Here is a 536161-nt window from a genome sequence, read left to right on the forward strand (position 1 = left end):
CAAATAATTTAAAATTGTTTTAAATACAATACAGTGTACTTTTCTAAAGCATCTTCTATGCAAACAATGGCCATAACTGTTTTTTTTTTTTTTTTATTTTAATCAATGTAACTTCAAAATTAATTGACAAATAAAATTTCCTGCTTGGAGAATATCCTATTTTTGGCTTAAACATTGATGCACTCTGACTGCTGCTGCTGCAGTGTGTTCAAGCCGTCCTTCAAAATGGAGGATGAAGCAAGGTGGGTGTCAGTCTCTTCTCCCAAGTAAAATGCAACAGGACAAATGTAAATAGTACTGAGGGAGGTTTAGAGTGGATATTAGTTAGAATTCCTTCACTGAAGGGATTGTCAAGCATTGCCACAGGCTGCTCAGGAAAGTGGTGGAATCTCCATTTCTAGAGGTATTTCAAAGACATGTGGATGTAGCACTTAGCGACATGGCTAAGTGATGGACTTGGCACTGCTGGGTTAATGGTTGGACTCAATGATCTTAGAGGTTGTTTCCAATTTTATAATTCCATGATTCTAGGAATGAGCATTTCTGGAAACACTGTTAACTGGTTGAGGAAAGCAACTGAATATTGAGGTTATGAAAAAGCTGATAGTTTGTAGGAAAGTATAAAATTGTTTCCATTTGAAGGATGGAACAAGTACTTACATTTTATTTGACTTAAAGAGATCCATTGTGTGCGCACTTTTAAGTCCTAATAGATAATGTTAGATGTGCAGCTAAGTCCTGGGCATGTAGGGTGAAAATTATCAGCTGCATTTCCAGGGTGTTCAGGAGAGGTCTTCTTTGCTTCTTCCCTTGTGTTTAGAGGGAGGAGAAACTGTCCTGCATCCCAGCCCGAGAGGGAAGGATGAGGAAAGCAAAAGAAACCTTCCCCTTGTTGGACAGCTGCGGACGAGAGAGGAGTAACAGGAGTAGCTGTGTACTTGTGCTCTGAGCAAGGGGGAAGCTCTGGGGGAGGCAGAGGTTAATGGCTGGTGGGGAACTGGCTGTGATCTTCTCTTAAACTCTTCACTTGTGGTGGGCTCAGAGCTGACAGAAATCAGCTCAAATTGAGAGTTTACAACACCCAAATCTCACCACAGCAGGCTGGCACGAAGCCGAGCAAGGACTCCCTGTCAGTAGCAGAAGCAGTGTGCTGAGGAATCAGGTCTAGGAATGGTAACCACAGCCCTTACTTTTCAAAATAAGGGATTTCTGATGAAGTTTTGTTCTATGTAATTTAAATCCTTTACCTGAGAGTGGTGCCTCATGTTTTTTGTAGATGTACTGAGTTTAACTATCAGCTGCTCTTAGGTAATGTCTCTGTGCTTTACTGCCTGTGCTGCTGCCCAAGCACACAGTTAAGAAGAAGAGTGGATGCCATGTGGAGCTGTCTGCTGTTAGCAATTCCCCCCTCTTCTGAAGTGCTTCCTGGCAATGAAATTGTCTTGCTCTCTGACAACAAAATCCATCAGCAGGTTCCTCTCAGGTCTCATCACCACCTTTCTGTTTACACTGCTTAAAACAATTTTTAATATTCTTACTTCTTTATTCTGTTTTGCTGTGTTATATGTAACATTTTTAGGAAAATGAAGAAATAAGGAAGTAAGGTGGTTTTACAGATCACCTAGACTGCTACAGAATCTCCTATGAGCCTTCTCTGATCTGCTATGTCACAGTAAAAGTCCTTGATAATCAGTGTGAAATTGCATCAGGATTATCATCCAGATAGCAAACCTATGACCATATAGGCAGTAACAAGCATTTTCCTCAAATATTATAGAAATGCAGATTAAAATCCTATATCTGAATCACTCCAAACCAAATTAATTGCTTTGTTTTTATTTAAAAATATAGAAAGAACTGAAGTACATGGGAAATTTTGCTTCCATATTCTGTAGTCAGGGATCAGAGCTGGTGATGGCTTCACTGGGAGAGAATGAGAAACATAGTGGTTAAATTTTATTTGGGTCACTTGCAACATTTAATTTGCACAGCCGGTGTGGTTGGCAGAATATTTTATTATCTATCTTTCTGCATAATGAAACAATGGAAAACCACATCAGTCCTCCTCAATAAAAGACAGTGGGATTATACTGTATTATATTATAAACACTATATATGTTTTTAAAAGTCTGCATGGGCATTCCTATAAGATGAGGCTTAGAAAGGGAGGTTTTTTTTTCTACTGACAAAGCCAGTGGAGTGGAGTTAGGTCTTTTCAAATCTGTAACAGCCCTCTGAGGAAGGAGAGAGATGTAAACGACAGTGACATGAGGGAGGCAGACACCCCACCCCCGCCCACCCCCGAGTGCAAGTGTATAAATGTATGCAAGAGCTGGGCCTCGGAAACAGGGAGCTGGCAGGATCCACCTCTTCTGCTGGTGGAACAAGAATGGATTTACATCTCATCTGTGCCATCCTCCAGGGCAGGGATTGGAGCTAAACAAAACCCTCTTCAGCACAGGAGAGGGAATCCGTGTGTTTTACGTAACAGCTAAGGTTTGCTCTTTGGTACGAGAGGACTCGGCTGCACTGTACCACCAGCCCACTTCAGGGTTGGTCCAGGCTCTACAGCGCCTGGGGAATGCAGGAGGGATTCCTGCATGCCTTGGCCACTGGAGGCACCTGCCAGGAGCAGCTGAAAGCATCCTGCTTGGCTCTCTGAGCCTTTAGGGTGGGGGAAGCAGAAAGCAAGCAGGTTGTATAAATTCTCAACCAAATGAGTATACTAAAATTGCAGCACTCCTACTTCTTTCTTCTGAGTGTGGGCATTAAAAAATACATTTTCGGGAGGTAGGGAGTGGGTGTGTGAGAGAGCAAAGTGTTTGCACTCCTTTCCCACCATCTCAAAAAGGGTGGATATTTCAAGGGAAAGAATCCTGACTGCAGTGCTCGTCTTTGATTAGCACATCATAAAGAAGTTACACATTAAATTGCCCAATCCTAAGTGACTGCAGAGAAGATTAGGGAAGGAATAGACAAAATTAATATTACCATATCACCAAGACTGTAAGACATTCACCCGAGTCTTCCAAAGGAAGGAAGCAAGAGCTGATCTGCCTACAGTAGCTTGCAAACTCTTGTCTAAAGCCAGTTTGATGTTATAAGGTTGTTAAAACCACACCACCAGTTTTTCAGAAAGGTTTCCAGTGGAGACAGAGGAAAATGTAGGCTTCTAAATTTGACACTTGTGCTGGGAAACCTATTAGGAAACATAAAAGTGAGATAATAAGTGACAGGGAGTAAAAATGACAAACAGAAATATTGGTGTGATTTAGTGCCTGATCCTATCTCATAAATGTATCAGAGTGGTTGGTTAGGCTGGACTGCTTGGTACAATCCTCTTGCATTTCCTAAAGACTTGTGAGGACCTGGGTTGCCTGGGAGTGAGGTTGCCATGAACACCTTCACCTCTGGTTGCCTTGACCAGTTTTTAAGAGATTGTGGGACAGATGTGAGGGTGCAGCTAGTAAAGGAGAAGAGACTGTGCATAGGTGCAAGTGGTGGGTGTGGGAAGAAATAATTCCACTGAGCAGAATAATCCAGGCAACAGGACAGGGAAGGAGACTGGGGAAAGGAAAATAGATGTGGGGAGGCAGCTCTATATTGGCTTTTTTCTTTCTGATTAGAAGAACATGAAAATGCAGAGTGCGATAGGAGAGGCACTGATGGAGGCAGCCAAGAGAGGCTGCTTGGGGGCCATGGACAGGTGTCACTTGGGACATGGTCCCTTGCAGTGACTCAAACAAGTACCCTTGGCACAGCAGGGGCCTTGGCTTGATGGGATCTCTGGAGGTAGGATAATGCTTTCCAGTGGAAGGTTGAGAGGCAATGGACACAAACTGAAATAGGGAAAATGCCATTTATACATCAAAAGAATCTTCTTTATGGTCAAAGGTGATCAAACACAGGCACAGAAGGACCCAGGAAGGTTGTGAAATCTCTCTTTTTAGAGGTATTCAGAAGCCATCTGGACATGGTCCTGCATGAACGGCTCTAGATGGCTCTGCTTGAGCAGGCAGGTTGGAGTAAATGACCTCCAGAGATCACTTTCCACTTGGACTGTTTTGTGAAGAGGATGGTGGGGCTACTGTTTGCTTGTGAAGAAGCAATGGGAAGAGGATTACAACGGCTCTGGGTTTTAGGATTAATCCAAGTTTTCTGTACCAATGTGTTGTCTCCCCTATTCTATCTTTCCGATAGTTTAAAACTCATTTATATAATGCCACTTCTTCCAGCCAGCTTTTTTTCAGCCCCCAGAAAGTACATTTTAACTTCCAAATTTCTAAGTGTAAGATTTTCATGAGAACCTCCTGAAATAGGACCAGCCCTATTTCTGTAATCAGTACCCAATAGAAGAGTTTTAGTCTTTCTAAAAGCCATTGCTTACCTTGTTTCTCTGAATGCACTGGTTTTTCTTGTGTGAACAAGCCTGTCAGTAAAATTATGATTAACCCATGTTCTATGCTTTGTATTGATCTTGACTTAGCTTCCTGTTATTACAAATTAAATACCCCAGAAAATGGTCAAATATCTTAAAGGCTGACTTTCTTTTGAGTTATTTGGTGACAGCTACAATTGCCTGAAGCGTTAAAGCTGACATCTCACAGCTTAGCTGAAGAAAGCTTAGACACACGGTATTTTCAACAGGCCAAGTGATCTTGACCTTGGAAATAGCTTTTGTGCTCATCCTCCAGGCACTCTACTTGCGCACCTGAAGGTTTCTGTGCAAAATTTCCCGGGTGAAAAGAGTGGAGTGGATCAGGAGAGGCTGATAGGTGAGACTTACAGGGTTCATGAATGGTTGATAATGGTTGACATTAAGATATGTGTGGTTGTTTTCTTCTTCTAATATATTTTACCTCTGAGCCCAGATGTTTGGATGAATTTTTGAATACCTATTCTATAGGTATAGGTGTAGTTTAAAAGCAGGCATCTTTATTAGTAAGCCATTTAGCTAGAAGCTTTCTTTAACTCTGTAGTTAAAGACATCATGTGGTGACTTGCAAGGAAGTCTAAACAAAGTTGATAAGAGCTAGGTAGGCCTGCCAACATCTTTGTATAGAGAGAACTTATTTTTCTAAATTAGAAATCTATCTAGAGACAGCACATCCTCCCTTTCTTGAGAGGATGACCTCCTGCCTTAAGATTTTGGAAAATCAGGGATTTTTTCTTTGTTAGCTCTGTTTTGCATATGTGATTACAGACTACTTTGAGGGCCAAGTGGTTTTTAAAAGTGAAGTCCCTTAACTACATTTTGATCAGCCCCCCAACTGCTTTTTTCACAGCTATTAGTTTTTGTCCTGTACTGAGTAATTAACTTGCTCCAGGTGTGTGCTCTGTCCTTGTCGCTAATTCTGTCTTCTGGGGAATAGTCTACTTATTACCTCAGGTATGAAAAGTACCCACAATTATAACAACTCCTGTGATATTGCAAAAGCTAGCCTGCTCCCTCCAGAAAGCTACATCTCTAAAGGCTCAAGGCCTTTAGTCAGCAGTGAAATAACAGTGGAGACACGATCAAATAAATTACTAGCTGTAGGGCCTGGCTACCTGTCCTGTAAAGCTGCCTCTTGCTCTGAGGATCTCTACTGCTGCCAAAGCAGGCTTGTGCCTGGAGCTCCATCAGCATTATAATTCTGGGAAGGAAGTGTTGGCTGTACAGACATCACCTGAGCATCTCCTGCTAGCTAACACTTCTTGATTTGATGGTGGGTTGGGCTGGGGGAAAAGTGTTTTGGAAAACGAGGTGTACGAGACACTAATTGATCTCTAAGTCCCTTTCCCACTTGCTCTTCTCCCTGATTAGTTTCACTGGCTGTTTCTCCTCCTCAACAAAGTAGCTGGAGTCATTGCACCCTTCACCAGCTACTGTTTTATCACTTGTGGCTAGAGTTCTTTTAAAATACAACAGGAGAAAACATCTGGGCTCATATATTCCATGTCAAACATGAATGGATGTCTAAGGAAAAACTTTCAGTAATTCATTCAGCTTTCTCTGAGCAGTCAGACTGTTTTGTGGAGCCTGCCATCATGCAGAGCCCTCCCATCTGGCTTATCCTTTTGGTGTCGACTTCTGCTCTGTTCTCTGGATTTGGCCGCTCTAAGTTTCTGTAGTGACAGAACCTAAAACTGGTATTTTTGTGTAATTTAGAAAACTTCCAGCTGTCTGACAGACTGTTAAAGAGGTGAGGATATGTTATAGACCTATAAATACACAGGACTCTTTGTAATAACAGCAGAAAACATATTTTGATTTTCTTCTCCCATTTGGCAAGTCTCCAAGCATCTATTGTCTAAGAATATCAACCTTTTGTAGCAAATTGGTATATTGAAACAGAATAGGTCCAATTTGTTTATTCCCTTAGTGATGAAATAAAAACCCCCAAAATTGCTACCAGATAACAGAAGGTGATGAGAACTGTGAGGTCAGATTTATGGTCCTTGTAACATACCTCTGGTAATAATACAGACATCATAATAGATTTTATTTAAAAAATAACAAAAACAACCCTATTGATTTTTTCATTCTTTAAAATAAGTGAAAATTGGGACAGGCAAGGAACAAATGGTCAATTTTGCATTTTGGGCTGTGTTTGTTTGCTGGGTTATCCACACTCACTAGAGAAATTCCTTGTATCTTGTGTTGAGGCTGGAAAGGGCTTGAGCTTCAAGGAAGTGTAGGGTTAAAACTCTTTGGGCACACCTAGCCATAGTCATCATAATCAGCAGATCTCTGGTCCTGAGGCGAGTTTCTTCTGCTTACAGCTGTCTCTCCAAATCTCCCTGATGTTAAGAATTAGACAGGGATGTGCCTCACAAGTGAGCAGGAGGTCTGCTCTCCAGCCACCAGGGTGGCAGGCAGAGGCAGCAAAGAGGCGAGGGGCTCCTGGGGCACGCTATTCTCTGGGTCTTACAGCAATTTATTGAGCTCATTCTAGTGATTTGCCAGAAGGCTTCTGCACTGAAGGGAAAACATATCAAGCTGGAAGCTGGCTAGTGGGACAGTAGGAGGCAAATGGGCAGAAGAACATAAATGATGCAATTTCTTTGTGTGGCTAAGCGGTTAAGGACAAAGAGTTCCAAACTCATTCCTTAAGCCACGCCTTTTTGGAACTGCAGCTGAGGCTGATGATGTAGGTGAACACCAGGCTTCAGATAATAGCAAGAGACATAAATATCACTGATTCCACCAGCACAGGTAAGTGTCAATGTCAGAGGACAGCTGCTCTCTCACCTTGAGTTAGTAGCAAGATGTCCTGTTAACCTTTCCTCGAAGAAATGATGTGGGGGGCTGTTTGCACCCTTCAGCTGCCATCTCAGGAAGAAATTGTCAGGAGCTGCCAAGAAATTGTCAGAAGCAGCCAGATGAAGGTGACTGCTTTTGAAGCCCCATGTCCTCAGCAGCCAGGCTGGGCAGGTATGTCCTGCAGGCACACAGGGAATTGTAGGGACTTAGAGAGCAGAGTTCCCTTTCTCAAGCACTTATAAGGCCACAGAAGGACTTTGTCATGACATAAGCACAGAAGGGAACAACATGATAGCACTAACTCCAGGCCTGGCAGAGATGAGGTCTGGTTTGTCTGGCTAAACGTTTTGCATGATTCATCCAGACAAAAATTCCCACTGTTGGCAAAGTGTGTAAACCAACAACTGCTTGTACACCTATCACCAGACAAACCATGACCATCTCAAGTTTTGGGACAGATGGCATCTGTGACTATCCAGTGCTGGTGCTCAAACGCACAGAAACACACTAGGAATCTCTCCAGCCACTGGCCTTAGACCCACAGGCTACCCAGCAAATTGTCCTTGGATCCTCTTCTCTCCAGTCCCTTTAGCACACAACATGCAAAGGTGTCTGAGCCGACCTCCATTTGCCACAATCTTTCTAATAGCCGGTTTTGGGTTCCTGATCCCTCCAGCAGCCAGCTCTCAGACCTCCTGGTCTCTTCACTGTCTAGCCCATCTGGACAGCCCTTCTGGCTGCTGCAAAACCTGGCTGCCAGGACTCTCACTCTGTTCACTGGCCAGTCTCACTCCATGTTTGCCAGTGATTACACAGCGCTCTACACACCCATGCATGTCCGCAGGTGTGCCAGTTTCTCCAGTTGCTGGCATCCCAGATGAAGGAGTTCTGTTCGTCATGGTCTCCTTCTCTGATCAGTGGTAGTTGGGCCTCCATGGACACAAGGCAGAGAGGTCCTCATCCAGGAAAATAGAAATGGAGTTTAATGAGAAGACAGGATAGGCTATTGCAATCAAGCACAGGGCATGGCCAGATGAGTGTGCTGAAAAGTTATCTGTTTGCACACGATCAACTGCTTTTATTCTATTTCATGGGGTTTTTTCCCGTGCTTATTTCCTTGAAAAAGCATGGAATTTGGTCCTCCTTTATCCCTCACTGTTCCTCTTTTAAAACCTGTAGTTAGTCTTGCAAAATTCCCACGTCCTCTTCCCTGGCATGCCTTAATGAATTCCACATCCCTTAAGGCAGTAACATCCCCTCAGTCTGTAAGGCTATCCAGAATGGCTCTCCCACCAAAACTCATCTTGATGATGGGTTTCATACCAGGACAGTGGACTGAGCCTGGGAATAGCCAGGTTGGAGTGCTCCCCTCTGTCTGATAAGGATATTGGGGTTTGGCTGCTTGTCATCACTTCTCTGTGCTCCTTTGTGCTGGTGGAGATGTGTTTTGATAGCAAAAAAAAAAAAAAATCTAAATAAGTCAACTTGCAGAACTCTTGTAGGAAGGCTGCACATCCGCACCTGTCCTTGCTGCTAATGGGAGGTGAAGCTAATTAAAATTGCTCAGGGCCATTGCCAACAAAATTACATGGAAGCACTGTATTCATTATTTAGTAAGCTTTGCACTCCAAACTCTACCACATAATCTCACTGTTATAAATCATATTACATTCAAAGAGCAGCTAAAAGGGCTTGGGTTTTGCCATATGCTCATTTCTCATTTGTTTAATTCTTGTCTCATGAAGCTATTTTTGTTTCATACTCCTAAATTAAAACTGAGTTGGCCCAAGGATGTCAATTTGAAGCTAATGATTAAAAACCCCCCAACAATACCATAGTAAGGACATGTAAAAAGGCAGGACAATGAAAGCTATTGGTGAAGTTAGATATAAATCCTGGTATGCTGTGTAGATATAAATCCTGGTATGCTCTTTACCAAAAGAGCAGCAATTTATAAAAAATACATGAGCCCAGAACATCCTGTCAAATTATTCTTACATGATAAACCAAAATAATATTTGTGAAAAATGTCATATCAACTCAAAAATATGGTTGATGGGAGATTTCAACTTGCTGGATCTTTTGGTGGAAACTGAACACAGTGAAAAGGAGGCAGTCTAAGAGGACCCTGGAGTGTGTGGAAGATAAATTCCTGTTGCAGCTGGTAAGTGAGCCTACAGGGATGAGGTCCTGCTACACCTGCTGTGTACAAACAGAGAAGGGCTGGTGGGAGATGTGGTGGTCAGAGGCTGTCTTGGGCACAACAACCACAAAATGAGAGTTTTCAATCCTAGGTTAAGTAAGGAGGGGGCATCAACAAAACCTCTACCCCGAACTTCCTGAGAGCAGATTTTGGACTCTTCAGGACACTGGTTTAGAGAGTCCCTTGGGAAACAGTCCTTAATAATAAAGGGATCCAGGAAGGCTGGAGCTACTTTTGGAAGGAAATCTTAAAGGTGCAGGAGCAGGCTGTCCCTTTGTGCTGAAAGATGAGCCAGTGAGGAAGAAGATCAGCCTAGAAGTTCAGTAAAAGCTCCCTGAACAGGGAGCTTTTACTGCAACTCAGGGAAAAAAAAAGAATTTATGACCTCTGGGAGAAGGGGCAGGCAACTCAGGAAGAATAAAAGGATGTCGTTAGAATACGTGCAGAGAAAACCAGGTGAAAGCTTAGCAAGAACTCAATCTGGACACCACTATGGAAGAAAATAAAAGTTTTTTAATACACATGTTAACAATAAATAAAGAACCAAGGAAAATATCCATCATTTATTGGATGCAGGGAGGAACATTGTCATCAAGGATGAGGAAAAGGCTGAGGTGCCTTCTTTTTCTCAGTTTTAACAGAAAGACTGGTTATCCTCAGGTCAGCCAGCCACCTGAGCTTCTAGACAGAGACAGGGAGGAAAATAGATGACCTGCAATTCATGGGGAAGTAGTTAGTGACCTGCCGAGCCACTTTGACACTCATAAGTCTATGGGACCAGGTGACATTCACCAAGTGTCTGAGGGAGCTGGCAGAATCGCCCCACTGCATCAATCACCAGTCCAGGTTAACCAGGGATCCCAGACAATTGGAGATTAGCGAATGTGACACCCATCTGCAGAAAGTGTCAGAAGCAGGATCCAGAGAAGTACAGGCCTGGGGAAGGTTGTGGAGAAGACCATCTTGAGGTGCAATCACATGGACAAGACAACCAGGGGATCAGGCCCAGCCAGCACAGGTTTAGGAAAGGCGGCTCCTGTTGACCTACCTGATCTGCTTATATGAGCACGTGACCCCAGTAGTGGATGAAGGATGTGTCTTCACACACTCCAGGAACCTCCTAGACTGCCTCCTTTTCACTGTGTTCAGTTTCCATCAGAAGATCCAGCAAGTTGAAATCTCCCATCACCATATTCTTGAGTTGATGAAACATACTAGACTTCAGTAAGGCCTTGGTTACTGTTTTGCACAGCAGTCTTCTGTGAAAGCTGGAAATTCATGGCTGGGATGAGTGCACTCTTTGCTGGGTGAAAAACTGCCTGGATGGCCAGGCCAGAGAGTCATGATGAATGATGCTACAACCAGCTGGAGGCTGGTCACTGATGGGGTTCACTGAGACTCAGTATTTGGGCCATTCCTGTCTAATATCTGGATGAGGAGATCAAATCAGTGATCAACACCCAGTGTTGATCTGCTGGAAGGCAGGAAGGATCTGCAGAGGGATCTGGACAGGCTAGATCAATGGACCAAGGCCAACAATATGAGGTTCAACAAGGTGAAGTGCCAGGTCGTGCCCTTGGGTCACAACAACCCCAGGCAGCACTGCAGGCTAGGGGCAGAGTTGTTGAAAACCTGCAGGTGGAAAAGGACCTGGGAGTGTGCAGTGACAGTGGCTGAACATAAGCTGGTGTGTGTCCAGGTGGCCAAGAAGGCCAATGGCCTCCTGGCCTGTGTCAGAAATAGTGTGGCCAGCAGGGAAGTGATTGTCCCCTGTACTCAAGAGTTGTGAGGCCACACCTCAAATCCCATGTCCAGGACTGGGGCCTTCACTACAAGAGGGACAAATTAAGTGCTGGAGTGGGTCCAGAGAAGGGTAACAGAGTGAAGGGTCTGGAGAGTAAAGTCCTATATGGAGTGGCTGAGGGAGCTGGGGTTATGTAGCCTGGAGATAAGGAGGCTCTGAGAAGACCTTATCACTCTCTACTGAAAAAAAGCTTGTAGAAAGGTGGGGGTTGATCTCTTCTCCCAAAGGACTAGTGACAGGACAAGAGGAAATGGCCTCAGCTTGTGCCAGGGGAGACTTAGGGTGGACATCAAGAAGAACTTGTTCACCGAAAGGGTTGTAAAGCATTGGAAAAACTGTCCCAGGGAGGTGGTGGAGTCAACCATCACTCGAGGTGTTCAAGAAACACCTGGACGCCATGGTTTAGTTGAAATGGTGATGGCCACTCAAAGGTTGGACTCGATGATCTTGGAGGTCTTTTCCAAACTTAGTGAGCCTATAATTCCATATTAACTTTGCACATAGGACTTCAATGTTCCAAATTTGGCAGCAAGGAGGTTGCTGCACTGTAAAATGAATGTACTTACATCTCTTCAAATTGTCAATACATCCAGAGAACGATTTCAAGTGCAAAGTTTTGACTGGGAAAAATGTGGAGACTTATTCTTCATTGCCTATCATTTTCTAAATGTCTAATTGATTTTCTCAAATTGCATTTAATATATGCATCCATGCATATGTTTTCTCCCTTTTCCAGACTGTTTTGTTTTGCAGTAAACCCTCACCCTGATTTATAGTTTTCCATCTGGGAAACCATATGAAATAACCATGATTCAATATTGAATTGTCTTCTCCCTCTGCTAGTAATGTGTTTTTTCCCAATGACAGGTTTGACCAGCATAACCACTGGGGGAGGAAGAGTAGGCAAGTGGTAGAAAACTCCCTGTCACTTTTTTTTTTTTTTTTTTTTTTTTTGCAATGCATGTGTGTGTGTGCTTTTTTGTTTGTGTTTGGTTTTGGTTTGTTTTCTTATTTTTGTTTGCTTGTTTCTACATTTTTTGAGACATTGTTCAGGTTGATCTAAAAACCATGTGTAAAAATATTTTCTCTCAAGGAGAAAGAGTGGGAACACCATTCTTCTTCCTCCTTCAGGTACTCCTAGTTATCTCTTTTTTTTTTTTTTAATATATTTTGATTTCCAGATACTTCCTCATGTCTAGAATATTGATTAAAAATGATCAGATTAAAGCAACAGCCTGTTCTCCCTTATAGACAAGATGAACTAGTTTCACTAGAGTAAACCTAAGGGGAAGTGGCATAAATATAATGGTGGAAAATAATGGTGAGTGCTGAGGCAGGAACGGGAAAGCACTTCTCGTTGCCAGCCTTTTTTGTGGCAATTTCAGGGAGTATTGAATTATTTCATTTACATAACTCTCAGGATAAAGGCTTTACACAAAAAATACCTTGCATCTCACATGAGCTGGTAAATTCTGTGCTCTCTCTTTCTCTTGTGCTAATTCTGGGACATGGAGAAGACCATCAGACACATGGTATTCTAAATGATTGAATGATTTCAGATGAAAAAAATGCACTTTTCCCTTTTTTGTATTATGAAACTTATGTGGGCTTTTGTACACACTTTTCCTGTGCCCTTCTGAGCCCTGAAGGTCAAGAGCACCAGATTTCCTTTAGAAGAGAGTGTTTGAGGTGAGCTGTTGGTCACTGAAATTCTTCACCAGGAGGAATTCAGAAGTGGGAGTAGACTCCCTTCCTCCCGGGTGTAGAAGCGGGCTCCCTTCTTGCAGCCCTGGCTTGGGTTGGGGAGGTTGTCTTTGTAGCTTGCTAGTCTGTTTGGCCAGACTTTCTTGTTGGCAAGCCAACAAGAGTAGTTACACTACAATCACTGTGTTTTCTTAGTCCTTTACCATATACCCTGAAACCTACCAGCTTCAGGCCAAAGAACAAGTTAAGTAGATGATTAGTGTCTAGTGATTCTGCAGCCATAGCTAAACCAAGATCAGAAGTGCCAAAATATAACCCAGGAAGTCCTGCTAGCAGAGTCATCACTCAGAAAATGCAGATAACATGACCCGTATAGCAATAACATCACTGATCCACTGGCTTACATCTTCTTTGACTGTAGTTTTGTTCTTGGCTTTCATTCTTACCACTTCACCTGCAGAAGAAGGGCTTAGTCAGCAATCTAGCAAACTATTAGGTGGCCTGATGCACTTGGCAGTTGTGAGTGGCATGTTGGCCACCAAAGAAAACAAAAACATGAAATTGAGTTGTTAGAGAAAAGTAGAAGAGACTTTTCAGCATTTGAAGGCAGAAGCCCTCATCAAGAGAACTGAAGAAACATGAGGAGGATGCTACATAGAGCAAGAAGGAATAATGTAATTTATGGGTAGCCAAATGACTGCCTGACAGGTGCAAAAGCAATTTAGCAGCCTGTAGGATGTTTCTTATGCAGAAAGCTTGTCTTTGGGGAGATGCAGCTCTGCCCACAGCAACTGCATCGGGAACAGTGTCAGAAAGAAAGTATGACAGAGGACTGTCATCAGCAGAGGCATCCATTGTATGCTAAGCCAGTGATCTGGGTATTAAATATAAAGAAAACTACAGTGCATAAAACAGTGTGTAGCTTGATGTACCAAAAAAGTCCAAATCAATCTTTGCCAATTAAATAACACATGCTGGAAAATCATGTAATCTGCTGCTCTACTCTTCTACAGGGTTAATGTTATCTTACAGGGACATACAAGCTACTGGTAGGAAATGTCTCTGTCACAGAGAAAGGAACAAATGTCTAACTTAAGACCACCACAGTTCACAAGGAACAGCTTACAACCCTGAATGTAGATGGAGAAATAGGCAATTGTATCCTAAAGAGTGGGGTAAATTCCATGATGAATAAAATCACCTTGGCCAAGGGAGTCCATCCATTCAGCATGGGGAATTTGAGGATAAACTCAACTTCAGTGTTTTTCCATGTCAGCTATGTCAGGAAAGAACAGAGCAGTGTCCTGTGGTGTGGCAGACAAATCTCATGATGGGAATCAAATGAGGCAATGGAGTCTGAGGGAAGCACTTTTTAAATATTCAGCTGGTGACTGGGATTACCAAAGCTAAAAAATGGCCTAAAGATTTTGGATGAGGATTACTGATGACCACTTAATGCACTGAATTTCTTACACCAGAGTGAGGGTGATGCATTCAAGACTGGACTGAACTTCAGGAGGAATGAATGACCTCCATAAATGTTTTTCCCTTTGTTTTTAAAAACATTTTTTAACTTCCATGATAAACATGAAGTTCATAGTATAAGTAAAAAATCCAGCAGTTCCTTTCTTCCCTCCACCTTAGTTTTTCTTTCATAAGTACAAAGACTACACTGTAAACACAGATCCCCTGTAGGAATAGGAGAGGGGAGAAATTAGATGAAGAGTCCTTATTTGCATAACCAGTGTAGTACTAATAATGTAACCATAATGAAGGTAATATAACATCTATTTAGAACAGAGTAAAAGAACTGAACATCAGTAAAAGGAAAGCATTATTTCAGAAGAGAGAGAAATTAATGAGAAACATCTTTTCATCATTTTCAATATACCTCATTAAATTAATTTGAGCAAGGTTGTCTAAATTCTGATATGTTCATAAATGTTTTTGTGCATACCAAGCTGAACTAGGTCCTGAAAGAAAGAAAAATGCCTTCCTAGACTCTTTCTCTATATGAAGCCAAAGCAGCAGTGTATTAATCAAAGCCATAAACAAAGTGCATAACCAGAGATTTAATTCTTGAAATTGCACTTGGCTACAAAACTTTCAAAACCATGTGAAGAAGGCCTTTATGTTGAGTGTCTTATTGTAGCTTTAGAGTATGATGAAGTAAATTAATTCAAGGAAGTTATTACTGCTTGCAGTTTGCCTGTGATGAGAGCTGGGACTGCGTTTTCTTTTTGGAACTTGGATTTTAATTTATGTTCATATTTATATCAACAGGGTAAGTTAATGAGGCCCAAGCTCATTTTATTATCTTTAGTCTGACTGAAGCTCTAAGCTTCTACCCGCACAGCCTGGGATATGCTCTGCATGCTGGATGAGAAGAAGCAGTTTATTCTTGAGCATTTGTACTGAACAGACACGAGTGCTCTGTGGCTGGTGTTCTCCATATGGAAAAGTTAATTTTATTTCTGTCTTGCTTGAAAACAAACAAACAATAAATCAGCAACATGAAAAATAAAAGGCAAAAACAAGGGGTATGAAAAGAAATGCAAGCATGCCTGTGAGCTGGGTGTGCACGCTTTTCATTGTAGAAGACAATGATGGCTGATGATTGCTGACGTACACTGGGAAAAAATAGAGCTTATTTGAAAGGACACTATATTAAAATAGTCACTTTTTGATTCCTGAAATTATTTTTATCACATTTGGGTCTCCTGAAGCATTTGCTTGTCATGATTTCTCAAGTAAGGACTGACAGCCTTTTCAGAAAGATTTGAACATCTCAGATGTTCCAGAATCAGTAACAACTGCACGAAAAACAATGGAGGTGGCAAGTGGAGTAAAGCTGGTAAAGTAGATAAAAAGTAAAAAAAGAGAAAATAAAGATGAAGTGTGAAACTGTGCAGCCTTTCTGGATGTTGCACTGTGAAGAAGTGTGGTTTGGAGTGGGTCTGTCTGGCTGCTGAATGCCCCAGCCACTCTGCCTGCCTGTAGGAGCACGGGGTGCTGGAGCAGAATTGATCAGGTCCACGAGGATGAAGGAGAATTTTCACCTTCTTAGGAGTTTTGAAAAGATTCAGGCAGGAGATTTTATTAAGTCTGGAAGAAGAGAGGAGTAGTTATTCTTCCTGCTATAGGAGCAGGTTAGCATAAAAAATCAAAGCAAACTTCTTTTGAGAGGAATGGATGGGCAACTGACACAACTGATTCTGTCCCATGGCAAAACAGGTAACTTGCTGCTCAGTGGGGGGACATGACAGAATCAAAGAAGCATTTAGGTTGGAAAAGATCTCTGAGATTATTGAGTCCAGCCTTTGACTGAACACTGCCATGTCAACTAGACCACAGCAATAAGTGCCACTTCCAGCCTTACCTTGAATACCTCTCTGGGCAGTCTGTTCCAATGCTTAATAACCCTTTCCACAAAGAAATTCCTCCTGATTTCCAACACAAACTTTCCCTGGCACAGCTTGAGGCTCTGTCATCTTTTCCTGTCACTGGTTGCTTGGAAAATGAGGTTGACACTCACTTGCTACAAATTCTTTTCAGGTAGTTTCAGATGCCTTTGGTTTCATCAGTTTGTCACTCCTACTACAGAAATGCTCTGCTACAGACCAATTAGAAGAATGTCTTTATATGTCTTTCCATCCTCATTAAAATTTTTCTTTTCCCTAACAGGAGTAGTTTTATACAAAATGACAGTATCATATACAGCAAAATGAGATGGAAGGAAGGGCAGGTTAACAGAAGGCAGTAAAAGGTCTGTGAAGAATTCTTATGTGCAAGACTGAATTTCAAAGTTAATTCTTTCACCCTCAAAAAGTTACATGCCAGCTTTTGCAGAGATGAAGGAGGCTTTAATTAGCAGTAAGCAAACAGGCCCCAGTGGGTGGAGCAGGTAGGTTGGATCCCAGGTTGTGGCAACCCAAATTGGCTGCTCCAAGATAATTGAAAGCTGTCCTCTAATTCAAAGGGGCATTAAATCTGGGATGTGTTTATTTGATTTTGTTTTCAAATTATTTTCTTTTGTCTTAGTGAGATATGTCTGAAAGTTTTGAGCTGTAGCAAGTACTGTTCTTATTTTTTGCATGGATTATGCTGGAACAACTCATGCGTTTATTCCAATTTGCTGAGCTTCACTCTCGTCATAAATTGCTTATTTAAGTTCAAATGTCAGTTAATTCCTAGGTAAATAGATTCTTGGATTTTAAAATTAAAACAAGGCAGAAAATATAGAATATTTTGGGAGAGAAAAGAATAAAAGGTTCTCAGAGAATGGGGACACTTCTTAGAGAAATATTCTTTATCACTTAGCAGTACAACAGATGTTCAGTTGTACTTTCAGTTTGGAGAGTTTATAATCTCAATGGAAAATTCTGGAAGCCTCTGTAGAGGCCTTTGAAAACAATAAACTATGTGTACATAGGAAGAATAGTGAAATATTCCCTCTCCCCACAACCTAAGGCAGCCTTGTTAAAAAAATTTCTTTGTCTGTAAGAACCAGTGTCTATAAGATTTTCATAAGTATTGGTAATTTGCAAGCTTCACACTCCTGCAGACTTTCAGTAATAATGAAAGCCTGGAAACAGCCTAGGATATTGAGGTACTGAACTGAATTTCAAACTTTGAGCCTACTAGAATCTGAGGTCAAAATTTGGAGGAAAGTTGCTCCCATTTTAGTTACTAGCAACACCGAGGCAGTTAGTGACGGTGTTGGCTTAGTTTCTGACAATTTTAACAGCTTTATTTGTACAGCCAGCTTTCTGGGATGACAGTGACTACTATCTTTTGCTAGGGGTGCTCATATCTGATGCTGACATTGATGTCTCTTCCTCAGAAGTGGTTGCAGCTGAATCCCTTGTTCATTTTCATCTATATGACTCTCAAACCATCTTCTTGTAGATGTGTGTTGGTTGTTTTGATATTTTTCCCTTTTTTCTCATGAACTCTCTTGCATTTCTCAAATAGTGTCTTCCAGTGACATTAGCATGAGCCAAGGCAAACTGAAGAGGATTTCTTTCCAGTGTTGAGTCAGGATGAATTGTGGGGCTTACAAAATTCTTAACTTCGTCACACTCCCTCTGCAACCCCAGTGTGAAGTTACCGTCCTTGCTCCCCTCATTATTAGTGTCCTTCACTCACCACTCATCATGAAGACACTCAATGTATTTGGAAATGTGACTACCTTTAGGATGAGCAACAAACACATTTCTTCCTTTTATTTTTTTGGAGGAGGAGCTGATCCATGCTCAGCAATTTGCTCTTCTCAGCAGGTCTTTTAGAGGCACCTCTGCTTGCAGATGACCCTCTTAGGCAGGTGGTCACCTTTTCAGGAGATATTGCCTTTATCTCCTGAATTGCTCAAGAGATGAATTTCACCTCTACTGTTTTGTCTCTGTCTCTCCGTTTCAGACACAGGCATAGTAGGGGCAAAAGTGGAGGGTTTCTCAGGTTGGAGGAGCAGTCTTGTTTTCTGGAGTAGTAAGAGCTGTCCTTATGGTGTGTTGTACACGATGTGTCCAAAATAAAAGGAACACAAAGCTTCCCAAAGAAGGATGCTTGTGTTCTGGAGAATACTTTGCTCTTATAAAGCTCGTGCTGGTTTGTATTACCAGTTGACAGCTTGTTTAATCATGTGGACTAGTTTTATGTCACCTAGCTTGTTTGGTGAGGATGTGAGGTTCCTCCCTCCTGTAGAAGAGGTGTATCCATCCCTTTGTCTGCTGGGAGGGGTGCCTGGTGTTTGGGGATACTGGAGTATCCTTAGACAAAGCAGAATAGGAGCCACTTGGGTAACAATACAGCAGAGCACTTTATGAAGACAAAGTCATGTGCATGTTTTCTTGCCTGTTCTTTTCCAGTTTTTAATTCCTGCATCATGCTCCATTTTGCTTTCAAACAGGGAATGTTCAGTTGGAAGGGCTCAGGATTTTGTGGCAGAGTGGGCCAGGACCAAGAAGAATTAATTCTGAGCTAGGGAAGGCTTGTGTGTTTGTGTGCTTGGAATGGCTTTTGCTTTTAAATGTTTGACAAATTCCCAAAGCAGGAGGTAACATGGGTGTCTCTGCCTTGAGACTCATGGTGTTTTGCAGGCTGCCGAGCTGCTCATATTTTCTCCGTGTCTTGCCTGTGCTCTCTGCAACACACACACATACACACTTTCTGCTCCACACCTGCCCCCTATTTTCCAGTCAATTTGACTTGCCGTAATGAACAACTTCACATCTGTGGGATAATTTGCTACCAGTGGTAGCTCCTCTGCTCAAGCAGGCATCCCACATTGCTGAGGCCAGTGGTAGGTAGGTGGATAGGTGGGTGATGGGGTCCCTGAGGAGGTGGCAGCTATGGGTTGTAAATGTGATTAACACTCTTCTTAACTTCTGTTGCACTCATTGGATGTGGGATGTGGGCACAGGATCAGTTCTGGTCAAAGCCTGTATTTGCCAGATCATGAAGGTGTCTGTCCTTCTTCTGAAGTTCAAGGCCTTGTGAGCTCCTTTTTCCTATGCTCCTTTCTGCTAGTGAGCAAACCCACAGGCTGCTTGCTGCTAGTACCTACAGATCCTGTTTTCAGATCTATTTGACCCCTACTGAATTTATCCTCTAAAGTTCAGGATTTGTTTAAATCCTTGTATTATGCTTAGCTTTGATGGGCATCCATCAAAAAAAGAAAATAGCAGCCACTTTCTTCGGGGAGGTGAAGAATTTTCTCAGTGTTTGGAGTTGCCTCTTCTACCTTTTTCCTCCCACATGTCCTTCCCTCCTTCCCTTCATTTGGCCTACTTCAGCACTTCATCATCAAGGGATGCAGTTTAAACCAGCTGCAATTTGCAAAGTTGGTGGCTCAAAATGTCTGCAGGTTGTTTGTGGCAATACTGACGTGGTGGTTCTGCCACCCAGGGTTGCCCTTGCCAGCAGTTTGGGCTCTCCCTTCCCCACCTCTTCCAATGCATCTCTAGACCCCTATTGATTCTCTGCAATGTCATTGAATTAGTAGTGACAAGCACATTAGTGCTCTCAGAGTCCTGATGGACTCAAGAGGCAGAGTGCTCTTGAAAATGCACTCATGAATAATATTCAGGCATATTAAAGTAATGGCTGTAAGTACTATTCACTGTGTCAAGAGATGGAAAAGGCAGTCAGTAACTGAGAACTGAACTCTGATAAAAATCATGATGCTTAAACTATTGTAATAAATCTGTCAGTCTTCATAGACTGTGAGCAGAAAATCCCTAAACAAGCCAGTGACAGGGAGAGACAACTTGCTGAAAAGGGAAACCAGCCCATCCTTTGGACTGTGGTTTGAGAACACAATAAGCCCTGCTGATATCCATAGGGTGCTGTAGAAGTCCTGGGACAAGCCTTACTGGACTGGCTTCCACTACGTAAGCAATCCTGATTGGAGATCAGCAGAAAGAGTAATCCAGTCTTGGGAAGAACAGGCACATTGTGCTGAGACTTGTAATGAACAAACAAGTTCTGGAAAGATCAGAAAATAAAACAAACCAAAAACCAAAAAGAGGAAAATGCTTTTTCCTTACCTTCCTTGATTTGATTTATTTGAAAGGAGTGCTGCAAGATTAGCAACTATCCATTAATTCAATGGCAACTTTGTGATTGTAGAGCAAGCATATTTCTTGTGGCTGTGGAAACCCAGTGGTTCAAGTAGAGTTGCTCTGCTGACATCTCCCTCTTTTTTTTCATGACCCTTTAAAGTTATATTTCACTTTGTTCTGGTTTCCTATTATTCATGAGCAATTCTAAGTTCTTCACATCCTCCCACAATTTCTGGTTGAATATAGGTTTCACATTGAAGTTCTGTTCTTTTTCCTTTCTTGAATGAGCTTTGATGTATCTGTTTGAGTTTGTCCTGCCATCTGGTATTCTGCACTGAGAGCAATGATCCACACTGTTAACTCCTCACTGGTATTTTCTCTTTCTGCATATGTTCGGAGTGACTTCTAAGATGCATGAGACATCTACTGGAAAACCATTTGTGGTGGTTCTAATTCCCACATCTTGGGCTTTATGACATTTTGTGCTGGCTTGAGGATGCTCCCTTGTTGAAAAGCAAACAGCTCAAAATGTGCTTTCCTCTCACTTTCTCATTGCCCGACATTCCCACCCTCCTCCTCTTCTGCCATGGAGAGGGACCTGCTTTAAGACACAAATCCCACCACATGCACAAAACTGGATGGAGAGGCTTAGTGCTTGCCTTCATGCAGCAACTGGTGTTTATTCTCAGAAACTCCTCATTTGTTGATGCAGAGATTTTACTACTGAGCTGGAACATTGGCTCTACTTCAGTAACTTTTGTAAAATAGTAAAATATTTTATTTTCTCCTGAACTCACATTCACTGTGGGACAAGACAGAACAGTGTGTGGGCTAAGTGGGGTTTGGATAGAAATGTTCAGTACATGTTTTGATTATTTTCCCCTTTGAAAAAGGTCTTAGACTTCACTCTTGGGTACTGCAGTAATTGTTTTTCAGGGCAGAGGCTCATCTACCTGTTATGTCTAAATGCAAAATGTTCCACAACTAGGATGTGTATTTTTATTGCATATTACATTTTTATTAAAATGTAGGGTTGTGATAGGATTCCTCTTTCTCCAAGGAGGCTTTTATATATACCTATGTTTTAATATATACGCACACACTCTCATCAAAAATGATTTTGTAATGGGGGAAGAGGGCATTGAGTCCAAAAAGCTAAGTTTTATATATTTTATTCATAAAAACAGATTTTCAACAATTTATTAAAAATTGATCTCATGCAGTATAAGGTTATACAAGAAATTCTTCATTTACATTTTATTCTGGCAGTTCCAGTCTAGTTTAAAGCATTTGTGCACTAACATCATTGGAAAATGCCATTGGGGCACAGCCTCTTCATAAATTTACAGTACATTTTTGCTGCAGTATAAAAGAACAGAAACATTAAATAGCTATATTCACTTGGTTGGTCTTGTTATCTGCAGTAAAGTAAAAAAAAAAGTTATGGGAGAAACTACCGTATCATTGAGACAAAGAATGTACTGCATGGTTTAAACCTAATAAACGTCACACAGTCAGTATTCACGAAGTTACAGACACACACACACACACACTCACCTCCAATGGTCCGATACTTTTGAATTATTTTTTTTCCTGCTAAGTTGGAATAATATTTCTACAGAGATCTTTGTGTATACATTATATACAATATCATAATTTTCTCTTTTTAAAAATTAACATTCCTTTTAAAATAAACCAGGCCCTGATGATATTAATAAAGCAAGAGAATACTGTCAACACACATTGAGTGACGACGTCAGTGTTTAGTGCTTAAACAGAGTAATGAGTTCTAGTTTATCTGTGTTTATACTTACATGTTTTTTTGTTCTAAAAGCTACAGATATTTCCACAACCTCTCTTACTGTATGTGCCAAGTGAAATATTTTGTAATGCTCCTGATTGTAAGATTCAGATACATATTCATGTTGGTTTTGGCCACTATGAGGTGTGTTTTATTTTTAATGGAGATTTATGCTAGCTTGTCAAAGCTGCAGTTAAATCCCTTGGCTTAGGAACCCCTTCAGCTGTGCTTCAGTCATTGCTGATTTGTAAACCTTTGTACAAATGTCATTCTAAAGGTTTGGTCTGAGGGGCACAAGTGTTAATTAACGAAAACTGAGAGCCCAGAGGGTGCTTCACGTGTGGTTTTATTTTTTTTTTCCTACTTTTAGCAAACAGCCCTGACAGTGGGAGGATACATTTCCAGTCCCTTGGAAAAAGAAGCTGCATGTGTGTCTCACCTGTGCCTGAGGGTTTGGCTCCAGAGTTGGTCCAGACGGTACACCACTATCGTTCCTCCTAATTACTTTGGTTCAGGGAAAGGAGCTAAAGTATAAACTCCACTGTTTTTTCACAGTCCTTTCAGGAGTCAGGTAAAATATTCTATTGGTAGATTTGATTTTTCCTCTCCTATCCACTACAACTGTCACACGTACGCAGGTACAAAGCAAACATAGTGTATATTCACATCCATGTGCCCTGCAGGCTTTGCCCGCAGCAGCAAAGTGCTGTGCCCTAATCCCTCCCCCACAAGTCCACTCAATTATTTTTATTGTAATTATGTGTGACATAATTCAAACAAACTTGGAAAAACAATTCATCCTGTGGCATTAAGACTTTACTACCCATCTGTCCTCAGTTTCCTGAGTTATCAGCCCTAGGACTTTTTCAGACAGTCTAGTGTGTTATGGTTGGTGGTATTTATCCTGAAATAGGTGCAGAAACTTTGCTAAAAATGAAGCTGCACGTGGTCAGCAGTCACTACCATTGCCCTGGAGAACGGTGAAGTGCTCTGCTTGCAATCAACAGCTCTCCAGCTGGTGGCAACTCAGAGCTGGAGCTTCAGGCTCTGCTTGGGTTACACATACAGCTGCAAGGTAAAGGTGACCCTGCTCACAGCACTGCAGAGTCTCAATGACACCCGAGGAATCATTTCTCACAATTCTTCTTTCCTACTAAACATCATCCCTGAAATGAAAAAAAGCAAGACTAACCAGTGCAGAATGTTTCCAGCAATTTAACACAACTCCTGTAAAAATGAATGTATCTATTCCAACATGGTATAGCTCGACCACTACATTTTTCTTACATGGATACAGTATAGAATTGCATGTTCTCAGCAGCCATGTAATGCTCAGTGACATTTGAGTGGTTTTTTGTTTGCTTTTTTTTCCCCTAGTGTCTTTTTTGCAAGATCCATATATCCCAGCATCCTTGTTGCTAGTAGAAATTTTGGAAGAAACATTTTTCAGTGACTTCTAGGTGAAGAAATAAAAACTCCATGAATAAGGCTACAGATCAAACTCTTTGTGTCCTCCTTTGCTTTTTCACACGAGTTACGTGGGCACTCCTGTGACGAGGGCCTCGGCAGAAGTTCCTCTGCAGTAAGAGCCAATGTTACATGTTTGTAGCAGAGTTTTAGGTCAGATGTTTAGTCCAGTCTTTGAGTACTTAAAAGCAGTTCAGGAAGCACTGATCTCCTCCTCCTACAGCCCTGAAACCATCACTCGGAAGGAGGGTGGCACGTGTCTGTGCCGAGGACTGGCACTGGGGCTTACGCACGGGCTAGCACAGCTGGCATCAACTCCTCCTATGGACGGCAGGTAGGCGTGATGAAGGATGGGCAGCTGCAAGGACAGCCGGCGCTGTATGCTGCGGGAGAGACAGGGATAGGAACGTTAGCCGAGGGGCACATGGAGCACATCACATGGCTGATGTGTTCCCGGGCTGCTGCGAGGGAGTCCTCTGTGCCTGCCGCTGTGACCGACAGGGTTAATGCCGAGAGCATCGCACTTGCTGATGCTGAACTGTGCCACCATGATGTTGTTTTCCCCTTGGGGAATTTTTCTGACAGGATGGACATGGCAAAGGAAACTAAGTGTGCTTTCTCAGCATCCCGCAACCTTCTGAAATTCCCAGCCACATTCAGGTTAATTGTTAGACTGCTGATACCAACAAAAGGGAAAACCTTAAGTTTGCAAAGAGGGTGTATGGCTTGGTGACCCGCCCACCCCTTGCAAAGTGATCTGCTGCCTGCAGAGCCCCATCCAACTGTGTAGACATGCATGAGGTCACAGACTGAGTTTCAAGCCACGCATCACTTAGCACAAAGATGTCAGTACTAAGCATGGCATTTCTGCAATTCCAGCTAGAGCAAACACAGGTGCATGGTGGGAGGGATTTGGGACTGATGACTTTTTTCTCTTTTAAGTAGCTCCTCTTTAAACTTTGGGTCTGTGCTTTTGAGGTGATAGATGCTTTTGAGTTCTGTTGGGCAGTGATGTGGGACTGAGGAGTTGGCACTCTAAAAGCAGTCCTGCCCAACGCCCATACTAAAATTCAGTGTTCCAGAACCCAACATTCTGCATCTATTTTTTCCAAGTGGATTGACATCATGATAATGAGTATAATTTTTTAAAAAAATTAATACTAAATCATGCTCACAGGTATTGCATCTAAGCCCTTTCGTTGGAGAGGATGGTTCCATAAGAAAAGGGCTGTGCTACTCCTGTGCTGTGGATATACTAGCACCTTTCACAAAATCAAGTGTAATAGATGTTTTCAGTCATTTTATCATCAGGATGGTTTTGTATTTGGAGACATTCCCCCTTGAAACACAAAGGAACTTTCTAAAGAGAAGAGAGATGTCAAAGTGACTGAGCTGAACTGAGGACTGACTTTTGGATTTCAGGACAAAAATGCCCATAGAAAGCATTGTATCCGTATAATAGAGTTTTAGATTTGTCTGTTATCTGATATAATGACAGTGTGTAGAAAGGCTTTTATAAAGAGGTATTTCTTTGAAAGCTAGCCTTTGGACAGCCTTTTTCATTCAAATGACATTTAATTGCTTTTTTGCTTCATGTTAGGTAGCAAAGACAGATACTAAGGCACTGCATAGGGACCAAGCAGTATAGCTTTTAAATTCAAACAGAAAGAAATGTAGTGTTCTCCTCATTAGTTTCTTCACTGCAAGCTTTGGCTTGTTTATACAAAGGTGCAGTAGGAGTAGCTGTTGTCTGCCTACCCAGGAAATTCTTTCTCATTGTTTCTCCCCCTCAAACTCCTTTCTAAAGTTTCACATAATGTTTGTCCTCAGTGATGATCATTCTAGTGCTGGCAATGCATTCCTGGAACTAAACAAAATCCATTCATTTTTATTTTGCTACTGTGCTCGGCTCTTCCTGGTGCTATCAATGAAGTCATGCCTTGTTCCCAAGGAGTACAAGAGGGGCATGGCTTGATGTTTCCCTGTGCTGAATCCTTATGAGCCTGATGCTGTGGATTGTCATTCTGCCTCTTGTTGAGGGGTCAAATGCAGAATTGCCCGCACTTATTTTCCCACCAGTGGAAATGCTTACTTTGTTCAACTGTTATAGACTTCTCATTAAAGGGCTTTTTGAAGCTACTCCAAGAGAATCCAGTTGCATAATCAAGTGAATAGGATTTTTTTTCATCCATTTCAGTGTTAGCCATACCATGGACAAAGCATGTTTATTTAGCTATGCCAACGGAGGCTGCAGTGGGTGGCAAATTTTGCTTTAACTGTACTTAAAAGTTTACTTTCACTTGAAAACTTGGTTCTTGGAACTGGGACAGAGAACTGTAGCCTGGAGACTTGCACACAATCAAGATTGTAAACAAAACCCTTAGAGTGAAACACGAAACAAAACAAAATGAGTAGCAAAATCCAGACAGGCCTGGTATTTTTGCCTGAAGTGAAAGCAAATTCTGTGCCTTGCCTCACTCTTTTTAGGTTTTTTCCCCCCACCAGTATCAGTGATTTTCCCTTCTTCCACTCCTGCCACATTTTGCCAATGCTTTGGGGGGAATCCTTGGTATCAATATAGGCTGGAGGATGAAGGGATCGAGAGCAGTCCTGCCAAGAGAAAACTGGAGGTGATGGTGGATGAAAAGCTGGACATGGCCCAGCAATGTGCACTTGCAGCCCAGAAAGTTAATCATATCCTGGGCTGTATCAAAAGCAGTGTGGTCAGCAGTATGAGGGAAGTGATGCTGCCCCTCTGCTCTGCTCTGGTGAGACCCCACCTGGACTACTGCATTCAGCTCTTCTCATAAGAAGAATGTGGACCTGCTGGAGTGAGTCCAGAGGAAGGCCACAATGAAAATCAGAGGGCTGGGGGATGTCTTCCATGAAAACAGGCTGAGAGAGCTGGTGTTTTTCACTTGGAGAAGAGAAAGTTCCAGGGAGGCCTTAAAGCTGCCTTCTGGTACCTAAAGGGAGCTTACAAGAAAGTTGAAGAAGGACTTTTTACAAGGGCATGGAGTGAGAGGATGCTGTGTGAGGTTTTAAACAAAAGAGGGTAGATTTAGACTACATAAAACTAATGAATTTTTATGATGAAGGTGGTGAAACACTGCCACAGGTGACTCAGATGCCCCATCCCCGGAGTCATTCAAGGCCAAACTGGACAGGGATTTGAACAACCTGATCTACTTGAAGTTGTCTCTGCTCATTGCAGGGGGATTGGACTGGTTGACCCTTAAAGATCCCTTCCAGCCCAAACCATTATATGACTCTAGGAATTTGTTTCAAGTTGTTCACACTATACAGATATGTATGTGAAAGCATATATATGGTCAAGTATTTTGGAGAGGTAATGGTTGTTAATAGTGGATCTAGAATCACAGGCAACCACTGAAGGAGATGGAAAGATAAGATGATTCCACACCCAGAGCACCCACTTGTCAGATTCTGCGTGAGGGCAAGTGTCCTCAGCTCTGTACAGAAATACCATTTATTAGGGAAACATAAAATCAGGTAAAACCTTGACTTCCAATGTCAATGCAGGAACACAATGCAATATGCACATGGGAATGCACAATACCACAAAGGGGGCCAAGGCATTTGAAATATATATTGGTTTTGCTATAGGAAACCACAAATAAGATCCATTGGTAAGTGGGGGAACTGAAACAAATTGTTGCAACACTCAAACATTTGAAGTTCTGTGGGAGTGTGTAAACTGTGTCTAAGCACTCAGGGATTATTTCAGTTAATTCTGCAGTACATTAATGTTGATTTTTAGCAAATGCAGGGAAGCTGCAGAAGCTCTAAAAGACTAAAGTAAAGCAAGATGTTCTACTAGCAAGTGAGCTAACCATTCTAAACCCACCTTATTTAATGACACATTAGAGTAAGATCATAGATAAACCACTTTCAGTGAAGAAACCAAATAACAAAAGCCAGTTCATGCTGAGGCATATGGCAGCAATGCAATAATCCAGTCACAACCAAATTTTTTGAATGAGAATTTTTTTTTACTTAAATTAACATAACTGGCTCCAGTTTTGCTTTGAAGTTATGCTTTGAAGGTTACAAAAAACCCTGCATGTAGAAATAGTCTATTAAGATGGCAAGTTTTAGTGGGGTCCTGCAGAAATCTGTCATCACTTCTACTTAGAGATCTGAAAGACTGTTACATATTGTTGCTGTTAAAATGAGAATGAAATAAATTCCAGTGGTGGCAAAAACTAATGACCTGCTGGATGCAGATCACTGATGAGAAGGGACAACATGCAGGAATGAAGTGCACAGATGATATCTTTAAGGGTCACGGAAGATAAACCATTGAATGTGGCCATCATGCAGATAAGCTGACTGATGTGATCTTTAGATAAGCAGGACTGTCCATCAGGAAATATGCACTGTTTTATGCTCATCAAAGCAGATGACTTTGCCTGAGAGACAAGTCATCCTACTGGGAAAAGAATTATATTCATTTTAAACTGGTTCTGACTGCTCTCTGGACCTGAGATGAGCTGGCACGGTACAGTGTCTATCCACACAGCTAAGCATCCCCCAGGATTGTTGCTGAGCATTACCTGGGAGAGTACAAACTAGTACAGCTGTGCTGGGGAGTATGCTAAAAAATGGGAAATCAAAGTGCAGGGCTTGTGCCTGTGCACCACTTTTTTTGCTATAGAGGATGTTAATTTTTACTGTGTAGAGAGTGTAAACAAGAAAAAAAGCAGTCAGCACCCACTTTTTGCTCCTCTTATCTGATGGTCTGACTGGGTATGGAAAATTTTACATGGCAGTATGGAAAATCTACTGGGTCCTGCCCAGCAGGAACTGCTAAGGGAACTGAGATTCATGTATATTCATGCTCTAAGGCTGCTTTACAGTCGTACAGACTGCATTTTCCTTAGGTGCAGGGTTCCAAATCTGAGCCAAGCACAAAAAAATATTTTCTGCATTCTGACTGGGACAGTGTAAACATGACCCCATCAGTAATTGTGAAACAACTTCTTGCACTACTGCCTGAGGTGTGCGTATACAGTTGTGCCTTTAGTTTGTGCACAACTGTAGAACAAGGGATCTTACAATTAGTCAAATGTAGGACTAATGGTGAGAAAGAATGAAAAAATCCCAAATCAGCTCCTTTTTGCACTCTGTAAGAGCTTTCATACTAGAAGATGCCAGTTCTCATGAGTACTGACAAGCACAGGAAGCTGGGATGACTTTTTTTCCCCACAGCCATTAAAGAGTTAAGACTTCTGCAGGAAAATGATTGTCTTGACATCCTCCTTTCACAGGTTTATGACCAAAAGGAAATCTCTTTCAGACTAATTCTCCTTGAGATTTGTGCTCTTGAATAAAAAATAATTTCCTCAGACTGTGTGACTACCTATCAGATATCCTATGTATGAAGTGAAATGAGAAACACAGAAACTACAGCTTGCTTTTAAGTACTTTTTTTTTTCAAAAATTATTCATTTAGCAACCATCAAAGGACAAAAGTGCTGCCAGACAAATTGAAAAACAATCCCAGAGGTGCAGAAGGATATCTTAAAGAGTACAAATTTTGGAGAGAGGCAATCTTGTCAAAAAGAGGGAAGTCCTGAAGACAGCTATACTTTTCCTCCCTGGCAGATCCACTGTGTCTGGGCAGTGTGGCTCTGGTACCCAAAGTGCCAAGTTGTTCTCAAGGGAGAGATTGGCCCTTGGACCTGGCACAGTCACAACTGTGCAAGAGTTGAATGACACTATTCAGATTTAGCAGGATTTCATTAATTGCTTTCCATAAATGTCAGAGATTGCTCAGATTTGTACTGATCCACTCTCCAGAACCATTAGGAAATCTCAGTCTTCTCATCAGTTGTCCTAGCCTAGAGGAAGTTCTGTCACCACCAAATATTTTTCTTTGTCTGTATTAAATCTGTATAGAGACAATTGGATTATCTGAGTGTCTGTACTTTTCCTAGCATCTTCCTTAATGTAAGTGGGCCACATGTGGATGAGGCTGAATTCACACTACATTATTTCTGACAAATGGTGCTGAAAAAAAACAGGCCTTTAATAGCTATGCATTAAAGTACTCTGCTGACCCCATGAATTCATGAGAGCGCTCTCAGCAAGAGACCTGTTTTTGTGAAATTACAAGATATTTCATCTACTGTGGGATTTCTTTTTGGTGCATATGTGTGTGTGAATTAGCTTCTTTGCAGGTTTGGGTTGGGTTTTTTCTTTGAGTGCAAGGACAGATTTAGATATCCACGTGTTTCCCTGCTCCAGGTAGTACAAGAGAGCAGCTACTATCTGCAATCAGAGTTGCTGTTGCTGATGCAATGTGACTCATTCTAGTAATTTGTTTAATTTATTCTGTTTTTAAATAAGCTTTTAAATTGCCCAGGAGTCTGACAGCTATTAGCTCAGACACTGATGAAGTGATGCTTGTGTAACCAGGCTGCTGTGGGGAAACGGCTTATCCAGGCACACAGGAGAACAGCGCTTCCCTGAGCTCCTGCCCATGGCAGGTCCTGCTCAGCTCGTGGAGTGTAGGACACGAGTTTATTGTATAGGTTCCTAGAGAGAAAAGCTGACACCAGAAGACTCTTTCCCCTCTGCAAATCTAGCCAGTGTTTTGTGCCATCCTCTTCTTGTAGCTGCAGCATTGTTTCTAAGGGAAACTACTTAATGTGGACTTTCCTGTGCCAAAACTCAGGTCCAGCTGCTATGGCAACGTTGAAAAGGCCTCAGGACATTTCTTAATTCTCATCTAGCTAAAGAATGTAAAAGAACAAAATGTCTATGTACACTATGAACCCCTCTGGCTGGTGTGTGGAAGGACTTGGACTTTTGACAAGAATCGTGAGACATTTGTGCACATATATACATCCTCTTCTTTCCTCCACACACTTTGGGCACAGCTAATCCTGCAACTCTCTACTGAAACTTTGGACATCATGCTATGGATGTTCCCAGCAAGAGAAAAGAGGCCTATTGATTTGTCTTTGGCGAATCTTAGGATCTAAAGTCCCCAGTATCCTTTAAGTTCCATTGGGGTGGTGAGCTGGTAGCAGGGAGACACAGTACAATGTTGCTGCCTACAGGTGCTTCAGGAGATGCCATTCACATTCCCTAGCTGCTGGTGTTTCAGGCTTTCTCTGTAGCCTGGGCTGGCTGAAAGGAGGTTACAGAGAAGGTCTTTCCATAAAAAAATGCATGAAAGGGAAAACTGGCTTTGATGAAATGTAATAATTTAAATTAACACTTTGTCAGCAAGGTAATGATGTATACTTACTGTTCTGGAGAGTTGATGTCTTCTATGGGATCTTTGCTTGTTCTGGAAGGGTCTGATGAGCCCCACTGTGCTGGTGGATTTTGATCAAGATGATTTTTCAAAATGGCTTTCTCACCATCTGGATGGACAACACATTCAATTTTACTTTACTCTGACCAAGTGACCATTTAAAAATAGTTTCATTTTAACTTTTTCCAGATATCCGTAATGCCACAAAGTAAACTCACACTACCTATATTCCAGCATAGTCTCAAGTTTTGCGGTGAGAATTTGGTACTCCTCTGTTTTGGATGCTGTGTTCCTCCATAGGAACCATCACGAAGAAACAGAAAAGTGACAAAAGTGACATCATGCTCTCTCATCTAGTCTTGGGCTATGTGTAAGAAATACACATAGAAATTAGAAATTAGAACCTTTTCATAAACCCTCCTTCTTAAGACTTTTCCTAGAAAAACTATAATTTCTTTGATGTGTAAACCCTTGATACTTTTACGATCACACAGGAAATTAAGTGCTGTCATTTGACGGTCTGCTACTGCCATCATTTTCAGCACGGAAACATGATTCATATCAGTTGCACTGGTCCATAGGCTGTCTGCAGCAAGGACAGCTAATGATGCTGTCATTATGCTTTTTTCCTTTCTGCATAGTGAAAACAAAACAGATCATAATTCTTGATACCCCTGAGTGTCCTGGGAGTTCCTGGCTAGCTGTGCTGAAGCCTGTGGCATCCTTCCCCCTGAGAAACACAGGCAAACACAGCCATTTTAAGATCCTTTCTGTTCCTGCCTGCTTTTTCAAAGTCTCTTTCTATGGTAAGCAAAATAAAATCACACGGAAAGCATCTGAATAATGAGGGCAGTTCACAGTTTTCATAAATAATTACAGAGAGCTCCAAATCCATCACCAGCAGTTGTTTGCCACATAAACAGAGAAGCAGTGATTGCCGCAGGCATTGAGGCAGCATGGAAGAGGAGTCTGAGGTAAATTCTTCAAGACGGTACTGGAGGATTTGAACATAAAAGTGGATATGAGGGGGAAAAACAGGAAAAGAGTGAAGAAAAAAGGAGAATGGCATGAAAAAGTTGGTACATTTTGAAGGGTTAAGCTGATTTCTGTTGTACTCAAATTACGCTCAGCTCCCAGCATGCTAGGAATGTATATGTTGTCAACAGGCACTGGGGGGACAAAACAAGCAGCAGAAACACCAATTGAAGAAAGAAGCTGGAAGCATAAATGTTTTGAGGGCTAATTCCAACATCAATAATTGCCCTCCCAGCAAGGTGATCCCTGGCATTATTTGATAGCATTCGCTTCCTGCTGTGAAAAACCTAACAAGCAAGCAACAACCAAGTGTGCAGGTGAGGATGTCACAATGTGCAGACATGGGGATCACCACAGCTCAGAGGAGGAGACAAGATTTTTTGCTGATGTTGCATTGAAGAGAAGGATCTGGGTGAGAAAGGAGGTGACCAGAACACATGAAGCTGCTTCAGCTGGGGCAAGATAATGTCAGTAGAGGAGAGCTAAGGAATTCAGTTGTAGCAAGAAGAGTGTTTAAAATTAAGAGATGGCAACATTCACTGATAGTTTAGGTGTGAAGGGAGTACAGCAAAGAGTCAAATCTGAAAGTGGCTAAGATAAGCAGTAAGGCCTATCATCTCAGGGCAGCCTGAAGTTTGCTGGTATGGCATTTGCTGTCACAAGAGCTCAGTTTTTATTTTCTGTAGATTGCATTTCTTTGTATATCAAGTTTGACATTTGCATAAAAGTCTTGTAATGTCTCTAAACAGACACGTAGAAAAGAACTCTTTTTACTTCTGTGATTAAAACCAACACTCAGTCCTGAGTTGATCTAAACTGACAATGGAAACTGCTGACTTTTTGATATAGACCAAAGTAAAAATTTGAGCAACACTTGTAATTAGGGATGAAAAAGCTCTAAATTTAATTATTTTAGAGTTCCAACTCCTTTTGCCAAGATAAGCATTTTAACATTTTACAAAGCTGCTAAAGCTATAATTCTTCATCAAATGATTGGAAAATGCAACTGTTGCTGTTTGGGAGTATATTATTTAATAGATTAATCTGTGTTGTACACATTAAAGGAGTTTCATGTACTTTCAGATGTGCTGTGAGAAAGAGAAGGAGGTGGTCCTTGTCAAAAAGGTGGGGGATTTAGTTTAGAGTAGAGCAGAAATCATATATTCTCTTCCTACTCACCTCTCAACACCAACTGCCCATACAACACCGTGTGTTATTCTTAATAGACTCTTCTACCACTCTTGCAGATGACTTGCCTTTAATACACTGAATAAATTTCTGCATACAAGGCTACCAAATGCAAATTTTACTTTATATGTATAAAATACAGACAAAATGCAGACACATATTTTCCCTTTTTCATTTGTTTCTTTCAAAGTTAAAAAAAAATTAGATGATTCTTATTTTTTAAGCATTTTGGGAGAGGAGCTGTTAGGTTTTTATTTTGCAGCTATGGAAACTAGAATATCTTTATTTTTCATTTACCTTTCATTTAAATAATGAAGAGCAAGATTCTCACTTAGTCATATGCTTCTGGGAGCTGGAGCTTAAAGAAAAAACACTATTGCCATATGCACTTAAAAAACGTAAGGGTTTAGAAAACTAGTTTTATATTCATGGACAACTGAAAGTAGTGGTAAACATTTGATTTCCCAGTTCTCCATGGAAAATGTCACAGTGTTTTTGATACTTTCCCATCCTCTCTCTTCCTCTGTCCATTAGGTATGCTGGTTGGAAAATGCCCTTCATTCTCAGAGCCTGTCTGCCGCTGCAGATTCTACCCAGTAAGTTACACGGGGATGATGTAGCTACCTTTTAAATTGAAATTACATTAGCCAGAAGCACCTTCTAAATATTTTTCACCTTTGTAGACCTCAAACTGGAACTCCGAAGTCTGGATAAGTGATGCCTGAGCACTTTCCATTCAGAAAGCTGTTGGGAGAAAAGACAAGTACATCTCAAGGGCCTCACAGAGCGCTCGGCGATGGGCTCATTATAAAACAAAGCTCGCTGCCAGCAGTCGGTGAGAGCCAGAAGTCTTTAGCTTGGGACCTTTGCCTATCTGTAGCAAAAAAACAGCTTCCATTTACAAAGCTCTGAGCTGCAAGAGCACACCTGATGCAGGCTGCCAAGGACTCAGTGAGGAGGTCACTGCTCCCAGCTGTTCTCCTCTCCCTCTGCCAGGGGTGACCTATAATCACTGCAACCTTGTGCTGCCAAAATTACCTGGGCAGCATTAAATGTGCCATGCATATTAAAAACCCTCATTCAGCTGCCAGCAGAACGCACCAGGTGACTGATGATGCTTATATTTCTTCCAAGAGTTTAGAAAACATATTTTTTTTAACTAGAGGTTGGTTTTGTTGATGTTTGTACACTGCAGCTTTATTAAACATCTTCATCATTATGCTTAATGGCAATATTAATCTGATGGCTTAGAACTGGGTGACAGAACTACTTTTCATCCAATATCTTTCAGTTTGACTATTGTTTCTGTTTGTTAGAAAACATATATTATGCTCCACAAAGAAGCAAGTGTGGTTTAATAAGGACTTATAAGATCTGGCAGAGATAACTTTGCTGATTGACTAAAGACCTCAGGAAACTTTAAAACTAGAGGCAGATTTTGAAAACCTGCTGTAATTTTTCCCAGTTCTATTGTTTGGACTGTGAAAGATGACTAGCCAGTCTCTGTTTTTTCATGTAAATAGGGTGTTAAGAAAGTAAACTGAAAGGAAAAATTAAAACAATCACATTGTCTGCTGGTAATCAGAAAAAAGTTCTCCTGAAGTAAGCACACTGCACTGGCAATCTAAATCATAGCTTCTGATAGTTGTCTTTTGAGAAGAAGATTTTTTAAAAAGAAAAGCCAGCAAGATTCTGTTCTGATTTATACTACCTTAAATCAGAAGAAATTCCCTTTACTACAGAGTCATTTCTGTGCAAGAAAGGGCAGGTACTGAACCTCTAATAGGTTGGTCTCCCTGTTGAAACAGAAACAAGCTCCAATTTCAGGATTGAATCCATTTGTTAGGCTTCATAAAAACTAGCATACATATCTCTATACATCTCTATAAAGAAAGGAACTACATCCTTGCTTCAAAACAGCATCCCTTTAAAATATTTATTTCTGAAAGCCCTTACCTTTGAATCTATTTTTCAGTCTCAACCTGAATGCTTGAATCGCATGAACTTCATAGAAATAATTCTTCCCCCATCTATCACAGATGAACTCTGTTTTGCTTTGCATTTGTGAGCAATATGCCTTTGAAATCTGTTTTTCTTTGAGCTGCTTTTACATGGGAAAAAACTAACACCAGGAAACATCGGAGTGAGGTGACAAGTGACAGTATGTAGGCATATCTGACATGTAAATGAATGCTCCCAGCCCATTTACAGCAATGAGTAAAGACTACTTTCTGGCTTAAAACAGACAAGGTTTTCTGAGCAAGGAAGGGCGCCTGCAGAGACAGAACCTGCAAAAAGGGTTTGCTCATAACAGGGGACTGTGGCAAGGCTGTCTCTTGCTTCTTCTGTACATCCCACAGAATGGCTGTCATTCCTTCATTTCCCTAATATGCTACTCTGAAATGTACTGGCCAAGGTAGAATTACAGGTAGATTCTTCTCCAGGGTTTCTTCTGAGCTTTGCTTTATATGAAACTCTTTCAATCCATGATTTTGTGAATTATGTCACATGGAAAAAATTTCATGTATTAAAACATCAAAAAGCAAAAAGAAGTCAAGTAGAGTAAGATTCCAAGTGTAGCAAAATTATCTAGTGCCCTCCTCTTCCCCCTTCCCTCCCCCCCTTTACACAGCATCACAGTTGAGGCACTTGTCCTCCTTTTTTTCCAAATGTCAGCCTGGCAAACACAACCGTGCCTCCAAGCTCGACTCTTCTTGCTGAATGGCTCTGTCAGTTACAGAGATGGCCTGAGCCAAGCACTGGTCTCCTCCACACCCCATCCCTGCCTGAAACCCAGGCTATAATGTGGCTCTGCCACTCCAGCAAGGCCACCACATCCCACAAATGCCAGGGGAGAAGTTAATTTTGCTTTGTGCACAGAGCTGAGGTCACTAGCAGGCACAATGACTCGAAGTCATCCGAGGAATGTAGGAAATTAAGTAAAGGGGATGCCCTTTTAAATCCAGCATTTGAAGTTTCTGAGCCATAGTCCATGGAGCATGCTAAAACCTGCTTGACCACACAAAGCTATATAGCAGTGCAGCTAAAAAGCCTGCATTAAAAGAAAGCAATCAAGCCATAAACCACAAATCACATTTTCCTAATTGCATTTGTTACATAGTCAATTGCTGTAGATGTCTCAGGGACATCATGCATTTGTGAACAAGAATTGTGTCTCAGATAATATCTCTCTTTAAATGAGATTTACTGAAATGTGCTGTAAAGAAGGAGTCCCTGTGGCAGCAAAGAGCTCCTGGGATACACCAGGAGCCTTTGCTGTTAATAACTAAGCAGAAATCCCAAAGTTGTGAAACACTGCCTGGGGTCAGGCTGATATAGGCCTGTATTCACAGCTGTATCTACGTATTTCAGCTAAAGTAATTCAACTTTTGTATCTTAAATCCATATGTTTGATGTAAATGAGGATGGTGGGGAAGGAAGAGATAAATCAAATAACCTCCTTTGGCACTTGGCTATAGGAATTAGGATTTTTAACTCTGGGCAATTCTTACAGATCAGAAGCCTACTGAAGTGTACTATGACATTAAAGTTTGATTAGGGCTTGTTCAAGATGCATTGCCTAAATCCCATGTTATGGTCTGTTCTGTGAACAGCAGTGCTCTGAGTTTGTGTAAGCAATAGCAGTGGGGTTACCCTACATGGCATTCGCCCTGTGAGCTCCTCCAGAACAGCAAGGTCTTTTATAAAAACAATTCATATAGAAGTGAACAACAAAGTGAATGTGTCAAATTATCTGCTATGATTTTTAGCTCCAAGTCAGCTGCTCTTTTGAGCCTCTCTCTTCACTGTCCTATTCCCGCTCTCCCAGCTCACACTTTTCACAAGATCAAGGAAGGCACAAACCTCATCATCACCTTTAAACTAATATTGGACTGGCTTCCCCAGTTCCACAGTGGGGATGAGAGCGATGTTCACTTCTAGGTCACGCTAATAGATTATTTACAATTCTGAAGCTTCACTCAACTACCACCAGGGATGCATAATTTCAAGTTTCTGTACTTTCCTCTACTGAAAGCTCATGAAATGCATAGCTACAGAAAGCATAGTCATGTCATTCAGAGTTAGCTTTCCTGTAGCTGTAAGGGCCAGAATTTTTTTAAGTACCATTTAAGTGGTGTCTGTTTGAATCTGCGCAGAATCAGCAGTGACTCAGCAGCATGAATTCTCCAAAGCCTTGTTATTTTGATTGGAACAGCAAATTTATATTAAGTACATAGGTTGACTACTGGGTATGGGTGCAGTGAGAGAAACAGACAGGAGATTCAGGTGTAGATAAGGGACAGGGAAGTGTGGAAAGATAAGAGGCAGAAGAAATGGAATTGGAGGGACAGGAAAAGGCTAGCAAGGGTGGCTGATCACAGTGGCTCGGAGCCTGGAAGTATGAATATTAATGTCACTTGAGTCAGAATCAGCACACACTATAATATGCATGCATAGAGTATTTGTGACCAGGTGTGGGACCAAGCTTCAAACACCTTCTGCAAATTGGGATCCACGTCTGCCTCATTCCCAGGTGAATGGATGCTTTAACTCTTCCATGTAAATTTCGACAAGGAAAACCATCTTTCTCCACCTGTCCCATCTTTTGTGTGGAGCTTTATGTGGTAGGTCCATCGAGAAAATTGTGTCCAGCAACTTCAGTATGCAGACTATCTACCCTGTAAATCCCAAGAAAACATAGTTCCAAGCTACTCTGGACATTAAGGTCCATGCTTACAGATGATTTTAAATATGCACCCCACAGCAGCAATGTAAAAGCTAGGGAGTGGCACTGGGGGAAAATTAGGAACAAAGACAATCTTGGATGCTGTTGCTTAAAGCAGCAGTTAGGCATCAATGTCTTTTGTAGACATAGCCACATGTAAGTGCAGAAAGGTTATATTTTATCCTTGATTTCTTTGCCAGCCTCCTACTGCTAATGGAGTGCATCTTGCTATGGGAAGCATCCATCCTAAATTTATACCCAGTGTGTTTCTTGAGAATCATTTTTTGTTTCTCATACCCAGACTCAGATGGGCATTTGGCACAATGTAATATATCTTTTCTGCTTGAAATATTATTCATGATTTATCATTTTTCCTGGAGCATCTGACATGAGAGGAACATTCTATGTGTTCCTTTCAAACTGCCTCATCCCACTCACTGATGTTAGTTCTTGCTCCTGATCTCAGCCCAATAATCACACGCCTCCAGCAGCTATTTACGTTTTCCTTTTCCTCCTTTCCCCTCTTCTTTTTTTTTTTTTTTTTTTTTTTTTTTTTTTTTTTTTTTTTTTTTTTACTTTTAATAAGGACACTTGGAACACTCCCTTTTTCTTCTTTTTGCCACAAGTTATACAACCCAGTGTATACCCAGGCTAAAACAAAAGGTGCAAGAAAAAGTAACCTTATCCAACAGAAATTTCAATATACTTCAAAAACATATGTGAACTGTTGCCGTGGTTGTAAAATTGTTCTTCAAATATATTCATAGAAGTAACTTCTGTCCCACATAATCAAGCCTGTGGTGCCACATCAATAAGAAACCTGAGCCTTGCAGTGTAACAAACATGCAAATATACAAATTCTGAACACAGAGCAACCAGGTTTTCACACACTATAGTAATAGTCAGCTGTACAAAGCTATTTGTCAGAAGTCACAAAGTAGATCCATTCTAGAGTCAGATATGGAAGGTGGGTGTCCTGGCTTCCACTTTTATTGCACTATGCACCAGATTTTATTGCTTCCTGAAAAGCCAAATGGCTCTAATGGAAGAAATTCTCTTGCATGTATTTCTTCAGGGAGCGATGCAAGAGACACAGGAGAAACAACTTAGGAATATTACAGTTGTCATTAAATCCATTTTAATCAGTTCCTAGGGAAAAACTTTCATACATGAGTGGCTTCAATTCTGCATTTGGGATCCAAACCAGCACTGAAATATTTACATGCTTCTCTTTTATGTGTTTGACAGCAGTGTCCAAAAGCAAGATTTCAGCATCCTAGTCAGGCAAGCCCATACTAAATTGGGCTTAAAATTCTATAACTTTCCTCTCTCCATGCAGCACAAAAAACTTGGCTTCTGAACATAAGTACACTTCCTAAAGTTTCCCACTTCACCATGTGTGTTACAATAGAAGATGCATACACAGAAATAAGTACTCAGCGGGCACCATGTAGCTTATTATGTGGATCTGCATATTCTCAGCAATTCAACCAAAATATTTGAATTGTCTTACTAAGGTCTGAGTGCTCTGAAACCAATTCAATGAGATTGCTATTCAAAGGTTTGGCATGTTAAGCTACTACAGGATTTTACTAATACTCACCTTTGCCGTCTGTGAAGTTCCGTATACTAAGAATGTCATTAAGGTCCTGATAGTGGTTCTGCTTAATGTATGTTGTTTTCTCAGGAGTGTCCTGAAGTTGCATTGTGACCTCTTCCAAGTCTTTGTCCAGCTGCAAAACAAAAAGTACAAATCCTTCAAATTTCATGAGTCCTTGCTTCAGGTATCTGCACTGAGGCACATCTTTCTATAATTAGACTGGAAGGCAGGTGGTAATGCAATTACTACTTTGTGACAAATAGAGTTTTCTTATAGCACTTCTACATTAGCTCTAAAAATAATGCTACAAGTAACAAATGGTGTTCAACTGTGATATTGCGCACAGGGCATAGGAGAGGAATAAGCTTTAGTAGTTGACAGTAGAATTAGTTCAGGTGTACTGACAAATGAGAAGTATATGGGCATTAGAAAGCCCAGTCTGAAAACCTCTGAACTATTTATTATCTACATGCAAAATTGTGGCATACACAGCTATAATAGTTTCATCCACCAAATTATTGAACATACAGGAGAATATAAGGGAGCTATGGAATGTCCAGTTATGTGAGTGACTGCAGTCAACTCTACCAGGAATACAATTTTACCACTGAGCAGAGCACAGTGTGCTCTCCTCAGAGGCTGACTTGTACTCGGTTGTCTACAGCCCCAATAGAAAATGACAAGAAACAAGCTTCCTAATCCTCTTTGTGAATGGTTGTGCAAGGTGTGGTGTCCAGAGTACATCCCATCACTACCAGCTTAACTGAGTTTTAAAAGTGCTGAATTTAAATTTGCGTTATTCCTTACGGAACTGGGACACAGCAACTCAAACTAGATGAACCAGAGATGTAGCTGCTAGCCATGGTAGGGCATGTTCCAAATCCCCTTTGACAATGAAACACATTTGGACCCACCGACTCTGGGAATTCAATCTATTTAAGCAAAGCCCAAAAGAAATAGTCAGAGTACTCATATGGCTGCTCTGATCAGCCTTACCTGTGCTAACCATCATGAGCCTTGTGAGGCACAGGCTCACAGTTTTTTAGTAGAAAAAAACTACAGTAGAGTAAAGGAACAGAAATAGCCAGCAGGCAGCTGCCTTCATTAAAAATTTCAAGGCTATCACATGAAAGGGACCTGGCAAAGCTGAACTAAATTTCTTTAACAAGGCAGAGATGACTTTTACTTTTGGACTCTTTGGTAGCCTGAGTAAATACCTTATAGTTACCTAGGCAATTGTCATTACTTAAGATCTTGGCAAAGAAATAACTATTGCAATTATATAGTTTTTCTTCAAGGTATAAGAATACAGATTGGGCAAGAACAGGTTAATTCCTTTATGATATGATAGTTATAGTTATCTTGTCTCAAAAATTGGGCAGTCTTCAAGACTGGTTTGTCATAGTTTCAGGTCTATTGGGCAAGGATGAGCATAACTATAAATGTACATGCTATAGCTCTAATGTAATTAACATACTCCATGTACTCAGCCTTTCCCTCAGTAGGTACCGAAGAAACCACCACCTTTGTGCCAAAAGAGTCAGCTCACACGTTCATAAAAGTATCTTTCTACCTTAAGAAAATATGTAATTCTGTTTCATGGAAGACGTAAATATATGTCTAATAAGTTTTTGAATGAACTCTCGGAGAGGTTGAGAAATAACAGCAACAGCAGCCTCAGAACTCAACCACAAACAGGAACAAAGACAGCCCTTAAGTGCCCCTGGGGCCGTGGATCTCTGTTACGCTGGCTTGTAAAGGTTACACTTCTGGAGCTGTGGAGCTCAGCATGTCCATGTGAAACAGCAGGGGAATTGGCCTGTCACTGGGCAAGTTTAATTCCATTTTGCTAAGGCATGTTTTCATTTGCCGTACTAGTTAGCAATTGATATAAATTTTCTCTTTCCTATTATTTCTATGGGAAAAGTTAACTATTTTCTCTAAAAAGTAGTCAGCATTTAAGCAGATTGCAGAATTGCAACAAAAACCAATGAAAAATGAAGAGCCTAGGCAGCATAAACAGTAAAGAATACCTCTGTAATTTTCATTCTCAAGCGGTGGTTCTCTGACTGCAATCCTTCTAGTCGAGATGTGCTGGCCTGATTGACGCTGGTGACTGATGTCGATGTTTTTGAATCTTCTTTCTTTTGATTTTGAGTGAACTGAAACCGTCTGTTCTGTGTGGCTGCATCTGGATTTGTTCGCAGTGTGATGAGCTGAAAGGTTGAAAAGCCTTAAGAAATCCTGTTTTATTTTTGCAGCTATTTATTTTGTATCTCAAAATACTGAAAGGCAAACCAAGAGTTCCTTTTTGACTTTCAAGTACAAAACTCTGGAAAGTGAGCTCTGCTTGCCATGTGTACTACTTGAGATGATTTCTGAATAACTTAATAGAACAGGTTGAATAAAAATTATTATGAGAAGTATTAAAAAAATAAGGAAAAACTAATTAAAAAGATATTTATCTGGATTTTAAATATAATAAAATATGTATTTAAGATTCTATGATATGTGATTTTCTCCTTCATTGATATGCTTATAATTTCAAAGGATATAGTTCTTCAAGGAAAAAAAATAATCCACCAAACCCTCCTCTTCCCAAGCACAGTTTCATCTGAAATTTCTCCTTTCCTACTGTTACAAGTAACACTCAAGCAGTGAGAGACATGAAGCAGGAGTATTAACAGAGAGAACTCATGGGAGATTGCACTCTGGAGATAACAGAAACTTAATTAGTTTTTAGAAACCCAAAATAAACCAAATCTGTTCAAAAAAATTAAACAAGCCACTTAGAAAAAGGTTAACCTTAAACATATTTAATTTAAGCAAATATAAGTAAAATTTAACACTCAGTGACAATGTGAAAATATCACCTCGACATGAGGAGAGAAAGCTACTGCTGTTTGGCAGCAGGGAGAGAGATTCTCAGATTACTCTAGAGAATACAAAATTTTTATTACTTGCCAAGCAGCATACATATATATTTGTATACAGACAAAGCTGAAGGAGCTCCCTGCTCTGAGAGGATTGGCATGGAATCATAAATCCAAAGGTGCTAACTTGTCTGAAAAGAAAGAATGGGCAATCATTTTGTATGCACAACCCAGATGGATATTTTGATATAGCTGCATTTTGGAATTGATTCCTCTTGAGAGAATGGAACTGTTCTGCAGCTCCAGTGGCACAAAATAAGCCCCTAACTTCTGATTAACAGAGATCTGACTGCTCAGACTCTGAAGAGTGTGGTCCCAGGCATGTATTTACGGACCAAAGCTGCAGATTGGGATGATGCTTGCAGATAATACATTTCATTTTTCAGGTGGTAAAGTAGACAGAGAAGACTAAGTTGCTCTGTGTCTTCTTCACCTTAGTCTTTACTGGTAAAACTTGCCTTCAAAAATTCCAGACCTCTAAAATAATTGAATATATCAAGTTCAGCCAACCTGACAAGTTGTATGCCTGAGGATTGAGGGAACTGGTCCATGTCATCATGACACCACTCTCAGTTACTTCCGGAAGATGATGTTAATTTTGAGCAGTTTTTGAGGATTGTAAGAAAGGAAATGTCACAGCTGAGTTCAGGAGATATGAAAGAAGAATTTGGGGAAACACCTCCTTGCCACCTTCACCTCAGTCTGGGGAGAATGCTGCAGTAAATCCTGTGGGGAACCATTTCCAAACATATTAAGAGCAAGAATGCTATTAGAAACATTCATTGTTGATTTATGAAAGAGAAATCCTGCCTGAACAACCTGATTTATAGCTGTCCTCAGTGAGATGTCTGGGCTGGTAGATGAGGATAGAGAGTTATTTTTCTTGACTTAAGCAAAGATATAACACTGTCTCCCAGAGCATCCTCAAAGTTAAACTGATAAAGTGACTGGGCAAGGAACCACTGAAGTGGATTCAAATTGGACTGAACTGACAGGCTCAGAGGATTGTGGTAGCTCGTCACTAATGCTGTTCCTCAGCCTGGAAGGAAATAGGTCAGGGCCAACAGGGTTCTCCTAAAGCTAGGCAAAGGGAGATACTAAGTCCTGCCCTTGAGGAGAAATAAACCCCAAGCATGTACCCAAACAGCACACTGGCTGTTTGACTGGAAAGTACCTTTCCAGTAAAGGCACTGGAAATTGTAGTGGAACATGAGCCAACAGCACCCCGGGCCAACAGATGTGATCCTTCCTTTCTACTCAGCCTGGGTGAGGGCACACCTGGGGTGTTGAGTCCAGGTTTGGGCTGCCCAAAACAAGAGAGAGATAGGTGTAGTAAAGAAAGCCCAGATAAGGGCCACAAAGATACTAAAGAAGGTCACAGTCCTTATGATTCAAGTAGAGACTGATTATTTAGCCTCGAGATGGAAGACATTGTGGAGGGATGACATTATTCATGTGTATTCAATATATGATGGAAGACAGTAAAGAGGATGGAGCCAGACTCCGCTCAATGATCGGCAGTGAAAGGGAGGGAGACACAAGCTGAAAACCCAACATTTTCACTTAAAGATCAGAGAAAACTTTTCTTATTGTGAATGTGCTCAAATGCTGGTAGAGATACTCAGAGCGGTTGGGAATTATTAATCTGGAAGTAACCAAGACCCAACTGCTTCAGGCCCTGGGTATCTTGCTGTAGCTGAGCCTTCCTAGAGGGAAGTATCTTCACTCTCACAATTCTTTGTTTCAAATTAGGCTGGTTGTTATGACTGATATGTCTAAGTCCCAGACCAAAAAACACATGAAAATGAAGAAGTTAAATGTGAAGAATGGTAATTACAAAGCTTCTTAAAGCAGCAGGCAGAAGTGTTACAAGATGAAAGTTCTGCAATTTGATGTGGTCTAAGTTCAAACTGAATATAATATTGAAGTATTTCCATTGAATCATCTTCACCTGGGAGGTTATAGCTAAAAATTGTGTGTTTTGCAACAGGGACATGGTTTAATGAATTCATTCACATGGTGTGGACTAGATTAAAAAGTCCATGGGCAATATTGTTTGCTCATGCTGTACAAAGAATGAGGTTAGATGAGCTTTTAAATTTTTTTTCTACCATAAAGTTAGTGGAACTTATATCTTGCTGTCTTACATCTGTGTGGTTTCAATTTTCACAAAGGGTCAGCATTGAATATCCACAGAGCCAATTGCAAATTGGCATAAAATACTATCAACACAGTAAAGGGATGTTTTAATCCCTAGAACTGATTTTGCCTTGCTACTCTGCAGGAAACTGGATCAGAATTAATGTGTTAATGCCATTGCAGCCAGAAATGGTTGCGGGGCAACTACAAGTGACCTTATTGCTTTGTCTCAAAATGGATGGACTAAAAAAAAATGGAAGGACATAGAAGCCTCATAAACATTGATAAGCTTGTGACAATTACTTCATGAAGAGAGAAAGCATATTAGGATTTTTTCTTCTAAAGAACTGAAGAGTATGCTGAAAAGTACCATAGACATCTTCGTCCTTGAAAAGATAATTAGACTTTGCAGTTAATTTCTAACAGGAAAAATATACATAATAGGTGTTGGAATTGTGCAGATAACTTCTACAAGATACCCTTGAATGCAGAAATCTATCATAGTTTTAAGAGTGTTTGGAAAGCTTTTGATTGGATAACAGGAATGTGTACAGTTAATGTAAGTGCAGTGCAGTATAATGCTATCAACATTTGTATGGTTAAATGGAGAGGGTAATGAGCGTTTTTTACTTTGATCTCTCTGCTATGGCATTTTCTTCATGTTTTTTTCTGAGGCACTTGGTACTGAACAAAATGGCAATGGAAGAAGTGGACATTTAACTGGACAAGTATAGTAATTGCCATGTTATAACTAAATCAGATTAGTAGAGCTGACAAGAAGGAAGGGGAAAATGTCATGTTTCATTCCTTATTGTGTCTACATTGTTAAGTAGTTGTGTACATAAAAGGGTTGTGGGGTAAAATTGAATTTCAGCACTGTTGACCCAGGAGACTGCTGAAGATTAGTTAAAAGGAATGCACTTAGTATAGCAGAGAAGTAGGGACACTCACCTGGCTCAGAACCACATTACTGCTTGCATCTGTCTGGTCCATTTAATAAATGAGAAAGTGCAGTCTTCCAGGTCTTCATTATCATCCTCTGTGCTTCATGAGCAACAGGCTTTAGTATTGACCAGAAATGCACCTAAGTTGCCAAGATTGTACTAACTCACAACAGAATTGCTTGAGGGAAGAGATTTGGTGCCTGTCTCACACTAACATCTTACCTAGGTAGTTTTGGGTATAATCTGTGGTGTCCAGATGAGGTATTGTGCAACCTGAGCAGGCTGAGGGGAGAGTGTTTGCCAGCTGTGGCACAGCACAGCCAAAGGAGATGTAGAATAATATATATGAGTGCTAGAAGAACTCTCCAGCTGTGAAAACACTCCCATGGGCATTAGAAGTGCTGCATTCCAGCCCCTGCTTCAACATCTTTTTTTGTACCTTATCCAGTGATGAATTTTATTGCTAAATAGCTAAGCATTTGGAAACCTGACAATAGATGGAAAGAGGTTAGGGACTTCATGCTGGGGGGCTATGGTTCATGTTTGTATTTTGAGTAAAAAAGAACAGATGAAAAATGAGAGTAGGGTAATTGGGGTTTAAAAGAAGATCAGAGGAAGGGGTTAAAAAGGTATCAGAAAAGTAATTTCACAGCCTGTGACAAGAGAGGAGAAGGATGAGCAAAGGAGCATGAAAGCAAAGGGGTAAAGGGCATGGACTGCATTAATAATTCTCTTTGAAGAGAGTTCTGACATTCTTTGGAGGTATTTTTGGCACAGGATTTTTAATACGCATTTTCATATGGCTTACCCACTTAAGTCTTGTAATATTTCCAGGTACACTCTATTGCTGTGTTTGTGAATATTCCCTCAATTTAGAACAAAGTTGTGATTCGTCCCTAAGATCCAGAACAAAAATATGACTATACATGTCTGTATGGCTTTTTATTATTTGAGAAGTGAATTACAAATCTTGCAAAAACATCCTGTTATTCAGTCCTGGACAATGAATTACTTTGCTTTTTTTTGCAGATCACAAATCAATTTCTATTGTTAGTCTGCACCTCTAATTTCTTTCAGTGGTTACACTTTGAGATAAGTTTATTAGCTTGTTTCTCCTGCTCCTTTTGCACACATAGTACTTGGTCCCCCAGTAGATGGAATGCCACGTTGCACCAGAATCTACTGACTACAATTTGCTCAATACATTGATTGAACATGGTCTAATAAAGAGCCTTTTATAAATACACACTTGAAAAGTCTAAAAACAGATTATAGAGGCAAAAAGACCTACATTTTGCCTTGCAAATTTTTCAGATGTCCAGCTGCATATGTATCTAATTTGGGGGAATAAGCTATGTTTATGCAAGCCAATTAAAATAAATACAATTGAACATTTTACTTCAAAACATGGCATGCATTCCATAGTACTTTAGGCTTTGCTAAGTAAGCTTAAGTAAAAACAGTTTTCCCTTCATTCGAGATCTTTCATATTCACGTCTAAAGCTTAACTCAGCAAGGGAACTGATCAAGTTCCAGCCCTCTGTAAGTATCTTCTCGATTCTTCCAACAAGGCACAATGAACCTGTCCTCAAAGCCCAGAAGAGCAAAAGGAAATGAAAGCACGTGTTTCCCAGCCTGCCTCGCTTAGTCCTTTAATATACCCATTAATCAATATAACTTCAGTGTCAGCATTTGCAGCATACATACACTTTTCCTCTGAGGTGCTGACAAAGCCTATTGTACCACCATAAATGAATACTTAGAGGTTTCAACACAATTGATCTCTTATCATGCTAGTGAACTAAAAAAAGTTCTTACTATTTTGTAGGTATAGAAACAGAGATCTTGATTATCTTGTTTAGGGTATGTAAGAATCTTAGCATGTCCTGGGAAGGGACCCATTGGGATCACTGAAGTGCAGCTCCTGGCCCAGCACAGGAACACCCCAAGGATCACACTAAGTGCCCAAGAACATTGTTCAAATGCTTCTTGAGCTACGTCAGGCTGGTGCTGTTACCACTTCCTGGATATCCCATTCCAGTTTCCAATCACCCTCTGAGAAGAACCTTTTCCTAATATCCAACCTAAAACTCCCCAGACACATCTTTATGCCATTCCTTTGGTACCTATAAATGGTCACCAAAAAAAAGAGGGAAGAGAAGAAACATGGCAGAGTAGACACCAGGACCTGTCTCCCCTGAATCTCCAATTACATCTCCACTCTTTCCAAAAATTTCCTGAAAGTTGAAAATAGAGATTATTCCATTGAAACTACAAAAAACAACTTTTGTTTCCCAGTCACAATTTCAGTAGAAATATAGGCATTAGAAGCTCATGTATTCACCCTTTCTCCAAAATGTCATGAAGCTTTGTTTTTCCTTCAGGGTCTGGAGAGAAGCATTTATGGCTGGGCTTGGTTAAGAATTCATAGACATCCCCTGTACTTGAAAAGGTGATAAACACCTACATATTTACATCATAATTACAAAACAGCAGGAAAAAAAAAAATCGAGATCTATGCAAAACAAATTCACCTACCTTTGGTACAAACACAAGGCAGAGAGTAATGGTGCTGCAGAATATTATGACTAAAGCAACGATGCAGAACTGCACATTGGGTTGGTCCCGAGTAAGGAACGAAACAGCAGCACCGATAATGCACATTATCCCCACGTTGTATACACTCATTCCGATGTACTTGCTGTCATTCAAAGCAGGAATGCTGACATTTCGTGTCTCCCAGGCGAGGAAACACCCAAATAACTGAAATGGTAAAAGAAAGAGAAATTATGATAGTTTTAAGAGGAATTTGCTGTCATCCAGAAAAAACACTAATTTAAAATAGGTATGTTTTCCAAGTCGACAAATAGAGGTGATATTGCAATTCAGAGATATACACCTATCATTTCCTTAATATCTAATTGCCTATGTGTTTTGTTTTGTTCACTAGGACAGATTCCTGTTCTAACAAGAAAAATGTGAAACTTGAAATTAGTCCTGATTGGAACATTTTTTCCTAAATGCTATGGTTATCTTTATTTTATATTTTGAATAGTTTTTAAAGACTGTTCTTCCTGTTTCTTTTCAAGGATTCCAGTAAAGATATAATGTGCATTGTTTTATTAGCTATTTTTAGCAGCTGTTCCCAATATACTCTTATCAATCTAGCTATTCATTACATGATTATCACCTACATTAATAAGCAGCAGTGCCAAGATGTGTCCCATGAGAGATAAATATACAATGTAGAAAGTGTCACCCGAGTTGTTCAGATTACAATTATAATGTCTTTTATTATAGTGGGAGTTGGTAATGGCCTTTCAATTGCAGTTGTCTAATGATTTCTGGCATAAAACATTCTTGTGGCAATTTTTTGTTTGCTTTTTTCCTTTGGTGTATTTTTAAATTTTAGCCCCTTTGTTATTTGCAATATGCTTTTGCAATTCAGCAGGGGAAAGCCTTTACTGGAAGGAAGCCATCTCCATCCCTTGAAATTTAATTAGATTTTTCTGCAACATGAACTGCTGCAGACAATTATTTTCTTCCTCTTGCAGTCCTCAGAGGAGTTCTGGCAATGCAGTAAAAGCCTAAACGAACTGAAGATGTTGTAAATAGGTAACCGAGCCCACAGTCTCGGCAAAGCCCCGTAGGAGTGTATGGTTCCTTGGGAAGCATGACAGACAGCAGATGGTATTGGATGGAAGGTCAGGACAGAGAGAGGAACTATCACTAAGGTCCAGGATTCGGTTTCTATGTTTTCTAGCTTCTTTTCTGATCACAGTGCAGGGACACTGAAGGAGAAAGAACAAACGTGTATTCCCATTGACCTCACTAGCCTTCCCCCCGGACCAGCACATTTGTCCATTGCCATGTCATGGAGATAATATTCTCTTTTATACAACTGAAATTTATGTGCAATCCAGGAAATTGTAGGTCAATGGTGATGACATTTGGGGGATTAATTGCTGTTATCTAGTATAGTTTACCTGCTATTCTTCTATTTGTTTGGTGTTTTTTTTTTTTTTTTTTCTTTTTTTTTTTTTTTCCTATGGAAAATAACCTGGACTGGAAGAACAGTATTTAGAGACTAGGGAAATGGCAGATTGATGTTTGCTCTACAAACTTGGGTTTCAACCCAAGTTGTAGTAACACCAGGACACTAATAAATCAAGTTTCCTTGATTATTTGCCTAGTTTCAATCTCAAAGAACAATGGCAACAAAGCCAACCACTTGTGACTCAGCTACTTCGCACTCCCACAGGCAGGCTGCAGCCACCTACCTACTCATCCAGGCACTTCCAACCAGGACATGCTGCTGAGCTCCTAGCCCTGCCTTCCCTGAGTTTGTCTGCTGGTTTATTTCATTCTCTTGCCTACAGCACACATGTCACCCTGCCACATGTTCACGAACAGAGCTGGCTGGGAGCCTTTGGCAGATTGGGCATCTATGCTCAGCCCATGGAGTGTGCCAGGCTGCAGGAGCTTCCCAGATCAGGCAAGGGAACCGTTTGCTGACCCACTTTCCAATGCTGCCATCACTGCTGCAATCCCTATCGAGATACATTGCCATAGGTGGTCCTTCCCAGCAACAGCAGCACTAGTGCCCCTGCAATCTCTACCCAAGTCTTCTCAGCAACATTCCCACCCTATCCCTCTACATGCTGCTGCAGGAGACAGTCCTGTTTGGGACACTCCATTGCCTTGTTGTTGCAGTCCTGTCTCTTCAGTTTAATCTCCTTTAGTAGGACTAGAGCCCACACCTCACTCTGACCCACTGCCTCTTCTCCTCATCTTCCCAGCAGCTTATGAATTTCAGGAAGAACAGTAGTGGCTGCTGCAGGCAAAGCATGGGAAAAGGATGCTCTTAAAGGGTCTGTGGACAGCTACCTGGGCCAGCAAGGGGTCTCAGCCATTCAGGCAGAGCAGCTGAGGTGAGTGAGCCCCTTAGCAAGCTTTGTGCCAGAGCAACAGCTCATCCTCTGATACATTCAGAGCCCCTCTGGTAAATAAGGTAATCCCTCCAATAGGGAAGGAAGCAGGAAGCACTCCTTTGCTGCTGGGTCTGGCACTGTGCATAGGCAGAGCAGGAATGTACAGACTCCTTTTCAGGCTCAGTGGAAGCAAATTGTCACTGTATTCACCTGGGTGAGTGGAGGGGAACACACAGTGGTGGTACCCTTTTTTCAGGGCACGAACCTGTTCCCCCCAAACCTCACCATCTCAGCAGTTGCCTGTTCTCCACTCCCTACACTCTTGGTGCTGCACTACTCAGTTCTGCTGAAAATTTACATTTTGCCAGCCCTGAACTGACAAACAGGCTGGTCCGGGCTGAGGTGTTTTGAGGGGTAGAAGGAATTGTCTGTATTTCTACATCACCTTTTTAAAGGGATGAGACCCTGACTAACTGTGGAGAACATTTCTATCTTTTCATACTATGGTTAATTATTAATAAGATTTTAAGGGTTGTAGGTCATCCCTCACTTGCCTCCACTTCCCCTAGTATGAACATATTCCATTCCAAAAGGATTATTCTGGGAAAACAGCCAACATACTTACATGAGGCCAGCACTTATTACAAATAATGGGGATGAATTTATAGCTGAGGTGGTTATAAAATTATCTAAAAGATCAATTATAATGGAAAAAAGATCCTTTGAAGAGTGTTGTGGGGGTTATGGTTTAGCCCATTCTCATTTATAATTGAGAACAGCATGGAAAATGGTTAAACATCTTTTGGACAAAAGGAAGATATATGTTTGTTTTTAAGATAACTAAAGAAAGGGAGAGGCTCTTGCAGCAAGTGAGTTTCCTCAGAATGAGACATTATAAATTTGGGAGCATTTTTTTAAATTTTTATTAGCATTTTGGGTAAAATGCTTGCCTCAGGAAGAGAGATCTCCTTTTCTAGAAGTCACAGCTCATCTTTGAGACTCAAACATGGATAAAAGCAGATAGTTTTCTGCATCCTGCTGCCAGGGCAGTGGTGATTGCAGAGGTGCTCCTTGTTTGCCTGGTACAAATGCCTGCAGGGCTCTGTGGGGCTGATAGGTTTCTCTGAGATAAAGCCTTCCTGAGGGAGCACAATGCTTTGCTTTTCCTTCTCCTGCCCTTCCTATTCTACCCCTTCCTGAGGCTCTGACAATATGCACACATGAAAGATTCAGGTTTAAGACTGTAAAAATCCTGTAATCCCTTCGCAAAATCCTGTAAAATGGCTTGGTTGAGGAATGGGATGCAGACACTGCTAGTGAAAGATCCAGATTTCTGTAATTCCTTGACAACTTTTGAATATGAGATTTGGGAGCTACAGTTAAAAACACAGATTCATAGTACCTAGTTCAGCTCCTCTTTACTCCTGGTTCCTAAACTTTAAACATTCATCTTCCCCAGATAATAAAATTACATTTCAAATTATGCTTGGGGGAACCTAATTCTGAGGCTGCTGTGGAATTTAAGGACTATTTGATATTTTTAGGCTGCCTGCTGGGATTTGCAATGCAGCTGTCTCTCCTCCTATTGCTCCTAGAGGGCTCAAACTGGTAAAGGCTTCTCAAGACTGTCTGCTGGCTTGGGCCCCACACAAAATACATTAGCAGACATCTTCATTCAGGAGAATGATGCTGACAATGACCATTGCATAGCTTCATGTTTGGAGAACACAGCACAATTCCAAATTTTCCTGAGATGTGCTCCCTAACCCCAGAGTGTCTTTCAGAGCTGCTGGATTTTATGTAATGAGAGAGTGACTGTCTTAATTAATTGGGCACTTGCGTGGGATGTTAGTTCTGATCTCTGCTGAGAATTTTGATTAAACAGTCTTTAGAGAAGGCGTGCAAAAATACACATTGGGATGGAGGCAGGCAGCTCATAGCAGTGCTGTACTGCTGGATTCAGAGGTGTAGGACACATCTGTCCCCACTGCTTTACACCAGTTACAATTCCCATACTGCAGCTTCTGATGGACCCCACGCATCTCCAAAGGAGTTTGAATAACTCAGGGCTACACATTCCCCTATAGAAAGCTGTTGTCTAAAATTTAAGGACACCTCAGCCTACTGTCAAGCCTAATGGCCTAATTGTAGTCCTTTTTGGATCTCAACCAATGACACTGAGAATGCAGATAGGAAGCCTTCCTACACTGTTATTCATGAACTTAAAGCCTCCTTCAATTTTGGTGTCTAATACACATATCTTCTTGATGTAGAAAGTGCCATAAAATATTGGTTTGGATTTTCTCAGAAGATATGGGCAGCTGTACAGGCAGGATTGGTTTGTTTCACCTTTTGTTTGAGGGTAGGCAGCTTCCATTTGACACTGATTTAGAGTATTACCTTTGCAGCTGCTGGTATGGTAGGTTTAGGCAATGTTGTCAGGGCACCTGAAAAGGCTGTGAGAAAACCACTGTATAAATTTGGGGAAAACAGTATCTGAAGACAACAGGATTGTATCGCTGTGATTAAAGATAGAATAAAAGAAATCTGTTTTAAAATGTTAGAGGCATAACAGGTGTATGGAGAATATTATACTTGTGTTTAAATTCAACAGGCAAACTTTAATTTTAAAAAATCTTGTATTGACCAAATTTTGATATCTGCGAATATGATAAAAGTGTTTGTAGCTGAAGTATTGGAAAACTTCTAACACTGTTTTTTAAAACTCTACCAGCTAGTTAATTTTAAATCTTATTCATGAGAATTACTGCAAAACACAGAACAACTGCTTAGATCCACAACATATACTGATGCAGCCAAGTGCCTGATTCGCTACTGGATTGCACAGACTGTCACATGACAGGAAAGGAATTATTTATTCACCTCCATTGCCCTGTACTGTCCTTAAACCATTTTTAAATGCTTCATTTCAAAGTCATGCCAGCTTAGGTTATGAACAGTATTAGGAAAGAAAGATAGAGAAAATTACACTAAAGATATATGACAAGAGCAGAGAAATACCAGAGGAAAAATCTCCAGTCTTGTCAGAAGTCATGCTTGCCAATAACTAGGGGATATGGTTTTGGAAAGATTATATATTGGACCAGGCTGCAGCTTTGCAGCTAATTGCTGTGTTGTAGTAGCACTGACCCTGTTTGCTTGTGGATTGTAGCCCTGCTGAGTGCCATATAAAAGAATAACAGCAAGCCTTTTCTTCAAAGGTTTTACATCTGGAGATTTTGGTTTGTATTGGTTTTGTTTCTTCTAGCTAGATTACTGTGAGACTTCCTCTCCTGGCCCTCTTAAACCAAGGCAGTTGTGGACTCTGACCTGTAAAGACCTTTCAGCCTGAAGTAACTGTGAAGCTTGACTCGTGTGTTTCTCTATTCAGGTTCATTCATTAAATCCGGATCATCACAGGCACAGGCACATTTTTATTTCAGTGAAATGGCCACAGATATTTTTCATTTAAAAAAAAAAAAGGAATTTTGTTTTTCATGTTTTCACTGGATAATTGTGCAGTACAAAATACCGAGCAGCTTTCAGGAAGATGCATAGAAAAGTGACTTTTTAAAAAAAAATTACATGTACAATAAGTAAAGTCAGAAAACTGAAAGAAAAACTATCCTCTTGTAGGTCTCCTAACTTCACTGTCAGTACAATCTGATGCTAAACCATTGCTCACTCCCCTGATCTGCTGTGAGTCAGCTGTGTATTTAGTTAATTTTCACAGAGCTGCTCTGGATAGATATTACTAAAGGGAAGCTTAATATATCTATTGAGCATTAGGACAAGAAATAAATATTGATTTTAATTGCAAGATATGCATATTCAGCTACTCAGCTGAAGGACTTTCTTCTTAAAGGTCTTTGCAAACTCCTTTATTCCTAATGCAAGACAGAAAAGCAGCTGCACAAAGCTATGAACATTAACAGGCATCCAGATTTCACTTTATACTCCGGCCTCTCAAACCAACAGGTCAATAAAATATTTTCCCCTCTTTCCATTCACAGTCCATTTGACTTTTTGCATGAAAATTCTGCTTAGTCATGAAACAATTATAGTTACTCAATTGAAACAAATACACAACTGGTCATTAGCAAATATCCATTTGGAATAGCTTCCTATTGTCTTTGGCATAAGATTACCACAATCACAGCTCTGTAAAGAGGTGAAGCACCTCTGCTAAAAGCCAGTGTGTGCTACAGTATAAATCAATTTCTGCTATACAGAAACTGATGCCAAGAGACATGTAAGGGAATACTGCACTATCTGCAATATTTCAAAAATATATTTCAAGTTTCCTTATGGTCATATTAGGGAAAAATTTATCCAACAAAACCATATGGAAATGTGGCTTTGGATGCTAAAATACTGTCCATGTTTTATTGAAGAAATAATAAATATCTGGTACCACTATAAACTACTTTCCCCCACCACAAAGCTTAACTATCTTCCTCTCTAATTACTGTAAGATGGGACAGATGGGTCCCACCATATATATATATATGAGTTGGAATTGTGCAAGTTAATTGATAAGGAGGTAGGTCCTTCTTCTGAGTTCTCTTTTTGATCATGAAGGGAATTAAGAAAGAATGCAAATATATGAGTTAAAAATCAAAGGTATTATCAGAAAACAGTGGGGAATTTTAGCATAATCTGAAAACAATTTGATTTTTCTACACATCAAATTTATTATTTTTATAAAGTAATTAAAATATGGTTGATATAATCTCATAAGATAATTGGGAGGGACTTGAGGAAATAATCTAATACAACCTCCTGCTCAAAAAAGCAGGCTCAGATGTGATTTCAGTCCAGGTTGTTCATACTTTTTTTCCAGTCTGGTTCTGGAACCTTTTGAGGACAAAGGCTGATCAAACTCTCTGGGCGAGCTGCTCCACTGCTTCCCTTTCCTTAGTGACAAAAAAGTATTTCTTTACATCCAGCTTTCATTGAGTAAATATAAAATGATAGTAAAATAGTAAAAGGAGGAGCATGTGTTGCACACCACAGCTGTACTGTTCGTACCCAGCTCCTGGGCTTGCACACACAGAGGGCTTAAGCACCTGGAGCAGTAGTGAGAAGCTACATCCAACATCCAGCAAGGACAGCCAGACCATCCCTCAGTTACACCTGTAGGTACCTAAATGCTGTCAATGACCAAGATTTCTGCTGGATATTTGCAAACTGGTGCCTGTCACAGAACCAGCATCTGCTTCCTCTCCTGCCTGCTGAGGCAAGAACAACAAGTTCTGACTGAAGACTGGGCTGCAGGGCACTGACTGGAACCCAAGCTCTAAACCATGATACCTAACTCCTTTTTTTGAAAATCTACTTCCAAGTGCATGATAAAAATGGAAAAGCGATGTTTATGTATTAGCCAACAAAGCAAGCCATTGGACGCCATTGTATTAGCCAACAGGCAAGGCAAAGTAAGCTATTGGAGAGGGAGAAGGGGTAGCAGCAGGTATATTTACAAATAACAATGGAAAGAAGTTTGTGTATGCACTGTAAATGATCTGTCCTAAGCTGCACATGTGTAAAAAAGCTATTCTTACCTTAAAAATTGTTTTGGTGGTTGTGGAATGTAAAATGAACAAGCAATAAAATTGGCCAAAGACTGGGCAGAATGTAACAAGAGTTAAAAAGAGGAAATTCATAGTAATGATTATGAATCAAAGATCTAAAATAGAGATAGTGAAAGATAAATTAAATGCATAGTAGTTAATGAATGGTTAGCAGCAATAACAGAATTCATAAAGATTTATAAAAATATAAGTTGAGAAAAATGAATCGTAATAACGATTCATTCCTTGGGAGATGACAAATTCAATAGCAATGATGCATGATAAGATGTGCTTAACAAGGGGTTTTTTCCTGTATTTACATAGAGGTAGAAGAGTCCATTCACATCTTGCCAAAACAGTGAAGTGCAGCTTATTCCAGCAGTAAGAGAGAGCTCTTGAAAACTCTGTCAACACAAGCTGCTGTAATCACAGAGATTCCGTAACTTACATACAGTAGTTTTAAGAGTTGATTTAGAAGTTGTCTGGACTGCTGGGCTTAATTGTTGCTATTTATTGAATTCTGGCAAAGCTCCACTTAAGATACAAAGAGGCCATATGGGAAAAGAGAAAGTGTAACACCCCGTGATTACAGAGCTATTACCATAATTTCTATCCTAAGCAAATTAATGAAATGGCTGACACATGAACTCAGCAAATAAGTGGGGGGGGAGGGTGGGGGGGAGAGGAAGGGATAGCAATATAATTCAAATTGTTATTATTTTTTTAAAAGGAATTTGCAAGACTGAATAAAGGTAATTACATTCATGCAGGATACATGGACTTCCCAGTAGTGTTTGTCTTAATACTGCACAGTATCATTATTTAAATACAGAATGCTATAAAATCAATACAACAAATTTAAAGTGATTGAAATCTATGTGATGGATCTCAACATATAACTATTAATGAGAAGCTACTAAAAAAGAAGATAGTTTTTAAAAAAATTAACTTAAGCTGTCCCAGAGATGTACACTATGTACATTGACTTGGAGGAGATAATAACATGGCTGAAAATGATGCAGAGGAAGCAGAGGGTAAGGATGTTAGACAACTCCCAGAAAGATATTTAGAGAAATCACAGAAATTTGGCTGAATGAAAGGAAATTTGCCTAGAAATAAGAACATCAGATCATTTTAGAGTAAGAGGGACAGCATATATGCAAGTCCCAACAAAATTCAAGGCTTGGAAGTAAGACAAATTCAGCTTAGCAATTAGAGAGCCTTAGGAAGCAGAGGATTCTTTCAGACTTTAAATTAAGATTGAACATCATCCCAAGGATCTATTTTAGTTGAATTAATATTTTCTTTGGCTTCTAAATCAATTACAGAATTGTGTTGAGCAGTATATAAACTATAGTGAAATGCTGAAATATGAATAGTTAGAAGAAAATAAATTTCTTATTCTTAGTGACATTTATCAGGTCCCATGATGAATATGCATTATTTTTTTCCTATCTCAGTCATGAAGTACTGATATTTTCATTCTTGGCAAGGTTAGTTGAGGACAGCACATTAAAAACAGTGTATGAGAAATGGTCACTATTGTTAGTTACGGCTTAAAACCCCCTCAATTAACACAGGGCAAAAACAGGATTTCATACAGAGAGCAACAATCAAGCTCAAAATATAGTTTTTTCTCAGAAGTCTGTTTCTCAGTAGCTCAATAACAGATACCTGTAATAAGATGTCAGGGACACAATGAAACTTCCAACATATGTACATCTTGGGTCCAATGTTAACTCCAAGTATTATCAGGAAGAGAGGAATTAAACAGTGGACAAGACTAATGTGTGTGTGATTAATAAGCAAAGCATTCTAGGAGTCCAGTCTGGCATTGTTCTGGCTGAGATGAGACAAATAACTCATACCCCTCAGAAAGATGTTAATGCACTCCCTAATAATGCACCACCAGCAAGTTTAAGATGGTGTGTTTTCTATCAGCCTTTGGAATATATGAAGGATAGGTGCTTTTCTACTATGTCTGCCTCATCAAAAATCAAAATACTGCAACTAACTAGTTGACATGCTGGTGTTCAGGCATAGGTTGGACTCGATCTCAGTAGTCTTTTTCAGCCTAATTGATTCTGTAATTCTGTGATGGTCAACATGTACACATAGACAGACCTTGAACTTGTATGCAGCCTTTTTGGAGCTGAGCTTGAGATGGGAGAAAACAGTGAATCCTCTAAGTATGGAGGAACTGGAGAAGACTAATACACTGGTTATGAAGAAGGTTAATAAAATGGTAAAAGCAAAATTTAGGATGGTAATTTTCCTCTTATTCTCTAGTCACCTGAGGAATCTGAATCTAATAACTGAGAAGCCTTCATGCAGAGTGAGCATTTCCTCATATAGCTTCAGAGGCAATTGAAGAATTGTGAATCTGACTTTCAGAATTTGCTCACTTTAATGAAGAGGGAACCAGTGTATCCCGTTAAGTAATGCCTTCCCTTATTTTGCCATTCCTTGCCTTCCCTGCCCTTTCCTGCCCTTCTGAGCTCTGTCCTACCCTGAGTGATTTATTTGCTGAATCAGTGCATTTAGGACATCAGATTGGACAGTATCGCTTTTACTTCAAGACTAAAAAGAAAGGAACTTTTTTAGGTCAACCCCATTTTTTATATTCCTGTTTTGAGACAAGAGGTCACAGTTAATAATTTTGGCCCAATAAAAGCCATTTCACCTTAAATATTGCACTGTGCTGTAATTAGCAACACTAGCTCTTTAGTATATAGCATGTTAAATTAGATATGTCTTATTATTAAAAACCACAGAATTTTGTATTAGATAAACCTTTATAAAATGATACAGTAACATGAGAGGTTCTGTTTTTTTTTTTTTTTTGTTCTGAAGGTAAACTATGTGCGGTGTACAGAAATGTCTTTGGCGATGAGATAAAATGCATCAATTATGTTGTCCTCATATCACTCATTCACTCATAACAATTATTTAAATTATTTAGATGAGTATCTTCCTTTTTAATATATAGTGATTTGTGAGTTAAGAGGGCACTGGAATAATAAAAGTGTGTATTTCACTGGTGGTTATGAAACACTGTGTGTCTGAAATTAGTGAGTAATGGCATACGTAAAATAAATATTAGTAGCACTTAAGCTGAATATTATAGATATACCACAAGCCAAGAAATTCAGTAGTGAATTGAATATTTTACATAAGCATATATGCACATATATGCACATATTATTGTCTAATAATGTAATGGCATTTGCAAAATAAGTTTACAAATGACACTTACAGACTTAAGGAGAGTCACATATCTTGTAGAAAATAGCCTAACATGCATGCTGACAAAACAATCTAGGGCAAAGGACTAGTGAGAACCCAAGCAGTTTGACTACTAACACCACTCAAACTCGAAAGCTCAAAGAAAGTTGCCAGAGAATATATATTTGAAATATTTTAACTGAAAACACGGATGAAGTTACTTAAAAAAAACAAAGAAACCCAACCAGTTGTTTGAATTTTACCCCAGTGCTGGTCAATGTCACAGCTCCCAATTTGTGGCGCCCTTCAGGACACAAATTTCTTAATGCTGTGCTACATGCCAAGGTTATTGTGCATCCAGAGCCACCCTGAGCTTTATTTCCTGCTTGGACATTCTCTGAAAAGGAGGCATCTACAACTAAAGTTGATTTTTTTTTTTCTTTTTCTGTATTTAAATGGAAAGCTGAGAAGGCTTCATCAGAGGTCTCACCTGGGACCTGGAGACACTTGATGCTGGTGCCTCCTTGCTTGAAGGTTTGCCTCTGCAGAGTAGCCTGACCACAAAGCAACTGTTTAGAATTTACAGAAACAAAACTTCTCATCTCTCCCTTCCTAACCTCATATTGGATATTTAAAGATTTTTCAGCCTGAAAAAAGCAGCATGAAAAGCAGCAGGACTCATCAGAGCGGTCATTCTTAGGGGAGAGAGAAGAGGACTCCAGGCACCAGCAGCCCCCTCTGGGCAGCAGCACCAACCATGCCACGTGGAAGCAGCTGATCCAATCTTTTCCCCGTGTCCTAATGAACCAGCATGCTCCAAATGCACAGAACAGATTGACCCCTTCAGGCAGTGTAGACTAATGTCTGTCAGGCTTAGGATCCAGATGGGGCTCAACTCTAGATAGATGTTCTGCTGGTCAGTGCTGTCCATATCAGATGTTTTCAAAACCTTCAGGTTCAGGAGCTTTTAAACTCTAATAGTCCCCTATACAGTTTCTTTTTCTTTTTTTTTTCTTTTTTTTTTTTTTTTCACTATCAAGCCTCAGGGTCCTTGGTTCCTGAGGTCTGTTTTAGTTACTAAATATTTTTATGGAGATGGGCTTCAGTGACAAAAGGGTTATTTTGCTTCAGGCCCCAGATTAATCTTGCATTTCATGACTATTCATTAAATACATTAGCAACTAAGAGGCAAACATCTCAGACAATTTAGTTCCACCTTTTTGGAGAATCTTCAGGAAATTGGATGATTTGACTTCTTTATTTACAAAGTTGTCTCATTTATAGACCCATCTTTTCAGTACTGAATTTCTAAGTTTGTGGTATATCCATAATATTCTGCTTGAATGCTACTGATGTCTTATTTATTTTACATAAGCATATATCCACATATTACTGTCTAATGAACACTAGAACAGATCTGATTATAGAAGTTGTACTCGAAGCAGTTTTTACTCACTCCCAGCCATCAGGAAAGCAAATATAATTCAGTTCATGCCTATCAGTAAATAGCAGCTTGAAGTCAGTGCTGTGCAGAAGAAGCTGTGCTTACCATCAGCAGCCCTTTATAAGCATAGACAATCCCAAGCCAAATGGTCATGTGGGTGTTTTCGCAGTGCTCCAGGATTGGTCGGATGGAGATATCTCTGCCCGCAGGGTCTGGCTGCAAAAAGAGAAGGTGAAATATTTGGACTCAGATTTCCTTTCTTCACACCTCAGTGGTACTTTGCTCTATTCAGTAGATTGAGAATGTGTAGGATACAGAGTGGACAACTTAAGAGTAACTTGTGATGACAGCAGACCCATGAACCCACAGAGAAATACAGTGAAAAACAAGGATCTGAGGAAACAGCAGCTTGATAGCTACTACATGGTGAGGTCACATCTACTTCAAACCTGAAAGAAAATATCTGAAGTCACTCTGTATTTAACAGTGTCAGTCATATTTTTCAGCTTTAGGACATCTTTTTTTATAAGGCAAAACGCTGGAAAACACAGGCATGAAAAATAATGTATTTAAATTTCTCTTTCCTTTCACCTGCAGTTCTTGTGTCACTGGCAAATGGCTGATAAACAATGTATGAAACATTGCTGTGTTTCAGGTGGTTTTTCATTGATAACCGTGAGCTAAATCAAAGACCATTTACTATGGAAACTATACCAGTAGCTTAGGAGAGATCATGAATCATCATCACAAAAAAAATAGTGTTTTAGAGTCAGTGATTGCCTGTGCAAAATGAAATATTGCTGGAAGCTTTGCAGTTTTCCATTTATCTTGAAATAAGATTGCATAATATTGCAGAATCAAGAGGACTTGAAGACTATCAGAACTGTTTGTATGAAGGAGAAGCAATAACAAAGACTCAGAGAAATCTGCAAAAACCACTCCTTGACTTAATTTTCTTTTTTTTTTTATGGACAGGGAAAAAACAGTTGACAAACAGCAAAAAAGGGTTGCTATCTACTATGCTATATATAATTAGAGGAGATATTAGGGTCTGGTCAAACTGCTAGACTGCATGTTAATGGTGTACATTGTTAAAGAACACAAGGAACTTGTATGTGATTCTAAGAGAACTTGTTTTAATTACATACTGCAGAACACTCCTGTTGTGAGATGCATGTACCTACAGTCCACTGTGATTATAAAAAATTCTGAAATACTGAAAGCTATTTTTCCTTTCTACTTAGAAAGAATGGATTTGAGCTTCAGTCAAACTAAGATCAACTCAGACATAGCTTTCTGCACCTGGTTGTCCCAGTGGGCTTTTCAATTTTCCTTTTTTTGGTGAATAACACATGTAAAATGTCTCCTGCAGAAGTATAATAATTATTATATAAGGAAAAGTAAGTGAAAAGTAGAATTGTACATGGAAGGACTTTGGCGAGATCTGAATAATTTCCAAAAGGTTATTTTTGCTTCCTTTGATGAGGTATGACTTTGGCTATGTGTTTTAGTGATCAAAGCAATAATTTTCAGTTCACTTTCTTCCACTGGTGTTTTTGTATGTGAGGCATTTCCCCTGACGTCATACACTGTAAAAAATGAGAAAACCCAAACAACTTTGTGCTATGATTCGCTGCACAGTGAAACTATTCACAATTTTCTTTGCAAAGCCTCCAGTAGGCAAGACATTAACATTTAAAACCTTTTCCTATCCTGAACTTCTGTAGAAACCCTAAATGGAAAAATAAAGCTCTTGGAAAAAAAAGGTGTCCTAAAATAAGATAAAAACCAAGGCAGCGATATTAACTCTCCCAAAGAGGTTATGACTCCATCCTTATGGTTGTTGATGGCAGGCGAACAGCCATTAGCTAAGAACTGAAATGACTGCCAACACTAAGTGTCATCACAACATTTAAGAAGCTACAAATATTTGTCTGGGGATCAGTTGAACTGCCTCGTTCTCACTGATCAATGAGAAAAGCTCAGTGCTAAAATTTAGGTGAGCTGAAAGCACCTTTCATGTCAAAGCTACAACCTAATATGTTTAACATAATTTTTTCCTATTATGTAATAAACTTCACAGGACAAATCATTCACACTGAGCTCTGAATGTGTTACTGACGTGTCACCAGGACTGTACTACAGAGAAATTTTTCTAACCTGCCAGAATCTTCATCTCTTATGGTCTGGAATTACAGAAGTGACATAAAATTTAAGGTTTTCATCATCAGAGTGTTTTCCTTTTTTGTTTTTTTTTTCTTTCACACTGGTGAGTCAGCAGAGGACTCTCTTTGCTTCCCCAGTTCCACATCACTCCTGCCAGGTATTTCTTCCATTTCAGTTTCCCACTTTTCTGAAACAAAGTGTAAAAATACTGAGGACTTTTGCCTGGTGTGATGGATGATGTCATGTGGTTTGTTTTCCTTGTTCCTGGACTGAAAACTCTAATCACACCTGGACTGAAGGATTCCTCCACTTCTAAGTAATTACAAGTAATTGGAATAATTCCCTGTTTTGAGGAATATTAATTAAACAAGAATTCCTATTTGGTTTGTGGCAGATTATATGTTTATATAATTTGATATAATTTATATCTTCACGAATGAAAATTTACTTCAAAACTGGAAAGTGTATGTCCATTTATTACTCAAAACCTCTCTTTTAAGATCCAGGCACAAAAAATGATTAAGTGGAAAATGTAATTTATTTTCCAATACTATTAAGAAAGTAAGCATCGTTTCCTTACTAGGAAGATTGTCAGATGTTATGAGGCATGATAGTTCAAAATCGATGTTCATTAAGTAAAACAGTGTGTTCAGATTTTCTTTGTGAGATAGAAAAATCTTGTGAAGTGTTCTAGGTAGAGCAGGGAAAGAGAGAATACTGATTGCAGCAAAAGTGTACATGGGGCAGCACTTCTTTCAAAAGACTTTTGAGACCTGCAAGGTCATAAATTTTTTAAACAAAAATTTGCTGAGGTCCTGTGCACGTAGGATTAAATGTTGGCAGGTAGCAGTAATTTTAAAGTTAATGGATTTTGCTGATTACTCACCACTGCTGCAAAATGACATTTGTGTTCTACTGCTTTTAATTTGCCATTCTGTTTCTTCACTGATTTTGCATGAATTAACTAATCATAGCAAAAAGCAGGGTTAAAAAAACATATGATATTTTGTGATGTCAAAAGAATTTTTGAAAACTCTACAATTACAGCTGAATGGGGCACTTGACTGACCTCTCTAATCATCCACCATTTGTGCACTTTGTTATTGCTTTAGAGAGGATGACAACATAAATGCTACCAGTGATTATGCATGTACTGGAAATTTGCCCTTTCCTTTTATAGAAAACAATCTCAATGCCCTTCAGATGTCATTCTCAAAAGCCCAAAGACCTCCTATCTTGTGATTAGGCTGAAGCTTTCCTACCTCTTCTGAAACCTTATAAGGTTTCTGACATTGACATCAATTTCTGGAGTGCTTTCAGCAGTTGAACATAAATAGTTTAATCTGTTCACTTCATACAAGAGTTGTGTATCATCACCAGTAAAATGCTTGTTTTACATGAGATCTGCTAGGTCTAGAAAGCAACCCAAACCAGTAAACAGATTGCCCATAGAATGTTGATATCCCCTGCGTCTGTGTGTTTAAATTATTAGTCAATTCTGTTGTTCTGTTGCCCTTTCATTTTCTTTCCTCTTGAGTCTTCTGGGAGGGCTGGCAGGTCCTTGTCATAACAGGTGAGTGATATCCCAGGTGGGAACTGGCAGAATGAGAAGTAAAGTTTAAGACTATCAGTAACTATCAGGGAAATCAGATTTTTATTTTATTTTTTAATTTTTTTTAAATTTTAAAATCTATAAGTGCAATTTCAAAATTCCTCTCAAAAAGGCAGATATTTGTATGATGACTAATGTACTTTTGACTTATTTTGTGTCTTTATTGCTATTCCTTTTCTGTAGCTTCACAAAGGTTTTAAAAGAAGGAAGGGTCTATATTGCCTGAGGCATTTTATCCAGTAAATATCTGTGAAGAACAGATTGGGCTAGCACATAGTATCCAAAAGTCCTTGACCTTCCCAAGGCAGTTTTTCTACACGGTCTCCTCACCAGGTCCCTTGGCCAGTAGAGCAGACGATTCTGTTTGCAGAGCTGTGGTGCTGCTGTGTGACAGAGCTCACAGGGGTCAGTCCCAGCAAGCTTGCTCAGCCCATTGCAGCAGACCCCCAGTGTGACTCTGGGCCATTTCTGAAGCTGCACTTTCACCAGTGAGAAAGTCACAAATTAGGCCTCGGTCTTTCCCAAAGATGGGCATGGAACATAAGGTAAATAGTTGCAGCTTCTGTTTACTCTGTTTAAAAGAAACTGTGTGTTTCCACAGCACAGGAAAATGCAGAATCATACTCTTCTGCCACACTGTTAAAATGGCCTTCATATACCATCCCACTCTGTTTTCTCTTCCCTTTAAATGGCTTCAATTGAACTGGCATAATGACTATATACTACAGCTAATTTGCAGTGTGAATTAGATATCTCTGGCATCTTTAATTTGGCACATTTAGCAATCATATGGACCTCACTTGTCTTAAAACTCAGACTTTGCAAAATTAGAAGATCGTCCTTTACTTCTTAAATTCACTTTTTTTTGTTTTCCCTCCCAAGGATAATTATAGTTGGTTTAAACTCTGAATTCTGTAAAGGTGCTTCATAAAAGGATTCAAACAGTTTGAGCACACAGTGTGAAATTGAGAGCCGGGCTCTTAATTACCGATGAAAAGAGAAGGATCAGACATTGTCAACTTTTTGATTACTTAATAATTTGTAGGTATTTTTAGAGCAAAACAGCTGATGTGAACAGTGATATGAAGAAGAGGTTTTCCAGGAAATGGATCCCTTTTGTTTCACGTATTTTTTACTTTGTGCAGTCATACTTTCCATTAATGTGAAATAGGAATGGCAATACTAAGCTAGGGTAGCTCATTTGGAATGTCTTCCAATTAAAAATTTGGTAGGCAACCTAGAATAATAGGCAACCTTGTTTGTCTTTGTTGAAACCTGAGCTTAGGTTTGGGTACCTTATGGAGCCCATTATCTATCACAGAGTATCTCAGCAAAGCACAAGACTATTACTGAATTCCTGCAGTCCAGTGACCAATTTAATTTCCCTCCAATGTTAATTGAGAAGTTTGGACATTTCTGTAACACTCTGATGATTGAAAAATGAGGTGTGTCATGTTTCAGGACACAATCTTTCTTACACAGATGTGAATACACACCTCTTGCCTCTGTGACATGAACTAAAGGGTATCTTTAGGTTATCCAATGGGATTAAAGGGTATTTTCTGCTTCATTAATTCTCTTCTTATACTGAAATCCAGTTCACCACCCCTCCTGAAGCAATGGACTGGACTTTAGGCAGTCTGGCTTCACAAATACTTCAAAAATTAAACTATTCCAACAATTCAATATAGCAATATATATATTTATATTGTAACTCCTAAAATATCTTCATTCCAAGTGGTATTTTAGTATGAGACAGTAATTCAGTAATGGTTAGCTGGCAATCATGACACAACAAAATGACACTTGCTGGAATACCAACAAGAGTATCCCCTTTTTTTATTCAGTCAGTTTTCTTAATTTGGTTTCCTAAAGAATAAAGATGTGCCATGTAAACCAAGGAAAATATACTGATACATTTGGGGGCTTCAAGGATATTGGTGTTGCTATTTTACATCCCTCAGCTTGTTACATATACAGAATCCAGGCCTAAATTTCCAAGAGAATGGGATTGAAGAAAGACAGGAAACCTCCCCTCCACCCTCAAATAAATTAGAGATAACCACTGTCATTCCCATTATCCCAAAAAAACCCCAAGGTTTGATAAAAAAGACAAAGTGATAACATCCTGCAATATATTTAAAAGAAACCTACTTTTTAGGTCCCCATCTGCCTCTTGTACAAATAATTCTATAAATCAGTCAGCATACATACTGTAAAGTAGTCTGATTTAAAAGATATTAAAATACCAGAAGAGCTATTTATAAATTCTTGTATCATGAATTTGTCCATACATTTATTTGTAGAGAAAATCTCCCATCAGCATTATTCATAACATCACTTTACTTAATGAGTTTTATTTTCCTGTTGTGGTGGTTCATTTTTGTTTAAATGAAACTGTTTTTCTGAGAGGCAAAAGATTCCCAGAGATTTCTTGCTATTTTTATTAATATAATCTCCTAATCCAACCAGTTTCATTTATTTGCATTAACATAAAATGCAAAATATTAGTTTAGACTGAGTCAAGAAACCTCTGTGATGCCTGCAAACAATCACAGACTAGCTAATGAAAAGGGAGAAGGCAAAATTCTCCTGAATCACGGAGAGTTTCAAACAACTGTGACTGACTCTTCCCACTCTGCACTCAGCTATCGCTTCAGTGGAAATTTTACATCATATTATTTCCTCAGAGAATGTTGCCCCAGTTGCATATCTAGTGACTGGATAATGAAATTTTTCTGTGTATGCGCATGGAGACAGAGGGACAAGTGTTACAAAGACTTAATAAAGTGCTCAGCAGTAGAAGGTGTGGTTTCCTTTGCAGGGAGTGCAAGGGGCCAAAACACATAAGAGAAGTAGGTCAGAGGAATGAGGAACTCTGTTACTACCCACACCCTTTTGCACTGTACAGATTCTTCCAGAAAGGTACAGTTCCTGGTATCAGCTTCACAAGATGAATATCTTCCCCTTCTTTCCTGTGAAGCTCCCCAGAATTGTGGTTCACAACCCGTACTTGCAACTCCTTCTAGTTTTCCTTTCCTAGCTAGATTTCATGCTATGCTGAAGGCCATGCCAGGCACTCCTTTTGGTGGCTGGAGCAATTCAATGCCTCCTTGCTTATAGTAATGGAAACAGATAGCATTCTTGGGAAGGACAGCAAAGGCAGAAAGGAGAAGAGTAGAGTGAAACCACAGAGGACAGCCAGGGACAAACTGTTTGGGTGGCCCCAGCTGGAACCAAGTTAGAGGCTGTTTTTGTAATTAATCTCCTAGTGGGTAGGCTTTGAGTTGTTAGCAAGGATATGACTTGCTGCGCATTATGTGGCACTCAGAGAAACAGGATTTAACACTTTTCCTGTAAACAAGCCAGACTTGCACCCAACAACTAACAGAAGCTATCATCTGTTGCTTCTTCCTATGAGAAAAACCAGGTCCTCAATTGTGCCTGGCTTTTTGGGTCAAGGAGGACAACAATCTCACCCCTACAATTGTCTTATATTTTCTGTTTAGTGCTATAATTCCCTTGATTTATGGATTCTAAAAATATTTATCACTATGCTTATTTGCATTGTAGTGACAACAAGAAGAACAACAACAAATGGACACTGACTTAATTTAGAAGGTGAAAAATCCATTCCCTAAGAGGATTTAAAAACATATATATCACGTGTGGGAGAAGAGGGAAGCATAAAGCAGGGTTGTGTGACATGACATTTTCAAATATCTGCAAATATCAGCAGAGAGCACTGCTGCCCTATGTAGGCGCTGATAAATTAATAGTTTCTGGACTGTGGCAAACAAAAAGAGATTAATTCTCAACATTAGGGAGATTTTTTTTTTTTGTATTCTCCAAAATGGTAAGATGATGGTCCATCAACCTATGGGAAGATTTTGCTGCTATTTTTATGACGGCACTAAGACTTCATTGAGGAACTGCTGTAGTAAGAGGAGGTATTTCCTTTTTTTTTCAAAAATTTGAGCAAAATCTTTAATTTTTAAATCCTAAGACTAGCTTAATAAGTATATTCCATAATTTCATCATGATGATTGAAGCAGAAACATCTAATTCTCTTCCATAAATCCTTCTAAAATTAGGTAATTCAATTTCCCCAGCACAAAACCTGCTTTCTCTTCAATCAACTCCCAGTTTCTTGTTGCAAGTCAAACATAAGGGGCATCTCGATGTACAGAAGTACCTGAAAATGTTAGTCTTTGATAACAATTTTGAAGATTTTGATTTTTTTCTCCCACCTTGCAACACTAGTAATTTCTCAGATATAACATTTTTACATACAATTTTCATGAAAAATGAGTGGATGAATAAATCAATAAAGGTCAGGTCGACAGAAATATTTTGATTACTTCAAAAGATTTCATTTTGTTTTGACCTTTTAAAATTTATAATCTTTGATATAACCTAACTCCATTTTGATAAGAAAGGTCATGTTGAATTCAAAAGAGATGTTCTTTAGTTAACAAAGGTCAACAAGAATATTTTAGCACTTACCTACCAAAATAATTCCCCATGAGAAAACTGAGACTACCTTTTTTTTACAAGTGTATGAATCTTATGGCCACTCAATGTTTTCTGAGAAAAATATCTCAATATCTAACTTAGGGAATATCATCAGCAATTAGCTTGGAGGTCTGTGTTCTTGAAGGATTACTTCTGAAGATTCATGCTGGCCAGTGTAACTGAACCTATATTAGAGCAGTGCCACCAATGAATGAACCACACATCTTTGCAACCTTTACAGACACAATTATGCCAGCAAAGCTTACGGCAAAGGCAGGTGATTAAAGTTGTACAAAGTATGCCTTTATCTTTGGTAGAGTCCTGTTTCAGCAGTGAAAAATGCAGGCCTAAACAAACAAAAATTACTTGGAATCTTAAATCAATGTCAGTCTTGTTTTAAAGAAAGATTGGAATGAGGCTTAATATTTCATAGTTATATTGATATTACAGTTAAATGACACTGTCTTGCTAGCTGTCTCATCTTTAGTAAAACACAGAATATAGATTTTCATATTCATATTTCAACTCCAGTTTGAAATACAACATCTCTTTTAGAAAAAAAAAATCCCGTAACAATAAACCTACGTAGCTCTTGCTGAGCCAATTGTATTGACTGCAGAAAAAATAGCCCTCATTTTGGTTCTGATGTCTAAAATGAATTATCAGGTTCCTTTAGTTCTTACTATGTTTTCTCTACCAAATTGAAAGGCTGTAAAACAAAATTTTGTTGCTGTATTGGTATTTTCAGATTTTGACCCAGTAAACTCTTCTTGTAGTCCTTGATAAGCTACATCTTGAGCTTGTGTTTCAGTGTCGACATGTTTTATCTTTCTTTAACATGCCTTATTGGTCTTCACTGGACCATTGGACCAACACATTTCCTGAAATCTGAAGAGTGGAATGGAGTATGCTCAAGTGTTATAGCTGCCCTACAGACATATCCAGGATTAATACCACCATAACACCCAAAGTCGAGTTAGACCAAAGTGTACACCTGCAACCAAAGTTGCCACAAAATCTCTCAACTTTTCTTTGGTCTATTCTAAATGAATACGCAAATGTGAAGATAGTTTAAAAACTATAGAAAAGAAAAAAGATAATCTTGAAATCTTATTCACCAGGTATTTCGCTTGATTTCATAGGAATAGTTGACATGAGTGAGAACCTATAAGAGTTGCACTAAGCTACCTTGAAAGCTACATGCCCCCAAAACACAAAAAGAAGAGCAATTACAAGGATTTTTGATTTTTCCATGACATCTTTCTTCTACAAATAGCTATTTTGGTGTTGCCACTTCTATTGACGTTATTCAGAGCAAAGCAGGTAGTCATGGGACTTTTTTCTTTCTCACAGTTCAGTAAAACTTTTATGCAACATTTTTCTTAAATAATTTATTTTCTTTCAGCATCTGTCAGACAAGATTTGGTTTAACACAAGTCTACCAGACACTTTAAATGTTGCAGGTCCTTTGCTCTGGTATACAACAGAAGACTGTTCAGTTGAAAAAACAAGTCAACGTGAAAAAAAAAAGCCTAGCAACCATAAAATCCATTCTATATTTCCACAGTGGTTTTTTTTTTTTTTTAACATTGTTAGACTTAAAATCATATAGGGTTTTGTTTTGTTTTTGAAGAATATATATGATATATATGTATAAATATATGTAAGTAGTACAAGCAGATAACTCTGAATCTACTCTGCCTTGCAATTTCCACATATTCTTGATAATATTAGTACATTTCCTTATTTTTAAGGTGATGTTTCCATGAATTATTGCATTAGAATGTCTGGACAAGACAAAGTGTTTATTTTTTTCAAGATGTAGAGTTATAGGAAGCATTGATGTTATGTATTTTCATTTCTATAACTAAATATATAGTGTATATCCATAGCTTTACATTTTTTCTCTTGTCATGAGAACTTGAATTTCTGTTGGTAGAGATGATCTTACCAACAAGCATCTTCCCAGTACAGGTGTATCATACTGTGTCAGGTGTCAGCAGGTTTCAGGAAGCTGGATTGTTTAACTATTGGAAACAAAACCTGTATCTTTACTGGACTTGAAGAATTCATTGAGGTGGTTATTTCCACGGCAAAGTGTCTAAATTTATCTGTAATTTTTAATAGGGTATAGTTAGCAATTTAATAATTTCTCCTGTTATTTTTTTAGGGATGTCTATTTCATAGTTTTATTTTGACAGGTGAGCATGTGTAATTCTTCTAGAATGCTTCCAGAGCTGACATGAAAGCCATCAAAAACTTTCTCAGCATAGTCCCTGACAGCTTATATTTACACCAGATTTTTCATTTCTGAGACCAAGGCATTGAAGAGAAACAGTAAGGGGTTGATGCCTTTGTTCTTGATACCACTTTTCACAGCCCACAGAGACCAGCAGAGGACGAGATAAGGACAGGGAGACAGGCATTATCAGCATGAGGGCAGGAAAAGCAGCACATTTCTGAGCAGCGCTGGCTGGTGTCAATGATGCCTGGTTTGTCTGACTTGGCACTCACCTCCTTTGCAGTATTCACCTACAGCCACTAATCGGCCTGTCACACATTTCAGAACAAACCCTTCTGTCTAAGCTATCTGAGCAATTATTATGCTGCCATCATCTCCTCTTTAAGGTTGCAGCGTGACAGGACTTTAGGAGAGGCAGGAGGTGCGACCTTCTGGCACTTTGCACTGGGCTCTGTGTGGCAGTGCTGGAGGACTCCTTGGAGCAGGACCAGCCAAAACAGCTGGGTAAGTAGCAGTGGCGTGGCCCCAGGAAATTTCAGTTTTGCTGATGTGCTTTGAGGAGCTAAGGAAACTGCAGAACGTTCTGCTACCGAGCTCTTAGTTGATTCTCCCCAAAGTAAATCCACACTGAGGATCTCTGGAGCACCTCTGGTAAGAGCCAAGTGATCCAACTCAGTAAGGTGAGATGTCTTAATCCTCTGCTGGAGTAAGCTTTCCTACCACTGAGAAACTGAAGCTTGAGGAGGTATTCACAACTCATCTGAGGCTTGAAAAACCAACATATATAAGCCAAAAATAGCAAAGAATTCTTTCTGCAGGCTGATCAATATTAATTAAAAAGTATCTCTTAATGAACTTTTGTAAAAGTGATTTTTTTCTTTTTGAAATGTGTTTGTGTGATCTTTGTAAATCTTTATCTGCATGCAACTAGGCCTGATGTTCCCATAATCACCTTGATATGACTTTATGAATGCATCAGTCATTCAATACAACAAATTAGACAGCAGCAATTATTGGTTAGAAGTGGAAAACTACTTTCTTAGGAGATGATTGAAGGCTATGAAATCTACCTCTGTGTGAATCAGAAACTATATTATAATTATTATAGAAACAGGAAGTCTTATAAAGGCAAAATACAAATGTAGTCTTTTGAGCTTGACTTAACAAAATATTAATTTGAAAAATACCCACCCAATATTACCCTCCAGGGATGAATGGACAGGGAAAGACAATGACAGTTTTTCATACACTTGTTTATGAATAGACAAGTATATCCACTACTGAGCAGTGCTAGGATATGTTCAATGGGATGAACAAGTGTAAAACTTTGAGGAGACCATGATTTAGCTAACCTGTTAAAACACAGGGATTTACATATATATCAGACAATGAATAAATAGCATAGTTTGTTTACATACAATTGAGGGATTAGAAAATCTACTGTTGATGAAAAATTTTGAAAGCACCATCAAAGGTGGACTCATAGTATTGTTTTCAGGGAAAAATCCAAACAAATGCTCACCCTAAATTTAAAAATATTGCAGTTTTATATTATATGTATAATATAAAATATTATACAGCTGAAAGTTACATGAACCCATTCTGTAGAGACAGATTATGACAGCCTTCCTTAATTAAATAGAACCATCTTCTACAAATAATTCTTTGCTGTAGTAATTTGGACTAATTGAGGAACAATTGGTTAAGCAAAAAGTATCTGAATAACTGAATGTAGTGTTTCAAAATGAGAGAGTCCCCATTACACAATTTGCATGTTAAATAGTACCTTAGCACTGTATGAGCAAACTCTCACAATATGGTCCTATGCATTTAAGGTTTATAGAGACATATTAACTTCTTACTGTTCTTTAAATACCCTTTATCCCCTGAAGATATAAAGTCTGTAGTATCTCGATTCCTATATCTGCTAATTATGACTAAATAAAAGGTTTCAGTTTTCAATGTAGTATTCTTAAATACACTGCTTTCAAGAATTGTATCAAATATAATAGTCACAATATGCAATTTGGGTTGACTCACAGGATCATGAATCTAAACACTGAGATATGCATTGCTCATGTGTGAATCAAATCAAATCCTGAGGACCAACATCTCTTGTGACAAGCAGTAAGAAGCTTCCTCCAATACTGTCTGATCTGTATCAGCTGTGCAAATATGTTTTTAATTAAATAGTATGCAGATGTTATAGTTCAATTTCTATTCCCAATATATTTTCACAAGTATGAGTCCTTGTTCTCTCTTTAAATGGCTCTATGTTTGCCAAATAGTCTCCAATGAATCCACTAACGTTTAACTCCATGGTTAAAATCATTTGCCTATGCCATGGGTTACAAAGACACAGCATATTGCTTATAAATTGAAATCAAATCCACCAGGCACCATTTGTTGCTTCTGAGGATTTTTTTCAGAATATTTTAATTAGTGGACAATTAATATAAATAAATACCTGAAATTCCCTAATAGAACACCTGCCTATATGGACATAAGAATATCTTTACTGGCATGTCCTAGCTTCCTAGGCTTATCTGCACATGTGCATGGCTATCTTCAACCCTTTGCCTTCCAGCTTTATCTAAATGAAAAAAAAAACAAAAAGAGAAATGATAAGTACACAGATGAAGGACATGACTGAATATACTTTTTTTTCACCATCATCATGCCATTTTTTAATGGATGATAATTTTTTAATGAATGATTTTCACTCACATCTGTATAAAATAGTGTTTAAAATGAGTGTGAAAGACAGGCAGGTACAGGCCTTGTTAGCAGAGGAATTTATTTTGTGTGCATGGACAAATGCAAACACACAAGATGTGATGTTATTAAACCTATCTATTAAAGTGGCTGTCCAGCAGGGTTAATGTGTCTTTGCTAAAGGGTGCAAAAGGGTGTATTTTTCTAGCTCTGCAAAGGAGTGCAGTTCAGAGTATATAATTGTTTTGGGTCCAGCAGCCATATCTAAAAACTGATTGCTGTAGTTCATCCCTGTCAGGCAGCTGCTAGGGTGGGAAGAGCACCTACTCTAGTTATAGCCTTCCCTAAAGTGAATGGGAATCTTACTTTTCATTCTAGTGCAGTCAAGATTATGCCTGTGGGTTTTTTTACATTTTTCAAACCTAACAGGATTCCTACAACTGCAACTATGAGTCACCACCTGCAGCACGGCCTGGGCTGGGCACACCTATTCAAACAAAGCCCTGTAGCCTTGTTACCCACCAGTGGATAGAGCACATCAGGCACACTTGTAGAGCACTTCTGATGTAGTTCCACTGAAAAAGTGAAACCAAATCCCAAGTGCACATTCCCACATCAAAATGCTGATGCAGGCAGACAGATAGACACAAAGTTCCTTGATGAGGGAAGATTTTTCATAAGTCAAGACTTAGATTAAACTGAATAACTTGATTATTAAAGGTGCATATGCCTTTGTATGTGTATAGTTTCATGAGACATATCTCTGATATAGATATCTCTTTTTTTCTTTATAAAGAGGAAATCAACTTTTAAGAAGCTGCAATTTGAAGATTCAGAGTTTCTCTTTTAATTTACATTAGAATGCTGAGCTATAATTTAACAAGAAGATCAAAACAGAAAACTGAACCACCTTACAGAAGCTGTCTTTCAAGAATGAAGAGAGATTCAGAATGTTTCTGCAAATTGTAGACTTCAGGTTGATTAGACATTCACTATGTCAGCATCACCACAGACAGAAACCTGGAGGGTTTTTTTAGCTATACCCTCTCTCTAGATCTGTGTTTTTTAACTTGTGTCAAACAGTGATAGCAAACTACCAAGGATGGTAAGGCTGATGTGTGAGAGTGGCTCCCGTGTACCATGGTACAGAACACCAGTCACTCTTGGTAGTGCCTTACAGGCAATTGCACCCAACCATTGCACCTTGGAGTCCTGTGGCATGTGCAGGTACTCCTGTACATGTGCAGCAAGTCCAGGACTTCCTGAAGGTGATCAGGAGAGAACACAGAGTGCCCTGCTTAGATGTACTAAGTCATCTGCTTAGTACATAGAGCTCACAGAGCCAACAGTCTGAGCACTTAGCAAAAATCTGAGCATTTATTTTCTCCCAAGCATTTCTTCTTATGGCCAAAAGAGAGTCTTGTTAGTCAACTGGCAATTTCTGGAATATAATGCAAAGTGTATACTTTCAAATTTTTAGTCTGTGTCAAATTCACAGTGCACGGAGAATGGGGGTAAAGGGGTGGAATTTACCCAGTGTGCTTTTCTGTCTTTTTACCTACATCTGCTAAAGAACATCTGTAGCTCGGTGGACAGACTGTTGCAAGGACAACAAGATAACAGGCTATTCACATAATTCCAGCTTCAGGAAACCATGGAATAGCTGAGGTCAGAAGGCACATCTGGAATTCATCTTGTTCTCTCTTCTTCACACAGGACTAGCTAGGGTCAACCACATGGTGTGATCGACTGTGGTGCTACCCAGCACCTTCCTAGAAAGCACAGAATATTCAGCTTGTTTGCCCAAAGCTGTCCAAGCTGTGCCAAGTGCTGCATGAGAAGACAGGGCACTGGTGGCAGAGTTATCTCAGGCCCACTTTTCTGTCTTGTCCTGAAGTTTGCACAGGAATACTTTGGTATTCAAGTGTGGATTTTGGTCTGCACTCAAAATGAAGTATAGATATGCCAGTGGAATATTCCAAACAGAGATGCACAGGAAAAAAAAAAAGTCCATGTTTTACTGTCTGCTTAGTCTTCATGTATATGTCTTTCCCCCTAACATATGTGCCCGATTCCCAAAGTGATGGGTATATTGAAAATTTATGCATGCTTTACATTTAATTTAAGCATTTCCATAGCAACTCCTACATTTCTGAATGTTTTATCCCAAGATACAGAATATATTCTTTTGAGAAAAATTTCCCAGGCTGTATCTAGCCACATTCATGTATTACTTTCTACAATTTAATTTTCAATGAAAATCACCCTATCATCTACCAGAAGCAAAAGTTTTAACATACAGATTAGCTTTTATGACTTCTTTCATCTCACTCTGTGTTTAAACAATTAGTCCTGCATTAAATGGAGCTAACAAAGCCTGATTTCTTAGAATCAGTGTTTTTGATTGCTAGATGCAGGTGTTTTATAAGGTCTACCTTTGAAGGAATAGATCAAAGATGCCTCTCCTTTCTCTGTCTTTCTCTCTCTCTCCCCTGGGTCTTTCACACTGGCGCTTTCTTGTCAGGAGACTTTAAAAGATGAACATGCTTTCCAGAGGCCTGATATTCAACCAGTGTTCATAAAGACATGATGATAGATAAATCAAATATATATATTACTGTCTGTCGAAGTCTGGAACAAAATTAGAGGGACTTGAGGAGATGTATGATGCACAGGGTAGTAATGAATTGATGACCCGTACTTACATGGGTGAACTTAAAAACATCTGGGTTTCAAGTAGGAATAAAAAATCATCACAGATAGAAGAGGAAATACATATACAAATAAAGGAAAACAGGAGAGGTGTGGGAAATAATATCTTCCTTGCAAATTTTCACTTGTTTTTCATCTGCATTTTGCCTTTCTAAATGTCACTTCTTGGAAATGTGGAAAAGGATTCCACAACTGCAGGCTTTGCTGTCACAATAGCAAACTTTCACCACATCTGATTCCTGTCCCAGGACCACAGCTGGTACAGCACACATCTCTTACACTGGAATGCCTCCCTGAACAGTCAGCATAAAGCAAAAATCTAATGGAGGTGAGGTGAGCAAAGCATTCAGATTTGTCGTCAGGTTATGCACACATCACCTGTATTTTGTGCAAGCAGGAATGCCTAAGCCAAGTGGTGAACAATCTGGCTTCCCATGCATCAGGCAGAAACCTGATGCTGTACTTGCCTGCTGTGTCACACAAATCTGAGCTGCTCTGTAAACAGCAACAAATAACTGAAAAGTCAGTGGTGACACACTTAAATTTGTAACTTGCACATTTCTTCCAGTTCCATCACTTTCATGCTAGGAAGCAAGAGAGGGAGTTAAGAGAGAGATACTCTCAGGATCCCGGCAGGCTCCAGGACATAGCCATCAAATAAATTAATTAATTTAACCCTAATGCAATTTTCTGCTTTGGATGAAGGGTGATTTTAGCTTGCTAGATTCACTTATAAGATCAAAAAATTATCCTAATAAGTTTACACTGTTCTAAAGATGATAGCATTCTCAGTGGCCCTAGTACAACTCCAATGGCTTGAGTAGAGCTGCTAGACATAAATTTATTACATAAATGAGAGCTGCTTTCAGTCAGGCAGCAACAATTTGATCTCCAATTAAAAAATTAATCTTAAAAAAAAAAAGCCTAGCACTACAATTAAACTGCTGTTAGATGTACAGTGAATGTGCACCTGTAGCACAGAAATGATACTCAGTTTGTGGGTGGAAGTTTCAATAACAGATTCAAAATTGAAGCCATTTTCTCTGGTTTCTATGCCCAATCTGTTGTAAGTCACAATGTCCTTAGGAGGGCAGACTATTTGTAAGGCTCACAACAAGAACCTAGGATATTAAATCTTGCAACCTAAAGATCTGTTGTTTATTTTTTCTCTAAAAACAGGGTAGTTGGGTGAACAATGTCAGGCAGGGATTCATAAAAAACAGAGAACTTCATTAAAGTCATGTGGTAATCTCAGCTCTTGATCATGCAAACAGAAAGACTAAGGTACTTCTCCAAGAAATGTGATCAAAACTAGTAAAAAAAATTAGTAAATGTGCATCCTGTATTTCCACAGGTTACTAGAGTAAAGAGACTAGTATTAATCTGTTTTGAGTCCTCTAATACAGACAAGACTGCAAAGAGAATATCATGGAGGAGTGCTCAGCCTGTGAACCCTGGCAGAGTTGGAAGGGCCCAGCAGCTCAACAATAACTTTAAGCAGTTCTACCCTCAACACTGCACTTGGGCATCTGAAACGATAAAATCTAGGATTTCAGGGTCCTGATAGGAGAAGTGGCAGCTAGACTGGGGTTGGGCGAAATTTGCACCTAGGTGCCTATGAGACATCTAGGCAATTAAGAATTTAAATAATTTTGGATTCCTGACCCTGCATTCCCACATTCCTCCTGCAGTGCTTTAGCTATTGCTGGCTTTCTCTGGACAATACACCACCATGCAGCAAATGCTGTCAACATGCAACCACCACCTGCCTTCCCCAGCTCCTTTTCTTCTGCTTCCCTTGCAACCATCGATCTTCTGTTCCAAGGAGTTCCCCTGAATAGTTCTGAACATTTTCCATGTAGCTAATTAGTTTAATTCCATGCAGCCCTGGCATTTTTGGACATTTTCCTTATTTACGATTTCCTTACTTTCTGGTGGCAGAGGTAAAAATCAAGCAGCCAGGTTTTCAGGAGGATGAGAAAACCTGGGAAGAACCAGAGAGGCTGCCACATCACCCATGCAGCCCAGGGCAGCTCAGCCCATGGGAGGCTGAGCAACAGGCAATCTTCTACTTGTAGTGAGTGGTAAAGAGAAATAGATGTCTGAGAGAAGGTTGGAATAGTAAAGCTACAGGAACCTGGCAGTAATTGCCTGCTGTATCCAGAGCTCCCCAAGCCAAACAGAAGCTATTATATTTAACTTCAAAACTACATGTGTATTCACCCCATCTGAAAGACATACTTGACAGGTTAAAATTATGACCTCTAAATCAGAAGTATTGAACATATAATACTGAAGGAAAGACATGGCAGCTGAAGTTAATAAACTGTTGGTAATGTATTGTTTCAGCTATCCACACATAAACTGGTCAAAAGTCACATTGGGACAAAGTTTAGAGAAGTAATTTCTTTACAAATTAAAGGACTGCCTCAAGCAAGACCTAGTTCTGAGAACTGAGAGGAAGGAATGAATCTCAACCAAAAAATTACTTCAGCTAAGATGAATTTGGACATTATTATTCTGAAAATATAAAGCTTACACAGATTACCAGGAGAACTGTCAAAGTTAGTAATTGATTTAATTATTTCAGTTCATGTTTATTTGCATCTCAGTTCTGAGTACTAAGTCAAGAAGCAGAAGTTTTTATCAGCAGTAACTGGAGTTCAACCTCAAACAGTAATTATAACCAGTTTCCTTGAAGTCAAATAGACTAGGAAACAAAGAAATTCCTATCTACGTCTCTCATGAAAATTCCAACCCATCTCAAACACAGCCATTAGAAGAAGAAAGAAAACAGAAATAAATAGGCAATTTTGCCAATTGTTAGATGGAGGACACTTCGTGAGACCATTCACTAAGGTCAAAGACAACAAAACAGAACAAATAAGAAGGAGAGAACTATCAGAGATGCTCAAGGATGCATTTACAAAGAAGACAGGAGTGCTGAGTTTCAGGGATATATGTCCACCATTTTGGTATCACCAGTACCTGTGGCAGGCCAGCTCTGTTGGCAAAACCTCCCTCTGCACATTTCAGTTTCCTCTGCAAATATTCCTAGTAGGCACCTCCATTTCAGAAGTGAGGTGCATGCATGGCACCTCAGGACATCTGTTCACCTGTAGCTTGTCTTATGATGAGTCTTACCACAAAATGCTTCCTAACTGAAGCACGTGGGGCTTGATTTTCTAATTCTGCTTGGGCAGTACCTGCCCCTTCGTGAGACACAGCTGGTGGGAAGGGCAGGGAGACATCCTTTTATTCTTCCCTCCCCCATCCTAACTGTTGCCTATCGGAATGGAATACAGATGAACTCCAAACTTGCTTCCATGACATGCAAGTTGAACCAGCATCTTCCACTTTTGCACACTAACTTGCTGAAGCACAGTGAGTTTAAAAGCTTGTACTCAAATTGGGAAGAGAAGCATGAGAGAAACTGCCACCTCCTCGTTTCTCTTGATGTACAGCTGTCAGCTGGAAGAGAAGAGATTCTGAAATGAGGCATCTCAAAACCTAATTTGGGGTCAGGAATTCTATTAACTAGTGGAAGCACTTCAAAATGGACCTAGTTCTCTGTGTGGCTGAGCAGCAGTGAAAGAAATGGGTATAAAGATTAGGAAAGAAGTTGAGAAATTTTGAGGTGATGTCCTGAAATACAGAAATCACTGGCCATTAAGTGTTTCTAATCCTTTTCTATTTTCGGTCTAACACTTAATTCTATGGCACAGAAATCCATCCTGCCAGCAGTTTCACTGGCTTTAAGAAACAAAACAAGTTCAAAATGTGGTAGAAGTCGAAGTAAATGCAACATTTCTTGAAAAATTGCTGTAATAAATAACCAAGAAGGTAATAAAACAAGGAGGCATCAGGGTCACCAACACCCTGAACTGCCATCAACCGATCTCTTCATACTTTTAAAATAAAATTTTCTGCAGTGCTTCCTTGCACACAGTAAATATCTAATTTCTCTTGAATGGAAGTAATGCTGTCATACACACACACACCAGTCACTTTGAGAAAATATGGTGACAGAAAGATGCACATGGACTATCTACACTGACTATTGGAAATCATCCATTTAATCAACAGTGCCTTTAATTTGTTTCCTGAGGATGAAGACAGTTTCTACAGCTAATCCTGCCCTTAAGACCTTAATATTCTAATCCTTCTCATACATGGACAACACTTAATTAGAGGTAAGCTGCATTTGGTAGAATATGACACTGCTCAATTATCTGTGTCACCATTTAGTTGGCTGGCAAGAAAAGGGAGAAGAAAAACCCTGTATTTTTTATAGGAATTATGTAAGGATGACAGGTATTACCACAAAGAAACGTTACAATTTATCTTATTATGAAGTAATAAAAACCTGTATTTTTAACCCTTCTGTAGAGTGAATAAATTATATGAAAATGAAATTAAATAGGGTATTTTATTGAAATTTTCCCACTCCAATCCCAACAGCAAATATGTTCAGTGTATCTTGAAGAAAATAATGATTTTCCCATTTTAGTGGTGAGGGATGGTGAAAGACTAAATGGATTATTCAAAGTCATGATGGGAATTATGACTACACTCAAGTGGACTCAATAGGAATCCTGAGTAAGTTATCAGACCATTATGCCAATCTTCTGTGCTGGTTATCAATAACTTCGGTTTCATTTTGTACTGAGCATCATAAGATCACACGTGTTCCTTGCTGCAAAACACTCTTCTATGGCATAAATAACAATTATTGAATTACTATCAAGGACAAAGTTGGTAGGAAATGAAGCTTCATCCTTACACTTTGATATCTAAAGTGCTTCTGAGAAGTGTGTTGGGAAAAGGAGTGACCTACCCAGAAGTGTCATGACAACATACAAGCAGCATAAACTTCTGCTGTGGTAGCACAGTTCCTTATTTTGCATAAAGAATTAGTTTATTACTGCTAGTGAAGAAAAACTCATTTAATTTAAGTGGGTTTTAAATAGAACATTACAGAAAAAGTCAGGTCTTAATTATTGCTGTTCTGTTGCTATATAGAAGTACAACTTATATTTCACAGACAGGTGTGAATTTACACTTAAAAACATATTTTGTTTTAGTTTTTTTAAACTTTTTTAGGGTAACTAATATATCTGCACTGCACCACAACAAAGACAAAGGAACTGCCACTGTATTTAAGACCAATAGCCCAGTTAGCTGGAACCTTACTTCCAGATGTGGTTTGCAAAATGTCCAAACTTACTAGCTAACCATATTTCCAGGAAAAGGAAAATAAAAGCTTTCTCCCAAAATACTGCAATTTTCTATAAAGGAGTGGTAAAACCCTTATTACTTGTGCAAAGGTTGAAGTTTTTTTTCTTCTTCTGTTCTTGCACAACTTATTTCAACAGGTTATTTATGCATAGTCAGCAAAATATACACTCTTATCTATTAAAAATGTGTTGATAAAATTAAGACTTTGCCTGACAGTTTGCTGATGTCACGTTAAAAGAGTAAATACACTATTTGGCCTTTTTCACCATTAATTATTTTTATACTACTATCTTATTAGCTTATTATGTATTTTCTGAGATTTTAGAAAGCATCTAACTAAACACCTTTATAATTTTTGTTGTCCTCCTACTATCTGAAATTTCTTTCATCTCTCTGATATGGCCTCTGTATATATTTCACTTTCAATGCTCTGTGCCACTGACATCTACCACTCTTATCAGCTATAAAATTGCTCTTCAAAATGGAAACTCTTATATGATGCTTCTCTTTGCTGCCTTTTCCTCAATCCTTTAAGTTGTCTTGCAACAATTTAAATATAACTGAAGTTAGGGCCAGCTGTAAGTTTTGCTATGTAAACATTCATGGCACCTTTTCATCTTTTTAAGTAACTATGAACTTCATACTGATTTTGAGGCATTTCACTGTTAGATCAAATTTATATTTATTTTATATTTATTTATATTTATAGTTATAGTTATAATTCATAATTATTTATATTTATTTCTAACTAATAGATCTATGAAGGCAGCCTTTTCTGATCTGTTATGTGCTTTTTCAACTGAAATAGCAGAACAAAACCACCATCTTCTGACTTTCACTATTAAAATGTAAGGTAAAAATGCCATCACACATTTTTTGTAATAGAGTAATGATTGCCCAGATCACTGGTTTATATAGTACATACAAGCTCTATTATTGTGATATACTTTTCTTCTAGTATCTTGTGGTACTAAAGATAGAACCTGTAAGAAAATCTTTGGAAAATATGTCAGCTGCTCAAACCCGCATACTTTCAAATTTTGCTCTTCATACTTTTACTCTGGTATTTCTGACAATAAAGTATTTCAGTATATTCTTTAAAGCTTTAAGAAACTTTAAAGCTTTAAAGAAAATATAAAGAACAGGAATTTTTTGATGTTTTTGTGATGTCTGAAAGGAATGGTAGTCTTGTATTCTTTCCAAACACCTAAAAGTTATTTGAGGGCAGGCTATTTCAGCTTCTACTGAGCTTCAAAAGTGAAACTCCAAAGGTATCCTCATTGACTACTACGCATTTTATTTATTAGGATTACATTGCTCTTTATGCTTCATACTTGAAAGTGGAAGGTTTGTCCTATGCTTGAAAAGTGCTTGAAAGTTTCTACTTTCTTCATATATGACTATTAGAGCATGTCAAATATATTAAGTTTCTGTTTTCCACAACTGGATGTAGTGACTCACACTTTGTGGCTGCTCTTTTCATTTTTGAAGCAATTATTCCTGAAAAGGCTCATATACACAGGTTGTCAGCCAATTATTTCTTATATGCCTAAAAAAACCATTTGTCTTTGCAGACACGTAGCATTTGATCATTTGCTGGAGTTTATGGTAGTGTTAGATTTCTTTGAATATTTCAGTTCGGATTTTAATTGTTTTTGTTCATAGGTGCTAAATTAATGAATTACATCTGGGACTATTTTCATCCCTGGCAAAAGCATAGATTTACTACTTTAAAGCAAGTCTCTGTTTATTAAAAAAAACCCCTCAACATCAAGAACAAGAAACAACCTTCAATGAGCACTGAAATGAATTTCCCTATACTGTGCAGTTAAAATACACAGAAAAGAGAAGTTATGTTTAGAGCTTGTTTTGCAGTCATCCCAAATAATCTGTATTTTAAATATGCAACTCAACAGTACATGAAATCTGCAGGCACATCTCATGTAGGATTTTACCCTGCTGGCTGGGGAAGAAGGGAAAACTGTGACAGCCACAGCAAATTATTTTGAAGAGCCCTTTCAGACTAAGCAGAAACAATTCCACTTAACATGAATCTTACATCTAAATAAAATTCAAATAACTACATAAAAGGCTACAGAGCCTTAGAGATTTAGATTCTTTAAGCTAAACTCTTTAAAAAGAATGGCAGAAGTAGAAGCAACCCCTTGTAGTGCATAACCACTGTTACATGGGGGTGATACACTTCATGAGTTCTTCCTGTCAGAATTTCTTATTTTAATTTTTCCTTCCCAATGACAACGTTGCTGTAGACATTTCCATGCCTATGACAAGGAGAGAAAATAATATTCTCCTGTGGCTTAGGGATCATTATGTGTAATCACAGCAAAGCTGCTTTATCAGAACATATCCACTTTAGCATGACATTGTTGGAGGTCTCTTGAGATGGCTAAACTTTAGAGGTTTCCTTATGCAACTCCTACTGTGTCAGTATTGTGTTTGTTTCTGACATACTAATAGACAATTTTCCTTTCAAACAAAGTATTATAGGTTCACAGGAAAATTCTAAGACACCTCAGGGACCTGTCTGTAATTTAACCCCCTGCTCAAAGCAGGGTCAGCTCGGGAGTCAGAACCAGTTACTTGTCCAGTCCAGTCTCACAATGGACAGAGACTGCACAACCTCTCTGGGCAACCTGGTTTAATACAGGACTATGCCCCTGAAAAAAAAGATTCTCATTGTGTCTAGGCCAAGCCTACCTTTTCTCTTTGTGCTCATTGTTTCTCATCCTGCCCCATGCACTTCTGAGGGGAGGCTCATCTCATCTTCTTGGCAATGTCCTCATAGGTGTTGGAAGGCTGATGTTAAACCAACCTGGAGTTTTTTCTTCTCAAGGCTGAGCAAGACCTTTTCCCTTAACCTCTCCCCTCAGGTGAAGGGCTCCATCCCCTATCATGTTGGTGGCCCTATCCTGAACTTGTTTCAGTAATGAGCTCACAGAGATTTAGAATGTGTTAGTGCTTTGCTTTGATTCCTGGAATAGTACAGGAACTCAAGGAAATGGTATTCCAAATAAAACTGCATTTTTTTCTGAATCATCAGTTATAAATTGAAACAGAAATTTTCAAATATAATTTGAATTCTTTTCAAAAAATTTGACAAGAACATGGAGTGACAGGACGGAATCACAGAATATTCTGAGTTAGAAGGGACCGACAAGGATCGAGTTCAAATCTTAAGTGAATCACCCATATGAACAATTGAAATTTTAATCACATCATTTTAGACATTAACAGCAATAATTTTAGGGCCACAAACTGGCTCTGTCCTAGATTCTTGATTCATCAGATGTAAGATCACATGTGACCTAGTTCATGAAAGAATGTTAATTTTACAGTCTCCATTTAATGTGAATTATGGTTTTGACAGGTGGATGTATATGTTTGTAAAATCAGCAATTCTACTTGAATGCTCATGGCAAGTAGCTGATTCTGTAAACCAGAACTGCAATAAAAGACTTCCATGTGCAACAAACCAGGTGAAAAGTAGAAAGAAGTGAAGTTTTTTCTGAAGCATATGTCATGCTTTGTACTTTATATGAGACAAAGATTTTAAAAGTTGATGTTTGTGTTTGCTGGCATACAAAATTGTTTTTGTTCCATTGTCTTTACAGTGAAAATAGTTACCAACAAGTTTATATAATAGTAAGAAGCATGATGTAAGGACATTGTGAATGCACCATCATTTTCTTTTTCCAAGATAATAAGATGTGTTGTTGAAAGACATTCTGGAAAAAACAGCAGCTCATGTACTAAGCAGCGGAACTACAGCCACTATGTTACTCTGGCATTCAAAGTAGAAATGCCTCTGACATAAAGTATATTAATATGAGAATGTGCTTTTTTAATTAAGGAAAGAAAAATGGGACCAATAATATGAAAGAAACAATATTTTAAAAACAGAGAAATTCGAAAAGCCTGGACTGACTTTTGTCCTGCAGGCTGGGTGCTTTGGCTGTGCCTCTGAGGCTGTGCATTCCCATTCCCTCCCAGGGCACTCACTCAGCTCACTCCTGCTCCTGAGAGCAGCTAAGAAACAGCTGCAGACAGAAAATGTTCATTAGACTTTTATGGTGACTGAGCAGCAATGTCAGAGCAGCCAGATGAGTGCAGGGTGATTGATCTGAGGATATGGGGTCCACCTGATGCTGCAGGAAAGTGAGTGTGGGGGTGTTATGCAGACTTACACTGGATTTAGTGCAAATGAGCTGTATATAAGGGGATCAGGCCAGATGGGGGAAGGATGTGGTACACAGCTCACCCCAACCCTGAAAGAAACATTGAATGTCCTGCAGAAGAATATAGATAAGTGGTTTTCCAACCTCTCTTGAAGATAAGAGCTACACTGTCTAGCACACTTAATCCTCTCATAACAGTTCTGTGTTGCATATTTAATTAATTGCATAAAGGTGACAGTTTAAAAGAACAGAAAATGGAATAATTGTACTTGCTGTTGTTTCTTGCAGTGAAATAAAACACCCCAGATATTTCTCAGGCTAAAGGATGCTCAATATTCTGAAAGAAGCTTCTGTTTTCCTGAAAATTAGAAAAGTCACTGCCTGAATTTCCAACTCTGTCTTTAAACTCTGATGCAAAATATAGGTGGAGCACTTTCTGAATGTTTTTTTTTAAATATCAGTGGGAATATGATTACTTAATAAAATAACCCACATTTGGAATTAAGGCTGTGAGACTTTTTGTTAACTGAATCAAATTGTTGATCTGGATCAAACACCCACATTTATGTGGCTCATATTTTTCCCCCATTTTCTTCTTCTATGAAAAAATAAAAAATCCTTTTCTCTTAGATAAAATATTATTTCAGAACTTGTTAAAAGAACAGAGCTAATGAAAGCCTGGACTTGCCAAACAAAAAAGAAAGGTTGGGTTTATTCAGCCTTTCAGGGATTTACAGTTTAGGAGCCCCAAGATTAGATGCCTCTTCTTCTTCAGGGGATCTGAATTCCCAGTTCCTACCTCCCTGGAAAGTGCCCTGGTGCCACAATGGGCAGTCTACTTTGCATTTCACCTGTTGAGGAACTTTCTGTGTGTTACTCGATAGTAACTTGTATGAACACCGGTGTGTGTTGAATCATAGAATCACAGATTCGTTTGGGTTGGAGGAGGGCCTTTAAAGGTCATCTGCTCCAACCCGTGCTACCCCCGTAGTGCATCCCAGTGCATTAATGCACTGTCTACTCAGCAAAAGTCCTGGCACATGGCTGCAGAATCAGTCTCAGACAGCTCTCTCTTTCTTTTTTTATTTTTCTTTTTTTTTTTTTTTTTTTTTTTTTTGGGGGGGGGAGGAAATGTGTAATTATGTCAGTATTTAATATATAATGAAACAATCTCAAAAGGGAAGAGTGAGCAAACCCTTGTTTAGAACATCTCATGATCTGATTATTGGCACCTTCTCCTCAGCCCACATCCAGCCTTCAGTCTTACAGAGGATGGATTTTGTTAGAACTGAATCAAGTCCTTTCCAGCCTTCCACACTGCTCTAAACCTTGAGACAACAGGCAGACAGAAAAGAATTCCCCTTGTCTAGCTTAAGCATGCATCTGAATGAGGCACCTTTCTTTTTCCCCCACATGAAATTATTTGGCGAATTTGGTTTACATCGGTAAGATATTGTGAATTTGTACTTTGAAGTAATTCACCTTTTTTTTTTCTAAAACATTTTGTCCATCTATGAAATGGCTCACTAACAGTTAGTCTTGTTCATGAATCCCGTTTGGCAAAACTTAGGAGGCTATGAAGATTTTGCAAAAAGAGATCCCAAGAATAATAACCAAAGGACTGTGGCAAAGAGAGTACTGTGGGCTCTGTAGGTGAGCCAGGAAAGGCTCTGCTGCCAGCCCCCACCAGGTGGCTCTCCACACTGGAGCATAGCAGTTTGGAAAATCCCTTCTCATAGGAGAAAGGGGCTTGTGCTTATGCAAAAATACTAAAATTTGCTACTGAATCCAAGTATCCACCTCAGCTGCTGAACAGATGCTCAATCTAGGAGATGGTTTGAAAGCCTCACACTCAATTCTTCTATTTACTTTAGGTCGTTTTTTTCTGAATTTTTGTTCTGCATCTGGAAGGATTATTCTCTGCTCACTCAGCGCTGTATCCTGCAGTGCATGCAAGTGGAATGTGTGTCTGAGTATGCTGGATGTCTGTCTATTGCAAAGAATAATGCAGCAAAAGTCCTGTGCACCACTAAAATCCCAATTAAGGATCATGTAATCTATCCTTTGAAATGTGATTTTTCTCATTGGCTGGAGCTCCTCTCCCTTTAAATCTTTTCTATCTCCACCCATTACTGCTTAAATTGTTTCCACAATTTCTCTGAAGATCCCATTCCTTAATAATGAAATATATTGTCACTTTATTATGGTGGCAGGTATTTATAAGATGTTTTTTTTTCCTCACCACCTCTGCATACCTGAGATAACAATGATTATCAAAGTCATCATGCTAAACTGGGTTGTCATTACTAGGTCAGAGGCTGAAAAGGATGCAGTAGACAAAATCATCTTTATGCACACCCTACTTTTATTGAAGGACACAACAGAATGGCTCCTGTTTCACTGACTTTAAATGACCTTGGTCTTCTTTGCCATTTTAGAGGAAGTCAAAGTCCTCTATTCTGAGGGCTTCATTTTTTCATATCTCACAGCATTTCTCCATCTATTCCCCTCTGCCTGTTTAATAACTAGGTTTTTAACATTGAGAAAGAAGCAGTGGGGAAATAATTATGTTTGTTTTCTTTCTTATCCTAATTGTTCATTTTGTATTGATCTTCATAACACTGACATCTGGACAAAGAAAGGGCATTTTGCAGCCCAGTGTTTCTTCTTTGTGGTATTAACACATAGTCCTCATTTCAATCTTTACAGAGCAGCTGCTTGTAATGTAAAATGTTATCACCACAGCAAGCTAGAAAAAAGAGATTTGTTTACTGAGAAATCAAAGCTATTCTTACAAAAATAGGAATATTGACTGATATTATGGAAGTTTTGTGAAATAAGCTAAAGTGGTGAGTATTTGAAGAGATAATCCCTGAACCAGATCTCAGGTGCTACTCTTTTTTCTCAAAATTCAACCTCAAATTTGATTAACCAGGGAACATGGAACCTATCCTCTAGGTATAATGTGTTACATAATAACTATGTATTTAGAGAGAGTATATCTTTATAAATATATATAGAGATAGATTTATTTATTTCTTTAAGAAGACATCTAAATTCAGTACTGCAATGAGGAGCACAAACTGCCTGCAGCTGAAGAGAAGTTTCTGGTTTGCCCATTTCTGTGCTTAAAGTTTCCCCATCTTGATATATTTCACCAAATGCATCACCAATCCCATCATTCTGCCATGCTGGTGTTGAACACAAGGAAGGTGAAAGTACACCGGCAATCTCCTGGGGAAGCAGCTCCATTGCATTCTTCTCCACTCCAGGATGCTAAGAGGCAGAATGTGGCCATGGCAACAGCAAAGGGATGGATGGGGCCTGCCTACCTCCTAGGGAATACAGGGAAATCCCTCTGCCAAGTAGCGCATACGCCTCAGATGGTGGTAGCATGGGCAACCCACGGCTGCTTTCTGCCAGCAGCAGGTGTGCTTCCACACACACACCTGAGCCCAGCCTATAGAACTACAATTGACAGGGTTTTTAAATACAAAAAATTACCTCCCAATACTCTATTCTACCTCAAGGTGCAAGGGCCACAGCAAAATGCAGTATGTAAAAACTTCACTAATGTCCCTAATTTATCTCTACTTTAATTTTAGTGCATTTATTTGTAAAATATGAATGGTATTGACTTCACAGGCACTAAAACAAAAGTTTAAATATATTTAATTTTTGTTTTATTAGGAAGCTACATATGTCCTAAAGATAATTAACGGACAATGAACAAAGAAGCAGTTCACCATTTTTTAAAATATGTAATGAAGTGCAGGTAATATAATTTTAGGGATGAGTTCACTTTTAATTTCAAAGATGTATGGGTGTGACAGATATGTTTATCATGAGAAGTGTCCTGTTAAAATTAACAGAACAAACAAACAATTTTGCATAAAGGCAATTTTTTTCAAGAGAGGAGATAAGAAAGTCAAGAAAACCATCAAAACTGTGAAGTTCGTGATAATATCATGGAAGATACAAGGCAGTGGGCTGATATTTTTTTATTTTCTAAAATCCAACTGGACTTACAGATACATACCTCCCCTTTTTATTATAACCTGGTATTATTTCTGCAGCCAGAATATTATTTCTCCACCTTCTACTTTTTTAGTGCTTTTGAATTTGGGATATTGTGGCAAGTAACATCTACAACAGGATATGAACACAGTAACATGGTTTCTACATTCATTCTTCTTGTTGCTTTGCACTGACATGAGGAAGAACAGAATTAGAAAAAACTTTCTGCAATTCTAATTGTTACCAACTCAACAGCCCATGGGGTTCATGTTCACAAAAATCTCTGGATGTGGGTCAAGTTCAGACTTGCCTCTTTTTAACTTGAGGCATTTTCTGCAAGGTTAATTCTATAGGGCAGAATCACAGAACCTTAGACTGACAGCTATTTTTAGTGACTAAAGACACTGTGTTTTAAGAAAGAAAAGAATTGCAATTTTCAGAATAATCATGCTATGCAGCAAAGATTACACAAATACCCCAAATTTGAAAAAATGGCATCTTTTCCATGACAGCACTTGTTTTCTGTCCTTGTCAGTGACAGCATATTTATTTTGTATTATTTTTAGAGATTCTGGATTACCTAAAACACAGTTGCACTGTTTTTCACATAAAACAATTCCAACAGCAGCCTGATGTGAAAGTTCTTCTTACAATCAGGTTAAACATAAAGAATGCAATATTTTAAGAGTGGGAAAGGATAATCATGTAGGGAGCACTGTTTTGTAGTGTGAGCACTATTAGGCAGCAAACCTTAGAGCAGATTGCCACAAAGAATGAACAAAGCTGGGTTTTGAGCACTTATCAAGTGTTTTTTTCCAATCCCTGCTGCTGCTCATTATATCTCTGGGAGATGTTCTGACAAAACATGGAGCTGGGGAATTTCACATCTCCAGCCAACAGAGGAGTGTCAGAGAGGCTGATAGCTGTCAATAAAACTGGTATTTACAGCAGAGCAGAACATGATGAAAACCAAGATAGAGATGTGTGTGAATTACCCTTGGTATCTCAAACAAGGAGGTGGAGTGCAGCCCTCCTCATAAACAAGACTTTCCTGCTGATCCAGGAAGATAAGCATTTGAAAAGAGGCGATCAAGAGACACTCATGAGCAGTGTCTTCTTCCAGAGTAATTTTCCTTGAGGATACAGGAAATCAAGTGTTCATTGATAATGTTTACTTTGTAAAGGAGTCATGTGGGTCAGATTATCAGATCTGCTTCACTTACTTTTCACAGCTCAGCCAATATCAAGGATTTAAAAATGAGACACATTTGATAGCTAAGGATCCTTTCACTACAAGACAGTTCATTATAATTACAAACAGTAGTATCCCACCCTTCCTAGAAAAGGAAACATGTTGGAAAGGGCTGTAGTTTTCTCACACTCTGCTTACTTTGGCAAACAGCTCTTTTAGACCAGTTGCTAATTAGCAGTCTTCTGAACAGCACTAAATTCTCCCAATACCATAGCTCATGCATAACCATCCCCAGAATCAGGAGCCAGGCAGTCTCAGCCATGACCATGGTGAATATGAAAACAAGCCTGTTACAAAAAGTAGTTTTGTTCTATGAAAAAATAGATATTTTAATTTTATGCTCATTCAGAAAAAGTGCAAATGTTGAAATATCTTAATTTTTTCAAGACAGTTTTCCCCCCACAGCCTCAATAGAGATTCACAGCCATGCTTTACTTAATAAAGCTCTACAATTCTTCCTCTTGAATTACAAAGGTTATTTTTTTTCTTTGCATACAGACAAAATTTGTGTGAGAGTGTGTCTCACCTCTAAGTTAATTACAGATTTTTAAAACATTTTAAATTTGGCAATATGAATTTGTCCCATCCAAGTGTCTGACTTATTGTGTAAGTGTTTTGGTCATAATAAATAGTTGACTGGATACCATTCATATATTTTCAGAGCTATTGAAAGTAATTTTCAGACACCTCTGTATTCTTCTAAAAATTATGCTGCCACCAAGAACAATTATAACTGACTGTTTCTTTTTCCTGTCATTCTGATTATATTCAGTATTTCCCTTTAGTTTTCTCTTCTTGCTGGATGGAAAGATGAAAATTGCCTATGCTCTCAATTAATTTTCTCACTCTGCAAATTAAACTTCCTGAAAATTGTTCCCTTAAAAATGAATTTATTACTTCTGCAACTGCAATCAGTCTGCACCCAGATAATCTCATCCTCACTCTCTCTCTCATATATATAACTGCTAGTCCCAGATGGTTCCACTTTATTATGCCCAACTATCGCATGAGGATGGCCATGCAGAAATGGGGGAGTTCAGAATAAGTAGGCTTTTTTTTTTTTTCCACCATTTATGAGATGGTAAAAGTTTCTATCTCAGCTTGTTGCTGAGACAGAAGAAGGTAGGTGAAATTTGATTAGCAAGATCACTGAACAAAAGTGATCAGAGCCTCAGCATTGCAGACATGAAACCTCTGTGTATCATACTAAAAACAGCAAAAAACTAGGTTTTGCATTCTTCTACAAAGGATTGGAAAATGTCTAAAACACAATTATGTGTTGGGATATGGTTGCAGTGGGATTTGCTCCATCACTATCACAGCAATTAAGGTGTGGTAGACTGTCCTGTAGATCTCTAGAACCTCCTGCTTGCCATTATTGAACTTATCAGTGACCTTTGGTTTTCCAGTCCTCTGAAACCTCCCCCAGTCACTACAATTTTCCAGAGATAATCAAGAATGACCTCACAATGACATCAGCCAGCTGCCTTGGTCCTCATGGATGCATTCACTTGTGTCCCACAGATGTATATGGGCACTTGGTTTAACATTCTGCAATGTGATCCTCCTGAGTATAAAATGTCATTGCTTCAGCCTTTCCCATGGGTCTCAGGGAGCTATGATTCCTCAGGATAGATTTTTTCAGTAAGGCTGAGGTGAAGAAGGCACTGGGTACCTCACTCTTTCTCATGTCCTTTCTCCCCCACCCCATTCAGTGTCAGGCCCTCATTTTCACTGATCTGTCTTTTGTTGTTGATAGCCCTGGTAAAGTCCTTCATGTTCCCCTTCCTGTCTTTTCCAAGATTCAGCTGTAGATGGGCTTTAGCCTTCCTAATGCCATTCCTGCATAGTCAGAGAATATCTCTGTATTCTTTTTTTCACCTGTTCCAGCTTTCACCTCTTCTACTATTCCTTTTTAAGTCTGAGTTAAGTAAGGAGCTTGTCCTCACCCATCATAGAATAATTAAGGTTGGAAAAGACCTCTAAGATCATGAAGTCAAATTGTCAACTCAGCACCACCATCATATTCATCACTAAATCATGTCCTCAAGTGCCATATCCACATGCACTTCAAGGGATGGTGATGGCACTCCACCACTTCCCTGGGCAGCCCCTTCCATTGCCTGACCATCCTTTAAACAAATATTTTTTTCCTAATATCCCTTTCTCTCTATAACCTTCATTCAAGTAGCTGTAGAGAACAGTAAGCCCCTCAGCCTTGTTTTCTCCAGGCTAAACATCCCACAGTTGCTTCTCATAAGACATGTGCTCCAGACCCTTCACTAGGTCTGTTGCCCTTCTTGAGATATGTTCCAGCACCTCAATGTCCTTCTTGAAGTGAGAGGCCCAAAACTGAACAAAGGTGTAGGCCTCCTGCCAGTCTGGTGTGATTTCTTCCACATTAGCATGGCTCACTGTTATGCATCCTGAAAATCAACCAGAGCTCGTGGTCTGCTCCATGACCATCTCCTATGAAGTAGATCCTTTGTGAGGCCAAAATCTGCTGTTCTGTAACCTAGAGTTATGCTCCAATTATTTGTTGTTCAGAATTGGCTCTCAACGACCTCATGGGCAGCTAAGATTTTCATATCCCCAAGCCTTTCTTGTTTGCAAGTATCCTGTCTAATGGAGGGGTCAGCCATAGTTAGGTCACCAGTCACCCCTGCTGGGAAGCTGCCATCAGTGCAATCCATGTATTGGAATTGTTTGTTTCATGCTGTATCCAGAATGTAACAGGCCCCTTATGAGAAGTGGGGTTTTGAGCACAAGGCTTCTTCCCCCTCTCTGAAGACAGCAGCAACCTCTTCCCCATCTGGCAGTCTGCAGCAGATACCTGCCACAACATGGTCTGCCCTCTAATCCTAAGCCATAAACTGTTGACTGTCTAAATGTCTGTCCCAGGGCAAGGCTCCTCTGTTACTCTCTGACAAAAAGCTGAAGGACTCCATGACCTTCCCCACCACCTGTTGGTGCTGCAATGCCTCTGTCCACCCATAGCAGCATGCTGGCTGTGGGAGCTGTCCCACCTTGCCTGTGCAAGGTCGTAGAGCTGCACACAGGATTTGATTCCTCCTGCTTTTGTCTCGTGCTACATGAATGCATCAGTATAAAGGCATTTCAGAGGGGTGCTTCGACCGGTTGATTTCTCATAAATTATGAGAGCTTCCCCCATGATGCTGTCTGTGTCACTTCCCTGTTTGCCTTCATGTGCTTGAAGTGAGTGTCCCTTCACCCTGTTTTGTCATTCTTAAGGTCTATCTTGTTTACTGCACCTTCCTGCCAACAAAACCCACCATGTCCCAAATGGATTGAGGGACACCATCTCTCTTCACCCCCTCATCCTATCTTCCAGGTCTTATCAGGAGGCTTTGCTGCCAGCCTGTTGGCAGAGATACTTTTGCCTGAATCCACCTCAGAGCTATTTTCTAGAATCCACCTAAGCACTAATTTCAGACATTTGCATTACTAAGTAGAAATCACACAAAGCTAGGCTGAAAGAAATGTCTGAGACAGGATGAAGCATACCCAGATCACTCTTGATTACACATTCATCTAATGTGTCCTCAGAAATCTCCAGTGAAGGAGACTGCACAGTTAGCATGTTCCAGCACAATCTGTCCCTACATTTACATTTTCTTAGCATCTAACTTAACTCTTTCTTGGATAAATTCTGCTAACTACTTTTGTCCTATATTCAGTGGATACAAGGGAATTTGAATTTCTCATCATTATAGTAATCTTAATATTTCCTGGTTCTTTTTAAGACAAGCTTTCTCATACTTGTTTGTTCGGAACAAAGAAACCACAACAAATAAGCAAATTCTCAAACCTCCCTCAAAAGCCACTTTCTGAACTTCTCATATCTCTTTTGACTTTCCTTTCAACTCTTAGCAATGATTATCTATTCTGAAAACCAAGCAGCTGACATAATGGTCTAGTTAAAATGCCACATGTAAAAGAAAATACATCCTACCTCCCATACTTTACATACAAACATTCAAATTCCTCTGCTCCTTTTTTTTTAGCAGTATGAAACTGCAGTTTTGACTGTGATCTATCCCTGCTCATTTGTACAGCATTATCACCCTTACTTCAAATATTCTGTTTGAGTATTTTATTCTTAGTAAGTGTAGAAGTTCTTTCATGTGTAATAATTTTCAAACCACTTCTTCAAACTGCCATGACTTTTGAATTTTAATCCTCTAAAATATTCCATTTTATCAGTGGATAAAAAAAAAAATCCATTTTTTGATGAGCGTTTTCTGATCATTAATGAAACTGGAACAAAACACAGGAAAAGTCTGTAAAGAACGTTATATAATATGTCTTCCCAATTTGACAGTGAACTGTCATAACTACTTTTTAGTACATTTCTGCAGCCAGTGGGTGCACCCACCAGATGGCAATTTCATTCAGAACATTTCCTTAAGTTGCTTATGAGAATGTAACTGGTAGTGTGTCAAAAGCCTTATTAATGTCCAAATACATCACATCCCCTGCTTCCTTTGTATCCACCAGGCCAGTTACACTGTCAACAAGAAACACAGACTGATTTGACTTGATTTATTCTTGATAAATTGATGCTGGCTGTTTCCTATCACATTTTTATTTTATTATCTATGTTCCTATAAACCAATTATTTAACAAAATTATTTCATTAACTTTTTTACTATTGAAGGCAGGGTGACCCTTCTGCAATTTGTATTTTGTCATTGGCAATATTTCACAAAATAATGATCCTTTCTATTGTAGTGAGAGAGTTCTTAAATGCTCAAGTCAACAGTTTATAATGTAATTGTAGATACTACACTTTTTTAAAACTAAATTACAAATTTGCAGAAGAACTTTTACATCTCTGTCTCTCTGAATTCAGGTTTTGCCTTTTATTTCTTCTATTGCTATTGTGTATGCTACAAGCCTGTTTCTTTACTCTGTAGTAAGTTATGAGGACTCCACAGAGACATTTCTGAATTCCTTCTCTGAATTACCCCACAAATCCCTTTTTTTACACTTCTTCAAAGTCCTCCTCAGGAAGGTCTTTCTTCATGATCCTTACACAGAATTAGTGAAGCAAAAGTATTTTACTATGGTCTTGTCTGCAAACTCCTAACAACAATTAGCAAAACAAAGCCACTGACTACGTGTTTTAGCCTTCCTCTGCTGATTGACATTGTCAGTGTTCAGGAATTCAAACCACTTCAATGTTTGGACAATGAAGCTTGAGGGTACTAAACAAGAGATCCAGTAAGATCTATCTACATCAATCTTAGTTATATATCTGCCTTTATCTCCAAACTTTCCATTTTTGTGTTAAGCCTGACAAGATAAACACAGAAAAAGAATTTGTACTTTCTAAGAGAAAACAGATTTAATTAGCTCATAGTACAATGCAGTGTACCAAAGGATAGTAAGAAATAATAAACCAAAAAGTGCTTCAGCCTCAAGACAATATTGCTAACAAGTTTTATTCTTAAAAAAGACTCAGTAACAAAACACTTTTAGGTAGCTGTAAGACATCTGGATGCTTTGCACGACATAAAAATTATGTTGTGAATGGTTTGGTCTAAGTCATTATTTGGAATTGTGTTCCCTTACTGTTTGACTCCTAGGATTAGACTGGATGCAGTAAGAAAGATAGGCAATTTCCTGTGGTACACAGTCCTACATCATCTTGTCTGGTGCTGCCCAGTGAGGTGCTGAACTAGTGGAATATATTATCCAATACTCACATTAACTTACCACTCAGGTGCTACACAGTTAATCAAGTGAGAGATAACATTGCCCCAGTTTACCCTGGCAAATTATTTTAAACGGGAGAGACTCCTTTTTGTAAGTCAGGGCCTTCTTTCTGTTGGCCATGCTGCTCCTGCACTTTTAATGTAGAGACCAGCTCATCTCCATGCTGTTTGCTCTGCACTGCAGGATTTGCCAAAATAAGGTCACTGTAATGCAGTTTTCAGAGAGAGCTTGCCTGTGATGCCTCAGATGTTGAAACCTGGGTTACATGGAAGGATGAGTAGGAGGTAAGCCCATTACACTACTACCCTCAGCACCACTGTACTGGCCTTCAGTGAGCTCCTGGGTGGAAGTAAAAGGGACAATTTAAGCCTATAAAGCCCTAAATAGTCTGACAAGGATCTAAATAATTATGGTAAAAATCCACTGCTGAAATGATTATTCTGCAGTGTAGCCTGCAAGGGTACCAGAGAAGCAGAGTCTCTGCAGAGACGTGACAAGCAGCCAGAATTTTGCCCCGAGAAATCTTCGGTTTTACTGTCCTCACCCATGCCATTAGTCAACTTTCAGATGTAACAACCAATATTCTTGTACTTCAGAGAAAAGGCAAGATCAAAGTTTGAGGAGTTGGGGAATAATCAATGTAAGTATATAAGAAAGCACAGGATTATTATGAAAAATGAACACACTAAGAGCACAGATGTATGTAGGCACCTCTAACTATTCCAGTGAATCCACGTGTTCATGCTTTCTCATCCCAATATCTATGAACACTAACTGTCCAAACTTACAGATAAAAAAGTGCCAAATTTAATCCAAAACTTATTCAAACGAGTTAAATCACATTAATGCCAGTTCACAAGCATTTTCTCAGTGATGTTTCTCTCTCTTCAGATCTCAGACAAGTGATAGAAAGACAAGACAGTTGATCAAAGTAAAATTAAACTGCCTGTGGCTGAGATTAGGGAAAAAAAGTAAGAATTGCTAAATGAGAGAAGGCACTTCCCTGCTAACAGACATACAGAAACCTTAGGTCTGTATTTGAAATGCTGTGGACTTACAAGTTTGTGGGGGGGAAAGCTGGTATGACATTAACTGCCTGCTGCTTGGCACGCAAGGGAGTAGAAAAACTGCAACAATTAAGTTTTCAAAAGGCTTTCTTGGTAACTCATATTTAACATTTTAGTTGATGTTTTAATCACTCTTGTTAGCAGACAGGAATTCCTATGAAACAGACTGCCAGGAAACTGGCTTGTTTTCAGCACCCTTTTTATTCTTGTCAAAATTGAAGAGGGATAACTTAATTTGTCAGGCATTTTGCACTTCTCAGCCCTTTTCTTTCTCTTTCTGCTGCTTTTATTTACAGAAGAGAAAAAGGGAACCACACAGAAAATATTTTTTCTCCTTCATAACTGCACACTCCTTCCCACCCAAATGTGCAATTTTGAAGTTGATGCAGTTATCACATAGGACAACAGAATCCAGTAGTTTCTCTAATGTACTGCAATGTGTGTTTACCATGTTCTGATGCCATCCCTTATGACTCCACAGGGAATTGCAGGCATTCCAATGCAGAATACTCCTGAAGCTGCTTTTGCATGGAAAAGTAGTGTGAACTGTTTATGGCCTCTCAGAGCTGTTTAGCACTGATGTCCATTCTCAATGGAAGAAATAATTTTCAATACCTCCTTCAATCCCCTAAAACCAACATGCACATACTAGCCAGCAGATTTCTCGGCAGAGCCTGAGTTAATTTTTTTTTTTAATTTTTCACTGATTTCCTAATTTGAAACTAACCAGAATATCAGTTCTGCTTAGTGAACATTATAAAATTAATGTCTACAGGCAATTTTTCTGCAGCTTGGCAATGCAATGCATCTATCTGAAACCCACTACAGCGAGTCCTTTGGTATTTCCTTATTTTCTAAGTGGTGGCCACATAAATAAATTGCAATGTTGTTAGGATGGTGTAGCAGGTTACTTCTAGCAAGCATTCATGTTTGCTTGCAGCCCATTTAGCATGTGTCCTCTTTATAGGTATTTGAGAAAATAAAAAGTTTAGTGCTGTGTAGAGTTGTGATATAAAGAAATCACTCCACTTATGGAGCACATATCTTTTAACATGATTTACAGACAAATTAGCTGTTTTTTATTTGATTAGCTGAAGCATGCCCCTTCAGATGGAAACTGTACTATATAACATTACTGTTGTCTGTATGTGCACACAGACACACGACAGACAAGACAATATATACCTGTGTATAGGAAATTAGGTCAAAGCATAAGCGAAGAGTATTACGCAATTTTAGGTTAGAGCAAAAGTAAAATTGTTATTAAACACAAGCAAGTTCAACTGGGATGATAATATCTGAGAGGAGCAATTCTGTAGCCTGATCTATAAATTATACCAGATGCTATGTAAAACCTGTCCCTGAGTGCTCTGGTGAACCACTGGATGGCATCAACCTGTAACATTATCAGTTTCTGCAGCTTTTGTCTTTATACAACTCTGCAGATTATTTTACTATTTGCTACTGCTTTATACACCCTCTACCGCATTCTCATCTACACCCCCAATCCCGTGAGTCCATCCCTTTGGGGAAAAAAGTTAGCACAGTTAGTTTGTTATCCTAACTATGACCTTATTGCCATTTCAGCAACTGATTTTAATTGTACTACAATATACAGCACCAGCTGCACCATACTGGAAAAGAAATTCCATTTATGCAGTACATAGAGTCTAATAAACTTGTTAGGGACTCATGATCTTCTTATGCTCAACAAACTTTTAAATAAAAAGACAGTTTAGAGTATGAAGTCAGGTACTGTCACAGATTTACATCTGTCAATATCTGCTGATCAACCAGGATAACTATATAACTAGTCATATTCTACGAAGAAGAAATAACATGTTTCATATTATCTGAAATTCAAATATGGGAATTTTACTGAATATTCATTTCTATTAGTTGTGAAAAGCTCTGGGTCTCATGTTTAGCTCTTGTCAAAGGTATTGATTTCATGAAACATCTGGCTATAAAGTTAATGCTGTCAATGGGAACCATTGTAAGATAAGTTATTTGCATGCACATCACACTTTGAAGGAATGGGGCCTTTATAGGCTCAATTCTATCTTCAAGTATATCTGAAAAACTACATTTGAAGCCAATGCAAATTAGAAAGAAGAACTGAATGCTCTTTGTAGAGTCTGGCATCATTGATAGCCTTCTTCTAAGGAGAGGAATAGTGCTTGACTGGGGTGGCAGCCTGTTATAGATAAATGTTGAAATTCACTGGCTCAGCTGCAGTGCGATACTGTTGACTCTGTGCATGAGTTTGTACACCCTATTCCAGCTGTGCTATGTACATCTGGCATGGGGTACTTGTGTTGATGGCCACTGCTGAAAAAAAAAGCCCAAACAGCTACACTGGACCGACAGTGTACCTTATGTACTCCCTATAGAAATTACAGATTTGTCACTGTCTTTACTGGGTCAACAAGCCAAGATGTGCTGGTAGGAGCCTCACATATTTTGTTCATATTACAATTTGCTATCTCATGCCCATCAGTGTTCATGCCCTCATGCTGTTTATGCTTCACTTGAAGGCAGGAGTCAGCTTCACTTATCTTTGAAATCAACAATGAGCATCCAGTAACAGTCCCTATAATTAATTTTGGGCTGTCTTAATTAACATCAGATTTGTTGAAGGGAAAGAATCAAATTAAACTTTAAGCAGAGTAAAAACATAGATTAATGTCATGATAAATTTAAGTGTCTAGGCCAGATTATTTCTTTTTTAAAGTTGCAATTTATTAGATAGGTAAGAAGGAATTTTAAAAAACTGTATTTCATGAAGTTAATTTGCTGCTTCCCAACATCAATGGGCTCTCAAGGCTGGATCCAATAAGATGATCCAGAAAGTAAAGATGGGGATGGCTATCTTTCAAGCATCTGCCTTCACAGGTTTGTTGGCTGGATTAGGTACATGGACATAGAGAGAAATCCTTAAATGGAAACCAGCACAATTTGAATCTTGAGTGGAAAGCTACCTAGATCTAGGCAATTGGATGGCAATATCATTAAATCTTGCCTCTTAAGCACATCATACAGATTCCTTTCTTTTTTTCTTTCTCCAGCATAATATCCACACTTCATAAATAATTCTGAGATTTCTTTTTTAAACAAAGCTAACAAAAGACATGGTTTTCCATTTCCACATAAAAATTGGTATCTTAGACCACTGATCAGGAAGAGGGGAATTGCTTCCTGGTTCATTGAATAAAATAATAATAATAAAAATGTAACCTTGAGACTAGGGATCAATCATCTAAAAAGGCAGCTTGTGTCTCCAATCTGATAATGCAAAGTGACAATTTTCCAGGATACAGACAAATGTGCCAGTCAGTGCCTGGAACTGGGAGCTTAAATACTGAGCAAGTAATTGAAATGTGACCCAGTTCTTGGGCAAACAAACTCACCATTATCTCTTGCAATCTGAAAGGTTATGTTTTACAAGGAAGGGGCGACTGTCGCAGAGGTTTTTGTTTGGTATTTTTTTGAAGTCCACCTGTGTCAGAGTGTGTTAAACTTAAAGATTAAGCTGTTCAAACTAAATAAGAGGAGTGATGCTTCCCTTCCAAGTCCTGGTGTAAAACAATAAGAGTTTGAATCCATTCTGCCAAGACAGAGGAAACTCATCACGTATATTATCATTCTGGAAGATTTAAAGCAGTAAATGGAGTGTTGCTAGTTTAGATTACAGCTGCACTAATTTGAATTTAATCACATAATTCTGCAGAAGTTTCAGTTAAGGTTCTTGAACTTTTTCTCTTAATTCCAGTTTTTAATTTGTCTGTTAACCTCCTGTCTTTTTTCTTCATATTGCATATCTGCTCAGCTTTGCAAAACTGAGAACAAAATAAAATCATTAATATTATTCTGTAGGCTCAAACTTCTCTTCATAGAGCCTCAAGTTTTAATCAAAATTTACTCAGCCCTTATAAAACTAAGTTTGTGAAGTCAGCTGGGCCGATATTTATACACAATAATCCAAGATTTTAGAAGACATGAAATGAAGCAGTTTAACATTGGTTAACACAGATACCAGAAAAAGAGAGAAACTGATCTTTCTTGCCCCTGAGATTGCTGGCCTGGAGGGATGGAGTCTCAGCTTCTGCTTCCTGCTGCTGCATTCCACCACAGCATGGAGAAACCATTGTCACTGCTCACATTTCTTCAAATAAGATGAAGTAGTGCCTGAAAGGATCTCTGCTAAATCTGCACCAATAAACTTTAGCAGATAAATGCAGCTGAATGAATGGTGTGCTTTTTGGTTTGAAAGGGAGTAATTTCACAAAAGAAAACCCTCCTTTTTATTCTGGTTTGTTATGATAACTGACTCCAGGTGATGCAGAAGAGGCAAATACTGGTAGTGTGCAGCAAAATATCATTATGCCAGCTGGTAACATGCTTCTCAGTCCAGAATTCCCACTATATTCACTTCTGCAGAGCTGCTTTGGCCAATGGACTGCATATCACCATCCATAACTGGTTTTTTTTTAGTAACAATGTGGTTAAAGACATGCATCTGGCAATGCAATGAATATCAGAGTATGTCACTGAGAGGTTTCTGGAAAGTCCTTCTTTGCTTAAAAGTCAGGCTTTTCTCTGTACAATAATGTACAGAGAAAACAACTCATTTTCCCTACTGAAGCTACCAGTAGGGAATAGGGACTACCAGTAGGGATAACAGACTTGCAATAGTTTAGAAAGTGGCCTCATAATTCAGAAATTTAGGCTGGATTTGAGACCACTGGCCTTGTATTTTAATCTCAATTGTACAGTCTTGTTTTATTTATAATGGGTAAGGGAGCACAGATTAGGACAAGATTTATACAGAATAGACAGACACCAGATTAAAACAGCCTACCTAAATATTTTATCTAGTCTAACTCTCTGGAAAACTCATCTATGTTGGTTTAGTTATATTGAAAAAAAATTACTTTTCCAAGGAAGCACTTTCTGCTTTCCCCCCTTTGACCCTTTCCATCTCTCATGCTGTCAGTTACTTCTGGATTAAATCCACTTTTCTCCTCAAATCCCAGTCCAGTGAGTTCATGTCATTTGCTTGTAAAAATCTGACAGACTTCATCATCCTATAAGAGAAACTGATTTGAACTCTGATCATTCCTGTGATACAATGTCTGATCAGTTGCTATGTCTGAAGTGGGCAGAATAGTTTTTTGTTCCTGGTAGATTAGCCATGTCTTTCATTTTTGCTGACATACATATCTAGCTCTAGTTGTACTTTCCAGTTCCATCAAAATGTAATATTTCAAATGCACCTGTCATGCAAGTGGTGTGTTATTCAGTGAAAAGAGGTCAAAGTGCATGGATCTTGGATGACATTTCAATTATTCTTCCCTGAAGACAAATCATGTGTTTTGTCTCTCTATCTTAAAAAAGGGTCCATAACTTACATTTCTGCCAACATCTTCCCTTCTCTTTATAAAATATGAATTATTTATAAATTTTAAAGGTTTTAAACTGTCATAGCATTAAGCAGTTCAATGTAAAATATTTCATTCCAACATTTGCTGAACAAATCCAGATAAATGCTAGCAACCTTCCCTCATACCAAAAATAACCTGAAAACAAATAGCAAGCCACTTATCAAAACAACAAAGAAATAGTATTTTCTCATTTATTGCATATCACATGAATACTATTTGAACTTCCTGCATGGATGATTAATATTTTACAAAAAAGAAAAAAAAATAGTGGACAGTCACTATGCTGGAAAACCAAATTTGCTCTATTAATATGTATTAATTTGCCATAAAGTTCAACATGCTTCTAGATTTGAGAAAAACTTTTCTAAGACTCCTAAACTTAAATCCAGAATAAGTGCCTCACAAATCACAGGAATATATTAGTCTAGTTTGGAAGGATTTTCCAGCTGATACAATAGCTAATGCCTTATACTACTTATAATAATGTCAACACTATAAATGTCTTTGTAGTAGTGGTAGAGCACAAAGGGGAGACATGGTAACAATCAGATTTGCACACAGACAAACTCCAGAAGAGGGAGAAGACTTCAAAAATAAATTAAATAACCCAGACTATTTCTCTATAACCACTCCTCCCACCAACCAAATCAGATAACATTCACATGGTCACTGAATTTACTATAACCACATTTTTCTGAATATTGGTCTTTATGCATCCCTTATCCATAGGGACACTCCCATATCTCTCATATTCTTTGACTGGCACTGTAATTCAAGGACTTCAAGAGTCTCATCTCAGAGTCATTCAAAACCTGTATTCCATCTACCACTTTGAGTCACCCTGGAAGCCTGGCAAGGTGATGGAATAGAGAGAAAGAAAAGTAGATAATAGGATCCACAGAGACAAACCATTTTGAATTACTGCCATTTTTAGCAAGAAATAAGTTTAGTATCTAGTAGTAGGTATTTTTTCTTAATAAGAATGCCAACAGAGAGAGGCAGGAATGTGGCCCCTTATAGCACAAAATGGTTTTCAACTCATCACTAATTTTCCTTCTTGTACTGAGAGGATTGGTCTTTCACCTTACCTGGCAGCCTGGGGATTGCTGACTGTTTAAAACAGTCTGGTGGCTTGTTGATTACACCTGGTAACTGCAGTGCTCTGCAAGCTATTTCATGCTGAACCTATCAGGGTGAAATGTTCTCCCTTACCCAGTGGATACAGCCAATATAACATTTGTCAGGATGCATAATGTCACTTCTCTGGATTGTCTGAGTTTTGATACATTTTCAGGAGGAGTGGATGACTGAGGGTCCATATGCCTCCTGTTTCCTTGTGTTGAGGCGTGTATTAAGACCATAAGTTTGAAGGGAAAGAAATATTGACACTGAGACTGTATCCTTTTACCACTGCTGCATGGAGACAACGCTGGAGAAGAGATACTGTAAATGCCCACAAGCTGCTTCGGACTGGCAGCCAGCTCTGAAGTAGCCTCAGGTGAAATCTTGCAAGTGAAGCCATAAAGGATAATTATTATAATAACATTGTGATGCAAAGATTTCAGCTGATCATATTGATGATATTGACCAGAAATCTTGCTGAAATTGCTCAGGATCCCAGGACAGTCTCAGGAAAGAATGGAACTGAACTCAATATCTGGAAAAAAGTCCTGAGATCCTTATGAGCACAGCAAGGCTGATGCCATAGTCTTGAACTGAAGATCCATATGGGAAAACTGACTGAGCCATATTGGTTATATCCTCCCATTTTCTCTTGGATAGGCAGAAGGAAGTGATACAGATAGCAACAGAAAGTTATTCTGTATCTCTGAGATGAAAGTAAGACATGAAACTTCTGTAAGGGACACTGGTTTACAAAACCTATTTTCAAATAATTTCAGATGTTGGAGAAGAAGAAATGGAAACAGAAATAAGTGGAAAGCAAGAGAAAGAGCTAAACATGCTGCTTTTTCTTAGGAAAAGATGTCCTGTGTCTTCCCTGTTTGCCGGATGATCAGGTGTTAGGATCTCTGTGAGTGATTCACGGATCAAAAAAATATTTCCTTTGTCGGATCCTTAAACTGAAGTGCAGGCTTGAAGTCTATAAAAGAATAGATGTTCTGCTTTCACAAAGAACTGACAACCTTTAAGCAACATCTCCCACTAACTAGGATGCTTCAACAGCTTGTACCTGTGAGCCATGATGCATTACACCATAACTACAGGGCCAGAAAGAGGCATGCACAATGATGGAAAAATGTGTGTACATTTTTTTCATCATTTTCAGTACTTCAAAACGATTAATTAAAAATATAAGGGAAGTCAGTGTAACTTGGAGCAACATCAGAACAGAGCATCAGAACAGCATAAGAATTGAGACTTTAAATACAGGAAAGCATTCATAGTAGAGGTGTAATATCATTGTGATTGATAATGATAATATAAATCCTGAGACTAGAGGGATGTAATCAACAGAAATGCTAAAAAATATCAGATTTTTCAGTGTTAAGGGGTTCCCAATTCATCTTGTTTCTCTACTTGTCAAATTTGTAACACATTTTCCAAGAAAAACATCTCTACTTAACCAAAGCAGGATTCCTGTAGGCCAGAAAAATCCTTCCGGTAGCCTTTATTCTTCTACTCAATTTGGATACAGTGAGATGTACAAAGAGGAGACCTGATAACTGAATTGCTGTACTGAAGGCAATTTTAATGTTAAATCTAAATACGCCTTTCCCTGAGACTGAACTCTCTGAGGAAGTTACAGAGCAATTAGAGATGCAATTACAGTAAGTCATCAGGACCAGATGGTATTTCATTCAAGGATTGAAAGGAATAATGTTAAAGAGTGTACTGAAGAGATTATTTATTCTGCAGGTTCCAAGGAGGCAGGTTTCACTTTCAGCAGAATGAACAGCATGCTGAAGAGCCCTGGACAGTTGTCCACTGAGAGATACAAGAGCAAGCTCTGGTCTCTGGGTTCTTGCTGCTCCATGAACAAAAGAATGAGTCTTACACTCTAACTCTGAAATTCAACACATTTGAACTCTGCAGAAAACTTGACTTTGATAGTGAGTGATGTCTAAAGGGAAAATGTTATCAAGTGGTCAAGATGAAACGCTCAAACTTTACCACCATCTCAGATAGCAAAACTAGTGGAAATGCAGAAACTATTGTGTTTGTTCCGTCTTGAAATAGGTAATCCATATTGGTCAAGCTGGTATGGTTGAATCTACAAAATAAATACAAAAGTCTGTTTAGTAAGAGATGTGCCAGTGCAAAGAGCCAAACTGGCTCGTGTAATCTGCAGACAGTAAGGCACAGCTGTCACGGCAAGGGTATGCCACAGGATTACAGGACTACCCAAGGGAATATTGCCCCATCCCAGAATAAGTTGTACGATATCTTCTGAGCTAAATCCACTTCTTTCCTGTGAATTGTCCCTGAAACTCTCCTTGATTCTGTTAAGTGATAAATGCTTTATTAATGCTCTATTGTTGACCACTCACTCTCGTATGGTCTGCAAGTTTGGGCTGAGTTTTGTGCATTTGCTTTTTTGTCTGCCCAAAGTTTAGCATGAGGTTCTTGTCAGCAATGGCAAGGAACAAAACTTAAGGTCAACACTTGAAAAAGAAAAATAAACACATAAATTAAGTCTTTCATACATGTTTTAATTTATAGGATTATCAGAGTGTTTAATGTCATACCTTATCTATCACAATAATCTGAGAAGGATCTTTAGGGAGGGGGATATTTTAATTGCCATTGTACCAATAGTTAAAAACAAAGCAGCCTTATATTTTTGATAGCAATGACAAGTGGAACTGAGTCTGTACAGAAAGTATGGAACAATATTCTGGTATTCGATGATAAAGACTCAAAAATGCTTGAGTAACAGAAGGTCTGCAACTGATATTAATATCTGAATATTAATTCAGGTCTTTAAGACTGGTAACAACTACTTCAACAAGCAGTATACATAGGATTTTACTCTGAATGGGCATATGTATCAACCATGCTATGCTGGCCAATTAGAATTGATTAAATATGGAAGAGTAAATGAATCCCTAACATTTAACAGCTAGAGAACATATTTCCTTCCTTTTTCTGGGCACTGAGATAGATCTTCCATGTATCCAGAAAATACTTTGCATAATCCAGTGCAACTAAACTTACTGTTTATGCAAGTTATTCTTAAAATAGCAACTGTTCCTAAAGATAGTATAGCTACTCCTAAAAAGACAGTCTTATAATCTACAGACAGAAGCAACTTAAATGAGAGCCAGGGAAACTGTCTGAGAATCTAGTTCAGAAGTTGGCAAAACACTGATACAATTTGAGGTGATTAAATTTAACATCTTATCTGTCAGATAAACAAAAAAAAAAAAAAAGAAGCACTAACTTTGGCACATTTCATCCTTCATCAAGTTTGCTTGTACCTAAGATACTTTTCTCTGCAGCAACCCCCAGGAGTCAGAACCCAAAAAGACAATCCCATTCCTGGATGCCCAAGGCAGAGCAGATTAGTCAATCAAGGAACAACACATGTAGCTTCACACTGGGTTAGAGTATACAATGGCAGAAAGATGCCATTTTCACACAGTTAAAAGGTTCTATCCTACAGAGCTATTATAAGCAATACTTATTTTATATACTCATATGAAGAGGAACTGGACTTTAGCAAATTACTAAAGTTTGCTGATTGGACTAAATGGGTCCAGACATTAAAACATTATGAAGGACTTAAACTACAGCAATATTTGCACAAACTGGGGGGATTGAACTGTCTTGCACCAGATGTTACAGAAATGAGCTCCTTGCCTTCTGTAAGGATACTGTTAACATAAAGCAACATTAACTAAATCCCTGGAAAACTTGGGTTTGGGCTGTGCAGGACTATGAATAAATAAATTTCATGACCTGGACAGGAAAACTGAGACAAATGATTATGACAGGTAATACTGTACCAGATTTTTGATTCCAGCAGTACCACAGAACTCATCCATATTTTTCAAGAATATTATCCATGTCCATATTTTTTTTTAATTTTGAATGAATAGTTGAAATTGCAAGATGGAGCTGTGAGACAATGAACAGAAGCAAACCTGAATTTCTAAACTTTATTAACAAGACTTAAATCTGTGGCACCCTGTCTTTGGGAAAGACATAGTTCACCAGCCATTTAAAATATGTATTTGAACTAAAAATTTTACACTGTTTATATTCTATTAAAATCCTTCCCATTCCCTCAGAAAAAAAAAAAAAAAAAGGCTGAATACAGCTGGACAACTGTCAGAGCATCTGAGATGGAAAACCTGTTAGAAAATAAGAATATATAACTTATTTCATTTAACAATTTAGCAGTGTTTCCCTACAAGATTTGCAAAGGCTGGAGAGATGAGCAGCTGGCATGCTCCTGTGCTTTGATGGTTACTTGTGGTGAATATTTTCCTTTCTCCAGTACGTGGAGTGGGAAGTGGCAATGGCTCTGCCACTGTTCCCAGCCATGTTACAGACACAGCAGTTTCAAATCCCACCTGATGGAGCCTGATTGTGGATGCTCTCTGATCATCCTTCCCGGTCTTTTTTTCATCTCTTTCAATGCTTTTGGCTGGCAGGATGTCCTTTGGTTCACCAGGAGAGTGGGTTTATGGATAGTCTGTTATGCTGTAACCCTAATTCACCTAAAATTGCTCTCACTTCTGGCCTGAAACTCTGTTTCCTTAGTCATTTTCCATATAATCTGTTCAGCTCACACACTGGATTGGTCATATGAGAGAGAGATATTTGACAGGCTTGCTACTGAAACAGAAAGTACTGTGGAGAAAAGGTCATTGCCATCCCAGGAAATGTTTCCTGAAACATTAGCAGCTCTAAAGGAAAGACTGCACTTCTGATATTTTTGACTCACAGTGAGGATTGCTATAAGATGCCTGAAGCTATTATATAACCATGCCAAAGGATGGTTAAACCACACCTGAAACAGCTCCCAAACATCTAAAGAAAATACTCCCCCAGATACTATAATTCTCCCAATCTTCTGGGTTGCAAGCCTCATGTGTGGTCCAGCCAGCCCTGCTTTGGAAAGGGCAACACCTGGGGCAAGGAATGGAAAAACTGGTAAAGGCAACATGTACTTCTGCCATATCTGTTAATTCACCCTGTGCCGACTCAACTGGATTAAAACAGAAGGGAAGAAAGGTAATCATTGCACCAACCTGGATGAATAACTACACATGGTTGCTCCATAGTGTGAATGCTTCAGGCTAGTTCATCAGACTGTGAATTGCTATAATCAAAGTAGGTAAACAGAATTTTTGTCAGTTGTCTGCTCTTCCACACAACAGAATATGACTTGTGATCTTCTACTGTGATCAGCATTGTAACAGTCCTGTAAAAGTGCCTTCCTTTTACGATGAAAACTAATAGCATGTAATGATGGTCAGCAGAATTTTCTCTTAACATTTATGGTAATATAAATTTCCTTGTAAATTAGAAAAAAAATAATCTTTCTCTCCTACTTCATATTTTTCTCTCCTACCTCAAACCACATAAAACATCATAAATCTCTAAATGCTTTTGCCAGTCTTGGTTCTGGGAGTGCGGTGGTTTGGTAGAGGAGGATGTCAATCTGTATCAAACAGTTTATTCCAGTCCTTGTATTAAGTTTCAGGGCCACAGCCAACCCAGATGCAGAAATACAGCTCACAGTAGCACCCCTCATAGTTATGACAGTAAAATTTTAGCTGTAGTAAAATTCCAGTGGCTACTGTAAAATAGACTCTAATTTCCAGATTTTGGATATTCATGTGTACCCCTGGCTTAAACAGAAACAATATTACTACTGATCTTCCAGGAGCACTGGGAAACAAATAAAATGATTGTCATTCTTCATGTTTTTTTTTTCCATAAGTCAAAAGTTAATTACTTCACAGATGGCAGAATGGTGAATGAAATTAATGCAGTCAGCTTGCCTAGAAGACTGGATTGCAGAACATATGCAGTGAAATGAGACAGAAAAAAGGGCTGGCAAACAATAAGTATCTATTTCCTTTTTGCTTTAAATAGACTAAAAGGTCAAGAGAAATATATGACTGACATTTGTCCAAATAAATAGCAATAAAACTAGTTATATTGGTCCACAAGCAATCTCAGACAGAGGGATGAGCACTAAATTGGCTAGTAAAAGACATTCCTCCATAACAATATATTTCATTTATATTTTTAATCATAATAAATTGAGATAAATCGTCCTAAGTTTGCTGCTATTCTGCCATATTGCTAACAGCGATAAAGATCAAGTTTTATTACACATTTAAGTGATATAAAAGAAAAAAAAAAGAAATATTTTATGTTTTTTAAGTGTATTATATGTGGGAATATTGTAGACAGTAATTTGCAGGATTCATGGTCTGCACACATGGAACATTTAGTACCTTAGCAAAATATTTCCTTTTATTCTTTTGTGCCACTGCTGTTCATCTACCTCACTGATTTAACACTGACATATATTGGGAAACTAAACAAACAATGAGAGTGGCTATAGGCATCCCAGGACAGGTTGATCTAGAATATTAGGGAGCCAACATCATAGACAAGGCTCAAAAGTCACAAAAATAATGTGTCAGTTATGGCTAAATTCATCAGAAATTTGGTCTACACCAAAAACAACAGATGCAAGTGAGTGCTGTATTTTTTCTTAGTCCTAAACTTCATCTAATAAATTTCATTATTTCAAATGTTGTATTGCATGTGTTTATGTCATGGCCATCAGAACCCTCTCATGGAATCCCAACAGTTCCCTTATCCATCATCTGAGATTAGGGAGAGGGATATTTTAAAATCAGCTGCATTTGAATAGCCAGATGATGTAAACATGAAAGAAACACCTACTGTCCAAGTTGCAACATTTCATCATTAACTTGTTTTCAATTTGTTCGTTATTGTGGTAAGAGTTCTTTAGCTACGAGCAGTAAGGAGCCTCAGCCCATATCTGGTATTGCATGAACTTGGGTAGGCCAAGTCTTGCAGGAAAATTTCTGTGACCGGATTTTGTCAGTGTACATCAAATATTTTCCATATATCCCTTTACAAGAGTGAGAACATTAAAATAGCCAGGTCTGGAGCTCCTATGGTACTATAGGAACAGTACAATCCACTGTGGAGGACTTTTATTGTGATGTGACACTTTGGCACCTGAGATGATATGATTTATACTCATTTCCAATAATACATTTTTCACACATATTAAAACATCCATTGGGCTTGGAAGTGTATTCACTGGTTCTGTTGTGTTCAGCAGAACACCAGAATGAAGCAAACTCTAAATGCAATAGCGAAGACCTACACACATGTCAGCAATGCTGACACATCCCTGTTTAGAGCTGAACTCTCAGGCACAGCAGCACTTTTGGGACCCTTGAAAACTCAAAGGCGGGACATGTCAGGTTGAAGAGCATGGAGATGAAACCAGCATACTTCTGCAGGGATTGGGATGTTCATCTCAGGATTCATCCTCTACAATCAAAAATTGCTCTTCAGCAAACATATTTTAGAAGGCCAGATCACAGATTTCATTTATGTAATGGTCACCCTCAGTAAAATAATTTGTACCTTAATAATGAAACCATTGTCCTGCTGGAATTTCACTGTATAGGTAAGATTGCAGAAGAATTTGAGAAATTCCAATGCCTGATCCCCTTAGCTACCAGCTGGGATTTCAGAGTATATTTTCTCCACACCCCTCAAATACTGTAGTTTAGGAAGAAAAGAGTCTGTTTTGGAAACAGATATACTTAAAAAATAGTTACAAAAATGAAACCATATTTAAGCATAACCATGGTTATGTCTGTATTTTAAAAAATTGCAGACCTTGATCTTGGCATTAAATCATAAGTCTAAACTTGGCAAATGGGCTGAAGTGATAAATTAAGCAGAATGAAAAGAGACCTGAGAGACCAGGCTTGATGACGTGATGTAGTTGGCATGGATTCTTACTGTTCTTTGACTGTAAATGGAATAGTGACTATAAGAAAAAGAGTTATTCTATTTTATTTAAAAATCCAAGTTCCTATGGGAGACGTTACTGCAAAGCTGTGAGGTGATGGTTAAAATAAATGAAACAGTAAGGAACTACAAAAAGATAAACATGCACCTAACACAAGGGGCTGATTCTAAACATCTGCTTTAAAAGTTCACGGTAGGGGTTGGATGTGGGAAGGTTGGGGAGGAGTTGAAAGGGTGTTTGATGGTTTTTCTAGGGTTTTTTTTCCTGCTATTTCAAAGAGAGATTGATTCAAAGTACCTAAGTATCAAGCTATCCAAGATGGACATTTAAACTCCCAGGGCATTCAGTGGCAGATTTATAGTCTGCAATCTCTGGGAATTCATGAAGATTCAAGAGGTCTCCAATCTGAGCTGTTTGCTTCTGGCACAGGCTACTGCCACTGTAGCCACATGGCAGAATGGATGATATACTTGCTGTGATTCAGTGCTCACACATTAACTTAAAATCACTGCTGACTTTCTTTTAGGTTAATGACTTAGATGGCACTCTATGGCAGCCAAAATGTCATTCTGCCACTTCTGGTAGCAATCTGAAGAGCCACAATAGATATCAGGCTTGGACGTTTGGTGGCAATGAATTGCCCAGAGTGCATCTGCCAGACCACAGCTGACAGCAACTGAGGCGCTTTTAAAAGGCATTTCAATGTTCTTGTAGAGCAGAAGTTATCCTGGAAGGAGTGCTAAGCTGTGCCTGACCACTGACCTCTCCCAGATGCCTCAGGCTGTGAATGAAGGTTCCATGGCAGGCACTTCAGTCTCCTCAGATCCAGAACTGAGAATCCTCCTCTGCAACTGCCTCCTCTCCTTTAAAACAGGAGAAAGACTGCATACATGGTAAGAAATATTCATGAGTAACAGCAAACTTACCAAAAAAGAGGAATTCCTAGGGTTCGTGTCAACATGGATCTGTCTCCACACAAATGCCAAAGAGAGTAAATGCCTAATGCTTAGCTAAAATCCAGGATGGAGAAAAAAAGCTGGGTTTTGACCCTGTTCCCAGAAGTCACTCTGCTTTCCATAACATGAATGGGCAATATAAAAACAAAACAAAACAACCAAAACCATGAATGGATTATGCTAAATAGATTACTCTAACACAATTCATTATTGCAAATACAGATAAGGAATGCATATGAAAGAAAAGCAGCAAACTGATGCATTCAAATCCAGCCCCTTCAAAGGTAATGAATAGAATGAACAGTGAAAACCTAGTGCTACTTCATGACCTGAACAGAAACTCTGTGCAGAGCTGTACAAAGAAATAAACCTGGAATACTGGCTAGGACAGAATCTTGTTTAGTATCTATGCAACAAAACATGATATTACGCTGTCAGTCTTTATAGAACTCAAACAGATTATCTCTGCAAAGCATTAGCAGAACTGCTCATCCAGCCTTCCAGTTACATAATGAAGTCTATGTAATTTGCTTCTGTTTGCACAGGATCATGCTACATCAGCTTTTCCTCTAACCTCATACACTTATATAGAAAGAAATCCCAAAAAAATATAGTTTCATGACACACATACAGGAAATATGGAAATATGTCAGGTGTCCTGCTCTTCCACACAGTGAAGAAGAGCAGTTTTGTTATATTCAGGCTTTTCCAGCATGATTTTAGATCCAAATCTGGAAAAATAAAAGAAAAAATCCCACTACTTAACCATATGCTTCTCTCTAAGTATGAGTCACCTGTTGACTTCAGTATGAGTACCCATATGCTGAAGGTGTACAACACATTGAAATAGCATCTTAGTATGAAACCAAAACTAGAAACAAGATAGATCCTTCTTCTAGAGACCTGAAATGGTGTGGAGTTCATACATGAAAGATATACAATTGTGTTAGGATAAAAAAATAGAACTTAACTATTAATGCAATTAGGAAGATGAAAAAGAAAGGGATCACAAAAATGGCAAGACAACTTCTATATTCTGGGATGACTAGAAGGAGATTAATTCACAGTAATACAAAATTGGATCACTATGCCTTTTGCAGTTTGTATGCTACAGAGCACTGCTGAATTGAGGGTTGCTACAAAAGAGGAATTTACTACACAATTAGGATGGTCTTGTGGCTCATTACTGATGTATTCAAAATGTTCCATCTCGCTTCTTAATGTGGGCAGTGATAATTTTGATTGTCACTCAAAAATCATGCTTTTTTGTTTGCCAGATCAAAGGGTTAGGTAACTTGTATCTTTTCTCTCTGCACAGGTATTTCTGAATTTGCCTTAATATTGTACTGGAAACTAAGCAACCCCAATTGTAGTATCTGGCACAAAAATTAGATCAGACTCTAAACAGACCAAAAATACTCAGTAATGCCAGATAACAGGGCTATGAATTGTGGGCACTTGGGAATTTTTAAATTGCATTTGATACCTTTTCCAAAAACTATTTATAGCTTGGAGGAATATTCACTGAGCTGTGCAGTCCCAGCTCTCCCACTTACATATGGTAATATTCCTGAACAGTCAAACCCCTTAGCATCAGTCAAGGCCTCTCAGTGCTATTGTTCAGGAGTAACTACGTATCATGCATTTCACTCATGAGGTTACATAAGGATATTTTAGGCAGAGCTGAGCATGAAACACAGGTTTTTAATGAAACAGCTTCCTTTGCTGTGCCACAGAACAATATTGCTAAAATGTATGCAATATTAGTGTTGTTCCACCTTCAGTGTTTAATGACATAGAAATGCAAGGATTTTAGGAGCAGGTGATTTGTTAGATTGACTGGAAGAATAAAATAAATTTATTTATGAGCTCATCATCAGGTTTGAAAAGACAGGAAACATTTCAAACTAATGCATTAAAAAAAAAAAAGTTCTGAGTTAAACCTAATTTTGTAAGGTACTTAAGACAACTTGAGACAAATGGATAGTTAGCACTAATGCTAAACCAGGTGTTTTTATCACTTGCTTGTTCCTGGATTGTGGAAGGCAAGCCAAGCACCAAATATCTAATGTACTATCACAGCATCATTTATGTGCTTCCTATGTGCTGTGCTATGGTTCTCCTTACAGCACTAAAGGAAAACATTTGTTCTGAATATCAGAGAGATCCAAAAGTGGAAAAACAATTTATGTCCCAGGATATAAGGCACATAAATGCGAGAAGATTAATCAAGAAGTAGCTCAAGTGTAGCTCAAGCATTACTCTAGAATTTGATTACCTGATGACATCTATTGTGGTCTTTTAAAGTTTACTTTATTTAAAAGCAAAACTAAATAAGCACTTCTCCTTTGGCCTCACTGGCAACAGAACACTTCCTCTGTATAATATCTACTGCACTGCAGCCCTGTTCATTAGGATGCTGGAGCCATTCTTCCTTAAGACTCACAAGGTGATGTTGGCTGCTGGATTCAGCTCTCCTGTCCACCAGCATGGTCTGCATGCTCACTGGAAAGTCAGAGCTGCACAAATTGTAATGATTGAAAGGTCTGTTACCTCCAGAGGAACTTCCTTCTCCCTTCTGGTTTTAGTGTTTGCATACCACTGTCAGAGAAAAGATTGCCTTAATCCCAATCTGTAGACATAAAGTTTTATCAATCAAAACTATCTGCTGGTATTCTTTTATAATTCTAAATTTATAGGAAAGAAGGTAATCTTTGGAGAAATCTGTAAATTTGAAAAACCAAAAATTTGTAAAATAATTAATGGTTAATGCATAATACAGGTCACAACATTAGATAACAGGGAGAACTGCTCTCAATACCTTGGGATTCTGCACTAGCAAGGACATCATGCTACCCTGCTTTCAGAGCAGCACTTAAAAAAGAGCAGATTTTCACTACAGCAACTCTACCCTGCCATGTACCTGGAAAACATCCAGCTCTCTGAAGGACTTAAGTCCTGTTTCCAGCCTTCATCTCTGGTCTCCCTAGTAAACTAGAGTATTCTACATGGTTATACTGGCAGTACACACTTGACTGCCCTTCTCTCTTCAGTACAGTCAGGAAACCACAATGAATGCTGAAAATCAGCCTGTTAGGAAATACCTTTCACTTCCATGGTTCTTCCTTAATTCCCACTGACATCTTGCTCAGTCTTGGGAAGGATGAATTTGTATATCCAGACTTTCTCAGAAGCTGCTAGAAGTACATGTGGGGAAGTAAACGTTCTCCTTCCACAAAAAAACAGTCCAGAGGATTTCTTTACATCCAAATTTCACTAACAGACAGATTCAGAGCTTGTGAAAACAACAGACCTCATGAAAGCAGCTTTGAAAAGATTAATTAACTAGTTTTATGGTATGAAGTTTGTGTTTTCTTAATATATAATCTATTTTAATTAACTATGAAGTAGAATGTTAATTACTGTTGTCATTTCATTTTAGACAGTCATATCAGTTTTAGAATGGACTTCACTGAATGTTATTGAAAACACATTTCAAAATCAAACATGTGACAAATTAAAGTGTTTTAAATAAGCACCATTCAAATTCTATTCTGCAGGTAGGTAGGAAAATAATTTTGGTCTGCAGCCTAGATTCTGGATGTCATGTCACTGAAAGGAAAAGCCTTTGTGGCAAGGAGATTAACAGACACAGTGCTTTACTTTGCCACACAACCAGAATTTTTACAGTAGACACAGATTGCACAGACATAGTCTGGAAGGGCAAAAAGAAGCAGGGCATTTCTAGACAGGAAGCTTCCCTCAAGAATTTGGGAATATTTTCTTGTACTAGCACATGCAGTTTCTTATCTGCACTTTGCAGCTGTCTAGCAGACACTAATGAGAGATTTCATGTTCATACCAATTACTTGAAATATTTAGTGTCCTTCTTAAGGTGCATTTACACATCAAAGAAATGACTCAGTCCAAGCATGCCACAATGCTGCAGAGGAAAAGAAAATGTCCCCACTTTGTGCTGAAAGAGAAATGACTTTGAGTTCTCCTGCAGCTACGGCCACATCATCAGTTTTATTTTAGATCTTCATTTTCAGAGGCTGATAACCTAGGGCAAAAGTGCTGTATCTGTACAATTCTGTGTAGACAGTATATCAGGTAAACATTAAAGTCATACCCTCCTTAGCCAGTTAGGGACATTTTTAGGCAGGGATCCAGACAGGATCCCAAGAAAAAACTTGGGCACCACTAGTGAAAGGTATTGTGTGTAACTAATAGGAGCTGGATTCGGAACCAAAACTTGGGCATTATAGCCAATTCTCTAAGGTCTGAGACAAATCACTAAAATTCTCTTTCCATAAACACACCCTTCTGGAAATAAAAAATTGTTTTCTTTTTTTGGTTTTGTCAGAACTCATTCAATAACATTTGCAAAATGCTTCTGTGAAGAACACTGGGTGTTAATTAGCCTTTTAAGAAAACAATTACTGAAACAATAGATTTCAATTGGTGAAAAAACTATAAAACATGTAGCTTAGGTTGCTAGTGATGTGTTGCCATGGTGGTGGCCACTAACTTATGTAGTGAGCAACATATTATAAGATTTTTTAGTTTTGGGGTTTTATTAACTTCTAGAAAATATATTGAGCCATCTTTACCATTATCTATATGAAACCAAAAAAGGTGGGCTTGTTAAGTGAAAGGATCCAATTAAATGCATATTAATCTCATTTTCTGTACTACTATTTTACTAAAAAAATTCAGCTCAGGGTGGTTAGTTACAGTTATGTGAGGAGTAAGGCATCCCTGCCTGAGCCCATCTACTGTTCCAGTGTTTCTGGTTGGTAAGGAGGGTTATGATGCACTCAGAAGGCAGCAGATCAGCGGGGTGGTAAGGGGTGAGCTCAGCAGTGTCTGAGTGAGCACCAGGCACTGACTGGAGCACCCTCCCCTCCCTGCACCACGAGGCGACCTCCATTTTTTCATCCAAAGAAATTGGTGTTATTGCCAGAGACTGCTGCTCACAAAGACATCTTACCCTCAGTACATAAGCATTATCTGAATTTAGCCTCACTTCCTCTAAGGTTTTATTAGATCTGTCTCAGGTAAGAAAACATCTTTTGCTGCTAAATGAAATAACATTTTCCTAGCACATGCATTTAAATGGCTGCAGTTGGTTCTCAGCCTACTGTTTCATGCTATTTCTATTTTTTAAAAAAATGTAAATCAGCATTGAGAATACATTTGTGGCCTTAAAATATATGTAATAATAATTGTAGCCATTTTTTCTTTAGAATACTAATATAAAGAAATACATTCACAGCCATGAAGCATACTTCCCATATGTAGAGAATGTTTATAATATCACGATTTTAAAATGAGTAATTGTGTCCCATTTTTAACACTGCTGAGAGAATTAAAATCTTTAAGTTTTTAAAATGAAAAATAAAAGTGTTAGTCTTTGATCGTTTGAGCTAAAACAAAACAAAACCTCCTGTCATTTTATTTTTATGGCAGTTAATATTCAAAATACCACAAGATTATGTGGTCTATACTAAAACAGGGTTTTTTTAGCAAAACACATACTCATCATTCCATTAAAAAAATTAATTGCTGAATTTGAAAGAGTCAGTTTGCTATTATTAGCACAGACAGTCTTTGATTTGTAGGTTAGAGGAAAAAAATGGTCCCTTACACACCATTAGCAAAAATCTGCTTCATGTTTAATCCTTTTCTTCAGTTGGGACTCTCTTTGACCAGAAACTATTAATCTTTGTGGCTTTTTCATTCCTAGGAAAAACTAGCTTTTAATACTCATCTTCCTTTAAATAATTTTTTGTGGTAAAAGATGGCTGAAATGGTTCAGAGGTACCCTTTAACTTTTGTTACTGTGTGGTCAAGTATGGTTCCATGCAGAGAATAGAGAAATTCAGTTAATCTCCCAGAAAATATTTGTATTTTCATTCAGAACCCAGCAATTACACTGTCAAGTTAACATTAAAATCTCTACAGAAAATTGTGCAATTTCATAAGTAGGTGTTCGGGGTGGTGGGGTGCAGAAGAAGAAAAATCTACTAGAAGGGGTTATTGAGACAACAAAATTCTGGGAATTCTAAAGAAACAGGAACACAGCCATCACTGGTCTTCAGTAAGGCAAGGGAACTAAACCCTTTTAGGTGACCCTCTTGCAAGTTCAGCAGGAATGGACACAGGACCAGTGACAGGACACTGCAGCCATAAGTCAGGCAAAGATTGCTGTAGCAAAGGAATAAACCTTCAGTATGGGTACACAACAGCTTGATTTTGTGTTTGTGTGTGTGTCAGTGAAAATTTCACACCATCTTCTGATTTGTGTGGTACCACCGGTCACAGAAAATTAAAATGGTTTGAATTAATAATGTACTCCTTAATGGTTTTATAGAAAAATTTGTACCAAATTTCAAGGTGATATGAGACTGTGAAGTGTTAGTTTACCCACAAAAGGAAAGCAGACTCAAGGTACTTGCAGAGGATAATTAGGGACATGAAATACAGCGGGATATAAAGGAAAACTATCCTCAGGATACCTTTAACACCAATGCCCATAAAAATTCTGCAGGTCAGAAACTCATAATGTTAATAGGACAACTCTGAAGAGAATGAACTGGATAATGAGTGGATAACAGTTTTTAATGAAATATAACAATATCTTCATCCCTCTACTTGTTTTAATGGGGACAATAGACTTACAGAAGAGTCGCAATGGGATCTTCCACTTATGGTTCTCCCTGTTCAGAACTAGAACAGTGGATGAAATAGGAAGTGCAGTGCAACAAGAGAAAGGATCCTAAGATGGACAGGACTGCAGTAATGAATTAGAAATAAACAAAATTAGCACAGACTAAAAGATGTTTACAAGTAAACTATAACAAGGGAAGATGCAGATTGCTGAGAGTAGACACTTGACACTTAATGAATAGTGACATGTCTCCAGCTGTCGAATGGTCTGGGAGGATATTTGACACTCTGTGGAGTTACCTTTGCCATCTTTGACATTTCCAAGGACCAGAATGCAAAGGAAAAACCCAGCACACTGAGGGAGCAGAGGTGGGAAGTGACAATTAACAAGTACACCATGGCTCAACAAGAAAATAACATTCCAGTCAGGGAATTCAGGATCCTGGAGCCCATTGGCTCATCCAAGTTGTTTATCCAAGGGCAGCCCAGACCTGCCCTACCTTTTGCCAGCCTGCCTGGTTACTGAGCTGAGGACTGGACACACTGAGTGCAGAAATGGACTGAGTGAAGTCATTTAAAATGAAAATGCATTTCTGCAATGCCCAATAGATGAAAGAGATGATTTAAGTGCTTTCTGTCAGTGGCAGATTAAAAGATTAAAATTAAAATTCTAAAGGTGAGTTGTGCAAAAGGATGCAGACACAGTGTGAGACCTGGCATTGTGGTGTCTGACTTTGAAGTGGTTGGCATCTTCTTTTGAAGTGCAATCCACCAAGATGTGTCAGCTGCCTGCACTCTCCACAGCACTCTTCTGAATGAGATTTAAAGCAGCAGCATGCTGAGCAGTGAGCCAGTACTCCAAGAACAAAACTAATAAGAGAGGTATGTCTGAAATCACACCCTCCTTTGGACTCTAGAAGGCGATGAGTTATGCTAGATAGTCATACACCAGTGTTTCTCCAGTACAGAAAACCAGCTTCCTAGCTTCAGGCCAAATCTGTGGAGAGTTTACTCCAATGTTTTTGGACTGGGACACCTGGATAGTGCAGCTGTAGGAACCCCCAGTTGTATAATGCGTGCCTTGTTGAGGACACAGGGAACTGTAGATGTTGAGATGCTGAACCACCATCGCACCTGCAGTCCCAGATGCAGAAACTGCCGTTGGCCCTAACAGAAACTATCTTGGTTAGGCTGGGCTACAAGGAGAAAGGCAGAACAGTACAAAAGGCAGGCTGATGGGGCACACCCCAGCTGGAGTAGCTGAACCAAGAACAGTTCCTCTGCTTTTTAACCAAAGCATCTGACAACGCTGTGCTTTCAGATGAACTTATACTGCTTGTATGTATCAGACCTGCTCTTCCAACAAGGCACAAGACCAAATGCCTAAAGAGGTATACGTAGAAGAAGGCCTGAGACACAGCATGGTGGTGAACATCCACTTACATGGAGTATGCCCAGATGTAGAATTTCAGGTGTAAGGGAACTAACCAGCAAAACCTAAGTGTCTGCTGACCAAGGGGAAGTGATTTCAAAATGAAGTATAAATACTGCTTAATTTTCCAAGAAGAAGTACAAGTCTTTTTCCTTCTCAGAAGATGAAACTTGAAAACAGGGAAGGACAGAACTGAAGGAAATACCAAAAAAACAATGAAAGATATTTTTGATTTTTTTCCTTAAATATCAGAGGTGCAAACTATGATAATTTACATGGGAACTGTGAATTAGACAAATATATTAGGTACACTGAGTACATAGAGGCCACCAGAGCTATCCCTCAAAGGCTGCAAAGCAAATAATGTAACATTAAAAGAGTACGACAAAACATAGAGTGAAGTCAAAACCATAAGATAAAGTATTTGCAAAAATATCCCTATTTTGGTTATGACAGCACTTCAGAAAACTGGTACAGGATTACATGCCACTAAGAAAAGTCCTGCGTGCACAGACAGAATACTATTCTTGCATTATAGGAGATAAGCCCATTAAAAAAACCTAAACCACACACTGAAATACATGTGTTTCACTCAAGGTAAGGAATTGTAAGTTGTAGAAATTGTAAACTGTAAGTTGATTAATTTTTGCCCATTACCATAATCAACCAGCACCACTGCTGGTCTTTATCTATATTTTTCCTAGTTCTCATTTCTGTGCTCCTGACTGCTTTTCTCCTTGTGTGCACCAAAAACCAGAAAGGTACTGTCCTTCTCATAATATTCCAGGATCTTAAAAATAAAATAGAAATAAAAAGTTAAGGAAAGGAATTCAGCTTAATGGCAGAATGGCATAGGTGATGCTTGGCAGATTCTGTTTTAGTATACACTGCTACTACATACACCTTATGTACAACTCCCCCTGCCCTATAAAAGACCAATAAAGTTGTGAAGTAGTATTTTGAGGATAGGACTTTCATCTATGTGAAAGATTACAGGTGGCATTTGGATTCCTGCAGCAGCTTGACTATTGCAGCAAGCTTGCCATTGACTGGTACACCTTGTTCTTAGTTGAAAAGTAATGATTTAAAATCTAAATCCAAGCACTGCTCAAACCCTCAACACTGAAATCAGGTGGAACCTTAATGATTAATTAGTTCATATAAACGATGATGCAGAAGACACAAAACCAATACCCCAGTGGAATGGAGAGCACTATTAACAAAACCACTTACATTTGCAACAGTAAGGGACAGGCCCTTTCCCTTGCAGGTTAGACTGGTAGGGCAGGAAATATTTCTGTCTTTGGTGGGAGGCTTTTCATCTCAGCCTCCTGAATGTTGCTGACAAATGCTGACCTTGCTTGACCATGATCATTAACTGCGTTCACCATGACAGATGTAACAGCACTTCTGTTTTACACTGCTTTCTCTGACCCATTTCTTCCTGGTTTCTCACTCAGACCTGGCTCAGGATTTCTCTTTTCCACGGTGAAGTCTCAGTAAAAAATTTTCCCAAATGTGGTTTGCTTTTTAAATTTTTTTTTTCCCAATCTATGATCTGGCTTGGCTTGCTAAAGAGAAGAAGCTCAGCAGTCTGACGGTTCCCCCCAGCTACAGAAGCAGACATGGCTCTTTCAAAATGTATTAGAGTGCCAAGGGGACTACTAAGAACCGGAAAAGAAGGCCAAACAATCCACTAGATTCTACTTTCTGAGCATGCAGTGTGGGATAAAACAAGTCATGTCCTAAGTTTGGACAGAAAAAAACCAGAAAAGTGAGATGCTTGTGGGAAAATACAAATGTTACCTTCTCTTGCATTCATAATTACAGAGCAGAGTTGTCCAGGAAATTCAGCTTTTATTCAGTATGAATTTTCCATGTTTCTCAATTAAATTATTCGACACAGTTGTGCAAAATTTCACACTAAAGGGAGTGTATGTGATTGTTTGATGCCGTGAACAGCTAAGTTTGATAGATGGAAAATATGCAGCAGTAATAGAGGAAACTTGAATAAAGGAAAGAAGATAAGCACTATAAAATGCAATACCCTAAAATATCACTTGTTCACTATTGTTGGGATGAGCAGATAACAGTGAGAAGTGGAAATTCTGTATTCCAGGGAAGAAAAACTTTTTCTTATGTGTCAGATGTTTGTACTCTAATAGTAAAAACATATATGTTACTGGAAAGAATGGAGCTAAAACTGTCAAAGGTGGCTGACTCTGAAAATGTATAATCTGTGTGTCACTTCCAAAACTAGAATATTTTTTGGAGAACAAGCCACTCTTGATTGCCTCTCAGGAGAGCCTTGCCAGTGAGAAGTCTCAAGTGAATGATGATCTCCCATTCAGCACTGAGGATGAAATCGATAGCCCATTCTTTGACAGTTAATAATAACCTTTATATAACAGCAGTTTTTTTTTTTAAAGAGACAAGAATATTTTAAAAAATCTGATTTATCACACATTGAGAATATGCTTTGCTTGCAGAAGCCATCTGCCTATGCACTTCACAGCTCTGTTTTCTGTAGGAGATAGGCTGTCATATGAAACATTTCTTTCTGCTGTTTATTTTGGGGTTCTCAGCTTGAAGGAGATAAAATAATTTGTATTTTGGTTTTTTTTTTTCAGCACAAGAAGACATATTTGAAGCCTGACACATGAATCAAGGGCCCAGGGAAGGTGTTAAGCTTGTGTAAAAGTTTAAGTTGAAGTGACAGTTGGGTCAGACAGCTGTCAATGGCTGGAAGAGCTTTCAGGTGAAGTGGCTTAGAGAGGGGTAATAGAAGTGTTTGAATCTGAATGAGCCACTGTACTGAACAGAGTAGACTAGGAAAACAAGTACTTTGTTTGCTCCAACACCAGAAAATGCACTTTTGATGCTGCAATTATGGCAAGAGTACCCTTTTATAAATCTCTCTGAACAAGAATTTTTTTGCACATATGAACATATATGATGGAGTTCTATTAAGAAAATTCATTGTTAATTATCAAATATTAATTTCTTTTCTTAGCTTTTTGTTTCTATTTTATTTTTAAGATTTAAGAATTTTGTGAGGAGAGTGACTTCTCAGTTATAGGTGCACATCTTTATGCCTCATTTTTAACGACACCCAGTTATACACTAAAGGCAAGTGAAAAAGAAAATATATTTTCAGAGGCTGATAAAGACTTGATCAGTATTGGATGTAGATATTCCAGTGACAAAATACCGGGGATATGTCTTATAGCTTGTTTTTTAGCAATAATGGTCAACTTCAAAACTTCAACAGTTAGGAAGAAACTAGCAATGATCCTAATAATTTTTCAGTAGAACCACATTACGGAATACTCAGCTGGGCAAAATCGGTGCATGCAGAGGTGTAGTAGCAGAAAAGGAAGTACTCTAGTTAACCAAGAACAGGTATATCCTCAGCAGAGGAAAGAAACAAACATCTTTCCTTGAAAGAGGAAGCTTTCAATGGCAAAAGTGGAGTTAAGAGATGTAGTAGTTTAAAAATTAATGAAAAAAGAGGAAAGGAGTAATCTGGAAAGAAGGCAGCTGAAAGAATGAAAAGAGAAAATGAGAGAGAGAGGTGCCCAGGGAATGAGGGGAAGGAAAGAAGAACATTTAAATACTTATTTGGATCAGTTCAAAGACACTAATTTCTGCAATATTTTCTCATCGGCTTCAACAGGAATTGACTCAGGGTTATACTTGAATTCATATTTCTGTTAGACATGCAACTGTGCACAGCAAAAAAAAAAAAAAAAAATAATTGCAGGATCTGGTTGTTTCAAAATAATTAGGAATGCTGGGCTGACAAGTCCAGAGGAAAAAATTCTGCTCACATAAGCAATAAAATGGTTTATGTGTGTTTCCTGTGGGCTCAGTTGGAAAGTATGTGCAGATGTGGTGAATACACACATCACTGCTCCTTTAGTGGCTGTATTTTTATAGAAGAGAAGTTCAATTACGATAAGTTGGATCGGGGAGGCAAGCAAGAAATAGACAATTCTGGTGCAATTTTATCAGATACTTACAATACAAAAGGAGTAGATGTAAATGTACTCTGTAAGTGCTATGAGGTAAAGAAAGGCTTGGAAACCAGCACCCTTTCAGGATTTACTTATACAAAATCCATAATTCCTTCAGTTTAGTGACAGGTATTTTTATATGTATTTTTGCCACTCAAAGAAGCAAACAAAATCCAGGCAAGAAATTTCAGATTTCACCTTCCTTCATGGTCAAATCAAATAATCAACCCAAAAGGCCAAATTACCTTTTCTGAGAAGTTTAAAAGAGACTCATTACATCGGCTCACCAAAGTCCACAACCACAGAGAACCTGACTCGGGAGCAGATGTAGTTTATGGCAACAGTGAAAGAGCCAAACCTTTGATTACATGCCTGAGGAGAAGGTGTTTAGGAGCGAAACAGGGGAGTGGGGCGTGGAGCAGATAGCAGACTTCTGATCTGAAAGTTGCCAGGGTGCATAATAAATTGCTGAATGGGTGAATAATAAAAAAAAAAAAAAAAAAGTGAAGAAGAGCACCATCCCAAGCTAGACTTCTTACAATAAAACAACTTTTTGGAAAACTAAAAAAAACCTGTAGCATATTAATATCATGTGTAAGAAGTCATCTACAAGTAATTTCAAAACACTTTCTTAGGACAGCATCTATTTTGCCCTCAGATGAGCTACAACACTCAGCCTGGGGATTTCTGGGAGGAGCAGTGACCAGTTTGAGCTCCTGCACTGAGTGGCATGGCACTTGCTTTACACTAGAGGAAGCAATTCAGCAGATACATCTGCAATCAGAGGAATTTTGAAGTAAAAATTGTGCCAGTATATAGCCAGTGTATTTTATGGCTAGGTAATGCAAGATAAACACTCAGCAAATTTAGCAAAAGTTTATCTGTTAATCATTCTAGTGTCCCAGCAAGGAGACCCACAGGTATTGCTATAGTGATAAATGAAAAAAAACCAAAAAAACAAAAAAACTTTTTCTTGCCAAGACATTGACATACAAAGAAATGCTTTTTCAAAATTTTGTAAAGTCACAATATGCAGTAGTGTATTCTTTTTTCCCATTTCCCATATTGCTGGATATTGGGAAGAAGTCCTGATAACAAACATATGTTACATGAAAACAACAAGCAAGAGAAGAAAAAGATGGATTTTTAGCTTTCCTAAACAAAATTCTCTGATCATTTTTATTGCTCATAGTTTTTTCTTTCAGGAAGTGATATCACTTACTGCTGTAGCCCTTATTCACTCTTTCTGATGTTATAAAGTGAATTATTGTAACCCAAATTTCATGTGAGCCCTTAAGGAATCAGTAGAATACTGGTTTTCTCTGAGTCTATAGACTGTCTTTGATGATCCATGTAATTTTCCATTACTGTGGTCCTTAGTGTTTTTTGAGTTCTTAACATCTTTTTAATAAATTATTTGGTCTGCTTGCCAGTTTCCTAATGTTTTTCCTTATAATACTTTGCAATCTCTGATTAACAGACTCTCATTGCAGTTTTCCCAGTAGTTACTGACTTTACAACATGCCACCTTAATGTTTTTGCCCTCTGTAACAGTATTTCACCCTTGGAGCACTAAAGTAGCACTCTTTCACCTGGACCCTCTCCATGGAATACTTATTTTCTTTGATGAGAAGCAATAAACAAAAAAAAAAAAAAAAAAAAGCCAAACCAAAAAAAAAAAAAGGAGAAAGAAGAGGAAAAAAAGGAAATAAAAAACCCACTACCACTCCCTAAATATCTAATATCTTATTGCAGAATCTGGTGGTGAAATGGATACTGCTTGTGTTCAGAAAAGTCACAGTTCAGGCAGTGAGGACATGCTGGTAGCTGTGCACAATAGCTTGCAGAGTCAGGCTCTGAATCAGCAGTAAAACTGGTAAGAAAAAAAGGCAGAGACAAAAAAAAAATCTATGATATGTGTTATGATGAGCTGTTTCATGAGACACAGATGACAAAATGACATTCTGTACTCTGGTTGTTAAGAACAGGAATTTCTACCAGTAGTTTTACCCTGCTGTTTTTCAAATACTAAACATTATGTAAAATAAAATTCACTATTTGTGCTATGTTAATGATGTATTTCATTTCACATCACAGTGATTCCTAGCTGAGTCTCTAGGACAAATATTTGTGAGCAGTGAATACTTTCTTTTTAAAACTGAAGTAAAAAATTACAGTGAAATTCACTTGTGTGTAGGACAGCCATCTATGCCTCAGTTTGCTCTTAAAACAAAGCTTAAATTATGTCACTGGTCTTAATAGCCTCTGTGTCCATAATATATTTCAGAAAGCATTAAATGGTGTTACTGTTTAAAAATTATACTAGTAATAAATATAAGATAATAGGGAAAAATTAAAGATATTAAAAAATTATGCTAAATACCAATCCAGAGAGTACTGCATTCAAAGACACACTTCTCTTATTTTTTCAAGCATTCAATTAAGTGAGCAATAGTTTCTGTTTTATTTCATATCAATTTACCTTATTCAGCTCCTCATTCCCTTAAGAAACTACATGTAGGCTTCATTACTTGATTTCTTCTGCTTCTCTGCCTTTGGCTCCATGGAAACCAAGGCAAAATTAGTAGCAGAGAGGAAATCCCAAGTAGCCCTGAGGTAGACTCTTAGGAAATCCACGTTTTTTATTTTACAGAATCAAAGAATCACAGACTGGCTATGGTAGCAAGGGATCTCCAGAAGTCATCTTGTCCAACCCATTTGCTCAAGCAGAGCTACCTAGAGCAGGTTCTCCAGGACGATATCCAGGCGGCTTTTGAATATGTCCTCTGTGACTCTGGGCAACCTGTGCCAGTGCTCAGTCAGCCTCAGAGTGAAAATGTGTTTCCTGAATGTTCAGAAAAAACCTCCTGTGTTTCAGGTTGTTCCCACTGTCTCTGGTCCTGTCACTGAGTGCCTTTAAAAAGTGCCTGGCTCCATCTTCTTTGCCCTTCCCCTTCAGGTATTTATATACATAGCTGTATGTATATCATGTGTCATATATACATATATATGTATGTCATATATACTTACACACAGTCCCAGCTATCTCAGCCTTTCCTCACAGGAGAAATGCTCCAGTCTCTTAATCTTGTGGCCCTTGACTGGACTCTCCTAAATGTCCTTGTCTCTTCTGTACTGGGGAGCCCAGAACTGGACACAGCACTCCAGGTGTGGCCTCACCAGTGGAGAGTACAGGGGAAGGATCCTCTTTCACCTTCTGTCAGTGCTTTGCCTAATGCAGCCCAGGGTCCCACTGGCCACCTTTATGGCAAGGGCACATTCGTGGTTCATGTTTGATGTGGTATCTACCAGAAGCCCTGGTCCTTTTCTGCTGAGCTACTTCCACCTGGTCAGCCCCCAGGGTACTCAGGCTTATTTCTCCTTGAGTGAAGGACTTGGCATTTCTCTTTGTTGAATTACCTGAGCTTCCTGTCAGTCAATTTCTCCAGACTTTCAAAGAGCCTCTGGACAGCAGCACAATCTTATGCACCGGCCATCCCTCCCAGTTACACATCACCAGCAACCCTGCTGAGGGTACCCTCTGCTCCATCATCCAGATCATCAGTGAAGATGTTGAACAGGGCAGGACCTAGGACTGAGCCCAGGGTACACCACTGCCTACTGGCCTCCAGCTGGACTTTGTGCTGCTGATCACCACCTTCTGGTCTCAGCCCTTCAGCTTTCAATCTGCTCTCTGCTTATCATCAGCTACAGTTTCTCTATGAGGATATGGTAGACAGTGTCAAATGACCTACTAAAGTTGAGGTAAACAGATAGTATCCACTGCTCCTACCCTCCTTATTTAAAAGGAGGATGTCTAACTGAATCTGTGGTTTGATGAAGTAACTCATTCTCTCTCAGCATTTATGTGCAGTGAACATTTCTAATAAACTTGAGTGTGACAGACAGTACTCGGAGAGACACCGAAACTAGACAAGTATCAATAGCTACATTGTTGAAAGCACTTGGCCAGAACTCATCTGGAAAAAAAGAAAATGAAAGAAGCAAAGCTGGAAGAAATAGAACTACCACCACTTGTACAGGTTAGGATGGAAAATACCATTTAATCAACAAATATGTGTAAGTAGTTTCATTTGAACTTCTCTCTGGTGTATGAAACTGCTGTGAAAAGCTCTGTGGTTGTCATGATTTCACTGCCATATAACGAGATAAGGGGAAAACTTTTAAGCACGCAGTTGCAGGGAACAGTCTGAAATTTCTGTCCTTTTCATTACCAGGCCACGAGCTAATTAGTCAGAATAAGCAGGAAAACTTGCCTCATGGCATATTAATTCACAATTCATATTCATGGGGGTTCCTACTCATCCCCTCAAGCTTCCTGGACTGCCTACTGAGAGGCAGCATGGTTTGCCCTCCAGTACTGCCCTGCAGAAAAGTGGGTATAGCACCACTTACTGTGTTTTGAAGTCTAATTAGCTGTTTGCAAAAAGAAGTGAAGTTGGCGGATGAAAAGTGCTTCAGAAATGCAAAATATTATTATTACTATTAATAATAATAATGAAGAACATGCAGCAAATAATTATCATAGCAAAAAAACCACTGATACCTTTGTAAGGTTACCAAACAATATGAAATGGATGTTAAAGGGAAGTTGAGAAAATACCTTCTTTTCCTTCAGCAAAACCCCTGGAATATCATTATTACTGCTTTTTAACAGATACTGTTAATAATACAACTGGCATGAAATGTTTTATATAAGCTAGATTACTTTTCTAAATAGAGAAAATAATACAGCTAATGTTTTAAAAACAAGTCTATATTAGGTTAACAAATATTGAATGTTAATCAGGAGATTTTCCAGATTTTCAAGCACTGAATTGGCTGATCTCTTAAAAAACATGACCTATTTTTAAACACTGATCTTGAAAATGCTCTACTTACAGTCTTATGTTCAAAGTATTAGACTGCAAGGTTTGGAACAATCTAAATAATTGATGATCTCCTAATCAAAAGGGACATACATCAAAGAGAAAAAGCTACAGTTCTCATCATTGAAAGAGTTAGGAAAACATGGAGGAAAAGAAAAAGGAGTGTTGAGACTGAAAATGTGAGCAAACACTAATCAAATTATTACCAAAATATTTTTTACAGACCACTTCTATCATAAATCCCACAAATTGTTTATGATGAATAATTCCATTGACAACATCAAGTAAAAACTGAATCCCAAAGAAAACTAAATTTTCACAAGTTATACATTTTTTTTTCTGTACATGGATAGACCCAAATCTAGGTATTCTAATAGACAAGATTCCAATCCATCAATTTGTACCACCTAGAGTGACTCTTTTTGTGACAGGTAACATGAGAGCTTGGAAAGTGGTAGCTTGTCTGCATGATAAACATCACTGGCTTAATTTATAGAAGTTAAAATATCTCAGTTAAAACAGCAAAAAAATGGCAGAATTAGAAAAAGGTTTTACATTAATAACTGTACACCAGCTAGAGTTCTGATGTGAATGAAATGGCTGTAAGTTAGGTCAAAATCAATTTAGAAATGCCACAAATTATGTCCATCTTAGGATTCACCTTTACTTTAATTATCTCAGCTTTGTATGGGAATCATTTAAATCCTTCAGTAGCAATGGCAGTGAATTTCCTTCTAAAGTTACACAGAAGGAAAATTTTATCTCTGTCACCTAGGGGAAATATGGGCTCTGAGAAACCTGGTCTTGTGAAAGATGTCCCTCCCCATAGCAGGGTTTTGGAACTAGATGATCTTTAAAGTCTCCTCCAACCTAAATCATTCAATGATTCCATGATTCTATGATTTATAACACAGAAGAATATTGACATCATTTCACCATGGAATATTCTGAATAGATCTTTTAAGGCTACAGTCATCTTTTAATTTATGTTTACAAACTGCACTAAAATAGTCCTATCTTCTAAAACACTCCAAGTCCCACCATTTTAATGGCTATACTTCACTAGCCATTTAAAAATAATCTATTCAGTTACCACTTTGTAGTCTGTGTTTATGACAATAAAATAATTATCTTGGTATTTTCTTTATATATGTTTCTTAGTAATGCCTGGACACATGCATTTTCACTGACAGACATGTATTTTTTGCCTTGGTTTCTTTCTTTGCTGGCTTGTGGGACCCTGATTCAAAAGAATAATCTTCTGCTTCTCTTACCTTTCTTCTTTAGGTCACCCTCACCTTCACTCCTGTTTGTCATGGTTTTTTCCAAGCAAGAATAGAAAAAGGGTTTCTCCTTTTCCCAAATCACTACTGTTTATAGGCAGCTTTATTATTCATGAAAGAGTAAAAGATTCTGAATCATCCTAACATCAAATTATTTTTTAAGTACTAATATTAGGTTTCAATTTGTTATAAGTGTTAAATCTAATGTGATAACTAAATTTTTTGTCCTTTCTAGAGCTTTTATGCAAAGTTTCAATTGGGGTCTGTTCTCAGTGAGCTGTATATGGTGCAAACAAATGATGGAGAGTCTACCAGGTGGGTTCTAGGAGTGCAAGCTACCAGAATAGCTATCAGACACCTGGTGAGATAGATCAAAACCAGAGAAAAGGAAGTCTTGATGGCACAATTCATACACCCTAAGACAACCACACACGTAAGTATTAATACAACAACTTGGAAATCAGACTTTTGAGAAAAAAGATTTATGAAATTAGATTTTGTCCTTTACAGGATACACATACATAATGCTTATTACTATTTGTACACAAAGGAAAAAGTTCCTGCAACTGTCCTGTACCCACCAAAAATACAAAAAAACCCCAAGGTAAGTTTTCCCCTAACTAGAATCTTTTACAGGATGGGAAGGAAAAAAAAATAAAAGGATTCAGCACATAAAATCACACATTCCCTGATACATACATACATGTTTTTTCCCCTTTATCCCTCTAAATCACTCTCAAGCTTTGAATAACACCAAAATAGTAAATGCCCACTTCCTCTAGCTGTCTCCTCTTTCAAAGGTGCAGAACAAGGGAGGACAGTACATAAGTAATCATGAGTTAATAAGTTGTTTTAGAATATGGGCTGAATGTCAGAAGATAAAATCAGATTTTTATTCCTAGATCTTAAGAAAAGAAAGTTCTTCGGAACAGTTACAGAATTGACAGCCTAATAGCTTGGTATCTCCCATGTCTTGCACCCAAAAAATAAATTAAAATCTCCCTCTGTTAAAGGAAAAGAGTGTGAAGATACACAGAGATGCCTTTTGTCACACAGTTGGACCTTCATAACAATTTACTGAAGGGAACGTCAGAGTTCCCTTCATAGGAACTCTGTCCATAGGAACACCTATGACTATTCCCCAAATGGCACACCCCTTTGACTCTTCTCAAAAGGAATGAGAATTGGATGTCTTAAATTACATCCTAGGGTCGTGTTGCCATCTGAAGCTGAATACAGAGGGATCTGCTTAGTTTGTGAAACTTCCTCTCATTTCAGGATGTCAGCATGACACTGCAGTTATCAATGAAGGCAGTTGCAAGTGCAGAAATGCAAGCTGTAAGGGAATATGATTGTTTACAGCTTAGTCTCTGGACTTGCAGCTCTTTTCCCATTGGGCAGACAATGCAGCTCTTTTCTTCTGCACCTGCTCCAAAACATGGAAGATAACTGCTTTTTAACGAGAACAATTAGCTTAAAAAAATCATGCCATTCTCTGTAAATGTATCGGTTTATGAGAAGTTGCAGACATATTTGGTGGTCAACATTAGCTGTATTCACCAATGCATTACTAGTTTGCTTGAAGCACAAGACTGCTACCAAGAAACTGAAAATGTTTTTTCCTCCAATCTCTTCTCATGCTTCATGCACGAAGCTGCTGACACAAAGCAGAGTACACTGAGTTGAAAGGTGGCTGCACTTTTCTGAAGGGCTGGTTCACAACAATGATTAAACACTTCCATCACACAGTTGGGAGCACCTTAATTCTGAGTTTAGATGAATGCGCCTCTCTTTTGCCAAAGGTTAAACAAAATTTGGAGAACAGTGTGTTGCAACCACTGACACATCTGTCTCACTTTAAGCCTTACACTTTTTGTAATTTGCCTTGTCTAGCTTTTCCTATTAGTTTCTACAATATGCTGTGACAGTTGGATAGATTCAAAGCCCAAGCAGTAAGTGATAGAGTCTTCTTATGTAAAATGAAAATAACTATTTCAAATAGGTTAAATATATTTACACATGCAGAGGTATAAAAGAGGTTTTGAGGTTTCCAGATGTGTATTATTCTGTATTGGGCTACTGAAAAGAAGCTGTGATCTAAAAGAGACTTTATTCAGCCACACATTATTTCTCTGCATTTAGTACAGTCTTTTACTTTCCTAGTCAGCAGCATGCCACCTGCTCTTTCATTTCCTCAAAGTAGGTCAGCAGTCAGCCATCAATCTTTCATCTTCATTACAGCTAAATCCTAAAGCCTGAGGCAAATGAACCATTTTAAAGGAGATGCAGTGATAGCTATGGTATTCTCTCTCTTGTGTTAGCCATTTGCAGCTGAAAAAATATCTCAAAATCCAGATGAAGCTAGCCAACCTTTAACTGGAAAATAGCAGGGATGAAAGAAGTTCTCACAATTCTTTGTAAAAATCTGGGGACCAATTCCAAAACACAGAAACATGGGGCCAGTCTTCACATCACATAATGTCTTTCATATCATTATTAAACTCTGAAATTCAAGTTATGTCATTACCCCTCCCAAAAAAAGACAATTCTAGATCTTTAACTAATCTAGTGCCTTAGAAACATAGTCTCACTCCCACACACAGTGTCTCTTTACTCATGATCAATTTTTAGCTATATATTTCTAGATGAAGCCAGACTTTTGTCAGTGGTATTCAATGAAAAAACAAAAAGCACAGATTGAAATGCAGGAAGTACCTTTTAAACATGAGAAAAAAAAAATGCATTTTTGATGATGAGAATGGTTGAACACTGTAGCATGTTACCCAGAGAGGTTGTAGAGAGTCCACACTTGAATATATTCAAAATATGGTTAGACGTCTTGAACAATGCACTATAAGTGACTCTGCTTTAAGCAGAAAATATCCAGAGATTCCCTCCAGTCTCAAATATTCTATAATTCTATATTTCATTTCTTAACCTCAGTTTCTCTTTCAGGAGTCAGTTTGTATGAATTAAATAGAAATTGGGCAAACACTGAAGATCTCTTCCTCTTTATGACATATTAGAAGAATATGTTTTCACATCATAGCACAACTATCAAGTGCTCTAAAAATATGTGACATACTTGGAAAAGAATGCAGGACACCTGGTGTCGAGAATTACATTCTAAACTCTTCCATCAATGCTCAGAAATGCTATCTGCAGTTTGTCAGAATTGCTCTCTTTCTTCTATGAAAACAATTATAAAGAATAGAAACAAAATGAAGTGCAAAGAGAATTTAAAAATACAGGGGTATCCCCTCTCTCCACAGCTGATGTACCCATAAAAATCTGTCTAGCCCAATGCATGTCTCAAGTCCAACCAAACCGTGCCTCCCCTGGGGAAGAATCTGAAAAAGGCCAAGCATATAGAAATAACTCTCTAGAAAGTTCTATCATCTGTCACACGGTGATTTCTTCAGAGTGAGGTCATGTCTGCTTATTTAACACCTGATAGCTTTTTCTTTCATCAGTGTGCCCAGTTGCTATGTTAATCCCATGTAAGCTCTTAAAATGGACAACACTTTGCAGAGAAGTTCACCGCCTGCATTATGTGTTGTCTGCTCTTTGAACCTGCCAGTTCCACTTCACAGTCCTTAGCTCTTGTATAGGAATACACTGTGTGATCACTTCTAATCATATTTTCTAAGCCACAGAAGATTTTGTTCTGCCCTGTCATCATCCATCTCTTTTCCAGCCTATTCCTTGGATGGGCATTATTCCATCCATACTTCTCAAGGCTCTACATAGCTCTGGATGTTTTCCACCTCCTGGAGGTCAGGAACTCTGCTGGTCAGGACTGTACACAGTATAGGTATAACTCCACTCTGGATTTAAACTCTGGCATAGTATTGCTTTATATTTTGTCCCCTATTTCTTTTCTTATAATTCCTTACTTGGTTTGCTTTTTGACTCCTATTGTGCATGAAGATGATATTTTCTTAAAACTGAGTGCTCTTGTATCATGAGCTAACCATCACCTGGCATTTATTTATATGCAGCTTCACCTATCCTGTCATTTTCCCTTAAACCAGAAATTTTGCTTGGCATTCAATTTATGAAATCATTGTCATAGTGACTTACGAAATGACTTGTCAAAGTTCATAATTTTAACTGCTTAACTAATTACTTTGATGATTTCTGATATGGATCTCATTTCATATTAATTAAAATTTTATTAATTTATTTTAAAAACTCCAAACACTGGAAAAAAAGTAAAAAAATATCCAAATTGTCCCCATAGTGATCTTTTCCATCTTATTCCAGCCCATTTTCTTTGTAATGCCATTTCTTATAATGTTGTTTGATGTTTTTTCATCACACACATTTCCATCCTGAATGTGTCTCCAGAGTGCTTTAACTGGCTATTCTTTCTTCTATATTAATGTATGCAAATGAAAAATATGAAAAAATGAAAAATATTTTGGTTTAAATTGCTCACAGCATTATTGTAAGATTAGATCCCAATGAAAGCATTAAAGCTGTGTGCCTTCAACCTGTATAGCAAAGCTGAAGAGCGTCTCCATTTTGGAAGCAAGAAATTCTCATTTTGCTTTCATCTGCTGCAGAAACTTACATGCTGGCTCAATGGTATTATTACAAAGAGAAAATTCCATAGTAAATGAACTTTCTATCATTAGCCCTACAGATCTGGGATGCAGGTGTACTGTTCCACTTTTATTTGCAACAGCCCCACAAAATGTGAGAAAATGAAATCAGAGAAGTTAGATTAAAAATTCCCTTTCTGCAGGGAAGTAACCAGCACACAGAAAGAAATAACAGAGGGAATACCCAGCTTTTGTCAGCCAGAATCCAAACCACTGCTTGTTTCAATTATGTCCCTGACCAAATACCAACTGAAATATCAACAGTCAAGATGCTAAATATATATATATGTACATATTAACACACATTCATACATATACATCTACATCTATATGCAATATATTGAAAATAAATATTTAAAATAGCATTTTTCTTCACAAACATGTGCCTTTTCAAGTATCTTATTCTGAACAGAGTAGAAGAGAATCTTCTACACTGGTAAAAAATTACACAATAATTCATTTGTTGATGATAAAAACAGATGCAATAATTTAAAAATATAAGCAGGGTATTTCATTAAAATGAGGACTCTACCTTTGTAAACTCTAACCTGATATAAAGTGATAAAGGAATTATCAACTGCTTAGAAAGATTCTCGGCTCTCTAAAATTCTTACTTGAGTCATAGATGCTTCATGAGAAAGCAATAAAAATATCTCAGAATCAATGGAAAGCATTGAATAAAATGGGAATTCTAAAGAAATAAGTACACTAATAACAAAAATCCAAAATGTTATTTGAGATAACCAAGAGTCCTTTATAACACAGTCATAATAAGGAAGTTATATATTATAGCAGAAATTACATAAGAAAAATTAGTTTGTCTAATACAATCTTTCAAGAACAAGTAGCTAAAATGCAAGTAGGTAAGTTTTTTTTAAATGTACCCAAAAATCAAAAAATGGATCCATGACATTACTGTTAAGGTGGGAAGTAATGATGACATTAAAATGAAGACTCAGAATTTTCTGTTGAAAAGAGTGTTGATTACCACCACCAGAAAAAAAACCCCAAAAAACACAAAAAAAAACCCCAACCAAACAAACACACAAAACCCCAAACAAAAACAAAAACCAAAATCAAACAAAAACAACAACAACAACAACAAAGAGGGCTGCCAGGCAGCTACAGCTGTGGGGACTGGGTGTCTCTCTTTATGAGGCACCCACATGCACTGGGAACTTGCTCCACCTCCATATAACTAATTAGTAAGCATTTATTTTTGAGTCTTAAGTACAAACCATTAAATCAGGTCTTATTTGGAAGCCTTACACTGACTGTCCAGAAGTATGTCCATACCAACCTGTGCAGCTCATGATTGATTCATAACTCCTTTAAAGAAAAAATAAAAATGATTGTATCTGAGCAGTCTCAGCATTCTTAACAAAAATAGAAGCGAGTACCTCTCTTGGGAAATTGTCCAATCTGCATCCATTTTTCACTTTTTCTTCTTACTTCTGACCAATGGTCACCTGCAGTCAGGTCATCACCAGCCTTTAATAGCTGCTCAAGAGTAGCCATTCTTGAGTGATCTAAAGCTGAGCTGGCCTAAGCCACAAGTTTGCTGTCCTTTGACACAGTCTGTTTTATTAATGACCTGCACATTATGGGAGTGAAAGTGAGCCTGAGATGAGATTTGTTAAGCGTGACAGTTCATGGAGACAGGTAGGAGAAAACATTATAGGAGAGTAGAGAAGCATGGAAGGAAGCACTTCCCAGAATAGAGCTGATGAAGGTCTAAGAACAAACACAGTTTGGAAAGTAGACTTCAGGGTGATTGAGTTATTTAAAAAGCAGGATGCCCTCTGTCTTATAGCTTCAAAAAATACGTATGCAACCGAAGTATTGCTAATGCATATTGGCCCCATTAATAATGTGGTTAACAGCTATTATTTGTTTTTTCTCTTTTATCCAGGGAGAGAAGTCAATACAGGAAAGTGTTTTAAAATAAAACTATGCATAGGCATAAACACATTCTGATGAATATAAATGTGGGAGACAGCTAATTGAGAAAAAATCCTTGCTTTTGCACAGCTGAGATTTGTGAAAATTTTCAATTTTTATAGAAAAGTCCATGATAGTGTTTACCAGAGCCAGAAAAAAGCTTTTACTCATTTGCATATGAAACATACATTTAAATTTTAGAGTATGCTTAACAGAGAGGAAAAAAATTTTACTCTCTAAAGCAAAACAATTTTACTTACCTAAAATATAATCATATAAAGGCTTTGATTTACTACCATATGGGAAACTCCAGCAGAGAATGGCCCAAGGCACTGGCAGAAAATGTCCTGTGTTGGTACTAGCACTATTTTTAAAAATAGTTTTCAAAATATGACTGCATTGCTTTGCTAGGGAAGGATAGAATCTTCAAAGTTTGGGCACAAATACAGTCCCTTGCTTACAGATGCTGCTTTGTAAGCGAGCGCAGTAACAATGAGGAATCCAGGAGAACCAAACACAGAAGCGAAATGACCTGTACTGTGTAGCCATAAAGAGGATGGCTTTGTTCAAGGAAGCTCTTCCTCAGGCCCTCTGCTCACCAGCACAAAGTCTGAGTCAAGTCTGCTGCACTCTGCCATCTGCTTATTGCCTGTGTGTGTGCCCTGGCTGTCCAGCCAGCTCTGCCTGTCTCCCTGGGTATGCTTACAAACAGAAGTGCTCCACCTGGCACTTCACCTCCAAGGAAAAGTACATCAGTTCCTATTAACTTTGAGCAGCACTGAAGTGGTTTTAGTGTAAAGCCAAGGTGCTCCTTTTGAGTGAGAGAGCATTACTTCATGGTCAAGCACTGCATAATGATCTTGTGGCAGGTTACTCGTGGCTTGCTTTTCCAAACTGACAATCACTGCCCTTAATCCTTTCCAGTACAATTTGCTGGCCAGAATTCAGGATATTCTAGGCAAATGATGCTACCTATAATTATCTATAATACAAGCTTGAGGCTTGACTTCTCCATAAAGTTGCTTATGATTGAAAGAATGGTTTTAAAGAAGGACCAGGATATCCAGATTGTATCTTTTCAGTATCAGCTTATTTAAAATCTTGAAGGAACAAGAGAATATTCTTCCCCTAAAGAATTATTAATTACATTTGATAATCTTCTATTCTAAATAGCTATTTTAATGTGGAATTCTCAATTTGCAGAGATGTCTGGTGGAAAGATTTTATTGGTCTCTATTGCAGCCTTAGCATAGTTGTGGAGTAATTCATTATGGTTCTTTTTATCCATAACAGCATCTGGTTTTGGGCATAAGCATTAAAGTCTGTCTTTCTTATACAGTGGTGGTTTCTTCCAGAAAACAAAAGAGGTGCTACAATGCTCGAAAGGGTTGAATATTGAGTACCCAGGATAAAATGTGTCACCAGAGGACACAAGGAAAAACGATGCACCACAGCTATGGGCACGATGAAGAGACTAATTTATTTCCTCTGACTCCGATAATTTATAGCTCTCAAAAAGTACCAGTGGATTGAAGGGTGAACGTGCCACCTCTCCAACGACACTGGACAAACTACCAGTACATCAAATTTCTCCGCATCTATGAAAGAATGCAAAACAATAGGTTGTTTACAGAAAGTTGCGTGAGAAAGTTCTCTACAAGAATGTAAGCTCAGAAGGCTTTAGAAAATCCTAAGAAATCAGGGTGACAAAAATGCAGCAAGGAAGATTAATCAGTTCCTAGACTGTTTTCTGGAAGTTTATTCTCATCTGTTTTGATGATTGATGGAGAGAAGAATTTTCTTGTCTTTTTTCACTTCTGATATTAACAACTCAAATCACTGAAAAAAAGAGCAAAAAATATTCCTGTCTGGCTTATAAAGCCTGTAAATCTTGACACTCAATATGAAGTTTAAGTGAAAACGTGTCCAGAGATCTCATAGAGGCTACTCTCAGAAAGAAGAAGGTAAGTATGTGAGGAAAAGAGCTTCTATGACATTGCTAATGCTGTAGTGCTTAACAAATGCTGAAATATCCTAAAGCTGGATATGTTTCTATTTGGTAGGCAGTTCCTAACTGCCAAAAATATCAGTGTTGTCCTATACCAACAATGTAGTCTTATGAAGTAGCACAAAATCATTGTTGAGTTTAGCTCTGGCTTCAGTTTTAGAGAAATAAATCTGAATGATTGTATCCTATGTATTTGAAGTTTAAAGTGAAGAAGTGCCACTGGGTCTATCATATACTGAGCCTCCTCAGTGAATGAACAAAACTGTCACAGTGCCTTCTTGCGTGAAGCAGCCAGGTATCCTCTACAGGCCATGTGTCTGCTGCTTTTAATGATGGTTAGGTGGTGAATCATTCACTGGCTGTCTCACACAGCAACCTCAGCAGTGCTGCTATCATAAGTGGTAAATGGCTGCTAAGGTCCGTGTGTATCTACTGACTTATTTGGGTTAGATATCTGACATCTGATTTCCTTTCCTCCAATAGACTAATTCACTGAGGACTAGGGATTATGCCTTAAAATCCCAAAGGGGCAACAATAGTCTGTATTTCCAAAAGCAGCTGAAAGGATGGGTCCTCTGGCAGCAGAGCTGCTCAAAACTGGAGCAGCTACTGCAAAGTAGCAGTGACAGGCCAGAAATGTGACTACAGAACAGTAGCCCAAGCAACAATAATTATATAACAAAACCCCTCCACTACCATGCTTCCATATTCCAGAATAATACTTCCACTCTATAAGATATACAGAACCATAATTCCATACAAAAATCAGTTTTGCCCAACAAAACAACCATGAAAATACCCAGACAAAAATACTGAGGTTAATTGAGTCTAAAAATGTGAGGAGCGTAGTTGAGTGGGCCATATGACGCCAAATAGAATTTGATTTCAGTAGCTGTAATGCTACTGTAAAAACAGTAGAACTACTTTATACATTTTCTCAGAGTCATAATTAGTTCATGGAAATGATCTGGGAATCGCTTTGACAGTGAAGTCCAAAATTTTGTTCAATGGTGGGCAACAGTGAAAAATAATACACTAAATATATGGAAGAAGATGAATAATAGATAAAACACATTACACAGATCTTCTAAAATATGCAATATTAGTCATCCTATCTAAAAAGGATGCTTTAGAGTTTCTATGTCACATGAAAAAGAGCTTTACAAGTTTGGGACTATCTACCAAAGAGAAGAGAGGAAAATAAGGTTGTAAACACACTCATGTATAGTAATGATGGGTGCTGCCAAAGGAAATGTGGAAGACTCAGTTATCTTCTTTTTCCCTAAAAGAAAAATAATGTATGTTCAATGAGACTGAAAAGCAACATTTCAAAAACTGAGAAATGAAGTTCTTCACACTGTGTCTAGTTGGCAATTACACTAACCTATGCAAAGTTTGCAAGAGTCAAAACCCTCTGACATTTATGAGAATAACAAAAGTCTTCAATTAGTGAGAGTATAAGAACTATGAGTTATACACAACTGCTCATTTCAAGTTACTACTCATTATGAATCACCGATGAAATTTTCAAACATGACAGATGAACTTTTAGATGTGCACTACACATTTCTGGCATCCACCTCTGAAAGTATTTGGGCCAGTCACTGTTTTAAACAAAGGACAAGAGGAGTTACAAGTCTGGTCAATGATAGTGGTTCCTACATTCCTAAGGTGGGAATATTATAAGTACTGTTTTTCTGGGAGGCAGAACTAAAATTGGAATTGTTTATTGAAGAGGAATAAGTACCAGCAAGCCTCATCTTGTTAAGTAGCTGTTGTTAAGCAGCAGCCATTCATCCTGCCATTTTGGAACTGACCCTGCCCTATTTTCTTATTTTTGCCAATTTGATACATGTTTCCATGGGAACAGAAGCAGGACTAGCCACCAGCTGAGTCAATCTCAGCTGCTGGCTCCAAGCTCTCACGTTTCGTTCTGTTTCCTTGGAAACTGATCTCAAATGAAAGAGAGAAGTAAACCAGCTTTTACTCTTTAGTATTTACTCTTTCTCTGCACCTGTGCTAGATCCTCTGGGCTGGTAGAAGGTTTACAGATGACTTTATGGCCATTCTGTTTCCTTCTCTCTGGAGCATCTGCCAGCCACCAGTGTCCTAGCAGATGCAAGTAAGTGTTCTCAGTTTCAGCTACACCTGGCAGGCCACCTGCTGAGAGCTACAATGGCAGGGTTTGAAAGCAGGCTACAGAATTCAGGAGACATTTGGCTCCCACAGTCTGTAATATTTCAAACTGGAAGGAAAGAAATTAAATTTATTTTAAAAATGGTAGGGGAAACAGATGGGTGTAACGATATATAGAGAACAAATTGACTAACAAGGTTTGAACTGCATTAAGCTGAACACACGCAGAAACTACTTCAGCCAATTAAATTCTTCGTTTCACCTCATACATTTAACAAAGATCTCTCTAATCTGGCTGTTAGCTGACTGAACAGCACAATGTAACCAGAACCCCATAAACACATCTGTTTATGCATATATACAGGTGCAGAAAAAGAGCATGATCTGATTTTTTCAAAACGTCAAAGAACTTACAAAAACCTGCTTGAGTGCATGAATTTGAACCAGACACCTTCACCAATTCCATACCTAAGTTACTACCATGTTATCATGTAGATACTAACACTCCCTACCCCAGCCCACCCCACACACCTCTGTGTATAATTTTGGACCAAAGTATTTTCCAGTCCCTTCAACAGCAGTGTTATTAATGAAAATGGATATTAAAGGAAAATATCTACATCTGTGCAGCTGAATTCAAATTTTCACATAACTTTCACTGAAAAAATGTAGGGACAAAGCAATTTTAAAAGACAAAAGTCTTTCCTAACGAAATGTTTTATACTTGATGACCACAGCTCTTAGTTAACTAGTCCATCAGGGTATAGCACCACGCTCACCTTGGACTTTCACACTTAATATATGCACTCCTTCCTGAGTAGTCTTTACATCCCATCTCAGTTATTTTTGCACAACTCTTACTTACCATTGACCTTGAATTACTATTTTGAGTAACTTTTAGAATTGTATATCAATATATAGTTAAATTCATGTACAGCCCAAGTAACAGCTCAGTAGCATTAATTTCTTCAGGTTCTTAGAGCAGTCCCACAGAAAAGACAATCAGACAACCTAGGAACAATATTTATTCCTCCAGTCCTCTTGTACTTACATCCATCTATTGAGGATATACTCAACATATCTGGGTGCTCAGAGAGCCGTGTCAAGCCAGCTAATGTGATTTTGTTCTGGGTTAGTTATTTAAATGAAAACTTTAGGCAATTATAATTGTTTTAAGACAGGCTTATTCTGTCTTCTGTATTCTGTATTCTGTCTTATTCAGAAAGATGTAAGATGTACTCAATTTATTTTATCTATTTATAGGTTTCCTCTAGCTGAACTTAAATCTATAATTCTACCTTCCTCTCTATCAGAAAGAGTTTACATCACAAACAAGACAACATTTATTTTTACTGCTGCAGCTCCAATAAGGGAAGATCATTTCACTTTATGTTAAGCTTTGCAGTGTCTGTCCTGTATTCTTCACAGTCGGCCCTCATTTATATTTTCTGAAATAACTTGATATAACCTCTTTCACTGAACAATACAGGTACCAGCACAAAGACTGGGACTTGTCCTGAAGGACTCTACTGGCAACATGCCTCCTTACTAGAAAATGAACTTTTATTTCTTTCTTAGTTCTGTTTCCTTATTCTAAAGAACTTCATACCCAGTTGAGGGCTTCTCTCTTATTCGATGTCTATTTCCTTTCTGTGAGAGCCTTTGATGAAAGAAATTGATGAGTCCTTTTTTTGAGACCTAGCTCACTGTGTCAGCTTCTATTCATGTCTGCTGGCTTCTTCAATGGACTTCACTAAGTTTTTATGACTTGTTCCTTCACAAGTGTGATGTCAACTACTTCTCAATGTAGTATATCAATTTCTAATCCTACTCCTGATTATAATTTTTATAAGTTGGCCTACTACATTAACGTAAAAATTTAAGGTTTCTACTCTGTCTTGAAAACATGGCAAGATGTTTGCAACATTTTGCTCAGATATCAAAGCAGTTCTGAGCTAATGATTACATACTGTTGTCAGTAGTTTGACAATTATTCTTTTGAATTGCTATAGAAAACCTGGGAGAACAGAATCTTTTTCCATTCATTTATTTCTGATCAGTTTCCCTATTCCTACCAGCAATTCCAGTCACTCCTCAGTGAGTTCATCAAAAGGGTTCTAGTACAGCAATCTCCACAAATCCTTCCACTAAGAATTTTGCTGAACAAAGCAGCAAAACAATAATTTCATCATTCTATGTAGCCTTATTTTCTGCAAGTAATGATCTTCTATTCTGCTTAAATATTATTTCCAAGATTCCATGGCAAACTTGCTGCTACAGGTATTTACAGAAAGATTTATTATTCTTCTTTCATTCATTGTAAGATGCTTTTTTAGACTGCTTTATTTTCTTCTACATTTAACTTACCAGACATTATGATCCTGCATATTTTCCCTGTTTGGATATAATATTATTTTTTTTGAAGGATGTCTTCCTGCTGTTTTGTCACACTGAGTCTTTTCTTTTTCAAGTCTTACTTGATGTGTGGCATGAATTTACTCTGTGTCTCACATATGAAGTTCTTAACACTCTCTAAACCACCTGTAAACATTTAACTCTCTACAGTTTACTCTTTAGCCTCTCTTTAAGACACTTCCTTAATTTAATATTCTTCTGCTTTCTGAAGGTGAGTACCACTCTACAGACCTTTTTTGGCTGTTGCTTTTTCAAAGCTATCAAAACTAAGATCAGTTTATTTGTAGCTATGGAAAACTCTTTCAGATATCAAGACTTTGGAACAGATTCCGTGTGCTATTCAGAATGAAATCAAGGGTTAAGTCTCTGCTTGGGGGTTCTCTAATCTGTTGAATTACAAATGAGTTAGTCTGAACAGCACATTTGTCCAGTTTACATAGCCTTTTTTTTGGTTTTGCAATGTTTTTGAGTCCCTCAACATATCAGTCAAAGCCGACCTTCTGGCTTGTTGTGTAGTAATGTGTCTGGCGGCATTGTTATAGACTTGTAATACATAGGAATTCTGTCTCACTCACTGAAATTAATAATTTGGTAATATGAATTGACTTTTCTTTAACATACTGCACTACTCTGACACTGGCATAGCCTACTAATCTTTCCTGCATATTGGTATTTTTTTTATTACAACATCCTCATATAAGGTTTCCTCATACTGGTTTCTGCATTTCACATTTATATCAATGCTAGAAGCCCAAATAGGACAAGTCTCATTGATTAATTTTTCTCTTCTATGTCTTCTAAAATGGCATCTCATTCAGATCTTTTTTTCTATTTCATGTTTATTACCATCCCAGGACAAATTAGGGTGAAACCTTAAATACTGCTATTCCAGATACCAGAATGGAGTTTATTTTTAAATATTGATAATGCTATCATAAGAATGCATAAGAGGAAACATCACAGAAATAACTACTTAATTGGTACTAAGACATCAAGGAATATAAAGGGCTGCTGCCCTGGATAAACGTTTTAAAAATTTACAAGAAATATTGGCATCCAGTATGCAAGATACTACTTTCATTGAATCTATCCCTAATGCAAAATATTTTTACCTTGGGAATTATAAAAGGTAGTCCATTTCCTCTACAAGTTATTTATTATTAAACATGATCACTGTCTACCTTCCAAGGCAACAGAGATCCAATCTGTTTCATAGATATTTGTGTTGGGAGAAGATAAGCCAGTCAGAGGCTTTCAAGCTGAACTCTAGAGTAAAAGATTTACTACACCATAGAATCACAAAATTACAGAATATTCTGAGTTGGAAGGGACCCACAAGGATCACCAAGTCCAGCTCTTAAGTGAATGGACCATACAGGGACTGAACACGTGGCCTTGGCATTATCAGTACCATGCTCTGACTAGCTGAGCTAATTGTGAGCAAAAGGTGAGTGTGAGTGCATGTGTACACATGGACCCTTTCAACTGTACTAGGTACATGATTGAATTATGATATGGCTGTTGCACAGACTCCACTTTCTAATGGATTTTGCTATTTCAGACTGTGGTTTCATTCCAACACAGCTGAACAACTGAAACTAGAGGGACCTGGTCTCCTAAATATTTTTTGTCTTGTGGCTGGATTCTCTTCAGCTAAGAGCGAAGCTCCCATGTAGCAGGTCATTTAAAATATCTGTTTTTTAGACAAAGGGATAAACTCACTCTGTGACCCTTCTCTTAGAGGAGACACTATCAGAACCTCTCCTCCACACAGCTGGCTGTTTCCAGCAAGTCTGTTGCAGTCCTTTGTCCTTAGGGCTGTATCTGCTCAAATTTGTCAGATTTGACTGAAACAGGCAAAGTTTGCTAGGCAGCAGGAAAAAAATCACATGGAGCACCCGAGCATATAAACATTGTCTTCTTAAGAAAGCAGGTCAAAAAGCAAACAATGGTAGAGCCTTGCAAATCTCTTCTACAGCAGCATCCACAGAAGCACCATAGTTCCTCATGGGCAGCCCAGCCAGTGAGACAGCGAAGGAAGGATGCACTCCAGTTCACATGACTGGGAGAAACAGTCTGGCAGGGACCTAGCTCAGATCTGAGCATAATCATTTTGAGTATGACAAAAAAGGTGAAATGATGAAAAAAGCAAATTCCTAGTTCAGCCTAGGAAGAAATGAGTGTGGAAAAAAAGTGATTGGTCTCTCCACTGGTCTGAAAAATTAGCAAAAGGCAGGGAAACTAGGAAAACAGATAAATAGAGGTAACATTATAGATTAATTCCCCTTTTTTTTTACACTGCTTCTTGGAGATTAGAAGCCCTTTGTGTCATCAAATGCTTTTACATTATGTGAAAATTAAGCCTACAGCACTCATAGGAAATGTACATAGGGACACCGTTATGGCTCTTCTGCAGATCACTGTACAGTTAGGGAAGTTTTAACATTGTCCCTGCCTTGGACCTGCCTTTAACCTCTTTTCTTTAATCCAGCAAATTTATTGTCCATATACCACAAACTACTTCCCCCACTGATGACTGGAGGATCTGGATTCTTTACAGTTCAGTCAATAAAACTTTTAATATGGCAGCCACAGATGTGCTTTTCCTAAAGAAACCATGCCTGTAGGGTCAGGATGCCAGAAATCGGTCTGAAAACTGACAGATCCAACATTCCATAGGATTTCTGTCTTCTGTAACAGCCAGAGAGTCTCTCAAAATGTCTTAACTTCTCTTTGTGTTTTTAGATTTAGACTGCCTATCCGCAGCTTATAAAGCATGGATTGCTTGGACTTTGCAAACAGCTCCAGAAAAGGAGCCTGGATTTTAAAGTTCTGGGTTTAAGAACTCTTTTAAAGAGTACTTGATAATTTACTGGTGTTGCTTCATTAAAATGAACTATTTTGTAAATAATAGCAAACAGCACAGGACATTACCAGTCTTTAGGCTTCTTGTCTTGGTTCCTTTCATTCATGTGTTTATGAAGACACAACTAACAGAGGGTCATCGAATAGAAGCCAAATGCCCAACTATCACATAGGAAGCTGATGAATATTCATAAACAGAACTCAAATGGTTCATTAGCTAGAATGACTGATTGCATTCATAACTTTGGAGCTTACATTTAGCTTAATCTTTATCACTTGGCTTAGCATTACCTGACAGAAATAATCACTTTAAAATTATTTAACAGAATCAAGTGGGACAAGAAATATCTACTACAAAATATTGCTGAAATAAAACAGAAACTTGCCACCAGTAGTGTTTACTATGTGGCAAGTATTTTCCAAACACAGAAAAGATAATATGTACTCAATGGAACTCAAATAAAGAATTCACCATTGCACTTTGGAAACCTAAAAATTAAAAATAATACAACAACAACAACAACAAACAACAACAATAATAATTATAGCAGCAAAGACAATTGTCATTTGCTTTCACACAGGATTTTTTGAGACCCGAAGAGGCGTGTTTCAGGAAAGTAAATTGCAGTTCACCTCACTGCCTTTATAGTAACATTTTATGCACATACAATATTTTAATGACTACATTTGCTAGCATGGTACTTTTATTTCCTTCCCACCCCAAATCCATTAGCTTAAAAATTATTCTGCACAACTTACTGTAATAGCTAAGAGCTCTAACTGTAAGTTCAAGCCAATACTATTCTGAGGGATCAAAATATCAAACATTGTCATGTATGCATTCAGTGAGTGTCATTTTGCATGGGCTTATATAATTCCAGGAGAATTTCAGTTCTTATGTAAAGCTCAGACAACTGGTGTGCAGCTCCATGTTCTGGAAAGCCCCAGATGTGGAAAAAACACACTAAGTTTTTAGTGTTATATATTAGATGATCAAAGAATATGCATTGAAAAGTTCAGATGGAAATTGCAATAATTTAAAACTACAGCAAACATTTTTAAAATATATGGTACTTAGGGTTTAACTTCACAGTTAATGCTGCTGTCTATGGACATTATACTCAAGTGACTCTAATAAGCCTAGATATCAGGATTTTTAGTTTAAACTAAAGTAAAAATTCCTTCTATCTGAGATTATTTTAATTGTATTTTGTGACTATTTGTCATAATATATTTGGGTTCAGATCAGCAGAGAAAATGTTCACAATACTGACAACTGAAATATCACAATACAATTGGAGCAAAATGAAATAAACAAGGCTCTCAACAAGCTGCTATGGCTTCAAGCTATACACACATAGACTAAAAGTGTCTCCAGCAGACAAATTTCAGTTACATTTTCTATTTTTTATTGACAACTGTATTAGCTGGGAAGTCTTTCCAACACTAGGGAAAGACTGAGACAAATCTTTTCAGATTCTAAAATGATTTTTTCAAAGAAATTCCTTGCAGTTGAAGAGGCATTGTTCTAAGGTATTTTCTACAAATTATACTAAAAAAGTAAAATTTCTCCTAATAAAATTCCAGAGCTACACTGCAAAGTAAGAACAAAGTAAAAGCAGTGGAGCTAAATGGTATATATTTTCTTACAAATGTTAACATCAGAAGAGAAAACAACTGTTCTTTTTCTTACTGATTGCCAAGTATAGGAGAAGAGACTAACACTTCTGGACTGTCCGCATATAATCTAGTTTTCAAATATCACCAGTTTCCATGTTGGAGGCAATAAACTCTCAAACAATGCACATCCACATACAGATATTGTTTTTTTTCCTAGGTATAAATTTTTGTTGCCATGTTTCTTGCAGTCAGTTTGTCCAGAAAGCTCCACTTCAAGAAACCAACTAGAGTGTTGTGTACAGATGGCATTAAGCTATTACCTCCTGCCTATCAAAATTGCTTATGTGACCTTTCTGGGAATACCATTAAAAGAGGAACAGTCAGTATGGGTGCATGCACATAAAACTACTGCAAATAAATATATCAGTAGGTAACATAATTCCTGACCATCTCCACAAAGAATGCAGTCTAAGCAGTGACCTCTCCTGCACTTATCTTGAATGAGCTCTTACTGAAATTCACTAATGGGTTCTGATAATCTATTATTTATTGCAACAGACTCTAATAGAGAGTCTTAGCAGAGGACTCTCCTGTGTTTACAACCCTTGCAAATAAAATGTCTCACAAGTGACAGAAATGTGGCACCTGCAACTACATACACAATTTCTTTTGGTTGCAGTTCTTTCTTTTCTATTTGGTTTTGAAAACCAGAGCCCTTCCTCCCCAAAATACACAGCTTGACTTGCTTTCATTTTACCTAATGCATCTTTAGCTTAATCTTATGGAAAGCTGTAGATACTGATATGCAACCATTAATATTACTTGGGCTTGAGGACATACCTCCATGTTATACTTTTCCACTGTCCTCCTCAAAGGATCCACAACCTGCCAGCAAATCAGGATGCAAAGATCAATCAGTAGCATCCCTCCAACTATCCCCAGTAGCTTCTGGTCTTTAATGATCTGGAGAGACACAAAAAAAAAAAAATAGTAAGAAGAAGTAGGGAGATTCCCATGAGCCACAGATAGACCCTATACAGCTTTATTCCTATAAAGGGAGACAGACACAGGTTGCTAATAGTAAAAGTTTTTAACAATGAACAAAGAAAAGAAATATAGAAAGATGAAAGCAAGACAAATTATTTTAGTTCATTTCATGGTTATTAGAAGTATCTGAAGTGCTTTCCCACTTCAAAAAACTTTGGGAAGACTCTCAAACATTTATATTGAAATCCAGGTTTAATATTAACTCCTGGAAAATGAGAAAAATATATTCTAGGGAGGCACTACTGTGTTTATGCATGCAAATGTGGAAAAATGTTCACCAACCTCTCAGAGTAGAAGGCACTGAGGTAGTTTTCACTAAGATTTAGTGCTCACTCTTTCATAACCTTCTTGGATGTGGGAAATGCAGAAGCTATCAAAAGTTTATTTTGGAGGTTTTTTGTGTCTATGTATTTAATAGTTGCCTCTGTTACCCAGGGAGCAGGAAGGAATAATGTATTTTTTCTGTATTACGAAGGTCAGAGGCTTTAAGGCACATCTAGCATAAAACATGCTTTTAATTTTGCTTGGGGTTTAGGTTCAAAAAAGAAAAACAAGAGTTGCTGATAAAAATATAAATCCAAACCATATATTAGAGTCTTTTATAACTGCATGCAATCCCTATGTAATTTCTACTGTTGTACACATAACAACACAGAAAAAATACACTGCGATTGCATTATTTCAGTTGCAAAGTTGTAATCATGTTGAAATATCAGGCTTAAATTAATTTTATTTCAGTGCTCTTGAGCCCATGGTCATGGTTTCTTAATTAATATCTACCTCTATTATCAAGTACACTCATCCGATAGTCAAAAGTTTTTGCCAAGTTGCTTTAACATGGACAAATACACATATTTTTTTCCAAGTTTCTATTCTGGGAAACAGAATAGAAATGAATAATCCAAATGAAATATTAAAAAAGATTAAGTCTGAGAAGCTTAAGAAAGTTGTGATTATTTCAGTTCAATTTGATGAAATTACTAGGATTTCAAAAATGCATTTAAAAGCCAGAAGTGTCAGCTAATCTTAATAGAGGCAAGGTTAGTATTCCTGTGTAGAATAAATTGTATTTGCATTACATTCTTATCAAGCTGAAGGAAATTATGAAAATGACAAAAATTTGAAACAATGTATAAAGAACTTTAGAAAGCCTGGTTTTCATATTGCTGGGTGTGATGTCTTTTCTATTTCGAAAGATGTTTTGGAAACATTGTGCACCACTTTTTGTTAATCTGCTTGTTTATTTTATAGATAATTTGGAATAAACTAAGAGTAAAATAAAGGCTAGAAATCAGAATGAGCTAAAGGACTCGATACAATATTTTCATTTCCTGAGATCTGTTATGTAAATCCATGTAGCTAGCACTGCCATAAAGCACTGGATGCTTTCCACATGTTCGTGGCAGCAAGGAAGCAGTACAGCCATCTCAGAATTCTGAGACAGCACAGGTATGTCTGGAGAGGGCAGGTGAATGGGGAGGGGGCAGCTTTCATGGTAATATGTCTTGCTGCTGGATGATTTGGCAAGGAGAGGAAAAAGTGCCTTGGTGTGCTGTGCAAGGGGAGGAAGACTGTTGAAATGTGTTTCTTCATAAAGCTTAAATGAAAGCAGGTATTAAGCAAAGATTCTCAGACACAGCTTGGTCCCTTGTCTTGTTTGGGAAAACAGAACTATGTCTGACCTTTTAGCTGTTTATCAAGTGGCAATCAAAGCTAAAAAGAAACAGGTTAGCTTTTGTTAAAAAGCCCATGTCTTTTTTAAACTCTTTTCTAATGCCTGCAAACAGGGCTCGGGTGAAATAGATGGAAGAGAAAACAGTGGGGAGTCAAGTCCATGGAGAATATGGATTTAGATGAAATGTTGACACCTTAACTCAGATTTCTTTTCCTCCCTCTTAAATGGCTAGGGAATTTATTGTATTGGCATATTCTAGTTGGCCTTCCTTTTTAGCTGATGATAGTTTTTTTTTTACTGAAGTAGGCTGTTGAACTATTATGTGTTTAGCCTTTCTCAGTAGTCAGTGGGCAGGGACAAAAGGCTATAAAATACAATTCATCCCACCTATCCTGGGTAAGATTTAGGGTCAGAAAAATTAGTGTTATGAAATATGACCCTCCCTTCTTCACTCCCTGCCCCCCAAAAGGAGGTGAAGACAATTAACTTCAGCTAAAACTATGCATTTGATTAACTAAAAGCTATGTGAAAGCATCTTGCCAGAAATGTCTCCCTCTGCTCTTCTAAGGCAAAAAGGTTCCTTGAAAAAAACCCTCAAAATATCTTATCTTTCTAACGGAAATAGTGCACATTTTACCTAGAATAGGTAAGCAGCCCAATGTCTTCCATATTTGTATGAGCTATCTTCATATTGAAAGTAAGGTTGCATTGGATTTAGATTTACCAACCCCTGGTAATATTAAGCAATCTGGTACAGCAATACCAGAAGCAAAAGAGTGAAAGGATATTATTAAAAGTAGTAATACTGATAATCCACTCACAGAATCAAAATAAATAACTTCCTATTGATGTTATCACATTATCTCCTTGCTGTTGTACATCTTTCATTCAACCTTGCACTACTACAGATCAGTATTTTTGTTCACTTGTAAGTTTGGTAACCTTTTTTTGGACAGGTAGTTATTAGAAAAAGATAAGAGTAGAGATACAGCAAACAGTTGAGCTCTTCCTTGGATACCTCTTGGAGTAATTTTTTGCTGCATTACTCTGCCCTTTTCTGGACCGAAGGGGAGTTGTATAACAGCAGCTGTCACTGGTAGCAGGTATTATTCATCCCTTGCTTCTGCCAGACAGCCAGGAGGAAGGCAAGCAAAAGAAAGCCCATAAGATAACCTAAGTGACCTACACCAGCATGATGAGCTCTGTAAAACACAGTGGTGCTGCTGCTGCTGCAGGGTGAGAGGGCTGAATGCGGGGCACCTGGGGCTGTCTCCTACACCCATCACAGTATTGCTCTGTCCTTGGCAAAACCACTGCTGGAATACAGCTCTGAAGCACAGCTCTCCACCAGAATGCCAGCTTTCAGAACAAAACTCTGAGATTCAATAATTTTTCACTTCTGCCAGTTATTAGCAGCTTCCCCTAAAAGAGATTTGCCCTGAGAAATGCCACTGGTATATCACTAACAGCACTTCTAAAAAGCTTGCTGCTCTCTCCCTTCCACCTGCAGGAAGCCCAGCTTTCCCTCTCCCCAGCCATCACTCCCACCCACTAGAACTCCTTAAGTTCGGTACATTCACTCCTCGGGAATCACCAGATGCACTGAAGGAGTCTTGACTCAGATCTTGCAAATCCAACAAATTCTCTGTCTGACAAAAGAGTCATGAGCTAGTGAGACTGCTCACAATCAAAAATGTCATTTTTCTTTAAGAGGAAGGTTCTCATTTTTTCCCTTTTCATTTTCCTTCTAGCAAACAGTCAATCAGCCTTTGGAGAAATACATGGTAGCTAATAAAATCCATTTATGCAAGTGCTCCTGAATCCTTGCTGAAGCCAAGCTCTCACACAGCAGCATCTGTGAGTCATATTTTCTACCATCTGTGATTGGATAGGTGAATCTGTCTCATCCTGGCAGATCTGCACACTGTTATAAATGCCACTGCCACCAGTCTGGACTATATATCTGGATATAAAGCGATCTGTCCTCAAAATAAATTCACTCAGAACAAAACCTGGTAGGCCATTTTCTTCTCAGAATTTTCTTCTCATCACTGTATGAGCAAATAAAAATTCTGAAAACTCACAACCATTAAGACAGATCAAAGTCCTTACTCTCCACAGATCTTACCATCTGATCACAGGAGATACAAAATCTGCCTAAAGCTCTGGGATAGAGCTTCTGCTCATGTAAACTCTTGAGGATTTTCTAGAACTATCACAGGCTGTACCACCTGCCATGGTAACTTCAACTGTCCATTTGGTTATTATTGCATAAACCTTTTGTTGGGCTATTTTAATTTGCTTTCTAAAGCCTATCCATTGTGTCCTGGATGACCCTACCATCCACCAGTTCGTGGGTTCACCTGGAAATTTGGCAATCAACAGTACTTAAACATTAGGTTTGTTTTTTTAAATTTACGGCTAGGGAAAACTTTCTGTTATTTCTTATCTTACTAGAAACCAATTCTGAAAATGTTTATGATGCAGACCTTAAAGCTGAACTCCATTCTAAACCATGAAGAAAGAGTTTTACATTTGAAGACTTATATCTCCAAAATGCAACATTAGTTTTCTACTCTCTGATTTCCACAAACAGCTTTCCAGCATGACTGAAGTTAATTTACTCCTATCTTTTCTTCAGAGTTAGTTTCCTTGTTACCAGATCACCTCTATTTGTCAGAATAAAGTATCATTAAATTTAAAGCTATATTAGCTAAATCTTTGTGGTTTGTTTGTTTGTTGGGTTTTTAATTGAATTCATAGAAACATAGAAAGGCTGGAAGTGCTTTTGCATTTATTCATAGGTTTTGATATAAATATATATATTTTTTCTTTTCCATTTAAAATGTAGGATCTTTTTTGCTTAAGAAGGAAATTCTAGTTTCTCTTATGTAGATCAACCCTGTCTAGTCTAGCTGACAGAGTAGTCCCTTGCCTTCTGGCACTAGCTGGATAAACACTTAATGTTATTAATTAACTTTTTTTTTCAGTTGTCTCTTTCCCAGACTACTGGGATGGAATCTGTAGAGAGAAACTCTCTTTAAAGGATCCCTGTGAAGCTTCCTAGACCTTATTCAATTAAATGCATATCGCTGACATCAATTACAAAAGCCCTCAGAAATCTGAAACCAAATATTCTTCTCCCTGATACATACAGAAATCCTGCTGATCAGAGTCCCCCCTCTGAACTGGAGGGGAAAGAAAGAAAACAGAGTTTGCAGGGAAAAAAAATTGTAAAGGCTGTGAGCTTGCAAAAGGGACCATAAAACCACTTGTGAACTTGCCTTCAGGATACTCTCTCCACTGTATAAACTAACCTTTAATTTCTCTCAGTATGGCTCAGGGACACCTTTGGCTTGCTCCCCTACATTAAGTGGGTCGGCACAAGTGGGATGGTGCCAGGAGGATGGGGATGCAAAGTCAGTGGTGGGTGGGTGAACTTTACCCTATGTGGGCTGAGGGAGATTCTATCTTAGAGTTATTAAAGACATTAATATTTTAGTGAACTATACTGTAATACATTCTTAATTTCTATTGTGTAATGGAATGAGAAAAAAGGACTATTGAAAACACATTATGCATTGTTCCCAGTAACTCCACAATGTTTTTTTCAACAGCTATTATGAGTACTTCCTATAATAGATTGTATGATTAGTATTGGCAATGCCTCAAGCTGCAATTACATTAGTTTTAATGAGTGAATGCTAACATTTTAAAAAACGTGTTGTAGTATTAATGATTTTGACCAGTAGGTCACAGGGAGTAAAAAGCTAAGTTTTATTCTCTTAGAAGTATTTTGACTGATTTGATAGAAGACTTGTATATCTACTTATAAATTTAAAAATAACCAAAACCCCAACATTTCTGTTTCCAGTGAGGATCTCCTGTGACACCTGTAGTCTAAAAACTTGGTGACTATCTTTCAGGATAGTGGAGTGCATGGTACTCCTGACAATAATGGACAATTGGATATGATCAAAAACCTAGGCTTTGAGAATTAAATAGCTACAGTCGCTAGCCTGCTAAAGGACATATTTCTAAAGTGTGTCTTCATTGGTGACTCCTGTTAAGGATAATTGCTTCATTGGGCAGACTCACTCTCCCAGTAATGCTATTGAAAATGTGGATTTGTTGACCCTATGCCCTGCTGCCAGGAGAAGCAAGTGATTAGAAGATACCTTTCCTCTTTCCCAACTCATAAAAAAAAAAAAAAAAAAGTAGGAATATCCTAGTGGTGATGCTCCCTAGGGGAAGCAGAAGATAGAAACTTTTCAGAGGTTAGAGATAGCGAGAGTGATGGGTTTAAAAAAGTTATAAAAATCCTCATTTTTCAAAGCCTGAGCCTCAGTTATGACTACACAGAACTAGAGAATAGGAGAGGATTGTTTTACTAACTCTGCTAATCCAACCATAATGATCACACGATTTATGTTTTTCGGTATAAATCTATATTGAAAAATGACTAGTTTTCACAAAACTATTTTAAAAGGACAAAAATAAAAAACATGTTAATCTAAAAGTGGCACTAAGAAATCCAACTTGACAGCATTAGAACCAACCATTCTTGCTCGTGTTCTGGACAACAGTCTTAGAAAAAAGCCTCAACATTGTGTTAACTTCTTCTCACAGCCATAAATAAAGCAAGATGTGCTGCCTTGAGAAACCTGCATATCCCACCAATGCAGCAGGTCAAATTCACCTTTGACAGAAATGCACTTGCTGAGCTCAAGAACACATGGACCATAAATGTAAAGGACTTTCTATGAGAGGTGTGAATTCTCATCTTTGGAGTTGAAAGGAACCCAAACCTTCAGGAAAAAAAAAAGGTGCATAAAAGATTTGAATGTTCAGGAAGAAATATTCTGATTTTGTTTGATATAGCATTAAAGTACTTAGACTTTAATATTTTCTTTAATGAAAAATTCTCTGGGAAATCATACTTCATCGTTACCAAATAGCTGGGAACATCAATGCACTTGATTACATTTACAATCCAATTTCAAGCTATTCAAGAATAAATTGCCTCATACTGTATAGCAACATGTTCTTTATTTCTCTGTCATCCAATAGCCTCATAATACATAGAAATTATGGTTGTAGCACCATTTATGAGCACTTACATTTCACATAGAGTTTTCATTGTTTTTGTCACTACCGAGGTTTACCCTTATCAAGCTGTACCATGTAGAAATTTCCATACATAAATTACTTCAAAAGCAAATTTTTCTCCTGGATGTACAGTTCATTAGTTCAGCTTCTTTCTATGATATGAGCTTGAGATTTAGCTCCACATTCCATATTTATATGAACGTAAATTTTAGAAATATGATTCCTGTTGTTCCTTGGTTGGCATTTTGGCTGATCAGCTCTTATGAAAACCAGGATGCTTATTTTACATCTATGTTTGGATCCTAAGATTACACTGACTATTTTTAAAGCTTTGGAGTTAAAATTTATAGTTGTAGCTATTTGGGGGAAAAAAATCAAAATAATTTTGTTTCCACTTATATCAGTTTAGGAAATACTGTATTTGTTTGTTAATAAACAAACCATAAGCCACACCTGAATAATTTACACTGCCATGTAAGTATCAGAGTTTAGTTGGTCCAGTGGTAAATATTCATAACAAAAAAAAAATCCTAAACACAAGCAAATTTCAAACTGTCTTCTTTTTTACTCTCAAAGACTGAACAATAACATGGAACATTTCTTTAGGTATCCATATGCTGGTTCATTTTCAGCAGATGGTCCCTAATAGATTGTTGTACTGTTGGTATGGTTACCCAAAGCAATTTTTTGGATCTTGACACATCTCCTCTCCAGACTTATGATCTCTCATATATATTTAGTAGAATACAAGTGTATCCTAGGGGAAACCCATCATATAACTTTTTGTTATACACACAAAAAGCTCTAGCAAGATTTAAAAAATCCTGGAAAAATATAATCATTTACAGTCTGAAAACTGACCTGGAAAAATATTTTATAACAGAATTTACAGAAAGAACTGATTAGATAACACAAACTACATTTATGCTAATTCAGAACTACGTCTATAGAAAACTTATAGAACTACTTATAGAAAAGTTTATAGCCAGAGATGACATTCACTCTATAAATTTCCTCACAGAGGTTTTCAAGTGAGAGATGGGGATAGCAATCAACAGACACAAGCTGAGAAGGCAGCAGCACATAAACCCATAACTGTGTAGCCTCCAGCTGCTTTCCTCTCTCTATTTTCCCCCCTCAGGGACAATCACAGGACCTGGCAGCTTCCCTGCAGCTGGCACCATGCAGGGTAGGAGCACACACCAGCTGCTGCCCACCCTGACCTGGGAGATGAGGATTGTGCACTGCTCAGAGTAGCCCATGTGCCTTGATCCCCAGAGAGAGACTGGATGGTTTCTTACCCCTCCCAGTTTTCTGTACACCTGGTTTTGAACCACTACATGTACAAGCTATGGAGGTGGGGTGGCCAGATTTCTTAAAAAATAGAGTGTGAAGGCAACAAGCTAAAAGGTCTGAGAATTCCCGCACTGCTTCACTCAGGTAATAGATTTGCTTCTCAGAAACAACAAAACAAAAGAATAATTTCTGAAAAACATGCTCAGAGAGATTTCTACAACATAACAAATAAATCTGGAAAGTAGTTATTTTTCTTCATTTGGCACTTAACTGTCTTGTACATGAGACCACCTTTCTCAAAACTCCTACTGCCTTTTTCATTATGCATATTTTCTGTTTTAATTGAAAAAGATTGTAACATAAAACTCTCTTTTTTACTGCACAGTCCTATTCCATGTCCAGAGCAGACTCACTATGTTTGCTCCATGACAGTGGCATTCTATAGGAAGCTCAGGCTTCACTGGTGTCCTAATAATCCACACAGGGGAAGAAATCTGCGTTGTAAAGATCCTAGCAAGCTGTTAGTTTTTCAATTATTGACTTTTCAGCCACAACATAAAACTTTTAACATTTTCATGAGCCCATTCTTCATAAAGAAAATGGAAAGAGGATTCAATTATAGAGAGAGCTGCATGCATCTGCAAGAGGAACCTTTACATCTTTGCACACCTCATCAGCTTGAGCTAAAAGAGTCACTAGTAGTTATCAGGACCTGTACAACTGCATAACAGGAAGACAAGACACATATTTTGCCTGTAGGTTTTAAAGATACATGGTAATAGAAAGAATAACAGTAAAATTCCAAAATCCTCTGTTCAGATGTTATGCCCTGCCCATTTTTTGCTCTTGTGAAACAATTTTGGCGATTATGATTTGGCCAATCATAATTTGAAGTTTTTTCTTGCCTCTTCCTCCATTCTCATTCCTGCTTTCCTTTCCAAGACTACATCCCTACTTTTCAGGCCTCTCATTCTGCCTCTAAATTTCAGTCTTAATCTGATTTTAATCTAGACCTAGTCCTTCAATTACAGTTTGCTACTTAAATACCATACTCAAACACTACATTCCATCATCATGCTCAGCTTTCTTGATCACTTCTTACAGAACTTCCTGCCTTTGCTGCCTTTGAAATTTATTTTCCAAGGGAAGTTTTATCCAAATTTAGTCTCCCTCTTCAATATCTTCTCCTAGTCTATAATCCCAAGATTTTCCTATTTTTTTTTAATCTGGACAGGCTTCTCTCTTGAAGTCATTGGCAGCAAACCTGATTTCTCCTCTTCAGTCTTTCCTGCTCCCAATCTCTTGGCCCTGAAGTTCCCTTGCACTGCTAGCCTCCCTTCCCCATCCTACTGTCAAAAACATAATCTGCACAATCTCCTACTCATCTTTGCAAGGCATGAAGACCTCAGCTCTCTTCAGTACTCTTATAAGGACCTAGTTGGCCAAATGGATGACAATAAGTTTGCCAGATGGCAGCCTGACAGGCACAGCTGAGTCAGGTTAGACCGATAAGTCATTTTTGATGGTTGTGATTAAATAATGTTGGTAAAACTACAGTAGCAAAGCCTGAAGAAAAGAGGCTGCTCTACATCCCTCTTGTCATTATATTCCATATTTATCTTGTAACAACTTTGTCAACATAAGGACATATGCCACCAGAAGTCTACAGCAGTAGTAATAACTGAGTACAATATTAATATTTTCAGTGAAAATTGATGATAAAACATGCCTTCTCTGATGCCATAGTTGAAGAATTAAGTCCAAATAGACAAAGCCAGAGTGTTCTCTGTTATGGGTAAGACAAGCTTATCATGGCAGCATCAACTGAGATGTATTGTATTTTCAAATACAGCAAATGCAACAAGGCAACATTGTGACATTAATCATCTTCGTGTTTTAGTGTAGCCATCTACAAATGGCCAAATGCTTGTCTTTGTAGGAGCAGAGTTTATAAAATTTATGGAGGCTTTAAATACCACTGCTTTGAATTTCTTACTATTCTGGTATTTATCAAAAGTGCATGGGCTTTACTTGGCATTCAGGAGTTGTGCAGGAGCAGTCACTGTGCAGGAGTGCTTCAACACCCCTGAAAACCCAAGACAGTGCAGATCCCACTGAAATAGACAGCTTCTCATCCTTCTAAATTTTCCAGAAGGATTCATTCTGTAAATGGTCCAGCTAGCTACAGCTTCCCCAGGACACCACATGCTCTCCTGCCACTGATATTCTCCTCTCTTATCCACTGCCAGCCCTCCTGCTGCCGAGGGAAACAAAAAACAGTCCCCACCTCTCTCTCAGTAGAAGACATTCTGCAGCCCAAAACAACAGAAAGGAGATGTATGAAAACCAGAATTGCACCTCAATTATAAGTGTTACAATTATTTTTAATACTAATTCTATTTCACTTCCCATTATCTCCGCTAACCTCTTCAAAACTCAAATATAATTTATTTCCCCCTACTGATTTTGTCATTTCCATTTGACAAAAATTGATCCCCTGCACCCCTCTGTTTCCAGCTAAAACTAATGCATTATTAATTTGCTTCCTTTGAGCCCCAGCAAGATCAAAGATGGTGACAGAGCTCTGGGAATTTTGCAAAATTTGTCCTTAGTAGTCTGATAACAGAATGAGTATATTCTGAATTTTATTGTTTATTAAATTCCAGTAACAGAAGAGTGGATATATAAAAGGGTGAAAATAAAATAGACTTTGAAAGCTTTATAAATAGCAGTTAACGAGAATCTTCAAATACTTCAAGACACTCTAACTAATTAAGTTTCACTTTCCACTGCAGTACTATGGAGTGTATTATTATTATTTAAAATTCTGTACGTTTTCTCACAGTGAGACAGATATCCACTAATCTCTTCAAAAAGCCATGTTGTACACCAAAGTGTACAACAAATATACAGAAGCTTGCTCTATGTGATGAAGATAAGCAGATTTACTCATCATATTCTCTCCCTTACTTAACACCCACTTTCAAGAAACTAATTAACTGGTATTTTCAACAGCCACACAGAGATTCTTTCACTCTGTGAAGAAATTCCACTATTGGCAAATATTTTCCTGATGAAAATATTGAGGATGACAGGCAAAGGTGGTATGCCTAAAGGCCATACAGATTTTACTGTCATACTTGTATACAGGTAGTAACTGAAGTGATCACAATGAATAAGATCCACACTACTTAAATAATTTATGAACTTTGTATTTCTCTGATTGCAATGCCAGTCTGCTCTGTCATGGCACAACTAATTCAGAAAACATTAATGTACTTTTTTCATGTGGCACTATCTTTGTGCATTTGTTAATTCAGATATTGTTTGCAAAAATTTCTACTTTCTGTGCATCCATGGAAAGAAAATACTTTGGCTGTAAACTACATCTGCAGAAAATGGAAATGTCATTCTTGCAAGACATAAATAAAGAATGTCATGTTTTTTAGTCATCTCCTAAAAACACTTTTATCTATCCTGGCAAAACAAAGACCAAAAATATATGACTAGCAAACACTTATCTGGATAGCTGATTTGTTTTACATAAAGAAAACTGTTATACTTCATGATTCATACTTATGATTTGGAGTGAGATATCTAAATAAAGAATTTTTTAAAGTTTACAGAACAAAATGTGCTATTGACTTAAGTCCAGAATACAGAAGAAGGTGGTCTAATAGCCTCAATGTTTCCAGTATCAGTCAGAGCAAAGCAGCTCATTGGTCATCGTCCAGATGTCTGAAAGTTTATCTCCCTTATACTTGTCAGTATCTTTTTAACTGATCTTAAATAATTTTGACATCCAGCTATGCATAATCAATTGCAATTTGCAGTTGGTGATGAGTCCCTTGAAGAACAGGGGCAGTAAAGAATTTGAGGATTATGTTTAATTAACAGTGAAATTTAATATCGAGTAGCAACTTGCAGATCTAAAATGTAATGTTAAAAAACAAAGGAAGGAAAAGATCAGTGACAGCCCATTGCAGTACCTGTTCATTCCTATCTGAAATAGTATGCATTAAAGAATTTATAAAATTCTGAGAATAATAAAAGTTATGAAGTAAATGCTTTTATGTGTTAGGCTGTACTGTCTTGTGTAACTTCACTAATTTAAAAAGATTTGTACTAATAGGTAAAAACATATTTGCAATGTAAAATTTCATTTCTCAGGAAGGTAAAATCTTGGCTCATCTTTGATAAAAAAAGGAAGTGTTTAATATAGGAAGTGTAAGATCCTTGGAAAAAAAAATTTAAAAAAATTGTATCTATAAAAGACTCTCGTAGTATAAACCGATATGTTACAGTGGGCTTTTTGCACATGTGCAAAAAGGGGGGTTTCTGTTTCACTCCCCTCAGTGTGTCCTGGTTTTGGTATAGAAATTTTTTATAATTTTAGTTAGTTTTAAGATATTTTGTATTTATTCGTCATTTTTTTACAATGAATGATAATGAAATAGAGCAAACCTGACATGACCAAATAATAGGGAGAAGTGCTAAGTGGATGGGTTGTGGTGCCAGAGTAATAGATCCAGTTCCAGACACAGCATGTAATTCCTTAATAACCTCAGACATAAATCTTCTTAGAAACTGAGTTAACTCTCTCCCTGTCTATCTAAAGTCCATTCCTTCTAAGGGAATGATGTATCCTATTGTGACAGACTCCCTACATATTGCAATTGTGGAAAAATAACATAGTGTTAACAAAATAAAAATTAACAACAGAGATCTTTTATGACCACACATAGCAAAAAAAAAAAAAAAAAAAAGGAATCTGACAAGGTTTTGGAACATTTTTCTACTTAATTTGGTTATATATAAACATAGGAACTGCACTTGGCACTTCTGCTCATTCTATAAAAATATTAATTTTGTTTTTCTGTTTCATGAACATTTCTCTTATGTTTTACCTGCAAAACATTTTCTACTCAGCGTTTTTCCATTTTTTAATAAAGTCATCTAATAAAAAGTACTTCATGTATGAAAAGAAGCTTAATGGGAAAAATATAATGAAGAGCTGCACTACTCCTAATCCTTTACAGAAAATGTGCTGTACCAAAAATGACAGAGGCAATTATTGTGGTTAAATTCTGACCAGTCTTAGAGTAAACTTATGCAATTTCAATAGAAATAGGAAGATATAAGCAGCACTTTCTCTTTCCTCTTCCTACCAATCCATGAGAAATCCTCAGGTAATACCCATGTCTTAGACAGATATAATCAGAAAACATTTCATTAAAAAAATCGACTAGAAGGAGACCTCTGGATGCTGAAGCAACGTATTAAGAGGGAGCAGAGATCCAAATTCACTTTGATATTTTACAGCAAACTCCACTGTCCACATCTTATTATAAAGACTGGAGGGCTGATTCTTGACTCCAACTCTGAGAGAATAAACAAGAAACCAAAAAGCCCTAATATCAAACTATTCAGGATCTTTGGCTATGACACATGAACAGTCAGCATGGCTATGGCCATTCAGGAAAGGTATGAAAACAACTAGAAAATTGTATTAGCAGGGCAACAAATAAAGAGTCTATTTCCCCTCACCTTTTTCTTCATTTTTACATTTTTGAAAATTGCATGGACTCTCCATGTTTTTGCAAACATTGCTCCAAATGCAGTTGTGTATCCCACTGTAAGAATCCATGTTCGGACCTAAAAATATATATACATAAAAAAAAGACAAAGTTATTTCGATATCATAATTTCAGGCAACTTTTTTATCAAGACCCTGAGGAAAAGAATATCTGAAAAACTTAACAAAATTTGATATTTAGTAATTTCTCATTCATTGCTTACTTGCTTTTTTGCTCATGAGTCCATTCCCTCCCTAACAAAAACAAGCCTGGATGCTGAATTAACTATCTCTTTCATATATACACCCATAAATCTCTTAAAATATTCTGCTTTTTTACTTTTATTATGTTCTTTGCAGATAGAGGAAAGAACCAGTGGAGAAACTCAAGAGACAGACTATAAAAAGCACTCAGGGAGCTAATATTAACAGCAACATTTTGAACAGAAATGAGCAGAGAAATAGAGATGCAATTCAGACTAAATAAGAAAAGATTGTACTATGTGAGATACACATCATTCAGTGAAAAACCTGAGCATTCTGGAAAGATAAGAGCAACAGATTTTAAATTATTTTGTGAGAGAAGATGGCAAAACAGGAACATAGTTTTGGTCAGCAAACCTCAGGAACAATACCTGAGTCAATGATAATAACTGCAGATGTGGTCTAGGAAAAGGGAGGTGTTGAGCTTGCACAGAGCAATGGTGTAATAAGACCTGAGCTGGCCACAACTTTGACACATACAAAACAGAAGATTCTAAAACTAAAATAGAATTTCTGTTTTTAGCTTTAAAAAGAGACTAAGTTATTTTTCTTTTTTTTTTTTCTTTTTAATAGAAAATCTTCAATTTGACCAAGAAGGACAGAACACAGATTTAAAAATCTGTTTCTGCAATTCCTCCCCTGCCCAGAGCTGTTTTGTGATATAAAAAACTGATTTAGAGAAACGAGGATGTTCTAAGGAAGCATTTAGGAAATATTATTTAGAGAACCTAAAGGCAATGTTTTGCATTAGAAACCAGCCTAGTTTCACCTCAAAATTCTGGAGAGTTTGGGATTTTAATTTGTAATTTCAGGATATGCATATTGATGAGAAACTAGGCCTTCTAGTAAGATTCAAACCTTGACATTTAAGGTAAATCTGAGGAATAACCTAGATGTTTCATATCTAAATACATGCTATTTTTTGTCTTTCAAAACTTTTCCAGAATTTCCATTTTTGTATTCAAAACATGATCTTTTTGCACAAAATATTCTGTGGAAAACAAATTCTGATTTTTAAGTGTTTACTGACTAGGTATAAAGGCAGGGAAAAGAAAAAAATACATATACTCATTCAAAAACTATTGATAAAGCAATAAAATTACTGCAGTTCCCTAAAATAAATAAATAAGACACACGTGGTCCAAAATAATGAATTAGTAAGAGAAAATTGGTTCTTCACTATGAGAGTTGTGAGGCAGTAGAACAAATTGCCCAAAGTTGTGGATGTCCCATCTCTGGAAGTGTTCAAGACCAAGTTGGATTTGGCTTTGAGCAGCATGGTCTAATGAGTGGCATCCTTGCCCATGGTCGTGGAATTGCAACTAGATGATATTTAATGTACCTTCTGACCCAAGCCATTCTAGGATTCTATGAAAAATACACAAAACACCATGAGTCTTAACATTAGAAAATGTTGCGATGACACATAGAAGACTGTTTGGATATTTGTATGTATGCATTAATGACTTAGGGGCGTCTAGTGTTGTGGTTTATCTGTTGCATTGCTGATAATGACCCTGAATGTAGAGTTGGCTCATTGCTGGGCAATCTTGCTATTAATAGAACCAGTAAAACAATTGTGATTAGATTCAAACTACAGGAGTTTTGCCACTTTGTGACATTCTTGAATGTGATATTGAAAATGAAACCCCTAAACAAACAAACAAACAAACAAACAAAAAACAGAAAAAAGGAACAGATATTTAGGCCAGCAAAGCATTATTTGTAACTTCACTATTTTTCAACTCTTTGCTGATTAGCCACTCTTCTGAATTATACTTCAGTAAAACCAGTTAGATTAACTCTAAGGGATTTAAAAAATACATTTCATATATGTTCATACTAGCCAGTTACATTTTTTTGACTTCACATTAACAACCATACTTAGCATTCAATCCTTTTGCTGCTATTAATAAGTATTCAGCTCTTTTGTGTACATCTTAGTGGTATATTTGGCAAACAGATATATGGTATTTTCATGTGTCTAATAAGACTCTGTTTTGTTCTCACTGAAACAGTAATTGTCTCTTGGGAATACTAATAAGTTCAATTATGCTCATAATATGTTTCTAACTCAATATTCAGAAAAATGTTTTTTCTAGCATGTTTGATTCAAAAAATTTAATGTATTCCTGATTGGGATTGTCCATATTAGAATAAGATAACTACTGTCTGTATCGGAAACATTTTAGCTTAAATATACCAGGATTTTGTCAAAATGAGCTCATTGTTTCTAAGAAGGAGATTGTAAGTTTCAGATGAAAATTAATTTTTAATTTTGAAGAAAATGTCCTCAAATTCGTCTGCTATAATTCATTAATGCAGCTGGCAAAATGAAAAATTTAGAAAACAGCAAAAGTCTCTGAAATTCTTATATATGCCCATTTATATTCCTAAATGTATTATACCTCCATAGCCTACTAATTTGAAAGAACGTGGTAAAAATATCAGTAATTGAAGAGCATGACCATGATGTTGTACAGTTGATCAGCAATTCTGCCATGTTGGAAGTTTCTAACATTGCGTTTGGCCAGAAGCTGAAAAAAACCATCCTTCCTTGAGAACCCACCAAACAAGCAGGAACTTGCATTCAAATATCTGTTCCGAATTAGACACAAAATCTGAAAAAATCGTTCTTTCTTAAATGGTTAATTAATTACAAAATTCTTGATGCCTTCAATTATTTTAGGGTATATTTTCAATTATCTTCTTATATGTATTGGTTCCCTTTTATTTTTAATAAGATGAATTGACTATTTAAATATGTCCTAGAATTTTTTCCCCTATAATTCAAAGACAACATGCAAGTGTCAAAAGAAATTACATAATTTGGTATACAGCAATCAAGTAGTCCTACACAGATAGTAAAATGGAGTTTCCTATGTCTGTTCTCTTTTTAGGTGCTACACTATTTTGCTTTAGGGTCTATTTTTAAAAACATCATTTAGGAATTTTTTCTCTTTATAAATTATCTGATAGAAGCTTTTACAGATGCATTATCTGTGATAACTAAAAAAACCTAGAAAACCTTTATCTGGTGGATAGCAGAGCTGATAAAGAGTGAACACTGAAAGTATCTCCACAAAGAGAGAGATCTTTCTGATAATGTTCCAGACTTGAAACAGATATAACTGTTATTTAAAAAAACCCTTCATCAAATATTAAACTTTAAATAAATATTGTAAGTTTCAGCTTAAGAGTGACTGCATCTATGAACAAGATATTTCTTACATCTTGTAGAAGCATTACTTTTTATTTTCTTTTGGCAGTAAAAGCCCTCTGTTTTTAACCTATCCACAAGGTGCTAAACACCTTTTATTTTTTCAAGGAAGAGTATTCTTCTGCCACAAAATAAGCACAGATAGGTTAACAATCTTATGTAACATTACTTTGAATTCAATCCTATTTCATCTCAACACTGAACTTTAGCTGGCGAGTCTATATTTGCTGCTATTTGATATCTTCACAAAAATCTAAGCCTCTCCCATCATCTCATTACTGGAATGGTGAAGTGATTACTAATTATAAATCTGTGTAACAAACATAAAAGTAACCTGATATTACCACTCATTATTAATAAAAGAAGCCATCTTATTGTGAACAATGGGTTAGTAAGGGGAAATTAGTAAGTGGTGAAAATACCAGAAACACACTGAATAAAGAAGTAAAAACCTCTGTTTATACATTCTAAGAATGAAGCTTACAAATAAACCCAACATTTTACGTGCTGCTAATTTTTAGGTAAACAACAATATTATTTGAATTAATTTAAAATATTTTATCTTAATATAATTGAAATTCTATATAAAATTATAAAATAAAGTTATCTCGGAAAAATAACTTAATTCATGAAAAGTTAAAACTTTCATTTTTCAAGAAGTGCTATTATTTTCCTTTATTTGACCACCACTTTCTATGCATTCAGAAGACCACACAGTTATAATCTAGCAAGGAATGCCTGGGAAGGTCTTGAGTTCATGAAAATGTAGTTGATCAAGCAAGTGATGCATTTTACTGCTTTGTTAAATTGAAAGAAAAAAAATATAACCACCTGAACTGAATACACTACACACTCTGGTTTTTCACGTTGCAGCTTTGTTAATGCTATGTTAATCCAGTTTGCCAATCTCAAGTGAAAAAAGAAGATGGGATTAAAGATTCAGGGTGATGAATAAAAAAATCCAAGTGTCAGCACAAAAAACCTTCATGTGTTTTGTTAAAAGCTTCAAACTTCTTATCACTTCACTAGGTGACTGTTTTGTTTTAAATAACAGTTATTTCAATGGCAAAGTGAAACTGCTTGGTTAAGAATTCCCTCAGTTAGTAAAACATTTAGATTACACTTCTGCAGAGGAATCACTCAGGTTTAAGATTCTGGCAAACATATTTTTCCCCACCACAAGATGTTAATTTTTTAAAATAAAAATTACAAATCTTTCTTTTGGAGGACTTGACATTCCACTCTCCAGCTTTGTTTATGAGAATTGGACTGATTCACTTAAGGAATATCAATAATGAGTCAGTTCTCCACACACCCTGGGTAGAAGCTGCAGTGCCCACAGGGTTAGGCTGCAGCTGAACATCATTGCAGAGCAGCTTGGGGGCATCTCAGTACTACATTTAGGTACTTAAAAGGAACAAATGTGAAAATAAACCATGCTGTGCTTTTAGCCCTGGAGAGTACAATTGTCTTTAAGTGGACAATTGCATTGATTTCTGTGGAGTATGCAGGAGTTGGAAATTAAGCGCCTTCTATTTTTCTTGGAAAACTGGGGACATAATGGATAATTATGATGAAAAAAAATGTGTCATTTCAACAGCTTTTCACCGGGTTATGGCTCTGCTTCTATTAATGATGGCAAAATTGACTGTGTGAACACAAGCAGACCCCAAAGAATGAGTTCCTCCCTTTGAATTATACTTTTCTCATTTATATCAGACATTTTTGACGAATATTTATGACTTTTAGCTCATTTTTTAGAATTTGTGTGGCACTAGCACAGATTGCTGTAAAACATAAGTGGCAATAATGTTAGAGAATTGAATCCTGCTGTTTTCACATAAATTAAATACAGAGGTTCATCGCATGCTGTGAGATCTCCTGTAGTGATTTCTTAATATCCTTTAGATCATTTTTCAGAGTTAATCTATGGGTAGTGTAAAAGATGTTACCATTTCTCCTGTTTCTATCAGGGGGGGCTTTAAAAACTGTCTGCTGTTTCTACTGAAGGAGAGGAAAACATACTAAAAATATTACCTTAATAAATCTCTGGCAAGGTTATGGTGTATTTGCTTCACTATATGACATAATTTTGTTTCTAGGATCTATTCAGCCTTATAACTTTTGTCCGTACTCTTTTTTTCTTTATCCTCAAGAAAATGTCATTTACTAAAATAGAAGCTGATCAGGCTCATGTTAAACTCAGTAACAGAACTGCTGTTGAATTAAATAAGAGTGAGATCAGTCTCAGACTGAACGACAGTGAGAACAATTATGGAAGTGATTATACAGAAAAGGAAGATTAAAATTAACAGCTAAACAATTAAGTAGGAAATAAACTGAAGAATACACACAAAATTAGAAAGGCCAGATGAAAAACACAAACAAAGGCTCTGGTTTCCAGAGACAAAGAAATAGATTAGAGGTCTAAATCCTTTTGCAGTTCAATAGAAGTTGAGTGTCTGTCTGTTGGATTTTCTTTTAAATTCCTGGCCAAAACTAAACAATTTGAGCAAAAAGATTAGGCAAATATAAAGTCTAAAGACAGGAAACATCCTCTCCTTCCCCCCAAAAAAAACAACCCCACAATAAACCAAAACCAAACCCTGAGTTTTAGGGAATACCTGAAGAGCATAAAGGGCATGAATAGGACCATATAATCAACTACTATCCAAATATCAAGGCCACATGCTATTTGGTAGTACAGGGTCTAGTTCAGGAGCCTCTTGCTCACAGAGAAAACCACAGCTTTAGTGGTGGTGCTGCCTACAAGTTTTCCTTTCAGTCTGTTGCCTCAAAATTGTTTATACAGAGGAAATGTAGAGTGACAAGCAAAGACAAAGCAGAAATAAATAAAAAGACAGAAGGTTCATACATCTTCTCCCTCTCCCTGCTTTACTACTACAGGTAAGTCCCTCCTTTTAGAGCTGCACTCAGCCAGCTTTTAGAGTTTTAGTGAATTGCCCACCATCCTCCTCACCCTGCAGCCTGCTTCCATCCCTAGGAACCCATCCCACAACAGCTCACAATGGTCTTTTCCTGCCTGTTCCTCACTACAATCTATAAGTCTCTGTTTAATGTGTGTTTCAGGTGTCTCTCCACTCATATCACATGGCAATCCCCACCCTTCAGAGGTTCAGGGTTTCCCTGGAAAGAGTGAAATGTGCACTGTGGAGTTTCACTTTGTCTAGCAGTTCTCTCATCATGGCAGATATAAGAATATTTTAAAAATAAACAGTAAAAAAGAAAAAAAAAAACCTCCCTTTCACATTGTCACATGGCACATAGTCAAAAGTGTTTATGACCCATAATTAATAATAATACTAGCTGAAAACACTAAGTGCATCTGAATATCTGGATACATTTAAAGGTCACATTTTAAAATGCACCTTTGAGAAGATATAAGGTCTATAATATCTACTGTTGCCATGAATGCACATGTCCTCAAGATGTTTTTCTGAGAAAGACACAAATTCTGGGTAGTCACACACACACTGTAGCAGTGAGCTGGACTTTGTCAGCGGTCTTCACTCTCTCCGTCTCTCTTTCTGTCTCTCCATCCCACCCCACTGTTTGGTTTCTTCTTTCTGTACAAAGAGTGTTTCCAAACGTCCACACCATGGCTGAGAGCAACCTACTGAAATATAAGAGCCTAAGCACAGCCTGCAGTGTGCAAAAACTTTTGTGCCTTTTTTTTTTTTTACTGTATCCAAGCCAAAACACTGACCAGGCTCAGTGGGATCACCAGAAATCACAGAACGTCTGTCTAGCTTTGGCAATGCATATAAAGGATGCTAACTAGTGAGATGAAGAAGACAAACCATGCTTTATTTTAGTGCCTATGCAAATTGCAAGACTTAAATCCTCTTATAATTTATCTGACATCCTTGCAGAATACTTTGGAGTGTAAAGGATATTGAAAGGCAATTTCTATCTGCAGAATAGTTATCTCCTATCAAAGCATGAACCCTATATTGAATTATTGAAGACAGAATATTTTCCCCTTCCCAATCACTGCAACGACCCCGCGCAGCACACTCCCCAGGAGAAAGTCCTGCTACACATTAGAACTACCAAGACTGAGGAGAAGAGCTGTTCACTTCACTATTACCTAATGAACCAGGCCTTTTTTTGTGGAACTATGGGTGAGAGCAACGTGGAGTACTTGAAACATCTTCAGCCCCAACTTAATAATTAGATTTACTTATTTGAGGAAGATGCATAACAGAGAAGACTATGGTCGTCCTCAGGACCACAGTAGCCTTTTATTCAATAGCAGTTCCAACTTGGAAAGACATTACTCATCTTAAATGCAAATCATGAAATTCTCAGTGGAATGTATTACAGAAGTCTAAACGTTATGATCTTATCTAATATTCTCTCTACTTTAAGTATCTCTATTTAGTATGTCACTTTAAACTCTATTCATAGTATATGTCACTAACATTGCTAATTTTGAGTCTCTCTCTTCCATATAATGACTGCTTTCTAATATGCTTCCACTTGCTTGCATTTTTCTAGTTGGCATCACATCTCATTTCACACCCTTACTTCTAACTTCACCTTTTTTTTTTTTTTTTTTTTTGCTATGATACCATGGTGGTTCTGAGATTAAAAACAAAGATAAATCATTCTCCTTCTCTCTCTCTCTCTGAAACACTATGTACTTTGGCATACATATGGATTTAATGAAATATTGTATTGCTTTTTCTTTTTCTGTGCAACCAATAAAGTTGCTATTAAGTAAGACATTATCTAAGGGTTCAATAATACACTGACCACTTTCTCAGAACTCACTGCTCTGGATCATTTTAATTCCATATAATTGGAGTTATAAAATATGATACCTAATCTTTAATTCTGACATGGAACTAAATTATGTTACATTTGCTATTATGAGTTTTCACTGTGAAAACACAGAATTATTATGTATTTAAATATACTTGATTACCTTTCCATAGAAAATGGGCATATCAAGATAAAAATGAGTGTGTTTGGGAACAAATTATCCACTCTATCACTGTATCATGGAGTCCACATTTTATAACTTTAAAGACTAATATAATACCCTTATTCAGCAAATTATTTTGCTATATGTGTAAAGTACTTGCTTACTCTTAACTACATGTAACTCTTGTTTCTATGTTTCAGCATAATAACTTATAGACCACCTCCTTCTACACCCAGTGCCTTACAGAGTAGAAAGTAGTAGTACAACTTAGCAAATAAATCCTTTGAACCTTTCAGGTGTTACTGGTGTAATTCTGGGTCACGTGTCAGTGTCCTTGGAATATTACAGCATTAGGCATATGCCACATAAAGACATAAATTGTTGAAAAGTAAAAAAGAGCTGATGTTGCAAAGCATTTCACCCTCCAAACAGCAGTATAAACAACATGCTCTAGAGGAAACAAACCTAACAGAGTTAAATGTAATACCTACAATTTGGAAACCATGTTTCCTGAATTTGTGAGGACAGAATGATAGAATGGCCTAGATTGTAAGATACCTTAAAGACCACCTATTTCAAATCCCCTTCCTGTGGTAGGAACACCTTAGTAAACAGACAAGTTTTAAGGGCCTCCTGTAAGTTTGCCAAAAATTGTCAGAATATTAAACAGAGACCATATATAACATATCCAATTAAGTACACTATCTATTGTGTATATCCTGATAGTCTGGTGAGACCTCATCGCTTCTGAAATACAGAAGACAATGATTATTTAGTTTATACACAGGATAACACTAATGACAGCTTTATAGCTTTGCATGTGCATATAAAACTTGAGTGAAAACTTTTACATCCCTTCCAAAATAATATCTCCTTTCATTGACGTATGGCTCTTCTCTGTGTCTGAGACACAGTTGTTACACCCTGACGACATGCCTCAATGGCTTTTTATGATTGCTGTCAATTGTAACTGCTTTTTTTTTTAAAGACTAAGTCACAGTCTGAAATAAAATGGGAATTTTAAACTAATCTCTCATGGCTAGAATGAATAAACAAAATCATGCATTTCAAGGGAGATGAAGAGAGATTTGTCCCGGCCTGATCCTATAAGCACTCGTATCTGAAAACAGACCTTATGAAACCACTAAGCATATTGCCCACATGGGAAAAGGGATGTCTGTGACATGGAGCCAAATGTATACTCTGTTCCCAGCACTTGGTGGATGTTTTGAGGAGAGGAGGAGAGAGACAAGAGTTATTCAACAGGTAAGTGTGTTTGCCTCCCATATTTATGAATTTCCCAGCATTAATTCAGAGTTTTCTACATACAATAAAAGTGCATTGCTACAGTGAATGGGAATCATGTAGAGATGGTATGTAAGAGAAACATAACCCATCCCATTTAAAAGAATATAATGGGAGGAAAAAATTTTAAAATCATTGTTTTAATAAGTAAGATGTTGGAAAAATCTTCCTAATTGGTGGCTACTGAAGGACTTGTTGTATCTATGACTGAAGTATTAATTGCTAACACAGCTGGGGTTCATAAGATACATCACTGGCCATGCACAGGAAAACACAATCAGAAATGTTTCTGTACTGGACTGAAAACCTGGAAAGCCAGGACTGAGAAAAAAAAATCTCAGATTCTGCTCTGTATATACAGCATTTAACTATGAAAAAAGGAAAGAGGAAAGAGGAAAGAGGAAAGAGGAAAGAGGAAAGGGGAAAGGGGAAAGGGGAAAGGGGAAAGGGGAAAGGGAAAGGAAAGGAAAAAGGAAAGGAAAAAGGAAAAAAAAGGAAAAAGGAAAAAAAAGGAAAAAGGAAAAAAAAGGAAAAAGGAAAAAGGAAAAAGGAAAAAGGAAAAAGGAAAAAGGAAAAAAAAGAAAAAGGAAAAAGGAAAAAGGAAAAAAGGAAAAAGGAAAAAAGGAAAAAAAAAAAAAAAAAAGGAAAAAGGAAAAAGGAAAAAGGAAAAAGGAAAAAGGAAAAAGGAAAAAGGAAAAAGGAAAAAGGAAAAAGGAAAAAGGAAAAAGGAAAAAGGAAAAAGGAAAAAGGAAAAAGGAAAAAGGAAAGGAAAGGAAAGGAAAGGAAAGGAAAGGAAAGGAAAGGAAAGGAAAGGAAAGGAAAGGAAAGGAAAGGAAAGGAAAGGAAAGGAAAGGAAAGGAAAGTTTGGCTTTAGGATAAAGCATTCTCCCCCACCCCCTTCTTTTATTGGTCACCAAATTCAATTAAGTGTTTTACTCAAGTAAAGATCTATCCTTCTATGGCAGACACACAGACCTAACATAATGTTACAGATACAAATTAGAATAAATGGAAGAGATATGTGGGATTGGACAACATAAGCAGCCCACAGTTAAATTTTGTTGCATTTAGAAAATGAGACTAGTGATTACATTTTGAGAGGCAGATTAGAGAAAAATCAAAAGAAATGTTCTAGCTCAGAGGTACAAGATTTTGGACATTGGTTCATTTTTCAGAGTTAAGGCTGAGCTGTTTCACATGTAAAACAGGACTCAAATTTAGTCTTATTTAGTTTAGTCTTATATAGCTACATTTGGTTGGAAATCTGTGTCCTAGAACAGCTAGATGCTGATAAGTACCTCTGGTTCCCACTTTCCTTCTGTTCAGCAGTGCATGGCTGCTTCCAGAGGAGGGTTGTAGCCCAGTCATACAATGGCCTGCAGCTTGGCAGGGAACTCACGAGCTCTGGATACAAGCCCCTCAAGATTGAGCAGACTTCAAGACTTAAAAATAATTGTGTCCCATGCCACTAGATCCTTCTGCAGTGGAGGATGAGAAAAGAATGGAGATTGACATCAACAATGGATTCCTAATAAGCACTTCTGCTCCATCAGAAGCTATTTCTCAAAAAAGGGCATAATTCCTGGGTAAAAAATGGATTATGCCATCTTCCGCTTCCTATTGGCCCCATTGTATTCACAGAGTTATATATTAGTTTGTGGGAGATGAACAGGATCATCCTTTTCAAATCTTTAAAGCATCTCTTTCTACTAGCTGTACTGAGAATTAAAGCTCTAGTTGTAGGAAGACTGGATATTCTTTCCTTCTCCTTTCCTTTGCTCCTAAAGTTTAAGTGTCTGAAATACAGCTGTGTCCAGGCCCAGTTAAGGAATGCAAGACTTTCCTCAGACAATACTGTACACTCACCCATAGTATATCTTCTAGTCCATCTTGGCATGTGCTACGGAACTGCCAGTGTTTTGAAATGGTTTAACTGAAAAGATTACACAGCGTTTCACTTCTATAAGGATTCTAGTCAGCATGGAGGGCTTCAGTTGACATATTGGGATGTATTTGCATCAACTAGCTTTAGGTATCCAACTTTCATGCTTTGAATTAAAATTTCATGCTCTTGAAATAAAATTCCTCTGTTGCCAGTCATGACATCAGAAATTCAGACTCCTAAAAACAAGTGCCGTGAACTGCAACTTTCTAGAGATGTGAAGAAGAATTAAAATAATAGTGAAGGCAACTCCTGAGTAAGTGTGATATTTTTAGGCAACAGGTCAAACAGAGTCTTAGAATTTTTTGAGAAGATATTGGATAAATTTAAATGCTGTTTTATACTTATTTTGGAAGGAGTATCCTATCCCTTTCTTTGAAAAGACCTCTGTAAGCCAGAATAAGTGCATTACATTGAACAATTAAGACACATTTCTAGATGGACATATTTAATTTGGTTTCAGAGTTTCTTGTTTTGATTTAACTAGAATGTATTCTATATGGATCTAGGCTTGTGAGAATTTATAGCATAGAATGAAAATAGCAGTAGAAGTCTTTGGAGAATTGGCCAAAGCGACTGACTAAAGAGATCTAGACAGGCAGCAGCCATGTAGTTTAAAATAATATGGAATGTATAAAGAAGTAGCTTTACAGGTATTACAAGTTGTCCTGCTACAAAGACAAAAATCATCTTTTGTAAATAATCTTTCTAGATATGATTTCAGAACAAGAATATACATCTACCTTTTCAGTCTGAAGTAAAATCCCAATGCATTTTAAATTTTCTATAATAAACAACAATAATAATAACAACAATAATAACAACAACAACCACCACCCCCATAATGAAGCTTTGTACATGTTTTAAAATTTGGTCCCAGAAAATATCCCAGGAAAGAACTATGAGAAACAGTGATTTACTGGAATGACACATCCAACTTCTGAACTTTTCCGTTTCCATTTTCTGTTTCCTGTAAGACTGAATTCAACTAGAATTGAACTAGAATATATGGAATTACTTACTGTGCAAAGTGTCTCAAATGTCTTTTCGGAGACAAAGGATCCATCAAGACCAAAAAGAAAAATAGATGCATAAGAAAGCATCCCTCCAAGGATAATAAGGTTGTTCATGTAGGGACTGGACATCTTTATTAGTCTATGGACAAAAGGTGATAGTGCATTAAAGAGGAAAATATTACTGCTAGGCTACTAGAGCAATAAAGAAGAGCTTTTTGTAAGCAGGCAAAGAGATAACTCTTCTAGAATTCCATGAAATCTAAAGGCATGCACTGTATTTGCTGTTTTATAAAGTTTAGCACTTTTTCAGTTTTTGAATGCTTAGTAAAAAGACCTCCTCTTTTGCTGATGGATTAATTAGCTAGGGTTAATGTTATTAGCAGACAGTCAAGCATAAAATAGAAAAATACACTTTTCAGACAGTATAAAAGAATTTAAATACAGTCTGTTTCAATGTGAGTATATTACCCAGTGATTTCAATTAAATAGTTCTAAAATACCACCTTTCTACAGTTTTACATTTTCCTTACATGTATATTTAGGTAGATATATATCTACGACTGGTTCTACAAACACAGTGTTAAATACGAAAAAAATTGTGATAGAAGTAACAAGAATGTCTTACTTCTGATTTCTGTTTTTGATGTTAAAGAACAAGAAAGCACTGGCCATGATCATTCCTAGGATTGTGAGGGCAGAGAGGATGCTGTAGAGAGGCAGGGAGATTTTGCGCAGCTCCTCTTGTATAATTGTTTTGTCCTTCGGAGGCTCAACTCCTAGAATTACATGAAGAAAAAAAAGGCTAAAACTCAGTCAGATGTAGAATTTCTGCAAGAAACTTTGCCTCACCTAAGTACTATACCTTGAATTAGCACATCTAAGAACTGTGAACCACATCAGTAGCTGATGAAATCATTGACTTTGACAGACATATGTTAGTCACATTGATTGACATGAAGATTTGCATTTCTGGAGCAGGTAAATATCCTCTTTGGAAGAAAAGACACAACCATACCCCAGTGCAGAACCCCATACATGCTAACTAGCCTCATTTTAAAGTAAATAACCACTAAATTGCATACTTTGAGCGTAAATTTTACCAGGAGGTTATGCTTTTCTGAAACAATTGACAGAGCAATGAGTAGAAAACAGAAAGCATCATTTCTGTGCCCACTGCTGTTGCCAGAGCAAATTCTAACAGCATGTCTGGAGATAATCCTTATTGTAGCATCACTGGGACAGGGATTGATGGCCCTGGGGCTGAAATGTGGTTCTGGACTGTGGGCATGGTGGGGGAAGACCTGGCAGGGGGGAAGGGAGAGTAGTTGGTGCCCTCAGGATTCTATAGAAGGGAACAATATGGGAAAATGGATAGCAAAAGTTTTATAGGGACAGATACACTTTGCAGATGTGGGTTTGAATGTCTGAACTTAAAAACTATGTTTAAAGCTGTGTACTTCATCGACAGTCAGCTCCAACTAATTAAAGGCTTCTTGGTTTAATGACGAGAATCACTTTCCAACAAGTGCAATAAAGCTCTGCATCCCTGACTTCCCACACTCCATTTCACCTGCTTACTAATTTTCTCCTTGGTGCAGGAGATTGGCAAAAGACCTTTTGCATCCCTGTCTTCCTCCAGAAACAGATTTGCGTGCAGTTCCTGAGCCTGTCCTTTCTCAATGGCTCTCTGATGGGCCTGCAAGGGCCACAGGGCTGAGCAGCTCCTTTCACAGCACGGCTGCAGAAGTGGAACTATGAGTACCTGACTAGCAGCTGCCATGGCTAAATTTTACATCCACTTTTCTGCCTTGCACCTAAATAAATATTCAAGGATTTACAAAATAAAATAGCTTTACCTTTAAGAGTTAAGTTGAAACTATTCAGACCATGGAAACTTGATATCCTTTGGCCTTTATGCCCAACTTTTCAGAAAAAAAGTACTGTAGATGATTACAAAAAGGTGGAAGTGAAGGGTCCATTTGTTGATTTAATATTGGAGAAAATTACCTGAGATTTTCCTCTTTTCCTCCATATTACATGTATTTACAGTCCATGGAAATTCATAAAATTAGTCAAGTAGCAAGCCAAAAAAACAATAAAACACATGCCTGAGTTAAAAGAACTAGTAACTAAAAAATAAAACTTCACCCTACTGTTTCTACACTCTACAGAGTATATTGATGGTTTATATTTATTAAATATAAACACACAATGAGTGTACAAAATTTATTTTCTTGTTTTTGCACTGGCCCTTCAATCCTGTTGCTTCCTGTTGCTGTGGAATTTTATGCCATGGTTTAAATAGGAACATTTTTACTACTCTCTATTTCAAATATTAAAAGCTACTAGGCTTCTTATACTGACTGGAAGTTAGTGTCCTCCACATTGAATATACAACTGTCTCAATGAAAAGCTAAGATGAGTCAAAGGAAAAGATTCACTTTGAGTCATATAATACATATCTCAAGACTACCATAAGACATGCTATGGGTGGAAAGACCACCTTCAGGTGTGGTCAGAACAAGACTTAGCGGTCTTGTCCTGAAAAAAAGACTGTACAGAAACTTTTCCCCATCATATACTGTCTGTAAAGGCAAGAAGTTATGAACAAATGCTGTCTCCTGTAACTTGATTCATACTTCATAAATTCTCTGGAAATTAATGGACTGAATCAGTATTAAACCACATCATTAGTTTCTCCTTGAGGTAAAAATAATCTGCTGCTTCCCAGACCTTGGCAAGTGGGACAGATTCTGCACTCTTCATTTCCAAAGCCTCATTCTCCAGAGACACATGAGAAGTTTGTGTATCTGTGCTCTTTTAAGTCCATCAAGGGATATCAAAAGGAAAGGTGGAAAGCTCCAGCCAATGGATAAGTAGTCATGAATTAGATCAATGCAATGAAACTCCACCCATGCTCATGCAAACCTTGGGTGTTGGGACATTGGAGAAAGGTGTACTAGAGTACAACAGTATAACAGATTGATGCTCATCCACCTCACCAGTCCCAGGGGAAAACCACACAGAACTCACAAAGCCAACTTCACTTTCTCTCACTGAACTGCACCATAGCAGAGTTTAAGATTAAATCTTAAAATTTAGCTTTGAAAATCATGTATATGCCTATATTCAACAGGAGATACTCTTAAAACTCATTTCAGCTCACACCTGGCTGCCATGACCACGGGCTTTTAAAACCATGGGTATGCCTGCACTCCAGCTGCTTGAGGGCCAAGAAAGTCTCCATGTTATATTTGAAGCAGCAAGAGATAAAAAATGGCAGGAAGATACAGCAAGAAATGCTATATGCCTGCTGTGGATCTTCAGAGTGCCGCTGGTCTGAAAACTCTCTCTGGCCCTGTTTCCCATGGGCCATGCTAAAGCCAGCCTTGGTATTTTGAAAATCTATTTTCTAACTACCTAACAGACACCTCCCAAAGAAAAACAACTACCTCCTCCTTGTATCTGGAAACACAGAACATGAGAGCATCCCTCAAGTGAGATGACCTTGGGGGAGTGGGAAATGGGGATGAAATAGAACATTATTCATTGATGAAGAACCTCCTTCTTGAAATATCTAAGAACATTTGTCTACACATATAAATTTATTTTGCCCTATCATTGGAATAAAACCCAAGTATATGATATCAAAACACTGTAATTTTCTGTTCAGAATTCTATTTTTAAAGCATTTTTCCCTTTCACTTTCTACAATGTCAGAGCATTTGATATTAAAAATCCTAAAACAGTTTTTTAAGAGCACACTGTCTTACAGACTACATACAGCTATCCATGTCACTCCTGTACCTCTTTCCAGTTTTGTCTCCTACCTTGGAACCTGATGCTGTTGTTGATTATTACCAATGTGTCATCCACAGCATTGTATTCTCCCACCTTTACTTCTTTTTGTTCTGCAGAGAAACAAACAAGAGTGATTGTTTATGGCAGTTCACATGTTCTCAACTATTTAACTGATTTTTTTTTGACAGCATGTCAAAAGGAAAAGAAATATGAAAGAATATGGTATGAATAATTAAATCAGGATGTGAGACAGTTAACATCATTAAAAGAAACATTTCTGGCACTTGAAAGAAATGTAAACCTCATTTACATAGTCAGGAAATTTCTACTGGACACAGTCATCTCCAGCTTAAAGATCACACAGTTTCTTACTGGTTCACACTATGTGGGATATTTTTACTAGGAGAACACACAGAGCTAAATCACACATTCCCCTCCCATTTAAACAACTAGGAAATCTTGCTTTGTGAAGTATTTCCCGGGAGAGTCATGGTGGCAGGCTCCAGCCAGTATGGAGCAGACTGGCCAGTTAGCAGATAAGCTGGGAATAAAGTCTCTTACTCTGACTGGGAATTAGCAACTCATTAGTACCCTGACTGCAAAACACCCTGTGTTACATAATTACAGCCAACGCACACTTAAGTTTAAATTTTACAGTTAGTCTCATCTGGTATTTTGGGACTGTCTTCACATCTGTGGCCTTCTTGTACCTGACAGAATATAGGATGCAGATAGAGGAATTTGTTTTGTTTGCTGCCTTGACCACTGTACCTGGAACTCTGAAATGCATTTATCCCACACTTTTGATAACATCTGGCATCAATTATTTCCTGCTATTTTTGTTGAGCTTTAGGTATGGCTTCGAAGTGCAAGAGCTTACTGAATTATCATTTTTACACTAAAACTTTTACATTTTGATGAGACTTACAAACCACAGGCTAAAGATTTAACCATTGGCTAAAGATTTCTTTGAAGAGCTGGCTCAGCAGAGAAAAAAATTTCCTTTCCGGCCTCTCTGTCTGGGCACGCACAACCCAATTTACATTTAAATTCTGAGCTCATGACCCTATTTGTGACACTGATTTTGGAAGCTGATGATTGTGAGCTAGATGGCAAATTTGGAAAGACTGTATTTCACCCAACAGCTCCACATTAACCTTTCCTCCTTTCTCACTCAAAGTGATTTTGCCGGTTCAGCTCTGCTGAATAGAGCATCTAGCTCTATTTTAGTAAAATCTACAGTCTGACTAATACTAGGCTCATAGGAAACGAAAGTTTCCTTAACACAAACTACTATTTTTATTGTTATGTTTTTATATCTATTATATTTTTAAAATTGTCTACAAGAAATTGTAGATTGGGCTGCAAATCTGACAGAGGGTCCAAGGCTTTTATTGCATCAAGAGCTCCATCAAGAGCTGGAGTCTGCAGTTCTGAAGACTTATTTGTTTTTCCCATGAATATGATCCGCTTGGATGGACCTAAGACTAGTTTGGAATAAAAGCAAAATCTTTTGGTGTCTAGCAGCAGTTTCACAAAGCCCATCTGCATGGCATCACATACTTTAGAAGTGAATATAAGTTTATAATTTCTATCACAGACTGAACATTCACTGTGAAATAGATATACAAATCAATTCGTGACAATCTTAAATAAAATATTCCCAGTTGTCATCTAAAAGCTAAAATGGTTAATGTGAAAACCAGAACCAATCTACTTCCATTTGTATTTGTAGCATGACAGCGGTTACCTGTAGATCTAAAACATCAAAATAAAACCTAGAGAGAAGAGAGAAAAGCATCAGGATGCATATTGATATACGGTGGGCATATTAGATACCAGATAGTCCACAGCATCTCCTGACAGCAAAAGGGGATGACACACACCTTAGTGTTGGTCTAGCCCCAGCTTCACAGCAACAGGCTAAAGCCTCACAGCTCTGATGAACTTAGAAGGGAAATGAGTAATTGCTCTGCAACCTTTGCTGTATGGAGAATTTACTGGGACTAGATGAGATGTGGGAAGCACATAACAGGTGGAGAAACGTACAAAAACAGTGTAAATCTGTAGCCTGATTACAGTGCTGCAATTAAGGAAGTTTTTCTGTGATTATTTCATGTGACAGATGATGCCATTTCTTTTCAACACTTATGAATTTTTACATGGTTTTCTTCATAGGTGAAGTAGCACTGAGAATGTGCCTGTCCTGTAACTAGCTAGCCTGGGTACCAGGAGCTAGCCCTTGTAGGAATGGAGCTCAGTATTCAGGGAAACAAGCTTCCACAGCAGCCTGAAGAGCAAGATTTTTGGACTTAGAAACCCAAAAATGTGGAGGGAAAAACCCCAATATTTACTACCAGGAAAACACATGATCAATGCCTTGTCCCTTACCAACTGGAAGGGACACAGAGGACATACCACACTTAATTGAAGTCAAGAAGAGCCATAAAGATATTTGACATCTTAAAGTAGTGGCAACTGTGGAAATTAGTCAGTGAGGGAAACAAAACATTTTTATTGAGAGGAACATATACTTCTGATTTTATAGTGTGATTACAGGGGTGCTGAGAGGGAGACACAAAAAGGTTTTTTGTGATTTTTTGTTCTCCCAGCAAGGACAACTATAGCTGCTGGTTTTTCAGATCCCCAAGCACAAGTGCTGATCAGTGACAAAACCACTTCCAAATATTAATTAAAGGAAGCAAGGAGACAGGACTGTGGCTCTCCTCTCTTGCACAGGTCAAAACAGTAAGGCTGGGACTGCAGGCTCACTTTTCTACATGCCATTCCCTTCACTTGCCTTTTGAAATTCTGAATTATTAAAGCTAGTATAGTATTTGTATAATGTAGCTCATATCTGTCAAACCTCTGAGTGTTAACAAAAAACGACAGGAGAGAGTAGAACTCGTTCAAAGAAACACCAACTAAGTGCTTTTTAGAATATTCAGAATATGATGTTGGCTTCTTTCTGTAGTGCTTCTGTTATTTTTGACTATATCTTTCTGTAACATAATAGAGATATTGTATTGAAACTCACAGTAAAATGCAGAAGAAATATATGAGGGAAAACGTACTGGAGTTGTGAGATAATGTTTGCCAGTACCATGACAGGAGCTGAGAAATTTCAGAACTTGAATCTGAAGCTGTTCTTTCAAAGAGGGACAAAAAATTATAAAAACTAACCAACCCAGATAAAACTGGCCCAGAAAAATGTGACTGTAAATTATGCATATAATTCTCACAGAATTATAAACAATCCTTATTGCTAATTAATTGTCACAGAATAGATGACTTATATGGTCAAGATGAAAGCCTTATGCCAACAAAGAATGAGATACTCTTACAGGTATATTGGAATGTTTTTCTCTACATATTTTATTACATAATTTTGTAGCACACTTTAAGCAACTCCACGCAAATTGACTCAATACCACTTAATTAGCTCACATTTCACAAAGTTAGTATAGAGGATTTTCAAGAGCATATCAGGTAGTTATATGTTCTCATTGAATAAAAGAATAAAAAAAAAAAGTCCTGCAACTGATACCAGCTGAATGAAACAAACTTACCAAAATGCATAGCAGTATTACGATTACCAGTTTGACTGTTATCCACTTACACTGAGAATTTCCAGATGAGACTATTCTTAGATTCTTCATTTCAGTTCCTTTCACTATATGTTGTAATTTCTATTTTCACCACATTTTTTGTAACTGTACTTATTCACACCTCATGAAGACAGTTTCTGCTGAGAGTATTTAAGGATGAGAGAAATTCACTTGCAATGCATAAGAGATGGGACGGATGGATTTCCTTTATTTTCCTCTATGTAGACAATGCTTTCAATGACACTGTATCTAATAACACTCTCAGTGTTAAGCTAATAGCTTAGCTAACTAATAACTAAGCTAATAGCACCCTCAGTTTTGTCAGTCTGACTGCAAATAACCCACACAGTGATACGGTTAAGCCAACATAAAAATGTTTATATCAGTATAAGCAGCAGTACAATTTATGTTTCTAAAGGCCCCTCTGAAAAACTACTGTATCCTAAAAAGTTTCAAAAATATTATATTGATATGTGTATCCATTCGTTAACTCCTATATGTCTGCTTGGATGTACTCATGTAAAAACTATGTCTGTGCTACCATAAAGCCAAATTACATGTCTGTCCTAACATCATTGCAATGCCCAAATCACATGGCTCCAAATGAAGATTAAGGATTTCAAAGCTCATAATAGCTTACCATAGCTTGACACAACTAAGAACACTGCTATGTCACTGCAGCTCTCTATACACTTAGAATTCCATGCAAACTACAAAGCATGAGTATTCTTGCTTGCATATGAGCGAGTGATGAGTGTTCATTTTCCAACAAATATGAAGTAAATTGTAAAGTAAATTTAATAAACTTAGCATGGACTATTCTCCAGATAACTAAGGGTCACAGAGGTTTCTCATCTAGAGGACACAGGCTATGCTTGATTTAGAAGCAGCAGAAAAAGAGTATTACATATAGCTGAAAGCCTAAAAAGTACCTAGGTCATAGTTTGTTCTGAAAAACCATGCCTGCAAAAGGTGCTGCCTCCATGACTCCTCCTTGAAAAGCTTTTCAAAAAATTTTTATACAGCCTCTCCTGCTTGTCCACACAGTAAATAACCACTGTACTCCCTTAAACCTTCCTGTGACATCAGTTTAACAATCCCTTCTCCCACTGTCTTCCAGATGCCCCTTTTGCTTAACCATCCTAATTCAGTGGGAGTGATTACATGCTTAGCCTTTTAGAAAATCTTGCTGCATAATCAGCACTCAGCAGCCTATCTCAGGAACCAATATTATTAAACCTTGTCCTACAAAAGAGACATTTAGTTTCTGAGCATTATTCCTTATTCATGCATCCCAGCTCAACAGGACTGCTGTCAGCTATAGGGCATACTTAGTCACCAGATCTCAGAAGAATTTTGGAAAAGTGTTTGCCAACAGGTGAAACTAAGCATGGTCCATATGCATCTGAAATACTTGAAGAAAAGAATAGCTCTAAAATTTGGCACGATTTTCTGGTGGTTTCAGCTGGGGTAAAGTTATTTTCTTCACAGTGGCTAGTGCAGGGCTGTGATCTGGATTTCTGCTGGACACAGAGTTGATAATACAGAAATCTGTTCTGGCTGAGCAGGGCTTGCACAGAGTCGAGAACTTTCTGCTTTTCATACTGACACGTTGGCAAGGGGCTGGAGGTGAACAGGAGCTTGGTGTGAAACACAGCTGGGACAGGTGATCTCAACTGACCACAGGGATATTTCAGGCCATATGGCCTCATGAGAAGGAGGATCCCCCTTGTCACTTGGAGTGACAGCATGTGTCTTCCTAAGTAAACATTACATGTCATGGGGCTGTGCTCTCCTGGAAATAGCTGAACAGCTGCCTACCCATGGGAAGTGGTGAATTAATTCCTTGTTTTGCTTTGCTTGAGTGCATGGCTTCTGCTTTTCCTATTAAACTGTCTTTATGTCAACCCCTGAGTTCTATGCTTTTACCCTGCCAATTCTCTCCTCGGTCCTGCTGGTGTAGGAGTGACCAAGTGGCTCTGTGGGGCTTGGCTGCTGACTGGGGTTAAACCATGAAAGATTTTAATCTCAAATTTCAAATCAATCTCCTAGACATGAATGAAAAATCATGCCACTGCACAAGTACTCACACATTCAAAGACACATCTGACCTGTCTTAAAGCTCACCATTAGTAAGCTATTGGCATCTTGTTGATAGGTTCAGTGCAGAGAGTGAAGGGTGCTCTGGCACATTACATTTTGGTGTCCTGAGGCTTGTCTCTGTCCAATTTAGCTTCTGCTCACACTCTCTTTTAAAGAATGAGTGCTTTTCTTTAACACTTTACACTGCCAGTCACCTAGCAATCATTTGTCACTGACGGGTCTTAGGTCTTCTTTCTCATTCCCTCTATTGCCTCCTGGGAAGGCTCCTAAAGAGATTATGTGCTGCACTGAGCGACAGCAATCCTGTGGCCAAGAGTGTTCAAGAGCAAGTCATGGGAAAGAAGACTGGCCAAACACAAACAGTGAAAAACTTAAGCTGGAGGCTGAAAACTGATGCCAAAGCTGAGAACACTTCCCATGTTTCAATAAATCCTGTGCAAATTGCCTGCAAAGTCTCTGCTAACCTGCCCTACCTGTCTCACTCGTTTTGAAAGCTGTTTCATGAAATAACGATCTACCAAATAACGAAATGCTGTCGCAAATGCCTTTACAATACTGAATGAAGCTAAGTGTCAGGAAAGCTAATTTCCTTCAGAATAAATACAGAAACATTTCGTGTTGTGGATCATGTAAAAAGTCTTAGCAAATTAATGCAATCTTAACTTTCATAATATACCCTTGTCAGACAGGACTGAGAAGCTTTTCAGTTATCCTTATCACATATCAGCAATAACCGACACCAGCTGAAAGTTTCCAATTAAAAAAAAAAAGAATCACAATAGAAGCTTATAAATAATGAATGAGCAAAACCTTTTTCATTCACTTGCAGGCAACCATTTCTTTGTTTAAAGACAAAAATGTTGAGATTAAGAATTGCAGTTCAAATAAGGAAGAAAATGTCAGGTCAGATAGAAGATTATTCTTCAGCAGAGGCTGCCAGAAAAGAAAGACTCAAGGAAGAAAAGCATGTTACCTTTGCAAGGTTTTGAACTGTGACAGTTTTTACCCTTGTAATTAGAGTCTTAAAATTTGTTTTGCCCTAAGAAATACTACTTTCATCTTTAACTGCTGCATAGCTATTTCCTTAAAGTTTTATTTATGTATTTTATTTATGAAATCCTAGATTTCATTGCTTTGGAAACATATAGACACAGCACACAGGAAATCTTGAGTTACGAAAGCAGTGTAAATAGCGAGTGATAATTACGCCTCATAGCCAGTTCCCCGGCTGTAAATATTCCAGTCATCCATAAAGCAAAACAGACAGAAAGGTCAGACCACACAAAGGCCAAACAGGGTATCTTAGAGTCAGAATAAAAGCTAAGGAGTCTTAACCCTGGGGGTATTTCACTATGTTAGTAATAGTATTTTGCCAAAAGGACACAGCAAGCAAGTAAGCAAGTACTACATAAAATATAATTAAGTAACCTGAACTCATAAAAGGATCTAGTAATTTTGTAGCCCAAGAGGAGTCTTCCATAAAAATTTCAAGAATTTGCATTTTTACGAGCTTTCAAAAATTATTTTTACTGATTCTTTTTAAACTTAGTTTTCACTTTCCTTATTATACTTCTGTCACTTACTTGGTTTTTTAGACTGACTTGTAGCTCTGAATAGAAATTTAGTAATATAGTTCATATGGATTTAACACCTAAAAATTTATATTTATGTATTTATATATTATGTATCAAAGAAAGAGCTATATAATGAAATAAAAATATAAAGACTGTGTTGAAAACAACTATTTCTTTAAATGTGAATTAATACCATCATTATAGATTTCATTCAGGAAACTGAGAAACATATAAACAAACATAAAGAAATGAAGGCATATCATCCATTAAGCATAACAACAGTTGTGATGAAGCAAGTGTACAGAGCTTACATTAGTTCTTCTACAGAGAAGTTCCTGTTTCTTAGGATGCTTAATAAAATCCTAATAGTTTGAAATGAGGTTGCACATGAGATCACACCTTTTCTTGGATTTAATAATTGTAGCATAAAATCTTGACTGATATCACACTGTATAACCTGAAATGTATGTCAGTAATTTGAATCAACTCTAGTAAGTAAGTTAAAAATAAAAATATATATTCAAGTGGATCTGGTATGATTATATTCTAAGATACATGGATATGCAATAACTGCAATATCTTAGTCTAGCCAAGGGTTTTTCTGTTCTACTGTTCATTGTCTTTTATTGTTTGATTGACTTTTCAGAGAACGAAAATCCTCATCATTCTGGGAGTTTATTTTCCAAAATAAATTATTCTTTAAAGTCAGATGGTGTCATTATACATGTCTTATTTAATATTAATATTTATCTAAATGTAACATGGTCTACAGAAATTGATATTTATACCATTTATCACTCTGAGTTACTTCCTGGCAGAGTCCAAACCTAGCAGGCTTTTCTTGACTCAGAATTTACGATGGGAAACAATATTATACATATAAAACTACAGGCAGCAATCATGAGAAGACATTTGCTCTATTAATAAATGATAACTCAACTTCATTACTTGTTGTGTCATACACTGGTCCATTTTCTGCAGGGGTGTGTGAGCGAATCAGCCTGTGCAAGCTTGGGCTGACTTCCCAGGAGAACTCCCAGGAGCTTCCCAGGTTGGAAAGGCCATCCAGGCAGTGACAGGTTTGGACATGGATGCCACTGATCAGCAGAGAAGCCCCCCTGGCAGCAGCCCAGGGCCCAGCAGCAGCTCCATCTGTCAGAGTCTCTCCGGGAGAGGGACAACTGAAGGCAGGACCATGCAGGGTGTGGAGGTGGCAGTGAGAGAGGCAGTGGCTGTGTTCTCTTGCCTCCTGAGCTTGATTTCAGAGCACTGAAATGTCAGAGACCATGAGGCAGAATTCAAAATACACCACGACACTGCACTCATTCAAAGGTAAGGGGCAGCAACCACAGGAGTGCAGTGTACCCTTTTCAAAAATCTATGGTGTTTCCAAAGAAACCCAAGATGACAGAGCATTAGTGTATCCACACCTTTTATCCAAGAAGAATAAATGCAATTATTATGTCTGTGGTGTCCTGCAAAATCAGTCTGAATAGGCACAGTGTGCACTATCAGGATAGTCTGGCAAAAGAAATATTTGAATCATTATCAAATTACCAGATTTTTTTTTTTCCAATTAAGCCAAAAGTCACTCATGAACTTAAATCAAATCCACCAAGCAGTATCATTTAGAGAAGAAAAAACTGGGAATAGCACTGCTGTCAGCCTTTCCTGATTTACAAGGGTAAAGTACACACGCAGCTGAAAAATGCAAGACACCCAAGACAGTGACCTAATCCCAGTTTCCGTCTGCAAACTCAGCATTTAAGCTTTCCATACAAACATGACAGATGATGTGATAGAGGCTATCCTGACAGGAAAGACAGGGTCCCCAGGGACCTGGATGACCCTGACTCCAGCCCAGCTACATACTGTGATTGAATGAGAAAGGAGATCAAGGTGACCTTTTCCTCCTCTGGTATGCTTAATATTCTAGCATTTCATTTGATTTTCTTGTGCACACCCAAAAGAAATGTTTTGCTACAACTACCTAAGCCCTTTACTTATGTAACTGAAATTCTAAATTCAATGTGTAATATCAATTATTTTTTGCAGTAGACATAACAAATTTAAAAATCCATGTCAGTTACTTAGAAAGCCTGATGTGGTTACCTTTTCCCAGAGAGGCTTTTCTTGTCAGTGTGGTGATGCACAGCGTAAGAGTTTGACAGTAGCCCTGGTGTGTGGACAGTTTCAGCTGACCTGCACATGTCTGCTAAGTCTCTTCCACTGTATTTACAGTGGCTGCTCAGATGTACAGGATGAGCCGCATGATGCAGTTCTCCCTTTGAGGGCAGGTTAGCCCTTGCTAACTTAAATGATAACCAAACTTAAGTGCACAACATGACAGAAATAAAAATGTCTCCCAGAGCAGAAGATATGTGCTTGACCAAAGGATCACGCCAGCAATCACACCTCCCAGCAAGGCTGCTGTCCCTTCACTTAGCAAGGCATGCCTGCTTTCTGGTGATCTCACGCCATGCAGGGAAGAAACATAAACTCCATTTTGGCACATTTGGATGCATATCTATGATTATATGATTAGGGCCTTCCTTTGCCTTCTGTCAGGGCTGTGTTCCCCCTCCCCTGGCAGAGGAAGGCTCAGCATGCTGAGCAGCCTCCCAGATGGCTGTGCCTGCTCTGCTCCAGCTGAGAGGCCCTAAACCAAGATGCTCTAGCTTCTTCCTTATGTACTGCATCCTTAAACTTTTACAGAGTTAAGAGGGTGTTATTTAAAGGTTGTAGTTTCACAGTTACCAAGCCTGAAAACGGAGGAGAGCAGCAGCTGCTGTGCATATTATGTGTGTTAGATTGCAGCTACTCATTATGTCCTTGAATAACCATTCTTGCTATTACACCAGGTGGCCTGTGAAAACACTGTAGCTCATGAAGAGCATTCTTCATGATTCAGGGTCAAACCCAAAGAATTCCCACTGTCCTTATCCTAAGATACAAAACAAGGGAGTTGAGGCAGTGCTGAACACATTCATACAAACTGCAATTTCTATGCTTTTTCCTGCCTTATGAGTTGTACAGCAGCTGCCAAAGCTTTTTCCTGTACAATAAATGCAGTTTTGAGTTATCCAGGCTGGTTTATTCCAAATACTTTATTCAGGACTTGTAGGGAAATAATTTAGGAAAAGCTTTAGAGCAAAAAAAGCCCACTTGTGCTGTAACCTGCAACTACAAGTGAACCCTTACTGAGATATAGAGGAGACTACAAATGCCCCCAAGTAGCAATACCCCCTCCATGATCACTGTTTCAGTTTCTGCTGCTGAGATGAAAAAGACAGCTGTCTCTCAAAGAGTCATCAAAAGCCAGAGACTTTGAGACTGCAGCTCTAGCCTTTCCCTGACAATCAGCTCCCCATGCAAAAGTCACATGGGATCACAAATTGGATTTCCTTTTCCTCAGGGAGGTACGCTCTATTCCCATAAGGGACAGCTTGTCACTGCTACAATTAGGGACTGCACTCTAGAGAGTGAGAGAACAAGAAGTGTTACACAATGCCAGGATGCCTGTCTAACCCAAGAACTGCATGTTTCTTTGAGTGAGGAAATTGTGTGCCTGGCTGCAAATTTCAGTGTTTTAGAATCATAGGAAGGGTCTTTAAAGATCATCTAGTTTCCACCCCCCTGCTACGGGCAGAGATGCATTTTACAAGTAGTCATGGATGCTGGGAAATTCCTCTTCAAAATCTATTTTTCTTGTCTGAGCCCATGAGGCCACCTGAGAAGTTTGGAAAGTTTGTGTTACTCACTAGGAGGAGGGATGCTGTGAGAGTGTGAGAGACCCAGACCCTGGGGCACTGGCTGAGAGGGGCAGGTGGTGAGGCTGTGAAACCCCATGACCTCAAGCACTGGAAGAGGAGAAAAAATGAACATGCCCTGCTCAGTTCTCACAGACTTTAAGAGACAGATCCAGGAGCTGGAACCTGCTCACGAGAGGCTGCTGTCTAAAAAATAAGTGGTGGGGTTTCAAACAACAGCATTTGAAATGTTTTGTGTAACAGCCCTGCCCAACAGACCCCTACAAGGATATTTCTCACTTTATAAATTTCCATGTTATGCTTTTTCATTTTTTAATGTAAATATATGTGAATTGTACATCAGCATGAGACCAAAGCAGTTTTGAAACATAAGATGATGGCCACTTCAGAATTTAGCACACCCTGATCCACACCTTTCATATTGATAGAGTTGTTTGACTTCCACCATATCCTACCAGTACATTTTAGTAGGATGAAGTCTAGTCTTTGATTACAAAATTTATCACCACTACTATTTCATTATTTTTCATTTTAAAATCTAAAGATGTTAAAATTTACAGGGGGAAAACCCCTCAGAAATAATAATCTTTGCAAAAGAAAACTAATTAAGAAAACTATTTTGGTTTGGTCAGATTTGCGGATTTTTTACCTGTAAGCTGATCCTATATTCAAGACAAAGAAACTGCTCCAACTGGAACTGGCTAAAAGTCAGAGTTCCAGAGAAATAACTCCTTTTTCCTGCTGCTTCAGCAAACTTCCACTTGTTTTAACCCATTTTGAGTAATCTCTTTGTACTAATCCACTGAAAAAAAAAATTAAAAAGGAGGAGAAAGGTCCAACAGTGATTTCCTTTTAGCACTAATTACGAACAATGTATTTTACTAAGATCAGAGAAATTGGTGTAGAAGACTGTCTAAGACACAAAGAACAGTTTTAAAGTGAAACTCATAGATATTATCTTTAATGATTGCTTAAAAAGTTTTCTTAAAATATGGTATATGTCATTGTTGTACTGTTTCATTTTAAATTCTGATTTATGTTTCCTTTTATTTCTTCATCTGGAGTTTGAATAGCTACAGGAAACAGTAGTAAAAAAAACTCTTTTTTTTAAGAGAAAAAGCCATGGAAATCTACAGCCATTAAAATATAATTACTCCAAATAATAAAGGATTTAATAATTAATACAGAGCAGTTATATAATACACCTGACAGCTCTAGAATAAAGTTTTGTGGCAAAGCACAACCAGAGCACAAAAGTGTTTATGCATAGTATTTGTGTGTAACATTAAAAACACTTGTCTAAGAGTTTCCAGAATTAAAAACTGATACTTCAGGTACTAAGAGAAAACAATTTGACAAAACACTCCTAGTTTCAGAGAATCTATTCTGCTCAGAAAATTGATAGCATACAGAAAAATTGCCTTGTTAGGACAGCATTTATGCCTGTAGGAGTGAAATACAATATAATGCAAAAATCCTTGCAAAGCTGATTAAAACTAGAAAAGCAAAAGTGTGCATTTTTTTTGCATGTATGAATATTACAGTATGAGACTGAAGAATGGTAGAATTTTTTTTAATGATTTGGGCATAAAATATTAGATCAAATAACCTCCACAAGATGCATAAAACTTTGGAAAACTGCTGTAGAGAACAGATGCAATCGGTTTTTCATTAGAAATGGCATTAAAAGACAAAAATTTTAGTGCTTTAAATGAGATGGATTAGTGTCTAACTGTTCTAATATAATTTTTTGCCTTTTGCCTAAGACAATGTTAAAATTGTAGGTGAAGAAAGCTGAAGATAATTTGGAGTATGAGATGAAGCAGAATTTTGGAAGAAAGTAAGGCTAAAAAAGTTGAAAAATATTTTAAAAAGCTTTTCCCTGAAACTAATAGCAAAGTCTTAGTATAAGCTGCAAAAAGTAAGTTACAAAAGTCAGTTGTCCCATTAACTTTATTTCTGACGAGTCTGAAAGTCAAACCCAAATGATTATATCTAAATGATTAAAGTGTGAGAAGGGGTTTTAAATCTTACCTGAAGTGAGTGAGTACACAGCGCATATGCATCTGAGTAACTGTTACCAGTCTCTTGATATTTACAGCATTTGGTGGAAATTTAAGTCATAGAATGTATCAAAAAGAAGGCAAAAAAAAAAAAAAAAAAGACTATGACAGAATGATAATCTATTGACAATCTATCACGTGTTTTATGTAGTTACATACTTGACCATAAATCTTTAACTACCTAAGTTTTAAGAATCTCAGTACAAAGCTGTATTACAAAAAGTACTTAGGCACAAGTTTTGTCTCTTCACTGTCTTATAAACAATTCTTTCTTCTGCAATAGCATGTACAGATTCATGGGAGCTATCAATGCAAGTCAAGTGCTCTTACTGCTTTTCAATAAAAGATGTAAAAATGTTCTCTTGCTTCCCTTTGTTTTGGATAGGTACAAAAAAAATCTACCACAAATCTCTTGCTTCTAGATTTAAGTAACTTTGATTTGAACAAGAACAATGGGATGTAAGACAATAAAGGTCAAAACTCGTGAGCAAGCAGCAGCCACAAACATATGAAACACATCTGAGATAAGAAATCATACTTCTTGTGTGAGAGCAGTCCCTGGATCTTCACTTGCATATTTGGAAATCTGGCACCCTCAAATCTTTTCCTTATTCCTGATGCCCTCCTCACCACAATGACCTTACCATCTGGCTTTCTAGAAGGGACAAAGATGTCCTGGCCATGGTCCTGGTAGAACCAGTACCAGGAAAAAGAAGAGACAACAGAGGGGCCAGGATTTACAGCTCATATTGCAGAGCTCTAGCTAAGGTTTGCCTTGGGTTTAAGCTCACCCTGCTTAAATCACTTTTTCACTTAACCAGATCATGTTACTCCTCACTACAGCAGTACCATGAGTGAACAGGGGGAAAACACAGCTGTTGAACAGAACAGTGCTTGTGTTGCATCTTCCTCTGCACTGGCCTAGCTGCAAGAGGAGTTGCTGGCTCCTTTTCAATCACACCATTGAGGGGAGAGCACTGCTGTTTGGCAGCACCTCTGTTTTCCATGTGCAGCACCAACTTGCTTTGCCTTTGCTCTGCAGAATTATTCCTGGCATGCACCAGTGGATATATTCCTAGAAATTGAAGTTTCTGAGTTAAATAGAAAATATTCTACATCTCATGTATCCTATTCATGGACTGTTTCTGCAGGTGGTTTTCAACCCTGAGCTGTAAAGGATCAGATTACTACAGTTCATAGGGAAAGAAATTCTCACTTCTGCAACTGGTATTGAGACCATGACAACCTGCTGCATCACTTGAGTTTCTTCATCCCTGTGCAGAATGCCCCCATTCTTGCAGATTTTGAAGCTGCTGTTTTTTTCAAAGGTAGCACACCATGGGTTTTCTGGTATTTCTTGTTTGTGTATGTGGGAGGCACAGTGGAGCCACCATGAAAACTTCATGGACTCTGCCATTAATGACAGTCCTCTCCTGCTCATGTTCCTACCCTGAAAATACTGAATTTTTTCACAGCTTTGACACGTGCCCCTTTGACACTCCACCCCTTCAACATACCAAAAATACTTTGCAAGACCAGGACAACTGACAAAAGAGTCCAGAGAGAGACCAGAGAGCAGGCTGACACAGATACAGCTGTAGGAAACACAGTTCAGTGGCCAGGTCATGCAACTATACTGGTGAGCCCAGTGAACACTAGCAAAGGTGGTGGGAGGCAGAGAGAAATGATGGCAGGACACAGACACAGCCTCGTCATGCTTCATTGCCAAAAAGTTATGGCATGCAATGCTGGAGAGACAAGAGACCTGAGAGACAGCCATGTTTATCCTTAATGCTTGCATACCTCCAAAAGAAATATTATGTACAGACCATTTTACCTGTTGTTAAGTCCCTAATCTTGTATCTGAGTTTCTTAAAACATCAACAATTTTGGGTATTTCTCTACCATTCCAAAGATTTTCAGAAGAGGTCCAAACAAAGAGTTACATGTATCATTCAGCTAGGTCCAGTTCAAAAGTGGCAATTTATCAATAAAACAGCAATAACTACTGAGATTGAGATTTTTGTTTATAAAACTGTCCTCTGAGTTCCCTGATTTTACATATGAAAATCAAGTAATGAAAATATATACTGACACTGCATCTTTGATAATGTATAATTTATTTGTTTTAACTTGGGACAAGATGTTCTCAGACATACTATTTTAATTTCCTTCAGTGAGGCTTTCCATATCTTAGGAGATTTTTACAGGATATACTGTAAAACCTCTGTGGAAGAAAGAGAATTGCATTCAATTGAAAACAAATGCTAAATCTATCATGATCTAACTTGTGCATTGTCTGTGTCCTTCAATAGCTGATACTGGTTTTGTGAAAACCCACTCACTGACTTTAGTAAGAGAAATTGGGTAAATCTGTTTTGAAGAGGTCCAATTTCCTGCTCCTCTTTTCTTAATAAAAACCTTCTTTGCACCCGATACAAACCTTTAGTTGAGCTTAAACATAAAATTACCTGCTCTCTGATACCCAGTAATATGCTTCTAAATCATCTAATTCCCATCCACTTGAAAATAAAAATTATTCTATACCTTGACCTAGCCTAGAGTGTAATTTAACAATCAAGAAAGCACTATACACATAATTTGAAGTGGTGAAAAACCATCTGAATTTCTCTGCTTCTTACATGAGACATTTTCTTAGAGGAACTGTGTATGACTAATTTAGTTCTACATCAGAAAGAAAACAGGCCTATTGAAAATAAAATTGAACAGAATTATCACAATAAATTTGTGTAAGAGCATACCAGATAAGATGCTATTTTTCTAAAATTATATTACTATAGCTTTTATAGCAAATAAAGTAGTTTTATAGTAAATAAAATAGTAAATAAAATAAAGGTTTTTAACCGGTTTTAAATTATCCAAATTAAACTATTATTTTTGATAATATTTAATTTTTGGTGGAAACAAATAATGAATTAATGAAATCAAATTATAGGTTTAAATACTGCATAAATGATTTTATCTTACTACAAAATAAATTTATCTTGCAATTTCATTTGATTACCAAACAAAACCAACAAATGCAAAATATAACTTCTGAAATATTTAATCTCTTTCCCAGATGTTAAACAGGATTACTACACATAGCAAAATTCAGTAAATGTTACTAAATATTTTTTGAAAAGAAAACTTTAAAATTATATACTTATAACTAAAAAGCATTTTGTTTTTTGGGTTTTTTCTGTTTGGTTGGTGGGTTTGTTTCTCTACAGATGTGGTTGTTAAAATATTCTGTGTTGGTAACAAATTTATTAAGAGGGAGAGACACAGGAATCTCTGCTGAGGTGACTAGATCCAGACTGGCTTTCTGCACAGAACAGGCACAAGGGGACACAGTCAGTCACAGCAATTAGTGAAGTGCCTCATGGAGCCCACAAAGTGTCCAAAACCCAGGTACAGCACTAACAATTTCTGTGCTTTTAAAATTCACTCCAAAACTGATCCCACCAGCCTGAGGTGACACAACCCACAAGACTGCTGAAGATGTAAGGCACTACACACAAGAAAGTCACAGGATTTCACAGGCTGTTGGGTCACCAACTCAGCCACTTTGGTTCAGCCATCATAAATACACAAATTATCAGACCATCATCTATTTAAAAAACTAATTTTCTTAATTTTTGGAAGCAAATTGTTATCCCCAATCGGCCTTAAATTCAGCCTAAAGGGTGAAAAATTTGGATGAATATTTCCATTCACAGTTCACCATACAGAGGGTAAGAGGTGCAAGAAAGCCTGGTGTTGAAAACCCCACTGGGGTTCTGGATGGGGTACTTCCTGGTTTCTGGATGGGGTACTGCTGGGCATTCACCATGATTTGCATGTACAAGAAAACTTTATGCACCAAGGCATTGTAAGTTAGGATGGTATAAATTAGTCTCCTTTTTCACCTTGTCCTACTACAATAAGTCATTCATGGTGATATACTGACCAGTTCTAGGAACTGAGGAACTAGTCTTCAGATTTTTTGTGGTGTCCAAATTATTGTGCTGGGGAGAAATCTCGAATAAATTTAATCTCAATTTGCATTACTAAAAAAGAGCAGTTTGGGCTTTTTCAGCTTTCTCAGCAAGGATTCTCATATTTTCAGATTTAATTTTATTTGATTTATTCTTCAGCAGCACCAAATTATTGTTATGAGATCTACATCCAGTAAAAAATAACTGTCTGAACTTGGTTATTTAAACACTATTATATGTGAAGTGACTGACGATTTTAAACCTACAGAAGAGCAACTGGGTAGTGCTTCATTTAAATTATTGCCACAGTTAATTTCTCCCTTTTAGAGCCACTATACTATTTATTAGTTAGATGATCTGGTGGGATTCCTCGGTCCAAACTTCAAGTGGGTGTGGTGTATATCACAGCTACTTTGTCTGGAGTCTCTGTCAAGAAGATGAGGAAGATAAGCACTTCTTATAGAGCATGATTTTCTTGATTTCCTATAGACACATATCAAAGGATAAGATTGAGTTTCATTCTGGAACTGTCTGCATCTTTCTTTAAGGTGGTTCAAGACAACTTGACCAGATGTAAATATCTGGGTAAGTTTGAATTTTCATGGATATCACACGTGACACAGGTTTAATCTTCTGAGATGGCCTCCTTACAAATAAAAGGTGAAGGAAAACCAAACACAACTAATAAATTATTCCCTTCTTACATAATGATTTACCACATGTAGTAGCATAGCTTTTGAGAGAGTTGAAGGACAAATGTTTGAAAGAAAGATTTTCAAAGAGACCACTAAAGAAAACAATACATGCTCACAAAAAAATAATCCTGCTGTCACTTACACCAATACAAATAAGAGTACAGCACACAAACAAACACTGAGCTCAGCCAGAGATGACTCTTGTTGCACTGATATATTTGGGCTTAAGATTTTTCTTGACATTTCCTACCATTTAACTAGTTTAAGCAAATTATTTACATTTTCCTGTCAATAAAGTAATTCAAACGTCTGTGACTGTTCAAATATAAGTTAAGGAATTTCCATTTTTATTTCCACTTGTGTTAGCCAGGAGATTAAATTACCTAGGCACCAAGGTCAAAAACAAATATGGGCAGAATTAATAGTGCAGATATATTCTAGATCTGACCCAATACTTTTTTGTGACAAGAAAGAGGCATTTCCCCTAGCTGCACTGAGCCTCCTAGATCAGTAACAGGAACATTCCTCTGAGATACATCAAATAATAGTTTCAGTTCCCTCTCAGAAACACCTGGATGACGGATCCAAAATCAATTCTTCCCCAGTTCAGATTAATGTCCCAGCTTCTGGACTGTAATTTTTCTTTTTTGCTGTGGTAAATTAATATTAAGTTATTTATACATATCAAAAAAGAATAACCATGGAAGACTTAGAAATTCACTCCAGATATATCTCAGGAGCAGTTAAGTAACTTCAGAATAAAGGCAGTATTGATGCAAATTCCTTTTCTGCAGTGAGCAGAGGTTGGAACTACCTCTGAATTATGCCCTTTTTATGTGGGTGGTCTATCTGCTGTGCCTGGGACATCCTAAGCAATGTTGCATTTTGTCAGAAAATAATTTGTCCTGAGGTACTAGGGTTTAGATATGCCACATTTATTGCAAGTCTGGAGTAGGTAAATGCTGGTGGAAATATGGGCATGCAGGGAAATAAAGATCAAGCAAACATCTGAGGAACAGCTTGAAGACCTACAGTCTTACAATTTAATTGGTAAACTAACTAAAATCACTTTCAATTAAATCCATAATATTCAATTATCAAATAAAAAAATATATATTAATGAAATTTGGAAGTTCATTTTCACCTGGCAAGCTGAGTCAATTTGTACATTTGTCAAAACAACAAAAAAAATTCACAAAAACCCCATTCAAAATGACACATGATTAACTGTATAGACACTTTGGCAAGAAATAAATTCTATGTAGACCTTTTTCATTTGTAGTCCGATAAAAAGGCATTGCAGCAGGCTATCACACACCTGGTATAACTTCATTTCTTGAAGGAAATGAAGTTTTGTATTTCATATGCCTCAAGAAGATAATTTCTGTATTTGGGTACTTAACATTGGTTCAGATTATATACTGTAAGATCAAAGTAGGCTGTGGATCAATACCTTAAAAATGTAAAAGCTGCTACAGTCACAGATGAATATTTAATCCATGTCCAAAATGAGGTCTCTTGTGTTGTCTGTCCCATTACAGGTTTGACTGTGTGAGATGCTGAAGGTCCTGAATGCCTATCAGTTTAACATTTCAGGATGGACTCAACTTTGCTGTATCAGTCTCAGAGTTCACAGTGTTACAACTACACTGTTTTCATAAAGCACTGTTTAATTACAGCACATACACAGCAGTAATTCATCATACCATAAGCTACTCTGATTAAAAGCTGTAAGCTGGTTTTAAAACCTCATGTGCTCATTATAATCAACAGTAGGGAATGATTCCTAAAGGCCTGACCCATTTCCAATGGAATTTGACCCAATTCAGTGTGATGCAGCTTCATTTATATTTTATCTATTGTTTGGGTTTTACCCATCTAACAGATCAGCTATTGATTTCTCTGTAACAGCACAATTTATAGAACCATTCCAGATGAAAAAAAGAAACAGCTATTCAATTTTGTTTTTCCTTGGTTATTCCATTGGGATTAATTATCTACCATCATCTAGTTAGCTTGTTTTGAAAAATGAAATGTGTATGGCGTAAACTTTCCTGGCAGTTTCTTCTACTACTTGAACATTACATAGGTGATGATTTGGCCAACATGTAATCTGAATAGTCCCCTAAATCCTTCTCTATCCTCATAATTATGGATCACAGGTGAAAATACCGTCATTGAGAATGGCTGCTAAGTTGTAGTATAGGATGGAAATCATGTGTACAAGCTGGGAAGCTTTCCTCCTGCTTCAGACCTTTACAAGGCACCCACATCTTTTAGTTTGAGAAATCTGTGGCAATTTCTTGAACAACAATTAACAAATCTCACATGAGGACAATTCCCAGAAAACTGATACCATCTGAGAATAGGGAATACACAGGAGGATATTCTAGTAAAAGCACAAAGGAGTTTACCACTATACCAGCGTCTGATTGCTACTGGCCTTCTACAAGGAGCAGAAAATACACACATGGTGGTGACAGAGGACGTTATATGATGCTTATGTCAAATCTGAGATACCAGTATATGTATATCAATATTTTTTATACAAAATTTAAACAGTTGAAAATTTCCTAGCATTTTTACGACAGCAAGAATTAAATCTAAGTTTCAAGGTCTAGTTTTTTAACAGTTCTCTGATCTGTGGGGATATCAACAAAGACGAATAGAAAAAGATTGACAAAGAAAAAATTCAGAGAACCCTGAAGACTGTATTTCCTTTCTGTGCATCTGGGGCAGCTTTCCCATTTCTCTTTTAGTCAAGAAATATTGGAATGCTAAGTGGCAAAAAATTTGACTGAACTGGAGAAACATTATGAAATATTTCAACTATGTGTTTCCATCCCCATCCTGAGCAATGTAAAGCAGGGACAGAATTTCACTTTCTTAACGCAAAGTGACTGAAAGCCACTCTACGACCTAATCTCTCACTCTGTTAAAATCAGGTCTGCCAGCACAGACTATTCCAGTTTCCTTATCTGAACCTTGAAATGAGTTTACCTCAGCTGCTTGTAACTTTTTCACTGCTAGAGATTTTCAACATTAGTAATTTTATACTTTAGAATGGAGGGAAAATCTACTTGTGAGTTTTTACCTTTGATCCTGTAATTTCTGGCTTTTGAGTAGTGAATGTATGACGTGCAAATGTAACATTTCATTCCCTTACTCCTCTTTCCTCACTTTTTGCTTGTTTTTAATAATAGTTGCATTGCCAAGATGAAAGGAAAGCAAACAAGAGCAATATATGTAGTCTTCAATAAAGTATAAATATTTCATCCTAAATTTATCCAAAATTATGAGAATATGAATGTCACCTGGAAGAGTGCCTCTTGAATGAGTGTAAATTACAGACAGTCATGAAATAATTAATTATGTTGTAATGAAGACTACTGATGAGCCACTTGTACACCTGTTCTTTTAGTCTATATATTAGCGAGCCGGTGAAAGCGCAAAGCAACAGACGCTGCAAAGGCTTAGAAATCATCTCTTGTCTCCATCCTTTGCATCTGCAGCTTGCAGTTATCTGAACTTCAGGAGAATCACTACGACATCTGGGGTTCCAACATACATCATTTTAATGCATGTCCAGAGCTCACAGCTGGCATCTGCCTAAAGGCTTGAGTGCACCTTGCCCCCATTACCCATGCCTGGACACGACTGTGCTGTTTGAGACAAGAAGGCTGCTCATAATGACAAAATCACAGAATCATTTTGGTTGGAAAAGATCTCCAAGATCATGGAGCTCAACCTTTGACTGATCTCCACCTTGTCAACTTGACCATGGCACCAAGTGCCAGGTCCAGTAATTTCTTGAATTCCTCTGTCACGAGAGGCAGTACACATCTCTGTAGTATTGTTGACCAGCACCAGGGGGTATGTATGCAGACTGTGAAGGCCCAGAGCTACTCTCCCAGTACATCTGTCCATGGCCCTGTGGGGTAGGAAGCCCTGCCAGGGATGCTAGTTAGACAGTTTTGCATGGGCTCGTCTTTAGGCAGCAAAAAGAGCCTTTTCATCCAAGCACTCTGCCCATGCAAGAGCAGCCAAGGTTCTGCTAAATGGAAGAGCTCCAGGCCAATTAAAGTGAATAAATTGAACCTGACAGATCATTTAAGATAAACTTTTATTCCTTTTAGTATCTCATGCTAAGTAAATCTCTACATTAAATTTCACAAGGCAGAGCTGTGAAACTTTGCAATGCTCCTATCTAGACTGTTATTCTCTTTTTCTTATTCAGTAAAATAGCAAAAAAACACGTTATCATTATTCTTCAGATCTCCCTTGTCAATCACAACAAAGGCCTAATGGAGGAAAAGCTTGGAAAAACACCTACATGCTCAAATCTCCAGTTGTGAAGCCAAGGGAGTTGCATTTATCTGGTTATTACATCTTAAGGTAGGCTTCAGCTTTGCTCCATTTGGGATGGGGCATGTCTAGGTTGACTTGGCTGCCAGCTAGCTTCACAGAATCACAGGATATTCTGAGTGAGGAAGGGACTCACATGGATGATTGAGTCCAAATCTTAAGTGAATGGCCCATGTGGGATCAAACCCACATCCTTGGCATTAATAGCACCATGCCCTGACCAACTGAGCTAATCTTTGGGAAAATCCACTTTGGGTAGCATTTTCAAAAGTCTTGAGTCCCTTAGAAATTAAAACATATAACTTAGTTATCTACCCCCCTAACATTTTATCTTTTGTATTTCTTTCATTTAGTCAGCCTCTTTCATAAAAATAGATAAATTATAGAGAACCAAAAAAAGTAATTTGAATTTTCATTTAAAAAGATAATTGAAATATGTATTAACAAGGGAAAAAGAAGCAGAACTCCAACTCAAGCCCGGATAAGGGATGAAATATTTAGCTTACACAATGGTCCATGGCATCAGTAGGGCATTCTATATCCAAAGGAAATTTATCTACATATGTATGGCTTGCAGGCCCACGGTCTTTTCCAGAACTAATGTTTCTGTAAATCCCACTCGCTCCAGAGTCAGTCCACAGTTGGAGTTATGTGCAGCACTGATTTTATCTAGCACAGTAAATCAGATAGACTAAAGCTACCTGAATCTTTTAGGGATTAAAACAGTTCTAAAGTGCTGAAAAATGAACCTGTAACACAGAGGCAATAATCTAGCATTTGGCTACAGGTTATCACCTAGGTTGTCAGCTGAATTTATCAAACCTGGAAATGAGAAGTTAAAAAGCTTTTGATGATTTATAGCTTCTGTACACAACTGCAGCCTCAAATCTTACTTAACATTTTCTGGGTGTGAAAATTCACAAATTGTTTTTTTTTTTTTTAATTCTGTTCTCTTCTCTGAATTTAACAAGGCCTTTGTGCATTTATTGACCTTTGGGATTCACACTTCAGAGACTTTTCAAAGTCTTTTCCTCTGGAGAGGGGAAGCACAGACTAAATACATGAATAAGTCCCTCATTTTATCAGGCCTTCTGCCATTTACTAACACAGCACAACACAACATTTGCCTGCTGTCACATCAGACTGCCACAGCCATGCTCCAAATGTCACATTAGCAGAGTCAGGTTAAAATCACTTTCTGTTACAACACTTTCTCCAATGACCTTTTGAAGGGCCTGAATGAGAGGAAAGCTTAACTTCCCTTGCTCTGTGCAGGGAGCCTCTCCTTATTTTTGTCCTAAATGTGAGAAACACGTTTCATTTTCAAAGGGGAGTTGTCAGCTTTTATGAGTATGCGACATTCCTGCAATCCACCGAGCTCTCAGTGGCTCCCTCTTATAGCCTGTGTGGTACAAACAACATTCTGAAACAGTAAAATTGGTTACCTGAGGATTAGGGTCTCTGTGTATATCAGACACCTTTTTCTTGAGAAGCACAGGGATCTGCTTCCTGTGATGTACTTAACTTTCCATTTTGGCACAGGTCAGTGCAGTACACAGGGCAATTTGCCTTACCAGGCTTATAAATAACTTAACTTTTAAAATGGCCCAAACAGCGTATGTGTATTACTGATTTGGATCCTATAGCATACTTTTAATAGAAGCAAGGATCCATCATGACTATTTTAGAGATGGGAATATAGGTTTCCCAGGGAAGAGCTGTCCAGCCTGCTCAGTGCAAAACAGAAGGACTGGAACAGACTGGAGTGGGCTGTGCAGGGAGATGGAGGAGTCACCATGCGTGGAAGTGTTCAAGAAATGACTGGACCTGGCACTTAGTGCCAGGGTCTATTCAACAAGGCAGTGATCAGTCAAAGTTTGGGCTTGATGATCTTGGAGGTCTTTTCCAACTTAAAAGATTCTATGAGTTTAAGGGATACACTTTCAGTGAGGTATTGCTCCTTTCCTCATCCTCCAAGCTAGTCTTTATTGGTAGATCCCAGATGATTTGCAGTAGCCAAGCCATTGACAGGGAGATTGTTCCCATGTGGAGCTTCTGAGATCACCTAGTGAGTCCAGTCAAGTCCCAAATCTGGTAAAATAAAAGTGAATTGATGATTATACACAAGGGATTAACCAGTAAAGACTGTACAGTCTGTCAGGGTAAAGCACGGCCTGGATAGGTCTGAATTGGATATGCAGAAAGCAGCTCAAGGAGGAAATATGTGTCCATGGCATAAAGGTTAAAAAAAGAGGGGAGGAAAAAAGGGAGAACACAGCAAGCTACCAAGCAGCTTTGTCTCAGTAGCTGGAGATCATATAAAATAGCACTTAGATTTATGTACAAATGACAGTTCCCTATATCTCTGCCTGACCCTGTTCCTTACACGAACAGTATTAATTCAAAACATTTTTCATCCTGGCAGTAGTTTGAACTAAATCACTGCTAAATCATCTGTGGTGGAATCACTTTGTTGCAGGTAGATGTACCAGATCAATCTAATGAAATAATTTTCTTATGAGGAATTCATCCCTGTCCTCCATAATCACTTAAGGAAAAAAATTATACATGTGCTCCAGTTGAAGATAACAAATACCAACATGGATGGAATTTCAAACAGACATTTTTCTCAACAGTCCACACTCGTGTTCTTCCTTTGGTTTCAATTTTTGAAATAGTAACTCAAGAGTAAGAAAAGTATGACCCAGTCTTTTCATTGCAGGGGCAAAGGGACATTAGGGTCCATAGTAAGCTTTTAAAAAATGTTTTACTTAAGTCCAAAATGTATGGGGTATGTCTCTTGTGGGGTTTTTTGACTCCCAGACTCTATAATAAAAAACTCTGAAAAATGAGCTTCTTTTAAATCAAAATATGAGATTACAAAAGGTCTTTAGTGACTCTTGGAATGGAGAAATAGAAAGCTAATATTTCCTGAACTGGAATCCCCACTTAATTTCTTTCCAAAACGAGGGTGAGAAATTCCTGTTGGAGCAAATAATCAAAATTCACTGAAAATAAACAGAGATGTTTTTCACAGATGTGTAACAAATTCAATATAGTTATATTAAATAACATGATTCAAGCCAGAAAATAACACCTGTGCCATTGTGAAATAGTGCCAAAGGTCAGACTTTTAGACAAAATTCTAAAAATTTCTCCCAAATCTATTAATTACATGTGCTCATTTTCTATTACATTTTGACAAAATCAGAATTTTTAAATTTCTGAACCAGGGTCGAGTGATGATATATTGAAATAGATTATTTTTTTCAAAAACTAAAATGTCAGCTTAGAGAAATAGGCGCCAATACAATGACAGCATGATCATCTACGATTTGAAATTAAATAAGCATTTATAATGGAAGAAAAAAAACCCTATTATTCGGATGAAAAAAAGGGGACTAGTAATTTTGAAAAGCAATTTAGCCTTTCTGCACCCTTAATAAGCAGCTAATACCTGGACCTGGTTCTGTGCTCTCAAAGATTTAGTACAAATGCCTATATGAATTCTGCAGCATACAAATCACAACTGCCTTTGGTCACCTATGCAGTGAATAAATCAATCTTCACTATTTAAAAAAAAAAATTCCATTTTCAGCTCCCTTATCTGTAATAGATCAGAGTTTTTTTCTCATAACATTGTGGTGATATTGTCCTGAAGTAGTTCTGTGAAGGAAATTTTTGTCAAATATCCTTTGTTATATTATTCCACAGATTCAGAGATCTTTTAGACTTTACATTATTATCTTCCTATCTGTAGCCTATGACTATATAAACCTTACTTTGGTGTGCTACTCAACAATTCTGTTTTGTCTGTTCAAATGGTAATGTTGAATAAAAAAATCTATGTCCTTTCATTGACCTAGATAAACTTAATTTTCTTCTTTTCTATTCATTCAGAATTAAAGTTATTCTATTTCACGGTTCTGTATATTTGAGGAAATATTTGAACTACTTGTTAGCAATGATGTCATAGCAGTAGACTGAACTCTCTATTAATTACACCAAATTATTTTTTTTCCCATAATATATATCAGAATTTCATGGATTTCTTGTAAGTCTTCTGGCTCTTTTTATCCCCTTATCATTTTTTTAATCTTTTTATGTATTACAAATTCTTCCAAAAAAGAGCATATCTCTGAGATGTCAAGGAGAGAGATGTGCCAGCACACAGCTCTGCAGAGAGCAGCAGCTCATGGTGGCCTCATAGACCTCAAGAAAACCTCTGTCTCTCTTCAAAAGACAGGGAGGACTGGGTGGTGACAGGGAAGGACAGCACTGTCCATCACCTGAAATGGAACATCTGAACAAGTTAACTCTAGTAAAAGTAGGATTCTGAATGCAAATTAAAAAAAAAAAAAAAAAGTTTTAAAAGTTTTTTTTAAAAAGTTTTTTACAGTGAAACTCAGAGAACTCTGAAGGAAAAAAAAATCTAACAATTCTTTCAGGTTCTTCTTAGACATTATTTCTTTAGTAGGGTACTAATTTCTGTTGACTATTTGGAGCTGGATACTTCAGTCTCTGGTAGAAATTAATTATAGTAAAATTATTTCCATTGCTTTTCAAATTTTTTTTCTTTGCTGTTGCATTTGAAAGTTGCATTTTTTCTATGTAATTAAGACATCTCCTGAGACAATTTTTCCACAACGTAGTGACAAAGACTTATCAGATCCTGTGAAACATTTTGTGCCTCAGAGTGTGAACTAGAGTGGAATCCTATGAAAATGACAGCTTCCTCTATAGTGCGCGTGCTCGTCCCAGTAATAATTATTTGCACAGTTCAAACCGGCTCTCAAGGGATGAACCTCTCTGTAAAGCACAGGCACAGAACCACAGTGATAAACAGGTCTCCCCTGCTCCCCACACATGCCTGGGGGAAACAATGAATGCAACTCTTCCCAGCAACCCGTCATGCTCATTGCCACTTTGGGTGGCACAGAAGTACCCAGCTAGCCTGAAATTAGTTGGCTTGAATGATGATAGCTGCAAAGCTGTGGCCTCCCGTAGCTGTGCTCCCAATGGAAAGGTTACCTACCAAACCACTGATCTTGCCCCTGGGCAGATTTCCAGCTTCCAGTCTGCTCCATGCTATTGTTGCTACACAGCTCGCAGCACTGCAGTTGGCCTGTTTAAAGCTAGCTCAGGTAAAACAAAACAGAACAAAACAAAACAAACTGCCATGATGACCAACAGCTGCACATCAGTGTCTCCTTCCAGCATGTCCTCCCTGGCCTCGCAGTTTATATTCACACAATACATCTTGCTCCAAAGGAGGTGACTCAAGTAACTCCCCACACCTAATTGCATTCATCTGTCTTTGTAAATAATTCCCTTAGACCCCAAACAATTTCTATAGTCCTTATCTGTCCTTTCTCCAGTTTGATATCACAAGTACACAACTTGGGTACCTGAATTTTAATACACTTTTCTGTGTTTATATAAACAAATCAAATGAACACAAACTCCAATCCTAATAAATAATGCCAACAGGTTACAAGAGAAGTAACTGGCCCGAGGGAAACATTGCTTCTGGTAGGTATGGAACAGAACAAAAACTGTACAGGAAATGTGTCAAAAAAATCTGACAATAAAAGGGGAAAACAGCTATAAACATATACTAAATAAAATTTCCTGTACGGTTTCATCTGACAGAGGACTGTTATAAAGGTAAGTGAAACACTGATAATAAAAGTACAGGTGATGTTCAGTTCTAGTGAGGTACAACATAACGTACAAGAGAAAATGAATATCAAGTATACAAATGAAGCTGTTGGTTCTAAGTAATTAAGAGCAACCAGGATGAGGCCCTGGACTTACTATGGCTGGTTCTTTGAAAACATCAGTGCTGTGCTCACCGGTGGCCAAAGAGCCAAAAAGAGGATGAATGTGGCAAGACAGAATATTGTGAAAGAACTTAAAATAATGCAAAAAGGTCACTCAGAATTATGAGTTATGGAGGTGGATATTTCAGAGCTGTGTGTGGATCTCATTAAGCTCTCACAAAAAAAGAATATCAAGAAATGTAGAGGCTTATTAGAATTATATATCAGTTTTTATATGGTGAAAAAACTAAATGGATGACAAAGACTTGCATTTCTAAAGAGACTTATTGATAAGAGAGATCTGTAAAACATGAATGATGTGCAAAAAGTAAGACACAGTTATTCACTGCTTATCACATTACAAAAAGCAGGGTATGCCCAGTGAAATTCTAAGACAGTTGATTTAAGACAAACAGATGGAAGGGCTTTAATCATTACATGCATCATCATTGCCAGTAGATGAAAGTATAAATGGATTCATGAAAGACATAACAAATTGATAGACAATAAATCCATGTGCAATGCTTAAACCTTACGGTCCAAAGACACCCTCCAGCTCAAACAGGCATGGAAACACTTGCCTTTTGGATCTCAGAGTGTAAACCATGCACCTGCTCCAATACAGATACCCACCCATCACGCAGACTTATCATCTGCTTGGGAAATCCCAGCTTCAATTCACTTTCTGCCTGAGAAGAACTGAAGTTTTTATGTCTTTGTATTTATACATACATGTGGCTAATGATTTTCACCTTTTGTCCTGCTAAATCCTTGTACATCATAGAAAAAAAATCCAGACTGATAGACCAGAAGACAAAGGGTAAGTGGCCCTGATGCCTATTAGCAGTTTTGATGCTCTCTGGGCTGAGGGATCAAAAGATTTACATTCAAATAAATTGGATTTAGAGGAAAAAAGAAAACAACAAAACACAGAACTGATGCTGGAGGAGCAATTTAATTTTATGTTTCCTCCCTACAAATAACCTAATCACAATTCTAGGGTTCCATGCTTAACCTATGTCTCTTACTAGAAACAATACAGAGAAGTAAACAAGTGGTATTAGTAGCATAACGGGGACAAGTATTTGTAAATAAAATGACAGAATCACATTATGGACACTGCAGAGGAGCAACAGCTCCAGAAGAAATGCAGCTGGAGTTGTAGAGAACTCAAGATGTAATAAAAGTCATCTGTCTATCTCAAGGCGCAACGAATACATCTACAGCACGTCAGGTGTCGGCTTAACTTGCTTTTCAAAACTTCCAAATATAGCAATTTTATGCATTTTCCAGAGTTTAAATATCCTTTTCATTAAGAAGTTTTTCCTAACATTGGCTCAAATCTCCACTCCTATTCATATCTCTTAATTTTCATCCAGACGATGAGGGCAGGACAAGAAACTGTGTTATCAGCAGCTGTCATGCATTTTGACCATGGTCTCTAAGTAGCCTAGGTACTTTGGTTTTTGTATTGAGATACATTCTTAATCTTCTGTTTTCTCTGCACATTTTTCTTAAATCAGCACCGGACACAGTAGTTAGCTATAGCCTTTTGGCATCAGGGAGATTAAAAGGATACTATTATTTTAACAACCCAGTGCAGAAATTTTCTTTTTTTACCTGTTCATGTTCATTCACCTACCGTAATCTTAGTTCTTTTTGTGTATAACTATGGAGTGATGAATTGTTCTCCATTTTGTATTTGTCCAAATGTTTGCTGCCAATGTAGCACTAGACACTTGACCTAAAAAAACAGCATACTTTTTCTCTGGATTACTTCTTCAAATTCTTAATATTTTTTTGAATTCTTGTCTAGTCTCCCTTGTGCTTACTGACTCTCCCAGAGACCATTGTACATTTTGATAATTATGTGTTCTAGTTCATCTTGCTAATCAGTAATGTCAGTATTCAGTGACTCCAGATTTAAGGCACATCCTTTCAGAGTTCTATTTGGTACACCTCTCCATATTGAAATGGGACTTAAAGTCAGTTTTAAATCAGATACTTTTATATTCATATAGATCACAGTCTAGAGGAAGGTGTGCCTGCCCATGGCATGGGGGCTGTAACTAGATGATCTTTAAGGTCCCTTTCAACTCAAACCATTTTATGATTCTGTGAATTGATAACTAAGCTAAAAAAAACCACTGGTCACTAAGGTATAGACAATTATAATAAGATTACACTACTCATATGGAGATAAAAATGGACTGGACATGGTACAGCAAGAAGTCTACAAATTAGACATTCATGTGATTACAGTCAAGACTCCTGTTAGGATGTGTCAGAAGTAAGCTTTCTGACTTCAGTAATCTCCTTTATTCAGTATTCCCTTTATAAGGCTTGCTTATGAGCCTTTATGGAAGCAAGAACCAACAGTAGTTAAGAGTATGCCGGACTGTATTTAGAATAATAGAAGGAAACTTTTCCAGGGTTGGATTGATGTCCTTGGAGAACGAGTTATAGATGAACTCAGGATGCAGGAAAGCAATCCTGGGTTCTTGCATACCTTCCTATTGACTGTAGAGTAGACATTTGTTTGTCTACTTCTTTTGATTAAACTCAGAGAAGAATATTGGGGGCTTTTACTGCAGAAGTTCAGTAAGGCTTTTCCTGAGAAGACCAAAGGTTTCACACTTGGCAAGTCCCGCTCTCCCTCTCACTTGATGTGCAGATCAGCTTTCAACACTAACAAATGTCATACCACATTACCTGGCTAAATGAGTTGAAACAATTAAATCCTTCCCAGAAAGACACAGCAGGTGATCCCCCACTTCTTTAAAGTTTTTATCCAATATGCAGTACCACAGATTTTTGTTCTTATCTACGCAAAGCACAATTTCTGCACATTTAATTTGTATTTGCTTACAATTCTTTGATTTTCCTTTTTAACCTATTCCAACTTTGAAGTCTCTTAGCTTTTGTTTAATGCCTGACAGAAACAGGAGTCTGACTGAAAGCAAGACACCTTCTAGTCTCCAGTCAGATTAATCAGAAAGCATCTGCAAAGTGAAACATTTTGAAGGACAGGTATAGATCTGTTCTTGAAGCCTCCCATATCACAGCAGTAAAGAATCTCAGCTTTGTTACTGCCCTCCTTGCTCCCTGATAGGCCCACAAAAGTTGTCAGGACTCTTTTTCAGCTCTCACTAGACAAAAGATTTTGACCATCTACTTCAACTACATGTCTGACTATGAGAAGAGTTCTTAAATTGCATCCATGAAATTGCATCCATGTAAAAACTGCCATTCATTCAGAAGGATGCCAACTTCAAACAACAATTGGATAGCTCAGCTAAACTAACAGTCTGCTCTTTATTTACCAGGAAGGTAGGAGGAGAAAATGCTATTGCATATGCTTTCTATTCTCTGTTGCATACTGATAATTCCTGGGAGGTATTCATGATCTGTACAGCAGCAAGCAGTTTGGTCACAGCTATCTCTGGCACCATCTGTTTGACCACTTGCAAAAGTAACAGACTGCAAAGAAGCTGAAAAAGAGGCATGACTAGCATGAGTTTGGGAAAAACTGTATCTAGATCCAAAATTAAACCAGCTATTCAGAATTTCATCACAGTGTGTCAGCTGTACTGCAGTTACCCCTTGAACCCTCACAGGCTGGTTTTCCCTTACCTCTGGCAGATGTGCCTGTCTGCTTTTTCCATAGCCAAAATGTTTGCAGATAGTCTCATTAAAACAAAAGTTTCCAGCAAAGAACAGAAAATTTATCTCCTGAGACTGCCCTGATGATTTTTCTACCAAGCAAAAGAGGAACAGAGGTTTTGGCCATATTCTGATGCATGATTACCTATTTATCTGCTTTGTTTTTCTGCATTGAATTATTTCAACTGTGACCAACTGACAACTTTCATTTAAATTGTTAAAGAAATTATAAAGCTGTGTGGATGAAAAATGACTCTTGAAGTATGGAACACTAACACTGGATATTCCTAATTATTATGTTTGGATAATAAGCTACTAATACATTTAATATAAGCTATATTCATAATTACAACTAATCTTACAAAAGTATTTACAAGACATCTTTGATGTGGTCTTTTTTCCTTGAAATCATCATGATTTGTATTGTATTCTTAAAAAAAAAAGTTTAACCAATGAGTTGTATATCTGTCTCATGCTTGATCACTCCTAATAGCTATATCTACAAAGGAAAACCCCATTTACCATTTTAAGCACTGGACTTAATTAACTTCTTTACATTACTAGGAACTTTCCCAATAGTCCAAGAATTATTAAATATTAATTAGAATGTTTCAGAAAGTTTCCTAACCAATAAAGGATTCTTTTGAACAAATTAATAATGTCTACAATTTTACCACAAGTATTGAATATAAAAGCTTTGAACAAAACTAATACCAATAAAAGAAGAACAGAAAAATCCTTGATAATATTTAGACTATCATTTGTAATTAAAAAAAGAAAAGCTTGCATCTGTGTTGTTATACTGTTCCTTATTTCAATTTCTCAAACATTTTTACACATTCTCTTTATTTCCAAAATGGGTAAGAAACTAAGCAAAACTTGAGATGAGCCTTAAGATGTGTTGACTGACTATTGCTTGCATGAGTAGAAATCCAGCCCTTCTCTGTCATTTCTCCACAGGATGCCTTAGTTATTTTTTTCTGTAGCTTAATTGGAAACCTTTGTTTGATGATCAAATTACTGAGTATGTGCCTGAATCACTTCTGAAATAGTAATTTTGTAATTGCAAGGGGTTTTAAAGGGGTGGTTGTCTCCTGTGTTTTTACTGATCTAGCAATATTTCAGCTGATGGTAAAACCATTGGTGTTAAATAGCATCTGATATGAAACTGAAAATATTGTAAAGAACCTCAGTTTGAATGGCTGGAGATAAAAATCAATATAAAATCAGCTATCCTGGATTTCTACTGCTCTTCTGGATTAGTTCAGATGACATATATTGCACTTCCCAATGATCCCAAATCACATCCTTACTGTGCAGAGGGAACAGGTCAAACTTCCTCCTTGCTCAGATGTTCTAGAAGGGTACATGTAGCTACCTTAGGCAAAATGCATTAGAGCACCTCCAGACTTCTGAGGGATAAACACCTCTTGTAAAAATTTTCTCATAATTCTTTCATGTGCCTGTAAACACCGCTATTATGGAAAAAAAAACGGGGGCGGGGGGGAAGAAGAGGAAGCAATCAATATTTATCATTAGTGTTGAGCAAGAATTCCTAAATTACATTACCGTGAGATGTCTGCAAAGTTTTGGTGGGTTGAAATGTTTCCGGGAGCATGAGTTAATAGCATCACTTACAGCTGTGAAGGCAAGAGCAATTCTGAAGATTGCTTCAGTAATTCAAAATGAGTAACAACAGAACCCCTCGAGTGCATTGCTGTTCATTAATAATAATGTCCATACAGCAGACAATTTCTGTTTAAAGAATGAGCCTTTGTAACTTGGTCAGCAGGATTATGTTCGAAGTGCTCTCCTGAAAACAAAGGGAGAGCAAGCTTCTCTCTCATGCATTGTATGAAAAGAATTTGTCAGCTTATTTCTACCCTCATGAGACTATCCAAATGCAATCATCTCCTGTTTTATCTCAGCCTCAGCCTGGGAAAAAAAACACATGAAATGCATTCTATAAACTGCAGAAACAACTACAATATGAATCACCATTTCTGCAGAAACCTCTCCCAGCAAGCGCCTCATCCTGGCTGCAAATGGCCCCTGACAAATCCCTACAGCTCCATTTGCAGTCTCTGCTGCTGAGTCCATACCCTGCAGGAGCAGCTCAGGCTGAGAGGATGCAGCAGGCTTGGTGAGTTGTGCTGTGAAGCATGTTGCCTCCAAGGGATGGGGTCAGCAGTTTGTGTCCTCTGCATGCTGAGGGACTGCCTCCTGACGCAACTTTTAGCAAGCAGTTGCAGAATGTCAAAAGTGAGTCTTCAGAGAATGCAAAAACTAACTTGAAAGAGCTTAACAACAAAAATCCTCTCTAAATTCCACTTCAAATTGGTTTTAAAGAGACAACTGTATTAAGAAGTGGATACTTAGCCAACCAGTAGGTTTTTTTAAACAGGTATAGGTTGCTACAGATCAGTAGTTTCTATAAATATGGGGATTGTAATCGAGAAAATTCCAGGAAATAACTCACTCAAGGTTCAGAACACCACATTACCTTACTCAAGGTTTGCTCAAGGTTCAGAACACCATTTTAAACAGAATACTTCACTCAAGGTTCAGAACACCATTTTAAACAGGTAATAAACATTAAGTTCCTTTCTGCAGCTTCCAAGCAGTTCCTTTTCAAAATAATTGTAGATATTTAAAACATCCTGAAACAAATGCAACTGACACAAAAGTTTGAAACTGCTTACATAATATAATGAAAATTGTTTGCAACCTACCTTGGAATTGTGTAAATTTGATGGTTCCCATCCTTTCTCCATTTTTGAAAACAACTTCACCCTAAATAAAATAAATGAACACTTTAAAAGTTTTATAAATCTCTCATAATATAGTTTTACATTAACATATTAATTTTCCATTGACTAATAAATTACCAAAGCAGTGTTTAAACTCTGAAGATAGCAGATTCAAACAGATCCAAAATAACTTAAGAACACCTCCCCAAAACCTTCTCTTCTGCAGATTTCAAGTCGCCTTAGAAAGCTGGCCAGTGCTACCACCCACTTTTCATTTCAAGGAAATGGAAGCGCAATAAAGCCAGTAACTTACTGAATTTCAGATTATAAGAGATATGCAAACATTTGATTTTCACTATTTGCTTTATGAAGGATATGCAAAAATCTTCAAAGATCACACAAGAAAATAGTTTTCCACTTCACTCATCCATCATACAGTTCTCCAAATGGCTCTAGAAGCTATTTATCTTGTTTTATATAGTTATCCTACTAGATTATGGATACCAGTTGCTCCTATGGCTTGGTTTTGTACTATACCAACATGTGTGTCCTAGTATTCATTTTAATTGTAATGTCTTTAAGTCAGTACTATCATTTGTAGTGCTATACAGTTTCTTCTCAATATAATGGTCATGGAGGCTTGAATCTCCTCACATATCCCTAGGAAATTATTCCTTAAATTAAGAAAATATCTTGTTAAATTTCCTCCGTAATCCAGATATTTAATAATTGAGCATTAAAGAAGAGGGTTTCATTCATTTATGGTAAGTATTTTTAATATTTTGAACCTGTAGTGGAGAGCTTAGCGCTGTCAAGATAGATTGCTTTTCTACTTCATCCCTGGTTTGGCTTATTAACACCATCTCCATAAATCTTTGTTTTGGCAGACAACAGAGTAAAAGAAACCAAATGGTAAACCTGTGAGGTTACAATACATTTCTCTGTACCAGACTGTCACTTTTTCAATAACCCTTTCTGGTCACTGAAGGGATGCACTGAAGGCCTCTGAAGTACTGAAGTCAGGTCCCTGCAGTTAGAGTGCAACAGTTTTGTAGTACAGCATACTCACCTCCCCGCCATTTTCTGCAAGACACAAACACCATTTCCCTTTAATAAATAGAAGAAACCTTAAAAACATGTAAGCCACATTGTGCTAAACTTTAAGAAGCAAAAACCCCAATCTTCTGGCTATTTTATATATATAAAAAAAAAAGATAATTACACTTGAAGCAAAAGAAGTAATACAAATAGAAAATAAAATGTTGAACTTAATTCTATAAACTACAGTAATGCTAGTAAGAAATAAGCCAATCTGTTTGAGAAACCTGTCTTTAGGAATTATGTGCTGATATATGGCATGAGAAGTGAGCTATAATCTTATGATGTTCTAGAGCTCACATCAAGCTGTTTCTTTGTTACTGAGATAACATGCCATAAGATTTAGCTGGAGAGTTGTCTTCTTTACACTTGAGATTCATAAATTACTAAAAGTGTTTTTTCTTTTTTTAAAGTGGCAGATGTTTGAATAATAGATATTACTAATACACACATTAAGATGAGACATTCCAAAAGCCAGTCTTAGTACTATTTTGTCCTTTCTTTTTACCTCACCACCTCCAGCACGTGTCAGTACAAACTGCAGTTTATGGTGTGACCCACCATAAAACCTAGATCTTATGAAATCCATGTGAATACAGCAATACACAAAATCCTCTTTTATCTTCCATTGTGTTTTTGTGGCATTAGCCAGGTATATTTAGATATTGATTAGCAAAAGGACCAGTGATTGTATAGAATTAAAGAAAATAATTGAAGTACTGTTGATACTAACTTCTTCAGAATATGATCATCATATTCAAAAAATATTTCTTGATCAAGTAAAGATTTTATTTCAAGAGACGTAAAACAAGACCTTGGTCCTGAACAAGCATTTAAATCAACTGCACAAGTGATAAACTTGCACTTAGAACAAACCCCACATTTTACTATATATTAAAGAGTTAGTTAGCAAAGCTTTCCTCTTCCATTACACACAGGTCATCTCAATGGAGACCAACAGAAACCACAATGGTGTCTTGGTGCCTATTTAATTTTCTTCAGTCTACCCTCTACATTTTTTCTTTACTGGTTGTAAAAGTGAATGCCAGAGTAAATACCAATCTGCCCAGCTGATCTGCCCAACTTTGAGCTGGGGACATCTTCACCCTAGCAATGACCCTTGAAAAGTTGATGGGAAGGAAATAGACAGTTTGTGGCTTGGAGTCCAACAGACAGAGATGTGAACAGAGGGTGGAAAAGGAGCTGAATGAGCTCAGTCTGGCACAGTCTGCCCCCCCTGGATATTGCTGCTGGTGTGTACAGCCAGCAAGACACACAGAATTTCAATTTTTTAGCCCAGATACATCCCTGCATTTGGGATTCATTGCAGCTGCATAACTCATCATACAACCTTATACAGGTGTATTTTATTTAGCTTTCTTAAATGTACTACCACCTATAAGTATAAACCGTACTAGTCTCACAGTACAAGTTAGGTGACTCAAACAACAGAAATATAGAAGCATATGTGGTAGGTTTTAAGGGTTTTGTTTGTTTGTGTTTGTTGGTTTGCTTTTTGATACATCTCTAACCTGCTTTCTTTGTAATTGTTTGTCTTTTTTTTTTTTTCCTTCCCTTAAAAAGCTTGAATGTCCTTTACAAATGATGAAAACCAGACTGGATCAAAGCTTTCAAGAGCATCAATCTCACCCTTGCCACATACAAGGACATCATCTCCTTATTTCTTCTGAGTACTATCATCTTTTTTGTGCTCCGTTTTACAAACCCTAATATTGATTTGTGTACTTTGTTATAGAGTAACTGTTTCACCTCCTTAATAAAAAGATATTTTCTACCCTCCCTGGATGTAGTCTTTCCCTTTTATCCCAAGTCATTAGTCCTTTATTTGAGGTCAGATAAGAAATCCACATCACCCATTCACACTTACAAATTACTAGCCAACATTAGATTTATTTCTGACTCATGGGACTCCCCCTGTATTTACAGCAGTCATTTGCCTCTACTTGGAAGGAGCTGTATATTATGCTTCTCTATTTTTTTCCTGGTGGTTAAAAAGCAGGTCTCTTTTCTATGTTATGAACATGTCATCAGCTCTTTTTGAGCTACTGAGCACTTAGTGCTAAATATAATTATTTATTATAATTTTCTTTGCATTATCTTTGACAGCATTATTATTCAGCTCTGGACAGGGGCCCATGCCAAAGTTAGAATTCTTTCATTCTTCATACACTGAAATCCACAGCCAGCACATTTTTTCATTCATATCCTTAGTTTTCTTTGTCTTCTCCAATCAAACCAGAGTTAATAAGTCTCTTAACTGCTCTCTCAGTCTGGGCCAGGTCTGAATTTTGACCATCACTTAATTTATGCCTGTATTTTCTTCTGCAAACTATCTCAAATTTAGTAAACAGAGAAATAAGTGCATAGTATTTAGTTAATAGTTTTCAATACTATCCCTACAGGAAATATCTGCTTTAGACCATGTTTACTTCTTCCTTCAGCAGTCTTCCACCACATGGCACTGAACAACTATTTATTCAACTGTTTATCATATACCCAGCCTATACTTGTTATCTTACTGCTGGTTTAAAATGTCATAAATATATATTCAAGATAAATTAACAGCACAAATACCCCTTCATCAGAGGAAAGACCATGAGAATGTTGACAGAAATACTACAGCTGGATGCAAGACAGTTAAATACCACAGGACTTCTGTGCCCTGTGTGTTTTCCGATGGGGCAATACATTTCAGGACTGCTTCAGTTCCACTTCACTGCCCAGGAATCTGGGCTACTCTGCCCTATAGAAAAGTCATCTACTCATATAAAGCCAATGGCTTTTCATGAAACACCTGAGACTACACAGTCAAACCCACTCCAAAAGTGACCATCAGTATTTTCCAAAAAAAAAGTTAACTCATTCACTTTTGGGGTACTTGAGTGAGATATTTGAGATCAAGTAAACAAATTAAATAAATGCATGCAGAAATACCTGAAAAGCAGTAAGATAACTATGCAACTAAAATATTTTACATAATTTCATATATTTTTATGTATTTATGCAATATATAAAATTAAATCTGTCTCTTGAAGTTTTGTGACATCTGCTGAACTCGAGGTGTACTTCTGAACTTGTAGTTTCCATTTTGGTCTAGGTCCAATAAAAGTACCAGCCAAGGAGGGTGAAGCATCCCAGGACAGGAAACCTAAGAGTTCGCTATCACCCAGAGGGCAGCTTACTGGCCTCTCACATTGCTCCTAGCCATAGAGCTCCACACCTACTTGGTGGTAGCTCAGCATTTATCAGGCCCCTGTGTGAGCTGTAATCGTCTACTAAACCAGCAAAATACATTCAGTGGTTTTTTTGTTTGTTTGGTGTTTGTTTTTATTTTTTGGTTTTTTTATTGCTTTGACAAGTGGGCGATATGTTGTTTCTGAATTGCTGAACCAGAGCCAGCACAAAGGAGCCCTGAAAGGATGAAGGTACTAACAGAAGGAGGTAGGAGGAAGGGAGCAATACACTCTCTGTTAGCCCCAGATCCTTTCAGAAGACTTTCTATGTTTTCATGCAATCCACACAGCCCGCTACTCACATGTTGTACTCAATTTACTCATTCAGGACTCCTTAGCTCTGAAACACCTTCCCTGACATGCAGAAAGCAACATACTGGGATTCTGTGGCTCTTGGTTCTGCAACTTGTGGGCAGTGAAGAGCTAGCTATACAGTGGAGTTCATAGCCTCCTCCACCCTCCAAACTTCATGTCCAAGATAGTGGTGTTCATAGAGGAAGGAAATGTAATGTATTCTACCTAACAAGCTTTTAGCTCTGCAAGTATAACCTCACTTCTGAAACAAAACAGCAAGCTTCCAGCTGAGGGCAGCTTATGCACAAGTCTTCTGGTTTCAACCTAGTTACATCACTCAGCTGCAGACAAAGAACTAAGCACAGGAGATATAAGCAGAGTGCAAGAGAGGATACCAGGGAGACAGCAGTGAAGGTGTAATTCCCTGTGGATAAAGAGGTAACCATCATCTTTGAATAAATGAGAGGAGAGCAGAAGGCAAAGGGTGACAAAAATTAAAATGTTCCGTCAAATAAACAATGCTTCTCAGTCCATGATTTTATATCTTTAGACTGCTGTGGATAAAATGGTTCTAGAACATTTGATCAAAGCAGACTCAGCACCTGCTGCTTTTCAGGCCTTGAGTCTATTTTCAGAAAAGGCGTTTCCTTCAAAATTTTCAAGATTAAGGACTAAAATCTGAAACAGTTTACGATCCATTGGGAAGTCTTTTTCCTGCCGGTTTTCTCTCTTATGACATTTTCCAAAAGCAGCAGAGCAGCTCAAAGAGCAGGGTGAAGCATAGCTAAAAACCTAGTCTTAGCTAACATTTTCTAAATGAAGCAATACCACCATTCACATTGAAACAGGAACTTTTCTTCTAGCCATGACAGAGCAGGCATGAAATAGCAGGAAAAAAATGAACAGGCCATACATTGAACATTCATCTGCACCACAGCAATGCTATGCATATGCTTAAAAAACATACCCACAAACAAAGTCGTTTCCCACACACAAAAACACTGGTTTTGGAGAAAAACAGAAAAATAGTGTGGAAGAAGGAAAATAAATTGTTGGAAGAGAATCGCTGAGAAAAAAAAAAAAAAAAAAACAAACTGGTAATCATCAGTGATGGAAAAGAAGAATGAAGAATTGGCATTTATCAAATCCCTTAATATTGGAACTAGGAGGCACTCATCTATTAGGACTTTGGCTTAACACAGAAAAGTCAGTGATGTCTTTCACATTATACCTTTGCACAGCAGATAATGACCTTCTGAAATTTGCATTGAGTGAGGATTACTTATAGATATTTTTTTCATTTAGAAACAGAGGACTGGGATGTGACCCAGTCTATGGATCTCATGCGACACCTCATATATTCTTATGTAGCTTCTGTGAACTTTTGGAAGTCAGAAAGGTAAATGGAAAATTAAATCTCAGAGATCAGGAAATAGTAATGATTTTTAAAAATAGGTTACAGAAACTGCTCTCATATGAATGAAGTATGGGATAAGCAGATGTACAGGTTCACATCAGAGGCAATTTGGAAACAAAGAACAAAGAAGAGAAATTTATAAGTTCCTTTTTTTCCCTCCCCCATAGCAAAAACTGTTCTGGGCAAAAATACCTGGCAATTTTGATAAAAAAGAAGGGCTTTGCGTCTCATATTTGCCAAGACCTTTGTTAGCATCAGCTAATTCAAGTAGTCTGTGGCATTGTCCATTGTATTTTGCTTTTGGACTTGCCTGCCTTAAATGCCTCCAGAATAAGTAATAGAGTTTCTCAAAATCCCTGGTGTATAAAATAATTTCTTTACATTATCTTGAATTAAAATCATTTCCCAAAACCATGTTTCCTTAAAAAAAGTAAAAAGCAACGTTGCATCTCCTAATATCATGACAGCAATGAGTCCTATTCCACAGATGGGCTGGAAGAAATGGGAACTGAGAATCAACACCTACAGTTTCAAATTAAGTATAACATCTTTATGCCCTATCATTCCCATACATCCTCAATGTAGGATTATGTGGAAATACAAAGTACTGGAAACCTTATCACTATAGTTTCATTGTTCTGCCACTACACTGCCTTCTAAATAATGAGCTCCAGTCCATTCAGCCTCTTCTTCCAAGGAGAGGGGATTTTTTTTTTTTTTTTTTTTTTTTTTTTGGCTATGTCCCTTCTCTAAGCCTCTGTTACAATTTTATTTATTTCCTGACAAAGGCATAACTGAAACATAGGTCCTCTTGCTGTGCAGAAGGGTGCCTCTATTTCTAACTAATCTTTGCCAGCTGATCTTTACCATATTTCAGGCAGAATTTCAATTCTTTTTTTTGCCCCCCCCCCCCTTTTTTTTTTCAGGAAAGTGAAGGAACCAGAAAGGCAACAGACAGAATTTCTTCCCTCCATCTCATCAGCATCCTGTATCATCAATTGTCACTGCATAAAAGTGTGCTGTTGGCAGCACAATGACATAAGCCCAGACTAAGCTGATCCATTAGATTAGCATTTAGATGCATCTAAACAATTTTACACAGCTATGCTCAAATGAGACAGCACAATCATAGCATTTCTTTCAGCACAGCAAGCAAAGGCATCATTTACGAACATCTGAGCACTCCGTTTTACGAACATCTGAGCACTCCGTTTACACACAGAAGCAAGATTAAGGGAATAATGTCCCTGACAAGGTACCAGCAATTCATAAGCAGCTAAAAGAGGGGAGAAAGGGATGCTAGCCAGGAAATCATGCATCAAACAGTATCAGACTTGCTGGCCATTGCAGGTGAAGAAAGATTAAACCTTTATGCTTTGTTACTCATTAATGTGCCTTTACATATTCAGCTGGGTTTATGGCCAGCAAAAGGCAAAGCAGTTAGATGCTCTTTTATTCTTTATGGCCATATAATTTTTACCCAGTGACAGAGTTTTTTGTGTGTCATCTCTGTCAGTGGTCAGGTAAGCTCTACTTTGGACATCATTAGTGGTCTTAGGTTTAAAAGCATGGCAAGAAAGAAATTGAAATGAAACATATATACTCGAGAAGCTATTTTGCAAGTTTTTTTCTGGGTACTTCAGAAACAAAATGACAGGCCCTGAAACAGTGTGCAAAAAATGTTTTCAAGTCTGGTGATATATATGATATATAACAGCGCTGACTGTTGGTATTTAGCCAATTTCCTGATCTATGGTTGTTTGGCCTCTGAAGCACGAGAAATGTAATTCCTTTTCTCTTCACTCAATCTCTTCCAGGAGCATATAAAAACACTGATGTAAACAACCTGTCTTTCAAGATGGTAAGAGTAAAGGAAACAGTCTGAAGCACTGGGACTAGGAACTCAAGCCATTCCCATTGTGTATAAAAGAATAAATATGAACTGCTGAGGTGATGTTCAGAATTGTTCTTACAAGGTTGAGTCCCTGATAATTTCAGTTTCTAGCTTTGTGTGTCTGTAGAAAAAGGGTAACAGCACATTATCTTCCACCACCATGGGGTTTTTTTTGCCCCACTGCTTTTGCAATAATGAATCGGAAGAGATGGCAAAAAGCCTTTTAAGGACACCGCATTAAGCAGCAGTTCCATCTCTTCAACAGTGCAATTTCATATGATGTTCTGAAGTAATTTCTTCCATTTTCTTTAAACTACATTAATCTCTGAAAAGAGCAGAATCACACAGGCTGAAATTCATTTGTTCTGATGATGACCCAAATTACTGCAGGACCCACTGCCTCCTCTCTGTGCACCTCCTGCCCAGGCTCTGCCACATTGGCTGGACACAGAAGATTACTTTGTTTACTCTGTTCTTTCTAAAGAGCAGGCAAGCCTGTGTTATTAACAAGGGTTTCATATCCAAAGTAGAACACACTGGCATTACCCATGTGCAAGTGCTGAGCACAGTATCTTCAGACTATTACCTTTCTAAGTGAGCAACTTTAATGCAAAACTGACTTAACAGGAAAGGGGAATTAAAAATTTTACGAAGACCAGACAGCTAAACAAATCTTTCTAAGTATGTATACCTATCAGTCGTGATTTTCCCTACTGGGTAGAGAAAGGACTATGATAGCAGACTCATTCCCAGTGTTACACAGCTACTTTACATCTGAAGATTCCCCTGCAGGCAGAAGTGTAAACTGACGCTGACCAGGGAGGACTGAGTAAGCGAAAAGGTGTTTTTTTTGTAGCGAGCAGCTATCCAGGTCTAGAACACTAACACTGATTTTCTCTCTTTTTACACAGTAAAAGCTCTTACACAAGAACTCAAACTATTTATTTCAATATTCATAAAATGTTTCTAGTGATTAGAGTATTTTAAACTTTTCTTTGGCAAATCAGCTAAGACAGTCCAAAGCACATGGGAACTGACTGTCCAGGGCATTGACTTTCCCATACATTTCCCAATAACCATCACTGAAATGGGTCCATTTTTCATTACAGAATGAAACAACAATTTTTGTTTATGTAAATTTACAGCAAGTTTCTAACAACCTTTTAATTTAGCCCAGTTGTAGTTTTGGCTTTACTTGACAATTGCCAGAATTGCTATGACATTTAAGATGTCTATTTCTGCAAACCCAAAAAGCCTAGCCTAAGCTATTTCCAATCCTAGGACTCTCAGATTTACTTTTCTTTAAAATTTCAGGTTTTGTCTATACTGCTATCAGAAAGAACTCCTGAAGACAGTTATGTTTGATGATAATGAAGTAGAAGTTTTGTCCTTTTCCCTTTTTTCAGCACTGCATTGCTCCAGGCAATGCTTTCATCAGCATCAAATTCCAACTGAAATCTGCAGAGAAGAGCATTAGCATTGCTGAGCATGGAGATTTGAACAAGCTTGGCAGTGGCAAGAAGGAGATCTAACCAGCATATTCTTAACAAAATCAAATTCAGCCCTTTTCATTGTCCATTTTAATCCTTCAGGCTATTATAACCTGTGCCAACAACCTGCAGAGAGTCAGTAAGATATAACTGCCATAGTTTTGACACTTGAAAGATTCTCTATTTATATGCATGTAGCAGTTTTGGTGAGGAAAGATGGGAGATTCTTTGTAAAACAATCAGATCCAAAGATGCTAAGAGGCTCGGTTCGGTTTCTGTGTGATCAGTGACATATACCTTTAGATCCTAGACAATGTGGCAGCTTTCCAGACAGCACAGGTCACAGATCCTAAAGGTGTAGCTCTCTTCAGACTCCATAAAGTGATGCTTAGAGTAACAGTGTTCCTTTGGGATCACTCTTCCTACACTTTCAGAACACTAAAGTTAAGGCTTACTGATACTTAAGTGTCTTCCCACTGTGAAGGATGCTTTTAAAAACTTTGGCAAAACACTTTGTTGTTTTAAATACATTCTCTGCCTAAAATTAATTAAAAATCAATGTCATACTAAAACTTTGAGACATAACATGGTCACTTATTAGATAAAGTGTGTTTTTCAAGGAAATATACCACTTGAAATCTCTTCAGGATTCCCTATGGATATGATGGTGGAGATGAAAACAAGACAACAGATGATATCCTCTTGTTACCCCTTAAGTCACACCAGCTGATTTGTGGAAATCAGTATAAAAGCAAGTTAATGAAAAGTGAGTCCTGTTTTTGGTTTTCTTCTAACTCAAGGTAGTGTTTAAAGTCCAGCTAAGGCTATGAAATAGCTACAGAAGAGATATGTTCTTCCTACCCATTCCCCCCAGTGTTTCCATGGCCAGGACATTATCTACACCATGCCATGCAGACTAATTCAGATGCACCCAGGCAAATGAACTGGGAAATCTACATAGGAAAACAAGATTGGTGTTTAAAAGTCTAAAAGTACAAGCAGATTACCAGACTAGCAAGCTTAGTCTAGGGAATTTCCTTTCTCAGCTCAGACATCACTAAGCTGCTTCTGGACAAAAAAAAGCCCAAAACAAAACCCAAAAACCAAACCCCAAAAAACAAAACAAAAACCAAAAAAAACCACACCAAAACAACAACCAAACTAAAAACCAAACAACAAACCCCTCAAACACCCAAAAACAAAGTACAAAACAAAAAAATCCTCTACCATCACCAAAACCAAATATAAAAAGAATCCCCCCCACAAAATACCCACCAAAAAAAAAAAAAAAAAAAAAAAGAAAAAGAAAAAAGATTTGCACTTATTTTAAAGGTTTAAAGGTACTGCTCTTCTAAAGAGAAGCATAAGCAGAATCAGAGAGAGCAAATTTAGAACTGGAAGGAATTAGGGAATTACTACCTATCAACACATTTCATTGGGCTATATTCATATCTAAGCTCCTGGAGTTATAAAACTCAGTATGAGGAGGCTTTTTTACTTCCAATATTTGCATCAGAAGACTGCATCTGAACCTGAATCGTATAATTTTAAGCTTTTCTCTTGCTTTCAGGTTCCTCTTATTATTGGCCATATGCTTACTTTTTGTCTCACAGTATTATTTGAAGGAGATTCCCCTGTTCTTTTTTTAAATGGTATTTGTGCAGAGAACAAGTAGTCCTCCTCTCAGCAGACTAGGTATTCTCAGAGCTGCAAGAGGGAGAGGAATAAAAAACAGCTGAGTTATCTTTCCACCACAAAAGTTGATTTTAAATAGGTGCAAGATTTTTACCTGGCCAGTCTGAAATGTATCTCTCATGCACAAAGTGCATTGGAACTTCATATTCCAGAATGGAGGCAGGGATTGAATTTCAGTGTCCTGAAAGTGAGACTGGAGAGGAACCATTCTGGGCTGCTGTTCTCTGAACCTTAGACACCTATGCTCACTTGTGCTCTCTTTAAATGCCTCTGGTATTCCTACAGTAGACAGATTAATGCTCTCCTCTGATAATTCGGCAGAATAACACAATTAATTTACTTAACACATAAGAGAATTTTAAATTTGTAGATCCCTTACTTAGTTGCAATGAAAAGAAAAAAGGAATAAATTTTAAAAGACATACAAAGAAGGCTGGAAAATAAGAAAAAAAAAAAGCCCTGCATACATTTTTCCCATGGAAAAAGGGCTAATATCAGTTTTCAGACTTTAAAAGCATTTTATTTGAAAGGAAAATATTTTTTTTTCTTTTAAAACTGCAAAAACAATTTTTTAAATATTGAAAATACTGATATTTAAATTTTGATTAAAAAAAATGTGTGTGTGTCTATCAAAAGGATGAGGGTGGCAGAATACCACTCAAAAGAGGAGAATCTTTACTAACTCATAAGTGCACACTTTAGACAATAATATACACAAATCTACACTAATTCCCCTAATTTACATTCAGAAAGGCCTGAACTCATTTGAATACAAGGTGATTTTTCATTTCCCTCTCTCCCTTCCCAGCCCCACACCCCTGAATCATACTGAGCTGGGCTGAACTGCTCTTTGAGCCCCAGCAGCACGCTAGCAAGTAAGCAAGCTGATGCCAGGGTAAATCCACTGAGAATACTGCTGGCAGCACCTCAGCTTGTGCTGAAGGAAGTCCTGAAACTGTTCTGCAGGGCTGCTGAACTGATTTCAAGCTTAGATTTTTCAAGGCGAGCACAGAGGCCCAGACCTTGCTTTGCCTGTTTTTCTATTCCCAGTGAAAGAGAAGGTTGTGTCATACTCAAAAGCCTTCTTATCAGTTTAAGAGATCAAACCTTCAAGATCTAGGAAGCCTTAAATTTGGAAGAGATCTCACTGGAAAACAAAGAAACCATTGCTTAAAGAACCAGTACTCTTCATTTTCCTACAAAAGATCCAACACTACACGTTCCAAATAAACTCTGTGAATTGAAGCTCACACTGACACATCTGTAATTAAAACATTCCAGCATCAGATGCTTGGCTTCTTGGAGAGACAGCAATAATATCTAAACAGCCCGAAGGAAGACAAATGACAGATTCCATTATTTTCTCTGGCTATCTCCAGTATCATAACCTTTTCCTTATCTTGGTCAACACACTCACACTGAATGGAATAGGACTAAATTTCTTTTTAATACTCTGACAAACTGCATTGCTCTATACAATAGCAGCAAACCCTGTACTCACAGCTGCCCTTAAAAATTAGTTACTTCTATTTTTGAATTTTTGTCATCAATCATCTATGCTAATTGGCCAAGTGTATGACATGACTATAGAGTATTAAATATCCAAAAATAACTAATGAGAAGCCTTTTATTTCATCTATCTTAAATGAAAGTGGTATTAGAATAAGAAAGTATTTCCTTCTCTGCCACTGGCATTCAATGAATATTTATGATGTTTTTCACTATATTGCAGTGATATGACAATGTTGAATCTCAGCTAGAATGAGGATATAGCACTTAAAAGGAGATTCTACTCTCTTTCTATCACTCATAAAAGGAATTAATAATTGCAAAACAGCTAACAATTGCTTCTCAAATTAAATAGTATTTATCTTCATATTCTAAGCTGGAAAATGAATCTCTTAATTTGTAGCAATAACTATCTTTAAAATCACTAATATTGTGAACCCATTTATTAAATATTTGTAAAGCTATTTTATGCACAGCACTAATGCCGACTGATCAAAGCATACGTAATTAATGGACAAGAAAGCAATCATTGCAATAATGGAAATCTTATTAGCATACAAATTATGTTGTTTTCAAAAACTCAGAATACACATATAAGGAAGATACCACTTATTCCAGACTATTTTTCTGAAGTCTATAAGCCAAGTCAACTTCCTTGAAAGGGCCATATTTCTGTGTCTCATGGTATCTGAAAAAACTTTACCCTCTGTAGAGGTACTTGTAGGAAATGATTGGGAAGTTTCAGTGCGGATCTGGGTATCTGGTGGTACTGCTGGACTGTGTTACTGTCCGCATTAGATAAAGGAATTTATGCAGCATTGTTTTCCAATCTTATTTCTCGCTTTTCTATTACCATCTGCCAGATAAGGTACATTGGCAACCCCTAGAGACAGGGAGGCATTCATCTATCTCGCTCTTCTCCTTTTCCTCATTGGAAATCTTTCCTCTGCAATGTGGCAGGGGGAATATACAGGAGCAGAAGAGATGAGATGCTCACTGCTACTGATATGACTTTTTTGACTCAATCTGTTCAGAAAGGGATTTTGCTTATTAACCCCTGACAATAATTTTTATGGCTGGAAGCCAGGAACAATTTCCAGCACTCTCTGACTTATCTCCCGGGGTGGACACAGTCTGTCTGACAGACAAAGGCACAGTGTCCGTACTCTTTTCTGCCAGGGTATGTTCGTGCTCTTGAAAAGATACATGGTGTTCATACTCTTACATTTTAAACACTGAACTTTATTTTGCTCCCCATGTGGTGCACACGTGGAGTAGGGGATCGAGAGATAAAGGTGCTCCTAGTTGCAAACCTTTTTCTATCTAACCCACAGAAGACTATCAATATCCTATTTAAAGGTGGTGTCTGGAGAGAAAATTCATGTCTCCAGTCATTCTAACCAGTATTTGATCAACAGCATCACAGAAAATATCTGAAGTCTTCTACTGACATCAGCAAAGTATAATTAATACAAATTTCTGCCTCAAGACAGCATTCATCTTTTTTTTTTTTGTCAAAATGTATCCAAATGATGATTATTTTTAGCCAGAACATGTACTACTTTATTAATAAAGACCATAATTTGGAGATTTTCTGTGCCTCTGAACATCTTTAAGATTTATTCCTAGAAGTTGAGTCACTCCTCACTCCATCAAGTTTTTATTAATGGAACTTTCCCATTGAAAATAATAGACCTAATATTCTTGATGACAGCTAAGCAAAAGAAACTTTCTTACTAACTGAAGTGAGAAGGATAAGACTTTCTACTTTGCATGTGGATATCAGAGGCCATTGTAGCCTTTTTGTCCAAACAGCTTGCATTTCACATGGGGCTACATATTCCCACTGAAATTTAAGCATAAGGCATCTTCTGTCTTTATTCAATAGTGCTTAATTTACACAATTTACACATGCTCTAGAGCATTGTGATAACTCTTTGTTTCCTCATGAGTGAAAAGGATGGTCAGGTGAGTATAAAATATTCCCTACTTTAAAAATTGTAAGATAAAGTGTATGAAAATCAGTTTGCCACACATCACAGATATACTGAATATTACTTACAGGTGCAGAATAGGGAAACAGCAGACAAAGCATTTTCCATTTTGATTGTTTATATTTAATGAAGTAATTGCAAATTCCATGTTGTGATAGTCTAGTGGCCCAGCACTTCAAATATGTTCTAGGAGCTATTATGCTATTTGAGCATTACAGGATTTTTCTCTATTTTTTTTTTTTATCAGAAATGGTTTCCTTAAAGAATATCTCCAATTATAGCTTGAGATCAACCATCTTTAGTTTCAAATTTATCTATGGAACCTATGGTAGGAAAAACAAGTATTCTTCAGATGCACAACCTCCTATTGGAGTTTTATTGTAAATTTTCTGTACATCAAATGCTGCAGACTTTCTCCTAATTCTCTTCTTCCCAACAGGTATTAGCTATAGTAAAATTGTCCTTTTTCTTTCTGTGTGTTTTAGGTAAAATTAAGACTGTTTGGTCACTGTATGCAGTCAAACAAATTGGGTATATCTCAGCATGATATTTATCAGGGAGATATGTTATTCCATAAATTTAGCTGTCCCTGTAATGAACTAAGGATGCTGTTGTAGGAAGCCCTTCACAACTTGCATTTTGTTTCCTGCCTCTTATCTCTTTTACCTGATGACGTAAACAAAAAATCATTTGAAAAAACTGTTGCTCAACATTTGAATTAAACAGATTTCCTCAGAGCAAAGTACATTCAACAGAGCTACAGTCTTGTGTGAGCTCTCCTCTTCCCATTTAGCCTAAAAACACTGCAAAACTTCAGCGAGCATCAGATCCAGAAAAAGCTCTCATGTTTTGCCAAACCTGGCTGTTCATTTCAGCGTGCAGCAAACATGAGAAATTTCTCATTCAGACACGCTTCATGAAACACACTCATTGAAAAGAAAGATCATGCAGACAGTTGTTATAAGAATATGCACTCAGTAAGGAAATGCATTCAAATTCAAATGTGTTGGCTACACTTCAAACATGCTCCACAACAGAGCTCTGATTGCTGTGTCTGACCTTCACACAGAGCCCTCTCACCATGCAACTACTGTTAGAGGCTATCACAGAATCTGTCTTCAGATAGAGTGGGAATAGAATGCTTGTTCTGGAGCAGGCTTGACTCAAGTGCTGCCTCCACGTGTTGCAGTATCCTGGGTCACACAAACCAGCCCAAGCCCACTGCTCCTGGGTTATTCTAGCTCTACACCAAGAGCTCCATGAGTGGCAAGGGAGCAATTACTCTCAACTCTCAGTTCCCATCAGAGCTCAGTTTACTGCCCAGCATGGTGGGTTTGCTGGTATTACAGAATCAAAAAGGAAACAGCAGGACAAAATGGGGAAGAGCTGAAAAGCAGCCCTGAAATAAGAACATGACACCATTTTTTAAGATGAATCATCTTTCCTTCTACCATATCCTAGATGGCTAATCTGACGAGAGTTATGACCGCTTCTGCTAAAGCAAAGAGCACCATCTGGTTTTAATTTTTCTTGTTTTCACCTTTTTTTAGCAGGATGGGGATATATGGCCTTCAAAAATTGGTGGCTTGCAAATTACATCATCTTTAAACTTCACTTAACATTTCTCTACAGTGAAATCAGGTCAGGTTTTTCAAACAGATCATAAAAACAGCGCTTGTCAACAACTTCCTAGATGGCAGCATTCAATATTTTTCAGCTTTTCTACATAACTAGTAGGAACAAGCTTCCACCCTTCTCCTGTTGCCTTATAACCACTGATAATCTATTTTGTGGTTTGGAGAGTTTTTTAAAGTGGTTTCCACTTCATCCAGACTTAAAAAAAAAAAACCCAAAGCAAATTTAAAGTTTCTTTATGCTGGCATATGTAGAACTTTGAAATGTGAAAAATAACATTCTAGTTTTGGGGAGAATTTCGGCACATCCAACTTTAAAAGAAGAAATATTTTGTATTTTTAGTGTTGAAATCCTGCCATCAGTGAGTACAAATGCATGCTAATTACTGCGTATGTTAGAAGCACTATACAGCAAATATGAGAATCACTTGAAAGTCTTGCTTCTATTAACATTATAGCCCAACAAACTGGAAATGCTCTCTCTGTAAAGGCATCCTTGTTACCCTGCCTGCAAAAAGACTGCACCAAGGAAGGCTGGGAAAGGTGCCAGCTGTACTCACCTACATCAGTACTACCCTCCTGCAGTTAATTACAAGATTAAGCTGAAAACAACATGCAGGCTTCAGGAATGTGGAAATTAGGACAGGAAAATAGCCAGTGTTTACCACAAAATAAGGTAGATCTAAACAAACTAATCTTCAAACTAAAGGCAAAGAGGGAAAATAGTGAGAAAGATAAGCAAAACTGCCCCATCTGTCTGGAGTAAGCTCTGGAATAACTTACATTGAGAACGCTCCTAACACAAACACTGCCACTACAGAAAGATGTGCATTAATGAATGGAAATTCAGAAAGCCACAACACAAAAGCAGCTTTTGCCAACATCATGCATGTCAAATACTATTTCCTCTCTCAGATCACAGTGTTTAAATCAATGGCCTGCTCACTGCCACATAACTTCTTAACATATGCATTGGTGGAGGAATTTAAATCAAATTAAGTACATACGGATTAATTTCCTGGAGAGGATTAAGACCTTGCCATCTACACGGAATGGCTGAATAACAAGTAAAAGGAGATATTGTCACAAATATTTGAAGGAGGTAATCAGCAGGCAAAAAAGCTTTTTTTATTTAGGAACTGCAAAGGTAAAGAAGAACTGTAACAGGAGTAGCAGATTAGATCACAGCACAAAGGCTAGGAGGAAGAAATATATTTTTAATAAAGATTTCAAGTTTTGGTCATGACCAGTAGGATTTTTTTACAATACAGAAATAAAAGCAAAAGATGGTGCCATCTTGGGAGTGGAGGAGAAGTTGTAGAGAAGGTAGCAAGGTGAATATCCTGAGAAGGGGAGGGCTTCAAGGCTGAGCACCACAGCATTTTGCAGAGCAAACCATCCACATTTGATAACTACAACCAGTGTCTCAGTCAGACAGTGATGTCTGATTTCTGAATGTATTTATTTTGGCTGCCAGTGAACAAAAGATAAAGGGACATGAACTTAAAGTTGCATTTCCCTAAAAGATTGTGGTTTTTAAAAGTAAATTTTCTCGTTGTCATAACTGAAATAACATTGAAACAACAACTAAATCTTATGAATGTAATAGTGACTAAATATGATTATCATGATGAGATAATTTTTTTTTAATTGAGAAAATAATAATAATACTCTGACAGAGAAAGATAACCACCCCTTTTTTCCTTTCTTAAAAATCTCATTAAAGCACAAAGGAATTGCTGTGTTTGAGAATTTTTTTACTTGTTCCCCTTCTTATATGAGATCAGCTGCTGAATGAGACTATAGTAGTGACACACAGGGCATTTGGAGCAAGTTCTTTCCTGGATCCTCTCACCTATGGACTGCTAGGAGTTGCCAAGCTTTGTGGAAATGTAGTTGGTGTGAAAGACACAAGAAAATAAGGCTGCTGTGGTGCATTGGGATTGCATCACACACAGCTGCATTTGTGACTGAGAGGAGTCCACGGTTTGCAGACCTCAAAGAAAAAAGCTTAAAATTAAAACATTAACTTCAATTTTATTATCTCCATTTGAATTCAGGATATTCTATGATTCTGTTATAACTTAAGATGATAAAATACATGCAGCTTTCAAAAGCTTTAACACGCTATATTTTGGAGGTAGCACTGCCTTACCTGTCACTCAGAGAAGTGAAAAGCATGTCACAGACTAGATTTCCAGCCATGACAAGCCCCCAGGCAAGGCATGGCTTTGTTGAAAAACCTAAGCCTGACATGCTTTTAATTTCACTGAGATGCACATTAAAACGTGTATAATATTCACATTTTATATAACAAAGTTTAGTCTCTCTCACATTTGGGTTTTTGTAAAGCAGTTCCACAAAGAGGAGATACTAAACATTAACTCTATAAAGGAAATGTTCCTTTGCAAAACAAGGAATGTACCCTTTAAGACTTGATTCAATACAGCCCTTCATCAGCCCATTTGGAATACTCATTCTTAATATTCAGTGTGTTTTAAGCACTTTGCTTAATCAGATACTAACAGAAAAATCAGTATGAGCAGTTTGAAAGCCTCAGGAAAAATATTTTTCAGAAAGAAAATATGAAAGACAGCTACTCTGCCCCTGATATTTTAAAGTCTAAATAGAGAAAATATATTCTGCAATTTTTAAACATTTGCTTTTGCATTATGCGTTCCTTCAACTTACAGCAAAGAGATATGCAGTTTGATATTTGTAAGTGGGCAACACTTAGGATATTCCAGGTTTATTTTATAATTATTATGGAATTCTTTTTAATATCACTTTTTTATCACTCATCACTGGGTGAGCCTTTGACCAGCTTACCAACTGATCAAAATCCTTACCTAAAACACACTATAAATATATAAGACACATAACATGATTATCAGGATATACATAAATCTCATCATCCATTTTCTGGGGAAATACTTCATAGATGTATTTCAATCAGAAATACAATACCGTATGCTTATGTTTAAATACCTACTAAATAATAAATTGCAAAATAAAATCAATATTCTAGGTGCTTAGCTGCATCTTTAATTGCCTGAACATTTTAACAGCTGACATTTACTCACTGGTGCAACATAAAAACCCAGAAAACTAAAGTGCCCAGATCTTAAAAACCCCAAATGTCCAAACATAAAACACAAATGTGAAAAGAAATAATTGGCAAGGTAGTTATATTTTCCTTCCTTCCTTCCATCCATGTACATGCTATTTGCAGGAATAGCCACAGAAATTCATGAGCCCAATGAGTCAGATGCCACTACTTAGGTTTTAAGGGAAAGTACTCTTAATATTCATGATTCATAACAACTACTTATCCAAATGTTTTCTGAACCACATCTACAGGGATTTCTCTTCCCTCTGTCACAGGTTCTTCCTCAGCCCAGGAGCAGCTGAGATGCATTTTAGAAGTGCTCTGTAGCAGGATCCCTCCCCTCTCTCACAGGCTAAGGGTTGACTCAAATTGGGCAAATGGCCACTGCTGTGTCCCTTGTGCTATGGAAAACAGACTCAAAGCAGAGAGAAAGCTTGCTTTTCTGTACACTGTTAGGGAAAATCCACTAAAGATTGTCTTTCTTCCCATACGCTTTCCCCTTACTTTCTGCAAGAGGGAAAACTTGACACTAACATGCATAGGTCTGGAACATTAGGATGAAAGCTGAGCATTGAATGTTTTCTAGAATACTAATTGTGGCTCTTTGGCCTCTATAATATAACTTGCATCTTCAAAATGGAAAGCAGCAGAAAACACTATCTAGATGCAAAGAGATCCAAATTTCCACAGTGCCACAGTCTTTGCATTTAAAGCGTAGAATATAGAATAAATCTCATTAAAATTAACAGTTTTAAAATCACAGACAAAAAATCATGAATCAATTAACAATTCCAGAATTTACAATGGAAAGGTCCTTGAAAAGCATTTGTGATGCTGCTGTGAGGTCTACTCACAGCAATCAGTGTGTGACCTGGTGTTTAATGCTGTGTTGGTTTGTTGTGCACTCATCCAAAGGGACCAGAAAACAATTATCCCTCAGCTGTATGTGTAGCTTGACTGATTTATTTCTAGATGCAATTTAACTGATGTGTGTGTTCTTACCTCAGGCAATTTATACTTTTGATCCCCGATCAAATTTTGTAGTGTCATAACTGCTTTTCTTATACGTTTGCCTTGCTCCTATATCAACGAAACTGTCATAATGGAGACGAAATTGTGTAGCCTGACACCAAGATTTTAATTTTTAAAAAAAGGAAATTAAGTGACAAGCTAGATATTATGCATCTCAAATGCCAGTCTTCAGTGTCCTTCATAACAAAAGCACCAATAATAAAATTTATGATATTTGACTGTGATCTTAGAAAACTTAGCATTAAGAATATCTAACAGAAAATGTCATTGAAGTCTCTCTTGGACATGCTCACATGCTTGTCTGGTCTGAAGCAAACATCTGAATTCAGCAGAACAAGAACCTCCAGGCTACAGAAGTTTACCTCTGTCTCACAGGATTCACATTCAGCTGAGACATGCACTTCTGACCACTGGAACTTCCTTTCCCCTTTGTAACTCCTGAAGAACATTTTAACCAAAACAGATCAACACAAACATTCCGAAGCTGTAGCCCCACCACGCCTTGTAGTCACCAGGCCAATGCAGCAACACCACAGTGTATCAGAAAGCAGATCAAGCAGTAGCATGCAGAACAAGGAAGGCATGTGGGGAAGATCTTCAGTGCTTGAGACTCCACAAAAAAAAATCAACAAGCTATTTCCTTCACTGCATGGAGCAGGACCTTATCCTTCACTGGGGGTGGCTGAGAGAGCGAAAATTGACTGGCTCTGGTGCTGTCTGTCACTCTGGGACAATATTCTTTGCAGTCCCTAGGTGTGGCTTTTAGCTGTGGCTGCTCTGCAATGATGACTGCTTATGCACATCATCCTATCTACACAGTCAAAAACAATTGAACCTCTGTCTAATTCAGCAGCCAGGATGAATGAGGCAGAACTGAAATTGGACAGGCAGAAGAATTTCACCAGAAGTTTTTGAGGCACAATTTATGAGGTAGAAAAAGTGTAGAATTTACAAACTATAAAATAGTACCTTGATTTTTCAAAAAGTTTAAAGTCTTGGCTCTTGTACAGCTAATTTATACAGACAAAACCCCCTATTTCAATCATCATAGTTGGAAAACCATGCTGATTTTTAAATACACTATTATAGAATCACTCTTCCCTCAAATAATTCTTTATAATCTCTTGATTTGTGTTGAGTTTCTCTTGAAATGTCTTCAGTTTTTCAGTATTAAAGTCATATTTCCATATCACCAAGCAGCACATAGAGTATTCTCTGCAGTGATGATGAAACATCAGCCCTGGACATCTTTATTTACACAATCCATGATTTGATGGTTTGATGGTGAGTTCACTCTTTGTATTCAAATGATCTTGTTTTGGTTAGAGTTGGGTTGTTTTAACCTAATTACGTGTGATAACACCTACTGATACTAAATAAGTGGAATCACACAGAGACTCTACAGATTTTGCTCAGGATGAAGGGCTGCTCAGCCAAAAACATTTGATGGCATGTGAGAGAGCTGGGTACAGCTCTCCTTGTCTTAGCCACATACACAAGATTTAATGTCAAAGCAGTTCAAGAAGTCCTTGGATGAAGGGCAGAAAGATGTTTTAGGAGAGACAATAAGGTTTAATGAAGATTTGGCTACATGTCGGAGGCTGATATATAAAAATATAGATGCTGTTAAAAGTAACAGAAGTGTGAACTTCATTATAGACCACGTTCTAAAAGAATAATCTGATTTCTGACAGGTTAGTAGGAGGCATGGTTATAAGTTTTGGTGCATTTGAGGTCAATATGAATTACAAAACTGGAAAAATTACTGTCACACAGAAAGATTCAACAAGTGAAGCACAAGAGGTCCCAGGCTTGATTAAAACTGTTCATAAAAAATGATAGAAGAATCTGATTCCTGTCTAGTACTTTGGGTTCATATGCCAACAACCTCAGCTGTCACTATGAAGCAGATATAAAGTGGGTGATAATGCAGAAATCAGAATCCTAGGATTATTTTTCTAAAACATGTAAAATAGAATTACCTACAACTTGTTCAAATGAGGTGGTTGGATGTTAATACTTTCCCCTGCAGCCCTCTGGAGTTACAAGGCTAGCCCAGACCTGAGAGAGCTTCAGGGGAAAATATTACAGGGTTAAGGTAAAAGATTCCAAAAGAGGCTCTTACCCCTGATGTTGTCCAGGACGTTTATTCCATAGGAGGAAGAGGGAAAGAGGGGGAAAGAGCGGGCAAGAGAGAGGGAAAGAACATGGCAGGAGAGGGAAAGAGCGTGGGCAAGAGACCAAACAATGGAGGAGCATGGCCTTTTCTACCCTCTAGTTCAGGAAGGGACAATTGGCTCCCAGCCAGTTGGATCCAGAAAGGAAGGAAGGGTTAAACTAACATGGTTACAACTACAGGGGTCTCTTGGAGGGGGGAGGGGTGGGGAAGCCATTCCCCAGAGCAATGCAACAGTTGGGGGAAAAAAAATAAAACAATAAAAGGCAGCCTACTTTAGTTTTCCAAGTGCTACCTTTGATCTTGGCCTGCATTGTCATTGGAGGACTGAAGCTGGTATGCAGCCCAAGTGGAGCATACTGAAGAGGCTTCATCAAGGACCCTGCTGTACTTTCTGCTTCATTACTGTCCAAATTTTTATGTTAAGAACTCCAAGAGGGAAATCCTACCATGTCATATACTCTACTGAAGTGCAAGATCTCTTTTGTTTTATGAAATCCTAAAAAATAACTATCTTTATGTGGCTCTAACAGAGGCTAGAAAATGCTGAACTCATTCTCAGCAGCAGCAGAGAAAAGAACATATGAGAAGTTGGTGAGGAGAAGAGCAAAAAGTAGCAAATACATAAATTCTAAAAGCTGACTCCAAAAATACTAGAAAACTATTTGAAAATTTATTGTGCATTTATCTGCAATAAAAGCCATTATAATACTTTAACTTTCCTGTATTTCACTAAAATGCTCGCAGGCTCCAAGAATCCTATTTGGAACTGGAGCACCTCTCCAAGGAAGAAAACTAGTTCATAGAAATCATGACTACCAGAAAAGGCAAGCAGTGATGTATGAAAATATAATCCACTGAACATCAGACCTGACAACCTCAGAGCATTTCCAGGCTAAGTCAGCTAATAACACCACTCTTAACACTGCTGCAGGTGGATTCACACTCAGCAGAATTCTATATTCAAGTTAGGAAATATTTTTGCCTAGAGCTGCTGTAAAGATTAACAACAGTGGAAAATATGTTAATTTGTGAAGCTAAAAACTCAGAAGTGCTGCAGTGTGAACAGAGAATTAAAATAAATACAGTTTTAAAAGTTAAGAGTTTTTTACCGGCCATAAAGTGAAAATGTCACATTGCAAAATATTCCCCAAGGGAAAATTTTGCTTTTAGGTGCACACAAAAATTTCCATCATGCTAAATTCCAATTCTTGTAACATCAAGTGGGTCACTATCAGTGAAGACAAAAAGGGCTAATTTTAAAAGCTTTTTAAAATTGTCCAGTGATAGGGTAACCTAGATGAAAGCAGAACATAAAGTTTGCCAAGCAACTATTTAACGATGGAATGAAGTACAATTAACCTAAATCAATAGATCTTTGTAAATGTGGTACAAACTGTCATAGAAAATGTATATATTTTTTATTTATTTTCTTTGAGTATTCAAAACAGTGTTGTAAAGGATAAATATAAGCAGGTTAGACCTAATTTTATACTTCAGAATTTATTTACTAAATGAACCTGCTTTCAGATCTAAGCACATTTAGAATGATAATTTATGAGCTTTACTCATTCTCTAAATGCTCAAGAAAAGCAGATGTTGAGAAGATTTTAGAGTAGTATGATGAAAACTCTTCAAAAAACAGTAGAAAACACATTCTTGAGATTTCAACAAACTGACTTATGAATATTCTTTCTATCATTTCAGCCTTCAGAATATTATTTGTATGCTTGGAGGTTTCTTATTTATCTTTTTCCATGTTTCATTTTCCCAGCCATCTGATACCCAGTAAAGAATTACACTGTTGATCTGAAAGAATATTTACAAAGAGAACAACTGATCACCTAAATATTCAGCGTTTCTTTGATTCACATGATCTGCACTTAAAGTTGCAGGCCCTTATAGTCATCACTAGACATTATTTTTAAATTGCTATACTCCTCCCCATTATTTTAATCGCTCACAGTTATTTGACATCTGAGTCATGTAATTCCATATAGTTCACTTGACGCATTCTCCAAACGCGCTTCGGCAAGCTCTTGAGCCTAATCATTCATTACTAACTTACAGCAGTACACCTGATCAGCACTCTTAAAATATCTCCACTAATTTCAGGCAGCATCTCAAAAGAAGCTTCTCCTACATTTTCTGTGAGCAAAAAGGATTTTAGAATAAGGTTTTGAATTATATTTGCAAATTGTTTATTAGAGCACTTTGCTAGGTAAAAACCACCTCCTGCTCATGATGAAGCTAAAGGAGATTTGTCCCTGACTGAAACAAGAAGAGGATCAAACAATAAAATCTTACTATATTTTGCCTGTACAGTGAAATAATAATGAAATGAAAGTCTACTAAGAGAAGGGAGAACAGTCATACTAAAATTTTGCATCTTTATGGCATTTATTGTCCCAAAGGAGTCCTGGTGAAAAGCTAGTAAATAATAACTTTCTCATCCATCTGAAACCTCAGTGAGAGTTTTAGATACACAGAACAGAATTACCAGAACTGGAACAATCCCCAGGCAGCAGGGCTAACATCTGTTCTCGTGAAAATAAAAGAACTGCAATTCCCTCAAGCACTCAGGAATTCAGTTTTATACTATTTCTAAAATATGCTAACTTCAAAATAATAGTGTTTTTTAACTCTAGAATCATGACAGAAGAGCATTCACACCAAATATTAAGCTAAACCAGGTACTTCTCTGGTGCTCTCTTCTAGGAGGGAAGGGATATAAATCATATGTTGCTCTGAGGAAAGAGTTTACAGACTGAGGCTGATGCTGGATACCTAATCTTGCTGCTCTGACCACTGTGTCCACTGAGAGAATATGCTACACACTTCAAGGCTTTGTTTGGTGGTATTCATCCCCAAACCACTGAGTAGCTGAGGGCTTAGAAATATCCATGTAAGATATCTTTGCTTGTAATTTCAAATGGAGACATATCAGACAGAAACAGCAGCATCCCTAAATTTGCCATACATCTTTATTCCTTCCCTTAGGAACCCTGAATGCAGGAATACCACTGAAAAACAGTTGTTCTGGAATGCCCATAATTCATAGATCTTTTTTTCATTAGTTTCACTGCATCATCTGCGAATACACACCTGGCAGTATGGTTGAGCTGTGCCCATACTAGCCTGTATGAATCACACACCATCTGCCAGGTAACCATAAAAGAGCCTCATTGGCTCTTCAAGACCATCAAGCTCCATCTAGTACATATTTATATGGCCCAGCTACTAAACACATGGTCCATGCACACCTGGCTTATCTGGACATATTTCTGTAGAATTGACATAATCTGTTGCTGATCTGCTCTTCAACAAAGACAGCAAAATCAATTTCAGGTAAGAAGATGTTCATTAAACTCTAAGCACTAATACACAAATCAGAACTGGAACAAGAGACACTGGAGACTGGAAACTCAGAAGTGTTCAGTGTTGCAGATTAGAAAAGAGCCTTCCAGGAAATCTTTTTCCTTCCCATTATATTTTCCTAAATACACATTCTCCTGCAGTCTTCCTTCCCAGAATCACTGTTCTTAAGAAAGCATGTGTGCAGGTTAGGACTTAGCTACAGATCTAATTCCTCTCCAGGGTCTCTCCACCCAGAACGCAGACCCTGCTGATACTTCATCTGTTCCCTCTGCACTCAGGTTATTTCTCTCCTGGGGAAGAAGCAGTCCTCCTTTACAGACATTACTTAAAAGGGGCTTGAAATAATTTTAACCTGCACTATGTAATCACAGCTCTCAAGACAGTTGTTTGCTAGGCTGCTGTACTGACTGACACATTATGTGCTGCAACAGCTACCAAGAACTGCAACAGGTCCCAGTGCAGCTAAAGCATTTCAGACTTTCCCTTCTCCATCACACTCCACTTTCCTTCTGCATCTCCCTTTACAGCAATATTTCAGTCCTTCCTAGGAGTGTTGTACCTGCCAATCAATGACAGAAATGGAGAAATTACAAAGAGAAATTTAGAAATTTGCAATGTTGTCAATACCACATGCCTTTCACCACATTTTCATTTTGGATAATTACTGCAGGGGAGACTCTGTGTCAAGGTTTGATGCTAGCGCAATGCCAGCGCCCCCGTGAAAATACACCTTCCCAAATAAGTGCTGTGAGATGCGATCAGGAACATAGCAGAAGAGGCCCAAGCTTAATAACAAAGGGAAAAAAACTTAATTAAATTACTACTACTATAAAAGACACACACACTAAATCTAGGATGAATACCTTCCAAAGCATTCCTCCTCCTCCCCCCAGTTTCCAACAAACCACAGTGAGACACCACCTGGGATTCCTAATCAAGTTGCAACCCTTCAGATAATCAATACTCAGTCCATCAAGGGAGAGAGGAGTCTCTCTTGCACCATAGACCCCGCCAGGAAACACAATTGCCACCCTTGTGTTTCCATGGCACACATGGCAACCGCCCGGAGAAAATCTGCCAGTGTGACACTCTCCTTTCCATGTCACAGTGCTCTCACCACTGTGCATGGACAGACTGCTCATAGGGCTCCTTTAAGGATGCTTTGCCATGGACCAAAAGAGACAACAGTTCTGCTTCTCATTTTGGGACAACAGTCCCCCATTTCCTTCCTCCCCTGGGTCCGAGGGTCTCAAGAACAGAGATCATCTTCTTCCTGAAGACAGAGGGCATCACCACACCTTCCTCAGCTTTTCTCTGTTCACTCCATTCCTGTGCTGGTGGTTGCTGAAGCAGGTCTCTTGGCTCACTATTGCATCCCCCTAAAAATGCAGTCTCTGTTGCAGGAGGAATTGGTTCCTTCTATGGGTAACAAGAAAAGTCCAGCCACAAGCCACTCCATCATCTCCTCCCACTTAAAAAATTCTTCTTCTAACATCTCAGGTCCCAGGCTGTCTCTCTTCTACTTCAAATCGAGGAGGAGTAATATTTTACAAAGCCTTCATTTCCCAGGAAAGGGTTAAAAGTTCAGACTCCCCGGATGGCTGAAATCTCTGCCCAGAACTCCAACTCCCACAGCTGGGCACCTCCCCCCTCCTTCTTCTTCTCCTCTGCCCACAAATTACAGGTGCTGTCAGGCTCTCTGTCTCTTCCCTCTGGGGGAGGTGGAACAAAGACATCTCCATTTCTCTCCACCCTTCCCTCTGCAGGAGCTGGGCCGGTTCACCCCTGACCTACCTCTACCAGGCCACATGGTTTCCCCTCCCCCACCCAGCCTGTGGCTGGGCAGGGGAGAGTCTGCACTCTCTGATGGGAACCGAAGAGTTCCCCTGGGAGTTCTTGCTTTTAACCCCCTGTGTTCTCAGAGGCATGTCCATGCCTTCAGTGGACACTCCAGGTGCCAATATCCAAACCTGACCACTGGTTTAACTACCAACTTCCTGAAAAAATTCACTTTCGTGTCAAACCATGACACTGGTTTGACCACCAGCTTCCTGAAAAAATTCACTTCCATGTCAAACCATGACACTCTGTCAAAGCAGCTCTTACAGCATATATTGCAAACCCTGAACTGCTTTTATGGACTTGTATATGATGAAGAGAGGTGCTGATATTTTCTTGCTGATATGGGATCATCACCAGAGATCCACACTGATATGTCATCTGCCACTGATCACAAGATACTGACATGGCTTGGTCACAGTACAGGTGGATGGAGCTACTCCAGATTTTCTATAATTTTAGGTGATGACATTTGAATGGTACACTTGCTACAAGCAAGAAATTTCTCCATAAGTGTCTGTAGAATTTTATTCTATCACCCTTTTTCAGTAGGCACACAACACTTTCTATCTCATATAAAAAAAACCCAACTTGTTGAAGTAGGACACAGGGCTTTAATGCAGTGATAGAAGGTACATAACATTTTTCCATCTTTTTCTGATAGATGGTGAAGAGGTGGCAAAGGAATCTGCCTAGTAGTACTTCTGATTAAGCAGAAGACAAAAGGCCATCTAATCATCACGAAAAACAGTGTCCTGCTTACTCAACAGACACCAGAACCTGTACTTCCATGTTGTCTGTCCAACACATACACACTGCCCACTCTTTCAATATCTTGCTATTTTCAAAGAGGCTTCTATAACAATTTCAGACAAACCCAACTAGCAAAGGCAAAAACTGTCTTGAAAAGTTGCTTTTAAACCATTGATACCCTCTTCCAGCTTAACAGCTGATCTGGAGCAGGACAGAGCTTTCATAAATTTAACTTTTTTCTTTAGTATTTTCATCCTTCAAATTCAAGGAATACTGACAAGAAAAACAAAACAAAACAAAACAAAAAAAAAAAAAAAATCAGTCCCAACATATAAATGAAAGGTTGATTAAAAACATGCAGCTAAAAAATAAGCCTCACTTCAGAAAAACACCTAAGGTTTTGGTACTACTGAAATGAGTTTGCTTTCTTTAGAATTTTGAAGAGAACTACACTGTGAAGTACAAACCTGCACCACCACTCAGACAGTGCAATAACCTTCCTGTGTGCTTTGTTTCTTTATTATTTGTAGGGACTTCCACTTTTTGTACAAAAAGTAGCAACAAAGCAGCTTCTAGGGCAAATTAAGCGTTATGTTAAACACTGTCTAGATGCAGGCAAAATTAAATACAAAGCAGAGGAAGCTAAGAGATATCAGCTAGAGGATGTTTCACTAGCATTTCTATAAATGTATGTTGTTCATTTATTTTTATCAATTATCCAGCTATTAAAATGACAGATGCTACAGTAAGTGTTCTACAACTTCAGACAAAAGCCTTTTTTATTTGACACCTACGACAACTATTAAATCGTCAACTGCTGATTAGCTTGAGGGCTAATCTTTGAAATGTCACAGTTAATTTCAGATCTCATTTCTAAAAGTTAGTATTTCCTTTTGTATGCAGTTTTACACTGTTGGCAGATGAAAACATTTGCAATGAATTTTCCTAATGAGCAAACATTGTTTATGACCTTATGCAAACTTGCTGAAGGCTTAGTTTAGCAGCTCTCTATATTGAGGAGTCTCCTAAATGAACTGGCCACATAGAGAGCAAATTAGTTCAAATCACTGTACTGCTCTTGCTTGCTCATGGGAGTTGGAAATTTTACTGGAAGTCAGGCGGGAGTAATGTAGTAAGAGATTCACCATATTTATCTCTTCTCAGATAAATGGAGATTCAAGGTTCAAGAAAACCAGAAAGCTCTGTAGGGGGTCTTGCACACAGCCAGATTCCAAGTGCTTTTCTTTTTTTGTGCTACACAAGAAATGCCCTAACAGGAATCAAGTTCTGAAAAATAAAAGGCAAAGCAAGGCATTCAATTCAGAACAGTTCACACTCACGGGGTCAAGTTTAGAAAAAGCCTGAGATTCACCAAGAGTCAGTGGGGTTGTGAGCATGTGCATGTGTGTGCATTCATTTATAGATTTTCCTGACTATGTGTTTTGCTAGCTTTTTGTACTCCCTCAAATCACCCAATTATGGTTAATGTCCAACAAGAAATTTTCAAATGCTCAAAATTAAGTCAAATTTGATTGAACATTCAAAAGCATTTCTCAGTAACAGATGTCTTTATAGTTTCAAGTATTCCACTGCACACTAAACCTCTACCCCCTGCCCCTTTTATAAAATGTAATGTTCTTTTAAAGCTCTATTCTATATTAACAAGAAATTGAAATTTCTGCCCTCCCTACTTTTCACCCTACCTCAGCCATGCCAACAAAGAAAATATAACTGCAGTTATAAACAGCTCTTGAGGCTTAATTCAGAAATGTTCATACAAAATTAGCCACACTGATCAATGCTATTAACAGAAATGTTTATTAGATTCCCATATTAAGGATAAATTAATCCTGCTGAAGTCCATGCTAATTTTATCTGATACTCTGCCAAAGACTGACACATTTTTTAATTTAAGCATCTTGGGCATGTTATTTTTCCAGGATGACATGAAATAAATACTTTCTTCTGTTCCTAACATGTCCTGTATTTCTGAGATTCCTGTACAGCACAGAGGCTTCTGAAGCCTGGAAATTGGAGGCAAGCTGCTAAGATAAATCTTCAGAAATAATCAGCATCAAAATACAAACCAAACTTCATATAAATAAGCATTTTTCCAGATATGAAAGATGACTAGATCCATTCAAATGCAGGATGCCAGGGACAGACTTGAAAGCTATTTCATGGCTGTGGTTTCAATTGTGCAGCAACTACTGTGATGGAATTTTATCCTACTGTGCTAGTCTCTGGCTGACATAAAAGGAAAAGACAACACTGTATTTAATTTTCTCACTCCTCCACTGCAATTCTTTTTCCATTACACAGAAATAATAGAAGTTCATAAGGATGAGAAATAAATTAACAATTTTGAAACTTGATTTACAATAACAGATAGTAGCAATAAATGCAAGAAGCAGAACACCCTGCTGCAACAGTTCAGGCATAAATCAGTGAGAATGGTAACATTCATGACTTCATATTAGTAACAACGGTGAAGCAAATAAAAATTACAGAAAAACATTTTTAAAAAATAGTGTCATGTTTTGAATAAAAAAGAAATTTAAAAAAACCTCTGACATGCACTGTATTTTTCCCAATACTTGGCTCCCCCATGGAACCAAAACTTCTAATATCCTGAGAACAAATGTGGTATTTAATATGGCAGCCTTCCAGTGCCTAAAGGGAATCAACAAGAAAACTGCAGAGTGACTATTTACAAGGGGATGTATTGATGGGATAAGGGTCAATGAATTTCAACAGAAAGAGGACAGATTTAGTTTAGATATTTGGAAGAAATTCTTTACTGTGAAGGTGCTGAGGAAGTGGAACAGGTTGTCCAAAGAAATCGTGGATGCCCCATCCCTCAAAGTGTTCAAGGCCAGGTTGGATGGGGCTCTGAGACAGGCTGGAACTAGATGGCCTTTAAGGTCCCTTCCAACCTAAACCATTCTATGACATCTTTCCAAGTATGATCAACTCTTGTTTTGATAACAAATATAACTATTACTGTAATTGTAAGTTACTGTGTAGTCATCCATAGTCTCTACAAAGAGAAGAAAAAAAGGAAAAAAAATACTGAAACAAAATCCATCTATTTTCTAGACAGATTTTGATTTTGTATACACTAAATAGGATTTGGTATCCTGAGAAGGCGGCATTAATTCCTCACTAATTATTAAGCCTCCAAGCTATATCATGGTAGCATTGCACAAAATAAAGTTTGACTTTTCTTCTTTTTTTTAAAAAATTATCCCTTAGACAAACAGTCTTGCTTTAGGAGAATAATTCTGACTCTGTGAAAAATTCTCCTCAACATTCACACATACATGATGAACATCTTATCGGTAGAATGCTGAAAAATGCTACAGAATTGAAATGCAGATATATGCATCTCACAGGCATATATTTTTTCCCCATCACTTTATCTCTCTGTATTGATTCAAAGCAGTAACCGTTCAGCAGAGACTTCGGTTGATCCTGCAATTCTAAATTCCTTCCAGTGCCTTTACCAACTACATCAGGGAACTCCTCAGACATCTAAACTGTGTCAAAAAAACTTGTGTAAATACTTCTGTTTTCTGACACTCAAGTGATCAGAAAGAATGTGTACTATTCGAGACGAGGAATATATTTAGCAAGGAAACAGGACCTGGCACTTCATACATTACAAGGGAAGTGTTGCATTCAGTTTATACAAATGTCTCTATCTAGATTAAGAAAAGTGGAAAAAAAAAGGTTCAAAATCCTTTATTTTTTTTTTTATTTCAGAACTTTCTCATTTATAACCAATCAAGTGCTCTGATAACTAAGGAAATTAAAAAATGCACTCCATGAAAGCCAAACTAGTCCCAAATCAAAAGCATTCCTGTCCTGAAAGCTGGTTATTGAATAGGGGCCAATCTAACCATGAAATGCTTTATTCAACTGGAAAATGGCCAGCACCAGTGAATCTGAATCTTCTCCCAAATCTGGACATTCATATTAACTAAACTGTAGGAAGATCCCTGCAGGTCTTTTGTTTTGCATTTCTTATCACAAAATTATTTTCCACCTGTAAAACAGTATCCAATTTATCTTTTTAAAAGTGTAGCAGATAGCTGCATTACTATTTTCTGATAAAACACCAAATTTATGTTTTCCTGTTCTGTATTCAGAATACACAAGAAATTTATATGGTAATCAACATGATTATAAGTCTGATAAGTATGAAGGCAAAAGAAAAGAAGGAATCAATTTGCTGAGAAAAAAAAAAATCCAGAAAGAGAGCAGAACCCTCAGGAATATTTAAGGAATATCCATAATTTCCCTTCCAATAGATTTCTGACAGCAGAATTAGAATAAATAACATTTTTTACTGAGTTTCTGTTGCATAAAAATAGGATTTGTCATGTCAAGTCTCTGGACAATAGCTTTATCTGTTTTCTAAATGCTATCTCTTGGAAAATTTTTTAAAATTTAAAAAAGAACAGAAAGTTGATAGAATTACATTCCAAATAATTAGGAACCAAAACACTTCATCCCAAGTCTTTTCCAGATTGTTTAAAAAATTCCACAACCCCCTCCCCACTCAATGATGTTGTCTTCTATAAATAATTTCAAAGAAAATGAAAACTGGGTAAAGGGATTTATTATTTATGACATTACAGTGTTTCTGATATCATATTCACAGAAAGCATAGAGAAAGCTACTTAATAGATTTTCCAGTTTTAGATTCTTGACTACAGCTTCTTGTTTATCTTTTCTTATCTAACAAATAACAACATAGTTTATTATTGGATGAGTCTTTGAATATTGATAAGATTTAGTCATCCCTTTTGTTTCTTTTTTTTCCCCAAAACTCAGTTTATATTTAGCACAAATAATCTTGAATAAAGGAATACTTCCTGTTTAGAATAAGTTTTTTAAAATAAACTGTGAAAAAATTATATTAAAATACATGTTCTGGAAAAAAAAATTAAATTAGATTTAGCACTCCAAGACATAAAACTCATATTCCAGTGAGAGTTTTAAATTAGGTCACAAATGACAGCATTTATTAGACTGAAGAATAAAAAGTTGAAAAGTATTTCTGGTAAAAATCAATCTGTTCCTTCAGCTTCAACTTTCTGAACACTACAATGCAAAATAATTAATATTCTTCTAAAATTCTTTTTTCTCCATGCTTGTCTGGAAAAGCTTGAGCATTGTGTGTTGCAACTATGCCCTAAGAAAGTGTAGTTGCTATAGACTTTCTTCTCTCCGTATCTCTCGCAATGAAATGTTTTTGTAGATTACAGGTACAGGAAGTGTGATCCTTGCAATTGCCAGACTTGGGCTGTGCATTGTCATTATGATTTGGCTGACCAATGATAAAGAGAAATATTTTACCAACCGCCTCAGACAGGTACTGAATACAGTGAATCATCATGCAGTAATTTCTCTGAAAACCATTATACCTGAGAATATAAAGTAAGTAAACATAGCTGAGTGTGGCTGTTGAAGCTTTGATTCATTCCCTCCCTAAAGGGATGCTTGTGAGATTTTGCTGGTGTCTATGAAACTAGTTAAAAAGAGCTTTCTTTCAATTTTAGATATTTTATATTTTGGGTTTGATTTTTTGTTGTTGTTGTTTTTGTTGTTGTTGTCGGAGAGGAAGCAGTGAAGGGTAATTAAGCAATGCTAATGACATCTATCAATTTCACCATAACTGGCTGCAAAATTAAACAGAAGGCAAAAAGGATAAGAAAAAACAAAACAAAAACCAAACCAAAAAAGAATTACACAGTAATATTCAATTTCAAACCTATTGATAGATATCATACATGGAATAATGCAGGACAAATGTAACTGAGTCCCTGCAGAGTCTGGTACATAACTGCTACTGTCTGAAAGCTTCATCAAAGATACAGTCCTACTGTGGATACAATGGAATAACAAATTCTTTTGCTGAAACTTTCAGTCTAATTTAGTGCAAAAAGAAAGCAAAATTCATATTGTGCAAGCAACTAGATATTAGTATTGTCTTGCCATATGGTTGGGTTTTACTTAGAAATCCTGAATTAATTTTGTGTGTGCCACATCACAGAAAACTTTTTCTGCAATTAACAAGGACACCAAAAATTTGAGCCTTTACACTTTGTTGATGTATTTGTGCAGGCATTTCCTCCTTAAACCCGTTTCTGACAGGTATGACAACCTTAGTTCTGCTACTTCAATGTGTTTAGATGTTAATTGATATCCAGGACAGTTTGTTCTAACATGGGGACAAGATTTTCCCAGCTCCCTCCAACCTTCTCCATGCTCTTGCTGCAAGGAGACGCCCCTCTGTGCACCACTGAAACACACTTTTCTTCAAACACTGTTTTCCTTATCTAGCCATATTGCAGACCAAGCACATTGCGCAACAAATCATGTTCCAGTAGGTTCCTTGTTGCAGCTATTGGAAACTCCAAAGACTGTTTTCCCTGAAATGAAGTCTGCTCATCTCTCTCAGTGAGCTCTGCAGACTCCTGAACACAAATACACCACTAAATTCCAACTGATGTTGCTTCAGATGCAATTAAGAAGTTTTAAGACCACACTCCTATCACGTGTTTTACTCTGCTAAAAAGCAGAAGAAATGTAAACAAATTCTAAAAAATAAAAAATACAAAGGGTTTGAAATTGTACAGTTGAAATCAGAATTAAGATACTACTGTATATGAGCAGTTTTTAAGTCACTGTAAGCATGCTTTGTGCTCAACTGTGAAAAAATACAAATTATAAATAAATTTAAATCACAGCTGAAGCATGTTGCAAGAATATCTAGGATGTACAGCACTGTAGTTAAAGACTATAGCCTATTTCCAAACCTAAATGATGGAGAGAAGTATGTATTTTCAGATCACATTCCAGCTACTCCTTAACTGCTAAAACTTTCACTTAAAAGGTCACTGCAGCTTGCAAAACTTGTGGTTCCCTTGGGACCACTCTGATTTGTTAATTCAGATGACATTCATGCTTAAAAATCTGATAACTGAGGAATTGTATAGTGTCATCCCTTGGCATCTGCAGACAGGTAATGAGCAAGACTGTCAAGGCATTAATTTTTAATATAAAGTGGAACTGGTAGCTCTGAAGATAGAAGCAACTCTGTTTCTTTTTCAAGCATACTTAATATTTAATACTTGTTTCAATTACTGACACAAAATGACAAGCCTCCTGCATCCCCCAATAATCTGATGAGGACTTACCGTTACTCCAAAGAACCTGGTTTCATTCATAGCACTCAGAAAGATGTCGCCAAGTTTTTGATTTGAGTAGTTAAAATCTTCAATTTTTTGGTGCTCGTTGGTGGAATTTAGGTAACTCATTGCCCGCTGTAGGGAATTGGCAATCACCCATATTCCATCATAAGCATAACCATGAAATTTGCTGGACTGCCCATCACCACGTCTAGCGTTGTATTCCTTTTCATACTGCTGTGGAGTCTGCAGAGGAGATAAAATTCAGTTTTACCTCAGTACTTAACATTTTACAAAGTTGAATCTAAACTAACGCCTGAAACTGCATCCTCCAATTTAGAGATGTGCATAACTAATATAGAAAAGGCCTCCAAAATAAAAATTATGAAAGAAAATAAAATTCAAGAAACATGTATTGTTTCTTGTTAAAAACTGCTGGTGTGATTGGGAAGCAGAACTAGGAGACAGAGAGACTGAAAGCAGTTGTACTGCCTCACTGAATAAATGACAACTTGCTTTATTTTACTTTTGTACAAAAGGCTCCAATTCAACCAAAACTGTACCCTGGTGAGCCATAATACTAGAACAGGGAATAAGTCTCTGTCCCTGCAAATTAGTGGTCTGATTACAGGATAACACAAATCAAATAACCTTTACTTGAGCAACCGTTTGCTCAATATGAAATTTTGAGTGGCAATTTGTCTATATTTTACAAGTTCATTATGTTCTGGATGGTGTGCTGTCATATGATGAGCTACCCTTCAGTAAAGTTGCCTTTCATGCTCACACAGCAAGGCATGAAAGGCAGATGGAAAAAAAAATGAAAAGCAGCAAAATCAGGCATGTTTATTCATTGGTCAGAGTTTGTATGGATTTGTTCTGTGATAAAATTTTATGTGCTTTATGGAAACACTACATATTTTGATATTTAAAACAAACCTCACCTCCTGCTCCCTAGTTCTGAGAGACACAAATCACCATTCAAATTGGCCATTTGCAGAATAGGTTTAAATATAAGAGTTTTCTGTTTCTGCGCTCAACTATTTAACTTGAAGTGACACAGCACAAGATACTAAAGACTGTAATTCAAACTTTAATGTACATTTAACTAGAATGTTCATACTGGGAGAAAAGGGCAGATTTGAAGCAAGGGACTTCACTGCTTTCTTAGCCTGTAGAAAATTAGATTTGATTTTCAAATATTTTAAAATTGCAAACTAGTGGAAAGTAGTGAAACTAACAGTGATGACTGCCAGGTCACTTGGTAGAAGAACCCTTTAGCTTCACCTCCCCCCTTGGTGTTTTACTGTGCCAGCCCAGCAGTGAGAGAACTAATGGTATCATAAAATAGATGGAAGAAAAATACGAACCCTTCCTGATATAGTCTTATTCGTTTTTGAGCTGAGAGGCTCAAAATCCACTCCAATATAACCTTCCATGGCTGTAAGAAGATTTTTGCTGAGACACTGTGAGGAATTAATCCAAGCTTCCCACCAAAGATTTTCATACCACCCTGGAATAATCCACTGATATTTGCTGCCATACATTTCTTCATCATAAGCCTGCAAATAAGAAAACCAGAAAAGATAATCAACATTGTAATAGAGGTATTGAACATAAAACCAATTGCTTTTGGTTAACTTTTTTTTCGTTATTAATGAAATGACAGTGTAATTGGGGTACACAAGTATTTTAAACAGTTTACAATAATTACTCGGTAATAACAAAGACTTTTTTTGAAGACTCCTAATTTAGAATTCAGGAAATGAGAATTTACTAAACCCTGTTTTTCTTTCAGTGGATCATTTCCTAAAAAACAGAAAAATGAAACTGTATTCTAGAACTGAGGGAGTTAAAGAGGAACACAAACAGAAGGCACTGCTTTCCACAGAAAGTTCTTTATACACAACTATTACATGAGTGATAGAACTACCATGCTACCACACATAAACTAAGTAATTATCACCATTAAATCAGCCTGAGGACTAGGTTAACAAGAAAACTTGGATCATAGGCACCATTGAATCACATGTGACTAAAAAGCAGACCATAGTAACATTAAATTAGCAGTTCCTTCTAAGGAGCATTAGTGAATAGTGAATTGCTAAAGCAAAATCTTAAGGATTTTTTTCTCAGCAAGAATTTTCTTCATATGAAATTCTATATTGTTGGAATACTGAATACAGCCCACTGTAATCCAAGATACTGAGATTATAGTTATCTCCTTTCAATACTTAGCAGATATATATAACAGGAAACAGAAATAATTTCTTAGTCAGGCACATATGCTGTTGTACCTAAAAGCTGATCTATTCTCAAATATTCTCTTTGATTGGGAAGAGTGTTCTAGTATAAAATTAGCAAATTTTATCTCAGATGTTTCTCTCACTGTCTTGTAACTAGATATATTTCATTTGACATTTCAGTCAGGCTCCATTTCAAAACTGCAGGTTTCATGCTTATTTGGCTCCTAATATAAGCAATACTTGAGATAGAAAGCCCAAGATAAAAATTCTAATTTTTAGAAATACATGGTGCAAGCTTAGAGCTCTTAACAGAAAAACTGCTACATTTTCACAAAAAAAAAAAAAATACAGAAGGAGGAAATTATGAGAATGCAAACAGGACATATTAGTCATTCTGAAATAACTGTTTTGAAAAGTATCCCAATGATCATACAAAAAGCCTATCAGAGAAGTAAAGATCAATAACAGAATATATGAAATAGGACAACCTCCTAAATATGTTAATGCCCAAATTAAAAATGGGCTTTAAATCTTTCAAGTCTATTATAATGGTGCCAGTTCAGTTCATAACGGTATTGTGCAGAAAGCAGATTTATTTGGCTCCTGGTTGCCGAAGCTTTTGTTCAGACAAAATCAAATTTCATGCCTTTGTATGCAATGCTGCTTGAAAGTCCTGTCTGAAACCTGGTGTCTTGCATCTCATATATTACTTATTCCACAATCTACATAAACAGTTTGTCTTTCTCTTGCCTGCTCATTCTGCCCTTCCAGAAATATATCTGTTTCTATCCTCCTATCCACCTGCACTCCTGCACAGCTATGGAGACACTGTATTCCAGGGCCACCTGCAATGAAAATAGCAATTCCATCCTGCAGTACTCCCTTCTAAAAGAATTTGCATTATGCAGTTAAGTCATTCAAGACCTTTCAGTCACTGAGTGTTTTTTTATCTGACAGTTTTTGAATCATGAGGACACAAACTGGTACAGAATAATGCTTTTAGAGAAGGACAATCTTATGTAGCTTCCCCTGCTCTATAGAGATTAAAGTATCAAACTGTGTGTTGCCAGAAAGTATTGGCTGTGAACTATTCTGAAATTAGAGCTGCTGGAAATTTTCTGTTTGCATAAGCACTTGTACTGTTTCCTGCATAATCTGTGAATGCCCTGGAAAATAGGCTGAAAATTGAAAGTTTCAAAATAGCCAGAAATTTCATCTTGGAAACAAGAGATCATTCCCAATATGGTTGCCTGAAAGACTGGTTACACTTTCACATTTCTGCACCAATCTGGTTTAACAAAACGCAAAACAAACACTTTAAGAGCTGTCAGCTCTTCCTTTGAGATACGGTGGAATGACAGGGCTTGAAGGGTAGTCAGGGAAAGGCAAAAGTAGGAACAAAATCAGATCCTCTGAGGCTGAGCACTATGACCATGCAGTCATTTTTCTAGTGACAGCACAGCTGACAGTATTCAGATATTTCAGTGTTTGGGTCCCAGAAGAGTTATTGCAAAATGATGCTTTTTTGCCACCAATTTCTCCCTGTCGATTCTGCTAAATGGAGATGATTTTGATGCTTAAAATATACAAGTATTTGAAACACATGGGTTTTTCTTGAACTGTTTGAGTGCACATAAGACCAATACCTACAAGTTTCAGTTTCTAAGGAGAAGACTTTTTGGCAGACAAGAGCAAGCTGAAGGTTTGCACATACTTTGTACCACCAGAACAGCATAAAGCAGTCATACACTTTCCTTAATCTTTTTCCCATACCCTATGTAGAATGCAAAGCCCCGAGCTGCTGTCAAGCAGCCAGAAAACTGCCATGGACAATGTTTGCCCTTGTGAGATTGAATTTTTATTTTTTTCTTTTAAAGCATTTCCTTCTTGTTTGAATCCATAAATAAATGCTTATTTACAACAAAGAGATTAATGTAATAGCTATTTCTTATGTGTAGCAAACAATTAGCGGCAATTTGTTGATTGTTGAATTATTAAGTTTTGACCAAAAAGGCCTAATTTCTATTCCAAGAAAACATGACATTCATCCCACTGAGGTGAAAATGAATTATAAAGCTAAGCTTTCCCATAGAACTAAAATTGCTCACTGTTTTTTACACTGGTGATAAATGAACTAAACTTTTTTTATGAACTAAATGAACTAAACTTATTTAAACTAATGAGCTAAACTTCTCTAAATCCTTGTAGGAAATACCTGCCAACATTCACTTTGGCTTGAACCAGTCCTGTTCTGTTTTTAAAGTTTGCTACTGAGTTATACTATCTTTAGCCCAATTTTTTGTGTGAGTGTATTGGTCTCTTCTTCCCAATAACAAGGAATAGAAAAAGAGGAAATGATCTGAAGTTGCAATATAGGTGGTTCAGATGGGATATTAAGAAAGACTTCTTCACTGAAAGGATTATCAGGCATCAGGGAAGAGGTTGAGTCACCATTACAGGCAGCATTCAAAAGATGACCCTACATAAGTCATTACCAAATAATATTTAGGATATACCTACAATCAGAAAAAACGATTAGAAATCTTGCATTAGTGAAAAAGCACCTCCCTTTAACAAACTCAAAGCCTTTTTCTGACTGACATCAGTAACCCTGCAGCATATAACAAGGAATCACAAGTGAAACCTGTCTGAAAATACACCTGGAAAAGAGGAGTTAAAAAACTTGACATATCCAAATTATTGTGCTCTTAGACATATACCTATAGGACTGCATGAATCAACAATATATTTTATGAATAATAACAAGCTTTCTGACATATTGTAGTGCATTAATATATAAATAACCTAATTGAACTGCCCTCTCCTGCATTCAGTCTCCTGCTGAAACTCTCAAATAAATACATTTAAACAAGCCTAAATACATGATCTTACAGATTTCCCCAGGCTCCAGAAAAATCTACCTTATTATTTTTGATACTAATGTACTTTAGAAGCAGCCATCATACTTTAAACTGCTGAGAGTTACGCACATTTCCCACATTCACATCAGAAACCTGTGGCCGGCGCTTGTGTGACATTGTCTCCCTGGAACCTTTAATTCGACAGTGATGCAGACTAAAGGACAGCCTGCCCCTCTAAGGAATTCTAAAATTTCTTCAGTGGCCTCACATGAACATGGATTTAGAAGAGAATTCTAGAGAAATACAACAAGAAATTAAGGGCAACTAGAAATGAGGCCAATCTCTTGCTAATGTTGGATTGGAAGATAATTCTGACCAGGACCCTCTGATGGGGAAATGCAGCCCAATCCCAAGAGATCTGAGATAGATCTGGGCTACAGAAGTACCATTCTTTCTTTCAGGAATGAAAAAAATAGGAGATTATCTCTGTCAATCCAATTTAAATGGCAGTACAAAAATATCTATATACAAAGACCTAATAGATGAAAAGAATGAAAAATAAAATAATGCTTTCCATTTCCTTTTGGATGAAAACAGATTTTGTTCCTTCCAAATATACTCTACAATCTCCTTTCCAAATTTTGCCACCAACTGGGACAGCTGCTGAGTAAGAGCCAAAATGTATCTGAGACACATGTAGCACTCTCAGATTTTGAACTTCTGCCTTTCCTTTTTTTCCAAGGATAGGTGACTTTCTCACTAAGCGAACACTTAAAAGCACCCTTGGAAATTTATATGCTCTCATTATTGCTTTTCCATTATATTTACTGTGCTCTTGGATTAACTATTTAGACTAAGAACTCAATACTTAGGCCACTAAAATCTTTCTCTTTTGGATTTTTTTCAGGCTGGTACAAGTATACATTTTAGTCCTGCTACTTTTAAGAGCAATGACAGTGGATAAGTTTGAAGCACATTCACTTTAACAAATGGTGAGGACAGGGAATTCACTTTAACAAATGGTGAGGACAGGGAGTTTGCTAGTCTTACTGTTATGGTTAAAAAAACTTTCTTTTTTACTAACTAATATTTGTTTTCATGTAATACATGTAAAATGTACAGCACTCAGATGGGAATGACAACTGTACAATTAGCAACATTTTCAGCAGCAGAAATTATTAGTGTTGCTGACTCAGGATGTATAGGAACTGGCTTGAATTTCTTATTCTTTAAAAGCAAAACATGAAAAGCCCATACACACAGACATTGTCACCAGAACACAGCTCTTGGACAAGACTGAAATCTTGCAGTTCTGTCTCTATCTGCTGCTACATATGCAAGTATTTCCCTGGATCTGATGTGAAGAGCAATGCTCAAGTTTGATTTAGCATTTAATTCTATTACAAGAAATTAATAAGAAGAAGATAACCATGCAGTCTATGCCTAAATTCCACTGAAGACAAAGTATTTTGTTGAAAGAGAAATGGAACTACACATGTGTAACCCCTTTTTAGGATATAAACCTTCACAGAGCTGAACTCCATGAAGAAATGCTTATGCTCAAGTTACTTTTTTATCAAATGCAGCACAGTCTTTATTCTGATATGCAATTAAATGTATTTACTTACACAGCAAAAAACTTTCACAGCCATTTCCTCATTAAACTGGCCAAGGATTATCCGAACGTCATTACCCTGCAGATTGAATAAAATACAAGGCAGTTAAACACAGTCGCAGCTTCCAGATACCACCTTAATTGGCCATTCAGATCATGCAGGGAGTTAGCACAGATTACAGCTGCAGACAGAATTAATACAGAACTATTTCATCTTCTATAAGTTCAAGAATTTGAAGTACCACAAAAGAAAAAAAAATCTGAAATGTAGAAAATTATTAATCTATAGTAGTAATGAGAGTAAAACTCATATTACAGTCAAATATTAGTATTCAGAAACACTAAAATATCAAATATTCTTTTGCGTCCTTGCAATATTTCTACTACAATTTGAGTATTAGAACCAGTTGAAGACATAAACTTAGCACTGTCTGCATGAAATAAAACCTAAAATTAAGAAATTAGATTTGTGAAATCAAATTCCTTGCTATTATGCCTGCTTTAGTAATTTTTAAAGGTTTTACTCATACAGCATCTTCTCTGTAGTCACTATAACACATGGTCAACTCCCTCTCTACTCCCTTGCACCTCCACACATTAAAAAAAAATCATCACAGTTTAAAAACCTATGACTGAAGTCCAAAGACAATTTTACTTTCATACTTAGAAACATATTAAGAGAGTCTTCCTAAATTCAGGAGCATATGTAGGAAAATATTTCTCCAGGAACAGAACTAACCTCTTCCTAACATGAAAAATTACTTCTAATATTCATAAAACACAATTTTATGGCTTCACATTACCTTTTCTTTCACACAAAAAGGCAGAGTTCCCTGCAAAAGCTTGAGCAAATCAAATTTTTCATTTCTTTCATATAAGACCTGTTTAGAATTACTAATAGCTCTTTCCCTCTCTAAGGAAAAAACAAACATATGCTTTGGTATGATTTTCAGTGGCAAAAACCATTTAAATTTTAATTAAATCAATTTGTCAAAGATTTTTAGCTCAGATAATTTCACTGTTTATTTCTTGTCCAACAGAAAAAAAAACATGATGGACAGTGCAGTAAGATATTAGAATGCCTCTGTAACTAAATGCATGAAAGCAGTATCACTCTTTGCATGGTTTAAATCAGAAATAATGTAATATGCTTTGCTCCTTCTGAACCTGTGCATTTTCAGTAAGCCCGCTTCTCTTAATTTTTATATTTAGCCACAGACTGATAAAGTAATGTAAATCTTTTTCAAGTGGATTAGATTCTTTATAAACAAATCTAACAAGGTTACATGAAACTAAAGAAATAAATTACACAAATTACAGCAATATTGTTACAATTTTTGTAAGGACAATAAATAGATTTTGGAATTATGAACAAAAAAATTTACCTCATCTACTATTTCTTTTTTTTACATTTTAAAAATAATTTGGTTATTCTTGGAACCTCAGCTCTGAGTCACTTGACTGCTCTGAATATAAAAATGCAGACTTAATATTTGAAAAAAAGAGTAGCAGTGTTTGATTAAAAAATAAATGGCACAGCACTTAATAATTAAACTTAAAATTGAAGAAATTCCTTTCCATTTTATAACATGATGAAAACCAATTAAAGGAACAAACAAACAAACAAAAATATATAAACTATGTGGCGTCATAAATAATAATCCCAGAGTGCACAAGCAGCAATGCTGCCCACTGGCTGTGTGACAACATTGAGACTGAAGTCACAGTGCCTGTGGTGTGTGGTTTCACACCTTAAGACATTGCTTCCACCTGATTATCACATAATTTAGTATGCAATCTTGTAACCAAGGAATTGTGTGTCAGAACACATGTAATTTAGGAGCTAATTTAGGAAAGTCTGTACAACAGCTCTTCCTCTTTCATGCATAGCAGTCTTCCTCTGTGCAATGACACACTCCTCAGCCAGCCTCTTCCTCCTGAACTCCACGTTTTGCATTCCCTTCCACATTTTCCCCAAAATTGTTCTTGAAGAATTGCATTCAAGATTGCAAATAAGCCTAGATTCATTGGATGCTAGGCTTGGGTCTACTGGCTCCATCTCACATAAGAGACACTGAAGCTTCAAATGCACGCAACTGCACATAGCCCAAATCCCTTGCAGAGGTTTTATCTGCAAGGATAATGAAGTCTGCACCGAAGTGTATCAGAGCTGGGTTCATATCAGTGCTCGTAGGTCAAAGTCTACATTACAGACTCATGCAAAGAAATACATCAGATGCTTGCTGGGCATAACTTATTTTACCCCTTCATTCATACTATTAACCAACTATAAACCAGCATGATTTCCTTGCAAGGATATACTGTTCCTTTACTCAAACCCTTGCAGAATGATGCAAGTTAACACAGTGGAACTTCCTCATGGGGATCAAAGAAATCACCCACTGGATCCCAGCAAGTGTCAAGTCTCTTTTTCAGAGAACTGTAAATTGCTTGCATGGAGCTAAAACATATTTGACAGAGAAGGTTTTAATTCATGGAGCTAGGCAGGTGATCTACAAGATGATTAAAAACATCCCAGGGGGAACGCAGCTCCCAAAACTGCACTTACATAAAAAGACCAATGTTTAGACTGTTTGCCAGATGGTGAGCTGTCATATTTACTCTTCCCAGAGATTACAGTAGCAATATCAGCATTTAAGCTTTGCCCCTCAGTAAGAAATACATATGTTCCCATATGGACTGAAGTTCAAACAAGAAAATGAAGAAGAGTTACATTTCATTTACCCACAGTTTGTGGCAAAACCTGCATAAAAATATATTTTATAAATTAAGACTATAGCACAGCCTCAAAAAATAATAATTCTTTTTCTCCTTTCATTCTTTCACATAGGTGAGGTTATTATTTGGCTACTAAATATAAAATGTCTTTGGTACCACCAGGAGCTGAGTTATATAAACCCTGAAGAGAGTGAGGATCAACACATCTAAGATGCTCTAATGAGGGATGAAAAAGAACTTGTCTCCTTCACTGCCATTTCTAACAGCCTCAGACACGAGACACTCTTTAGCCTTTTCAGAGTTTTTGAGTGATGCACATTATGCTGAAATAGGCAGCTATTTTTTTTCTCAGCCTTCAGAGCTTCCCTTCTTTGATCAGATTTTAATCTGTCTCATTTCTAATGAATAACACCACAATGTTGTATTATATAGCTTTTCAGAGAAAGATTGCCACAATATCTTATATGCCAGAAAAAGTCAACGTCTTGGCAAGCTCTTTATGAGATACCTAAATTGAATAGCTCAGATACTCTGTCTTATTCTCTACCACATATCTGACAGTCAAGAGGTTATCAATAAATCTACAAAAACCTGGGTAACTGACAAAAGAGGTAGCCACATGTTCTGCCTTCTAAATGCCTTGATGTCCTCTTGAAGAACTATAGATAAGCCTCTGACCTCAGCTAAGGAATCACTGATGGTGAAGGTGAACTAGAAGACATTGACTCCCACCATCATAACATGATGGTAATTCTTTTGTCCTACATGCAAGACACGTAAAAGTTGGAAGCAGAAGTGTTATTGCTCTTACAATTTGTAAGAGCATGCTTAGAATTATCAATCATTTACATGGATGTACAAATCCATCCCTTTCTCTGAACACAAAAATGAGTTTTAATGATATCCTTATGCTTAAATTTACTTTTTAACTATGCAGTCAATGCAGTAGAAACTAAGGTGTTAGTGAGAGAAATATAAAATATAAAGGCATATTTCTGCAAATCATACCAGATTTTGCTATTTTCCATTCCATAATCATCAATTTCATTAATTTAAATGTGTTTGTGAGAATAAAAGGTAATTCAGGTAAGCAGATACCAGTTTACCTTAGATACCTTAGGTATCTAAGTTTACCTTAGATACCTTACCTTAGGTTTATATGTTAAAGAAAGGAATGAACATTATTAGAATTGTTTAGCTAAATTCTGTGTCAAACATGTACCTAATGACAACTAACCTTATATTTCTGTCAAGAACAAGCAATTTTCTGGATAATTGCTTATTTATTATTTTACTAATTTGTTTTGAAGAAGAAATCAAGAGATAACAAATATACTGTTACTTTAGTTATCTAGTATTCCCTGCACAACAACCCAGTGTATTGTTGATGCAGAGGACAGCTAGAACCCCATTGCTTCTTCTGACTTCCAGCCTAAGATCCATGCTTAATATGCTTTTTTTCTTGTTATTACACCATTTCTAGTCAAAAATATTAACTTTACTGTAACACCTACTGGAGTGTCATCAACCCAGACAGGTTTCTAGACAGGAAATGCAAACTGGCTTAGACTTGACAGACACAAATGGCTTTCCACAAACATAAACTTTACCTATTAATACTTTAAACATTCATGCTTACGTCTCTAGAATATGGAAATAAAAAGCACACTTAATTTACCATGTCCAGAACCTTTCTAGCTTCGGTAGTGGTCTAATCTTACACAGGTCAATATTCTTGCTTTAATTTTATTTTTTTAATATAATTTAGTTTATTAAGGTTTTTTGTAACCTTTTTTACATATATTTAAGCATTTGCAGGATTGTGGCTTTGATTCTGTGTCATATGTACTTGATGCCAGAAACAATTTGAACTTCATCATTTAAAAGTTCTTTCTCCTGCTGTTCAATAATTTTTTTTCATGTTCCTGTGCAGTTTAAGATTCATCTCTCCTGTGTCTAGTTTATTGCTGGTTGTGCTGCATGGTAATGCTAAAATATAGTTTTAATTTTATGAGTTGCCAGAAGTCCAATAAATCATTATAATAAGAGAAGTATGGGAAAATATTCTGCTACCAATTTTTTTTCTTCTTTTTTCCTTATGATTCATTTGAAATCATGCAGATGTTGTTAGCAAAGAATTCAATTTAAAATGTGTAATGAAGCTAATGGAAAGAGGCTCAATATTCTTTCTACATAATAATTTACCTTAAAAGGGTTCCAAACCTCAAGAGTTTTCACATGTATATCACTACGACTGAGGCTTTAACTGCAAACATTAAGCCAGCAACAATTTCCTTTGTTTAGTATCACTATCAGGAACAATTAAAAATAATTACTATACACATAGACCTTCATTAACTTAAGAAGGACTAGGCCCTCAAAATGCCATTTTTTAATATTATTATGCAATGGAATGTAGCAATACACAATTCTAACAGATTTCATTTCCTTACTTCTCTTCATAGAAAAAAAAATCTCCACTTTCTTTTTTTCATCAAACAGCAACACATACCTTAAGCTTCTTTACACTTGTGCAGGGATCATCGGAAAAACTCTCAGTATCTGAAATCTCGATGTCTTTGCCATCAAGGACGTCAGTCAGATTATTCCTCACCTGTCACAAGTTGAGAAAAAGGCAAACTAGTGAACCGAGAGCCAGTGAGAAGGAAGCAGATGGACTGCATTTGTATCTGTAATGACAAGCAATGATCTTGATGATGATATATGCAAACACATAGTTTTTCCCATTTTGCCTAAAATGTGATCAAGGTGCTATTCCCCTATGACCACAATCTGCTATCAATGACTGTACCACGTAAAGGACTCTACTATGATTAGCAAAAACAAGTTCACACACAGCCCCAGAAACTGGGCTCCCACTTTGTGTCATGGGGCGGACAATTCTTCTGTGTTTCCAGGGCTGTTAGGACCAAAAGTTTTGTGGTAGTCAAAGTGATGTATGAGACAGTATAAAGGGAAAAGCCTCATCAAATGAGCTCTTATATATTCTCAAGCACTTATTTCAACTGGTCCTAGCATGAATCAGCAGAGCTTAGCTTACATCACTTAGGGGCTGATAAAGTCTAATGAACTCCTCTGTGGCCTACCCCTCTCTTAGACCACTCATCACACCATGGGGCAGCAAGAGGTATAGTTGGCTTGAAGGTGGCACATACAACCAGGTACGAGCAGATTTTTTTACCTGTTTAATAGCGCAAGATTTTCCGCTTTGAGCTACCTAAATAGCGCAAGATTTTCCGCTTTGAGCTACCTAAATAGCACAAAGAAGCCAGACAACACACAGAGCAATCTGGCTTTCTGATTTAGGGCTTTTTTCCATATAACTACTTCAAGGTTTTCTGTCTTAATTGCTGCTGTTTTCCTTCAGCCACATGGCTGCAAAACCAGTTTCACTTTACTATTCCTAATGGATAAGTAAAAATATTTTTAGTCTGCAATATGATCACAGACTGAAATGAAGAGAGTGGCACACCAATTTTAAGTTAATAGAATTATGATCACATCAATTGCAGTGATTGTCTATTTAATTTGTTTGTAATAACAGAAACAGGAGAAGCAAGTCAGGGTAAAACAGGTATCCCACATGCAAACACAGAGCACAGAGGATGGAAGATACGTGATATTAAACAGAAGAATTTAGAAGCCTGTGTATCATATGTAGATACTTTCTGATGACCCTCTGTATGGGTCATTTCCTGACGATCATCACTACACCAGCTGCCTTAATTACTTCTTTCATGGCCTTTATGTCATCTTATCCCCTTTAGCCATGCTTCAAAATTACTAAGACATATTTTTTTTATTTTATAACCTTTTACAATGATTAGAACAAATGGACACATAAGTAACTTCTAATTAAAAATTTCTTTATCTCAGAGAAGCAAGTCAGAATGGTCAGCTCGCCAAGATTTGTTACATCCTTTATCCTTCTGTGATGTTACCAGGTTTTAAATTCATTCTGTGAAAATGTGTTCACAAAAAGTGATCAGTAATGACTTCTTCTGCTTCTATACTAGTAAAAGTGAATTATTTTTATTTTAGCTACAGTGATGCCATTAACTGCTCCTTACAACAGAGGTTTTTCTCGATAAAAAGAAAATTTTTTTTTTTTTTAAAAAAAAATCAGTGATAACAAAAGAAAACAAACCTCTCTTGATCATAGTTTCGCCAATGTCCAAAATTCTACTACCTAGTGTAAGAGAACACTAGAACTATCATTTGTTATTGACAAAAAGTAGCATTTTCCTTACTTAGCAACAATATACTTTCCAAAGGAATACAACTTGTCATATGCTTCTACCCAATACTAAGAAATTCTTTATTTTCATATTTGCTTTTCTGATATTTTCTGACCAGTTTGTCAGTCTTTTAATCAAAGAAAGACTAGACTAATATTACTCAGCTAAACTGAGCAGAAAACAGCTGATTTACCAAATATTGTCTAGTCAAATTAGAAAATTATTAACATAACAACAATGACAAAAACAACACATTAAATATTATTAATACTTATGGATAGACTTCAGTGGTGATGATTATAAAAATTATGCTTCAGGCTGTCTACTGACTTGTTGGGATTCCATCCCTTCAGAACTTTGCACTTGAGGAATTTAATTGCGTATGTTTGGGTTATTTCTGAGCAGCACCTATTTAAATTCAACCACTGAGAAATTTATTTGACATCTCCCCTGGCTCATCTGCTAGAAGCAAGGTATCTGTGGCTTTCAGAGCTCCTAGATTTTTCATTTATCCACTGATTAATCTCCCAAGTGTGCCTAGTAAGGCACACCTTACTAGGTTTTGTGCCAAAGAAGTTAAAAACCTTTTCCCTTTACTGCTGCAAGCAGATATTTGCTGTTTTCCAGATGCATCTGTTGTGAAGATTTTGCCAAAAGAAAGGTGATTCTTTCCCATTATCCTAACAACAGATTAGCAGCTTTTTAAGAATTTACAAGAGTTTTCTAAAAGATGATGCTTCTCTTTCAATGATCTGACCTATGTCTGACACATGTCATCTTGTGTCCCTGGTCTGGAAGTATTTTTACTATATTTTCCAGTTTTTACTTCCTATTTCCATACTTTTTTTCCCACTGACCTCAGGTTCTTTCCTTCCTTTATAAATACTCTATATATATTATGGAACAGAAACTTGTGGTTTTCTTTCCACAGAGGTTCTTGACTTCTTTCAGATTAATTTAACTACAGAATCTTCTGATATGGACATAGGTCCAAAGTCAGTCACCTCCATTTCTAGAGCTGCCAATCCTGAGGCAAAGACTCCTATTTTGGATGAAATTTGTGAAACTGAGAATACAAAATGCTGCATGCTTTGTTTTGGCAGATGCTTGCAGTCCTGGAGAGCGTATCACCAGCAGTTTTAGTACAAGCAGTTTTAGCGCTCAGCAGCAATCATTTCATTCCACCAACTCCAAGTAAGGAGAACCATAAGCTACTGTGCTTCTGGTTTTTGTTGTGTAAATAGGATAATTTCCACTTTCCAAAACTGCTATAAAAAAGTGGTGACAAAACTGCATTAAGTTTTCATGGGGATCCACAGTTGCTAAGGAAATTTTGCACAACTGTAACACAGAAGCAGTGTAATTCCACAGGGTTTTAGACCCTTGTTAACAATTTAATGAAGGCTGTAGCTCTATGTCTGTTTATATCAACTTTATATATTCTAAAGACAGTAATATTTCATTTTCCCAAAACAGGAACTACCAGCTCTGGTCATCAATAAACCTGAAAATTTTCACAAACCAGTGAAAGACACTTTTGCACTGTTCTGCCTACAAAACTAGAGGAAAATAGTATTTCACCTTACTACATATTTAATCTGTGTGGTCAACTGCAAAAATTACTGGGGTGTAAATATGTTTACTCAAGGGTAAGTTTCACAAAATGAAGGGTTTGTAAGGATGCTTTTGCAGGAAGAAAAGGATGGCCCTTTTGCTTTAGGCAATAGTGAAGATGGGATGCAAGAGAACTGGTTTTTCTCTCTCATTCTGCCAGAGCTGTGCTTTGATTCAGCTCCTATGACTGAAATAAAGTTTGCTACCAAGTCAGGCTGTACATTTTTCTTGTGAAGTGGATGGCAGCAATACTTGCCTACCTCATAGCTCTTGTATCAAATTTAGTGATGTTTGAAAGGTGAACAACAAAGTCCCTCACCCTGCACCTGTGAAAGAAGAAATACAGGGATTTTGAGGAATAATGAACTTGCACTGCAAAGGCAGAAATGTTAGCTTCTTTAATCTCTAGAAAACTGAGAGAGTAGATAGAATAAATAAGTGGGCTGTTAAAAATGGTGAGTCTAGAGGAAATAATATTTCAACGTATTTGTGGTCTGTATCAGAAAGAATGGATGTAACTTTAAGAAAAGGAAGAAAATGTTGGGGAGCATCATGGTCTGGCACTCTAAGGAAGTGGGGCACAAATGCACAGCCCTTGGAGCAGGGACCTCAACAGCCAGCAACCCAGGAAGGTGAGCAGGACAGTCTTGCAAAGAACCGCCAGTTTCAGCCACAAGGTGACACCTCCATGCAAATTCATGGTAATAAGGCAGGCCCAGTGTAAAGCTGAGAAGTCGATCCTCAAGACTGGATCAGGTTTGTCAGACAGAACCCATGGTTGCTGGGCAGGTCCATACTAAAATGACAGGAATGGGGACAAGCTTACAGGGTCCCTGCCAGGCATAGCTGTGATGGAGAGAATGAGAAACCAGCACTCCACAGCATCATGGGGGCATGGACTGACAGTACTGAGTTGAGCTGAAATGGGGTCAGGGATTGGGAAAGGGTGGGGGGGGGAGGTGGGTGTAGCCCTAGGGGGTTACTTGGGGGCAGAAAGAGCTTTTGGTGCTCTCAGAGCCCCAACACTGAATTTTGGCTGGTTTTACTTCCTACATGAACTCTGTGTGATGATTCTCTGCATACAATACATAAATGACCTAGTCCCTCACAAGGATACAAAAGTTGCACACATAGTGATTTTATTTCAGGTGAGATGAAATTGTTCACTTCAGAGACCTTATGAGTGCAAGCACCTTTTGACCTGTAGTAAATAGTTTGCATCCATTTGACCACAGTATTCCATTTTTTTGCAAGGCAATTTTATCTGATTTTTCTGAGGAAAACAGTAAAGAAAGGTGATATTTCTGATGAACTGTCAATCTAGCTATGATAGTTTGGATTTAGGGGTCTCCACTGAACAATATTTCAAACTGTTTCAAATTAAAGGCACAGTTCACTCAGTTAATCCTAACTCTGACAGTTACAAAATTAATTTAATGATTTTTAGATTAATCATACTACTTTGCTTTTAACAGATATTTCCCATGACCTTTTGGCTCACTAAAGCTGCATGTAAGTACAGCAAGCTAAATCCTTGTTGTTCAGGGAAGTCTAATCCCACCAGATGTTGATCATAAGAGATGCCTAACAAATGAGAACTGGTCAGACCAGATGGATTACACAGTCAGATATTTTACTAAGATTTCCTGTTGTCCAGAATATACAGTTCACTACAAAATGTTATACTGCAGGAGTTTCAGTACAGACATATATGTGTACAAAAAAAAAAAAAAAGCTTGAATGATAAGAAAAAATGTCCTCATTACATGGACAAAATGTAAATTGTAAGTAATTGCATAGGAGAGATTACAATTTTTGGGATTAGTAGAGATAGAGGTCTCACCAGGTCTAAACATCACATATAGTATGTGTTATAAGCAAACATAATTATCCCTATTTCCGTTCCAGTGGAACACATTACTGACATTTAGAAGCTTAGAAGCATTAAGTGAAAACTTACATCCAAGAAATACAAACTGCAGAGATACACTTTCATTGATATACACATCATTTAGGACTACAAAAATGAAACAGGTGGTAGAACCTCATTTGAAGCAGAGAAACAATGCAAAAATAAAAGATGAAGCAAAAATACACCAAGAGGAAACAGTAAAATATTATTTTGGCTATTAGGAAAGAGTTTCATTTAGAAGAAAACTAAAAAGCTAAACATGTTTTATTGTGTAAAGGAGAAATGAAATCAAAACTGCATTGGATTTCCTATTCTGTTCAAAACAAATCAGGTATTTTATAAAAGTACTATGTTTATGGTTTTCATTGTGACAGGAAGGGAAGAAGGAATCCCCGAATATTGGATTTTTATTTGAGTAAACTGCCACAGAACAGGTTATCATAAAAAATATTACTTTTTTCATTGAAGTAGGATGTTAGTAGCTGGGTCTAACCTGAAAACCAATGCAATCAGTATTAGTCTTGCCTACAAGAAGCAACCATGTGTTTCAGACTGGAGTAATAATAACACTGCTAATGATATTTTTGTTGTATTTGTACTATAATTACATATTCCAGTTAAAAATGGTAACTACCCTCCTTTCTGCCTCCTCTCTTTTCTGGCAGTATGGTAAATATGGTTTCACATAAAACCTACATATGTGTGACTATTAGACAGATCATACCTATTTAAAAATAAACCTCTATGAAGTCACCTACAAAATGCTCTAATTTCCTCCCAAATTCTCTAAAGGAAGAAAGAAAATTCCTTACTTTAACTTTCTTGTTTTCTGATCACAGAAGTTAAATATAATCAGGAACTCTGATGTTAAACCTACCAGTTGTGTGTAAGAAGAATTGATAGGCATGTAGGGTTTTTGTGGTAGAAGGGAAGTTAATTAGGGGGCTTTCGGGTGACCTACAGACAGTCCAAGTTAGAAGGCGATTTCTCTCCAATGGAGAAAAAAAATCAATTCATCTTATCAAGATGTGGATCAGTTGCTATGAGGTACTTGTAGAAACTAGCATATTACAGTGAAATAAAAATTTAGCAAAGGAAAAACCCCAAGGATCTGCACTATGACAAAGTATGAAAACATTAAGTTCCACTTAATCTACAGGCATGTTAAGAACATGCACATAATGTTCAGCAGGACTTTGAGCAGTCTGAAAAAATAAACTCTCTTCTCTAAGACTTGACACTAGGACAAGTTAAAACTCAACTCAGTAGTATAGCAGAGAGAGGAAAGGAATGGTACATTCCATACAGGAAAAAAAAAATACATAATGCATTGCCAAACCAGAATAGATTTCTAAGGTAGTAGGCAAGGATTGAAAGTAATGATGCAGTCTATAAGAAATAACATCTGTTCACATGAGGAGTTAAGGAGCACCAATGAACAAAACTTAAAAAGAAAATTCAGCAAAAATATACTTCTGGTTCCTTTACTGTGAGATACCATCTACAAAACTGAGGATAATGTGATTTCTGATGGCTTCCAGGGAAATAGGATGACCATCCTTCTACAAGTTTATCAGATGTGACTTGTAGAGAAAGCAGAACAAAATTAAAGGGTCTGGAGGCTGTAATATTATACAACAGTAATTTTCATGTCAGGTATTATGAAAGTAAATAGGGGCCACATTGAGAATAGATTATTTAATAATTCATCAACCAGTGCCAGAAAGTGCAAGTAATTAAGTGAGAATTTAGAAATGCTTGTTTATTACAGCGAGGGAATGCAATAGGACTACTGAAGTTGGTGCAAGCATTCAAGTATCTAGGAGCATTGAAATACTCAATATTTTATCCTGGAGGGAATGTGGAGGCAGACAAGTAAAGGCACTCTATATTATTATGTGTGAAGCAGATCAGAACATCAAATGAAGAATACAGAGTACGCCTTCATCTTTTTCTGGGAAATTAAATTTCACAGGGTTTAAATATGAGTTTAGAGAAAAAATATTTAAAGAATTTTTTTAAAAAATTCAAATAAATTTAAACTCCTAGAATACATAGTAAGGCTGCTTTACATTGGTGAATTTAGTCTAGCCTAGGAAATAAGAATAGAACAAGATGGAAAGTCTCATGGTACCACAGAAATAAAGAATAAATCTCAGCTTAGAAAAAGACAATTAATTTCTTTTGAAGGACACACTGTACCAACACCCTCAAACCCCCTTCTGTAACAGTCAACATGTAGCAGAGATTGTTTGACTACTGAACCAAAAATTAGGGACTCAAGATCTGCCTATATTATTAGAGGCGAACAATGCATAGTAGCTAATAGCTCTTACATACATACATATTTCAAAACACATTTATTACACTCGGGAAGAGCCCATTTACTAAAAAAATTCTGAACAGAATTCATTGAGAGGCATAATTCAAACAAACATGAATGATAATTAAATATTGCATAAGAAAATGTTATCAGTGTTAAAAGAGCTTTGATTTATAATTACATAAGGATGCACCTTATGTAAAATCCTCCTTGATTAGGCAGAATGAAAGCAACCTATCATTTATACATTTGAAATCTCTTAATCCATGATGGATAAAATATTTTTTTATTCCAACACTAACTAGGAAGGGTGTTACATGTATATTGCCAAAGTTAAGATAAATGAGCATTTCTAAGGAATGAGTCATCTCATCAATAGATGTCTAAAACAGGTGAGATGAATTGCGCCCTGGAAGAACCTCTCTTCTTTCTCCATTAACTATAAATGGAGCTCAGATGACTCTCAGATACAGACAGCTGAATTCCAGGTCTCAAAATCCAATCCTGTCTCAAAATGGTGTCCCAGTAGCACTGCCAGCCACTGAAACTTAGAAGCCCCAAAAATCCCTTACCTTAATAAAAGGTTCTCAGGGCATGGTCAGAGGAGTGAGCTGCCTTCCTGCATCACTTCTCAATCTGTCCACCCAGCAGCTGAGGGAGAACACACAGGGTCTTATTCCACTTCTGGGCTGGTAGAGAAGGTTTGCTCAAACCATGGGTTTGCAAAAAACTTTAAAGTCTTTATCTATTGGGATTTTTTTCTTTCAGAAAATCTGGGCCAAGTTTGAAGTTTTGCCATGCACTCAGTCACTGTACCAAAGCTACAGCTCCTCAGTAATGGTTTAATTGCATCAGACTCAGGGGACTATGCCAGCATTTATGAAAACCTCTGTGTCCAGGAGTAAGTCTTGTTATCAACTGAAAAATATGAATACAAGCCTCAGTGTAAAACTAAAAAGGGAAGAAATATTTACCAAATATAAAAATGGATGACATTTTGATGAAAGGGAGATTACAGAACCTGTGAGGATAGAGATCACAAGGAATTTTCACATTATTTCAAAAGTCCAAATAGCAATCCAGATTCCTCAGACTTCCTAAATGTGGAAAAGTCAGCAACATCAAACTCAGATTTAATTCTGTTCTATGTCTGAACTATGGGAATACTTGCCCTCCTGGCAACTCACTGGGGCATTAGGGCTTTAGGCTTTTTAGGAGTTCAGGGATAGGTTTGCTTAAAATTTGAGAACAGTTTAATAAAGATTTTCATTAACTTATTTTCCACTGCTTCAAACATCTTTATTTAGATCAACTTGGTAAAAAAACTCTGCAGCTTAAACATCACAAGTCTATTTCTTCTTTCAGATGAAAAGCAGAAAAGAGACACCATTTCAGGGATCCAAGGTCAACACATTACAATGATAATGTTATTATAAATATACAAGAAAATTTCATTATATGAACCATGTTTCAGCCCCATGTTCCTTCTTTCTGGAAAAATACATGAGAAGTTGCCTTCTATCTCTTCTGACTCAGGTCCTGCTACATTAGAGAACTAAATTGGATACTAACTGGAGTGATATTACTGGGCAGAGACAAGCAAAAACGAGATTTAAAAAATAAATATTAATCTTTCTCTCCACTGTGTACCATTTACATTCAAAGAACTTTTTTCACTTGCACATGTATATTAAATTGAGCCATTCTTTTCTGTTAAGGCTGAAATTTTGTAACGCATAGTACTAAGGACTGTAACTTTAATCCACGTGGAAACCAAAGTCAGAAGAAGATAGGCTGAAAATACATGACACTAATGTACTAATGCATTTCTTAATTTTATGTATTGAAATTTCATACTACTGGTTAGTTTTTTCAAAAATAACTTTTTAGCGTCTTTGAAGTGGGAACAATTGTTCAGTTATTATTTTTTCGCTGTCTCAGATGGTCACTAATATCCTTCCTGTGATCACTGGGATTATTATCTGAGGAAACAATGGGTTTACAAACCCAAATGGCCAATTTCTGCACGTGCAAGTTCTGCTGATCTGATTGCTCTGTCAAAATACATCAGCATCAGCTCTCTGTGAAGACAACATATTAGATTTATTCATAATTTATACTTATTTATGATGCAGAATATCAAAATAATTTCACAAATATTTGTGAAGCACAATTGTTTTGGTTTTTTTTGCATTCTCTGTCTGTGGGATGCAGAAAATCATCAGCAACTCAGATCCAAAGAAGGATTCTGAATCTGGCTATAATAGTTGGCATCAAGAGTCTGCACTCACCCACCTATACTGGAGAAACTGCGGTGTTATAAAACCTTGAACAATTAAGATACTGTCAGCGTTACAAGAAAATCTCTTTTCTCACTGATTTCAATCCCACAAGCCACAAGAAGGCTGAAATTCACCATCTTAGTTGTGGCAGTCTTCACAACGGGAACATCTTTCCCTTTGGATCTCCTTGAAGTACTTCATATTTCAAAAAAAAAAATAGACATACTATCTCACAGGCTGGCTGAAAGGCTACATAACTTGTGGGGAAAAGATTATCCCAAATACCAATCATGCTTTTATTTACAGAAAGGACTTCTGTAAATTCCATCTGTAAATCCCAACTGATTTCCAAATCTGTTAACTTAGTTGTCGCTACATTCAGATATTTTACATGACTCTGTAGAGTGAGCTAAACATTCTGATAAGAATACTTGATAAGTTCAAGGTTATTGTCATTTGATGCTGCAAGAAGATTCAAATGGCCAAAAACAACTAATATTTTTCTGTTTGGGAAATTTATTATTCAGCACAAAAACCTCTGACAAAGTGGTTACACGCTACACCTGTAGGAGGAAACAGCAGTCTTGTAGGAGTTGTATGGTGGCTATGGTGTTAATTGTTTTGGGAAACCTTGTTTAAAAAAAAATAAAAAGAGAAGAAAAAAGAGGGGTGAAATGGAAAGTGTCAGGAATGCATATAAAGCGGCTCACATTTACAATTAATGAATCTAAAATTTAGTTGCATTTAGATTACCCACGAGCTCAGGTACAAAGGATAAACCTAAAAGTAAAGGCTGAAAATTCAAAACTAATAAAAGACAAGGCATACAATTTCAACTACTTAAATGTTTTTTGAAAAGGTGCCATGTACTTGACACAACAGCCAACTGTGATTTCTAGGAAGCACACAAAGTTGACCCTGTCTCTTATATGCAGCAGCAAGCTGAAGTTCAGGGCTTCTTCAGAGAATGTGACAGAATGCTGCTAAAAGTCTGCAACAGAAAAAATAATGGATGTTTAAATGACACTCTCTGGCAAAAGGGGAGCTATAGTAGCTCATATCACCTGGGGAGAAGAAAGTTACAGACTAAACTACTATTTTTCCTTCTAATCTCTCTGCCTCCCACCTCTTTCCCCTAAAAACTGATAATGGCACTATCATCTACTACATCAGTGATTTTCCCAAATTCATCATGAGAGACATGATTGTCCTCTGCTAAAGGCTTTAGAGAGCAGCCACCTCTGTTTAAAAAACCAAACAAGTTAAAAATGGATAGAATCCATGATCACATTCCTCTTTGGAAAGCATACATTTAGATAAGCAAGGTAGTTAATAGCTCAGTTAACCCTTTCCAGTTAGTGTAATCAATTCATATGTGTTAAGTGAATTAAATTCACTTTTAAAACAATGTTAAATTCAGGAAAAGCAATAAAAAGTACTGTTGCTATTAGAGCATTTTCATCCTATTTTCTAGGACTACTAGATGATTAAACTTTATTTTGGAATTTTGGGACTATCCCTTGATTCTCCAAGATTAAAGAAAATACAATAACTATATTAATATCTTTTTTAATATTGAAGAAAACCTTGCAGCAACATTTCCTGCAATGGCATATGACTGTTATTTCACACTTTATTTACTCCAGAATCCTCAGAAGGACACCATATGGTGGTGATAATTTACTGTACTTGAGCATCTCAGTTTGATTCACATACTTCCTCCACAGAGATTTCAATTTTTGGCTGAAGCTGTACTGCAGTTACCTGTGAAAAGTCTTTCTAGAAAAGAGATTTTCCCCTGGCTCTTGTACCTATCTTTTTGAACCCTTTAATGCCTTTGTTAATTGCTCTTTCTTTTCTTTGACAGACTTCTATGTTCTGAGATTTCTTCCTTGTAGTCTCTTTTCCTGAAACTTCTTAAATCAAAATAATTTCTTGTATGTGTCATATAAGTCCTTTCTAAATAAATTCTGCACATTATTTTATATTATTCCCAAAGGTATTCTGAATAGGTCTTGTGCTGCCTCTTGGCAGATTGTCTTAAATATTCTTTTGGTGTTTGCATTCATTCTTGCAGCAATGTAGTTAAAAAAAAAAAAAAAAAAAAAACCAAAAAAAAAAAAAAAAACAAAAAAAAACAAAAAAACCATGGTGGCATCTTTTCATTTCATTGGCTTAACATTCTCTTTTTCTGCAGGATCCTCCAGAGTCACATTAATACAAGCTGTTTGGTTTAAGAAAGTAAAGCCAATTGTATCCATGACTGGAAAATCATACAAAAATGTAAGCAGTCTATCAGTACTGTCTGAGAGGAAGTCCTTAATTCAGTATGGAAACAGAAGACAAAATCTTCTAGGTAAGAATTCCAGGTGAGAATTACTTAAAGTGCTTTATGCTGCAAATTAAGGAACCAGTTTCAATCTGTGTCTTTGGGCCATTTGTTGGCAGCATCAAGTGGTAAAAATTATGTCTGTTTGTATGGATTGGTGGTCCTCTCCTTGACCATAAGTCCTGACTCTTTTTACTGTTGCTGCCCTTTTCTTTTTAACCATTTAGATTGTGTCTGGAATTCAAAGAACAGCTGGAATCAGACTTCTATATCCCCACAAAACCTAGCAATAATCTATTATGAAAAAAATTTTTGGTATCTTCATAAGCACATACAATGCTTTGTTTTAGTCCTCTTAGGAAGGAGAGTATACATGTACTATCATTATGTACACATTTGACTATAATGGAATTGAATAATCTCCCTCAAAATAACTTCTATCTATTTATGAGTTTTAAATACAGTCCATGCCATTTGTTATGTGTTTTGAATTGGTTTGAAGGATAGTGCCCATTTAGCATTAAAAAACCCAAGACCACACTGTTACATTAATTGTCTGTAAAATTAACCTCCCTCCTTTAAACAAGAAAGAGACTTAGAAGCACAGGGAATAGTCCCATAGTCTGTACAAGAAAACTCCGTTCTGAAAAGAAGAAGCTGTACTAGACCAGGAGTTAGGGGAAAAACAATAATTTTGTTTAAATTATGTTCTCTTTCTTTACATAACATTTCTGCTAAATCTCTGCAGACATGTTTGACTATACATTTGTGGATCCTGCAATCTGAATAATTCTTTAAATTTCCATCTATTTATTTATTTCAATGCCAGAAAAAATTGGTGAATATTATCTAGGAGTGCAGGTGTTATTAGAGTACTTAGAAAACTGACCACTCATTACTGATTTGTGTGAATAAATGTTTAAATAACAATCCATTGACATGGAACCATATTTTCCTCCACATTACATGAACACATCAAAGTAAGGGAAGTATCAGCTGCTACTGATATTTGAGTCTAAAAACATATATTAGAGAAAGGAGGACAGGAATTCTCCCTCTTTATCTCCCTGTTGTGATTCTCTATTGTTACCAGATGATGTGATACTCTTAAGTATGGTCCTAAAGGAGAGGGGAAATGAAGGAATAACGTGGTGCTTCTCTTAGTTTTCAATCGTTTCTCCAAACTGCTATTTAATAGATTCTAATAGATTAAGTTTCAGCTTTATAAGGTCTTTTTTATATAATATTAACCACATTACAAGCACTGCAGGACTTCAGCTCAGCTCCTGCTTCTTTGCTGCAAGAGCTTGCCAATGACTGACGCAGCAAAGGTATTTTGCACGTGATCCTAGCTCTGCAACCCTCTGGAATACATTTTTTTTTGTACCAGCTGCTCCATTAGTGGCTACACTTACACGGTTTTTCCATAAAACATGACTTTTATTATAACTGCTGAGAATGTACCTTCTGCAGTATATATTTCCTTCAATGGCTCACAAAGAAATACTTCTTTCTGTTCCATTATTGAAATAGAACCCAACAAATACCTGAGACACGTTAGAAATACCTGTACTTTCAGATACTCTCAAAATCCTACACTGCATGATTTTTTAATATCTGTTTTTCAACTCTTCTGTGCATCTTACAACAGTATTTGCTGACAAATGGACTTTTTCACCCTATTGTTCTCCATGCATAACTTCAGCCATTTTCACTGGAGCAATAAGAACAAGTGTTGCCTCAAAAATATGGGCGTTTTTGTGTTTTACTAAGTAAGAAAATTCAGAATTTTCTTTTAAATATTTATCATTAGGTTTAGCTATGTAAAGTACTAGACAGACTGTCACATCACTTGAGGTTTGTTTTCATGTTCTGGATGCTTAAATTTTAAATGTCTTCCTAATCTCAATGTCTTCATTTACTGTCAATAGCAAATGTCTCAAGGCACAATATCTCTTTAGAGCAAGGTATACTATTAGCAACAGTAGCCATAAATCTATATTTCAAATGGTCTTGGTAACTTTTTTTGTTTTTTGCTTCACCTTTTTTCAGGTGAAGCAAATGATGCTTGGCTCATCATTTTGGTTACCTATAACGTGACTGATGAAGAGCTCATACTAGCAGGAGGAGAAATGTCAGCTCTCTCATTTTCTTTCTGTTCACTTCTACTGGCATTACCAGTATTATCTTCAATCTGCAGTTGCTCTGCAGGAATCTTTTTAAGCCCCTTGTCCATTTGGTAGTTTAGTGAAAACTACATAATATAATCCATAAATTCACTTAACTGGACACATGTAAACAGTAATACATGGAATAAGCTGAAAGTGAATGAATGAGTGAGGATGCCACTCTCAACTCCCCAGTGTTGGGAAGTAGCTCTTCTCCCCACAGGACACTTCAGGAACCCAATGTGACTGACACATAGATTGGTGAAATGCACCAGTGTCAATTGGTATACTAAATATTAGTAAAACTTAATTTCTTCTTTATTTTTTAAGATAAAAATAAATACAAATGGAAATGTGACAGTTTTGTTCCTGCACCCCAACAGATCTTCTTACACAGCAATTGGTGTGCAGACACCCCTATCTGGAGACCTTAGCCCTACTCACTCTTTTGCTGGGCACAGTTCAGAGTTTGCCAACCTATATCTGGATTGCAGCATGGATTGAAGGCAATCTCTGGCCACTTGCAAAAATATGTGCACTTCAAGATATATGCCTAGCAAAAGAAAGACAAATGCTTAAAGTGCCTACAGTGCTACTACAGTACCTACACTCTTCTCCCAAAGCTGAAGATAACCAATTCTATCCAGTTTTTCCACTAAAAGCAATGCCAAGATAGGGCTCAAACTTCAGACGAAAACTGTAAGATTGATTTGCAGTTTGGAAATAGACTGTACAGCAAGAGACTAAATGAGCTCTAGGATGGATTAAGACAGAACTGGATCTTGATGGTAGTCTGTAAATGATAAATTACCTACTTAAGGAGATTTTCTAACTTCAATCTCTAATCTAGCAGACAAAAATACAAAAAATATAGTGTCTGGAAGTTAAAGATCAAATAAGACACATTTTTTCATGCGTATGACTAACCACTAAGACAGTGACAAGGATGGCAGTGAATTTCTCAACCTTCTGGTGTTCTTGAGTATGAATACATGCAAAACAACAGATTTATGAATTTATTAATTATATTCTGTAGCATTTTCCCTCAGCAAACCAAGAAAAATTTACATTTTGACGAGATAAAACCAAACTTTCCTATTTTTAACTTTTCACGGGATCCAGCCTAACTCCCACCCCTCATTTATTTGTACTTGTACTAAATGTCTGCATTTTTAAAATTCTAATAAATCCCTGTAGATAATAAAAATGGCAAATTCTTTGATATTGGCAGAAAGTAGTTCTTTTTGACTGTTTAAGATCTACTGATTAAAAACACTGATGACTTTCATTCTCTGGCAGCAACCTGAGCAAAAAGGAATAATGTGATGTACTGGGTCCAGCTGGAAAGAAGTTATCAACTCAGCTTTGTTCCCAGCATCCTATGTGTTGCTGTGCTCTGCACTGGTGGCTAACACAGCACTGATAACCCACCAGGGTTTAGGCTATTGCTAAATCCTGCTTGCACAGAGTTAAGGATTTGTCTCTGCCTCCTGTCCCCCAAAATCAGTAAAATTGGAATATGTAAGATATTGAGAGGGGACCCAGCTAGGACAGGTGATCCAAACTGACTAAAGGATATTCCCTACCATATGATGTCAGTCAGCAACAGAATCTCAGGGGAAGATTGTTATATTATACCACATAACACTGTATTAAGATCTGGAACATAACAGGCTTTTTAAGGAAAAATACAAATATTTTAATGCCAAAACAAAATTTATCAGTTGGAATTCCTGCAAAATAGAGGGCACAATGCTTTAGTCAGAAACCACTGCATCAAAGCCACGTGATGGACACTGGCAGAATCTTAGCCTTAATAAACAAAATCCTTTTTGAAAGTTCTTTCTGTCTTGAAGACAGGTAAGAACTTTAATTGGTTTTGGTGAAGAGATATTCTTAAGATCTGGAATCTCAGGTCTTATAGAGTTCAACATTTGCTTATCAAGTAATTCTACTTAGTTTTCTTCTTTTCACAGATAAAAGTTTGCAGCTAAGCCTAGCTACAGCTGGGGTTGCTTTTCTTTCATTGCATCACCAACTGAAATTCAAACATATGTACTGTGTACATCTGAAATGACTTGCATTATTTTTCCCTCCCTTTCTTTCATTCTTATGTTAAGTTTTATAAGAAAGAGGTCTTTCATTCTAACAATTGAAAACTAATGTGTATTCAGTTCTTCTCTACAGTTTTATTTTAAATTGGCACAGAATTTCTACCACAGATTCAAAGGATCTGGGAGCCTTACTTAAGGTCATTTTTAGTAAATGTGAATCACTTACTTCATCAAGAATTACCACAGACTGCTTAATATTCATTCAGCAGAAGGGTTGTTTCCATAAGAGAAATAAAAATTAATCAATTTATTTTCAATCAACCATTTTTTCTAATGCAAATATGTTAAGCCTGTATTCAAGCTACAGTATGTTCCATATTTCAGGTTGCCTGATTACTTTCACTAAACAATGATCAAAGGTCCCTTCACCCTACTTTATTGCTCCTGTAGTCTCTCTTGTTCCCATCACCCTTCACCCTGTGCTCTTGAATCCCCATTCATCATCTCATTCAGCTACAGATCATCATCTCCCTCTCCCATGGTTAGCACTACACAAAATGAATCCCAAACACAGAACAATTTCTGTAAGCAGAGGGACCATTCTGGCCCTGAGGCATCAGTTATGCAGGCATGTCCTCAGTCATCTGAAAAATTGAAACTTTACATGGATCACACTCTGTTAGTACAGTAAATATTTAAGAGGACCAATTCTGAATCTAGTCATCAGTTTTATCAAGACCATTCAGAATTAATGTTTACCTTTTTTGAAGTCAAAAATTTGCTTAAATGTGTTGGTCAACAAAATACAGGAATCTTGCCAGAAGAAGAAAGTTTCAATCAGAGGTAAATTTAAGAAAGTATTTTATATGGAAAGAATGAAACAAGTTATGCAAAGCATTTTAAGGATACAAAATTTAAGCTAAACAAGGCAGTCAAGGTAGAGGGATTTCATTAGTTTTGTATTTTTAAAGCTGCACAAATTATAAGTAACTTTAACAGAAGTGAAAAGCTCAAAACAGCTAGCTTCCAGATTGTTGAGAAATTTTTGCTTTTTTCTTTTGCATTCATTCTATAGTGTCCATTATTCATATAAACAAAAGCATCTATGAAACCATTGGTGATGATATTCACCACAGAAAACTTCACACCATGGTTTTCACTTCACCAAGCTGGACAAAGAAAGCAAAGCCAGTCTGAGGGAAAACCTCAGGACCGATTGCAGAAGACTGACAAAGGTAACAGAGATCACTTGTCTGTTCCGCCAGTGCAAGAGCAAGCACTTTTGCAATCATTAGACTTGACAGAGGCAAAACATGAGATTTTTTACTAGGCTGTAGGCAAATTGGTTTGCTAGTGCATCAGAACATCATACAGCCTGAAATTGAACAAATAAAGCTAAAGCTAAAATGAAGAAAATTAGAAAACAAAGTAAGAGCTAAAGGGTACAGTGCAGTGTACCATAATCAAAAGGTAATTCTTATATTTCCCTCCTCCTCTTCTCCAGGGAATATCATTTCCATGTGATGCTGATAGCTCTGCAATCTCTGGTACTGTGAGGAATATAACTTTTCAGTACAGACAAAGATATCAGAGCTGGGAACTTCACAAGCAGCACACTGCATAAGCATAGCAATTTGGATCCATTCTAGCCTAAGAGTCTCTGAACTCCTATGGATTCTTATGTGATTATCAGGACTGGATAGAAAACCATATAGTGAAAATCAAAATTTATATAATTTGTTGGCTTTCGAAACAGATTCCACCTTCTTATACCTTCCAGCTAGTGATTTTAGTGCTGACATAAATTGATGTTTTACAATCTTAGCGAAGACGTCTCAAAAAGACAAGTGGACAATTTTTGATGAAGCTGGGCATTGACGAAAATGACTTGAAGAAAATGAAAGGCTACACTTTTCATTGATAAAGATGATGCAGCTAGATTCTGCACTCATTCAGTATAAAATTAGTATCTCATCTACAAAATCACTTCAGACAGATGAAGGGTATAGTAGAGCACACCTCTGCTACGTGCAACCTCAAGAGGCAGAAGGATCACAGAAGGTAAATTTTCAAGCTGGAGACATGACAAGATTCAGAAGAGTTCAGCATAAAGCAGGGGAGGAAAGTGAGCCAAGTAAGGTCTATGGAAAACGTTCCTGCTTCCTTAGTGTCTGCAAACAAGAACTTTGTTGTGTCCATGCTTGAAGGCAAGAGGAACTATGGGGCTATTCGGCTCTGCATTGAATAGGAAGGACATTTGTTTTATGGATGAATTCCTGCTTCTGTAGGAAGCCATGGTTTCAGCAATCACCATGCAAAGCACCACTCCTGATAACTGCAAAGCCAGAGCCTTTTGTTTCCCACGTACATTTTGACTGTTGCATTTTTCTAAATGCTACTGTTTATTTACTTATTAGGAAAAGCAACTGCATCCTGGATATGAAATTGAGATGCCTTAACAGATAACCCTAGTCCTTGACACCTGTTTGTCATGTCTGGAAAGTTGCACTTGATCACAGAACAGTATTAAAGAAGCTTTGCTGTACTTGTTAAGACCTGTTAATGCCATGTATTGTCTGTCGTGGTGAAGTCTGCACTCCTCTTAGTACTCCTGTATAGACTGGGGATGTAAAACATGTGAGAACAAATCTCCATTATGTTTCCACACTACAAACAAAGGCGCAGTAAAGGCACTCCTGCTCATGCTGCATTACTAACTGTGCATATCTAAGGAATGACTAGAACAGTCTCTGCAGAAGGAATACCAACATCTGCTCATTTCTTATCATCCAAACAGTGCCAGCTCAATGTCTATATACATACAGGCTGAACTTCAAAAAAAGTTTTGTAAGCGACACGTTCTGTACAACATTGTCTAATTCTGTTCTGTACTCCTCCTCCCTTTAGTAGATGTGTAATTTGCAGAATGAAGTACAGGAATTCACCACCCACCTTCCTCCCTCAGAGCATCACAGAGCAAACATAAGCATTTCTTGTTATGTATCTGTTTAAGAGTACCTGGACGTATTCCTCATTTTCCACCTACATGGCGTCCTTCTAGAATGGGTTATGCTCCCATTTATTACAGTAGCAAAAGTACTTGGAGTTACTGCCAAAAAAGTTAGCAGATGTCTGCCACTCTGATGATTAGGTCCCCATCCAGGCAGTGGGCTGATGTGAGTTTGAATTCATTTCAGAGGATTCAAAGAGAAGGGAAGAGAAAAGAGAATTTTCACTTCCTTGGCATGTTCTTGAATGAGAAACTAAAGCAAAAATATCATCTGCAGAAATAGTTTTCTGAGAGAAAGCACTGACCTTCATTCAGCCTTTGAAGTACAGACAGTAGCACTCTGGAGTCCAGAAATTTATTTGGGATGCAAATTCTGCGTGTGCAGAAAGCACATCCCTATAGCCCCAGAAGAAGGCTTTAAATTTCTAGAAAATGGCAGCATTTGTAATACACAGAAATTTCAGTGCTGACTCTTGGTTACCTTTGGTAACCATTCATTGGTCTGTGAGTTGTCATCTCCACCTCCAATTTTGGGAATGTACCCAAAAATGACTTATCTACTACCCCATCAGTTGTGTCAGGAGGAAGAACAACTAAACTCCACAGGTTTTGAAGCCTATATACTTTTTACAGACCTAGGTTATGAACCTCTTGAAAGCTTCTTCACAGCAATTGCAAAGAGCTCTGGAGAAGAAGCCAAGAAAGCCACTGCAACAGTTTTAGTGAATTTAACTCCTAATTCACATGTATGTGATTTAGCTTTTGACATTTACAGAAAGGGTTGATCTCAAGTTTGTTCTGACAGTATTGATTGCAGTCAAAGTTTAGAAATGTGTACGCTGGAAGTCCTGATTCAGCCAGGTAATACTAATACAACGCACAAGTAGCTGTCTGATCTAGACTAAAAAAATAGGCATTTGGCAAAAATTAAAACAGCTTCAAGTGTATCTTCAGTATCATAACAGTATGATTATTATTATAAAATTTTCAATAATCAGAGTTTAATTAACTCTGTATTTTCTGACAAAAAGAAAAAAACATATATTTCTTAAGTAAGTTCTCCATAAGGTGATGTAACACTGATTAGGGAAATCAAAAATTTTCACTTGCAGAAGGAACTTACAATTCTGTTTGATTTGATCTAAAAAAGAACAAGGAAAGGACGTTCTTGTTAAGAATTGGGTGTGACTAAAATCTACAAGAATTTATCACTGAAAGAGACTGCCTGGTACAATCAGAGTTGATACACGGATTTAAAATATCCACACATGGAAAGTCTCTTCATATGCTGTAGGCTGTAAAACATTTTACAGAACTAAAATTTAAATCTGCAATAAAATATTTAAGGCTACAGCTATAATGATACAAAGGAAGAGAGTTTAAAAGAGAGTATTTGAAACCATCCTCAATGTCTTATGGTTCTGCATCAGCTGGAATCTGTTTAATTAAAATCCTGGAGTATCTGGAAACCTTACCACATGTAAAGCCTACCACACTTCATTTTCTGATTCCTTTTAACAAGATCATACAGAACAACCCTTGTGATGAACTGTTTCTTTTTTCTAATAGGAATTTCTTTATTCTCTGTGTCATCTACAACTTTCACAAATTTGTAAGTTGTTCTCCCTAAAGTAATGAATTAATACAATGAAAAAAATCCATCCCAGGGCTATTCCTTCAAAAAGAAAAAGTCACTATCAACTTCTTTATTCTAAAAGTACTGCTGTTTGCTGGAGCCTTCCCTCTGGCTGTGCTTCTGAACTGACTTAGAACTCCCTGCACTCATCCGATCTTCCCTGTTCTGCCCAGGTCCTGCAGGGCACTGTATCAACCAAAATAAAATTCAGCCAAGCATTAAAATCCACTCTAATAGTACTAAGAAATCAATTAGCTTACCATCTCTGACATAATTTTCCTTCATTAAAACTATGTTGTGATTTATTTTTCCTACCTTCTGCCTCTCTTTTTATTGCCTCCATGCAGACTTTATTTTTTGTGTGTCCCAGACAGATACAGCAGACTGTGCAGCAGTTGATGGTCTTTGCTTTGTGATCCTCTGGACAGAAGGTCCAGGGTAATGAGAAAACTCAGGAATCCTCTGAGAAACTTGAAGGTGCTTGCTACTGCCAGGCAAGGATGAGATAAGGAGAGCCATGCCAGCATGGCCCCAAAATGCTTTAGGCAAATTCCAATGAACATGACCAGGTGCCCTTGACCCAAGGTGCTTAGAGCCCTCTTGCAGCCACCAATTACAGAGGGTCAAGAATCCTATCAGCTGGTGCTCAGGAGAGGCCTTTGCAAGACCCAAGCCCAGAACACAGCTCCTAGGGACAGAGAGCACGGAGAACAAACATGGTGACTTAGGTATCAGTGAGCTGCTGTGGGGCTCACAGATAAGGTGGGATGGATCGTGTAACTTGAATGATGCAATGGGATACGGGCTCCTTTGGAAGAAGGGTAGGGAAATGAGGAGGAGGGGTTTCCCTTTATAAGGCAAAACAGCTGGACAATATGGAGCTTTTCCCAGGGATGGATAATGAGCCAAACGAGATATTGTGGGCAAACAGTTACTGAGCACACCAATGTAGGTGATACTGTACTGCGCCAATAATCAAACAATCATAGCGACTGGGAGAAGTACCTGAAGTCTGGAGAAAAGGAAATGTCAGGGAACTACAGACCAGTCTACCTCACATCAGTCCTTGAGAAGGTGATGGAGCATATTGTCTATCTAGACTCAGCAAGACTTTTGACCTTGTCCCGTAATATTCTCATAGAGTTAATAGAGTATGAGCTGGCCAAGTGGACAGTGAGGTACATTGAAAACTGGCCCAAATGGTTTCACCCAGTGGCATGAGGTCTAGGTGGAGTCCAGAAAGTAGCAGTGTACTCCAGGGGTCAGTACTGGCTCCTGTCCTGTTCAACATCTTCATTAATGATTTAGATGATGGGGCAGAGGGTACCCTCAGCAAGGTTGCTGATGACATGTAACTGGGATGAGTGTCTGATGTACAGTAGGGTCATATTGCCATGGGCTGACAGGAGGTTTGACAAAGGGAAGTGCAAAGCCCTGGGCTGGGGAGGAACAGCAGCCTGCAGCAATATATGCCCAATGGAAAGCACTTGGTGGAGATGGTCCTGGTAGACACCAGGTTGAAGATGAGCCAGCAATGGGCCCTTGTGGCAAATAAAGCTAATAATATTCTGGGCTATATGAAGGAGTGTTGTCACAGCATGCCAGTGGAGGTGATCCCTCTCCTCTGCTTGGAGCTCATACATGGAGTGGCGGGTTCAGTTCTTGGCTTCTCAATACGAGAGATGTGGACACACTGGAGAGAGACCAGAGAAGGACCATGAAGGTCAAGAGGATAAAGAAAGGCTTCTTTCAGTGATGCCCAGTGACAAGATCAAAGGGCATAAACTGAAACCTAGGAAACCTAAACTGAAACCTAGGATGTACCATCTGGACATCAGGAAATACTTTGCAACAGCGAGGGTCACCAACCACTGGCACAAGTTTCCCAGGGAGTCTGTGTAGTCTTCATCTGCAAAGGTACTAAAAGGCTGTCTGCACATAGTCACTTCTAACTACTATTTACAATTCTCACTTAAAATGACCCCCTGATTTGTAGTTGAATGTACACAGACCATTTCCTATGAAGAGGGACAAACCTGGGCTAAGGTTCTATCTCTCTGATTTATCCCCATTTCCTATATCATAGTCTTATGACCTTGCCATAATCTCATGTCTTCTAAATATTTACCAGGACCCAGAAGAATCATACTAGATCTAGTACATCAGTTTCCCTTTAATTAGTAAAAGTCACTTTCATAGACAGCCTTTCTGGGAAGATCTTAATGTATCAACTTGAATTATAGGAAAGCATAGTTATAAGACAGAAGAATAGAGGAATTTATTCTTCTCTGCAAGGTCAAGAAAACTTGAATTAAATTGTTCCTAAGATTTTGCTACAGAAATCAGTCAGGAAATGGGAATAAGGCAATATGAAAGAAGATCTCAGGCACATGACACATTGAAAAAAAGCAAGCATTAGGAAGAGATAGTTTTTAAGAGTTTATAGTTAAACAATTACATCTATAATGTCTCAGTTTTCCTGCTCTCAAAATCTTCTCTTCATGCTTTTTCCCATATTTTCCTTTTACTGCCTTCTGTGTATCTCTAATCTTCTGCCTTTCCTTTTTTTCTGATCAAAGATGAAGGTAGAGCTCTTCTTCTAGGGTGAAATTGCTGTGTACTATTCAGAGCTCCCAGAATAAACATTTATGTTTTTTGGTATATTTGAGGCTTCAAAGCTCATTCATGGACAAAAAGTAATGTTTTTCTTGCTGCCTAAAACATCTTGGCAACTGTGATGGAGAGTGGAAAGCTCTGCTCCTCTTTTTGATCCTCAGAAGCCAAACCTAAGAAGTCAAAAAGCATAATCACACCTTGAAGTCTACATTATATATACGTACAGTCATCGAAAATTGGTGTCTCAAGTTTGTTTTCTGGCTGAAACTTGAAAGGTCAACAGCTATCTCATTTATTTTCCCCAAGTCCTCTTAGCCATACAATAAATCTCTCATTGCCTCTACTTATCCAGTGAATTCTTAACAGAACTGACCCCTAACTCAGATGCAAGTTTGCAGACTGCACATTGACAAAGCAAGGCTGCAATAAATAAAACTCTAGATTAATAATACTTCTACCCTGCTTTCTCTACAGCAACAGGCATACTATGTTGAGAAAACTTACTGTTAGCTGCTTTTCTTGGGAACAATTTTTTTTTTCCAGTATTGCATTTTCTAGGATGAGACTTGGAATTTAGAGATCCTAAACTCTTTAAAGTTAGGTAAAATGGACCCTGATGGCCTGCTGATTTTCACAGATGCTGCATTGTCAGTGTACAAAATGCAACATAATCTAAAGAAGTCCTTAGTGTTCATCATGTCCCCCAGAAAAAAAAAGCCTTTTTGTCCACTTACAAGTTTTGTTTTTCTTAAGTTTTTGTCACTGACATATTTTGAAGTTATTGAACTCAATGAAGACTGTGACAGAGTCACAGGAGAGAATATTTTATCTTGATATTGTTAATGTATTTCATTATCATACTGCATACTTCTCATTCCTACTGTCTTTTTGAAATGCCACCTACATTTATAAAATTACATTATGAGTTGTCAATATTTCCATGAAGAAGCAGAGAAATCACATAAAGACATGACTATTAAGTAGGGAAAAACAAAGATTCACTTGAGATGAACAGAATTTAACTTATTTTTAAAACAATCCCAGACAAGGTATTCAGTGGGAGGAAAATGTATATATATATATTTAAATCTAGGAATATCATGAATATGCTATCAAATGTTAACTTAAAATGCAGTTTCAATGAATTTAAACATGAGATGATTGCTAAAAGAAGTAATTGAAGCCAGTCTATATCACAAAATAAGGAAGCTCTCTTAGTGTACCATTGCAATCAAGTGTTAGCTTCCAGTTTGAAACATACTATGAATAAAAAGGTGTATAAATAAAATTAAAGATGTACAGGAAATAACAGAAAAATACTGAAGCAATGCAAACTAGAATTACCAATAAGCAAATAAAGTATTATCTGAAAACCAGTACGTGAGTATACATTTTTCTGTTTCCCAGTCATATTCTGTAGCCTTTACATCTTCAATACTGGTGGCATCCAAAACTTTTGACTTACTGATAGTTAAGTATAGCTTTATTCCCATGACTCTTCCCACTGAAGCATGAAAGACAGCAAACCACAAACCACAGGAATATTGCTTGGTTTGCCTAATTCAAAATAAAATCCCAAACAGGTACTGCCAGGCAGCAGTAAAACTTGAGGCACCAGCCACTGCATAAGTTTCAATTAGCTGAAAGCTCATCTGTGAATCAGAAACAGGACATAATCAGGCCTTTTCTGAAAACTGTATGTGTGCAACAGTGTTGTGCTTTAGGAATGCTATTCTCCAATTTAGTGCTCACAGTGAAACCATGAGCCTCTTGCTCACACTCTCTTCCCCTTCCCCAGTGGTGGGATGGAGAGGAGAGTAAGAAGCATAAAAGGGGAAGATCATGGGATGAGATTAGAACAATTTATTGGAAACAGCAATGAGATAAGGAACTGTGACAGCAGCAATACTAATGACAGAGGGTACAAGAAAGATGTGAACAATTCATATGGAAACAACAATTCCCAACTGCTCCCTCCACCACACTACGCAGAGCAGGAACGGACCCCTTCTCCCTGGAAAAGACTCCCTTCCCCCAAATCCCAGCAACGAGGTGAGGTAGTATAAAATAACTTCTGGGTCCTGGAGATGTCCTCTCCTGGATACTGCAAAAACCAACTCTTCCTGCCCAGAACCAGGACAAACAGCTATAACTCTTCAGGGTTATTAAACACTAAAGCTAGACTGGCTTTGAGTAGCAGGTTGGACGAGAGATGTCCCAAGATCTCTTCCAACCTAAATTACCCTACAGTTATAAACCATAGCAAACACTTTGAGCTGAAAATCCTGAAATATTTGGTAACTTTATTTATAAATCTTTGCCCCAGAATTAACTTTTGAAACAGAGTCTTCTCCCAGAGGATGAAAACAGGGCAGCAATCCATAAAATCTAGGACATAGAAGCACAGTAGCTATGAATTTGTCCTAGTTAAGTAACAGAACTGATGAAGTGTGTACATTAGTCTTACACCAATTCAACTTACACAATTGAAACATTAACCCAATGGAAAGGATATTTATGGTCATACAAAGAGACCTGAAGAACTCACAAAGGATGCTAACAGTGAGCTCACCTATTGGCAGCCATAAAATACAGGTCACATGAAAAGTCACAATCCTTGAATCCAAGTAATGCCAAGAAAGGGAGTCTCAAGCCAAAATAGCAGTATAAGATGTATAGCTATTGCCCATGTGCTTTAAGAACTGAAACTACAGCAGCATAAAGTTCTCCATTCTCTCTACCTACCCTTTATCTCTCTTTGCAACCTGGAGAAGAAGGAAGAGAGAACATTTTTTAATAAGGAAGAGAAGTTTTTTCACCAAGTAAAAGGAAATGGGTGATAACCCAAAGCCTGGGTCAGAAAGGATTCCCAAACGAAACAACTGAAATAGAAACAACAGATCCTCTGTGATCTTGGCCTTCAGAGATTATCTGTCTCACTCCAGTTTAACTAAGCAATTGAGACAACTGCCTCATTACAAGGCAAAGTAAACCAAAAAGACAGCTTGATGATTTTAAGGGGCAGTTAACCTGCAGACAAGTTAGGTGAGCTTTAATTATTCAGGAGATAAGATCAAAGTATAAATTGCAGAGGGACAAGAGACAGAGATCTAGCTAAGGAAAAAAAGTCATCAGCTCAAAAATCCCTGAAGTTAGATGGCAGGTAAAGAGATGCAACCAAGGTTCCTGTTGACTAAACTACATGGGTATGAAGTCCCTATGCAAGAACAAGCATCTATTCCCCCATGTGTTTACGTGGAAGGACCACTGGAGGACATTTAGATAGATGTTCAAACTGCTCTAGATTAAAAAAAGAGAAAGAGATCTGTCAAACTGATGCAGTTTGGGAGATGGGAGATAGAAACATGAGAGAACTGTCTGTCTCACTGTTAAGAGTAAAACCACCTGAGTTACTTCACAGGCTTCTCTAAAGATCCCATTGATTAGTTTCTGCTTATTTTATTTTGCATAAGAGTAAGAGAAACGTTCAGTTACTTCTGATCTAATGGCTTGTAATGCATTTTCATTATAGATAAGATCATTCACATCCCAAGCTCATTGGCATTTTACAACAGAGAGAGATGTTTAAGATCCTATTTGACTATTTTGTCACTTTCAAAAAATATCAGAAGAATAGTTTTACCTGATGTTCCTTTAGGGGGAAAATTATAGTTTCAGTTGACCAGCACCCGAGGGTCACTAACAGGCCTTGATGGTCCTTCCTCTGGAAGCTCTATCCAACCTCTAGTCCTGTGTCTTCAGTCTCTGCCATAGACCTATCCAGCAGTCACTAGACCTGACCCTGACTTATGGATTGATTGGTCAGCTTGGCCTTGGACCACCTTCATTGCCAGGGACTTGCTTGCCTGATGATCTGCACACTTAGCTGATCCTGACCTCAATCCCTGGGTCTACCCTCCTCTCTTGCAGCGGCTCTGCCCAGCCGTCACATGCTCTTCTGCTCTACTGCTCTGACTCCCATTCCTCATTGCTCCCAGACAGCTATTTAATTAGTTCCTGCAGTTTTTCCTGTGCTTCACTGTCTGTATGGGGAAGGGAAAAACTCTACATGGAGTTGAAAAAGGAAGAATTGAGCTCTAATCATTTTGAAGACAACGGACTCAACATGCTGTATAAAAATCACTGCAATTCAAGGAAGCTTTAACTGAATCTTGCACTACCTGAAAGCTGTAATGAATCACAGTAAATTGAGTTTGTAGACACAGAAGGTTGTTCCTTACCTTTCAAGAGAAATGGAGAGGCTTTGAACTCAAGTGCAGGACTCTTGCAAACCCTTGAAAGATGCAGTTTTAGAACTTCTTAAGTGACCCTGACAGACAGGAAGTCCCTCGGGCTGTCCCAAAGGAAGACCAAGAATCCCTGTATTGTGTTTGCTTAGTTTTATCCTCAAAAACCCTACACAAGAAAAGTTCAACAATATACCCTTTCTATTTGACTTTTTTTTTCACTTCTAATCTTTCTCATTAAATGTGTTTCCAATTGACCCAATGTTTTTTTGCAGACTTTTCTGATCTACTTCCTTCTTGAAGATGATATTAGACCTGATGTTCCAAATTCCACCTAATGAACACTAAGTAGAGTTATGGTTTACTTTGTGTGCCATAAATGTCAAAATTGCATTACATCGGGATGGTGCAACGAGAGCTCTTTGCTTCCTTTCTACCTTTTACAGTAAATCAAGGAGTCTAAATGTCTTGCCTGTCACTCAATTTGTGGTTCATTGTAGTGCTTGCCATATCTTTCTCTGGAGATCTGCTGCCTACATAGTTATTTTGCATTTTTTCACTTAAATGTTGTTTTTATTACAATCCTTATCAGAAGTCGTGGCTGGGGTAGAGTTAGTTTTCTTCACAGTGTCCAGTATGGGGCTGTGTTTTGGATTTGTGCTGAACACGGGGTTGATAATACAGAGATGTTTTTGATATTCCTGAGTAGGGCTTGCAGAGTCAAGGCCTTTCTGCGTTCCATACTGCATCGCTGGCAAGGGGCTGGGGTTGTATGGTGGGCTGGCAGGAAACACAGATGGGACAGGTGATCCAAACTGACAAGAGGGATATTCCAGACCATATGATATCATACTCAATATATTAAGTGGGAAAAGAAGAGGAAGGGGGGGACATTTGAAGTAATGGTATTTATCTTCCCAAGTAACTGCTGTGTGTGATGGAGCCCTGCTCTCCTGGACATGGCTGAACACCCGCCTGCCTATGCAAAGTGATGAACTAATTCCTTGTTTTGCTTTGCTTGTGCACACAGATTTGCTTCCCCTATGAGTCTGTCTTTATCTCAAGTCCTGAGTTTTCTGGCTTTTGCCCTTTAGATTATGTCCCCAAACCTGCACGCAGGGAAATGACCAAGTGACTGTGTGGTGCTTGACTGCTGGCTGGAGTTACACCAGTATCAATATCATTCTGAAATTCAATCCTGTCCTCAGCAAAGTACTTGCAGCTTTTCCCAAGTAAGTATCAAATGCAATTTAATAGACATTTTCTCTATCATATTATCTAGAGAAAACCTTATCTCTTTCTAGAGAATACCACTTGACAGAATCTTGTCCTTCTTGTTTGACAGTATACCAGTGATAAATACTCACTGAAACTATTTCCAAGACAGAGAAGGGTAAAGCATACCATACTTTTTGGTGACTTTTTTCTTCAGCATTTGTTTTAAAAACAAATATTCTACTAACCTGATGTCAATTAACTTTTGTTGCAGAAATATTGGTTAGAGACAAGACTGCTCTTACAGTATCTTCACCAAAATTAAGTTTCCCTACTTTTATTTAGGAACACTTTTAACATTTTATAGGTTATGAAATATTGCACATCACCTATCACACCTCCTTGAGACCTGCTACCTTGTAATAGAGGGAAATCAGATTGCTTTATATGATTTATTCTTGACAAATCCATTTTCACTACTGTTTAGCATCTTTTTATCACCTGTGTGATTCCAAACAGATTATTTGCTCATGTGTCTTTCCAGGAATCAAATTTAATCTGACTGGCCTACAATTCCCAGGGCTTTCATGTGTTTTCTGGAAAGACAGACACAAAGGTTTCTTCCCTCCCTCCACAATTCATTTACATTTTATCTTTTAATTCTCAAAGCTCATAAGGGAAGAGTCTAAGATTTCTTAAGTATTCCACAGTGAATTAATTGTGCCAGACAATTTGAAAATATCTGACTCATCTAAGATGACTCTAACCTGTTCTTATCTTTCTTCCCTAGTTTTAATTACTCTAGTCTTCAGAGCACAGTCAGCCTTTTATAAAATCAATACTGAAGAAGAAAAAAACTCCCAACAACCAAACAACCAGGCATGTCTCTGTTAGTTTTACCTCTCTAATAATTAATGGGCCAACTCTTTTCCTTGTCTTGCTCTGATTTATTACATATAAGATGTTTTCTTTCAATCAGTTGTTAAAACCATGCTTAATGGCATTTAGTCCATAGTTCATTGCAATTTCTAAGGCCAAAATGTTGCTCAGAGTGAAACTTGAAAGATCTGTGGGGTGCCTGGTATGTGATCTCGTTAGTTCTGGGGGCTTCAGACATTTTTTTGTCTCAGTAAGCTTCTCCAATATTTTCAGCCACAGACTTACCAGATTTTGTTCCTCAATGTTCAGATTGATGCTTGTAATAAATCAGAGCACAAAAGGAACATGGTGAAATTTGATTTATTCTTCTTTTTAAGTGAACCAGAGTCAGAATACAAGCCTCCCTCAAATCATATGTTTTTGCAAATCAAAGAGTATAAAGGAACCTTTGCACTGGGGTGCAATGATCTTGTGTGAGAAAAACAGACATGTGAAAACATGGGTACCTTTCATTACAGACATTCAAATAAACCCCAGAAGGGAATTAAGCTTATTCAGTACAGAAAATGTGACCTACTAAGAGAAAGCCAAACAGGACTGAAACAGTGGGACTTTTTCTTTTTCCTGAATTGCAATTAATAAAGGAACTAACTCCTTAGAAGTCTGATATTAGTATCTCTTTGTGTGTTCTATAAATTATGCAAATCTTACCTCAGAGAACCTTTGTACATCCTGGGTTAAAGTTCCTACTCTTTTCCAATGATAATGTTTGAGTAACTTCAAAATTGCTGGATTCACTGCATTATCAGATGGCACTGTCCGGAAGAAATAAGGATATTTTTTCTTATCAGCCAGCTCTGGAGTTGTTGCTGCAAATGAAAGCTGGAAAAAAATCAAAACACAAAAAAATGAAAGTCAGCATAAGTCATTTAGCAGTCAGTAAAAAAATCTTTGCTTTTCTGAAAGCAACACGACACAATCTGTGCATTGCTGTCATGTAGAGAAATTTCATCTTCATACAGCTTGAACGTCCTACCAGCACCATTTACTTTTAAACAGATTTTTGAAATATTTTAGCTCTATAAACCACCTGCTGAAAAATTAAACTAGGAAATCTTAAAAGTCAGTGATGTAAAATCCTCTGTTTAAAATCATGCATCTTATACTATACACAGAGCAATAAGGCCTTAGGGAATAAATCTCTGTGATGAAGTCCCTATCAATTTATCATCATAAAAGTTGAGAATACCACCGAGAGAATATTATTTTCTCAAAGTCTTATGTATCTTAAATTACTGGGTAAATCTCTAGTAGTACTTCTTCCTGTCTTCATGTACCAAAACAGCTCCAGGTGACAGAAAAACAGAAAATCATTATGTTAGCCAAGGCTGAAACTCAGAAGTTTACTTGGGTCTCAGCTTCCTGCACTGAAGCAGGCCCCCTGTGGTTTGTGTTATAAAAGAGGATTCAATGGCTAAAATGCTGGAATTTGTTCACAGTTAGAGAATGCTTGCTACAAAAGAAAAGAGGAAACCTTTTAAAACACACAAAACCAAACATAAAACTTCATTGAATTCTTCTGCCCGAGTTAAAGGTGGTATGTTTTTGTGAATGTTTTTCAGACAGCATTTTGAAGAGAATGACTGCACATTCACTTTTGAAAACACTTCTATTCCAAAGATACTTCTTCTGGTCATTCCCTCCCAGTTCTTTTTAGGCTTCTAGGAATGTACTTCTCAAGCATTTTTTTAGCCAGGACTTTTGGTTGAGGGGTTTCTTAAAGTACTGTTTTAATGCAAATTGGTTTGACTGACACAGAATAAAGCTCCCTGATACAGTTATTTAAAGTTTTTCAAAATCAATAGAGAGTCAGAAAATGTAGGTTAATTCAAGACTATGTATCAACCATAGCTTTAAGTTTGCACTTTTTAAATCAAGCATACAGTTTATTTCAATTAGACAACCTTTTCTGAAATTCAGAGTAGATAAATTTAATCCAAACACCCAGTCCAAGCCTTTTCTTCAAGTTTATAAAAATCTAGGTTTAGCCTAGCAGAGACAGGACTTATTCTCTATCTAATTTTAGATGCACAAAGAATATATTGCATTATTATAATGTCCTGAATGTTTTCCTAATTAAAAGAAATCTAAACAACTTAAAGTATGCATAACCTGAACATTTTACAGTATACTATTCAAAACTTTCTTTCTCTTCACTGGTGAGAAGATCATGAATAATGTAATTTTCATGTAATTCTGAGGTCAAACAGTTTTAATATAGCAAATGGTCTTTTACTAGATTTCATTTTAAAAGTGCAATATGAGGTGCTAGGATATATTGATTTATATATCTTGATTTTCCAAAACCATTCCCCACAAGGAAAGGAGAATGAACATCTGCCAGGCAGACCTAGTCAGCTTTACTGTTTAGCCTGGTAGGGCTGAACATCATGCACTCACTGCACAATGAAGGTGGAAATAAGGACCTGTAATGCTGACTGAAAAAGAGAGAAAATTTGACTTTAGAAATCTAACACGAAGAGGAATACCTTTCAGCAGCCCAGCTTCTTGCAGCCTGCTGACTGCAAAGAACTTGCTTCACAAGTTATTATGGGTTTGGATCAAACATAATTGGATTGATCTTAAGAAAAAGAAGTGAAGAGCAACACTGAAGTAACAGTAGTGGCAAGAAACATCAGCAAGGTTCACCTAGCTCATGTTAATAGATGACATGGCAACTTTTTCTGATCCGTAGTACAAAGGCTCATAGTAATGAGAAGCATCTATATATGTGTCAGCTGACTTTAGGGTGAAAAATCAGGGATATAAGCAAGACAATTCAAAACTGTCCTTTGTGATTTTTTAGTGACATAAAGGGCCTAAATTAGTATACTAATTGCTCAAATTTCCTTGGAAACAAAGAAGCAAAACATTACTGCTCTTCATTGCTTACAGAAAGATGAAGTCTCATAAGAGATTTCTCAGCCATGTGAGGTGAGATGAGACGAATCCAGGTTTAAGTGTAAAACTAATGACACTCAAATTATGACAAAAAACTATTCCTCTTAATTTTCTTTTTAAATAAAGGTTTTATTAAAATAAAAAAATGGAAATATTTAATGCTCAAACAATTTTTGTATTGCAGGATGTATTCAGAGGCCTTTCAAGCATCATATATATCATGGTTAGTCTCATTCTGCATCACTCTGACAATTAATAAGACCCTTGCATGAGATGGAGATATATCCTGAAAACATTAAGTCATTAAAAATATTTAACCTTTCATAAAATCCTCTCTGTAAGAGTTTGGGACATGCAATGAACTTAAGCCAAAAATCACCAGCACTTAGAATTCTGCTTTGAGAGGGACAAGGATGAAAAATGAAATAAAACCTCATTATGTTCTAAAAAGTGTTAATAAAAAGATCATGTTAATAAATGAACTGAATTTTGGAAGAAGTATGCGAGACAGCTATATGGAAATATAAGGAAAATACTCATAAAACCCACTTTATTTAATGCAACAAAGCAAGTAAGAGCACAACACAGTCCACCCACCTATGTGGAGTGGATTAAGATTGTACAGCCCTTTCTAACTAAGAATTTTTCCTCTGTATTTTAGAGCTAAAGTTGTTTATTCATGGCTGATTTGAAGCTTGCATATTGAAAGACTTTTCATAGTTTCTTAACTTCATTCTACAGGATTGAAAGCCATCCTGCTTTTTGTTACAAGAATTTATTTTGATAACTAAGTTATTTAGAAAAGGCAATCATATTGTTCATACAATTCTTTGCAAACTACAAAAGTTCTATTTTTCACATTATTGCATTTTCAAAGCATGCATATTCATGCACTGCTCTATATTTTTTACAGGTGTTTATACTTGCCTCTCTGTGTTCAGGAGGAGTGAGAGATAAGCATTTATATGCAGGATTATAACCCAGCAATAAATACCTGTGGGATGTATGATGTCATTCTTTCACAGAAAATTATTTTACAGAACTGCTAAAAGGTGACGGCCAAAAGCCAAATTTCAAGAAAGTATGAATGAAATGAAAAAAAGTTTTTTCAAGATGTTATAAAGCAGAAGACACAGAGGGCAGATACACCATAACTGTGTGTGTGGTGTTTGTGTGTGTGCATACATAAACAGGCTCTGCGCATATGTGTACGTAGATCTAGATTTTTAAAAAGCTCATATATATTATATAAATATATATCTATTTGAATGCTGTCAGAAAACCCTGCATCTACTTCCTAGATTATCTCTGAGAAATCTTTCTTTAGAATATATTTAGAATATCTGCTTCCAATTTGTGAGCAACTGGATCTGAACTTAAAATGAGTGTATGTAGGGAAACATAAGCTATGGTTCAGATGGGAATTTCTGAAATGAAGCAGTATAAAACTTTGAAATAGAAAATAAGATAATATTTACCATTCAAGTAAGAGCTATAAAATATTAACTATAGTACAACATGAGAACCAAATAGACCAGGGTATTGGATAGATGTTGGTGGACTGCTGAAAAACCAAAAAATATACTGAAGGATTTTATTACACAAGTTTTGGGGGTCAGGTATATGTGTTGATGAATTAAATTTTCCCAAGAAAGATGATATTTTTTTGAAAATGTTAATATCCACACATTGGATAATATCCACAATATCCACAAAATGTTAAAAATCCACACATTTTCATGGAAACTTTGTCATTAACACTAGATAGCGATGTGAAAGAAAAAGGATGCTAAAACAAAAATGTTGAAAGGAACAACTGCAGAAGTGGAGTAAAAGGTAGCTTCATAACCCTACAGTAAGTTTAAAGGAGGTGTGGTAGATTAAATGAGAAACATCAGTCTGAAGTGCTTTCAATTGCTTCTGTGTAAGGAAGTAATGGTACATTCAACTTAAAGTCAGTACAGAGCAGGTATAGTAAGATGATAAGCTCTACTGTTCATTTAAAAAAATGAAATGAAATCTATGGGAAAGACTAAGAGTTATATAAGAAAGAATGGATATTATTAGAAAGCTGAAACAAAATTAGAATAGGAAACAACACTATATATCCCATGTATATATCCCATATACGAGTCCAGAAGCTGGAAGTTGAGAGACTGAATGAAGCCACACTGCTGTCCCACGTACTGCAGAGAGAAAGGAAGGCACCAGAAATGGCAAGTAATCTTCTTCTGTTCAATTGTTTTATTATCTCTAGGAAGTATTTGTTTAATTTTTGTCACTTTAGTAGGGTACAGAAGTCTGGGAAAAATAAAAGCAGCATTATCCCTGGGTAAACAGTTTCCCTCATCTAAGGCAAGAGGTCTATTAAGGACTCATATTTAAATGGACTGTATCAGCTAAAGTAATCTAGTAACAGTAATCCTTTGCAAAGTTATTGTAGATCCAAATGTGTAGATCTCAGCTGAGTCTGACCCAAGCTGAAAGGAGCCAAGCAGACCTGGACAGAGCAGTCAAAAGCAGCAACGCCAGTGCCAGCCACAGCTGAGCGCAATCGAGTGCAGAATCCAAAGCAGAATCCAATCTAGCTTTTAGGGACTGTCCATTGTTTTCTTGTTCCCAGCTCAGGGACAAGGAGAGCGCTGTGGGGAGCACCTGCCATCCTGTCTTTTTCTGGGGAAACCACGTGGCGCTCTGTGTGGGAGCGGCCGCCATCCTGTTTTTGTCCCGGCAGCCAGGCAGAACTAAGTCAAGGTGATGAACACATTTTTGTGTGTAAAGTACCTCCTCCTCTTCTATACTTTTGTTATTAATATTGTTGCTGTTACTGGGCATTTCTTAGTCCATTGCTGTTTGCTTTCAGTAAATTGTTATCTCAACCCATGGTCCTGCTTTTTTCCCTCTCCTGCTGAAGAGGTTGAAAGGGAAAGGAAGTGGCTGTTTGGAGGTTAATTTCTACACACCGTGTTCATGGAGTATTATATAATGGATGGAAAAAGAAAAGGAAATAAAAGTGCCTTCAGGTAACGAGGAAACCACCCTTGAATAAAATGTCATCTGCTAAGAGAACTGATTCATGTTTGCAATTGAGGAAATCAGCTTATTGAGCACTAGAGAGATTAGCTTAGGTTTTCCTAGGTTTCTGCACTAGGTTTGTACAAGCATTTTATTAATGAATGATAGAAATTTAAATGTGCCCCTGTTGCTGCAAAACTAGTCCTGTGGAGAGGGTTTCATAGATGGCAGATATCACTTTTATTTCCCGCACATTTTCTAGAAAGCTAAATTATGCTGATAAATCAACATTGCTAAACAGGATAAAAACTGCTGATTCAACTGATTGGTGCTAACATTTATCATCATAACTAGAGACTACATGTCATGTATGCTTAGACAGAAAGCATACATGACATATTTTCTGCAAAAAAAAAAGGAAAATGCAAATAATCCTTTCCAAGAAAAGGGCAGAACATCAGAAAGCTCCACAGAAAATACTCTTACTATGGTACAGGACTGCACACACAGTATCTTGTCATATGAAAATAACAAGGACAAAACTCAGGAAGATGATGATTTACAGCAATGTGTACTTGTGACACCACACACCACTCCTTTGTGTGCCTTGCCAGCTCTAATGCTTTGACAAGCCTGTGCCAACAATAATGATACTCAAGTTCAAGCATGTAATGACTTGATGGTCCCAGGAGTTAGAAGAACCAGAATGGAAACTAATGAATAATGAAGAGTTAAAATATTTGCCTGCTGCCACTCTTGAGCATTAGATGATGTCACTTAACAAATGAAATAATACATTCTTAACCCAAAGACAGAGAACAGATTGAAGTATAACAAACTGCATTTTTAACTGAATGGTAATTATAAAATATAAATATTTAGGTTAAATGTTAATTCATGGTAACCTTATAATACAAGCCAACTTATCCAGATGTGCAAACCACACTGAACCACTGAACTTGATCTTGCCACTAGCGAAGTTATGAATAAATTTTAATACCATAACAGTACTTGAAATAAGAAAAAATATATTTATTCTAGAAGAATATTAAAGTGAACCTTAAATGCATGATAGCCTGTATAATAAGAAAAGGGATATATTAGAATGCATTTTCCCACCTCAGTGCACAAAATGTATCGTCTAATCAGCTTTGATGGATGACTTGGAGGAAAAGCATGTGGAAGTAACATTGCAAAAATGGTTACAAGCACCTATATATTTGGGAAATATGTCAATATAAGAAGGTAAGTGCAGCAATTTCATTGACAGTTGCTTGCATAGATCTTCAAAGAAGGGGAAAGCAAAACACAGTAATAAAGATCAAGAAACAAAGATACTGTTTCTTGACAATTTACCAGTACAGCTGCTGGTGATGAGTGTCTAGATACAGACAGCAAAGTAGGTTCTGAGCTGGACTTAGAAATCATAGTGGCAATCTTCTTTCCTAGCTATGCCCTACTCCTGATCCCCAAACAGCACAGGTGATAAGTTGACATAAAGAAGACATAAGTTGACTAAAGAAGAAAATATTAACAAGAAATTAGGCTTTTTCAGCAGTGGTAAATAGCTACATTTTTACCTGTCATATAATACTCTTAAATAATTACTTGAATGAAAGCTCTGGAGATTCCATCATTCAGAAGATTTTATGGGACTGGACAAACTTCATCGTTACAACAAATAGAACTCATAATTAAAAAATTAGTAAGGGCTTTCATTATGATAGCTGCAAGAGCAAAATAAAAACCTGGGAGAATATCTATGATGTCTCATTAGATGGTACATGGGCAGGATGCCTCATCCAAATGGAAATATGAAGATATAGATTGTATTAAACTCACTGGACAAGAATCATCTCATGGATGAGCATCCCTTTCATCATCCACAACATATTACCCATGTGATTAAAGATACTGTTCCTTTTGAAATCAGATATTTTGCCAAACACTGCTGCCTAATGTCATCAGCTGTTACCTTAATTCATTCTGTGTCTGAAATTGCTTTCACTGACTGCCTTTTGGCACCTGGGACTTTATAGAAAAAGCACTTCCAGCTGTTCTCAAGTTGGAAGGCACCTGCCTCAATGTTGATGACATTCCAGTGAATTAATCTAATCACAATAAGACTGATATTCAGCTGCATTTTGCTCTGGAGACATTTTAGAAAGCAGTTCTGGCTATTGAACTAATCCATATTTTTGAGGGGAGAAACTGGTTTAGATAAAATCCATATGAGAAGTACTTCAGCTGGAAGATGTGTGCCTACAGGTTGATGGAAAAGGAGCATTCAGTGCTGTTTCCTTCTTGGGCAGCGCAAACTACTCACAAACATAATTTGGTAAGACCTTGTAGCTGTCTGAAGTCAGACCAGATGCAAGAAGTGAGACCAGACTATAAAGTTTGGTCTTTTGATGTTAAACTTTTTTAATCCCAAAAAGTCTGTAGTTTAGGATGGTGATTTAGGAACAGTGATTGAAGCTCTGGGGCCCCCAATGTAAGAAGAATGTGGCCTGCTGGAGTGAGTCCAGAGGAGGACCACAAACATGATCGGGCGGCTGGAGCACCTCTCCCAAGAAGACAAGGCTAAGAGAATTGGGGCTGCTTAGCCTGGAGAAGGAAAGACTCTGGAATGACCTTGTAGCACTTTCCAGTACCTAAAAGGGACTACAAGAGGAGAGGGACTTTTTTAAGGACATGAAGTGAAAGGACAAGGGAGAATGGCTTTAAATTGAAAGAGATTAGGAATTAGGATGATTTTTTTTTTTTACTGTGAGGATGGTAAGGCACTGGAACAGGTTGCCCAGATAAGGTGTGGATGCTCTGTCCTTGGAAATGTTCAAGTCCAGGCTGAATGAGGCTTGGAGAGAGATGATTTACTAGAAGATGTCCCTACCCACAAACCCAGGTGGGTTTGAGACTAGATGATCTTTAAGGACCTTTCCAGCTCAAGCCATTCTATGATTCTATGAATCCATTCTCAGCTGACAGGTGCTTTTTTGTCTTCAAGTCATGGAAAGGATAAACAGTAGCTGAAAATTTTAGCAGATCTGCTAAAAAAAAAAAAAAAAAAAAAAAAAAAAAAGAAAAAAGAGAGAGAGAGAAGGAAACAACCTAGACATTAGCACTACTGCTTCACCTGCCTCTCAACATAGAATACTAACTACACTAGCAAGAGCCTTCAGTTATGAACTCTCTTAAAAAAAAAAAAAAAAAGAATTCTTAGAACAACACTTCTGCTGAACAGGAAATAGAGTAGTTATTAGTGTTCAGAGTAAAATATAGTTACATATCAAATTCATGTCCAAGTAATGGGATCCATTTTAAGTTCTAATAAATACTGCCTCACAAACCTATGATATTAACCTTACTTCTGAGACAGGCCAAGGAAGTATATGATAGAGTTATGGAAAATGTCCTTCAATTCAGTGATCAACAGTGCAATTAGAGAAGTTAATAGAGACTTTAGGGTTCAGAGTTTCAGAAGGTAGTCAGGTTAACATGAGGAAGAATCATATCCAACAGATTACTTTAATTCCTTTTTTGACACTCCAGAAACTATTTTCAGATCTATATTAAACACAAGTAATTTGCACCTAACACGTGTTCTGCTTATAGCTACAGGTTGAACAGAGCATTGAAATTAAATGTCAGATCTACTAAGTTGCTGCAAATTTTGTTTCAATTTCCAAACAGAATAAGAGACAAAATCTTTTGAGTATTTTCAAAAATGGAACCACATTGCAAAAGAGGGCTGTATATTTTTGTCTGTCACACTCAGTTGCTTAGCATTTGGTTACTGGCCTGGATTATACCAGAATTCAGCTTCAAATCCCTATTCTCCTTCAATCACAGCATTATTGTTTATCCCAAACCAAGTAAAGTTTCCTATGCTCATACTCTTGGTATCCAGTTTCTGTGTTTCTTGTTTGTAACAGATTATCCTCAAAATCTAGTGGAAAAATCTCAAAATCCTAGTGGAAACAAACAACCGCATAAAATACTTCACTTTTGATAAAACAGGCTATATTGCCATAATCCATTAAAAAAAAAAATCTTTCCAGACCTATTGACAACAGCATGTTCCTGGCTGTCTGCCCAAAACTATTATCATTCTATTAGTACTTTTTGTTTGTCAGGTTTCATCCAGCTAACACATGCTAAAACTACAGCTGTTCTGTCTACACTTGGTCTTTATTATTTTTTCTTCTGCCTCTAAATGATGAAAAGAGGGGAAAAAAATCTCTCCAGTATAAAGATACCTTAGGTGTGCAATATTGTTCTTGGGAGAATATGAACCCTTCAATCTACTAGAAATAGGGAGCAGGGCTATTGGTGAGCTTTAAGATGAAAATTTCCCAATTCTTCTGTGGAGTGGACACTCCAATACAGTCCCAATTCAGTTCTTTCCATCTTCTAGTTCTTTTACTGGAATACATCATGTTAGCTCAAGATTTACTGAAATCTTTACAAAAATACTTTTTTTTCACAGTCCTAAGCTGTGAAATAATGATTTGTTTATTTCTTCATTCTCTGGTTTCAAACCTAAGCAAGAAATCTCAGATTTTTCAGGCTAAAATAGGTGACAGGCTCACTATGCAATGTAGCAATAAAAAAGGACACTGTTTATTCTACATGGAACAACATAGCTCAGAGATGACTTATCAGGTCCTGAGAGCAATACCTCATCGCTAATTCTGTACTCAGCCTGGGCTAATTTGCCTTTTCTTTCAGTTCTGTAGCTTTTCTGATACCTCAGCACTGCATGCTGTAGTTACACCCCACCAGAAGTGCTTAGAGAGTAGTCTGACATGAGTCACCTGGAACTGTACCCTTAATAGTGGATAAGAAGGGCTACGCTACAGAAATCAAGGGCTTGCTGGAGGGGAGATGTTGAAAAAGAACCTGGTAAAAATAAGGGAACTTTTTTTGCCAACTGATGCTGCCAGCAAAATAAATTCTGCTTGCCCAGCAGCGAGGGTTACTTGGATTACATTGCCACTAAAAACCTTCAGCAGAAATGTCAATCACTATTATGATTATAATATATTTCACATTAAAATGTCAAATGTGTCATTGATCCTCCTCTTAGAAATAACCAAGATCATGCATATTTTATGCATATTTTCTTCATCTGCGGTCAGCACAGATTTTAATAAGATGCTCTGGATGGGAATTTACATGTACAAAACCTTTCAGCAACATATGCAGCGAGGAAATGCTCATGTAGATATATTCAGATAACCCAAATCACAACAATGTCAACTTAAAGCTGCATTCTGTGTCTTTTTAATCTGTAAGAGGTTGTAAAAAAATCTCATTATGCATTTTAATCTACTTTTATGAAATAAAAGACGTCAAATGGTCTTGGTTCAAGTACAGTTACAAAACAAAAAGCCCCTCTTGAATGTCACCGAGGAAGTGGAAGAAGACATGAGTGTTTCCTTCTAGTGCTGATGGCTGCAGGACATTACCTAATTGTTGCCCAAGGAACCCTCAATGTGTTTTTCTCAATACCTATGCCTTGCAGGTCACTTCAGCAGTTACTATTAATTTAATAAGTGTTTCTTTATGCCTGCATTTGATTTTAGGTACAGTACTTGCCCCTGGTATTTGAATGCATGCTGGGTACAAAGCATTAAGATTATCCACACCATTTAAGATTATGCACACTTGAATTAGATCTCTCAGCCATTTTTCCTTAGTTACTGCCATTGCCCTAGTTCCTGCAGGCTGAAAGCTGAGTGTTTTCTCTAGACCTCATTATCTTTTTTGTCACTTACTCCATAAAACTGTTCACTACGATCCCATCTATTCCTGAAATAGTCCTTATCAACCTGCTCTTCTTACAATGTTTTCCATAACTTGCATCCCTCCAGGTGAGATAGAAACAGAACTAAATCACTCCATATCCATATGCAGTACTAAAGCCAATGTAGCCTTAATTTTTCACATGCAAGGAATAGCTTTGTGCTCAGGCTTTGTCACGGAGCCAGAAAAGTGCTTGAGAATATAGTTTAATTTTAAATATTTCAACAGTTTTATTGATTTGAGAGAAGGAACTCATATATGAAAAGTCAGACATGCATTAGAGTTTGGTACTGCTTATTAATTTTGGAAGCTGCTTTAAGTATCATCTTTCCTAATTCAATCTCATGTATTTCATTATTTATTACTCTATGTGCAGTGAATAAATTGTGATTTTTGAACTCACTTGCCTATTCTCAGCCCTCTTATTTGTGACACAGTGTTTTCTGAATTGCCATTTATTTTTATACAACATTGTTAATATTTATGTGGGGAGGTTTCTTTATTTTGTTGGGGTTTTTACCACATACCTTACGGCTTTGTCAACTTAGTCTGAACAGACTCACTTGGGCTTTTGTTATTTTAGGTAGTATTGAGTTTTTTTCGTCTTTTTCAAGCACTGGTCTTGGACATACTCCTGATAAATGTGAACTTGTCTGCTATTTTTACTGACTCTGCATGGGCCAAACTCATGATGGTACAGACAGCAGGGAAAATGAAAAGCATCTGTGACAGGTGACTAGTGCAATTCCAGTTCATATTCGCCTGGTGATTCAGAAATTAAATTGGTTATCTGTATTGCTTTTCCTGAGGAATTATACTTTATTTCATGCTAATGCAGTTTCACTATGAATTTTGAAGTACCTCCTGCAGTTAAAATAATGTCAGCTTTATCAAAAAAAAAAATATATATATATAAAGAGATGCACTAGCAACCACTGCACTGTGCATCAGGGTGAAAAACAAAATAAGATTTGTTATATTTACTGTCTTTTTTACAAGCAGGCTATTCAGAAATTCTCTGAAGTTGAACAGCTAAGTTTCTTAAATGAATATCAAATTTAGTTTTCACCTCTTTAAATATAACTACTAAAGAGAACTACACCTTTGAGACAACTTCTGTTATAGTTTTACACTTATCCAATGAGAAAAGAGAAGGTAAACCACAAATGACAGACTACCTCTGACAGAGCTGTAGTAAAAATGAAGATTCCTAATATGCATATACTTTCCCTAATATGCATATGGATATGCATATGCCTTTGCAGCTAGTTCAGAGAAGCTACTAGAAATGAATAAGGCATCCTTTTTTTTCCTTAATTTTTTTTAGCATCAGATTCATCCCATTTACTATTCATCATTTTCTGGATTTGACAGCTTTTCTTTCTACATACCAATACTTTATTTATTCTCCAGCTTCCTGGACTCTTGATTTTTCTCCTTATAGAGAAATTGAGATTACTCTGAACAGAAAAGCATGTCCCAGAGCACAGATAAGGAGTGATCAGAAGGCAGTCAGCTTGAATACAACCTCTTGACCCATTCCAAAAAAAAAAAGTTCTTCAGATAAAAAGCAGGGAGGAAACCCTGTGAGGAAATTACCAACAGCAAGGACTGCATAAGACACTATGAGAGAGATGGACAAGAGAATATAGGAAAGGTGCTGTTTGCTGCACAGAAACACACATTGTAGGGGAAAAACAAACAAACAAAGAGATGAACAGCCAAAACATGGACAGACAGCACAGAAAAATAAAGTGAAGAAAAGAAATCCTGGCCTTATTTTTATAATCTGCTGAAAGGCTGGCTTTGTGTCTACTTGGGCTGATATAGGCAAACACAAGCATCTAGCCACACATGGTTACATGTCCATGTGTTCAATGAATGCACTTCAGAGGTCTTCAACCACTGAAAAACCTGTGTCACATGGACATCACAGACTGAAAGTAGAGGATAGCATATGTTTTCCAAGACTTTTCTTAACTTTATGTGAAAAATTTTACGTCCTGGTATATTTTAAAAAGTGTAAAACTTCAAATTTGATGTGATTTATATTGGTATGTCATAACTTATATTGACTTGCCCAGGGTAAACCTTGAGATGAATCACTCTCTAGAAGCATCTGCTACTAACTACTGTAGGCACCAGTGGGAGACTACAGTGACTGTATGAGATGCAGCCACCTACATTGCACTTGGTGAAATGAATCCCACAAAAATTATCAGACCTATATAGATATTAAAGCATGTGAGGAAGCAGTGACCCACCTAGAAGACACTTTGGTCTCCTAACCCCTGAGGATTTTAAGGTATTTGCTCTCTTGAAAAGGTTAAACTAAATGGTTAGCAAATCTGACAGTGCCTTAATTCTTCAGAAATCATAGTAAAGGAAAATACGGATATCACAGAATTTTCAAGTGGTTCCTTCAAGTGGTATCTTCACTGTAAATTTCTTACCATATTGCTAAGAGTTTAGATAACTGAATTTTCACTGCAATTTATCTCAACCTTAAATGTACTTGAGATTCAGGTCAGGTGTTTCAAAACAGTCTTAACCTTGTTCTTACCATATATTTCATCATAGCATAATACTTCCACTTGCACATAAACTATCCAAAGCAACTGATGGGGAAGCTGTTTACTTTGTTGAATAAGAGTTGCCATTTGAGCCAGTGATTTTTTTGTAGTGCCCTTGAGCATGTAATGCCATCACATGCCACACCAATATAACCTCCCTCTATGACCAACAATGTCATTTACCTTAAACCTCAAGCAATAGCCAAACAAAACAATGCCTGCATTATTTCAACTGCTACTTTCAGGATTTTCTACATACATCCACGCAACCAAGGCTGCAGTTGGACCAAGACCCTGCTATATCCTAACTGCTGCATGGCACTTGAGCTCTCACAGTCATGAAGTAAAGCACTCACTCTCTGCTGTTCATTTTCTGCAAGTATTTCTTGACCAAAGATAAGTGCAATACAGTAGAAATACAACAAGAAATATATTATAAATGACTAAATCAAAGAGAAGAGGCAACAAAGTTTCTAAACTAAACTGCAGAAGCAGTGGGGTGAAATTGAGAGGAAAAGGACACTGGACAGACACTGCAAACAAATCTGGTGATTTTTGGTTTAGTGATTCAGAAACCATTATCTCCCATGACAATCAGCTAAATATGCAAGAGAGGCAGATAGGTAGAAGGCTTTCTCGCTATTCTTGTACAAAATGGTGAACCAGAGCTATGAAGTTTGCCTGGAAATAATAAGAGCCACCAAAAAGTAGTAGGAGTCTACCAAAGAAGCCAAAGTACCAAAAATATAAGATCTTGAAGTGTTTTGAATTAGTGGATCCAGGAAAAAAAATGGAAATATTATACTCTCAATCCCTAAACTGGATATTATGTTGTTGTCAGGACGTCATTCAAATTGTAGTTGTCACAAGTCCTTTTGTGCTAGATGCCTACATTCAAGTTACTGGTCAAATAAAAATGGAATTTCTTATTGCTAATGGAAAGGATTTTTTTGTATTCACATAGACTTTACAATAATTCAGAAATTTTGATACTGTTACTTATTGATATTATTGAGATCTCATAAGCTATACATAAAGATAAATGTACAATATTCCTGTGTTGAGCCTCTATCTCTCACTGCCAATAACCATGCATTTTCTCAAGTTCTGAGCCTGCAGGACTTAGGTCAGTGTAGCTGCTGGAAATGAGTTAGTCAGGAAGTGGCAGGGAAGGGCAACATCCCCAAAAGGAATATTACACCTTCTGGGTATTTATGGTTTCTGGGTGCTTATTTCAGAAGGGTACAGCTCAGAAGCTCCACAACAGCTTTCAAAGAGTGAAAGACCACTTCAGTTTTTTGGGGGGAGGCTCGGAACAGATGTGCACCCTCTCTCCCCCATATGTCTTCCTACCTCTCCCTTTTCTCCTGCAGTACAAAATATCTGCCTCCTACCTGAGATTTGCAATACAAAGGCAAAAAATAGCCATTCCTCTATCTGTGGCATGACCTCAACTCACCTCCTCCTGTTCTGCTCAAAAGAGGCAAGAACCAGAAGCTCTTCCTTGGAGAAGATGGGATACAAAGGTGGGAGCAGAACAAACAGCCCAGCAAATCAATGGGCTGGAGAAAGTGGTGCCTGCCCTGGTTGATCTGTTCCTTGCCTCCCTCTGCAGCAATCCCTCTTTCCCCAGCCCCCATCTCACCACTGATCAGAGAAGGAGCAGACATCAGCAGGACATATGTCCTGGTGTTTTGAGAGTTAAGGCAGGCACCTCTGCCCTCATGGCTGACACCCAAACCTGGTGTTAACAGAGGCTCAAGCTGCTGCGCCAGGGCATAAATGGGATTTGTAATGAGCACCTGAGTGTGTGAGCCACAACTTCCAGGAATTCTTGAGAAGATTCAAAGTCTTCTCTTCTTCAGGCTAAACAATCACAACTCTCCCAGGGTCTCCTCATATGATAGATACCCAAATACCTCCATCTTTGCAGAGGTTTTTTCTAGACTTGCTCCAGTATGTCCATGTCTCCCTTGTTTAGGGGAGCCCAGTGTGGACAGACCACCGTAGATGTGCTCCAGTCAGGGCTGAGTAGTCAAGAAGACTCACTCACCTCTCCTGATCTAGTGGTAATGTTCTCCCTGGTGCAATCTGGCTTCTCCTGGCTGCCTACATTCCAAATGTACTTTGCTGGCTCATGTTCCACTAGGTATTCACCAGGATCCCCAGGGCCTTTACCGGAATGCAGCTTTCCAGCCAAACACCACCTAGCCTGTACAGGTGAGTACCTGGGGTTTCTTCCTCCCCAAGGGCAGGACTTGGCATTTGCCTTTGCTTGGCTTTAGAAGAGTCTTGCTGGCCAAGATCTCCAGCCTTGTAACATGACATGGAATGGCAGCACAACTCAATGGTACATCTGGTGTACCAACAATTCATCCTGTTTTTTTTCGCACCTACAAATCTCATGAGGGTTTACCCTACTCCATCATCCAAGTGATTACTGAAGATGTTACGGTTATTGGACCCACTATCAACCTCTGCGATCTAATACAAAAGAATATATTTTAAATACTTACATGCATACTTGTTTGTCATCTTGTCAAAATATTCTTGACTAAAAAAATAAAACTGAAAAATGCCACAGTGAAATAAAACAGTCATAAGGATGCCTTTCAAGAATGACTAAAGTGCAGTTGCAAGTTAAAACTCTAAGACAGAATATGTACCTCTATTTTTTTCTCTGACAACAAACTGATAGTAGAAGAATCACATTATTCCATCAAAATTATGCCCCCCAGCCCTACTATTCACACAGAGTTATACAGAAAATATCTTCACTTAATCCAAACTAATTATATGCAACCTCATCCTTTGCATTGTTTCTGTATATGCAGTTACTGTGCAGTGTTCCGGGTTCAGGTAGCCAGCTTCCTGTCTCATTATTTAAATGTCTGTCATTGAAAAAACAGTGTTACTTGAATCACATAATTCCAACACATGATTTCACAAATGCAAATTCACAAATCCTACAAATGTAGCTCTCTCATTGCTTCTGTACTCAGAAGCTGTCATGCATCTAAGAGCTGCAGATAAGAGAGTAGCTTTAGATTTCACTTAAGATAATCAGCCATAAATTTGTTATCGCTTCACTCCTCTTCACGAAGGCTTGAGAGCTGACAGTCTGAGGAGATGAATGGGAAAAATCCACACAACATTCAAATTTGTTCATTCAAATTAATTCAATCGAGTTATTCACAACGGAAGGCAATCACCTACGCAGGGATCCACTTTGCCCAAGATAAATTCTCCAGTTTGAAAAAGCTGAGCATATCAGAGCAATGGCCATACCAGGTCAAAGCAAAGATACATATTGTTGCTTTCTTCACCTCTGTGTCTGCTCTCTCCTAGGTCTCTGTGGTCTAAGATATCTGCTCTCAGCCACTGCTAGAGATATTTGCAAAGGAAAGTCCTAACCTCCAGAAATTTGCAGCTCATGAATTTATTTGGATATTTCTGTTGTCTTTGGATTTAATATTCCTCACATCTTTTATTTTTCCATGAATTTATCTAGTTCAGCTATTTTTTGAAGGTAACAATTTCTGGTCCACATAATAATCCACAGCAGAGATGCACAGATTAAGCACAGTTTACTTAAGGAACCAGGTCTCCAACTTGATTTTGAATATGTTGCTTTTGTGCTTCATTTTATGCTGCATAGCTCTTACTTAGAAAACAGAGTGAATAAACTACTGCCTTAGTAAAAGTTCACAGGAGCTTATGACCAGCACCATTTTAACTGCCTGAGCAATACAGAGTACTTGTTATCTTATTCTGTGTATTTGATAAGGAGGTCAGGATTGCAAGATCTGAGTACAGCTGCTTAGCATCCCAAAGATTAGTAACACAATTTTGGCAGAGACAGTGGAAATATTCCTTCTACAAACAAAAAAGTAGATGTTCATGGGTAAATACTGGCATTTTAACTGTTACAATCCTAGATTAATTATGAATTTTGTGTATCCCATTTGCAATATCAGAGATGTTTTAATTAGTGGAGATAGTTTAATGGTGAACCTGAAGGTGCTGGGAAAACAGCTGGACTTGATGAAGAGGTCTCTTTCAACCTTAACAATTCTATGATTCTATGACACACATGCCTTAGGGCACCTGTGTAGCAGCATGACATATAAAATACTGTAGGGCATCTGGCCAATCCACTGACCTTTTAGATGCACACAGATTGAAGTCTTTAAAGGCGTATGATTCATTAATAGTTCTTATACTCACTGCAGCTTCCCAAAGAGACAAAAAGCAGAGGGTGCAACTTGCTGGCACAGTGAGACAACTCTGGCAATTCTTAGTTGAAGCTAGATGTCTAGTCTTTAGACAGCTTTCAATTATAATGAGATAGGAAATAGCACGGAATTTTTTTCCCAGGCTGAGAATTTTATAAGTGGTTCTGTAAAAGTCCATCCCCACCCTCTGGCAATAAATAAAGAATATGGCCATGCTCAGAATCCAGCCCCCTTCTATCTTGAAAATGCAAGGACAGCTGTAAACTATATTATAAATAAATAAATAAATTATCATAAGAAAGCTTACCAGCAAAAATAACTATATGGCCATTCTAAAATTCTTCAGGTTTCAACTTGGCAATTAGATTTCACCAGAGCCAAGCAGAAATGGACAAAAGAGAAGATGCTGTGACTCCTGCATTTCAGGATGTGTGGCCATTACATTTATTACTGGGAAGCCAGCAATGCCCACAGCCCTCAGGAGCCCTGCCGTTCAGCATTCCTGGCTGTTACAAGCTCTGTCAGGCATCTGGCTATGCTTGCAGCTGACATTAATCACTGACTTTGGGGTTCACAGCTGTTAAAAGCAGTTCCAGAAACTTGGTGGTGCTAGTAACAATTTATTTCACTTAGCAACAAACGTTGGCATATGAGTGTTGCTTGTAATTTCTAACGAGTTTTTGGCAATGCTATTAGCTTCCACAGTCAGCTGGGGTTATACTAATGGAAGACTTAAGAACTTTTAGGACCATTTCTAACAGTGGTGCCCTACAACAAAGAGTACCTTTGGCTACAGTCACTGTGCATACAAACATTCCCAACATGTTGGCAACTTTCCTAATAATAACCAAGTGCCTGATACTACCTACAGCTGTGGAAGCATTAGTCAGAGCTTCAAAACGCCACTGCTATGTCAACAACATGTACAGAATTTAACAAGTCGTTCTTACAATACCAGGAGATATTCTGCCAGAGCTCTGTGCTGCAGCTAAGTCCCCCAGCAGGGTATATTAGCTCAAGCTCAGCACCATGTGAATAAAGTCACACAGATTTTGAGCAATGTGAAAATATTGAAAGCTACACTGCAGTGAACGCAGGATGCTGAGAACACAGACAGAGGCTCTGCTTCTGAATGCTGGAAAATGTGTTTAATGCAGGAGAGAGACTGAGTGGAACATTTTAATTCAGACATCACTGTCATTAGTTGTGAAGATATCTGTTGTGGGTTGTTTATTTTAAAATCTAAATTAAAAATAAAAAGCAAAATGCTCTAAGCCTTTATAAACATGCTGCAGATTTGCTCCATGATGTCTCAATAAAAAGATGTCCAAGGAAATACTAGAGTGACATAATTTTCAAAAGTAATGTAATATGAAAAATACAGTGCTATTCAATCCCTGAATCCTGTAATATAGAAGTATATTTTAACATTATTCTACTACAGATCAGGAGAAGAGCCTGCCAAATCCTTCCCTAACTTCAAGTTTCACCATATCTGCAAATTCTGAAATTTTAATTTTTTTTTGTATTGACAGAAGACAAATTTCTCTCTAAATTAAAGAATTCAAATAAAATTATTTACTTTAACTCTTCTTAATATAAAAAATGTTAGATGTGATTTCCTCACTTCATTTGGAAAATGGTTAAAACATTTTCTTCTACAAGTCTTCATTTAGCTTGGTTTGGATTTATATATTCTACACCTAAGTATATGACATCAACATGTGCTTTGAGATGCATTGAGATATCTTATAAAAAGCATGGCTAAAGGCAATTATGATTTTCAAAAATTTAGACAGATGTTGAAGGACAAAATTTTCAGTCAATTTATTTTGTTTTCAATTTATTTTTCTTTTTCACTGCTGACTTCATCATAAACATAAAGGGCAAATAATGCTAAATCAGTCAGATTATCCTTTTTGATAACAATCTTTCTCTATATCTGAAGGAACACCAAGGGGAGTGACATATCTTGTTTTTAACAAAGTTTTTGACACCATCTTAAGATATTTTGTAAGAAGGCTAACAAACATCCTAAGCAGACTGACCTACTATCCAGATGTTACAAAACCAGTAGGAAGGGACAAAAGAAAATTTGCTATGAAAATTTCGTATGACATCATACAGTTTATGCTGCTTACATACAGTCTTTTCCAGCCATTCTATCATATGGATTGAATGATGAAACAACATCACTTGCAGGTAACAGATAAGAGGGCATCCAAATACACAAATGCAGTTGAATAATTCAGAACAATGGTAAATGTGACAATTACCCTGGAGAAAACAGGATGAAATTTACTAAGATGAAATTTAAAACCTTTATACGTTTCAGAACAATGAAACCCACCAAATTAAAAAATAACAAAAAAAGTTAAAACCCAACTTTTTAGTCTTGCATGGGGAAATTAAAAGATCTGAGCATATAATAGTTCACAGAGTTGAATGTGAATAAAGAAAGATATTCTTCAGGGCAAAGGTCATGCTGCTTTGTATGAACAGGAGTGTTCCCTGTACTCCAGCGGGAGAGAAGTCTGTCCTGTACTGCTGATATACGGCAATACAAGGGCCGGATTTAGGAACATATTGTTGTTACGTGTACCAAGAGGAGGAGGGGTCAACCATTTATTTTCTGCCGCTTTCCAGAGCTTATGCACAAGATCAACACAGAAAGTTCAAGCAATCCAGCTGCTCAGAAAGAAAACACTTCCAGTTGGTGACGTGTAGTCAGTATAATCTGCCCATCGCCATATAATATTAGATCTTGTTCATCAAGCCCCATTCCAGCAATTGCAGAATACCACACAGTAAAAAGAATCCAGAGAACATGTGCTCCAATAAACCAAACCCACAGAATATTCCCTACATACTTCATTAAGCTGAAAACTTGTAGCAAAACCCTCTTTGACTCAACAATGATGTGCCGCAAAATGAGAGCATAGGAAGATAAGAAACTCTGCCAATGCTCTTGACCTACACAGAAACAGGGGATTTATTATGTGAAACTCCTAATGACCTTTATTAGAGCTGTTGAATCTGGTGGCCCAACAGAGGTGAGGCTGCCCCAGCTCTGTGCCCCCAGGTCCAGCCAGTAGCAAGGCTGGGCAGGTATTCCACATTCAGGGAATACACACATATACGTATATTTGTGCACATGCACACATGTTTTCCCTATATAAACACAGTTACAGAGCCTGCACACAGCCAATATGAATTCCCAATCTCTCTGCCCTCACAACCTCCCTTGATGTAGGTCATCTCAGAGCTTTGCTCTTTGGATGTGTAGAAACTTTTTTAAAACCTTCAAATCTAAATTCTCTACAAATACTACACATGCATTTGCTCTTTGAACAGAAAGATAAAGAGCATCAAAGTTAGTTGAAAAATATTAATGTACTTGCTCATCATCATTTCACTAAAGAAGTTATAACATTTTTCCCCCAGGAATCCCTCATTCTCTTATTCATCTCCTTTGGGCTGTTCTTATTTGAATAGTGTGAACATTTTGACCAGATTTTTGCAGAATGTTCTAATTATTTAATGAGGTATTACCCATACCTTGTACCATGGTACTTGTTCCAGTCAAGAACCCCTTGCCATGACTAAACTTAATTATATTTGCATACACATCATCCTGGTGTTTTACAGTCACAGGGACTCAAGCCCTATGTCGATGGCAGAAATTTTTGTTACCAGTTTTGAAACACACAATTCTGCACAATGAATCCTTCCTGCACAACTGCTCTTTCCAAAAGTACATCTTGCCTCAGTAATTCAGCAAGAAAGCTCTTTTCAGTAATACAGTATGTGTCAGCAGAGGGAAGGTGGAATACTGATATTCATTGTTATTATAGAGAAAGTGTAATTTATAGGGATGGTCTAAGTAATAGTTTATTTTGGGGGTATTCTGATATAAATCAGACTAATCATCTTTGCTATTTAGTAATGGCCATAAATACTGCAATGGACATTGGTGTGCCTTTTTAAATTCATATTTATATAAGTTATATATATTTCTAAAATATATACAGTATTTCTATTACATTTATCTTTTATAAGTCTAATTTTGTTAATATACACTTAATCATGGTTCTAGCTAAGATTTCTTGACTTTACCCAATATTAAAAAAAAATGTTTATTTTCTCCCTCAACTTAATTGAAACACTGATTTTACAGAAATACTAAAAATTGTTACTTTTGGAACTGTTTGGGGGATTTTTCTTTTGCAAATATTTTTATTTTACTTTTTATAAATCTTTCTAATTTCATAGAATAACTTTGTTTGGAAGGAGCTATAAAGGTCTGGTTCCAACCCACACTCCCACGGCCAGGGATGTTACCCACGAGACCAGGTTGCTCAAAGCCCCACCCAACCTAGCCTTGAACACTTCCAGGGATGGAGCTTCTGTGGGCAACCCATTCTAGTGCTTCACCATCCACACAGTTAATATTTTCTTCTTAACATCTCACCTAAATCTTTTTCCTTTTAGTTTAAAACTGATTCCCATTGTCCTATCACTATGTGCCCATGTAAAAAGTCACTCTCCCCCTCATTTTTCATGTCTGGAAAACTGCAATGAAATCTCATTGGATCTCAGATTCTTTCAGCCTGTGTTCACAGGAGAGCTGTTCCAGCCTCCTGATCATCTTTATGGCCCTCTTCTGGACCTGCTCCCACAGGTCCACAATTTGCCTGCTAATAATTTCCCTCAGCTGTGTAACCACAAGCAGTAGTCATTGAAGACTATGGAAGATGCAACACAGAAAAAGAGAAATTATTTTTTATACTAATTAATTACAAGTGACCAATTAGAGGATCCATCAATTTCATTTTGTGGCACCAAATCAAATGGCCCATGTGTAAAATAAGAAGAGTGCTTCTTGCAGGGGCAGAAAAAGAACTAGGCCATTAGGGTATAATCTGTCCATGCACAAGTTCTAGTGAGGATAAAGAGAAATCTGTCTAGCATTCAGTAGCAAAATCTATCCTAAATTTGCTTAATTGCTTCATAAGTGCTTTTGAGACAGGAAATGTAGCTGCTACTGCAGTTGTAAAATGAAAGGCAGAGAAGGAAGATGGTTATTGAGTCTATTTTTAAGTATGAAAAATGCACTCGCATAGTACAATGATTCAGACACACCAGAATGGAAATGAGAATAGTGCAGGGAAAAGAACTGGCTTGTGCTATATTTTAAGATGATGACAGCTACCCCAGCCCTATGGATTATAAAAACACAATGTATAAATAGGTTATAAGGTTTAAAGGCTAGTAGAAGCACCCCACAGATAATATTTCATGTGTAAAATATGCTTTTGAGAATTTTATATTACATCGCAATTTTAGAGCCAGAGGGCTACAGTCCTGTGTGTTCACATAACTTAAAGACTACCAGTATTTTCCTGAGGTCCTATTAGTTGGAGAAACAACTGAATGTACTGACAGTGGCCATTCTAAATAAAAACCATACACTCTTTTATGTCCTATTACAGTGACAGATTTTTTTTAAAAGTAATCCTTCAAGAGCCAGATAGCCTCAGAAGAGAAAATGTATCTTTTTTCTCTACTCACAATAGGAGAAAAATTACTGTAAGGCATACCAGGCTCTGGAAAACCACTGGTATACTGGTAGTTCTGAACTCATGGAAAGATTAAGGTTGGAAGAGACCTCTAAGATCATCAATTCCACCTGTTAACCTAGCACCATCACCATGTTCACCACTAAAGTATGTCCCCAAGTGCCATATCCGCACATTTCTTGAACAGTTCCGGAGATGGTGATTCCACTACTTCCCCGGACAGTCTGTTTCAGTGCCTGACCACCTTTTCAGAGAAGAAATTTTTTCCAATATCCAATTTAAACCTTCTCTGGCACAACTTGAGACCATTTCCTTGTGTGCTGTTGCTTGTTACCTGGAGAGAGATAGACCCTCACCTGGCTACCACGTCCTCTCACGTACTTGTAGAGACTGATAAGGTGCCCCCCTCACTCTTTTTCTTCAGGTTAAACAGCCCCAGCTCCCTCAGCCACTCCTCATGAGACTTGTTCTCCAGATCCTTCACCAGCTCCACTGCCTTTCTCTGGACACGTTTCAGCACTACAATGTTTTTCTTGTTGTGAGGGGCCCAAAACTGAACACAGGATTTGATGTGCAGCCTCACGACTGCTGAATACAGAGGGACAATAAATTAACAATGATGCTGAGGGGGAAAAAAGAACAAAATAAGGAATTCAAAAGTGAGCCACTGCAGAGGGTTCTACCAATTTCCATCAAAGAAACTGAAGAGTAGCATTTACTTGGCAGTTTCATATTAAAATGTTATACTCACTTTAACAGATGATTAGAAGATGATATTTTAATGAAACACACATTTCCATCTCTATTTTTTTTCCAGCTAGTTTAATGCTTGTATGATGTTAATAACTGGAAAACAAGTTTTTCAGAAAGCAGAGGAATAGATAAAAAGGTCACGTGTCCTCCTTCCACACTGATAAAAAACTTGTATCAATCATTATTAGCTGAAATAGTGACCCAATTAGACTAATACAAATCATACCAAGCTATGATGGCAAAAGTGACTGATGAACTTTGCCACAGAAATAATCCCCCCTGAAATGGATGGATGGGCATGGCACTGATGCAGTGTAATGCCAGTGAAGCGTATCCGAGAACAATTCAGAGGGACATTTAAACAAAGAGAAACTATCTACTAAAGACAGGCCACAAACTCTCTGTGGCTATAGCAAAATGCTTCTCCAGCGTGGTTTACAAGGGATGAATCTTGAATGACATTAAAAAAGCCAAGTATTTATCATTAACAGAAGTATTACCTAAAAGAAGCCATTTTAGCAGGTTTATTGCAAATTTAGCAGGTTAATTACAAATTGTCTACCACTGCAGATGGGAGGCAAACAAATCAAGTATATCATTAACAAACCATCAGTAATTTTTATAGTACTACCAATATCAAGCATCAAAAAACCCACTTCAATTAAAATAACACTAAAAAGCAAACACAGAGACATATTTTTTTCTCTTGTTCTATAAGGTTCATAGTTTACACCTGAGCTACTTATTTAAGAGGGAAAAAAATCTCAAGAATTTATTTTTGCAGGGAGGATGGAGATTCATTCTATAACAACCACAATGCAGGAATTGAGGTGTTTGGTAAAACTCCTAATATCACAAATGTTGCAACTAAATCCTGAGGATTGATGGCTCAATCCATACCACCAGGGCTAGTGGTAGCTAACAATGAGGGGTTGAAAATGAGGGAGTTTGTGTACAAATGAGGATGCGATGGCATGTACCCACCAACCAGCTTGTGGGTGATGACTCAACTAAGTTTGTTAATCAGTTACTAATAATAAGTCCCTAATTAACAAGCTAGCGTGAATGTGAATTTTGGCTTTCCACCAGTCACCAAATTACAAACCTAATGTCTGCGTTTGAATAATTTTAAAAAATTAAAAGTGTGTTGGGTTTTTTTCCTCTTAGCTAAAGAATATAATTTAATTGCAAGTTAACGCCTATCTTTCTAAATAATTTACCTAGATTTCAGAGAGGTATCTTACTTAAATAAAAGAACATGCCTCCATGGATAGTATCCTATTTGTGAGCTCACTGATCCAATAGGTTGAATCCTGCAGTGTTGGCAGCTGAGAGAATCTGCTTTGTTCACACCTCCCCCAAAGCCTGCATCAGTGGCTCTTTCAGATTCAACCACAAATTACTGCCATTTCAAAGGAATTCTAAGTCCTGAAGAATATATTGAGGTAACAAGAAATCACAGCAAAATGGAGGACCCTCAGTCAGGAACAACTCTGTTTCTCTTCCTTTGCAGTGTTCTCAGAAATGCCGGCATGTTTTGGGAGACCCAGGAAAAACAGACACGGATGCCTTCAGACTAGCAGCTCCTAATCCTGCTGTGCCAGTACATGGCACAGAACACATAAATGACCGTTGGCTTTCAGCAGGCAGCATGTGAGAAGAGTCAGGCACCTCAGGGAACCTATTTGTTTAACTGTCAGTAGCCTGAGGGAAATGATAAACAGGAAAAGCAGGTATGTCACTTTGCCTTTCTGCCCAGATTATAGCTATCCTCTGTAAGGAGAGCCTAGAAGTCAGGATTCCCAGGATGTATGCCCCTCTTACAATCCAAGCATTCTCATCTTTCCCGCACACCATCTGGGCTATCACTGTAATGACAAGATCACAACTACATCAAGGAAGGGTGCACTGCAGCAAAAAGGTCATCACAACCCATGCAAGGCTTCATACCTCCTTTTCTTTGCCCAGTCTGCTTCTCTTTTTGTATTTTGGAAGAAATTGTGGAAGCCACTGTTTCCACAAGCCTGACCACACTGATGCGGTGGACACTTTCACAGCATGACTTCTAGTCACAGCTGTTGAGAGATTTATGGAAAAAGTCAGGTTTAAGCAGGAGCCACATGTGACACCTCTTAGGTCACAGCAGTCCAGACCTGTGTACAAGCAGAAATGTTGGTGCCAGCTTGTAGGGACATGCCAACCAACCGTATGTAGAGAGACCCTTTGAAAATTCAGCTCTTTTAGCTTTTGTTTTAGGTGCTCAAAGCCTTCCTACATCCAACATGAGATGCACATGCTATGCCATGTTTGAATTATCCCACAAAATTGTTATAACATGTTGTTTCATATCATCATTCTATTTCTGTTGCCTTAGAGAGTCTATCAGTTAACTGGTTATGTCAAGGACAAAGAGAGAAGTTTGGCTGCTAGCTTGCCACTTGGTTTGCAATGAGTCTTCTGCAGCAGCTTGCTGTGATCTTGAAACTAGAACCATGAACTCATGTGGTAATTAAGCAGATTGAGGAAAATGGCAACATTATACTCAGCAGAGTATACACTAATGCATCTTCCACAGGAGGATTTCAGTCATGACTGCAATCCTCTTCTTTGGCTGAGAGAAGTTTGGGAGGAACACAGAGAACAACACTTGCTTGGAAAAAAAAAGTTACCTGACATCTCTGATGTCACTAGAATTAAGTTTAAGCTTGTTTTTGTCCACCTAACGTCTCAGGTACTACTAGAAAAACCCGTAGAGATTATGACATAATAGACTCAGGACAGATCCATACAGATATGTGTACTGTCAGTAAAAAAGCTACAGACAATACCATCTGAGAAATATGTCTAGAAGAAAGCTGAAATTTTCCACCTACTGGAGGAATGAGACAATAAATGAGACACAGGAGGAAGAAATTAAATGATAACCCAAGAACCAGGATAGTATAAGAAGAATATTAACTGGTTTAATGAATTCTATGCAAGAGTGAAGATGGAGTGAAAAACCTGTTGTTTTGCTGAGAGGGATTTGTTTGTATTTCCTTGCTATGAATGGAACTTCATACAGCACACAAAGCAGAAATTGCTTGGGAGATAATCAGAAAAATTAATTCCTGAAGAATATAAACCAATGATTGCAGACTTCCTGTTAAATGAGGCTAGAGGTTTAAAAAATTATTTTTCCGTGATGGAAAAGAACAAAATCGTTATGCATGTGCATTTTTAAAAGGAAAATAAGCTCAGAAAGAGCCTTTAAACATGCAGGAGAAAGAAGGAATGAAGTCAGGTATTGGAGAAGTGAAACAGGAGCAAGTCAGAGAATCCTACATTGAGCTGGAAGGATGTCAGCTCTCCTGGCAGACAGACTGCTCTATCTCCTTAGACAGTCTGACAAACCATAAAGTTGGCAAGTTGCTCCCTCCTCACTGCAGTGGAGGAAAGATCCTGCCGCTGCTCTCTTCCTCCTCACAGTCAGTTCCTTCATGCTTGAAGCCTCTCTGCCTTCTTCCTTGAACAACTCCAGGTCTTAAGACCTTTCTTTGAAGGTCAACCTTTCTGGACCAAAAATTATTCTCATTTCTCACCTCTGAACATGAAACCTTTAAGTGTCATGCTCAGTTGTGGACTCAGGCCATGCAGGGTTGAGCGCTTATCCTATTACCACATTTGCCCTTGTACTTCTGCTGTTGGTCAGAGAGCTGAGCTAATTCTTTGGGATTTATGATGTTGTTTCCTTTACAAAGGTAATGACTAGCTCAAAATTCAAACATTCCTTGGTAGTTCAAACTGTACTAATTAGCTGAACACAGAATAAGAGAGCTGAAAATGGTCACGAACTTGTTATGTTTCTGGACCCCACAAGGATATTATTGTGTATTTCTTCAAAAGCCAGCATGTTTCTTGATATATGTTGGTATTTTGTTTCCAGTTTTAAGTGCTTCACATTCCAGAACTGTGTTTCATGGCAGAGAAATTGGCAAACCAGAGAAAACTTCTCAGTGGTCTCTTCTCAATACACAAAGCTAACTCAGAGGGACAGGGAGTGGAATTCTGGAATTCTGTCTTTGTCTGAGTAAAGGATTATCACTTTAATTATTCCACAGCCTTTGAACACAGATCATACACATTAAATCAACAGATACTACTAGGTAAAGATAGGTGGTAAGAAAATTAAAGCTCAAAATTAGAACTAATGTGCAAGATCTCAACAAAATGAAGCAGTAACTTGCAACTAAATCAGGAATTCAACTGAAATATGGGCAAGCTATCAAATTGTCAGGCAAAAATAATGACTCGCACAAACATAAAAGAGGAAAATAATGTTTTTGCTGAAAAACACATTGGTTCAGCTTAGGAAATGACACTTTAATGAGGCTGTGGACCAAATACAATATAACCAGAGATGAGCATGAGAAAGGACCAGAGGTCCAGAAAAAATCAACTTCAAAAAAACTTGGGGTTTAGCCTTGCTGGAAAGAGGAGATCTAATAGGAGTGTTTAATACAAAAACCTTCTTTCATAAAGCTACCAAGAATAATGTTAACTCTTTTTCAAAAAGAAGGCAATAGCTTGTTTAGTTTCCAACAAGAGAGATTCTTTTTAGACATGATGAAAAAAACCCTGGTAGCCAAGCACTGAAGAAGGCAGGTTGCACAATCATCATCTCAGAAAGCTTTAAAATCAGATTAGTAGAACTTTTCCAATAATAATACAGATAGAATTTCTTTAACTTAAAGTCTTTTCCAGCTAGGATTGCTATGGTGACAAGATAATAATTGCTAATTTTTTTTTTCTCTAATCTGATTATAAGGTTACAGAAATAAAATTAAAATTTTTTAAAGAGTGAATATTCCACTGGATATATAATCCCAGCAGATTGCAAAATTAATCAGAAACTGAAGCTCTCAGACATCATAAAAATCTTGGAGTTTTATGATGAAGTGAATCCTTTAACCACTTCTTTGAGGCCTATGCTTTTAAGTTCATGTTGATCACTAACCCAGTCTGAAAATATTGTTCCATACCAATACTCTAATTAATGTCCCATACAGGCTACCATAAACTCTTTCTTAGAGCTGAGAAGCAAACATTGTACAATCTTCAGAAAGAAAAGAAATTGAGAAAGTGACAAATTAATAGAAACAACCATGCTACATATGCATAGGAAGTTGAATAAAATAATTTCAACTGATTGTAGTCTATGCCTGATGCAAAGTAGAAAGATCACCAAAAAAACCTCAATTGCCTACTTTTCCACTTCAGTATATTGTCAGAAAGCCAGAGAAATATAGCTCTTAAAAATTATCTCTTAAAATTTAAATTCCAGATAAATGAAGATTTATATTTTCATCACTTCTATTTCTAACCATAATCATTTTGACAGCATAAGAAGCAAGATAGAGGTTTATCAGTTTAGTAACTTTCTATAAACATACATATATTTTGTTTTTCTCAGCAGTGGATGCCCACACTGAATAGAGTTTACAATCTATCTTTGGGCAGTGCTTTGGCAGCATTCAACTAATTATGTGTTATCTATATTTTATTTCTTTATCACAATGTAAGACAAACTACCTGCAAAGAAACTGAATCTCTACAAAAACAGAACAAATATACACACACACACAGAAGTTCTTTATGATGTATAGCAACAAAAAAGTCAGAAAAATTGTTTTATTCTGCAAGAAGCAAAATCATGGTATGGTAGATGAACGCCACCCAATTTTATGGATGGCACTTCTGTATCTTAAGAAAGTAAAGGTACATTCCCCTGGGACAGAAGCAGAAAAGCAGATTTTGTTTTGTGGTTTGTTTGGGGTTTTGTTTAGTTGGTTGGTTTGATTTTTTTAAATTTATTTTTTACATTTCTTTTGGTTTTATGATATTTAAAAAGTTTGTTTCTAATCCCTACTGAAACATGCCACAAGGATGATACTAAGGGCAGACACACTGACATCAGTTAAAAGTACCTTGTGAGCAATAACTGGTTAGGCTTTAACTGAATATATGAAATAAGTTACAAAAAGAAAGATTGTACCAAATATTTTCTTCAGCTTTCATGTATTTAAATCTGAATTTCTTTTTAAGCAAGAGGAATAATAAAGAAGATTGTTACCAATATAGCTTTGATGTGATTGATAGTCACTGCAGATACACTCAACAAAATATCCTAATTGCTGCATATTTGTTCAAATACAATACTCCATGTAATTAGTCTTACAGAACATATTTATCTAAATGTGGAAAAATTCAGCTTTTCTTTAATATGTTTTCATCTGATGCTGTAAGGGAAGTTATTTTTTTAAGTGATTTGCAAATAACATGCATGTTTTACTTTCCCATCTGCCTGCGGGCGTGAGTTGGCATTTGCTCTACTGGGGAGTCTGTGGTAGCCTACTGAGCTGCCATCAGGACTGCATGGGATGTTATGTCACGTCAGGCCAATAGTAAAGGCAAATAGATTTTTAATTAAAAATAGCAAACCCAAAGATGATACTTGTATAAATGTGTGCACAATTAATAAACACATACTCAAAGAAATAATCCACTGAGGTACAGTCAGGACTGAACAAGGAAGCATAGGACTTTTTACTTTCCCTATCCACCTATTGGCCCATGTTTGTTTCTTAAGTAAATTTTCACTAAAACTAGCAGACTAAAGTAATGTTGCCTGTCAATTAAGGCTGAGGAAGTACACTGTCCATAATCCCCAAAATGCACTTACCCCCTTAGGGGGAAGTATTTTCTGATTCTATTTCATTAATGCATGCAATACGCTTGTTATTTTCAACAAGCAGTAGCAAAATATATGTTGCTTCACAACATGCTACATTTCCCAAGACCTCCTATTCCTTGGCATAAAACTCTAACAGGACTGTTATATTTAACTTTCAGGCATCTTATGATTTGGGAATTTTTTCTGCCAAAAATGACTGCCAAAGTAACGCTAAAAGCTTTGCTTTAGCCTGCAAGCTTCATGCATATGGGACACATATTGCTTTTGGTACTTGTCTAAGACAGATCCTTCTGTATGTTGTCATTAGCTACTGCTGAAGCAAAATAAATGTCTGCAGAAGCTATGTATAGATATGTAGACATAACACACACACAGCAATCAGTAAACACCAATCCCTGATCATTAAAGTGCAATACTGAGCACTGAAGGTCACCATATGCCAGCACTTTGTGCTACATCATGACTACTACTCCACACACATTCAGTGTGCTGATGGAGTCTGTGCCTCCTGTGATACCTGTCCCTGAGAACATTGAAGAAAAAAATTATTGCGTACTATTTTTCCTGTAAATCACTACTCATGTAGTGCATCCTTCATTGCTGTGGTGTGATTTTTGCTTTAAGTTTGTGTTTGCCCACTATTCTCCTCCTTAATCTCCTCCCTTCCCGAGCTGCCAATCTCTCCAAGACCTTCCCTAACTTCCTCCCTCCCAAGTTGTCAATCCTCCCTATCCCTACCCCTTTTTCCAGAGTGCTCCTTGTCTATCTTGTAGTATTCGATACCCCATTTGTTTCTTTGTATTATCCCCCTCCCCTGCTCTCCCTGATAGGTTTGTGGAATGTTAGTCCTCCCCTAGACTCCTCCCCTGCCGTGCCCTCATTTGTTGGTTGCCCTATACCACTCCCCCTATAAAAACCTCTGCAGACCTTGTAAGTCTTGTCTTGGGGTCCCAGGTCTTGGACCTAATAAATCCATCCAGTTCTACCCCAAGACCCATGTCATTGTTATCTGTTCCTGCGCCGGACCAAGTGATAACTGGGAATAGCAGAGCTCACGGGGGGAAGGTCGCGCCCCTGCTGTCGCTGCACAGCACGCCATGACAGCACACTGCAATACTTCATAATTTGAACAAGGGCGTTACTGGTGACTTCAAAAACAAAGTGGACAAAATGTGATCTTGTAAACTTGATTTCATAGTAAAATAATGCAATATTCACTTATCCCTATGAGATTAATGTACTAATGGATTTTGACTGAAATTACACTTACACACAATCAATCATGACAGACAAAAAACTTTACACAAGGCTGCAAAATTTAAATAAGTAATATACAGTCTTAGGCAGAGTATCCATCTCCGGAAGTCTTGCCTTTTCAATGCAGCAGATTTCAAGACAATTTCAGAAAGCCTGAAAGACCTTGACTGAAGATTAATGATAAGTAGAACTTACAGAGCAGCAGCTTCTGCTGCCTTCTGCTTCTGTGGTGAGAACAAAAGAGATTAGAAAATCATTATGATGTAATTTCCCTGAGAAGTGCACCCCTGTACCTGTATACACTGTGACCTTTGGTAAAGAAAGAAACAATTCATTGGAGTTATCCAGAATGTTCCTGCATCTCCCCAGACGTGAAAGTTGTTGTTGAATGTTGAATCTGGATAAGAGCTCTTCCCCTAGGTTGAACAAGCAGAAGGCAGACCCATCCCACAGTGATAGGAGTACAGGCCATACAGTGCTACTTCCAGTATACTACTGGACAGGTCTGCATCATCTCTTAGAGGAAGTGCTTTTAGTAAGAACCCAAAAGAACGAGCAGCAAAAGCTACACGACCCTCATCAGAAGCTGGGAAGGTGTGTGAAAAAGGTGAGCTGTTAGTGTAACACTCCAGAGTAATATTCTGTTCAACATTTAATTACTATCTTATTAACTGGGTGTAGAGCAGTGATTTCAGAGGCATATAATCACAGAATGGTTTAGATTAGAAGGCACCTAAAAGATCATCTAGTCACAACTCCTCTACCATGCATAGATGCAATGGTTTAGGAAAGGTTTTCCCCAATTTAATACTCCCACTAAAAATACCACAAGCTTCAAGACAAAATAAAAGACAAATGTAAAATAAAACAACACTGGACTCTTTTGCCCACAAGTTTTTCTCCCTCTGAAAGGAACGCACTTCTTCCTGGAAGTCAGAGAACAGAGTGTCCCTTTTGCCTGCCTCTGGCAATGACATGAGGTAATATCCAATAACATCTGGGTCTGGCCATGCACCCTTAGCCATGCCCCCTCTCAGCTACTGGAAAACATTACCCCTGTCCTTGGCTAAAACCAGGACACCAGGGACACCTTCCTTTAGATCAGTTTACTCAGCGCCCCATCCAACACAGCCTTAAACACTTCCAGGGATGGGGTATCCACAACTGCCCCAGGCAATCTGGCCCAGTGCCTCACCACCCGCACAGTACAGAATTTCTTCCTGATATCTAATCTAAACCAACCTACTTTCAACTTTTGGAGGTTTGCTTATTCCTTTCCTAAATATTTTTTTTATCTTAAGATTATCCTAACTCAGTGTGTGCTTTTTCTTCTTTCCTATAAACTTTTTGAATACTGATTAATTAGGCAACAGTGATTTTTAACTCCTTTTTAATCATAAACATTATACTTGTCATTTAATGACAACCTGTTTGTCACTTGTGGTAAAGAGCTGGTTTGAAGGACTTGATTTTCCCCTATTCCTTCCCCCACCCAAACTGTTTCTTTACAATACCCCCTCCTTGTTTTCCAAGTCCATCCATGATTTGGTTTTGCTTACTACAACAGATTTTGATATGCCAACAGAGAAACAATGAGGGCATTGCTATGTCCTGTTGCTATTCACATGTTATTTTTGAAGTGCCTGATTCAATCTAGCATGTTAAGGACTTTAAAACACTATTCCTAAGCTCATCTTAGTGCTTAATTCAGAATCTTTATTTCAATGCAACCAAGCCTGTAGAGATAGAAACCAAAATAAAGATTAAATATATTCACTTATCTGAATTTTCTTCTGTGTACATACTATATTACAGCTGATGCTGTCAAAAATGGCTACATGTTCAAAAATATTTACTACTATACCATTGCAAATATGTCCTACAAACTTAACTACTCATGGTGCAACTTGCAGCCTTTCCATCTTGGGGACATTTGTACTTCAGTCTCAGCAGATAATATCTAGATCTTTATGAAAAAGTAATTCAAGATTTCCAACCACCTATACAGTATTTGTCTGTTCATTGAAAACAATCATATCCATGCAGAAAAGACAGCTGAATGTATCTTGAGCTGCATGTTTTTTTCCAGCATTTTTTATCTAATTTTAAATTTTTAAATTTACTTTCTAGACAGTGCATCTTGTATTTCTCTTTATCGTTTTAAGGGCCTAACTTAGCATCTTTCTTTGTATACACTTCTAAGGCTACAGATTAATTATCTCTTAATAGGCACACTGATAAAGCAAGTATTTTATTGCGCTTCACACTATTTTACTTCTACAGAAGATCACAGGAAAAATATACAGGATTTTTAAACTGATTTAAAGAAGATGTGACAGTCTTGGTCATAATGTCATTGAGTAGATGGTGAGACAAACTCTCCAGCTTCAGAAACCAAATTATTTTCAGTTTCCTTTGAATTGTTTTCTGAAGCAGCATAAAGATTTTCAATTCTTAAGCATACTTCATTCAGCATGAAAGGAAATTTCTTATTTCACATTCTCCTTTCCTGGAGTACTGCACATCATTGAGCAGTGCATACTCAAGAAAATCACCTGATAAGTTTAGATAAGAATACTGGGAATAGACATGTAAACAGATTCTGTCTTCCTGCTTCTAAGTTATTTTAGGGACTTTTAAGTGGAAAAAATATACATATGCTGCAAAAAGAACAGTTCTGGGAATTCTCTAGGGTGTGACAAAACTCAGTATTTTCAAATCACAAAGACTAAGAAATACCGGTTTTTTACTGGGAGCAAAGGCTGTCCAAAGACCACTGAGGAAATTTTCTGGAAACCACTTCAGAAAATGGTGAAATTTGAAGACCATACTTTTGCTAAAGCACAATTAATGCTTTCTTTGAATCAAATGGCTTGTGATAAGCAGAGTATTTGAGTTTCAAAGCAAGACTAGCAAAAAACAAAACTCCTACTTGCTTTTACTTCACTGCAATGAAAAAGTTATTTATAAGAAGCGACTGTCATGAGAAGTTAGATTCATTATTGGAAGGTTTGGGAAGATGAGGTGAGGAAGGGGAATAATTCTGGCCCATTTAGAGATACCGTCTATCAAAATAAGAGGAAAGGCAAAACATTGCATTAGTTACCTTTATGTGACTGAAAGGTCTTGTATTTGCTTAGCATTTGTTTGATGATATAAATATGTATGAACACAGACATACATATGGATACATATGTAACAGGGTAGCATTATCAGATATAAAGACACAAACACTTATAAATGGCCGAAGTTTCTCATTCCCTGTTGCACTGCAGATGCTCAAAAGTCTCCCTAAACTGATATATTGCAAAGGTTGCCGAATCTTTTTTCTGCCTAAGCAGACTATTTTAAAGCTTCTACTGAAAAACCCACTCTCCATGAAACTCCTTCCTTACTGTTAGAACAATTAAGAGATGCAAGTACATAGACTGTAATAAAATATACAGCTTTTTCATAGCTTTTGCATTGCAGCATTACATCCATGACTTTGAAACAGAAGTATATTTCAGTTTTTAGAAAGATATCATGGAATTGCTGTAATGCTAAAATGAAAATTAAGTGTGAAAAGAGATAGGAGAATAATGTGATTGGATTGAAAAAAATAAACCTGAGCGAGGACTCAGATTTATACTGCCTGCCACACAACTATTAGTAACACAGATTTAAATCTGATTCATGTGCATGTTTGTGTGGAATATGCCCTCTCAGATGCACAAAACCAGGAGCTATACCTTAACTGATATAACTCATTACCCTAGGTATGGGCAGCATGCACAAGGGTACAGAACTAAGAACTGTTGACTCAAGCAGCAGTTCCTGCTCAGGTCCCCAGCACACTGAAACACTCCTGGTCCACCACTGAGCTCATTTAGGCTGCTTCTCAATAGGAAATAATTTGTTGGGAAAGCTGCATGCTGACATTCAGCAAATGAGCAGCTCTGCCACTCCCTGCTCTAGAATGAACGTTGTCAGTATATTCCTAGGACTTTTAGACCTCCAAGATGGCAAGATTAAAGAGAGTCTTCAAAAGAAGGTGGAGGAATCAAGATGTAGAAGGATATCACAAAGTTTTCTAACTTCTTTTTGTCCTTCCACGAAGGAAGAACAGAACAGTCAGGCTTACAAGACATTAAAATAAAACCCAACTAACCCAACAAAACCAAACAGAAAGAGCAGATACTGTGGCTTAGTGGAATCCATGGTTGGGAAAATCTTACTGACAGAAAGATGAGCTGCCAGGTGTGGAGAGAAAACAGCATTGGAAGGGCAGGTCTCCAGGGGAATGTCCACAGGGAACTTTATGCAACATGGAGTTACAGTCTTCTGGATAAATTGTCTGTAATATCTCAGGGGATAAAACCCGCAGTCATAAAATATCCCTCCAGTCTACTGGTGAATTTACTGTAATGTCATTTTTTATTAGCTGATTTTACTTCACTCTTTAATACTTAATTTAAGCAAATCCAGATTCTTTGTTTTCTTTAGCTAAGAAAGAAAAGGGTAGCTAAAGTGTTGCTAATGATAAAAGCACAACTCTGTTCTATCCCTCTGGTTGTAGTCATACTGAAATTACCTTTGTCTTTCTTTCTCTGAGCTAAAGTATTTCTGCAAAATACATTCATCAAAAGTGCTGTTGATGTAAAATGAAATTGTTTAATTATTAAGGATACTTTTAAGCAATTCAGCATCTATTATCATTCATACAACATTTTTAGCCCTTTTGCTTTCAGTAGCAGATTACAGATGCACAGAGCTTTTAGATACAAAGCCTCAAGTAGTTTAACACCTTTTCACCTGCCACCAATTTTGGACATGTCATATAGGCTGCAGGTATGCTCAGAAAAGTTATACAATTTTCTGAGAAGATAATTTTGCTGCAAATACACTTTCCATTCAGGGAGATTTCTAAGTCCAGACCTGAGTGGTTTCCATTGCTCTAGAAGGACCAGGCTAAGTAGGTTCGGGTGGATGACTGCAAGTCATCCAGCAGTTACAAGAGTAGCCATTACTTGTATAAACAGAAGAGACTACTGTACACCTATTCCTTAAGCTAAAATAGCATATGAAACCTGTTTCTATTTAATTTTAAATCACTACTTATGGTATGGTCATCTTGACAGCTGATCAGAACAAATCACTCTCTAGGACACCATCAGCAAGGCTGTAAATAAAAGCAAACACCAGACATATTAATAAGTGTCATCCTAACTCTATTAACTGAAAGAAGGAAGTTTTGGGAAGTGACAGTAACAAAGTAGGGTTTAAAGAGATCATCTTTCAAATTTTTCCACACTGATAAGAGGAAACCCACTGTGAATTGTACTTCAACATTCCATCTGCTTCACATGGAGTGTTCTGTGCTCAAGGTCAAAATTAAGGTTTTATTTCATTTCTAAAGTGAGGACATGGCATGGGATAAATAATGATGCATTTTAAGTTCTTATAACTACTCCATGTTCAAAAACCACATCCCAATTAACAACATTTCTTGTTAATGTGTCCAATTTTATTCAATATTTTACCTAAGAAAAAACCCAAATTTCCTAAATATGATTTTCCTTTCAGAATTCACTTTATTTTCATCAAATAAAGAAGTGTGTAAGACAAATAATTGTAAAAATGCAAAATAGATTTAAAAAATCAATAAATTAAACCTATTTTGCTGCCTTATTTTTTTTTTTTATCGTTCCAGTTAGTAACGTATCATAGCCTGGAATTTAAGGGTTTGCAATGTTTATTACTCTCTGAAGCATATAAAATTTGTATTCATGTTTCAAATAAACTTTTTTTTTTTAAAAAAACTCTTTCAAGTGATTTCTTTTATTTTTATTTTGAATCAAGAAATTTTTTCCAGCATTAAGTAAAAACGCAAAACGTAAAGCTGCAGGAATAGGCATTGGACCTAGGCAGCAATACCCAGCTATGTAACAAGGGGGAACCAGGATGGGGGCTGGAGGGAGATTGCTGTGCTGCTGGTGAGGTTATGGGCATTGTTTTCTAGGTCACAGTTTAAAGGAGTGTGAGGGATTCTTAAAAGAAGTTCTTTAGTTAGGAGGCTGGTATTTTGTGATAAAATCAAGCACTGTTGCCTTGTATTATACAGGACAGTTGTTTTCTTTCAGTTGACATTAATTGGTGGAGTTGTCCAATTTCTTTGTTTACAGCAAATAAAAGACACCTTGAGCTTCAAGCCTGGATGGCTTGGCTTGGTTGACATTAGACTTCAATTTTAAGAGCAGTAGTTTTCCATTTTACTTGATGCTTGTTTGCAGAATTGCAGAATGGAGACTTCAACTTTATGCATCGGCTGGGATGAAAGGAATTCTAGTATAGACTCTAGAATTGTGTTTACAATAAGGAAAATGTAATCTGAAAGAGGACTCAATAGAATATGCCACTTATAAATAAGGGAGTGTCAAATAAGGGAGTGAAAATAAATGAAAATTTCTGAAGAAACTGGGCTGCAGGAAAGGTGGACTTTGGAGAATAAGTGCAATAAAGGACAAACAAAACTAGGGGAGCATCTCTCCTATGATGAAAGGCTGACAGAACTGGACTGTTCAACCTGGAAAAGAGAAGGCTTGGGGAAGAATTTATGACTGTGTAGAAATACCTGATGAAAAGGAATAAAGAAAGAAGAAGCTGAGTGCTCCCAGTAGTGCCCAGTATCAGCACAAGGGGCAATCTACACAAATGGAAACACAGCGGGAGCCATGTGAACATCAAGAAATACTTCTTTCTTTACTATGAGAATGGATGTCCAAAAGCTGTCAGGACATGATCTTGGATGACCAGCTCAGTGTGACCCTGCTTGAGCAGATAGGTTGAACTGGACAATCTACAGAGGTGCCTTTCCGCCTCAGCTAGTCTGTGAATCTCACAAAAGTGACTGGAGTTGTTACACGATAACTACAGCAACAAGTCAGGAACTTGCCAGCCCATACCAAAGGGAAGGCTAATTAGTGAACTGGTCTCAATTTTTAAATCAGTAGATACATTCTTAAAACAAAAGCTATAGATGTGCTAGAAGCATTACTGGATTAAACAGCTTGTGTTACACAGTAGGCAAGTCTAAGTGATGATTAACTATCATCGTTCTACTGAAATGCATGAATTTTTTTCCTATAAAAATCTTCTAGGCAGTGTTTTAAGTTAATTACTCCTACTGAATCTTTATTTTCTAAGAAATCAATTTGTTGAAAGACTGATAATACAGAAAATATCATCTGACAGATGTGGCTAAAATTCTGGAGTTCTAACAAGCTTTTACATTCTAACTTCTGAGTTCTTAAACCTCAGAAGCTCCTGTGACTCCAGAGGTTGCTTGATCACAGAAACAACAACCACAGCACTAGTGCATCCTTTATATTTACAAGGTAAAGGTAGAAGTCTTAACATTGATATAAAACAAATTCTTACCAATAAGGGGAGATCAACCACCACTCTGATTTTTTTCTAGAACAGAATTCAAAATAATATAACTGCTCTATGACTTATATCTTAAAACAAAAGATGCTGCAGCCTCACAGGAACAATTTGCAATGAAAAAAATATATTGAAATTAGTAGTAGATGCTGCTTGGAGTTGTTAGAGACTGGTTAAGAAGTTGAAGAGTATGGCAAGTGCCAAGGTGCATGCAAGGGACAAATGTTGATAACAGTGAGAAGATGGTTTTCTTCTACTTCATTTGCCAGGACAATACAATTTCTGTGACTATCACAGCTCAAAAGGCATTAAGAAATCATACATCTGCCTGACAGGCCAAACACTCCCCTAAGATATCATCCAAATTACTAGCTTTGGTGACCTAAATTCAGAAAAAATTCACACTTTGCTAGTCTTGAAACATGTCTTGTTGGCTGGGATTTTGAATGACTTTCCAATTGCTACTGCAGTTACAGTGATTTAAATTCTCATTTAACTGACTCAGTTCTCCAGTGTTACTTTTATCTTCTTCTAATTGAAGGTGGCAGAATATTCAGTCTATGCCTTGCAGCTGCACAGGTGATAGTATAATAACACGCAATAATTACATTTTACTGTCTCAGTTGTTATTAGCACTTGTATTCAAAGTTACATGTATTTTTGAGCTGTCAACTTGCAACAGGTGACAACATCTGTGCTAGTTCTGCCTATGAGCTGCAGAGATCTAGATCAGCTTTGGGATTTTTTTGCTACCTTATTTGCTAACAAATTTAAAAATGCAGTATTTAATATAACATCATAAACCAAATTTCAAATATTTCATGTCAGTGTTTTTGGGTCTCTCAAGAATTTATGAAATTGATAAATAATCCCTGCAGACTTCTCTGTCCACATAAGATGACAAATGGTGCCATAAATATTTGTATGTTAACATGGACTATTTAAGTTCAGTTTACCAGTAGGTCAATAATATTTGTGTGCATAGGAAGCCAGCTCTATGTAGTAAAACCAAACAAACCCTGCAGCTCTAATTAGGTGTATAAAAATTTGCACTCTAAAACATTAATCATTAAATGGCTGTGACAGGTAAATTTCTGCAGATGTCACATTAGTGTTTAAGGGTAACCAAACATTTCAATGGAGTATTAAGAATTTCTAGAAAGATTCTAGCATAAAACAGAGGACATTCTTATGACTATTTATCTTCATGATGTCACCTCAGCTGGAATACTGACTGTCTCCAGTTCTCTTTTGCATACCCCAAAAATGAAATAGTAGAAACAAAGTAGGAACAGCAAAAGTATGTGGAAAATGATTAAAATCATGGCATGATTCCCGCAATGTGACACTAAAGACACCATGAGAGAAACAAATGATCTTGCAAAGGATCTATGAAAACAAAAGTGATAGTGGAGAAGTTGGTAACAAAGAAAGTGGATGGCAGGGAAAAAAACAAGAATTAAAGAGAGAAAAGGACAATAGTTCCCTAAATTCTCAAAATGAAGTATTTGGGTACATATTTAGAGACTTGATCACAGAATTGGTACTGTTGGAAGGGACTACAGTGGATCATTTGGTCCAACTTTCCCATTCAAGTAGGATCATCCAACAGCACACTGCACAGAATTGCAATCAGGTGGTTCTTGAGTATCTCCAGTGAGGGAGATTCCACAACCTCTCTGTCCAATCTGTTCCATGCTCAGTCACCCACAAAGCAGTTTGTCCTCATATTCAAGTGGAACTTCATATGCATCAGTTTCTGCATGTTGCTCTTTGCCCTGTTGCTCAGCACCACTGAGAAAAAAGTCCCCTCTCACTTGTCTCTTCTCAAGCCTGAACAGGCCCAGCTCTCTCAGCCTTTCCATGTAAGAAAGATACTCCAGTCTCTTAATACCTTTGTAGCTCTCTGCTGGACCCACTCCAGGAGCTCCATCTCTCTCTTGTACTAAGGAGCCCAGTACTGGACACAACACTCCAGATGTGGCCTCACCAGGGCTGAGCAGAGGAGCAGGACCCTGTACCTCAACCTGCTGGTGTTCCTAATGCACCACAGGATATCACTAGCCCTTATGGCCACAAGGGCACTGGTACCTCATGGACAACTTGTCCGCCAGGACTTTGAGGTCCTTCTCCACAGAACTGCCTTCCAGCAGATCAGCTCCCAGCCTGTACTGGTACCTAGGGTTTATTCCTCCCCAGGTGCAGGACTCTGCATTTGCCCTTGTTGAATTTCAGACAGTTCCTCTCTGGCCCATCACTCCATTCTGTCAAGGTCCCTCTGAAGGGCTGTACAGCCCCCTGGGGTATCGCCCACTCCTCCCTCCCTCTTTTGTGTCATCAGGGAACTTGCTGAGGAGGCCTCTTCCCCTTCAGCTGAGTCATTGATGAACAAGTTAAACAATGCTGGGTCCAATATTTAACCTTGGGGGACACCACTTGTGACAGGCACTAGAATGTGCCACTGATTACAAACTCTCTGGGATCTGCCTTTCAACCAGTTCTCACTGTCCTCTCAGAGGGTTCACTGGTCTTTCAAGGGTGCAATTGAAAAAGCCAAACCAAAAAGACTATTGCTTATATGACCCATGTTTTACATTTCCACAGAGGAAAAAACAATGCAATTATACAATCCAGTATCAAGCAGTTGAAGTAAAATCTCAGCAGATGTGACGTTCCACTTTGCTCTTTTTTCCAGTACATCATCTTACAATATAGGGCACCACTGTACCTGTGAGCTACAGCCCTTCCACACAGAGCAAAGAAAACTGGAGACAGAAGTTTCTAGAAGACAACTGTGCTCCTATCTTTTAGCCATATACTTGTAGTTGTTTAAATTTATTCTAGAAGCACCCTGTAACAGGGGCCTCCCAGTCCCAGCTCCTGTACAAAGCCCTAATCCAAAGCCAAGTGATGCCCTTCCATTGCTCTAAGTAGATCAGCTCCTTTGAACCCAGAAGTTACTATCACCACTTATTACAGCCTTTTCCGTGGGAGCCAAGTGTTGTGTTAATGTTCTGCAGAATTTCAAATCAAGGGCAAGTTCTTATGAAAGAAATGTTGAGTAAAGTAAGCACAGTTCATACAACAATTTGCTTCCTCTGCCGTGAAAGACATTCTCACACCATTCAAATTAAGGTTTTTCCTTTAGTTTGCTCATCTCTTCTCTTTCAATTCTATAAAAAGAGAAATCACTAAGGAGCAGCTGCCTGTTCTTCAACAGCAAAAACCTGCCACATAATCTAAATTCTGTTTTTTCTTGCTACGTAAGCATTTTCATTTCTTGACTTGCATTTTAAACTCATTTAGCAGTAAACAGACATTAAAAAAGAAACCAAACATGTTCCGTTTTTCACACAAACAATCATGGTAAGTGGTTTTACACTGGAAAAGGACAAAGTGCTTTTGATATCTAAAAGTGAAAACTGACCTCAAATTAAAACTTATGTATTGTCACACTCTGATGAGACTTGGTAGATATCTGTCTTTACCTCCTTATTCCTGTCTTTATCTACTTATTTTTATCAATTATTTTTAAGACTATCCCTGCTATGACATCCTAGAGTAAATATTTGTGAGTAGTACAATTCTCATGCAGATTTGTTGCAAAGCCCAAGTAGTGCAGATTGCTTTATTTCTAAAGTTCCTGCAATGCAGAAAAGTGCAAACCTCTCTAAAAAAAAAACAAGGCAGAGAATGTGTTATACTTGTCATGAAGGTTTCCAGTACTGAAAAGTGTTTCTTGAATATCAGAAATTACTGGTATAAATTAAATGGGTATTTTTCTTCAACTTTTCAGCCTGATTTAAGTTAAAAGGGGTCAAAGATTCACTGTTGCTATTACAAATTCTTTTATTTACAAGCACTTATTAAAATTATTTTAAAGTAAAAATGAATCTCTGTCTTTTTATGCCTTTGCTAGTTCTGCAGAAACATTTGTGCACCTCCACAGGCTTACTTGCAGCAACGAATTTTCTTCTGCTTGACATTTTCCCCAACTTAAAGCTCTGTAGCTCTTACACAGCAAACATCTTGAATAATAAAGTTCTTATTACTAGTTATATGCAAACTACATTTTTTTCTTAATTAAAGGTCACATAAGGAGTTGGGAGACAGTTCTTGTTTTCCTTTGTTCCATATGGTGTTTAACTGTATCACATATTACCTTTTCTTCTCATAAAAGTTGAATAACCCTGATTCTTTTAATTGTTTATGTTTGTGGTTTAAAATATTTCCTTTTTTTTCTTGGAGATGTTATTTAACTACTCCTGTTTTATATGTATGTATCTACTGTTGTAGAGTTATTTATTCCATTTACTTCCAAAAAAGATAATTAAGTTATTCCTTTAAAATCAGAGTGCAAACACTACCAACAGATTAAAAGCCTGAAGATTGTAAAATTAGGATCCATGAGTTATGCATTTAAAAAAGCTAATGATCTGCATCAACTATGAATGCATCACTGAAATCAAAAAGCTCTATTTCTATTTTTACCACAAAGTCATTGACAGAATAAAGAGTCTAAAAGTAGTGCAATATTCATGAATGATTTAGTATGAGGAAAAGATGTCGATTGCATCAAGATTCAGACATCAGCATTTGTCAGCCAAATGGGACAGAAAGCTCCTTGTAAATGAATCCTTAAGAACAATTGAAATAGAAAATGGAATTGCCATCAACGTTTTTTATTCATTATCTATAGACAACCGAAAAGTCTGGTATGTTGTTCTTGTGTCTCATATTTTCTTCTGTTTGATGTATCTTATCCTGTAAGACACAGGATCTAATGTGAAAGGAATAATCCTCATCTGAAAAATGCAAAAAATCATACTCCTCTTCTGTAGAAACCTGAGCATGTCTCCCCATTGTGTTTCAATATGGCCTGGACTATATAGAAGGTTAAAATTTAGTAGCACATTTAATAACTTTATAATTTCTGACATCTGGTTCAAGATATTTTAATGTGTCCCAGAAAACCTGAAGTAGTTCTTTTAGGGCTTTTTTTTTTTTTTGGTGAATTTTTGTTCTGTTTGCTTTCCATTTGAAAATGGGAATTAGAATTACATATTATATTCTAAAAAACATTTTAAAATTAGTTACTTGGCAGCTATAAAATATCAAAATTAAGCTGCTGATGCAAGTAATATGCATGAAACAGTATGTACTGATGAAAATTATCACACAGGGCTTAATTATACTCCACTGAGGTGCGCCTTCAAAATAATCAAACTGATCTGGATGTAACAAACAAACTTAAAAATACACAAAACCCAAAGAAAATCTGTTGCAGAAAAATCTGCAAATGGAAAAAGTTTAGCTAAGGCATAAAAGCAAAAGCAGTTCAAAGTACAATACCAATGATACTAGGATAAAATGAATTCCATGCCCAGAGAAGGGGAAAAGCAAACATCTGAAATTTTTTGAGGAATCAAGGGGAATTTCAACATAATAGTAAAAAAAAAAAAAAAAAAAAAAAGTGGCATGGCATCACTACGAAACTCTGGAATTAAAGTAATTTTTAATACCTTCATCTACATAATCTACATTCAATCACAAGATTGAAATGGAAAAGCTTGAAGAGGGTTTGTAAGGAAACCCATACAAAAAGCTGAAAATGCGCAGTGGAGTAACAATAAACTAGAGAACCATGCAGCCACTTTTGGAAACATCTAAATGAAATATCAAACCTTGTCTCAACTCCAGCAATGCAACACTGGGCAATAATCTTCAGATTCAGTGAGTTTTATGAGTTCCTTAAATCTAACAAGACCTTTCTCCAAGCTCATGGTTTACATCACCGGGACTAATAGTTCTGTCTCATCATGAAAGATGCCAGTTATCTCCTAAAATGAAAGAAATCTCTAAAGAGAATATCTATAACTTGATATTCTTTACTGATCCAACAGTTTGAAGATGAAATTATTTCACTTCATAAGCTACAGTCGAGGTTTTAAAATAGAATTCCTTTTGCTCCCTGCAGTCATTAAGGTCAGTAAATAACTTTCCAGCAGCTGACCAAAGGAATGCTACTTGTCAGTCTGACTGCACTGTGATAACACCAAGGCAGAGTCCATTTTTTAACCACAATCATTTTTGTTGCATGCTAATTACATGGTGACAGAAATAGAGCACTTCAAAATAAGAGTACTTCTATTTATATCTTTCAGCCCAAAGACACTATTTTCTTACCTTTCAGTTATTTTCTAAGATAGCTGAGATGACATCCTCTTACCCCTTCATAAGAAACGTGACAGGTCTCCATTAAATGCCAGTGCACAGTAAGTTGACAGAAAACAACTACACATGGAGCAGCAGAATTTGTAGGGTGTAAAACCTCGAGCTCATTCTGAATATCTCCAAAGTAACAAAATGTGCAATTGTCTATAAATTCTTATTTAAGGCTAGCTGAAAAGAGTTATTAAATTTCCACTTTTTATATTTAGTCTCTATGCAAAAAAATAATTAAAAGAAAAATAGCTTCAAAATGACAGTGGACTTTCTTTATAAAATCTTTAGGTTGCTAAAACTACTTCAATATTCTTCCATTTTCATTTAATGTCAGCACAACTGCTTGTTCCAACAACCTAAGTTTCCCTGGACTACTCTCCAAAAAGTAGTAGCTCGTTTCAAACTTATGAGTGACTAACTCGATGTTTGGAAGTTCATAGTCAGGAAACAACCCACTTTTATTTATGTGAAATCAGCTGCACCATAAGGCACCTGAGTTATAGTAAGCAACTAAGTAATGCAGCTAAATCACAGCAATGTAGATTAACTGGAAATGAAATTTATTAAGACAAAATTGAATCTGAATATAGCAAGGTTTCAGAAATAAACTTGACATGATAGGAAAAGTGTGGGCTTAAAAGGTACATAAAAATAAAGCTGTGTGAGAAGAATCAAAACGTCTATAGGTAAAATTGCAGTGTGCCAGAGAATTACGAAAAACACAAACATAAGCAAAAACCCCTGATTGAAGATAGAAAAAAAATGCAGTTCTGCAAAATCACTTTTCAACCAGAAATCCCAGCATTTTTCAACTACAAAGTACTACTGAATATTAAAGAGACAGGACAAAGATGACAACAAGGACTCTGATGTTGAAATATATATTTTTTGGGTTTTTCAATTAAAAAAAATGTAAACAGCAGGTTCTGATATGAAAAATAAACAGAAATTCTAAATATATATAGCAGCACATTTGCCTTGGTTAGGGAAAGCTTTTAACTAAACATTATGGTACAAAGAATAAAACTCTGTACCTTGTATTTAAAAAAATGATAATTTCAAGTGAATCAGGAGAACAATAATTCCATTACTTAAAGCAAAAACTCATAAGATAAACACCAGCACAGATATACTTCTACAGAACAAGTGAAAGCAAGTATGTCAACTCTAGTTATGTTGTATTACAAATACATCATACCTAGCTTATTGAAGAAAGTTCAACTATTATGTGCAAGCGATGGCTGATCTTTAATCAAATACTGAGCATGGATCTACATGGGAGGTGTTCTACACATGTGCTAGAAAGGTTTCATTTTCAGTGGTATTTTCAGGGGTTGTTTTATATTAAATGCTACCAACTGGGTGTGCAAACTACAGAGTGCCAAACTCCTTGCAAGTTCTTCTTAAAATGAGCAACATGCAGTGAGAGGCTATGTAGCATTTTACTGCCTCCCTGAAAATGATCTCTACATTTTTCTCATAAAGAAATTTGGAAACAGTTTTCAGTGATATTCTCATATTAACTGAGACACTTGTGGAGCAGATATTTTGACTAGAAATGGAAAAAAAATATTAAAAGGTTGTACAGATGGAAGGTGAATTTATATCACAGAAGAATCTCCAACATGTTGATATAATTAAGCCTCTCTAATGAGTTAGAAATCCAGACTAGTCACAGAAGCTATTTTAGTTTTTCTAGCCTTCTTCTGCAGTCAATGGGGAAAGACTCTTCTTGAAGGCAGCGCCTAGTTCAAGGGCTGATCTTATTCCCTAGAGGGCAGGCTCTTGCTCTCTCTTTCTGACTGACTACATAAAGAAATCAGACAGATCAGAGATTAAAAGCATCCCTTTGTTAATAAATTCTTTCCATACTAAATTGGTGTGTAGAAAGATTGGCAAGAGTAATTATTTTGAGGAATTAAATATTGTCCCAGGTATAAATCTTTAGTGAAATGTTTTAAGTTTAGCAAAGAAGTTAGAATATCTCTTAATGTAGTATCAGCATCAGGTTGGAAGGCTTCTTTCGTGGTGATTGAACAGTGACATGTTTTGTTAAACAGCAACTAAAGCAAAGTGAAACTATATTCTTACACTGAAACTAATACCAAAACCTTGTCTTTATGCTTGACAAATATTTATCATTTGAAATGTATTGAAGGCAAACCAAATTAACCATTAGAAATCACTTTTTAGAAATTCTAGTGCAATGGTTTGTTAAGATCCGTTTAGGCTTTATAAATTGATGAAAACTTGCAGAAATACTCATAAGAACAAAACACTATGTCAGAAAAAAAATATTATTGCAGACAAGTTTCGATGGTACTCTTTAAAACTAAATTAAGAAAGTGTGGGAAGGAAATTTTTAAGTGACTCACATACCATCCTGTCTTGTAGAAAAAAAATATGTATAAATTATAAAAAATTCCAATGGGAAACACTTCTTCAGGACCACTGATCCTTAAATGTATGCAGATTACAGTGTGAGAGAAGAGTTTAATTCAAAATCTAACTAGCTTCTGGACTAAAAACCAGAGCTAAACTTCGAGGAGATTACTCACAAACTGGTCTGAGCAAACAAGAAACATTGTTAGGTTATCAGAGTTAGGTTGGCAACTTACTGAAATAGCAGCCTGTGCTAGGCTTGTATATCCTCCCTTGCTGCACAAATAAAGGACAACTAAAAAATCGCCAGGCAATAAACTGACTTTGCACTTTTGAGGCAATGCTGTAGGCAAAAAATAACTTTTGCCATCTCCTTCAGTGAGGGAGGGACTAAAGGAAAGTGTCAAAAGGCAAAAACTAGACAGAGAGAGCACCAAATCATCAAATGTAAGAACTCATCTCAGAAGCTGAGCAGGGAAATTTCTCTAATCTGCCAATAAGAAGTAATGGAAAGAGCAAATTACATTCAGTGCAGAACTTTAGGAAGGCTAATCTATGCCTGTGTGCTGGCTAGGACTGAAAAGTAGCATCAGTAGTCAGGGGAAGGAGGGAAACTGAAAATAAGTTATGCCAGCCAGTAAGGCAATGATGTGGCAGTAGGACTCGTCTCTGAAACACACACTTTTTAAATCCTAGTACTGACAACACTTTTTCTGAGGAAGAGGAGTATGTGTGTGTTTTATTTACATGAACATATATAAAAGTGAGTATATATTAATGTTTTACCAGCACTTTAATGACAACTGTGTCTTAAAGTTTAAAAAAATAATTTTGTGGTACTACATCTGCAAAACCCTACAGAAATAGAGGCAGCTTAATTAGGAAGGCTAGAGGAAAAAAAAAAGTTACCCCACATTTCATCACCTGGGGGAAAGTAACCTTCCTTTGTATCCACCACACTGGTTAAATAATAGGAAAGTGATTTTACTGATGTTTCATTACCTTTTAAGAGCAAGCACCAAGACTCTGCTCTCTCTCCAATGTCCTGTGTTACTCAGGAGCAAAAATAGAAATTCTTGATCCATAGGAAGCTAGTCATAGGTATGGATGAATTAGTCAACATCCACAAAGCATATCAGAAGGTCTGGTTATTGTCTTTTGCTCTGACGAAGGTTTAAATAGTTATCTTTATTTGTTCACCCCCAAAATCTGACAGGTAGAATCTGCCAAAAACTCTCATTTCTTCCATTTAATTATTCCCCAGCAAATGGCAAATGTCCTTCTCCCCTGAAGGCAGAAAACAGCAACGTCATCACCAGCACGGACATTATGGTCCCAATTATACATTGCACTGCTATGCCTGGCAGAACCTGGGAGCTGTTTGATGTTCTTTTGTCTTCCTGAGTTGGCAGAAAATAAAAGTCTGAAACATGAATTTCCCTACCCTCAGTTAATCTAATTGGGTTGTTCACTCATTCTAAGTGCCAGCATTAACTGTTCAACGATCCTATTTTGGAAAGCAGTTGAGAGAGGAAGTGGAACTGAAGCACAGTAGGATCAGCTGGGAGTTCTCAAAAGCAATAAAACACAGAAGGGAAAAGTAAATGAGAAGCAGAGGATGAACTGGAAAGAAAATGCTAAGAATGCCAGGAAAAAGACAATAAACAACAGCTCTAAAACTGGCTTTCCAATTCTTGGTGACATTCAGTCTCACTGAGACATTTATTCTGAATACTGGTACTACATTTAGATATTATTGTTTACTTTATCTTCCTAAGAACTTTCTATTGGTTTTAGTGGGAAATCTGTTATGGGTCAGAACCTGACAGTTCCCAGGCTGTGTACAAAGGTAGAAGTGGCCTTCCTTTGAGGATGTGGTCAATACCAACTTCTAATGCAGAAGGCCATTTTAATTTTTGTTAAGTGCAAAAATTATAAACAATTACAGTGCTCTGGGCATCAAGTCAAGTAATGCATGCTCTTCTCAAAAGATACCCCAAACTTTCTTGTCTGGAACCTACAAGTGCACAGAAGGCATAATAAGCTCTTGCCTTTCAGGGGAAAGTTGAGATAACTGTGAGAAAGAATACACCTATCTTTGATGAGACAACATGCAGGAGAGAAAGTAGAAAACATTATTACTTGTAAAGAAAAATACAAAAGAGCAGGTGTGGATTTACTGAACCTGTTGCAAAATCCTGCTTCCTGGGACATGTTACTGGTACAATAGTAGGAGGATTCCGTAATGTTTGCTATCAAATTTATTTTTGACTCACAGCACCAGTCAGAAATTAATCAACATTGGGTACTAAAAAAGACAACTGTTCAGTAAACAAGATAGAGAAACTAAGCAAAATATTTCACATGAATGAGCAGCCAGCCTCTTTCAGATGCATTGTGTTACCACAAGGAAAGCTGTGTCATTATGGGCACATTTTGTTCCTAACATACCAAAGGACTGAATGACAGACATTGAAAAAGAAATTATTTTATCACTGCAAAATCAAAGGAGTTCCAGCAAGTAAACCTTAACTAAGCACTGCAGAGGAACAAGGACAAATGTCCTCATTTGATATTCAGCTAAAAATTTTCTTGACTTCAAAGTTCTTCAAAGTTATTAAAAGGAATGCAGAAAAAGCAGGGCTCAATTTGTTTATAAAGAAAGTTTTGATTGTTTTGGTACCTTTGATAACAGAAATGGAAACTTTATACTTTAAGTATGAAGATACAGCACTGAAAACAAATAATGTGTTTGAATCAAGGTGACATAAGTAACCTGTCACCTGAAAGCATGGCTGAGTAAAAAAGGCAAATGTACTTTCTCAAGGTAAAAAATTCATTCGTGTTAGAAAGAGAAAAGAGAAATAACATGTTCAATAATTTCATATACAAAAAGTGTATGAGATTCTAAGCCTATAGTTTTTAACTTTAGTATTTACATGGCACTTTTTTGGAAACAGGTATGATTAAAATCTTTCTAAATTCTTTGGGCCAGACAAAGGCAGACAGAATTAGCTAATTATAAAATGTGTGTTATTATTTTCATTGTTTCTTAACTAATTACTTAAAACCAAATATTTTTAACAGGATAAAAATACAAGAGTGTGTTAAACTTTGTGGGACTACAGAGAGATCTAATTTTTCTGACGACTTTTTAAATAGTCTTAACCTACAAACCACAGTAAGTGTACTGTGTTTTGCTTTTTTGAAGCAGAAGAAAAAAACTTAATACTCAAAAACATACACACCAATAAAGATTTCCTCTTTTACTGGGATATTGCCATAACTTGGCTCTTTGCTTTCAAGCATCACCTCAACTTAATCCCTAGTTACAAATAGTGAGGATATTTCTGGTAAAATAAATGACATTATATAAGATTCCCATAAACTAATACTGAAAACGGGAACAAAAAAATAAAGAAAAATAATTAATAGGCAGTCTTTCCAGTCACTTTCTTAGAGGAGATTCAAATGTCACAACAGGTAAAGTATTTCTCTGTTGAGAACAACAGACACACATTGAGAACCCACATGATTTCTTTAGCCTCCTCTGCAAAAATATCAAAAAAGTAAAAAGAAAAATACCTTGTTTAAACTCATGCTGCCTTGTTTTCAAGAAAAGATTATAAATCTAAGCAATTGGAACAAACATGGGAAAAACAACACAAAAAGGATAAAGTTGCTTGCTGTAAATAAATAAGAAGCTGGCAAAGCCTATTGATCAGAATTTCATTCTATAAAATATATTTACTGAACAGGGCCAAAAAATATTGGTAGGAGATTTTTGTGTGTTTTTACACATGCAATAATTATTTATATGTGCAGCAGATTTTTCACTAAGAAAAACATGCCATCTAAATTAAGTTAAAAATACTTCAAAATTTACTGGAAAGAAATTAAATAATTTTCTGTAGATTTTCTGTAAGTCTTAAAACTATTTTACTGGTTATTCTAAATATACTACTTCTAAAGGAAATGAAAGATAAGTGATGGATATCTTGACTACCCAAGCAGTCATCAGGAAGTTAATACTACCCTTCCATCTTCATTTTACTTGCAGTAAGAACATATGTCATTAAAAAACATACTGAGAAGCACTTCAAACTCTTTGAAAGTAAATCCATTATATTTTCTGATGTTTTCCTAGCAAGCTGCTTTTCATTTTTTAGTCTTTTTCTTGCTAACAAAACCCTTTTTTTGTTCTGTTTTCACAGCAAAAAGAGCAGCAATACCTGCCTAACCTTTGTGTAATAGCCAGCAAGCAGCTTTTTAATGGCAGATGCTGAAACTGACAGAGGAAGTGAGACACTTTTAAATCTCCCCCTTACAGAGTACATAACTCACTGTTTGTGAAGCCCTTGTCTGTAAGACAGCTAAAAGGTCTAGACAGTTTTCTTCTTCATGTCTAGCCATTAGAAAGTGATAGAAAAGAATCACTGTATCTTGGGTCTAAAAAGCCCCTAACACTGTCAACAGGGACCACAACTTTACTGCTTTAACATCTGGGGGAAAAAAGCATTGGGAAGACACAAGCAAACAGAAATACCTCTTTATAGCATCGAGCTTTCACCTCTATCCATCAGCAGCATGGTAGCAAACAATCTCTACAGGGTTAACACAGAGGACATGTAGGGTGTGAGGCCTGGGGGAGCACCAGACGTCCCCACACCTGGCTCCCCATGTGAGATGGACAAGAGAAGGTCGTTCAACAGTCCCCACACCAACCTTCAGCCTCCTGTGATTCACTTGAATTGTACTGTTCAGAAAACTTCCCATCAGAGCAAACCTCACACAACTCTTAGGAAACTGCAGCTGGCCCTTGCATAGAAAGAAAATATCTCCCCCTATATACATTTGCATTTTTGTAGCTGACAAGGGATCACATTAAGTTTTGTCTGCTAAGTCAGAGAAGGTCAGTAACATTGTAAATCAATGCCTTGCATACAAATCAAGTTCTCTAAATCTTTATTTGATCTCTGAGAAACTAGATTGAAGAAAGAACATGGAAAAAATTGCCAAAATGTTCCCAGACAGATACAGAACCATTTTCATAAATTTTAATTTAATTTCTAATACATATAATATTTGAGTCCTCAGACTGTTATTCTACAGTTCTGCAAGGTTCTACAGATAATCCAGTAGTTCTACTTGTCCTGGAGTCAAAAGTAAACCCATCTGTTTATTTTGTATTTTCTTCCATTTGCTTCATTAAAACCAGGCAATCATGGGTTCAGTTCATCTACTAAGACTGCCCAAATGACTTCAAAGTCACTTTTATTCCAAAGTAAGCTTTCTACACCATTGTATAACATCAGTAAAACTCCATTTCTTTTCCATTAAAGAATTGTAGACCCCAGAATTGCAAACATATGTGTGGATGATGTTCAAGCCAAATTAGACTTGAAATAAACCTACCATAATAGAGAACGGGAAAGGCATTGACATCAAAAGGTACCAAAAACTGGAAAATATTTGAAAAATGCCAAAAACGCAAAAAATGCATGAAAACCACATTACGAAGAACACCAAAAGCATGAAGATATACTTTTATATATTGCTAGAGAATATACTTTTAGCATGGCTTTCAGTATGAAAAGTGGTATTCTTATTTTAAAGATCACAAGCACTTCCTTTCACAATTGTCTTCTGTCACAGAATGGTGCAACAGAGTTTCCTCTTACATCAAAAATTAAGTTTCATAATGTTGGACTATAGCTCAGCAGTTACCTAATTCCTCTCCCTCTTGTAATCACACACTAAAATCTGCAGACACCAAGGAAGCTAAATAGCAGTGAAGAGACTAATTTTGCAGCAAAAATTGGTATGTGTGCTCTGCATATATTTGCCAAAATGACAGCTCTGGATTGCGCCTTTTCTTGCCTTTTCCCATTTGTATCATGTTGACTTGGTAATTTCTGATAGTAATTTCACTATTCAGCCAACATGTAGACTGGATGGGACCTCACATCAGAATCTAGTTCCTTGGTATTACAAAGGTCTTAATAAAAGGTAAGTCCAGAGCATCTGCAGATAGCAAACCTTCCAATTTTCAACATACATACATGAAAAATGTCACGTAAGCATAAACTTTTTTTCCTGTTTGCAGATGACTCTTAGAAGATTTACTCATTGAGCACTTTAACAAGATTGCAATGCATGGCTCAAAAAGCTGGAAAGCAAACACTAGTGTAAGGCTTGCAGAGGGAACAGAAAGAGCTGGAAATGTTGGCCAGTAGTGTCAGCCACACAAATTCAGCTATTTGTTCCAGAGATCCTTACACCGCATGTTGCGCCGCAGACTTAAGAGATATAAATACTGGGTTAGTTTTACTCGTAGTGATCCTGAGAAGATTATGGGAGAAACAGAGGAAGAAAAAACAGGGGTTTAGCAACAATTAACTGAAACAGAATCATAATTGCCCATGAACAGAGAGCACAAAGGAAAAGATGTCATGGAATTAATGGAGTTGAACTCTGTTGGGGATTTAAATAAATATATTTGATCAAATTCTGTGATTTTATGACCTCGCACTGTCAGGAGGGAGTAGGAAATTCTTGAAAATAAGTTTACTGGAAGTCCATAACTACTGAAGAATTTGATCTTGCTGAAACAAACAATCAAACCAATGAGCTATTTCACCAGACATATAATGATCAGTAGTGCTGAAGTGTATTTATATTCCTAATGATGACAATGACTCTTGTTTTTCAATAATTTTGAATCAACTTATGTGTACTTACTGAATGTTACTAGATCCAGTAGTGCATAAAAAGTTAAGCATGTAGTAATTTTCTTCACTGAATCAGCACATTACATAACAAGTTTATTTTTATCAGGTGCATATCAAAGTGTACAATCTTCAAGACAACTTTGAATTTGAATGCTGAAAGCCTGGCTTCTCTGACTTAAAAATTTCCAGACTTTGTTGCTTATTTATAGAAAAATTACAAAGACAGGTATGTCCTTGGTTTCATTAAATTGAATTTATTAAGTAATAGAATAATATTTGTTTAAATTTTGTGTCACAATACACTGCTGGAATGAGAGATTCATTTTTCTCTTAGCTATTAATTTGCATTGCTTGTACACTGACTTGTCTGCTGCATGCAATATTTTGTAATGGCTAGAAAGCTGGGAAACAAACTTTAAGTGAATAAAAATTAGTTCTGTTTCATGATTTTTGGAGTTTTTCTGTGTAATTATCAATAAATGCAAATTCCATGCCTCTATTTACTTATTACCTGAAAAAAATTTAATTACTTTTTAAGCATCACAGTCCACCCAAATATGACTGATTGTCAAAAGATAAAATTGAGAAATTGTGATTTAGCAATCAGCAATATGGAACATTGGTAGTTTACGGTTGCATGTCAACAAAGCTGCCAGTTTAGATCACCAGTTTAATAAAGCACTGCTTCCCATGCTGCATGTGCATAGCTGATGTGGCTAAACAAAGACCTGCTGTCTGTTTTGGGCCTTTTTGCCTAAGGAAATGAAGCTTAGTTGATCCAGCCATATGTTTAGGGGATTGCTCTCCAAATCTCAAAGACACCAGTTTTCAACACATTTCACACAACTTCTTGACGAGGTGAAGGAGGAAGCTCTTGTCGACCTCCATCAAAGACAGAAAGGCTGAAACACTCACATAGCCCCACTTGTGGTGTTACTGCAGAATTCAAGACAGAAAGAACCCCTAAGGACCCAAGTGGTCAACTCCTGCTTTCAGCAGGGTCTTCTAGATGAGGCAGCCTGGGGTTGTGTATAGCCAAATTTTGAGCGTCATCTTGGACAAAGATTCAAAAACCTCTTCGAGAACCTGCTCGAGTCTCTGATCATGGTGAAAAATAAAATACATTTCTTTATATCTAACCATGTTGCAACTTACATCCATTTCCTCTTGTCCTACCCTCGTACACCTTTGACTGGAAAACTTGGCTTTACCATCTCTGCACTTCCATTAGGTTTTTCTCATCTTTTCATTTGGTGAAAACCCACATTTTTTAGGAGCAGCAACTAATAAAACATGTAAAACATGTAAAACAATAGGAGCAACTTTCTGAGACAAAATTGATTTTAAAATAATTTAAAATAATCATGTTGTAACTCTCTGAAAATGATGACATACAAAGTAACAAAAAGAAATGCTATATCAATTTTACTTCATTTTAACTCACGGCCATGGTTTGGTTAAAAAGTTCTTTCCATCTCTTGAAAGTTCAGTATAACTATACTATATGGAAAGAAATTCTTATTCCCTTGAAATTGGAAATAATTGAAAACAAAGCAATGTTTGAAATGTTGGGTTCTTTTATCTTAAAAGATTTTAAAAATATGTGTCACTTTTACAGAACTGTTTTCCCAAGGGCAACAATGTGTCAGTTTGTAAGTACCTATGTATTAAAAGATTCTCCCATGGCAAGCAGCTTCTTGACACACAAAGGTACAAAGATAAATGACTGGAGACTGAAGCTAAGCAAAGTCTGACTGGAAATATTTTCAGAGTGAGTGCAATTAATCAATGGAACACCTCACTTAAGGGTATGCTGGATTCTCTGCAGAACATTTTAAATCAAAAATTGATGTCTTTTATAAAGATTCAGTCTAGCTTAGCCATAAATTACTAGGCTGTACAGAGATAGCTGAAAAGTAGCTGAAAAATTTTGTCCAGAGTTTTAATTGCATGTCAAACTATATGTTGTAGTTGCCCCTTCTGCTCTGAAGATTTTAGACTCTGCAAAAAAATTAGTTTCAACTTCTAGAAAACAGAAGTTTCAATAAAAGTTTTTAAGGCCCAGTGTAAGAATGTGGAAAGCTTTAGATACACAACAGGATAAGCTGTATCCATCAATGGGATAAGTCTACCCATAGGGTCTCTTGTCTTAGCTTTGTGAATATTCAAAATCCTGGCTGAAAGAGGACTCTTGGGGCTTCTGAAGATACAGGAGCAAAAAACAGAGAAACCCAACAGCTGTTCAGGAGCAGGCGATGGCAGAAGGCATCATCCTTTCATCACTCCAACACCTAGTTTGGCAAGAGCCAAAGCATGGTAAGTGGGAACAATAGTAGGATGCACTTCAAAACCACACTCCAGATCTGAAGTAAAATGCTCCTGTAGGTATTTTCCTAGATTCCTAGCCAGCTGGGCCCAGATGCAGACAAAAAGCACAAGGGCAATTTTCCTTAAAGGGTACCACCATGTCTTCACAGCTGCAGAAGAATCTGTTACATGACTGATGCCTTAGGGCATAGAGACAAGCTCTCCTTCACAATACACAAGCTAAAAATTATTAATGATGGAAACATGTATTCAAATATTTAATAAGATTATGTCAGTTTTAATTTAAGAACAAAGTAAAAAATATATTTATATGTTTCCTTCATCTCCCTGCAAAGTAGTGTGATTGAAAATAATATTTCCTTCCTATCTTTGCCCAGAAAACATTTTTACATGAACACATTTTCCAGTTGCAAATGAAAAATATTCTTTTTTTGAAACAGCCAAATATTTTTTCCTTACTGGAAGACATTTGCCTGCCTCTAGACTACACTCAGAAATTAGGACAGTAATTAGATTTCTTCACAGTGGATTTCTGACCAAAAAAAATTCTATCAAATTATTAAAATATCTGAGAAAAGAATTTATTAATCATGGTTGTTCTTTTTTTTTCCTTTTGCAATTACTTTATCTTGTGCACAATAAACTGTTAAAAGCCACTACAATGCAATCTTCATGCAATTTCCAGAAGAATAATTTCCTTCTAATACTTCTTCTTCAATTTAAGCCAATAAGTAACTTTGTCCATTATCCAAGGAAGGCTTTCTGATTTTTTTGTAAAATGTCATTTTCCATGTTTTCATACTGTAAATGATAATACTTCAGTGTTCCTGTAAGAATGTTTGTGTTCAGATAACTTGTAGATGAGACTGGACTGTATAATTTTGAGGATCGGAAGTGACCTGCTGAAGTACAGCCCTAGATTACATTGTCTTTAACCTACAGTTTAGTTTTAGAAAAATATTTGCTCTTGACCTTCTAGCAAGGTAGAATTGAATGATAACTTCTGTAAATTGTTATATTAAATATATCTGCGGTTAAAAATGTATATCTTATTTCTAGCCTTATTTCCACTGATTTCAAAGCTTCCACCTAAAATTACTCCTAATATAGAAGAGGTCAAAAGTTTTTGTACAGTTCAGATGACAAAATTTCACCATCATACGTGTGAGGGTTTGAACAGAATTCTTGGACTACCTCATTATTAGGAGACATTTTTACTGCATTTTAGCGATTTGCATAGCTGTTCTGTGAAAATTGTGGATATGGCTACCAGGACTAGACACAGAATTCGTCCTAAAAATGCCTCTATATGCCTCTCCATACAAGAATCTTGCTATTAATCCAATTACCTACCAAGGCTGTTTTGTTTGTTTTCTTTTTTTAAGGAACACTGCTTTCCAGAAGAGAAATGTTGCAGAAGAGAGGAATACAAAATCTATGCAGACATGCTGTTCTCTCACTAATCGAGATCACTCTCTGCTAGTGACTTGGTTTTGTTACTTATAATTCCCTAACCTCTGCAAGGCAAATACTATTTAGAAACTAACTCAGTTTATACATGTATGGGCTTTTCCTCAACAGAAACTATGAATTCCAATCAAGAGGAGTTTGGCAGGAGGTAATTTTTCATAAATCCACATGCGACATTTTTCTCTGTCTGCTCAGTATAAGTCAAAAATCTATATCATGTGTTCCATTTTGTGGGACTGACTTTAGCCTGTATCAACTCAAACTTTTCTTTACAGTCTTTTAACAGTATTAGCTCCCTTCTAGTTCCTTTGATGTTCTTTGGTGGTCCAAGATGACAACATTCATGACAAACACTCACAAGGTTCTTTAATCAGTTTGTCAGAAAATTAAACAGAGATTTATTTAAAACAACTTGTTCTAAAATACCTAACCATCATTCTTACAGGTTACTGCAGAAAAACTTATAGCATTTTTGTTGTCACCCATTTCCACTAAATAGAAAGAACAAGAATATTAAAGAAACACTACTTCTGTTGACATATTTTTATTTAAAATACTATTTCCTCTTAACACTTAACTGATATCATTGTCAGATTTCTTTAGTTTCTGATTTACCTAAACATGTCTTATTGCTCTTCTCCTTTGTCTTCCTAGAATACCAGAATATTTTTGGTGGGGAGGGACTTCCAGAGGTCGCCTAGAACAAACCATTGCCCAGAGTAGGTCTAATCACATCAGACTGTTCAAGATCTTATTATGTTGCAAATGTTCCTACCTTCTGATTTTAATAAATTGTTATCACTTTCTCCTTTTTAACTTTGTTTTTATTAAATTTCACCCAGTATGCCCAGTAGTTTTCCATTTGTTTGGGTTTTACAATCATGACAACTGTAGGTGTGTGGATATGGAGCAATATTGTTAACTCAAATTATAAACTGTGCTAATTTAAACATAAGTCTCTATGTTCAAGTCCTTTTTCTTTGTCGCTCTTGTTCAGGAAGTTGCTATTTCTACCATATTAAATGCAGACTTAAATCCTCTATCGTGTATCTTCATTTCCCCTATATATATAATAGCTATATCCTGAGTTCTGCATTTTGTCTTCTACCATGATCTGATAGTTTTCTGCAAACATCAGGTAGTAACTTCATACTGATCACATGCTTCATACTTCTCTAATCTGACAGTAATCCCTCAAATACTCATTTTCTTTCAAGGGGTCACTGACATTGCAACAAGAAATGCTATTTTTGAGTACTTCCTCTTGAGTTTTGCCCACTTTTTCTTAAAAAGGCTATGACTGTAGAATTTAACACTCCAATCATGTCAATCTTTCCAGCAGGATTAACTAACCTATAAAATTTATGTTTATAGATGAGGAATTATAGTTATTTTCATCTGAAATGCAAGTGAAACCAGATAAAGAATGTTTGGGCCCCATGCAAAATATAATTTTGCTTTAAAATAGGTACATTTTCTTCCTTATATTCCTCTTCTATTATCAGTGCAGTGATCTTCTGACCATTTTTGATGTAACTCCCCTTGAGTTCCCATCCTTGCTTTAGTGGGGAGGAAGCCATACAATTTATTCAGTCTCTGCTCAGGACAGAAGGCAGGCACTGTTCCAATACATTATTCCTGTATATTTCCACCTGTTCTTATTTTTGGCTTTTGGGCTTGACAAGATTTTTTTGAAAGGTCTTTTAAATTTTACTGACTGTCATATTTTTTGATTGTTGGAGCTGCATGGTAAATTACAATGAGGCCCAAGAACTTTGCCTTCAGAACAGTAGCTTTAACACTTTAGTAACCACTAAACATGATTATGACAAGACAGAGCACCTTGCAAAGAATTATTCTATTATCTAGAAATACATGAAGCTAAAATGAAGTTTCAATACTCTGGCAATTGCTAAGAATGCCAGCACTTTCAGAATTATAACATGTGTGGGATAAACCATCTTCAATCTTTTAAACCTAATAGGAGCCACCATGGTTCAGAAATTTCAGAATCACAGAAAAACAAATAGTCCAACTCCCTGCTCAAAGAAAGTCAATGAATGTTGTTTGTGCTTTAAAGAATTTGGAGCTTTAGAAATGCATATTTATGTATCAAGTAATATTTAATTCAATATTGAGAGGGTATAGCACTTTGTTTCATTGTTATTGCTTTAAAAGCCTGAAGGAGGGTTTGGGGGAAAAACAAAAGTTAACAATAAGTGCATACTGATTTAAACAGGATTAAAATCAAATCTGCTCATCATTTTTAGTTGATAAGTGAACCTATAGAGATTTCAATCTTTCAGTGGAATTTCACTGCTATTACTTCAGGTTTTTTAGTCTACAGTAAAAAAAAATTCAAAATAAAGACTGTGGGTTACATTCACAAAATCACAGAATAGCTGAGGTAAGAAGGTAACATGGCAACATAATCTAGTCTCACCTCCCTGCTCAAACCAAGGTCTACTTGTGCATGTCGCTCAAGGCCTTGTCCAGTCACATTTGTGACTGCCTCCAGGAATGGGCTTTCTACAATTTCTTTAGGTTTGGTCACCCCTACAATGACATGAATTTCCTGCATTTCAGTTTGTGCGCATTTCCTCCTGTCCTGTCACTGGACACCACTGAGAAAAGTCCAGCTCTGCCTTTTTCACTTCCTCTACCAGGTGTTTAAACACATTGGCATGATTCTCCCAAACCTTCTCCTCTCCAGGCTAAAGAGTCTCAGATTCCTCAGCCTCTCTTCATGTGGCAGACACCCCAATCAATTAACCTTCTCTGAGGGCCTCTAATACCAACACACCCACGTCTCTCTTTCACCAAGGAGCCCAGATCTGGAGATCATTCCAGATGTGTCTAGAAGAGGGGAAGGATCACCTCCCTCAGACTCACCCTGCTGGTTACAGTCTGCCCAAAGCAGTGAGGCCAAGGGTACCAAGTATCTCCAAGGATGAGGACTCCACACCATCGCTGGGGAATCTGTTTCAGTGTTTGACCATCCTCACATTAAACAAAACTTTTCTGCCTTTCTACTCAGAAGATCCTGTGCTCTAATGTTAAAGCATTCCAACAAGGAAACATGCTTATACTAAAACCAGAGAATCTACCTAAAGGGGATCTCATTTATGCAGTGCAAATAGAGGTTCCATTTTTATGGCTCTGGGTAATTCAAGTATATTTCTAAAGAAAAATTAAACTTAGGGCCAAACAGAGTTAAGACATCACTGTATAATGTTTATAAGTTTCAACGTTACTAAGATATGTCTCCTTGAGAGTGAAACTTTTCAAAATTGGTTTATGCAGAAAACTATTAAGAATTTACATCTTCATCCAAGGAAAAGTTACATAGACTAATAAAATCATAGCATTATAAATACTGACATATGAGAGATTTTAATTTTGAGCAATGTAATCAAATCATGCCTATTCTAATGAAAATGTCAATATTTTCAGCTCTGAGCTGCATGTTCTATCATACTTTCATAGTGCAGAATTCTATACTTTGTATGATCAAAATAAAAATAGAGATACTGGCATAAGAAAATAATTCTGGAGAGTCATAGTTATTTAGGCATAATTAAAGTAGTGCATAATTAAAGTAAGATCTAGGAATCACCACACACAGACAAGTCTCTTCAAAATGAAAATACTTAATCTTTCAATTTGCTTGAAGAAAGCTTAGAAAATATTAAAATTAGATTAATTTTTATTAATGTCTGTGCTTTGAAAAAAATATAGAGCATGTATTTCTATATTGGGTACAGAATCAAAAGAGATAAAGATCTCTTTAGAAAAAAAAATGGTATCTCTAGAGTACTTTCATATAATTTGTTGTGATTCCTGATTTTCTTAGGCTCAGATTTTGGTAAAATAAGGAAGACATGATCTACCTGTTGAAGTGATGGAGAACCACTACAGTGATTCTTGGGATCTGTTCTGGAAAAACTTGCTATGAAATTCTGAAAATTGAGTGTAATCAATATCTAAATTATATAATATTCTTCCCCTTTAAGGACTTTTCAAAACTTATCCAACAGTTTAAAGAAAAACTAAAGATTTCTCATACTACCTGAAAAGCCCATTCCAGTCATTTGTTCCTGTAAGACAGATAATTTTTATCCTATCCTGAATTGACTCCAAAGAACAGATAGTATTCTTACATGGACATAAGTTCAGACATACCAAATGTCACATTCTAAATTTCATAAAAATTAAAGCTGACAAGATCAGTCATACACTCTTTAAGCAGGAACAGAGATGGATTGTTCCTCTACGCATATCTAGAATGCCTGAAAATGACCCCTAAGCTACCATCAATAAGCCAGCTATTTTTTGTTCCTGTCCTCACTCTATGTTTGTGTTGTACAAGGTTACTTCAGGTAGTGTAGTGAATACAAACTCAGCTAGAGGTGAAATTAATTTTCCCAGTACCTACAAGATAAATACTGCAGAACTCAACCTGTGGGAGCTGGTCCCAGAAGAGAACCTTGAACTCTGTGCATATTTAGCTTCCTTATAACATGAACTGGAAACTATGGTGGTGGTGCAGAAAACAAGTAATGCACTAAACAGGGCATATTTAGCACATTTGGAATACCTGGGGTAATGGGGAGTACCAAATCCTTGCTCTGCAAAGACCAGTCACATCATTCAAGGTAGCAGATCCCTACACGCATCCATGCAGACCACAGGCTGAAGTAGAGCACTGATACTTGTCCTGCCAAAGCAGCTGCCTATAGTTCATTTTTTTAATCCAGATACATTGGCTACCAGAATGTAGGAACCCTCATATTTTAAAGTCTTTTCCAGAAGGAAGGAAACATAGATCACAGAAACACAGAATAAGTGGAGTTGGAAGGGACCCCCCAAGGATAACCAAGTGCAACTCTTGGCCCTGCACAGCACCATTCCCAAGAGTCACATCACATGTCTGAGAATCTTGTCCAAGTCATCCTCAGGTTGATGCACTGACACTGGTTTTATCATCACCCTAAGTTCAGGGTGCCAACTACACCTTCTCCTACCTCATGTCAGTGGTGCCCCACTGTACAGCAAAACATTGAAAAGGTTTGTGTGACCAGAAAAACAGAGCAGGTGAGGGACAGTGGCTCCATAGCCCGCTGGTTATGGCACTCTGAGGTGATTTTGACTGTCTTAGGAGAGAAAAGCAAACCTTCAAATTTCTGGGAAACTGTTCTGGTTGTTTTATTTTCACAGTAAAACACCAGCAACCTCTTTACTGTCTTATCTGCTGGAAAAAAGCAGCCAGAGCATTGTGTTAAGGCCTATTTCTGCAACTAAGTGTCAATAACCTGCATCGACTAGAGCAAACCTAAATAAAAGGCACAAAAACAAATTCGGACATATCCACCTGGAGCTATCTGAAAAAAAAAAAAAAAAAAAAAAAAAAAGGGGAACTGCCTTATACATTTAGGCATTCCTAAAATCAGGGAAAATCTCCATTAAAGTGTTTGGGTTTTTTTCAATTGTTGTGTTGGTCTTCAGTGTCTAGTACTGGCTTAAAACCTCAGTAGAGGAATACAACTTCCTCTCTACTGAGCCCATAAAGTTGTTATTACAACTCTGAAGAGATTTCTCCAGATGACAATTAGACTGCAGAGCAGGAAAAAGGATTTGGTTAATAACTTTTCATTTTGTTCATTACAGCCACTTCCACAGAAGTCAATTGTGATGTTAAAATTAGAACTGCAGTTTTATATATGGTGATTCAACATAGTGAGCAGTTGCAGTATGATGAAAGAGAGACATGGCTTCAGAAATACCTGGCAAACACATACTCTGGGAACATCAGTGCTGTTTCAGAGCAATGGAATACAAAGTTAGCCTCTTAAGCTCACTGTACAGCACAAAGGGAGAGTTAAGTGCCTCAGGATGTGATTCAAACACATCAGGCATGCTAGGCATGGGGGTGCTTAGAGCTAGAGCAATGAGCCATTCCAAGTTGAGCATCTGAAATCCCACCCTCTGCAGGGCTCAAGCTGCAGGTTTCATAACTCCATGCTCTTGGGACCAAATCGTGCTCTGAAAATGTGTACACTTCATTCTTTTACACTCTTCCATTTTCAGGTAAATTTGTAAGGTGGTTATGCATATTATTCCATATAAATATTGTTTAGAGCAGCCAAAAATAAGTGGAAATCCATCCATTCTCTTCAGTGACCCAGGTACTCACATAGAGCTTGTCTTTGTATCACCAAAGAAGAAGCTGAGACAGTACCACTTCCAATTCCTAGAAATTAATTTCATGAGTGTAAGCACTGAGCCATGACCATCTGAGACAGCTCACTGCACCTTTGATGTTTTGTAGCAAGACAGAATTGCCTTCCACAAAGGCCAAAAGCAAAGGAAGTACAAAACCAGAAATTGTAACACTGGCCACAATAATCTTGATGACAATTCAGGAAAGTGACATTTATTTTGATCCCTCTGCTGATTTTTTTTTTCTTAATAACTGTAGAAATTGCAGTCAAAACTCCTGGGAAACTCACAAGCAATATCACCTAGGATGACACCCCTCCCAACAGAACCCAGCATGGCATAGTGGTGGCTGACTACCAAGCAGAGATGCAGAATGAGAGACATTTATACTCTGAAGCAGTGTAGGATCAAGGGCAAAGTCTTATAGTAAGTTTATGAAATACTGGGCCTCGAGGTGTCCTCGTATAGAGGGGTTACCAAAACCCATTTCACACATGGACAAGTCTGAAGCTCTATAGAATTCAAATGATGCACATTTCATTATTCATCTAGGGAGATGAAGCAATAATATTAGCCTCGGTTTCTGAAAGCATACCTCTTCTAAATAGAGCATTTGGGGAAAACATTCAGGTAGGATTTATGTAGTCTCTGGACAGGCAGCTAAGACTTCCAAAGTAGCACTCTCAATCACTTATTCTCAGTAAACATTAACTCTAAGATTTACTGCTCAGCAACCTCTTCCCTTTACAACTATGCTAAGAATGTCATATTCTGTGTGAATTCATTTGTGACTGGAGGCATAAGCTATCTTTCCAAGGTGATTATAATACTATAATAATCTGCCTGTAAAACAGTAGAGTACTGGGCAACAACATTTAAGGTTTAATTTTCCCTGTCCATATAACTAGTTAGACCATTGAACTAACTATGAGACTCCCCTCTATTGGTTCATCTGCATTAATAAACGTGGACTTCTGGACATAAAAATAAATGCCTGCTGTTCAAACGAGCAGTGTGCAACCCATGACTAATTGGCAAAGTGCTGCCTTTAAGCCCTCCTATCTCTGCTTGTGGCAATGGGAAATAGAAAAGTTAAGAATGAGGCTAACAAAAAGAGCAAATGATTTTTTGTACAAAGATTACTCAGTTTTATTGTCTTCTGTTTCAATTCTTTAATTAAAAAATAAAACAAAAACAAACCAGCAGCTTACCTACATACCTTTTCTTAAAGCATCATTAAGTTGCAGAATTCTAGATTGTGATCTAACAGTTGGACAGTGAATAGGAAACAAGCCAGTGCAAGCACATTTGTTATGAGAAAGATTTGTGTTATAATTGAAGATATACCTCCTGCCACCTTGAGTACACTCTGTGTATAAGAGGACTCTGCGATTATTATGGTTGCAAAAACTGCAGCTTGATGTCTCAGCCAATAAAGGTGAGTAGTCAGGCAGTGAAACTCAGGGCCCCATAGTTGCATCATTCTGCCCTTTGCTCTAACAAAGGAAAAAGATAAGAAAGTATAATCTTCATTTTTCTTGCTTCCTCCCAAGCTAAAACCAGCATAAAGACAGGATTTTATCACTCTGTCATACAGACCTCCAAAAGCAAGGACAAAATCACATTGGTCGCAAGAGTTTTCACAACAACAACTCAAAGAACTCATAATCAACATTAATGTTAATTACATTAAGCACTAGCAGATTTTGCAGCTGCAAGTTTACTAAATTTTAATAGTTAAGACATGAAAATTTGAAGAGACAGAATTAAATTTGCTATGTATAAACTTCTGTCTCTATAGACAAATTTCTTCCAGGCTGGACTGATTACAGTCCTTAATCTGTAAAATTCTGGATTCCTGCATCAAGATCCAGAAATAATATACAGGATTTTTATATAAAAATAAACTCCTTTTTCTGACCCTTCCTTCACTTTTAGATTTGCAAATCAGATTATTTTTTAACTTCTCACAAGCAAGCAGAACAAAACAAAACAGGTAAAGGACTGGAGAGTAGAAAATCACAGGAAGAAAATTTCAAAGCGGGCTGCTTATGAAGCACCCACTAAAACATGTTAACCATAATTCTGAATGAGAATGCATCCTGACGCAATGTAAGAGAATGCATTTATCCAAAACATGCCAGTGCTCACAAGCAATATACTGAGCCATAAAAGAGACTGAGGACAGTTTTGTATAATTCTAAATAGATATGTGTGTGAATTCATACACATACAGGTAGGTACACAACCTTGCTATTTAATTTACATAGTCAGTAAGAGCTAAACATAATACTGATAATCTCTACTGCTTGCTCACTCTGCTTTTCTCAGTAGCATTCTGAGCTTTGAAAATAGAAGCAGCTAAAATTTGCTTAGCAAACAAATTTTTGGAATGATTGTTTAAATTAAATGAGAGACGTGAGGAAAATGATCACTTTAGCAGAAGTGTGTCTTTATAGCAAAAAGCCCCATTATTAGCAAGGATGCATATGTGTGCCACTTTCCCAGAAGTGATCTTGTATTTGCAGCTACAGATACTCCCAAACAGATTAGTGGATCCAATTTGTGAGTTTGTTTGGAATCATGGAATGATTTAGTTTGGAATGGACTTTAGGGATCACCTAGTTCCAAACCCACTGTCATGGGCAGGGACACCTTCTTCTAGACCAGGCTATTCAGAGCCCCTCTCCAACCTGGCCTTGAACATTTCCAGGTGTGGGGCATCCACAGGTTCTCTGGGCAACCTGCTCCAGTGTCTCACCACCTTCAAAGTAAAGAATTTATTCCTAACAATCTAAACCTATCCTCTTTCAATATAAAGACGTTACCCCTTGACTTATCTCTCCATGCTCCTGTAAAAAGTCCCTCTCCAGCTTTCTTGTAAGTTCCCTTTAGGTACTGGAAGGCTTTTATAAGGCCCTGGAGCCATCCCTTCTCCAGGCTGAACAACTCCAGCTCTCTCAGCCTGTCATCAGAGGAGAGATGCTCCAGACCCCTGACCATCTTCGTGCCCTCCACTGGAAAAATGCAGAAAAGCATCCAGCTTTTGATTGGCAGTTGTAGACTATTTCAGATCCAGACTGTCATCACTCTTCTACAAGCTTTTCAAAATGGCTATGAAGAAGGACTTTCTTGCCTTTCTTTTAACACAACAAATTAACTCTTGATTTATATCAGGAAGACAGTGCTTAAAATAAATACAAAATTGTAGCTCCCAAGCACTTCATGCAGTATTTTAGACTGCTGGAGACCTGCCACTCTCCAGTCACATGCATACTTATTCCCTTATCTGAATGATGAAGGACTTAAACAAACCTTCCAGAAGCTGTGCCACTAATCTTTTTACTTTCAGAAAGCAAAGTGACATAATGAATCCACATCCTGATACACACTGTGCCCTCACAGTAGCATAATTATAAATAATTATAGAATTTTCCTAGCTTAGTGTTGCATCATAACACAAACAAAGCTCATAGTGGTTATATTGCCAATCCTGCTGTAGTTTATTAATCAGATTGTCAGGAACTGACTACTGGATAAAGTCTCACGGACTTCTGCAAGGTAAGGGAACACAGGGACTACACTTCACTGGAGAAATGCCTTCCTTTACTTTGAGAATTAGGACAAGAAGGTGTTATGGCTTAACACAGAGTTCAGAAATTTCAAGCTACGCATCTCCTAAAAATGACTGAAATCAAGGCAAAAAATGAAATCAAAGTAAATCTGGATTTGCAACTACAGTTCAGAATTAAAATCCAGAGAGCCAAGAAGAGATTCTGAATGACTGGAAACTTGCAACTGTGGAACTATTTTATAGTGCAAAAATAAGTTTAGACTCAGTTACTTAAGCTGTCTATAGTTGCAAGTTTTAAATGCGATGAAAAGGAAAGGGAAATGACATCACAGGTCAATGCTTAAGAGCTGTGGAACACATTCCTCTGCTCAGTGTAATCCTAGGGCCAAACAAAGCTTCTTATTCCAACAACAAATTGTTTCAGTCACAATTTTGTATGCAAGGCTGCTTTTCCAACAGAGTCTGGAGGTTCTTTAAGCTACACTGATCATTTCTGTTGTCTCTGACACTGAGATTCCAGTTTTTTTATGTGTGATAACTAAGGCTAAAGAAAATAAATGTGCTTCCAAATCACTTCATGTTTAATTAAAACATAACCATCACTTGCTCAATTTGCCTTATATTTGTTTCAAAACTTAACTGATGCTTGGAGAAAGCATGTAGCAAGATCTTAAAGTCCCCAGGAACTGTTCTAGGTGCATCAAGTACCGGGAATACCAAAAATTAATACAGTTGTCATCCATATAGGTTTCAATCCTAGATGAATCACATACCAAGAACCCCACAGTGAATTTTAGAACAGCTTCGATTATGTGAGAATTTGTACCTTAGTGTTTGCTTTTCTATAAACATATCACCATTGAATTACTTCTTTAATGGAACACAATTAAACTTTTTCTGTTTTTAAAGGTCAATAAATATTTTATTTAAATTTCAAAATTTAATGGCAATAATTATTCTTTTTCCAATTTCTTAGTGTATTGGTTTGTTCTGCAATTTGTGCCCAGGAGATGTTGATGCCAAATTTGTAGGAATTAATCTAGTCCTCAAAATAAGTAATTAACTGCTGCCAAACAGCATTCAGGGAAAAACAGGTTAATTTACCACATGAAAATGCTTTCTTTGTTCTGTAATAGAACAGTGACATGAAGAAAAACATTGAAATGAGAGAGAATGAAATGAAGAGTGAATTTAAGGCTGCAGGAGCCACAAAACAAAGTAACAAAATTTATCATATCAATTTTGCCTTGACTTAGCTGTCAAGTTGTATTTGTTAGTTGTTAGTTATTATTAGTTGTTGTTGTATTTGCCTTCTTACTGTGGACAGGTCTGTGTGTTTCCAAGGAAAACAGCAGCTATGGCAGAGGGTGCCACTCCACATAAGGCCACTCTAGCCAGGCTGGCCAAAGGGACTGGAGAGAAAACAACCCCAGGGCTTTCCAAGCAGGCTGTTGAGAAACAGGCCAGCAAGTTGGTTTTGTAAAGCACAGTCAGTACTACTTGTTTAAGGAACAAATCACAGTAGTCACCCTGACAAGTAGCATACCAAAATAACCAGTTTCAACTTTGCAGAAATCTTAGGTGCAGTGGAAATAATCAGAAGAACCGTATTTGGGGATTGGGTGGTAAAAGAAGCTTGAAACTGATTTCCTAGAACATTTGAAATATTGCAATAGTCAGAGAAATACAATATTATAGTCTGAACATTTTGGAATAAATTAATAATGATTGCCAAAAACCAGCCAAAAAGTGATAAAATGATTTTCAGTAAAATAAGATAGCTTTAAATCAATATAACATTTAAAGTAGAAAAACCATATACAGATGGACAGCTAATTAGCATCTGATCTCCCTGAGATAGTTTGCAATGAGAAAGAAACAAGATTTGTAGAGTCAAGGATAGGGGAAAATGGAAGAGGCAGCTCAAAATTCAGTGCTACAATTCCTGAGAAACTATAAAAATGCTCCCACTAATCAATGGAAGATTCTAGACAAGTTTTTGGGTCACAGAGTAATGAAACCAATGGGATTAATAAATCAAAATGTGATTCTTCGGGCTGGCGTAACTGGGAATAAATCAAATATTATCATTAATGGATCATTAGTGTCACACAGCTACATCCCTGCAAATTTTATCACATTTCCCAGAAAAAGTCAAGTGAAAACACAATGCTAGACCAAAATTTAGCAGCACTTTTATCCAGTGGGTTAGACCCTTACAAAAACCAGACATCTGACAAGGTACTAGAAAATGTGTCATAAAAATAATCTCAAATCTGAAAAATAAATAGGTGTATATCAGTCACCCTTATTCGCCATAATGAAGATGCTGAGCTGCAAGTGATTTTACAAAGAAGCAAGTCTTACATCTGCCTATCATATCAGGACAGGGAAGAGGAGAGAAGGAAGAGATGGGAACCAAAAATGCCTCTCTACCTCCCCTCCTATAACACCCCCAGAAAAGGCAGCAGCAAATAGCAGCCTGAGGAAACACTAAGGGATACCTTTGTAGCAGGGAAGGAAGCTGTACAAGAGCTGCAAGGTGCAATACTTAAACATTTTGGTGAGGAAGATTCTACCTGCCAAGTCTGTCCTAGCTGTGGGGCTGCAAAAGCCACATGAGAAAAGACTTCAGGCCTACTTAATAGAAATGAATACAATGGGAAAGAAAAAAGAACTGAAAAGAAATCCAGCAATACAAGCAGTGAGACAATAAAAATTACAAGGTGGAAAAAAAATACCCAAATACCAAAGTACACAGCCATTATTTATTCTAATTATAAATTAACCTGGACATTTTAAACACCTTACAATAATGTGCATTAGCATTATAACACAAGGCTTATGTATTAAAAAGAAAAAAAAAAAAACAATGCTTATGTATTATACTGTGTGTTCTGGATATTTTTAATGTATTTTATTTTTGTTCAAGAGACCATTCAGATTCAGACAGAGGGAATATCTGATTTGTTCAGAATTAATGTTTTCCCAAGCATAAATTATACTGCAAGGCAAAGTGACACCCTTGTCTTTTCGGTATGTTTCTTTTCCTGAGACCATAATTTATTCATTTAATATTATTGATCCAACACGAAAGAAAAGTGAATGAATATGTGCAAACAGCTAAGAAGTAGAAAAAAAAAATTTGTTTTTTTTTCTTCCAGAACATGCAAATCATGTTAGAATAAATATACAAGTTCAGTCTTGAACTGCTTTGACCTAACTCTAAAGCTGTATTAAAATACCTTTATTCACACTTTATGTAGTGAACTGAACCTTAGACACAAGATCAAAGGCAAAAACTAGACTATAGATTGTAGTTTTGATGTTTTCTGCAGGACAAACAAGATGAAAAAGAACAGCTAACCATATTTAAATAAAAGTAAACACTGGATAGAAGACAGTTTTAAATTGATGGAAAGATGAATTCTGACATAGAATCAATGTCATACATTTAGGCAGAAGGTGAAGAGAGGAGAAAAGAAGGTCCTACTAAAACTTGCAGTGCATTAGATTTAGGATGTGCATTTCTTGCCATATCTCAGCCTGGAAATTTTCTGAAATTTGCAATTTTAACTTTGTGGACCATGTTTCTGCTCTTAACAGCAAAGTGGTGCAAATGTCTCCCCTGGGGTACCAGTGCAATAATGCACTAGGACTCAGCATCCCTGTGAAAGGACCTTTGTCACTAAAGTAATTATTTTGCCCTAGACCAATCTTGCCTGCTGTACTGCCACATCCATTTCTCTAAGCTGAGAGGTGGACATACAACTGCTTCCAAGTCTCCTCTACCTTGTGCACGTATGCATCCATCCACACACTGAGACACACAGCCTAATTAGCAGGTATGGCACTGATCATCTGTTTCAACTCCCCATGCATCGCCTCCTCCAGCAGCAACTGCAAATCTTCAGGAGGGTTCATCAATAATGGCAGGGCTCCTGCTGGCAACTTGTATCAGGGGGAGAATCTGCAGAACTAAAAGGTCTGTCTCCCTCCAAATTCACCACAGCTTCTTACAAATGAGGAAAAACTTCACATGAAATTCTGCCTGAAGGTCAGACCTACTCTGCTCTTCTCTTGCTCCTGGGCATTCCTACAGAGAAGTAAGCAAAACTTCCTTATGTGCTCAGCTAACTCCTGAAAGCAGGACCAGAATGTCCTCAGGTTTGCACCTTACATAATAAGACCTCAAGAGGTGTCTTCCCCTCCTGCACTTTGTCTATTAAAAGCACAACACAAATACAGAAAATCTATAAAATCCTTCCAATCCCAGGAGAAAAGAAATAGGAAGAAGAAGAAAATAAGACTACAATAGTGAATTATGGGCCAAAAAAAACAAAGAATCTAGTTTGTTGGTGCATCAGGTCATATTCCAGTGAGAAAAAGGCCTCTTCAAGAGGGACTGCCTGCATCACGTAGATAGAAGTAGCTAATCTTCTTAGCCAAAGACTTGTTTAAATGCCCTTTTCATTATTCAGACTAATAATACATGAAAATTGTGCAGTGAAGGCAAAAGTAGCACAAACTCAGTGTACTGGAGCAAACATAATGAACAAGGCTAAAAAGAAAATAAAACACCACATTCTTTTATCAAATGCTTACGTATCCATGCTGGAGCTGCAGGTAACAAGTTTAGAAAATTGATTTAGAAAATGCAGATATTAACAAGAAGAAATTTGATTCAGTGGGCAGTATAGAAATCTCTGTGATGACCTGCAGTACTTTCATGTTAAACCACATCATTTTAAGTTGAACATAGCTGTGAAATTCTGTGTTAACAATAATTTTGATGAGTAACAGAGCCTAATAAAGCCCGGTTTCTTACAGATACATGTGTCCTAGGCTTCGACAAACACACAAACACCTCAACTCCTACTTCATACCCTTCTGGGTTTCACCCTTCCTCAGTGTTTCCTTAATTTTTTTTCTGCTGTTTTTTTTTAACAATCTCCTTGGTCCAGTCTCAATCCCCTTTCCATAAACAGCAGCTGGACAGATAGGACAACACAGCACAGCTGGCCCTAAGTTCTCTGTGCTCATATTGCAGCCACCTCTTCATTCATATGGATCTCTGTCCACAGAAGCTCATTTTCACAGAAATGTATAGAGGCTAACAATCTTTGGGAAATCCCTTGTTAAAACTGGGTTGCGATTGGCCAGCGGTCAGAAATTCCTAGCAGGAACTGACAGTGCAATCATATCAGCCTTGTTTCAGAAGGAAAGCAAAAGCTAAACGTCACTGATTTTCTTGAACACCAGCAGCCTTCCTTTTCAGTAATTCAGAGATGGGATCTTGAATACCTATGGATCCCTGGGACAATAAAACAAATCTCCAGGTAGGATCTTTAATATCCAATCACATGAGAACCAGGAATTTTTCCCTTTCCAACTCCCCTTTCTAACACAGGAACTCATCCTATATTAATATGCCCAAGAGTGAGCAGTAATACATCATGATTAGGGTACCTATAATTTTGTTAGAAAACTTTCCAACATGAGATGCTGAATCCAAAATAAGGTCTCTCAGTTTTGAATGTCATTACGATCTAATCACTGTATTGCCCCAAGGAGTTACTTGCCTAAAAGCCAGCAGTTATGACTAGATTACATAAAATATGTAGAAACAGAGGATATTCTGAGGAAGCACAAAGATTTATACTTTGTTTCTGGCAGAAGCTTATTTCCAGAGTTAAATGAAATTGTAAATGAAGCAGGCTATAAAAGAACGTCAGTGGCACAATGGCTGAAAAAGATGAATCTCCAAAAATTGAGTTCTGCAGATTAAGAGAGATGACCAGTGTGGTCAAAATCCTCATGCTGATTAAATGTTTGTGTTAACAAAACAATTAGGAAAAGTGAGAGATGACAATGAAAAACAGGAGAAGCAATAATCTATATAAAATAGATACTTTTGCCACTGTAAGAAATTCACATGGAGATAACAGTTGATGGATAAACTGAAATAGAAGAAAAAGGCTGAATAGCTACCTCCCTCCTCTGTTTCACACTAACTGGATACTAGCAGGAATGCTTCGATGTACGCAATAAAAGTACATAACTTGTCTTTTGCAAGATATTAGGAGATACTATTTATGATTATTCTTCACTCTTTAATTGCCTTGAATACACATTGAAAGAAAATGGGGATAAGATTCATCTGGAAGAATTTGATATTGATGTATTCCCCCTACAGAACAGCAACTGCCCAGTATTATGCCTTTAAGGCCCACTCTCAAAGGCACAGGATATTATTGGCACTTTTAAACTAAAACACCGAAAGTTCAAACTGAATTCACTCCACAACCTGGAGATCAAAGACACACATGAAGACTCCAACCCATATTCAGACTGCCACTCAACAAAGGACTGCTGGCACACAGAGATTACCCATGGAGAGGCTTTTCATTTGAGAGGCTAAGGAATGGGTGCCTGAATTTGTACTGCTAAGAATATCTGTTCAAAAAAACATTTTCCAAGTTGTGTCACCTAGAATATCTCAGTGAAAGTCCTTCAGGATGACATAAGACTTTGCAGACTAAAACAACTTGCTCCTTTCACAGATATAAAATGCTCCATTAAAAAATAATTAATTTTATTACAGTAAGAGATAATTAAATCAGCCAGCAGTTGAAGGCAGCTAATTGAGAACATAAATTCCCTTTCTACTGTTGATCAAAACTAAATCAGAATTTGTAAAATGGAGAAGGAAAAGTACCAGTTTTTTGTTACGACATGGAAATAAGACATGTCATCTTCAGACTGAGACTTTTCTCAACCTCTAATCTTCCCTATTTCACATTGTTGCAGGCTGTCACTGACCTGATTTAGCCAGTTAAGTAAAAAAGACACTATCATTATCAAAAGCATACAGTAAGGAGAGTAGAGACTGAAGACACCTTGCAAGAACCTATTTCCTTCCCCTGTCTCATCAATTGCCTGGGTAGAAAATGCAATATGAAAATTTCCAGCACATTTATACTCTTAGCATTTTGTTTCACTGTTTGGTTTTGGCAACTTCTTATTGTTGAGAATGAAGAAGAGGCAGAAAAGAAAAAAATCATCCAAACAGAGGAAAAGTAGTCACCCAGTAACTTGGAAATCAGGGCTAAAAGGCTTTCAGAATGGTTTTGCAGTCAGCAAGCCTCATATTGTATTTGCTCAGGAAAGTAATTTTTCCTTTAGTTGTCATATCGTGTTGTTCTTCTTTCATCCCTATTTTTCCCAAGACTATCTGTATCATCCTGCACGTAAAAGAGTCATCACTTTGCTGAACCTCATGACACCTGCGTAAATCAAATCAAATGTTCCTGCTAGTGTTAAGAGCTTTGTTTTCATGACTGCAGGCACAAGGACAGGGGCAAAGCTTTGGAATCAGACATCCAAATGAAATTCCTATTCAATAATACAATGGCAGGTTAGTTTTTGTCTCTATGCTGTTTTCCCTCTTCCTGACTGTATCATGAAATGACTTCATCATCATCATGATTTCATAAAACAATTTATGTGAGTTTTGTGTGATTCCTTGAGGTGATGTCTCAAGTTTTAAGGGAGGATAGCCTTGTATTTTATCAGGCTGAATATTATTGCTCCACTTCTGAGAACCACAGATTTCTATCTCCTTCTATTCAAGTTAAGCTTTTGATCAGAGACACTTATGACAGGGGATCCTGAGGAGTGGAAGGATTTGTACTCTGCTTCCCCGCTATCTTATACACACTACATCTGCTGATTTGCAGATACACATATTGCTGTTACTATATGACATAACACTTTCACAAAAAATATTTAGATTATTGCCACTGTTGCTATACTGTTTACTAAGCCTTGCCACACTTCCCAGCCACACTGTTGTGGTTTTTTCATCATCCAGCCAATCAAGATATAAAAACCAGACATAAAGAGCTGTTTTGCCACGTGAGGATTTATCTAGTGCCCGCAGGATATTAAGCCCAAGCAGTCAAGAATACCTTGGTGAACTGATATCATACATAATATTTAAGATATAGTCACAGCTATAGTGGTTAAACACAAAGCAATAAATGCTTTCTGGTAGCGATACTTCATACCATTCTGCAACTGGACATATGCATTGATAAATTCAGGAATTTAAAAGCTTTCTAATCACCCTTCCTCAGACTGAGCAACTTCATGAACAAATTGATTTCCAGATTGTATCAGGCAGAACTTGACTACAAATGAAAATATTTTTAGCACAATGAAACCCAGGTGTTTAAAACATCTTACATCATACAGAAATTCCATGTGACAAATTAAAAAAAAAACAGAGCTCCAGCCACATACTTCATTATAGGTCATGAACTTGGCCAATTTTAAGACAGAGATTTAAAAGCTAGTTTCAAGGCTTCTGTTATTTTCTCCATTCTCCCCAGAGACACACTATTATTTAGTTTCCACAGAGGAATTGTTTTTTATATCAGAAAAAAAAATCCCAAAGCAGAAGGAAAAAATATCTGATCTGACAAGCATTGCAAACACAGTTAACAAGCTACTTTAATTATCCTCCTAAGATTTTCCCATTTGTACTCTGATCATCATCTTCTTCACAAACTTAATTATGCCTCATTTGTTCTTGCTGCACTACTCTCAGTAAGTATTCCAGGTGGAAAAGAGGAGCCTGTTTGTAATTGTAACCTCAGGTAATTGTTTTGTATTTTTTATTTTGCTATAGAATAATTCAGAGTTTTTAAGGAAAAAAAAATATCCAGGAGTATCTCTGGGCAATATGAATATTGAGTAGAAAGCCAGGGTATTTCCACATCAGAAAAGCAAAACTTGATGGCTATGTGATCAGCCATCTATCTGAAAATTTTCACTAGTCAGTTGATTGAATAAATGAAGAAAATCATGCTGTTATCATCTGCATTTTAGAGATTAGTATTAATAAATTCTATTCCTCAGCAGAAGAAACCTTTCCACAAACTTGACCTTTGAGAAAGTCAGAAAGAAGAACAACTGGGAATAAATGTGCTTCGTGAGTTAAATACTGAGATGTGAACCTAGTCACTATTTAGAATTTATGCACTTCCAGCACTTTTAAAGTGCATAGGAATTACCGTGTTTTGACTGAGTATAGACTAAGTTCCCTAAAGTACCATAATTTGAGGCCTGATGAGTTTCGTCTAACTTTTCAAAAGTCCTAGGTTTGCCCCCCTACCATACCTGAACTTGATTTCACCTAGGTTGCTTTTTGAGACACATTATTTCTATTTGATTAACTCTCTGAGATACATGACTGCTGCCCCAAACTCACAAGCATTTTTGAGTACAATGAAATACCAAGCCTTAAAATCTAGCACTATATACAAGAAACTAATCTTTACACATTAACTGGCCTTCAAAACTGAAACATAAAAATTTCACAAAATTCTAAGCCTTAAAGGCATCAAAGCTCAGTTTCTATTTTTTTTTTAATCCAGAGACACAAGACAACATTAGAATATATTCCATTCCATGCCTTACCTGAACCAAATTCCATCCCTTCAGAGATTCAGCAATGATAGAAGTAACTGTTGCACATACACCACCAAAAACCATCAGATGATTAGGTCCAAATTTTATTGCATCGTAGAAGGCTTTGAGTCCTTTTGCATTGTCACACTGGAAAAAAAAAAAAAGAGACAAAATTCAATGTCACAAATAAATCAACTAAGAAATAAACTCTGAGTAGTTGGGCAAGGAAAAAAAATCAGGGGTTCCAGAGATGTAAACATAAGACCTAAACATGAAAAATTAGAGCACTCTTTTCTGGACTCCTAATAAGCCATAGTAAAAGAACAGCAAAACGCCTCATTACATTCTACAAAATCAGAATTTTGGTACCACCATTTGACAAATAACAAAAAAGGCCAGTAACAAATGGCTGACCAAAACATTTTATACTTTTAGAGCTACCATTTACCAAAGCAAAATTTGTAATGTAACACCAGATTGTCAGCAGGGCTTCCATAGCTGGAGGAAAATTTGACGCTACTGATGGTCTCTGTAAAAAAACTTCTGTCTTTAAAGACTCCTAAGGAGCTCCTACTTAAAGTCCAACCTCAGTATTCTGTGCAAAAATATGTAGCAGAGAATCTGTCATTCAGAAGGGTAGCACCAAGTCTTCAAAAGATAACAAAATATTCTTTTGAAGTGCTAAGAATTAATTGTTCTGCTCTCATAGCTCACACAGCTTTGAGTGGTAGGCTGAGCTAGATGACATTCTGAGGTCCTTCTAACCTGACCTGTTCTTGGCTTCCCTGATAATTAGTTTGATCATTATTTCAGGTATAAAGGATTTTACTGTAAACTGAGACCAGGACTGAAAATTTAGGGAAAAAATGCTCATACTAGTCAGTATTGCAAAAGACAGATCAATCCTTGAATAAAGTAGTATTAATCATTCATAATAACCTAATTCCTAAGCTTACAACAGAATATTAATAAATTAAGTGCCTGAAGGTTGAATTTGATTCCAAACCATACTGGAAGTCAGAAGTACCAACACAATATAACAGTGGCTGCCACTGCTCCACTAACAGCCACTCCTTTCTCTTTTTGAAACAGAAGTTTTCTGACCTCTTTTGCCTCCTCTGCAAAGTCTTCCTTGAATGTATTCTTTATAAGAACTATCACACACCAGCCTCCAATATTTCATTATGACTATTCAATAAAACAATTCATTTACTATTAGCATCCACATAGTAATTGTATTGCATTCTGCAGAGAGAATAAAGATTTTGACTAAGAAGTTTGGAAGCTTATATTAATCTCCTTACTGAATTAATATACTAAAAGAAAAATTATTATATTTGCATTCTATCTGCAAGAATAGAATTATTGCTCCCACTTATTCAAAATGATACAGATATTTAATGAATAGACTCTCTTAAATTGCATAACATAGCCCAGTTCCTTCCTTCTTAATGTAGCAAAAAGCCCCCAAAACTTCTCAGTACAGCAGAGGCTCCCCTGTCAGTTTAATGTGCGGGTGACAAGTTCACATTGTGAGGGAATTAAGACTGTGATCATTGGAAGAAGCAGCATTCTCCGTCCTCACTCCTTCACTCCCTACTTAAAGAACAGTTTATTCCAAGTGCAACCAGAAGGCACAGCTACTTCTTGAATCTGAAAGTAGCCAAGGACACTAGAGCTTTAGGTATCTGCACTTAATTGCCATTTAACCAAATCTTTTCCCTCATCCACCTTATCATATGAAGCTGCAGCAGAAGAGATCACTGAATTGGTTTTCATACCAGCTTTAAACCAGTTAATATAATTATTTTTCTTTTTTTATTAGGTCACATTTAAAATGTATCACTAAGTAGCAGTTTGAGAGGAATACAAGCCATATATGAAACAAAGATTATGTTAATAGTAAAATAACTGTCTAAAGTTGCAGCTCATGAAGGTCCATGTACATGAAAAGTTATGACTAAATAAATGATAAGGACTTATGGCATGTTACGTGAAGTAAAATTCACACTAAAGCCTACCCGTACATCACAAAACATCTGATGCATTTTTAACTGCTATTTTCCTACAAAATGTTTCTCACTGCAGTAAAGAGAAGAAATTATGGGTTGCAGTAGGTCAGCTTGCTGGGAGGTCCAGGATTGGTATAAGGTATTTCTTTCTCATTTGATTTTTTGTGGTTATGAATATACTAGCATGACAACAACCCCTGTTCAATCACACACTAATTCTCTTGTGAAGATATGCCAAAATGTTTGCTCATCTCTCCCAAAGTGAAAGGTTCACACTGCCGAGATATATTACTCATCAACCAAAAGTACCTGCAAGAACACCTGGGCTTCTCTTCCATGTGATCCAGTTAAAAGCCTACCATGTTTTCACCTTTGTAGTTCCTTCTGACTAGTCTCAGTTCTCTCTTTTCTAGACCACCATTAGACTCTGCCTATTCCTTGAGCAAAACTGTCCCAAAAGTCTAAAGTATGTCTCAGAGATAAAGAACAAGAACTTAATACTGTGGCTGGCCACAACTGGGCAGAAATGAAAAGAAAAATGAGAAAGCAGACTTTCACATTTGTTTAATGTCACATTTCACAACATACACTGTGTATAATGTTCTTCCCTGCAAGCAACAGAACAGTCTGTCACAAGCATTAAAAAATAAACATTCAGGTAATAATAGCCCTACGAAGCCAGACAGACAAGCAGGAGAAAAGGTTTCTTCCTGCCTCTAGTCCGAGGAATGTATCCTTAGCAAGATCCTGAAGCCTTGTGAACAACTGAATTTTTTCAGAAATCCCAGGCCACCACTGCTGCTCATGGTCTTCAGTTTCCAAACCCTACATATGTAACCATAAAAGAGGGCAGTGCTGTTGAAAGACAACAACCACTGAAATTCCCATCATATTGCCACCCAACGACTTCCTGAATTGTTGTCGCCAAGTAATTCCAACTAGGTCCAGGAAAAACCCTTTGCAGCAATCTACAAGACAACTCAAGACTGCATAAAAACCAAAATCCACATTAAAAAGCAAATGCTAGAAAGTCCTGGCCACATGTGGATGACAAGAAGCTGTCTTACTAATTGTAGCATGATTGACAGCAATGAAGGGGAGAGAATCCCTCATAAAAAGTCACAAACTCGTATCATGAAAAATATAATCTGAAGGAACCAACACTGCTTTTACCACCAAGTTTTGATATTTTGCCTTTTTGATATTTTGAATTGTTATCAACATGTCTACTTCACTGACCTGCACTGCAGCCAGCTCACTTTCAACCCATGTATAAAACCAGGCAGCTATGCTGTGCCCCTGACCTTGACTGCACACTGAAACACTGACCACGGTTGCAATACATTTACCAAAACTAGAATTTCAAATATATGTGATTTGTCACTTATCAAAATTTTCTTCAGGAGAAGGGGCTAAGAGCTGTCTACCCCAAACACATTAATTGCTGCACTTAGTCTCAGCCAAAGGCCAGGAATAAGCAAAATATAAATAGCAAACATACATATTAATGAAATAATTAGATTAAGTGTATCTCAACACAGACTTGATACAGATTACCTGGGAAATTCACAATGAAAAATAAAACCAAATCTCTAAGCAAAGGTTTGTGAAGTGTCCTACCTCGTGCTGTGAGAAAGACAGCTTAATATCACAGCTGGCATCTGACGAAGTGTGCATAGAACCACCTATTTTAATTAGGAAAAATAGCCAGATGAACTGCTGCACAGGAGACAAGTCAAAGGAATTTGTGGATTGAAGTGTGAACCTTCCTGAAACCTCTTCAGAAGAGTGGCTGACAAATAAAAACTATAATCCACCACTGAGAAAAGGATGTGGATGCATAGGGAGGAAGAACTGCCTGAGGCATTAGGGATGCACACCGGCAAGAAACATTTCTGGAGAGAACGGCGCAGCAGCTGAATACACAGGAGAGATCTGCAATCTACCCAAAGGCCCTCTGCAGCTGGGAAAAAGGATGTCCCATGTGAAGGCCACACTGAAGCAAGGAGAAGCAGCAGGACTGACCTTGTTGGCTGCCAGGAGGGCTGTCTGGCAGACAGTGAAAGAGACACCGGAGTGTGCACTGAAATTCTCATGGCCATAAGCAAAATACACTGCAAGTCCTTGTTGCACAGAACAGAAATTCATGTGGCTCTCATAGAATAAAAAGCTTTGCCAACTCCATAACATTGATAGGTTTGAGTAATTACAGAGCTAGCACCACAGCAGATACTTGCAATTTAACTCACCTTGTTAGGGTTGCACAGCAGTGAGCATTGCAGGAATGGATACACTGCTCACATGTGTGATTATGTTTAGATTTCTAGCTGTTGGGTAGCTATGCTGAACTGTTTCTCAGCAAGCTCTATTCTGGCACAACTATACTTTTTCTGAGTAAAAGTAAACATGAGGAACTATTTTGGTGTCCATTGAGCTACTGACAATTGATGTTAGAGAGCCTTTATGAAAAGAGGGACTAACAAACAGCTGTCATCTGCATAATGAAATATCCAACTTTATCAAGTGACATCAGAGCTTTCAGCAGCACTCTGTCCTAAATGCTCATAATATATTAAGAGATTTCTTTGAACAGAGAGAACAAAGGTACGAAGCCTTATTCCTATCCTCTGCAAAATCTTGCTTAGAAACTACTCTGTTACAACATCAGTTCAAATGGAGCTAAGAGATGAGAAACACCAACAATTATTTTCATTTAATTTTCACTGACTTCTTTAAAGTCATCAATAAATACAGACAATTCAGTGAAGAACATATAGACAACTGCTCGGAACTACAAAAATGTCAATCAGTTTAGCAAACTCTGCCTGCTTTATATGGGCAGGCCATGCTTCCTCTGAGGTTTCTCTCCGTTTTCAAGTATCTGCAATTTTGGTACCTTAAAAGCCAGCAATTATATTTTTGCATTTAATTGCTGTAGCTGGATTTTCTTTCCATGAGTTTGTACGACTGTTCTTGGAACCTCCACTTTGACAACCACAGCATCTGGTGACAACATAATTATCCACTGGAAGAAAAAGCACTGCTTTTCAATTGTTCTAGAATACTTCATACTGTGCAAAGTAGGTGTGAGATGTCTTGCTAGGGGATATATGAATGGTAAAAGTTCACGAATACATGAAATTAAATTGGACTAGTTCATAGATTTAAAAAAATTAATCCAAAACTTCTTAATGGAGAGATGGCAACTTTCTCAGGAAACACCTGAATCACAGATTTTTGGTGGCCAGGATACTATTCTAGGGAAGCAAGACCAAAATCTCACCCTTTCCTGCTGATGAACTGACAATGCCAAGTAGTTGCATCAAGTCTGGTCTGAACTGCTATAGCCATTCCCATGCTCTGCATTTTAAAAACAAAAGCAACTCCTTCCAGCAAGTACACTAAACTTCTCTATCCTAAAATTGAAGTTAACTCATCCCAAACGGTGGGCTTTTCTGTATGTGATTTCTCTATCATATTTTAATTTAACTAATATATACAATCATATTTAGCAACCATATTTGGTTTTGCTTTAGAAGGACCAGAAACAGCAGAGGAGGACTTAATCTATTCAGTGAAATATTTTCCAGTAAATTAACTCGCTTACCTTAACACCTCTTGACATACTTCTAGACTTTTTCTAGCAACTTCTTTATCTGATTCTGCCTGCTGTACAGCTCACCGAGTGCTGCCTCTGAGGTACTGGTGCTTGGCATCTCATTTCGTAGCTTATATTCTGCATTAAGTGTCACCAGCCTCTTTAATGACTGATCCCAAAGCAAGGGGGACCACTTGCTCCTCTGTCCCTTTATGTCCTAAGAGCCTGTCTAAACACCTTGTGAAGGCTCAGTCTCTTGCTCAATGACATTTTCTTTTTACTCAGTTCACTGTTTGGAACTGAGTCCACCAAGCAAGATAAACAAAGATTTCCTGTCTCTCCTTATAAGAGAAGTATATTTGCTTTTCCCAACAATACCCTTTTTTATTATATGACTTATATTTTCAGTCTTGATACTATTTCTTGGTGTATATAACATTTACACTGAATTATTCCAATTTAAGAACTCCAATATTAAATGGAATTGGAATGTAGCAAATAGATAAATCCTGTGTAATCAAAACTGACTCTGTCTATGTTTCCATCCCGATTAAACATGCAGTAGTATCAGATATCAATTTGACTTCCTCTTTTCAGAGTAAACTTGCATTCAGCTTGAAAGGTGAAATCTTTTCTCAAACAAAGGTAAAGTTTTTCCCTAATGTGTAACTGTAACACACACAGAAGTTCAGAAGATCATCAAGAAACATTTTGTGTACTTGTGATATGAAGATCACCTTTTAATAATACAATGGTTGATGTGGCAAGGTTTTGGTAGCAGAGGAGCAGCAGGGGTGACTTCTGTGAGAAGACACCAGGAGTTGCCCCCACATCTGTCCCCAGAACTGACAGCCAGTTCTTGCCAGCTCCAAAACTGTCCACTGCTCAAAGCTGAGCTCATTCAGCTGATTAAACTCTATGATAACACATTTAATGATGGGCAAAAAAACCCCCACTGCACAGAGCTGTGAAAGAGGAGGAAGAAAAAAAAATGAAACTAACAACCCTGCAGGCACCAAGGTCAGTGAGGAAGGAGGGACAGGAGATGCTCCAGGTGCTGCAGCCCATGGTGAGACAGGCTGGCCTCCTGCAGCCCATGGGGGTCCATGGTGAAGCAGAGATCCACTGCCCTTTTTTTTTCTTTTTTTTCCTGGCTGTAGCACTAATCCTGCGCAGGAGTTGTCCAGGGCTATACAGCAGTGAAATTCATAATTCAGGTACACTGGCCAGGATGTCTGTAAGAAGTTGAGCAGGAATTCAAAACATTAATATCTTCTTGTGAATTGCTAATGGAAAGCTAGCGTGGCCTTAGAGAGATACTAATGTGCAAAATGAACAATTAGTCAGATCCCACAGTATAAGTTACTTTTTGTTGGATTGTTCTGCAGTTGGACCTGCCATCTTACCTGAATCAAATTGGTGTTAGTTCAAATATTCCTTGACCAGAGGCGATTTTATAACACCCATATCGTATTGGCTCACCCACAACATACAGTCCATTTTTTTAACTCGCTCACTTCTGCATCAATCTAATAAAATATTACTCAAAATAATTTTACAGACTTTTTAAATTAGCAGCATTAATTTAAATGGATGGATGTTCCCAAAAACAATGTTCTCTTGAATTAGTTTCTTTAAAGCTGCTTGTGGATTGTTCACATTCACAGTTTTATGCCATAAATATATAAAACACAAAACTAAATCTTGGTACTCTGTTGGGGTTTTTTCTGACATTCTGGTGCTCAAACACCAATCAGATATTTTTGAAAATTCAGTATTAACAGGGACACCAATACGTTGCTTAATTCTTCCTCCTGACCTAACCTATACTACTCCATTGCCATTATGTTTTATGGAAATAAGTGGAATTATAGAAAAGCATAAAATTCTAAAGGAACAGTAAAATAATATATCCAAACGTATTTAGAAAACAAATAATATATTCTAGTTTTGAGAATAAGCTGGCTTGGTTTCCTCCAGCTATTCCAAATTTTACCAAGTTCAACATTACAATGGTTTCTAACAAAAGAAAGAATTATTTTAATTATTCAATAATTGAGGAAAATATCTTCAGAATTTATTTTTATCAAAATACTTTTTAAAATACCCCTATGAAATCAGTTATGCTTTTGCATTTAAGTAACCTCAAAAGGTGTAAATTGTTTCAGACACTTGAATTCCAAGATCATTATCTTAAATTTATTGTTGAAATCTACTAATTATTCTGTTGTCTCTCAGACATGTGGTCTAGTAGATTTACAAGGTATTTGCCAGCTGCTGCTCAAGTACAAACTGAAGAGCTAAGGGAGACAATACGGGCAGATTCAACATAGAGCCACTAATGTCAATTCTTCCATTTTGTACTTGTCTCTTTTTTTTTTTTTTTCCTTACTTTCATTATTACCATTTATTATTTATCATTACACTGCTCTAAATAGCCTATGTTTTCCTAGTCACATTCTGTTGAAATATTTCTGTTAGATTTCCTTTCATTTCCTCCCCAGTGCTTTTTAGAATATAGGGGAGAATTCAGAAAAGTGATAAGACGTGTCATTTAAATATGACACTGGATTTTGTTTTCCAGATCTAGAGTAAGCAAAAGATACGATTTTTCACAAGAACAATCAAAAATAATAAATCATACTTCATTCTATGTTTTGTAAATAAATTTTCTGAAACTGCCTTGAAAGTTACAGTTTCACCAGTTTTCTCCTTTCCTTATATTTGCTACTGAATATGTTCTCAGTTTTAATAGAACTGGGTTTTTTTTTTCCCAGGTCATTTTGGGAATAGGAAAATCACCTCAAACGGGGGTACCATCTCTAAACTCTTAGTGTGTCTTTTCAATACACTGAAAACTGTTACATACTAAAAATGTGTAACTCCTTTTAACTGCAGCAGTGCTCTTTGCAGGAAATAAAGGTCTGAAATAAGAGAATAAAAAAGGATAAAAAACCAAATTTATAAATAAAAATCAAGAAGTTCTTGTAGGTGGAAGAAAATAGAGGTGTACTAGAGCAAAGCATTTAAAGTACCAGTTATATACATGATAGACTGCCTAGCACCCCTCTCTGCAGTAATAAGCTGCAACTGAAACCAAGATAAGAATGCAAAAATATTTTGAAAAATATTTGAATTCACCCTCAATAAGCAGAAGTTGTAGGGGAAGTCTGCTATATGAATTCTTTCTTTACCATGACCTACTTACTCATGGAAAAGGCTTTATTTTTGTAAGAGGTGTAGGGATGGGGTGGGGAGAAGAAAAGAAAGAAATCTTTCTTGATACTTTTCTGACATGAAATTAAAATATTATTCTGAGGGTGAAGGGATATGGGAAAAAAAAAAAAAAAAACAAAACCACAAACTCTTCAGCATTCTTCTAGTTAAGGGTCATGTCAAAATTAAGTCTCCCTTGTATGCTTCTGTCCTATGGCAACAGGGCCCACGTCTCAGTGCTCACAACCACAGAAATTTCTAAATATACATTCACTGGGGATGACAAGAGGCACAGATGACTCCAAGGCCCTTCAGAATTGCTCTTATAACTTCTGAAAGTCATTTACCTGGAAAATGTGAGACAATCTCTTAAGCTATCACAAGGATGGCTGTAGCATCCTTGAGAACATATTTGAATTTTAATAAAAGGTCCAAAAGCACCTGGCATTTTTGGAAAATATGATGAAACTCTTCTACTTTAGAGGATTATATTCAACATCAAGAGTGCTTAGTGGTATGTGTAGCTCCCAGCACGACTTTTCTGAAGCAATATTGTTTGAAAGGGGTATTTTTGGGTTGGTTTTTTTTTTTTAATTCCCCAACAAGAGCTTCAGAAACACAGACAAAAGTCAGAATTAAAATACAGCTGACAAAGTAAGATGTTAGAAAGGGCATAATGAATTAAGAATAGCAAAAAAATTTTTTTTTGACTCAAAGGTCAAGAAAATCTGGTATAATAGCCTCCATCACAAGTTTATGATTTTTAATTAAAATCTTTCTGTGATGTAAAACAATTGAAATTTGTCCATTGTGAATGAAACTCTGCTAAGCTAATTTATCTAATGAGGAATAATGTGTGATCCTTTGGAAAAACTACCATTAAGTTAGCCCATAAAAACCAAATTAAATTCATGGTATGCTTTAATCTGGCTTGAAGTAACATAGCATAAGACTACAATAATTCACGATTTTATAGAAATCCTATGCTGGAAATAGAGTATATATCAGCACAGTTAGCATCATATTTTTTCCCCCCTTAATACCTGGCCAAAGAGAAAACATGGAGACAATAAAGTTTTATTTCAGCAGCTACTCAGATGAGATGACATTCAGACTGTGAGTAGGCACAATGCTTCACAGTCAGCAGGCATGAAAAACCCCCAAAATCCCAGTGTCAGTTAGCAACATTGTTAACAAGAACCTGAGGTGTCATGGACTTATCTGCAATGGGGAGTTGACTCAAAGTGGAGCCAAAGAGGCAAAGGAAAGAAAAGGATCAGCCCTGGAAGTATTGAGAGACACTGGAATGGAAACCTGTTCAAAAAGGTTTCCAATTTCATTAGCTCTGTAGGCAAGGTTGTCACAGGTATTACTTCACACCAAACTTGATTTGTTGTTTTCTTATCTAAAGGCTCTCCTTGATCTGAGTTTTATATTCCAGAAGAATAACTGGTAGAGATTAGGGACCACTTCAAAAACTTGAAGTGGTGGATCTGTCTGTTACGTTATCCTGTCACATTCACACATGAACACTAAATTTCAATAGCTTTAAAGCTATAAAAGCAACATAATGCCTCCACACTGCAAATTGCAACATAATTAACAAACAGCTGCTCCTTTGCAAGATCGAGAAAGGGGAGCAGACTGACAAATAAATCCTCACCACTCACATTCAGTGTAGAACAGGATTTCTACAAGCAGGCTGACCAATGCTCTTTTTCTTACAGCCCTTACAGAAAATCTTAATTAAGCCTGCCAAGAGCAGGGTATTATTCACCTTGAAGTACTGACCCTTGGGCTTACACTCCTTATGCTCCCCCCCGCCCCACAAAAAGGCCATATGACATAAAAGTGAAATACAGCTGAGTGCAGGTGAAATACCCACAAAGAGAACAGCTCAATCCTGCAGTTGACTCCAGATCAACCACCCAGATGTTTAAAGGAAATATATTCAATGTAAGACTGAAAACTGCAAAGAAAATCCGTACTAGAGGCTAAGGTCTGTTAACGTGCCCATCTTAGTGTAATTAGATCACCCTAATTCTCTTCCTTTAGTTTCTTGAATGTATTGCATACTTGTGACACACAACAAAATTTGTTCCTCAGCTCCTTGCCTGCTTGCCGCCCAAGATGAACAAAGGAGCCCAAGAACTGTTTTGTTTCTGAGCACACTATCCTCCTTCATAAGAAACTCCAGCATGAACTCCATCAGACATGTCTCACTGAACTAGAAATTCCTGAACTAGTAACTCCTGCTGGCTGTTAACCAAGCTCTACAGAAATCTCACTGACACACCACAAAGAAGTTCCAAACTACCAAATCCTCTGTCATCTGCCCAGTTGTCTTCCCACTGTGGTTATATTTGAGACTTCCCTGACTGCTGCTATTACTTTGGCATGTAATGCTTTGCTAGGCACTGCTACCCCACAAACAAAGCTTATATGCATGAGTAGAATTCATCCCTGTGTAAATTGACTTTTTTAACTTGCCTAAATGCCTCTAAAAATGGCTTGAATAAACTCTAATAAACTGTAAATTACTAAACTCCCTGAATCATCACAGTAGAAAATTCACTGACTAGTTCAGTAACTGGATAGAGAAACATGCAAGTTTTTTCATCTGTCTATGGAGATAACCCTGCCTTAAAATCTCCATGATTTTGTCAGACTCATGCAGTCATAAGCTGGCCAGAGACAAAAAATAAATTAAAAAATCATGCAAATATCAAGTTCCTCAAGACAGTCTGCTTTCTCTTATACCATGTACTTCAACAGATCTAAATTGCTTTAAGCTTGTACAGGGAACAGTGCAGATTCTTGACATTCTTTTGCCAAACATGTAATGACTGTCACCCAGAATCTTAAGAGGCTGAAATGGTACAAAATGCTAATAGAATGATTCTAATCATTCTGTCAAGCATGGCTGACACTACACTGGCAAGTGAAGAAAAGTACTTTGTACAGCTCTGGATCAATTTTTTTTTACTGTGGCATCATATAGGTAGAGGAAGTAGCGTGAATGAGTTAAAATATTCTTACAGTTTTTTAGGAGACAAACTGATGGAAAATGTGCAAGTCCTGACCAGGTGAAATGTTAAATTGACAATGACCTTGTTCAAGGAAACCTTCCTCAAAATGAAACAGTGCTATGAATACCTCACAGGATTTAAAATGTCTTACTTGATATGACACTCAGACTGTCTCAAGGGGAGTAAAGGGGTTTCTGTCATTAAGTCTTCTAGTACAAAGTAGTGGTGCAGAAAAAAGAGACCTTAAAAGGTTTTCTGTTGGTTACTGGAAACTGGGTAAAAATTGGCAGTTGTGGAAAATGTTGGTGCAGGAGGGAGAAACAACATCTAGTTCAACACCAGTATTGAGAATGTACACTAGCATGACTAGGATTTCAAAGATTTGATGAAATGTGAGCAGAAACACTCCAGTGCCACAGACCAAATCCCACAGTAGAGTCAAAAAAAGCATTCTTTACTTAGGTTGTGGTCAGAAACATATCACCTGGCTACCACCTTTACAGAGCCCAATTAGAAGAGTTTATGCAAGTGGTTCCCAATTCAGGTAAAACAAGCTGACAAATTACTACTAATATTTACTAATATTTACCTCACACTGAAATGGATGAGTTCACACCATCTTTTCCATTTTGTTAAAGCAGGATGTGTACTTACATGTTTGTGCCAGCATGTGCATGTAGGGATAAGGACAGAGGGAGGACAACAGCCTTGCTGGTTGTCACAGGTCTTCCTGTGGCCCTGATTTGACTGGTATGCTTTGAGGGTGAAGGACAACAGAGCAACTAAAGGGAAATGCTCTTTTCAAACACCCCATATCTCGGCTTCAAGAATAGGACAGTTTGGCTGTAGAGTTCCACGTACTAATCTTTAAAAATGAAATCCACAAGGAAACAAACAACAGCAAAAAAAAAAAAAAATCCTCACCACAAACAAACTAATAAAGCCAAAACAAATCAGCTCCAGCAAATGGATTTGGAATAACAAGTCAACTTGCTGTGCTGAGGAGCATGTGGTGACAAAATAACATCTCAGGTGCCAGTTCAAAAAACCATGAAACAGCCCATTCCTCAAGTGCAGTGGAGACTTTTTTCCCTAGAAACTGTAAAACCAGTGGAAAAAAAGAGGGATAATTTCTTCCTCTGCCTCCTATTTACACTGCCATATGCAAGCCGATGGGAGACTGTGTGAGTACCCTCTTCCCATGTGTTCAAAATGTAGTTTAAGCTACAGTAGGAGTTGGAAATAGGAGACTCCCACCCACAGCAAAGAAGAAGAGAGAGAGACAGGGATATGTATGAATCACAAATATTAACGTGGATTTGGGTGGCATGTGATGTGTTAGCATGCAAACATGACAGAATTGGGAGGGGGAGAAAAGTGTCATATCTCTCCCCTAACCACAAAGGCTTATTGACTGCTTTAAGCTCAGAATATTTCCACAGATATGCAGATGTGACAAAACAAGTACACCTCCAGATTTCAGAACTCCTCATGCTTTAAATTAGTGATAATAACATTACGGGAAGGAAAAGAGAAAATTTGTCCACCGCTTTCTCCATTGTGTTAAAAACATTTCTGTGAATTTCTTTTATTCAAAAACTATGAACAGTGTGTGTACAACCATAAATATTAGGAAAAAATATGAACATAATTAATTAATTAACATCACAATAGAAAATAAATTTAGGAAAATTAGACTACAAGAGTTATTTGCAGTGTTACTCAGAGAAATTGTTTCCCAAGTTTGCATTTTAACATTCAAACCAACAAACAAAAGGCTTTTCAGCACTTAATATTGGGTACACAGCCTACTGATAATCAACTTCTGAGTACTGCATACTTCTGCTGTATGCCACAACATTAGGAAAAGAGATTAGCTTACACTAACAAAGTACTAGTTCTTCATTTGACCAATTCCTGACAGTTGAAGAAACTTTTCATAGTCTTGTTTTGATAGGTTTTCAACTTGTTCATTCCATCAGGTGTATTAGGAGCAACTTATACTGGTCAGCCCTGTACCCCTCACTGATTTACCCTGTATTCCTCACAAGATTTACCTCCTCATCCATGATTTATCATTGCTGATAAATTTTCACATGCACCTTGAAATGTCATTTAACAGTCTAGCTTGGCCTTTTCAGAACCATTTAGCAGCATTAGTTCCTGTACCTTCTCATGTCCAGAAATTATTGGGTAAGTTCTTAATTACAAGTTCTTAGCGTCCAGAAAATAGGGTGCTGTGATTCTAAATGCCACTTAATCAAAAATATGTAAAACAATATGACTGAGTTATGTAAGACCTATATAAATTAAGCTGATATGAAGTTTTAGTGCAGCATAAAAGCAACCATTAAGACAAAAAAAAAAAAATCACAAAATCACATTTTTTATCAACTATCTGCATTAAAAATGTCACAATGCAAATAGCACTGCTTTCTATTTAGAAATAATAAATCAGAAGTGATTTTGGCATGGCTTTAATCTGTTATAAATAATTGAATTGCCTTCCATTTGTAAATAAACTCCATTTAAAACCTCACAGAGTTTCTGTAAGCCTTCTTATTAACATTACTCACTCTGTGACTTCAAACTTTTAGAAAATATTTATAGTTAAATCTTCAAAAAGGTATTTCTTCTGCTTAAAGCAAAATATTGATTTTTCATGGGATGATTCTTTTCTTTTTACTAGAAGCTACTAAAACATCAAGGCATCAAGGACCTGCGAAGAATATACCTTTTTTTCCACTTGATGATCTAGACAGAGGAATGCTTCTAATTTAACTCAAATAGTTTCAGGACACCTTTAGCAAGAGAACAGAAGTGTGCTTTGTCCTGTCTATCTTGAGCCTGGCAGATAAAAAAAGAACAACCTCTTCTGAGTGGCAAGACTGGACTACCTCAAGCTGAGAAGAGACACAAACAACAGGCTCTAAATATCAGCTAATGCTGTAAACACAAAGGTCAAAGTCAGCTAACCCTCTTGTTATGTTGAGTCCAACTCCTGCCAGCAAGTGTTTGTCAAACCTACCTTCCTTTTTAGATTTGAATCTAAAGGCACTTAACTCCTTGATGCCACTGACTTCTGAACCAATGAGTTTGGTGATATACAAACATAAACCCCTCCTTTAGAGTCATTAATTAACTCTATAAGAAGCCAGCAAAATGGGTAATATTAGCTTAGAAAACTGCAACTGGTTACATGAATGATTAAGGAACTTGCAAATTACAGGAAAAATGCAGAAGCTGAATGAGCTAAAGGGAACATCGCGGCAAACCCAGAAACTGTGGGGTCAAGTGGAACAGGACAGAGGCCAAGACTTCCCTTACCCGGATTCCCAAAGGACACAGCTTTCTGCTTCAGGGAAGCTGCTGGAACAGCAAAGTTCTTTGCTCATGACTCATTTACCTGAGCTAGCCAAGTCAAACTCTCGTGTTTGTACACAGGAGGGCTGTACTGCCCTTCACCGACAAGCCAAAGGTATGTGTTAACCGCACCCTCGTGAATTTCATCAAGGTAAATCCAAAGTCTCACATGTAGAAGCAAAGAGCCCTATGCAACTGTTCAGGCTGGGGACTGACAGGCCAAGCAGCACCCCCAGACAGGAAAGGGGGAGTCTGGTGAACAAGAAGTTGAATGTGTGCCAGCAGTGGGGCTGTGCGGTAGTGAGTGCAGACTGCTCTGCACTAGCAGAAGCACAGCCAGCAGTTTCATGGGACCGACTATTCCCTTTTAGTCATCACTATCAAAGCTGCATTTCAAGCAGCCTGCTCATTCTTGAGCCTTTGTATACACAGGAAATTCTGATAAATAGGAGAGAAACCAAGGAGAAACATCAGAAGGGTGGAGCATGTGATGCATGAGGAACAGCTGGAGAAGCTGGGCTCCTTCAGCCTCAGGAAGGGAAGGCTACCAGGGCAGCCTTCTAGTGCCTGATAGGGAATACAGATGGAGGCAGACTTTCCTCACAGACACACAGTGCAAGAACAAGAGCTCACAGTCTCAAGCTGCAGCAAGACCGATTCTGATGGAAGTGGTAAAAGGGGAAGTTGAGTGATCAAGGATTGGAACGATTTAACTAGAGAGCTTGGGAAAACCTCCATCCTTAGAAATTTTCAACACCTGACAGTTGAGTGCCCTGAGCAACCTGAGAGAGCTTCAAGATCAGCTACTTTGAGTACAATGTTGGACCCAATGATCCCCAGAGGTCCTTTTCAAGCAAAATTAATTGTAATATTTCAATAATAAGTTGCCACAAGAGCTGAAAGCAAAGCAAGACATGCAAAATCAGCTTCACAACACCATGTCTATTCAAAGCAGTCTCCAATGCAGCATTAATTCTAGCCAACCCAACAGCAATTCCAGCATTGATTTAATAAGGTCTTTTTTTATCAAGCAGTACCTATGAGCACTGAAAATATAAGGTCTTCACCCCATTTTTGGAATGGAGCTGTGCAGATAAAACTTTTGAGCCTAAGGTTTGTATCACATTTTCCATCATCAATAAGAATCACTTTGCAATGGGAAAGCAGAAAATTATTTTGGCTAGCATTTACTTAAGACAGAAACAGGAATATATATATATATAAAATGAATGAGAAAGAATGGCATCATTAATCTTCGTATAACAACAGTGTGCTCCCTGGCTTTCATGAAAGAATTTATTTGAAACCTTTTTTTTTTTTGCTTTTTAAATTACATTTCCATCATGGTTTGTTCTCAGTCACTATAAAGAGCATTATTTACCGATTGTTATGGCTAGTTAGACAATTGTTTTCCATGTAATAATTTCACACTGTTTTGCCACAATTTTTCTAACTAGATGAATTTCAACTTGTCCAAAACCTTTTTTTTAAACACCGTTTAGTCAAGCAAGTGATACCATCTTTCATTTTTGCATACTTATGTTCACCCAGCAACTTCTAACAGCTGAGGAAATATCCTATGACAATATTTATTAACCCTTAAACACAGAATGTGACACCTTTTGCCGAGGTCCCAGAATAATTCCTGGCAAGTCAGAGTTTATGAAAACTCCATGAAAGCTCTATTTATAATATTCCTTGTAATAATTGAAATATTGAAACAGTATAATGATGTAAGGTATTTATAACTTATTGTAATTACAACTTCTATTAGAAAATACCAGATTGTCTAGGCTATATTCCTGGAAAGAAGGCATCTGCTAATCTTGGTAAACAGAGCAGAAAAGTGGGATCTCATTTAGAATAAACATTCCTAATACCCATTCATTGCTTTTCTCAGGACTGTTCCTTCAACTGGGACCAGCCCCAGAAGTTGCCAGCACATGCTGCATCCTGTGGAACCAAACCCTGGATCCCCATCACTCCCCAGCTGTGGGGTGTGCAGTGTTTCACTCTGGAGTTACTGCTGGTCAGGAGACAAGAAAAAGCCACTTAAATGCAAATCCTGTTTCATACTTAGGATCTTGTCTTTTAGATGAGTACTATACTCTATAGATCTGTGAAAACAGTGTTCAGAAGACTTAGGTCGGAGGTAACAAAATGGTTAGGGACAGAGAGATGGTAAAATTAGGTAAGGCAAGAGACCCCAAACCAATCCTGGCAGACAAAAATGTCACTGAGTAAATCTGTGCTAAAACACTATTCATCTAAATTGTGATTGCGAGCCTTTTAAGGACAGATCTCATTTGAATGACTCCCCTTAGGTAATCAAATAAAAAAAATCTTTTGATTTCCTACCATCTGTTTAAAATAGGAAGGGAAATAGCAGATGCCAGTTGTGTGTGCAAGAATGTACTATCATGTCTTGTTCCCATCTCTTCCCCGAGTACTCCTTAATGCTAGCACCACTTCTGCCCTGAGACATCCCAATTACTTTCACTCCAATCCTTCTCCTTCACACTCTGTTGAAAAATCTGTCTCCATCCCTGCTTTCTGCATACTCTTTCCCCAGGGCTAGGCTTACAGAGCCCAACTGAAAAAAAAGCATAATCATAATATTTTCTGATAAAGAGCAATAGACATAAGTCTCTGCCCATACAGCTTCTATATGCCTTCCTGTGCACCCTACAGTCTCCAGTGTATCCCAGCTCCCCCAATACTTGATCCTGAGCTCAGGCCTGTGTCTAACCCAAAACTCTTGACACTTTATCAATACTTCTGTCCTGCTTTCCCAGTGACTACTGCCATCCCTCTTCAAAGAGTACAACCTGAGACATCTAAATAAGTAGAAACTAGTCATGCTACTGCAGCAGATGTACATGCAGGAAATATCCTCTGAGAAACCACATCTGTGAAGGAATTTTGAGAACTTGTGAAATATTTTTATAAGACAGCCTTGTCACGCTGCTAATTTAGATTTCTAACAGACATCCAAATTTCTTTTACTGAGTGTTCTGTATCATTTTCACTTGGGAGAACATCATGTATGTTGCCTCATTACCGTATGCTCTGTTATTCACTGCAGTTTACACAAGGCTTTTTCAGATCTAGCATTCTCAAATGTTGGCATTTAAACAAAAAGGAAGTGGTCCAACACACTGCAGTATCTGTACGAAAAATGTATTTTTAAAGATATTTGAATTTGAATTTTTTTGTATAAGGAGATGAAAAACAGGATATGCTATCTCTTTTTTACATAATACTATCAGTATGATCTTTTCCCTTTTTTTGTTTTCCACTAAACATGATTGAGATGTTGGTCCAAAATATCCATGTCATTCACATACTCGAGTGTTACACACCTATATTGATTTGACTGATAAATTAGCAATACAAGGATCCTTAGGATTGTCATCAGACAGCTAGCTTGATAGAGAACAGCAGCATGCAGCAGCTGTTACTAGCTTCTGTTCAACTCTTCCCTGTACCCCACAGCATGCAGCAAACATTCAAAGACCAGGGAGGGAGAGGAAGGAGGGAAGGAAAGGAAGATGCAGAGAATCAATAACTAGCAGTTTCTTGTGTATCAGGAATAACCATCTTCCTATCACCCATCTAGTGCAGGTAATAAAAGGTAAAAATTTAGTCATACTCTCATTAAAATTCTTAAAGGTCTTAAGGAATATGGCCAGTAAGCAGATGTGCAGCAGAAGAGTGTGGCAAGACCAGCATGAAAACCCAGCCTGCTAAACTGCAGTGTATGCATTCATTTGCCTGAATTATTTTCTGCAGGAGACATGGGGATATTGTTGCATTTCTGATCCTCATTTTGACCTGTAGCCTGTCGTTAGGCCAGTTGTTTTATCTCTATATAGGCTCTGAACTGGTAAAGTCCAGTCCTTGTTTGTAAGGCAGATATGGTGGATTCAAAGTCCACAAAATTATGTGTAAGAGCCTAACTCACTGTTTGACCCTACATTGTGATCAGCAAACTCTAGAACAAGCATTTTTCTGGGACCAGAGTAGAAGATAAGTTTGTACAATTCCCAGCATTTTAGTTAATTGTAGTGATTAATCACTGTCAAAGTTAAATTCTGTTCACACTCACAAGAAAACAGTTTCATTCTCTACCACTTACACTTCAGATAATAATGATTTGTGCTGGGCATTTAAAGCCTCTCCTTTCTAAAGATGATGTTGTCTTGTCAGGAGTTTGGACACTGAATTGTTTAAGGTAGCAATAAAATCCATTCCAACCTATTGCATAACATCATTTATGAACAGCCAACAAACATTGGGAAGATTAGGTGCATCCAGATCGATAAATCTACTGATATTATTCAAAGTCCATGCTAAAATCTCTTCTGGTAAAACAAAAGAGTGAATGCAAGGGGAAATCACACATTACTGATGCTTGACAGCTAAGTGATGAACAGACAATGAGAAGGTTGAAATACTGTCACTCACTGCTCCATTTAGCTGTCTTTAAGAAGAATGCTGTGAGGACACACTGAGCAGCCTAAGGAACACGAGAGACTCAGAAGGCCAAGTCTCACTGTCAGAGCTAGCACTCTGCCACCTCTGTACACACTGGATGCACACAAGTAGTCAGCTGGGGCTGGGACAGCCTGCCCAACCAGAAAGCACAACCATAGGAAACACAGGATACTGCCCTTTTATCTGCCTTCCCTTAAATCATGAACACATGGGAGCTGGCAGCTATGATCCTGCTCTCTCACTTCTGGTAACTCCAACTTCTTCTGGTCTTGTGTCCAGCAACACTCTCTGGGCTGAAAGCCAGCAGTATGTGCTCACGGATCAGAGGGTCAATCGCATCCGGTTGTCCACCAAAAGGAGTGTGGCCAGCAGGTTAAGGGAGGAGACCCTCTACTCTGCTCGATAACACCCCACCTGGTGGTCCTCTGCACAGACAAGACACCTCTCCTTTGAAGACAAACTGACAGTTGGGGTTGTTCAGCCTGGAGAAGAAAAGGCCTCAGGGAGATCTCTAGCAATCTTCCAGTACTTTAAATAGGGCTTATAAGGAAGAGGGGGAGTCACTTTTACACAGCAGATAGTGATACAAAAAAAGAGGTTTTAAACTGAAAGAGTAGAAATTTAGATTAAATGTTAGGGAAGAAATTCATCACTCAGAGAGCGGTGAGGCACTGGAACAGATTGCCCAGAAAAGCTGTGGATGCCCCAGCCCTTCAAGTGTTCAAGAACAGGTTGGATGGGGCCCTGAGAAACCTGGGAGAGTGAGAGGTGTCCCTGCCCAGGGCATGGAGATTGGAACTAGATGACCTTTAAGGTCCATTCCAATCCAAACCATTCTATGAGTCTTCTCAGAAGCACAAGGCCTTCAATAAAATTACCATGAGCCTGTGCTCAAGGGAGAAAACTAGAGTCAGTTTAAATGTCCATACTGTCAAAATGCCCATACTTTTTAGGGTGAAAGTTATCATATGTGTAGGCAGAGACTTTGATGTTTTGTTGAGTCTTTCTTTCCAGCACTTGCTGAAAAATATAAAGGTAAAGCAAGCAGAAAAAGCCTAAAACTGAGTTCTTATAACAACCCACATACACTTTCCCCACCCCTGCCCTTAGCACAGCTGAGAGGACGGCTTATCCCCATGACTGAAGCTGAACTAGCACCTCGCTGCTGATGAGAGCAAGAGGTGCTGACCTTCTGCTCCTGCCACCCTCTCACTAAGGCTGGTTTTGACAGTCATTTGATCCCACAGTGAGTAGACTGAAACAATAAAAGAGCAGAAAAGTACTCAGGTGATTTCTTTCCCCTTGGTCAGTGAGTTAAAGCATGCTACCGTGAAATCAGAAGCAAGCAGGCAGGGTAGGGGGTGCATGCAGGGAAGGCACCAGAAATCTCCCTTTCTGCAGCAGCAAGGCCCTGGCTGGGCTGGCTGCACTGTGAGCTCACTCTTGATCATAGCTGCAGAGCTGCCTCCCCAGGGTGCTTTATAACAAAGGACACATCTTTTCATCTGCTGAGGCCTTACTCACACCTCTTCTCTTACTTAGTTGCTGATTTTCTGTTCTTCCTGTCCTAGTTTCTTGGTTTGTGTGCTCGCACACATGCGCAACCTTCAGCTTAAATTTGTACTAAAATAATAATCATCATCATCTGACTTTCCTAGGTATCCATATATCTTCCCACTACATGCAGGTATCACTGTGAAGAAGGACATTGAATTCCACTTACATTTAGCTTGACTAAAAGATGATTTAGTCTGTAGTTTTAACCAGACCCATGACTGCATGCACATCAAATGTGCAGTGGTTGGTAGACATTAACATTTCAAACAGGAACAGGGATTTCTTTTTCTGGCAGCATTTTCAAAAAACCCATCCTGTGGCTTAGTTTGTAAGTTACATTCTTGAATACTTCATTATGAAAGCAGTTTCATTAAGAATTCTTTTAATATTACATATACATGCCAGAACCTCCTCTTCCCTACAGTGGTTATTTGCTACAGTTGTTTCATTATTTTCAGAAGACTTGGTTCTAAGTATATTAATTTAAGTAAGTTCAAAAGTAGGCCATGCAAACAAAATGAAATATGGGCAAAGTGCAAAAACTCTTTAATAGTCTCATTTAATTTGACATATAAAATAAATATGGATTTTATTCAGAGGTGTATTGTCATCTTTAAAACACTGCTAATCCTAGAAGTCATTTTACTGAGTCTTTGGTTGGTGATTTTTAAGCAATAATTTATATCAATTAAATGACAGCATCTTTTAATCATGGGAAGTGTCTTGGCAGACAAGTGATTCTGTCTTTGGAGCTTTCATACATTTATTCATCTGCCTAAATTTCCTAACACTTTGGAGTTCAGTTGAAGTTTCATCCTGAATTAATGAATTGGGGAAAGAAATCTGTTTCATTACAACACACAAGAAATGAAGCAAGGTGAATGTTAGGGGAAGCAAGAGTAATGTGATAATTTCAAGCCTGAAAAAAGCAGATGCAAACCCTTTGTAATCATTGGCCATCCACCTTCATGTGCCAGAGTTAAAATTAGCCCACAATAGCTATGATTTTTATTTCAATGAAACCATAGATTTTGCTGAAAATTATACAGATGTCATACAAAGCTGCTAGAGTCTTTCGAGCAAGCAAAGGCGTTAAACGTTGCCAGTGCAGTTAAGAAGTATCTCTGTGCCTGGGAGATAATGTTTAATGTCACTTAGTCATCAAATCAGGCAAAATAATTAAACATGTACCTCTGCACCCACAGTGATTCTGACCATTCCTAACAGGGCTGGTGAACAGGCAAAGCCCTGCTCCCTGACACCAGGCTGCTGCCAATGGCTGGGCCCTGCTGTAATACTCCATTTTTGAAATTTCTCTGCTGCATATGGTTAGGAAAACAACAACACCTGAAGCTTTCTGATACTACATTTTTCCCTGCTGTATTTTTCAACTTGGAAAGAGTCCTAATAGCTCCACTTGTTATATATGGATGTTTCCATTTGGCAGAGGAGCAGGTCTTAGACACCAGGGCACACTTTTCCTTTTCTTTTCTGATGGAATGCATCAGAAACCATTGAAATCTTCTTACAAAGTTTATCACATTTGCTTTCTTCAACCAGGAATGAAAAGAAGCTGTAAGTTAAAAAACTATGCCAGTCACTTAATAAGAAGTTTCACCTTATTAGATAGACAGCATTACAGCAATTATAAAAATTCCACACAAACCCCCACTTACTGGCCTTATGAAAATACTCTTTTCATGTACGATATCTACAAATCATTGATCCAAACTAAGTAGTTGCTGTGTTATCTCACCACCTCCCCAGAACATAGTTAGGAGATATAAATAAAAGGATTTCAAAACACGCAAAAAAATCCATGAAATTGTTAAATGCACCATAGGATAAAAGCATTTAACAAGGCTCTCTGACCACATCACTTGCCTTTAATCCACAAAGACACCTCCCACTACTTAGCCTAACAGTTCAGTTTCTATTCTGATCCACACATCTGTCACAAAAAAAAAAAAAAAGAATTAAGCCAATCTACCATGAATTTTGCCTCCTCCCTGAATCTAGGATTTAACTCCAAGGTATGTGCAAATCTAAGCACTGTTCAGTGCTGAAATCCTGAAATGTGTCAGGTTCATTATAAATAAAATTAGAGGATCAAGAAATGGGTGCTTAAATAGCTCAACCCCTTGATGCCGTGGTTTACAGATGAGCTATTTTAACCATGGAAAGAAACTTGTACCATATCACCTGGATCCCTTGCTACACCTAAATAAGCAATGGAAAATGATCTTAGGGGGAAAACTATATTTTTAAAAACAATTTTCAGCCAGTAGATAGTCCAATAAAATTTTACTTTAGAAAATATGTCACATGCTACGACACAAAGAGGGGGAGATGGAGGAAGAAAATACAAGGGAAAAAAACCCCAAAAAACAGTCATCACCTTGAGAAACTGCTACAAAGTCTGAAATTTAGACAGATCTATAGCTTTTTTCTAGCATCAAGAAGTCAAAATAAAGAGGTAATTAGACCGGTAATTGGTATTCTCACTTTGGTACACTTATAGCAGGCTGAATTAGAAACTGCAGTGCTGAATAATTCACCCAGAGGGAGGCTGAGCACCAGAACAGGCTCCTCAGGGAAGTGGTCACAGCGCCAAGCTTGAGAGAGTTCAAGAAGCATTTTGGCAATTCTCTCAGGCACAGGGTGTGACTCTTGATATGTCCTGTGCAGGGCGAGGAGATGGACTCCATGATTCTGAGTTCCTTCAAACTCAGCATTGCCTGCACGCATAGTTTTTTGGGGGAAACACCTCAAAATGGTACATTACAGCATTTATAATAAAATTTATGTAGTATTGTATGCATTTGATCTACTCTGAAGCAGAGCCTTATTTAATGAAAATATTAATATTTAGTAATAGGCAGATCCCTTCCTCTTTACAGAGGCAACATTTCAAGTTGTTAATTTTCCTAACAATTACACAGTTTGAATGGCTATCTTATGCAATATTTTCTGAATATATTAATACACATAAATAACTGCAAACTCTCCAAATTATGAGGTTACATTTACTAATGTATCTTGACATTTAGAAATTCTTGTGCATTATAATTACTTTTCCCTCTGCACAACATTTAAAACATCTCCAGAGATTTTGCCATGATTATTTTCTTGTATATCAGGTCACATTTCACAAATCTCAGTAACACCAAAATGACCCATCAAGCAAACAACCAACAACAAAACAACCCCCACAAAACACAAAAAACCCACCACAATCTCTGAGTAGATTGAAATGCACAATTCCAAACTTGCTTAAACTGCAGCAAAAGCACATCTCCCAATTCTTTCACAACAGCAAATTACATTTGTTTTTACACTGCTTTAGCCTAATACTAAATACAGATGACATCTTAGCGAATAATTCCTTCAAGAGCACTCCATCTCTCACTTCTGTCACTATGTAAATCAGTCTTACTCCCATAGAGAATCAGGCAATCACTTGGTTCCTCATCGGCTACTGCACAGTACCCATAGGGCAATCACAGAAAAGGCTTATTTATACATTAGTGGAAGATTAGATTATTTCATCTGTACTTTGGAGCAAGCATTTCAGTTGGGGTGTTCTCTTCATTTTTCTTACCTCTTTCCTTGCTCCTTAGTTTCCTGCAGAGAGAAAAAACCTAGAAACTAACACCACAGCACTGTTTCATACAAACCCCTTGGGTGGACTATGTTCCACAACACAGGTACTGCCAAAAAGCACATGAGCAAAGTGTCGGTATAAAAAGAATTCACTGGAATTAGGCCTGTAGGGACCCATCTTCAACCACTCTCAGTGCTTTTCTATCCCAGTGAAGTAAATTCACACTAATGGTTTGGTCTACCCTTTAGCTATCCTAAACACCTTTAATTATGCAGTGAAAGGCCACAAAATGATGACTGGCGCTGATACTTTGCTACATTCCTTGAAGTCAATAATTCTCAGCCTATTTTGCAGGACAACGCCTCATTAAGTAAAAAAACCTCAGCATCACTTATTTCTCTAGATCTCTTTAGAAAAAATTATATTTCTTGAGTACTTCAGGCAATAACTGTTTTCTTGATCATTAACTTACCTTTAGAATTTAAGCTATATACATACCCCCAATTACATTATAATATATTAAACTAATGGCACCATACAATATTTTTACATTAAAACTGCAGAATACACAGGATAGAGTGGTAGCCATTAAAATTGTTTAAGGGGGCATATTTCAAAAATGTGACAGATTACTTCCATGGCAGTATTGTGCACACATTTCTACTGTACAGATCAAGACTTTAGCTCTCCAGACGTCAAGAGAACTCTGCAATGGAAGACACAACTGCCCCAGGGCACAGGCATGCATACCACACTGGCTAACAAAACAAGGAAGCAAAGTACCACCCCTCCAAAATTATTCACAATACATCATTTTTAGCCTTATTTGTGTGGTAAGTTTTCACAAGGATTGGTCTACCATTGTATTGGCTCTTTGCACTTCACCCTAACCTTGCAGTAAATTTCTCCAAAGTTTATTTGGTCCTTTACTACCACCAAAAAATCTATCTAGAAAAAATTAGAAAAAAAACAAACCCACTTCACACCATTTGTCATTTAATCCTGTAAGACATTTAGCAAGTTACCTTATGATAGATGCTGTACAAAACAAGGATGCAGTATTACAATATGCTGAAGTTGATGGTCAGTATTTTACAAAATTACACCTAAATTTGTACTGATTAATGTCATACATATGTGATAAATTAATTCTATATTAATCTTTTGAGCAGACCTAGACATCTATCCTTGATCCTTAAAATTCAAGACAGAACCAACACAGAGTTTAGGAATGTGCTTTCCCCCTTTCCTCCCTGATAACAGATCCCTCAAACATATTCCTTCCCAGAGGAGTTCTCCAAGTCACATTGAGAAACACAGAATATTTTCAGTAAACAACTCCTAGCCTCAGCCCCAGAATTACCTGGCAAAAGGGCTGTCTCAAAAACATTTGTATTTTGTATCCAAGTGAAGCAGAAGATAGCACAATGTTCCTCCAAATGCCTACTTGTCCCTTTCCCCGAGGCTCCATTGGCCTCGTTACCAACCACTCCCTCTTCCACCCGGCTGATGCCTCAGCATCACCACATGGCTCTCAAACATATGGTTCAGGCACTTGGCTCTGGAGCTGCCAGGCACACGCAAGGAAACTAAAGTAGGTTAACTCTCAGAGACTGCTGAAGACAAATTATAATATCAAATAGATTTAACTGAGTAAAATTGATGAAGTCCACTATTTTTCTTAATAGCATTGTTCTGATCTTGTTTAAGCACTGAATAGATGCACTGACCTCTGCATGTTTGTTCACCCTGAAGGGCAACCACATGAATATATCCCTCAGTGGAGCTCTGGCCTAGATGCAAGTGGTAACCCTTTTTCTAATAAAAGAAAAAAGATACTTTGTTGCTGAATTTGATGCATTTATGAAAATCTTAACTACATTGCCATTATTTCCATTTACTCAAACAAGTTATTTCTATTAATAAATATCAACATGAAACTCAGTTTCCCAGGGCCAGGTACAGGCAGGCCATTGCAAAGGTTAGGAAAATGGGGTAGCAAAGGAAGAAGTCTCTTTTGTCAGCTGATATCTGCCTAGAAATTTGTCATAACTGTGTCTCCTCTCCTTCAGTTTGTAGCTTGGATCCACCAACATCCCAGTGCAGGACAGCAACCAACACAGAACAGAAGGTGAATGTGTTTGACACACTTCAGTCTTCAACACCCTCAGAGGACTGTGTTACACAGAAACTGTGTTTCATTGCTCAATTAACTGGATCATGTCCAAATTATTTTAAGGTATATAAGTACATTGTGAGCACCTTACATAATGCTAAACTAGAGGTTAGAACTTGCCATGTATCTAGTACTACCAGTAAGAGGCCAGGCAGAGAACCCAGGCGACAAGGAAACCACATGACAAACATTTACCAAATGGAGAAAAACCTGTACTCCTATCCTTGATCTACAGATAAAGACAGCACCATTTAGCTGAAAAACAAGTTTGTGTTTGAGTCATGCTTGCTACTTCTGACTTGTGGTTACTGCCCCACTGCAATCCCCAGTTCCAAGTTCTACACTATAGTACACTCATTCCTGTTGTCATTGCCCCAGCAAAATTGATCATAAGCTTATCAGTAATGCATACCAATGTCAATTATTTCACTTAAAAATGCCCAAAATGTACCTCTTCATAAGAGCATTTTTTTAATGTTAGGACTATATGACATTTTAAGGTTTTTTTGAAAGTGTTGAGACAGAAGCTTACTTTTGACTTTTACATGAATCTTACTCTCCACAAAATTTAAACACACACTTCTGATGCTATTAATCTAACAGCATAGATCTGTCCCATAACTCAAGATTAGTATTTATATCATAGAAAATTAGAATAGTTAGAGAACCTAGGTATCAAAACAACTTAAAAGACATAAATCTGTTGCAGCTGAATCAAACAGACCTCACATCAGAAAGAGAGGGGCATAGACATCTCCCATTCTTAACACTTGTCAGAAAAAAAAATGTTTAATGAGCAGATTTTTTTAAGAAAAAATTAATTTTTACCTTGTACTATGTTATGCAAGATAATACAATTAAACTGCTTCATTATAGTTGAAGATGTATCTTTTTTACATGCCTTCTCAATAAGATTAAACAACCTCATTACTCATTTGGATTAAAACATCCTGATTTACAAAACTGAAAAAATGGTTTTCAGTGTGCTCACAGAAAGGAATTCTGAGGTTATTCTATGACAAAAGACCACAGCCATACCAATGAATTGGCATTAGGTAACAAAATAGAACAGGGACAGGGAGTCCTTTTGTACATTAAAACTACAGTGCCCAGTTAGAAATTGACAAATGTACAAAGGGATGAGATAATTAACACTTCTTAGTTTGCTTTTTTGGTCTCTAAATTACAACCTTCTTCCTCATCCTGGCACACTATTAAGACTCATTTTGTTCCTTCAGTAAGTAGATCTGAAGCAGCATTCCTGACTATGCCATTTATAAAACTGCAAACACTATGGATGCAAAAAGGCCCAGGTCAGCCCCTGTCACTTAATACGTGACACTACACATTTGCAGCACAGAAGTTGTTGTTGCAATCTTAAAAATAACTGAACCAAGGCATAAACCTAAGGGCTTCCACATAGTGGAAATGAGAAATTGCAGCTAGGCATTTTTGAAGTATTAAATCCACATTTTCGGAAGTATTAGAGATGTTTGTCACCTCTACATGTCCAAACTGACATATATGAGGGCCTCTATATGTTATTAAAAAAATAAAATATTCACAATCCCTGAAAATTTCCAAAACACCAGAAACCAAAAACAATATTAGAAATACAAGGTTCATATTTTTAAGTCACACTTCTTTCCCAGTCCCTATACTCAGCACTTGCAATCAGCAAGTCTCTAGTTCCACACATAACACACCCAATAACATCCTTTGTCTACATCTGCCTCTAGTTCTAGTTTTCTTTTTCATCTATCACATTTCTATTATGAATAATGGGAATTCTAGTTTCTTGAAGACATACTATAACGGGCAAATATCCTTAAAGCAGAGATCCTGTTTGAGGTAGACACTGAGAGCACTAAAGATATTAGATATTGGACACATGTAAATATTAAGACTTAGAACTAGACAGACTTCTGCTTACAGTTGCACTGAAAGATGTGAATTTTTCCCTCTTAGTACATTAAGTTACTGCAAAGTTTAAATCTGAATTTAGGATTTTGCATCTTGCAACTAATTCTTCCTATTGGTGAAGCAAAATTAGGCAGAGGACCCTACTGGCCTTCTTGAAAAATTCTTGAGAATCTGGTATTTTCTTCTCCTCCTCCACTCTACTTCCTAAATGAATGCAAGAAAGCTAACATTGCACAAGAAAGATCCTGAGGGACAAAATCTGTTGATCTCTTGAGACAATTTGATTCTCCCTTTGCTCTGACAGAAGAAATGGGCCACTGGGGGAAGACCACCCAGGCAAGGGACTCCTTTGGGATTGATGGTCAGGATTCCCTTCCTTTGAATGCAAAGAGCTGCAGTGCACAAGAGCAGGCTGGTTATTATCAATTAGCTGGCATAACAGCAGCCTTGTCTTTCTGCTGGTACATGAACTCTGGCTCAGTACCTCAAGCTTTTTGCCCCAGAACACCCCTGGTTTGCACCTGAGCTACACAAACCTGCTCAGACTGGGCTTCAGAGGAGGCAAACACACCTCTGAGTGCAGCAGGCACTGAAACAACACTTTTCTAGCCCAGAGCTGATAACTGGACTATATAACATACCTGTATGTGTTGCATATGTAGGTGAGCAGTAATTTACAAAGTCTTCAGAAGCTACAGCAGGGGGACTAGAACAAGATGATTAAACTCCTGAACTTAAACTCCTGAAAATTTTTTTCCACATTCAGTTTTGAGCATCTGGAATATTTGGACTATTTCACCTTTCAAATGACAATTTTTATATCACAGCTAATGATTTTCATTGCAACCCTGGAGATGGGAAATTACTTTCTTTTTAAAGCAATCATTCTGAAGTATCTTTCAGGTTGTATAGATATACCAAGCAGATCAGAACTGACCCAGCGTGTGAAGATTGTCACACTTTCACATATGTTAAAAATATTTATGAATCATGTCAAGTTGAAACCTGAGTTCAAAGACATTCAGGGTGACTAATATGCCTGACACAAGAAGAGGGCATGAAATGGAAAAGTTAGAGACTGCAAAGACAATGTCAGAATGTAAATTTTTTTATAGACTAACAGCAATAAAATGCAATATAAATGCTAAAGTTTAAACTGGTTCATTTAATTTTAAAGCATCACTTATTAGACTGTGTTCATTATTTGTAAAAGTAATTTTCATCCTTAAATTATTTGCATGATTCAAGTATATCAAGGTTTAAGCCAAATTCTCGTTTTCCCCTAAAGAGTTTAAGCACAATATACTGCAAACAAGAAAACCACCCAAATTACTCAGCCTTTCCTTCTGTACAAAAATGTCAGTATTATTAATTGAGCATTTTTATTGAATGTTTTCCATATGGAGATCATGTAGATGAATTATATATATACAACATTATCATTTATTTCATTTTATACTTACTATAGCTGTCCTATAAATCTTTCCACAGGATGTGTTCTTATGGACACTGAAATCTCATTGATGGAGAAAATATTCCTCTTATTTTGTCTCCTGGTAATAATCCATTTCTAGAAAAATCTCATTTTTAAGACCAGTTATAATCACAGAATTGATTGGCTGAATAGATACATCATTATATAGTGCACATTCCCCCTGCAAAGTGAGTTATTATTTATTAATAATTTCAGAGGGATTTGTAAATGGAGAGGGGTTGTTCCCTAATGCTTCACCCTGGGAAGTGGTATACACATGTTCTGTACCAGAAAGCAGCTTCATAGAAGTATATACTAATGAAGGATTGACATGGCAATTCTTGCAGAAGCGAACTCATGTTATGTTTTAAATGCAAGGTTACCTGAAATACATGTGATACTGGTTCTTTACACACACAGGGGAAAAAAAAAGTAAAAAGCCCCAACCTGAAAATATTTCTTTATCATATAAAAATAAAACTACAATTAAAAAACACAGAAACAAATTTCACTTACTGTGAAATTAATCTTTAAAAATCCCTGTAGTTGTCATAGCTTATAGCTTAATGAATTGGTTCTCTTCCTTTAATTTAAAGTCAAGCATGAGATACATAATAATATGGAGATGGTTATACATTTTCTTATTACATTAAAGTTAAGAAATAAATATGCAAATATGGAATTTCAAATTACTTTAGAGACCACGCAAGTAGACAAGGTTTATAAATATGAAAGGAAGTCAGCCCTGGTAAAAACTCATGCAGCTCTACTGACATTCTTCATAAATGCATATTTTTAGAAATGCTTTTATATCACTTCTGTTAACACTTTGGGTACTGTACAGTACAAACTCCTACTATTTTTTTTCCTGAATTTTGCCCTATCAATAGTTTTCAACAGGTTCATTCTTTTCAAGAATTACCCTAAACCATTCGTTGTAACTCTTCTTTTCACTTTAAGATTGATTTAAAATTTACCAGTATTTCCTTGTGATGGATTTTCCTCTCAGTACTATCTCTTCCTCCTCATAGTGTTCATTACTTCTGTTATTGTTTACAAATTCTGGGTTTGTGCTGACTGTGACTGAAACCCAGAAAGGATTATTCTGTTCCCAAAACTAGCAAGTCCAAATCCTTCCCTGAGGATCAAATCTGTCAATCCCTACCAGAAGTATTAGCACTGATTTTCCCCTAGACTGAATGCATTACAGCATTACACCCAGGGAGGGTTTTCTTACCTATAGCAAAAAAATATATAAAGAGGAAAAGCTTCTTTTTAACGCCCAGGCTCAGAATCCTAAAGCTTCAAGAAATATCTTGCTCTTTGCTTTTCACTTCCTGAGTGATTTTCGGAACATATGTTTGTTTTCTGCCTATCCATCATTGTCTTCATAACCCTTCACCCTTCTGAACTCCTAAAGGATTATTTTTATGTTGTAGGAAATCTAGATACCAAGAATCAGGAACAGGCAAACTGTAGCACTCTAACATGCACAGTGAGACAGTCCCTCAAGCTCAGTCACCTGCCAAGTGGGCACTGTCTGGCCACACACAAACTCCACACAAGCTGCAGCTGCCTCTTCCCAAGGCATGAGGGAACACGAGGTAGCCCGGCAGTGCTCTAAATGCCAAACAGAAGTAAAATCCAAATGGATGTGAAGAAAGCTTGAAATTGTATTTTTAACAGTGCACGCAGAGGACAAGCAGAGAGACAGAAAGCTCGAACCTCCAATACACCAGCCTTAATTAAGTATTTTTTTTCACAAATTTCTAATTAGATTGTACACATTTAATGACAAGTTCACTGTGGCTACTCCTTTTCTGCCCAATTATATTACCAGTTACTGAATACCACAGATATCCTATATTTTTTTCCATGAAAGAAATATTTTGAACACTTGCTGAGCTTTTCCCATTATTTGTTCTACTACTAGGCTACTAGCACCATGATCCTGAACAGCCCTACCTTTTTGTAAAACAATAAAATAGCAAAATTATAGCTTTGCACTTCTGAGCAGACAGACTGATACAGTGTGGAAGGTGAAATCAACTTCCCTCCTAATTGATTCTGTGGAATCTCTTGAAACACAAATAAAGAGAGGAAAATAACCGTGGTGAGAGGTCTCACTGAACTTTCCAAGGAGCTTCCTTTCTGTGAACTAGCAAAAGGTAAGAACCTACAAAGCTAATATACTATCCGAATAAAACCCCTGCTGATCATTATGATCCGGTGTAGAATTCCTTCTACTTGCATTACTAACCCTTCCTCTTGAAACTTTACAGACAGTAAACCAGCAACCCTTTACACTACCCCCAAAATAGCCTGGCCATTTTGTGCCAGTCAAACCACAACACTGAGTAAGCACAGAGTTTTTCCATCACATCTTGACTCTTAATTCATGACTTTCTGGAAAACAAAATTGAAATCTTAACTCTCTTGTCAACGCCTATTTGCAGAAGTAAAGGATGAAAATTTCACCTGAAACGCTATCATACCCTGAGAGAGTGACAGTTATTTAGAAGAGGCATGCCAATTTACCGTGTTTGTCAAGACTGTTGGACAGGAGGTCACAAAGTATTTCCTCCATTCCTTCCTCCCACTCTTACAGTTTTATTTCCCAAAGTGCTCAAAGTCCTTCAAAATCCAGGTCTCTTTGAAAACACAGGTATCAGCTGAGATTGAGCAATGAGGAAACAGGACCATTCAGTGACAAATTATCAAACTGCTGAACATCACAATAAAATATGCAAGACAAAAACAGCCTTAGCTCTAAGATTTACTGATTGCAGGTATGAGACAGTATATCTAATCCAGAGCATAACACCTATATTCTTTTCTCATAAACTCTGTAGTGGTGATCACGTGAAGGCAGGAAGGAACACTTTTCTTACATCTCAATTATTCATTTTCCTGCAAACATGAATCTTGTGGAATATTTGATGACTTAAAGCAAGGAAGAGAAGTCAAAAGGGACTGCAACAGGACCTGCACCAAGAGAGACCAAAAAACTGGAGACAACCATCACCACTGCAAGACTTTAGGCATTAAGTCATTCAGCTGCTGTGGACTCACAGGAAGCAACTTTTCTCCTTTCCAGAACTCTCTAAAACATGACAGGCTGTAATTTAGCTGCCACAAAGAAATATCTGGGCACCAACCAATGAACTATCTATGTTCCTATTCATGTGTGAAAATTATTCACAGCTCTTCTATTCTCTCATTTTTGCCCAAAGTCCTTAGGTGTGTCACAGCATATGTTATTTTTTGTTGATCACTTGATTTTAACTGGTACCTTAATTCTGTATTTTCACATTTTCTGTTGATTGGGCCAGGGAGGTAAGAGGGTGTATGTACATATGAATATCTCCTTGGAACCTCCCTGCTACCAACTTTTGTGCCCAGAAAGTACCTAGGAGCCAGACAAGCAGTCTGACTCCAGTTTTGAGAAATGAACACACCATCAATCAAGTCATGCTTTGAACACAAACAGTCTGCCAAATCTCAAACCTCTCTGCTTTGATTAAGGTCATCAAGAAGGCAGATCCATTCCTGAAAGCAAATTCAAAGAAATCTTTGCTGATAAAGTTTGCAGCTGACAGGAAAGAAAGATGGAAAACAGGTGAAATGTTAACCATAACAGCTCTACATAGCTTTCTTTAGCATAGAGATGGGCTGAAAAGGATGAATTTCAATACTGCTAGACCCGGAGAAGGACTGCACTTAGGATCAAACCTTGGGACTCATAGGGAGTACTCAGAGGCCTGGTATCAGCTGCTGCAGAAGACAGGACCTGCTGGGAGAAGATTCACTACACACAAGCAGACAATGCCTCAGTATTATTTCCCACAAGGACAGCACTGGAGTTCCTCACAAGTAAAATAAGCAGCAGGCAGAAACACTCAGTCTTGGGAGAAGCAGCCTGCTCTGGAGTGCAAAGAACAAAATTACATCCCAAATCCTGCTGCCAGAGGAAAAGTGTGCACAGGGGCCTGGGAATGCCACCCAAGCTGCTGGATGCTGTGGGTGTCTACAGGATATGGAATGCATGTACCACATCACACCAAAATGAGGAAATTGATGACGATTTCTTTAAACAAAATGAGGAAGTCTCTGGATCAGATCCTTGTTCTCATAAGGGTCTATAACTGCCTTGACATCTTCAGCAAGGGCAACATGGCAAGACACAAGCAGTTGAGAGAGATTTTTGGAGGGTGTTAGAGATAACTTGTTGACATGGGTACAGGATGAGCCAACCAGATGTGATGGACAGCTGGACCAGAAGTTCACTAACCAGGAAAAACTGTGTAGGCATGAAATAATCAGTTGGAGCATTGGCTGTCACAACCCTGGAACAGGGTTCATCCAGAAAAAAGGGAAAAAAGTGATGTACACACCCCAGATCTGGGAAAATAATGCAGTAAATCCTCTTGGAACACATTTCTGAGCACATGAAACAGTAAGTGACTGGGAAGAGTCAGGATGGGTTTACTAACAGTAGATCCTGATGGACCAACATGGTTGTTCAACCTCAGAATCCAGAGGAAAAATGGGTGGGGTAGCATAACACTAGGAATGGGACAAAACCCAAGAGATTTGTCTGTGACATTTTTAACGGCATTATTAGACTTGGTTTTCTACAACTAATAAAAATTAGACTCATAATCTTTCCATTATATTACAAATAAATGCTTGGTTTTACATACATAAATTGTATGCTTATTTGATTACTTACATGCATCCTCCTTACCCATAACAGGATTTTTGGAGTAACGGAAAGTCAAAGTGTTCCAGCCCCAGACAACATTGGCCACTGGGTCCAATGACACTTGAGTTGCTGGCGCTGCAGATTCCCACATCACCTTTGTTTGTCTTAGCTTTGTAGGAAGCACAAGTGAAGCATTTCCTTTGAGTTTGCCTTTAAAAGGCAAAAATGTACCAGTTCTGAAAGGAATCTATTAGATACAGTACAGATGAGTCTTGCAGATGCAGATGATAAATATGCACAGCGTATTTTTGTATGTATAATATCATTTCATGTAAATTAAAACCAGCCTTTCACACATTCCCAGAGTGTCCTTCTATGATCCCAGCTGAATAGGAATGCCTTGTGCCCAGGAATTGGGCCACCTGAGCTGCCACCTGCAAGGGCAAGTCAGGACAGAGGGTAAGTGAAGTCAAGTAGAGCAAGAGCAAACTAAAAAATCTGATGGCCTAAGGTTTAGTCATACCCCTCACCCCTCCCACCTCTAACTGCAAGAAGAATGGGACAAAGAGACAGCAAAGGAATTGAGACAACAGGGTCACACAGTAAAGTGACTGAAGCCAATTTGGGGTCCCAAAGTGAAAACCTCCAAGTCCAGCCTGTTCTGGCCTGCTCCTGTAAACAAAGCTCCTGGTTCGCCATGCATGACTGCTCCTCCATTTTTTTCTCCCCAGGCTCCCGTGAAGATTTCGTACTTGCACCCCTTTCCCTGATAGATGTAGAGTGTGCAGCCTGCCCTTCCAACAGAAGGATCTCCTCCACAGCTCAGTGTGCAGCAGTCAGCACCTAGGCAGTGGTCTAGTCCCTAGACCAGCAGCCTGCTGGTCTAGTCCTGTCAGCAGAAAATACCATTTTTCCTTGTTTTTTTTCCCTCTTCTCCCCCACCTTTTTAGTTTCTTTTCTTCTTTCTTTTCTTCCTTTGAAACACAAAACTGAAGCAAACAACAATACAGAATATTTGATGAACATGAAAGAGTTGGGTATCTTTTGAGTATACACCACCAACAAAAAGTGCTAAGAACCCCTCCAGTGCAGGTGGTTCACAGTCACCCAGTTTCAGGATATGCATGGACTACACCAAAACCTGAAGGGATGTAATGTGCAGATTAGCTTTTTATCCAGGTGTCACAAGCCTCTGAATAATTCCCCCTGATGCGACAGGGGCTTACTTCTCATACACAGCTTTTTGAATAGCTGACAGCCCCATCAACAAAGCCACTGTCACTCTGAGATTGCACAAGTGCAAGCACAGATGCAGTTCTACAAAAAACACCCTCATCTATTTGCTTTTTGAGCAAAACAATTTCTTATAAGAATATGCTGGTTTATGTATTTCAAGACTCTGAGCATTCTCTGCCTCCTGCCTGTTACCCAGGGAGACTATATGATGGCATGGTCACCATGGAAACAGTGGACAAACTTAAGATGTTTTCATTGCTGTAGATAAAAGCCATCTGCATTTTTTTTTTCCATTTCTGTTTCTCACACCACCAGCTCAGGCTCCCAAGCCAAACTGTGACAGCTGTGGTGTTATCCCGCAGCCAAGAATCATGTACCATTCCCAAAGCAGCATCCCCATGACATCCCTGGGCTCACAGGTGGGGGACAGGGCAAACCTCCTACAGGTAAGAACAGCATGTGTTTGCTGCAGCAGCCACCTGCCATCCTTCCTCCCCCACCTCATAGCAGCCCACTTCTAAGGTGTTTCTGAGAGCTTTTTCACCACATTCCAAGAAGGAAAAAGTACACAGTTTGCCTAAACAGACAAAAAAGTAGCTGAGGAGCATTTTGGTAGCTTTTTATCCAGGTGTCACAAGCCTCTGAATAATTCCTGATGTGACAGGGCCTTATTTCTCATCCACAGCTTTTTGAATAGCTGAAAGTCCTTGACTGTGGGTATTTGACACTAGTGGTATCAACTCTCTGTTTATTCAGGAATAGTGGATCAGAAATGTTTAAATAATTATGTTCATTATATATAAAAGTTCAGTAAGCAGTCTTGAAACTGGGCTGTGTCTCCATGGCTAACAAATAAAAACACATTTTCCTCTGCAGTAGGCCAAGATGACTGAATACAACCAGAAATATCTATTAATTAAGCATCAAATTGGGTTTCTGCAGTGTTTTCCAGACAAAAACTGGATGTTCTGTTACACATAATTAATTTGCAGAAGGTTGAATTTTGGATTGCTGTTCTTGCTGATTTTTTGGCTTTTTAAGAAACTTTAGGTTGTTTCTGGTTTTTTTTATAATTAAGTCAAATTTGTGACATCGCTACACGAATATACTCTTTCCAAAGGGTACATTTACTAAAAAAATATTGTAAAAAGCCAATTCCTTCACAATGGCACTTCATTTGTGAAGTCAATTGACAGACATCTTAGAGAATGCTTCTCAATTTCAATAGTCACTTGTAATTCTGTTTTAATCTTTCAGTGGGTAGAAATGTACTGTTTAATGTTACATGCCTGCTATGTGCCTATGCTCTCTGTAGCCTATAAATCCTCTGACTCCTATCAAAACAACACAGCAAAATAATTTTATTATTGGATTTTGATAAATTGGGAGCTTCCTACCAAATTAAAGACCTGCCTATAAGTTAAAGACAGTCACTGAGGAGGCATCTGGTGTTTTGACAAGTCAGTTTCTTCCCTGCTTGTTTACAGCCAATTCTACCCTGCACAACCGTCTCCAACAAAATCCTGCCCCAGGCTGTGATCAGGACATTTCTGAAGCAACTCTAATAAAACAGACTTTCTTTTTCTCTTATGCTAAGATTGTTTTTCCAAATGTCACATCAATCATTATTTTCCTTTGAATCCTTTCCAGCTTATTTGCTAGATGCATAAACCAGAACTGAGTACACTCTTGAAGTAAAGGTCTTAATGTCCAGTTAAGAAAAAACTATGAAAAGTTCCTACACTTGAGAATTACAGATGTCTGTTCAGCCTATCTCATGAAACCCAAATCCTTCTTTTCTAATGTTATTATACCTAATATCCCACTGATAATGTACACAAAGCAGAAATACAATTAGAGGTGGTGGCTCAGCACTCTGAATTAAGAATACAAGTAAATTGCTGCTAATTGTTCTGAGATCTCAACTTTAAAACACAACTAGTTTCTTTTAAGTTTAAAATTTATTACTTGAAATTAGTGAGACAGCCTGAAATAAATTGACAGCCAAAACTATCTAACTTCAAGGTAAATTAGTATAAGCTATAGCGAAATTATTATCAAGATTGAAAAAAAAATATATAGTTTGCAGTATTTCTGCCAAGATTTGCTACTTCCATACCCTATTAATAAACAAATAATAAATAAGCAAAGGAAAAATTAAAGCTCTAGTAAGACTCAGCAATTTGAATCACATAAAGAATCCCTCACTGGCAGAAACAAGACACAGGATGTTCAATGTTTCCCTACCTGCATCATAAGCACGCAGCATTCAAAAAACTTGAGTAGATAGAAAAGAACAGCAAGACATGAGTAGGTTTTGTTCAGTCTGTGACTTTAATCTCAAAAGGGTCCTGAAAGACTATGTCTTTCTTAATCAGGAAGGGATAAGAAAAAGGAAAATGAGATTCTCCACTACATTTTAAGAGTCCTTCCTCCAGAAAGACTCCTAAAACAAAGACAGTTTTTAAGAAATCAGTTCTCCTGCAATGTTACCTATCCAATGTTTTTGATTGTTTACTCTTTCTCCAGTGTAGCAGTTGAAAGCAGGGATATCAATCATCCTTTTTGTGGACAAGATGCAGTAATTATGACCATCCTCACTAATCCAACCTATAAACTTATTAAGTGAAGGCCAGAATAGACGGTCATGCCTAATAAGTTTGAAGATCTTCTTCCATTTGTCTTATCACAGATGAAATCGGGAGGCATTTTGTCATAATTTGTAAATGTCCATAGGCCAGAAAATATTTCTTTTTAGAGACCAATCTACCAGCCAGAGTTTAATGAAATCTAATGGCTGCATGTTGCATAATAATATAATATGGTGCTTTTACAGGTTCCTTTATGCACTGTACAGAGCTGTAGCAGATAACACACAAGCTTATGACTCCCTCAGTGCAGCAGAAGCAATATGTAGATTTGAAATTCAAGCATTTATGATGATATTTAGTTTGTGATCTGAAATTCTACCTGTCATTTGTAGTATAAAAATCTCTTGCTCTTCAATAAAACCTATCAGTGTAGAGAGGAGAAATTATCTGCTTTACAAAAATTCTTTGGGATATAGACTTAATCAAGGCAGCTAAATGCTTTCTCTGCAAATTTGTTTTGCTGGAAGTCAAATCTATATCTGGAAGGCCAGCTGTGGAAAAGCAGCTCATGGGAGGACTTGATGCTGCATTTTGGAAGTTTGGCAAGGTGCAGAGCACCAGCAGCTGAGCAGGATGGGACAAGCACAGAAGCCAGAGATAGGAGGTGACAACAGGCCAGGAAAAAGAAGGGCAGTGTGAGGAACTATCTTTAAACAATAAGAGGTTAACCAGGCAACCATAAAAATCAACGACACTTTAAGTGTCACTTGGACACTTTAATGCAAGTAAGACAATGCCTACAGAAAGCAAGACACACTGTGCTGGAGCGTCTTGCAGCAAGGTGCTAGAAGAGCTGTTGCCAGTACATCACTGAATAAATATCTTTCTCTAACAGACCTCTGCCTCATTTTGTAACTAAAGATGCTCTTGCATGCATAAAGATATCCATCTATACCACAACTAATTCTGAGAAAGCAAAGGGCAAGGATGAGAAATAACTAAATCATTCTATCACATACAACATTAGGAACTAGTGAGATATATACAAAAATCAATGCTACTTTAGCCCTAGTATGAGTAGTACTGGTACTACTTTGTACTTCAGTGCATATACTAAGTAGCTCTGGGGAAAAAAAAAAAAACACACACACAAAAAAAAAAAAAAAAAAAAAAAAAACAAAAAAAAAAAAAACCAAAAAAAACCACCAAAAGAAACCAAGCCATTTTTGAGTGCTCTTTTTCACCTGATATATACTGATGTTTGTTGTCACCCTATTCTAATTGCCAAACTGAGTGCTTTTAGCCAAGCACTAAGGTTTTTCTATTATCAGAATATATTTATAGTGGTACCTCAGACCAAGCAAGCCTTAAAGCTATCTCCTCTCTTGTATTCTTCTCAAAGAGCTGGAGTTTCTCTGTTTATCTGCTATTATACCTGGGAAATGGTTAAAGCGTCTGTAACAGTGCGCCTCTGCAAACCACCACTCCTGGAGTTGCCTATGTCTCCACAGCCACTTCCATTCTCAGGATGATCTTTACATCCACCTAGTTTACAAGTAAGCTTTCAGAAGTCTTCTAAAGAAAGACAGCTCTATGTGTCTTGAAATACAGTGTCATTACACCCAGTGATAATGCTGGCTTGTGACTTAAAAGGACAGTCAAGCCTTTAATCCTTTAAAATTACAAGATGAAAGAGAGAATTGAAGCAATATTTTCAAAAATGCCAAAGTGATTCACATGTCTAGTTCTCTCCTGAAGTTTTCAGGATGTAGGCTTTAAAGTTGCTTAACAACTTATTTTAAGGGATCCAAATCTCTAAATAATGATAAGTATGGTCCATTTATGTAAAAATGAATTGAGAGCAAGCTCAGAACTGATTCTTGAAAACATTGAGATTAAAGGAATCAGAATACAGAGGAACAGAATTGTTCAGATTTTTGTAGCATGTCAGTACAGAGCAGACTTTATACATTTCTATAATTAGATCTCACAGATCTGATAGAAATGCAAATTGTTTAGAAGCAAAAGCTGTTTGCTTTTTATATTTGCTGTATATACATATTTATTTATATTTAGAAAAAATAACGCTACAGTTAGAATCAAGTTAGCCTATTGCTGAGTACTTAAACACCAGGGAAATGGTGATTTCTGGAGAAAAATAAAAGGAAAACTAGGGACACTAAAAGCAACAGAAAAAAAAGTTTCATATTATTTTATGTAACTTCTTTCTGTTGATTTACTGGTCCCTCCTAACAGCAATCAAGATTAAAGAACATACAGCCTTCCCTTGTGCCATCTGCAAGCTCCTATGGCCTAGCTCTCCTTTAAACTATTATATAGGACTCATCCATCACTTCAACATTCCTGTTTCTGCCTGATGTGGACGACAGTCTGTCTGGTCACTTAAAGATTTTCCCTTCCAATACCCATGCAAGTATTTCTTTACTACACTAAATGTTGTGCTGGACTAGTTACTAAAAAAATCCTTGCTGCAATGAAAGCCTGAGTTTTTGACTTCCCTTTTGATGGCTGTTTGGCTTTACGCAGCAGCAGGGAATGTATCTGTTACTGAACCTTACACTTTGTATCACTATAAATTATTTTATTTTTTAAAATCCTGATATTTTAGCAGAACTGTGTGTAGCTTATCACTTGCTCTTGATGAGACCAGGTGTGATGATAATAGGGAACTTCAGGGTGCCAGCAGCATTGGGGCAATTGTAGACCTTCTACAGAAGACAGTAACTACCCAAATCTCATTACTTTTCTACAATCCACATAAAGATAAGGCTGAGGAGAAAACAGCTATTTAACAATTACCCTACATTTTTCTATGTCACAAAGTCAATCTTTTCTTTCATATACAAAAGTAAAAAGTATATGTACAGCTCTCTTCTCCCACACATTTCTAACCAGTCTAAGTAGCTGGTTGGATCCAATCAGTTTATCATCCAGGCTACATCTCTAGATGTCATAAAGCTTTTGTCTATTCACTTCTGCAGCTTACATTTACTCAACAAAAATTTACTAGGCTTACAGACCAGCTACTAGAAGACAATGACATCTTAATATTATGTGAAAGCCACGTGTGCTGAAGAGACATTTGCTTTTTATCTCTCACAGGAAATCAAACATAATTAGGCAATCAACATTGCTATTTGAACAAATGGAAAGCAAAATAAAGCCCATCAATATCATCCACTCCCCAGAACTCCTAAATTCTAGTTTATGACAGAATAATGAGTTTTAACAAAGTTTGTATTCAGCTGATTTCTATCATCAATAGAAGTTTTAAAATAGATAAATTCCAAACTGTCACTCAGAATAAAAGGAGCCCCATTTCATATATACATAAGTAAGCATGAGACAAGCCTGTGGTAGTTTGTTTTGTCTTTTTTCTCCACCCATCTCTGCAATGCAATTTAAAGCTTTTGTCAGAGCTATTTTTAAATATTTTACTTCATTACTTCTACTTATTGCCATTAAGCAAAATTTTTCTTTACTCTGCTTAATCCAGTTATTAAATACACATTAAATTAAAAGTTTATTCAAGGAATTAGGATGGCAGAAAAAAAGACTTTAGATCAGAACTTTATGTTTCCTGTCTAAATTTCCATTTCTATCACATTTCTATTTACAAATAACACTGACTGCCCATCATGATAGGTCTAACTAAGGTAGTATTTCTGCTTCTTAGGACAAACAGGTAGGCAATGACTTTGGGTTTATTTTGTTCCAAAAGCTACTGTGCTTTTGTGGGCAGAAGAGGCATCTCTTCTCTTTGTAAGGTAACATGTCAGCTGCCAGACTTTATACAGTGGAGCTGAACTCTTTTGCCTGGACTATACAGGCTGGACCATGCCTATCTTGAATCACATGCAGTCAAGGAGCAAGACTTGATCCACAGGCTAGATCTCAGCTTGTACGAAGCAGCAGAGGGAGGAAGAACAAATTCTGCTTGTGAACACACCAGGCAGCAAGTCCTGCCAAGGCTAAAGGAGTGGAGGGGCAGCAGCTTATTTCTGGAACAGGGACATTAAAAAATGGAAAACCACCACTGGAAACCAGAGTGGATTATGTTTGTTATGAATGGGGTCCCATATGTCCAATTTCATAAATCACAAGATTGAAATTTAGCAGCATAATAATACAATCAAATATAATTAACTGGTTACAAAGAGTTATTTGGCAATGGTTCAGATAAAACATAAGCAAAACCAGTCAGGGTACGGGGAGGGCTTCCCACCCTGCCACCCATTCAAGGGGCAAAAGACTCCAAGCACAACTTTTATACTGTATGCTAATACATATTCATCAACAATTCCTCCTATATTCAATTCTTGAAATCTTTGTCACTCTACTGCATGGCACATGCTCCCATTGTTTCTATGGGGTCTTCTGGTCTCTTCGGGGGTCTTCTTGGAGGAAGGCCAAAGGTCTTCCTCACTGTCCTCTGAATGACCTGGCAGGTTGCACATGCACATTGAGCTTGATGCATTATGCTCCAATTGAGCCTTATTATTTCATAGATAAGACCACTATTTTAGGTTCCCTATCTGGAATGGTCCCAAATTTATTCATATCCACGGTCAATCCTGCTCTGGGAATTGTCTTTTAATTTCAGTTGATGCCAATTTTGGTTTGGGAGTCAGTTCCTGACTTACTCCATTCCCAAGGCCGGATCTAGCTCCTGCATCCTGCTTTCCACACATATTCTTGAAGAAACCCATCTGCTTCATAACACTAATCATATATACTTTTCCAATTATTTTCCCAAATTATTGATATAAGTTCAACTTATTCAGCACAAATCACATCCCTTTATCACATGTATTCTTACGGATCTTTTGGAGAAAAAGCCAGCTCGGTTTTACCCATAGTTTACTGCATAGGCTTAATTTAGCCTTGCATAAATTACCATCTGCAAGATGCCCCTAATTTTTTTTTCCCTTGAGTTTGCAGTTTTCCACATTTAGTTCATTCTGAGCAATGTTAGCTAGGCAAACATTTTCCCACCATTTATTACCTGGCATTACTTTAGAATCAGTGCTAGTTTGTTTTCCAAGGACAACATTGCACCAGAACATGATTTAAGACCTAAACTGTCACACTCCAGACCAAGATTTTAAATGTGATTTAAAAACCTCATGCAGTACATGGGAATCATCATGAGTAAAGTCACTAATGAAAATTACAGACACAAAAAGCTTCAAGGTCTTTTGTATCTTCTATCTTTCTTTGCTTATGCAGGGGCTCAACAGAATTAAAGACATCATTTAGCAAACGGCAACAAATAGTTGCTCACAGTTCATCTTCTAGACAAAAACAGCCCAAAACAGCAAAAAAAAAAAAAAAAAAAAAAAACAACAAACAAAAAAAAAAAAAACTAGTGTAATTTTTAACAGTGTCACTGGCATAGATGGAGTTGCATTCTATAGAAGAAAAGATCTATCAAGAAAATTAAAGATCCACTATTTTGAAAGACAGGTTATCAAGCTGGTTTTTTAAGTATTCCATAAATTGCTAGTCTGAACTACAAATACTTATTGCTAAGATCTCAGTGCTGACAGCTTAAAGTCAGCATTTGGAGATGAATCCTTGAATACCATATCCCAAATGTCAATGAGTAACTGACAATATGCAGCAACTCAGAGGCAAGGATTCACTAGTGAGTTTCAAAATTTAAAAATGCCACAAACTATTTAGTTTATGAGTGTTTAACAGAGATGATTTCTGGTCTGAAATAATATAGCTACTGTGCATGCAGTTTTAAGTAGAGATGAACAGGTACATCTTCTCACATGAAGGGCATGACTGGGTTTCAAGAAGAACTGAGAAGTATATTCCCTGCCTATTACCATAAACACATCCACTCTTACAGGTCTATGAATGCCATTTGTTTCACTGGGAAACCCTCTGACAGCAGAGCTTTTCCTAAGCCTTTACCTGAAGTACAGGCTCCAGTCAAATAAATTTTCAGTTGAATTTCTGATACTTCATCTTTAACAAGTTAAAAATAGCATATAAGCCTAACACAAACAATATCCAATTGATTGAAAACTAGCACATTTTTCATTTGTTTTATTTAGGAAAAGGAAAAAAAAAAGAAAAAAAATAGTCCTCCTCACCAACTTGCTTAGTTTGGCTAACCTTCTGGGGCTCCTACTGAAATCATGGACATCTATTTTAATTCAGTAAAAACAAAGGCAAAGTTTACATTTTCAGATCTATAGACATAAGATAAACTATTATGTCATGAAAAAAACAAACAAAGGGGCAGGAGGCAGGTGATAATGATCTCAGTTGATAATGCATTTTATGCTTATTAAAAAAACAAACACCATAGCAATAATTTAAAAGAAACAATATTGCCCATAAGACAATCAGAGAAGTACTTTTGCCCTGTGTGGCACTAGCCAGGTCTTTACCAGCATGCCCAGCTGTGACTGCTAAAACTAAAGTTTACAATCTCACAGTAACCATGGGGTAAATAATGGGACCAAGTAGAACACCAGAAAGTATTGCTTGTAAGAAAGTATTAAACAAGTCAGGACAGTTTGCCCTGGAAAGTGAAAATTGGAAATCATTCAGAGTCATCAAGCAAAATGTTTCCTGTTCCCAACACTGCAAGCTGGAATATGTGACTAGGAAAGGATTTGAATCGCCATCACAGGAGGTTTTTAAGAATAGGTTAGACAAAGGCTTCTAACAAATGACAATTACAATCGATCCATTTGTATTTGGATGGATATGTGGAAAACACAGCCTCTCAAAGTCCTTCAGTTCTCTCCAATTTACCTGTCAAGCATTTGCAGAGTTTACATCATGAGCGTAACTTGAACATCTCACATTTTTCCCATGCTGGAACCACTTTAATGGCAAAGTGTATGCAGCTTTCAAGAAAATATTACCCAGGCAAACTGGGATAAGAGACAATGAAAGCAGAACTAAGATTTGCCAACCATAGGAGCAGGCAGCAGCATTGTGAAACCATCCAGTTTACAGCCCACAGCAAACCAGCTTGTGCACCCAACAGTAATAAAAAGGTGAAGGAAAACAGTTCAGATCTGTAAAGATACACCAGGGTATGAGAAAGATCCTTCCTCATTGCATCCCAGCTGCCTGCTAACAGCACTACAGGCAGATACAGAGAAACACTGCTGCAATGCTACAGGACACCAGTAATTGCCCAGAGTACAGACCAGGGCTGAAACGTGTGAAAACCATGAAGCTCAGTTTGCCGGTAGTTGACCTTCAAACCGCGATGGATTTAGCAAGGACAAGAAGTCTCTCAGGCACAACCATGAACAGAAAGAAGAGACAACAGGAATAAGAGCAGCCAGGAATTTAAGAACTTTTACAGGAAGAGTACAACAAGGATTCTTTATATTTGAAAAACCAACATGTAAAAAAATGCCATATGCTGACAGTATTGCACACATTCCTGACCAAGGCTGTAGGTGTAATAAAATATTTTTGTTAATCACTATATGTTGTTTCCTTTCCACAACCATTATAGCTATCAACAAGCTGTGTAGCTTCTGATCAGATCAGGGCAGATGAAGCTCTACTTTAAGTTAAACTGGGTCAACCCAAATGAATTGACGATGACTCATTTCAGAGCACACAGCTTAGCAAAGTAAAAAGCTGGCAGAATTTATTCTCCCATCTGAGATAGTATTATTATTATTGTTATTACTACGAGTTAGAAAGTCTCCTTCATTTGTACTCTACTGAATGCATGCAGTCTTTCTTGTGACTCTGCTGTCCTAGTTTCCAGGTATTGTCATCCTGCTGCATGGGGTGATGCTTGGAATAATTTCAAAGCTGAAATTTGGGGAAGCAAAAATCCTGTGTTTGAAAACTGAGTAGTAGGAGGACTCCAGAACAGTTTTCCAGGGTTTATAATGGGCTCTGCAGAAAATTGCTGAAGCATACTCTGTTTGCTGCTAATTAAAAAAGCTGACTATCTTTTTGGAGACACACAGAGCCAATGTTGAAAATAGTTTGCTTCACTGGTATATAGATATCCATGCATGCTTTTGTACTCTTTTTGCTTTATGTATTGTGTAATAGACAACAATGAATTTGACTTCTCAAACTGCAAAATCCTGCTGATGTTCAATATTTGCCCTGTTTTGTCAGTAACATGAAAATTTGCTCTGCTTTAACAAATATTCTCTAGAGATTGTATTTTATCATGAACTGGGTTCACAGGAACACTAAACCTACAGTGACTTCCACATTGATAAGGTGTATTGAGCTAAAAAGGTCACTGCATCAATGTGCAGACTGATACCACAGTATTGTAGAATCACAGAATTTTTGGATTGGAAGGGACTTTAAAGATTATATAATTCTAATCTCCCTGCTGTGGGTAGGGACACCTTTTACCAGTTTAGAGCCCCATCCAACCTGGCCTTGGATACTTCCAGGCATGGGGCATCTGGAACTTCTCTGGTCTAAGTGTTCCAGTGCCTCACCACCCTTATAGTAAAGATTTTTTTTTCCTAATATCTAATCTAAACCTACTCTCTTCCAGTCTGAAGGCATTCTCCCTTGTCCTGTCCCTACATGCTCTTATAAAAAGTCCAGCTCTCTTATAAACCCACTTTAAGCACTGGAAGGACACAAGTAGGTCACCTTGAAGCCTCTAATCAACTTGGTGGCCCGTCTCTGGACTCACTCCAATAGGTTGATGTCCATCCTGTGCTAGGACCCCAGAGCTGGATGCAGTGTTCCAGGTGGGGTCTCACCAGAGCATACAGAGAGGAAGCATCTCCTCCCTCACCCTGCTGGTCACACTGCTTTGGCTGCAGCCCAGGACATGTTTGGCTTTCCGGGCTGCAAGCACACATTGCCAGCTCATGTCCTGCTTTTCATCTGCCAGCAGCCCCCAAGTCCTCCTCAGCAGGGTAACAGAGCTTTATAAGCAGGTTGGGGAAAGCAGACAGGAGCCTTAAAATCTCACACTGGAGTCTTACACTTGGGCACCAGCACAAGAACCAGACATGGCTGCTCTGCCCCAAACTGGCCCTTAGCAAATGCCCAAGGGAGCAAGACAAGAAGGTGCACTTCAAGTGTTCCCATTAAGGTGCACCATTCAGGTGTTCTTCCTACAGAAATCCACTCTTATCAGCAATTTAGTCCTCATGGGTTAAGAAATGGAGAAATGGAACCACAGGTACACATCTCATTCTTACTATAATGATGATGGCAGTTTCCAACAGCCAGGGGAAATCCTAAATCAGTACAAGCAAATATATCAAAACTCACCTTCCAGTTTCTAAACTAATTGCAATGCACAACTGCCATAACTTCCTAAGCACAATCAATCATAAGCAGGCAGACTGCAATTAAATGCATGGATACTAATCAGAATCAGCTGCAGCAAGTCTTACATCAGCCTCAGCTATGCAGAAAAATAAAGTGCAAAACTTTAGGGATTCCTTATCCTTTCCAAAGTCACTGTTTCCTCTCTAACATTTTAAGAAATAGGGAAACCCAGTAGTTCCCATTTCTCCTCCTGCCACTGGAGGTGGCCTTATTTGACTTTCACATTAATGATTCTTTGATGTATCTGTCCCTACACTGTCCCAATAATAAAGCAAAAACATCAGTAACTACAGAAGCTAGGGAAAACCATCATGCCACATTTTATATACTTACAGTACTGTTATTTATAAGCTAACACCGACTTTTGAAGCTCAGTCTTTGATTGTGCTGCTCACCCAGGACTACCACAGGCCCCTTGCATGAGAACTCATTGCTCATAACATTCTGTGTGCTCTTACAGACTATGTTAGGACCCATGACAGTACAAGACCGCACTTTGCACTGTAATGAAGGGCTTCTTTCCTTCAAGATTCACTCCTTCTGATTTACATCACAGTAAGGAAGTAGTAATAGAAGTGAAGCAAGTTACACAACATGGAGACACAAGGTCACTGTGCCTGACCTTACAGCTCCTAGTATACATTTAAACCATTTCATGCAATTCTGAGAGCAAGGCACAGAGAAGATAATAATTACTCTTTGCTCCATCCTACTTGATTCAACACACAGCCCTACCATATTCTACTTCCATGAATTCTCTGTTAACATGAGTTCAGACTGAAAGCAATTAATTTCTTTTGTGATTCCTCCATAAGTTCATTATTACAGCATCTACATGCATAACACATTTTAATAAATTTGTTTTCACAGCATACATACAGCAAGAAAAACTTATTTTAAAAATGCCTAGAGAACAAAAATTTAAAAAAAAAAAGAAAAACCAAAAACCACCACGCACTTACTAATTTCGGATACTCAGTCTGAAAGTGCTGAAAACTGCTTTTCAGAAGACTTGTTTCATGATGCTCTTCCATGTTCAAAGCCCAGCTACTATTAACTCCAGCTGCAGCTGCAAGTACTCAGTGCTTCTGCAAATCAAACAGTGAGGTCGCAAGTCAGCAACCCAGAAAATGAGAGCCACCTGTGAAAGGCTCTGTTCCTCTGCCGTGACTGGCACAGCAATTGCTATGATGCTTCTTCACAGCTGTTCAGCTGTGCCTAAGGCTAGGAAAGATAGCTGTTTGTTTTGTGAAGGATCTTTCTTTTATTATTTTATTTTTAAAGAAAATAGTAAACTATTTGCAAACTCAGGTTGAATTCAGTTAATAAAGAGCTTGACAAGAGGGAAAACTCTACAGATGTCTTCCCTGACAACAAGGGAGCTCCTGTGATGATTCTTTCTCTCTAAAGGAAAAAAAAAACAGTATGATATTAGTTGGATGTAATGCCTGTTTTTTTAATTCACCCATTATTTTTTTCTGGGTGATGTTCTTCATTTCATGATTGCCTTCAAGATACACCCATGCTTTGATTTTCATTTTCATGCATAATTTTTGCCAAGCCTCAAGCCTTAGAGCAAGTAGCTATCCTCACAACCAGGCCATAGGAATAATTCAAATTGTTCCCAAAGGAAAAGAGTTTAGTATTTATGCTTTCAGAATTATGGTTGTAGAGGAACATGACTTGAACTTTCATTATATATAACCTTTCTGCTACTCACTGTATTTATGTCTCAGCTATAAATCTCTCGTCATTGTCATTAAGTGCTGACCAGTACCTCTGGCCACACACAAAAAGGAGACACAGTAGTAAAACTGAGCTTACTTCTGACAGCATGCTGAAAGCAAAATTTTCAGAGGGATTCTTTTCCACTCAAGCAGCTATTTGAAGCTTATAAAACTCCATGATGTTGTGTTATCTTTCTGCCTTCTATTTTCAATCTCTTTATTAATTCCCTTTTTATTTGTAGTTAGATAAAACAAAAATTGTAAATACTGGTTGCATAAACCACTCAAACTAATGAACAGCAAAGCATTATTTAATGCTGGGAGGCTTCTGTCCTCTACATTAATTGCTTTCATAAACAACATATTTATTATTTTCTGTGTTGTTTTTACTGAAATACTGATTTTTTTTCATTTATAAATAAAATATATTCAGTTTTCTTTATTCAGCTCTTTTTATTATTTTTCTTACTTTTGTAATAGTTTTCTGACTACATCTGTCTTGTGAAATTGTCTTCAACAATTTTATTGTCTTATCTTGTTCTTCTTCCCTCAATCCATGTTGTTAGGTAGGTGCTGAACCAGTCACCTGTGCATTTGAATCTGTCATATGTTCTTTGCTGCCAGACACCAGTCTTGCATGTGTGTCTTCTTGTGCCCTTCACGCCTTACCTCTCATTTTAGATGCCAGTTGCATCCTAGGTTAGCAAGAATATTTAAGTCCCAGGAATCTGGATATCTGCACAGCAATATTTGGTTAACTACTACTGGTTTGATGCTTGCAGTCACATTTTCAGCTGCTGCTGGCTTCAAATTTTCATTTGCTATAAACAGCATAGTCCATACATGGTGTGACATGAGCTGTACTGGAAGGCTGCCTTTGCCTTCTGCTGATGTTTTTCTCTAGTCTAGTAATTCTTTCTACATGCTCTGTTATTCTGATATGCTCCCACTTACCTATCCCTCTCCATCTGGAGATGGGGGGATGCGGGTAGGGAGGAAAAAACAATAAAACCCAAAGCCCAGCTTTTTGGCAGACCTGAAAATTCTTTCTGCCTAATCATGGTGGAAGCTGTGCTGCGAGGAGGATTAGACGTGTTCAAGCTCATGACAAGAAAACTGTGGCCCATTAACTGTAATAACACTTGACACCTTCTGTTGATCATTATGCTATCAGGTTACAATCAAGAACTTCCTCAGCCAAACATTATAGTGTCATCTGTGTTTGTATCTAACCCTCCTGCGGCCTCATGCAACAGAACTGTCATTGGCACTATTGCAGCACCAGGAAGAAAGAAAAATGTCCTTCAAAGCTACTTATAACAGCCAAAGGCACCCTGAAGGTCAAAAAGTTGCTTTCTTTGTAAATTGGTGTTTGAAAAATGTTCTGAAGGGAAATATCTAAAGCTGAGGCTCTTACCTGTGTGACTGTTAGCTTTTTTTAAAATGTAAATTAAGAATAATTTAATATGCAGTGAAAAATCAGTGAGTCAGTAGCTATGAATTCACCTATGTTTCTGTAATAGTTATTACACTTCTTATTCCCTCTCATGATCATATAGTTTTATTTTAAAGTTTCTGCTTCTCCCCAGGCTATCAGTTTGGTTTGATCTTTTCTTCCAAAGATGCTGCTGTTGCAATATTTCACAGGGATGATCTCCAAATTATATTTTGAAGCAAATCACTTCAAACCTTAAACTAATGTGTCCTGGTTTTTTGTAAAGGACACCTAAATTACAGCATAAGGTCATAAATATTTCTATATATAGCAGACATACATCATTATTAAAGTCATAGGCCTGGGTATGCCTCTAGTACTGATGTTGGACTATTACACTACTCTCCCCAGATTCTGTCAGATATTTATCTCATAACTCTGATGTCCAGATCTTTATTTGTAGAATTACTTTTTCTTCTTTGTTTCACAGCTCCACCCCAAGGAGCAAGAAGCTCATGCAAGCTGAATCCATTTGCCATGTAACATACACTTCGTGTTTACTTCTGCTAGTAAGGGAGTCACTGCTTAATCCAGACACTGCACAAGCAGAGTTACAGAGATGTCATACAAGGTCTGGCCTGCTGAACAATAGGATTACCAGCAAGCAAATTGTTTTCCTATTGCATTTGCACAGATTAGCTACATTGCATAGAGCAAATAGCATTGCAAAGCAAAAACAAGTTGTCCAAAATAGTTGAGTGGCTTGCATGGCAGTAATTGCTTCAAATATTAGTTATTTTTGTCAAGGTAAAAAGAAATGCTTATAAAACTATTTTAATGACTGTAACTTGACCTCAAAATGTGCATCCACACTAATGCAAATACAACTATTTATTGACTTATAAACCCTCATTTGCATGACATGTATATTCATATATTTTCAAAAATATGCTGAAATGATAAGGAGGAAAACAACAGGCAGCATAGCAGTGTTTTCCATTCCAAGAATGTAAACATCACATTATCCTAGAAGATAAACATTTACAAATAAACTCTTGCTTTCCTTTGGGGAAAAAGAAAAAAAATCAACAAAAATATCTCAAACCAAAATCACAACATAAAAACTCCCACATCTGCCTTGGTCAACTTCGTTCATCTGTACCTCCCACCAGCAGCTTGTTTAGAATAGTGCCATCCTGCTCAGGCCAATAACCTTTGTTAGGCAGTGGCCATGATAACTTGTCATGACAAAAGTAGCTTGCCTTTGATTCATTTCCAGCTGGAAGGTGACAATTTTCCACAAGTTTCAATACCAAGCAGGAGCTTACTAAGCTTTCAATCTCATTAGCAGAAAAATTTTAGAAAGCCAAAGTTAGGTTGACTGAATCTGTGTAGTAAAACATTTTTCCACGCATGAAGAAGCACCGAAGCCATGTCATTTTAAGGTGGGGTGGGGCTCAGGGTGCATTATCTTCTCAATCCTCTTGTGCTGTGGGCTCTGGGGGAAGGAGAGCTGGGAAAATGGCTCTGTGTACTTTACCAGGCTATCCCATCTGTGCAAATGTAGTGCCAGTGCCTGAGCCCAAAGCAAACACCCTCATTGGCTAACACACAGCCTGAGAGCGCGTTACTTTAATGCGGGTCCGTTCCAAGAGGGGTGAGTTGCTTCATAAATGAAAAGCTGTGTTACTCTGTCACTTGTTTTTCCCCAGCATCTAGAGTTAGCTGCACTTTTCAGCACTTTTCATGGCCTCTGAAAACAGTCAATCCAAAACCAGAAGGCTTGAATGGAGAATTCATGGAATAAATTGGAAAAGCAATATTAAAAAAAAAAAAAACAAAAACAAAACCAAACAACTCCCCCCCAAAAAAGCCCCAAGTACAAAACTAAAACACACAAATAAAATGTTTTAAAATATCAGTAGGTGGTATTGAATTGCAAGCATGAAAAGTTTGAATGTGAAGATACTCTTCCAATATTAATTTTTTGGCTGATATATTCAAATTCATCCAGCAGAACTGCATTGTCTGTCTCCTGGGCAGGGGAAGGGGAAGATTAGCCTGAAAGCTACAGGGAGTGCTATGTCTCTGGTAGAATCTATATCAAGCATTCAAAATTTGAGTAATTTTATATTGCAGAGAAAGCGATGATAGATGCAATTTTCTGACTACATATTTAAATTATTTTATTTTCACAACTGGCGTTGGAAGTGTTAGTACAACATATTGATTTTAGAGTTACATTCTGGAAAGAAATAACAGCTTGACACTGATGCCCTCAATCATTGGAAATCATCAAGACAATTGAGAGAGACAACTTCTGAGTCTGCTTCAAATTTATTATTCTCACAGCAGCAAACGTAGGCTGATCCTTGCTTCACAGCCCAGTTTTGGCCAACTGAGTGGCTTTCTGAGTTGCAGCAAACTGTGCCCTGCCTCCTCTGCCTGTAGGGAATTTTTTCTGTCATGTGTGTCACTAGCAGATTGGTCCTTATTCTTACCCACTGCCTCCCCAATGCTTCTGGTGCTCTGAAGGATCCTTGCCTCCTGCTGCCACCTTCCCTCCAGGCAGATCTCTGCTCACCTACCCCAGCAGGACCAGCCTCCCATTTCCACCTAGGTCCTACTCAAACAAGTCCTTCTAATTAAAGGAAGGATATAAAAAAATAAACAAAAAACCCTAAAATAACCCTCCCAGTACTCTAAACAAAAGATGCCATCAGCCATACCGCTCAATCAATTTATCCCATCCCTGTCTTTCAAACCACTTTTTAGTCTGTGCAAATGAGACAGTTTTCTTTACTGAACCTTCCACCTCATCCACCCAACCCAGAAATTCAACCATAATTTACCCCTTCACCTCTTCTTCTACAGCTTTTAAATTGGAGAAGAACCTCTTAAACCTTTTAAATCTCCAACTTTTTCCTACTGCTGGTCCTTCCTTGCCCTGCAGTTTGTTCACAGTGCCCTGCAGTTTGTTCTACACAGTTTACTCTAAACTCACTCTTCTTTTTAAACAAACTCTTGATTATATTTAGCAATTCAGCTATTTCTTTCTGTATGTAAGGTTTTATGGTCACAATTCTTGCAGGACGTGAGATTGACAAATAAATAATAAAATTTCAGTAATGTTTAAAAAGAAAAACCCTTCCAGAAAATTATGGGGTTTATGTGTATGGTGGGAAATTTCCCCCTGTAAAACTGGAATTTTTTCAATTTTTTGCTTCAAATCCAGAAGGGTAAAAAACAGTAAGGTAGAGTTTCTGCTTCCACCCTCCTCTCATCAAGTATGTTATTATATTTTTATACTATTATGTCTAGCTCCTGTTTATCACTCCCTAAATAGTTCAATACACAGTTAATGCATCAAGTCTTGTGTTTCCCCTGTCAGCAACAGAGGCTTTTTATCCCCAGTTGTCATTTTCCCAACTAAACTCCTTGTATGTCCACACATTATGTTACCAAAAAAAAAAAAAAAAAAATCTATGCACAAAAATACCTCTTTCAAGCACATCCTTTGAATCTATCCCAACAGGACACTTACAAATCCTTATGCACCTGTCAATCTGTTTAGCTTGTTTCCTTACGCTAATTGCTTGTGCTTTTCTACCAGATTGGCTGCCTGCCACTGCTATCATACATCTTGCACCAAGAGAACAGGATTTATGGAATCTCTTTGGTTACTGAAGGTACATCACATGAAAACATAGTTTTTCAGGAGGCCTCTTGGTATGATAACAACAAAAAAAAAAAAAAAAGAAAAGAAAAACAAACAAACAAAAACAACAAAAAAGCATTTTGGACACCAAATTCTAAACTGTGTTCTAATTACAAGCATATTTGAGCTTGCCTCTTTATGTCAAGCTGTGTTTCATTAAGCCCCAATTCTGATATGGTTGTTCACAACAAATACATTTCTAAATGAAAACAATATCCTTTAAAGTTGTATTGAAAGAAAAGAACAATCAAAACAGAAAATATATTTCCACCTTTTTATTAAAATATGAGTTGTTGCAAATGTCAAACTTTGCAAATGACAAAGAACTACAAAGAAAATAAGAGGTTAAAGGCAGTTATAGAAGAGATTATGCTCCAATACAAATTATATGTAGAAGCTTGCATATGACTTACAAAGTTGGAATTGGGTGCACCTGTTATTCTTGAAAATGGTAGCATGCACTGTATGGAATTAAGGTGAGCTCCACATTTGCCTTTTTTTTTTTTTTTTGTGTAATTTTGGGTAATTAAAACCACATTTTTAAAATAATAGTCCCATCTAATTAGACAACTAAAAATGGATGTCCAAAGTAGAAGTGAAGCAAGTCCCTCATACCATCTTCAATATCTTTGTGAAGACTACCAGCAAGTATTTTGTGAGAGATGGGAGGCATTCCACTCTCACATATCTTCTCTGTGATATTCTCCCTTCAAAAACCAATGCAAAGGATTTGTATGTAGTGGATATTCGTCTTTCTGAATCCACTGCCAGAAAGCAAAGATGAAACTAGCCCACAGTCATTTTCCATGTTGCTTTGCTTCTCTAGCTTAATAAAGTGTGAATTTTATCTTAAATTTGAGAAAAACAGGCCTTGCATCTTAAAGTCAATTGTTATGATTTTGATAAAGACTCATGCCTTGATTTCTCAGATCCATGTAGTATTGTTTATGCTGGCAAGACATCTTGGAAGCATACCCCATTTTTTGCAGAATTTGAAGAACAGCGTTATTTTAGAAAAATTATCTTACCATATTTCTCAAACATTTCTCAAACACTATGCAATTAGGCTGTAATATAATTAGATAATAAGAGGGAAGATATTATTCTCTTCTTTTTGCCACTATATCTAGAATACTCTGCCTAGCTCTGATTCTCCAGCAAAAGTCCAGTTGCCAGGTTGGTCACTAGCCTGGACTATGCAACCCAGCACAGAGAGGCTGAGGGAGCTGGGCTTGTTGAGCTTGGCTGAGTGACAGCATAACAATACTTGAAAAAAAAACAATACAGAGATGACGGTCCTGGCAGATAATATAACAGTGTTATTGCAAAACAGCTGCAAACTGCAGCCTGGGAAATACGTCAGGACATCAGGAGTAACATTTTCACTAGAGCAGTACTGGGTCAGGTGGCACAGTGAAGGTGCAGTCTGCACCCTGGAGGTGTCTGAGGTTTGGCCAACTGAGCCACGACAGACCCTCTGTAGCATGGGCAGAAGCACTGCTTGGAGCAGGAAGTTAGCCTAGATGACTTTGTCATCTGATGGTGCAAAGGTAGGAAGGCGCTCAAGAGAATATTTAGATCTATAAGAGGTGCTTATAGAGCTTGACTAACAGTTACACCTGAAATACAAATGGTCCTTACCTTTGACCAACACTAAATATATACTTCAAAATGTGAGCACTATTTAACTTTAATAACTCTGTTTAAAATTAAAATAGAATAAATTTCTTTCTTGACTGAAACTGGAGTTAGACACTCCCTCACACTGATATTAATTCAGACAGAATGAAAAAAATATTTATAGCTTTCAACAGTAGTATGTTCCCTGAAGACTGATTCAGAGATTTACATAAGTGGGTCTACTCACACAAAGTCAGTTCTTATTTGTGTCTTCTACCTTCAATTGTTTTAATGTTCATTCTTCTTTTTAAAGGTAGGTGCATGCGAGTGAAGGAGACAGGAATTGTATTTCATTCCAGGTACATTATGGCTTTGCCATCTATATGCTGTTTAGATTTTAAAACACACTGAAACAACAGAACAGCCCACTGGCATAAATCCAAAATGTATACCTTTGCTGTTTATAAAAAAGGCTAGAAAAAATTAAGAAGCATATGCACTGCCCCTGGATAAACAAGGAAAAGCTCCATCATTTTCCCATTTATAATGAATGCACTACCCCCTCAAACAAAACAAAGCACAAGCACACAACAAAATCCTTCATGCCACCAATACTAAAGGTGGAAGAAAGTATATTTCAGAGGTCTCTCTGGCTAATACCTGTCATCTCCCCGACTCGTCCTGAAATTCCTGTTTTTTTCCAGCTCACAGAGCCTCTGTAAGAATTACTTCATGACAAGATATCCAGGGGTTTTCACATTGCAGTGCATCTAAAAGAGTGTTAATAATACACATAAAAATACTTTTTGAGAGGGAGAAGGAAATCTGCTCATCTCGGGAGATCCAGAAAGGTCACCATTTCAAAGGATCTGAAGCTATCATTTCCATACTCAATAGACGCTTTTTAATAATTTCTGTACTTTTTTTTTTTTTCTTTCTGGTACCATTGCACTTGAGATCCAGAGAACAAATTTTGAGGGAGATGACTGTTGTCTAAGAAGCACAGTAAAATTTAGCAAAAAAGTGATTCTAGGAGATGGAGCTGATGCTGTGTGTACCAGGCAACTCAGAACTGGTCAGGTAGTCACAAGCTGCAAGTAACGATGATGTAGTAGAATCTTCCTGCCTTACTGAGTTTCATTACCATGGATACAGAAAATATATAGATTAAGTTTTTGAGTTTTGTCTTGATTTTCTTAATTATTATTTGACTGGTAATGTGCTTGCTCTGCTTCACTGCTGAAATAACAGAAAGTTCTAAAACCATGTGGCAGTGAAGCTGACAGACACAATGATGGAGTCTGATGCAGAGCAGTTTAACTGGACCCTGCCAATGAACAAACAAGGAAAAAAAAATCAATGCTATATTTGCAGATATTCACACAAGTGCATGTAAATACCTCCTTTTCCATATGTTTCTATAATTTATTTTTCAAACACTGTAATTTTAATCAATATTATTTCACGGGCAAGCTTCATGTTTCTTGTCAGGCAGCAACCTTTCAATACTTTTGGTGGCATGGAGCAACTAAAACTTTTTAAAAGTTTATATATAATATATTACTACCATATTATATATATAATTATTTTAAATATCTTTTGTGATGATCTGGAACCTTATGTCCCCAAGAGACACCTTTGTCAGAGACAAACAAGGATCAGCTCTTCTGTGGGTGCGTACATATGCATATTTTAGCAAAAATGAGAACACTTTTATATCGCATCTATAGCTTCAGAAATGCAAAATGAGACATCCACTTGGATGAGGCAGGAGCTGGAGTACAATCCACTTAATGCTACATTTTATCACAGTGCAATTTTTTTCCCCCAAATTAATCTGATGGGCAATTCCAGCACAGAACACGAATGCAGTAAATTATCCCACCTCCATCTCATAAAATGGAGCAAATCATTACCCACTGTAAGCGAGTTTTAATTTGTCACAGTGGAAGAAGACAATTACAGGTCAATCTGTCAATGGAGTAATTTGAGGAACTAAAAGTAGTTGACCTTTCTGGTACACTCTTCCACAACCAGAATCGCTCCCCTGCTGAGCAGCAGCAGATGGCCAAAGCTGAGTGGTTCTGCTTCTGTGTGAAAACTAATTTGTTTTTGGGGGTTATTAGATATGTAAAGAAAGAAGACACAAGCAAACCCTTACTTAAGAATCTCAGCCCAGCACCCAAGCACTTCTGCAAAAGGGTCAAGTAAAGTGTCTGGGCTTCACTGAGGTCACGTGTGGCTGCTCCAAGGTCAACTGCAGCTTGAACTCCAGCTTCAGCCTGCAGCATCCGTGCCCAGGGAGCTACAGAAATACTTCTCTTGGCACATGGCATTCCAGAAATGGCATGCCCCAGTGTTACAGTGCAGGAACAAAAATGGTGGAAGAGAACATCATGATCAAAAATGTAAAAGCAGGAAAATATGAAAAGACAAAAAAAGCATGAAGTTGAGAAAATGAAAACATTACATGAAAAAGAAAAATTAATATCATAACGATGACCAAAATTTTTTTTTAAAACCAAACCTGAGGTAATGGAAAAAGAAGAACAAAAAAATCTTTAAGCTTGGCTAAATAATCTTCTCTTACACATAATCAAGATAGAATCAAAATAGGAGATCTGGAAGAAAACTCTACAGTAAAAATGTTACTAGTCAATACCCAGAAGCCAAGAATCAACAACAGAAAATTACTTCTGTCCTCATATATTAAAATACAGACTGTTTTGGTTTTAATCTGCTCAAATTTCTTTTATTCATGAAAAAGGACTAACACTGGTGCAATAGAGGAAAGTTTTGCAGAGGAACACTTATGCTACCCCAAAAACTGAATCTTATTTTTCCCTCTAATATTCTTAAGGCATGTGGTCTTCAATATGAGCAAATCATTTTACTAAGCTTGTACATACTTAGATATGAATTTTCTGGAATGTTTATGTTGTGTGTTGCATACATAATTTAAGTGCATGATAGTATGTACTTGTAAGTACATACTTGTATGTTTTGGTTGCCCAAAAAGTACCCCATGCTAAGAAAAGGAGGTAACTTTTCTGAAGTCTACAGTTACTAATAATCTAAACTTTTTTCTTCTTTAAGCATGCTGCATTTTTTTTTCATGTTAGATGAAGTTATGTGGCCACTTGAGCAAATAGCATTTTGTTAATATGGTTGTTTAATACATTTAGATGTCAAGCAGAGTAGGTTCCCTAAAATGACTTGTTTAACAAGAATTTATATTCAACAGTGCTCGTAAATAAACAGAGCTTAAAAAAAATCCACTCATTAGTGGTGAGTGGGAAGCCACTAATTCCCTATTGTAGGTCCTAAGCCAACAATTCTGGCTAGTTTTGGGCTTTCATTTTTAAAGCTATTAAGAATAATCCTTTTGAAGTAAATAAAGCATTTCAAACGAATGTATGAAAACCAAAAGAGTGAGTTCTTAATTCTGCAAAGGGCTTATGCATTACTCATAGTTTTACAAGAAACTAAAATTTCTGAACAATTTTGATTTTATTCACTTGAAGAAGTCCAAATAAGAAATTGATCAGCATTCCTAGTACTCTTTGGACACACACACCTGATGTGAGCACAGCATAAGATTAGTAAGGAAAGAGGCAAAGAAATTAAGGTCTTGTATTTGAACCGCTTAGCTCTGATGCATGACCTACAGACTAGCATTAAGTCCCTTGTTTACACTTAACCATTCATGTAAGAGGTTAATCTGACTATACACACTTTTGGCAAACTCTTCCAAGGCAGATGAATGGATTTTCTAGAAGGAATTGCTCCCATTCATAATCTGCTGGCAATACTTTCTGGGTCAAAGTCCAAAAAAGTTTTGCTTGCTGAAATGATGCATCATCTTAAATTAATGCAAAAAATTCTCGCGACTATTGACTTTATAAGGCATTGTGATGTAAATTATAGCTCTACAGAGTGCTCACAGACTCTAATCTCACTAATTCCCCTTGTGCATGCCTAAGACTTTACATAGTGTAGATCAAAAAAGCGTATCTGTATTAAATTAAATTTATAAAGTAAAAGTCCAAGATAAAATGATCAAGCCTAGTGTCTGGATAATACAAATAGCAGAAATAGGCTACAATATAAACTTAACCCATTCTATAATTAGCAAATGTGGCTTTTGGGAAAAAAATTGTCAGGCACATGGGAAGTTTGTGTGCATATGTGTGTGTGAGTATACATATATGTATATGCTTACACATACACAAAGAGTACTCAGTCTGAAAATTATGCAAGAATCATGTAGGCAGTTCATGTTACTTTAAGTAAAAACTTTTGCCACACAAGCAGGAACTGGAAGAGTGTTTCAGGTCTTCACTTTCATAAAATTCAGAAATATTGCAATTAGGCAATATTAAGGCAATACACACAGATTTTGTTCTCTAACAGTCTTCTTTGCACATATGAGACATCTGCTTGGAGGAAAATAGGAAAATGTCACTTTTAATAAACATACAATGCCTGTGGTGTATTAAGATTGTATTTGACAATGTACAAAAGTACATAGGAGACAAGTTTATTAATGCTGATTATCTTACAGATCTTAAATAGATTTTCAGCAGCCATTAAAATAGTCATCCTCAAATAACTTGTCAGGGGGAAAGTAAAATATGGTTGTGTGGACAAATTCCTTCATACAAAGACTATTTTTACATGGTTTCCTACCCAGGATGATCAATCTTTTTACAAGAAGAGGACAATATTTTGGATCATGTTTCCTATTGCCTTTGAAAATATAATTGTGTAATTTTCTGACAGTATCCTCTTAATTGTCAAACATTGAATGTCATTTTGTATTTCTTATTTCCTGAGCAAATGCACTAAATTTCATGGTTTAAATCCTGGATCTTGAATGCAAGTGTGCACATGGACTTAACAGACTATTCAAATACAAATTCTGCCATAATCTGGTAACATATATTAAAATTATCATTCACAGTTCAATCTAAAAAAAAAAAAAAACAAACAAAAAACCAAAAAACCAGCACAAAGACTGTTATTATTGTTTAGTAACTTACATCTTTAGAACAGAGTATATGGCATAATGAATCTGTGAGGTTTCATTATGCTACAATGCCTGCCCAAGCCACTCCTCCATCATCTACCAAAACTCTTGATCTAAGCTTTAATAATATTTTGATTTTATAAAAGAACTTGTATTTCTTGATTGCATTAAAACAATAGCAGGATGAGAAAAATATTAAAAAACAGTTCTAGTTCCATATCATCTGTGTGTCTGGGCTCAGATCTCTGCAATCCAGCCAGGAGGACAAAACTACTAGAAAAGACAACTACTGCCTACATTATACCTGACTTGCACTGAATTTGCTCCCAAAGCAGCAGAGAACAACTGGGGAAAATATTTCCATTTGGCACAGAGCTTGTCTGAAAAGACTTCAATTTTAAAACCACTCAGTGAATATTCTCAGATCAAAATAGAAACCTACATTCTTAAAAAAGACTTCCTGGACATACTTAAAATAGAAAGAAAATGGACAAGTTTTCTACTGCTGACAGATTAATTGTTGTAAGAACCCAGCACTGCAACCTGCTGATGCAATTGTTCTTCTAGCAATCCAGTGAGCTTGTATTTCCGATGCCAAAAAATCAGGTTCAACCTTTAAAGCAGTCCTGAAGGAAGCCATGCATGGAAACTGCTAAGGAGAAGACTACTACCCCCAAGGGCAGGAATAGGTATAAAGTGTTCCTGGAAAAATTTTAACATGTAGGAGGGCGCAATGATGCAGACACTTTTGGATGCTGCTGGTACTGTCAGACTTGCCTTTTATTTTCCTGAGGTTTTGGCCTCAAGAATAGGTTCTTCCGAAAAAGCAGTGGACTGTACATGTCCTTCCCATCCTTTTTATTTCATCAGTGCACCCTTAAGAGACTGAGAAATTAGAAGTTTACCTTAAGTGGTAAAAAACCTCCTATTTTGGCTTTCTAATACCTGTCTTTAAAATTACAGTATTTTGGAGACCATGCCTGTTTCAAAATGCAGCAGTCCAACTGCATACATACATAAGTAAGCCTAGTTCTGGTCAAAAAAAGAATTGTAACCACCTTTAAGCAATCCTTCTGTGCTAACATACACATCCAGAAAAAAAAAATAACACTCTAAATGAGCTCCTTAGAGGGCTGAAGCCACCTTTGACACTATAATTTTATATTACTATTATTTAATTTTAGAATAAATACTGCAATATTGACCACCATATATGAAGTATATACCATACTATTATTATATCTTTTGTTGTATCTATATATTAGTGAGAAGACAAGAGGCTATTAGGTGCATTATAAAAAAAGTTGCAAGTTTTTTTAAAAAAGAAAAGTTAACAAGGTCAATGTATCAAATGCCTCAGCAAAGGCCTCTCTGGCTGTCATATCTACTCTCTGCCCATTATGGCTAAAGAAACACTTGGACCTTCTAAGCAGCTATTTGGCAAACCTCTATATCTTTAATTTAGATAATGCTTTCCACGACTTTCCATAGTAAAAGCCATCTATGGAGATGTACATAGATGTTAGGTCATAAGTTGGACTCAGTCTCAAGGCTCTTTTCCAACCTAGTTGATTCTGTGCTTCTGTAGGACTCAAAAAGGTGTCATAAAGCTAGCCCTTGAGGAAAAGAGGCACCCTTTTTTTCTTAAATATAAATATTGATACAGATAAGCCAATCTAAGAAGACCTTTTATAAAAATTACTTTGCTGTTTCACACCAAAAAAGAACCCAATACCTCCATACCCCACTAGCACAGTGAATCACAGTGATGTCATGCATCAGTCTACATAAAACATAAATCTTCAGCAGGAAGCCAACAGCTGCCTCATGCCTCTTTCAGTGAGGAAAGAGACAAGGCACAGATGACTTCTTTCTTGCTGGTTTCAGGAGATTTTCCTTTTGCTTTGTTTTAACCAATGTTTCTTGCTCTCCATTCATGAGTGACACCATAAGGACACATGCCAAGTGTCCAAAACACTGTGAAATGTCGTTCAGGAGCAGCAACAACCTCTTGAATAAGGTTTGTTTGGGACAGAGCATTCATGAGTTCCATGGAAAGAGAAGGAAGGCCTTCTGTTGCCCCTGTTCTGCCAGGGATTAGGGGTCGAGAAGTAAGAAAGTAAATTCAGGGAAGGACACTCTGGCATGTGGTGTTTTTGCATGCCTTAAGAACAGATGACAAGTCACATTTGCACAGCATCATATGATAGAGTAGCAAATGGGAACAGGTATGAGAAAATATGCAAAAGAAGAGTGAATGATAACTAGAAATGTGTCCTATGTTGTCACTTGTGATCATTGCTTCTATCCAGCTCCCACACCTCTGCTAGCCAGCTTGGACTTTTCCAGACAGAAACAGAACCTCTGTCTTTTTGTTTGAGGAGCTGGAGTTCAGTGCTTACAGATGGGAAGCAAGAACTGTGATTGCTGCATGTGCAGTGGGACCATATTTTTTATTTTATTATTTGTTGTTCTGGTCCTCCTCTTCAGAGAGCATAAGGGAATATCAATCTAGTGGGACTTTTTTCCTTGACAAAGGGCTTTGTTCATGTTCCCTAGAAAGATCAAAAACCTCTCTGCATGGGTGAATGCAACAGGCACTGCTTGAAAGGCATGGAATTTGCAGGTATCCGGCAACAGCAAAGATGTAGAGGATAAGTGCATGTATCTATTCAACACTTGGGAACAGAGCTGCATGCAACACAAATCAGAGCAGATGCAGAGAACCTCAGAGGATTTAAGCAGGGAGGGAAAGAGAGTAGAAATAAAAGCATTTGTATGTATTTACATAGATTAAGCTGGGCAAATTGACAACAAGCCAATAAATACTTCTGGAAGTGGCTGGAAGCAATTGATTACAGGAAAAAGAGGGAGGGAAAATCAGAAATATGCAAGTACTTCCAGAATATGTGCATTCATGTAACAAGACTGAACAGCTGAAGAGAAGAAAGTGATTTTCCAGAGCCACAAAGAAAATCATAAGACACATGACATGGCTCTACCTTGACTGGCATGCTACATCAGAAATTTAAGAAGAAAAAAAAAAGAATTCACACATCTTCTATTCTACTTAAAATTTCCAGACCAACATAGGCATGTCTCAGGGCCCTTGTCCTTGCAAAACAGCCCCCAACAGTGCTCCAGACATTCTTCTTTCTCATGGCAAAACACCAAAGTCATGACAGCCTTCTGTAATCAAATTTTTCTTTCAACTTTGTACCTTCCTATGATCGTCTTTTCTTTTAACACCATGGCAGGAATGACCAAGAACAGACTTCATGTCCATTCCCAGAGACAGCAGTCCAGAATCTTATTGATCTATGTAAGCCATGGCAAGGGATACGCACTCATTTATTTAGTGCATTTATTTCTTAAAATCAACAACTGTATTAAAGAAACAAGAAAAAATAATAGTGCTAGAGATACTTAGTTTATAATACTGAAAAAATTGACAAATTTGTTGGTCAAATGTTATCTTTGGTCCACTACTCCTTCTGATGCATTGTTTCAATTTTAAAGTATGTTATTGATTATGCAGGCATTTATATTAGTGTCTTGTTACACATACAAAGAGAAACTAATATATTTGTTCATGTGTGTAGACGCCCACATTTTCTTCCATAAAAATCTAGGAGCTGGATACATTGCTGCAGTGTTAATGGAAATACATTGTTCCTTCCTCTTCCCATTTTCTTAGTTCTAGCAGAAATCTCTCATTTGACCTTCAGCAAGCCATTTCAATTCTTTGTGCCTGTGTTTTCTCATCTGTAAAATTAAGGTTATAATTCCTACCTAGTTCACAAGAGGGACAGTGTTAAATTTAATGCCTTAATGTCTTAAAGTGTTTTCAGACAAATGGATCAAACCCACTACAGAATGTAAGTTATTATTAAATTATGTTTCACTGAGTTAATGCTGTTGCATTACTGTATATGAATAAATAAGAAAAAATATTCAAGCAATGCCTCTTGGATTTTTTTTCCAAGAGGGTGAAATTGATGTTCACAAGCCTACAGATGAACTCAAAGACTTATTTTGGAGAAAGAAAGAAAGAAGTGAGGAAATCTAGTAGTCAACAGAAGTGAAAGAGTCCTGGGGAGTGGATGGTTATGAGGGCGTTTCAAGCAATTGTGAAGTAGAGCAACTTGTGAAGCAGAAATTGTGTAGCAGAAGGCAACTGTGCCTTGTGCCCCACTGTGACACATCAGTCTCTGGAAGCGATAGTCTCTGTTCATCTCTGTGCCAGCGGGACAGGAGCACCCCCTCTCACCATCACACAACTGCTGCCTTTGGCCTCCACTCAGAGTAATGAAATACAAGATCTGTAGCCTGGAGTTGCTTTCCCAGTGGACCCGACCACCTCTCAGGCACAGTTCAAATACACTTTGAGTCTGTTCAGTCATGGCAGCCAATCCATCTGTGATGAAGGTGACATATAAAAATGTCAGTTGTAAAAAGGGGGATTCATTGCAGGAGGGTTGTTCATACCTGATGCCTTTCCTACATCTCCTCTTGACCTGATGCGCAGATGCCTGGTCTTGTCCTGTGATCTCACATCAGGATCTTGTGGGGGATAAGGGAAAGGAGTGTTTGGAGCAAGAGCTGCAGGAAGATGAGAAGGGTTTTTGACAGCATGTTGAGTTGGATGTTGTACTGGTGTTGATGCCGCTGGTCCCAATGCCATCAAGGCATTTCTTGTGGATGACAAGGAATCTAGGAAAGTAGTGATTAACATGCATATCAGTGTGATTGACAAGCTATGTTGCCTGCTTTGTGCTAATGTATTGCATGGGTAACACCTATTCTAGGCATACCAGAATCAGCATATAGATTTAAAGCACAGATTTAAACCAGAAATATTTAGTATCTTTCCCAAATAAACAGATAAATTGTTTGATGGATCTATCTGCTCAATAAACCACAGAGATCAGATTCTGTCTGGTGACAAAATGTTTTTGCCTTGCAGAGTTCAAATGGATACAAGGCAACATTCTTTCAGATTGCACTAAGACCAATTCATTTGCTTTCCCATTCCTCCGTCCCCAATTTGTCACTCCAAAGGCCAGAAAATAAATAAATACAACATTAGGTTTGATAACCTTCTGCTAGTAGTGTGCCATTAAATATACACAAATCAGGGAGCTTGGAAACATTTGAGCCTTCTAAATTTGCCAAGACTGAAATGGAGGTTGCAAAGTCTAAGGTTGTATATATTTTATGTCCTTTTTGACACCATGCTGCATTCATCAAAGCATCCATTCTCTTTTTGTTTTTCCTTATCAGATCTGCAGAGGCTAGGCTACAAGCTTTATTACTACACCAGTCAAAGGTCACACAGTCTTCTAAACAATAAGGATGCCACTTTAATTTCTTGAGAAAAATATTCCTTGATGTGAAAACTTACCACAAAAGCAGTGGTGCCACTTGCTGTGTAAAAAGTGTGCAGTAGCTCCTAGGATTGACTCTGTGTGATAATTCTAGTTTCTGCTGGTATTACACACAAACATTCCTTTTCAATTTTCTTCTCTTCACCAAGGCACATATAAGCCTTTCACAATGGCATTGGTTTATTTTTTTTAATCCATCTCATACTTTAGAGAATTGAAATCAAGTGCCTGAAGTTGATTTCATAACAATATCTGCTGTATTTATTTGCTTATTTGGCTGACTAGCAATTTTTAAGTAAGTTCCTACTATAACATATGATCATCCAGAATCAGCCTCCTGCTGCCAAAAATTATCTGTGTCCTTTGATTGAAAAATCAGCCACTTCCTTTGGCATTTTATGCCAAATGTTAACTCTGGATCCCCTTTTAGCAACAAAGAAGTAACATTTCACAGTCTGTTATGCAGGGAACAGGCTACTTCTGCATGCTCTTTCAATTAGATGGTTAAGTGTAAGGATCTGAATAACCAGATTTCTGAGTGGTAAGCATGAAAATGTATTGTCAGAATAACCTCAGCTAGGAGACCACTACCTGATCGCTCCTGCACCAAAACAGTTTCCTTCCACTTCTCATTTTAGTGATGCCATATCTTTTAATACTTAGAACTCTACCTTACAGCAAGACTGGCTGAAGGAACAATGTGATTTATGTCTGAAAGCCATTTACTCAAAATAAACTACAATAAAATAAAGTATGCTCAAAGGTGTAATTTCAGATTACCATTGTCATGGGAAGATAAAGTATGTAAATTTGTATTTCATTTAGGAATAGTGCAGCAATCAATGTTTCCAGTAATGTTTGACTGATTTAGCAAGCTGTGGCAGGGAAGTGGAGCTGTTTAAGTAGCAAGCTAATTTCCAGATATTATTTTTATGCACACAATATAATACCGTATTGATTATCATTTTGATAATTACAAGGCCAAGATGAAATTGCACTGTATGTGAAAGAAAAGGTGAAAAGAAGGAAAGCAGGAACAGACAGAAAAATTATGCAGACACAGTGAAAAGTAAGTATGTCAAGTCATGAGCAGAGTGAGTATGCAGGGGTTGCTGTCAGAGGTGACATGAGAAAGTACAGAAAGGATGGTCACCCTCTAAGTGGGTAAAAGTGTAGTCCCTTACTGGATGGGTTTTTTAATGATCTAGAAATTAACTGATTTGAGAGCTTTCTACATTGCACTACTCCTGACACAAAAAAAATACCACTGTATTTAATACTTTCAGTTCTACACATTGGAAGGTCTGTTCCAGAGGTTTAGATCTTCTTCCTAGCTATTTCACAAGGAAAAAGGAGAGGAGAAGTGGGGTTGTTTGGTCTGTGTGATGCAGCAAGTCCATTTCTACTTCTGAGATTTCTCTTCCCTTGGCAGCTCCCCCACAGATCACCCTGTGCATGGAGAATATAGAAGCAGCAGGACAGAACAGCGCAGCAATCACAAACCTCCTGCGAATCTAAAGCTGAGATAGTAGCTCCAGCACTGAGGCTAAGAAATTATTTCAGTGACATCTGGCAGAATTTGCCAGATATTAATATGAGAATTCATGCATAGTAAGACAGGAAAAAACACACATCTTCAGTGAATGAACTGTATAACATTGAAGAACTGAGAAAAAGCAGTGGTAGTTAATTGTATAGCAAAGGAAAAAAATAGTGAGTCCCTCATAGAGCCATTTTTCAAGGACATTTTGATTTAAATGAATGCATTATAGCCCTTTCTTATCCAATGACAACTTGTAATGTTTTTATGAATTTGAGTTAAGAGATCTTGCCTATATAAATGTAAAATAAAATAAAATATATATGAATGAAGATTTAGGGATATGTTATAGCCAATATATGACAGCTTGTGAAGAAATAATTGATGTCCTAAATCCTCCCTAATTATCTTTTTGTTTAAATACATGTTTCCATGTCAGTAATGAACAAAGATATATTTAACTCTTTATGTACAACTGAGGAAAACTGTCAAATTAAGTCACACGCATAAAAGACCTGTAGCCAAATAAGGAAAGTGTTTATTAATTTTGTCTATTGCTAAAGCTGGAACTCTGCATTTGTCTGCATTGAGTTGTACCTATTTCTTCCAGACTGTTTCTCCAATCCATTGTGATCATATTCAATTATACTTCCACCCTTCATCTAACACCAAGGAAAAAATATCAACCCAAACTTACAGACTGTGTTCTGATCTACTGTGCAGATGTCAAATAGGAAGAACATGTTACATTTTTAATTTTAAATTCTGGCAGAAATGTTCACAGATTATGACCCCAAGCTTGCTTGTTACTGACTTCCAGAAGGATTTAAAATGTATTACTTTAAACTACTCAATTCACTTCAATAGCCATGGAAGTCCTTCTGCAAAATCAACTTGAAGCTGCAGGATACCACCAAGAGTGAGCTACCAGATACATTCCATTTGGAGTCTTCAACAGACAAATTAAGCAGCCATTGCTCCCACAGACTATTTCAGACCAATCATTCACTGGATAAGATACATCTCTCAGCTTTCAGGCTCTGGTCACACTGTCAGAATTTCCTTGACATGATTTTGTGTTTCTTTTCTGTCTCATTGATACATCTCTGTCTCCCTCTCCAAACACTGCCCATACAGACTCCTACCAGGCCTTTTGTGCAAAGACATTCCTAAGTTCTCATCCTGAAGTGTTTCAAGGAAGAAGAATGTCAGAACCCACCTCGGATTCTACCAGATGATGGTACCACCAGTGCCAGATGCAACTTCTGTGACCTGTGAGAAAGCCACCAAGGCTATTTACCCAGGCCACCACTTGCAAAGTGGCACATGCCTGCATTGTGGACTCCCCTGTCCAGGGGAAGTGAACAGTACCCATCTTAAGGATTTGGGATCGTGGGGAATCTGACACCTGCTTCTCTTCAGGACTGGATGTTGTTTGAGAATATATTATTGCTTATACTACTACTATATCTCACTACTAGTAATACTCCTACTACTGCTATTACTGCCAGAAACATTAATTATGTAATAATTATCTCCCTTTATATTGAAATGTCATTCTTTCAGATTTAAACCAACCATGACTTCCAGACTGGAGACTCTTTCATAATAAACAGGAAAATGATTTTCTTTTTTCTTGCCCTGATTTTCAAATAATACAGATTTTTTTACCTTTTCTTCCTGATGTAACTTACAAATTCTGCCCTAAAAACATTTGGAGACTCATAACTGTGTTCTACCACTGTTGCTAATCTTACATATAGACTGACATTTGAGTCAGGTTTAATATAACAGATGAACCCAACTGCTGACTGGTTCCAGTTATGTTAAGATGTTCAGTGACTTGTAAAAATAGCAAAAAAAATTACTTCTCTGGCAGGATGAGGAATTAACACCATACTGAAATACAGACCTCTTCTCATGTCGTTTTCTTTGTTGGGGAGATCTTTTCATCCATCTGTTATTAACAGTTCTTAATACAAAAAAGGAATTTATGGGATGTGGAGAAAGGAACAGGCCATATGGGAGGACTATAGGAAAATCATTAGAGTAGGCGGGGATGTGACAAGAAAGGCCAAGGCCCACTTGGAATTAAGTCTGGCAGAGGACATCAAGGACATCAAGGAAGGCTTCACAAATAAATCAGCAGAAAAAGGAAGATTAAGGGAAATGTGGGGCTGCTGCTGATTCAGACGGTTGTTCTGGTAATGGAAGACACAAAGATGAAGGAAACACTGAATGCCTTCTTTGCCTCTGTCTTCACTGCTGAGGACGGCTCTCAGGAGTCCCAGAACTTTGGGATAAGACAAGGCCAGAGAAAGGAAGACTTACCCTAGGTCATAGATGATTGGGTTAGAGATCAGCTAGGCAGACTTCACATGTATAAATCCATAAAACCTGATGGGATGCCCCCAGAAGTGCTGAAGGAGCTGATAGATGTTGTTACTCTGCTGTTCTTGACCACGTTTGAAAAACCATGGAGAATGGGAGGGGTACCTTATGACTAGAGGTGTTACTCCCATCTTTAAATAGGGCAAGAAGGAAGACCCATGAAACTACCAGCAAGTCAGCCTGACCTCTGTCCCTGGAAAGGTGATGGAATAGGTCATTGTGGAGGTCACCAGTGAGCATGTAGAAGAAAATGTAATCAGGAGTAGTCAGCATGGATTCATCAAGGGAAATCATCCTTGACAAATCTGATAGCCTATACCATGACACAGTAGGATGGGTTGATGACAGTAGAGCAGTGGGTGTTGTCTACCTAGAATTCAGCAAGGCTTTTGAGACTGTCCCATAAAATCCTTGCAGGTAAGCTCAGGAGATATGGGTTTGATAAATAAATAGTGAGGTGGATCAAAAACTGATTGAATGGCAGAGCTCAGAGGGTTGTGATCAGAGGATTAGAATCCAGATGGAGGCCTGTAGTGAGGGGTGTTCCCCAAGTTCATTACTGGGTCCAATTTATTCAACTTGTTTATCAACAACCTGGACAAAGGGAAAGAATGCAAGAAGAGTGTAGCCAGCAGATAAAGGGAGGTGATCCTGCCCCTCTCCTTGACCCTAGTGTCCACTGGGATACTATGACCAGTTCTGGACTCCTCAATACAACAAAGACAAGGAGCTACTGAAGAGGGTCCAGCAGAGGCCACAAAGTTGATGAGAGGTCTGAGCATCTCTGTTGTGAGAAGAGACTACAAGAGCAGGGCCTGTTTAGTCTGGAGGAGAAAAGACTGAATAGGGCATCTCATTAATGCATGTAAATATCTCAAAGGCAATGGTCCAGACTCTTTTCAGCAACAGAATGAGGAGCAATGACCATAAACTAAATCACAAGAAGGTTCCACCTCAAAGTGAGGAAAGGTGGCAGAGCATTGGAACAGGCTGCCCAGGGAGGTCATGGATTCTCCCTTTCCAGAGACATTCAAAACCCATCTGGACCCGTTCCTGTGTGACCTGCTTCTGGTGACTGACTTGGTAGGGGGCCTGGACTAAATGATCTCCAGAGGTCCCTTCCAACCCTAAAAATTCTGTGATTCTGTGATTTATCTGGCAAATGACTTGTGACACTGAGTGCAAGAGTCATGAACAATTAATTAATTTTTTTCCTCATGATTTTGCAAAATATTGATAGAAAATGCATGTTTGCTCATAACTGATTAACATCAAACCATTTTAATTTCTACTGTTCTTACAGAATTCAAGTTATATATGGATTAAAAGAGTGTAATGTCCCTCCTTGTCTTCATTTCACTATGCACTTTTCTCCCTTGTCTTGCCATCTGTTTAGGTGTTGGGTTTTTTTGAGCTCTACTATTTCACACTACTAAGACTTTGCAAATTTCAGGCTGAAAAGGGAGTTGAGTAACAGCGTAATTTTGACTCTTTAACATGGTTAAGTAATATATTCAATCTTTAGCAATTTTAATTAACTTTGAGGATTTCTATCAAATAGTAAATCTAGTAACCTCATACTTAGTCCTTACACAGAGGTTTTCACCATAGATAAAGCTGGAAATTATCAGTTTTTCAGGTATTCCTGAAATTCATTCAGTGCTTCCCACATAGGCTCAAGTCATCTTGCTAGACAATCACAGATTACAGAATGCATGAGTCTGAAAGGGGTATGTGGGGATTCATCTCGTCCAACCTCCTTGCTCAAAGCAGGGTCAGAAAAAATAAATTGTCCAGGACTGTGTCCAGTTGTGTTTTGAGAATGTCCAAGGATGGAGACTGTACAACATCTCTAGACAGTGTTCCAGTGTGCAACCACTCTAACAGTAAAGTAAAAAATAAATTCTTATATTCAGATAGAATTTTCTGTGTTTTACTTTATGCCCATTGCCTCTAGTCTTCTCAATGAGCTTGAAGGAGAAGAGTCTAGTTTCTTCTTTACACCCTGCCATTTAAAAATATTGATAAGCTTTCCCTTGACTCTTCTCTTCTTCAGGCTAAATAATCACAGCTCTCTCAGCCTTTCCACATATGAGAATTCCTTGTAGACTTGCTCCAGTAACTCCGTATCCCTGTTGTATCAGGGTGCCCAGAAATGGCACCCCAGATGTGGCCTCACAAATGCTAAGCAGACAAGAAGGATCATCTCCCTGGACTTGTTATTAACATTCTTCCTAATGTAGCCAGGCCAGGAGGCTGTTGGCCTCCTGTCATGGTTTGACCTTGGTACAATGCCAGTGTCCCCATGAAAATACACCCTCCCCAAATGAGTGCTGTGAGATGCGATCAGGAACAGAGTAGAGCAGGCTCAAGATTAGAAATAAAGGGGGGAAAACCTTTATTAAGCTACTACTATGATAAAAGACACACACTAAATCCAGAATGAAAACTTTCTAAAACATTCCTCTTCCCCCCACCCAAACTCCAACCACAGTGAGACACAACTTGGACCCTCAATCAAGTCATCGCCCTTCAGATAACCAATACTCAGTCCATCAAGGGAGAGAGGAGTCTCTCTTGCACCACAGATCCCTAGGAAACACAATTGCCACCCTTGTGTTTCCATGTCACACATGGCACCGCCCAGAGAAAACCTGCCAGTGTGACACTCTCTTTTCCATGTCACAGTGCTCTCACCACCATGCATGGACAGACTGCTCATAGGGCTCCTTTAAGGATGCTTTGCCAAGGACCAAAAGAAACAACAGTTCAGCTTCTCATTTTGGGACCACAGTCCCCCCATTTTTCCTTCCCTGAGGCCAAGGGTCTTGAGAACAGAGATCTTCTTCTTCCTGAAGACAGAGGACATCATCACACCCTCCTCAGCTTTTCTCTGTTCACTCCATTCCTATGCTGGTAGTCACTGAAGCAGGTCTCTTGGCTCACTATTGCATCCCGCTAAAAATGCAGTCTCTGTTGCAGGAGAAATTGGTTCAGCTTATGGCTAACAAGAAAAGTCCAGCCAAAAGCTATTCAATCATCTCCTCCCACCTAGAATTTCTTCTTCTAACATCTCAGGTCCCAGACTGTTTCTCTTCTCTTTCAAATTGAGGAGGAGTAATATTTCACAAAGCTTTTATTTCCCAGGAAAGGGTTGAAAGTCTCAGACTCCCCGGATGGCTGAAATCTTGGCCCAGAACTCCCCCTCTTCTCTTTCTCTTCTGCTGGCAAATTTCCAAGTGCCTTCAGGCTTTCAGGCTCTCTGTCTCTCCCTCTGCGGGGTGGGGGGGGGGGGGGCGGGAAACAAAGGCATCTCCGTTTCTCTCCACCTTTCCATCCACAGGGAGCCCGCCCACCCCCTGGCCTACCTCTCCCAGGCTGCATGCATGGCTTCCCCTCCTTCACCCAGCCTGTGGCTGGGCAGGGGAGGTCTGCACTGCACTCTGACCGGAGCCAAAGAGACAGTCCCCCTGGGCGTTCTCTGCTTTTAACCCCCTGTGTTCTCAGAGTTGTGTCCATGCCTTCAGTGGTCACTCCAAGTGCCAATATCCAAACCTGACCACTGATTGGTTTGACCCATTTCCTGAGAAAATTCACTTCCATGACACCTCCTTTGCTGCAGGGGCACATTGTCGGTTCTTGGTCAGCTTGCTGTCCACCACGACCTCTAAGGCCTTCTCTGAAAAGCTGCTTTCCAGTTGGTCAGACCTAGTGTGTACTGGTGCCACATGTTACTGCTCCCTGTGATAGGACTTTGCCCTTCCCCCTGTTGAACTTCATAAGGTTTACTTCTCCAGCCCATCCAAGTCCCACCCTGCATCAAGGCATACACATCTAAGGTTTGTCAGCCATTCCTCCCAGATTTGTCTCATCTGCAAACTTGCTGAGGGTACAATCTGCCTCATTATCCCAATCACTAATTAAAATGTTAAGCAGTGCTGAACCCTGTACTGCTGCCTAGAGTACACCATTAGGGTCTGATCTCCTGCTAGTCTTCATGCTGCTGATCACTACACTTTGAGCCTGCCAGTTCAGACTGCTTTCAGTCCACCCCCAAAAGCCCCTACTTCGTCAGCTTGTGAGCTCCTTGATCACTTATGTTTTTTGGAAGTTATCACCAATGCCCTCCAGAAACATCCTGAGCTGCTTGTGCCCTTCTGTGCTGTCCCTCCAACAGACAGGAGAGTGGGACAAGCCGCCTATGAGATGAAGAGATGATAGCTCAGTATGGTAGTTGCACTTTACCTTCATACTAGTGAGTCACCAAATACCATCTGCTTTGCTTTCCCTTACATACAGTATTTCAAAACTAAACTTTGAACCACATTTTCTATGTAATGTGCTCCAAACCACTGAACTATCTTAGTAGTCTTCTGCTGGACTCACGTCATTATGGCAATGTCTTATACCCAAAAGCCCTTTCAACCCAACCTTGCTGAGTTTCCTCTTCCTTCAGTAATCAACCACTGCTCCAGAACAGTGTCATTTACAAAACTGAGAAGGGTGCACTCCATCCCATCCTCCAGGTCAATAATATAATAAAGGAATTACACAAAATCAGCTCCATTGCTGGTGGATCTCTAAAGGGCACTGCCCAGTCTTTTCAGTATTTTGGAGGGATATATTTAGTTAGAGGGCTAGGCTCTAAGTGACATGCTTTAGAATTGAAAAAGAGTATTTATATTTTTTTTTTCTATTTAAGGATCTGTGTCTGTATTTTTACTGACCCAAAAAATTCAGTTAAAATATATTGTTACTATTTCCACTTTCAGAAATTTTGAGGACTCTGATCAATTTCATTCTTTAAGTATTATTTGCTCTGTTCCATGCACAATTTCAACTAATATTTCTGTTTTAACACAATCAGACCAACATGATTTTCAGTTATTGGAGGTAAATTTAAAAGCTTCTTAAGAAATACATGCTCTGTGTCTTACCATTATAAAGAAAGCTAAAATAAATTCAGATAGATAAACCACATTCAAAAGTGTGAAGTTGTTAACAAGATATATTTTTTCAAAGTCAAACAGAACAATAAAAAGAAAATCTCTACTCTGCACAGGACAAAAAGGCAGGATATTAAATTTCACTGTAAAAGGGTTGACAGGCACTATGGTCCTTACTTGACTGCTATACATTATGAATCTCTTCCCTATTTTGCTAATACCATCCATTACAGATGTTGAAAGGTCATGAGTCAGGCTCCATTATATCATGAAACTGAACCTATGATCACAATAAATTCTTATTGCTTATTTACCTTTGGATTTCAGAATGCACTCCTATTACCTTTTCAAGTTTTACTCTGTAACCATACAAGAGACTGCATGTCTATTTTTAAATGAAAGCATTAGAGTGGCTTCCTGACCATTCATCACACTCCATTCCTCACCACCTCCAGTACTCACTTCAAAGCTCTCTCCTACTTGTTGATGGGGTTTTTTTTTTGTTTTTTTTTTTTTTTTCCTTATGTGCTATGGAAAGCATCCAAGACATCAGCTTCATTTCAAGGACCCAGTGTCTTCCCACATTTCCTTATGCACCAAAAGAGCCAGATTCAAAAGGAGTGAAGGATGGTCTGGGGCAACCTTTACATGAAATAATAATGGAAAAAAACATTTTATATATCAGTTCAACCAAATTAGAGGAACTGGAACATGAAAGAACTCTCTGGGTGTGACCCACCTGTGCATCATGCATTGGGCAAGGCAGGAAGTGAACTGACACTCAAGTACAACAAGCAACACCAAGAATCTATGTGGATATCCCTGTGAAGCCAGAAACTACTGTCTTCAGTTTCTACTTCTGATATCTTGGCTAATAAATATTTCATTCAAGTAAAATGCAAAAGTAAAACAAAGTTTGGGGTTTTTTCTTTAGGGGAATTAAGTTGCCTAAGTGTCATGAAATGTGATACTGGGCTTGACCCCCTCTTTCAAATCAGATCCCAACTGTGCAAGGGCACATGCAGGCCTTAGACTAGATTCTTCATCCCCCATCTCTAAGTCCCTCCTATTAGACCTGTACTCATTTTTATGATGGATTACAGCTCATATGTAATGTAGATGTATCACCAATTTATCTAATATCTGTCTATAATATTGTATCCATGATTTTCCATTTCATTCATTATGCATTGCACTTTGATTTTAATGTATTTGCTTTTGTGATGCATCTGCCCACTTAGTGGGAATTTTAATTGAAAACTAAGCTTGAACTCACTCAGAATATTTGAAATTTAGCATATCATTTTATGTTATATTGCCAAATTAATTACATATGATTACATATGTGTGATAAGAAAGTCTGAACTATGGCTGAAGTACCACAGTGATGATAAATAGAAAATTGCTAAGTTTGGGAAAAGTGACTATGATTAGACTGCCAGAGGATCAGTGTTGGAACAGTCCTGTTTAACATTTTAATTTTTATATTGAAGACATAAACAACTGGTTAATTTGCTGAAAATTTGCTGATGTTATTAAGCTGAGTGCTACTGAGAATACTAATGAAGGCAAGGAACTTGGTTTAGAAATGTGTTTGGAAAATAACAAAAGAGATGAATTTTCAAAGATGTAAAAGCATTTATTAGCAAAAGCATCCTGCAAAATTAAAATATCACTAACAAAACCAATCTGAACACAGTTCTAGAAGAAGCACTGGAAGCAGAAATTTAGATAAATGTGAATTCTACAGTGGAAGTAAAGAGAACACGTATTAGGTAACACAGGCAGCTGCTGGGAGGTAGCAGTCCCTGAGGCACAAAGATAGGTTGCCATTAGTGGGTTTACTTCTCAGATGCTAAATGTCTGTCATGTAAAAATCTAGGTAGTATCCAGGTATTCCATTAGGACACAGACTTGAAAGTTTCCTAAATTAAGACGACACTGGTTCATGAATAGGAAGGAGTAAAAAAAACTATAAATGCACAATTTTACCATGCAGCTGATCAACAAGGTAGCGATCACCATGTAGCTGAACAACACAAACAAATTCATTTCTATATGGCCAGAATCATAGTGTGATTCATTTGACCAAACTTAGTTATCCTAAATATTATGGGTTATTATAGACAGTGGAAATTAGCAGACTGCTATAGTACAGGATTCACTATGTCCTAAAGAATGCATCTAAATGTCTTGACTGTAAAGGCTGACCAACTCAGACAAAGATATCTAAAAATAGGTGTGATGAAAACGACATCAACTTTGCATCCATCTTCACTTCTCAGTTCAGTTCAGCTTTGATGGGCTCTATCTATACATGTGCATCCTGGTTAAGGATCAGGTCTTAAGCAGGGAACTCTGTAAGGCCAAACTAGCAGTACTTATATAAAACTAAGAATGAAAGCACTCTTAATAACGATCAAGGCAGAAAACTCCACAAGTGCAAATAAAAAGTAATGGGGACTAGGAGAATAGTCTTAAGACAAAGGAGGGTAGATTTAGATTAGATAGCAGGAAAAAATTCTGTACTGTAAGGGTGGTGAGCCACCCAAACAGGTTGACTAGAGAGGTTGTGGATGCCCCACCCCTGGAATTGTTTGAGACCAGGTTGGATGGGGCTCTGAATCTAGTGAAAAGTCTCCCTGTCCATGGCAGGGAGGTTAGAACTAGATAATCTTAAAGTCCCTTCAAACCCAAGCAATTATATGATTCTATGATTCTAGGACTCTATGATTCTATGAATGGGAGCTTTAGAAATATCACAATACCTAATTTTATTAGCAGTTTTCTTGCAGATTGAAAGCAATTTCTATAAATGAAAAGAGCTCTTATACAGGATAGCTGAAAAACAAAGCAAGCAAATAGTCATTCAGATTTTGTATTCAAAACTAGCCACAGTCCCTCACCTTCTCCTTTAGTGTTACATAGCTACATATATTTACACATACAAGCTTTCTAAACGTCAAAGAACAAAAGTCAAAGAGCAAAACATCTGTTGTATTGTTTCTACTGAGAGAAATCCATATTTATATAAACAGTGTTCTGTAAATAAAGATTAACAATCTTGCAATGATATATGAAACACTGTAAAATCTTAAAATATCCTCCATTTCTCATGCTGAGTTTTTGTCATCAAGGGGATGGGTTTCAAGCTTATTTTAATCAGAAAAAGGTCATACTGTGGCTTTGTCTATCAAGAATATTCAGATTGAGACAATTGTAGTCTAAACTCCTTTTATTTTATGATAGATACAGCCTGTATCTCAGCATTATGTGAAGACAGAAGATTAACTGTGTGCTGACAACTCAAGGACACAGCAAAATTTCTAGAGACACTTCTACCTTTGTATGTGATTTTTACATAAGTAGGGCTCTTCCTGTATCAAATATGTATCCCACTTGTTCTTTGGACCTCCACAAGTCAGTAGGAACAGCAGAGTCAATTGCTACAGGAACCATGCTTCTACAATGTGAGGTTAAAATAGGAGTCAAGTAGGGGAATGGAGAATGGTGATACTCCTCTGTTCTCTCTCCAGAAAGCTAATTTGATGAATGGTGTAACTCCTGAAAATTCTGCCTTGCAGCAAGAAAATAAAAGCATTTCCTCTGTTTATCATGGCCAATAGAAAGTGGTGAGATGAACATGATCCACAATCAATATACAGAGATCACACTGTGATCTTTAATCTAACAGAGACCATTATATATTACAACTGAAATACAAAATCAGCAAGGTTTAACCAGAAACAGCATATGAAATTGCCTATTGGTACAGCTTTGCAAAAAAATGCAGTAAATTCTCTTCACCCTTGGATGACTCTGAATAAAAATTGCACATCTTTCAAAAAGATAAATTACAATTCTGAGGGAGGCTGGTGAACCTGCTGCAGGAATCTCTTGATGGATAGAGTAACTGGTCCATAGAAGGCTAATGAAGTTAAGATTACCATATTTTGTAAATTAATCTACTGCTGGCTTTTTGACCCTGTTAGGCCAGCCAACAGTAATAACAAAAACTAGGCAACAGGAAGTAGAAGTTCTTGTTATAAGCATCTCCTAAGACTGCTACCACCATAACGATCACTGCCAAGTTTAAAACCATTTCTGATGTACCAATATCTACATGCAAGCATCCCTTTCTAGGCAAACACTTTTTTTGCATTTCATTTGTCTAGTTTTTTCTGCTCTTTAATATGTAGATTGTGCTACAAAGGAGAGGCTTTCTGGTATTTCTACCAGTTCCTCCCATGATTTACCATACAGAAAGTTCTTTGCATGACCTCTTAATAACTAGATCTTAGTCCCAGGGATAAAACCTGGCACTAAACCCAGCTCTAAAACATGTCTGTATTATAGCACCACTTTGATTGAAGCTACCAGCACACCAAAGTAAAGAGAAACAACCCCCTTGACTTTTATTTCTTCCCACTGTATTTGTACCTACCCCACAAGTTATATGTCTTACTTTATTAATACTGGCTTTCAGGTTTTGGGGAGAGAAGCTTACAGTGAGGTCAATTACTTTGGCTGTGGTTTCTGTCCATGCAGACTTAAAGATCAGATCTTCTCAAGGCACCTTTACCTGTCAGTTTCAGTAAAACTGTCCTTTGTGTAAATGAGGATTTGATCAAGAGTATTTTCCTATTGTTATACAAGTAGCTATATTATTGCTTCGATCAATAAGGTTTAGATAATTTAATACATATCACATAAATATTGTAAATCAATTCAATGTGTCTGTCAGATCTTCATGTGAGTTTTCTTATGTATCAAGAAATTCTTGTTTCTATTAATTTTCTTTTTCAGAAAAAGGACATCATTTGGAACAAAATGGAAAATGAAATTTAATGTCCCTGCCTTCATAGTAAAAATAAACAAACACTTATTGGGAGATAATTTAATCACAAAACTGAGAAAATAATCTGAAAAACCTCATGGTTTTCCTTAAATGATGCATTTAACATAGTTTTCAAAAAATCTTCCATTCCAGACTGAAATCTATTAAATACATTTGGTAAAGGACTGTAGCAATACTGGATCCCTCAACAACAAGAAGCAAATTCCTAAGAAAAATGCAAATAAAAATTTATTTCTATCTTCTTGCTGTTGCTAAATACCTCTGGAGTTAACATTCCTCACTACAGCTTCAAGCCCCACTTCTTCAAATACAGCACTCTGATCACATTTGTGTCTCTAAATTTCTTGTGGATTAGCTGGTACTAAGCCACGCGCTCCTAAAGGATTCCTGTGCTTGGAAGTTGCTCATAAGACATCGGGGTAACATTTTTCCTGATCCTTCTTGTTTTAAAACCCTGTGAAACGCCTACTTTCTCTTCACAACATTTCATCGGCCCCCTGTTGATGACTCCTTTCTCTTGGATCCCTGCCTCTATCCTCACTGTGGGCAGATGAGAAATCACAGAGCACCCGGAGTCAGTGGTCATGGCAGGAGAGAGGAGCTCTGGAGCAGCAGTGATGTGAGCCAAGACAGAGCATATGCTAACTGAGAGCAAAAAGACCCCAGCAGTGAAACGAGGGAAACGAGGTTAAGAGCCACAAATGGAGGAAATGGGCAGCAGGACTGAGCTCTTTGACTCTGATGGACATAGAAGGTCTGGAGAATAATACCATTGGGTATGAAAACCCTCAGAAAAGAGTGCTACACCCCTGTTTTTAAAAAAAAATTCAGATTACTTCTCTATGTTTAACATATTTACTATGTATCTCCATCAAACAAGAAAATGTTCCTAATGGTATGGCATCAGCTGGTATCAGAGAAGTAAATAGATGGTCCCTGAAAGTAAAAGACATTTTTAGATTGCCCATGTAAAAAAAAAAAAAAAAAAGAAAAAAAAGAAGAAAGTTCAATTGTGATGCAAAGCCAAAATGTCTAATCTTTCAGTGGAACTACTCAAATCAATCAAGTGGTTTTACCACCTCCAGTGGTTTTACCACCTCCTACTTTGAACCTACCCTGGTTTACTTCTCCTGTGCTAGTTGTCCAGCAGGTCACCATTCCCAGAGCAGTTTGTGAGGCTACCACACTTTAGCTGAGCTACAAATGATTCAGAACTTAACGACAGCCTTTCTGGGGTCTGTTAATTATTTGCCTTCACAAGGCCCCTGCACTGCTTTATCACTGCTTTACAGTGAAAGCTAAGGAAATTGCAAGATGTGTCTGAGAATGCCAGCAGAGTGGAGATGTCACTGCTGGTATTTTTTTAGAGACTGCACAAGTGACAAATCAAGATCAAGCAAATTGCTCCAAAAGAAACACTATTCACCAGAGACTTGGATCCACTCAAACATAATACACCAAGCATAAAACCTTGGAGCTGATCTAAACAAGAGCATACTTAAATGCACTAACTTTTCCAGAATATGATTGTTCTGCTGGATCTCCTTTTTTACTTTCAAATTGAAAAAGAGACAATTTATGAAACTTTCACAATAAAGATCAGAAAACATGTATGTGTGGTATTTCACAGAAGGAGAATATCCATGAGGAGATATGAGCAGGGAGGTGCAGAACAGGATCAAGTAATTTGTGAAGTTTTGCAAGTGGTTTTCATACCATTAGAAACGGAAAATCCCAAACATTGGATTTCTCCGTGAAAGAGAATACAGAAAATAATTGAACAATAACTGATGGGAATGTTTCATCTTCATAAAAACAATCATTCTAATTTTGATTTTTTAGATTTTGAATTTAATGTGGAATATAGAGAAAAACACTGCCACCTAAATTGAAACTAATTTTGAAAAGAAAATACAAGAGCATGCAATTTCAAAAATTATGTCAAGAGTATCTAAACTATCCTTTCTTGGTTTTTGAAATTAAGGTGTGGTGATAATAATGTGGTTTCCTAGTGTTTGTGATTTAGAAAGAAACTGCGCTCTGCATGAATAGTTCTCCTCACAATTTTATCCCCATACAGACCAGAGAGCAGGACATGTTTCCCCAGCATTGTAACGTTTCATCAATGAAAAAGCCTTAACTGGTGAGTCCCTCCCCAGGCACAGCCCCACAGCTCGTGGCAGCAGAAGCCCATCCTCAGCTCAGGTGAGGGACAGCCTGTGTGCCCACAGGGTTGGCACAGATGAGCTTCCTGGTGTGCACTCCTGGCCACTGTGCTGCCACCACCCTGCTTGCCCACACACCACAGGACCCTGCTGACCTGTTTTTCCAGCTTTTTTGGCTAGGTGTGAGAGACCAAAGAAGAGTATTTTGTAACCAATAAAGATGAAGAGGGGACAGCGGGAAGTGAGCTCTCTGGACCTTCTGCTGAAACCCCCAGAGAGCCAGAGGTGACGGAAATGCACTGTTACTACAGGGTTTTACATTAAAATTCCCCCAGACACCTAGAGAATTCTCTAGCTGATGTAATACAGACCTCCACATAGGAGACATCTGCATCTACACTAGCCAGCTGAGGCTCCCTTTATACTTCACCAAAAAAAAAAAAAGAGGCTTTCTCTAGTATACAATTCTTTTAATCTTAAAAATAGTCACCTAAAATAGGTTAGATTAATTTTTCCATATAAAAGTGCCTAGTCCTTGATGGCACAAGAACCCTGGCACACTAGCTGAAGGGAGATATCCCCAGCCCACATTTCCAAACCCAGGTCAGAAGAAGCCCAGAGCCCTCTGCCTTGGACATGCCTGGGAATATCCCCAGCTTCACAGTGCCAAACCCCTCTCCTGCCCTGTCAGCCCTCATTGAATTCATCAGCCAACTCCTCTGCTCAAATTCTTTATGGCTCAGAAGCAGTAACAGGAAAACAAAAATGCCAAGCCCAAATAATTTTTTCTCACACCAGATGTCTGCATGGGCAGCACTCATATGGGTAAGGTGCATTAAACACAGGAGTTTCAAAGGCCTGAAATAAATGAAAGGTGACACTAAGAAGATAGAGTAAAAACACAGAATTACACCAGTGAATAAAGGCTGAGTCTTTTGGGGCCAAAATTAAGAAAAGCTACATGTCTTTCCACTATATGAGGAGTAGCTCAAATAACATTTTAAAAGGGTTAACGTAAGGCAACTGTGCACCCTTTGTACAACTCTGAACCCCTGCTGCACTAGCAAGTGAAACATTAGAATAAAACTGAAACTGGATACCTTTCATGACAGTTCAAAAAACTGTTTATACAGAATTTAGCCAGGCTTATCATCATTTTTTCTTAAGTATATTATTTCGTAAACAAAGAGATATTGCCAGGAATCATAATTAAGAGGTTTTTGGGTTGAAAAACATAGACAACATAACACTTTTCTTCCCGTTTTCAGTTAGACTTTTCCAATAATAAAGATAGTGATATGACAATTTAGGAAATCTAAAATTATCATTTTGACAAGTATTTTATTGTTCACAATTTTCATGCCTAAAATACTGTACTGAGAAACTGCATTCTCTGAGAGGCAAAATAGAATATCTTGTTCATGTGAAAGTTAGATGTCAAGAACTGATTTACCAAGTACATGGTCTTTTAATAACTTCCTAGGTTACCAATTTACACAAGTTTTCAAACTCTCAAGTCTACAAAATGGATTGCTTTTGTTTCCTATGCCTGTCTTGGCAAATTGTTTCATGAAGCATCCCAGAATGCAGGAATCTGCATGGTGGAGTTACACATCATATGCAACAAGTTGCACACACAAAAAACAGGAGATGTTTTGTCTTATTTACAGAATAATCCTAGAGATGTATCCTAGCGACACTGCAAAATGCCTGTGCTTTTAGGTGATTAATATACATGTACAACCCTAAACCAGTGTAATGCTTGAGTTTATTGCATCTTAAGATTGAAGCAGATTTGTTTCTTATTTAGGTAGGTTAAGTAAACCAGTATGCCTTGAAATTTTCATTTTAGAAATAATTTGCCTATCAATGTCACTTTCAGTGACAGTTCCACTGCTGGGGTTTAGGGGGTTTGTGGGGGGAGGAGGGGGTGGTTTGAATTTATTTAATAAAAACAAAAATCTTTAAATCAGCTGACACACAGCTATCATGTTATTGTGTCATTCCATTACAAAGGAATCAGTTTGCTAACAAAGAAAAGACAACCAGCTTTTAAGTCAGACTGGGATACGTTGTAGCATTCTGTCAGAAATAATACACATTAGGATAGACTCAGCCAAGTGTCAACTAGCAATCTGAGTGCAAATCAGCACTACTCAGAAAATCCCAGTGGTAAACTATATTTGTTTGCACAGACCATGCCCTAATTAAAGCACATAAAACTTTCCTGTTAACACCATTGCTAATAAAGCCGTGGCTTCACATCCCTTTAACTGGCTACTAACTCAGAAAACTGGGTAAGAATAGAAAAAGAACTTTGAAGAACCAACATATTGTTCTTTACACAACAGTAAAACTATTTTTAGACTTGCTTAAGCCTGTAAGAATCCACCAGCCTGATCACCCTGAGGACAGCATAGAAGGAGAGACTCCAGATGTCAGCCATACGGTGAAAGACAGAAATAAAGTGATACACAGACAGCTCAATTATACCTGGCTGCCCACCCCCATGGGTGAAAATCTCAAGGGCATTATTTCCCCTACTGGACTAAAAAGCTGCTCCATGGCTGGATTCAAATCTGCAGAAGGCAGCTTTTCTGCCTTCCCACATCCATTGTCCAACCTTTCAAGGATCTGAGCTCTCTACACAACCCAGGTTCAACCCTCCTTCAGTTGGAGGCAGGAAGCATGCCTTCCCAAGCTGCCACTACTTGGGGTGGCTGGCATAGAGAGATATATCAGTCCTGTTAACACTGTCCTTCTGGTATAAATAAATAAATACTGAAGACATAGATGTACCATGTGATGGATAAGCAGCCATAAGCAGCCATAACTACAAGCTCATTTTCATTTGCTTGCTTTTCATTCTTAGTGAATATTTAACCTTTTTTTTTTTTATGTGAAAGTGCTACATCATGAGTTTTCAAGGGAGTCCCACTTAAAAGGACTTGACAACACAGTAATTAGGAAATGCACATTTAATCATGGGAGACCTGAGAGACATCAGTCAAAAAGAGCACTCCATTCTCAGCTCAGTACCAAAGCTACCAGGTTATAAAGTACTCTGCCAAAGAAAGTTTCCCAAAGGCTCCTGATTGAAACAGCTTCAATTAATACAAAGAATTCAGACATCTCTTGCAAGAATGCTCCCCTTGCCTCTTGATTACCACTCATATTCTGGAGTAGTGACAGCTTAATTAGTTGAAATAAAGCAGTAGCAAAGCCAAAAACTGAACACCCTGCACAAAACATCCTACCTTTGGGCAGGACATTCTCTGCTCCCTCCTGGGCAGCAGAGAATGTTCAAAACTTCAGGGGCTTATGGCAGAACACAACTCTCCTCCCCTTGCTCGTGAATGAAGCAACACTGTTTTCAAGCCATGTGCATCACCATATATGGGGAGTCATGTTTTCTTTCCATTTTTTTATTTAATCAAAAGCAACTCAAGTACTTTTAGTTGTAACTTTTCTCTCCTCCTAGTGAACGATGCTCAAAAGTAGATTATCTGCCCCCCTCATGGCAGATCTTGCATCCAAAGAGTCAAGTACCCATATTTTCTACTTGAAAGGAAGCTAATCCAAAGGTTGTGTAAGGTCACATATGGCAAGTCTAGGCTAACAGCATTAAAAAAACAGAATCAGCTCTCTTGCATTCATACTGTCCCTGACAAACAATTAAATAGAAGGACCTCTGCAACGTGTCTGTAATCAGTACTTAAAACTCAAGAGTACTCAAGAGTACTCTCAGAATCAGGAAGAAAAACCAGAAATTTTAAAGATCCACATTCTATTAATCTCTTACAAGTCACCATGACATGTCTTCCTGCTCATGCAGAAGCAGGAAGAGAAAGGCAGTTATCTATGTATTTTGTCAGGAGTTATTTTAAAAATATAATTGTAGATTACTTCAATATTTTAATTCAAATTGAGAGGTCAGTGCTACAGAGCTGAAGTTCTGTAATTCAAATCCACTGAATATTTATGTGGGGAAAAATATTTTAGAGCTGCTCCTAGAACTGGAAACTATGTAAACACAATTAGCAAATAAATATCCACCTCCACAAAACTGCCTATAGCCCAACCAAAACACTGAATCTGAGCAAATAAAAGTAGGTTTTAATTGCTGTCCACTTCAACTCATATCCACACTTTCCATTTATTTAAGCTGAAATGTAACTGAAATGTTACCCTTTTTACATGAAAAACTAAGAAATACACTTTTATCAGGATTGCATATCTATAATTACATTTCCAATGTTGTCCATTATTAAACTTGGAGGCAATCTTCAAGTAATTTTATAGCATATGGGATCATATTTGTAATATATTAAGCACTTCAAAAATTATACATAAGTACTTATGAACCAAATACACTATTAAAATTACACTCTAATTTCTCCCTTGGCTAATTTTCTAGAGTTTCAAAAGAAGACATATAATACCTTCTTCCCATTATATAATGCAGCACAACTGTTATTGGTGTAATAATGTCAAATTTTAATAACTTCATCATAACAGTACATTCCATTTTTAAAAATTTATAGATAAGCAAACCTGTTGAGACACACTACTTTGCAACTTCAAAATATTAAGCAGTCTGTAAGTATGTATGAGTCTGAGGGCATCTACCCCACCACATGCCCCTGATGTGGGAAACAGAAATTCATATCAGTAACAAGCTCTTTAAGAATATGTTTATGGTCCCAGACCACCCTGATATGTGAGCTCCTCCTCTTAATTTTGTCACAATTCTTCTGGCCAGACTAAAAGACAGTCTTTAGAAACGGACTGCATTAATATTTGTACAGAAGATGAAGAGATATCTTAATTCCAGAAGAAGCTTCTCTCAAAACTGAAATGATTGCAAAAACAGATATCATCTCAATATATCCAGCTTCTCAGAACCCTCATCTCTCATATCAGTCTTTAATTTTTTCTTAAACTGGCAAGCAAAGCTCTACACCATCACCCTGCTCTGACAGCACAGCATGGGCTGCTCTCTTTCTCAAGCAGAAGCAGGAAGAGAAGGGCAGTGATCTATAAAGCTGTCACCGTTGAAAGCTGGAAGAGCAAGATGCAGAAGACAGTGCAGAAGAATAGAGTGACTCTGCAAGCCATGGATTTGGGAACCACTTCCTGGGTGCCTCAAACGCTCCTCAAGAGCCATAGGTGTTCGTCAACCCCCCTAATTCACACACTCTTTATTCCTGCTCATAGCACCAGTAGGGCATGATTGCACTACAAGATCCACATCACAGTCAAGTATCCACCCAAGAGCCCAAACATTGCTGGACAGCCACATTTGCTCTATTCCAGCAGAGCAGCATTTACCAGGAAGGGGTTCAGTCACAAGCACTCTGAAGTGTGCTCACAGAGGAGGTTCAAGCACAGCACAACTCTATACCTACATCCATTTACCTGCGTGTCATGGAATGATACCTGCAGCTCATAGCTCTTCAGCATCCATCTATGCTTGTATAAATGTTTCAAGGCTAAATGGACCGCAGGCAACACATCTGCTGTTAGGTTTTTCTGATCAATCAGGCAGCTGCTGGGTAAAAGCCCAAGAAGAGAGAGGCGAGTCCGATTCAGCTCCTCAGAGCACCTAATTATTAGTAACACAAACAGCATCAGAGTGTCTAGTTTCCAGCTCCAGAAAACCATCTTTTTTGGTGCTTTTCTTCTTTTTCTTCCTCTTCCCCAGCAGTCCACATCCTTGAAGAGAAGGCCTTAGATACCCTGGTTGCCTGACATTTTGCAGCTTTCCTTTGCTTCAGTCAGCTGTGTCCCTCTAAGAAAGCAGCTAATTGTCATTAAAGGATAAAGACCTCTCTACGACTGGCTTTTCCAATTTGGACAGTAATCCAGCTCACAGCAGTGCTGTGAATCAATACTTCACAAGAATAATCTCTAGGCAAATTGCTCTGCCAAGTCTAATTTTAAACATGTGTCATTTTAAACATTCTGTAGGAGAAATATTCAACCATAGGTGACAAATCAATACAAGAATTCATATGATTCCTTTGAAAATAGATATTCTAGGGGTTGAAAAAAGTGGTTGCATACTGAACTCATATTTGAGTTTCATACAGCAACTTGTATGCCATTGGGTCAGAAGATTGCTTCAGTTTGTTTTATCTTGCACAAATACATTTTCTATTGGCTTCATACATGTCAAACAGAGAATATGAAGTCCTGCATATCAATATTATTTTATATACTTCTAGTGCAAAAGCTGCATCAGCTCAAAGCTGTACATTCTCTTCCTGGTTCTACTTTTTGTCAGAAACCCCATGCTTTCCTTAAAATCAGTGGTAGTTGTGAGAAAATTCAGCATTCAGGCCTGCTCCTCCCATCTACAGGCACATAGCATTTGACAGGCATTTCACATATTGTTGTAGCTAGCTAAGTCATTTCAACACACTATTTGCAGTTTCCCAAGTAATATGCCAGGCTACGAAATGGAACGGATGCTGTACACGCAGAAATGCAGAGGAAATAGTAACACTGGAGAAAATCTTCCCTGCTGCTAATCAAAACTCACCAGGGTGAGAAGGGATTATACACAGGATCACCACTCCATAGAAGAACCTGCACCTCTGCTCCCCAGGACTCGCAGCCTACCTCACCCCACAGACAAGCAGCATCTTCCCTGCCCCTTCTGCAGCAGCAGTGCCACTGCTCTAGTGGAGGCAGCCACCTGGGTGACCCTTCTCCTCCATTCAAGCGGGCAGCTCTCCCCATCCACAGGAAGCCTCCCACATCTATTGGAATGCTGCCATAGGCAAGGGAAGGAAACACAAAGGTCAAGCCTAGGGGCATGGAGAAGAAGGAAATCTGGGAGATGCTTGCTTCTCCAAGTACAAAAAAGCTCTAATTTTCAGCAAGTCTCATTATGTATGCAACTGAAAAGCAAATTGCTTCACCACCTTGTGGAAATTCAAGGTTTCAAAAGAATTCCCTGTGCCAAGATGGGATGGAAACCGAAAACCTCAAAGGTTTTCATGACTCAATAATCTGAAAGGAAAACAAATGGAAGGGCTCATAAGCAGAAGGTTAATTTGGTATAAATCAAATTTGAAATTATATGTTCAGAGCTTGGCAATTTATTTTGTGAATGGCTGACATTAAAAAAAAAGAAAGCATTAGTTTGCTGCAGAAAGTAAGGGTAGCCTGTCTAATTTTAATTTAAAAAACACGGCATTACAGGTCAACAAATTATTCTGAAACTGGCATGTAACTAAGAAGTTTTTACAGAAAATCTCCACATAAATTCAAGTTATAAACATTCTAATTTATAATTACAATATATATGTCACATGATATGAGGGCATGGAAGTAAATAGATAAATAAAATTAAAACAAGCAAAATACCAATGTATAAATGCACAAAAAATGTCTACCTTGGGCCCAGCAAATAGCTCCAAGCAGGAGATACACTCAATTAATCACTAACTGTCCACAGTGACCCTTCTGCCAACACACCTGTACAACTGGGTGGACAAGAAAAGAGCCCAATGCATTCTTATATACAAACACAAGGTGAAATATAAATACCCTTGCTTAGGGTGGAGGAAAAGCCTTGCATAACCTTTGATTTTTTTTCATCACCATTGCCCATAGTAAGAACGCAGTAAGCCTGAGTGGAGCCCTTTTGTGTGGGGAAGGAGATACTGGCTTTCTTCCTGGCTATGGCCCGATCAAATGCAGTAAGATCAAAATTTATTATGGATATTTCCTAGACCAAGAAATTTAACACATTGTCTGGGTACAACACAAAGTAGGAAGCACACTCTCACAGCACAGTCTGCATAGCAACAATTTAACACAATGACTTAATAGGTATTTTCCATTCCTAAACCTTATGATTCTATAATGTGATCACTGAAAACATATTTTTAAAACAATTTTTTAACTTAAGATGAAACTCTTCCCTGAGCAGACGGCCAGCATAGGCCAAGATGTTGCTTGAATCCCATTTAATACCTTTCTTAGAGGCTTAAATGGGATTTTGTTGGTGAATAGACCTTGGACCAGCCTTCCTTACCAGCTTTATTTCAGCATTGACTACACTAATGAAGAGGAGAAGAAAGCAGGCATTCATGCTGCCAAACCTCAGATAAGGTGCTCTGAACTGCTCTTCTTCCTATCCCCAAATCTTCTCACCAGCTAAGTGAGGACATAGGCCTCCTTGAAGTCATAGCTTTGGCTCACAGGTAGGTAACAAAAAAATGTGGTTTGACTATCCAATACCCTCTTTAGCATTTAAAAAGGCACAAATCTGCCACCACACCTCACCTCATCCCTGTTGCTTAGCCAGTGCCTTTAAATTCATAACAGGGCAATGGCGAATCAGAGGCTATGAGATAATTCTCAGCACTATATGGATGGACACATATTTAAGGGAGCATCACCTTATTCTGTAGATCCATGACCAGCTTCAACTTAGACCAGTCTTTTTCTCTTCCGGTGATACTTCTTGTGTGCCCTCAGCATTGCTGCATTTAACCCATGCCTGGCAAAGGAGCAAACAAGATTTTGAACTACACAGCCTCCTGTCACTTTTGTCCTGGAAAGCTGCTTCCTGACAGAAACATTCAACTATCTAGCCACACAATTGTTTCTTATATTGTATTTTTATTGCTAACTAATCCTGTGAAACTTGTATCAAAACAAGCCTGTGTGTTTTCATTTCGTTTTTATGAATAAAATAGCTATATTTGCCATGCTCATGGTTGATCATACAGGTATAATCTTCATTTTCAGAATAGCATCTCCTGAGGCTTATTACCTACAAAAGCAGATAACTAAACCTCTGTTTCACATTTGAAGATAGAGTCTTTCAAGTCAGTGTGCCCAACACCCCCAAAATTTACTACTAAAATATAACAATGGAGAAATTTTAAGATGATAAATCAACTCACTGTATTTTACATCCACTTCTCAAATGTGAAGCATTTGAAATAGCACTGATTTTGAAACTTGATTTCAGTGTCAGAAAAAGAAGGCCATTTGACTTTAAACACTGCCTTCCACACTGTTTTGGGGAGTTTTACCAAAGGTCAATCACTGTTGTTCAGTACATTAAAGTAGCTTTTGCAAGATTTAGCTGAAAACCTTAGGACAGAGCTGGTGACCAGATGACTCACTGTTGGCATCTCCTTTGTGAGTTCCACACAAACTGAGTAATATTCAGACAGGGAAACTGTGGGAGGAAATTGTGCTCCCTCATAGAAGCACAATCCCTGAGAACTTAAAAATAGAAAAAACCCCAAACACCTGGCATAAATGTGTTTCCACAGCCAATACTTTACAGAGGCAAAAGGAGGAATCTTTTCAGTGTTGTCCTCCTTGCCACATTATCCTCAAATTTTATAGCATTTAAAATTCAGTTCTCAGTCCCCTGATAAGTATTTCTAAACTGTAAATCACTTAAACAGTTATTAGTTCATGTAAAAGCTTGATTATAGACTGTATTAACTGTGATAAAGACTGGCTATATATTTAAGCTATATGTCACCTCACACCTCCCACACACAGCTTCCTCCCCCTTGAGTAACACCCATTAACATTTATAGGATGTTCTAATCCCAGCCTCACATGTTAGTTTTTTTCAAAGCAGGTTATCATTCACCCCTTCTTGTCCCACGTGTCTCTGCTCTTGATGCTTAATTGCTCAGTGCAATTAGAATACAGACCACTCACATATCTTAAGAAACCTTGGTAATGTATTGGAAACCAATACAATTCTTGTGGAAGGCAACTCCTGTTCTGACACTGAGACCAAGCCTCTACCTACTGCCAAAAGCAGCTTCACTATCAAGATACTACTATCTGCTGTAACATGTCCCAGCTTTTTGAGTAACTGCTATCCAGATACAATTATTTACCTCCCATAGCACCATCCAAATGCACAGGCTATCTATGTCACAGAATTCAGAGAATGACTAGGCTGGAAGAGACCTTCAAGATCATCTTGAAATGAAAATGAAAATGAAATTTTCATTTAAAATGAAAACTTTGTTTTGCCTGAAACCCTAGTGTCTCACTCCCTGTGTGTAGGCTGAAAATCTCTCTACCTCCTTTCCCTCTTTCCCAGCAGTGCAACACAAAGATCAAATTAATTTCCTCCATTCTGAACAGAAAGCTTGAAGAAAAGAGATAAAATTACTAGTATATACACACAACAGTGATATTATTCCTGAAGTGATAGATGAAATTCTAGTGGCAGCACCTTGAGAATGAAAATTACAAACTGCAAAAGATTGAGAAGAAAGAAGACACAAGAATGCATAAAATGTTGAGGAAAAAAAAAAACAAAAATCAGCACTTCTATCTAGTTTAATGTTTAGAGGTGGCTTAATCTGTAACTTGTCCTATACTGGATGAAAAAATTATTTCTAATAATACCAAATTTTTCAGCGATTAAGGAAAACACACTTTCTACCCTTCAGTAAACTATCCCCTTTTAATGAAATAACCTTTGTTAGACCTGGTAAAAAAAAGATGTTTGCTACTGTACCTACAGTAAGGGCTTCTGCTGACATTGAGATAACACCTCCTGATACCCACCAGTGACATAATCGTACCAGCCATACAGACCTGCCTTGAGTAACAAGGCCCTAGGGACATAGTGCTCCCACCATGTCACTCCTTTTGTTTACTTCATACAAGCTGTTATTTTTGCCTAGGTCAAATACACCACTTTCAAATATGCGTTAATTATAAAAATGACTATTTTTAATTGTTTTTTAAAAATACTGTACCTTGCATATTTCTTAACTACAACATCCTTGAGATGCAATAATTTAATTTAAAAAGATATTTAATACTGCCATTGATCCTGAAAGGATTTCTATCCCAAAGGCTGAATGAAATCAGCATTTTATTCCACCAGGCAATTTGAAACTGTAAAGCAAGTAACGATGAGTGCCTTTGTTCTTAATTAAAAGTGGCAATTCTAGGTCTCCTCCTCATAGAAGAGCTGCATTTTCATAGGTGGGCTGGCTTTCTAAAGTGCTGAGCATTCAGCAATTCCCACTGTTGTTGACAGAAAATGCAAATCACTCTGTGCTTTTTGGAAAGCAAATCTTTAGTTCAGGGACCTAACTAGAAACTCTTAAAAAAAAAAAAAAAAAGTGATGTGGAGCTGATACTATTAGCATGCTTCACAGCAAAAAAAATGAGGAGCAGAGGGGAGCTTGGATAAGTTTAAATATGCAAAACTTTATGTATCACTTTATATACAGGCAGGTATTGGAACTTAATTTATTTTGCTACATCACACAAAATCTTGCTGTCACTACCACATCCCTCCAGATTAGATTCTCACCAACAACATGGAATTTTGTCCTGCTTATAATTTTTAGAAAAAGTGGAAGGAAAAAAAAAAAAAAAGGAAGTTGGCTTTCTCTCTTGATCAACCTCCTGTAAATTATTAATACTTCGGGCTTGCCAAATTCACAGGAGAAAATAGAAAGCAAAACCCAAGGTGCTTCTACAGAACTTTAAACTTATATGGAAGACCCCACAGAAACACAGAGCTTAACTTTTAGACCACATATGTATACTAAAATATACCTACACGGTGCTGGTAAGATAAACGTGAGTGTACACCTGAATGGCAATGCTTGAAAAATGTCATGTGCTGTATTTTATACCACACTTAGTGTTAGTCTGTCAAAAATTGTCCCTTCATATAAAGATAATAAAGAAAGAGAATAATTCTTTACTAGAAAAACACTTAATTCCCTGTGAAAACAGGAGCAGTAAACAGTGGAAAGGAAGTTAATTAGCATCCCAAAAGGGGCCTCTTACTACTTCTCCCTGGAGGTTTTGGATGTAAAATGGTTACTTAGACACCTATTGTGTGTATGAATCTTCACATAATTCTGTAGTTCAACGAAGCTGCAGCAGAAGCTGAGGCCTACCCTAGGTAAATGGTAAATTAGAATACATAACTACTTTAAGGACATAAAAGATTCAAAAAATAGATTCTTTTAGAGATATGTGGTGGTGATTATTTGATAAATAAAATAAAAGAGATTATGGAAACAGACAGACACAATGAGTTCCTCTGATGGGGAATGTGGCAAAAAGGGTCTTACAAAAATCATTTTGATTTTCTTCTTTCTAGAGAAGAAGAAAATCAGTTCAGCCAAGAATTCAAATAGGTTCTACAGAGCCATCTACTCAGTGACAGAGCACATAAGCCTGGCAGACCCAGCTTGCAAAAAAGCAAGAATACAAGGTTTTCACATAAAGTCTGTGACAATCTGACAAAGTGAAGAAGTTTTCTGATTCCATCAGGATCCAATCCACCAGAGTTTTTCATACAAGGGAAGGATCCCCTAGACAGCCATAAAAGTCAGAAAGCCTTGATCCCCCTCCTTTGCTGGTGATGTCCCGAGTCTGTAGCTGGTAAGGTATTGGAGGGAGGGAGGTGTATGTAGAAAAAAAAATGGAGCTGCTCCTCACACAGCTTCAGTGGCTACAAGGCCAGCAGAGTTTAAGCTGGAAATAACAAGCAAATGACAGAGAAAAGTTGTCCAGGAACAATGATTTTGGGGGAACCTTAAGAGAAAAAGGTTTTCTGACGTACATATTCTAGTTTGCAGCAGAGTGGGCAGAAATCCCCAGCTGAAATACATGGTCTGTGTTGTAAAATGTGGATAATCCTAATGGTCCTCTGATCTTAGAACTCATTAATTATTTAAGGAAAGTACCATGGCCATAGTAGGAAACCTAAGTTTTCTAATCCTATCACTCAAAGTCGTGATGTTCACTTTAAAGCAATTAGTCCTTTATCTGGGCCTTCATCTCTCAGAAGCTTCAGTAACAACAATTTGGACATCCCAGCTGAATTAGCCCCCATATTTTTAATTCTTTGTGAGTATAGTTTTCAGGCAGAAGGTGGATATTTGTCTTTAATTTGTTAGCTTTACTCTTCACATTTGAGAAAACTTGTTTGAAAAATACTATGGATAAAAGTGTCAGAAATAAGGGCAGATGACAATGAAAAATTAATGGCACAGAAATTGAGCATCAATCACTGACTTAGCAATGAGATTACATGGCTATTCCATCACAAGGGGAAAAAATGAAATTAAAAAAAGTGTTTGCCAGTCAATATGTCCCATTTCCACTCAGCAGGCAGTATCAAGCAGTCTCCAAATCCAGCAGATCTTACCACAGCAAAAGCCTTTGCAAGTAGAGAAATCCCTGCTTAGCAAAGAAGGCATCCCCTGAGTGTCAGTATCATGGCAAGGGGAGACAAAGGGTGAATATATTCCACCTGGTTTTAGGGGCATTGCCTTCTTTAAGTCACAGCAATGATGTAGCTGAATGAGCTCGCTTCAGGAGTCAGGCTACTGGGCCATTAACTCTGGAGCCCAAGAATCATAAAAGTACTGAAAAACTCATTCCTACCTCAGTTAGACCCACGAATCAGAGTTCATCTGGCTGCTGAAAAGTTTGAGGCTCTGTCACTGATTTAGTTCCAAGATTCCTAGTACTAAAATAAATTTGAAAAAATGTGATGTATGTGCACTGCACCATCTCAGTTTGGAATCCCACAGTCTGATATAGGTTTCCTGGGATATATGGGGCTGCTGCATATTAACAGATATCTCAACAAGACTGAGTCATAGCTGTGCTCACTGATCTCAGTACACATCTCTGCTAACCCCAGCTGCCCCAAAAATTATCCAAGTCAAAAGGAATAATGAGGAGTTTTCCTCTGTTAACTTTCACCACTTGATTCCTTGAGCCAGACCTCTGTATGTAATGGTTCAACCCTTCTAAGGAAAAGTATCTCTTCTCCTATCACAACAATGGTATCCACTTTTGTTTGGTTCCCAGATTCTACAGTTTGCTCAAAGGCATTATTCTTCTGCCTTATGCCATGAAAATGTCCATAAAGCAATGAAATTGAAACAGGAACAGAGCTTGATATGCACATGTATCATCATATTCCGATTATTAATGCAAGGTGGTGTTTTGCAGCCTTGACATGCAATGCTACTCATAATGTCATTCTAGTTACATGTATTTAATTAAAACAATATAAATAGCATATCAACAACTTTCTTTGTGAATGCTATCATTAAATCTCTCTCATCTAGCGCCTTCCTTTCTGTTTTCCTCTTGCAAATATTTTTTTCACAGTTACCATCAGGTAACACCCCATCTTTTCCACAAACTTGAGTAATTTAATCTGGCTGATAACCATGTAAGAGAACAGGGCCTTTCTACTCTTTTTTCAAATACAAATAGATACTATTTCCTAGATTTATTCAAAAAATAGTTTTTCCATGCTGATGGAGCATGTTTGACATTTAATCTAAAGATTCCATAAGAGTGTGTTTTGCAGTATGCATAGGATAAGTTATACAAGAAATTGCAAGACATATGCCAGAAACTGGCTTTAATCTCTTTGCAGAGATATTTAGAGGATATACATTCTGCAGGTCTGGGATCCGCACCCAGAGGAGTGGGTGCAGTGAATACATGATTTCTCTCCTCTCCCCACCCACATCTCAACATCAGCGGAGAAGCCAGCATAGAATTAACATAAACACCTAACTTTTAGATTCTTCCCTCCAAGTTTACAAAACTCTAAAGCAAAAGGAGGTTATGTCGTAAACGGAGTCATGTTACTCGGAAGTCAAAGGGGACACTGGCTATTTAAAGAAGTATGTCCCTTCCAAGCAGAGTGTCGCCAGCAGAGCAGACAGTGACTGTCACCATACACGCAGCGTAGCGCATTTTAATGCCTCGCTCTCTGCAAATATCAGACAGCACAAGTACTCAGTAATATTTAAAGGTAAGAAATTACCCAACTACCTCAACATATGCCAGGCACACGCTCACCTGACGATACAAGAACAAATGTCTACCAGCACTGTCTGTACCCTCTTTCAGACCCTGACATCTCCTGAGCATTCAGCTGTTACCCTCATATGACTACAACACAGCCTTACCTGTGAGCACTCCAGAAATCAAAATAAGGCTCCAGACAATTTAGTGCTCAGAGCATTCACAAGCATGACAGGGCTCACCCCAGAGACCCCACTTGACTTTGGTACATCATCCTTCCTCTTGCAAATCCAGGGAGGGACTTGGATCGATGCCTCCTAAGACAGAGGACCTAACCAACACATCACATGCACTTCATTAGGGGATAGCGGTGCCCCTGATCAGCCCTGTTATGGTAATGGCGGAGTTTTTCAGACAGCAACCAGTAGCTGTTTGTCCCTCTCTGAGAACCACCTTGTGGAGCTCCAGTGGACAGACACCTTATTCTGTACCACTGACACAAACCTGCTCTCCTGTTTCCAGAACGTGTTCCCCATACTCAGCAAAAGTGAACAGTTCTCTTACTTCCACTTGCAGGAACAAGACATGAGTGAGTTTTGTTGACACCACTTATGACAGGACTTTCTGGAAGGAGCATCTTTATTTGGGGACTCAGGGTACTTTAAAACTTAGAACAGCTGGTAAGAATGACTCAGATGGGTGCAGGGCCTTTCTTAAGCTTTGAGAGTTTTATTGAAAACATGCACTTTTTTAGTAAAAAAGAAGAAGTAAACAAAGTCTACACATACAACACCTAGACTGTAATTTCTTGTCAGATAAATTAGGAAAGGCACTTTCTACTTAGTTACAGAATAGAAAAAGGCAAATATGTATCAAATATCAATAAACTCACATTTTCCTTCAGATTTTGTGGAGTCCTGTGCTTTTTCCAGAGCTCATCCTTCTATGCCAACCCGCTATTTAAAGGTATTAGAATGTTTTATTTCACAAAAATGAGATTATATCATGCTTACTACAAGGTGTTTGTCGTACTTAGAGAAAATTAAATAATCTCATCCCCCCAGTACAAATATTCTTTCATCTTTGTGATAATATACCCACTTACTTCAGGAAGATTTTTTTTAGCTTGTCAAGACTCACTTTGATTCTCAGAAACAAGTGCTTTCTTGACTATACATGTTTAGATTCAAAACAAACTCATACTGTCTGTGCACCACTTGCAGCACTGCTCCTACAAGAAATCAGAAAATCCAGTGCATATCTGAGGGAAGATGTCCAGATGTAGAAGGACAAATATCTAACTTCCATCAACTTCCCTTGCTTTCTTCCACCATGCCTCTTCCTCCAGTTACTATATGGTCAGTTTTTGCCTGATGCAAATCAAATACTTTTGAAATTTGTAATAGGGTCCACTAGAATGATTAATTCCTTTATTTTAGGGTTTGCTTTTTTCCTCCAACAGATGTGTGTCAGGGTGCTTAAGCTGAAATAATATTTCCTAATTTATGTGTATATTGAGTTGTATTTAGTGTTTATAGAGGTTTTCCTTCATTATTTTGTGAAATATTTCTTTTCTTTTTCAACCAACTAAAGCTACAATCACAGGGATGGGAAAAAAAAAAAGAACTATTGTATCATGATTGTTGATCTGAAGCCATAAACTATCAAGCACCCTTAACTTCTAGGACTTGGTCCAAGGGTCGCTGGAATCAGTGCATTTACTGCCATTAATTTCAATGGGGTTTGGATGAAACTCTTTAGAGATCACTTTATACATTTCTGAGTTTCTAAAATAACACAATTATGAAATTTTGCCCAAGTCTCATCTAGAGAGATACTCCCACTCTCATCAAAATGAACAGCACAAAGTAAAGTCACTTAGACCAGAATTCTGCAAATGCCTACATTTGAGCATTGTTTTATTGGCTGAGTCTGCATAGGAATGCCCACATAGATAAAGACATGCCCATGAAATAGCAAAATAGACTGGATAAGGATCACACTCCGAGCACACTTAAAGATCAAAAAATACCCAGAACAGAAGCCTATGCATTTTTGTATGTGAGGTAACCTGTGGTCATATTTCATAACAAAGATGTAATTCACACAATCTCGACTGAGTCATAAACTAAACATTGTACTTAAGTGCTTAATTCAATTTAAATGCTTTGAAAAACACTAGAGCTGCTGCTTATGTCCTCAAAGGTTAACGAGTTCAAGTGCTGACAAACAACAGTTGACCTTAGAAGGCACACTGCAGTTCTTCAGATGGTTGGTCAGAAAGTAAAGGCATTATGATGCTTCCTTATACAAACCAGAACTATCAAGCCAGAGAGAATATTCAGTTCAATCCTAACAGAATGAACCTGAATGCATAATTTAAAAAAACAAACAAACAAACAAACAAAAAAAAACCAATCTAGTCTGTATATTTTCATTATTGTTTTTCACAAGCACTTAGTTAAAATATTATGGAAAATTACAATACAAGGATCAGACTGCAATGAGGGATTTTGGAGAGACACAAGGAAGAATACATGAGTTTATAAGTCACTGCCATATATTTCCTAAGCATTATAACTATACTACAATTATTTCTCAAGCTATTAAAAAAATTCCATGTGTTCAAGGCTCTATATTCTCTCTTTCATGAGCCAATAATGTCACAAGCACCACCTGTGAAGCCCTGAGAGGGAGAACTACTCCCTGGTCTCTGATTATGCAATGATAAGGATCCAGGCCCTTCAGGCATATCTATTTATTGGCAGCCTCAGAAAATAGGCTGAGAATCAAGTGGGCATGATGAGCCAGCTACCTTCCTGCTTATCATAAATGCACCAAAGGAAAAGGGTAATGTCTGAACCGAGTGAAAAAGTTTGTGCTGCCATTAGGTATTTAATGGCTATTCCAGGCACTTGTCCATTCTGTCACTCTGTTTGGGTGCAGTCAATCTAACACTCTTTATGGACACTACTTATTTACTTGCCACTATTAAGCACGTAATAATGACCCAACTGTACTCCAAACATACATGTTTGCCTGACTTAGCATTCCATAATCATGCATTTATTAATTTCTTAAAAGCTTTCAAAGCAACACAGCAAGCTGGCAATATGACCCTGATTTCTTATGTCCCTGGAGTACTAAACAGTAAAAACATAATTTAAAAGAAACTGATACTCATTCCAGAACAAACAGGGTAATTTTTTTCCTGAATATTTTTATAACTACCTAGTTCAGAACCCAAAATCGCTGTGAAGAACATCACAATATTTTGACTGCAATAAAGTGCAGCACCTTCTTGATTAAGATATTACTATGTGAAGAAGGGACATCCTGACTAGGTTTCTCTAATTCCTATGCCTATTTTGTAATAATTCTATCCAAGGAAAAAACTAATATAGAATAATGTAATGAAAACAGGATTAGGAGACCTGTGATTTTTTCCTGACATGCATCTCAATTTATGAGACAGGTAATACCATTCAGAAAATCCCCCATAATTCTTTTCATTACAATTGCAGAGTTCCCTGAGATTCATTTTTTAAGGAAATAAGCAGCTACTCTATGTTGATCTTGCCTGTATTCCCTGCCAGTGTCTAGTCTTGTTCACACAACACAACAGGATGGCAGCCTGCTCCTTCCCAAGTGACATCTTCAGCAGTATTGCCCTCCATGCATTTCTGCTCAGAGGTTTTTTATTTTGTTTTTGTTTTTTTTTTTTTTTTTAAACCCACTATGACAAATTTATGTCAATAAAAAGCAGAGGCCTTTGTTAGTCATTTCAGGGACAGAAACACTGTCACGAAACAGTACAGCCTGTCGTTGCTGCTCTCAGCTTGTTCCCCCCGGACCCTGAGAACCTAAAGGGAGCAGACAGGGGCTTCCTTAAATTACAGCCGGCAAGATTTTCAGCAGTCACTTGCTTTACCGGGGGTTGTCTTGGAAGCGAACCCCGATCGCCCGCATTACACAAGAAGCGACTGCCATCTTCAGGGGAGCCCCGGTACCGGACCCGCGCGTACCCTCCGCAAACACCCAGGCACTGAAGTTGTGACAAAAACCAAAGGCAGCTGGGGGCGGGTGGTAGTGGCAACCAGCTCGACAAAGCCCTCGCCTCGCACCCTGCCTCTGTCTCCCAGGTAAAGGGAGTGTGTTTCCTCGCTCAGCAGGGCTCCCCGTTCTCCCAGCCCTGACGGCCGGTCGCTGGCAGCGCTCCGGAACGGGGGCAGGCATCCCGCCGCGCTGGCAGCGCTCCGCGGGGACCGGCACTGCAAATTTAGTTCTTCCCGAGAAGCGACCGCCTCCGCGCCCCGCTGCCGCCGCCCGCCCGCCATGCACCCCCGGACGAGCGCTCAGCCGCTCCCGCGGGAGGGCAGGGACAGGGGGAATCTCAGCGAACCCCTGCGACAGCCTTGCCCCCTTCTCCTCAAGCTACGGCTGTGATCGCTGCCCTCCGCGTCCCGTCGCCGCATGGGATAAGCCGGGCTGGCAGCGTGAGCCCGTTGGCGGAGCGGGGGAGCGGAGCGCCCGGTGTGCATCTGTTGCTGAGCGGGTGGCGGCTGGCAGAGGGATGCGGCCGCGGCTTCGCTGGGCGAGGCAGCTTTCCTCCCACCGGTGTACGTGCGTGCCAAGGGCAGCGGATCCCAGCCACCGCCACCGCCAAGAACCTCCATCGTCCGGGCACCCGTCCGGGCCCACCCCCGCGCTGCAGGCGACTCCCGGACAGGGGCGCTCCTGGGGCGGCGGGGCGAGCCCCAGCTGCCGGGACAGCCGCTCCTGATAATACCGGGCGGACAGGATACGACCCGCCGGCTACACGTCCTCCCCCTCCGCCGCCGGTCCCTGCACATCTGCCGGCAGCCTGCGGGGCCGGGCGGGCAAGGCGGCTCGGAGGCGACGCGCACGGCCCCCGCCGGTAGCCGCAGCCCCGGCCCGGGCGTCCGCGCTGCCCTTGCGCCCCTGCACCCGCAGCGCCCCGGGACTGGGCGGCGGCGCCTCCCCCTGCGCCCGGCGGCACGGGGCCCGCGGCGGTCCCTACCTCCGTGTCGTAGACCCGCAGGTCCAGGGAATAGGGGTTGAGCAGGGACTCGTTGCGGATCTGATCCATGGCCAGATACACGGCGGGTAGCACTCCCTGGGTGATCCTGCTCTCCTCCTCGGACTGGTTGACCGGCATCAAGCCCATGATGGAGATCGGCGTGGTGGCGTTGGGGGGCAGCCCGGCCGCCCCCCGGGAGCTGCCCCGCGACCAGCACCAGCCCGGCGGCGCCCAGCCCAGGCACAGGAGCAGCAGTAGCATGGCAGGGTTGGAGGTGGCAGCGGCCGGTCTCCGCGGAGAGGGATGCATGCTGCTGGATGGGGAGGAGGAGGAGGACTGAGGGTGGGGGAACGGGCTGAGCGGCGGAAGAGAGCCGAGCCCCTCTCAGTCTGGGCGCATCCCCCGGCGGCAGAAGCCAAGGCGGGGGGAAAGATCTGCCTCTCTCCTCTTCCTCGGGAGCCTCGGGGTCTCCTCTCTCTTCCCCCCCTCCCCTCCCCTGGCAATAATCCTTCTGGCAATGGCGCCTACTCCTTCCCAGGTCTGCCAGCTGCAACCACCAGGAGCAATAAATAAATAAATAACCACCACCACGTACACAAAAACACTCTCCCCACCACCCTCCTCCGCTCTCCCCGGCGGCACAGCAAGGGAGCGGGACCTGCCTCTGCCTCCCCGGCAGCTCTCCCCCCTCTCCGCTCAGGGAGGGACAGCACCTCTCAGGCGCGGGGGGGGGAGCCGAGCAGCCCTCATTGAACACTTCCTTCCTTCCCCCTCCTCCTCCTCCTCCTTCAAAAGGGTGAAAAGGGAAAAAAAGGGATGCTCTGGCAGAAAACGCCGAAGAGGAAAAAGCCCACCCCCCCCCCCCCTCTAGAGCCGGGGAGGCGGAGAAGGGGAGCGGAGCCGAGCCGGGCGGAGGTGCTAATGCCGCATTCCCCGGGAGCCGGGGCAGCCCCCGCCGCGGGCGCGAGGTGCCACCTGCGCCCTTCCTCCGGGTCGGGCAAAGCCGCCGGGCAGGATGCGCGGCCGGGGGCAGAGCAAAGTGTGCGGCGGCGGCGGGGGCCGGACCGAGCTCCCTCTTCACGGCATCAGCGTTCGCTGCCTGTGGGTCGGGCACCTTCCCCAGGTGGAGCTGCCAAGGCGGGCGCGGGTGGGCGCGGGGAGGTGCGAGCTGTGGCCGCTGCCCATCCGCGGGCACGGGAGGCCGGCGGCAGCCGCGGCCCGCGCGCTGTCCCCACGCGCGACCCGCCTGGCACACGCACGGACCCCGCTGGCAGCGCTGCCCGGCGCGGGCGGGCTCCGCGCACTCTCCCCGCCCTCCCCCGCGCACACGCGGCACGCAAACACGCTCCCACTCGGGCTCGGCACCCCGCACACGCACACGCGCAGCCAGCCCGGGCCACGGCAGCTCTGCGGCACGCAGGAGCGGGGCGTTTCGCTACAGCAGAAGTCGTGGGGTTTGTGGTTTTTTTTTTTTTTTTTTTTGGTTTGGTTTGGTTTGGTTTTTTTAACCGGCTTCTTTTTCCCGCAGAATTGGCGGGTTTTTTTGAGAACCTGACACCGCTCGGGTTACAAAAAAAAAAAAAAAAAAAAAAAAAACAAAACAAAACAAAAAAAAAAACAAACAAAAACAAACAAACAAACAAAGAAGAAAAAATTAAGACTGCGGCAGGACTCTGAGCTTCCCCGAGGGCTGTCGCAACCCTGTGAATAGCCTGTGGGAAGCGAGCCCTTTCCATTCCTGTTGTCCCAAGTAATTGTCTCCACATCTCAGTGGCTGTGGGGCATATCCTATAGACAGCCCATGGCTTTTTGCATTGTTCCCAAGCTATCCCCCCATCCCAGGGAACACGTTCACACTGCCCACCCACATCCAGAGTCCCAGAGCAGCAGTTCACTGATCTGTTTCATCTCAGGTAGATCCCATACAGGAAGTGGTACAGGCAAGATGCAAAACTTTTCTTAACCCTGCCTTAAGCACCTCACTTTTTATACATATTCATAAATTTCCTGAGGTCATGCCAAGCAAACCTTTGAAGATCAACCTAATACATTTAGTGCATATTACACTGCAATGGCAGAATATCTGCAATAAATTTGAAAGAATTTTCATGGATTAATACATTCTAAGATTGTAAGATCTGACCTTGGGCTAAAAGCCCTCAACCAGTAATTTCATAACATTTGTTGCCTTACAGCCTTTCACTCAGAATGATGTCCAGCAGTGTTGACTAAGACATCAGTAATGAAGAGTCCACCACTTCTCTTGATAAATCATTTCAATTATTAATTAGTTTGCTAAAATGTGCATTTCATATTCCATATCAATTTGTCTTATTCCAACTTCCAACCACCAGTTCTCATCATACCTTTGCTGGCTTAAGGGGACATAGTGTCAGTGATCTTCTCCCACACACAGGGGCTAAGATTAATCACATCTTGCTTTTGTAAAATAATAAGGCCAGCTTTCCCTCCCCTCAAGAATCATTCCTGGAGGCACTTCCAGTACACCTCTTCTTTTTCCACATGATGTTGAACTGGCCCTTCTGACCTTGTGACCTGCCTGCACTGGGCCAGAAGCTGCAACCTCAGCATCTCCCTCAATACCAGCCAGTTCCATAGGCTGGGCAGGTTGGCAAATTGAGAAACCTAATCCCTACAAGCAGACCAGACAGTGTGTTGTTCTTGTGGGGATGTCTCTTTATGAAATCATCTACACCATGGTTTTGATGCCTCAGATTTTAGCTTTTATATTTTTCAGATTCTGTACTGCTTTAGTGTGCAGTTCTGAGCTTCATATTAGGGGATAGTAAGCTCTCCTCACAGAGTAGGTAGAAAAAACAATTCCTTTTCTAGCTGGTGACCAAGGACAAATGATCCAAATTTCAGGCTCAAAAGCATAAACAACTGTGGACTGAAAACAAGAAGGGTGTGACTTCATAATCTAAAGCTATAATTGGACAATTAAGTCCAATAAGATAATGGACAAGAACTTATAAAAGTGAGAGACCTCATCCATTGTGTGATCATTTTGGTTCATCTGGGGTGTAGCCCTGGCTGGGCTCTTGTACTGCCCAAGGTGTATCCATTGAGGCCTTCTAATAAATACCTACTTTATTCCTTAACTCTCTCTCGTCTCTGTTCTAGGTCAACCTTCAAAGACATCAGTTTCTGGTGACCCAGGTGGGACAGAAGGTATCTGGAAAACTCCCTGGACCAGAGCCAGAGGAACATCCAGCTCTTGCCCCCTCCCCCTCCACTCCTGCCAGCACTGCCTAAAAGCATCACCTACCTCCTTACTCCTGTGCACTTGGTCTTGCACTAGAATAAATCAAACCATGACCTTTATTTGTACAAGTGACTTGTCCAGCAGTTTGTCACCTGCAAACTTTCCAGCAACTCATTTTCTTCCAGAAAATTGATTATCATAACACCAAGAACATTCCTAGGATGCCAACAGGAATAGGTGCCATATTGATTTTGTGTAATGCTATTTTTAACCAGAATATAATATGCTAAAGGATGTTTTACCATTCTCAACTTGCTATGCAAGTTTGTCTGTCAAAATTAGTTTCACAGAAAATCTTTCTTCTCTGCTTGTATACTGTATCATTCTGTGATTTTCACCAGTACTTGGCTACCAGAACTACAGCTACTTGGATCAATTTGGTGATCATTTTACAACATTGGCAGTTTATTAGAACACACACTCACATTGTCTCTGAACTGTCATCATCTTTCCAAGATCTGGGGTTTTTTTGGAAGCAATTTCTACATTTTTGAGAACTCAATCTTTCTGAAAGAAAGCTTGAGGCCAGGCTGTGTGTTACAATAGAATTAGTATCTTGGACATTATTAGCAGCTACTTGACATCCTTCTTTACTACTGCTGCAGCAGCAAATGTCCTTTTGTTAGCTCAAGATTGAAATGCATCTCCTTGCTTTTCCCAGCACAGATCAGAAAGAGTTACAGGACAGTTCCACCGACTGTGAAGTTCAAGGCTTGCCCTCATGTGGGAGGCAGAGACCAGCTGACACTGGTTGTCCCTGCAGTGCACAGGGAAGGCCAGTGCTGGAGGGGTACGGAAAAGAAATGCATCTAGAAGAGGTCTGCAGAGGTCTGGAGTATGGCTGGAAATCGTTTAAACCAAGCAAAGCTTCACTTCAAATAACAGTATTTAATAATGTGGTGCTTCTGACCTTAATCTGTTTGTTGCTGCATTCCCTATCAGTAAAACAGGGTGCTCTTCCTTCATGGTAATACTGTGAAGACAGATTAATAAAAGTATTTGGGAAATACTAAGAAACTGTAACATTCAAATTTATAAAAACAACCAACCAACAACAACAACAACAAAAAAAAAAAGGAAATAACTCACACTAAGAAAATAACTTTTATTTTTCAGACTAGGGATTGGTTATGGGAATGCAAATAAGGCTATATATTGAACAATGAAGATTAGTTAAAGTAAGCCTCTCAAATTCTTCCTGGGTATCAGTGAGGCATGAAAATGACAGTTTCTCCACCTTTTGTAAAAAAAAAAAACAACAAAAAAAACCCTACAAAAACAAACAAACAAAAACAAACAAAAAACCCCAAGCACCCCCCGCTCCCCCCACAAAAACAGGGGATGTATTGCAAGAAAAGAATGTAATTAAAATCGTAGTGTAATAGACACACTGAGGTCAACTTTTGATTTCACAAAAACCGTTATTTCTGGCACCTACGTATTTAATTTGCAATCTGATAGAAAGTTTCACGTTCTCCATATATGTTTTCAACATGATTCTCTGCTACAGTTATATTTTGCAAAGCCTGCTTCTTTCCAGTTCTCAGTACTGAGACAGTTCTTCTTTCTTAGGTACTATGCTGTGTTTATAAATAACAGATGCCCAGGTAAGAGCTCATTTTAAATAAAAGGAGGCCTAAAGGAGAATTGCACCAAACTGCTTATTAAATATTGTGTCAGACACAGGCACTGGCCCAGCTGCCTTTTTTTTTTTCCCTTAGAAATCCCCAGAATGTTTTGCTACCGTCAAACTGGTAAAGTGAATTCCCTAGGATGAAGTCCTCTGAAGCAGCACACATCCTTTATCTGTTAGGCAAAAAGGCATTATATTCTCATTTGGTGGTCCACATCAGACACCCTCTGTTTATTCCTTGTTGGCTAAAATATCAGTTCACAAGAACTGTAAAACCTGTTCTCTTAACTCAAAAATCAAATGTCACTTTCTTCCTGGCATGTTACCCAGTCATTTCAGTACTTCAATCATGTGAATCCTTCAACCATATTTCTGTAAAAACACTGTCAAGTGTCTTTCCACTAATGATCACTTCCAATTTCTCAGCTATTACTAAGTCTTCTCACAGCCTATGCACAATTAACAAATTTTTTCTCCATATATTTATATTTGCTCATCACAGAGTAACTAATTAATTAATTTCACATTTAAGCATCTGTACTAGTATGACTCCCTTAACCATTTCTTCTTCAGTAGCAAGTTAAGTATCTTTAGACCATGGATAAAGTCAAGAAACTCAGAAAAGTGATGTTCCATTAACACTAATAAATACATTGCATCTGTTGCAAGTCCTCTCCTACTCTGGGAGATGGTTTGATGCTGCACAAAATATGTCATGCAGCCCCTTAGGCCAGCAACTCACTTCCTGTATGTATTTTCCTGTATATTCATCTTCTCAATACTTTTGGAGAGGTCATTGAGAAGGTCCTGCCCTGTTTTTGTCTCCAGCCACCTTTGCAAATCCTGGAGCCATGCAATTCCTGTCAGTGCTGACTGGGACCGGTCTAATTAGGCTTTGTCTATTCATAAAAATATCAGTGAATAGTGGAATTTTAAAAAATGAAAACTGTTAATCTAGGCATAGTAATTTTAGTACTGCATGTACAGGCATAATGTTTTCCTCTGTAAATGAGAAATGTAAGGATACTGCAGTGCTGTAATTCAAACACAGCTATTGCTGTTGCGCCTCAACAGAACAGGGGGAGCTCCCCTACCCATCTTTTCCCTCCTTCCAAAGGGCTTTCCCACCTACCTCAGCTAACTTCCTAGCCCAAAGTTCCATATTTGTTACAAGAGCATACAGCATTCTCAAACACCGCCAAAAAATCTGCACAGCTGCAAGAGTATACACACAACTGCATGATCCTAACCCTACAGCCTCTCCAGACACCTTGATTGCTGTCTTTATTTCAGGGTATCAGGACACAGCTCAACTAACTTCAAGTTAATCTCCAAATCTAAAGGCCTTAAGAGAAGTTAAAAGAGCATCAGATGTTAAATTACCAACCAAGCACTATCACTGTGTAAGTGCCCATATTTTTATAAATAGGAAATAGGAGCACAATCTCAGCAGTCCTGGTGTTATCACCCAACATGAATTTCCCCTTGCAGTGCATCTTACCACTTCCTATAAATATATCAAAAATTGAACACAGTTTTGAGTCTCTGTTTTCAGCAGAGCCAGCAAGAAATACAATTTCTAATTCATGTTGACTGATGCATGTACGATGATGATTGTTGTTCCCAGGTATTTGTGCAAGCTCTAGTAATCCCCCAACATAATGGTTCAGACAAGGCCACATATACAGAGGTTTTAGGGGTTTATTTCTTAAAAGGAAGGTTCATGTACTGTCTTCTGTTGAAGTGAAAATCCAGTAGGTTTTAGCCCACGTTGAAGACCCATAATTTTTAAATGAAAGGAAATTGGTGAGTGAATAAATGAAAAAAAAAGTCAAAATCATTACCTGATAATTTCAAATAAATATGATAATTAGGTTCCTGACTGTAGTCTGGATGGCTTTCTTAAAAAAAAAAAACAAAAAAAACACATAAATACAGGCATATAAAGACTAAGAAATAAGCATTAATTTTTGACTGAAATCCTCCAATTTTTCCATTTCTGTAAGACATCCAGCCCCATCTCTGCTCAGAAGTCTGAAGCTCGCAGTCCATTCCTCTGCAGGTAACCCTGACCTTCTGCAAAAGGAAGTCTGGAAATGTTAAAGGAAGTCTGAAGATGTGCTTCATGACTCAGATGCTTGATGGAGTCCTTCACCCTCCAAACCTGAAGCCAGGCATTAATACAACTCCACTGAGTTGAGAAGAAGAAAAGGCAATCAAGGAATAAAAAATGGTAAGTAGAGGGACTAAAAGGCCAACACAGAGGGAGAAAGCTGGTGGCATTGCTGATGCTTGGTGTTTGCTTTTGAACTCAAGTGTGTTTGTCTAGCAAATATGCAAGCCAGGCTGGCAGGTTTGCTGGCATATATGAAAACAGCTGCAGGAAGCCAAAAACATCAATACTTCCCTCTAAACAAGAGCAAAGTGAAAAGATATATAGAAAATTATTTCCACTTACTAAGTTTCACTTGCCTACCACCATCTGATGATGAAATCTTGAAATCTTAAGACTAAGAAAACCTAACTGACAATGGAGGACAGTGAGAGCTTTGGCTGTGATTCTAGTAGCTGGGCTTTTATCAGCTACTAATATTGTTCAATCAGTAGTCAAGAAGGCAAAGCAGAAATTAATAGAAAATCCTTGCTGTTCTTTCCTGCAGCCACTCACTTTTGATTTGTGACTCCACAAAGTATAAACCACGGCTGCTACCAGGTGAACAGAAGCACTACTGAGTTCAGGAAACAGAATTTGAGACACCATAACATAAAGCTGTCTTCTCCAAAGTGCTGTAGGGATCTGGGCCTAAGAGATCAGCAAAATTATTAAATGAAAACCACTGAATGCAAAAAAAAATATATATATATATAGTTGATAAGACATTTCCAATTCTACTGAATCACAAAATATTTTATTAATTCTAACATCAGTTTCATCAGTCCAGCCTACAGAGACAAAACTTCAAAGGTGCTCACAAAAACGTTCTATCTACATGGGTAAGAAAGACCTTTTAAGAAACTATACACATCTCCTACAGGCAGAAACCCTCCCCCTACACCCCAGTCATATAAATAGGTATGCCAAAATGGCATGAGCTTATAGGGATTCAAAGGAAAGGCTGTATATTTTTTATAGAAAACATGAACAAAAGCAAGTAACAAAACACACACCAAACTAATCAAAACAGATGCCCAGACTTCTGGGGGAAAAAAAGGTCGACATTTTCATCCTTCTACACATAAGCATTCCTTCATCTGACAGGGAAAGAAACTCTTCTTACAAGCTGAAACCCTTCTAATCAACATGGTGATGCTGATGGTCAGTGGCCATGTACATTGCTATACACACACTCCTCATCTGATTGGGCAAGGCAGATCTCACACACCAGGGCACAAACGATCCTGCACTGCTGCAGGTTACACCCCCTATTTTCAACAGGACCACATGCAGGGTCAACTCATCTAAAAGGAGCTCCCAGAAAAAATGCAAGTTATACTCCAAAGACAATAATTTTTCTATTAATATTATCTGAATTTCACAGAAATCAGTTGCAAAACCATTTTTAAGATATAATAGTTTTTACATTAATAATTTAAATACTTAAAATTTTAAGATTCATTTTCTCTAACTGTAATTTTGAAATTTTTACAAAAGAATTATTGGTAGGTCTTATCTTGAATGTTTTATGCACATTGAAAATCCACATAATGTTAAAGTTGGTTGTGCATTCTAGGACACAGCCACATAGCTGGGCCCATATGAATCTAAATAGCTTTTCCCAAAGCATCACCTTTAAATATTGTTGCCTTGTGCCTTTAAGAAAGATGAGAAAATCCCCATTTTACTCCCAAACCAATCTTAAGCATGATTAGAAACTTGTCAAGGGCCATGAACATCTAAACTTGTCAGACCATTTAAGGTATAGTATTGTCAAGCATGTGCAATTTGTATGCATCTAGATTGTTATTTGTGCAAAAACATGCAGACATACTCTGCCTTTATGTGTAAATCCACACTATCTTCACTGAGGGCTTTGTGGTAGTCACTTAGGGCAGAATATGGCCTACATTTACCTTCTTGGTATTTAAAAGACAAGAATAATTATTAATTACTATCTGTTAAAAGACCCAACTGCAGAATGTTTTAGTAGAAAAATAAACATTTTAAGTTATTGGCAGATTAACATTAGTGCAATTTTTTGACTGCCTTACTTCCACACAGTAGATTAAAAATATGTCACTTGCAAAAAGAACCTAAGACTCTTCAGAAGCAGTTATGTAGCTGCCAAATAAAAAGGAGCAGATTCTGTGGCACTTTGGGAAGCTCTCAATACTTAGTGCCTTCTAAAGCTCCAGGAAACGAGATCCAAGGCTTGTCAACTAATTACAGTTCTTTCCATACAAAAATATATCACTTATGAGATTTTCAAAAGGCTGACTAACTGCTGACTAGAAAGAGCACTTTTTTTTTGTATTCAGCTATATCCTAGACAACATCTGGATCAACTTCTTTCTTTGAAGAACCATTTTTGATAGTCCGAGTTGCTACAAGGCCACAACAATGGTGCTGGGTTCCCATTGTAAGCGTTTGCCTCAGCTTGTATGCACTTCTGGGTTTGTGGGTGAAACAAGGTACCATCCTACAAAAGACAGAAATAAAGTCAGCTTTTCAGGTCTCAAAAATTGCAGACATATTGTGTTTTAAAGTAACAGAAAACATTTGCAACAAATAAATATTTCATATATCCTTCCAATGGGGTTGTGCAGTAAAGCCTAACTTGAGGATGTCTGAAACTTTATCAAAAGATCCTGCTTTTAAACTTACGTAAACTGACATCAGCATTGCTTAGAGTGACTCATGAAGTGGCATCTCAGCCTGTAAAGGGTGTGCTAACATTTGCTTTCATTGCCTTTTGTTACTGGACCAGAATATGGCAGAAAATAACTAAGTCAAGCACAAGCATTACCCAAGTGTATCAATTTATTGCATATCTTGTAAGTAAAAGGTAAATATTGTTCATTAAGCATAAACGTTGGAAATATTTTAGCAAGAAATTTTGCTGTGTCTTCGTATTTTTGGTGGAAAAAATAAGAATATCGAAGTGTGCCCCTTGCCTGCTGATGTGTGTGGAGTTCACTTGCTTTGCTGAAAGGCAGTACAGCTGCCTTGGAGTTGTAAGGTCTGACAGACCTCCACAGTCAAATTCCCTAAAGAACACATTTTGAGACCTCAGGCCCTTTTTTTATGTTTATCTCCAGTTCAAGTCTCTCATTCCAATCCAGGAGCACTGTCAGCTAGGACAGTGAGCTGCAAAAGGGCAGCGTAGCCAGCCGTGGAGGACTGCCCTGCTCTGAGGCCATCCCCTTGGCCTGGGTGACACTCCCACATGCAAGCATTCTCAAGGCTTCTGGCAGCTTTGAAAGCAAAATGCCAACACCTTGTTTCTGTCCATAGCCCTGACTCCTGTGGAAGTCTGCTCCTTCCCTCATCAGGAATGTTGCATTTAATTGCATCCTGAGCTGCAGCTCCTGATGCCCAGCAGCGTGTGCTTGTTACAGATTTGCTGACAGATTCAGCTGCAGGATTACTTTCTTGCTTCCATCACAATAATTCAAATTTTAGAGTGGATTAATCAGTATCCATCTCACTCATTTTTGACTCTGTTCGCAAGAACTCAATTTTTGCCAAGCTGCTGGGAAGGCTGTTCAAATCTTTGATTATGCTCCATCCATAAGGACAGCTGTCTGACACTACTATGCACAAAGCAAAAGAAATGTGGTGCTGACACCTCACCCATCACTCGCCTTGAAAGGTGGAGACCGGTGGTTTTGATTTAGTGCAGCAGCAGAAAAGGAATTGGAGCAGAGCAGTACATTCAAATCACACACAGGCACAAAGTGATCATGAGAAAGAACATTTAAAGTAATTCCTGAAGTCTCAGTTGCTAAAAATGAATGGTTAGGAATACAGTGGAAACAGATGCATTCCATAATTTTTTTAATATTTTCATTTTCTCAATTTGAAAATTTCAGTTTTCTCGATTACTTCTTGAAGTGACTGAAGATCCTTCAATACATGACAGCTTAGGGATTAATGTTTATGACTGAGCAATTTTGTTAAAAGATGATATTAAAAGTGAAACATCATTTATAAAGTCAACCTTTTAAACATTTTTATTTAGTAATATCACTGTGAGCTTCAGTCTGGACTAGATTTAGGGAATGGGCAGTAACTTCCATCTTATTTTTTTAGAGTTTACCCTGCTACCTATCACTAGTTGTAGTATCAAAGTGCTACATTTGTCAGCCATGGAGCCTGTAGAGATTAGATGCATTATGCAGACACATTATGTAAATATACCATTTTGATATATTATATGACCTTTTCCCTTAGCCAAATAACAACACTCCAGAACCTGACCAAGGCCATCATTTTTCATCCAGCTTATTTTCTCTCAGGCATCCAGGAGCTTCTTTACAGACTCAAAACTACTAAACACAAGCTATTCTAATATCATGTAGAGGCAGCTGCTTAAAAGCAGGAAAGAGCACAAAGTAGTGGTGGTGTGTGAAGTACTGGGGATATATGGTAATATAAATACTGGGAAATAAGTCAATGAAAAGAGAGCAGAAGTAGGCCAGCCATATGACTGGCTGGGGAAGGGTTGTATTGAAGCACCTCAATCTCATGAGAAGACAGTAGGGGTGACATGCAAGAGAGAATGTTCCCAACCTCCTTGATGTTAACAGGGGTGCTTTCTTTCCTCTCATCTTCCTGTTCTTTATGACTGGAATACTCTTTGCCTGCTACCCTGTTTCTTTGTTCAGATATTAGAAGCCAAGACAGCCTATTTATCCCAGAGACCTGTGCCAGTGTTGTGGCCTGCATGATGCGTATGCGGTAAGATAAAAATTTAAAAAATTCAACAATTCTCCTTCCACCTACCCCCCCCCCCCCCAAAAAAAAAAACAAACCCAAACCCAAGCAGGCACACTTACCTCTCTGAAAATAAACTTTTGGTTTTCAGGAACACTGTGGGCATTTTCTTGACACAAGTACATAGTCAAGTAGTCAGTCCCTGAATCGACTGCTGCGCAGACTTCTGGTTGTCGTGTGTTGTAACGAATTTCATTATGGGATGTGTACTCGAAAAACTACAAACCCAAGAGAAGAAACAAAGGACAGCAGTCATTTCATTTGTACACAGAGAGTATTTATAAAGAAGCATATACTAAGAGACTATAATTAGGCTCACAAATAAAAGATGCTGCTGTGAAGGGAAATTCTGCCAGAAATATTCAAGGGTCCTTAACTTCTACTGCTTATTATTTTACAGAAAATCAATCTCATCACAGCATTGCTTTACTCTTGTAGCACTTAAATGTCCTGGAAAACAGGCATTCTAGCATTAAAGAATTTCTGAAATTCAACTGAAATATTTAAGTTTCGCATTCTAGGCCCCTCTTAAAAATAGGATGGAAAACAGTTTCTGGCCTGACATTATGCCTTCTTAATTCAGTCATCATAAAGTAATATTACTTTTAACTAAGGAGGTCCTCACTGCATAGTTCAAATGCAGTTTGGTCCAGTTATAATGGTCATTTCCAGTACTAAGGATGCATGGTGATAAGCATTTTGTTCTATAAAGCTGTAACTTATTATTTGAAGCAAAATAGGTACAGCTGCTTTTAAAAATGAAAAAAAACTTCCTTAAAGACAATTGACTATCTTTGCTTGTTGCACGATATTCAACAGAAGTGTTATAAACATGCTCTGAAACTCCTGGCTTCTGTAGCAGTTATGGCTGAAGACTTCCTTAAAATTTTATACTTATCATGGACATTTGCCAACTTTTGGACTTCATTAACGAGTGGCAGAGTTGGAGAGTTGTTTGTATTTAGCAAGCTTATAAATAATTTAGATGACTATAGTGCACGGATGTGTGTTTAGATCTGATTTAGATTATACTCAATAAAGTAGAGGAGAGTTTTATAAACATCAGAAAATTGCTTATTACCCATAGAACAGCTGCATTAGCAAAGACCAATAAAAGGATAAGGGAGAGAAGGAATTCTCTTTTGTTTTGTTTCCCCCCTGGAGACTGTAAGGCTTTGTGAAGGGGCCTGTACCAATTCAGAAATGTACATACCAGAACTTACCACAAAAACATCCTTAACAACCACCAGGGCTAATAACCTTGATGAGGAGTTGGAAATGGAGTTTCAGTATAAACAGGACTGTGCTATTACAAAATCTGCAGCCATCCATTTCCAAGTGTAAGAGCTCTGATCTAGACTACGCTGATAATGGTTGTTTCATGAAATCTGCCCCTCCTATTATCACAGTCAGGAATTTCTCTGTCAAGGCGGCCATCACAGCCATACACTGACCGATGCTGCCCACTGCATCACCCTGTGGAGCCTCACGGCTTTTTTGCAGTGATGCAAGTGACTGACCCCCTCCCACCCCGCACCTCCAGAATTCACCTGTTTGCCACCATTCATTTGTGGTAAGCCACAAAGGGAAATGAGTGTTTTGAGGAAGCAACCTCAGGTTTGAAGTCTCCCTGCTGACACAAGACCCCGAAGACCATGATTTTCCCTTGAAACCTATTGCTAAGATCTGTTCCTACAATGTAGGTTGCACTTCCTTTACTTTTGCCTTATGCAAAAAAAATCTCATAATAACAAAAGTAAATTGTGTGAATATTGGTCCTATTATTATTATTTACCCTAACAGGCAACAGCAACTCCCCGGCTTTTAGGCTTTATTCCCAGATTCAGTATCTGATTAACACATGGAAAAACCCACTACTTTGGGCACCACAGTGAGCTACAGGGACATGCATTTTAATCCTATGGCTTATGAATAAAGAAAAAGCCTCAGTTCTGTTCAGTTGTGTGTGGATGGACACTTTTTACAGCTGCCACTTTCACAAAGCCATATTTAGAGCCTTGCTCATTAGGGGATTTATTTGATATAATAACTCCTTAGCAATTTGTATTATAAGTGAAAGCCTGCAAGCTGCTGACTGTACCAGATGCATCAAGAATAAATGGAGCAGCCACTAGATCAGAACACTTCTTACTACTGATATCTTTCCTGAATGGTCTCTCAAGGACCAGATTCCGAAGAGCAAGTAAAATGGTTAATTTCTGGATAACTTTAAGGAATGGGGTTATAGTACTAACAACTAAGCACTCCTGCCTTCTTGCCCAATGAACATAATCAGTTCATTACCCTACACTGCTTCAAACTGAATAAATACTTCAGGCTTAGTCTTTTCCAAGCTCTAGTAATACAGGAAATAAATATCTTCCTCCTCAAAAGGTAAAGTGCTTCTTAGTTCTCTTTTCTTGCATTCTGTCAGCAGAAATGAAGCACTTTCAAACTAATCCACGGCCCAATAACTAGTAGCCTTACTGCATTTCTTTTCTTCTGAGAATCAGTAGATTCCCTTAAGTGCTATTGACAAACTTGATGAGGCCTTTTACCCAGTGTCTCTGGCTTCTGGACAATCAACAGGATATGCCTCAGCTGCATCAGTGTTTCTCTGGTACTAGGGCCAGCAGCAGATTTTGGCTACCTCACTGGACCCTGAAACACACTCTCATCCTTCTCTGTGCCTATCTAGTGTTGTTTTGCATGCAGGAGAAAGTCTGCACTTGATGGGTAGAACCAGTAGAGAGGTTACCAGGTCTGATACTCTTTCTTTCTGAAAACCCAAGGGCTTTGCTAACTTCTTTGTTTCCCTCTCACTGTTTATGTCAAATGTATCAGCTCCAAATGGGAATTCTGGGAAGAAACACTGTCAGTCAGTGTGTTCCCATCCTCTTATCACATCAGGTTGATTTCTTGCCATCGCACATTGGTGCCCTCTGTACTGCTTCCCAGCCAAACCCAGAAGGGCAAAGGGCTTTACTGGTGTTGAGTTTCAAAGCCGTTCATTCTCCTCTGTGGGGCAGATACTCCCACAAAATATAAGCAGCCTGAGGTACCAGAGATCAGTAGCCAGTGTTTTGTGTATTTCCTGCCTCTCTTCCATATACACTCAACTCTTGACACTGCAGTGTTATCCTCACTTTCCTGTGATAAGGAACATGCTAATTTAAAGAAAACCTCCAGTTACTTTTCTTAGACTCACACAAAAGGAGTAAAAGAAACCCTCTCAATTAGACCATGGATTCAAGAAAGAACACCAACAAACTACCAGGAACTTTAGTTTTCTGAGAGTGGTTTTATTCACTGAAACGTAAAAGAGGAGCAGGTGCTGGACCTTATAAATAACCAAGAGCACAGTGCTCTCTCCTCTCGGCACAGTGCACACAGATATTCAGAGATCACTAAGTGGAGACATGTTGTCAGTGAAAAGAGTTTTGCGGTTGTCCCCTACATAAATAGCCACCTGCCTGTGGTGTGGGACAGAAAACGGGAGCAAAGCTTGGAATGAGGGCTTGCTGCTAAAACTCTGTATAGGTAATGAGTGGAGTGATGAGAACAAACTCACGGAAAAAAGGCAGGAAGAGTTTGGGATTAGGATGGTGGATTCCCTTCCAAGGGGCCAAAGAGAAGTTAAGGGCTGCCTGCTGTCAGTAAATATTTCTGAGACTCCGTGGTTGTTGATACTAGAGGACGACCAAACCTTGCCATGATCATTTCACCAGCAGACAGCGATGGATGTAAATGTAGCAGATTTCACTGTTTTGATCCTGACAGTGTCACCTGCCAAAGAATTCATACTACAAGGAACAGCCTGCTACCTTTTCAGACTGACTGTCAAGAAGGTGTTGGGATGGGAAAGAAATGGAGAGAAATGTCCTGCTGGTAGGTTTCACAGCTATTTGTGAGCCAGAAAAGGGAGCTGCGAGTCCAGCAACCCCAACTTCATTTCCCACCTCACTTGTGTTTCTACATCTTGTCTTATTTTAGTCTTCCTCTGTTTCCTCCACCCACAACTCTTCCTGCTGTCCACTTGTTCTCTTGCAACTACCTATCACCCTACTCACGCTCCCCTTTGCCAGCTGGTATCTCAGTTCCCACATTCAGTAACCCTGCCCCTTTCCATTAAAATGTTCTCCAATGACTCTGCTTGGTTCAGTCCCTGTCCTACTCTTTCCTCTATCACACATGCCCTGCTCATCACCTGTTGCTCAACCTCTGTCACAAACTACTTTGTTGCCTTTCTCCCTGGCTTCTGCCAGCCCTCCCATGCCTTTTGCCCATTTAACTAATCTTGTTTTACCCATTTCCTGTGTTTGGCTTTCCCTCCTCAGCCTCGGCAGCTCTCGAGTCATCTCATATTTTCCTTTATTGGTTTATATTGCAGTCAGGTGGTTTCTCCATTTCTCCTTCCTCCTCCTGCTTGGATGCCAGCAGAGGGAGTGGTTTGCACAGTTCCCAGAGTGTTGCTGCTTTCAGCCCGGTGCCTGCTACCGCAGGTACACGGATGCACCGCACCATCAGCAGAGATGGAAAATCATTAATACCCAGTGATGTGATATCTTGCAGTAAATTCAGTTAATCTCTCAGTGCTAGCTAAACAAAGGATAACTGTAAAAATGTCATCTCATGACGATTCATCTCTGAATTGTACTTTTGCTTTCACCTTTTATCTTATTTCTTTATTCTTTCTTGGGAGAAGGTATAAAATTAAAGTTAACTCTTTTTGCTCAGAGAAATGCAAAAAAAATTGCAACCCCTCTCCTTGCTGTAATCTGCAATACAAGGAAAAAAAAATCTATAAATACCTTTGGCATGTAATCCTATAAATTAAATATTTCTTAAACTACAAAAGCAATCAATGTTACTTATAAGAAAGTGAATTGACTGGGTTATGTGATTACTAAATTCTCTTCTCTATAGATCTATAGAAGTATTCTTAACTTGGGCAATAATCTGAACTGAGGGAGTAAAAGGGATGAGTTGGGGCTTAGCATAATCGGCACACATCTGCCAGTACTGAGATCCTTTTGCCTTTATGGCACAAGATTCTCCCCTGCCTTCCTCTGCATCTTGGCCTTAAGGACAGAAATATTACGAAAATTAAGACATAAACCAGACATGAGCTAATAAATAATACTAAATAATAGTTATAATACTTAAGGCAAATAATAAACTTGCTATCAGATATAAATCTATTTCCTTTTAAGATCTGAGGTACATTGCTTTTTCTTTCCCCTTTCTCATGTAAAGTGCAATTCATATTAGAAGCTTTCTCCTTAATACAGACTTGTTTTACACTCCTAGAGCATTTATGTTTTTTTAAAAGAAAGTTCAGAACGATAGCAGATACACTGCTTAATTGTAACATCTCTGCTCTCTTTCCAAACTTTGTTTTCCCTTTTTCCAAACAACACTAAATGAATATTTGGATTCATTTCATTAAAAAAGGACCTAAACATTCGAGCCACCCAAGCTGTCACAGGGTGAGGTCTCACACTTCATGATGTGTACATGAGGTCTCACAAGACCTTTGGTATTCAGCACTGATGAGATCATATCTCAAGTACTGTGTTTACTCTAATCTGAGTTAGAAGCCAAAAACCAAGATAGACAGGCAAGTACGTCCCCATAACAAACATCAAACTTCAATTTTGGAATATGGTCACTCAACACTATGCAAAAACAGCCATTCTAGCTTAGCACACAGTGCCCCACAACACTTTTACCATGGCATTATGCAGAGAGGATTATAGGTATCAAAACTAACAATTGCTGCACACAGTTTCAGTCAACATGGAGAAAGAAAACAGCATTTTCAGCTTCAGAAGTTAAAAACAAGACAGCAAGAATGACAGTGTTAAAAAGAATCCCTGCTCTCCTGGAATGTGGAGCCCAAGCAAGGAGGACATTTCTGTAGAAGGACAGGAGAAGATGTGGTCTAAAACTTCTTGGGTAGTTAGACAAGCACCACAAGGAAGAGACATGATGACAGACTCGGGTGGAACTAGGTGAGGTTTCCAATGTTATTAAGATTAAGGGCTTTAGAGGCATGGACAGACAAAAGCTCAGAGGGGTTTTGGAGATGAGTGAAGACTTGCCTATGAGCACTGTAGCTGCACTGATGTGCTATTAACCCCTGCTATAATGACCTCTGTGGAAAGGCATAATAAAGGTATGCATGAGTTCCCTGGGCTGGGTAGACACATCCTCAGAATGAATAAAATCTGACCTGAAGATACATCAAAATAAAAAGCATTTAGTGCAAGAATCAAAACTCGAACTAAGATCACCTTACTGTGGCAGCACATTCTCTCAGCCCTATTGCAATGACTACCATACTTCCTTACACTACAACCCTAAGTGTTAGTGAAAATAAAAATAAAACATCATTCTTACCTGATTTTGTCCCATGCCATGGCATGGGTAGAGTATGACCCTCTGTCCAGTTACTTGATGCTCATTTGTAGGGTTATAATCAAAGCAGAAGTTTTCCATTCCTCTATTCTTCAGCTAATCAAAACAAAAGAATATTTTAAAATATTAGTCTAAAGTAAGGAACATATTCTGTAGTCACTCTACACCCATCCTGCTGGGCTCTGAGATCCATCCCAAAGCTAGTGCAAAGCAACTGGAATAGATCAAAGGGATGCAATGATAACATCTCTCAGACTAATATCAAATAAAACTGGACCATCTTGCCTTTGAGCATTGAAGCAGCCAGACATGAAGACTTCCCCTAGGAATGACACTGTGTTCCAATGTATTTGCAAAGGAAGTGGGTAGAAACTATGAAAAAGTGTGTTGAAACCAAACAATTCAGCAACTCATGCAGAACAAAAGAGTCTGCTATGCCTTTTTCCCCCAGGATGTACTTGTTCAATTTTCTTATGAAAAGATGACTACATACTTTTCTCAGTTTGTCAAATGGGAAATGTTAGGAGGATTTGTTCTTAAAAGGACTCCAGTACCCTCTTGAGGCAGAACAGGCAGACAGATTTTAGGATCAGAAATCTTGAAAGTGGGCAAAATATATCTTTGGAAAGAGACACTAGGTGTGATATTAAATGCTTTTTACTCATGTTGCTGATCTCTGACAGAAGAGGTGCACAACTTCTAGATAAAAGTTTAAAATATTAAGTTAGCTAATTTTTTAAACAACAGTCTAGTTAACAAGGATTTGTATTTAGTATTCAGGAGGCTGAAGCAATTGAAAAAATTTAAACAATCACATAACCACTGATTCCTGGTATTAGCCACATAACCAAATTTGAAAACACACAGAGCAGAATAGCTTCTGTAAACAAGAAGCTGAATGCCCCTGTTACTGAGTGTAATTATATCACAGACAAAAAGAATAGGCAGAGTAAATCTCAGAAGAGTTAGTTCAGCAAGGTGTAATTTCACTGCTCTTCTCTAGTCATGATTATCATATCCCGAGTTCTTTATGTGGAAAATGAGTGGACACATAGGGATTGCAGGCGGCTAAAACTAAACAAACAAGACAAACCCTGCAGGGCTTAAACCCACCACAGAGAAAACCACACAAGCTGGAAAATTAAATACTTGTGTTCTCCATATGTTTGCTTTGCCAGCTTCTACTTTTAGTGCTACCCAACACCTTCTTTCCACTGCTTTGTGTTGACTCTCACATTAGACCACTGCAACCCTTCTTGAACAGTCAATAGAAAATATTTTGTTTACCTTCCTAATGGGAGCCAAGAATTACACTTAGAAAAACAGGAAAGAGAAGTGTCTTACACAGACTATTTTTAACACTGCCATGGAACTACATAAACCAAACAAGCTTCTCATGTTTCTACATTCTACATCAGGAAATATCAACTTAAAAGTCATAACCACTTAAAATGGTAATTTTATCTCTACAATTGCTGTTGTCAGCAGCTGTCTTCAGGACCAGAGTGTCTCCCATTAGTAGGTTTAATAACATATGACTCTGCCTGACTGTCTACTGGCTCCAAGGGCAGCAAAGCCCTTATCCATGGTGCCCTTCCAGGCAACCCAATGACTTCACTAGTGCTCTTTGTCATCAGCCCCTGGCACATGCTCAAGTGTGAGCTCCCTTTGGGAAATTTTAAACAATCTGTTTGAAAATGCCCTGCACCACCAAAACTACAGTGACTCTCATATGCATGTTACTCAATGCCCAAATACACACAGCAAAAAGATGTGTAAAAGCTTACTAAATTTAAGCTTCATTTCAGATGGTTTGAAAAGGAGGCTGTGCTCCAGCATGTTACCATGTATGTTTTCTCCTTTTTCTCTTTCATGCACAAATGCTTGTGATACATGCTGACATCTTCCTATACGTACATGGTCCATATGGTTCACCTGTTTTTTTTATTTTGTCAGACATGGGTAGATATGCCCACACTTCATCAGGAAGCCCAACAGGTATTCAAGACCTAATTAGTGGGAATAGTATATTCTAAGCTTTTAAATTACCAGATCTGAAATGACACAGAAAAATTTGAAAATCTGACTGCAGCACCATTTATTAAAAAAAAAAAAACAAAAACCAACCAAACAAAAAAAACCATGTAAACCTACCCTCTGTTCCAAGGCAGAAAAAAAGTATGAGAGAATCTGTGAAATATTTTTCTCTTGTTAAATGAGAATATACAGTTTAAGCATTTTTATATGCAAGAGTGCAAGAGCTCTATCAAAACAGTGATCATCCACTAAGTTCTGAAGCTATGTTTATTCTTACATCCACCATAAACAAGTCATGCAACAAGAACAAAATTTTCTCTGTGACTTACCTTAGTTCTTTTGCAGAACGCTGCATTAGAGAAACAGAAGCAAGAAAAAATGTTGATCACCTTGCTATTGAAATCAATCGTTCAGCTCTAAAAACAATGTACTCACGCAGGATGATTGGCAGTGGTTTTTTACAGCATTTGCCTCCTATTGAAACATTGCTGGTGTCACTGTACATGCCATTTAGTTACCACTGTTTGGAGGCTGAGATAGGTGATAAACACCAGCTACCAAGATATTCACCACAGACCTTAACCCTTACTGCTAGGAGATATTTAAATCTATTGTTTCCTAATATCTGGACACTTGCATATAACTACACAATACAGATGGCATTCTATTAACAATTCTTAGTTTGATAAAGTCCATTGTAAACAAACCATCAATAACAGATTTTTGGCATTAAAAGTTCATTACGTTAGTTGGTAAGTACAGCCAATGGAGCACTTCCAACCTTTCTCTACATCCACAAAATAGATCAGAATCCTCTTTATTCTGCCAGTGGCAGTGGTGCTGATCTATTAGTGACATGGACAGATGATACTGTGGGATGTAGTAAGATATGAATTTGCAGCAAGCCAAACAGCTTCACTAGTACTGATCAAACATCAGCTTTTACCTCAAAGGTAATCCAAGCAGTCACAGGGAATGATTCTACTGAGTGAATGCTATTTTCATATCACCTGTTAACTTCTTAAGGGCAATGCTGAAAAGGGCATATAACACTGATGACTAAAACCCTCTGAAGGAAGGTGACACACTGCTGTTGGATTCATTGGCTCACCCCAGCAAGCCCAGATCTCCCTGGGAAGCTCAAAAACATATAAGCATTTGGTTCAGGCTATGGTGTGTTCACTACCAAACACTTGAATTTCTTCCACTTCCTTTTAAAAAGCCTCTCCCTAGCTTTCAGAGGCTGTACAGCCAACCAAACTGGTGCATATTTTCCTGTTATGGGCATAAGGTCTCCAGGTCTAGTCAGTTCTAAACTTGGCTACCAATTCAACCTCAAGTGGCAGCTCTACAAATTGGATTATAATGCAGTTTTAGAGATATACCCTAGAGAAGGCACCCTGACGCCTCTGAGAACTTGAAGCACCAGACATACAATAATATCTTTGATTACATAACTTAAACCACATAGCTCTCTTCTTCTGCAAGCCTGTCCATATATATAATGTGTTCTTTAGATAATTTAAATAATGACCTCTTTCATGTCGCAGCAAAACAAAATTCTTCATAGTTTTAAAGGCATAGTTTAAAATCTTCCTTCCAATTTTTTTTAAAGATTATACCTAGTCTAAATTAAAAGAAAATTATGACTGAGCACTTGAAAATGAAGATGAGATGGTCTTAGAGGAAAATGGGGAAGGAAGGTGTCAAAAGAAAAATTCAAGTTTTTGATTTCCCAACTGACTCAGTCAGTGACAAATGCCATTACAGATAGAAGACAGAAAGAGAGACCAGATAGAAAGTCACAACAGAAGACATCTATCAGCTTAGTTGCTTTACATTCAGCTGAAAGAAATATCAGCTAGAAAGTGAGAAGAACAAAGAAAAACTTATGTCAGAACATAGTACGGTCTCACTGCTAAGTGATCAAACTTACAGAAAATTAGAGTAAAATCCTGATTTTTGTGTCATCACTGTTTTTTAAAAGCAATCTTGATGTCAAATTTAAAGCCAAATTTACTGACTGACTATAATCTTTATCCTCAGATATGCACCTCAATGACAGCCATACTTAATACATATCTCAGAAGAGAGAAGAGCCCTGACTACTCCCTTGCTTTGCAGCAGTGCCTTTCCACAGTCACTGATAACATGAAAAGATCACAGAGCTGCCCAGCTCCTCTATGCTCGCACAATGCAGCAATGTCACCACACTAATACTGAGCACACCAGCTGGCTCAAAGCTCTGCCTACAGACGCCCACACCATCCCTTCCCAAGGCAGTTAGGATTTGTAAGCTGACCGAGTCTCTGCTGTCTACGTGGACAATCTGTGCAGAGCTGGGGCTCAAGTCTCGTTACAATTTCACACCTACCTACTAGTAGGTACTCTGCCGTAAGTGCATGCTCAAGGATGGCCAAATCAGAGTCTGTGCCAGAAAAAGAGACATCAGTGTGTTACACAAGAGCCTAAAAGGTATTACCAGCCTTTCCAGAAGTGCTGACATCATATTATTTTAACCTGCTGAGTGCCTATCAGCTTCACTTCCTCCTGCCCCTCAAAGAAATTATTCAAGTCAGAAGGCTTATGTCCCACAAAGTTCCAAAGCTGCATGAAGCCCAAGGAGAAGCAAGAAGATATTTATCTCTTTTATAGGTCTCAGGCAGTTTGCAGTTATGTAATCAAAGATATGCAGTCATATCTCGGGCAAAAAGGTTCATAATTCGGTATTTTAAAGTAAAGTTTGAGTCAGTTAACTTTTTAGATAACCAAGGGTAGTATGGATATTTTTATCTATGTATCAAGAAAAAAAATGTAGTGTAAAAAGCTGCTTGTCAGTGCACAGCACTGAATGCTGCTCAATAATTCTTTACTCCATTTGAATAACACATGGCTGACTTATAGGTAATCTTAGAAATATTTTCAACTTCAGTATAAAAGTAAAAATATTTTTAAGGGAGGTAAAAATCTCCATTTTCCCTTGTATTCTCTTTGAACAATTAAATAACCTCACACTAAGCTGAGCTGTTATCAAAGCTGACATTTTTAAATACAGTATTTTTGTGAACCAGAAAAGCCCTACACAGCTAAGGCAGGAGTAAAGAGCACCATCAGTGATTCATTGAAGCTAGCAGATGGGACTCAATATCCACAAATCAGCTGAATCAGTAGGTGCCATTTCTGTACTCTCAATTTCTCAGGGTACAACCATATTTCCAACACATTTTAAATTCTTCCTCCCCCCCCCCCCAGAATTGTGTATTCTCATTATGCTCACAACTAGATGGCAGCATTTATGAATTGTTTTTAGAGAAATATACAGAGCACACCTAAATTACACTCTAGATATTTCAAGCAGCTCTGAACAAGTTATTATTTCTAGGTACTGTCAACTCCTTGCCTGAAGACAACAATTAAATCATAAAAGAAACTGCACAAATCCCTTATCTTCACTATCACTGGCACCAGTCTAACCCTTTCTTTTGCAGGTAGAAGGATGGAGGTGGAAGGAAGGATAAATTCCTGAAATGCTCCTGGAAGGTAAGTCTTATAATATCTTACTGCTTCAACTGTCTCAGACCTTGTCAGTAGCAATCCAGCAGAAAAGAGCAAAACCAGAACCAATGTTGTACCAGGGTTTGTTCAAGGTACTGGATAATGGTGGGTAACACCTTTCACGCCAGTGATCATACAGAAATACCACCTCTCCTGCAAGCTCCAAGACAAATGGAGGAGGATGGCAATTCTCCCAGAGGTTCCTTAAGGGCTTTTCTGACACAACTGCTGCTCTCCCCATGGGAACTCCCACAGCTCCCCAGTGGAACCACAGCATTTCCACATTAGGATTTTTTTCATTCAACAAGTTACGAAGCTATTAGGGCAGACTGCGGGGAGACTTGTTTCCTGAATGTTTTGTATGTCCATAGAGATCAGATTTTTTTTCTTTTCCTGAAGGAAATTCAGCAGAGGTTGAGCGACTTGGGGAAGGGCAGATGGCAGCAAGACAAGGGCTGGATGTGATGATGCCATGTGGGAATGCAGCTTAGCTGGATCTGCAGAGTGATTGAGTTACCAGCAAAAGTATTTTTAAGTCAATGCAGCATTTTGTAATTAGGAAGGTATTTGATACATCTTTGCCTGGTGGAAAGGTGCAATTTTGTGTTCCTAACATGCAGCAGGTATCTGGTGATTTTTCAGAGGAAACAGCTATTTGCTACATCATCTCTGCCTTCATCGCTTCCAGATGAGATTACTGTAAGTAATGTAATATACACAGAGCTATAGTTTATATTTATTTGTTAGCTGCAAAAAGCATAAAGAGCTGTCAACTCTTAAAAGAGAAGAGGTTTCTGATATTATTGAACCCATTGCCTGTGCCCTTGCTGGTCTAAAGTGACCTCCAGATTAAAAATTAACATGTTGGTTTAATATACAGAATCCCCTATGATCTGGAAGCACTTAGCACCAGCTCTCTTTCCCATCATCAGAACATCATAGTTTCCATCAGATAAAATATATGAACATATGTTTCAAAGCACACTCTTTTTCTTTTCAATTCAACAAATAAAATAAAACACTTTACTGTTATCTTTTTTTGTTATGCAACGTTTCAAGAAATAAAAATCTCATCCTTTGCTGCCTTTAACTGTCCCAAGATGTCACTTAGAAGGAGTAATTCACAGCAACATCACCTGTTCTCCTACTCTGTCACAGAACTCCTTCATAAACAGCATTCCCTTAAATAAAGATTCTGATAAATACCACATTTTAAAGCCTACCAGTTTTAACTGAATTCTATCAAAATCCCAAACTGATTTAAGCACAAAAACACCTTCACACTGACTTAGTAGGAGAGCTCAGAGAACTGAAATAGGCCTCCTTCTCAGCAGCCACATACCATTCCAAAGAAGCCTGGTCTATCCTCGGGTACGTGAAGTTCTGGATACACGTTCTCCAAAAACCATTTGAAGTCCTTACATTTCAGCTTCTCTCGTAGAAGTCTCCTTTCTGTCACATCTCCATATGGTTCCTTAAAAAAAAAAAAAAAAGAAAAAAAAATTTTAAAAATCCAGAACAGATGCTTTCTTTTAAATTATCTGTATAAATTATTAGGGATCATATGCTACAGTGATGAGTAGGACTTCTAGCCAGGAAAAATCACCATGTTTGGGTGTTGGATTTGATTTCATTATCTTTACATTTGTGAAATGCTGACAAAAAAGAATTGGAACTGTGCAAGTAAAACTTTAAAATATTCTGGAAGACAGTTTGTCTAAGAAAACTCCCTGAATCTGCAAGTGAGGAAGCCCTTGAATACAGATTGCTGGAGACTGAGAAGGCATATTGGAAAATGAGACTTCCTTTAGATAGAAAATTGAAAATCTCTAAAGCAGTGAATGAATCTTTAGGATTTTAAATGATACCACTATCCATTTGAAAATTACCTGTACAGTTTTACACTTAGGTGATGAAATTTGTAAAATCTGCTAATGCATCCTTCGAACTTCACATTTTGGGGGGGGAAAGGGGGGGGCTATGAAATCTTAAACCTCCAGAGAAAAGCTTTCATTGCAGACTTTTCCGTGTCTATGGATTGGAGCAGAGTCCACATCTTCTTATGTCTGTCTTCAAAAACCTATCTTCAAATGGACTAGGGATTTCAGATAGTCAGGCATGAGAGAGCGTTTGCAGCCCACAGATTTTTACAGGTCACTTGATGCAGTCTTTCATCAAACCACAAATGTATTTGCAATTCTCAAAACTGTGGAAATACCACTGAAAACACAAAGCAGATGTAAAACAGAGGCAGAGGTGCCTGTTTGAATAAACAAACAGCGTGACATATCAGCTCTGAGGTCTGAACATTAATCTTGAAGTGAAACTTCATGGAACCAATTTTTGCAGCCATAGCATCAATCATTTTCCTGTTATGCTACGGAACTGAATATTTGGGTTTGATGAAGTAAAAAGGTCTGAACTCAACTGCTGCAACAAGTGGCGCACAGAGCATTATGGAAACCAAAGCTCATCGGCAGCAGCTTTGATATGGAGAAAAATAACCCACATGAGTTTCAGCTTATAGCCACTGTGTTACAATAAGCCAATACCTGAAATTTCCAGTACTAACACACAAATATCCTTTAAAGTTAAAGCTCTGTCATTACAAATATAAGATGCGCAGCACTTTAGAAGAAAAATTGTCAGCATTTATTGCTTTTTGTGTATGACAAGCTGAAATCAGCCTGGTGTTGCCTATGGGCAAATCCCATATTTCCCTCCAAGTCAGACTCCGATAATAAAACCTAAATGGCTTTTATGACATTAAAGTAAACCAATTATTACAAATGTGTGGACTATAATGATCTAATTACCCAATTTAATCCAAACAAACACAAGATGAAAGCTAACCAAATTCATCTTCTCTAGCATCCTCCAGTGTATCTTTTAAAAGCCTCATGTTTTCAAGGCCAGTTTTCGCCTGCTGCGTCTATTGGGGTCAGCCACTCAAATGAGTGGGGGGCTCCCTGTGCCCCACACTGATCCCTCAGGTCTGATCCAGTGCAGCCAGAGGCTGATGCCCAGCAGCCCATCCCAGGCACAAAACCAAAAAGGCAATGTTTAGAAAACTTTTCATGCAAAGAGATCATGCTGGGGAGATCAGGCACCTCCAGAAACAAGCAACAGCAGACAATGGTTTCTTTGGGGCCTGAATTTTGGACCTTGTGACAGAGGTTCATTTAATTCATATCTAGACACTGTGAGAACATTTCAGTGTTACTGTTTTCCAGCATTCACATCCCTCATGATAAGTATGTCCACGTTACAAATTTGCACGCTGCTTTACTGTTCTGACATACTCAGTTTTTACAGTAATAATCTCCTGAAAAATTCTGCAACCAGTGATCTTGTATTTTTATTTCAAGAAAAATAAAAACATCAACTTAAAAGAACCTCCAAAACCAACAGAACTGATACTTGAAACATTTAATTAGGAACATTTTCATCTGAGTTACCATAACCAATTTTAATTAATTTAATCTTCTCAATATTGATTTCAGTTTCCACTTGTTGGTTTGTTTTTTTTTAACTGAACATGGTACAGCAGTAAATCAAACAGAAAAAGCTATTTTGCTTTACATCAGTCCAAAGTTTTACAATTATCACAAGACAGGTAATTTTGCTAAATATTATTACCATGCTGTTTACCTGAAGGTGTACTGTCCACTGAAACTCGTTGATTTGCATTCATTAATTGTGCAATTCTTATTGAGAGTCCTGTGTCATCCATTTCACAGAAGTGCACATTTTAGGCTAAACAACTCCTCCTTGCTTTGATTACCCCACTTCACATTATTCTTTCATTTATTCACTTATTATTGACATAGATTTGGACATGTTGTACTCTTGCAGAATTTTAAATTCTTTCCAAAGAATTAAAAATTATACACTTATTCTATGTCTGGGAAAAGGTTTCAGAAGGAAGAAGAAATAAACATAAAAAGCACTTCATGTTAAATATTAGCTTAGTCAATAGTTAGTAGGTTGAAAACAAATTCTACTGAAATTCCAGGAACAATGGAGTTGAACTCACCAGGCGAGCGTGTGGGTTTCGGTGGTAATAAAGTTGTTTATATTCATCCATCCACACTTCAGCTGCACGCACGCTGTTTGCCAAAGCTTTGGCCCGTGAGTATGGAGCTTGTTTGGGGAAAACATGACCTACATGGGAGCAAGGATGGATCTCAAGACTTCCTCCACACTGCCATATCTGAGCAAAGAATTGACAGTGTGTATCATTAATTTTGTCTTTTGCAAGCTCAAGGATATAGCAGCAATAAGCCTGTGTAAGAATAACACCATCTCAAGAATACCACACCATACTACAAGTAACACATACAACAATTTTGTGTCTCATTTGATGACCAAACTGGATAAAATTACATCCTTGTTGCTCTTAGTAATTTGCTCTGAGTTCACATGGAAATAATCACTCTCTGGTTTTATCTGGAGTGCAATATTCCTTTCTTAGTTTTATTTTCTCATGATAAGATGTGGTCTACCATAAGTTATGCAGGCATTGTTTAAAAAAAAAGGAAAAATAAGTATGTTTCTTTTCCAAATTAACCATGAAAATAGCTATCTCAGAAAGAAACCAGTAGTTGATAACTAATTCTTACCAGAAATCTATAGATCTATATACCGTCCATACATTCTACTGGAAAGTTTACTTGACAACACAGGTAAGCTTCCCATTTGTACATTCACCAATCTAGAAGGGAGGCATAGGTGCCTGGAAATAAAATCCCACTAACCTTTTCCATTGGAAAGCTTGGAAAAGTACCCCAGACCCAAACACATGAAAAGAAAAAGCAAAGTACTTCTAGAACTTATGGTGGTCCAACCAACAACAATGAAACAACCTCCCCTATCTAAACCAATATTCCTGCTTGATCCCAAGGCAGTACTTGCACCTGAATGTGGAATTGGCAGATCCCTGCAACCCGTCACTCTGCCCTTGTGCTCATTCAGGAATAGGGTGGCCAGCCGGAGCAGGGAGGTCATTCTTCCCCTGTACTTGGTACTGGTGAGGCCACACCTTGAGTGCTGTGCCCAGTTCTGGGCCCCTCAGTTTAGGAGGGACGTTGAGATGCTTGAGCATGTCCAAAGGAGAGCAACGAGGCTGGCGAGGGGCTTGGAACACAAGCCGTATGAGGAATGACTGGGGGAGCTGGGATTGTTTAGCCTGGAGAAAAAGAGACTCAGAGGTGACCTTATCGCTCTCTTCAACTTCCTGAAGGGTGGCTGTGGTGAGCTGGGGGTCGGTCTCTTTCTCCGGGCAACAACAGATAGAACAAGAGGACACAGTCTCAAGCTGCGCCAAGGGAGATACAGGCTAGACTTAAGGAAGAAGTTTTTCACAGAAAGAGTGGTCAAATACTGGAATCATCTGCCCAGGGAGGTGGTGGAGTCACCATCCCTGGATGTGTTTAAAAAAAGACTGGATGTGGCACTTGGTGCCATGATCTAGTTGAGGTGTTAGAACATGGGTTGGACTCGATGATCCTAAAGGTCTCTTCCAACCTAGAAAAATTCTGTGAAATTCTGTGAAATTCATGCTCCTGCTTCTCTGGCTCCCTAGGTTGGGAAATGTACAGCCCATGAGATAAAGTCCAGAAACAACCATCAAGTGGATCCATTAGCCTCAGCACTCTGTACACATTCTTGTAATTACATTCTTCTCCTCTGAAAACCAAGGACTTTTGGCAGTTCATCTACACAGCCACTTTCCCATCACCCATTCTGATCTCAAGTTTGATTACTTGAAAGGAAAGCACAGCTAGGCATTTGCTATTCAATATTGTGTGTGACCACACTATGGCAGATGCCCTGTTTCTGAAGGGTGCCTGAAACAAGGTTTCTGAAATTTAGCCAGATGGGAGGAAGGCCGGATATGTTGCTGTGCTTGAACTAACTTGAGTCTGTCACCAATGGCTCTGATAGACTTTCCATAAAAGATTTAGAATTTTCCTCATGTATTCAACCATGCATAAGTGGCAGTTCATCATTCCTTTGTAAATGGAAGACAAAGGAAATTAGCTGGGATAGGCTTAAGGGGTAGAGGTTTGCTCCCTGACAACCTTCTGTATAAGACATACATTTTTAATTACATGCTATTCAAATGAATACAGCAGGAGTGAAAGATATGAGGCAGCAAATAAAAGCTCTGCTGCTAACAGTGCCAAAAAATCAGTGGTGGGACTTTTCCGACCTCTTTCTCTGGGAGTTCTAGGGATCTAAAAAGATAAAGGTTTTCAGCTCACAGAAGATAGGACTTGGTTGTAGACTGCTAACTTTTAGGTTTTTTTTTTTTTTAAGTTACTTAGAATTTATCTAAAATGTCTGAATTTGGAAATCAATGAGTGTCATCTCCACATGGCACAATATTGCATTTATTTACCAAAGTGTAAGCACTCTAATACATATGTTTACTTTTAAAACAGAGTTTCTTTAAAGATACTGGTAAATCATTAATCAGCTATAGGGAGTATTGGATAATTAGTATTTCCTGGATTTAAAAGTTTAATTTCTTGTTTTTTATGTGAGGTTTCTCTCCTCTTTTATGCTACTTTTCAGGGAAGGAGTATATTTGTCATTTGAACAAAGATGATTAAAGGAATTATACAAGAAATCTAGAATTCTGTACTGATCTTTTAAACAAATTGCATATTTTCTTAGGTAAGTTACTCTACTGCCATTTTGAAAGCTGCTATGAAACCAACTATCCACTTTCACTTTACAACCTGCTTTTTTGAGATTTATTTAAAACCAATATATTTCATAATTATAATTTCTATGTTCAAGATTATTTTTAAAGCTGCAATTTACCATTTCAGATTTGTCAGCAAATATTAAGAGCCATAAGTTTATTAGTTTAAAAATTTCCAATGTTATATTCCACGTAAGAATTATTAATTTATCTTTATTTATCTACTTTTAAATAAGATATTAGGAACAGATGCTAAAGACTACTGAAATAAAAATGTAGTTAAGAAGGAAGCACATGCTTCAGCTCTTTCATGATAAAGTCTGACTTCAAAGGAAGGAAACAATCTGACCATACCTCTGTTAAATTGATGACAAAAAGAGAATTCCATAACAGCTGAATTTTTAATAATTAAAGCTCTCTAAAAGAAAACTGTAGGTTGCTAAGCAATGCTCATTAAATTCTAAGTATTTCATAAAAACAGTACAAAAATTATCTTGTCATCCTATTACAAAAGAAAATTGAATATACTTCAGCTAAACAATTCCTCAAAAGGTTTATTCACTTTCATTTTAATGGAAAAATTATGACTTCTATATAAAATCAGGTACAAATGAACATCCACAAAATAAAGCGAGGAATTTAATAGAGAAACTAAAGTTGATTACTAAATGCTAAGTAAGTGGCTCTGCAGAAGATTCTCCATAAAACTAGTTCAACCTTCTCTAATAGAAAAAGCACATAAGGTTTCACGCATATTTTGCAAGCTCATGTGCATGTAAATCTGTTTCTTTACTAGGTCTGGATAACTCACAGCTCTCATTATAATAGCACACATTTTTCCTCCGCTTCAAAAAGAAAACAAGGTGACATTCCTTTTTTCACTTTCACTTTCATCTTGATGCATGCAGACTATTGGCATATTTTCTTTTGTTTTCAGAGACAGATGGTGGCATTATGAAAACCTACAGAATTCGTAGGTTCAGAATCTCACCTTGGGATTGCTGTCCCTGCCAGGTCTCTGGACAATTGACCTTATGCTGGGTCAATGAATACTAAAAAATAAAAGCTCTACCAGCTCATTCTAACATTTTAAGACTATCTGGAAGAAATAAAAAACATAGAAAGGATGCCACATCCTTAAAAAGAGCAAAATGTGGAAAACCCTATGTTTCTGCTGCTCTCCCTCTGCAGCAATTTTTTCTTGATGACTTGTTGCTAAGCCCCCAGTGTGGTGCTCATGCACAACCTGCTGGAAGCTGGATGAGTGGAGAGGCACCCCAGACACACGGACTCACCCTGGCTGCTCTCAACACAAGACAGAGTTTCAGATGCAGACAAAAAGAAACAATACAAAAATACTGGAAAAAAGACACCAGGTATTCTGAGGCATATCCCCCAGGCTCATAGGCAGTAACATTTCTGAGAAGAAAGGTCTTTTGGCACATGGTTGAAGGACAGACAATAGACATATTAAGCCTTGGTCCAGAAACAAACTTACATTGCAGCACCACTTGCAGGACCAAGAGCAGAGAGGGGACAGAAGTGGCAACCAGGTTCCCTTTGCTCTGAGTACAAAAGGGAGAAGATGAAAGAGCATGTTTTGAATCCCTCAGAAAGAGGAGTTTCAATGCCCATTATGCCCATGAAGTGAAATTTTATCCAGCCAAATAGCATTAAGCAATCCAAAATCAAGGTACATTGACTCGATTCTGCATTCAGCACGTAGCCTCCATCTCTCTTAGTCATCATGCTTTTAGTGAAAGCTTTGTCCTTGTTGCACCTCTCAAAACCACAAAGAATTTCTTCAACTCAGAATAATCGAAGTGCAAGAAAGAGGAGGCTTGAGGACAAGTCTTTTCATGTCATTGGGAGAGAGTGGTGTTTTCAGAGATGAGAGCAACAATAAATTAATTTACAGTGGTTTTGAGTAGTTCTGCTCCTAATTTTCAGGTCTGACAGGTTTAGAAAACACAAGGAGAACAACACTAACAATGATTTATCCCTTCCGACCTCCTGGAACACTGCAGGCAGCCAAAAGAACACAGTTAAACAACATTGTAGCGCTCTGCTCTGTTCCATAAAAATCCTCTCCACACAGAGCACAAGTACAAGGGCTCCAAATCAAACAGAGCAAAGCATGTTGCGTACAAATACCCAGATGCTACTGGCAATCTGCACTGGGAAAATTGGCATGGCCAGGCATATTTGTTGGCCATTGCACAGCCTGTCCTGTTAAATCATTTGTCTCCCAGGAGTCGCTGGATCCACCTGCACCTACATGCTGGCTTAGACCCTTGCAGAGTGTTTGTGCACTCTCTCCTGGGGACTCTGCTGCTCCCTTTGTGCTTCTCCTGTGTGCTAGGCCACCTCTGATACTTCCTCTGTCCCATGAAGAGACCACAGTCCTGCATGCTGAAGGAGTAAAGGCACTGCTCATACATGCTGCTGCACCCCATGGAGTCCTGGCTCAGGGGAACCCAGTGATGTAAAAAATGAGACTGGCTGACAGAGCTTCATAGAAGTCAATGGCAATGAAAGCGTGTGGCAGCTGGTACTGGGGCACTCTTAGTCAAAAGGAAGGGGTCAGGCTGTCTGCAAGCTTTGGTTTCCCCAAAAGCAAGATACAAGAGCAGAAAGCGAAGAACCACACACCAAGTGTGCCATATTAGAGGTTTCCTTCAAGGAGTTGAAGTTCTGGGTACATCAGAACTGGAGACTCCTGCTTCAGAGGATTACAGGGCTGATGGAGGTGGGTCAACTGCTTCGTGATTCAGGTGGAGGTCTGTTGAACTAGACCAAGGCTACTGAGTAGGCTGTGTTTGGGTTTACGTGCCAAAACCTGTTCCCCGGTTGAAAAAGGAGGTGGTCATGAACTCAGATCAAACAGCGTTTCCAGCTGAGAAGTCTCCCTCCAGAGAGAAACCACACCGACTCTAGGCCTGTGCTTGTTATAGTTCCTAACAATTTTTGTTCCTTATTTTTATACCCTCTTTTCTACAATTTCTGCACTGCAGGCAGCAGAATATTGGAACAGCAGCCAGGAAGACTCCATGCTTCTCTGGTTAACACACAGACATCCAGAGAGACAGTCTGCTGATGTCTCCTTTCTCAATAAAGTGGTTTTGTAACATTAAAATGCTATTTAACCTTGAAATCTGTTGTCACCTGGTAAAAAAATCCAAAAGCCCTCATGTACCATGAGTCAATGACTCACAGAAATGCAAACGTGACCATCAAAAATAACAGATGATGGGAACAACAGACAAGGGTAGTCCAGGATAATAAGTTGTGAACTCCCTGAAAGCCAAAAGCAGCCCTACAGCATCCCTCTTACATCACCACTGGATGGCTTCATTGAGCTAAATGTGATTTGAGGCAAACCATAGGCAGTCAGTGCTCAGTGGGAATCAGCCACAGCACTCGTGACAGCTGAGCAGAGGACAACACTGCTTTGCTGATCAGTCTGGAGTGTCCTGTGTCCTCTCTTTTCCTGCTGAAATTACTTTTCATTACAGCTATCTGACTCACACCTGAACACCTGGTCACGCCTCCTGTGGGGTACAACTCTACAGTTACTGGAGATCTTCCCTCCCACCTTTTATAACCTTTGTACAAACTTTTTCTGAGGTGAAACAGAATAAAGCCTTAAAATTAGTACAGGGGCTGCCTTCTCCTCTCCCACTGGGAACTGCTCGCTCCATCAACCACAGCAAGAACTCTGAGTCACATCAAAGCACTACAAATCTTCTTCCCAATGACCTCCTTCAAGCTGCAGGATGTAAACTTCACCCACTAGTTATCACATCCTTTTCACATTTTATACTAGACCTCAAAACAAAGACATGTTTTTAAGAATTGCTTTAAAATGGCTATTTGGAATTACAGCTATCCTGAAGTGCAAGAACAAGATTTATCTAACCACCTTCCAAAAGACTCCCTTCTTAGCACTTGCTTACATTACAGCCACCTCATTGAGTAAAAGGGCATGAAGAAAGAAACAGGAACTTGTTGTATTCTGAGGAAAATAAACTTTCAATTAAGCCACCTACCCTAAATGAGAATTCAAGGTTTTCTCCTCCCCAGACTTCCATTCCTGTGTCATAGGAACCAAGATAATCAAAATACTTCTTGCTCACAGAAAATAATCCACCTGCCATGGTCGGAGACCTATGAAAGAGAATAGTGACTCCAAACTGAATAAAAAGAAAAAATATTAAACCAATGCAACAGATTAAAAAAATGCAATATATTTATATTTTCTATTTTCTCAGTCTTTTCTGGATACAAAGTAACTGTCAGAAATTTATCAATTATTATGAGGTCATTTGAATTTAATTTTGTAATAAAAAGCTGTATCTGAAACAACACCGGAATGTAAATATATTGTCTTAAAATAAATTTTTCCAACAGCAATATCTGTACGTAAATGAAGAGCTCTTCACATAAGAGAGAACATTGCCTTCTTTGTAGCAGAAGCATATTAGTTGGTTCTGAAATTCTAAATGCTGTATCCTTATCTATTTTACTAAAGCAATAATTAAAGCAATACTTGTGCTTTAGTAATTAAAACCAATATTCTTGATCCTACTAATATCAATTGAAAAAACTCTAAGACTAATTATTAAGTAAATATAGCCCCTAAAGATATTTGTTTCCTGTCTAAGAAAATCTACCCATCTGTATGTTCTTAAATTTTTTATTAAGTTTGGAAAAAAAAACAAACAAACAAACTCAAGAGTCATGACTGGGTATTCATTGAAGATCACAAGGCCCGGAGTGACAGCACACTGAAGGGATGTACTTCCATTATGGTAGAGTGTGCACATATACATAAATTTGTATTTGTTCAATGTTGTTCCCTATTGTTTACAGTCTTAGGATGACTTTCTTTAAAGTGCCAAATATATAATGCTGATTAGAACTAAGTTCAGCTGACATTGTGTGAATTTTGCTATTGAGATTAATATCAACAAAAGCGAGATGGGCGATCAATTACTCTTAATCTGTCAAAACTAATTTTACCAGCTATCTTTTTGAAGCAACACTGTCTCACACTGTCATATGTTGTTTCAAAGAATGGAATGAGATGAGACAAGACAGAAGGAAAAATAAAAAACTCCGTAACCAGTCAAGACTTCTGTCTCCCTCCAGATCTCTCCAAACCGAGCTGTTGGTGATACAACTCCCAGCACTGCTGTTTTCTCCAGACACTTGTCGAGCTCACAGTCCTCAGGCTACCATGAAACTTTATCCCTCGTAATTTTCCTCTTGGCATGTCAAAGGCAATTATTCTTATCATGAAGAAAAAAAAAGCATCATATTTGAACTGAATGTTTTAAAAAACATTTACTCTATTTGGAATGTTTTTAAGGAGGACATACATGCTGAGAAAGACTCAGTTACTACCTCACTTTTCACATAAAAAAGTTCATTCAGTTGAGGACAAATACATTAATATTTGTGAAATACTGGGTATTAATATCATGATAAGCAACTTACAAAAGACTGAGAAAAATTAATAATTCCGTATTTTTTGTGGTCTATACAATAACATATAAAAGCACTAACAAAATGGCGGTATTGAAAATGCCAAACAGGTTAATTTACTTCCATAAACTGCTGAAATACAGTAACTTTCATAGCAGATGGAGCTAGGTTGAACACAGCAGATCCTCAGCTATCATGATATTGTCTACCATTCCCATTTTCCAGATGCCTTGTTTGTTCTATTCTCTTACCTCTCCTAAAAATACAAAGTTGAGTGACAAATAATACCAATTGATGGCATCTTGTCTTAAAATAAAACAAAACTAAAACCCATAATGAAGACATCAACCTGAGCTCTGCGAGTTAGCCCTTCACAGAAACCATGGCGGATAGAGCTGTATTGTTTCACCCCAGTAAAGAACTGGCAAAATGGTTCACCTTTGAAAATAGCATGGTGAACTACAACTATCAATACAGCACAGAAAAAAATCTTCAAAACTGCTTTTACCTTCTTATTGGTTGGTGATTTTTTTCCCCTTTTCATTGTTGCTCGTGGTACATTTTTTTACAACACAGAACTCTTTGCTTTGCACAGAGGACATTCTCCAGTAATCAGTTACACTCTTTCCACGTGCTGGTAAGCATCTGTAAGAGTTTGTCTAGAGGAATCAAGAGACTACTTTGCAATAAGTTTTCCATATGGAAGATGAAACAGAAATTTCAGCTTTTAGAGCACTATTTTTCCAGGAACATGGCAAACAGGAGCTATTGTGGAAAAAATGGGGAACTATACAAAATACATACTTTTTAGTAATATGTTCATTTCCCAAACATTTTTCAGCACCTGGCATTTTCAGGTAAAGTCACAAACACATTCACAGTTTCTAGGATGCATAAAAATTAACCTGATCACATCAGTCTTGGACTTCCTCCGTTTTTGTTCTCTTTCAGGGGTACTGTGCCAAGTGAAGACAAGCCGCCAATCAAATCCACCAATCTGTGGCTCACCAGCATTTCCCAAGTACTCAAATGTGTTCCAGTCAATAACATCAATAACAGGGCAGACAACAGCTGTTTCTTCTTCAGCAATCCTGGTCAGGTTTTAAAACAAAAGGGTGACTTCCATTAGAAATGTCTCTAAAAATAAAAAACTAGAACTGACAAGAACAAAGAATGCTTACAATGCCAAACATGAAGTTTTTTCTCCTTTTCAATTCACATGGGAATGGAAATGATGGTACAATAAATACAAGAATAACCCCCATTTTCTTACATCAAGCATCAGCCTTCCTGGATGGTGGAAGCAAGATATGCCAGATGGCTTGAGGTAACACATGTAGCATCTGGCTTGGCTGCCATAGCCAGCATCACTTTGTCAAGAAAAAAAAAGCATTCCTTTTCTTTTGTACAGGTAGCAGTTTTAGAAAGCAGTCTGATTGCATACTTTTGCAGTGATGAGTAATAAACCAGCCAGACTCTTGGCCCTTGAAGTCATGGCTGTTCTTGTAACTGTGATCATCTGCAAATGTGGTACTGAGTACTGTAACAGTAACTCACAAAGAAGACCTGAGCTTAGAAAAAACTAAACCTGCAACATGGGAATTAGACCTCCAACAATGAAACATAAGTGAAGGAGGCTTCCAGAAACCCTGGCAACATAGGAGATGAAAAGGAGAAACAAGATAGCATTGCAGAATGACATTCCTAATACCAAGGGTGATCTAAAGATAGTCAAGATCTTTATCATACTATGAATACGTCAGAGCTTATGACATTTCTTGCAGGTCTACTTCTACAAGGAGATGAACCCTTTCCTCCCATTTCTCAATTTCACACAGGGTTTTCAGGATTCCTTTCCAAAAGGATTTGTCCTTACAGAAGGCAGTGGGATTATTAGCCTTCTCCTCACCTAGAATGGCCTCCCTCAGTGCTAGGGGCCATTAATGTCAAGCACACAAGCTCAATGCAAGGCTTTTCTGCTAAATCACTGTTTAGCATCTTCCCTGTTCTAGTGTTAGATATCCTGTGATAGTTCAGTGAAATGAAGTAACTTGTTCGACTTAGAGATGCAGATATGCACTTTAGCCCTGCATCTTGTATTTACATATTTCAGAGGTGAAGGAAAACTGAACACATTATATTGTCAAACAAGTAAGAGATGTGTGCATCCAAAGGGAGCTCATTGCTCATGGGATTGTTAACCTAAAAATCTGTAGACTGACCAAGGGCTCATACTGTGAAATTAGAGTGGCTTGTGATGGTTAAATGCAGCAGAGAACAACAGCAATTCCAAAGTGGTATTGTCTGAGCTGAGAAAGACTGCCTTAAGTGTGAAATGGTCTCTTGTTGCTGGAGGGAATATGTGAAACAGCTGTTTTCTTCTTTATGATCTCCCGTTGAGACCTTGTTTGGTTGAGCACACAAAAGAGCTTATACAAATATTGTTATCTCCTGTCTCACTTGCATAAAACTTTGTACAAATCCTCATTGTACAAAACAATTAAAATTATACGTACATGCAGAGGAAAAGAAAAAAACAATTAAAAGTAAAAATATTTTCCTCCTCCTGTTACAATTAGTAAAATTAGTAAAAAGTAGGTAGCTGGCATATGATTTCAATTATGAAAGGAATGAAGTAAGTGAAAAGCCATCACCTTTTCTGTAAGAATTAACTAGAAGGTACAATGCACAGAGAGCTTACAAACACAACTATGTTTGCACTGCAAAATGCTGACACTGTTGCATTGCTGTCATACATTTGAGTCAGATATGCCGCAGAAAAACCCCTTAGAGATGTATGTCTGCATTTGCAGCAAGAACAGCAGGAATTCCAAGAGAGGGCTAACTTTTTACAGGTGGTGACTATTGCGTTTAAAAAATCCCAATCCTTCCTCAAGACTGCCATCTAGTGGTGCGCTAAAGAAGTGAAGAAATCACAGACTTTTCCCCCATCATACACTTTTTTTAGGCGACAGTGGTTAAACCTATGCTCATGGTTTGATGTTTATCTCTTTTTCTTTCTTCACGCTATCATAGCTACCCTACAGTTATCTGGAATACACTCGGTTTGAAATTTAGAAACAAGGTAAGTACGGCAATTTTAAGAAAACAAAAAAATGAAATTGTATTCTAGATACAATTTCAAAGGGACATAGGGAATTTGGGAACACAAGTCCCACTAGGAATTACGAAGACTTGCACACATCAAGAAGCTTTGTGCTTTTGGAAGCCTCTCTCCAGTTTGTATTAGGGTTATTTTTCTGGTCATTTTCTGTACTCTACAGTACCTGGTCAGAATCTTAAAAGGATCCAAATCAAAACACTGGCCTTGAGGAAATATTTTTTTTCTTTTAATTATGTTTAAAGAGAGCTGGTTCTCTATATGCTATATTTAGAAGATCTGATTCAGGTCCTGTACCTATCAGTATCTGCTAATGGCAACCAAGGGGATAAAGCCATGAGCTGTTAGCAGAAGGGGCAAAACCAATAGAGCCTTGTAATTTGGTGCAGGAGCAGCAGGTGCTGTGGTGAGGTGCCAGTGGCTGAACCCATAGCAGGAAAAGTGCATGTATGGTTGCTGGCTACACATTGGTGAGGCTTCAATAATATAATAAATATTCTTAGCTGAAACAGAAGGCTAGTGTTCCGGTTTCTAGGGGTTTTTTGTTAGAGTTTTGGGAAGGTTCCTTGGGTTTTTTGTTGTTTGTTTGCTTGCTTTTAATTAATGAAAGTTTTCTGAACAGCCTGATGGATCTGCAGAATTAACAAGAGACCACACAGGCATAAAGTACAGTATCCCAGGACAGATGGTTTCCAAGCAATAGTCAATGTTGACATAACATTTACTCCTCCCTATCTTACACCATGATCCTTTATGTCAGAACCAGTCTGGAAAGGTGGATTTGCTCAGGACTACGAAAGATGGAGTTTATTGACTTGTATTATGCAAACATTGCCTTGCAGGGCACACATCTTTCCAGACCTTCTGCTCACCCAGGCTGACAGAAATAGACTCCTTTACCAATGTAGTTCCAAAGCTGGAGGTGAGGACTTGTCTTCTTGAAAACCAAAACTTTCCATTGCCTGAAAAGGCAGCCTGGTCCTCAAGGGAAAAAAAATTAAAACAAATAAAAAACAAACAAGAACAAACAAGCAAAAAAAAAAAAGAGGCTGCAGTAACCTTTGGTGAACCATGAATCATTTTTCCACTGCAGAAGTGGGCCAAACTGTCTCACTCCTTCTTCTCCAACGGGAGAGAAAACCAGCCTACGGCATATGCTCACCTTGCCAGCAGTGGCTCCAGCCAGCCCTCATGGCATTCACAGTGGCAGTCCAGGAACGTTAGGATGTCTCCTTTCGCCACAGATGCCCCCAGCAGCCGGGCTCGAACCAGCCCCTCTCTCTTATTTGCGCGGATAAGACGCACCTTGCGTAGGCCAGCCACATAGTTTTCCAAAGTCTCCTTTAAATGTTCTGTAACAAGCCAAAAAAAGAGGGAATAATACAGTCTGAAAAGATTTATTTATGTCTTGCTATAGTAAGCTCTCTCCTCACTAGCATATTACTTATAGTAGGACTCTAAAGATTGTGGTACTTTGAACTCAGATTTGGCTATACATGTATAGAAAGGACATGAAAAAAAGCACAGAATTTGGATGGACACAAATCACAGTTACTTTTAAGAAATTGAACGCTTCACATTTACCTCTGTAATACATCCCCAGATCGATAAGAGCTTCTCAAATATTACTTAAGACTTTCTGTATAAAAGTTTTATTCTTAACAAAATTCACGTGTGGTGGAAAATGCCAGCATTGCCTTTGTGCCTTGTTGTTCAAACAAGACCAAAGAACTAGGTCACTGTCATTATATGAGACTCCAGGGGAGCATTGGTGCAATCGAAACTTGCTCAATTCAGGAAACCTGAAGTGCTCTGATCAAACTGTAGTCTATCTATATACACAAGCATTCATGTTACAGCACAGTAAATGTGCTTCCCCATTCCAAACTAAATTTGGTACATAAGCCAAATTTTTCACTGGTACACTACAAGAAAAACTATTTTTCAGTGATAGGGCTTTGTTGTACAGTTGTCCGGTATGTGACCTGAACAGCACAACTCTTTCTCCTATGAACTAGCTGACCAAAAAAAGCCCATCAACAATCAATACTATTTAGACTTATTCTTCCCACCTTTGTCACTGTAATCATCTACAAGGATAATTTCTTCCAAAAGTATATCCGGAGATGTCTCAAGAACACTGTGAACAGTTCGCAGAAGCGTTGACCAAGCCTCATTATAAAAAGCTATCACAACAGAGGTTTTTGGCAGGCTATAATAATCATATTTCTTCTCTCTGCATCTGAAAAGGGGGAATAACATTTAGTAGAAGTGCAAAAGCATTTATTAATTTTCAGGAATCAATTCTCAAAGCCATTTGCATGCTAGTTACTAAGTGTAAGCAAGAACACAGAATGAATCTTAAAAAAACTGCATGTGTGTGAAAAATTGCATGAGAAGACATTAGGAATTTGCTCTTACAGAGGTTCCATTTCCACAGAAGCATTATGGATAAAATTCTGCAAAATATCAAAATGTCTAAAAAGAAAAGTAATAGGAGGTATTCTGGGCTGGTGTAGCTGCAGTAGCTATCTTCGCCCAATTTCAAATAGAAGAACAAGCGGTGGCAAAATGTGCCTCAGATTAAAGGAAAAAAAAAGAAATATAAAAACCTAAGTGCAGTAAAAACAGTAACATAAACCAGCGATAACTGTTGCTTTGGAAAACAGAACAAGTGCTAGACAGTAAAAATATGACTGTGAAGGAACAACAACATATAAGAAGAAAAAAACCCAAACCAAACAACCAGCAACAAAACTGAAATGTATGTACACTGAAGCAGAATTTGGAGAGACCACACAACTGGCAAAATTTAATAGCGAAATCCACGGAAACCTAAAACAGATATAGAAATGCATGGTTTTGGCTCTATGGAGAGCCAGAAAGTTTGCAAACCTTTGGATTAAGCTCCAGAATGTATTTCCTATAAACATATATATGAACTTCCCTAAATGAACATAAGGATGCCAAGAAAGTTATAGCTGAGCCAAATGTATAAATTCTTAAAAGAATCCCCTAGTTTAGAAGAATTATAAAATAACGATGGCATTTTCTACAATTTCTCCTCTTTGTTTAGAGCATTCCATGTTGACAGTTTTTATTGCCTGGAGTCACCAAAGTTTGTAAGGGGCAGAAGGACAGACTTCAGCTTCTGTAGACTGCTAAATCACAACAGATACCAAAGCAGGTAGGACATCCCTCCTGCCAAAACAGAACAGCAGCAAGTCCTCCAGAATATATGCTATGGGGAGCTGAAAAGGGAAATTAAAACTGATCAGCAGAAAATGTGACAGGAAAATATCTTAGGTCAATTTAGGGGCACAACAGTTCGCCAAAACACTAAGAAAATTACATTAGAAGCAAACTGCTTACCTATAGCACACTGAGAATATTTTAGCAAACTATTTAAGGTTGCTGTATCTGCAATTAAAAGAGGCTTATAGGTTTCTTTGGAGATTAGGCAGTATCTATTAAGATATGTTGTACAGAAAGAAAACAAATCTGAATCTGATTATGCCTAAAATTAAAACTCTTACAATGGAAACAAAAAGTCTGTAGAGTAGTTCTGTAATAAATACGTGAAAATGAGGAAGCAGCAAGGACAAATGACACTCGGGCAAAGGAGGCATCAAAGGCTGCTTCTCAAACATGACAGGAACACCCTGTGACAACACCTGTGCATACAGACATAGATACATAGGTAGGTAGATACACACACTGATGTAGTGAAGTACAAGAATGCCTGTCCCTCCAGGCTGTAACTTGTCCTGAGGGGCTTTCACAGAGGGAACTGTCTCACACCAACACCTGGTGACAGAATTGATTTATTTAGCCAGACATTCATGTATTGACACATAAAAAGGAGTGGTGAGTGACATTTTAATTAACTTCTTTAATTTTAACGCAGAAAAACCCACTCTATGAATCCAATTTTAGAAATACATATTTAATTTAGCCTATTGAAAAACATTTTTGCTCAGTACTGCCAGGAAAAAAATCCATAGATATCAGCCACTTGTACCAGGTAATTTTGAGTTCGTTTCTTGATGGAAATAGGATCTCTACATACCCATTTTAGAAAGCTGAAGGAAAATATACATAAATTTTAAAAAACACCAGGAAAGCATTCTTTGAAAAATATGTCTGGAAGATTCATGGAAAAATAATGCTGTATTCCATTTAAAGAGAAGAAATCCAAAAGGTCTAAAGAAGCTTATAAGTCTAATTATAGATTAAAGACTTCAATGGATTTGCCTGAAATTACATGCTGGAGATGGAAAACATAATTTGGCACAGAGCAAGGCAATCCCCACACTGTTTGTGATTTACTGTGCATTGCTGCCTCCTTCCTTGAGCACCCCCCACACTGCAGGAAAAAGTCAGTCTACTACAGGACATACCAGCACACACATTTCTTAGGTTTACAAAGTCAAGAAAGAGGCCAGCACGAAAAAATGGGTTTAATTTACCAGCTCCATGGAGGAAGGCAGCACTGGAGTGCAGAGAAGTAACCCACCATGGTAACAGGACAGGCTGCTGGCCAGCACGGCCACCCTGACCTGAGCAGTACCCTGATGCCCTTATTAGAAAAACAAAACAAAAAAACCAAAACAAGAAACAAAACAAAACAAAAAAAAAAAAGAGAGAGAAAAAAAGAAAAAAACATATTATTCCACTTCTCTGCAGATTTGCAAGTTTACCTCAGATATCATTTCCAAGACATATTTCTTGCTAAATTGCTAGAAGATCTCAACTGTTAGCAATCTCAAATAGTGTTGCTAAAGTGAAGCACACTTTTCCTTATCTTTCTGTAATGAAGGCGTTTCACTAAGCCTTAAAAATTAATCCCATTCAAGAAATCACAAACCCAAAACATTTAAATCCTGCAAAAATTATAGCATAAGAAAATCTTTAAAAAGCTAATGAATTCCTGAAATGGAAATGCTTGGCAATGTTGCTGAATAACAATTAAGTGGCATGCATATGGACATTAAACATTACCACTTCACAAGATATAAAAAATTTCAAAAAACCCACTACAAGTACAAAACCTGATTTAAAGCCTAGTGGTCATAACTCATCTTTTCCATTTCTCAACTCCGGTTTACCAAAGAAGCACCTTAGCAGCCCATCTTCTGTATCCACACTTGGAAACTTCAAGATGTACTTTTATTATCCATGTGTCAGCCAAGTATCCCAGCTCCTACCTTCCAAGTGAATCATTTCACTCCTACTTTTGGATTATTCAGAAAAACAAATGCATATCAATGACAGTATGCCATTAAAATGAGAGCAACTGGTGACAGCATTACCAAAATATGTTTTTGCAGACACTGGGAATGCATATTTATGCATACTATACTGCAACCTGCTTTTGGTTTCTGAGTAGGGCACTCTTTAGTGTCACCCTCAAACCCATAACACTGTCCTTTCCAATAGAGAGGATCATGTTAAGACACAATTAATTGCATCTCACATTATTCATCCTAAAAACTACCTGTCACCTTTGATCAGATCATCAGGGTTCTGCAGGTCCATAAAGACAGATGCAGAAGACAACTCACCTCACCCTCCTTAAGTCATTGATCCAGCACAGCCCAAGAGACCTCAGTGGGTCCCTCTTGTCTATAGAGGTTTGATTATGGAACAGTTGCTTAACTGAGTAAAGTTAAATGTGTGTGTGTCCCTACCACTGGCTGTGATACATCACGTATCAAACCTATAGAGGTTTGATTATGGAACAGTTGCTTAACTGAGTAAAGTTAAATCAGTGTGTGTCCCTACCACTGGCTGTGATACATCACGTTGAACCTAGTCATCATAACCACCAAATGGTTGGTAAAAACATAACACAGACATAAGGAAATTAGTTACCTGTAAGTATGACACTTCCAAACCTGGAAAATAAATGCAGATGTCTTTGAAGTTCAACATTCTTTCACAATTCTCCTTATCTTATTCAATCACAGGAACTTTACTGTTCTGTAATAATTTTGTAATTTATAATTTAAAATAAACAATTACCCAAATTTAAAATGGCATGTTGTGCATGTTGAGTGGGTTCATTTTCTTCAGAGAAGTACACATATCTCTAGTCAATCTGATTTTGGTAACAGTTATGAGATACCAGGATGAGTCACTGAGGAAAAGCCTGTTGCCAACACATCCAAGAGGCTTTTCTAGAGGCAACAAAATAACCACATATAGTTTTAAACAGGACTCAGATTTCAATGACAAACACGGGTATGTAATGAATAAGAGCCACAACAGGTATGGCAATGCAAAGGAGTGACACCTGCTCAGTCTCTACCCTCCGATCACTCCTGCTCTCTTCAGATTCACTAGAAAATGCACAAGAAGAAGCATTGTGCACAGTAGAGTGACACTCAGAGAAAACATGGCCAGGATTGCCCCAGCTATCTTCCAAGGAGCAGAGAGGGACACTACAAAGCTTCTGCATCATCCTTCATTTACCTCAGGCACTCTCTGCCACACTGGGTGGGTGTTCCAGCGATCCTCTTACTCGATCACTGCGGCATGAGACAGGCATAAAACAAACAAAAGCTTTGTCTTCTGGCATATCTTATCAATTTACACTAAGACAACATCTATAACTTAGAATTCTAAATGTGTTCATCTAAAAATCTTTAAATCTCTCAGTGGGAAGAAAGAGAAAATAATGCTGGTATGTACCTGAACACAAAACCATGTTCACTATGTACCGCCCTTCCTCTATGTTTCACTACAGCTTTACACAAACATCTAAGTCCACAAAATGCAAATCAGCCAAACATGTAAAAGTGTATCATCATACATCCAAATTCCTGTGGGTTTTGGTTTTGCCTTTTTTACATTGCATTTCTAAATCACAGTCTAACAGAGAGTAAACAGCTGACAAGTTTAATAAATTAACCTTGGAATCTACTACACTACACAGTCTTCTGTTAGCAAGTTTTACAATAGGTTATTTATTAGAAACTAAGGAGACATCACTCAGGAAATGCCTAAACAAAATTAAATGGGTTGTTTTCAAGAACATTTGTGTCAATTAATGTAATCACTCAATTTATTTCTTTGTAAAGAGCTGTTTCTCTAAGAGATGTGTATCTATACACGGGGAAAGAGCATGAATGTGTGCACACTGGGCGCACTGCCATGAGTTAATTAGGAATGGTTGCTGACATGCTTTTACTTGAGACTTTCACCACAACTGTGACAATGATACAGAAAGGGAAAACAGACTTTTAGTCTCCAAATTTGATCTTCTATATGCACTGTTACTTATATTTTAAGAAAAAAATATGAAATGTTCTCGGAGATTTCAAAGATTTGTTAAGAACACAAACTGCTCATAAATTATTTAATGCTTTCAGAAGGTACACTGCGTAAGTTTTTGTTTTGAAGTTTCAATGTGAATGCCCTAGGCAAGTTCAGGATTGCGCAGCTTCTCTCAAGTGCAAAACAGCACATGTCACTGCTGAAGCTGATTTAACTTGATTTATGTGACTACAGTATGTGACATATGTGCCCCATCCCAGTGTCACCTGGAAAACACTGCCAGGGTTCTGCTTCAGGCTGGCTTTCACATGGTGGGCTAGGAACTAGGTTGGCTGGGCTTGTTGTGATGGGCCATAGGCATGCTGACCCACCACACAACCTCCTTTCCTCTTCCTAATTTGAACAGTTAAAACACCAACTTAAACTACTCTTTCAGTAAGAGGTGTGCTCAAAAGTGACAGTTTGTAGGCTGTAAGTAAATGAGGCTGATGGGGAGGAATAGCAGCATCCATGGGCATTTCAATCTAGTTTCACCATCTTCATTCCCACTCTATAAACTGCAGAGGCAGCAATGTGAGCATTGGAATCTGCCAAGTGCCTTCACCCAAGAAAAAGCACCTCTTTCTCTCACTTTCCCAAAGCCATGGCAGAGGACACAGCAGTACTTGGATCTTATATCCCCTTTTCTACTTTTGCCCAAGCCTCAGCCTGGGGTTCCTCACACCCATCCTCAAGCATCCCAAGCCCTGCAGCATGACGCAGGTGGCAGCACTGGTTTCTAAGCCACCTCACAGTTACCAAGGCCATGTCCCTTACTCCAGGCTGACTATACAGTTGAACATCCACTCTTCACCCCTCTGTGTGGGAGAGTAACCTATGGACAAAACACAGCACACGAGCCAAAAGCAACACCACCCAAAGCCTGGGACAGAAAAGTGCAACATCTCCAGTGGAATGAAAAGATATTATAAACATTATTCTTATCTCCTTCAAACACTGCCCAACTTTTCATGCCAAATATATTTTCTTACATAAGACTACCTTGATCCAACTGCCAGTTCAGGGATTTTCTTTTTTTTTTTTTTTTTTTTTTTTAATTAAAAAAGTTTATCTGGGTATGGAGAGGCTCCACCTGGTTTTACACACCTACATAGGCCACGTGTTCAACTACTGCAGAAAAAGGCATTGAGAGTTTACAAAAGGTGTGTCTTGGTGTGAGTAGCAAAGCACATAGCAGCAAGGTGCTGATAACTGCCAGAATGGCCAGATTATTTGGGGCAAGGTTGGAACACTTAAGCAGGTGAGTTCAGGATGCTGGCCTACACTTCCTCACCACCTGTCCCAGCCCATCAGGCTAGCTAAAAGGTCCCTAAATTATATCTGCTGAAACAAACCATGCTAGAGAAAGCACCCTGTACAGGCCACAGCACTGTGATATGATCAAGTCTCTGGAAACAGAGGCTGGTTTGATTGTGAAATAGTTTTCCAGGTTATTGAATGTTCTATGGAATGATTCTCCCAATGACAAGAAGGTACTGACAAGACTGGTTTGATTGTGAAATAGTTTTCCAGGTTATTGAATGTTCTATGGAATGATTCTCCCAATGACAAGAAGGTACTGACAAGACTGACTGCCAAAAGCTGTCTTAAGATTTCAGATAATAATGGGCTGTGCTGCCTTGTATACAAGCATTGTGAGAAGCAAGAAAGAAAGACACTAAGTCTGAAACAGAAGAAAATATTTGTTAAGAAGTTGGAGGGTGGGAGGAGGTGGCACAGAAAGCAAATCTCTTTAAGACAGATTAAAAATACATTAAGAAAAAAATGTCTAGAAAGACCAAGTAAGAGAACTTACTAAGTCTGTATCCTAAAATCCACATATTTAGGAAATCCATAGCCCCCCCTATTTCCAAATTGTTGGAGAAATGCTACAGAAGTTCCTAACTGACCCAGATTCTGGATGTGCAGATGAGAAGGAAATTCTGCATGTAACAGTGGGGAAACCCGCTTGATTTCTGTTTTATTTTGCTGAGCTGAAACAATGATTGCATTTTGCTCAAATGTTTTTATTTTTCTTCCAAGATAGTGAGATAGACTTAACCTTTCCACAGAGACATACTATTTCCTACATCTACATTCAAAAACTTACTTCAGTGTGAGCAATTTGATTCAGGACAAGAAAAAATAACTTGCAAAGCCATAACTGAAAGAAGCTATTGTATTCATCACTACAAATAAGATGTGGATGCACTTGATCATTATAGACAATTGTTTAAATAAAAGCAGTTTTTGAATTTGAAAAAAATCAATTTTTTGCTTACTATCAATACAGATCTGGGAACTTTTTCAACTTAAAAATTAAATCAGCTGAAACCAAGCAATAACCTAGATATCAAAGGAAGCTGAGGAAGTCTATCAGAAGCTGGAAAGAAAAATGGTGAAAAATAATCATGTGAGCTCTTCTGGAAAATATTTGCTGGGGGTTGTTAAAAACATAATGACAATGAAAAGTGACACAGTTTTACAGATGACAGGAAACAAAAGTAGCAAAATATCCTAAATATCAAAGCAATACTGGAAGTATTGCTTCATTTTGTACTGCTATAGAATACAAGCATTTTTATTTAAAAAAACCCCAAACAACAAACAAAAAAAAAAAAAAAAAAAAAAACAAAAAAAAAACCAACAAAAAACTAACTATAGTGAAGAATTATTTTTACCCCACTTACTGTCTGATGAAAGAATTAAATATCCTAGAGAAACATTGCTTTGAAGGTCTAAAGCCTGTTTATATAATGAAAGAAATCCTGCCAACTAACACTAAAGTAATGACTAAAATGTATTATAATTAATATAGTTACTAATAACCACTATGTCCAAAAAGCTCAGAAATAAAACCAAAAAATCCTAACACCCAACAAATGACCATAGTGTTACAAACCCACCATACCAAACACACTCCTAAGTGTTTAATGCAAAGCCTTATCTTGTAAGAAGTAGTGTGCTGTGTCCTGTAATCAGATGCAAACATGGGAACACACATGCCAAAGTCAGCTCTGGGGACAACGTGCACCATCAGGTGATGGTTTAGAGGGAAGGGATGTGCCAGAAAGGTCAAGCTGCTGCAGCTCACCTCTTCAAAGAGTTCTATTTCCTATATGTACTGCCAAAAAAAAAAAAAAAAAAACAAACAAAAAACAAAACAAAACAAAAAAAACACACAAAAAATCACTGCAGTTGTTTTGCCTTTAGGTAAGAGATGAAAAAGAAGCTCCTGGGTGAAGGCAGACGTTCACTGTGGGCTGAGGAGAGAAACACTCAGCTGCTACGCCTTTTCCCAGAACAGCATCAGGTTAAAACTCCTGGCAGGAGTAGCTGTGATTTTTGGAGAAGAAAAGGAACCAGAACCTAATATCAAGGCTTATTCTTGGAACTTGCTAGCAAGATACTATCAGATAAACAACCTGGTATAATTTACTATTTACAGTCCAAAAAACAAAACAAACCATAGAAGAGAGACTATGGGCAAATCAAATTCAAATATGGGAACAAACAAGAAAAACAATATTGAAAGACAAAACAATCTTAGCACAAGATTGTTATGCTAAAGTCAAACATAATATTCCCACCAAAATAAATAAAATTATAGGCATAAATGATGGTGGCAGAGGAATTTGAGCATTTGTGTATTTCTAACTATCTATACAAAGACACTTAAAAGATATATGCACAGACACTTAAACATATACATAAAATCACACGTATACAAAAAAAACATATAAAGAATCTCTCCAAAACACAGAAGATTATCTAGAATTAAAGAACAACCTCTAAAACTTTTTTTAATAGCTGAAAAATGCAGACCACATTCAATATTTTGGGGGCTTTTGTGGCTACTTAGGAAAGACAGAAAAAAATTAAAAATCCATTTCCTTGTGATCACAAGTAAAATGAGCCCCAAGGGCTAAATCAGGCTTCTGCCATGAAAGAGAAAGCATGAAATGCTGAGTCAGCACAAAAAATGCCTAGTCCTGCCTTGCTCTTTTTGTACCAAGAGTCAGCTGAAAGGCAACTTGTGTGCTTTTACAGAAACTATCCCCAAAATAAGTGAGCAATGCATCCCAACTGTGATATAGAAAGAAAAAAAATGGAATGTCTAAAATCTGAAACAATGCTTGAAAATAGCCCTTAGTCTGAAAGAACCCAAGTGGAAAAACTGGAAATGTATTTCTTACACATTGTAATAAGATGTAAAAGGCTAAGAGAATGTATCAGTTGTCTGCCTAGCCCTACAGTCCTGTAAAACAAGCACACAAGGAGGAGCCCCATGGGACAAAATGCAGACATGTTGTTGCAGGGAGAAGAAGGCAGAGAAGCAGCAGCAGCAACCAAACCCCATGGCCCCAAGCTCATCACACCCATGACAGGGCATCAGACCCAACCGGGCCCTCAGTAAGTTAAAGTCTGACAGAAGACGTTTGATGGCTTTAAATCTCCTATAATTGTTGCTCCCTTTATGAGCAGAAACTCAAGAAATGAAGGGTAGATGTTGGGAAGACAAGCTGGGCCATCCAGACAAACTTAGGATCAGGGGACAAAAATAAAAATAAATCACTGTGGCAGTGACATTGCACTTAAAGAGGTGTTCAAATGTTGTTGAATCTCCATCCTTGGAGGCTTCAATGCTGGACTAGACACCCCAGTTTCTTTCCAACCTCCATCTTTCCCTGACCCTATGGCTTATTTCATTTCTTGCCTTGTACAAACTGTATCATCATTTAGTAACTTACAATCTTATCTATAAGATTCTTCCAAATGGACATTTTAATAGATTATTTACACATAATGTTTGCTTGTTTAAATGTATATTTTCAATAAAAATAAACAATTCCTGTGTGATGAAACACATTATCAGTTGCTGATGTCAAGCTCAGACAGTTAAAGGAAGCAGAAATTGTTTAAAGGAAACAATTGTAGTTGTCAAGTTTTTTGGGTCTGCAGGTCAATTGAAACAGAATCACTTATCACAAAAAGCAAGTTATAGTGGTGGGAACAAGAAGGAATAACAACTTTCTGAATATTTTCATTATCAGGAATATATTAGTAGGAGAAAGATCTATATTGGAAACTTCCTGGATTCATAGTCAAATATCACCAATACATACATTCTTTGAGAGAGTGATCTCAGCCAAACTATTCTTCTCTTCCTGAACAGTATTACTAGACACAGATATTAGCAAATACCTGCCACACTTCTGTTCCCATGGCAGGTCCAGGATGTACAACATGCAGCAGTAGGAAAAGATTTTTGGCACAAGTTTCTGACACAGCAACACCTTGTGCAATCATTTTGCATATCGCATTTAACAGCTTACTGGTTCAGACACTCTCTACCTTCTTAGCAAAACTCTTGTTTTCATTGGATTCAAATGTTTTCAGCAATTCACACACAAAGAGCAGGTTCATTGATCAGCGTGGGAGGACATTAACATCAAAAGAAGCATTGGGGCATCAGGTGGTGGTAATGTTGTCTCTGTTTCCCTTTTATTCTCTCATTTTTTGGTATCTAAAATTTCCTGATTGCCTCCACACACACAAGAATATGCTGAAACAGACCAAAAGCCCATAGTCCAGAACAGAGTCTCCAAGCATAGTATCTGCCAATATCTCCTGAATATTTGGTTTAAATTTTCTAGTGGATGGACTATGCTTTACAGGAAATGGATTTTTGGAACAGGGAGGTGGCAGAAGTTGTTTCATCTGTTTTCATGCATCAACCATATATTGCAGGAATCCTGCAGGAGGTACACTTCCAGCAGGCCACCTGGAAGACCTGTAAATTAGTCACTTCTTTATGAAAGCCATGCTGTAAGTTGAACTGCACTGAGTCCAACACAGATTTCTGTGGGACTTGATCTTCACTCCTTTAAACAAACAAAAACTAAAACTAACCAAATGAAAAAACTGAAAAAAAACCACCAAAAAAAAATGCTTCACAGCTTCTTCTCAGTTATTTATAAATGCAAGGAGTTTCCACATTATTTCGCAGTTGTTTAAGGAACTCATCAAGTAACAACACACTTATTTATCCATATAATTACAACCTTCAAAGAACTCATAGATTTGTGAGACACGTCATCCTTGACAAAAGCCTTGTTGACTTTCTCAATAGATCACACCCTCACATCTGTTACTAATTCTTTCCCTTACCACAGTTCGTAGATAACGTGCCTGGAAAAGATCCAAGGCTTGCCAGCACTCAGTTCTCTGGTTCTCTTCTGGGAATCCACCAAAGAAATGGTGCATTTGTCATCTTCTGGTACTAAAGTTGTTTCACTGATCACATCTAAAATTTAGCCTTTGCATGATTTTGGTGGACCGCTGAGGTCTAGTTGCCATTTACCATTACTACTTATTTCCCATCATTGTAGCCTCACCCATCACCAAAATGTTCATTAAAGGTCATAAATAGGCAAGCATTACCCACCTTAAAATAAAAAAATATATAAATAAGATTTCCCCTAGACTCGAGATTTTGAACTGTATAACCTCTAATCTTGGAACAAAGTGCAATGCATTTTCTATGTGGGCTTGGTGATAAGTTTTTCTTTTTTTTTATTATTTTTTTTTACTTCAATCTTTTACATGGTCTTCCTTCTTGAGAGAAGGCGTTAACCCCTCATTGCAAAACTGCCTTTGGGAAAGTTTTTTACATTTGCTGTGTGAGTTGGATAGATGCTCTGTGACATTTTTGCCACAATTTAGATTTAACTGTGCACAAAGTCATGAAGCACCAACAGTACAATACAGCCTCAGCTTCAGAAGGCAATTTTCTCTGAGATTATGTCACTGGTGCTTCTGTGATTCTTTTGGTTTGGATATATTTTTTCATTTCAGCATCCATATATTCAAGTCAAAAAGGGTCTGCTGTTGTAGCAAAATCTATTTAAATTATTTTCATTTCTAGAATAATCACCCACACCCACCTATAAAGTCTCCTATTTAACAACTGTGGCCTTCCATTTCTTCTAACTCCCTGTCATAGAGAAATAGCAGAAGCCAAAAATAACTCATTGAAACAATTAATTTTTCCCACGGAAACGAAACTAAAATGGTCCTTTTTGACATATGGTCTACAGACTGCTGATAAGAGGGGAATAATAAAGTAAAACAAGCCTAGTGTCAGGCTTAAACTTATCATGAAAAGGCCTTGCATTTGCACTGTAACTTTTTGAAAGCCATCATAAGATTCATGTTTTAGATTCAGCACTTACAATCAGAGTTGGTGAAACATTGGGCAGGACACACGGGCATGAAGTGGATGCACAGGAGGGGCAGAGCCCTGCTTTTTCCACAGCTTTTTGCTACCATATCGTACAAACCTGTTGACACGAAATGAACCAGCTGAAGCCACTCTCAAGTGAAACACAAATGAGGAGTCAGTAGCAGCCGTGGCTCCATCCCACCCCTTGTGATGGCTAGCCTTAATTGGCTAGCCCTTCCTCTCACCAGCCGGCAGCTCACTCACAGGAGAGCCCAAGACGGTGCCACACTGAGTATTTGCACAAGGGCACAACAGTCAGACCTGCTGCGCCACATTGGCTTCATAGCTGCACTGAGCCATGGCCTGTAAACTAGAGCCACCTCATCTAACATTATCTAACCCTTCGTTTACAATTGTCTATGTCATTATCTGCCACTGGTGTCATAACTGTAAATGTAATTTGTAAAGGCACCTTGTCCCAGCAACCATGCATCCCGGATCAGGCACAGTCCCACTTCAGAATACCATTACCCACCTTTGTGAGCACCATTTCTAGCTCATTCCTGGTAAAACTGCTCCTTTAAACTGCATTTCTTAAGACATTTGAATACAATGCACAGCTGAAGTCTGGGAAGTGTAACATTTGTAAAGCTGGGAGTGACTGAAAAAGTATGCTGCTAACCAGTAGCAGCAGGAGGGGACAGCAGCAGGAGAAACACGGCAGAGCAGCGTAGCTTGAGGACTGAAAACACACTACCAGGGCTACGTGGGAAAATAACCTGTACACGCACCACCGACACGCGATTTTGTACTGCCTTGTGTATGTGCGGCAGCCTGGCAAAGTCACCAATCGACTTAACTCTGAGAGCGAAACGCCAAGAGGGTTTGGGATGGGAAAGTTTCCAAAAGCCTCCACGCTCCTGAGCGAGAGGTACTCGAGAGAGACACGACTACCCCGCGCTGACCGCTGCCAGCAGACACTCAGTTTGCCGGAGCGGCTCTGAGCCACAGCAGCGGCAGGCACGGCTGCTCTGCCCCGGCCCCACCTGCCTTCGGCGGTACTCACAGCGGGTGCCAGCGCTCGGGCAGGCGGCGGTGCAGCGAGATGCGGTCGCTCAGGTAGATATTGATCTGGTGCCGGCGGATGCTCTCCTCCTGGAGGCGCTTCTCGGCCGGGCTCAGCTCCAGCCTCACCGCCCGGCCCAGCTCCCCCAGCGCCCCCGGGTCCAGGGCCGGCTTGGCGTACACCGGCCGCCGCAGCAGCTCGGAGTCGGGGGACGGCGGCTGCGGCGGGGCGCGGCGGGCGGCGTGGCGGGGCGGCGGGCCGTGCCGCCACACGAGGAAGCCGAGGGCGGCCAGCAGCCCCAGGGCGAGCAGCGCGCCCTCGCCCCGGCAGCCCCGGCCCCGTTTGCCCCAGCACATCCCGCGGCCGAGGCGGCCGGCCATGGCGAGCGGACGGCGGCTGCCGTCTCACGGACACGGGCGCGCCTCCGCCCGGGGCAGACTCGCGAAGTTTTCACGGACCTGCCCACGCCGCGATACCCGCCCGCCACCAGCGCTGCCCCTCCAGGAAGCCCGCACGGCTCCTCCGCCGCCGGCTCCTCCCTCCTCCCCGCCCCGCCGCCGGCCAGCCCGGAGGGGCGCGGCGCGGAAGAGCCCGGCACGGGCGCTACAGCGGGGCGGGGAGCGGTACCCCTGGGCAGGGAAACCGCCCCGCTTGTCCCTCAGGGGTGCCGCGCCCCTGCCGCCCGCCAGCCGCCTCCCCGGGAAGGATGTCCCTCGGTTTCTTGGTGGTCGGAAGGCTGCTTGGCCCCCGAGGGTTCCAGCACCCCACGGAAGGCACACCGCTGCAGCCTGCTCCGCGTTCACCCTGGGGACACAACCGGTGGAACCAGTGCTGGTGCTGACCCATCCCGGGGCAAGGAGGGAGTGGAAGCCATCCCGGTTCTGCTGGATCACACAGAGCTGGGATGTGGGGAGGAGGGAAGAAGGCCTGTTCCTTTTGCTGTCACCCTTCAAGGGAAAGGTGATCTGGTTGCCCTGAAGCTTGAGGAACCTTCATAAGCACTGGTAGCTGCATGGCGAATATGCCATTTACCCAGCAAGGGAAAACGCTGCTGGCACTGAACTGCCAGGGCCACAGCAAGCTGCTTTGGCCTCTGGAAATGATTGGGATAGTGCCAGGGCTTGCTGTCTACGGACAGAAATTTTCAGAGCTGCAGGACAGCAAGGGAGGTTATTTCCCACAGAGGGACTAGGAAGAGCTTAGACGTCGAAAGGAACAAATTGATAGGAAACCAGGCTTCATCCATTCTGCTGCCTGTAGAATAGCATGTGCTTCAGAAGTAGAGCAGAACATGGGCTAAGAAGTTATAGGCATTAATGACAAGCTTTTTTGTTGAAGAAAGGAGTGTTCTTAGCTGAAAAAAGAAGTCAACCTATGTGGCCTCATTGAGAGAAATCCAGAAGACTAGGGAAAATCCCAACTTTATTATACAGATAATGGGCAGTCCATTCTATAGCTTGACAGAATCATGGAGTAAAAAAATAACAGTAGCACTAGTTAGAACTTTCAGATTTGCTTCATACTCAACAACATATCCATACCGCTTGTTTTACTTCAGCCCCTAACAGTATGAAGCCCTGTCTGCCTAAACTTGTGATCTGGAGGCCGTGATATTTTACATGAGAGCTCCTGATTTTGCGTTGGAAATACTTTAACATAAATGTAACATAACTGGACACAGTTTCTCTCTCACATGCAGTAGGGAGCTGGAATTGGTTTTGAGGTGTCATTTGCTCCACGCATTTTCCAAAGAGATTGTTCACTGCAACATCCTCTGCTGCTGGAGGCCTGTCAAGATCAACCCAGCAGAGGAGTTCAGTCGTGCCCAGAGAGGGAACTTCAGCCCAGTACACAGCACTGGGTGGCGCTCACCAGCACTACTGAGAAGTGAAAGAAACTAATACTAAGGAAGGGAAAAAATTTCCTCACTATCAGGGTAAGAGCATACAGCTATGAGCTCTTTCTCATTTTACATGATAATAAATATTGTATATGACAACAAACACGGACTCAACTACTGTGGAGACCATGCTCTGGACAGAAGGATGCTGAAAACCAGTGACTGATTCTGATTCTGGCAAGCTAGTATAAATCAAGTAATTTAGGTGGATTTGCAATGACTGCGTGTATAGACAGATTATTTCTTTTATATATATATATGGGCATAAATCTAGTTTCAATATGCTTTGTAGACAACTACTAAATAACAATATGTTGGACATGAGAATTTACATTGCATATAAAGGAAGAAGTGTCTAGCAAACTTTGGGTCTGAAGAGTCGGGTGGTACCAGTTATTGCATGGCCAGGGTTTGCTTTGCTTCCTTGCTTGCCATCTTTCTGAGTAAAGGAAGCATTTTGCTGGAATGAATCAAAGGAGATGAGATCCACCTGGACTCCCAAAAGAAGTTACTGAGGAGACTGGGAAAAGGTAAAGAGCAAAATGTAGGACTAAGAGTTAATTAAGAAGAGTGAGGAAAAAAACAAGATAAAACCCAAGAAAAAAACAGAGTTCTGCTGCAGAGGTTCTTAAGTATTATAAGACTCTGTATTTTATGTATTATTTTAAGTATTAGAGCAATATGGAAGAAGCAGAAGAACATGATTACATGACTAAAACAAGTTCTGAAACAAAAAAATGGGAAACAGAGAACCAAAATTACAGAACTGCTCTCAGCAGTAATAATGCTCTTACAGCAAAGTAATGGGTGAAGACTTTCTGCGATCATCATCGCAGTGGGAATTGAAAGTATTGCTAATAAGGAGTAGTTCCCTGGGGATGATGTCCTAACACATAGACCACAGGAAATTCATCAAGAGAAAGTACAGTGATGAGGTTAATATAAAAATCATAAAGAATCAATTATTTGCATTCAGAAAGAAGTTTGTACAACATGTAAAGAATATGAAGGCAAAAACATGTTTTGTCAAACCTTTTCTAACACTTTTGGGATGTAAATATGATGGGAAGACTGAACGTTCTGAGCTGAAATAGTTAAGGTGTAAAGAATTCTCTCTGAAAATACAAATAAGCCCCAGAGGAAAAAAAAAAATCGATGATTAATAAGGCAAATGAATAAGCTTACTGCTAGTCATAAAACTTGTAGCAAAATTTTAATGGAAGAGTTCCTTTTAAGAAGTTCTCTTGTTTCTTTCAGGTTGAATAATAAGAATGGAAGTTAAAACAATTTGTTATGATTTTTTATTGTTTAGTGAGATATAATTTCAGTTGCTTCAGGAGTTTCAACCAAAGATAAGTAGAGTAACCAAATAAGTGATATAAAAACTCTAATTACTTATCTAGAAAGATCTATTGTGCCCTTAGTTGTCCAAATTAAAACAGAAGATTGGTAGAATAATCAATGCCTTTGAAAAGTTTATTTTTAAAAATGGAAAATTTTTTCTTCACCTCAAAAAGTACACAAAATATTAACTAAACCTTTCAAAAAGCACTAAGATAAAAAACTAACCACAACAACATGTAATTGTCCACAAGAATTCACATTATAGTGAATATAATAGCTGAAGTTAAGAGTGTATCTGTTGCTCTCTGAAATATGTTTGAAATGCAGGTAATATTTAGTTCACCTAAAATACATGAGCTTATTGAAGGAATATGTTTATATATAGGGAATACCTGAAGAGGTAAGATAAGATGAACTATTTGACACCTGTATAGTTATAAAAAAGTATTCTTATGTTTAGTGATGACATATACATTACAGAAAAAAACAGAGCTATTAAATTTTGCAAAATATTTAAAATTTACCTTATCCAAACTTATCCTTTTTTTTTCCCTTTTGTGTGTAAAAAGCAAAAATCTAAAATGGAAATAGAGTGGGAAGACTGCCTTTTCAATAAGTTAAAGAGCTTCCTAAATTCACACTTCCAGAGTAAAAACAAAGTATCAAATAATGTATTTCAGAATAAAGTTCCTAGTTCTAAAAAAAGCCAACACCTACATATTCTAAAGAAAAATCAGAAGAATATGATAGGAAACATCATGTACTAATACTCTGGACATAGATAGGAAATTTGTTTAAGGAAAGGAAGAATCATCCAAGCTATAAAACATACCCACTGGAAATAGCATTGAACCTATTGGCTCATTTTTCACCATTGTTTTAATTGTACATAAAAACTGTGCACTGCCCTGCAACACCCCCCAGTTCTCGCCTTGGCTGCTCTTTCTCTCCTTTATTAGCACAAATATTTTTAAAATATTATTATTCAGCCTATAACTACCAGTGCCAAGGATTTTTTTTTTTATATAATTGTGTTTGGATTGAAAATCTCTTTATTTGAGACAGCTGCACAGTGCATGCAAAACGTGAAATGAGCCACACCCTGCTTCCCCAGTGCCAAAGGGTCCTGGTGCTTCAGCAGGATCCCTGTTTTACAGGGCAGGTTTTGGGTCAAGAGAGAAGATGGGTGTATAGTGCAGAGGTAGAGAGATCGAGGAGTTGAGATGAAAGGAAGAACCCTAAAAATAAAACAGATTAAAAACACAGACGATGACTGACATAGAGACTGTCGCCTATTTCAGGAATCTTCTATCAAGCTGATGAATGTTGTGAAATTCTCCTAGTGACAGATCAATAAAATGAGGCAGCATTCAGTGGATTACTTGGGCAAGATCTCAGCTACACCAGTTTGCAGACCTCTGTAGAACTTGTATGTGCACATGTACATGTGTATGTGTACACATAGATAAATTAGACACACACAACATTAGATGTTGTAAAATGCCTTGCTCAGAAGATCACATACAAGCCAGGACAGACAGACAGAGACAGAACATGCATGTCAAAGGCATCAATCAATATATTTGCTTGCTGTAGGTATGTATTGCTTGCAAATAATTTTTCTCTTAAGTTAAATAGCAAGCATGAACTGCAGGCAGCAGAAGAGATAATGTACATAGAGGAAACCTAGGCCAGGAAGATTAGCTGTCAGAAAGTATTGGAACAAAAGTGCAGTTCTGCTCACAAAGTATGGTATGATGTGACATGTTAATGAAGATATGTTATGCTGGAAACCTGACTGATTTTTCATACAGTCTCATGCAGACACAATGAATTAAAATACTGAGTTGCAAATACTTTCTGAAAGTTTGTCAAAATTATGGCATATTCTGAAACATATAAATGAAGTAAATTCCTCATAAAGGTATAGCAGCTGGTCATAGTAGACAAAGTGAAGACCATGATTAAAATTCTGAACCAAGAAGTCAAGCAGATATTACGTAGTGAAATAAATCTTTGTCACCCTACACTGTAGCTACTTACTACCATTTGGTTTTTAGTAATTTTTTTTTCAAAGTTGTTTCTGTTTCCATGCCTGAAAGGACCACAGTTAACATGCACACGTCCAGTGATAGTGGGGAAGCATTTCTTTTTCTATGATGGTATTTCTAATATATGTGTCTTCCTTTTCATCAAGGCAGAGATAAGTGTCTTCACACAAAAGACATACTAAAAATTTCAGTTTTCTTTTTCTTAGAAGTATGACTTTCTTGTGATTCACATCAGTAAGATTTTACACTAGAAAATGAGTCTTTTATCTCTTAAATTGCCATGAAAAAATGCCATCATACTTGGGGATTTGAGATGCCACCATCCTCAGACTTTGAAAATGCAGATTATGAGTGAGTCAGCTGTTTCTAGTTTTATGGATTTCTTTGGATCAGATTGCTTGTCTACTTGCATTTTTACATTTCTGAGAGGCTTTTGATTATGATGGCAATTTTACAGTTTTCCATATGACATGATCCTGAATTATATATAAGGTAGATATTTGCTCATGTGTCATGGTATGTATCCAAATATATTACATCCTATTACTACTGTATGAGCAATGGAATTTTTTGTCACGTTACCTGGCCAATTTGTAGTTCTACATCATTGTATATTTGCCATATTACACTTACTTTTCTAGTTCCACAGGTACATTACATGCTCTAATGGTTTCCTAGGCTTTGTATGGCAAATGCTTAGTTCTGAGTCTTGAAGAACAATGGCCCTAAGTAATTTATCTCTTTTATTTCACATTATATGATGAGTTGCATCAATAAAGCTTGTATCTCCTTGCAGGTGCTGCTGGTGTTTTGAGATCATCAGCAGTGGAGACTTATGTTAGAGAATTTTCACAGATGTTGATTCCTGACATGTGTACTCCTGCCTTATCTGTTCTGCACTTTTTACTGGGCCTGTTCTGTTCCTTGCATTTTTCTCATCTTCTTTATTTGAAAGTAATTTCTTCATTCATTAGGGTTTTTTCTGTAATTTAAAATTATTTTAACCTTGGAGCAATCTAACACTGATCTATACAAATTAGCACAGAACTGATGTAAATTAATTTCTTGTCAAAAGCAATGCATTTTTCACTGACTGGACAAAGATGCAGTTTGGACAAATCTTCTGAACAGCTAACACACAGTCTGCACTTGAGAATCTTGGTTTTATTTTGTCCCATCTTATCTTCCAACCTAAGTTTTCTCCATTATCTTATCCTAATGAACTGTTTGAAAGGCTTAGGTTGTTCTTTCATTGGTGAAGAAATCAAGTCCTATATTTTCCAAAGAGCTTGGTACTGCATCATCCAGGAGAAGATTCCATAGCAGTTATTAATTTCAGAAGAAATTTGATTATTTTTCCTTGCCTTGATTGTCAGTCAGTGACAGAAATCCCTGAGTGATCAT

General features: G+C 38.0%; 2 protein-coding genes across 3 annotated transcripts; both read right to left on the reverse strand.

The window, feature by feature from the left end:
* Positions 1–21675: 21675 nt before the first annotated feature.
* On the reverse strand, positions 21676–475869 carry GABBR2 (gamma-aminobutyric acid type B receptor subunit 2). Of its 2 annotated transcripts, XM_068194855.1 has the most exons (20): positions 475784–475869; positions 474670–474982; positions 371688–371825; positions 293648–293818; positions 262905–263006; positions 257667–257732; positions 252302–252493; positions 250941–251177; positions 215149–215209; positions 180803–180883; positions 177598–177748; positions 176979–177111; positions 164247–164354; positions 150413–150535; positions 60916–61026; positions 48179–48403; positions 41658–41840; positions 39628–39757; positions 31067–31184; positions 21676–24170 (listed from the first exon to the last, which is right to left on the reverse strand). In XM_068194855.1, the coding sequence occupies exons 1-20, from the start codon at positions 475852–475854 to the stop codon at positions 24005–24007; spliced, it is 2880 nt and encodes a 959-aa protein (XP_068050956.1). In that variant the 5' UTR covers positions 475855–475869; the 3' UTR covers positions 21676–24004. The 2 variants fall into 2 exon arrangements, with proteins under 2 accessions (XP_068050956.1, XP_068050964.1); XM_068194863.1 differs by lacking the exons at positions 474670–474982; positions 475784–475869 and adding an exon at positions 420958–421116.
* Positions 475870–483214: 7345 nt separating this feature from the next.
* On the reverse strand, positions 483215–529915 carry GALNT12 (polypeptide N-acetylgalactosaminyltransferase 12). Its single transcript, XM_068194844.1, has 10 exons — positions 529463–529915; positions 515927–516096; positions 515017–515206; positions 511639–511824; positions 509296–509413; positions 502571–502747; positions 499877–500008; positions 492925–493038; positions 486585–486740; positions 483215–484225 (listed from the first exon to the last, which is right to left on the reverse strand). The coding sequence occupies exons 1-10, from the start codon at positions 529840–529842 to the stop codon at positions 484088–484090; spliced, it is 1761 nt and encodes a 586-aa protein (XP_068050945.1). The 5' UTR covers positions 529843–529915; the 3' UTR covers positions 483215–484087.
* Positions 529916–536161: the final 6246 nt, after the last annotated feature.

The sequence above is a fragment of the Anomalospiza imberbis genome, chromosome 1, assembly GCF_031753505.1.
Source record: "Anomalospiza imberbis isolate Cuckoo-Finch-1a 21T00152 chromosome 1, ASM3175350v1, whole genome shotgun sequence".
NCBI classification, from domain to species: domain Eukaryota; kingdom Metazoa; phylum Chordata; class Aves; order Passeriformes; family Viduidae; genus Anomalospiza; species Anomalospiza imberbis.

Coding starts and splice junctions, on each gene's coding strand:
- GABBR2 (XM_068194855.1), bottom strand. CDS start 475,854: ATGGGCAGCGGCCACAGCTCGCACCTCCCCGCGCCCACCCGCGCCCGC. Junction 150,536..164,246: donor ATGTAAAAATGAAGAAAAAG/GTGAGGGGAAAT, acceptor GTGTCTCTCCAG/ATCATTAAAGACCAGAAGCT. Junction 61,027..150,412: donor TGGAAAAGTATAACATGGAG/GTATGTCCTCAA, acceptor CTCTTTTTGCAG/CCAGACCCTGCGGGCAGAGA.
- GALNT12 (XM_068194844.1), bottom strand. CDS start 529,842: ATGGCCGGCCGCCTCGGCCGCGGGATGTGCTGGGGCAAACGGGGCCGG. Junction 502,748..509,295: donor ACCTTGAATTCTCATTTAGG/GTAGGTGGCTTA, acceptor TTCTTTGCTCAG/ATATGGCAGTGTGGAGGAAG. Junction 500,009..502,570: donor GAAACCCACACGCTCGCCTG/GTGAGTTCAACT, acceptor TTTTTTTTTAAG/GAACCATATGGAGATGTGAC.